The sequence below is a fragment of the Podarcis raffonei genome, chromosome 10 (assembly GCF_027172205.1).
Source record: "Podarcis raffonei isolate rPodRaf1 chromosome 10, rPodRaf1.pri, whole genome shotgun sequence".
In the NCBI taxonomy this organism is placed as follows: domain Eukaryota; kingdom Metazoa; phylum Chordata; class Lepidosauria; order Squamata; family Lacertidae; genus Podarcis; species Podarcis raffonei.
This window is the reverse complement of record NC_070611.1, coordinates 2,384,547-2,892,010: the sequence shown is the minus strand read 5'-3', so window position 1 is coordinate 2,892,010 and position 507,464 is coordinate 2,384,547. Positions and strand designations below refer to the sequence as shown.

At 43.8% G+C, this 507,464-nt stretch overlaps 1 protein-coding gene and 2 long non-coding RNA genes across 17 annotated transcripts; 1 reads left to right on the top strand and 2 right to left on the bottom strand.

Moving 5' to 3' along the window:
- Window positions 1-37,576: 37,576 nt before the first annotated feature.
- FRMD4A (FERM domain containing 4A) lies at window positions 37,577-501,927 on the top strand. 14 transcript variants are annotated; one of them, XM_053406326.1, is made up of 24 exons: window positions 37,577-37,676; window positions 38,129-38,266; window positions 322,750-322,815; window positions 359,582-359,676; window positions 365,296-365,388; window positions 381,080-381,164; window positions 391,177-391,233; window positions 399,550-399,572; window positions 408,312-408,395; window positions 419,332-419,397; window positions 420,273-420,330; window positions 421,843-421,929; window positions 434,076-434,152; window positions 442,576-442,714; window positions 447,884-448,025; window positions 463,198-463,331; window positions 474,960-475,082; window positions 480,231-480,459; window positions 482,635-482,691; window positions 484,361-484,598; window positions 486,376-486,540; window positions 488,499-489,358; window positions 491,935-492,031; window positions 497,760-501,927. In XM_053406326.1, exons 2-24 carry the CDS (start codon window positions 38,204-38,206, stop codon window positions 497,860-497,862), a joined length of 3,141 nt encoding a protein of 1,046 aa, XP_053262301.1. In that variant the 5' UTR covers window positions 37,577-37,676; window positions 38,129-38,203; the 3' UTR covers window positions 497,863-501,927. The 14 variants fall into 14 exon arrangements, with proteins under 14 accessions (XP_053262301.1, XP_053262302.1, XP_053262307.1 ...); XM_053406329.1 differs by lacking the exons at window positions 37,577-37,676; window positions 38,129-38,266 and adding exons at window positions 204,409-204,516; window positions 494,628-494,699 and having other exon boundaries at window positions 497,760-497,866; XM_053406323.1 differs by lacking the exons at window positions 37,577-37,676; window positions 38,129-38,266 and adding exons at window positions 295,025-295,187; window positions 494,628-494,699 and having other exon boundaries at window positions 497,760-497,866.
- LOC128422384 (uncharacterized) lies at window positions 83,799-98,588 on the bottom strand. 2 transcript variants are annotated; one of them, XR_008332494.1, is made up of 4 exons: window positions 98,243-98,588; window positions 95,749-95,882; window positions 84,540-85,170; window positions 83,799-83,942 (listed from the first exon to the last, which is right to left on the bottom strand). It is a non-coding gene; the product is annotated as an uncharacterized LOC128422384 (long non-coding RNA). The 2 variants fall into 2 exon arrangements; XR_008332493.1 differs by lacking the exon at window positions 83,799-83,942 and having other exon boundaries at window positions 83,985-85,170.
- Window positions 171,081-172,399, bottom strand: LOC128422386 (uncharacterized). The gene is made up of 2 exons (XR_008332495.1): window positions 172,332-172,399; window positions 171,081-171,631 (listed from the first exon to the last, which is right to left on the bottom strand). It is a non-coding gene; the product is annotated as an uncharacterized LOC128422386 (long non-coding RNA).
- Window positions 501,928-507,464: the final 5,537 nt, after the last annotated feature.

Genomic DNA, 507,464 nt, shown 5'->3' with positions numbered 1-507,464 from the left:
AGATAGAAAAAAAACTCGGGAGAATGACTGCACATAATTATCAAGCTGCACATCTTGACTAGCATGGGGGGTTATCATTCGGACATACGGGACTGGCCCTCCGAACATGACTTCAAAAGGTGACAAGTGAGTGCGCTTTGATGGGAGACTGCGGACCCTGAGTAATGCCAGGGGCAGCATTGTCACCCAATTAGACCCAGTCTCCTGGGTCAATTTGGACAGCTGGTTCTTTAGAGTGCGGTTCATTCTCTCAACTTTTCCAGAACTCTGGGGCCTATATGCCGTGTGTAATTTCCAAGTGATCTGCAATGCCTTGGCCAACTCTTGCAAAACTGAGTGGACAAAGGCTGGTCCATTGTCAGATCCTATTGACCTAGGTAGTCCATAGCGGGGAATGATTTCCCGTAACAGGCACCTGGTCACCTCGGACGCCTTCTCAGTCCTGGTAGGCCATGCTTCAACCCATCCTGTATACGTGCAGATTGCCACAAGTAGGTAGCGGTACAGTCCACAGTGGGGCAATTCAGTGAAGTCTACAACAAGATCTTCCGTAGGCGCAGTTCCACTATGCTGGATCCCCGGGGGGGCCAAGGGTCCGGTTCTGGGGTTATTCTTTTGACATAGCAGGCATTTCCTGGAAATCTGGGCTGCCAGTTGATAAAGGTGGGCTATATAGAAGCACTTCTTCAGCTGCCTGGTTGCAGCGTCCGGCCCCATGTGGGTGGACTCATGGTATCTCTGAGTTATCTGCCGGGACAGGGACTCTGGGATCCATATTCTGTCATCAGGAGTAAGGTACCATCCTTCTTCGGACAATGTCAGCTCCTGAGCATCTGCAGTGTCCTTTTCCTGCTTGGTGTATATTGGTCTGTCAGCGGTGCTTAAGATCCTTCCAGGGACCAGTGCTCCAATAACCGACGCTGGGGCTGGTTCCCGGGCTGCTTCCTTGGCCACTCTGTCTGCCAGTCGATTTCCCCTGGCCACTTCTCCTGGTCCAGTCTTATGTCCATAACAGTGTATCACTGCCACTGCCTCGGGTTCCCACACTGCGTCCAGGAGGCTCAATAGTGCTTGCGGGTGCGCCACCTGACTGCCTTTGGAGGTAAGCAAACCTCTATTTCCACAAGGCCCCGTGGGCATGTAAGGTTAGGAATGCATACTTGGAATCAGTATAAATGTTTATCTTCTGCCCCTTTGCCAAGCACAAGGCTCTGGTGAGCGCTGTTATTTCTGCCAGCTGGGCCGACGTTCCAGGCGGGAGTGGCTTCGCTTCGATCACTTGGTCTTCCAAGGCTACCACTGCATAGCCTGCCTTCCGCTGCCCAGCCTCAACAAAGCTGCTTCCATCCACAAACCACGAAGGCCAATGGGGGTCTGCTTCATCTTTAAGGTCAGGCCTGCTAGAGTATACTTCGTCCATAACCTCAATGCAATCGTGCGTTGGCTCCTCACCTTCTCCTACCGGCAACAGGGTAGCTGGGTTGAGGGCGGTGGTGGCCTGGAACTTCAAACGCGGGTGCAACAATAACATGTGGCATTTTCTCATTTTAGCCTGGGAGAGAAAATAGGTACCCTTTATGTCAAGCAGAGCTGGGACTGCATGCGGGGTCACACAAATAGTGTCTTGGCCAAAGGTGAATTTGTCTGCTTTGTTTAGTAGGGTGGCTACTGCCACAACTGCTCTCATACACGGCGGTAAACCTTGTTCTGTAGGCGTCGGGCGCTCAGATAGGTATGCCACTGGCTGTTGCCAGCTTCCCAATTTTTGGCACAAGACCCCTTTCGCCGTCCCTTGGTCCTCATCCACGAACAGAGTAAAGGGTTTTTCAGGATTTGGGATGCCAAGCGCTGGGGCTTGCTGTAGTGCCCTCTTCAAATCCTCGAAGGCTTGTTGTTGCTCTTCGCCCCAAACAAAGGGGTCCCTCTCAGTTCCTCTGGTTGACTCATGTAGAGGCTTGGCAATGATGCTGTAATTAGGTATCCATATCCTACAAAATCCTGCAGACCCCAGAAAGCCACGGAGTTCTCTGCGGTTCTTTGGCTCTGGTATCAGGATAATGGCTTGCTTCCTTTATTCCCTCAGGGTTCGCCGCTGGTGGGATATGTCAAATCCAAGGTATTTCACGGTGGGTTGGCATATTTGGGCCTTTTTCTTGGATACTCGGTATCCAGCCTCAGCCAGATGATTTCGGGGGCTGCCTGGGCTACAAAGGCAGCCTTTATAATGGGGGCGTTGGCATTTTAATCTGGGTCCAAGGGGGTGTACTGGCGATATGCTTCCTTTAATCTTTCCAAGTAGGCCCCTGGGGCTTCTTCGGACCCTTGGACCACCTCTCTCACCTTCATTAAATTTGTAGGTTTTCTGGCGGCTCTCCTCATGCCAATCAAAAAGTTCTGCCTATATGTATTAAGCAAATTCTGGCCTCCAACATCTTGATAATCCCAGTTACGGGTTGTCCGGGAATAGGCATTCTCTATGGCCTGTTCATCCATATTTTGAGCCCGCAAATGCACCCTTGCCTCAGTATGGACTCTCCTAGTTTCTTCTGTGGTTAATAGGGAGTCCAGGAGGTATTGTACATCATCATAAGTGGGGTTGTAAGTTTTGAAAATCCCTTCAAACAATTTTATAATTCTTGCTGGGTTCTCCTCAAAGGAAGGGTTTTGATTTTTCCAATTGCACACATCTGCACTAGAAAAAGGCACATGTTGGATTGTATAAGTGCGCGGCGGCACAACATTATAAGGTCCCGGAGGGGCAGGCGGATCATATACTCTATGTAGAGGCATTACTCAGGCCCCACCCTTTTTCTGCGCCTCATGGGACTTATGAAAGGCTGCCCTATCCCATGCCTTAAGCCACAATTTCTGCCACTGCTTCCATTGCCTGCATTCTGCCGCTTTTATCAGATGTACACTAACATCCAATTCTTGTTCATATGGCTTAACATAGTCCCTCGCTCTCTTCCTCTGTTCTTCAGTTCATTCCTTTCCTTCTCTGATCAAATTCCCCATTTTCTTTCTAAAGTCCTCATCATCCTCTTCTTCCTCATCTGATTCATCAACCTTGGAGGGTTCAGGCTGGGGGCCGGCTCCTCCCTGTGCCTGAGGCCCTGGGCCTGGGGGATTCGCTAGCGGGGCAGTTGGTGGAGCATAGGGTGGCGGCGGTTTAATGACTCCCCCCTCTTCATTTTCTGGGTCTGGTATCACCGGGGGCCTTTCTGACTTCCCTGCCGGTCGAACTGCACAAATTGTATTTTGTGGGACGTCGCCTTGGCAGGCTTTCAGCCACGGTGGATTCTTTTCTACATTGGTTTTCCAGGTAGAAATATAAGGGATCTGGTCCGGGTGAATATTTAATATATTTTGCCAGAGAGGGTTAATCAATTGCAGGTCAAAGGTACCCTCTGAGGGCCATCCAGTCCCTTGTGTTGGCCAGTCCACTTCACATAGAGTTCTAAGTCTCCCCCTCTTCAACTTGAATCCCCAATCATCCTTCTTTGTTGCCGCTTTCCAGTTATTTAAAAAGCACTCCAAGGGAGTACATTTACTGCCCCCAGACCCCATGTCTATCAGGATACTCCGCTCCTAACCGGGCTTAAAATCCTCTTACACTCCACACGCTACAGACTGTGACTTGGACGAGCTCGCGCTGCCAAGAAATGCACAGCCCTGCAATCGCCTGGCCAAGGGGACGCTAAGCCCTGACCTCTCATGCTCTCATCCTTCCACTGGAGTATCCTCACACCACATACAACACACACCCGACCCCCTTTCCCTTCCCTCTTATCCCGTCCTACCCTTGTCTGGCGGCACCTTATTGCCACGGCCAGTTCCTTTCCTGGCGGCACTTTACTGCCACGGCCAGTTCCTTTCCTGGCGGCACTCTACTGCCACGGCCAGTTCCTTTCCTGGCGGCACTCTACTGCCACGGCCAGGTGAGGTTGATCAAGCCTCGTGCCCTTTTTCCCTGGGCTTACCTTTTTCCGCTGCGGATTCCCTTTCTCGGCCGTCCTCTTTTCTCCCTCGACCAGGTGTCTCCACTCCGGAGCGGTGCGACCGGTTCCCCCCACGAACTGGCAGGGTGCGCGCTGGAGCCGTGAGCGCCGGTCCAAGCTGTTCACCGAGGTCGAGCCTGGCCCCCCGGTCCCCTGGGGTGGGGCGATTCCCGGACACGAGCCCCCAAAATGAAGCCTTAGTTTACAAGGGATTCATTTGCCCGCTTGCCCCAGGAGAGAACAAAAGCACCAGGGAAGCAACTTCTTCTTCGGAGAAAAGAGTTTTATTGAGATCTGCGCAGAGGCAGCCAGTGGAATACTTTCCAAAGACTGGCGGCCCCAATACACGTAAACAAGCATTCTTATACCTGAGAGCATACACTCGCCTTCCCAATTTCCCCAATCAGCTGGCAAGGTTATAACTTATTACCTTATATGGCATATGGCTATATGGCCAGCTAAGCCCCCCTCTCTTTCTTGTTTGTGTGTTCTTCTTCTCTTGCGTTACTGAAGCAAGAAGCATGAAACAAGAAGTAGCTTCTGGCTTGCAGAACTGAAGCAATTGCGGTTTTTGCTAGCTGCTTTACCACGACTGCAGAAGTTAGCTTGGGTGCAGATAATATTGAGTTTAACCCTTCCTTCTCCCTTCACCAGTGGTCAGCTGAATGCACTTGTTGTTGCTCCTAAAAGTGAAGCTCAGTTATTGTAAGGCTAGGAAGATGCTGAACAATTGGACACAAAAGGTCTGAGTTGTCAGCCCTGCCTTTATATAAACCATATTATGGTTTCCTAGGACATATTCAAAAAGCTAACTTTGCTCCAAGCATGATATTTGTTGTGAAACCCTCAGTCTTGACTACCCTGCAGCAGCTTGCATTTGTGTAAAGAAAGCTGTCCCCCTAAGCAGAGTAGGGAAACGTCTAGTATATTTGTTTCCTTGAGGGTTTCCTTCTTTTAGTATAATACATCTAGTGCTGACAAGAAAATTAAAACCCTCAAGGGTAGCCATTTCCAGTTGTGCATGGCAATTTAGATGAAGGTTTACAGGGAAAGCCCAGCTACAACTTAAGATGGCCCCCAGGCCACCTCCAAAATCTGCTTTGCTTGTGGTTAAAATTTACTAGGTAAGCCAGAATCCAGGATGGTGTACTTTGACAGGTTGCCTTTAACAACATTTCAGTGCTGCTCCTTAAGAAATAATGCAGTGGTGCACGGATTGCTAGCTTTCAAAGGAACAGTGTTTTGCTTCCAACAGTTCCTGCACAGCTTTCAAGACTGGCAGCTTCTGCATAGTTTGAGGCCCTCCTAGTTTTAGCTCTGAATTCTGATGGCTTTAAGTCCTGAATTGTCCATTGAGGGGGAGTGTCTTATTTTGTCCATAGCCAGTATTTTCAAATGACATGAAATATTTCACAATGCTAAGTGTGTTCATCACGCAACTGGTTATCTTCAGTTGCCAAGCAACGGGTAAAAGGGTTGTCAGTTTGCAGTCTACAGCAATGGGCAGATGGGGGCCTGGAACTGTCCTTGCCTATTCCTTCCCCTCCTGTAGCAGGAAACAGGACTCCAAATTTGGTTGGCTGTCTTCCATTTGATTGGTGCACTTGAAGGAGAGCATCTGAGAACTTCTGCTGCCAATGAGGCTCTGGCTTTTCTGTTACAGGAGAAATGCGCTTTCTGAACTCCCATCACTCCTCACAGAAGAACACTGGAACCATGTTGGGGGGACTGGCTTCATTGGGACCTGATTGGGAGGGGATGAATGACGACTGGCCATGGTTTTCCTTGCCTGATCCCTCCCACATGACTACATGACTAAATGGGTATGCCCTGTTGCGACTCCTCTTCCATTCTAGTGCCTTGCTGGCCTCCCCCCAACCCAACGTGGGACCTTCCCTGGCCTTGTTGCAGCCTCAGCTTTATTCCTCTGAGGAAAGCGGAGCCTCTTTTCCCCTGCTGCTTCCTGCGCATCCTGCTTTCCTTCTGGGCAGACCACCCAGTTTTAAGAAGGATGGTGTAATCCAAGGGATGCCTTGCCTGCTGCTGCTGCTTCAGTTTCAGTGATGGCAGCAATGGCTGCATCGTGTTCCTTGGAGGCCAGCTCTGCTGTCTTCTCCACAGCCCCCTTCCAGTGCCCCCTCTGCAGCAGCCTCTCAGCGAATCGTAGGTGCTGCTATCTCCTCCCACCTCAAGGGAGGAAATGGCAGAGGCTGCCCCCTGGTGTCTCCTGGGCTCTGCACCTACCCAGCATGATGCCGAGGGCCCCATTTCCCACCCGCAATGGCCCCTTCTTCCCAAGGGAGCTCTTTGTTCCCACCTTGTTCCTGATGTAGATCTTCACTCCCCGCTTCTTCCCTGGTGGGGTGGGGGGAGCATTTTGTGGTTCACTTCAGGTGCCCCAATGCCTTGGGCTGGCCCTGGCCGTCTAGTCCCCCTGGGTCACGAAGCGTCAAGCCAGAGGAAGAGGTCTTGCAGAGATGCTGCTGCTTTATGCAGACGTAAAAGAAACAAGCCGAGACATGACAATGAAAAGGCAACAGCCGCAGGAGCTAAAATGCGAAAGTGTGACCATTTCTTTCTAAGTAGCAGGACTTTTTGAAAGAAAGAAAAAATTAACTTCATGCCTACCAGCAAAGCATGACCTTCAAATAGATACTCTTATTTGGATGAAACTGCCACCGTATCTCAGAAGGGTGGATGACGGCACATCAGGTCTTAGCCTTGCTTCTGCCAGAGGCACAAAATCTCAGGAGGAGATTGCAAGTGATATTTTGGATGTGGCTCAAGCAGTTGCATTTCTCCCATTCTAGTAAATTATTTTGATAGCAATGTTGTTGTGGATGGGCTCTCTTAGCCATTGTTTATACACTGACCTTTCCACTAAAAAAGATCCTCTGGTTTTGTGTTCATGTTTTAAAAAGCTCGCCCTAGCTGCAGAACAATACGGCTTTCATTGCATCTTTCAAAGCAGCCTGGTGGGGCCTGATTCTGAGATGGTTGGGCACCTGTCAGTTAAGTTGGTCGTGTTTATATATCTCTTATGGAAAATATTATAAACAGCAGTACCTAATGTTTTGATAGCCTTAGGCTTCTAATTCAGCTTCTCTGCTGTAATTATACTTAGGTTAGTGATAGAAAATTGATCTGACTTCATGTGGCTGGTCATGCACACTTCTATGAGAGTACATACATTGATGCTTTTATTGTTAAATCGATTTGGGATGTTTCATGGGAAGTGATTGATAAATGAAATTAATAAATACTTCGGGCAAAAATGGAACCGTTTGTAAACAGTTCAATAAAGGGAGTATCATTTATTTTAAGAGTTCTCCATTAGTGATAGCCAAAATGGTACTCCCCAGATGTTCAACAGCTCAACATCATCCCTGATTATTAACTGCAGGCAGAGATTCCTGGGAGTTGTGGTCCAGAACATCTGGTGGGCATCACATTGGCTGCCAGTGCAGTGCATTTAGCAGCTGTAGTCACTTAGCCAGCCCATGTGGACATTTAGCCATGGGAGCGCACAGAGAGCTCATTGTGTGGAAGCCAGTTCTAGTCACAAACAACAAGCACAAGTCAAGAACAAAGGGATTGCTTTGTTGGATGAGACCAAGATCCATCTGGTGGCCAGCTAGCCGCCTTGAAGCAGTCACAATGAAGGATGCTTGAGGAATGTGACCTCCTTGAGTTACCAGATGAACTGACCTGGTCCATGACTCCTGGATGAATGGCAGATCAGAGAGTTTTGGATTTTGTACTTCTCTGCATATCGCAATGGAATTCTCAGCTCCAAAAAAAATATGCATATTTGGGGAAAGTTCTTAAACCAAAGCATTCTTAAACCAAGGCGTGCTTTCCCATAGCAGCAGGGGGACTCAATTTACAAATGGAACACATTCAACAGGAAGCAAAACATGTTCTGCTTCCAAGGCAAAGTTCACAAACCAAAACACCTACTTCTGGGTTTGCAGCGTTCTTAATCCAAGTTGTTCATAAACTAAGCTGTTCTTAAACCAAGGTACCACTGTACACATGTTTTCATGCATTTTTTTATTTTAAAAATGACAGATTATTGCAGAAACGGGAGCACAATGATCGATGAACTAACACTTTCAAAAGTGTCACGGACGGCAAGTTGGCTTTGCTCATCCCTACTTGCAAACAAGGAGTGAAACCAAGTCTCTCTTTTTAAAAGATAGGCTTCTTGTGAGGCATCCTAACTTCTCCAGAAGTCGCCGTGGCAACAGGATGTGTGGAAATCCCCGAGTTACATTTTGACATTTTTTTGTTCGTTTGTCTCCATTCAGTCTAAAAGACAACACAAGGGGAGGAAAGTAGCGCCCCCTCTGAAAAACCTAAAAAGCCAAAAGCCACCTCATTACTGGAGCCTGTGAAAATGATGGGTGAATCAAAATGAACTGGGAATTAAAATAACACTATCATCCTGAATCAATATTTCAGTAGGATAAACCTATAAAAGTTGTAGGATATAAACCAATATTTTCCCAGAGGGTCCTGGCTTCTTTATAATATTATTTTGGAATCATCAAGGGGAAACTAGTAGTATTCCTCACTCCCTTCCCCCTGGGATGTACGTAAGCTGGAGAGTGTTGGGTGTGTTTGTGAAATTGCACCCTTTTAAGTTTTGTATCCAAGAAGACTAGCAGGCTGAAACAACGTGCTCTAGAATATGCTCTAGGCTTTGCGGTGGATGCTTCCAGTTCTTCAGGCATCTCGGTGTGAAAGTTGGAAACCTATGCAGGGTGTATTTGGTCTCAAGCCCTTGGTGAGTGAGGGACTTCCCCTGCATGTGAAGACAGCCTCCAGCGGATTGAGTGAACAAGACCCAGAGTGGGACCAGAGATCAAGAAGGCGGTTTCTGCATGTGCTGTAGAGGGAAGTGAGGGGCAGATGGGGCTCATCCACCTGGGAAGGGAGCCCATCTAGGAGAAGGAAAACTCTGAGCCTAAAGCTCCATTTTCTTGCAGGGTATCTTCTGGAGAAGAAAAGGATAAGGAGTAAACCCTACACAAATCCAGAGGGGAGTCCCTAAGATGGTTTGATGGTGCCTTGAAAGTTGATCAAACAATTCCTTCAGCTTTAATGAGCCTTAAGTCAGCATGAGGAGGTTTTTTGTTTTTTGTTTTAATGTTAACTCTGGAAGTGCAAAAAAATTAAGATTGCTAAAATTTGAAATTGAGAGAAAGCAAAATTGCAAGATTGCCCATCCCTAGGCATGGACTTGGATTTGTTGTCTGGGAGGCTGCACTGGGGTGGGAAAATGTCATTTTGAAAACACAGGGTGTAAAGGAGAGAAAGGTCTGCCAATAGGCTCATGAGGAGACTTCCACCTCCATGATTCCTCATCCCCCACTGCCATACAAGGAAGAAGCAATGGTGGACTTGAGGTCTGTGGGCATTGCCTGTCTGCCTAGTAATGGTTGCCAAAAGTGGGTTAGCTGAGGGCTCCCCTTCATCCATTGTGGTGATTGTCAGCAGAGCCCGTGGCCCCTTTCCAAATTGTTGATGTGCCCAAAGGATGCCAGTGGTAAGTCCTCTAGGTTCACACACTTGGAAACCACCTTCCTGCTGCAAATCGATTAAAAGGGAGGGTGCAGGGTTAGGTCTGTAACAGAGCTACACTACCCAGGGATGTGTCTTCCTTGGCAAAAATCAATAAATAAATTCAGGGGGGAAATACGTTCCTCCTTAAAAGTTCCCTTCCCACCTCCAGAGGAAAGTCTTTTTGTAACTGATGGTTTCATTTTATTAAACACAGCAAAAGACCCACCTTTGGGGAAACCCAACAGGAAAACTACATTAAGCATACTGAAACAGCTTTCTTTAGACCATAAAAAAAAAGCATTTGAGTTGGGAGAATTGGGTGTGCTTTTGAAGGACGATCAAACAATTCCTCCAGCTTTAATGAGCCCTAAGTCAGCATGGATCGTCTCGCCGCAGTGAGAGAGAATGCTCCCTCTCCAAGCGATGTATAATAAGGGACGCGTCTGAGTCTCTGCAACCAGCTATATCATTCAGTTTAAATTACCTGACTGCCCCTCTTAGATCCGACCTGCTGTGATAATCTGAAAATGTGTGTGGGAGTGTAAGAGAGGAAGGGTCCTAATTGACAGGAAGGGAAAAACCTAGTTACAAAGATAAAAGAAGAATCTGAGGATACAACTTCTGCAGGTTTAGATCATCAGAGCTGCCAAGCTGCATTATTTTTGAGTGGATCTCTATTTTCTCTGTCCCTGCCTCTCTCTCTCTTTGAAGAAATCTCCAGAACGTTGTATTAGAGGAATATCTTAGACCTGCCTAGTTCACTTTTGCTATGAAAAATGTTTGATGCGGATTTTTTGAAAGTTATGGTTTGTGGCGTATTTTAGAACAGATGGAATGGAGGAAAGGAGGTGGTGAAGGGAAGAGAAGGGAAAGGAAAGGAAGAAGCAGGAAGAAATTGCAGTAGATTGCGTGCCTACAGAGATGTGAAATGAAGCAGAGATGAGAGCTATGATTTCCCTTGACCTGTAAAGAGCGGCTGTCACTCTCTTCCTACCCCCTTCCTGCATTTGTCATTTCTAAAGGGTCTTCCTCCGTAGGAGAGCTGGAAGCTGTCAGGTGTGCATCAGCTTCAGAGTTATCTAGCATTTTGGACCTTCAGCTGTTTCCAAGATTAGCTGCTGCTAGAGGCGGGTTTCAAGGTGGAAAGAATTCTCCAAAGGCTTGCCTTGATAAGTCGTGTCTTCTTTGTGCTCACTGGGGTGCGTTTTAATGTGTTCTATGCTCAAAACACAAACACACAAACACCCCTCTGTGTATGTGCAAACTTTGGCCAGATATTTGAAATGCAGGCTTATTTTTTAAAAAAATTCTTGCAAGTATCAGAAGTCCAGGTGCAGGTCTTGTGAGATTTCCAGTGCAGACAGCAAGAGTGGGTTGCCATTTTAAGAGAGGCAAAGCGAAAGAGACAAATGCGACCTGCGGGGAGCACCATCCACGGTCTTCTTGTCCTTCACAAGCTCTGCTGAAATGATCAGGAACCGCTATCCTCTTCATTTAAATATGGCTTGCACAATACAACCTTAAGTCCGGCAGGGCAAAACCCCCTCTTTCCTTTGCATCTGTTAATATTTTAAATTTTATTCGGGGCTTTTTGCCCTGCCAGACAAACTTCATAATGTCCCTCTGCCACTTTCCAAAACATTCCACTCTGTCCACGATCTGTAGGGTCTGGAACAGAAACAGCATTTTTGGCAATACATTCATCTTTACTGCTACAATTCTTCCCAACAAGGAAAGTTTCAATCTTGACCAGATTTCTAGATCCTTTTTAATTTCAGACCAACATTTTTCATAATTATCTTTAAACAGATTCAAATTTTTCCCAGTCAAGTTGACCCCCAGGTATTTCACTTTATTAACAACGTTTAGTTCTGTTTCCTTCTGAAACCCATCTATTTCTAAAGGTGTCAAGTTTTTTGCCAAAACCTTAGTTTTTTGTTTGTTTAACTTGAATCCCGCCACCCGACCAAACTCAGAAATTAATTCCAATACTCTTTTTGTGCTGGACACCGGCTCCTGTAATGTCAAAACCAAGTCATCTGCAAAGGCCTTCAGTTTATATTGTTTTCCTCCGACCTGTATTCCTTCCACCTGCTGATCCTTCCTGATCAAATTTAGCAAAACCTCAAGGACAGAAATAAATAGCAAGGGTGATAGGGGGCACCCCTGTCGTGTTCCTTTTTCAATTTTAAACTCTTCTGTCACCACATTGTTTACTATCAATTTAGCCTTTTGTTCTGAATATATTGCATCTATGCCATTTTGGAACGCCCTTCCCACTCCCATCCCTTCCAAATTCTTCTTCATAAATTTCCAAGATATATTGTCAAAGGCCTTCTCCGCGTCTATAAATATCAAAACTGCTTTTGTATTCAAATTTGTCTGTAGAAGTTCCAGAACGTCAACAATGTTCCTAGTATTATCTGACAAATGCCTGCCAGGGAGAAAGCCTGCTTGGTCTTTATGAATAACTCCATTTAAGACTTTTTTCAATCTATTTGCCAAAATGTCAGCAAAAATCTTGTAATCCACGTTTAGGAGTGAGATGGGACGGTAGTTCTTAAGTTGAGTCTTTTCAGATTCCAATTTTGGTATCAAAGTGATGAATGCCTCTTTCCACGATTCTGGTGCCCCCTTCCCTTCCATAATTTGATTACATACCTCCATCAATGGCTGAGTCAGGTATTCCTTCAATATCTTATAGTATTTGGAGGTAAGTCCATCTGGGCCCGGGGATTTGCCTAGTTGCATGTTCTGAATGGCATTTTCGATTTCCTGTTGGGTTATTTTATAATTCAGGTCAGTTTGTTTGTCTTGTGTTAGTTTTTGTAGGCCATAGCTTTTTAAAAATTTATTTATTTCAGTCTCCACTTGGGGTCCTTGGGAAAACAATTTTTTAAAATATCTCTGGAAACACTTTCTAATTTCCTCTGGTTTCTGAATACATTCTCCTTCAACCTCTAGATTGGTAACAAAGTTCAGTTTTTGTCTCTTTTTCAGCTGCCATGATAGCAGCTTCCCACATTTATTTGCCGATTCAAATGATCTTTGTTTCATCTGTTTGATTTTCCATTCAACTTCTTGATTTATCAGTTTTGCATATTGTGCTTGATGGAATTTTATTTCTCTCAAAACTTCTTTTGATTTTGGATTTAGTCTCAACTTTTTCTCTCCGTCTTTTATCCTTTCCAAGATCTTGTCCTTTTTACCGTTCCAGAGTTTTTTCTTAATAGAATTCTGCTGTATCAGAAACCCTCTCATAACAGCTTTGCTTGCGTCCCAGATTGTTTTTTTTTCCACCGAAGTGTTCAAATTTAGTTCAAAGTAGTCTTTCATCGTCTTTTGGGCCTTCTTCACTATCTCCTGGTCTCTAAACAATGCATCATTCATTCTCCATCTGAAGGATCCAGCTGGTGTAAGTCTCAAGTCCATTTTCAAGGGGTTATGGTCGGAGCAAGTTTTAGGGCAGATCTCTACTTTTTTGGTCTTGGGTGCCAGTCCTCTAGATATCCAGATTTGGTCGATTCTTGTCCAGGATAGGTGGGCCTCAGAAAAGAATGTTCCCTCTCTACCTAGGGGGTTCTTTGTCCTCCAGATATCAATCAAGTCCATATTGTCTGTGAGTTCAAAAAAAGTCTTTGGTAGTCTGCCATCTTTAGTCACATTTTGATTTTGTGACTTATCCATGTGTGTGGAGACCCCATTCATATCTCCCATCAGAATGATGTTATTATAGTCCATATGGTCCAGCATTGTCTCATGCAGCTTCCCATAAAATTCAGATTTCCCCTCATTTGGTGCATAAATTCCAATTATCAAAAATTTTTCTCCTTGTGATTGTATTTCGATCGCCAAAATTCTTCCTTGTTCATCTTTGAACACAAATTTTGGTGCTAGGCTCTCCTTTGCATATATCACGACTCCCCTTTTCTTTTCTTTAGCTGATGAAATAAATTCTTGGCCTAGTCGCTTGTTTATTAGCACTCTTCTGTGGAGCCTAGTCACATGGGTTTCCTGGAGACAAATGACGTCTAGTTGTTCTTTCCTCAAAATGTGAAAAATCCTTTTCCTTTTTTCAGGGGAATTTGCCCCATGGATATTCCAACTAAAAAGCTGCAGAGACATCCTGGATCAGCTTGTTAGCCGATGGGGTTATCTCCCTTCTCGTCTATGTCTGGAGGTGGATCTTTTGTACCAGGCGTGGGGGGTGGCCAGGTACCTGCTGTCCCTTTTCGAAGCTGCATCCCTCTGCTGGCTGAAAGATTGGTTTTTGCTAGAAAACACTGATGTCCTAGATCTGGAAGGGTTCAACAATGCTTTTGGGTGGCATGCATATTTGTGGTACGACAAGGTAAAGTCTCATAAGTTGTTTAAAAACCATATTGTAAGGAAATCTCTGTTTTCTGTCTGGACTAAATACAAGGACTTATTTGAAAACAAGACTCCGAGGTGGTTATCACCGATGGAGGCTAAAGCCACAAAAATACTTAATATGGGGGGTGGCTGGGCAAAATACTGTGAAATAATAGAAAGAGTGGGTGACACTTGGAGGTTGCAGAGCTTTGAAAAATTGAAAGGGAAGGTGCGAGACTGGTTTCACTATGCCCAAATTTTAGAGATCTTTAAAAAAGATAAAAAAATTGGTTTCCAGGTGGAAAAATCAAAATTAGAACTAGAATTACTTGAACCTAAGACGAAAGTGCTTTCAAGAATGTACAACTTGCTGCTTAAATGGAATACTCAAGATGAGACAGTCAAATCAGCCATGATAAAATGGGCACAAGATATTGGATACAACATTATGTTTGAGGACTGGGAAAGGTTATGGACCACCGGTATGAAATTTACGGCATGTAGTGCCTTAAAGGAAAATATTATGAAAATGATGTACAGGTGGTACATGACCCCAGTCAAACTTGCAAAGATATACCATTTGTCTGATAATAAATGTTGGAAATGTAAGGAGGCTGAAGGAACTTTTTACCACCTCTGGTGGACATGCCCGAGGGTGAAGGCCTTCTGGGAAATGATTTATAACGAGTTGAAAAAGGTATTTAAGTATACCTTTCAGAAGAAACCAGAGGCCTTCCTCTTGGGCATTGTGGGCCAGAGGATACCTAAGAAAGACAGAACCTTCTTTCTATATGCAACGACTGCAGCAAGAATTCTCATAGCTAAATACTGGAAGGCACAGGAGCTACCCACACTGGAAGAATGGCACACACAACTGATGGACTATATGCAACTAGCCGAAATGACTGGCAGAATCCGAGACCTGGGAGAAGAGGCTGCGGAAGAGGATTGGAAAAAATTTAAGGACTATTTACAAAAACATTATAAGATATATGAATGTTAAAAATTTGCTAAGGTTTGAGGTAAATATGCTTCAGTATTGAAATTCGGAGTTGATAGAAACAAAGTTAATGATTGAGAAAAGTTTTAATTTCAGAGTGAATAATTAGATGAAAATACAAAAACACAGGAAACAAGGTATTAATTTGCTGTTTATATTTATTATAAAGAATGCAGGGATGGAGGAGATGGGGAAGTCCAGTGGATGATGAAAAAAAAAAAAAAGACTTCGAAAAATGAATTTTTTCTTGTTTAATTTCTTTTTCTTTCTGTAAAACCGCTTTTGTTGTGTTATTGATGATGGATTTAGATTCTGGAAAAAAGCAATAAAAAAATTTATAAAAAAAAAAATAAATATGGCTTGCACTCAAGTGTGGATTGTGACCATGTTGCCCAGTGACAAGGCTGGCCGGCCCATTAGCCTCGGTAAGGCTGTTCCCTCAGGTGGCAGGTTGTGCAGGGAGAGGAGGCGGATCCAGACCCCCGAGGAGCGCATCGCCCACTGGCTCCTGTGCTTGCTGCCTATAGCTGCCACCTGGGAAGAGCCATGCTGCTGCCTCTGCCTCCCCCGCTCCTCTCCACCTCCTTTCTTCTCCCCCACAACCTTCAGGGTGCCAGTTGCCTCAGGAGGCCGTGGAGAAGGAGGCAAGAGGACAGGCGCCATTTTCTGTTTTGCCTCAAGCGGCAAAATGTCTCCGCCAGCCCAGATTAGTGGGAGTGCTGTGTAGATTTTCTGCCCTGGGAACCGAAATATCTCAAAGCCCTTCTGCAGAAATAATCATAACTATCATGACACTTCAGTAGAAATTGAGGACTTTGTTGTTAAAATCATATTACAAATAATCACACTGAAAAGGGGCAAAACTAGATGATGTGGTGAGATATCTTGGATCAGAACTGTGTTTTCTTGGATACCTGGTTGTTTTCTTCAACAAGGCAGAAAATCCTTATTCCTGCATTGTAGGGGGTTGGACTAGATGGCCCTTGGGTCCCTTCCAGCTCTACAGTGATACTATAATTCTATGATTTCCATTATGTACCTGTCAGGGAACTGACATCGGAGCCAGGAGTGGAGGCAGGTCTCCCAAGCAATGCCGGAGAAGGGCCAAGCAGGGAGAGAGGGGACTCATCAGCTGGGGAAGGAAATCAGCGTAACACCAGGGATAAAGGGGGGCGGAGGGGGGAATCGGAGAGAGGGCTCCAGGACTCTTCGCTGGAGACCAGCGGGGAGAGCACAGGTCCTCCGCTACCCACACCCACCCTGCGCAGAAGACTTCCGTGCAGGGAAAGTAGGCGTAGACTTGGCGTCAAAGAACTTCTTTGCTGGAAGAAGTTCAAGAAACGCCCACTGACGGATTCTGCCAGTGACTGAACAGCCACGGAGTGGATGGCTGTCCAGCGAGAAACGGTTTAACCAGGCAACCTAGCCCAGAGCGGCGGTAACTTATGCACAAGCAACCCCTAATGCCATTACAGCACCTATATTGGTTTGGGAAATGAAAGCTTAGCTGACTAACCGTGGTCTTGTGTGTGACGTGGTCTGTTGAGCCAGTGTGTTGATCCTTGAGGCAGAGTATGACAGCTTGATATTTTTATTTTTTTGCAATCTTGTCATTTTTTTGGTCACTATGGTAACTGCACCCTGGCCACAATATGCAGGTTGTAAAAAAGTCCAGTGGTTTCTCACTCTAATCTTCCATTCTACCCACACAGATATTGGGCACAATTCAGAGCAGAGTTATGCACACTTAATTGGCACTTGCTGCCACAGGACAGAAACAATAAAACAGCGTTTTCATTTTTCCTCTTGCAGTTGGATTATTATTTCACTTTCTTGTTTGACCGAAGTCCTGTGTTTCAGAGGTAGGTAAGACACCAGAAAACTCTGTCCTTTTTTTGCTGGTGACGTTCTCTTATGGCCAGCATGTGTTGCTCTAAACTAGGGTTGCTTGGTGAACAAAATCTGACTTGGATGATTCTTTAAATGTACACGTGCATATGCCCAAGATTTCTGAGGAACAATCACAATTTAAAAGTTTCTTTTAAAATAGAATATTGAGTGAGCACACTTCATATTGCAGCCCTTCTGTACTGTGAGGTCAATGGTGCAGGGAGGGTTAGGATGTGATTACCATCACCTGGTGGTATTCCTCACCCCCCAGTACCTAATACCTGAAGCTACAGTGCTCCTGCTCATGGGTGTTCTCTTTCTTTGTCATGCTTACTAAGATAATAAGGGAAGGAGCATCTCGTACAGCATCCTCAGGCGTTTCCTGAGGAGCCCATGTGAAACCCAAACATCCCCCTTCTCCTCTTTCCCTCACGTCACGCAGGGCTTCCAATAGCGACTTGTGCTGAGCTGCCAACTGGGCTCAAAGACACAAACGCACAAGTGGGAATTTGCAGGGACTGCCGATCTGCTGAAGAAGAAGGACATGACTCACCCCCTCGTTAGAAGGACTGCAGGGACAGGGGGGGGGATTCTATTCCTCTGCATCCGTCTCCAGATGTAGAATCATAGAATCATAGAATCCTAGAGTTGGAAGAGACCACAAGGGCCATCGAGTCCAACCCCCTGCCAAGCAGGAAACACCATCAGAGCACTCCTGACATATGGTTGTCAAGCCTCTGCTTAAAGACCTCCAAAGAAGGAGACTCCACCACACTCCTTGGCAGCAAATTCCACTGTCAAACAGCTCTTATTGTCAGGAAGTTCTTCCTAATGTTTAGGTGGAATCTTCTTTCTTGTAGTTTGGATCCATTGCTCCGTGTCCGCTTCTCTGGAGCAGCAGAAAACAACCTTTCTCCCTCCTCTATGTGACATCCTTTTATATATTTGAACATGGCTATCATATCACCCCTTAACCTCCTCTTCTCCAGGCTAAACATGCCCAGCTCCCTTAGCCGTTCCTCATAAGGCATCGTTTCCAGGCCTTTGACCATTTTGGTTGCCCTCCTCTGGACATGTTCCAGTTTGTCAATGTCCTTCTTGAACTGTGGTGCCCAGAACTGGACACAGTACTCCAGGTGAGGTCTGACCAGAGCAGAATACAGTGGCACTATTACTTCCCTTGATCTAGATGCTATACTCCTATTGATGCAGCCCAGAATTGCATTGGCTTTTTTAGCTGCCGCATCACACTGTTGGCTCATGTCAAGTTTGTGGTCAACCAAGACTCCTAGATCCTTTTCACATGTAGTGCTCTCAAGCCAGGTGTCACCCATCTTGTATTTGTGCCTCTCATTTTTTTTGCCCAAGTGCAATACTTTACATTTCTCCCTGTTAAAATTCATCTTGTTTGTTTTGGCCCAGTTCTCTAATCTGTCAAGGTCGTTTTGAAGTGTGTTCCTGTCCTCTGGGGTGTTAGCCACCCCTCCCAGTTTGGTGTCATCTGCAAATTTGATCAGGATGCCCTTGAGTCCATCATCCAAGTCGTTGATAAAGATGTTGAATAAGACCGGGCCCAAGACAGAACCCTGTGGCACCCCACTAGTCACTCTTCTCCAGGATGAAGAGGAACCATTGATGAGCACCCTTTGGGTTCGGTCAGTCAGCCAGTTACAAATCCACTGAGTGGTAGCATAGTCAAGACCGCATTTTACCAGCTTCTTTACAAGAATATCATGGGGCACCTTGTCAAATGCCTTGCTGAAATCAAGGTAGGCTACATCCACTGCGTTCCCTTCATCTACCAGGCTTGTAATTCTGTCAAAAAACGAGATCAGGTTAGTCTGACATGACTTATTTTTCAGAAATCCATGCTGACTATTGGTGATCACAGCATCACAGTAGGTCAAGCGTGATCAGTGGACTGTGAGATTTAACAGCTTGAGAGCATATTTCAATTAATAATGGAAGCACGGTTGCTCTAATTGATAATTTGTAATAGACAAACACGGTCTATCCAAGGCATAGCCTTGATAAAGTTATGTTTATTGTTTTAATATTAAAACACAGGTGGTGATGCTTAGTCTTTCAGCAACATGCTTCTGAGCTTTCAGATTTTGCTCCATGCTAGGATTGAAGTCAGATTTTCTGAGTGTGGCCTTTCCTGTTTCCACGCTATCTTACGTAGCATAACCTGATTTATCTGAATAGCATAGGAGACACTGAATGGGATGATCACATATTTGAATAAATGGAGGTAACATATATGTTGAAATGTGCCTCTCAGGCCACAGTCCTGAGGAAAGTGTGATTAATCGGATACTGTTGATGGGAGGGGAATAAAACATATCTATAAGACTGAACAAAAATACCCCATTCTGTTGTTGGAAAAGTGCATGGAAATCAATTTATTTGTAGAGTGACCCAATTCACAAGCTTTATTTTTGCAGTTGAGTTTCTTGCAGCCTTGCTCTAATTTTTGAGATGTTTGAGGAAGTTGGTGAGAAAGAGAGAGGGGAATCAGGAGCCTGTAACTTCCTTAGCTACAGTGAAGATGAGCACCTGCGTATCACCCCCCTCAAAAAAGGTTGTCTGGTTAGAAAGAGCATGCAAAAATTCACTTCTTGAAGTGTGTCTGATTGGTGAAATGTGAAATTATAACATGGTGGTTGGAAATAATAATAATAATAATAATAATAATAATAATAATACTTTTATCATTTATTTCCCTGGCCACTCTGGGCTGCTTCCAGCACATATAAAAACATAATAAAATGTCAAACATTAAAAACTTCTTGAATGAAATGTGGGAATGGATTAAATTCCTGGTGTATCTTGGGTCGTTCTAACAGGAGAGACCTGTAATGACCAGGGACATACTTGAATGTTCATGGCTAGGGTGAGCTCATTCCTGCGACCGAGAAGGGCTGCTCTCTGCCACCGTGACCCAGATCTGACCCGGTGGCAGAGCTGCTGCAGCCAGGCGCAAGATGCACTTGTCACTTCTTTATTTTATTCAAATATCAATTGTATTAACATGATATAACTTTCTTCTAAACATATTAAGACAGACTGTATGTAGGCAAGTATTGTGCAACAGTTCCCTGCTCTTTGATCCCTCATCCCCAGACACAACCTGCACAGAATCCCAGGTGATACTGAACCTAGCAGAAGAGGACGGAAGAGAACACCTTAACTCCACTTCCAGCAGCGGCAGGCTTTGGTAAGATGTCACCCTTTGGGTACAAGTGGTAGTGATTCCGGAATGCTGCTTTCTGAGTTGAGACATGTGGCGCGGCTATCAAAGCGCCATCTGCATTTGGCCGGTGGCAGAATCGTGATCCACGTCCTCACAGCATCTCCCTGCTCCCCTCTCCTTTCCTCCCCTGGTCCTAACTTTCAGAAGGGCCTGGGCAGATGGGTGATTTAGTTGCTGCAACCATGACATAGAGCACTTGAGGGCATGCACAGAACGGAAGGCCTTCTGCGCATGCTCTCATGTGCACTACGTCATAGTTGCCTTTCTGACCGGGACCGAACATTGAGTAGGTGCCAGTATAAATGGAGGCATTTTTATTTTTATTTTGCCCCCCACCCCCCGCTAGGCACCCTGTGTAGGAGAACTTCCCATGCTGCCCTGAACCCTGCGCTCCTCCTGCTATGCTTCATGGTGTTACACATTTATACAGATCACCCCTGAGCATTTGCCATCTGTCTCCACTTAGATCTAAGAGAGCAAATCTCCCTTCCAGGTCTCAGCAGGGCTTTGGCCATAAATTTGGTCAAACAACTATGGTGGTACGCCTGAATGATTGCTGAAACTTAGATGATGGCACAACCTGATTATATCATTTTTGAATCTGTATCTTGTAAACCAGGGGTGTCCAAACTTTTTTCAAAGAGGGCCAGATTTGATGAAGGGCCGTGAGGGCTGACCAAAGTTGTTGATCTTGTTTTAGGACTGAAGTTGTTGAGCTGGATTGAACCAACTGGCAGGCCGGATTAGGCCCCCCGAAACAGACTTTGGACATTCCTGTTGTAAACCATGGGTAGGCAAACTAAGGCCCAGGGGCTGGATCCGGCCCAATTGCCTTCTAAATCGAGCCCGCGGATGGTCTGGGAATCAGCATGTTTTTACATGAGTAGAATGTGTCCTTTTATTTAAAATGCACCTCTGGGTTATTTGTGGGGCATAGGAATTCGTTCATCCCCCCCCCCCGCTTCAAAATATAGTCCGGCCCCCCACAAGGTCTGAAGGACAGTAGACCCCCCTGCTGAAAAAGTTTGCTGACCCCTGCTGTAAACCACCCTGAGATCTACGGATGAAGGGCGGTTTACAAATTTCATAAATCATCATCATCATGGCCATTGAGTTCATGCAAGCCAAGCAGGGCAACACCCTCCTCCCAAGATGTTTCTTCATCAGCCTTTTGAAAATTACCCGTGGCATCTCTCACATTCATGATTTGGGAGGCACAGTTTTAGGAATTTTTTTTACCCCTGCATTGCTTTAATGTAATTGGTTTGAGGCAAAGCATGAGAATATGTGCTAAATTTTCGTAATAGTCATAAGTTCATCCTTCTTCAATAAAGTGTTTAGACATGGGCACAAATACCACTGAAAAGACAGATTAAGCAATGAACTTTGAAGTTCCCCCAAAAGCCAAGAACAAAAAGCAGCGGTGGGGGGGGGCAGGAGGGGAAGATAATGCCAAAGAGAGACAATCAGCTTCTTGGTCCTTGCAATCAAGTCCGTAGTTCTCAGAAGTTGCTTGCCTTGCTTCACGCGACCTTTTTCTCCATGACTTTGCAGAAAAAAAGCTTCAAAGTACAAATACTAAATTCTGAACATTGCATTAAACTTGAAAGTTAATTTAGAGCGGGTGTATTTTCTCATTATTATTTCTGCTTTGATGTGAGGCATTACAGGAATTAGGTTAATTCATAGACTCAGGGTTTATTCATAACCATCTCTTATTTGCCTAAATCATCCAAGTTTGAATAGGTGTAAGAGAGTGTGTGTGTACTACAGCACTTGCACACACCTAGTAAAAATAGCAAGACATGATGCACGCAGCCCAGACCTCAAAGCTACTCTCTGGCACCAACTATCTTGATTTAGAAGGAATCCAGGAGCAGGACTTCTTCACCTTATAGCAATTGTGCAGAAAAAGACCCCTGCAGCTGACACAATTTTTCCAGCTCCAGCCTCCTAAACTGGGAGTCTGTGTAGTATAGTGGTTAGAGCATCAGAATAGGACTGGGGAGTCCAGATTCACACCCCCCCATTGTGATTTGTGAAGCTGATCTGAGGCCTTTGAGCTGGCCACTTACCTCTCAGCCTGATCTCCCTCACAGGATTGCTGTGAGGATAAAAGGGAGCGGGAAGCACCATCTAAACTACCTTAAGCTCCTTGCAGGAATTGGGGCCTAACTGCAGTAAATAACATGGAGAAGTGAAATGTTGTCTTCTAGTAAGGGCACAAGAGTCCTGTCTTCTCAAAGGTACAACTCCTTTGAAGACTGCCAAAGTGAACGCTGGTCCAGGGTCTACCAGCTTCAGAGAGGGCTCAGCACAGCTGAACAGCAGTTTCCCCTCCCTCCCTCTCTGCTCTGGACTCAAAAGGCTTCACTTAGCAATTTCTGAGCATCCTTGCGTCTGAGCATCCTAGTGCGTCAGAGCATGCAGGTGCTGAGTGTGCAGTTATGAGTACCATAAAGTGGGGTTGACAACTGATGTGGTTCCCTCCAGAGGCTGTTGGACTTCCAGCTCCCCTCACCCCCCCCCACGGTCCGTGATCAGGCATGATGGGAGCTGTAGTACAAGTTGAAAACCCCTGCTATAAAGACCCTCACAGAGAGAGAATTAGCATGAGAGTGGCTGATACTTATTCATTCACACGTTAAAACTAAACTTTTTAAGGGACAAAGGGGAAGTATCAGGAATCTGGGATCATTGTTTTATGTATCTGTGTAATGATAATGTTTTCTCTAGGGAAATCTGATTTGTTTGCATAGACAAACTGATTCAAAGCAGACTGTAGCAGACTTCCCCATTTCTCGTTGCTTTGGATGTCAAGATATTGTGAATTAGTTTGTAGAGCCTCCAGCCAGTAGATGGTGCGCTGTATTTTTTTCTCAGCGTCTGCATACAGTGGTACCTCAGGTTAAGAACTTAATTTGTTCTGGAGGTCCGTTCTTAACCTGAAACTGTTCTTAGCCTGTGGTACCACTTTAGCTAATGGGGCCTCCCGCTGCCGCTGCACCTCCGCCTCGCGATTTCTGTTCTCATCCTGAAGCAAAGTTCTTAACCCGAGGTACTTTTTCTGGGTTAGCAGAGTCTGTAACCTGAAGCGTCTGTAACCCGAGGTACCACTGTATTGCCATTGCCTTGTTCTGAGAAGAATCTGGAAGTCCAGCTGTGTTTTTGTGCTGACTTTGCAGCAATGTAATAAAGCTTATTTCTTGAAGCAGGCATTTTTCCTCACCAAGCTTGTGAAATGAATGTCATGATGGATTCTGGTATTAGCTTGCTTTCTGATAAATACTTCGGAACCAAGCCCAGAGCTGGAGGTGGACAGGCAATGGCAGGCACAGATGCAGCTCTCCTCCTGCAAGACAAGACGCTCTCTGCATTCCTTTCCTTTCCATCAGAACTGATGGCTTACAGGCTTATTGACTGTATCTAGTGCTCAGTTCAAGCCTGTCCAGAGGCAGAAGGTCGCTATCGGATCATTTTACGGAAGATGAAAGTAGTGCCCAAAACTTCAACCTAACTAATGTCTTTATAAAAATATGTAGCCCTATTTTAAGTTTGGTTAATTTCCCTTTGAAATGTTATTTGAATGATTATTTTAGTCCTTATTAAATTATGTGCATTCCTGGCTAGTGATTTCTAAAACATAGCAAAGTTTTTAAATACCTTCATCCTATATACTCTTGTTTGAATCTTAAGGAAACCCAGCCTTACGTGGGAGGGGGGATTAACATGATTACCATGCTGTCACTGTGCCTGGCATTTTATGGAGTTACAAAAGCAACACAGATCCCAAGGAGCTTCCAGTCCCAAACAGACTGTGGGCAAACTGGTATGTAATTTACAAAAGACAGTCCTGCTGCCTGAACAAAGAAATGGACAAAATGTCCAAGTCAGGACCCGAGGCTCCTCCATTCTTGAATGGGATACCAAGCAAGCTACACTTCACTGGATCACAAAGATCGATGCACATGAATGAAACATTATCAGGCCACACGACTGAGCATTATGGGCTGGAGAGAACTCTTTGAATGTTGTTGCTGAAAGCATGCCAAGCAAGCACATTGATACGAAGGTGCTTCTGAGCTGAGCCCAGGCTGCTGCTTGCTAATGCCCAGCTGCTGCCTGCTCTGCATCCCAGGGACGTCCCAAGTCAGGCTGGGAGGGAGGCCTGGACATGGGACTCCCTCATCTAGGAAGCCCAATTGGTTCCCTGCTTTATGGGCATTTTGGCATGCTGTTAAAAACTTTTCTGGTTTTCCCTCACTTGGTTTAATTCCCTATTATTTTATCTATTCTTTTATTGTTTTTCTTTTTTGCTTCAAAATATTAAAGTTTTTCCATGCTGACATCAGGATGCTGGTTCCTTGTTGCTGAATCTTTCTGCATGCTGCTTATTAAAATACAGTTACACTCTGTTCTGGAAAAGAAACTCTCAGGTACCAATTTATACAGCATTTATTTATAGAATACTTTTGGGGGGGGGAATTAAAAACCATTTCTAAGCATACAATTAGGGTTATTCAACCTTAAGCAGTCCTTAATATAGGCAGAGATATTTCCCCTGAAACTTTGGTTTAGCTTCCATAGAGATCATTTCTAATCATTGCAATCTAGTGAACATGCTAAAACAGGATTGATGAGCAGATTTTATTTATGAATATATTTTGAGATTGTTAACATAGACATGACTTTACCAGAAGCGCACAGAGGTGGATCGCTCTTAATGTTACTAATTTGGTCAAAGCAATTTGCCACTGCAGAGCTTACAAGTGTTTCCATTCCCAAATGCCAAAGGATAGTTAATGAAGGCTGTCTGTTTTGGCAGCTGATAAACCGCTAATGAATGTGAAGGATGCTGAGAGTTTTGTACTTACCTAAAGCATTGTTGTGGGGAGACACCTGCCCACTGTATGCTGGGCAGGGTTGCTATGCAGAAACATCCTCCTCCCACCCCAGGTGCTGCCATGAAATGACACCCTACAAAGTCACATCACTGGTCAGACCATGGCGGCTACCTTCACGGTCGGACAGGATCTTCTGAATGCCAGAATCAAGAGGGGAGAGTGCTGTGGTACCCAAGTCCTGCTGGTGGACTTTTGATAGATCAGAGGCGGTTTTAGGGTAGCACAACTGTTGCTGCTGCTGCTGCCCTGGGCCTTGCGCTGCAGGAGGTGCCACAACAATGCTGTAGAATGAAGCGATGGTGAAATTTGAGAGCCCAAAGTCAGCCACTTTGTTGGTATGTAGTTGGCCACTACATAGAGGATGATAGACTATATGGGCTTTTAGCTTGAACCAGCAGGATTCTTCTCATGTCCCTCTGGATCAGCATTGTCTGCACCAGGGGTCCTAGAATCATAGAATCATAGAGTTGGAAGAGACCACAAGGGCCATCGAGTCCAACCCCCTGCCAAGCAGGAAACACCATCAGAGCACTCCTGGCATATGGTTGTCAAGCCTCTGCTTAAAGACCTCCAAAGAAGGAGACTCCACCACACTCCTTGGCAGCAAATTCCACTGTCAAACAGCTCTTACTGTCAGGAAGTTCTTCCTAATGTTGAGGTGGAATCTTCTTTCTTGTAGTTTGGATCCATTGCTCCGTGTCCGCTTCTCTGGAGCAGCAGAAAACAACCTTTCTCCTTCCTCTATGTGACATCCTTTTATATATTTGAACATGGCTATCATATCACCCCTTAACCTCCTCTTCTCCAGGCTAAACATGCCCAGCTCCCTTAGCCGTTCCTCATAAGGCATCGTTTCCAGGCCTTTGACCATTTGGGTTGCCCTCCTCTTGACACGTTCCAGTTTGTCAGTGTCCTTCTTGAACTGTGGTGCCCAGAACTGGACACAGTACTCCAGGTGAGGTCTGACCAGAGCAGAATACAGTGGCACTATTACTTCCCTTGATTCCCTCAATGTTTCTGAGCCCAGGGGTACATTTGCAAACCTAATAAACTCTTGTGGTCACTTCAAATCATTTATCCACCTCTGAAACACATTCAGAGTTAACCTCCCCAGATGTGATGTTTGCAGTGGGTGGGGTTGCCACCCGTCCCTTCAAAAATGGGACTGTCCTTTGGGGGGGGGAGTGTCCCCTGTCCTCTTTAGGCTACAAACAAGACACCTTCCTCCCCCCATATTCCAAGAAAAATTGTGCCAGATCTCCAAACTCTGTATTTTTCCACTGTCTTGTGGCAAAAAACCCCCCTTTCTACAGAAGGAAAGATGTTAATTCTGCCTTATTAAGTTATTTTCAGAAATGTTTTGGGAAGGCTTGCAGGTCTAAGTATGAAATTCCTTGCAGGTTCCCTCCAATCTAGGCAAGTAAGTTTACGAAGCGCAGCCATGCTATGGTCAGGCATGCAATATTCAGCATGTTTCTCCTGCCCCTGTGCCAGATCTCCACTTCATCTTTCAGCTCTACACACTTCTCAAGAGTGAGGTTAATTCTGCCAGAAGTGTCTAGACAGAATGGTGCCCACAGCACTCACTGAAAACCCCCAAAGTCCCAAACAGGTTGGGGACCTCTGGTCTACACTGACTGGCAGAGTTTCAGACAGAGATTCTCTCCTTGTCCTGCCTCAAGATGAACTCTTCTGCATGCAGAGCAGATGCTCTGCCACTGATCTCTGGTCCTCACCCCTTTCTTGTGGCCACCACTGCAAACAAAGCCTGCCAGTTATGTGTGGAAGCCCCCTGGGGATGGATGATAATAATAATAATAATAATAATAATAATAATAATAATAATTATTATTATTATTATTATTATTATTTATTATTATTATTTCTACCCCACCCATCTGGCTGGGTTTCCCCAGCCATTCTGGGCAGATTTCAACAGAACATTAAAGGCAGAATAAAACTTCAAACATTAAAAACTTCCCTAAACAGGGTTGCCTTCAGATGTCTTCTAAAAGTTGGGTAGTTGTTTATTTTCTTGACATCTGACAGGAGGGTGTTCCACAGGGAGGGCGCCACTACCGAGAAGGCCCTCTGCCTGGGTTCCCTGTAACCTCAATTCTTGCAGGGAGGGAACTGCCAGAAGGCCCTCAGAGCTGGACCCCCATGTCTGGGCTGAATGATGGGGGTGGACGATGGGACTGCCTGCCTGCCTGCCTGCCTGCCTGGGACGGCTAAAACAAGGGTGTTGGCAAAGGTTCTGACAGGCTGAGGGCACTGTGCACAGGACCTGTGATCTGTGTTATAGTTTGGTGGGGCACTGCTTGAGCAGGGAAGGTCTAGTGTCTCACGAACCCGAAGCAGTATGCCAGTAGAAAAGTTAGGATTCCCCTGCAATAGAGTTGTGCCATTTATAACAGCATTAGTATTAGCAGGTGGATTAACAATTCTTGCCTGTAACAATCAAGGGGACTCGGGCCGTCTCGCAGGTGATGGGTATCTGTTAATCTTGTTTGGGAATAACAAGCTCTTGGTTAAAAGTCTTCCAGAGAGAGATAGAGATGTGTCATTCTGGTCAGGAATTCTTATGGGGCAGTATCCTGTTTGTACAGTGTAATTAAAATCCAAAACTAAATCCCACTAGAGTGATACACTAACACTCTAGCCTTCCTTCTGTGCTTCACTTGTTTATAATACTTTTCTTTTCTTTTCTTATACAAATGTTTGAAAAGTGAGTTTCCATTATAAAAAGTTTTCTTAACAGGAAAATGTAAGACTATTATAATTGCACCACTTTTGCCACCAGCCTAAGAGATTGGCTGTTTGCAGCTCAGGAGCCTAGAGCAATTTTTCATGCTGGCCTAGCCTAGGCTATGGGCCCAAGAGGAGGGTGTTATAAGGAGTGCAACCTGAATCTGTTGAGGAAGGACAGGCATTGACGCAATGCTGATAAAAACCCAAAGGTGACCTCTGGAATCCAAGCATTGACAGATTGCTAGGGCCTCCCCATCTTAATGGAGTCTCTGAGCACACCGTCAACTCTCCAAGCCAGTCAACAGATTCTATCATAAGGAAATATAAACAAGACTGTTTGTTTAAACTGATAGCAAATTTTTAACTACTTGCAATGTTTTCAAGATACACAGGGATTTCTGAAGGTTTTCCAGCACACACAGAATGAGCATTCCTCTTCCATGAAGCAGTATTTCAGAACCTGAAATACATGCCATGCTTGGATCCATAATACACATATTTTCAATGTGCGTTTTTATTTAATGCATCATTGAACTTATAACCCCAGCCAGTGGTACCAGCATGCCCTCTTTCCATCCTGTACCGGCTGTGTATGCATGATACCTTTAAAGGACATTTGAAGCACATTTCCCCCGTCAGATAATTCTGGGGCCTGTAGATGACCCATTCCTAGGATCCATTCCAGTCTGCCTTCAGGCCTGGTCACAGAAAATGTGGGTTGCTTCTGTGGGCATCCCATTGCCTCTGAACCTTGTTGTCATGACTAGATCAAGGTCCGCCAGCTGTGAGTCTCATGCATGAAGGCGCATCTGAACCCGGGTCTCCCTAGTCACTACAGTGGTTCTCCTTCGACATATGTTCATGTTCAAATACGCCAAGGTGCCTTTTGCTCTAAAATGTGCAGCATCGCACACCACTTTTGAGGAAGTTCACAGAATCCCATAATGTACATTCTCCAATACATTTCACATGTCTTAAGAAATTCTTCACAGAGGTTGGGATTCGTTTTAAAATCATATCTGACTATTACAGCAGGGGCTTTGGTCCCAGAGGAATAACTTTGTGCTTTGTGGTAAATTTAAGTCCTAAAATAAATTTAATAACAGCATCATTTCATAGTCTGCTCAGATATTATTTTTATTAATTGAGCTCTGTGCAAACATTTGATAAGACCCAGCTCTGGGCATGATATTTAAAAATGTGTTTGACAGGTAGAATAAATATATGATCTTTTCATTATCCATCCGCTGGAATGCCAGGAAAAAAGGGCCGCATTTAGCATTGCTTATGGCAAACACAACACCATATGTATTAACTAAATAGGACCTGTGCCACAGATGAATGGAACCCTAATTCCAGCCTTGGTACTAAACTGATTTAAGTGAATCTGACATTTTGGAGGAAATTATCATTATTTCATCCAGAAAGAGCTATTTGAACTGACGTTAAAAGGCAGCCATTTCGGTTTGCTTCAGCCAAGTACTCTGAAAGGTCACAGGCTTCTGTTCAACCCCTTCAAAGCTGGGAAATGCATTCAGAAATACCTTTGCTTCTATTCTGCATTAGCTTGGGAGATTCAGAGACAGATATTAGCAGGCTGTGTCAAGTTGGCACATTAAGGCAAAGACTTCTGCCTGCGCAATGGGACTTCCGCTCCGTAGCCTCGTGCCCCACCCCCATTTTTACTGTTTTGAATTCTAATATTTCAATGAATATTTTAGACCATTTAACAGTATTATTATTATTATACAGTATTCATTTATATCCTGCCATTTCCACATAAATCCATTAAAAAGCAATTAAACACTAATAAAATTAAAAGAGGCAGAAAGAAAGAAAGAAAGAAAGAAAGAAAGAAAGAAAGATCTTTTAAGGACACAGATAATCGCAATGGAAACATAACAGCACCAGGCTGGCCCTTTCCTTAGAAACAGTCAGCAATGAGTCTTAGAGGTTTGCTATTTTTTAACAAGCATGATATAAATCTTGCTGAACAAAAATAAATGGCCCAGTTCATATTTTTGGATCAAGGTGCCAGTTTAGACCTCAGCCCCAACCAAAAGAATGAATTGCTCAGACTTCCCTCTTATTCCCTTTCCTCCTCTTGACAAATGTTGAGTTGCAGACTCTTCTCAAGCCCTGGGGTAGCCAGAGTGATGCCCTCACCAGAGGCAGGGCTGCCAGCAAGAGGCACACATGTACGGGGACCCCTTGCCAGCAGGAGCTGCACACTCTTAGCTTTCCATTAAAAAAGAGTAAGTCAATCGGAGATTTATAGAGAAAGTTAGAGCAAAACAAGGCACCCTTCTTTGGCTGCAGAGATGGAGCAGCTGCTGTTGCTAAGGAGGCTCCATTGTCCTTGCTCATAACATAATTTTGGCTTTATGGATAACATAATATAGTATCCATAAAATATAGTAAAATATAGTAAAAAAATATAGTATCCATAAAACCAAAACACAAAATGAATCAGCAAATAAAACTATAAAATCATCAAATAGCTTACAACTGCAGCAAGTTAAAATTCCCTATAAGCAAGGTTACTTTTTTGTTTATTAAGTTTGGCAAAATGTTTTTGTGTGTGTGTGTGCTTTGCTGAGAGTTGTGAAGCACATGCTTAGAGTATTTGTTGCTTGTTGTATACAGTGGTACCTCGGGTTACATATGCTTCAGATTACAGACACTTCAGGTTACAGACTCCGCTAACCCAGAAATAGTACCTCAGGTTAAGAACTTTGTTTCAGGATGAGAACAGAAATCGTGCTCCGGCGGCACGGCAGCAGCAGGAGGCCCCATTAGCTAAAGTGGTGCTTCAGGTTAAGAACAGTTTCAGGTTAAGAACGGACCTCCGGAACAAATTAAGTACTTAACCCGAGGTACCACTGTAGTTGTGTCTTGCTTTGTCTCCCAGGAGCTCCAGGCTGTGTCCATTGTCTTCCCCTCCCTCCTTTTATATTCACAACATCCCTGTGAGGTAGACTTGGCTGAGAGTTGGTGGTCCAGACACAAATGTTGAAAAAAAGCTGCACATGCTTAACTAACAAGAAGCAACCTCCCCCCACTATGAAAGGTTCCCGTTAAAGCTAGAGGGGCTGTTTCTCTGTTTTTGTGCATGCTCCTTTTTCTTGGCCTGAACTATGGTATATGGTTTGTATCTTTGTTTTTCCACTCAGGAGCTCAAGGTGGTGTGTGGGATCCCCCCGTCCCTCCTTTTATCCTTGCAACACTCCAGTAGGTAGGCTGAGCTAAGTTGGTCTACACTCTGCACAAAACAGCAATTGCAGGAGGCCTCATTCACGTCCATAGTATACCAGGCTCAGGAGATTATGTTGGCATCCCTGTCCAGATGTAGCTGAACTTCCAACTCTCGTCTGCCCCCTCCAATGGCCACTGATCTAACACCAGGAGTTGGAGTCCAGCAGGTCCAGAGGGTCTCTAGCCACTACACCATGCTGCCTTTTGATAATAGCTCTGTGTGCTATGAAAAGGGAATAGGCATAGACATGAAAGAGGACAGGTCCAACTGGCAGCCCTTTTGAAGGTGAATTTTACCTGAGGGACAGGTGTTTTCCGGACACTACTTTAGCCATAAAGCTGCCCTTATAGGAGAATCATTGTTTAAATGCCCAGTTGCCTGGTAAAATATGTAAAACACAGTAGATGTCTTGGAAATTATTTTCATCTTAGCATCAGTTCGTTTTTTCAGAGCACAAATGATCAGTCCCTTTGTTTATGTCGGAGTGTTAATGTGCTCTTTCCACAAACCTCAGTGGTTGCCTCCATCTTTCACGTCGGCCCTCTGCAGAGTACAGGAAATGGTGTAAACATCGTGCAATCACTTGGAGGATGATTTATACTAATTAATTCATACATGCTTCCGTATAGATGGCATCCTGCCAATAAAGCACTTTGCCTGCTTTTCAATATAATTATTCTTTTAAACTATATTTAGATGGCAAGAATGACCTAGTTGCCTGGAATATATTATGAATCGGAACAGCTGGGTGTGAATAGCTTTATGCTTTTCCCGAATGCTCAGGAACAGAAGAAATCAATAAAGAAAAAACCATATTTATTACCCTGGTCACCAACTAGTTTTCCATGATGGCCCCTTTGAGGAGAGTCTGGGGGGTGGGGGGTGAGCAAATGCCACTGCCCCCCCTCCTCAGAGTAGGTTCCTTCATGAATGTTGCTTAAATGGAGTCAGACCAGTCTTGCATCTAGCGCTGTGTCGTCTGTCAGGGACTTGTGAAAGTCAGTTGGCCCTTCAGCATACTTCTGCCAGTGCAATGTGGCTCTGCTCATCTTTCATAGCAAAAACAGACAGGAAATTCAGTGGAACCTTCATGTATAACAGATTTATAGTGGAATGCATGTTCATGAAATGCAGCTCATTTCATCAGATGTACTGAAGTGTTGTCTTCAGTTGCATAGCTGCTGTTGGACAAACCACTGAATGATGGAGTAATGGTACAAGGAGGAGCCTCAGGGTTGATTGGATCCTTGAGCTGTGATTCCTGCAATGCAGGGGGTGGCACTAGGTGACCCCCAAACTCTACAGTTCTATGACTTTACTCCTTCCTCCCCTCTGGTGTGGCCACAAGGAGAAGATTGGAAGTATTTGGCACTTGCTTCCCCCTTTGGCTACTCAATTTGCTGTTATATCGAAACTAGTCAGTTGGTCCAAACAGACAATTTCAAACCTCAGTTTATGATCCTGGTTTGTGTGGATAAACCATACTTAAAACCAATGTGGCAGAGGTGAATGGGCTCATGCAAGGAACATGAAACTAGTGGTGGCCAATGGGGTGCCCACCAGGTGATATGGACTCTTAAGTCCCACCAGCTCATGCCAGCATGACAGGTGATCGGGGAAACTTGAATGTGTGGTCCCTCAGCAGCTGGAGGGTTCCATGTTGGCAATCCTTGCTCTAAACCAGGGATGGGAAAACATTTTCACCCCAGAGGCCCTTCTCCCTCACTAGATTCAAAGCAAGAAGAACAAGCATGGAGACGATGGAGAAATGCTATTGGGTGACAGAGAGAAGACAGAACTGCTCAGTACCTACTTTGCCTCTGTCTTTACCTAAAAGGAAAGCAAATCCAAACTGGATGATAATGGAACAAACGACGCAAGGAGGGAACTGCAGCCCAAAATAGGAATAGAAGTAATAAGGGAACACCAGGCTACTTTCATTGAATTCAAATCTCCAGGCCTGGATAAGCTGCACCCAAGGGTACTAAAGGAGCTTGTGGATGTAATAGCAGAGCCTTTGTCTATGGTCTTTGAGAATTCTTGAAGAACAGGTGAGGTCCCTGCAGACTGGAGACGGGCAAATGTTGTCCCCATCTTCAAAAGGGGAAGGAAGGAAGAGCCAGGTAACTACTGACCAGTGAGTTTGCCATCAATACCAGGAAAAGTCCTAGAACAGATAATTCAATAGTCAGTCTGTGAGCACTTAGGAAAGGATGCTGTGATTACCAAGACCCAGCATGGGTTTCTCCAAAACAAGTCATGCCAGTCAAATCTCCTTCCTTTTTCTAATGGAGTTACATGCCTGGTGGATCAGGGGAATGTTGTGGATGTAGTGTATATTTATTTCAGTAGGGCATTAGACAAAGCCCAGCGTGATATTCTTCTGACTGATGCAGCTGGAAAATGTGGGCTGGATGAGGTAACTGTTAGGTGCATTTGCAGCTGGTTGACAAAAAGTGTTCACTAATGGTTCCTCGTTATCCGGGGGGGGGGGGGAGTGACAAGTGGGGTGCCACAGTGTTCTGTCCTGGGTCCATTGTTGTTCAACGTCTTTATAAATGACTTGGAATTGAGGAGATGTTCAGAAGGTTGTGGGCTCTCCTTCACTGGAGGTTCTGAAGCAGGGGTTGGATGGCCATCTATCAGGGATGCTTTAGCTGACATTCCTGCACTGCAGGGGGTTGGACTGGATGACCCTTGGGATCCCTTTCAACTCGAAAATCCTATGAATCTATGAGCCTTTGTAGCGTAGGGTCTCTGTACACTCCAGACTTCATCCAAGAGTCATTATCACAGTTAAAGGACATTGCCTACCAGGCAAACACACACAAAGAAGGCATGGAGAAGGTTGGTGTGAGGAATGGGGCATGGTCAGGGAGAGTCCTGAGGGCCAGATGGCAGGGCCTGGAGGACCACATTTGACTCTGGGCCTGAGATTCCAAGAGAGAGGGTTTGGAAGAGAGATTCCTACTCTCCAGGAGCAGAGTTAAGCACAATGGCAATTGCTCCAAGCACATCAAAACTCTTTGATTTGCATCAGGGAAGGGGCTTGGGTCCAGCGGAATCTTCTGCAAAGGGAGGGCCTCTGGTTTGGGGGGGGGGCTCAAGTTCGCAGTGACTCAGAGGCAAAAGAGCTAGCAAACCAGGAGCCCAATGGACCACGAAAGAGAAAACATCACTTTTGTCCCATCTGCCGTCTGTGCAGAGAGCATGTGTATGCAATACAAACAATTAAAACAGTGTGACCTCCTCACAGTAACAGTCATTGGAACTAGTACTATTTTTCTTGGTATGTAAATTTAACGCTTACAGGGTGGCAATTGCCTTTTGTTGTGGGAAAGATAACCCCTGTCTTGAGCAAGTCCCCATTTTTTTGTGGTGAGAAAAATAATAATCACAGTTCTTCCTGTACTGCTGTTTGTATTGCTAGAGACACCTAAGAGGAAGAAAAGTTTCTTTTCTTTCCTCTAACCCTATGACCACGTTTAGAATTTCCAGCCAGAACTGGGCAAATTCCATTCTACGTACTAAGGAAGCCCAGTTTTGTCCCAAACCAGCTGAGCAAAGAAAGACACATTCTGTCTCTGACCAGTCTAACAAAGGGAACTAAATTCCCTCCTTGTTAATTAAATCTCTGAAATTGTTGGTCTGCTTTATTCTGTTACCAGTGTTCTAACCCTATAAAAAGCCTTTAAGTCAGTAAGTGATCATGTGGCAATTAATTAGCAGTGAGATGGCCATGTGATTAACAGCTATGATGTGTTTAGAGCCTAACCATAAACCTTCTACACTATTTTCCCCCTCTCTCTACTCACTAGCCTACCAACACCCTTCTTAGCCAGTTTTATGTTACAATTCAGTTTTGGATTTATAGGGATTTAAATATTTTCCTAGAGACTAATAAACTCTGTTATAAAAATGACACAGCAGTGATTTCCCCTGCCCAAGTTGACCTTGGAAAGGCACCTTTTGCAGAATTATGGCTGTTGAAATAAAGAAAGACCAGTTTCCAAAGAAGAATTGTAAGCATTTATTTTTTGTTTAAAGGAACCACTGTTCCATAGATAGTCAAAATAGACAGGAAAATAGAGCAAAATCACAGTGTTAAATTGCAAAGTATAATTTTCCAGGAAACAGGTTTTTGGAACAGCAGCCTAACAGCTACACGTCTAAAGGAACACAAAAATGTTTCCACAGCTGGTCTCCAGGGCTGATTTCATTGTTAATCCTGGAAGAGCAAGGGCTGAGCTTGGAGGTAATTGGCTCCAAGGATCTTGTCCACATTCTTGGGCTGTAAAAATCAAAAAGTATCCATAACACAAGGACAAGTACTTCCCCACAGTTAAGACCATCCAAACTGGGATGAATGCAAGTGAATTTATTCACAATGTGCGCTTAGAAAAATTGGTCACAACAGGCCACTGAGAGGTCATTTCCAGGGCACAAGGGGACCGACACGGCTCCATCAGGAGAGAGAAGATGCATTGGAGTTATTATGTCAACCACCTGGACCAGAGGTTGACCAGGGCTTTGACCAAACTGTAATTCTAAATGAGGGTGTATTGCAGAGGTTTTCAACCTTTTTGAGTCCATGTCTCCCCTGACCAAGTACATTCTTTCTGCAGCACCCCTGTGGGGCTCAGGATCCCAGTTATGTCACCCCTTGCCTGCAGAGCTGGCAGCCTCTCACCCTTTTTCGAGCACCCTCCCTTGTGCAATGTTCCCTCAGCCTCCTCTCCTCTCCCCTCTCCTTGGGAGTCCTCCAGGCAGCCACTGCTGCTGCCCCTGGTCTCTAAGCTGCCCCCCAATAGGTGCCTCCTCACACTGCCCCACAGGGAACTGGGACTTGTCTGTCCATTCCCAACAGCAAGGACTGGGGGACTGGCAGACTGGGCTCCCTCGCCCACTTGTTTGCCTACTCTGAGGCCGCTTCAGCTCCTGGCAACCAGCACCCCCTGGCCAGCCCCAGAGACACAATTCACCTGGGTAACTTGTAGCCAGGGCTGCTGCAACAAACAGCTGTGCAAGCCTTTGGGGGGCAGATATGCAAGAGGGCATCAGAGGAGGGAGGGGAGGAAAGAGGGACAGAGGCCCATCATTCAAGGCACCATCATTCAAGGCACCCCTGGGTGTCACAGCACACTGGTTGAAAACCACTGGTGTATTGGATTGTAGGCTTACTCTTACAGGGGAAGCAGGGGCAGACTTTGGTCTTTCAAATTTCAGTGCTGCCCTGTCCAAGGCCAAAATTCGGCACCCCCTGCATATTGCTTTCTGTTCTGCTGAATTCACTACGTCATAGTTGTGGCGCCCTATGGCGCATCCAATGCGGCAGGTCTGGTTGCTCTGCCCTAAATCTGCCTCTGGAAGAAGTGACTGTGTGGCTTGTGTTGGTTTGTGTGCACTGATGGGTGTGGAAGAGAGAGAGAAATCTAGCCCCATTCATATGATTCCATATGGAATGAACACATGGACAGTAGCAACAGCATCACACATCTTGATCCAACTTCCACATATCATCTGAATGTAGGAGGAACTATACTGTAGTCCTTTCCCCAGTTCTCAGACCTTTACTCCATGTGCAGAACGAATGCATGCTTCACCTGTGCTGCAACATGGATTTACATGTAGAAGCACATGTGTGGCAATGATAGGACTCCATGTGACTGAAAAAGCAGTTGGCAATTGCATGGAGCCCAGCTGTCATACGTCTGTGCAGACACACATTGCAGATGTGTAATTCAACACATGGCAAGAAGCAGGGCCAACTGCTCCCCACCAGTCTTACCTGCTTCTCCCTCGCCAAATGTTGAGTCTGCTTTGACCCCATCCATCAGTTTGGCCCCATCCAAAAAGTCTGTTTCATGGACACACTAAAGTCATAGCTTTGTGACAGGACACATGTTTTGTGTGCAGAAGTTCCTAGCAGGAGATGGTGGCAGGTGAGATGGACCAATGATCTGACAGCATAAAGCTGATGCTCACCTGATTCTTTCTACATGTAGAGAAGCTAATGAGGATGTTTTGTGGGATTTGCCACAGTCATGTACAAGCAGATGCCTCTCATGAGAATTCCCCTGAGATAATCCACTTGGCCCAAGGGATCTTTAGATAAATAATTGAAATGAAAACCAGTGGAGTGGCTTTTGAAAGCAAGGAGCTTTATTTAGATTCCTGTGCTGCTCTCCCTTTTACATCTATTCTTTAAAGAAGGAGCTCGTTATCTGAGCTAATTAATCGTTGTCCCTTAATGGTCTCCTGCCCCCAGAATCGCTAGCTTTTTGACGACCACCTGAGCATCGCAGGGGACCAGACCCCTCACCTCTCTCTGTGGAAACAGAGGAGTCGGAGGAGAACAGGAAGCCTGTCTGCAGCAGGCATGCAGGGGAGCCGGCGTGATCAGAACGCTAACAGGGCAGGCTGTGTAATTACATGTTTCTTGTAAGTGTGTTAGCTCCATGGGGAGCTGAGTCCATTTGGAGACAAGGAGAAATAGCCCCCCCTTTCAGTAAGGTGAAAGGGTCATCGCATATCCTAGTTGCCATTCAAATATAATAAAGGTAATTGTTGCTCTAGAGTGCTGGCTCGCCTTGCTTTTGCTCAGTCATTCCTCATGTCTGGATTATGCAGACGGCTGCTTTCTAACTAGGGAAGCACACACTGCTTTGAAGAAGAGAGAAGACCATTTGTTTTGCAAGCGGTATGTTGTGATTATTATCTTTTTGCATTGTTTCTGCAGTATCGTGAGGGGGTGTATGGAAGACTAGAATAATACAAAATCTGGGCTGTAGAAGCTTGAACCACAGTGCAGATTATTCTCTTGACAGTTAAAAGCAATTGATATTATTCCTCATGCAAAGGTGGGGGGGGCTTTGCAGCATTCCTGTATTTTTAACTTGTTGTCGTAAGGTTTGTGTTAGGATGAATGTCATGTTGCTGTTGCCGTTTGCACCTCCTTTTTAACCATCCTGCAGATTCCAATCTGATCTTTCGTCTCTCTAGCCAGATTCCTTACTGCATCTCCTCTCTCTCTCTCTCTCTTGAGTGTAAAGTTTGGCCTAGCTGAAGCTTGTTTCAACCCTGCAGATTTTGTTTTTTGGGTAAAAGAACTCAGAGCATTTTCTCCCTGAGCTTGGTTTTGGATGTTTCCAGGCTGCAGGAGGGGCCAGGGGATGCTTTGCCCTTGACAGCGGGCCAAGAGCCGACCGAATCCAGGGGAGGATTTATATGCAAGACGACAAGGCGATGGCTACGCAGCGAGCTCCGGAATCTGCTCTCAGCTTGTTGATGGTGAGTGGTTTAAGGGGATGTTGAGCTTGAGGTGGCCTGGGTGGATCGAGGGTGAAGATCATGTCAAGGAATTGATGGATTATATTGGTATTGTGCTGCTGCTGGTGGTGGTGCTGGTGCTGGTGGGGAGGGCTGGCTGTTGTGCTTTTTTAACAAAATGGACAAGGAAGGTGTTTTTTCTTTTTTTCTATGGCCACCCCACTCAACGCTAATGATCACAATTTAGAGAAAACTTCAAATTTACAGATGTCATCTTTTTGTGGCCCTGTTGTTATTTTTTTAAAAAAACTATTTGTCTCCTGTTGTCTTCTGGTTAAGGTGCTCTTGGCAGGTTGGGGTGGGGGGCGGGGGGCGGGGGGGGGGCTGCCATCAAATGTAGATAAACTGTAATGATCATGATAATAGCCTGCATGTCACAACAAGTTAGCATGCAGTTGTTTGTGTTTCTTAGAAGAGCTCCTGAATCTCTGCACTATTCAGGATGAACCCCTGGACCTGTGCCCTTGCCTGCCTCCCTCCCAATGACAATTCAGAGTGCCTTTCGCAGATGATGGTGTTAGCAACCAGAGGATGCCACCTCGGGGGCTGCATGGAGCACCTAAAGATCATGCAAGACCTGCCTATCTCGGGGGGGGGGGCGATGGGTAGGGTGTGGGTTTCAGGCACTGCCCACAACACGTGGACCTACTGACCCACTCTTCAAAGTTCTGCCAAGGAGGCTGAATCCTGGAAGGGTGTGACTTTCTGTTCATTTGCTTTTATTAAAACAAAGCCGGTGGGCTTGAATTCCCCAGATTATACATTTCTTTTGCATCTTTCACTCTTTTTTTGCCATCTGGAATCATTTCAGTCCTGAGCTTTTCCAAGCGTTGAATTAATCCTCCTTCCCACCCCTCCCTTTGCAGGCGATGGAGAGGGTTGCAAATGGCAGGGCAGTATATACATATTGATCTCTGCTTTCTGATGGTGCTAGAAATGGTCTCCTGGAACTTGGCATTTGCAGCCGTAGACTAATGGCCTCCTGGCACTTTGAGTGGTTAGCAAAGGTCAAGCAGAGAAGAACAACTTTTATGTCCATTACTAAATACTCTATTAAATTTACTGATGGTTTGTCTTTATATTTATCAGCGGCTGTCATAACAAGCAGCCAGCAGTGTGTTGCTTTCTCAGTGTTTTCTATGGTTCTTTAAATGGTTGCCTTCTGGGCTTGGCCTGTTTAAATCTGCAGAAGGAGCCCTCTCTGCCAGTGCAAAACCCAGTAATGGCAAGAATGGTTTGCAATGCACTGCAGATGATGCTTGGAGGAGCAGGTGCTTGGGCCTCAGTCTCAGTGATGGGGGGACAAGGGAGCTGGGATGGATGCTGTTGCTGTACAAGTAAGACATCTGTGGGCCTCTCCAAATGGCCTTCCTGTTGCACGTTCAAGGTGATTGGTATTCATGATGCTTTGGGGGCAATCACAGGTGACCTGACTTTCATCACTGCTTGTGTCTGTGAAGGTTTGGGGACGGTCACACTGCTTCCTTTTCAGTCAATCAGGATCCCTAACTTTCTGCTGAACCCCCCATACCACAAGTGTTCTGGTTTATTTCTGTCCCATTTTATTGAACTTTAGCCCCTCCGAACAGTAATGCTGTAGAAGCAAACTAACTAAACAGACTAAAGCAGGATGGTATAGACACCCTTAATGCCAATAAATACACCTGCCATAAAACCCCCGCCTGGAGGGGCTGGTCTGTCTTTTGCCCGTCTGCCACAATCACTTCCCCAATTATTGTTTATTGTATATGTTGAACTAATTGGATAGCTAAGTTGTGCCCCTGAAAGACTACCCAGACAATGTGGGATGCCTTTGTGCATAGCTTAGGCAAATGAGTGTGCAGTTTACTGACCCGCCGCTTTCGTCTTCAGTGGTTGGCGTAGTATAGCATAGTTTTACTGGTTGCACCTTTAGGAGTAGCAGTAGTAGAGATCATGCTGTTGACGTGAGCCTGTCCTTCAAGGAATATGAATTGAAATGAGTGTAGAAGTGTTAAGTCATTCTCAGTTCCTTCTCTTCTTGAGCTGCCTGATCCACAGCCAAGCTCCACTGCAGAGCCAGCATTCAAGCTATTTTAAGCTCACTGGACTCCAGTGACACCATAGAAAAGCACAGACCAAGAGGAGGGTGTGGTGGCACCTTAAACACCAACACATCTAGTATGGTAGAGGCTTTCCTAGACTCAAGCCCACTTTGTCCCATGCATGAAGGGAAATCTTATCTGGCAGGCATATAAGTGAGAAAGCTATGGAGGTGGAAGCTAAGTGGCAAAGAGAAGCAAAGACACAGTCAGTGACCATTAGAGCTTCAACAGGCACCTTGACTGGACTCTTTTTGGCCCCTGCTGAAAACATTCTTAATAGACAAGTCTGCCCAAATGCTTAGAAAGCTGAAGCCTTAGTATTTAAATTTTTGTAGGTTTTAAAGTATGGTTGTGAATTTTTCTCTATTAATTATTTTATCTCTTTGTAAACTGGTTTGAGGGTGTGTGGTTTTTTACAGGTATATAAATTTACAAAATAAAATAAGTAGCCATACCATAATTTTTCTACAGTAGCAGATTGGTGATAATGGCTTGAGATTATTGCATTAACTCCTCTAGTGAGGAAGGGAGCCATTTCCAAGAAACAGTCAAAGGTAGAACAGAGATTCTGGTGTTTTCCTGCTCCCTGGATTTCCACAGGCATCTGGTTGGCCCCTGAGAGAACAGGATGCTGGACTGGATGGGTCCTCTAGCCTGATTCCTCCCTCCCTCCCTCCCTCCCTCCCTCCCTTCCACATAAGGTAAAGGTAAAGGGACCCCTGACCATTAGGTCCAGTCGTGACTGACTCTGGGGTTGCGGCGCTCATCTCGCTTTATTGGCCAAGGCAGGTGGCGTACAGCTTCCGGGTCATGTGGCCAGCATGACTAAGCCGCTTCTGGAGAACCAGAGCAGCGCACGGAAACACTGTTTACCTTCCTGCTGGAGCGGTACCTAGTTATCTACTTGCACTTTGACGTGCTTTCGAACTGCTAAGTTGGCAGGAGCAGGGACCGAGCAACGAGAGCTCACCCCATCACGGGGATTCGAACTGCCGACCTTCTGATCGGCAAGTCCTAGGCTCTGTGGTTTAACCCACAGCGCCACCTGCGTCCCTTCCTTCCACATACATACATACATACATACAAAATTTGTATACCACTGGATAACGAAACCTCTAAGCAGTGGTCAGTTAATTAACACATACAGTGGTACCTCTGGTTACGTACTTAATTCATTCCGGAGGTCTGTTCTTAACCTGAAACTGTTCTTAACCTGAGGTACCACTTTAGATAATGGGGCCTCCCACTGCCGCCGCGCCACCGGAGCACGATTTCTGTTCTCATCCTGAAGCAAAGTTCTTAACCCGAGGTACTATTTCTGGGTTAGTGGAGTCTGTAACCTGAAGCGTCTGTAACCTGAGGTACCACTATATTTGGAATTGTTGCCTTTGGTAACCAATGTGACTATATTGTGAAAGTGGCATTTGACCCTTGGTAGCTTAGCTAGTCACCAAGTGATGAATATGCATTTGTGGACCAACCCTAAGGCCTCCAATACAAATTATATTTACTAGGAAGCAAGTCCCATTGAACTCAGTATGACTTTCTTCTTTGGAAACGTGTTTAGCGGGGATGAGCACTTACTACTGATAATTACATGAGCATTATGAAAGGCATGCACATTTCAGCAAAGAGAAAATCCTGCCTAACTCTTTTCCTTTTGCTCCTGTCTCCTTTCCAATGTGCTGTAAAAACTGAGCAAAATTGTCTATTTATCTTCCTAGTTCCCATCTCATCCCAACACTTCTCTAAATAGTTTTCTCTTTACAATGTTTCCATAATTCATTTAGCAGTGAGATTCACTAATAGCATCTCTTTATACTCCCAGACTCCTGCAATACGGATATTATATTCCTGGCCCAAGGGAAAGGTCTAGGAAGATGGCTTTTAATAACAAAATGGGCAATTCATGTCATGGGAGACATTACTTAGCAACTAGCAAAATGCTCATCATTGTGGTGTTCTTGTGAAGGGAAGGCTGTATTCATTTTATGAACTGTGTTTCTGTACCACCGCATAGCTAGCATTTTCTGGGTGGCATACAGAGAAATGATTGAAATGCAATATGAGCAATTAAAAATGCAATTGCAGTGAAACATATTGCAGCAAGGAAAGATCAGTAACATCAGACTCACATCTTAACATTTCAAAATAAAACCAGCAGAGCTTCAAATCTTTTTAAGTCCTTGAAAGGTCTCATAAAAAGCCAGGGTGAATAAACTAAAAGTTTTGCTGGACTTAGGGGGAACACAGCCTAGGTGCTAGTCAGTCTTCTCTAGCAGCTGCCCATGAAGTCTCACTTGGGGGTGGCACTGGGAGAAGCACCTTGGACAGTGACCTTTGCGTCCAGAACCCAGCACAGGCGGAAGGGAGTGATCCTTCAGATAAGCAGTCTCCAAGGTGTCTGGGGTTTCAAAGGTTAAATAGTCTGGAAGATGGTGCAGCTGACAAGGCAGAGTGTGGTGGCCAGTCTTGACCAGGTTGCTTCTAGACCCTTTTCAAAGGCAAGCCAACACATAGACAACCTACAGTCGCCTTGCATACTGTAACAGGGTGTGTCATTTTAGGGAATGAAACTTAATTTTTGCAAATTTCTACAGTGAGGGGATCTTACAAATTTTGTTTTTGGGTGTGAGGAATTCCTGTCTGCTATTATTTTATGTGACTGGCAGCATTTAGTTTGGTAAGTCTACGTTTGATGAAGAAGCACATTTTGGAAAACCCCAAAATTGTAATTTTACTTTCTGAAAATGTCACATAATACAACAGAGGTGGAGATGGCTGCTCCGGCACCCGGTGCGGCACACATGCTGTGCCCCTGGGGGCGGGGTGAGCCGCCTGCTGGGCGGGGCGAGCATCCCAGGGGGGCGGAGCAGCGATGTAACCCTCCCTCAGGGATGACACCCGGGGTGACCACACCTACCACATCCCCTTCCTCCGCCAGTGTAATACAAACAAACAACTGGAAACACTTGGCAATCATTTGTAATGATTTCTATGCCATTTTACACACATTTTACTTACCAAGCCAAACTAAATTATATTGATTTAACCCAAATATATTTTGAATTCCCAAGTCATGTTACAACTTTTTAGCACCCCTCATTCTGGGAATTGGAAAGCTGAAAAATTCAATATGCCCTAATATTGCAAGGACCACTGCCACCATCCCTTGCTGGGTCAATTCTTGCCAGTGAGAGTGGCATCCCCCAGGGTCTGGGTGAGTGCCCCAGTGCCCCTCTCTTTCCTCCACAGGAACAAACAGCAACCATTCACTTATATGGGAGAAAGTAGAGATGCACATTTAAATGAGTGCTAATCCAGCTCCCTTTGGGACTCCCCCCCCCCTTATCTCCATAGCCCTGGCCCAGGCTGTTTTTCTTGGCTAAAGGGAAGGAATGCTGGGAATATGGATAAGGAAGAGCTGAGCAAGAGAAAGGCGCTTTCTCCCATGGGTGGCGCTTGCATGCTCCAGGGAGGCTGGAAGGGGTCCTTTTCCACCCACCCTTCCTTAGTCGGTTTGGGGCTCCCTTTGGCTTCTCTTTCTGATTGCAGTCTGAGAGGTTTGTTAGCTTGTTGCTGGTGTGCTAAGATTCTCAGTAAGATTCAGATTCCCCTCAATGTAGGGATTGCTACCAACTTGGATGGCTTTCACAGAGGATGTAGACCAATTCACGGATGATCTGTTTATCTTCTCCCTCCCCTGTCAGGGGCCGGGTACTTCTCACGTGCTGGGAAGGGCAGGTGGGAAGAGTGCGGCTGTGGCTGCTGTCCTGTTTGCGGATCCTGCTTGAGAGGCGTCTGCTTTGCCCCATGAGGACCAGATGCTTGTCTGGGTGGCTCTTTGGCCTGATTCCACTGGGCTCCTGAATCTATTCCCATACTAAATGGCACAAGGGCTCTGCATCTGAAGAAGAGCATCTGCTGCAGCTATATTTTTATACTTTAGCATTGCTATATTTATTGCAAGAACAACACATATCACTTGACACACAAGAGCATTTCCCCTTTTTGAAGCAAAATGGCTTTGGTGTGCACACAAGCTGCCTAGAACAATGGCTACTCCGTGTCCAGAGTCGATGTAGCACATGTGGTGCCTTCCAGATGTTATGGGCGACAGTGTCCATCAGCCCTAGGCAGGGATGGGGGTTATAGCCCACAACATATGGAGGGCACCTTATTGGCCACCCATTGATCTAGAACATCTGCCCTAGTTTATACCTGCGGCTGGGATGGCACTGCCACAGCATGGTAGAGCACCTTCCCTGCTTTATCTGCCCTACTGTTTTGGGAGCCTATTGCCACTGAGAACTCTGGGACACACACATTCAGTCATGCATTAACTTCACAACACCCCTCCTTTAAAACCAATCAATCCCCGAAAGGGCAACTTGCCCAAGGCCACCTAAAGACCCTCAGGCCTGAGCAGGGATTTGAATCTGGTCTGCCATAATTAAACCCAACATGCTCAGTTTCTGTTTCACACTGGTCCACCTCTGGAAGTTCTTGATTGTTTGCCTTGAAGCATGGAGGGAAGGTAGAGGAAAGCATGGCTTGCCACTTTGCAGATCAGATACAAGCTAGTGGGCTGAGATGGTATCCTAGGTGAACACCTCCTGTGAGTGTGTGCCATTTTGTAGAAAATGAAAGTGCATTATTTGACTTGCTGAAGGTAATATGCTTATGGGGCTGAAATATAGTACTTTGCTGAAGCCCCCAAATGACCCCTTTTGTCTTTCTCCCCATGTGACTTCAGGCAAGTGACACTCAGCGGATGCCGGGTGCAGCAAGCGCGTCCTGCAGCTGGGGGCAGGGCAAGCCACCCGTGGGGGTTGGGTGCGCTCCGTGGAGCCTCTCTGCCGCCTCCCCTCAGCTGTAGGGTGGCTGAGGGAGAGACGGAGGGCAGGCACAAGTCCCATGCCTGCTGTTTTAGGCAGCGCAGAGCCTGCAGGTTTTCAAGCCACCACGTCACTCCCAGGAGAGACGCATGGCTTGGGCATGCTGCAGGCCCCACGGTAAGTGCCCAGTGCCAGCCACGTTTCATTACATTGTTGACTGAACTAAAAGGTTTTGTGAGCCCATTTTTTAAAAAAAACACCACACTCATATTTTTGTCATTTTGTCACCCCCCTCAGTGATGACACCCGGGGGTGGCCCACCCCCCCTTCCTCTGCCACTGGTGACACTGCTATGCATGGTAGTTTTACTGGACACCCTCATTATAATTTTTTGGGACATGGAAGTTAAGAAATACTCAGAGAAACCACATGGCAGAAAGGAAGTCCATGTCCATGTGCACTAAGAGCTCATTTGCAGCCACAAGTGTGAGGGGAGCAGGTGTCTCTTGACTCTCAGCACACTTAAACAAACTTTAGTGCCCGGGACACTCTGAGGGAAGCCGTGGCTGCCCAAGTGTCACAATAGTGTTTTAGATGTATACTGTGGGTGGCCAGACAGATGCGTAAAGGTTTTTCTTTCTCCTGCTGCCGCAATATAGATGGCATGGAACTGAAAAGGAGGCAACGTGCTGTCATGTTCTGAATCCTGGAAATGTCAGACAAATAGGATGGGCACATTTCATAGTCCAGTAGTTTACTCTAGTTATGCAGACTTCATAGCCGAAAGCATGCGCAGGCCAGCATTGGTGCCCCACTTGAGAGCCGTAATATATTGCTCAGATTACAGGAGATAAGCAGCATCGCTTCAGTCTTGGCGATGGGAAATCAGACCAGCTACAATAACCCAAGCTACTCTCTTATATCATCAGCTGGTTGACACCTGAATGGTGTGTTGAGGCTGCTCTTGTATTTGCTGCTTCATTGCAGAGGGGCTATTGAATTTCTCATGTGGTTAGAATACAAAACGCTGATGGGAATGGCTCGCAATTGGGAGCCTGGTTCCTTAGCTTCATTTTATCTGCCCACATAAAGCCCTTTTGAAGGCTTTTCAAATAAAAAGCGTGTATTGATCAAAGGGTATTGAATGGCACTGTAAGTTAGGTCAGTTGGGCTTGGTTGCGACAGCATTGCAGCATTCTGGCAGAATGAGATCCGAGAGGCCTGACCTCTAGACTGCCAGAGGTTAACGTGCCTTTTAATTGGTATTTATTGGATGAAAGTTGTTCAGAGTATAAAGGTGTTCACTGATGGCCCAGTGAGTTAAAATCCTGCTGTTTGGGGTGATCTGCTCACGTCTTCAACGGTTGCCCTTGGCTTTGTATATGAGTAATAGATCCCCATCTTCTGATCCTGGGGCCTCTTTTTAAAATTCAATTCTCATGATCCCAAGTCTTTGGACGGATTTTCATGCTGCTATCTGGGGAGGGGCTCAGTGTTGGAGCACACGCTTCACACCAACAGGTACCAGCTTTGAATAGTTCAAGCCTTGATGTCTCTGGGGGTGGCTGGAGATGGCTCCTGCCTAAAAGTGCCAACAGTACTAAGGCGGAGAGCTATATCCAAATCTGGTCTGTCCCAGGGTCCCTGAGGATAGGAGCTACATCTGCGAATGCTGGGGAAGGAAAAGGTCCTGCTCTGCGGCCTTTTTGTTTTTGCCTGGCCTCACAGCAGGTAGGCCAGGCTGATCCAGAGGTGTCATGCTCTCTGTGAGTCAGCGCCCCATGGCTGCATACCCTCTAATCGAGGGGCCTTCCAGTGTTGTGGGACTACAACTCCCATCATCACCTTGACATTGGCTATGCTGGTGGGGGCTGATGGGAGATGGAGTTCCGTTGCACCTGGAAGGTTACAAATTCCCCATCTTTGACTTAGACCAACTCCTGCAGTAGGGGAAAGAGGGGCACACCTTTGTAGGTGGGATGGAAGTTCAGTGGCAGAGCAGGTGTTTTTCATGCAGAAGGTCCCAGGTTCAATCTCTGGCATAGTCAAGTAGAAGATGGTGAAAAAAACCTCTTCCTAGGACCCCAGACCTATTTCTAGTCTAGCTAAATGAACTACTAGACAGACTTGGTACCAGGCAGCTTTCTGTGTTCCTATGAAGTATATTGAATTGTTCAATAAAAAGAAAAGCATTGGGTGTTTTTCCATATTTTCCTTTTATAATGGATTCGCTACCTTTTACTGTCTATAACATTTCACACTAGAAAGCCCCACCTGGGGGAAATTATTACTAGAAATTGCCTACCCAGAGATATTTCTTTAAAAAATGATATAAACTCTTTTTTTAACCCACCAAGCTGTACTATTCCTGCAGCTCCTTGGATTTTGCTCCTCATAATTTGTGAAAAGATAATGAGAAACTGTTGTAGAACATATGTTTGGACTAGTACCTGTTTGAAATGTGTGTTGTAGCTAATATATTAAAGCAGGAACAAGGACACAGCCTTGGAATAATTGAGCCTGAATCTCCTTCCCTGATTTTGATTAACATGAACAAATGAAGCCTTAATGGTCAAAGCCCAATGCATTTTCTAATTAATCACAGGCTGACTAAAAACAATGCTTTGGACCATTACCTTTGTACCATTAGCTCTAAAGGAAGGGACTCATCAAGGACATCTTAGTGGCTCCTATATGGAATATGTTGCCATGGGCACCCAGGGCAGCTATTCACCATCCTCTCTGTTTTAATGTGCAGGACTACAGGCAGTGTGTCTTTATTAATGAAGAGTTAGCTTTATTTGAGGATTGGTGGCAGTGATTATTCCTATTAATGCAACATTACATCATCTTTGGAAATAATATGACAAAGCCCAGCCCTTGAGTCCTTCCTTCTTTCAGTCAATTTGCATTTCTCCTGCAGTTTATGACAGCAGGTTGGGGTTCAGATGGGATGTGAAATAGTGAGATCATTATTGGCAAGGCAATGGCGTCTGCCTTTCAAAAAAGAGGAAGATGACAGGACAGCTGATTCCTCCCCCTCAGCTGATATTTTTAGGTGACACAGTTCCCATTTCAATGGCTGGTGTCACTTGTAACCCTTAGGAAGGGAGCGCCATCCATGCGCCATCTGCCTCAGCGATGCAGCAGATGCACAATTGATAGTCATTGCAGAGCTGCACTTGCTTTTTTGCAAAAAGGGAAGGCTGAATTTTATGTATACATCCTAAGTCTCAGTGTGCATCTGAGTCATCGCTTTGCATAGTCTTTGTACGCAGAATCGCTACCTTTCCTAGCATTATGGAACATGGCAGGTCAGGGCGGCTTTGGCGGTCACTTGGCTGCAGTGATAAAAACAGCATTTAGGTACAATTAATTGTTTTTAAACTCTACTAAAACTTCATCACCAACCAGTGAAAGTTCCCTCTCTCTGCTCTCTCACACCTGTTACTTGTGAGATAGGAATTTAATGACCACTTGGTTTGTTTTCTAAAGCTATTTTGGTTCTGGTGTGTTACTGTAAAAAAAAGGTAAAGGACCCCTGGCAGTTAAGTCCAGCCGCGAACGACTCTGGGGTTGCGGCGCTCATCTCACTTTACTGGCCGAGGGAGCCGGCATACAGCTTCCGGGTCATGTGGCCTGCATGACTAAGCCGCTTCTGGCAAACCAGAGCAGCGCACGGAAACACTGTTTACCTTCCCGCCAGAGCGGTACCTATATATCTACTTGCACTTTTGACGTGCTTTCGAACTGCTAGGTTGGCAGGAGCAGGGACCGAGCAATGGGAGCTCACCCCGTCGTGGGGATTTGAACCGCCAACCTTCTGATTGGCAAGCCCTAGACTCTGTGGTTTAGATCACAGCGCCACCCACCTCCTGTGTGGGGCAACTAGCTAAGTAGACTAGCCATTGTTTGTACAGCAGCTGCCCAGACCACAGATTTCCAAATCAGGACTTTTGATTCTTCACCTCTAAAGGCAGAGCTCAGATATCTGAGGTGTTGTGGAAACCAGACTGAACTGCATGCATTAAAGAAGGTGGAGAGGCCTTAGAGTGAAGGTTTGTGCATCACGCCTTTATCATGGGACGGGGAGCCTGAAGCCTCCTTCCCTGTTAGCCAACAACGCAGTGTCCACAGGTTACGAGAGGGTGGCCTGTGTTTAGAAACAAAAACTGCACGTACATGCCCAGAGTCGTCACACTATTCCTTTTTCTAGGCAGCCTTTGGTGACTTGCCCATCCCACAGAATCAGGGGCAGATGAATACTATACGCTTGAAGGGATCATGCAAACCTCTCTCTAGTCAGGGGTCAGTGAGCTGTGGATTGCAACGCTTGCCAGTGTTATTGCATTTGCTTTGAAAGCCCAAGCATGTCCTGATAATTCAATCTGTCTCCCAGCTGCATAACACGTGAGAGAGGCCTGTTGTGCCTTTTGGCAGCTCAGTCTTTCCCATTTATATAGCCCCAGATTGCCAGTGCCCCCTGCCTGCCTGCCTGCTTGGACCCTTTTGAATATTATTGAGTGTTTTTAATCAAACTATTCCTTGAGACGGCCTGTTTCCTTTCTGTCACTCTGCCTTGGTAGTTACAGGGTTCTTCCAGATAACCTACTAACTAAGCATTCATCCTGATTTTCTTGCACAGAGCTTATACAGTTAGACTGGTCCTGACCTTTATTGAGCATTTGTTCTTATTTATTTGTGGAGTGGTTATATGATAATGAGCATCTACCCTTTTGCTTGCAAGGCTTTTATACAGCTTCCCAGTAAAGATTCATTCATTTCACTGTCACTTTTCTAACTGCCTAAAGTTTGTTTCTTTTAAGAAGTGGATTTGCTGTGCTAGCACAACAAGAGTATCTAAATCACCTTTAATTGTGCAAACTTAAATTTCCAGTATGTGCTTGATTCCCTCCCACAAAATAGCGATAGCCTGAAGGCAACCACAATGCACTGGAAGGTGAAGAGGTTGAATTACAATGGATCCATGACGTGGCATAGGTGCTTTGACACTTGCATATTCCCCAATACAGTGGTACCTCAGGTTAAGTACTTAATTCGTTCCGGAGGTCCGTTCTTAACCTGAAACTGTTCTTAACCTGAAGCACCACTTTAGCTAATGGGGCCTCCTGCTGCCACCATGCCGCCGGAGCACGATTTCTGTTCTCATCCTGAAGCATATGTAACCCGAGGTACCACTGTACTTTGCAAACGGAAATAGGGACACTTTCTCAAATTCCTTCCACGCTGGGCATAGCTGAGGGCACTTCTCTGCCTGCTGTGCACCATCCTGTCCATTACTTGATTTGGAAACAGGTGTGCTAGACAGATTTATTTTAAAGTGCGTTTGAGCCTCATTTGATAGGCATGTGTGGAAGACTGTCAGCTGCCATGGGGCTGGTTATTGGCAGCTATTTTTTGTATTTTAAATCACTACAAGTTTGAATATGTATTAATTTGATGACTTGTTTTTTTGCCTTATTTATGTGCTGTTGTGCTTTTTATATGATCATAGTGATTGTCATGTTTCCTAATTTTTAAATTCTGCTGTTATGTCTATGAGCCTCTTTGAGCTCAACATTGTTGTTGGAAAAGCAGAATACAAGTATGTAATCAAATAGATAAAAACAGCAATAGCATCCCTCAAAGATCCTCCCCTATTCAGCCACTACAGCTTTTTGTAGCTGGAGTCAGTCCGGGCCTGCAAGGCAGGGAGCTGATCCTCCAAGCAGAGCCGGAGCTAGCTGCTCTGTGCACACGGGGGGGGGGCATGGGGCGGGGCAAGCATCCCGGGGGTGAGGCACCCATGGGGGCAGAACAAGCTGCCCATGGTGGGCTGCTTCCTGGGGGGAGGGGAGGGAGCCACGCTACTTTGCCAGTAGCCTTCCTCTCTTCCCTCCTCCTTTTGACAGCTTGGGGGAGGCTTCCCCCCCGGAAGCAGCCCAGGAGCGGGGGGCAATGGCACACCACCCACCTGCGACTCCCAAGCCTCCCTCAAGCTGTCAAAACGAAGGGGAAAGGGGGGAAGGCTAGCGGCAAGGTGGCGCAGCTCCGCCCCTTCCCCGACGGCTCGGGGTAGGCTTGGGAGTCGCGGTCGGGCAGCGCGCCAAATGTCAACCCCCCCAGTGATGACACCTGGGGCAGACCACCCCCACCGCCCCCTTCCTCCGCCCCTGCCTCCAGGACTCACGGCAAATTCGTCTCCCTAATTTATGTTATTGTTTGATTTTTTTGTGAGCTGTCTTGGAAACCCAAATGGATGGAAGAGTGAGGTGAATTGATAGAAAATAAATAATACAGTATCCCAAAATTGGTGACTGCTGGCATTCCCACTAGGATTTTGTGAACAAAAGCTCCGAACCAGATATGTTTTCTCACTTTTCAGATATATAAAATGCCCTCTGAAGAGATGTGCCCCTGGTTTCATACAATCTCAGTGATCGATGGAAATCTAATTGTTTTCTTCAGGCATTTGGATTACTTGAAAATTGATTTGTAATACCTCTCATTGCTGTTTTGTATTTTGTATTTTTATTATTTTGCTTTGGGCTTTGCTTGTTTGTTCTGTTCTGTTCTTAATTATTTTATGACCTTATTCTTTCTTTTGATAGATACTTTGAGGGTCTGGAAAGGCAGGATAGAAATATATTCTGTAATAAACTAAAGTAAACAAGCAAATGCTGGCAATAGGGCATTGCCCTGAGGTCCAAGGAGACCTCCTGCCTGAGAAGGAGGCCTTGACATGTGTCAAAGGGAGATCATATCACTGGGGATTGGCAGTGTGCCCAAGGCCACTTAGGTTGAATTCAATGACACTCCTCTGGGAGTAAACCCCACGAGGCTAAATGGGACCCACTTCTGAGTATGTATAGGATTGCCCTGTTAATCATTTCATGACGGGGTTTCTTGTTCATTGCATGCCTTTAGTTGTTAAAAAAAACCCCAGCAGCTCTGGTCATATAACCCCATATGCATTACTAAACCCAATCAAGTTGATTCCTTTAAGTCTTCCTCCATTTATTTCCTGGAATCAATATTTCTGGAAAGAGCGCTAGAAAGAGAACTATGGCAAAATTCTCCTTGTACTGTTATGATGAAGATGAATAAGGAAAGAAATGAACAGGACACTTGCAGCAACTTATTAGGCAGGTGAATATCCAGAACTATTTGTAGAACTTAATACATCTGTGGCTAAAGTAATGAAGACATGGCAAGTTGAAATCAATCTTTATTGATTATAGCTTGGACTGGAGATCTGCAAAATACAATCCAATTCCTTCATTCTCATTAGGGAGTGTCAAGAGGTGCTGGAAACCATTTGTGGTAAATTCCGCAAGTTGTCCTAGATATATATTTAAGGAAATAAAACAGTGGCAAGGCAATACAAGACAACTATAACTGTTTGTCCTGTATGGCTCACTGCCCCCCCCCCCATTGGCCTCCTTAGCCATTAATTAATGATAGGCTGTTTCACACATTAATGGAGCAGCATACCTAAGGTTGTTCCCAAGTATGCACGCAAAAGGAAACCCCAACAAAGGATGGATGGATCTGTCCATTTCAGTTCTCAGGGTTTCTCATTTTATCTATCTTAAATTAAAATCTTCATATTTGTACAGCAATTTGCATTTTTTTTAAAAAAATGCTTATGAAAAGTCATCAGCATTTTAGTTTGATTTTTCCTAATAAATATATTTTTGTGTGTAATTTTGTCAAATTACATTTTTGCAGAGCAATTTCCCCTAATACAGTGCATTTTGTATGCTATTTTCACTAATATATATATTCTTATGCACGTTCCCCTACCATATGCATTTTTGTACACGTTACTTGAGTGTACAAAACTGCACTGCAAAATTCAGAGAAGTGAGACTTGGGAAGGATGGCTGTGTATCATAAGCCCATAAGCATGGGCCAGGGCTCATGGCAGAAGGTGGGCAATGACAGGTGTCTTTGTGCCATTTCCACCTGTACAATATACGATCTCATATACCGTATTTTTTGCATGTACATACTTATTTTCAAACACTGGCTTTTATCACTTGTTCTGTGCAGACTGATAATTTAAAGTAGTAAAATACAAAATTTGTCCCAAATAATTAAATTTTGCACATATGTGCCATTACCTCTTGCTGGCTTCCCCAGAAACCTAGAGCCACTGGAAATGATGTGCAGTTCCATTAACAGAGCAGGGATCCTTGGCTGTAAGAATGCACATTATCTATCTATAGTTGCTTTTTTGATATAGTAATGCAGCAACTTGACTTAGACCAAATAAATATCAACAGATATGACTCCAATGCTTTCTGTCTAACTCTATGCTTATTGAAACATAAACACTAAAGATTCTGATCTCTCCCCTCCCCCCCATGTATTCATAATGCAAAATTTAGTGATATTGCCAACATTTGAAAATAGCAGACTCAAAATACATTTGGTATGGTGAATCCAGCTCCCTTGACTAGGAATTCTTACTGAGTATTTAGAGATATGATAATTATTAATCAGACTATGCCCTAAAGCTGGTAATATCTGTGAGTGTGTGCTCATGCTCATTATCTTCACCCAGGGATGGGAACTTGTGGCACACCCTCCAAGTGTCCCTATTTCCCTGGGACAGTCCCAGTTTTTGATTTCATCCCAGAATGTCCCACTTTTCCTTAGGATGTCCCTTTTTTCATCGGAGAAATGTTGGAGGGTATGTTGTGGCCCTCCAGATGTTGCTGGACTCCAATTCCTATCAGCCCCAACCAGCATGGCCAAATGGATGATGGGAGTTGTAGTTCAACATCTGGAAGGTCATCATGAGTTTTTCAGGAAGTACAGGCTCTTGTGAAGGTTGCAGAGTGCAGACCACCAGAGAGATGATTTGTCGAATGTAAGAAAGGACACAAACACCCCTTGGCCCACCTTGAAATGTAAGTATGCACATGAAATGATTTCTACCACCAACCCATGAGAATTTAACCAAAGTTTTCTCTCCCCTTTGAAAATTTTCAGTTGCAATTTCTTTTCCTGTTAATAGAGAATGGTCTGGAGGGGAGTGGTAGAAAATGTTGGCACAACACTATTGGCAGTTGTGTTCAACCAAGAGTGAAAGTTTATTAGAAGATGGGAGTCCATTGCAAAACTAGACAAAGCCTTCTCACCGCATTGGAGCTGATGAAGGGAAGACGGTGTGGCAATTTGAATTGCAAATCGACAATCTTCCCATTGCTCTTGGCAGACGTGAATTCAATATGCCCCATGAAGCAACTGCTGTTCAATATGCAGCTTCTCACCATAGAGGGCTTCTTTTGGCAGTGAATGAAAGAAGTGGTGCCACTGGGTGCCTTTTTGCCAAGTCCAATAAACCCTGGGATTATTAGTCTCCTGGCTTCCACAACTGAGCCAACTCAAAACCATATGGTTCCTCTTCTTAAGCATTGCCATCCAAAAGCAATCGCCTCATTTCCCTCTCTCTTCTTTCCTCACTTCATACGCTTGAGAGGGCCAGAGCCATGATGAGCAAGAGCCATAAATATGGAAGAGGCAGGAAACTTTATGTCTCCCCATGGCCTGCTCCATCTGGCGGGGGGAGATCAGAATCGGGCTTTGGTGGTCCTTATACCTTCCCCTCTCCTGTTATCGTCCTGCCTTCCAGTTTTATTTATGGAATTAGAGTCCAGTAAGACACACTCATTTGGTTTATTTATGTGTACAGAAGGAGACTCTAAGAGGTGTTCCAGGCTATGCTAATTATATTCCCACTTGCAAATCTTATAAAGCACAAACTGCAAATTAACTGTGCCTGTAGGACTAGCAGCTATTTTCTAAAGTGTTTTCTTTCTTTAAAAGTGAAAAAAAAAGAGTCGCCATGCAAGGGCTTTCAGGAAGCTCTTCCCCATAAACCCAGAACAGTCAAATTTTTCGCTTCATTTTTCTACGAAGGCCCCAAGATCTATAGAACGTGCAAAATACATAACATGTAAATTAAAGAACAAAGTGCATCTGAGCCAGGGGTGCCAGCTCCTGGGTCCGAGGCCTTTTGGGGCCCCTGTATTTTGGGGAAAGAGGCTCTCCCCCATGTTCAAAAAGCGTGGAGGCGAAGTGCAGAGTTGACAGTAGTGCATCTCCCGTGGCTGGTGCTCCTCCTCCTCCTCCTCCTCCTCCTGCCATGGAGGGAAGGAGGCTTGAGGTAGCCTCCCACCAGCAGCGGCGCCAAGAGGAGGTGGAGCCACCAGCCATGGGAGCCCTGCGGCCACCACATTCGGCTCTAGCCTAGGAGAGGTGGGCACTTGGCTGGGGGAGGGAAGAAGGCAGGCATGCCAGGCTGCCGCCACCACCACCAACTGCCTTTGCTCACTGCGCTTGTCTTGGCGCCTGCCATCCCGACTTCCCCGGCTGGGAAGGAATGTGGCATGCTGAGCTCCCCGCCCCCCAATGTTTTGTCCCACTTCTGGGCTTCTGAGCTCAGCATCTAAACAAAGCTACTGTTATATCTAGTGTCCTTATCTTCCAGGATGGAACATGGTAGCCTGGAATTGGAAGAATCGAGATATGATTCCCCTTAATCAATGGCTTGACAACATGACAACATTGGCAACATATGAAAGGACAGTTTGTAGGCACAGACTTTGTTTGGATAAATACAATGATATTTGGAATGAGTTTGCAAAGAATATATTAGGTTATTGACAATTATATGTGTATTAGGATAATAAGAATACAGTGGTACCTCGGGTTACATACGCTTCAGGTTACAGACTCCGCTAACCCAGAAATATTACCTCGGGTTAAGAACTTTGCTTCAGGATGAGAACAGAAATCGCGAGGTGGAGGTGCAGCGGCAGCGGGAGGCCCCATTAGCTAAAGTGGTGCTTCAGGTTAAGAACAGTTTCAGGTTAAGAACAGACCTCCGGAACGATTTATATTCTTAACCCGAGGTACCACTGTATCTACATCTGTATATTAATATATGGTAATGTAACAGTATTTTTTTCTTTTTTTAATTCTCACTCTTTTTTTGTCCCACTCTATAAAAAAAGGGAGAAAATTGTTCCAGGCTTGAACTCTGACAGTGAAGACAGACTTGCTATCTGTTCACCTTTACACAGCCTGTGACTGTTAAAAATGAACTCTGTGTTACTCAGGTGTTTCAGAAGTCTCTTAAACGTAACAAGAGAGATGCCCCTGTTCAGTCTCTCTGATTGAGTGTCCTCACATTTCACTTTATCTATTTCAATCTTAACATTAATAAATGAAACCTATTTTAAAACTTGAAATCCTGTTATTTCATTATGATTTATACAACATCGTTTTAGCTGTTGGGGTGAAAAGCACATACAAATAATCCCACTTGCATGGTGTCTATGCTGGATATTTTTAGCTACTCCCAGCAGACCTGTGGGATTTGGAGAAGCAGCACCCCTTCAAATACCTTGGCTCCAAATACATCTCTGACACTATTCCACAGAAGCCCCTAAGACTTCCAGTAGAGGCCACAACATTTGTGGAAGGGAGCTTCTCCCTCCCCCTTTTGTAGTAGCATCGTATTTTCAGACAAGCTTGTTTGCTCATGCCTTATTTATGCTGTGCCATTCATGGAAACTCCAGGGTATTCCTCTCCTCCTCACCCATTTGCATTATGTCCTCAAACAAAGTGCTTCTGGAAGGAATGTTCAAAGCATTTGCTAGTGCAGGAAATGGAACAGGGAGTCAAAGTCATCGGGGAACAGCCTCCCACCCCACAGTGAGCAGGATAACATAATCTGATGCAAACTGGAGGCTTTCTCGTTCCCTTCCTCCGCCGTTTGCCGAGGATGTTGTATAGTAAAGATTGCATTTTGTAAAATATTTGTTGAACGCCTCGTAACATTGCCTGGCAGACTCTCTGATGTCACTGCATCTTGGTGGCAAAGCCAGTTCACCAGGCAAAAGGGAAGCCCCAGGAACGAAGGAGGGCAGAGCTCTTGCCACTTACGTAATAGGGAAACACCTACTGGGTGGTTCCTCTGACCCCAAGCCGCCTCCCTTGAGTGGCAGCAGCTCTCCAAGGTCTCAGCCAGAGGCCTTGCCCACTCCCTGCTACCCAGTCCTTTTAACAGGAAAGCCAAGCCCTGTATCTGGACCTAGGGATGGGGGAGGAATTCTGTTCAGTTTGCATGTTAATGAGAACCTCCCTAATGTGCAGCTTTTGAACCAAGCAATTCGACAACTAAAATGCAGAAGTGACCTCCTTGGGGCCCGAGCCTGGACAGTGTGTCTGGAGGTCCTGGGCTGCCCAGACGACATGCCCCCCCCCCACATGTAGTCCAAAGGAAAGCAGAGCAAGATGTTTGGCTGCAGGAGTTGCTGGAAGGAGGCGTGCAAGGCGCCATCCAAATGCCTTAGGGACTGCACTCCAGACTTCTGTTATAAATCTTTTGTATATACGATATCTTTATTGTCATTGTCCCATGCAGAACAATGAAATTGAAAAACTACATAAAAACTACATAAAACTACTATAAAACTGCATAAAACATTCAAAAAAACCCTAAAAACTCTGAAACCCCATTTTAAAATACTTTCGAATGTATTTCCTATCAATTAAAAATTTGATGTGGTGCAAGCAATTTTTTATTCTGAAAGTGTGACCCAGGGAAAAAGTTTGAGAACCACTGTGATAGTTTCGAGGTGGACTCTGCATGCCTTTGTCATTCCTGTTTTGCTTCATGTGCAACCGTGAACAATGGCCTTGTCCTCATTGTTTCATTGCCTCACTCTAATCCCCAGCACAAACGAGTTGATTTAATGTATTGTTATTATAACTCACTCAATCCACAATTCAATCAGTTGTGTGAACTTGGAGCCAATGGGAACAATGCAATTTTTTTGGTACTTTTATCAACGCAGATTTGACCCTATTGCACACTATTTCATGTAAATATTTTGAGCTGTCAGAGAAACATTTTTTTTTAATTGTTCAGCTCAATAAACTCATTTACATTGGGTTCAATAGAACTTTTCATTATTCAAGCTGATGTAACTGTGAAGATGGAAATGTATGTATGTATGTATGTATGTATGTATGTATGTACCGGTATGTATGGTGTGATTTTAAAAATGTGTCGTTGCCTGTTGTCAGTGATACAGGATGCATTCAGAAATTGCATTCCTGAGCTTCCAAATAATTGCATCTGTTATCATGGCTTGTGTGACTTGCATAGACTTGAAAAACAGTTTTCACTTTGATTAGAGTGTCCTGGCAAAATAATTCACTGTGATTAAAAGCTAGACATGTCTGTCAAGACAACATATATCTCCTATCTCTCCACAGCTCCTCTCTTGAGCTCTGAGTGTTTCCCAGGTCAGCTGGGTGTCATCTCTTGGGGGGGGGTGATGGACATGATTTTTTTATATATATCCAAGGTGACGGAGCCACTTGGAAGCTTAAGAGAGTCTGTGACCCACCTCAAGACACTTTCTGATGGAGGCATAAAGTGAAAGTCTTATCTGATGCTAATTCAACTAATAAACACAGCCTTTGGTTAGTGTTCACAGCTGCAAATGCTTCAAATGAACCATCCATTCAAGTATGATTTTCATTTGAAGCAGGATAAAAGCAGCCTTGTTGCAGAAAGTGAAGGTCAATGGAATATCAGATGATCACATTCCGGCCTGAGGAAAACAAGACCTGCCGTGAATAGATTTACAGGCTGCTGGGTATAGGAGCTGCAGGGACCGTTCTGGTATAATCTGAGCTCCTGTATAGTACAGGTCATGGTCACTGGTTGTGGATAGCATTTATTTAGTAGAGACAAACAGATCCGGCTAACAAGAGAATTTCAAGGCAAGCTTTCTTTGACTCTTGGGATGGAGCCTGGCTGTTTTTCTTGTTGCGTGTGTAACATGTAGCCTGACCCTCAATGTGATCTCCACATTTCATTTGGTGATAAATTATGTCGCTGAAGTCACTTTGAAGGATCTGAGTAAGGTTTCTCTGTAGCCTGTTTGGATAGCTGGGATTTATATACAGTTAAGAAGGAACGGTTAACTGTCCTAACTGTTCTTATTGATCAGAGAATATTCCTGATTTTCTTGCAGCACCTTTCTGTGGAAAGTCATTGCCCTTATTTTGGATCCAATTTGTCACTTAGGCAGGTTTTGGGGTGGAGTAAAAAAAAGGTTTGTGTAAGTTGCTATAGAATTGTCATTATTTATCAGGTTTGGGACTCCTTCCCAGGATCTCTAGAAGTTAAATGGCTCAGAGGTGTGTGTGTGATTTTTTTTCCTAGTTCATGAATGTTAAGTGTGCATGCTTGAACACGGATACACCATGTGGTGAATATCTTGCCATTTTGTATGTGCTGCAGTTGACAAGGTTCCTTTTGCACTGTGGGCAATTCTGTTTTTCCTCTTACATCTTTAAAGGAATACAACAGGCCCCCTCTTTGTTTTTAAAATCATGAAGAATAAATGAATGCCGTATGGAGCAGGAGGACTTGTGCCTCTGGCCATGTGTAATGGGGGGGTGGGGGGTGCCCAGACAGTGACCCTCAGTGTGAGAAGAGGGCTCTTTCTATTTTTTATCTGTTGGTGAAAGGCCCTAATTTTCAGCCTGCGCTTCCAGTTTCACACACATAAATTACCATTAATATATTGCTGCTGAAATAGCCTGAAGGCATTTTTCTTCATTCTCACTGGTTCAGGTCTAGGCTACTGTTTGGCATTCTCAGGTTTAATTTTCTGTTTTGAGTATTACCTTAAAGAATAATTTCATCTCTTAGGGCTTTAAATTAAGATCAATAGGACTTGCAGCAAAGCATTGCAGCCCAGCCTCCTTTCCACCAGTGGCGTTCTTGTTCCATGTGCCAGTCATGCGCTGCTCCAGGACGGTGCATTCCTTCCCTTCTTCCCCATATTTTGTCCCCACAAACAGATGCCAAGCATCCTTTTGCTGCTGAGCATGCTCAGTCTGCACTGGGTAGTTTTGCTAGTGTGGGCATGGGGCTTTATAGTCCAGAGCGTTAGGAGGGCACTGTGTTGGCTCTCTGATATTGCAGCAGGTTAGGGTGGGCTTTCCAGGGAGGAGTGATCTACCTTCATCCCGAGAAGGTCAGTGGTATGTAACGTAAATTCTGCAGTGAAACCACATCTGAGTCTCTCTCCCAGAACACTTAGGTGAAGCCTTCCCCCCTCTCATTTCCTTCAAATCCCTCCTTAAAACCTGCCTGTTAATTAAGGTTGACCTCCTAACATTCATTCCTAGCCATGTCCAAGTTGTGCACAGTCATCACTTTCCCCTGTGCCTTTCCTATTGTAGCGGGATGTGGCCTGGAGCAGGATAGGGGTTCGTCTGCCTCATTTTTTAGTAGATGGAGAGCTACTGCAGTAGAAGTGGTCTGTACAGAGAGAGGTTTTAGGATGTTTAAAACACAGGAGATGAAAGGAACAAGGAGTTGAAAGAACAGAAGACTTTGCTGGGGTTTGTTTTTTTTAAAAAATAAAAGATATATCCACTGCCTCACCAACAGTACTCTCCTCCTCCACCTGTCTGCATTCTGACCAGTGGTGGACCTGGGGGTCTCTAATTTCAGTGGGGCCCTGTGCAAAGGCGGCATTCGGTGCCTCTCACCTTTCATTCTGCCTAATAGTTGTGGCTCCATACCCAGTGCGACCAAACTGGTCATTCGCCCCTAAATCTGCCTCTGTTCTTACATATTAGCAGACCAGGGGTTGGACTGGCTGTTACCTTCCTCCTCCTGGGGCTTTCCAGGTATGACCCACACGTGAAAGCTCCTTGTCCAAGCACTGGGGCAACTCACGTCAGCCTCATGAGCACGGCCAGAGGTCAGGGAGGAGGAGAGCTACAATCCAGCAACATCTGGAGAGCCACAGATCCCGCCCCCATTCTGTTAGAAGAGGTCTCTTGTCCCAGGCATTTTAAATATTTTAAAACACACACATGAGGAGGAATGGGTAGATAGCACTTGAACAACAAACTGAGCTGGCACACAGGTCACCTTCCCCAGGGTCGTCCTCACTAGGATGAGACATATTGTGTTTCTATTTAAATTACAACAATTAGTTCTAGCTAAATTGAATAAATTATGATATTATTTTAAAATAATATTACTGATATCTAGATTTGCATCTATTCATAGCAATTAGTGCATGCAAATTTTATGCAAGTCTGCCACCTTTCTCATTGCGATACGTTTCCTCTCTTTCTTGGCAATGTTTGCAGTATCTGTCGCTCACACTGGGCAGTGCCAGAATTTATGCATGATGCGCCTTTTGGGTATAAAGGACTTTCCCTGGAAAACCGAGGCTTCCAAAGTGGGGCCAGGTGGGAAATCGCCAGGCTTTCATTGAAGTTGCCTCTCTTTCTTTTGATGGCAGCTTGAGATAGCCAGAAACCGAAGTCCACTTTGAGGGAATTTTAGTGAGGAAGTCTTATCTTTAGAAAACAAAATGATGCAGAAGCGAGATGATTTGTAAGGCTCTTGACTTTTCTTTCTTTCTGTGTTATCTGCCCTATACTCTACCCCCGTGAGCCTGCATTGATTTCCTTGCAGGTTGCATTAGTTCCTGTCATGGAGACACTTGTTTCTCCACAGCTAATGCAAAGCTACAGCAAACGTTTTCCTGGTGACTGGCTTTCTTGTAAGATGAAGGACCTCCAGTACGTCGGGGAGTGCATCGCAAGTCCTTCTCTGCTAAAGATATGGTGGTGGTAGGGGGTAGCCCGTCTTTGGGAAACGTGTTCATGCGAGAGAGAGATTTCATACACACGCCCTCTTCAAATGCTTCGTTTCTGCCGAGAGCAGTCTGTTGCGAAATGCTACTAGTCCCAGCAGTATGTTAGAACCCAAATGGATTTGGGGAAAGGAGGTGGGAGCTGCTGTTGATCACAGGAAGCGGTTTTGTCTGTGAGGTTGGCCATCAACGGCTAGCACTAGGACACCAGAGCAAGGAAGCAGCCGGGTCACCTACCTGCTCACAGCCATTCCTTCTATGGTGAGATGTTTTGCAATTCTATTTAAATTAGAGCAATCATAGCAAATTAGAATGTGTAGATTTTATGCAAACTTCTTTTTCTTCCCTCTTTCTCTCTCTCCTTCCTATTTTGCGGTAACGCATTTCCTCTTTGTCATGACCATAATTCTATGTCAAAATATGGGCAGAGGGCACTGCACTAAAATCCAGCAGTGGCGGTCTGAAACTTTCTTCTATATCTGCTACTTTCTTTGAAGAGGTGGTAAAAGCCAGGAAGGGCTACCCTTTCAACATAGAAGGTTATTCTGTAAAAGGGATATGATGATGATGATGATGATGATGATGATGATGATGATTGGCCAGGCTGCAGCTTAGGCTTCCACAGGGTTGTAGGGGTTCAAATAGTTTCTGACACTGGAACACGAACGCTGAGAGGGTTCATCATTTACAGAATGAGTACTTGCACGCTGCTTCCAAACTTATGGAATAGTTTTCTTTCCTTCCAGATCCTGTTCTACTCATGAAGGGAAGGGAGGGAAGACAGTAATGGACTGGGGAAGGCTATTGAAAGAAAGAGCAGTTGCCCAGAGATCCAGTGAAAGTGTCCAATAGCTAAGCCAGGCGATGCACCCTGTCCTGCAGCTGGCTACACCCAAACACCTCACCTGTAACTTAACCCTTTGGCCTTCCTTGGCTGTTGTCCTCCTCACTCTGGGGTTTGGGATTTAACAGGCAGCCAGTCTTCCCTTCATTTTAAGAGACACATCTCTTTCCTGGAAGACAAACAGGGATTGAGTAATACGCCATTCTGGTTAATGAGGTAATTTAAATGCAAATTAATATATGAAGATATCTTGGAAAATTCCTGCTGTTTTGTAAATAAATGCAGTTTACTAAAACATTTTTAGACGAACAGTTCTCATCTTAAACTCGACCCCCCCTTCTTTTGGTTAGTTCTGCCAATAATCATCCTGGAGGGTATCTTTAAGCTAAGAGTCCCGCTTTCCCTCCATTTATTCCTCACTCATTCCCCCCCCCCCCAAAGGTCTGAATAATGGAAGAGACAACAACCTTAAAGACAGAATTGGGAGCAGCAACTAGAATTGATTTGGAAATAAAATATTTATATGCTCGCCTTTGGATTGGCAGGAAGGGGCAACGAAATGGGATGGCGGCTGTTCTGTGTGTTCAAAGATGCAGCTGCCCCCAACCCTGTAAGCAGCCAGAGGATGGAGGTCCAGTTTTAGACACAAAAGGGACACATGGTTAGGAGGTCTGAACCCTCCCCCTGCTCAGTCCTGGCATTTTATTTCTACCCAAGAATCTAATACCAAAAGGAACCCTACTGGCAGAAACACAGCAGGGACTTTTGTCCGTTTCACAAAATAAAATGAATTCTGGGACATTATTTTTAAACTTCCTTTAAACTGACTGCTTCCATAGATACTGAAATTTTTAATGGTGATCCAAGCACACCCCCATTGTCCTTTAAAAAGACAAAGAAAGAGCTTGACTATATTTGAAAGTTCCCTGCTAAGATCCTGTGAGGCCACAAGGGGTTTGTGCTCCTGTTCTGCACCTCCTGCCTGTAGGGTGGGGGCAATCAGCCAAGGAATCGGCCACCTCACATACTGCTTGGCTTTGAGGTACTTTTCTCCAATGGAAAGGGTCACAGTTGATTGAAGCTGACATACTCCCCCCCCCCGCCAATAAGGTTAGACTGTGTAAAATGTGAATTGTCTTTTTTTAAAAAAGTTGCATAGCAGATTGAAATTCAAAATAAAGAGAAGCTATCACTGGAGAAAGGAGTTCACTGACACATTTGTTTGTTGTTCTGCTATGCCACCAGAAGCAGATGTTTCAGTAAGGAAGTGGCCGGTCTAAGAGACAAAAGGCGGATCAGAAATGGGCTCCTAGGTGGATGCAGGTGTGGCTTTAAAGACCTGGAAGTACATTAAAGAGAGACATCACAGCAGGCAGTTAATAACAGGGGTTTCTTTATACCATGTGACATTGGTTCCTAACCCATTTTTAGGATGATGGCTTGAATTTTAAGCAGGCTTGGGGGAGAGGGCAAGCTGTCGTGCAGTTTCAGAAAATGAGCTAGTGGCTCTTTGGTGCAATCGGAAGGGCAACATACACCCCCTCTCCAGAACGGCAATTGTAATCTCTTTAAATTGTTAACTGTTAATAATTCTCCTGCCTGGTACATGGCACAATGTGAGGGATTATTTGTCTAGGGGAGGAAGGGGGGGGAGGCTTGAGTATTCTCAAAGGTACAGAGTAGCCCTCTGTCATCGCCTGCAGAAGCTATTACCACCAAATTTGATGAAAAATGCTGCTGTTGCTCATAACAACCGTTGCTAAGCGACATTTGCCAGCATGCAGAAGGAACAAAATTTGCTGCAGAATTACCGTGCTATTTATCATAGTTGTACCATTGGTTTTGTTAAGGAAACTCATGGCACATAAAATTGCGTGTATATGATAGAAATATCATGCATACATGGCAAACAGAAATAATTTAATGGGAGGGTATTAAGGAGGCAAAGATAGATTTAGTTGTATGGGTTTGGATTCATCCATGCTGTTTTTGAGATTTCTGGTTAAAACCTTTAGGAAAATATAGTCTGTTGCCAAATTAAATAAAACCTAGCCAATTAAGCATAACAAATCTTAATTGATTAATCAATCAATCAATCCTTCATTAATTTGCACTTGATCAGTTCTTATGTTCTGGGAGGAGGTGTGTGTGAATCTGAATTTACAATTTTTAAAATCTCTGTAGAGATTATGGCATAAGATTAACATAACTCTAATATGACCTGAGACCCTCGATGATGAGTTTTGGTGATCCTGGAAGAAGCCAGATTCCAGCCCTGCTAAAAGGCATTTGGACATACCCACATCTGTTTGGATATCACATCTGACCTAAGGGACACGAATGGCACTGTGGTCTAAAGCACAGAGCCTAGGGCTTGCCGATCAGAAGGTCGGCAGTTCAAATCCCAGTGATGGGATGAGCTCCCGTTACTCGGTCCCTGCTCCTGCCAACCTAGCAGTTCGAAAGCACGTCAAAGTGCAAGTAGATAAATAGGTACCGCTCTGGCGGGAAGGTAAACAGCATTTCTGTGCGCTGCTCTAGTTCGCCAGAAGCGGCTTAGTCATGCTGGCCACATGACCCGGAAGCTGTACGCCGGCTCCCTCAGCCAATAAAGCGAGATGAGCATGGCAACCCCAGAGTCATCCATGACTGGACCTAACGTCAGGGGTCCCTTTACCTTTAGATCTGACCTAAAGTATTAACATATGCAAATTTAGATGCTAAGTACAGGATACTCAACTCCTCAATGAGATGCATCCCCACAATGGGAAGGTGATTTGAAGGCAGATCACAGACAGAGATGGCCAGTCTTACTATCCAAAGTCTTTCACCCTTTTGTTAAGCAAGCAGGATGGCCAGCTTTAGCTATTTTTCACTAAGGTGGGTGGGGCAAGGATTAGGCAGGAAATTCCGGAAGTAACTATGGGAATTGTAGAAACCACTTATTTCACTGCTGTCTCCCCTCTCCCCTGGCATGCCTTGGCAAAAGGTATATAAATCCAGGGCCGTCTTAAGCATATCCAGCACTGTGGTACAAAGATCCCTCAGCCCCCCCCCCCCCCATTTCCCAGAGTTGTTGTCAACCTTTTCCCAAGCGTCTGCGGGGATCGCTCTCCTCCCGCGGAGGCTTGGGAGGCAAGCTGCATGCCTGCCAGTCATATGGTTGACGGGGCACAGCTGGTGGGTGTGCAGTGAAAGGGGAGGCCGCCGGCAAAGCCGCGCAGCTCCCCCCCTTGCTGGGGTGCCCCTGAGAGGCCAGCGCCCTGGTGCAAGGCGCCAGTAAGCCTAATAGGAAAGACGGCTCTGTAGACATCTCTTAAATTCAAAGGTTAGTTAGCTCTTCTAGCTGCAACAGGAGAGCACTTACCCAGGTCTCCCCAGGGCTCTGCGCAAATCTGCTTCCTTTTGCGGACAGGTATTCTTCCCTCTGCCTTTTCTCTACTTGTAGTTCATGCCCACATTTCTGTAGGCCTCTTAGAAGAGTTAGGGAATCTTCTACTCTTTTATCAAGGTGTGCATGTATTGTAATTTGCTACCTATTTAGACTGTAACTCTGCTGTCTAAAGCAGCATTTTATGTATTCTGTCACTCATATTTTCTATAATAAACCAAGCTTTCTTTGTTTCTTTGTGCAAGAGCTTCTTGTGGGCATAAGGTTAACACACAACCATAACAAGCACACATCAAAAGTCCAGCAAAAGATCCTAGACCCCTTCATCTTGTGTCTAGGAACATACATAAGAGCTGGCTGAGCACATGGCAGTCCCGGTAGACACTCAGCGGTTCCTGCCAAGAGGCAGTTCCTGTTCTGCGTGTGTTTGTGAGAGGTAAGAGTGTTTGTGGGGGGAAAGGAATGTTTCTTCTCAGGTGGCACCTGCCACCTACAGCTTGTGGGGGCACTTGTATTAGAAATATTTATTTATTTTAAAAACTTCTCCATATTTACTAGGATGGCACTCCTTTAAATAGTCAAAAGATGAGCCAGCTCAGCCCAGCGGTTCCATCGACCAAACATTGCTTTGATCCCCTAATCGCTTGCAGTGGTTTGACACCCGCGGGCGGTGCCTGGCTTTAAAAAATAAAATAAAAAATAGTCAAAAGATTTGCATCAATCGTATGTACGCTTACTAGGGACTAAGCTCTGTTGAACCCAATGGGACTTACATCTGAGTAAAGATGCAGAGGATTGTGCTGTGAAAGGTGGCTGATGAGAAGCTTATTTTGCAGCCCTAGAATTCATAAGAGGAGTGGAAAGCTACTATTCATATATGGATGTGTAGAACTCTAGAGTTACAATGGGTCCCTTCCCTTAGTGCAAGATCTACAGTACAGAATTCAACTACAATATCCCTGACAGATGGCCATCTAACCCATGGGTAGGCAAACTAAGACCCGGGGGCTGGATCTGGCCCAATCACCTTCTGAATCCGGCCCACGGACGGTCCGGGAATCAGTGTGTTTTTACATGAGTAGAATGTGTGCTTTTATTTAAAATGCATCTCTGGGTTATTTGTGGGGCATAGGAATTCGTTCATTTACCCCCCACCCACCCAAAAAAATTAAAGTCTGGCCCCCCACAAGGTCTGAGGGACAGTGGACTGGCCCTCTGCTGAAAAAGTTTGCTGACCCCTGAGCTAACTGCTACTTAAACATCTGCACATCACCTGAGATACCTCTGTTCCAAGAGAGAAAAATATTTACCCCAGAAATCTTTGTATCATTTCCAACACAACACCTGCTTGTGGGTGGGTGGCAGTGGTTGTGGTACCTGTGTGCTGTGTGGCACAATGGTTAGAGTGCCAGACTTGGACCTGGGAGACCTGGGCCCAAATCCCACCCTGGCCTTCATGAAGCTCACTGGGTGACCTTGGCCCAGTCGCTGCCTCTCAGCCTAGCCTCCCTCACAGGGTTCTTGTGTGGATTAAATGAGGAGGGGGGCCACTTTGAATAGGCCACCTTGAGCTCCATGGAGAAAAAACGGTGGGATGTGAATGCAATTAAAAAAACAAACTGCAGAGATTTCAGGAAATGAGGCTTTAAACAAACAAACAACTTTGTTCTCCAATTGATTCTTAGGGAAACTAGAGGTGTGGGCAGCCTTGTCCCACGCAGCAGGCTGCCTCCAAATGGGGTGGTTTTAGTTTGAATGAATGAATGGCAGCTATTCTTTTCTAAGGCAGAAAGGGAAAGGAGGCACATGGCACAGTTGTGGTTGATCTAGATTTGCTCTGTGGTCGCTGGGTGAGGGGGAACTTCAGCCCCTCAGTTGTATCTGACATGGCAGCCTTTTTTTTGCTTTGATTTGTGGAATTGAGTGGGATCTCGGAAGGACAGGGATGGATCTCACCCGTTCACCTGCTCACCCCTGTTTGTTTTTTCTTTCTTGCTATGATGCTCCAGCGTGACAGAATCTTGGAAACTTTCTCATAATATGTGATGTTGCGCCCGAAGCGCATGTGTGCCCCACTTGTAGTGGCCACACTCTGCTGCCATCATCATAGACTTCAGAGGGGTTTCCTAAAGCTTTGCATCTGTAATTAAGGGCAGAATCCGGTCTGCACAAATTAATGTTTTAACTGACCACAAAATGAACAGCTTCTTTTTAATATTATCTTTTTGAACAAATTGCCACACCACTTAGCATATAATTCACTTCCTGGGGTGAAAGGAGTTTGTGCCAATACTTGTTTTGAGTTTAATGGATTCATTATGCTTTTCATCATATAATTTATCAATGCTTAATTGAATGGATTAGCTAAACATAATTAGGACAAGGGAGAAAGTGCATCTCCATCTTCTATAGCTCTTCCTTTTTTCCTACTCTTGCTACTCCTTGAATATTAATTTCCTTCTTCTTTATTACCCTTTCCAATTTCGCCAATCAATAGGATCTCAGCTGTCATGTTGTTGGTTCATGTGGTCTAAATGGAATATTCATTCAGGATCAGAAGGGACATAATTGACCTTTTGATCAGATCTGATTTTTAAAAAAGAAAAACAACAACCCCAGAGTGGCTTATTTATTTAGGTCCCAGGGTGGAAAATACATAGACATTAATCAAATTATACAGTACAGGAACTAAAACAAAAGAAATGGCTGTAATATAAATCACAGTGAAATTGGAACAATAGAATTAAGAAATACGGCAGCATGAGCAACATGTTGTTGTTGTTTTATACTAAATACAAAAATCAATTATAGTAAACACAACCAATAAACACAAACACACATAAAGGCACAGGGTGGTTGGTAGAAAAGTAGGTGTGCTGTTAGATATTTGTAGAGGCTTAGCAGCTTTTAGACTGAATGTCCTTGCTTCCTAAAGGCCAGTTGTGTGGACTTCTGAGGTTTTAGCAAAAAGATCCAGCAGACCTTTCTGTTTTTGTTGCTGAAGAGCATAAATTTAAAAGTTACTCCAGTACCTTCAGATGACCCCCCAACCCACCCTATAAACAGGAACTCTGTAGCTTCTTGAAGATAGAGGCATTTTGCCTGTTTCCTGTTTCTTCAAATCAAATAGGAATTCATTCAACTTTTTCTTGCTTGTCACCAAATAGCTATAATTTACTGATTTATTAGTGTTGGGCTTGAATTCCAGATTGAACACTCCTAAATCTGACTGATTGCCCTGTCCATTGAGAGGCTTCCAGAACAGACTTTCATGGCAATGGGTCTAAACTTCTATGCTTCAGTGTTTTATTTGAATGCACATAATGCTCAGGGAGGTTAGGACTCTAACCAATGGTTTCAAGTTCCAAGCAAGGAGATTCCAGCTAAACATCAGGATGAGCTTTCTGACAGTAAAAGCTGCTTGACAGTGGAATGGTCTCCCTCAGGAGATGGTGGACTCTCCTTCCTTGGAGGTTTTGAAGGAGAGGTTGGATCGCCATCTGTCATCGATGCTTTAGCTGAGATTCCTGCATTTCAGGAGGTTGGACTAGATGACCCTTGGGTCCCTTCCAATTCTATGATTTTATAAGTGAACATGAGGAAATGAGGGGAATGGTTTCATTTTTTGTTTAAAATATAATTATTATCAGACAGCAGACTTGCACTGAAAGATTGTTCCAAACTATGCTTTTTAGTAACTCACTGCCAGGAGGCTGCCAACCCAGTTAATATACATGCAAGTGGGTCAGACAACTCTAGCTGTGGAAATGAATTAACCGTGAAATATTTTGTTCATGTTAATTCAACCACTATATGCAGGAGATGCTCGATTTTGAGCACCTAATCAGTTCACCTTTGTTCTGAGCAGTTTCACCACAGAAATTTCTAAAATAATATTGCTAGCAGTTATAATAAGCTTCCTAGAAGAAATCTGTCAAATTCCCCAAGTTACAGATACGGCCTGTTTTACACAAAGCCACGTAGTTTTTCTGCAGGGGGATTCAAACCACATAACCCCCCTTGCTTTGGTACCAGAACATGGCTATAGATTAGCCACTTCACTGGTGATATTTATGACAGAGCTGTTGTAACTAGGGATGTGTGAACACCCCAGTTGGTCACTTGTAGAAGTCAGTTGGTTGTTCACCACCCCTCAACCCATGTGATGTATCCGCAGAGTACAAGTTGGAGCCCCAGCAGGGGCCTCAGAGATTTCCTTCTCCCAGCAGAACAGCTTCTTCCAGAGTCCCCAGTTAAGGCCATCAGCCGAAGCTGGTGGAAGGCACTCTGTGTGTGAGGCCACCTCAACCTCAAGTGACAGCAATGGATTCAGAAACACCCGCAAGATGCATACCTGCTCTTCAAGAGCAGGCAACAGTGCGTCCATCCGGTTTATGAACCGCCCACTAGCAGTGCCTCAGCCTTATCTAGATTGTGCTTCAGTCTGTTGGCTCTCATCCAGTCCATTTCAGAGGTCCAGCACAACAACAACATGCTGCCCATCTGGCTGGGTTCCCCCAGCCATTCTGGGTGGCTTCCAACAAATTAAAGCATACCTACTGCCTCACCTCCAGATGTAAAGGTGCTTTAGGTGAAATTCAATGCCAACACAGTTTTGTAAGCCTGCTACTGCTGTCCAGGGAATTGAGAGAATTTAGGGGGGTTCCATCCGGCTCAGGAATGTTTCAGTTATGATCTAGGCCAGACCACACATGCACAGATTTCTCCCGCAGCATTGCTGAAGCCATTAGACCCAAGAATCACGTTTTGGAGTTTTGTTTTTGGAATCCATAATTGATTCCCCACAACATTCTGGAAGTTTGGTAGAATCCAGGTGAAAAGAAATCCTGTTCTGCCAAACCGTTTCCAGAGCCAAGCGAGTTTGCCTCTTTCTGCCCACACAGCACAGGCGAGACAAGAGACGTCTGCTCTTATGCAGTCTGTTTCCTTAGAGTGCAAGATTTCTATTAATTTATTTCAGTAGAATATCCAAGGCAAGTTAAAATGGTAGAAAAGGCCTTTCCCCCTCTTAGGCATCAAAACCACAGCCTCAAAATAAATTGTGGGATACTCAAGTGAAGCCTTAATTCAATCATTATCAGGCTTTCCCCCAAGACCTTGCACAATGGAAAATCAATGCATTAAGTCTTTATCGTTTGAGCACTTGAGCCTAGAGTTCAAACCATGATATTCCTTTCATTCATTTTCTTGCATGAGAATGCCTATCATGTTACGCTCGCTATGTAAGGTATTCTGCCACAGGGATTCATATCTTAGAATGGAGCCCTGCTGTTAAGTGTTTTAGTGTGCAGCTTTTATAATCAATTATTGTTGTTATTATTTATTAAATTTGTACATGGCCTTCATCTGAAGATCCCAGGGTGGCTCACAACAGAAAAATAAAAAATGAAAATGAAAATATATGTATTGTGTATCCAACATTGCTTTTGCCTTTCACTTACTGTTCATGTAGGCCTGCAAGTGCCTCATTCTACTGGACCCATGGATGCTCCTTCCTGTGTAGGAAACAGGGTCTTTTGTCAAATGGCCTGTGATTTGGAAATACTGAATTACTGACCCATAAATGTTTTCATGATCTTTTGAATGTGTAATACAGTGGTACTTCAAGTTAAGAACTTAATTCGTTCTGGAGGTCTGTTCTTAACCTGAAACTGAAAGCACTTAACTTGGACTGCATCTTGCTTTTTTGGCACACTTTCAGTATAGGTTATTATCTCTTTCCTGCTACCTTTGGAGAAGAGTATTTTGGTATGCCCATCTATATTTCAGCACCATCCTGCTTTGTGTGTCTTTTAAGACTGAACTCATGCATGCATGAGGGAAATGAACGGTGAAGAGCAGTGATTGCTATAATCTGACTGATATTAAAAGAGATGTTGGACACATAGCTCAGTGCCTCTGAATACAAGGCTTCCGTGCACATTGGGAGTATTATCAGGAGCAATTTTGGATTCAGCAGCGATACATTTATGCTGGGTATTCAAGATTTCCATGTTGGATTTTACCTACTTTATTTGTTTTGTATCTAGGTCACTCATAAAAAGTTTTCAGGATCTTGTCTTTAATAGTGGGTGAAAGAAGGAACGTTTTTTGCAGGAGTCAGAGGAGGGAGACCGGGTCCTATTTTTAACACCAAAGATAATTATAATCTTCTTTTTTTAAAGATAATACACAATGGCTCATGCAAGCTTGATAACAAGCTGTGCTTTCTCCACTGGGGAGCAGATTTGACTTTGAAGTGCAGAAGTGTGCTCATATTTAATAATGAAATCTTCTAAAAGTGAGGCTTAGCTGATTATTGATAATTATCCTGCTTCAATGATAAAGATCCCAAACACACACACTTCAAATGATTCTGCAGCTGCTTCTTTATATGTGCAAAAAAAAGAAGAAGAAAAACATGATTAGCATTATGTCACATTTTATTTTTCTCCTTAGAACATTGATTCTCTTTTGGATCTTATTTTTTTTCCTTTTTCTCTTGGACTTTGTGGAGATACTGAACATGTACTGTATAATATAATATCCAGGAGACTCCACACCTTCTGTGTCTCACATAAAGGAGAGCCTGAGCGGGGGGACTGGCTGTCCATGATGCAATACTTTATTGTTCATGATGAGCAGTTTGAAGTTGGGTCTCAGGGCATGCCCTTCCTTTCTGCTCTTCTGCCACTCATCTTAACCTGATGGGGATCAGCTTCTTCATGGAAGTGAATTGAAATTCATTTCCCAGTCTGCCTCTGTTGTGCAGGCCCCTTCTGGTTACAGGGATTCTGCCACACTGCAAGTGGTTTTTGTTGTGCAACTGTGGTTTTAACACCTGCGGATCATGTTTGGACTAAAGTCTGAAATCTCAGTAGACAGTTTTCACTGCTCCTATCCCTCCATGACTTAGCCCAATCTCCTTATGATGAAAGTTACTGAACATAATAACAATGTACACTTCATAGGAAACATCTGGATGGGGTTGCATGTTGAGCATTTGGCCAGTCCCCAGTATTTGGGATGGGGAGGCGTCTGAGACTGGGAAAGAGGCCAACTAGTGAGTTCTTGGCAGAGGTAAGCTTTGAACTTTCTGTTTCACTAGTTCTCTTTGTAAGTAAGTTTTGCCCCTACTACTTATATTACAACTAATTATATAACAACTGTATGTCTGAAATATTGGAATAAGATCTCATGTATTATGAAGAACTGAGGGTGCTTTATGCAAGTTTAAGCAAAACGGGAGGTTAAATTCTGGGATGCCAAGAGATGGCTCACTGTGTAGTGGTCAGTTTTCTGGCCTAGCTCTGAATTTTTAACAAAATAAATTCTATTAAACTCCTTTATTTCCCTCTGTACCCCCCACTTGTTTTGTTGACCCTCCTGCCAACCTAGCAGTTCAAAAGCATACCAGTGTGAGTAGATACAGGAAACACATGTGATAAGGCTACATAGGAAAGTATTGATTAATAAAAGATTGGGCCAAGAGTTTATTTCATCGGACAAGGTTAAAAAGAGAGGAGTTGTAATTTATGCAAAAGAGAGCCTATCACCGAAATTTGTTTTTAAAGATGACCAAGGAAGATTTGTGGCAATCAAAATTCAAACACAAGGAGAAAAAATTTTGATAGTAGGAGTATATGCACCGAATGAGGGGAAATCTGAATTTTTTAAGAAGTTGCATGAGACATTGTTAGACTATATGGATTACAACATTATCATGATGGGAGATATGAATGGAGTGGTATCTACAAACATGGACAAGTCGCAGAGACAGGTAGTTACTAAAGATGGCAGACTACCAAAAACCTTTTTTGAATTGACTGACAATATGGACTTGATTGACATTTGGAGAACTAAGAATCCCTTCGGTAGAGAGGGAACCTTCTTCTCTGAAGCCAAAATGACATGGACAATAATTGACCAAATCTGGATAACTAGAGGACTGGCACCTAAGACTCGAAAAGTGGAAATTTGCCCTAAAACTTGCTCCGACCATAATGCTGTGAAAATGGAGATGAAATTAACACCAACCGGTTCCTTCAGATGGAGGATGAATGACACCTTGTTTAGAGATCAAGAGGTTATCAAGAAGGCCCAAAAAACATTGAGAGACTATTTTGAGATAAATTTGAACACCACCATTGAAAAAAGAGTAATCTGGGACGCAAGCAAAGCAGTTATGAGGGGGTTTCTGATTCAACAGAATGCAATAAAGAAGAGAGCTCAAAATGAAAAAAATATAAAATTTTGGAAAAAATAAAAGAGGGTGAGAAGAAACTGAGAGCGAAACCAAAGTCACAAGAGATTCTGAGAGATATAAAGTTATATCAAGTGCAATATATGAAGATGATGAATCAGGAAATCGAATGGAAAATTAAACAAATGAGACAAAGGACATTTGAATCGGCTAATAAATGTGAAAAATTGTTAGCTTGGCAAATGAAAAAAAGACAAAAGCTCAACACTATTACTAATTTGGAAGTGGAAGGAAAGAATATTCAGAATCCAGTGGAAATTAGAAAATGCTTCCAGAGGTACTTTAAACAGTTATATACACAAGGGCCACAGAAAGAGTTTGATATAGACCAATTTCTAAAAACAAATGGACTACAAAAAATTTCTCAAGAAAATAAGTTAATGCTGAACTATAAAATAACAGAACAGGAGGTGGAAGGTGCCATCCAGAATATGCAGTTGGGCAAATCTCCAGGGCCGGATGGCTTAACCTCAAAATATTATAGATCTTTGAAGGATTGGATAATTCAACCACTAAAGGAGGTCTGTAACAAAATTTTGGAGGGGAAAAAAGCGCCAGAGTCGTGGAAGGAAGCTTATATTACGCTTATACCGAAAATTGAGTCTGAAAAGACACAACTTAAGAACTACCGCCCCATATCCCTGCTCAATGTGGATTACAAAATATTTGCTGATATTTTGGCTAAAAGGTTTAAAAAAGTATTAGTGGAAGAGATACATAAAGACCAAGCCGGCTTTCTCCCAGGTAGACACTTGTCTGACAACACAAGGAATATAATTAACATTTTGGAGAAGTTGCAAGTGAACATCAATACTAAAGCAGTTTTAATCTTTGTAGACGCGGAGAAAGCCTTTTATAATATTTCTTGGAGTTTTATGAAGAAAAATCTTCAGGGGATGGGGGTTGGTCAAGGGTTTCAAAATGGTATAAGTGCAATCTACTCAGAACAAAAGGCTAAACTAATAGTTAACAACGTGGTGACTGAGGAATTCAAGACAGAGAAAGGTACACGACAAGGCTGCCCAACTTCCCCATTGCTTTTTATTTCGGTCCTGGAGGTTTTGCTAAATATGATTAGAAGGGACCGTCTGATTAAAGGTATACAGGTCGGAGCCAAACAATATAAACTGAAAGCTTTTGCAGATGACCTAGTTTTGACGTTACAGGAGCCAGAATCTAGTACAAAAAGAGTATTAGAACTGATTCAAGAATTTGGTCATGTGGCAGGATTTAAGCTGAACAAGTCAAAAACTAAAGTTCTTGAGAAAAACCTAACACTGTTTGAGAAAGAGAGGTTTCAGAAGGAGACAGGCTTAACATTGGTTAAGAAAGTAAAATATCTGGGGGTTAATATGACTGCTAAGAACTTAAATCTATTTAAAGACAACTATGAGAAATGTTGGTCAGAAGTAAAAAAGGACTTAGAAATATGGTCAAATTTGAAGCTTTCCTTGTTGGGTCGAATTGCTGTTATAAAGATGAATGTATTGCCAAGAATGATATTTTTGTTTCAATCACTGCAAATTTTGGACAAAATGGATTGTTTCAAGAAGTGGCAGAGAGATATTTCTAGATTTGTCTGGCAGGGCAAGAAGCCCAGAATAAAATTTAAAATATTAACTGATGCCAAGGAAAGAAGTGGATTTGCCCTGCCAGACCTTAAACTTTATTATGAATCAGCAGCATTTTGCTGGTTGAAAGAATGGCTGCTTCTTGAGAACACAGACATTTTGGATTTGGAAGGTTTTAACAATGTTTTTGGGTGGCATGCATATTTGTGGTACGACAAGGTCAAAGCACATAAAGCATTTAATTTTTTTTTTAAATAAATATTTATTAAGGTTTTACAAGACAAAAGATTCATCGTTTCAAGATGTATCGTTTCCATACATAAAGCTCATATAGAAAACACATACAACAGAAAAACAAAAATATATAGCAAAAAGAAAAAGAAAAATAGGAAAAAAGAGAGAGAGAAAAAAAAACCCACTTTCTTAAATTTATGAAGTTCCATGCCCCTCTGTCTTGACCTCCTCACATCCCCCTTTTTTGTGTTCCTCTTTATTCCAATCAAATTCAGCAAGTTCAAAACCTTATTTTAACCAACTTAATTTTATATTCTTCTAGTTATTATGTCCCAATTTTTCATTATTTTAATCCATACCTCATCTTATATGCTATGACATAATAATGTTCTGTTCATAACCCCCTATCCTTTTTAACATTCTTCTTTTCATTCACATTTAACCAAATCACACAAACCCTGTTACCTTCACTTCCCACATCATATTAACACTCAACAATTTTACAGTATTTTTGTAAATAGTCTTTAAACTTTTTCCAGTCCTGTTCAATCAAATCTTCTCCCTGATCACGGATTCTGCCAGTCATTTCAGCCATCTCCATGTAGTCGATCACTTGCGTCTGCCATTCCTCCACGGTGGGTAGATCTTGTGTCTTCCAATACTTGGCTAGAAGTATTCTTGCTGCTGTTGTTGCATACATAAAAAATGTTCTATCTTTCTTTGGCACCCATTGGCCGACTATGCCCAAAAGAAGGGCCTCTGGTTTCTTAGGAAAGGTAAATTTAAATACCTTCTTCAGTTCATTATATATCATTTCCCAGTAAGCCTTGACCCTTGGGCATGCCCACCAAAGGTGAAAGAATGTTCCCTCAGCTTCTTTACATTTCCAACACTTGTTGTCAGGCAGGTGATAAATTTTTGCAAGCTTAACTGGGGTCATGTACCACCTGTAAATCATTTTCATAATATTCTCCTTTAAGGCAATACATGCCGTAAACTTCATGCCAGTGGTCCACAACTGCTCCCAGTCAGCAAACATAATGTTATGACCTATATCCTGCGCCCATTTAATCATTGCTGATTTAACCGTTTCATCCTGCGTATTCCATTTCAACAGCAAGTTATACATCTTTGACAAAATCTTAGTTTTTGGTTCTAACAGTTCTGTTTCCAATTTTGATTTCTCCACCTGGAAGCCAATTTTTTTGTCCAAATTGTATGCCTCCATTATTTGATAATAATGAAGCCAATCTTGCACTTTGTCTTTTAGTTTCTCAAAGCTCTGCAATTTCAATTTGTCTCCCTCTTGTTCCAAAATTTCCCAATATTTTGGCCATTTGGCCTCCATATTGAGCTTTTTCTGAGACTTAGCTTCCATAGGTGACAACCACCTTGGGGTTTTGCTTTCCAGCAAGTCTTTATATCTTGTCCAGACATTAAACAGAGATTTCCTGACAATATGGTTTTTAAATGCCTTATGAGCTTTAACCTTGTCGTACCACAGATATGCATGCCACCCAAAAACATTATTGAAACCTTCTAAATCCAAAATGTCCGTGTTCTCAAGAAGCAGCCAGTCTTTTAACCAGCAGAATGCTGCTGATTCATAGTACAATTTAAGGTCTGGCAGGGCGAATCCACCTCTTTCTTTTACATCAGTTAAAATTTTAAACTTTATTCTGGGTTTCTTGCCCTGCCAGACAAATCTAGAAATATCTCTCTGCCACTTCTTGAAACAATCCATCTTGTCCAAAATTTGCAAAGATTGAAACAAAAATAACATTTTTGGCAAAACATTCATCTTTATAGCTGCTATTCGACCCAACAAGGAAAGCTTCAAATTAGACCAAATTTCTAAGTCTTTTTTAACTTCTGACCAACATTTCTCATAATTATCTTTAAATAAGTTCAAATTTTTCGCAGTCATATTTATCCCTAGGTATTTCACTTTCTTAACCACAATTAAACCTGTTTCATTCTGAAACCTGTCCTTTTCCATTGGAGTTAAATTCTTCTCTAATACTTTAGTTTTTGACTTGTTTAATATAAATCCTGCCACTTGACCAAATTCTTTAATCAATTCCAAAGCTCTTTTCATACTAGATTCCGGCTCCTGTAGAGTCAAAACCAAATCATCTGCAAAGGCTTTCAATTTATATTGTTTGGCTCCGACCTGTATTCCTTTAATAGACCGGTCCCCTCTAATCATGTTCAGCAGCACCTCCAGGACCGAGATAAATAATAATGGAGAGATAGGGCAACCCTGACGTGTTCCTTTTTCTATCATAAAATCTTCAGTCACCACATTATTTACAATCAATTTTGCTTTTTGTTCTGAATAGATTGCTCCTATACCATTTTCGAACCCCTGTCCCACTCCCATCCCTTTCAAATTTTTCTTCATAAAGCTCCAAGAGATATTATCAAAGGCTTTCTCGGCATCAATAAAAACTAACACAGCTTTCGTATTGATATTTGTTTGCAACAACTCCAAAATGTCAATTATGTTCCTTGTGTTGTCAGATAAGTGTCTGCCTGGAAGAAAGCCTGCCTGGTCCTTGTGTATTACTTCCGCTAACACTTTTTTAAGTCTATTAGCTAAAATATCTGCAAAAATTTTGTAATCCACATTCAGAAGGGAGATGGGACGGTAGTTCTTTAGTTGTGTCTTTTCAGCTTCTGTCTTGGGTATCAATGTGATGAATGCTTCTTTCCACGATTCAGGCGCCTTTTTCCCTTCCAAAATCTCATTGCACACCTCCTTTAATGGTTGAATTAAAAAGTCTTTCAAAGTCCTGTTATATTTGGAGGTTAGTCCGTCCGGTCCTGGAGATTTGCCCAATTGCATGTTCTGAATGGCAGCTTCAATTTCTTGTTCTGTAATTTGGTGATTCAATAATAATTTATTTTCTGGAGATATTTTTTGTAATCCATTGGTTCTTAAGAATTGGTCTATCTCAGTTTCTTTCTGCGGCCCTTGCGTGTAAAGTTGTTTGAAATATCTCTGGAAACACCTTCTAATCTCCTTCGGGTTCTGTATATTTTTCCCATCGATCTCAAGATTTGTAATCGTATTTAACTTCTGTCTTTTTTTCAACTGCCACGCCAATAGTTTCCCACATTTATTGGCTGACTCAAAAGTCTTTTGTCTCATTTGTTTAATTTTCCATTCTACTTCCTCATTAATCAATTTCATATATTGCACCTGATATAGCTTAATTTCTCTTAAAATCTCTTTTGAGTTTGGTTTTGATCTTAACTTCTTCTCTCCTTCTTTTATTTTCTCCAAAACTTTTTCTTTTTTCTCATTTTGAGATCTCTTTTTTATTGCATTCTGTTGAATCAAGAACCCTCTCATAACCGCTTTGCTTGCGTCCCAGATTGTTCTTTTTTCAACCGTGGTTCTCATATTTATTTCAAAATAATCTTTCAAAGTCTTTTGGGCCTTCCTTACAATGTCTTGGTTTCTTAATAAGGTGTCATTCATCCTCCATCTAAAGGAACCGATGAGTGTTAGTTTCATTTCCATCTTTACCGCATTATGGTCGGAGCAGGTTTTTGGGCAGATTTCCACCTTTTTTATCTTAGGTGCCAGGCCTCTAGTTGTCCAAATTTGGTCGATCCTCGTCCATGTCATTTTGGCTTCAGAAAAGAACGTTCCTTCTCTGCCTAGGGGGTTTTTGGTCCTCCAGATGTCAATCAAGTCCATATTGTCAGTCAGTTCAAAAAAGGTTTTTGGTAGTCTGCCCTCTTTCGTTACAGTCTGTCTTTGTGCTTTGTCCATATTCGTAGATACCACTCCATTCATGTCTCCCATCATAATAATGTTGTTATAGTCCATAAAGTCCATCAATGTCTCATGCAATTTCTTGTAAAACTCCGATTTCCCCTCATTTGGTGCATAAATTCCTAAAATCAAAAATTTCTCTCCTTGTGTTTGAATTTCAATTGCCAAGATTCTTCCCTGTTCGTCTTTAAAAAGAAATTTTGGTAATAGGCTTCCTTTTGCATAAACTGCCACTCCTCTCTTTTTAACCTTGTCTGATGAAATAAATTCTTGGCCTAATTTTTTGTTAATTAACACTTTTCTATGCAGCCTAATCACATGTGTTTCCTGCAAGCAGATTATGTCCAATTGTTCCTTTTTTAATAAATGAAAAACTTTCCTCCTCTTTTCAGGGGAATTCAAACCATGAATATTCCAGCTTAATAATTGCAGAGACATATCGGAACAGTACTATTTTCCTCCTGTTGCTCCCAAAAGTGGCGTCTCTTTCTCGGGATCTTTCAATCCCCCAGGTGTAGGTGTTGGGCTTGATGATCCAGGTCCTAAGTCGCTTGGCTCTTCAATCCCTTTCTGAAGGTCTTCTCCGTAGTCCTTCAAAAACTTGTCTTTGTCTTCCACCGATTTAATTTTAACTTTTTTCCCTCTGTAAGTAAAGGATATCCCCTGGGGGAATTCCCATCTGAAGATAATCCTGTTGCTCCTCAGTAGTTGCACCAGATCACCGTAGTTCACTCTGAGCTCCAACAGATGTTTCGGAATATCCTTATAAATTTCCAATCTTGAATCTTGGATCTCTAAAGGCGTCTTAAAGTGCGCACTCAGAATCTTATCTCTTTCTTCCTTCGTTCTAAGGGAGATCAGACAGTCTCTCGACTTAATCTTCCTCCCTCCCTTTCCCAATCTGAATGCACTTACAATTTTAAAGTCCTTATCTTCTTCCAGAGACCAAAATTCTGAGAATTCTTTTGTGAGGTACTCAATTAAATTTTCCTTGTCAATTTCCGGTACAGATCTGATTCTCAGATTATTTTCCTTATTTTTCAATTCGATCATAGACAGCAGTGCCTGATGTTCCCCTATCTGTTTGCGCATAGGTTTGATTTCTCCTTGAACTTCTTCAACTTTCTGCTTTGCCTCCTCAGCTATTTTACGATTTGCAGTGGTGTCTTCCACAAGCTTTCCAATGGTTTGTGCATTTAAATTTACTTGTTGGGTCAAATTGTTGATACTTGCAGTATTTTGATCTATCTTAGCTGACTGGTCAGTCACTTGTTTGCTTAAACCTTCCAATTTTTCCACAATTTTGTTTAGCACTGCAGTAAAGTCCCCTCCTGAGGCCATTCCTTCCGGCCTAGGTTGTTCTATATCTTCCACTTGTGCCACAGGAATCGTGGGAACAGATGATCTGCGTAGCTGAGAAGTTAAAGTAGTTTGCACTGTTTTTGCTTTAGCTGATCTTGTCCTTCCACTCATACCCCTTCTTATCTATGCGTCAAGGTCAGTCTCACAGTCTGTCTTTCTCATGGAAATCCCCAAATCCACAGATGGAAAATTCCCCCAGTAGGTTGCCAAACTAAGTTGTTCCACTAGAGGGATACTGTATTCAAGAGTATTCAAAAATGTCGCAGTTCATAAAAGTTACAAAGTGCCCTCTAGAAATTAAACAATATCCAGTTGCAGAAAGACCTTCAGGCTCCTCTTAAATCCCTTAGATTTCCACAGAGTTACTCTTTAACAAATTGGCTTGTCCCAGCAAGATGCGAGATACTCAGTGACAGTTCCTAAGCAGCCTTCAAATTCCAGCCCTGGCAGCTCAGTAACCAGAGATTCAATATTTTCCAGTCCGAAAGTTCAAAGAATAGGTAGGAAAAAGCAGATTTTTCACCTCCTCCACCCCACAATAAGTTGAGGAGAGGTCTTAAACTTAATGTGAGAGTTTGAAACTTATTAACTCCAAGTCCGGGGCTTGGGTTCTTTTAAAAGTCTTTGCTTTGATCTTACAACAAAACCCGGGAGACGGACTTCCTGGTTGCGTCTCCCGCTTGTATGCCAGATTCGTAAATTTTAGCTTCTTAATCCTAATTCATCCCCCTACTCACGGGTTGAAGTTTGTAGCCGAATGGTTCCCAGGAAAAGGGTCAGCGCTCACCGACAGCAGCTTAGCGGCTTCACTCCGCAAAAAGAGCGATCGACTCACAGCACCGCGCCACCCCCGACACGATCCGGAGCCCCTTACGGGGTCCCTTCACGCAACAGGGGAGCGCTACTGGTGCCCGCCGAGTCCCACGACCACAGGCTATCTCCACCTGTGGGTTTCCGACGAGGGTCTCCGCTTTGCCGTGGCGGACGACCCGTTTCTGCGGAGCTTCCCCTTCACTAACGAAAGGGGACCGCCATTGCCGTTCGCGCCGCCCCCGGAAGTCCGCCGCCCCCGGAAGCATTTAAAAACCATATTGTCAGGAAAGCATTGTTTAATGTCTGGACAAGATATAAGGACCTACTTGAAAATAAAACCCCAAGGTGGTTGTCACCGATGGAAGTGAAGGCTCAGAAAAAGCTCAATATGGAGGCCAAATGGCCGAAATATTGGGAAATTTTGGAGCAAGAAGGAGACAAATTGAAATTGCAGAGTTTTGAGAAATTAAAAGATAAAGTGCGAGACTGGCTTCACTATTATCAAATAAGGGAGGCTTACAATTTGGACAAAAAAATTGGCTGCCAGGTGGAAAAATCAAAATTGGAAACAGAACTGTTAGATCCCAAAACTAAGATACTTTCATTTTTTTTATAATAATTTTTATTAAGGATTTTACATTACAAAAAACAATATGAAAAAACAACAAAAAATAAAAAATATCCAACAAAAATTGTTAAAAACAATCAATCTTTTCATCTCCTTATTTTTCATTTACTTGTTTCTAGGACCTCCTCATACCACCCTTTTTTTGTATTCCAAGTTCAAGTTATTAATTCAACAATTTCTTTCCCTCCTTTTTGCTACCCAGATCTCATTCTTAAATTATTACGCTCTTAGATTTTTACTTATATAAACCCATTTTTTCATATTCTTTTAGCCCATCACAGCTAGAAACCACTTAGTTCCAATCCAACATTATTCTAAAATTCCTTAATTTTACAATATCTCTGTAAATAGTCTTTAAATTTCTTCCAATCTTCCTGCACTGACTCTTCTCCCTGGTCTCGAATCCTGCCGGTCATTTCCGCCAATTCCATATAGTCCATCACCTTCATCTGCCATTCTTCCAAAGTGGGCAAATCTTGTGTCTTCCAATATTTTGCAGTAAGTATTCTTGCTGCTGTTGTGGCGTACATAAAAAAAGTTCTATCCTTCTTTAACACCGATTGGTCAACTATGCCCAGGAGAAAGGCCTCTGGTTTCTTCAGTAGGGTATATTTAAATACCTTTTTCAATTCATTATATATCATCTCCCAGAAAGCCTTAATCCTTGGGCACGTCCACCAAAGGTGAAAGAATGTGCCTTCATTTTCCTTACATTTCCAACATTTATTATCGGGCAAGTGAGATGTTGGACATAACATTATGTTTGCTGACTGGGAACAGTTGTGGACCACAGGTATGAAATTTATGGCATGTAATGCCCTAAGAGAGAATATTATGAAAATGATATAAAGGTGGTACATGACACCAGTCAAGCTTGCAAAAATCTATCATTTGCCCGATAGATTCTGAGATTCAGAATATTTTTTTTCTTGTTTTCCTCCTCCAAAAACTATGATAGAATTAGAAACAGATAATTTTGTCTTCTACTGGTGCAGTCTCGGTATGGGGAATTGGTAGCTTCTTTTCGAGAAAAACTTTTTACAAGACTGGCCTCTTCTAAATATAGATTGTGCCCCTCTAAATGCTGGAACATGGTGCTACTATGCCAAATAGAACCAATACATAATTAGTTTCTTGCTATATTTATCAACCAAAGTTCTATTTTTGTAAATCAATAATAATAACAAAGCACTAAAGCTCATCCCTGTCCCATGGTGGTATTTGCATACCCTTAATGAAAATGCTTGTCTGGTGTTTCATGCTGGGTACTGTGTCATGCAAAGTCATTATAATCAAAATCTTTCTAATTTGACTGCTAAATTGTAATTACTATGGTGTGCTATTTCATGCAAATAATGTCATGCAGAGTAAGTGAGTTGCACAAACTATGAGATATCCAGCATTATAGCACAACATTAGTTGCAGCTGTGGTGCTTAAATTGCTGTCCATGGAGGATTTTCCCAGGGCAAAGAGTGCATTGAACTCTACTCCTTTTGCTGCCTCATTTTCAGTCCTGCATAATAGTATCTGACAAACCAGTTGATGTCTTGCAGCACATATATTTATCCCCTCTCCCCACCCAATTCTCTTCACCCATTGCATATAGGTACCCATTGCATATATGCAACACTCATCAGAGTGAATGTTTCATTCAGAAGCCTTTTAACCTGGTTCTAATGTCATGCCTATAGCATACCCAGGGGGTGATCTGCAGGCACCAGAGGATGAGGCCACCATCTTGCTGAAGCTAAGCTGGTCCAGGTCTGGTTGCTACCTGAAACAGTGACTTCCTGGAAACCACATGCACACATGCACCTTGGGTTCCATGATGGAAAATAAATGGGATATAAATGTAAAATCAACAAATCAGAAAGTGTGATGATCCACATGCGAGGCAGAAAAGAGGACTGCAATATGTAAAGTTTTAAGTGTGGCTGCGATCATATTCTTATGTGTGCTGGTTGGGATACTATTTGTAATGTAGCAGTACCGTTGTGTTAGTGAAAGCGTCACCAGCGATCTCCACCCTGTCTCTAATGGCAAGACAGCATGTCAGGACAAGGGAGTGTTTGCATCACAGAAGATAAAAAACCTGTTTGATCACAGTAGATAGTGGGATGGTTGTGGGGGGTGGGGAATGAGTGTTAGCACGATGTCCCCGTGAAACTACTTTCAATTCTGTAAAAGAGCACTGTCTTGTGTTGCTTCCTGGTGACCCAGGAAGTGAAGTTCCACATGAGGGAAGGGCTGTATGTACGGCAGGGAAGGTTCTTTGAGCTCTCTGGTCGTCTGGGCAGCAAGATCTTGTCTCTGAAGTATATAGACACCTTGGAGAAAAGTCAGTGGCCAAGGATTAGTAAACAATTCAAGTGGAAGAATGGGGAGAAAACAAAGCAGGGCATCACAGATGGAATTGCATTTTTAGCGTAGCAAGTCTTGAAAGCAAACCAGTAAATTGTGAACCATCAAGGTAACCGCAGCCGAGGGAGGCATTGCAAATCAAATGGGAAAGACAGACTGGGTCAATAAAAATAAACAAGAGGGACAGTTCCCCATGGGGGGGGGGGGCAGACAGAAGTGCCTTTGTTAGTCTTCCAGAAGTCAATCCCTTTCCACTCTTTCCTCTGCAATTAAAGAAAGGAATTGTGCAGTTAAAAGCACAATCTGGAATAGAGTGGAGTCACAGATTCCTGGAGATGCACATCCTTCACTAAACACCAAAGGGTAAACATAGTGGGAATATTTATCACATGAGAGGCAAAGGGCAATATTACGGCATGTTATTTATTGTGCCTGTTATGTGACTAGAATTCAGGATAGGAAACTGATAGGAATGGTTAAGAAAGGATATAGGGAGACTTCCCTGATGGTTCTGCACGTAAGATTATGCCTTGATTTTATTTAAACAGAGTTCAAGGTTTGGAAGCAGCATTGACATTCTCAAACTGCAGTTTAGGGCCCCCGATGTGGATTTCAGTATGAGGGATGGTCCTCTGAAAGGGATCGGTTTCTGCTGACAGATAAACCATAGCTGGAGATCGTCTCCCTACACAGTTGCCAAACGGCATCATAATTCCCTGTTTGGGAGTACAGATTTTGGTGACTCTTAAATATTTGCCTCCAAATAAGAGGCTGGGTTACTCTCCACAAGTTCATCTGTGACTCAGAGACATCAGTCCCTCCCTCTCCTAGTAGCACCCATGCCAGGCATGGTAGGGTTTGTGAGAAGACAAGGAAAAACAGAGACCCTCTTCCTACTGCCACCGCAAAGTAAACGGGTTGAGTGTTTTGGAGGGAAGGATTAGTGCCTATTGCAGTCTCAGTAACATTGGGGGGTGTGGCAGGATCCAGTTTTGCTTGTAATTGGACCTGGAATAAGCAAGGTTATTTTCTGAGTCCATAGTTCTGGTTTTCTGAGCCTAATTGCATCAGCCTTCCCTAATTCGGTGTCCCTCCAGATGTTGCTGGACTCCAACTCTCACCGGCCCCAACCAGGGGTGGACATGAGGGGGGGAGGCTGGGGGTGTCCAACAATATCTGGAGGGCACCAGGCTGAAGAAGCCTGAATTGCACACTTAATTATGTATGCCGTATACCTGCTCAGGTGAGTTCAGCTGTTGGTATGGCTGCAACTCCTGTCCAGAGAAAGGGGTGAATGTAGTTCTCTTCCTGCCTCCCTAGCCATTTAAAGAGAACACAGGATATTGCAATCCAGTAAGTCTTTGAAGTTAAGTGCTTATTCAAGCTGAGGAAGAATCCCATCAATGTGTTTGAGGGAATGTATAAATCAACTCTTTCCTCCCTTAGCAGATCCAATGCAATGAGGAGTGCCTAAGTTTACCAATAGAAGGCACATTTTATATGTGTATGGTTTAGGCCTGAAATATGAATCACTCTTCTTTTCTTTTTTTCTTTTCTTTTCTTTTCTTTTTTCTTTAAGACTGTACTTACTAAAACAGGTGGAAGGTAAATTCTCACCCACAAATATGATAACTAGGTGTCTCAAGCAGAAAAAGAGGAAGAGAATCTTTACTTATCTATGGCAATGTGCAAAGTCCTAGCCCTGATTTGGCATGGAATGTGTTTGAGAAACCTAAAAAATAAGTGCTTCAGTCCTCATCTGTGAAATTTTGCAATTCCAAGGAAAAAGCAATCCGTGTGTGGGAGGGTGTGTGCAAAAATGCTCTCGGAAATCCATTGAAAGCTCTTCTTTTTGTTGTTGGTTGGCTTAAATGAAAATCCAGCCAGCTGAAAGGAGGACACTTCCATCTGTGCCTCTCATGCATATTCAAGGATTAGCATGAAAGCATTGAGTTATTTTCAAAAATGGGCCAATTATGTGGATTTTACATGACTGTTAGCTCTGATATTGGATGAACACTTGCCATGGCAACACATGTGATCATAGTTGCTTGGGTTTTGTCAGACTGAAGGAAAGATAAAACAGTGAATCTCTGACCCCCCCCCCAAAAAAAAGGCTCTGAAAAGAAGATACTTAGGAAAAAGTCATGGGGAGGATGAATCTCATTGTCATGGTCAACTCTGCTGTTGACCACGAACCACTTCTGCATGTGCCCCACTGAAAGGTGTCAGAGTTTTGAAAGGCCTTAAGGGTTTGTCCAGGCTGTCACAATTTTGTGTGAGGGATTCCAGCTTCTACAGGAACTTTCAGTTTGTGCAATTAAAGACTCTGTTGCATTAGCACAACAAATCCATTACAAAAAAAGAATTGGGGGTTTTGCGGTTTGGAAAGTGATGTGGAAATGCATTGAAAAGTGTGTGGGAATGAACGAGTGACTAAGGGAAAGCCAAATAAAGACCCCACAAGCAAATCAGGAAGATTGTGCATTGGTGTAGAACTGCCCTGTAAACAAATTAGAACAAATGCTCAGTAAAAATTGGATATAACCTAACCTGCATGTAACCTTTGCGCTAGCAAATCGGGATGAATGCTTAATAAATGGGTCATCTGACCCATTCAGTGGAGTAGTGGATCACATCTCAGTTAGTGTGAGATTCTTGGTGGCAGAGGTTCTCTTTCAGTTTTCTGCCCCAGGCCCCCAAGTTGCTTGAGCCAGCCGTGTGCATTGTCCATAACATGCAGTACGCTGCGTTTGAGGTTTGACAATACCAAGGGCATCTCAGCAAGGATGCGCCTGGATTCCTGGTGCAAGCGTGTAGGCTGCATAATCATGGAGAGGGCTTGTCCTACACCTTTCCTCCTCCCCACCATTCTTGTTCCTTGGAGCATTCCCTATTCTCTGGAGCAGAGATGGATGAACCTGCAGCCCTTCAGATGTGGCTGGTCTCTAACTCTCATCATCTCTGACCAGCCAACATATTGCCTTGTTGGGAGCTTGGGTTCAACAAGTTCCCCATCTAGAGCCAGCCTGGTCAGTGCCTGCATTTCTGAGGGGGGCTTTGTTTTCTGGAGGGTAGTCTAGGGCTTGGTGGGCGGGTGCGACCGATAGGTCTCAACTCAGGCTCTGCAATGAAGTCAGCAGCACCTTTCCAATAATAACTTTGTGGCTGCAGAGCTCATGTGTTCAACTAATATAAAGTCCTCAGTTTGGAGAGTAGGCAAGTCACACTCTCAAAAAGATCCCCTCCAGGGGCAGATGGGCCTTAATCCTTTGCCATCCGGGAACAGTTAGCAGTGAATCCTTTTAAATTTCACGGAGCAACAAGCTATCTTGCTGCTTGTCAAGTGGCACTTGATTGTGGCAGCTTTTAAGCCATGCAACCCACGTCACAACGTAATTCAGTGGCCCCCGCTTTGCAGGTGAAGCTTCAGTCTTAAGCTTCCGTATGTGGGCTTGTTCTTTCCTGATTTACTTCTGCCTCCACTACCCACTTCCTCTGGTTTTGTTCCTCTGTTGTTTTGTTTTTTTTCTTAGCAAAACTTTAAAAAAATGTTTTTATTGCACTGTGATTGAAATGTGGTAGGGCCTCTAGGATTTAAAAATATGTTATCCGAGCTACGTGTTTCCCACATCCTCTAGGTGGCCAAAGATACAAAATTATCTCTGATTTAGATGAGACCCACTAGAAAGACAACAGCTAAGTGTTTTGAATGGGTGTTTTGAATGACTTGTTCAAAGCCACTTATAGGGCCTATCATGTTAATCTGTGTGGTCTGCTCAGCTAGTCAGTGGAGTAAATGATTTGGTGAGGAGTCTAAACACAGGAAAAAAATGCTATGAATAAGTCAGAAACTAGATTGTTTTAACAAAAGAAAAGATCTCTATGGGAAATCGTGTTTTAAAATGTCCTGCTCTCTGGCGCCATCTGTTGTTGCATGTTTATAGCTCATTCCAATAGCTGTTTCTTAACTAGTGTAGCTGAGTACATTACTAAGAATCTAACAAGAATGCAACAAGAATTTCAGCTGTACACACATGCTGTATTGTATGCAGAAGAGCTAACATCCTATTCCTAGTGAATGCAGTAGTCTCTTGCTTCTGCTGCTTGCAAGTAGGCAGTTAGTTCACACCACAAAGTCTCTTTAGGTTCAGTTGTTTTATTTTCACCCCTCCAAGCAGATGGACCGTCTTGTGCTATAAACAGTCCCTTCCACCAATCTCATTTCCTCTGCTTTTTCTTACTGCCAATTCCAGCTGCTCAGAATGTCACACAATCTTTTCATCTTTCTTCTTCGATCCCAATTAAGTCTGGCAGGCTTTCTAATGCACATAGTTTTTTTTAAAAAATATGCAAATGTAATTTGGATGTTGAAAAATGATAGAAAAAAGGCATTCAAGGAGAGAGAGAGAGAGAGAAAGCCCTGACTCCTTAGAAAGACATGTCTCTCTTCCTTGCACCTCCATTCTGGGAGTGCAAACGGTGAAGAAGGGCATCTGAAGGGAAGAGCACAGCCTTGAGGGCCCTGAGAATCCTGAGGCAAGAAGGGCCTTCTTTCCCCAGCAGCTAAGGCTGAACATTTCAGGGGTCCATACTGGATTTGTGGGAGATGATTGGCAGATTGCATCATGCTGCTGAGGGAGATGACAAGAGACTCTTATTTAAAAAAAAAAATCTTGGGAAATGCAGCATTCATAGAGATGGGATGACCATCCAGTCAATATGGGCAGCAAGTAACTGCAAGCTGCCTGCCATTTTGACATTTCCACATTTGCTCCAAATACCTTCTGGTTGAATCCTGAACCCTAAATGCCAGTCCAGAGACAAAAGCCTTGAAACATATTTAAGTGACTAACACACAAGTGTGCTTGCAGGTCTTAATTCTGTGACACACGGAGGACAGAAACTGCTTCAGTGAATGGCATTTTATTATGCCTTTCAAATCTTTTAGCTTCTTCCAGGGAAGATGCCGTGGGGGCAAAACCTCAGAGAGACAATTTTCAACTGGCCAACCCTTCATGAGCAAAATAGATCACTGTGAAGGAGCTCAATGGGGGGGGGGGGGTTGTTTGCAAGGCGGCCTCTGAGCGAAAGGTTTTTACAGCTGTTCACGGCAACCATCTCTTGTTGTGCCATTAGGACTCTGGATCGAGTAACTGCTTTCTATGGAAACGCCAATTGTGAGGGCAACTCTAGGGATAAGATGAGAAATTAATCCCGTAAAAAGAGTCAGAGAAAGGCAGGAATGCAAAAGCAATTTTGTCTCCAACAATGCAGATCCATCTAAGGATGTGAAAATGGCAATGATTAGCAATGATGATGGGCCTGAGCCAGACGCTGGGATGACATTTTAATATAGCAGATGACCTTGTCAGGGATGGATGATGCACAAAGCATAATAATCTCAAATAGACATTCATCTAGAAGAGAAACACTGTTTTGTATGTTTGAAACAAACTAGCATATTTAGACAAGGCCAAGCAATTATAGAATTTCTAGTTGCCAACATCCCCCCTCCTCCCCCCCGAACAAGTTTTGGTCTATGTCATCTAGCTACATGGGATTATTTATTTTCCCTCAAACACAACACCTGGCACCCACAATGCCTTGGTTCTTTTATCTGCTGTTTCCAAGCAAGGTTAAAACTCATTGGACATATTTTGAGTAGCAGGGTTCTGCATAAAAGTGGGGATTTTAGCAGGATCCAGCAGCACTTCAGTGGATGCACTATTACCAATCCTTTAAGTAAAGGATTAGAATCATAGAATCATAGAATCATAGAGTTGGAAGAGACCACAAGGGCCATCGAGTCCAACCCCCTGCCAAGCAGGAAACACCATCAGAGCACTCCTGACATATGGTTGTCAAGCCTCTGCTTAAAGACCTCCAAAGAAGGAGACTCCACCACACTCCTTGGCAGCAAATTCCACTGTCAAACAGCTCTTACTGTCAGGAAGTTCTTCCTAATGTTTAGGTGGAATCTTCTTTCTTGTAGTTTGGATCCATTGCTCCGTGTCCGCTTCTCTGGAGCAGCAGAAAACAACCTTTCTCCCTCCTCTATGTGACATCCTTTTATATATTTGAACATGGCTATCATATCACCCCTTAACCTCCTCTTCTCCAGGCTAAACATGCCCAGCTCCCTTAGCCGTTCCTCATAAGGCATCGTTTCCAGGCCTTTGACCATTTTGGTTGCCCTCCTCTGGACACGTTCCAGTTTGTCAATGTCCTTCTTGAACTGTGGTGCCCAGAACTGGACACAGTACTCCAGGTGAGGTCTGACCAGAGCAGAATACAGTGGCACTATTACTTCCCTTGATCTAGATGCTATACTCCTATTGATGCAGCCCAGAATTGCATTGGCTTTTTTAGCTGCCGCGTCACACTGTTGGCTCATGTCAAGTTTGTGGTCAACCAAGACTCCTAGATCCTTTTCACATGTAGTGCTCTCAAGCCAGGTGTCACCCGTCTTGTATTTGTGCCTCTCATTTTTTTTGCCCAAGTGCAATACTTTACATTTCTCCCTGTTAAAATTCATCTTGTTTGTTTTGGCCCAGTTCTCTAATCTGTCAAGGTCGTTTTGAAGTGTGTTCCTGTCCTCTGGGGTGTTAGCCACCCCTCCCAGTTTGGTGTCATCTGCAAATTTGATCAGGATGCCCTTGAGTCCATCATCCAAGTCGTTGATAAAGATGTTGAATAAGACCGGGCCCAAGACAGAACCCTGTGGCACCCCACTAGTCACTCTTCTCCAGGATGAAGAGGAACCATTGATGAGCACCCTTTGGGTTCGGTCAGTCAGCCAGTTACAAATCCACTGAGTGGTAGCATAGTCAAGACCGCATTTTACCAGCTTCTTTACAAGAATATCATGGGGCACCTTGTCAAATGCCTTGCTGAAATCAAGGTAGGCTACATCCACTGCGTTCCCTTCATCTACCAGGCTTGTAATTCTGTCAAAAAACGAGATCAGGTTAGTCTGACATGACTTATTTTTCAGAAATCCATGCTGACTATTGGTGATCACAGCATTCCTTTCCAGGTGCTCACAGACTGTTTGCTTAATGATCTGCTCCAGAATCTTCCCTGGTATTGATGTCAGACTGACTGGGCGGTAATTATTTGGGTCCTCTCTTTTCCCCTTTTTGAAAATAGGGACAACATTTGCCCTCCTCCAGTCTGCCGGGACTTCGCCTGTTCTCCAGGAATTCTCAAAGATGACTGCCAGTGGTTCTGAAATCACATCTGCCAGTTCTTTTAATACTCTTGGATGCAGTTCATCTGGCCCTGGAGACTTGAATACATCTAGACTAGCCAAGTATTCTTGTACTATCTCCTTAGTTATTCTGGGCTGTGTTTCCTCTGCTGAATCATTTGCTCCAAATTCTTCAGGTCGGGCATTGTTTTCTTTATCGGAGAAGACTGAGGCAAAGAAGGCATTGAGGAGTTCAGCCCTTTCTGTGTCCCCTGTTTGCATTTCACCATCTTCTCCTCTGAGTGACCCCACTGTTTCTTTGTTCTTCCTTTTGCTACGAACATACCCATAAAAGCCTTTTTTGTTGCTTTTAACCTCTCTAGCAAGCCTGAGTTCATTCTGTGCTTTAGCTTTTCTGACTTTGTGTCTACACGTGCTGGCTATTTGTTTGAATTCCTCTTTGGTGGTTTCCCCCCTTTTCCATTTTTTGTACACATCCTTTTTTAATCTTAACTCAGTTAAAAGTTCTTTAGATAGCCACCCTGGCTTCTTTAGGCACCTTCCATGTTTCCGTCTCATTGGTATTGCCTGAAGTTGTGCTTTTACTATCTCCCTCTTAACAAACTCCCAGCCATCATGAACTCCCTTTCCTTTTAGTATTACTGTCCATGGGATCTCACCCAGCACTTCCCTAAGTTTTATGAAGTCGGCTTTCTTAAAGTCGAGAAATTGAGTCCTAGTATGCTTGGCTGCTCCTTTCCGCTGTATAGTAAACTTCAGAAGAGCATGATCACTCGCGCCTAATGATCCTTCCACTTCTACCCCACTAACCAGGTCATCAACATTGGTTAGGACCAGATCTAAAATGGCTGTTCCTCTTGTAGCTTCTCCCACTTTCTGGACAATGAAGTTGTCTGCAAGGCCAGTGAGGAATCTGTTTGACCTTATGCTCTTGGCTGAGTTTGACATCCAACAAATATCCGGGTAATTGAAGTCCCCCATTACTACTATCTCCCTTCCTTTTGCATGCTTGGCCATCTGTTCCAGGAAGGCATCATCTATGTCCTCCGTTTGGCTTGGGGATCTATAGTAAACTCCCACAATGAGGTCACTGTTATTCTTCTCTCCCTTAATTTTGACCCAAATGCTCTCACTTTGGCTTTGAGGTTCTAAATCTTGGATCTCTTCACAGGTATACACATCCCTGACATATAACGCCACTCCTCCTCCTTTCTTGTCTGGTCTGTTTCTCTGAAATAGATTGTATCCCTCCATTATTACATTCCAATCGTGGGACTTATCCCACCAGGTTTCAGTGATGCCTATTATGTCATATTTAGTTTGCTGTACCAAGAGCTCAAGCTCATCTTGTTTATTTCCCATACTTTGCGCATTAGTGTACAGACATTGAAGTCCATTAATCATTCCCCCGTGTCTCTTATTTAAGGATTTTTTCCTCCCACCACTAGGTTTGCGTGCTGTTTGCTCCATTCGGTCTATGACATTTGGATGATCATCTTCATCAATTGATAGACTCCTACCTTCAGGAGCACTGTCTCCCTCCCCCACATTAGTCAGTTTAAAGCCCTCATGATGAGGTTTCTGAGATTTTTTGCAAAAACATTCCTACCAACCGTTGTGAGGTGCAGCCCATCGCTTGCCAGAAGTCCATCTTCAAGAAACTGCATTCCGTGATCTAAGAATCCAAACCGTTCCTGTTTACACCATTTGTGAAGCCAGTTGTTCACTTCCACTATTTTTCCCTCTCTCCCTGGGCCACGTCGTTCAACTGGGAGGACAGATGAGATGACAATTTGTGCATTTAATTGCTTCAATTTCCTGCCCAGAGCCTCGTAATCTCTTTTGATCTTCTGGAGGCTATTGCTTGCAGTGTCATTGGTTCCCACATGAACCAAGAGGAAGGGTTATTTGTCAGTGGGTTTTATGATTCCTTGCAGTCGTTCAGTTACATCTTGGATCTTAGCCCCGGGGAGACAGCACACTTCCCGAGACATCTTGTCAGGCCCACAGATCACTGCTTCTGTTCCCCTCAGTAGGGAATCCCCTATCACCACTACACGCCTCCTCTTAGGTCTGGTCGGGGTTCTTCCGTGAGCTGTCCGTTCCAAGGTCGCCTGCACATTCCCTGAAGACTGCCTTTGCTGCTCGTCTTCATATACCTGATCGACTGTAATGAGGGAGAGATCCTCAAATGGAGTCTGCTCTTCGTCTTCCATGCTAGGGGAAAGGACCTCAAAGCGATTGCGTATTTCTAAACAATCAGAGCGAACCCTGGGCCTCCTACTTCTTTGAGTCACGTTTCTCCATATATCTGGCTCCTGTGTTGGTGAACTAGCCTCCTTCTCAGGGGAGTCCCCTGTCTCCTCCTTGGTGGAGACGGTGTGCTCTGTTGCTTCCAAGAAGAGCTCCAGCTCTCTAATTGCTAGTTTTCTCCCTGCATTTTCTACTCCTTTTGCACTACATGATGGCTATGCAGCTTTAGGGTTGCACAAATGGTCCTTTATGAGTATGCATGTTAAAGAGTTGAGATGGGAATGAAGATGGTTTGTCGCAGCTGGTTTCAAATATTCTGAGAATACAAGTGGACTAGTGCAAAAAATGTTCAATTTTTTTTGAGAGAGACTGCAGGAAATCTACAAAATGCTGAAATGTTTCCAGTGACAGGGTAGATATACGGAGTTTGGAATACTGCCCTTGCAGAGTTTTAATGCAACATAGTATACTCAGGGAGGAAGTACAATTTGGTTTCTTGACATTTGTGAATAGGACTTTACCATCAACCCTCACCCCTCATAACATGCATAACTCTTTGGAAGGGTAGGATGCATAGTAGGCAGATTGTAGAATTATAATATGCGCACAACAATATTTGGGTAGCTGTGGTCACATACATAAACAATTTCTTCTGGCCCTTCCCGATTTGAGCATTCAACACAGGTGATAATAATCATGTCAGGCAGGTGACTGTCAACTCTTTGAGGTGGTCTTCATGAGTTTGCATTTGGTAGGCTGTTTCCCCGCAGACATTCTCCCCAGCATGTGGGCAGCATTAGATGGGGCCCCATGCAGGATGCAGGAGCCCTGTCCAAACAAACAGGTGCCACCCACTGCCCTGCCGCAGGTACTTATCAAGATGCATCTTGAGGCCCCAAATAGGACTTTGGTGCACTTATGAATTGGGATTATTAAACCACAAAAATTCGCATTGAAATGTTGCAGGATGTATACCTGCACAGATGGTTAATTTTGAAAAACTAATATGGAAATGAGTTACCCAGTATGAGAATTATTCTCTTTCCCCCTCTGTTTACAGCAGCGAAAGAGAACTCACCAGATGCAGCTGGGTCTGTCCTGGTGTCCAAACACGAGTGTGCCTGGACTGTGCCAATGCAGTCGGAGGAAGTGCTGTGGGCACAGCTTCTTCTTATGTATTAGCTGCAGGATCTGATTCACTCTGCAGCTTCCCTGTACACCAAGTTGAACCGCAATTAGGACATACTAGGCTGCCTGGAGAAACAGCACCTAAAATGCCTGTGTTAATATTTACAAACACTAACAGTTGTGTATAGTAAAACAAAAGCAAAATGTGAGGCATCACTAGTGGAGAAGGAAACTCTGACACATCTGTTGGAGCACAGATCATTTTTCTACAGAGACATGACAGAAATGCCATCTCTTAAGTCTCTTAAGCATGAGCACTTGTTCTGCTGGGAACTGTCAGTCCTGACATGTTGGGTGAATTGAAATATCTCTCTGGTTCCTATATCAGCTTTCTATTAATTTGGAGGGTCTGTTATTTTTAAACTGACATTAAAAAAATGTTAATCAGAATAGTGATTCTCTTCAGTGGCACACTAACCATTTCTTGGAAATTGTAGAGTAGGATGCTCATTCCAGCCAGGCATGCAGGGATGCCCCCAACTCAGAGTAGACCCACTGAAATTAATGGACCTAAGTGAGTTATGTCTATTAATTTCAATAGCTCTACTCTGAATATGACTAACACTGGATGCAACCCACAGCTTTTAAACCTTCAATAATCACCAACAGAAAAAATACTCCAAAATTCAACCAGCCAATGTCCTTAAAATTTAAACAAGTGTGAAGTAGAAGAGAGAAGCTGTACAAAGTTTCAGGAGCTTTGGGCACAATGAAGTGGCTGTTTGGGAGAGGGCTTTGTGCTCCCGTCTTGCTCATGCGCGTCCCAAGGGATCTGGCTGGCCGTGGTCAGAACAGGATGCTACACCAGATGACGGACCTTTGGCCTCATCCAGAAGGGCTTTTCATACAGGCTTAAGCCAAAGTTAAGCATTTTGAGATTTCAAAAAAAGAAAACAAACGCTAACACTATTCTAGGCTGCATCAACAGAAGTCTAGTGTCCAGATCAAGGGAAGTAATAGACCCATTCTATTCTGCCTTAGTCAGACCACACCTGGAATACTACGTCCAATTCTGGGCGCCACAATTTAAGAAGGAAGTTGGCAAGCTGGAAGGTGTGCAGAGGAAGGCAACCAAGATGATCAAGGGTCTGGAAACCAAGCCTTCTGAGGAATGCTTGAAGGAGCTGGGTATGTTAAGCCTGGAAAAGAGGAGACGAGAGGAGATATGACGGCCATCTCCAAATATCTCAAGGGTTGACACATGGAAGGTGAAGCAAGCTTGTTTTCTCCTGCTCTGGAGGGTAGGACTCGAACCAATGGCTTCAAGTTACAAGAAGGGAGATTCCAACTAAAAACTTTTTGAGAGTGGAACGGTCTCTCACAGGAGGTTGTTGACTCTTCTTCCTTGGAGGTTTTTAAGCAGAGGTTGGATGGCCATCTGTCAGGGATGCTTGAGCTGAGATTCCTGCATTACAGGGGCTTGGACTAGATGACGCTTAGCATCCCTTCCAACTCTACAATTCTACGATTCTAACATTGCTACAATCAACTGCAATACCTTTGGGATTTAATTAGCATTGTTAATATGTATTGTTCAAAGTATTTGTTTTGTTGCTTGACATCTTGAAGGGTGAAAACATAGACTATGTGTACATCAAATGTGAACCAAAACTACTTTTCTTTTATCCTGTGGCTAGAGAGTTCTCTTCCTGTCTTTGCGGCATCTCAGAGATCCAATTCAGAGAGGCTTATGCTGTTTTGAGAGTCGTCATTATTGAAAAGATACAAAAGAGGCACAGAAAGCTAGATTCTTTTAAAGGCCTTTTTGAAACTGTTGTGTTTCAGGGAAACACATCGTAGAATTTTCAGAAAGTGATTTTTTTCAGCTTCAGTTTCATGACCTCCTGTAATACATGCCGAGCTGCACTGTGGGTAAGTCATCAGAAATTGCTTACTGTCAGTTACATGGCAGAAGAAAAGTCACCTTGTATCAGATGTTCCCTTCTTTCAGGGAGCCTAGTGGCCAGCATGTTAGGAATCTAACTGAGAACATAATAGCCATGTCTCACCAAAGCTATAACTAGAGGAATTGCATTTAATTTGAAATAGATATCAACAACGGTAAGAGTAGCGTCCTTGACACTGGAATCTAAAAAACACCAAAATAACCAGTTTCTTAGCCCATGATAGCTGGATTATTTAGCAGCGTAAAATATAGCAGGGCCCAGACTCACGCTGGACTGCTAAAAGAGGCTCCCGCTAGTACATCAATTGTGCGCTTGCAGTGGTGTATAAAGCTCTGTTGCCTTACGCCTGGTGTGTGTGTGGAGCACATAGTGATGTGGAAGGAGCCGGGCAGTTAAGTGACCACCACCTCATGTCTGGGGCTTCTCTGCACTGGCCCTGCATTAATACGGACAGGACCAGCTTATATATGGTAATACCTTCCTTTGGGACTTCGGGATGGCTCGCAACAAACCACTGTAAAGTCCATTCTGATTTGGGGATAGGAAAATTTCTTCTTGGGTGTTTTATCCAATTTGCTGCATGAAGCAGATGGGAACAGCAATCTTCTTTGTGTAGTACAAATGTTTGTCTCGGTTTCCACAGAAAGTTAGATCCTGAACGATCTAGCTCTACAGCCACTTCCTCCTTCTCTTGGTCTGCACTGAAGGCACTTTTTACTTTGTAGCCCTAGAAAAGAAGAAGATGGAAGGAGTCAACAGAAGAAAAGGGAGGGGAGGGAAATGGGACACTTTCATCATGAATTTTGATCCTGGATGAACCAGTCAGTGCATCACTTCTTCAGGACCGCAGTGTGTCTCAGTAATTTCCCAGGCATGTGCTGGGGACTGCTAATATGCCATTGAGACAACTGCTGGTGTGCTGCTCTGTTGTATAATTAAAAGTGGTTGAAAGTCTAAAGCCAATAATAATAATACCCCACCCAACTGACTGGATTCCCCCAGCTTCCTGCTTCTCTTTGTGTATCGCTGCTCCAGACTCACCCCCCCCCCCCACTCTCCACTGAGGTTGGTGATTGTGCCATCACAGGTCCTTGAATGGTTCAGATGCAGAGGAATTGCCTGTGTCCAGAGAAGGTTTTCCTTTGTGCTCAGATCAACACCTCCTTTGAGAGCAGGGAACCTTTACCTGTATACACTCCTACACCAGTGTGCCTCCAAATTAAATTTTTAAAAAGCATGTGCTGCCTCCACCAGAATGTTGTGTGCTGCTGCGTTATCTTCTAGGATCAGTTAGAATTTTTAAGCACCCATTTGGACTCAGTCACCTGAGAACTGCCAGGTTTTTAATAACACCTTTCAGCTTAAAATGTGTGGTCTGCAGGTGTTCAGGATGTGACAGAGAAAGCAGGAAAGAGCTCTTTTAAAAATCCAAGGTTTCATTCTAGTCAAACGTACCTTTTTCATTACGCATGGGGGGGGGGGAGCAAAGCATAAACTGATTTAAGCATCATTTGTGAAAAGAGATGAAGCATTCAGTCAGCTAAATAGTTGCACTGAAAATTCCAGGCACATAAAAATCAATACAGAAAAAATCCCAAAATGCACATGACTTGTAAATGAAACCCATTTAATTATGGAAAACCATTGGCAAGGATAAGCACATCGGGGGATGTGACTTTCTTATTAAGTGGCTTTGGTGATCTTTATTACTTTGCTTGGATTAACAAATTTAGATCAGATAATGAGACTTTTAGTCTCTCTGTCTTTCTTCTTAGGCTAACACTTGTTAGCCTAATTTTTCAATTAACTTTCTGCAGTAACTAGATCCTAAGATGTGGCTATATCAGCACATTCTTAGATCTGATTGCAAATCAGCATTCATTTGCAAACAAGGTATTAATCATGGTTGCATGTGGCTAATGGTCCAAGCAGTTTTGCTTTTAAAAATATATAAATCTTATTTTAGCCAACTTCACTGGCTTTTACTTTTCTTAGCTTTGTGATAGGAATTTTATGGTCTTAGATATATGGCAATGTTCATAACCGCACATACATAGATCAACACAGGAAGGCCAACCTGGAACCATTTTGATTCCTAAACTGACCAAATGTTTTCTCTGCATGGTCAAACTGGAAAAGTCTCCCCATTGTCTCTTTCCTCACAAATCCTGTCTTAAGGACACATTTAAGATATGAATAGGGTGTGAGCCTGTGACCTGGCCCAGGAAATAAGTATTTTATCACTACAGAAGAATGGCCAGGCTACCAGGCTAATCAAGTAACCTGCCAAACAGGAGATAAACAAGGACAAGAGAAAAACAACATTTAAATTTCTGTGATGTAGGTGGGATGTATCTGAGGGGTGGTCTTAAGTTACACCCCTTCTGTGATGTATGCATAATGTTTCTGGGGGTGGTCTTGATCTAGAGGATGGGAATTTCAAAAGTCTTTATAAACCCTTGCACAGCATTTTTGTGGCTCCTCCGCCTTTCCTGCGAGTGAGGGGAGCACCCTGTTGCAACAGATCAATAAAGATCAAGCTTACTAGCTGCTTTGCTTCTCAATATTCTCTGGTTGGCCTCTGTTATTCTCTCCTACCAATAGGGAACCTATGTAAGGACTCTATATGGGCTCTTGGATACCCCATAAGGGAAAAGGGCATATTTTTTATTTTACAACAGCTTTGTTGCTAAGCAATGTGTCAGTTTCAACAAAATATGTATGCTTAAGACCTATTAAGGTTTATTAAATTTGTATATATCTCTCCACTAAAAACTCCTGAAGAGATTAACAATTAAGTATAAATAACAACAATTAAATGACAAAAATATATTAAAAGCAGATTTATCAATATAATATAATTGGTGCCCAGGAAAACAAAACCAGCTTTGTCTGGTGCCAAAATGAGTGCAAAGTTGTCACCAGTGTATGTTCATCTGTTGGGGGGGGAGGGGCGAGAGAAGGGATTTCTAATAGATCCCTGAAAGAATGGATAATACAACCATTAAAGGAAGTTTGTAATGAAATTTTGGAAGGGAAAAAAGCACCAGAGTCGTGGAAGGAAGCCTACATTACACTTATACCGAAAATAGAGTCTGAGAAGACACAGCTTAAGAATTACCGCCCCATATCTCTGCTCAATGTGGATTACAAATTTTTTGCAGATAGTTTAGCTAAAAGATTTAAAAAAGTATAGAATCATAGAATCATAGAATCATAGAGTTGGAAGAGACCACAAGGGCCATCGAGTCCAACCCCCTGCCAAGCAGGAAACACCATCAGAGCACTCCTGACATATGGTTGTCAAGCCTCTGCTTAAAGACCTCCAAAGAAGGAGACTCCACCACACTCCTTGGCAGCAAATTCCACTGCCGAACAGCTCTTACTGTACTAGCAGAAGAGATACATAAAGATCAAGCAGGCTTTCTCCCGGGCAGACACTTGTCTGATAATACGAGAAATATAATTAATATTTTAGAAAAACTACAAGTGAATATTAATACCAAAGCAGTTTTGATTTTTGTGGACGCAGAGAAAGCTTTTGACAATATTTCCTGGAGTTTCATGAAGAAGAACCTACAGGGGATGGGGGTTGGTCAAGGTTTTGGAAATGGTATAGGTGCAATATATTCAGAACAAAAGGCTAAATTAATTGTCAATAATGTAGTGACAGAGGAATTTAAGATAGAGAAAGGAACACGACAAGGTTGCCCAATTTCCCCATTGCTTTTTATATCGGTCCTGGAGGTCCTTTTAAATATGATTAGAAGGGATCAATTGGTTAAAGGAATACAAGTCGGAGCTAAACAGTACAAATTGAAAGCATTTGCTGATGACCTAGTATTGACATTACAGGAGCCAGAATCTAGTACTAAAAGAGTATTGGAACTGATCCAAGAATTTGGTCAGGTTGCGGGTTTTAAGTTGAACAAGATAAAAACTAAGGTTTTGGAGAAAAATCTAACAGAGATTGAGAGAGAGAGGTTTCAGAAGGAGACAGGATTAACATTGGTTAAGAAAGTGAAATACCTGGGGGTTAATATGACTGCTAAGAATGTGAATTTATTTAAAGATAACTATGAAAAATGTTGGATGGAAGTGAAAAAGGACCTAGAAATCTGGTCAAATCTGAACCTTTCATTGCTAGGCCGTATCGCTGTGATAAAAATGAACGTATTGCCAAGAATGTTGTTTTTGTTTCAAACACTGCAAATTTTGGATAAGATGGACTGTTTCAAGAAGTGGCAGAGAGATATTTCTAGATTCGTCTGGCAGGGCAAGAAACCCAGAATAAAATTTAAAATACTAACTGATGCAAAAGAAAGAGGTGGATTTGCCCTGCCAGACCTTAAACTTTACTATGAATCAGCCGCATTTTGCTGGCTGAGAGAATGGCTGCTTCTTGAAAACACAGACATTTTGGATTTGGAAGGTTTACAAAAAAATTCCCAAGAGAGTAAATTGATGCTGAATTACAAAATATCTGACCAGGAAGTAGAAGGTGCCATTCAAAACATGCAACTAGGCAAGTCTCCAGGACCGGATGGGCTGACATCCAGATATTATAAATCTTTAAAGGAGTGGCTATTACAACCCCTGAAGGAAGTCTGCAATGAGATTTTGGAAGGGAAAAGGGCCCCAGATTCGCGGAAAGAGGCGTACATCACACTTATACCAAAAACTGAGACTGAAAAGACACAACTTAAGAACTACCGCCCCATATCGTTATTAAATGTGGATTACAAAATTTTTGCTGATATTTTGGCCAAGAGATTGAAAAAAGTACTGATGGATGAGATTCATAAGGACCAAGCAGGCTTTCTCCCGGGAAGACATTTGTCTGACAATTTGAGGAATATAATACACATTCTGGAAAAGTTAGAAGTGAATATAAACACTAAAGCAGTCCTGATATTTGTGGATGCGGAGAAAGCCTTTGACAATATTTCTTGGAGTTTTATGAAAAGGAACCTACAGGGTATGGGGGTAGGCCAAGGGTTTGAAAATGGTATAGGTGCAATATACTCTGAACCAAAGGCCAAATTAATTGTAAATAATGTGGTTACTGAAGAATTTAGGATAGAAAAAGGGACACGACAGGGGTGCCCAATTTCCCCATTACTTTTCATATCGGTCCTGGAGGTCCTGCTGAATATGATTAGAAGGGACCGGTTGGTTAAAGGTATACAGGTCGGAGCTAAACAGTACAAACTGAGAGCATTTGCTGATGATTTAGTATTGACGTTACAGGAGCCAGAATCTAGTACTAAAAGGGTGTTGGAATTAATTCAAGAGTTTGGTCAAGTGGCAGGATTTAAACTGAACAAGTTAAAAACTAAGGTTTTAGAGAAAAATTTAACATCAATTGAAAGAGAGAGGTTTCAGAATGAAACAGGTTTGACTGTGGTTAAGAAAGTGAAATACCTGGGGATTAATATGACAGCTAAAAATGGGAATTTATTTAAAGATAATTATGAAAAATGTTGGACGGAAGTGAAAAAAGATTTAGAAATTTGGTCAAATTTGAAGCTTTCCTTGTTGGGTCGAATTGCAGTTATAAAGATGAATGTATTGCCTAGAATGCTGTTTTTGTTTCAGACACTGCAAATTGTGGACAAGATGGACTGTTTCAAGAAGTGGCAGAAAGATATTTCTAGATTTGTCTGGCAGGGCAAGAAGCCCAGAATAAAATTTAAGATATTAACTGATGTAAAGGAAAGGGGGGGATTTGCCCTGCCAGACTTCAAACTTTACTACGAATCAGCAGCATTCTGCTGGTTGAAAGATTGGCTGCTTCTTGAGAACACAGACATTTTGGATTTAGAAGGTTTCAACAATGTATTTGGGTGGCAAGCATATTTGTGGTATGATAAGGTCAAAGCACATAAAGCATTTAAAAACCATATTGTCAGGAAAGCACTGTTTAATGTTTGGACAAGATATAAAGACTTACTTGAAAATAAACCCCAAGGTGGTTGTCACCGATGGAAGCGAAGGCTCAGAAAAAGCTCAATATGGAGGCCAAATGGCCGAAATATTGGGAAATTTTGGAACAAGAGGGAGACAAATTGAAATTGCAGAGCTTTGAGAAACTAAAAGACAAAGTGCGAGATTGGCTTCATTATTATCAAATAATGGAGGCATATAATTTGGACAAGAAAATTGGCTTCCAGGTGGAAAAATCAAAATTGGAAACAGAACTCTTAGATTCCAAAACTAAGATTTTATCAAGAATGTATAATTTGCTGTTGAAATGGAACACTCAGGATGAAACGGTAAAATCTGTTATGATTAAATGGGCACAAGATGTTGGACATAACATCATGTTGGCTGACTGGGAACAGTTATGGACCACAGGTATGAAATTTACTGCATGTAATGCCTTAAGAGAGAATATTATGAAAATGATTTACAGGTGGTACATGACCCCAGTCAAGCTTGCAAAAATATATCATTTGCCTGATAACAAATGTTGGAAATGTAAAGAGATTGATGGTACATTCTTTCACCTTTGGTGGACGTGCCCAAGGATTAAGGCTTTCTGGGAGATGATCTATAATGAAATGAAGAAGGTATTTAAATATACCTTTTTGAAGAAACCAGAGGCCTTTCTCCTGGGCATGGTCGGCCAATTGGTGCTAAAGAAGGACAGAACTTTCTTTATGTACGCTACAGCAGCAGCAAGAATACTCATCGCAAAGTATTGGAAGACACAAGATTTACCCACCAAGGAAGAATGGCAGATGAAGGTGATGGATTACATGGAATTGGCGGAAATGACTGGCAGAATCCGAGACCAGGGAGAAGAATCGGTAGAAGAAGGTTGGAAGAAATTTAAAGACTATCTACAGAAACATTGCAAAATTAAGGAATGTTAGAAGGATGCTGGAATGAAGTTATGTGGTTTTAGCAGTAATGTTATAAAGGAGTATGTAAAAATGGTTGTTAACAGGTGAGAATGTAAAGTCACAACATATTAAGATAAATGATTAAGATAAAAACAAAGATGGAAAGGATTTGCTGAATTAACTAATTGAACTAGAATACAAAAAAGGGAGGTGTGAGGAAGTCAAGGAAACAAGTAAATGAAAGATAAGCTATGGAAAAATTGATTTGTTTTTAATTTTTAATTTTTTAGTTTTTTGTAATTTTTTGTTTTATTATTTCTTTTTCTTATGTTTGTAATTTCTTGAAATGTTAATAAATATTATTATAAAAAAAAGAGAGAGAGAAGGGATTTCTAACAGAAATCCAACAGGCTCAGCAGAAACCATTATTGATGCCACTGATGCCATTGTGGGCTGTCATTGGGAGCTCTGGTTGGGATAAGACAGCTAAGAAATCGCCATCGTCTCCTGATGAACAGCCAGTCACTCAAAACACGCTGGGATGGACAGGACTAGTATTAATGCCTCTGTCTCTTGTTGTATCTGTTGAACTTTTGTGTCGACTTCCCCCCGGCCCTTTTGGGGTCCTTCCTTTATGCACATACACTGAATAGATGCTGGTTTGTGGTGAGTGGGCAGGGTGGGGCAGGCAGAAGACGGAATAAATTTCAAAAGGGGGTCAGCCCAAAAAATATTTGAGAAACATCCATTTATCAGTTGGATTGTAACCTTTCTTCTAACATGCGCCCCCCGCTGCCCCTCCCACACTTGCCAGCTATTGAAAGCAAAGGTGTTCGCCTTTGGTCTTCTGGAGCCACACCAAGAAGAAATAATAATAAAACCTCATAAATTTATGAATGAAAAGCATAGTGCAAAGGAAAAGCAACATTAATATTCTACAGGCTCCATATGCTAAAAATAAAATGATACATTGCAGTGGGTGATTAGCATGTCTCCCTCCACCACTCTTAGATCTTTGTACAATGCCAGGGACAGTCAGATTGCCTGGACGTCTCCATGGCAACCCCTTGATGCTTCCTTTTGTTCAGCTGATAATCTGCCCAGTCACATGATCGCCAAGCAGCATGCAGATGAAATGGAGCCCAGAAGCAGCAGCAGCAGCAGCCCATTGTATTATCCTCATTAAGAAACCTTGGGAATGTGTGGGGCTGTGGGAGGGGGCGAAGGAGGCCCAGGTGGTCCCCAGCCAGAGCCGGCCGCAGAGCCACCCCCCTTGCTTGTTCGGAAGATTGTTATGCACTTGAACTTGCTCCCCACCATCACAGACATTCCAGTGACCACAAGGACTGGCGCTGCTCAAAGGTCTTTTCTCAATAGACTTTCAAAACCCTCATTTGTACTGTGTGCGTGCTCTAGTATGCCTGCTGGATGTGCCTGGCCTTCCACAGAATCAGAAAACAGAAATTGTGAGGGCGAAGCAGGCCTGGGGCTCTGGCTCTGGCTCCGTGTGAAGCTGCCTGAGGTTTAAGATGGAGATATTTTCTCAAGTTCTCCCACCTTCTCCAGTGGGAAGAACCTTTCCTTCAGTGACACATCAGTTTTGTGGAATACTTTTCCCGGAAAGGTTTTATGGCTCCAGGTTCCAACCCTTTAAAAATGTTTTTATTTACAGTGGTACCTCTAGTTGCAGACTTGATCCATTCTGGGGTGTCGTTCACATCCCGAAAAGTCTGCAACTAGAGTGGTGCTTGATAGAGCGCTTCTGCGCATGCATGAAGCACGCAGAACGCTTCTGCACACACACGCGGGACAAAACCCGGAAGTATACACTTCCCGGTCTGCCGCATTCGCAAGCTGAAAAGACTCAACATGAACCTAACGCAACACGAGGTATGACTGTACTTTAAAACATTTATAGGCTGCATTTCTGGGTGCAGGGCCTACCCAAAGCAACTGACAAACAAACAAGCTACATGTAAAAAAATAAATATTACTAAAAGCCATGATAAAAACAGATTCACAGAGTTAAAAACAAAGACAGAGCTTCAATAACATAAAAATATTTCTGCCTCCATCCCGGACAAAAAAATATATAAATTAGTTTTTGAATGCCTGAAGTGTAGCTGATGCCATAAGCAGTTCTACTGAGAGGGTGTTCAGAAGTTATGGAGCCACCACAGAAAAGACCCTCTCACCTGCCTACAACCCTGGGAGGCGGACACATGGAGAGATTCCCTGATTAGGATCTCAGAGAGTGGGCAACATGGTACGGATGCAGGCAGCCCACCCGATAGCCTGGGCCCAAACCATTGCAGGCTTTAAAAGCTTAAAACCAACCCTTTAAATTGGGCTTGGAAATGCGCTATAAGCTAGTGTAGCAGGTACCCCATCAGGACTCTGGTGACCACATTTCAAATTGGCAGAGGTTTCTGGACCATCTTTAAAGCAGCTGCACATGAAGTGCATGACCGTCATCTAGTCTGGACATGACTTCTTCTAATTTCCCTAGGCCTGGAGTGGGCAAGATGTTAGGCATATTGTTAGACTACAACTCCCATCATCTCTGATCATTGACTGTGCTGCTAGGGGCTGTTGGAGTCTAGCAACATCTGAAGGGCAGCAGGTTACCCACCCACCTCCGGCTTAGATCTTTTAAGCGCTCATTTTTAGCACTCAAAGCTAAATAATAGTGGGATTGTTCTGTTTTATCTGAGACTGTGCTGCTGTTATTACAGTTATTTGTGGTTTTGCCTCTAACCTGCTCTGGAAGGCTTTGGGCTGCAGTAACAGCAACAAATACTTATAGGAAGTAAAAATAACAAATTGGAGCATTATCTTCGCATATCCTGTGACCTCTGACAAGATGCTAGATGCATTTAATGAGAGATTTAATGGCCTTCCATGTTTTAGGGTATATAGGGGGAAATTAGCCATTTGGGAAAGATGCAGAGCACCAAATGCTGGCTTCTCTGTCTCATTTGCAGCCATGGTGTGGCTTGTTTGCCACTAGGGATACAAGAGAAATTAGATTCAGTTCACATGTAAAAGCAAATCTACCTAATTGTCACTTTGGGAAACAATATGCGAACTGAAATGCAGCCGTTCTTTGAAACGAGCAATTCTTTGACTTTTGCAAGGGAGTTCTCCAGCCAAGTGATTTGTACTGGAAAGTAAACCCTGCATATGAATTTATTCATTACCGAAAATAACATATAAAAATGCTTTATATTTTGGAAAAATCCTACGCAATATTGTGCATATAAGGTGAAGGTGCATTAAAAGATGTGTGTACTGGGATAAATTTGTACCCAAATGCATGTGGATTTTCATGAGGACTTGGGGGTGGGGGGGAAGAATTTGCAAACAGAAGTGGAAATGAAAACTGGATTTAAGATTGGCAAAATGAAAAACCAAAATTGACAGTTCACCCATCCCTCTTGTCACTAGAGTTGGCATCACAATTGGCAAAAAAAACAGATTACAAGTTGTTTATTATTATTATTATTATTATTATTATTATTATTATTAAAGAAGACTGCCTATTAGTGCACATTTCCTGGGCAGCTTACAGGACAGTAAACAGGAAATGATTTCTCCTCCCATCTCCCTGTAAATATACAGTATTTAGGATGGGGATGCCTTAGGCTTAGATCCTAATCACACTTCATGTACAACATAGAAACTCCAGTAAAACCAAATAAATGACTCTAATGTCCAATATCAGTGAACGGCTGTCACTGTTAAGTGTTGCTGTTGCAAGTCCCGCATTGGATATTAATCCTGTTACTAGTCAGTAAATCATTATCAATGTAGTGGAGTCTTGATGTGCATGCATGTGATTTGTTCTGCAGCACTTATTAGAGACTTGTAAGTACGGTTTGAATATAAATGACAAAGTGAGCTAAAAGAAATGGATATGTTTGATAACAGCTGCAAAAGCATTTCCTTTGCTCTGGCAAACGTGTCCGGGAGCTTGGGTTTGGTCAGATGGCTTTGCATTTCAATGAGGAGTTGCATTCATACTGGAAAATGGTTAAGAGCAATATCATTATTTTGGAATGCGTATTAATGGTGCAGCAGTAGATGGAACACCTTAGCAACCCACAAGCGGCAAGAGGAAGATAGTGCAAAAAGCACGAGCCTTTAGGATGGAGAAGAAAAAGAATCCCAGAGTTAATAATCTAGTAGACAAACAGCATTGGAAAGGCAGGTGGAGGGCGGCAGATATCAAGACAACCCAGGCTGCTCTTATAATGTCTTACTGTGCCTCTGGCTTTTTTCTTTTCTTCTTTTGAAAAAGGGATTCTCTCATTTTATTGTCTCTTGGAAATAGTATCTTGATAACATAAAGCTACCGGTAATTCTGAGCAGTGGCCTCTCAGCACTGTGCAAAATTAGGCCATTGTTAATGTTAGGTGATGAACCTTCAACTAAGATTAGGCGATCCTTTATCAAATATTATTTGCACACTTGTAAAGCTAATATCAAGGTTTAATTTTGAAGATGCAGGAGTTTGTGCTTGCGCTGCTTACCTCCCCCAGTCCCAGGCAGGCGAGAGCAGAGGGAATGAGAGAAAGAGAGAGACTTTGTCTATGCTCAGATGCTTCTCAGTGTTTCGTGGATGAGTTCTGGCACTGCAGATAGGTTTTGATATTAACCCTTGTAAAGCTTGTGTGAAAATACGTATGCAGTAAGCCTGCAGCTTACACACATTTAACTTGTGCACATTCAGCTTTATGCACTTGGAAAAATAAAAAAATAGAAAGGGGCGGAAAGGGGGTGGGCACCTGGGGGGAAAGCCATTGCACCCAAAGTGTTTTGGCTTTAGGCGTGATCCCTAGCCTGTAACCTCTGCATAAACTGAGGGCTTACGGTATTTTAAAGTGTGCATTAAAAAGTATATATTGGCCAAAAATAACATACAAAAATGCACTATGTTAATGGAAATTACTTGCAAAATGTTTATAGTAAAAAGGTAAAGGGACCCCTGACCGTTTGGTCCAGTCGTGGACAACTCTGGGGTTGCGGCGCTCATCTCGCTTTATTGGCTGAGGGAGCCGGTGTACAGCTTCTGGGTCATGTGGCCAGCATGACTAAGCCACTTCTGGTGAACCAGAGCAGCGCACGGAAACGCTGTTTACCTTCCTGCCAGAGCGATACCTATTCATCTACTTGCACTTTGATGTGCTTTCCAACTGCTAGGTTGGCAGGAATGTATATAGTAGAGACAAATTAATACAGTGATGTGTAAATTAGCATAAATATGCAGTATAATGCTAATGGACTTTTGCAAATACTTTTTTTTTGCAATTGCAGACATGTGGAAACGTGGTGTACGGAATTTAAGAGAAGCTGAAACTCACAGATTTATTCATTCTTAGTTCAGTCCCCCCACTATATAATTGGACCCCCAACTACTTAACCCTCCATACATTGAGTGCTACCTGTGTTCTTGAATTGAAGGCAGGTTCAGATTTGAATTGAAGGAAGTGTTCAGATTTAAGGCAAAAACAGATCCAAAGCACCCAGGAAACTTGCTACTCATGAGTTCTGGCAATCAGGATTCTCCTTTTCCTTTCCTTTGAATCCAGTTGACTGATAGGAGGGGCAGGGCTGCTTTCCGCTGGCCACAGATGCTCAGAGACAAGCCCATAGCTTCCACTTGTCCTGCGTGACCTGATCCCTCTGGTTTGCTTCAGATCTCCTGTTGCTGAACGCATTACGTAATAGAAGGAGCATTTGTCAGTGACTATAGTACGTAGCTGCAGGCACATTATGCACAGAGGGAGGGAGGGAGAAGGAGGCTTCTCTGGCACCGTGTTCCTCACAGCGCAGAGTGAGGAGGAGCTGAAGACAGGCAGGTCTGCTGCTGCTGCTGCTGCCTCAGCTTCTCTGAGGGGAAGTCGCTGCTGGGTTTGGACATGGTTTCATTCATCATATGGGATACTTGAAGAAGAAAAAGAGAGAAACTAAGTTGGAGAAAAGAGGATTGGCATGAGGAAGAAAGCAAAATGGAAGGGCTTCTGTCTCCCATGAGAACCAAGGTAAGGAGATACATTTCAGTGCTTTCCTGGGGAGAGGAAGTGTGTGGAAGAGATGCCTCAGTTTTTGTCTATTGTGAATCTGTACTTTTGATTTAGAGGAGGACAGCCAGATAGCTGAAAGGAGGAGAAACCCCTCATTTTTCTCTTCCTCTGCTTCAGAGGGATTCCTTTGTAAAGGATTTCTCCTCAGCTGCTCACACTTTCCTGTGGGTTTCCTGTCGGGATGCTTTTCATTGTGTTGTGTGGGAAGCAGGGACTGTGCGCACCCGGGGAGCTGTTCACTTGAAAGGGTCCCTGCACATCATGCTGTGGGCTGTGTGGCTTATAATGATTATTACTATTACTGCTATTTGTGGAGGAACAGCATTTTTTTCAGACAGCAGAATTGCAGTTAGGCAAGGAATCGACATGGCTTTTGTTTACTTCTGTCTGCTGCAAAAGCATTTTTGTGTGAAAGAGACCAAATTTGCGCTGGGAGACTGTAAAGGGTGCAAGAGGACTTGCTCAAAGCGGGGCTTTATTTGTCCTTTGAGTTTTACGCTAGACAGCTGCTCAATGATTTCTTTTAATGCAGTGAGGTTTAAGAAATAAAGAGAATGCCATAGAAGTGAAGTTTGTGTTAATCTTGATTTTACATTTACAACTCGTGGTGGCATTTTGCTGAGGTGAAAATGCTGGTGGTCCACTAGTCATGTTGATATGCCTCTCACAAAGTTTGTTGAGTGACTGATCTAAATAAGGTGGACTAAAACTAGTTGGTGTCATTTCTTTGTTTTGTTTAATGCTTTATAATGTGCTTTATAGGAATGCTGTGAGGGAGAGCATTGCTGTCCCGGTTTGAAGTGACTTGAGACTAAGCGATAATGACTGGTTCAAAGGCACACAATGAACCACACAGTGGTAGAGGCAAGACTTGAACCCAGCCTTCCAAGAGGCAAGGGCTAAGCTGCTTTGGGGGAATGGACACACCAATGCACACGCCCCTCAACAAAACCCCAGCATGGGCCCATATGTACATTATGTGTGTGCGTACATGGGAGAGAGAGCCACCTTGAAAAGTCCTCTGTCACAGTTAATGTGACCAAGAAACAGAAGTGTGTGTGTGAGTGCTATGAGGGGGGAGTCGGGTTTATCCTTAGTGTCTCTGCTGGAGTTCTCTTGGATGTGCCCGTGGCCTGCTGTGTGGAACAGAGTCAGCAGCAGACAGAACTGGCCCCAGGTGCTCCTGCAAGATACAGGTCCTGCTGTTCACAATGCAGGCATTTCACTAGTGCTCACACATTTGAAGCCGTGTGTGTCTTTAGTATGCTAGATTTATTTTGTTTAGCATGGATTGCATGCAGTTCAATAGGATTGTTGACTTGTCTTAGCACATTCAGCTTTTTGGGAAGAGCCACGTGGACCCTGGTCTCAGAAACCAGGCAGTGTGTAGATGCCCATGCAACTGACCACATGTTCAGGCTATTCCTAAGACTTTGCTCACACCATTTTCCCTAGAAGAGAAACACCCTAGAAGAGAGCCAAGGGAGGAGAGGCTGGTTTTAGCTATTCTGAGTGAACAGTATCGAACAATAGCTCTTTCTGAAGTCACTCTGCCTCCAAACTACATCATGTCTCTCCCTAAGATCGGTTTATCAGGAACAGTGTTTTCTGTACCAGCCCCACCTCATGTCACTTGATTTCCCTTAGCCACTAGGCTCCTCCTCATCCCCCAACTATACACAATTTAGCTATGAGATGCCATGGGGAGGAGGTTGGCAGTGGTGGTCATGGAGAGGTAACGGGATTCTCCCTCTCAGCTGCTGCCTCCATCCTCATCGCTCAGGACAAGCGCCGGCTCCTCCTCCTTCCTCAGCTCAGCGGCAGCAGTGCTGGTGGGGAAATAGAGACATTCCAGCACCAAATCACAAAACAGGATGGCTTCTGTCATTCTTGGACTGTCGCTGCAAAATCGGGACACTTGGAGGGGATGCAGTCTGATACATATACCTCTTTGGTGATCAAGTGGTGGGTTGTTGCAACCCATAGATGTGGGTTTCACAAACACCCTTTTGAGAGGGAATGAGAGGGAGCGGAAAAGGAGGATGAGAGAGGGGAAGAATGTGAGAACAGGACAGCTGTAGATAAAGATAGGAAAGGAAAAATTAATGCAACAAATAAAAAGTGGGTCAAATATTGCTGGCTATTGAGGAAGTGCAGCACAATGAGCCTGGAAAGGTTCAAGGCCACTGAATGAACATAGATACAAATGCCTCTGGGGAAGAAGCTTAATTCCTAGAAGAAAGAGGTGCTGGGCCCCAAGTTCACCTGAAATGCCACCCGCTAGAATTGAAACGCTTCTGCCCAGTCTCTGATGTGTGCAGAGACTCTAGTTTCTCAGTGACGTCGGAAATGCACTCTGCACCTGGGGAGCTTGAGCTATTTTTATTTCATGTGCTTCAGTCCTGTCTTCAGCCATTGAGAAATCTCTGTCAGGAGTGACCTATTGCACAAATAAAGTCCTGTCTGTACAGGGCACACCGTTGTTGTTACCACAGTTGTTATGACTGCTGGCATTAAATAAATGTTAATTACAGTAGCTTCAACAGCATTGGAACAGCAATTTAAAAAGATAATACCCCAAGCTATTCATATAGACAGGCAACCATGAATAAAATATTGTTTTTCTGAGTGGGTGATTCACCAATCACTTATCCTAATAGAATCTGATAGGAAGCAAAGTAGCACAGCAGTGAATTGGTCCTTTAAAGGAAACCATGGAAACAGCAATCCACACCCTTAACTATTTGGTCTTTTTCAAACAGGTGCCAACAAGCCAACTCTTTTCATGTTGCCTTTATAGTCAATTTAATTACAAAGTATTATATGAATGATATAATGTTATACTTTCGTACAACAGAATAGTCCAGTGATTAGGAAAACAGTGTGTGGGTGTTTCAGTTTTGATTTTGAGTCTGGTAATTGTTGTCTAAAAGCTTGGGACTAAAATTAATTGATTGATTTTTGTTTTGTTTTGTTTTGTTTTGCAAGTACATTCTTTCTATTCTTCAATAACGGGCTGTGTTGCCGGAGGCTTTTAGGAAGCTGGGCTTGATGTAGTAATCTTGGCTGAGAAAATGACAAAGAATATTATGGAGGAGGGAGAACATGGGACAATTATATCTTTTGAAACAATCTTAATAGGGCAATGCTTTTCCACCACCATTGTGACTGTTTTTCGTTTTAATAAAAACTTGCCAGTATTCTCAATTTACTGTTCTCTATGGACAAAATTATAATAGTGTTGGTGATAGTTCCACTGTATGCTCATTTGTCCATTTCCTTGAAATGGTTGCCTGAGGCATGATACTGATTTGCCATCTGGTTAACATCATAATTACTATTTGCTGTAAGTATGATATTGGGGCTGGGGTGTCCTTTAATAATAAATATTCTCTGGACCACAAAATGGATAGTTATGTGGAATAGGAATCAAAAGTGGACAGGCGTTGCATTACATTGATCAAGTTATTTAATGAAATGTGAGGATATGTTGATACCTACATAGGAAAAGCAGATGGCATCAGTTCCAAATAGCTATTTTAGGGACGTCCAAGAGCTGGCTTTTTCTTACAGAACCAACCCAGAAATGCTGGCACCCTGAGCCCATGCCATGGAGGTCTGTTGAAACATCTACCCAGGGCTCTGTCAGAAGTGATGGGGAGGGCACAAGACCCGCAAAGGCTTAGTGACCTTTCCAAAGCACTGCCACAATTGTTCTTTGCACGGAGCACCCCAGAATGTTTGAGCAACATGAGGAAAATGGTCCATTTGAATTACCTGAGCACCCATCCCCCACGGGCCGAGGGAAGCCAAGAGCCACCAGAATCTTGGAGGCATTTCTACTTGTTTCTAAAAAAAATTACATTCCATTTTTTGTGGGGCAGGGAAACATCAACTTGCCTGATAGTGTTGTTGTTGTGAGGTGGAATGTAAAGCAGTTTGTAAAGCACTGTGTACTTTTAAAAAATCTAGGCAAATACTATATAATAACAATGATGATTGGCAGTCACTTTGCGCTTGTACAAATAAATGGGATCAAAATTAAGGGAGGAGAAGGGAAAGCTGACATTTCTTTCTGTGGAACCATATGGGGAGTGAGTATAATGTATATTTTTAAACTAATTTGCGTTCTCTTCAAAGTACTTAGCAGATGGCAAAAGCAAATGCTTGCATTTCATGAAAACCCAATGCAAATCCTGTAACCAAAAATGAAACCTTGTGGCTGATGTATTTCCCTGCTAGTGCACTAGAAAAGGTGAAATCGAGTTTGGGGACATTTCCTGTTTCATGTTGACAGTGTCATACAGTCCTGGGCTGCTGTAGGTGGCAAAAGCAAAATAATAATAATAAGTGCCTTTAAAAACCACTCATTTGTCCACCTGCACTCCCTTCTAATTTATTCTGAGTCACTTTGCACTGGTGGCTTTAGCAGGGGTTAGTGGGGTGCTGGATTGCAACCCTGGGCCCATGTTGGGCTTTCTTTGTTTTCAAAAATCAAGGTCACTGGAATGTATCTCAGTTAAATTACTCATCTGCGTCTCTGTATCATTGCATTGTTTGTACAGTTTGTGTGGTTGAAAAAAAGCATTATTTCTGACTAAAATCAGAAGCCTGATTGTTCTAGAATGAAGGGGAATGGTGAGCATAGTTTATGCAAAAAGGTCTGTTAATTCTTGTGCCTAACTAACTACAGTGGTAACTTGGTTTACGAATTTAAGCTGTTGCGGAAGTCCGTTCTTAAACCAAAACCGTTCTTAAACCGAGGTGCGCTCTCCCTAATGAGGCCTCACGCTGCCGGGGCCCTTCCACCATTCGGATTTCGTTCTTAGACCGAGGTAAAGTTCTCAAACCAGGACACTATTTCCAGTTTTGCGGAGTTTGTAAACCGAATTGTTCTTAAACCGGACTGTTCTTAAACTGAGGTACCACTGTACTGTTTTCAGTAACTGGGTTATGTGAAAAAATACTCTTAAAGTTGTTGATCTGTCTTGTATTTGGTTCAGGTAGGTAGCCGTGTTGGCCTGACGCAGTCTCTCTCTCTCTCTCTCTCTATATATATATATAGATATATAGATATAGATATAGATATATAGATATAGATATATATAGATATATAGATATATAGATATATTGATATATAATAATAAATTGTCCAGTAGCACCTTAGAGACCAACTAGGTTTGTTCTTGGTATAAGGTTTCGTGTGCAGGCACACCAAGGGCTGGGATTAATCTCTGCAGCCCTTGAGCTCCCATGCCTTCTTTCAGTGTCAAAGTTCAGCCCTAGATCATGTGATTGATGAAGATGAGTGCTCCGCTGTGCATGTCTGTTTTCTCACTCACAACCAGACAGGGAGTCCCTCTGTCTGTGGCTCCACCAAGTGCTGATCTTCCCTCTGCCCTGCCAGCCCCAGCAAGCAGGCGCTGAGAGAGGATGTGACTACAGTGGGACTGGTCTGGCCAGGAGTCCAAAGCCATGAACTTGGTGGTGTGATCTGGAGCTAGCCATGGTCTTGCAGGGGGTTGTGAGGATCAAATAGGATAACCCTGTGTATTCCACCACCCAGTATTGAGAAGAATGGGGTGCAGATATGATGAATTATAAACGGATGTAAATTAGCCACTCTTCTCTAAGTGCTTGTTGTCCTTGGGAGACAGGAGGGAGCCATGCCCTTCCCCGTCACTGGCCAGGCCCAAAGAGCCACGTGGCCGGCTCATCCTCTGCCTCCCAGGAAGCGAATTGTGGCAGAAGGGCAGTCTGTCCACCCTCATCCGTCAGCCGTGAAGGAGCCGCTGCTCTGAAGCTTGCTTTCCTTTTCCCTCCTCATTCCTTTTCCCTTTTGTATTATATCTATTAGCTTGCGGGGTTCACTTAACATTTATTATACATATGGTGTATAATAAGGCTTTCATCCAGCCTTGAGGCCTGGCACATCCTTGATTATAAACTGGGACAAATAGGCCCCTTGTTTTCTGCTGATTTCTTTATATGTGTTATTTCACAAAGAACATATTTCAGAAGCAAATTTCATAGACCAGTAATTTGTTTGGTCAGTGGTTGCCTCACTGTCTTATGTTATGGCTACTTAATAACACAGTGACAGTTGTGAAATAAAGTGTGGAGGTAAATTGCACATCAAATAGTAATTGCATTATACCATGTAATAGTCTTAAGCACATTAAATCATGGGCCCTTAATGCATTTATACCTTAGGATCGTCATAATTGGCACATAAATATGCATGAGGTTAAGGAGAAGGGGCAGGATGTGGAGGTTTGATGGGCTGCCATGTGGAAAATGAAGTAGTTAAACAGAAGGCTCTATCAACATTGCGGTAACTTTTTTCAGATTGGTAGATAAGGATTGTACAAACGGATAAGTCAGTAAAGTGAAAATGCCTGGTTTGGGGATAATCAAATGTAATTGGGATGCAGATCAATATTGTGTTACTGTTCTGTTGTTCAGTGGGTCTCTGTAGTTCTGTGCCTCTTGGGCAGGGCCGGCCCACCCACAAGGCAAGGTGATGCAACTGCCTCAGGCAGCAGGATCCACAGGGGCAGCAGATCTGGCCTGCAAGGAATGCGTTGCCCTCTGTTGTTGCCGCGGTGGCAGCCAAAGCTGTTTTGCCCTCCTTGGAGGCCAGATCTGTCATGTCCTCTGCAGCCTCCCCCCCGCCCCGCCCCACATGCCTCCTCTACAGCAGCCTCTTGGTAAATAGGAGGCCTAAGGAGGAAATGGCTGCCCTCCCCCGGGTCTCCTAGTGTCTGCACCTACCTGGTGTGATTCAGAGCAGCCCCAGCCCCCCCCCCACAGCCTTTGATTCCCACTTCAACCATTGGGTAAGGCTGATTTGATTCTCTCCCTTGTTCCCAATGTAGATTTCCATTCCCCACCATTTTGTGGTTTGCCTCAGGTGCCAAAAAGTCTTGAGCTAATCCTGCTCTTGGCCCATATCACAAGGGATCCGTGGCTGCCACTGACCCATGCCACTTCCTCAGTCGCACGTGACTTGTGTGTCGCTGTGTTCCACTTGCTGGAACCAGGGATGCCACAGATATCTGCGCTTTTCTGCTTCCGAGGTGCAAGCTGCATACCTGTTGTTCAGATAAAATGCTCAGACAGGCATCAGGTTTAAGAATGTGATTGTGAGGGAATAAAAGGGATGGCTGTCTGCCCCATCTGCAGGGCAATTAAGTTATTGGTTTTGCTTCTAAAGTGCATGCAGTACACAAAAAGTGTTCAGGTCTGCATTAGTTTGATATGCTTTCAAACAAGAGAAATGATGCCCAATTAAGCCATTTGTGAGTAAAAGCAATATGCATGCAAAGTCAAACAATGATTGGGGTCTGCGTGGCTAAATAATAATAATAATAATATTGGTGTGTAAGGGCAGGGTGGATTCTTGACCCAGCAGAAAAATGTTCCAAACATGCATTGCCAGTATGCAGGAAGGCAGCAACATTTTCTGATTCACCCCGCCCTTGCTTCAACTTCAGTAGAGAAGTCTGCCTTAACTGTGTGTCAGACCATGGGAGACGTGGACTTGAGACGGAGTCTGAAAATTCCTCGGTTTACATCCCCGCCTTGTTGCCCCTTGGGAACTCTCCTTGGTGCTGTGTCCACTAGCATGCCTGGCCTTTTGCTCTGTGGGCTCCTCTACAGGACCAGAACTGGAGATGCCTTTCAAAGTAAGCTGGGTGTCCTTCTCTTGATCACCCCCAAGGAATCCGGGGTCCTGAGAAGCATTGTTTGCAACGTTTGCCATTCTTGGCAGCACACCAGCCATTCAACCCCCTGATTGTCTTCTTGCTTTGCAAGGTCCATTTGCATCATTGAGAGGAAGAATGGGGCTGCCTTCCTTGTCTCCTCCTGCTTCCTGTCTGAGGAGTCGTATCCTAGGGTTGGGGCCCAGACACTGTAACATTACACAGCAGCTATTTCAAAGGAGGCACAAGAATGAAGGCTTATGCTGAGTTAGAGTTGACTCTGAAACTTCTCCTACAGTGAAATTTGAGAAGATGTGGAGGTTCTTTCCCCAGCAAAATCTCCAAGGAATTTAAGGGGAAGCAAAAAGAGCAATGTCACCCGTCAACGAAAAGACAGTGCCATTGATTAGACTCCTTAAAGAACAAGGGAAGAGGACGTTGCATGTGTTTGCTGGGATTGAAGGTGCCACGTTTGGTGCCTTGAGACACACCCCAAAATGGAGATTTGCCTCAAGTGTCTAAGCTCTGAGGACCTGCAGACCAACTACGCTTCCTCAAAGATATGCAATAAAAGTGTGTTAGAGCATTTTCTATATTTTGTCTTGTGAGCAACTAGACATTTTTCTTCTCATGCCATCTTTGTAGATCTTGTTCAAGTATAGGCTCTTCCTTCATCACAAATCAGTGCCAATCTGATTTTTAAATAAGTGCCAAGGGTAAAATTCCTTGGCAATTCCTGTCAATGTGCCACATACCAGTCAGTCTATAAACTTGGGTGTGTCTCTCCTCACCGGCTTTTTCTATACAATTAATCACACATACAGCGCCAGCCGCAGGTCTTCACATAGACAACGCTACCTCCAGTATTGTTATAACACACACCCCTCGTGCTGCAGGCTTGGAGGAGTAAAAGCAGCTGTGCAGAAGAGAGAGAAAGAAAAGTGACACATAAATGGTAATTAGTTTATTTCCCTTGAAAATTCTGCCTTTTAAAATTTTGTTTTATAATCTCCGGCCTCTCACAGCTCCTCTTAACCCCCAATGCTTTGCCATCAGCAAATACTGCTGGCAGCAGCAGGAGAATTCCAGCTTCTTTGCTCTTAGCCTTTCCCAAGGCTTGCTGCTGAATTTGCAATGAACACCTGGCTTAAAAGCATGCAAAATGAGCTGGCCCAGCGCTTCCTCCCTCATCCTCTTTGAGAAAAACAGAAAGGGGTTTTTTGAAGGGGGGGGTTGCCTGGTGGTTCTTTTTTCTTCCTTCCTTTTTTGCATTGTACTGTTTTTTGTTTGTTTGTTTGTTTGTTTTGTCCTTCAAAGCTGCCGTCTCCTTCTGGACCATCTCAAAGGGCTGAAAGAACTTTCAAATGGACATTTCTTCTCTCCCCACAAATGCTCCCTGACTGTAAATGGAAATTAATTATCATTAATTTCACTAATTATCACTAAGCACTGCATCCACAGATAATGAGTTTTTAGTGTTGTGTACCAAAGAGTTGAGCAGAGGTTGAGCAATAAAAACTGTAATGTTTAGATACAGCACATAAACCTCTAAATGGAGCTGTTTTGTATTACCAAATCTTATTACCATTATCAGTTTATTTATAGGTTCTAGGATTAGCAAAATCCCATGTTGGTGTTTGTTGCTGAGAACCTGTTTTTCAAGGAATCTGTTAGCCTTCTAAAGTGTGTGCTTGCTGTCTTTGTAGTTTGAATCTCCTCTAAAGAGCTCAGCATGGCCTGTGTGAAGATTAGAGATGGGGGAGAAATTTGATTTAGGGGAATCTACCCACTATGCACTTTGTGAAACACAGCTGCCCTTTAAAATTTGCACTTTTCTGAATTTTGCAATTTGGTTCTCCAGCCAAGTAATATGCACAGAAATTCATGCACTAGAGTAAAATCTGCGTAAGAAAGCATCTTTTAGTGAAAATAACACAAAAATGCATCATATCAGGGAACATTGCTTTGCATAACTTAGCAATACCTAGGAAAAAATATTTTATATTATAAGCAATCATGATGAAACTGTGGCATTTGTTCCAGAGTTGTGTGAAAGTTATAGAATCATAGAGTTGGAAGAGACCACAAGGGCCATCGAGTCCAACCCCCTGCCAAGCAGGAAACACCATCAGAGCACTCCTGACATATGGTTGCCAAGCCTCTGCTTAAAGACCTCCAAAGAAGGAGACTCCAACACACTCCTTGGCAGCAAATTCCACTGTCAAACAGCTCTTACTGTCAGGAAGTTCTTCCGAATGTTTAGGTGGAATCTTCTTTCTTGTAGTTTGGATCCATTGCTCCGTGTCCACTTCTCTGGAGCAGCAGAAAACAACCTTTCTCCCTCCTCTATGTGACATCCTTTTATATATTTGAACATGGCTATCATATCACCCCTTAACCTCCTCTTCTCCAGGCTAAACATGCCCAGCTTCCTTAGCCGTTCCTCATAAGGCATCGTTTCCAGGCCTTTGACCATTTTGCTTGCCCTCCTCTGGACACGTTCCAGTTTGTCAGTGTCCTTCTTGAACTGTGGTGCCCAGAACTGGACCCTGTCTGGAACTGTGCCTGGATTTTCAAATGTTGGTCACTAGGCCATCTAATTCTGCTTCAGGGTTTAGGCCAACCATTTTGTAAAGTATCCAGGGTGGCAAGGTGCAAACTGAACAGCATCTGCTGTGTTTGACTGAATGGGCACAGCTGTACAAGCAGGCAAGGCTGGGAGACCTTTCTGGACTGAGCAAGTTCTAAAGCAAGTGGAACAGGCAATGGTCACCTCAGCATCACCACATCCCAGCTGAGAAGAGCCAATCCAGGAGTCTGAAGAGTGGGAGAGAGCAGCCTGACAACCTTTTTCTTCTCAGGGAAGCCAGTGGGTGGGTGGGGAGAGTGATTTGGAATACTTTACAGAAAATGTGAAGCATCCATCCCTCCTAACACTTCTCTACTTCAAACTGACCCACCCTCAAAGCTGCTTTTCTTAAAATAAAAAGACACAGAGGCTCCACTGCATGCACTTGCATGTACAAAATACGTAGCCATGATAGCTTTAAAGTAGTGGTGGTGGCGAGAGATTTTACCAGTGAAAAGCCATGACAATGTGGAGATTCTCTCTAGAGGGAGAAACACACAGAGTAAAAAAGAAAATCATCATTTTAGAATCCCAAACTGGCATTAAAATAAAGTATTCTCTGTTCCCTTTGTGAGATCTTTTCCTGATGTGAATTAGGTTACTGTTTCTGAAGTACAATGCACTTTTAGACAGGTTCATTGTGAACAGCGAGAAGTTAGAAAAGTATCAGCTTTCAGGAATGAAATTTGTGTATGTGACCTTCCGTATGCTTATTCCTTCTTCACAGTAGTAGTAGCAACAGCAGTGTTCTGTTACAAGTAATTTTCATACCCAGGAGACAGGTACAAATCTAATAATGCATTTTGCATTTTATTCCATTTCCTCCCCTAAATATCATTTTGTTATTGTTGTATCACTAGGAGGAATAAATGTTTCACTATTATGATCCCAGGATTGCTTTTAAACACATCTTACCCCCCCTTCAAAAGCTCCTCATAGTAATTCAGACGTCTCCCTCTCTCTCTTTTTCGACCTGTGAATGAAGTATCTCAGCACGAGCAGAAAAAGTTATGCTATCACTACAATGTGCAATCCAGCAGTAGCTGAATCCACACCTACCGTGCCATTGCAGTGGTGCTCAGAGCATGTTGCTTTGCAAGCTGAACATGGACTAAAGCAACCACAGTTTACATTTACACAGAAATTGGGGTGCTGCACTTACCGTATTTATTCAGACCCCTTTGTGCATATGGCTCTTTGCTTCATTGGACAGGGGCACCAGAACCGAACCTCCAAAGAGGCCGTCCTTTGGGTCCCTCCAGACCTATGCCCTGAAGTCTGAAACCAATTGGATCACTGTTGACAATCTCAGCTGCATTTTGCGAATGTCAGAAAAATATGATGCATACTCACCTCTGGCATACACAAATGAATGCTGACAAACACATTTAGGTGATTGCCAAGCCTTTTGTCCCCTTCCTTTGGGTTTATTTCTGAGTTTTTGAACCTTCACAAAATGTATTCATGAGGGTATCCACACTCATGCATTTAGTCATTCATAGCAACGAAGGTGGTCATAAATGGTAAACACACATGAGATCTACTCATGCTTCAAAAAACATAGCCCTTAGAAAATTTTAGAGAAAAGCCCAGTGCTTTTAGAAGAAATTATTATACAGCTCTAAATCACCAGGTTTGATAAAGCATGTAATTAAAGAAGATTGCTTCTTACCAATGAAGCCAGGCTTGTAATTAAACTTTCAAACAGATTTGTTTATAAGTGGGTATGGCAGGCCAAGACCTCAGTCAGGGGCTGAACTGAATTTCAACGTAATAACAGAGCAGAGTGAAGGGGGGTGGAAGATCTGCATGGTGTTATCCCTGGGTTACAACGGGTGTAAATTCGCACAAGCCTAGTCAAAGGCAATGAAACTGTGGACAGAGCTGGTGTAGCAGAATGGCTGGAAGTGTAACTGTATGCATGCTTACTAAGTTCCAAGGTGTTCATTGGGGCTTCCTCCCTAGTAAATGCATTTAGGAATACTGCAATCCCAAATAGGAATTTAGGAGAAGTTCGATTCAGTTCACATTTAAAGGTGAGCCTACTTAATTTGCACTTTCTGAAACAGTACAATAACTGAAACACAGCCATGCTTCAAAAATCACAGTTCTATGAATCTTGCAATTCAGTTATCCAACCAGGTAATGTGTACATTAAAAAAAAACAAAAAACCACTAGGGTAATGTGTGCATAAAAAAGCAAATATTGGTAAAAATAACATACAAAAAATGCATTTTATTGTGGAATTTGTTCTGAAGTTTGGAGGAACTGCATACTATCATGCTATTATGATAAATTTGCACCAAAATGCTGGTTCATGAGGATAAAAAAATAAAAACACAAACTGATGTGGAATTGTTGAAAACTGGACTTAACATTGGAAAAATGAGAAACTGAGAGAACCCCAAAACTGATAGGCTTGCCCATCCCTAATCCCAAACACACTTCCTAGAGAGTAAACCCCATTGAACAGAGTGGGAATTAATTCCTGAGTAAACTATGCAGGGGTTAGGGTTGCTGTGTTTGCTCAAACGGAACAAAGAGCAGGGAAAGCCCCTCCCCTCCAGGCAAGCAGAGGGGAAAGCAGAGTGTCATTCCTTCTAATTCCTCTCTGTGCTCCGGTGCTGCTGGGGGAGAGGGAGAGAGAGGGGGGGAGGGGAGAGAGAGGGGGGAGGGGAGAGAGAGGGGGAGGGAGAGAGAGGGGGGAGGGAGGGAGGGAGAGAGAGGGGGAGGGGGAGAGAGAGATGGCTGGCTTGGGTGGGGGGAAACTTTTGCCTTTCTTTCCTCCCTCCCGTTAAATCCCTCTCCTGCATTCTTAGCCAGCTGCTTCTCTGCACACCCCTCTCATGTCCCTTCTTTGTTTTTCCTTCGCTCCCCACTTAAAATGTGGTTACAAAGCATAGATCCACATGGATCCTCAGGATCTTTGCATTGGGTCACCCCAAATTCACCATCAGATCACATAGCATGTCCATGGCTACAGCCTGCCCCCCCAAAATCACGCACCCACTGTTGCCTGGGGCTGCAATGGTGCAAAAACGTGGTTAAAAAGCATGGATCCACATGGATCCTCAGGATCTTTGCATTGGGTCACTCCAAATTCACCATCAGATCACATAGCATGTCCATGGCTACAGCCTGCACCAAAAAAATCACGCACCCACTGTTGCCTGGGGCTGCAATGGTGCAAAAATGTGGTTACAAAGCATGGATCCACAGGAATTCTCAGGATTTTTGCATTGGGTCACCCCAAATTCACCATCAGATCACATGTCTGTGGCCACAGCATGAAGCACAAAAATGATACATCCATTGTTTCATTCAGAATGTTTTTTCCCTTGTTTTCCTCCTCTAAAAACGATGTGCGTGTTATGGTCAGGTGCGTGTTATAGAGCGAAAAATACAGTAATTCCCATTCCCATTGGTTTGGTTCACTCATAACAATAAGCCATGGTTTGCTTAAAAACTACGAGTTAACTGCATGTTGTCCTACAGATGAAGCAACCTTTTTGTTTTTGCTTTGTGTCTTTGTAGCATGGAGAGCATCTGGGGTGGAATAGCCAAACAAACCCTTGCTAAGGAAGGGTGCTGAGTTCACCCATAATGCCAAACTACTGTATAGTTAAAGCAAGCCATGGCTTCAGACCATGGTTTGCTGGCAGTAAACTCAAGACACCAGATTATAAAGTCAACCATGTTTTAATAAGCCATAGTTAGCTTAGCATTGTCTAAGAAAAACCAATAGAGATATAAAAGCTCTATTTCCATATCAAGCTTGATAATGCTTTAGGTGAAACGGATTGGAGCACGGACAAACTGCTTTGTGTAGATAATATCTCTAAGCAGTAGGGTGGTGGAAACCTTTCATGAAGCACTACAGTTGGTGGATCATAGAAAGTTCTGGGTCAAACAGTTAACTATAGTCTAAACGTATCCTTACTGGTGATTACTTATATGATCCTTCGGACTGTTTGCTAAAATGTCTCATTGAGATCAGATAATGAAAGTATGATGTAGACATTTTATTTATTTAACAGTATTTTAAATCTACTTTTCTAGGCAAAGCCATCCAAAACAGCTGCCAATAGTTAAAACTCCTGCAATGGGCGAACAAGGAATATACTGGGTGGAATTCTGTGAAGCATTAAGTGGTGTTTGTGCGTGTGCAATGGGACTTCCTCCTCTCCTCCTTCGACATCCTCCCTAAACCCTCTGAGTGGATTCAGGGGGTGCAGAGGGGAGAGGGGGGAAGTCCCATTGTGGGAGCAGCCTTGCTCTGTGCACAGAACATTGTTGAGTTCCACCCACTATCAATAAAATCTAGTCAAAACAAAATAAAGCAGTGTAATCTTGACAATAGGACAATCTCATGCCTAGAAAGCTTTTATCAAAAGACATTTTTCCAGAGCCTTCTGAAATCTCTGCAGCATTTCCATATGATGCAGATCTGAAGAGAGAGAATTTGAAAGCTGTGAGGGCTCCCTGGAAAAATCTTGTTCCCTCGTGGCCACTTGAGGAGCACTTCATTGATCTCAATGTGTGGCCCAACAAATAGCTTTGGCCAAAAACTTTACAGGTTGAAATCAGCATATAAAGCATGCCTCTCCCATATCAGTCTCTGCAGCGGTTTGACTTGACCCCCAAAGGAGCAATCCTCCATTGTCCATCAAGGCACGAAGATGCCAATAACACTGGGTCCAGAAACAGACTGGCAACCGTTGGAGCCGGTATATGAATGATGTGACCACTTTGCCCCCATCAGGCCCCTAGCAGCTGCATTTTGGACCAGCTGAACTTTCTGAACAATCCTCAAAGGCAGCGCCAGATAGTAGTTTAATCTGGATGGAACCAGGATATGTGGCTATTGCTAGAATAGTCTTGATCTAAGCACCCACCCGCTAGAAATCACAACCCAAAGAGTTCAGTGGAGAGTCACTTTTAGAAACCAGCCCAGGCCCCCTTGGCAACCTCCTCCTCTCAGTCATGCTGCCCATTGCCTAAGATCAGCAGAAGAGGTCCTTCTCTGGGTCCCAGCTAGAGTGGAAGCACATTTGAATGGGATTGGAACCTTTTCTGTGGCTACACACAATTTGCATCCAGTTTACTTGAATGAATAAAGTACACAGATGTAGTTTTGTTGTAAACATTATTAAGGGACTTTACGTATTAACAGAAAGCTATCGGGTGTCATGTCATTAAGAAACTAAGTGCTATCAAGTGCCATTAAGAGTGATTAAGTTGGCTAATTAAAATAATATATGGGCTCTGCATGACTGCTTGTATCTGGTGAGCTGCTCTGATTAGCCTTATGAACCTCACTACTATGAAAACCTGTGTTTCCAGATTTCTGCATGCAACAGACAGCGAGAGGGAGACAGAGACAAGCAGACCTAAGGGGGGGGAGAGGGGAAATGCCTGCATGTCCCCCTCCTTTAGGGCCCTTTGCCCCTGGCATTTCTAAGAGCGGGAGATGCTGGTGCCAAATAGGAGCCAGAAGGCAGATAATTTATGCTGGAGTGTCAAGTGGTTCTGTAAGCTCTCCTGCTTTGTTATCTCACTTCTCTCAACGAACAGGAGAAGGAAAGGGACAATGGGGGCAGCAGGCAAGCTGGAATCAAACCTGTCAAACGTCAAGTCACCCAACCTCTTAAGCAATTTTGGAACAATATGCTGGAGCACGGGAACTTAGCTCACAGAAAACATGAATATTTTTAATCACCTATGCAGTGGTTTTCAACCAGTGTGCCATGGCACCCTGGGGTGCCTTGAATGATGGTCGGGGTGCCGTGGGCAACACTGGCCTTTGTCCCTCTTTCCCCTCCTCCCTCCTCTGATGCCCTCTCGCGTCTCTGCCCCCCAAAGGCTTGCACAGCTGTTTGTTTCTTGCAGCAGCCCTGGCTACAAGTTACCCAGGTGAATTGTGTCTCTGGGGCTGGCCAGGGGGTGCTGGTTGCCAGGAGCTGAAGCAGCCTTGGAGTAGGCAAACAAGTGGGCAGCAAGTCCTTGCTGTTGGGAATGGACAGACAAGTCCCAGGCCCCTGTGGGGCAGTGTGAGGAGGCACCTATTGGGGGGCAGCTTAGAGACCAGGGGCAGCAGCAGTGGCTGCCTGGAGGACTCCCAAGGAGAGGGGAGAGGAGAGGAGGCTGAGGGAACATTGCACAAGGGAGGGGGTTCGAAAAAGGGTGAGAGGCTGCCAGCTCTGCAGGCAAGGGGTGACATAACTGGGATCCTGAGCCCCACAGGGGTGCTGCAGAAAGAATGTACTTGGTCAGGGGAGACATGGACTCAAAAAGGTTGAAAACTTCTGGCCTATTGTGAAGAAAAATTGCCACACCTGTTGAGAGTGAGTGCAATCACTCATCCATCATTAAAATACACAATGAAACAAGACTGTTAAAATATCAATAATATAATTAAAACAATGTAATTAAAGCGACACATCCCTTAAAGCAAGAGACTCAGGTTGAGAGATCAAGGGAATACCTGCATAAGTAGGTGCATCTTAAAAAACACCCCGGCAGAATGGCAACAAAGTTGCAGCCACTCTTATCATGTGAGGGGGCGCGGACTCAGTGGCCCTTGGCGTAGCTTCCAACCCTGCGATTCTAAACCTGATTTTGCCTGCAGCATCATGATGCCACTACAGTCCCTGATTGTTTGGAATCAGTGCTGGGGAGCATCTTAATCTAAACAGTTCACCCTCAGTAGTAGTAGTAGTAGTAGTAGTAGTAGTAGTAGTAGTAGTAATAGTAGTAGTAGTAATAGGCCATTTCACAATGAAGAATGTTCCAGTGCAGATATACAGCACAGTCCTGGTTTTTAAAAAAAGACTGTGTTTTGTTTTATGCAAGAGCTGTGAAACATTTGCAGTAGTAAATTGCTTTTAGGGCATACGCTACTCAGGACAATTAAAATAAATAGGAGGACAGCACTGCTAATTGTCCATGAGCTAAAAATAACACTTGTGGTGCATTTTTGCCTTTATCATGCTTTTTCATCTGGGTGTAGGTGTGTCCACAATTTCCCTTCTACAGGCAGGTATCCAAAAGACACCTGCCATTTTCATCCCTGACCAAAGACTCTATAAAAATTAATAGGAAACAACAGCCTGGAGTTTATAATAGAGAGCTATGGCACTGCTGGAAGACTGTTTTTTTAAAAAACCGTATCATTCTGTATTAAATTTTATAGGCTTTTACAACAATACTGGCTCTAAGTCTGTTAATTTCAGTGAAGCAATTCAATTTCTTAGCACCTTGAGGACAGGAGAGGGGTTGTAGTGGCCTGAGTGAGGACAAGAAGCGTTAACCTCATGTTCCCCGGACTGTGTGCTGCAAGAGGAGCTGAATCAGGCCTTCAAAAGCCAAAGCACTGTGTTGGATGTGTCCTCCACTCTGCAGGTGGGGGAAGGATCCAGCCTTGATCCCACCTCTTACAGCCGATTCGTGGGCAGATTCCCTGAGGCTACAGCAGATACTCCCAGAAGCAAAGACAAAAACATGGTCCCATTCTTGATCCCACTGGATTCAGTAGGATTTGTTCATGTGATAAACTAGATGTTGGAGTCAGTGCTTGGATGCTGCTGAAAATGCCCACCAAACACACCTATTTCTCATATGGAAAAATAAACCCCTTACGTTACGATATCTCACAATATTCTCCTTTCCTCTTTCCTCTCCGGCGAACAGGGGTGGAGGAAGTTGCCCGTACTGGCATCACAACCTGAATCAGGCTTCATGGAAGGGGAAGGGGTCTGGCGGTGGTTTCCTTCAGTGGTAGCCAAGCATTTATCATGGCCAGGCTGAAGCACAGTGACTTATCCAACACCATCCGTGAGCATTTTTACCCAACAAGGATATGAACCTGGATTTCCTGTTTCAAAACTCAACACTCAAACCAGTAAACCACAGTGCTTAATTCACAAACTTTTTATTATTATTATTGTGGGAATGTTCAGGGGTGCAGGAGAGGATATGTTGTGAGATTATAGTCTAATCCAACTTGTGCTAACAAGTTCCCAAAATATCAGCAGAGTTTATAGACATTCCCCTTTAAGTTCACAACAGTAACGCTTGCACAGGTTCGCTAGAACCTCTATAATAATTACTCTGGTAATTTCCCCTTTTGTTCCCTCTTAAAATACAAGACACAACACAGTCTTTATAAAAGTATAAAAGAGTTTACTCACATTCTGTTCACAATATGATCCCAGAGGGCAGACAGCTTAAAAAGGTAAAATACATTTAGAATCTATATTGTAGCAAGATAGTCCCTTTGTCCTCTCTTGGCTGGGAGCCAAGAGAGCATCCTTAGATGTTTCCTCATGGAAGGAAGATGGCAGAGAGTGGCTGCCTGCCCTGTGCTTTTATCATTTACCTGCACAGGTGAGGCCACACCCACCTCTGGTCACATGCAGAGGAAGTCCGCCCCCAGGAAGTTTACCTGCTTGCTAGACAGACCTCCCTCCCCATGTTCTAACATGTACACTCTAGGAATGTTGTCATTGACTGCTCCTGTGTTTTACATCCCACAATTATTACATGAGAAGTATGTGAATGAGAATGGGTGTAAACAAATGCCTATCTGTCAATTTTGGTTTCTCCCAGTCTCTTATTTTTCCAATTTCTTTACCACTATGTGGATTTTTTTCTTTTTTAAAAAATGAAAATTTGTTAGCATTTTAGTGCATATTTCTCCTTATATACACATTTTTGCAATCGATTTCCCACAATATAATGCATTTTTGTATGTTATCTTAACTAATATATGACCTGTGTTATAAACTGCTTAGAGTTTTGTTTAAATATAAAGAATATAGATTGCATCAATCAATCAATCAATCAATCATTTTTGTGACCATTTCAGATTGGAAAATTTGGGGAAGTGTGGATTTTGATGGATAAGCAGTGTTTTGCTTCACATACTTCTTTAGGAAGTGTGATCAAGGAACGTTTGCATTAAAATGCAAACTGAATCAAATTTGTCTTCCATCCTTAAAAAGAGCACCGTTATCCTAGACACACTTACTCAAAATATAAGTCCCACTGTATTCGGTGGCATTTACTCTCAGGCAGCCTGCCTAGGTTTGCAGCCTTAAGAGCACAACTGTGAGACTCACTTTCGTTTTACATTCCAGAAACAGAATGCAGCCATAATGCTGCCTTAGTCATTGCAGTCCAACTGTAGTCAAGAGGAAAAGCAGAGAAGCTGACTTGGAGTGCTCCTGCCTTGCAGCGAGCCTTTCTAAGCTAGGAATGGGGAGCCAGCTGAATGATGCTTGTGTCCAGCTGCTCTTTCAGTTCACCCCAAGCCCAGTACTCTGCTGGCTGACCCTTGTCTTCATGGAGATTGGCTGGGCTTCCAAAGTTCCTGCCACTCCTTTGAGGATGTATCCCACTTGGAAGAGTTGTGCAGCACCCATAATGTATTGAGCTTGGAGTAGGGCAGAATAGCAGGGAGATTAAAGCCAATATGCAAAAGAGGGTTTCAAGCCTGGGCAGAGCTTTGAATCAGAGAACTTTACTGGGCTGCTGCAACTGTTATCAGAAGCTAGCAGCTCTAGAGGGAAGCTCTCGCATTTCCTGGCTATCGCACTCTAAATTAAAGGCAGCCTCTGGCTTTTGGGGCGAGGCACCATTTTGCCAACACTGAAGTCAGCAAATTCTAAACCATTCCGGCTATCTCAAATTGTTTGCAAACTGGGTGAAGATGTTTGTGGAAAGTGATGTGTTCTCTGTTGCAAATTCCCTGATTCTTGCCTGTAGTTTTAATCACGATATTTAGAGAAGCTCACTGCTCTAAACCCAGTTAAATGCAGCCCATGGTGTCGGGTGCAGGACTGCTTACCAAGCCTTCACATTGCTGCAATGAAACGTTCTGATGTGTGTTATGCCTTTGGACAAATATATGATCAAGTTGTCAGTGTGTGTGAAAGGGAAATACACATTTTGTTTTCTTCCTCATTCTCTTAACTTTTGCTGTTTCTTCACATACAAAATATATTTATGCACACAACTGCACTGAGATAATTAAGGGATTCACAGAGGCAAGCTGGGGCAGCAGCTGGCAAGAAAGTTAGGGTAGCTCTTCACCACTTGAGACAGCAGCTCAGGTGGAACCTCGGAAGCTGCCTTATACTGAGCAAGAGCCTTGGTACATCTCCACTGACAGGCAGTGGCATGCCTGCCTTTCAGAAAGGGCACAATTCCCATTTCTACCTGGAGATGATGGCAACTGGACTGGATGCCCTGCCATTAAGCAGGAGGAAGGGCTGTAGCTCAACACAAATAGATCTGCAACAACCAAGGTGATGCAGACATCAATTTCAAAGAGGACCACACATGGGGCACCTGCTCTAGAACAGATCTGCTCGTGAATAAATCAGGAGGAGAGGTACTGCTGTGAATGTTCATTCTCTGAACCTAGGAAGGAGCATTATGGAGAAGGTAGTATCTATTGAAGCACCTCAAAACATAACCCAAAAGAGAGGAGCCTTCATAATGGGCATCACCTGAGATGAAGCTACAGCCTCTTCCCTGCTAGATCATCCTGAGACATAGACTTGTGAAAAACAACAGATGCACCTATAGCTTTGCTATTTTGTTGGCAGTTCAGAAATATTGTTGCACAGGGAGCAGTGAAGCAGCTGGATGACATTAGTAGTAATTGCTTAATACTGTCATCACATTTGCTTACATGAAGGGAAAAGCAACAGACTATCAATCAGAGGGCAGAATATTCATAGTCTGTGATCATAGTAAGTGCCTTTGAGTGTCATGGCAACAGTCTCACGAGAGAGACTCTTGATTGCTCTATGCTGTGCTACTCATAGTGGCACCATTCCTCGATTAATTTTAGTTTTAGTTTTAAATGCCATATCCAATATTACTGCTTAATTTTGTTTTAAATTTAATTTCTCACTCAAAGCTTCCCTTTTCTTCCAGCACCCATTTTATAGTTAGGTATGGCTTATCTATAACTATAAATGGTTGAGATCAAAATTGTAATTGATTTCTTAAAGCTGCATGCCAAAATGGCATTGTTTACTAATACCTATGGTTTCCCCATGAAACCAGGTCCTATTATTGTCACCAGGGTTAGCAATAGCTAAGCCTTCATGTTCTTCAGAATAATTGACTCACAGGATGAAAAGTGGGCAGCAAATTCAGCACTGCCCCCCTGTGGGAAGTGCAAGGTCATCCACAGTTCAGTCTCCAACCCTTAGCACCCTCTGCCACCTAGACTCCAGTAGAGTTCTAAGTTTTGATTTCCGAAATGCTGAGTCCTCTGATAGGGCCGTGGGGCAAACTAGGAGAGTTGTCCCTGGCAGATCTAGGCAGAGGGTCCGGGAACAATAGATTACTTGAACCAGCTCTGAGGTTCACCAGGAGTTTCCTCCCGCTCCAGGATCTGAATATCAGCTGCATGTTTAAACTGGTTGGATGAGTGAAATAATGGATAGTTGGCAACTACTAAGGACAAAATGCAACCAGCAAAATGTAGGAGCAGTCAGCTGCACTGCATAATAATTTAAAGATTTAATGGTGGTTAAACAGGAAACCTGATTCATAGAATTGTAGAGTGGGAAGGGACCTCAGGGGTCATCTAGTCCAACCCCCTGCAATGCAGGAATCTCAGCTAAAGCATCCATGACAGATGGCTGTCCAACATCTGCTTAAAAGCATCCAAGGAAGGAGAGGCCAATGCTTCTCATGGCAGTCTGTTCCACTGTCAAAAGCTCTTACTATCAGAAAATTATTTTTGATGTTTATTCAGAATCTCCTTTCTGATAACTCGAATCATTGGTTCAGGTCCTAGCCTCCAAAGCAGGAGAAAACAAGCTTGTGGTTACCTGTATTTACATTTTCCATGTTAGGCTGAGAGAGAGAGATTTGTAGGCTGGTGAGATGTTGGACCTGCTCTCTTAGTCCAAGTTCAATACATTGACACAGCACAATGCTTCATGTCCAGTGATGTGCCCTGAATTTGGGGCTCACCCCAACCCCCCCTTCCTTCTGATGAACAAGTGGGAATGACAGCAGGGATGTTTGACTGCCCTGATACTAATACATTGCTGTATAGGTGATAACCAGCTTCAGCTGGTTACTTTTTCAGTGTGACACTAGCATGAAAAATCCAAGGATTTACATTCTTCTTTAAACAGGTTACCAGTAGCAATTATTTTACATTAAGAGGCAAAATCCTGATCCCTGTCTTGCAGAGAAGCCACTGACTCCACTACTCTGCTCTGCTTGTAATTGCGCAGGCAGAAATCTGAACCTAAGGAGGAACTGTATCCTGTTTATCACCAGAGACAGGCATGACTTCCATTTATATCCTAAGCTATAATTAGTTCTGATTATTAAGTACATTTGTATAAGTACTGATGATCCCAGAATGACATCTGAATGCAGCAAGTTTTCCATTAAAAATAGCTTACTCAATTTAATACCTCTCCCTTTCATATTTTTTCCAGATTTAACATTTTTCAGACTGAAGACACCTGAGTCCAAACATTGTTTGTAAAATTATATGGTGTTCGTGTACTTTATAGATACGTGACTCATTATCCTAAAAGCTGGGAAATAAGTTGTGGGGAGGGAAGGTGGTCCAGTAGTTTTGTGATTGGTGAGATTTCTAGACAATCCAGTTTTCTCTCTTCCTTTTTTCATAAAGGAAGTTCCTTTATCTGTTGGCTTCCATAGAAGCAAAATGTTGCATTGCATCTTGGATGGTCTTTTGAGAAATGGAGATGGGGGAGCCATTTTTCCATTAACACAGTTCTTTCATGTAATGAGCATCAGACGCTGATTCTGGTTTTAAGGTGTTAGAAACAAAGCTCCCTTGAAACAGTTGCTAGTTTTTGTATGGTTAAACAAACACATGTATGGGTGCATGCTGGCTGATTCTGAGACATAGCAATATCATGTGCTGGTCTTTCACAATTTCCGCTTTTTGACATGGGAGCATATTCGTGTGTGGGTAACCATGCATACCTGAAGCCTACTTCTGCCAAGAAAAGCCACTGCTTGGAGATGGCATAGCACTGGCTCTGCACAACACCAGCTCCCATGTTAGGGGGGCACAGGATTTCAGCCAGAGGAAGAAGGAGAAGGGTAATAATCATGTTACCTAGCATATATGAAGTACCTTACATCACAATATTTCTAAAGAGTTTAGACTTTAAGCCATCTCATCAGAGAAAGTGGTTGTACCTTAACCTCCCTGTTATAGTTGGGTACTGGGAGAACAAATTCTGGTTCACAGAACTCATAGGATAAGGGTTTGGAAGCCAGGAAGTGTAATTACAATCTAAGTAATCAAAACCCTTAAAGAAGGCTCCTTTACAACTATTTCCTAAAAATGTGGGACTCTATTGCATATACTGTAATCACAGAATGCTAACATTTAGCAGAACACTTGAGTTCTGCAAGTGCAAACCAATACTTTGTCTTCAGCAGCTCTGCATAAAAATCACTTTATGTGTGTGTTTCCAGTTCAGATATTCTGAGATCAATGATTACGCACAAATGACCTATTATTATTGGATAAATATTAGACAAGGTTCGGCAATTGAGGTGTGTGTTCAGAACTACAGATATTCCGTTGTATAAACCTTTTATGTACCCTGCCTTGAAATTATCCTTTCAATATTTAATGCTGTTTTTGCCCACTAATCCTTATTTTTCAGTCTGTCCTGCCCTCCCAAAGACAATAATAATTCAATGTCTGACCAATCGAACAATGTTCTCAAGTGTAAATGTTGCAGGCAGGAATTCTCTGTTTATGTTGATTCTGTCAAGGACAATTCTGTTGGTTATTGTGCCTGTTTGTTGGTTTTGAAGTGTCTGCTAGTTCATCCTATTAGCTGGTGCTCAATTCTATTGAAATCGATGGGAATTTGATATGTTTGTGACTGTTGATTTATGAATGTGAACTTCGCTAATTGTCTAGTATGTTGTATGTTTGTTATATGGAATGTTGGTCCTTAAAAACATATAATTAGGCAAGACAGACCATGGAAAATAGTACAAGAAAGCATAAACCAAATTATCAGCTTAGCCTAATGGGGTGTTCTCACACCTTACAGTGTTAATCTTAAGGAAGTTGCTTCTCAGTGTCTGTGCTGCCACTGCAAACAAAAGTGGGGAGGTGGGGAGGGTCTTGTTGGGAAAAGGATTAGAACTCTCCTTTTGTCTCCCCTCCCCGCTGTCTTTCAAACATGAAAGGACTTCAACCCATAAACAATACTTGTGGTTATTCTGTCATTCAGATTTGTATCCGTCAGAGACTGCTGATGAAAACCACAGCATTTGCACATAATTTAGTTGTGTTCTAATTCTCCCACAGCTGCTTCCAAACTGTGCAGTTACTTGAAGTTATCATTCTGAGAAGGTTTTTTAATTTAGGTGGATGCCACAGGCCCTGGCTATTCTTGGTGAGAGTCAATCTGGGCTGCCCTTGTACTATGCGTTATTTAATTAGTAGGTACTTAAACACTGTGACTGTTCAATAACTCCTCTGTGTTTTCTCCATAATGATTATAATTACACCCAGTGATGGAAGACTGAGCTGCTGCATGCAAAGGCGTCAGGCTTGTGATGGAAAGAGATGGGCTTCTAATCATTTCCTTATTGAAAACTACAGCTGATCTGGCAGAGTATTTCAGGTGCAGACTGTGGGGTGGCCTGGGATCCTAATTTCTGTTACTTTAGTGTACTCCCAAAGGAAACCCCTTATTCACACATCAGACTTTCCAAAAGCAAATAGCCCTGCCTCCCTGCAGATCTGAAGTCAAATGTTAGCAACTCTAACCCTTTTAATGACTTCCAGAGGGGTAGATGTGTTAGTCTGCTGTAGCAAATGCGACAAAGAATCTTGTAGCTCCTTAAAGACTAGCAGATTTATGAGGGCATCCACTCTTGTTCATTTCATTGGATGAATTATGCCTTTTATAGCAAATTATTTTTACTGCACACATTTCTGTGTGTGCAGTAAAAATAATTTTGCAAGGTGACTATTTCGGGGGACAATCATGCATTCATTTTGGCCAACAGGTGTTGTGTAAGCATCCCAGGAGATACATATAACAATGCAGCTTAAAGCTAAACCACAGCAAGGGCTGCAGACAACTGTCTGGTGCCTTTCCTGGGTTGAGAAGTCATGTCAACATCATGTGCATGTTCCATAGCATTTCAGCTCTGTAAAGTATATAACACGCATTGCACCTTTTCCTCCTGCTTTTTTGCCAGAGGCATTGCTTGGTATTTAAAACACTCAGGACACAGGCCTATGATACATATTTCCATAACATTTGCATATGCTACTTTATATGTCTCGATTTGGGATGGGCGAATCTGTCAGTTTTACTTTCCCTCAGTTTTGCATTTTGATTTGATTGCTTTCTGTGCCACATGAATTGCAAAGCAGCTTACAAACAAGAAATAACAACAACATAATTGTTGCTGTTGTTTGGTCATTTAGTTGTGTCCGATTCTTCTTGACCCCATGGACCAGAGCACGCCAGGCACTCCTGTCTTCCACTCACTGCCGGAGGAAGAGGAGTGCGGGGGGAGCGCCCCTGGGATCCACGCTAGCCCCGCCCCCACCTGCTCTCGGCCCCCCCCCGGTGTTGGAGCATGAAGCTCTGGCACTGCTTCCACTGCCGCCTGCAGTTTGGTCAAACTCATGCTGGTAGCTTCGAGGACACTGTCCAACCATCTCGTCCTCTGTCGTCCCCTTCTCCTTGTGCCCTCCATCTTTCCCAACATCAGGGTCTTTTCCAGGGAGTCTTCTCTTCTCATGAGGTGGCCAAAGTATTGGAGCCTCAGCTTCAGGATCTGTCCTTCCAGTGAGCACTCAGGGCTAATTTCCTTAAGAATGGATGCGTTTGATCTTCTTGCAGTCCATGGGACTCTCCAGAGTCTCCTCCAGCACCAGAATTCAAAAGCATCAATTCTTCGGCGATCAGCCTACTTTATGGTCCAGCTCTCACTTCCATACATCATTACTGGGAAAACCAAAGCTTTAACTATATGGACCTTTGCTGGCAAGGTGATGTTTCTGCTTTTTAAGATGCTGTCTAGGTTTGTCATCGCTTTTCTCCCAAGAAGCAGGTGTCTTTTAATTTCATGACTGCTGTTACCATCTGCAGTGATCACGGAGCCCAAGAAAGTAAAATCTCTCACTGCCTCCATTTCTTTGCCTTCTATTTGCCAGGAGGTGATGGGCCCAGTGGCCATGATCTTCGTTTTTTTGATGTTGAGCTTCAGACCATATTTTGTGCTCTCCTCTTTCACTAAGAGGTTCTTTAATTCCTCCTCACTTTCTGCCATCAAAGTTGTCTCATCTGCATATCTGAGGTTGTTGATATTTCTTCCAGCAGTCTTAATTCCGGCTTGGGATTCATCCAGTCCAGCCTTTCACATGATGAATTCTGCATATAAGTTAAATAAGCAGGGAAACAATATACAGGCTTGTCGTACTCCTTTCCCAATTTCAAACCAATCTGTTATTCTATATAGAGTTCTAACTGTAGCTTCTTGTCCCACATAGAGATTTCTCAGGAGACAGATGAGGTAGTCAGGCACTCCCATTTCTTTAAGAACTTGCCATAGAACATCACAAATATAACACAAATCATATAGAATAATTTACAAATCATCACTAAAACAATTACAATCTATGAAACACTATTAGCAAAACAACTAAAAAAATAAGTTTAATAGCACAATTACAATAAAAGTAATAGGATTCACAAAGTACTACAGCATTCATAATCTATAAAACAACACAAACAATATTAACAAAATAGCAACCAAAAAAGGAACTAAGCACTGTCCTTAAGTTGAGGTCTCCATATTTCCACAATTTTAAATAATTGCAAATCAATTCCACAAATGCATTTTATATGTTAATTTCTCTAATGTATGCATCTATATGCATGCTTCCCCCTAGTTTTATACACATTATGTTACTGGAAAAGTATAATTTGGAGAAGTGTGAATTTTGAGGGATTGGTTGATGCATAGTTTTGGAAAGTTTGAATTAGGTAAGTTTGCATTTAAATGTGGGCCATATAAAATTTCTCCCACATCCCTAGTATAGATGCACATTTAGGTCTCAGATGAACTAAAGATGGTGGGTACCTGTGGTCTCATTGGCACTGTGAGCTTTGCAACCTGCCCAGAAGCGCTGTAAGCAAAGTTTAAAGAAACGTTTAGGCTTTAAAAAGGAGGAAGCACAGGAGACCTGGGTCCCAGTGCAAGTGGCCCAGGACTCAGCCCCCAACATACCTAATTTTTGTCAGAGCAGCCATCCTGTTTGTCTCATTGAGAAGACAGCCTGCCCATGTTCTTCGATGTGCATGTCCCCAAGAGAACTGCAGAGGTAGTCTTCACCTCAGCTTTAAGGTGTTGGAGATTACAAATCCTATCAATTTAAATTAAAGACTTCAGGAAAATTCTAGCAGGGATTCTGTCTCTGGAAGACACTGTGCATGCTTCACTAGCCAGAGTCATTTAACATTGCAAATTATGAAAGCAGAATTGTTAACTGTTTTTGACTAGGAGTTAATCTGTCTGTTCCCCAAAGAATCCAAGCATGTCAAGCTCTGGCTGCATGGTAGATTCCCCCCCCAAGCAAAACGTCTAGGGATATAATTATTCATTGCTGTTTCTGCAAACATAAAATGACAGAGAGGAGGGGAAGTCCAAGCCCATTTGTATGTAGAGCTCTAAGTGCAAACCCCAACAGTTTCAGAGTTTTTGAGAAATGGAAGGAGCTGCGTTGTCAGGTGAAGGGTGTCTATCTCCTGAACCAAGCAAGGGAGCAGAAATTTTAGGAGCCAAGCAGACATTTTTGGAACTTGGAAAGAGGATACTTAAAATTGAGGGGAGCATTCCTGTTCCTCCTTCTCTCTCTTAACCAGGATTTTAATCTACCTGGATAAAGGAATGGGAGAGAAATACCTGTAACTTTTACCAATTTTATTTGCTACTCGTGGTCCCTGGGCAACTCTACAGTTCTGTGATTCTGACTCCTAGAGCAGCCAGCCCTGCCTTTACATGGTCTAATCTTTTTTTTTTATTATTAAATATTTATTGGTATTTTCAACAAACATATAACAATCAAAAACAAAAAAATAAACAAAATAAAAACAACACAAAAATACATAAAATTCAAGACTTAACAGAAAAAAAAGAAAAAACACATAAAGTTTCAGATACTTATTTTCCTTAACCTTATTTCTCAGACCTCCTCACACCTCCCCTTCTTGTATTCCAATTTAAATTGTCAATTCAGCAAGTCCTTAACTTATTTCTTCACCTTGACTTGAACATTTGTTCTAACATACTATTATTTTACTTTACTTCTTTTTTCCATTTCCTCAATTTATTTTTACCAGCCTTATTTTCATTTAATTTAAAAAAAACCCAATTTTACCTTATCAAAATTACACATCAATACTTATACCTCATTAATTATTCTTAAACCTTTTTCCTAAAGTCGACCAAAATTTCCCTTCCACGATTTTCCCAATTTCCATACAACTAACCAAATATAAAAAACAAGGCAAATTATACTTATGTACCCTTTGGATTCCCAACCTCCACCCACCCTTTTCCCGGTTCCAGTCCCCAACCAATATCCATCAGTCTTATGTTATTTAGCCTGGAGATCTCACGTCCGAGGCCCTTATATCTCTCTCAGTTCCTTTCTGCCGGTCTCTTTGATATTCCTTTATGTTAAACCCCAAGTCTCGGAGAGGCTCCGGCCCAACAGGATCCATGTTGCTTCCAGCCAGTCCTCCGTACTTAAAAGCAAAGCCTATGGGGTACTCCAACTCTTGTTTCAAATTTCTTTCAAATCCACATGTCCCCAAAGCTCCAACTTTCACCTTCAGCAAATTTGTAATCCTCAGGTCTTCAGATCTCCTCCAAAGGGGATCTCTCCATTTTTCAGACTCCCATTCAGACCAGGCTTTCCGCATCCAATTTTTATTGTCCTTTTTTATCATCATGTCAGGCCTCATATTGCAACTCTCCTTTGACTCCTGCAGAATTCCAGCTCCTCCTTCATTTTCTTCAAAAGCAACATATTGCTCCATCGTGTCTACACTTTCAGTTTCATTTATTTGTTCAGTTGAATGGGCTTCCTGTTTCAAGTCCTTATCAGGCTCAAAACTGTTGTTTACTGTCAAGTGTAGTACTGAAACCTCTGTAGACAAAGCATTGTACTCATCTTGTAACTTTCCCAGGAGAACAAATGCTCTGTCCAATTCTGCTTGAATTTTACATGCTCCAGCCATTTTTTTAATGTAGTGTCCCTATTACCCCTCTAGGGGGATTTTAGTTCCTTAATAATCCTTTCAGCTCAAAACCAAAAGTCCAGTTATTTTGTATCAGCCCTCCTTATTTTCAACAAGTTATACCGAATGAACCAGCAGAAACAGCAGAAACAATGTTCTCTTTTTCCGGCTGACAACTAGCTGACTGACAGCTAACTTGACAGCTGTCAAACTCTTCAATACAGCAGGCTTTCTCATAGGACGTTCCCGGGTCTAGGGGGGGGGTGAAATTTCAGCTCCCAAAATTCTTTTTATCCTCCAGTAAATCTTCTTATGATGTCAAAACCGTGAAGTCAAGATCTTTTATTAAAAAGCAAGAAACAGATTCTCTCGACCTTAGCTGCCCGGTCCTTTGCTTTAAATTGTTTACAAAGAGGGGGGGGTGGACTTCCTTTTTAACCCCTTCCCGCTCGTTCCAGATCTAAATTAAAAAAATTTTTTAAAGTTCCAATCTCCGTATTACTCACGGGTTGATGTTTTAAAGTCCAATCGATCCAAAGAAGAAGTTGGCGCTCTCTGTCAATGGCTTGCGGCTTCACTCCGTAGACGAGGGAGTACTCTCAGCACCACGCCTCACCCTGCCTCCGTTCCGAAGCCTTTAAAAAGGCTCCGTCACGGATTGGGGGGGCGCAAATGGTGCCCGCCGAGTCTCTGTGTTCACAGGCATCCGCGCCTGTGATTTTAAGGGTCCCCGCTTCGCCGCAGCGGCCAGACCCAGACGCTACGGAGCCGATTCCCTCCGGAGCTCGGAGGGAATCCGCCATTAAACAATGGCGCCAACCCGGAAGTCTACATGGTCTAATCTTATGACTCTTCCACCACAGCATAACCCAAACAAGTATCACCCAAGAAACATTGTAATTTGCCACTGGTTCTCTGTTTCTTTAACCCTTCTCCTTTTGATGGTATTTTTCCATATGAGATGTTTAGCCATGTCAGTGTGACTAGACTTGCACGTTGTTAAAAGGCTTCCCAATGCAAATTGCTGCCCTGTTAGCATTAACTGTACTCTGAGCAGTTAGTAATGGCCTCCCAGTGTGTGCCTCCATTTCCTTCCTCTCTTGTGAATATCTCTGTGGCAGAGAGGCGGTGTTACTTACATTCCACTGCCAGGTCCCAGATGGAAATATTGTCTCTAGAGAGAAGCCACATAATCAGTTCCTTAGTAGCTTCTCAAGCGACTCCAAAGAAAATCCAGTTTCAGTTATTTCAATGAAGCTGCCTACTGTAGCAGCAAACACAGAAAACTCACCGGGACCCATGAAGGTAGGCTTGCCATATCTCAGGAAAATGTTAGGGGAAACCCGGATGTATGGCAATGCAATGGAAAAAGCAGCGGAAACAGCTCCAAAGGTTTAAAATCACTATTTTTGGGTTAGGTTTCCCCCATAATGCTTACATGAAGGCAACTTCCTTGTCTCCTCCCAGAAGAAGTGCCCTCAGCTACCCACAGTGGCACAGTGAGGTCATGTTAGATTCTGGACTTAACGGTCTCACACCATCTCCATGTGTATTATTTCACTTACTTCAGAATGTAGTAAGCCAGACTATCTATGTTTGGGGTTCTCATGCTCATTCTGCTAAGTCAGGGCCATGGACATCTGCCCCAAAGCCCTGCTTTGAGAGCACTGATGACTGACTACATGTCAGTGCTGAAAGATTATCCCTTTGGCAATAATCAAAAATGCCTTTTCATGCTTCAAAGACTCTCCCAGGAAGTTGTTGTTTGGAATGAAGGAAGGCAAAGCCATTAAAAAAACCAAAAACAGATTCAAGCCACTGTTCTAAAAACAACCCAAGTATATGGGCTGAGATTTTATACAGGACCAAAGGGGCAAGCAGTGCTATGGAGAGAGAATGCATGTTGTGTTTAGCTATATCATTCTTAGCTGGTTACTTGAGGTATTACACACCTCCTGTGCATAGCTCATTTGTGCATTAAGACGTATGCCTGATCTACACGTAAGAATTGGGGAAAAGTTTGATTCAGTTTGCATTTAATCTAACTCACATTTCCACAAACAATATGCAAGCCTGAGCACAGCCATCCTTCAAAATTCACCCTTCTCTGAATATTGCAATAAAGTTCTCCAACCAAATAATGTGCCCCAAAATGTGTACATAAATAACTCGCATCTTATACTTATTTAATTTATGTGATTGCAGCTTTGCATGGGTGGGTGGGGAATAAATAAATAAATAAATGGAGACCATTCTCCATTCAGGTATCCACCCGCACTTGTGCAAAGCTTCCATTGCAGGCTTACTTGGCTTTGAGAAGGAGGTTCAAGGGCTCTGGCAAGGTTCTAGAGCCCTTCATCCTGCTCAAAGCTGGGCAACTGTTTACTGGGCTTTGAAAAGGAGGTGGGAGGACGCTTAAGACCCTGCCAGAGCCTCCCCATCTCCATCCCAAAGCCAGGCAAGCAGCCTTCCCCCTTGCAGGGGGCCCAGTTCTGGGGATGTCTGCCTTTATATGTTTTTGCTTATACCCACAATGGCCAAGAATGTAACCCCAGCATAAGATTCAAGTTACCTGCATATTATGAGAAAGTGAAAAAAACCAAACATGAAATTCATTATATTAAGGGGAAATTGCTAGCAAAAATGTGTGTATCCAGACAAGATTGCATACAAAAATGGGTAATTTCCACAAAAACGCTGATGAAATCCACATGAGGACTTTAATCATTGAAAACTGATGCAGAAATGTAAAGAACTGATTACTGGAAAAATGAAAATCTGAAACTGACAGATGCACTTGCTCCTGTCTGTATGTTTACAAGGGATTCATTTGCATAGCTCAGTTGTCTGGAGACTTGGGGTGGATCTGCACTTATGGTTTATAATGTTAAGGAAGGGCTAAGGAATGGTTTTTATAATGTAGATGGACACATTATGTTCTGCTTTTAACGTTCATAATGTGTCATTAAAATGTGACACCGCAGAGCAACCAGGAACCAGCAGTAGGGGAATTGTGTTTCGATGGACGAAACAAGGTAATGCCAAAACCAGTATGCCCTGTGACGTTTTAGAACAATATAAATAATATTGTTCTAATAACGTTAAAAAGATGAGTGCCGATCCAGCCCTGGTGGGTGGAGAGGTGAATGTTTCTCTCTTGAGATGGGCAGGCTTTGCAGGGCTGCCAGAAGGAGGTTTAACAAACTGAAGGACATTGTTTTCTTTCTATGCTCCTCCTGATGGAAACACGCAGATGGGGACAGATACATATACAGTTTACATACTGTCTCCTCTTGTGCATTATTTACTACAAAGCTCGATGACTAACCTCTTTAGCAACGAAACATCTGATTACTGGAATGGCGTCCAAGCTCTGAACCACTGGTATATCACAAGTGGACTCTTTATTACTGCGTTTGTAATTGTTCAAGATAAAATCTATTTTGGAAAGAAATTACTTTCACCATTTTTATGGATGTTTATTGTTTGTTTACAGATAGTTGCCTTTGTGGTACGTTCTTGTGTCGATTGCAGTAGTCATTGTATCACCACTCTGTTCATTGTTTTATTGTTATACTCAGAAGGAAGATAAAGCTAATGGACTCTACCAAGCTGTCCAATGACTGCTTGCAGAAATCCTGGAATGAGTGTTTGGGAAAGAAGAAAAGCAGGTATAATAAAAATATAGAGTTCCCTAGATGCCTAGATTCAGGTTTGCGGCAAGTAAAAATCACAAAACATGCAGTAAAGAAAGCGTAGAAATATCGGCTGTTTTAAATAACCCGTTCTAGGTTGTTTCCAAAGTTCCCCACTTCCCTTACCATAGAAAGAAGCCACACATTTGGTAAGTTAAAAATGGTTTTCTTACAAACTCTTCAAAGGTCAGATTCATGTGCTTTTCCATACAGCAGCAAGAAAAGACCGGAATATAACTTAGGTTCCAAAATGGTAAATGTTTCTAATTTATTTGTACAGAAACACAAGCATGACTTGCTTAAGACAAATGGTCTGAGCTTGGAACACCCAGCTTAGTCATGTGCAATCTAGCTGAGATTCCTGCATTATATGACCTTCAGGGTCTCTTCCAAGTCTACAGTCGTATGATTCTATAATTCTATGGTAGGGGTTACATGCTGGAAGTGAAAGAACAGAGTTTGGTGGTTCTTTCTCTCAAGGTGAGCAGGTGTGACTCAGCTAAGCCTGTCAGGACAGCTTGCTCTATGGTCTTAACCCCTTCATGGATTAATTAGAGCATGTTGGTTATATGAAGCTGAATTTATCCCACAAAGGTGTCAATTCCATCCCCTGAAATTGCACCCCCATCTTGAGAACCCAAGTCCCCAGAGTATATGTTTGTCATCTCTTCAACTTTTGCAATAGGAAAGTGCTAATATGAGAAAATATTATTGTTAGATGTGAGTTAACACAGCTATCCTGAGGTTGCCCTTAGACAATCTCTACTCAGAGACTGGATCTTGATAAAGAAATGCTAATAGTCTGGGATGTTCGGATGATGTTTCCATGGTAACTCATTGTTAGAGCTCTTCCTTAAGCCTTCTGAAAGGAGCAAAAGCAAATTTCCCTATTTCCACCTTGCAAGCTAACAAATCATGATTACCGTATTTTTCGCCCCATAGGACGCACCGGCCCATAGGACGCACCAAGTTTTTAGGGGGGGAAATAAAGGGGAAAAAATATTTTTTCCCCAGGCACTTGCGGGGCAGGCAGCGGGGAGAAGCGCTCTTCTCCCCGCCGCCCGCCTGCAGACCAGGTCCGGGGACAGCGGGAAGATGCGCTGCGCCTCCCAGCTGTCCCTGGAGCTTGCGGGGCTGGCGGCGGGGAGAAGCACGCGTCTCCCCGCCGTCAGCCTCCAAACCACATCGGGAGACAGCAGGATGGCGCCGTTCCGCCTCCCCGCTGTCCCCCGACCTTGTGGGGCTGGCACTGCGGCTCTCCTGAAGCCTGGAGAGCGAGAGGGGTCGGTGCACACCGACCCCTCTCGCTCTCCAGGCTTCAGCGAAAGCCTGCATTCGCCCCATAGGACGCACACACATTTCCCATTCATTTTTGGAGGGGGAAAAGTGCATCCTATAGGGCGAAAAATACGGTATCTAGGTGTTTGTGAAGGCAATTTTTTGAGTGGGACTAAGAAGCAGAGGAAGAGACAGAGGGAGCTTAGGGGCTCTGTAAGCTGACAGTCTTTCAAGAGGCTGCCTGGCTGTCTCTAGAGATCTGGTGTAAGAGCCAAGGACATTGGCTGGCTGTTGGGAGTGCTGAAGCTGTGCTTCCACCTCTGTTCAGCTTGTATCTGAACTCAAAGCACCACAAACTTCCAAGAACCTTCTCAGAAAGGAAATCAAACCTGGGTAAGTGCTGCACCCCTGGTACGTCTCATTGTTCAAAGAAGTAGGATGAGTGTAACAATATGATTTATCTTCCCCTTCCTGTGGTCTATGAACAGCTTTTGGAACACCTTTTTTCCCTTCCAAAATCTGTGGGAGTTTTATACACATGCTTTTAGTTAGGAATGTTTTTAAAATATTTGATCAGATCGGCAATGCGTGTTGCTGTGACACATTAATTAAGGCCACACCTCGAGGCTTCCGGTTTTCGTCGCGAACAGACAGGGAGCGCGGAAAATCTCCAGAGGAGTTTTCCAAGTAATACAGGGGCTTGGGGGTGTCACAAAGGCACTGCGCCCCCAAAAATCTCAAGGGGGAGACCCTTGGGGGAGAGATACCCAGCCGTGTGGAAGCGGTCCGCTGTTTTTTCGGGGGGGGGGGGTTTGAAGATCTCGAGGCAGCGAAACCGCTAGCACAAAAGGGAGAGCAATGACCCTGTATTACGATGCCTCTGGCTCCCACTGAAGAATGCGACGAACCTCCAAAACTGTAAGAACGGAACCTTTGTGTGAGTAGACTCATTTAATGCTACAAAATTTGAAAATACACTAAGAGAACGTTGGATGTTAGAAGATTAAGTTTAGGAATTCACCTCGGAGGAGGATTAAAATGGCGCAGGCTACAAAGTCGCAAGGTGGAGGAAGGAAGTATCCCCTCGCCTGACTGAGTGACTGAGTGAACACAAAGTAAACGTTTCGGGATTTATTGTGGGGAATTAAAAGAACTTGAAACATTCCACTGTTGTGATACATTCTCTGCTCTTTTCGGGGGAGGCAGACAAAAAAAAAGAGCAAGCAAGGAAACTTCATAGAGCCATTTAAAATGGAGCTTCTTAGAACTGCTTAAAAGGACAGCTAGAAGTACAACCCAAAGAAATTAAAGAAATACTCGGAAAAAGAACTTTCTCTAACTCCCCCTAACCTTGGGAATTTATCGACGTTTCCGGGATTTATTTTACATATGTTTATCTGAACTTTAGTCCAAAGAACCCTAGGACCCCTTGAACTCTGGAACTTTCCGCAGAGGCTGCATTTATGTTCTGCTCATAAACCTCTGGCTTCTTTTCTCTTCCCATTTTCTCTCCTTCCCTCCATGTTTTCCTATGTTATTTATGATATTTACATTCTGATTTGAATTAGAGAATTACCTGGTTATTTTGCCACTCTCTTTTCTCTTTCCTTACTTTTATGTATCTGTCTCCTTTTCTTACCTTATATTCCCCTTTCTCCTTCACTTCCCACTATAATTAACATAACTAATAAACTATCTTCCCTACCCTTAGTCCTGAGGAAAATTTAGCCTGATTCCACCAACCTGAGCAGGACCAGCATTTAAACCAAGACGTCTTTTTAAGTAAATGACATGTTGAATAACTTCAGATTCTGAAAAGTTGGAGACTATTTGATATAATCACTGAGAACTCCCTGAAATATCTACACCCTTTCCAGGACTATAAAGTGAACTAATAAATTCAAAACTCGAGGTAATAGAAAACAATGAAAGTCTGACGTATTTTCTGTGAAACGGATTAGGCCGACAAGTGGCTGAAGAGTACAGAAATTGAACAATCTTTTCTAGACTGCAAAAGAGAATACTATTTCTGATTTTTGCCTTTCGTTCTGTCTTTCTCTTTCTTTGTTGTTGAAACAGCTATACTAACACATTAACACAATTTAAATATATGATAACAAAAGGCTATTGGTAAAGCCAATGGGATTGGATAATTCTGAATAAGCCATTGAAAGATCTCTCTTTTCCTTTGGGGAATATAGGTTGGATGGTAATTAAAGAGGATATGTCAATAAGAGTGACAAAGTGACATAAGAAAATGATATAAGAATATATAAATAAAGGTGCTGATATTACAGAAAGGGTAAAGGAAAGATTGTGAGCCCCCTAGGGGAGAGAGGAAAAAAGTAAAGCCAGCTATTGAGAATTAACCCATAAAATGTCGGGGGGAAACAGGAAAAAAAGTAGGAGGGACACCAGGAGAGAGAAAGATATCCCGACAAGAGGAAATTAGAGATTTAGACATTTTATGGCTAAAGATCAAAGAGGAATTCAAGCAAAATGAATTACATATGGAAAACAAATTAGGAGAAATACAGGAACAGATAGATAAGAAAATAGAAAGTGCTGTAGGAGAACTCTCTAGAAAGGTACAAGACTTGACAGCCAAGTCAAAAATAATTGAAGAAACCAATAAAAAAGCTCAAAAAGATCTGAGAGACCAAAAAAAAAGAAACAGAAAAATTAAAGGAAGAAGTAAAAGATTTAGGTAAAATGAAAGATCAATTATGGGACAATTTAGCCATGACAGAAATGCGTCAGAAACAACTCAATTTAAAATTCCAAGGAGTTGCAGAAGAAGTAAATGAAGACATAAGAGACAAAATGGTTAAAGAACTTGCAAAATGGTTGGAAAAAAAAGAAGAACAAGTAGCATACACGATAGTGCGTTTAGAATAAGAGGAAAATCACAACAAATTAAATAAAAAAAAACCCTGGTGACTGTTTAGTAATATTTAATTCAATGGAAATGAAGAACACTATATTAAGAACAAGCTATAAAAGAAAGTTAATCATTGGAGGCTGTCCAATCATTATCTTTAAAGAAATTCCAATCAGGATTCTGCGCAAGAGGGAAGGATACAGACATTTAACAAGTGTCCTGAAGAGAAATACAATACAGTACAAATGGGAATTCCCAGAAGGGATTTCCTTTTTTTATAAGAATAAAAAGTTCAAACTGACAGACACACAAGAAGCCGGAAAGTTTTTGAGAAGATATGAAAAGGACCTGGGTAGGGAAGAAGAAAGATTTGGAAGAGGAGAGGGGAGAGTGGGAGAAAGAGGAGGGAGAGGAGGGAAAGAGGTCGAGGGACTGGAGGGGAGGGGAGAAGGGACAGAGGAAGAGGCGGAGGACACAGGATCGGGGGAGGAAGAGGAGGGGGAAGAGGTAGATACTATTGGAAACAGAAGCACCAGAATTTAAATCAGAAATTAGGATAGAGGGTTGTTAGTTGAAATGACCCTTAAGTTTTTGTCGTGGAATGTGAATGGCTTTAATGAAAAGTCCAAGAGAAATAAATTTGAGAAAATTATAAAGAAAAAAAATGTTGATGTGATCTGTTGCCAAGAAACACATGTTGCCAAAAAACACAAACATATTTTAATAAATAAAAAGTTGGGAATAGAATTCATTAACTCAGACTCCAAGAAAAAAAGAGGGGTAGGAATTTATGTGAAAGAGAAATTAGAACCTAAATTGATATGTAAGGACGAGGAAGGAAGAATCTTAGGAGTGCAAATCAATTATCAGGGAGAAAAACTCAATGTGGTGATGGTCTATGCGCCAAATACAAATAAGATTGAGTTTTTCAAAAAACTGGAACAAGTCTTATTAAATCTAGAGAATAATAAACTGGTCCTACTTGGAGATCTAAATGGAGTGCCGAAACCAGAACTAGATAGAAGCTCAAAGAGGAAGAATCTAAATCAAGGGAAACTTCCGAGATCGTTTAATGACCTTGAGGAAAATTTAGACTTAATAGATATATGGAGATATAAAAACCCCATGACAAAACAATTCACTCACTTCTCAGAGCCGCATCAGAGTTGGAGCAGGTTGGACCAGATATGGATATCAAGAGAATTAACAATAAGAGTGTCGAAATGTGAGATACTACCTAGAACACTATCTGATCACAACCCAATAATATTACATTTAAATTGGAAAATTCAGGGTATGTACAGATGGAGAATGAATGACTATTTATTTGAAAAAGAAGAAGTGATTGAAAAGGCTAAAACCACCTTAAAAGACTACTTTGATTTAAATATCAATAAGGAGACAAATATGGACATAGTTTGGGATGCCAGTAAGGCAGTGCTAAGAGGTTTTCTGATACAACAAAATAGTCAAAGAAGAAAGGTGAAAGAACAAAAAAAAGATTTAATTACACAATTGAGAGAATGTGAAAAGAATCTGATAGAAAAACCGAGTGATGAAGGGAATAAGCAACTGTACAAGATATTACAAGCACAATACTCAACATTAATAAATCAAGAGGTAGTATTGGAAGACACAAGAGCTACCCACATTGGAAGAATGGCAGACAAAGGTGATAGACTATATGGGACTGGCTGAGATGACCGGCAGAATCCGAGACCAAGGGAAAGAGACGGTGGAAGAAGATTGGAAGAAATTTAAAGTTTATCTTAAGAACTGTTGCAAAATTAATGAGTGTTAAAATGTCTTGGGTAATGTAAAATAGAATTGCAGTGACAAACAATTGGATATGAGAAAAAGGATTTAAAGAAAGTGTTATAAGTAATTGAAATTAGGGGTTGCTGGAAAGATTTAAAACAGGGATGCAGAAAAAGGAGGTATGGGGAAGTCGCTGAAAGAAGGTTTAAGAAAAAAAGGTTAAGAAATTATACGTGTTTATGTGTTTGTTTGTTTTTGTATTGTTTTGTATTGTCTTTTAATATGTGTTGGAAAATCAATAAAAATTTATATATAAAAAAAAATAAATAAATCAAGAGGTAGAATGGGGAATTAAGTTAATGAAACAAAAAAAATTCGAATCGGCAAACAAAACTGGAAAGTTTCTGGCGTGGCAACTGAGAAAAAGGAAAAAACAAAACGTTATTAATAAAATAAAAGTAGAAGAACAAATCTTGGAGGACCCTAATGAAATAAAAAAGAGCTTCCTCAAATTTTTTGAAAACCTATATAAAAGAGAAGAAGAAGATGCCATAGAAATAGAAAAATATTTAGAAGAAAACAGAATTAACAGCATATCGGAAGAGGAAAGAAGTTTATTAAATAAACCCATAAAAGCAGAGGAAATTCAAGAGGCGATAAAGAGGATGAAACTGGGGAAAGCCCCAGGCCCAGATGGTTTATCGGCCAAGTACTATAAAGTCCTAGAAGAACTTATAACACCGGTGCTATGTGAAGTAATGAATGAGATTTTAGGAGGAGGAAGAACACCAGCGTCCGGGAAAGAAGCATACATTACGTTGATACCGAAACCTGACTCGGACAGACAGATCATGAAGAACTACAGACCGATTTCATTATTGAACAATGACTATAAGATCTTCGCAGACGTAATGGCGACCCGACTTAAAAAGTGTCTAGCTAACCTCATCCATACCGATCAGGCTGGTTTTTTACCTAATAGGCAAATAAAAGACAACATAAGACATACAATAAACATCATTGAATACTTAGAATGCAAAAATGAAATCCCTGCAGCTTTAATGTTCATTGACGCCGAAAAGGCTTTTGACAGATATTGGGAAATTCTGGAAAAGGAAGGGGACAGACTGAGATTGCAGAATTTTGAGAAACTAAAAGGGAAAGTGAGAGATTGGTTGCACTATCATCAAATAAATGAAGTGTTTAAAATGGACAGTAAAATTGGCTTCCAGGTGGAAAAATCAAAATTGGAGACTGAACTGTTAGAATCCAGCACTAGAAATTTGTCAAAAATGTATAATTTGCTGCTGAAATGGAATACACAGGATGAAACGGTTAAATCAAGTATGATTAAATGGGCTCAGGACATTGGTCATAACATTATGTTTGCTGACTGGGAGAAGTTGTGGACCACCGGGATGAAATTTACGGCATGTAATGCCTTAAGAGAAAATATTATGAAAATGATCTATAGGTGGTACATAACCCCAGTCAAACTTGCAAAGATTTACCATTTGCCTGATAATAAATGTTGGAAATGTAAGGAAAAGGAAGGCACATTCTTTCACCTCTGGTGGACGTGTCCGAAGATTAAGGCATTCTGGGAAATGATCTATAATGAACTGAAAAAGGTATTTAAATATACCTTCCCTAAGAAACCAGAGGCCTTTCTCTTGGGTATTGTCGGCCAAGGGGTGTTAAAGACGGATATAACTCTTTTTATGTATGCTACAACAGCAGCAAGAATACTTATTGCGAAGTACTGGAAGACACAAGATTTACCCACTCTGGAAGAATGGCAGATGAAGGTGATTGACTACATGGGTCTGGCAGAAATGACGTGCAGAATCCGAAACCAGGGAAGAGAAGCAGCGGAAGAAGAATGGAAAAAATTTAAGGACTATTTAAAGAAATATTATAAAATTAATGAAAGCTAAAATGATGTTGGACTAGAAAATAAATGGTTACTATTAGTAATGGATAAGATAAGGAGAATAAGGAAGATTAAACTAAAATTAAAATAAGGGAAGATTTGCTGAATAAATGATTAGAAATTGGAATACAGAAAAGGGAGGCATGAGGAAGTCGGAGAAGTAAGGTATAAGAAAATAAGATCTGAAATTGTACTTGTTTTTGTTTTTGTTTGTTTGTTTGTTGTGTTTATTGTATTGTATTGTTATGTTTCTGTTGTTATAAAAAATTCTTTAATAAAAAATTATATATATAAAAAAAAGAAAAGGCTTTTGACAATGTATCCTGGCGTTTTCTTATAAAATGTTTGGAAAAGACAGGGATAGAGGGCACATTCCTTGAAGGAATAAAAGCAATTTACTCACAACAAAGTGCCAAATTAATTATCAATAATAACTTAACAGAACCCTTTGAAATTTCTGTCACCTCTTCTGTTTATTATGATGTTAGAGATAATTACAAATAAGATAAGGAAAACTTCAGAGATACGCGGAATAAATATTGGAGTGAAAGAATACAAATTGAAAGCATATGCTGACGATCTTATGTTGTCTTTGGAGGATCCAAAAGAGAGTGTTAGTAAGGTGTTAGATTTGTTAGAAGAATTTGGAAAATTATCTGGTTTTAAATTAAATAGAACAAAAACTAAAATGATGACTAAAAATGTGGAAGAGGAGGTAAAAAAACATCTTGAATCTCAAACCGGTATTAAAGTAACAAAAAAAAGTAAAATACCTTGGAATCTGGTTAACGATGAAAAATATAAATTTGATGGAAGATAATTATATAACCACATGGAAAGAAATAAGGAAGGACTTAGATACCTGGAATAGAATAAAACTTTCTTGGTCGGGTAGAATGGCGGCGATTAAAATGAGTTTATTACCGAAATTGTTGTTCCTATTTCAAAATATACCGATAATCAGGGGAACCTCAGTATTCAAAGATTGGCAGAAAATACTCTCTAAATTTATCTGGCAAGGGAAAAGGCCCAGAATTAGATTTAAATTACTTACAGATCAAAGAGATAGGGGAGGATTCGCAGTTCCAAATTTAAAGTTGTATTATGAAGCCTCGTGTCTTTGTTGGGTCAAAGATTGGATTGTTATTAAAAATAAAGACTTGTTAGATCTAGAAGGATTTAATATAAGATTTGGTTGGCACTCTTACCTATGGCGTAACAAGGGAAAGGTTCATAAAGGATTTTCTAACCACATTTTTAGAGGACCACTGCTGGAAGTGTGGGAAAGAAACAAAAAATTACTGGAACAGAAGACCCCTTGGTGGCTATCGCCAATTGATATCCTGACAATAAAAAAAACAAACATCGAAGGAGAAAGATGGACCTATGAAGACCTGCTAGTAAAAACAGAGACTGGTTGGAGGATTAGGCCTTATGAAGAAATAAAGAACAAATTGACAGGATGGATCCAATTTCACCAAATTAATTCTATATGGACTGAGGATAAAAAGAATGGGATAAGTGAGAAAATATCTAGATTTCAGATTGAAATACTAGAAAGTAAAACAAAACTCCTATCGAAAATGTATAGCCTGTTACTTGAATGGGACACCAAAGATGAAGAAGTAAAGGAGGTAATGGTGAGATGGGCAATGGACTTCGGACATAACATAGAGTTTGACAAATGGAAGGCATTATGGAATAAAGGTATGAGATTCTCGGCATGCACAACACTCAGGGAAAATATGTATAAAATTATGTACAGGTGGTATGTAACGCCCGTAAAATTGGAAAAAATATATAAAACTGGCGATAAATTATGTTGGAAGTGCAAGATCAAGGAGGGCGATTTCTATCATATGTGGTGGTTGTGTGAGCCTATCAAAAAATTCTGGGAATCTATTTACAATGAACTAAAAAAAATCCTCAAATATACCTTTATAAAAAAAACCGAAGCCTTTTTGCTGGGGATAATTGGAGAGGAAATCAAAAAGGAAGACCAAACACTCTTTCAGTATGCGACAGTGGCTGCCAGAACTCTAATAGCGCAGAATTGGAAGACATCAAAAATCCCAACTATAAACGAATGGCAAACCAAACTATTTGATTATTTAGAACTGGCAAAAATGACACAGAAAATAAGAAATCAAAAAGACATAAAGTTTAATAAAGAATGGAATAAATTTATGACATACATGGAAACAGAGGTAAAAAATCTAAAAATCACAGTAGGTGTGACGTAACACTTGTGATGTAAAGAGTTTTTTGAGGAAAAGAAACTGCAGATAAAAAATCATATAATATATTCTGAAACTGAGATGAAGGGAAGTCAATCAATGTTGTGTGTTATTTAGTTATTTAGTTAATGTAAGTTAATCTGTTGGTGTCTTATGTTAGGAGATGGGTTTTTTTTGTTTTCTTTATTATTATTTCTTTTTTTATGTACTCCTTTTTTGTATGTATGTGTTATGTATGTTTTTCCCCCGTTTGTTTTAATGTTTGATGTAGCAAAAAGAAAATCAATAAAAATTAAAAAAAAAATTAAGGCCACACCTCTGGATTGCTCAGGGCACTCTTGCAATAAAAAGAACTGGACAGGCAAAGAAACATCATGTGCTTAATACTGGAATCTAAAACACCCAATGAGTTCATTTTAAAAAAATTATGCTTTTGTATAACAGGAAGAACTAGTGTAGAGGAATGCTGGATTTATACAAACACATCACACATAAAAATCATTTTCTCAGTAAGGTACTTTCACAATGTAGATCTAGCTAAATTCCTGGCTGCAGGGCACTACTAATGGGGTTGGGGGTTACTATTTTGTGTCTCTTTCTTCATTCTTGGTATATGACACCTACTTCATAACAACTGCCAACTCTTAAAGAGAACTCTGTTGTTGGCACCTGTCTGTTTCAGGAGACAGTGGAGGAGTGTGCCTTTGGGAGTGAAGGCAAACCTTTGGAGAGTTACAGCACCTGCTTTGGCTATAGAGACCAATACAGGAGAGACATGTTTTGTTGCATCTGGGGCAGATAAAGGCGTCCGGTTTCACTGATGCAGGAATAAATGGCATTTATTCTCTCTCAGTTCCTCCCAGCAGTCATTTCTCCTCTGGTCACTGCTGTGGATGCATGACCAGACTGCCTGTCTCCAGGTACTGCAGTTGTGACTGACGGAGACTGAAGCTCCTCCCTGTAGATCACATCCTTGGGGATCCTGTTCCAGAGTAGGCTCCACTCACTGCACTTTCAGATCTAGCTGCTTAGGTGGCTAGGCAGTTTTGGCTCAGGCAGGCCAGGGTTCTTGCTGGCACGAAAGCTACAACCACTTGCTGTTACTGCTTTGCTTTAACTCTGAAAACTTTCCCCAAAGAGAATACCACAGCACTGGCAGTGAGCTCAGCCATTGAGGCGCCCCTTTTGGATTCACGGGGTCAATGAGGATGCCAGAACAGTAAGGAGATGGCCTGGTTTGGGGGGGAGTCACAATCCGTTCCATTGCTACTTCAGCATCCTCATTGGCATCTGAGTGCCATAGCTGAACTCCCTGCCATGCTGGTTGCATTATTCATGGGAAAGTTTTCAAAGTTAAGTAAAACAGCAGGGCGGCTGAAGCCTCAGCTCCTGGGCAGCTCCCCCTTGTGCTCCATATCTCACTACCACTTCTGGTCTACAAAAGAGGGGGGACAGGCTTATGCCTGGTTGTCTGGTGTTGATGGGGCTCATGGAAGAGATGCAAGCAAGAGAGAGAGAGCGTGTGGTTGTTGTTGTTTTTTAAAAAAGGCTTGAAACCTTGTTTTGCTTTGGTTCAGGCACTTAATATTGGTAGAGCGCATAAGCATTTTAACATCTTATTTGACATGTAGCCATTGTTAACTGTTCCTAGAATCATAGAGTTGGAAGAGACCCCAAGGGTCATCTAGTCCAACCAGTTGTTGTTGTTGTTGTTGTTGTTGTTGTTGTTGTTAGAATTATACCCCACACTTTCCTGCGAAAGGATCTTGGGGTGTTGAATGGTAGTTTGAGCATTAGTTTGCATCTTTGCTATGCTTTCGCTTTTGTGCTAGACCGCAGCAAAAGGAACACTAGGTTGTGCTGTTTCCTCAGATTCCTGCCTGCGCACAGCCTTCCTCTTTGGCTTGCTGCTTTCTACAAAGCTTCAGTGGAGTTCTCTGCCTGAAGAGTTTACTGTTCAGTGGCACACAGGGAAATGAATTGCACCTGCTGATTGGAAGCTTTCAAGGAAAGAAGCAAGTATATTGGGCAACTCCACGCTTGCATATGAATATTTTTCTTTTCACTTGGCTGAGCATCACCAATAAACTGAAGCATTGTATGGATATGGGATTATCAGTAGAAACAAAGAGTTAGGCTACCGTACTTTGTTTTAATTAGGTCTATTGTCTCTAGCAAGGGTTCCAGTGGTAAAGATAACTCGAGAGATGCTCAGAGGAAGGATTTCTGAAAGAAAAACAGATTTTTATGCTAATAAGAATGCTTTCTAGCAGTACAGTGTGTTGGAAATTGAAAACTTGCTTATTTCTTTTTTTAAAAAAAATTGCTTGAGGCTGAGCATTTAGTAAAGCAGAACAAAGCAAGACACAGTATCTCAGAAGGAAAGGAGCACAGATAAATGGCTGCCACTATATCCTTCAGAAAAAGCAAAGAACGCCTCACCCCCAGCTGCATAATCTGTAGAAAAGGGGAGCTTTGTATTACTGCTCTGAGTGAGAGCCTTTATACCCCTCTGATCTGTTAATTAGAGATATCAGACCCTTAGTTATGGATATCAGGACATAGCTGAGTGTATCATGCATGCTTGCAGTACTCCAAAACTGTAAATAGAAGTGTTTTGCAGCTGATATGCTGTGAAAATCATTGCTTGAAATATGTAGCAAACACGAGCACAGCAATTGTTGACTCTGCTTGGAACAGCTGGATGTGTGTGCTTTTGTGTCTGAAAACAGAAGACGGCATAGATATTTTGTACTGTTATACTTCCACCTTACTCTTAAGTATTTTCACCTTTTTTCTGCCTGAGACATTGTATTTCTAGAATTTTACCTGCTGAATTCTAAATGGCAGGATGGGTCACCAGTCACCATATGTGCCAACTCCTAGGGGCCAAGGCAGTTTTGTTTCCCCCTTTCCCCCTTTTTTAAAAAGGGGACTGGGCCCCCTCAATGTTCAGAGGGCATTCAGTTCTGCCCCCTGGCTCCTTGTGACATCACACGCATGACACCAAGCCATCGCATTGGGCCCCCTCAATCAACGTGAGGAGACGGTGCCTCTGCCACTGACCTTCCAAATGTTGCTAGACTCCAGCTCCCATCATGGCCAGTGCTCAGGGCAAGGGGTGATAGAAGTTGTAGTCAAGCAACATCTGGAAGGCAGGTCACCCACCTGCTATCAGGGAACAATTATATAATGCAAGTGACAGCACAGCTGCTGCTGTGATCTTAATGGTTGTGTAGAACAGAGGTTTTTGCGTGCCAAGGCCCTGTGACCCAGTTGCTCCCTATGTGATGAAAATAACCATGCGAGATAGCAGAATATAGGTTCTGGGCTCAAATAGGCCACAACTTTATTGAATACAGATGTAAACAGTTTGGCATGGGCATTGGGTGAAGACATTTAATTAACTCCAGCCCATCTGCAGGGAGTATATCTAAGGGTAAGCTACAACATGGGGGCCCCCTATGACTTACATCAAATGGGGTACCCCACGAGGGTCCACACTGGAGGAGTTCTATGGCCCTAGCCCTTGTTTGGGCGTTGCACAGAAGCCACTCCTCACGGATCCCTTTAATGGGATACCCTTAACCAAGGTGGGGCAGGCGGAGGCTACAAGCTCCCCTCCAGCCAAGACTAAGGCTTACCTAATGCCTGACCTCACAAAGTTGTGACAATAGCTATGAGGCAGGTGAAAACCAAATGGCTGGTGCCAATTTGCCAAGTGGAAAAATTCTTGCCTGGCTCCGAATATGGCAGCAAACAATGTCCATAGCAAGGTCTTAGCATGAAAGAAAAGCATATGAAAAAGGGGAGGGAGATCCAACAGAAAAAAATCTGAGGAGGAGTGCTGGGCTCGCCTCAGTTTATTCCTCACTGGCTTGTTGGGACCACCCTCTGGGGAATTCCTAGGCCCAGGCCTGCCTGCCACAGGCCTGCAGTCCTTCCCAGCCAGCTGCTGAATCTCTGACCAGACCCGTGGCCAGGCGGCAATGTCATCTGACCATTTAAGTTAAGTGGACTTGGAAGGTGCAGCTTGTTATGTGGGGCTGAAAAAGCTGCTTCTCCTGACATGTACACAATCGTTACCACTAGAAGAACATTGCGGTCCTAAGGGTCAGCTTAAAATGGACACATGGCAACAAATTTCTTATTGCAAGAACAAAGTGACCCCCAAGGGAGGCACGTCTTACAATTAGCAACTACTCTCCATGACAAGTGATCCCAAGAATACACACATGCCTTCACACAGACACCGTGGTGCTTCTGTGCTTCACCTCTTTAGGGTGACGGTATATGAATGGTCCTGTTTATACGCTGCCACAGCTGCACAGCTGCGCCCCCACACACCCAGCGCTCTATGGTGGGTCTCCATTCAGCTTCCCACCGTGTATGTAAGCCTTCCATTGTAAGGCTCTGCAATATAGAAAACTGCCACATCAGCACCAGCCCCCTCCAGGAGAAGACACAGCAGATGCCTTAAAGCTGCCTTATCACGGGTTGGGGCTCATCCTGCTGTTTATACCTTGTGGACATCAGCATGTAGCTCCTGATATGCTGGGACCAACCACAACTGCACGACCAATTTCTTCGCGGCCTGGTGAATTTCTGAACTTGTTTGATGGTGATTAAAATTAATTATTGTAAGAGAAATAATATATACCTGGAAAGCACTTTGTCCGCTGGAAAGTAGCACAGAAGTGACTGGTATATGTGGTGACCTGCAGCACAGCATCAATCGATTTCCATGTTTGACACTGCTTGATTCCTATCTAAGGTAAAGGTAAAAGGTAAAGGTACCCCTGCCCGTACGGGCCAGTCGTGTCCGACTCAAGGGATGTGCGCTCATCTCACTTAAAGAGGCCGGGAGCCAGTGATTTCAAATGTCCCAATGGTTTTACACTAATTCTGTGAAAACATTCAGCCATACAGTACAATTGGATAGTACGATTGCCTGTATCACTTTTGGCCTCCTTAGGAAGTGGTGATGCTAAAAATACTTGCCTTAAGCTTAGTCCCCTGTTATTCTTCATCTGAGCCATTATTCCCGCAGTCATAAATGGCTATATCTTTCAGCTTGAGAAATGAGAGTAAAACCACCTTCTCCATTTCAGCCACCTGCAAAGACTCGATTACAACATTCAGTTCAGAGTTAAAACCAATTGGCTTCTGGCATCTTGTACCCCATTAAAATTTGGCTGCCAATTTGATTCTGCTTCTAAATGTAAAGCAGAGGACTGACTGGCTAGGCTGGCTTTAAACTGAGCACAAGCTTCCAGCACATGCAGTGAGGGAATATCTCTTGCTGGCTTTCAACTGGCAGCATCTGGAGCAGTGCTGTGACCTTCTGCCAACCACACCTGTGAGCAGAGGCCTTCTGGGAACAGGAGGGAGCTGACGAATGATGATGAGCATTTCTGGGCTCTGATAAAGCGACATCCTCTGTTTACAGAGAAACATATTTCTCCTGGCACGTCAAAAACCTTTGCATTTTGAAATGGCAGGCTGGCTAGCCAGAAAGGTATCTCGGGCACATTAGTATTCTGAACTCTGCTCAAGACTAAAGACTGAACAGGAAAAGAGTCTGCAGAACACCTGCCCACAAAAGCGTGACAATTTGCAAGTCCTGTAAATATTAGGCTGCGCCTATTTCCATTTGTGGCTGTCACTGTAATGTAATCATAGGGTACATTTCTGCACATGCCAACTTCCTATCTCAAAATCTAAAAGGTGAATCAGAATCTGGGCTTCAGTCTAGGAAGGCTGTGTGTGTTTGAAGGGAAATTACAGCATAAAAACTAAAGGAGAACCATGCTGGATGAGGCAAAGACCCATCTAGTCCAGCCTTATGTTATCAGAGTGGCCAACCAGATGCCCGTGGGAATCTGAGAAGTAGGACATGGCAAGGCCAATAGCACTCTCCCCATTTGTGGTTCTGAGCAACTGTTATGGCCAAGTGTGGAGACCATGGACCTTTAGTTTGGTCCAACAAGCCACTTCTGTTGCCTGTGAAAAAGCCAGCCAGGTTGTGGGGACTCATGGCCAATTGGCTGGATCTCTCACACATACACCCAAGAGGACTGATAGGGGCAGCTTTTTTGATGAGAGAAGTGGGGGTGAGCAGCCGGAAATGAAACAGGAGGGGCAGGAGTGGCAATGCTTGTGGGATGTTAGCCAAACATAGCAGTGTATGCATATACCCTTGTTCATTTAAAGGATTGTGACAACATGGGCTGTTGGAGAAGGAGGGTTCTCTAGACGCAGGGCAGGCAATAGGCAAAACTTGCTTTTCTGCAAGTCACCATGCAGGAGGATTATTTGATTTCACTGCCTTCAGCTTCCTTTTCGCATTTGCACTGGAGTCTGGCAAGTTCAAACCAACAGCGTTATCAGACACCTCTGTGATCAGTCGATGCCTGTGTTGTGCTATTTCATGACTGGGTAGCTTCAAAATCTAAAATTGTCAACCAGGAACCCAAAATAACAGTGTAACAATAAATACAGCTCCTCAGCTTTTATACAGAAGCTTTTGAATTATGCATAGAAGTCTGGAACAAAAATATCAAAATTATCCCCACCTCCAGGTCTTTAAAAAATAATAATAGCAACATGAACATTCTTCTTGTTTTTGTACTTCTCTTTGTACATGCTGTGTGCTGTAATGTTGCACAGCTGCTGTCATTGCCCCATCCTATACTGAAGATCTGCTGGCTGATGAGATACACAGTTTCAGACAAGGTGGTGCCTTCCAGATGTTGCTGGATGACCCTTGCATCATTCCTGACCATTGGCCACAATGACTGGTGGGGCTGATAAGAGTTGGAGTCCATTGTTATCTGCAGGACACCATGTTGGTTATCCCCTCTACACAGCTGGAATGCAAGATATGCTGCCAAAAATACAATAGTGGAACATTCCAGATACACTGCCAAGCCTAAAGGGCAATAGCTGTGCTTCTCTTCCATCTACAGATCCGCTGTCCAGGGCACAGGACCCTTGGAACTGGGACAGCTGATTGACTTCAAGGATATAAATTCCATTTCAGAATGCTGATCAATAGAGGCTTTCTTTGTTGTCAAGTTTTTCACTGATTCCCCCACTCTAATTTTAGCTAGCTTCAAAATGGGACTCAGAGGGGCGGGGCAGTAGAAATGTCAGAGAATTATGATGGAAGCAGAAATGAGAGTAGAAATTGCTTATTTTGTTTGCTTATTTGCCCCATGTGTGAAACAAAAGTAAATCTAGCAAATGCAATCGGTGTTTACTGTTGTTTGTTCTCAGTTTGCAGATGATATGATATTCTCAGTTTGCAGATGATTGCACCTGGCTTGAGAGCAGTACATGTGAAAAGGATCTAGGAGTCTTGGTTGACCACAAACTTGACATGAGCCAACAGTGTGACGCGGCAGCTAAAAAAGCCAATGCAATTCTGGGCTGCATCAATAGGAGTATAGCATCAAGATCAAGGGAAGTAATAGTGCCACTGTATTTTGCTCTGGTCAGACCTTACCTGGAGTACTGTGTCCAGTTCTGGGCACCACAGTTCAAGAAGGACACTGACAAACTGGAACGTGTCCAGAGGAGGGCAACCAAAATGGTCAAAGGCCTGGAAACGATGCCTTATGAGGAACGGCTAAGGGAGCTGGGCATGTTTAGCCTGGAGAAGAGGAGGTTAAGGGGTGATATGATAGCCATGTTCAAATATATAAAAGGATGTCACATAGAGGAGGGAGAAAGGTTGTTTTCTGCTGCTCCAGAGAAGCGGACACGGAGCAATGGATCCAAACTACAAGAAAGAAGATTCCACCTAAACATTAGGAAGAACTTCCTGACAGTAAGAGCTGTTTGACAGTGGAATTTGCTGCCAAGGAGTGTGGTGGAGTCTCCTTCTTTGGAGGTCTTTAAGCAGAGGCTTGACAACCATATGTCAGGAGTGCTCTGATGGTGTTTCCTGCTTGGCAGGGGGTTGGACTACGGGGTGATACAGTAGATCTCTATGGGGCAGGAAGCTTGATGAGCTCAGAGGAAGTGACCCCGTCTCTATGCTCAAGCATAAACCTGAGGCCTCTCAGGATACACAAGTGGTTCAGGTGCAGCTGCCAGAAGCAGCCGCTGGAGAGGGAAAAGGGATGAGGAAGGACGGGGGAAATGATTCCTGCTGGTATTCTGCCAGGCAGGCTGGCTTATGTCGTGCCTGCCCCAGGCTGGAGCCAGAATGACTCCTCCTCGGACCCCAGCATTGCCCCAGATATCTCCAGCATCTCCAAAGTGCTGCCAGGCCCATCTTCAGTACAGGACCCATGAATGAGTTTTCTGACTCACTTGTGGGAGCTCCTTGAGCTGTGAAATCAGAGGATGGGGTCAAACTGCACCCCAGCCCCACATCAGGCAGCGCAGGCACAGGTACTTTTTTGCAGTAAGGAAACTGAGGTAAGAATGCACTTGGAAGTGTGGCAGCACCATATAACTCCCCCCCCCCAAAAAAAACCCCAATCTGGATGAATGCTCAATAAGCAGGCCATCTGGAAGCACAGTGTGCATAGGATTGCAACCTTTGAGATATAATTGTTTAGACAGGGTTTCCTTTCCCAAAAAGGTGGTGTATGGTGGCATATTATCTCCATATACACTTCACATCCCATTGATACTTTCCCTTAACCATAAAAAGGCAAACAACATAAAGGGCACTTTTAAGTGACATGGAAAAATGGTTGGGAGCGTTACTTTCAACGGATGGCCTTTTACTTTCTTTGACAGCCTTTTGATGTGGTTTTTGTTCCATGAGCAAAAGACAGCATGGCTGAACTTGTCATTTCAGCTGATGAAGCAGAGTCTATGCCAGGGCCATGTTGAAATGAACCCTGGATGCTGGTCAAGCACTGAAAATAGACTTGCCTGACCTGATTTCTAGGTTTATGACCTGATTTATTTCTCTAATGGTGTATACTTTCTCTACCCAAGAGGAACGTCAAGTGTAAAATGAATGGAGCTGCTCAGCCAAGCTTGGAACATGATTTTTGTGGCGAGGCTGAAAAGGTGAGGCTGAGGGGAAATTTCAGAAAACAGGAAATTTGTGAAGCTAACAGGAGCCTGAGCCTGCCGTGACCTGTTTGCTTGCAGTGTGTTGCGTTCCTTTTAAAGTTCTGCTCTTAGTGTTTCTGGGGACTAAGATTTTCTCAGCCACCATTGTCTCTCTTCTTTCACTCCATGTCACAAAGCATTACATCCAAAGCTGTCATATATTTAGTAAATCTGAGCCAGTTTTGTCTGCTCGGATTGGCTGTTGCCCCGAGACGGAGCTCTGGCCCAGCCCTCTTCCCTCTTACCCAAAATGCCCGGAACTGAACCTGAGGTGCTAGGTACGCACAGCGTCTGCTTTCCCTCTGAGCTACGGTGGCTTGTCCGTCTGTGGCTTCTTCCTTCATGTTTCCTTCACTCGAGAGGCATCCTTCATTCTAGTCAATAGTCCTGCTTCATTCCCCCCTCGCCATCTTCACATGCTCTCTAATCTACTTCTGCCTCCCAGCCTGCAGGCATCCTCATTAGGGATATCCAAGTATTTGAGTAGAGATGCTTACAGAAGCTTGGGCCCCAGTTAAATGCTTGAAAGCACAATTGAGTACACCTTGATCCTGTGAGCTGCCGCCAAGGCTGCCTTCCTTGGTTCAAAGAGCCCAGAATCTTACCTTGGAGCACAGCGGGGACGAGGCTCCTCAGCGGAGAGCCTTTTTCACTGTCAAGTGCAACTACCAGTCCCAGAATCCTGATATGAAACTGATGTTCTCTGCAACATTTCCATCACAGAGCCCCAGAATTCATGGTAGTAAACAAGTGAGAGACGTGGTGAGGAAGAGAAGCAGCAGCAGGAGAAAAAGCTAGTGAGGAGGTAGACTCCTTGAGGGAGTTAGGCCCACGGAGGGCCTTTTGCACAACAGCCCTTCGAAACCTAGACCTGGCATTGCACCCAGATTGTTTCCTGCCCTGCTCCCTTTCTCTTTGGTGTCACATTGCCCTTCTGGAATTCCTCTCTCTTAGGGTTAGCTTGTGAGTTTAAAAACAAATTCTATGAAGTACTTAGGATTGAGATTTCTCTCTGTCTCTCGGAAGTGCTGCATAAATTTGCTGTGGTTGTTCTTACATATTTGTTTCAGTTGTATCTCTCCCTTTTACATCTCTTCCATGAAGCAGGTGATATTTGACACAGCATGCTTTGTTTGTATATTTCATATAATTTATATACCATGATTGTTGGGAGAAAAAACCCTCAAAGCAGTTTATCTGTTTAATCACATCCATTCCTAAGGATTTTTAAATGGTGCACAATCTGCCCTGAATGTGAGCCCTAGAGCTTTTATAGAAATGTTGCTCTGAACTTGCTTCTTTCTTGTGGAAAAACCTCCAGCCACTTTGGATACTTCTGAAATGCTGCCAGTTAAAGGAAGAGATACAACAATAACATCTTTTGAGTGTGTGGTCATGTTACGGATGTCATCGTATTTGAATGCTTGCTATCCAGATTTTGTTATTGCCGGCTTTTGCTCTTGCTTTCATGCATAAAAAACTGTTCATGCAGGAAAGCCCTGAGATACACAGCAATAAATATTCTTTATATGTATTTATGTATTTAGATTTAAATTTTGGACATACTAAAGGAATGTTTCATTTCATCTAGCATAAAATGCACTTTCCAGTTCCAGTTGCTTGAGTACATTGTTAGCAAATCTAGAAGCATCTTGTCCTCAGAATGCAGCCTGTTCACGTAGATAACTTAATGTAGATACCTTAATTGACTTAAGAAAAGGCATCTGTCAGAGGCTCAGGAGCAGAAGAGCAGGGAGCAGGAAGTGTTACATCTGCGACAGTGCACTGCACATGGCCAAAGAGTGTCCCCAGAGGCTCCAGAAGCACACTGCAGCCTCAGCAACTGTTAAAGGAGCAATTCAGCAGGGAGTAGAGCAGCAGGGAAACGGCGAAGCCTGGTTGGAGACGGAGGCACTGGGGCTCAACCAGGCGAGTCAGTGAAGCAGTCCCCAGAGATTTTGCAGCCCACAGACCCCCTCCCACCCAAACCAGTGGTGCAACTCACTGCATCGCTCCAGCTGCCCGATGGGCTCACCCTGGAGGTCCCTATTACCATTGACTCTGGTAGCAACGCAGACTTTGTAGGGTTGGACTTCGTCAAGCAGCATCGCATAGCACTCCTGCCAGCCACGACGCCCCTAAATGTTGTCACGGTAGATGGCAGGAAGATACTGGGAGGAGAGGTGGTACAGCAGACACCGCCTCTGGTGATGCAAATTGGGAACCACCGTGAAGTCATCAGTTTCAACGTCACCCACCTGTCGGACACGCCCATAGTGTTGGGCATGAGTTGGCTGGATAGGCACAGCCCGGCATTAGCGTGGTACCAGCGGCAATTGACCTTCTGCTCTTCCTACTGCGCAGCGCACTGCATCCAGACCTGCCAGGAAGAGGAGGGGCAAGAGGATGCACCGCAGCTACACCTAGGCATGGTGCAAGCGGTGCCCAACAAGTACAAGGCCTTTTGGGAAGTCTTCTGCGAGAAGGAAGCAGACAAGCTGCCTCCCCACAGACCCTACGACTGCAAGATTGACCTCCTGCCAGGGGCGACGCTGCCGACTGGGAGACTGTACTCCATGTCTGAAGACGAAATGCAAGAACTCAGGGAGTTCATAGATCGCAATTTGAAGCGGGGATTCATCCGGGAATCCAAAGCAGTGGGGGGCAGTCCCGTGTTTTTCGTGAAGAAGAGAGACACGCCCGAACGGAGGCTCATAGTGGATTATAGAATCATCAATTCCAGGACAAAGCCCACAGCATTCCCCATGCCCAAAATTGACGACCTGCTCGCGACGGTGAGGAAGGGACGGATCTTCACCAAGTTGGATCTACGAGGGGCCTACAACCTTATACGCATGCGGGAGGGCGACGAGTGGAAGACAGCCATGTTTACGCCTTTAGGAACCTATGAATACAGAGTCATGCCGTTTGGTCTCCAAAATGGCTCCCATTGTTTCCAAGCTTTCATGCACCACGTGCTAGCGGGACTCCTCTACAAGAAGTGCGTCTGCTTCTTAGATGATATCCTGATCTTTTCGGACTCGCAGGAGGCGCACGAGGAGGACGTCAAGGAGGTCCTGCAGAGACTACGGGAGCACAGACTTTACGCCAAACTGGAGAAGTGCCAGTTCGACACGACAGAGGTGGATTTCCTGGGCTACAAGCTGTCCGACAAGGGACTTGCCATGGACAGCGCCAAGGTCCGCTCAGTGTTGGACTGGAAGAGCCCGCGCAACCGGAAGGAGGTCCAGAAGTTCGTCGGTTTCGCCAACTTTTATCGCAAGTTCATCAAGGGGTTCGCGAAGGAGACGGTGGCCATCACGGACACCCTCAGCTCCAAGAAGAAGAAGTTCACCTGGACAGACCAGGCGGAGCAGTCCTTTCGGAGGCTCAAGCGTCTCTTCGCGTCCGAAGAACAGCTGCTACACGTAAACCCCAGCAAACCGATGAGGGTTGAAACGGACGCCTCGGACAGAGCGGTGGGGGCGGTCCTGTTGCAGCAAGATCCGCAAGGGGACTGGAGACCGTGCGCATTCTACTCCAGGAAGCTCAGCACGTCGGAGCAGAACTACACCATCTGGGACAGGGAGTTGCTGGCCATTCATGCAGCCTTCAAGGCGTGGCGGCACTTCCTCGTCGGAGCCAGACACACAGTGCAGGTCCGCACAGACCACAAGAACCTGGAGTACTGGCGCACGGCGAAGTTCCTGAACCAGAGACACATCCGCTGGGCGGAGTTCTTTGCAGATTTCGATTTCCGGATAGAATACATCCCGGGAGACAACAACGTCATGGCGGATGCGCTATCCAGGAAGCCGCAGTATCTCGAGGAAGCGGCACCGGCAGCGGCCAAACACATTTTCACACCAGAGGTGTGGGCGTGCGCTTCAGCCGCAGTGGACCTGGACGCAGTCCGTCGCGCGCTACAGGCGGATTCGTTTGCGCAATCCAAGATGGAGGAGGTGCGAAACGGCACAGCGAGGGACGACGAGTTCCAGATACGCGACGGACTACTCCTCCGCAAAGGGGCTCTCTACGTACCGGGAGACGACCTTCGCGCGAGAGTCTTGCAGCAGCTGCACGACGCGCCCAGCGCTGGGCACTTCGGCAAGGACAAGACGGCGGAATTAGTCACCAGGGACTTTTGGTGGCCCAAGGTGCGGGGAGAAGTTGCGGATTACGTTTCCAGGTGTGACACCTGCCAAAGGGCCAAGCCAGTACACAGGAAGCCGGCGGGTCTGCTGGAACCGCTGCAGACGCCGCTCGAACCATGGGAGAAAGTGGCCCTGGACTTTGTTACAGATCTGCCCAGTTCGCGCGGCAAAACAGCGGTACTCGTGGTCGTAGACCTCTTCACCAAGATGGCGCATTTCATTCCGTGTGCGAAGGTGGCCACAGCGGAACAGACCGCCAAGCTGTTCATAGACCACGTATTCAAAGCTCACGGCCTGCCGCGGTCCATCCTGTCCGACCGGGGCCGCCAATTCATCTCGAACTTCTGGCAGAAGCTGCTGGGCATCCTGAACGTCAAGATCAACTTAGCGTCGGCACGACACCCGCAGACCAACGGACAAGCGGAGAGGGTCAACGCCATCATGCAGCAGTACCTGCGATGCTACGCCAATCAACAGCCCTCGACCTGGGTGGACTACCTACCGCTAGCCGAGTTTGCCTACAACAACACGAAGCACGGGTCTACAGGGGTGACACCGTTCTTCGCCAACAATGGGCGCCACCCCAGAACCTTCCCGGGGTTGGAGACCGAGGCAGAGGGGGAGCCATGGGGGGCAGAGCACTTAGCCGCAGAGTTACAGGAGGTCCATGAGCAACTCCGAAGGCACTTGGAACTCGCGAAACACGCCTACAAGATGCAGGCAGACAGGCACAGGAGGGTTGGGGAAGACATACAGGTAGGGGACTGGGTCTGGTTAGCAGCTCAGGCAGTGCCGGCCAGAACGCTAGCTAAGAGGAAGCTAGGACACAAGCAGCTGGGACCTTACCAGGTCGCGGCACAAATCAATCCAGTGGCCTACCGGTTGACACTCCCGGAGGGCTCCAGAATGCACCCAGTCTTTCACAGGTCAGTGCTCACGCCTTACAAGGCACCCCACAGGTTTCAGGCGCCAGGGACCGCACCAGCCCCACGTAGCCCATCGCCAACAGGGGAGGGACCACAGAGGGCGACGCCACTCAACGAGGTCACGCAGATTTTGGACTCCAGATGGGGGGAAGAGGGAGTTGAATATCTCCTCGCCAGGGAGGGTACTCCGGCCAGCGCCAACGAGTGGGTTCCGTGCTACGCCGTGGAGGAGCACTATCTCAAAGACGAGTTCCATTCGATCTTCCCACACAGACCCATGCCGGCGGAGTATTTCGACGACTGGCTTTTCACACCCACACTGTCAGCCAGCACGTTCCAGGGTTTCTCCTCAGATGAGGAGCCGACGCCGGGGATGAGCTCCCCGGAGGGGTCGCTCTCGGGGTTTGCCACGGACCGCTCCTATTGGTGGGACACTCAACCAGAAGTGGGGTGGAGCAGGGAACTGCTGAGGGGGCCCTTGCACACAGCCTCACCCGAGGGACCGGGTGGAGAGGTGGACATGGACGTGTGGGGGGAGGATCTTGGTTTTGAGCACGACAGCAGAGAAATGGAAGCAGAGGAAGTCGACGTCGACGAACCCATCGTGGGGGGGCCTGATCCCGCTGGCCGGTTGCACACCAGGGGGAGAGAACGGAAGCCAGCACTCACACCCCCAGCGCTGGAGCACCTGGAACCCACACCCGAAGAGGGGGAGGGGGGAAGGGGGGGCTTCGAGGGGGGGATGGATGTCAGAGGCTCAGGAGCAGAAGAGCAGGGGAGAGAGCAAATAGAGAGCGGAGGAGAGGAATCAGAGGGGAGCGTAGGGGAATATGACAGTGGACCGAGAGATTCCATGAGCTTCTCCAGCGAATCAGAAGATTCCCAGGAGGGGGCGCCTATGGTAAGAGCGAGGCGAGTCCCAGGGGGGACGATCCATAAACAAGGAACCAGAGGGGAGTCCCAAAGGAGTAGCGGAGGAGTAGGGCCAGTTCCCCCACCAGAGCACAGTGGGGGGGAAGAGTCACGTGAGTCAGGACCAGCTTCTCCTCCATCGGGGAGTGGGGAGACGGAGGGAAGGCCAGGTCCAGCTAGCCTCCCCGAAAGGGGGAGCAGTGACACAAGTGTAACGGTCAGAAGGAAAGTGGGAGGCTGCGCGCGCGCGCCAAGTTCAAATGTGGAGGAGCGCGGGACAGCAGAAAACCCGGATTGGGAGCCAGGTCCTAAAGCCAGAAGGAGGGGGGGAGAAGAGTCAGCAGAATCAGCGTCAGAGGAATCTAGGAGGGCTGAGACTCCGACTAGCAGAAGGACCCAGAGAAAGAAGGAACAGAGGAAGAGGTGGAGTAAGGCTAGAATCTTAAGCTGGTGTCAGGGGGGAGGAGATTCAGATGGGACTTCTACGGTCTGATGGATAGACGTAGCGTTGCGCGCTGCGCGTCTGGAAATGAAACTGAACTTCAATAAAGACTTTTAAACTTGAGCAAGAAGCAGCGTTGGTCTTGTGTGAGCTGGGACCTTGGGCAGCGCTGACAGCATCCTTATTGGATGCTAGCTTTGATAAGTGCTGCTTTTCATTCATGTCACTTCCCTGTAGGTATCTGATGGCAACCACTTCTCAGGCTCTTCTTGGTGGCTGCTGCATTTAATGCACTTCGTTTTAAAGCTTCACCCCACTCTGCTCCGTGTCGCTTCTTCTCAGCTCTCACACTCTTGTGGCTCCTGGAGTTGAAGAGGAACGCTGATCCCTGGGCTCAAAAATCAGTAAGCCATCAGTCCTGAGTGCCGTGGCTGAATTCATTAGAGGCAGAACTAATCACTATTCCTATTCCTATTGACTCCAGAAGAGTAGCCTTTCCAAAAGACTTATTTAGCTATGTAAAGGTAAACCATTTGCTTCCATTCTCTTTCCTGAGCAAACATACCTGCCAAATCCAATAAAAGGATATTTGGCACTTTCCCAATCTGTTGTCCTCCATGCTTTAGAAAGTATTTAAGTCAAACTAAGAAACCTAGGAAAGAGATAGAGAGATGTCCCTGTTCACACAGATGCGCATGCAAGCATGTGTCTCCATGTGGGCATAATATTTTGAGGGAGGGGCAGAGTTACATGTGACAAAATGTGATCACGTTTGAGGCTATGCCTGTGGAGGAAGGGGGTTGGTGTGCTGCACAACCACAGGCTGGATGGAACCAACAACAAGAGCCGTGAGCCAATGCAAATATGCATTGTAAGCCCTCAGTGTACTTGGCAAGTGAGCGCCAGGTGCAAAATGAAGTTCTGTATACAAAATGGAGGCAAACAGCTGTTGGTTTGTTTATAAGTGGGGGTGGTGCTCCTGGAAGAAAACACTTTTCTCTCCAGGTCTTATTGATGGCCAAATACAGTGGTGCGCATGTGTTGGCAGTTAGCAAATAGATTAGGTGTAAAATAAGACATTAGCATGCCTCCAAACTCTTCTTCCTTCCCTGAACAATGGGGGCAAGTCTGTCTTCTATTAACAAGGATAGCTGTTGTCTGCCAATGCTTGATTCTTCTGACATGCTTGCAAATACTTTGCACAGTCACCTATAGATCAAACCTCAATGAGCCAAGGTGTCAAGGGGCATGGCCGCTTCGCCATAAGGTCCCAGGGAGGGTTACACCATTAAAGCAACATTAAAAACAATTTAAAACAATCAGTAAAGTGAGAATCAATGCTCAGAGGCTTTAGGACTGTATAACTTGGGGTAATTCCAGCTGTCAATTTTCTCCCCTGATCGTCTTGCTTTGTAGTCGGCCCCAGATGCTACCTGTGCTATTCCCAGTTATTCCATTTACTGGAAAGATCAGTATAGGAGTAGCAACAACAACATTATTGAAAACCAGTAATGGTAGATCTAAACCCAATAAGAGCAGGAAACAATTCCGGTTTCTGTCCCTTGTTTGCTGTTGCTGTCTCTGGGTAGCCAACCAAAAGTTCTATCTCCCAGCTTTTCAGGGCTTCCTGTGGGCAACTGCTTTCTTTTTATTGTCATCTGTTATCTTGTTAGGCAGTGGGCAAAACTGTCAGCATCTCATAGTGCTCTTCTAGGGCTTGTTGCTGCTATAGATTAAACTTTCGGAGAGTCCCCAGCGTGGCCTCCATCTGTCATGTAGTTATGAAAATGACAGCTCTCTTTGTCCAACTCTCTTGTGACTTCAACCTCCCATTTTGTCATCGTATTTTATATCATGGATATAAGACACTTTGGTTTTCAATAACAAAATGTGCTCTATTCATCTTGGAACAAGGCTACACCATAGGTACAGAATTGTAATTGTCAGGACTAGGCCATGATCAGAAGTCTGAGGTGAGCCAAGAGGCAGAAGCTGTGGAAGAAACCAGAAGTCAGAACCGAAGGACAAGTCAGCACCACAGATATCCTGCAGCCATAGGAGCCAACTCCTTTGTGCCTGCATCGCATCATGTGACCGATTATGTGTGGGGTAGGGCTTACCTGCCCCTCCCATATTTTATTCAAGTTGACACCCCTGCCTGGAGGCTAGGTTGAAGAATAAGCTAGAAGTCAGGTCAGGACTGAAGCGCAACCAAGGATACAGGAACTCACCAGACGTCAGGAAGACCTTGTTGTGCAAGCAAGGCTTAGCTGGGAAAGAAAACCTCTTATACTCCTTTCTACTCAGGAAGTTCCAGATGTCCAGAAGGTTCGTGACATGGGGAAGCTGCACACAGACTCCAGCAGCTGCTGCCCCTGAGCCACACTTGCAGGATATCACGGCCCATCACACGCAGAAGCATGGGAGCAGCATCATATGAGGCTGCATTATGGATGTGGACACTGGAACCATATAAATGGGGTCATTTGCATGGGTCGCTCCCACCCAGTCTTTGGCTACCTGGGACAGGGACGATTAGGTGGGAAAGATCCACACACTAGGATCTGACCATGTGCTTTTAAGATTTACATGCATTCTGTAATCCCATGGAATTACCCCATGGGCAAACAACTCCCATGCTACTGTGGAACAGAAACAGGCTAAACAAAAGCAATATATTGTTCGTTTATACCATTTCAACATTATCACTGGGACAGCTGGCATCTGTATGCTGCATGCATGCAACAGTGTCGGTCTGTGCACAAAGCATTTATGATTCCAGAAATTCTAGAAGGACTTCTAGAATGAGAACAAAGCTGAATCTGGAATGAGGAAGATCTGACCATACATACACAGAGAGACAGCACTGGCAGGTGGAAGGATCTGTGTGTGAATGCCTGTACCCAGGCATAGGAATATACAGGGCCAGATGGCAGAGAGTGATCACATGAGAAGTGGAGATGAAGAGAGGGAATGGAAAGTAGCTTATCAGCATGTAATAAACAACCTGCTGAACTTTGAATGACCGTGCAAATCAGCATGCCAGGATGGAGAAATGGCAACAGGGATTTCATTTGTAATTAGAAAGGAAGTGTATTTGTTTGGTGTTATAAAGGCCTAAAAATATAATTTCATGCTTTTAGCCATTTGGCTATTGAGCACAGGTTGCAGCAGTAGAAGAAACCTCACACAGTCCATCTGGACAGCCAGTCTCTGTGCCAGAAGTGGATTGGCTCCCTTTGATGTAAAACTGCATCATTATTCTGGGACTTGATCCCAGCTCAAATCAACTCTCCCCTCCAACTTCCTTGATTTCAGCTTCAGGGTTAATTCATATGAACATCACAGTATGCAGAGACTGCTTGGTATTGCTGTGTACATTGGCTCTCTGTACATAGTAAGTCATTTGAGTGAAGGCTCAGGCTACTGTACATAGATTGTGGTTTTAGTAGACGCTGCTGAACCGTATTTTGTGGTTTACAATGTGTGCAAAAAGGCATACTTCTTTGTGCGGAGTACCTGAAAATGGCCAACTTAGCTTGGAGAAGAGCCAATGCTGAACCATATTTATGGACCGAACTGTGTGGAAAAGGCATGGTCCTTTGTGTGGTGCTACTTGAATATAGCCAGCTTAGCTCGGAAAAGAGCCAATGCATGCAGCAATTTGGCGCACATTTCCAGAGGGCTCTTTTATACAATCCTCCTTGACAGTTCTTGCTTTGTATAGCTTCCTTCACACTCAGCAGTTTTCCTCTGACGTGTATGTTTTATTAGATAATGTCAAGGGCCCTGTTTCTAGGTGGTTTGACAATGATTCGATATTCTACCATAACCTGGGTACTCAGTCGTGCCACTCTGCCTGTTTGCTACTCTCGCTATCACTTTGAGTAAGCAAGCAATTGGTGAACTTAACCTTGGCTAGATTGGGAATTGACTTTGCATTTACAACTGTTGTCGGCAAGTGTTCAAAAGCTTCTCTGTCTTTGGAACATTCTCTTGCAGCTTATATTGTTTGCGTGTGCATGCTGTGCTTTATCATTTTGCCCTCTGGGAATTGTAGCTTGGTCTGCCTTGCACACACCGCATCACAGTCATTTGGAAATCAACCCCATAAATAAATCCAGGAACAAGATAAGGCTTTGGAACTGGGTGGAGGAAAACAACTTGTAAAAAGTTTTCAAGAAGCAATCAAGAGATTTGATTGAGCTGATTAGAAAAGATATGCACGCAACAAAGGACTGTTTAATTGGATAGCCCAGTTATATATTCCACAGAAATAATCAAGTCTAAATGTTTACAACTAAAGAATGTGTCCACATGCACCTACAAGGCACCTGCTTTGGGGAGATTTGTCTGCTAAATGCTGACAGTGCATGCTCAGATTTTTATTTAGGATTCCATGTTAGAGAAGAACATCTCAGAGAAATAACACTTGAATTGTAAAAGAAGTGAAGTGGGCCTGATTTGGAGTCAAATCAGATAACCCTGGCAACATCTCTAGGTCAAGCTAGTTTCTGGCTTTTAATTATCAGATTTATTTCCACACTGTTCATCATCTATGGTATTTGTTTTTGCAACCCTATCCTGGTTACATCCAGGGCATCCAGGGCATGTGAACTTATTATCCTATCCTAGTTATATAGGCTATATATATACACATATATAAAGATCTAGAATCTTTATATAAGGCAGCCACATCTTCTGCCCACTGTCACAATGTGACTCCCCTCACTCTGGAAGGGGGAATGTTCATCTGAATATCCTGGCAGGGAAGTTAGTGAGATGGTAGGCTTCCAAGTTCAAATCATGGTTCAAGTTTTCATTCTAAATCCCCAAGTTCAAAAGTTTTTCAGTTGGTATTCTGGAGGGGAAAAGCCATCTTTTAACAACAAAGCAGCTGTGGCTGTTTCTCCCAGATGTGACCATTATGTCCAAATGAATGAGGATGTCACACACTGGTTCAGTTTGAGTCTTGGAGAGAAGGCGGGGAGAGGGCTGAAGAGAGCTGCCATCAATCTGAATAATAGACTGGATGGCAGCAATTTTCTCTTGAACATCTGAGAGATGTCATGAGTTGTGATCTTTCAAGTAAACATTGTCAGCATATTGAGATGTAAAGTCTCCTCCTGCTGATTCACACTAGGTCACTCAAAGAATAAAATGGAATAGAGTGAAGATCGGTGACAAGTTCTGCAGTACTTTTGTGGTATTCGAATCAAGCCGGAGACAATAAGTCATAAACTTGAAGAAGAGTATGACACGTGGTTCTTTCAGGAAGGCTTTTATTTGTGAATGCCTACTTGATGGCGACAGCCACAATTGGATTCTATGGCAACCCCAGCCCCAGAGATCAAAGATGTGTTATGTAAACAGGGCTTTAGTAGATAGTCTTGTTTCTGGGATGAAGTTGAATATTGACAGAAACTGCTTATTGAGTTTGACCAGAGTCAATGATCCCTGATTAAATGCAAAGTACTGGCTGTCAAGTCAACCTTCAAGCTTATTGCTTCCTTTTTTATTCCCACAATGCTCAATTCAGTCATAAAAGCCCAAAGGGCTTGACTACATGAACATGCCAGAATAGTCTCTCTCCCCACATTCATGATGGTCTTGCTTCTGTGTCAGAACAGAAATGGTGTAGGGTTAATTATTGGAGAATGAGAAAAACATTCTTATTTTTGGAGTGTGGTTTGCACTGTGGACATGTGACCAGTTCACACCAGTGAATTTCTCCATACCCAGGTTCATGAATGCAAGGGGGGAAATACTTTGACTCAAACAGTATGTTCTTCAAATTAGTAGCCAGGCCTCATGATGATCACAGCTGCTCTGTCCACCAGTTCACACTAACTTTCTGTTGGAGATATATACTGCTATTCCAGTTGTTGTTGTTCTTCTTCTCTAACACCATAGGCTCAGAAATTTTTGGAGCTAGCTTTTAAGTATGTCACAGTGGATGGCAAAACAGCAAAATATTCCTTGAAGCTAAAACAGAAGCCCCCCTTGTGGTGTATCTTTTGATTTGGCTGTACCTTTTATTTGTAAGACATCCCCTGACACCCTTTTTGGGTGAGCAAGGAGTGTCTTATGTAGATGGGAGTCTGAAGATTTGAACCCACAGCTGCAGTCAGTGCACCCCAGCAACAGATGGTCCAAGCTTTGGATCACCTCTCAATGATCAGCTCACGGCCTACTTAATGTTGGAATCTGAAAAGTGATGAGAAGCAGCCATTGCTTTTTTGTGTGTGGCAAATATTCCCCTCCTGTACTGAAGCTTGTCACAACCTCCATATGGTGAATGTTTCCATGGAGTTCAATGAAAAGCTTTAATGAGCTCCCATTCCTCTCAGTTTTTTGTAATGTTATAATTGGGGACACAGAATATGTGCATCTGACCTCTTCGAAGCATTTGCAAACAGACACTTCTTGAGGCTCCTTGACCAGTGGAGCAGACCAACATGGCAGGTGGCTCAAGGAGGGGGGGCACACCAAATGAATGAGGTCATTATATGTTGGGTTGAGGCTTTCCTTTCCTCTCTGCTCACGACACAGTTTTCACTGTTCGTTGGTTGCTGAAATCTTGAAATTCATTCCATTTGAATAGAAGGAGGGAAAGAGAGCCTGTCTGTTTGACCAATTCTGTCAAATCAAATCATCAGTCTAAAGTCCTGAGATGACATGGGTTGGCCAGCGGAATTATAATAGGGTTAAAGAGACCGTGAGTCTCTCAGTGCCTCCCTGAATCAAATACCGTGCCATCCTATCAACGGTCCTATGGAGACAGGGCTGTAACCTATTTATCAACTCTCCATTGTGCATTAAATATTACAAGGAAGCGCTTGTATGCTTTATAAAATTTATTATTGCAATGAAATGTCTCATTTTTGTCTCTCTAGCCAGAGTAAAATCCATCTGCAGGTGAGCAAATATATGACTTATTCCAGACAGTATTTCACATGCATAACAAAAGCAACTTTGATCCTATATCTAGCTCTCTTGTGTTAAATAATGTATATGCACAGGCAGTTAGAAATGAAATGTATGCGAACCATTCATGAGTGAAAACCTTGTCTTTTGCTCTGCATATCTCCGAGTGAAGGAAAGTTCTGGGGACGTCTCTTTGGAGTGCCAGTTTCCATCTCAAGGTGCTTTTGTAAGAGCAGTTTGCTGCTGCTGCTGCTGCTGCTTACTGCATTTTTAAACCACACATCATCCATTGAGATTTGAGGGAGGTTTACAAAATAATCAATAGAAGTACATATATCACAAAACACACATTAAAGGATTACAGTAATTAAAGTAATATAAATATACAAGCTGGGTATGAAGGAGCAAGTAACATTTTGCTCTTTTTTGTGTTCTTATTATTCCATTGCAATGTTGTGTGCTGTGTACCTCTTTGCTTTATTCTTATGAAAGTGCAGTCTATTTTTTATAAGTAAATAAATAAAAACCCCAACCAATACTGCCAGCAACCCCCCCCCCCGGTTTCTTTCATGCCCAGGGCAAATAAAACAAAAGCTATTTTTCCTTGCTAAATATATTCAATTTGCTTCTACGAGCCTCCACTCAATGGGTGCCCACTGGGTGATAGCTACTAGCCATTAACTGTTATCACTGTTCGTTCAGGCAAACCTATTCTAGGTATCTTGTCCAATGCTTTTAGTGTGTGGTCTCCTTTTGGCTTGTGCAGGGTTGGGTATGTTTGCTTAGAAGATATCTCTTTTAAAGGAACATGTTCAGAGTTGGCTGCATCATAGACAGTTAAATGAGATCTTCAAGGAAGATAATAAGAAAGGATTTAGCTACACAATCTCCAAATTCCAAAAGGAAATTTTAGAGGATAATGCTAAATTATTAAAGGAAGCGTATAATATATTATTTGTCAGGGTGCGGGTGGTGCTGTGGGTTAAACCACAGAGTCTAGGGCCTGCCGATCAGAAGGTCAGCGGTTCGAATCCACATGACGGGGTGAGCTCCCGTTGCTCGGTCCCAGCTCCTGCCAACCTAGCAGTTCAAAAGCACGTCGAAGTGCAAGTAGATAAATAGGTACCGCTCCAGCGGGAAGGTAAACAGCATTTCCGTGTGCTGCTCTGATTCGCCAGAAGTGGCTTAGTCATGCTGACCACATGACCCGGAAACTGTACGCCGGCTCCCTTAGCCAGTAAAGCGAGATGAGCCCAGAGTCGTCTGTGACTGGACCTAATGGTCACGCGTCCCTTTACCCTTTACCTTTATAATATATTATTAGAATGGGAAACCAAAGATGAAGAAGTCAAATCAGTAATGATCAAATGGGCACAAGATTTGGGGCATAATATACAATTTGAAGATTGGGGAAAACTGTGGAAAGTGAATTTGAAATTCATGGATTGCATATTGTTGAAAGAGAATTACATGAAAATGATGTATAGATGGTATATTACACGGGCAAAAATGGCAAAAATGTATAGAATAGGATTAAATAATTGTTGAAAATGTAAAGAGAAGGAAGGCACTTTCTATCACGTGGTGGGAATGTAGAATAAAAAAAATTTGGGCTGATGACTAATGACTCAATTGAAGGCCAAATTAGACTCTGGGTTGTAAGTGGGACAAATAGGAGTTTTGGAGGGTCTGTTAAAGTTGGGGGAATTGTCTAAGGCCAGTGGCCAAGGATTATGGGAGTTGGGGGTCCAATATAAACTGGAGGACCACAGGTTTCACTCTCCTTGGTGTAAGAGAAAGAGTCAATCCCTCTACCGATGCCTCGTTCTCCTCCCTGGTTGCTTTTAAAAACAAACAAAAACCCGTGGAAGACCCTATCATGGAACTCACAGCATCTTGTCTAGTTTGACCCTAAGACAAAGCTTTTCCCCATGCTCCCATTTGTTTACTGGTGGATGTCATGGCAAACAGACTTCATCGGCTCACCACCATTGCTGGGGCCACAATATGCCAACCATCTTTAGCTGATACTACTTCAATCCAAAACTCTCCAATTTTTCGTAAAATGCCATACATATTAGGGGTAACAACAAATCAGTGCTTTATCAGATAGCCAGTTCTGGTGTCTGAGAAGCTGATTAATTTCAAATTCTTTCTGATTCTGCCCATAGCTGGCAACCACTGCCAGGCTCCGCCCACCACCCATAAATTTCTGCCCTGCTAGGCTGCTAACAAGTTTTTACTCTGCTGCTGGGTCCTTCTAGAGCATCAGAATTTTTGAAATTAAATTGTCATCCTAGTGGCGATATTCTTGCTTCCACATTCAAGGCTGAATAGGCTGTGAATCTTCAAGCTTGTTGCTGTGCTAAAAGTTTTTTTGTGAAGAAGCTAATCTATCACCTTACATGAGGAACTATCCATGAGCGTGTCTGTCAGAGAAATGTCTTGTTCTCCCTTCATTACTGTTGAAGCAATCCATCACTGCGTGCTCTAAATGGACTGTCATACTGTTGTCTAGTAAAAGTCACCCATCGCTCCCTGACCGCCAACTGTGGTGGATGCTTGAAAAGGCAATATCAACTGCAATCAAGAACACGTAGACAGAATTTACAGCCTCACATCCCACTGAGCTCTCTCTACTGCAAGGATTACCTGTCTTTATAATCACGCAGAGCATTTGTTTGTCCAACCTCTGTTCCAATTCATTGGTTTATGTTGCTTCCTTATTGTTGTTCTCCTTAAGCCAAATAAATAGAGTGGGTTAGATCTGTTGAAATGGCTGGGCCTCCCCCGCCACTCTGGGCGGCTTCCAACAGAATATTAAACACACAATAAAACATCAAACATTAAAAACTTCCCTAAACAGGGCTGCCTTCAGATGTTTTCTAATAGTCAGGTAGTAGTTTATTTCCTTGACATCTGGTGGGAGGGCGTTCCACAGGGCGGGTGTCACTACCGAGAAGGCCCTCTGCCTGGAGCCCTGTAACTTTGCTTCTCACAGTGAGGGAAAGCATCCACTCTACCACTGAACTATGGATTGTCCCCAAGATCCTTGGTTGATTTCACCCAGTTTTGTCTACTCAGATTGGTAGTGCCTTGCTTGGGTAGAAGCCAGTGGAGGCTGATCCATTGAGGCAGATGGGTCACTGACCCACCAACCTCAGTCTTCCCTCACTCAGCCCCCACCTGCATGTCTTCTTTCTTACAGCCAGTCCAAGGTTGTAAGTCTCGATGTTGTCCTTTGTAGAACTCAGCAGGAAAGAGGCTGGGGCTAATCCTAGAATTAGTTGGCTCTGCCTGTCATTGACTCTGACTCCACCTACTGTTGGTCTCTCTGCTTTTGACCTAACGGGCATCGGCCACCGTGGCTGGAGACTTTTCCCTGATAATCTACCTGAGGTCATTTTACCTGGAGATGCATGGGATTAACATTGGACATTTATGCATACAAAGCATGCACCCCACCACTGATCTATACCCCAACCCCAAGATTCTGCAAAAACATAAAATCTGGGAGTCAGCACCATTCGGCAGGTAAAAGTGATGAACTGGGTATCAGAGGATAAGGAGTTCCTTTCCTGTTTTTTCCTTCCTAGCCTGGTGCTGTGCAGGCTGTTGGAACAAGTCCAGAAATTTTCCCACATTATTTTTCCTCCAGATGCAATACAGTGTGAATCCCCCACTGATATAAATGGAAAAGCTCAAATTGATTTTTGTGGATGTCAGACAGGGCACAGTATAATTGTCTTTAAGTTGTGAAGTACTTTGGGACTTGCAGAGCAAAAGAACTACATGTCAAGTATACCTTTTGTATTTGACATACAGGCTGAAATAACACACTTGCCATTTTTTATATATATCTTAAGCATTTATTATTTATTATGTCTATATCCTGCCTGTATTTTTTCCACAGAAAATCTCAAGGCAGACACACACACACACACACACACACACACACACACACAATGGTTGGGGCTGCACCTTGAGCAAGTAATCATAGATAGCTGGTGAGAATAACATGAATTTGAATGTGGTTATTGGCCCCAGGTTTCTCATGCCACCTTGAGTTCCTGAAGTTATGCTTCCCTCTACCAAACTCATCATGTTGCTCTGGGCTTGAAAATTGCATGTTCTAAAGAATTCAGGTCTCCCGCAAATACAGTAGTAGCCCCATGTTGATTACCCTTCAACATGTTGATGACCATGTTGATGATCCAGAGCATCTCAGAAGATCATTATGTGCAGTACATCAGAACCTCACATCATCATTATAGTGTGCCTTTCCTTGCTCCCCGCTCCACATTTTTGGTACTGAGCGTGGAGAAGCGCAGACTCAAATTACATTTGGGATATGAACTAGATGTTGCAGAAGGGGAAGAGGCAACTTCCCCACCCCCCCTCCCCTTCTCCCCTTTAACTTTGTCCTTTACATTATTTTTTCTCAAGCAGCAACAGGAGCTAAAAATATTTCTAGGAAAAAATTAATGTCCCAGCGCAACTTTGGTTCCCTGTTTCTTTCATGTCTGTGCTCTCTTCTGTCCACAGCAGACAGTGCAGAGTCTGATAGGCCTTTGACAAAGAGCTATTGATGGGGGCGGCTGTGTGAACTGGCCTGGCGTTGGTCACAGGCAGGCTCTGAGAGACCTGCTGCCCCTATATTTCAATAGACTCCAGTGTGTTGAGCCATTTGTTGAAAGGTCAGAAATGAACAGAGAAATGGAATGGTGTAAAAAAAAATCTTGTCCTCCTATAAATATCAGTCACAGTTAAAGGCACTTTATTGTACTTCCTCTCTCCAATGCCCCTGTGTGCATGAGGATTTCTCTCACGAAAGCTCCCTCTGTTGTGGTTTCCCAAATGCCAGGCAATTCCTCAGACTGTGCAGTTATTTGAGGAGAAAGGCAGTAGTCTTTGCCTCCAGTTTGTGCCTTCCCTTCTAGATGGAGTAATAGTCATCCTCCAGTCAACACTGCGAGGTTTAGGTGATGAACAGGGAAAGTCTTGTTGTGTAAACGGACAAGCTGTGTACAGTTCAGGGAGCTGGTCCACTGGACCAACTGCGAATTGGTGGGATTCTTCAGGTTGCTGGATCTGAGCTAGCAGTTGCCTTCATGATGACTTTAGCTGCCAAGCTAGAAGACATTGAAGCCACGTTGGAGCATCTGCTAATGGATGTGTTTGTAAGTAAAGCCTGGTTTTCAGTTCCAAAGTAATATGCTGATCATTTTAAAAGCAGGAGAATTTGGCATGTAGTAGGAACCCTTTTAAAGTCCTTGACAAGCTGCGTGTCCAGCAACATATGTCTATGAAGAAATAGTGTTGTTGTGCTTTCAGCAGAAATATGTGAACTAGCAGAGCGTGAAGGGGAGGCAAGATATGCTTTGCATTACCGGTAATTTTGCAGAGTACAATTGTTTAATTTCAGTGATGCATACACAACTGGGAAAAATTACTCTAATATACTGTAGTAGCAAACCTTATTGAAAGCTACACTGATAGTGTTACAACCATTTGAGATCCAGCCGGCTTTGCAAGATAAATAGCATTGTGGTGGCTTTCCTCTGTTAGTATAGAACTATTATTACGTTCTTTCACTTCTGTGAACTGCGATTTTCTCAAGCTTAGGGTTATTTAAGAGACTTAAAAGAGGTGTCCTTTGATGTAAAATGTGTTTGATTTGATTGAGAGGGGGGTTGCTTGAGACATCTAGTAAACTTGCATCATCCTTGCCTCTAGCATTGAGAAATATGTTGTGGCTTGTTGGATCTTAAAAGAAAGAGAGGGAAAATGCCCCAGATATGTTGAGATGTATATTTCAAGAAGCCTTTTAAGTTTAGCTCTTTCCCAGTCTGCATCTGTATTAGAATTTGTTTTAAGATGTTTTAAAGATGTTTTAATTGTTTTATCTCTTGTTGTTTGCTGCCCTGGGCTCCTTTGGGAGGAAGGGGGGGGATATAAATTTTATCTACTATCTCCCCCCCCTCTCTTTCTATACATGGCTTTTTCATTTTTGTTTAAACCAGACTTTATCTGAGATCACTATGTCTGACAATCAAGAGAGGTAATCTAGATTTATTCCTAGGTGTTTGGGATCAGAAACTAGTCTAGACTCCTTCAAGTATATATATTTTAAACGTTAAAAAAACGATAACTTGCTTGTATTACAAGTGATTTTATCACCTCTCATGTTTCAGTTGCAGTCTTTTCCCTGCTATCTTCTACAGTGGCTTCTGTTCCTTACCTACAAGGCTCTACTCATTCTTGTGTCAAACCCTATATCATAACTCACCTCCCTTCACAGGCCTTTCCTCCTGTCTATCAAATAATACCCTTCTTCCAGTCTCCGATGCCACCCCTTTGTGCAACAGCTTCACTTGCTCTATTTTGATCTTTGGCCATCTGCAAATCCCTCTTCAAGCCCAACTTCTTCCACACATCCTCCAAGTGGCTTTCCAGAGTTTTGTACTCTGTCACTTTTTCTGCTTCACCCTCTTTGCTATTATCCAGAAAACAGTGTGTGGTCCAGCGTCCACATGGAGCCTGTTGCTTGCTAGGCTTGCCCTGTAACTTTCAAGGAAGCAGCAGGGAATATACAGAGTCAGTTCTGTTACCTCTTTTGAAATCTGTGAGACTGACCACTTGAGACAGGGCTTGCAGGCAACGAGATTTCTTTCTTTATTTCTTTATTTGCACATTTACTGTTGTTCGTGTGCACTGTGCCCTACAGAATTTTGAAAATGAAAAGCATCTGCCAAACGAGCTTGCAATCTAAGTTTTGCCATGGGGGGGTGACAAGGGGGCAAGAGCACTAAGCAGTGGGGAGAGGAGCGAGTTAACAAATGGACCAAAGCACTTACCTGTCCTGAGGCTTTGCTTCATTTGGGGATGAGAATTAAGGTGTTAAGCTGAAGACTTTGTAGAAAGACAAACAATTTGAGGGAAGATGATGATCTGATGCTTAACTTGTTCATGTTGCATAGATGATATGCCCAATTGGGTAGGGAGTTGCTGCACACCAGCTCTATGTGATCACTGATGCCAAATGCATTTATTATTACTTTTACTGATGTGTTGCAGTGAGTTCATATTTTCTTGTGCAAATGTAATCAGCAAATGGTATGTATAAATAAGGACACACAGGCAAAATGCCTAGTCTAAGGGTTGTTGCACCACATGCACAATGACTGGCAATGGCTAACCTCTCTTCCACCCCTTCCAAGGAGCTCTCAGGTTTGTCGAATCATTATTTGTTCTCCACCATTCAGTCAATCAAACAATAAAATGTCATGAAAGTGTGCAATCTGTTGAGACATCCCTATTAAAACAAATACTCAGATTCACTGTTCAACCACAAAACCAGTTAAAGCAAGCACACACATATGTCCTGAGGCAGAAACAGCAGCTATCCTACCTTCTGTGGAAGACTTTGTGGAATAGAAATGCTTTCTCTGCCCCCCTATGCCAGGAGAGAAGCCGTTTCCTTAGGCAGAGACCGCAGGTGCTCAAAGGAATAACTGCAGGAAAAGTATGTTGCTCCTTGTAACTGACTTCTGAGCCTTCAGAGGAAGGCCCCAGTCCATGAAATAAGCACACAAGGAGGTTCATATTGGAGCACACATGCTGTAATGGCAACTTTGGGCAGCGGGAAGAGGAGCCTCCATGAGCACAGCAAGAGGTGCCCTGCTTGTGCTTTGAGGCACATATGCAGATGCTCAAATATTAATTTCAATGGGGGGGGGACCGAAACTGTGCAATGAATGAAATGTACACACAGAGTTCTGCTTCTTCCACTGATATTAATGGACCTTTTGGAATAGGAGAGCTCCATCTACCCTTTGAAGTTCCCATAGTCCTAAAACATCTCTAAAATGGGGTTGCATATCCATTGAGCTTGCTGTTTTCTAGTTCCCATCTGCCCTGTGCCTGTCCAAGCAATGAGTATTTATTCTGCTCTGAGAGCCATATGTGATGTGTTATGTTGCAATTAATGTGTATATAGAATTATATATACCTAATAGGGACGCGGGTGGCGCTGTGGGTAAAACCTCAGCGCCTAGGACTTGCCGATCGCATGGTCAGCGGTTCAAATCCCCGCAGTGGGGTCCGCTCCCGTTGCTCGGTCCCAGCGCCTGCCAACCTAGCAGTTCGAAAGCACCCCCAGGTGCAAGTAGATAAATAGGGACCTCTTACTGGTGGGAAGGTAAACGGCGTTTGCGTGTGCTGCGCTGGCTCGCCAGATGCAGCTTGTCACGCTGGCCACGTGACCCGGAAGTGTCTGCGGACAGCGCTAGCTCCCGGCCTATAGAGTGAGATGAGCGCACAACCCTAGAGTCTGGCAAGACTGGCCCGAACGGGAAGGGTACCTTTACCTTTAATAGGAACTTAGTAAATATTTGGTAAGCATTTCCTGCTTTCCTAAGTGGTAAGATGTTTAAGGGAGAGTAAGTACTGCATTATTTAGTTTCCTCTGTAGGAGTGCTCTGGAGATGTATGTTATATTGTGATATTTATTTTACTTACATGCAAGCAGAGGATAAGGGAGGCTAATTCAGCACCAGGTCCTCAAGAAAAGCAACTGCATCCCAAGGATCTTTCAGCCAAATCATTGGGACATGGGTGGTGCTGTGGTCTAAACCACTGAGCCTCTTGGGCCTGCTGATTGGAAGGTCAGTGGTTCGAATCCGCGCCACGGAGTGAGCTCCCATTGCTCTGTCCCAGCTTCTGCCAACCTTTTAGAGTTAATACTCTGGAGAGATCTGCATCCTTATAAGGGTCTCTTCTTAATGATCATGGAGCCCATGGCCAGTGGTGTGGTGTGCTGCGCCTGACCTAGCCATGCTTTGCCTGCGCTTCAGTTGGAACGGTCTCCCTCAGTCCTTGGAGGTTTTTAAGCAGAGGTTGGATGACCATCTGCCAGGGATGCTTTTGCTGAGATTCCTGCCTTGCAGGGTGTCAGACTAGATGACCCTTGGGGATCCCTTCCAACTCTATGGTTCTAAATTGGACCCAAGAGACCAAAGCACCATCACCAGCTATTGCATGGCAGGCAAATCAGCCAGCTCTGCGAAGCTGCTCTCAGTTTAGCTGGCCCCCCTGCTGTGGAAGAACAAGGATTAACAGAACATCTCCTGGTCTGGCTCCCAATTACCAGGTCTTTTAACAGGTCTGCAGCCCCCAGCCACCTGATGCCCCTGGCCCCTAGGGCTTTTTCAGCCACAACCCCTTTCTCTCTCTCCCAGTCTCCCTTCTCGTTTTGCCAATATGATCCTTTAAAACACATTCTGCCTGCATTGTATCACCTTGAGTATATTTTGTTGTCAGTCCCTGCTTGTGATGTCTCTGTGTGTTCTTTTGCAAAGGACACACAATAGGGCCCCATATTGCTTCATCCCTTTGTGTATGCAAACATACATTTTTATTTTTAATTTTTAAGCAGCAGCTAACACTAAATTCAGTATGAAGCAACAGGGGAATGCAAAGTGTATTTTCATTTAAGGTCATTAGTAGATTACTAAGTATTTTGCCATCAGCATGAAAACTAATATTCAGATTAGCATCTGGCCATTCAACTGAAATGAACTGCCGGTGAATATTGTTTCAGGTAACAGGACTCACCTGGGAATTGTCCCCCAGAACCTTCCTTCCCATTCATCTTGATCTGTGTCAGTGTTATTGCTTTAAAAGTGAGATGATGCATTGTCATATTCAATGCTCTTGTGTCCTCCTTTGTTCCAGGTCTGGGGCATATGCTTGCAAATCATTGTAAAATAGAATTCTGGGGCCTTAATATCCCAGCAGTCCTAGAGGGGGCTGCACACTTGACATTTTTGTTTTGTTCTCTTTACAAGAACGTAAATCATATGGATGGATTTACACTGAGCAACAATGATAATGAGATTGCATAAATGTAAATAAGATTCAGCTGCAGAATCCAGAAAGCTCCAGAAGCCTGATTGATCACATACTTGATAAAACTCTGGCACAACATAAGAGAGCCAACAAGTTATATAGGCACTATCCCCAATGGCTGATCATATATGGTGAGTGGAAATGACACTTCAAACTTTATTCCATTTGTTTCTAGTTAAAGAATAATATATTGTAAAGCTGGAAGAGCTCTTTCCTTGAGAAATACTGCCTCTAAGAGTTTCGGGATTGGCCTGGGTGGGCCAATGGTTTGGCTTAGTTCAGGTACGAGGGGCTAGTCTTTGTTCAGTCACTATTAATCCCTGTGAGGTTGCACCCTCAGCAAAAGAAGGTTGCTACCATTTTCTGTTTTGAAACTTTAAGTTGAGAAAGAGAGCAAGAGTGAGAGGGGCAAAAGGAGAAAAAGGAGTGAGAAGAGAACTAAGAAATGTGGATATATTTAGTCCAATGTGGCAGCAGGGGAGCCTAGGTTTATAAAGACGGAAGACAACTGGTATTTGGTATAAGGTGAAGATTGTGATATAAATAAAGAATATTTGAGCAAAAATTAATAATCCTACAGGCCTTAAATATCAAGAGTGGGGAGTGAAACTCTCAGTCAAGGACATGCAAGGCCTTCAGCATTAATTTTCAGCATTAATTATTTCCATAGCTAGCAGAGGACTAGCCAGGGTTTTTGCCCTGGCTGAAGCCTCCAAGGGGTGCCATTGAGGCTCCCAGCTTGTCTGGGCTTCAGGCGTTGGCTTGCACACCCAGCCTTCCTGCTCCTAGGTGAGCGATCCTCCTTCCCTTTCCCCAGGAAGCAGAAGAAGGGCTCCTTGGTCTGGTTTTGCAACTGTGTGAGAGAGAAATCCTGGGTTTAGTGTTCCTGTATGTTAGGTGATTATTGCTTCTACAAAGCTTTGCATTCGGGGCAAGGCACAGCCTTTGGATTTTTGTGCCGTGCGGTGGGATTTTATACAGTATGCCAATGGTAATAATGGAAGCAACTTAACGTCTGAGGTCAACAGGAATATCTGCCTGGCGTGAAGCTTTATTAGCTTGCTGGTGCAACATATATATTATTCTTTTGTGTTCTTATTCCCACCCCCATGTCTTTAGTTAATTTGGATCCGGCCTTTAATATATAACAGTAGTTTATTTATCTCACAGTTACCTGCAGCAAATAATCATAATGCTATAAGTTGATATAATATAATATAATATAATATAATATAATATAATATAATATAATATAATATTTACACCCCGCCCACTCTGGGCAGCTCCCAACCGAATATTAAAAACACAATACAGCATTAAACATTAAAAACTTCCCTAAACAGGGCTGCCTTCAGATGTCTTCTAAAAGTAAGATAGTTGTTTATTTCCTTGACATCTGGTGGGAGGGCGTTCCACAGGCCCTCTGCCTGGTTCCCTGTAACCTCACTTCTCACAGTGAGGGAACCGCCAGAAGGCCCTCCGCACTGGACCTCAGTGTCCGGGCTGAATGATGGGGGTGGAGATGCTCCTTCAGGTCTACTGGGCTGAGACTATTTAGAGCTTTAAAGCTCAGCACCAACACTTTGAATTGTGCTCAGAAATGTGCTGGGAACCAATGTAGGTCTCTCAGGACCGGTGTTATATGGTCTTGGCCGCCACTCCCAGTCACTAGTCTAGCTGTCGCATTCTGGATTAATTGCAGTTTCCGAGTCACCTTCAAAGGTAGCCCCACATAGAGCGCATTACGGTAGTCCAAGCCGGAGATAACTAGAGCATGGACCACTCTGGCAAGACATTCCGTGAGCAGGGAGGGTCTCATCCTGCGTACTAGATGGAGCTGGCAGACAGCTGCCCTGGACACAGAATTGACCTGCTCCTCCATGGACAGCTGTGAGTCCAAAATTACTCCTAGGCTGCGCACCTGGTCCTTCAGGGGTACAGTTACCCCATTCAGGACTAGGGAGTCCCTCACACCTGCCCGCCCCCTGTCCCCCAAGAACAGTACTTCTGTCTTGTCAGGATTCAGCCTCAATCTGTTAGCCACCATCCATCCAACAGCCTCAGACACTCACACTGGACCTTCACCGCCTTCACTGGTTCTGATTTAAAAGAGAGATAGAGCTGGGTATCATCCGCATACTGATGAACACCCAGCCCAAACCCCTGATGATCTCTCCCAGCAGCTTCATATAGATGTTAAAAAGCATGGGAGAGAGGATGGAGCCCTGAGGCAACCCCTCCTAAGAACATAAAAAATGCATACTTTACTTGTTATAAGTTACGCTGGATATTTTGTTGGGTAAATTATGCTGGAAATCAATTAAAATATTGTTTAAAAATAAAGCATTGAATTCAAATAATATATTTTCTACTTTGATGCCCTTTACGAACAAATGTTGTGAGCTGTGTGTCTGTGCGCAGATGCGCAGGGTGTGTGCTAAACTCTGTCTTTGACCCCTGGGGGAAAGAAAGCCTGGTTTTGCCCCTGCAGCTTTCATTAACGTGTGATCTGCTGCATGGAAGAAGCTGATTAAAGCACAGTTGTGTGACGGAAGGTGTATGTAGCAAGTCTTGTGCATGCGAAATGGCTCTCCAAACCACCTTAGCTGTTTTTGTCCCACAAAGAGTGAGAAAAGAGGAACATTGTGGCAAGCTGCTTTCCCACAAGCAACTTGTGACATGGAGGTATACCCATGAAGTTGTGTTTTGAGCAGCCATGTGCAGGGCAAGTTGACTTTCTGCAGCTGGATCCAAGTATGGAGATGTCCTGTGATAGTTCTAGTACTCCCCCCGCCCTGCTGCTGCCGCCACCAACAATTTGTATGGTTATGCTTCCCTCCGCTTTTTTTTCTTTTGCCATTCTCACATTATCAGCAGCTTTCTCTGAGGACATAATGTTCTTGTTACAGCATTGGTACCATGCTATCTCCAAAGCAGCGGTTGCCCTATTGGCCCTTTCCTCCCTTTTATTCCGAAAGGACACTAGAAGGCTTTGTGGCTTCTGTGAAATGAGATAAAAAGGGAAGCATCAGATGCGACACGACCTAATTAGTTGTCCTCACTTAGCTGTCCTCAGAGCTTGTTGAACAGAGAATTGAGCAGGAGTGGCCAAACCACAGCCAAAGACTCATAGATGGGCTAAAGCGTTAAAATGGGGTGGGGGTCCTTTGAACTCTGAAAAGAAAGTTAGTTGGCTTGCAGGGCTTTTAAATGCTGAATTTGGGAAATGAAGTACTGCCAGAGCTACACAACTTGTCTAGTGTTTGACTTCTTTGAAAGCCGCTTGCTAGATTCAAAAGAATAAGGGAAGCCAGAGCAACTGTAGGCCAAGAGCACTGTGGAAAATTAAAAGGATGTCTAGATCAAGCCGGCTGACACTGCTCAAAGCTCTGGGACGGGTGTGGGTGGGTGTGTAGGCATCACCACTGAGCCCTGCCAGGCTGGTGGTGCCATCACAGCTGCCCAAGATGCCAGGTGCTGATGCCAGCCCTGGAATTAATCTGTCCCTAAACAAAATTAAAATGCACTGTTGAACACAGCTCTGATCTGGAAGACAAAGACAGCACTTCAGCAGTTTTCTAGTAACATCCACTGAGGATAACCAGAACTGTCCAAGAAAATCTCTGGCATTTCAGTTGGAGGTATGTAGACAGCACCAAAAATCAGTAGTGTGATAATATTTGTTCTTTGTTGTTGTTTTTTGTTGATGTAATAATTCCTGAATTTGCATTGTTGCTTCACTAAACACAATCTATTAGTACAGATTACCAAAATTTACATTCCTGAGTAGAAAGGGATTGCAAAAAAAGAAGAGGTGATAATGGACTTTTCTAGAAAGCATGGAAGAATCCAATCTGCCTTCTTACCTGCTATAATTGCTAAGCATCCTCGCAGCCCCAACTGATCATTGGTGTTGAGAACATGACATCAGTCTTAATGAAACATGCAGTAATATAAGACATTATCAAAATGTAAAGTGATCCATTAACCTATATGGGAAGCAATAGATTGCTCAGTTTGGCAGAGCTGCTGGGACTTGCTAATGGAACAAAGGGGAGCTAGTTGGTACTTTGTACAGTCACAAATCATACATAATGTAATAGCCTAACGGATACCCTTGGCTTCTGTGAAATAACCAATATTTTTTTATTTCTCTGCAAGAGGGGTGAGCTCATCTGGGTTGAACTGTGCTAAGAGTAAGCTCACAGATTCCTGGCTGGTCTCTCATGCTTAAAATGGTCAGAGCCAGGCTTGGGCTGTGAAAGGTTGTACCCAAATCAAGTCCTAAAATGTGTGTTCTCCAGCCTTAAGATCCCTGGATTCAACTATTTAAGCTTGAGCTGGTGGGTGGGATGCAGCAAGCAGAAGGCGTTGATCTCTTGACTTTGCATCTGCCATATGTGATTATAATGACCTACCTTACAGGATTGTTGTAAGGATGCACTGATGATGCAGCTGACATGCTTTGAATATGCTAAAGCTCCATGTAAAGGCTAAGCATTAACGTTTTGATGCAATGAGGTCGAGTTAAACAAGATTTAAAGTCCATATTTATTTAATATTGCTTTCCACTAGGTTCGGTTTATTGGATTTTTGTTTAGCTTCCAAAAACAAAAAGCCCTGAAGTCATTTACAACAACACAACAAAATGTAAAACATCCAATCTTTGGTGCTCCCTAATGCACAGGAATAATAATAATAATAATATTTGCCTATCACCAGAAGAATGACAAAGTTGGCACCAGGTGGACCTTCCTAGTCTGCTCACAGTGGCTAACAGAATTGTAAAGAGGAATTCATAGAATCATAGAGTTGGAAGAGACCACAAGGGCCATCGAGTCCAACCCCCTGCCAAGCAGGAAACACCATCAGAGCACTCCTGACATATGGTTGTCAAGCCTCTGCTTAAAGACCTCCAAAGAAGGAGACTCCACCACACTCCTTGGCAGCAAATTCCACTGTCAAACACCTCTTACTGTCAGGAAGTTCTTCCTAATGTTTAGGTGGAATCTTCTTTCTTGTAGTTTGGATCCATTGCTCTGTGTCCGCTTCTCTGGAGCAACAGAAAACAACCTTTCTCCCTCCTCTATGTGACATCCTTTTATATATTTGAACATGGCTATCATATCACCCCTTAACCTCCTCTTCTCCAGGCTAAACATGCCCAGCTCCCTTAGCCGTTCCTCATAAGGCATCGTTTCCAGGCCTTTGACCATTTTGGTTGCCCTCCTCTGGACACGTTCCAGTTTGTCAGTGTCCTTCTTGAACTGTGGTGCCCAGAACTGGACACAGTACTCCAGGTGAGGTCTGACCAGAGCAGAATACAGTGGTACTATTACTTCCCTTGATCTAGATGCTATACTCCTATTGATGCAGCCCAGAATTGCATTGGCTTTTTTAGCTGCCGCGTCACACTGTTGGCTCATGTCAAGTTTGTGGTCAACCAAGACTCCTAGATCCTTTTCACATGTAGTGCTCTCAAGCCAGGTGTCACCCATCTTGTATTTGTGCCTCTCATTTTTTTTGCCCAAGTGCAATACTTTACATTTCTCCCTGTTAAAATTCATCTTGTTTGTTTTGGCCCAGTTCTCTAATCTGTCAAGGTCGTTTTGAAGTGTGATCCTGTCCTCTGGGGTGTTAGCCACCCCTCCCAGTTTGGTGTCATCTGCAAATTTGATCAGGATGCCCTTGAGTCCATCATCCAAGTCGTTGATAAAGATGTTGAATAAGACCGGGCCCAAGACAGAACCCTGTGGCACCCCACTAGTCACTCTTCTCCAGGATGAAGAGGAACCATTGATGAGCACCCTTTGGGTTCGGTCAGTCAGCCAGTTACAAATCCACTGAGTGGTAGCATAGTCAAGACCGCATTTTACCAGCTTCTTTACAAGAATATCATGGGGCACTTTGTCAAATGCCTTGCTGAAATCAAGGTAGGCTACATCCACTGCGTTCCCTTCATCTACCAGGCTTGTAATTCTGTCAAAAAACGAGATCAGGTTAGTCTGACATGACTTATTTTTCAGAAATCCATGCTGACTATTGGTGATCACAGCATTCCTTTCTAGGTGCTCACAGACTGTTTGCTTAATGATCTGCTCCAGAATCTTCCCTGGTATTGATGTCAGACTGACTGGGCGGTAATTATTTGGGTCCTCTCTTTTCCCCTTTTTGAAAATAGGGACAACATTTGCCATCCTCCAGTCTGCCGGGACTTCGCCTGTTCTCCAGGAATTCTCAAAGATGACTGCCAGTGGTTCTGAGATCACATCTGCCAGTTCTTTTAATACTCTTGGATGCAGTTCATCTGGCCCTGGAGACTTGAATACATCTAAACTAGCCAAGTATTCTTGTACTATCTCCTTAGTTATTCTGGGCTGTGTTTCCTCTGCTGAATCATTTGCTCCAAATTCTTCAGGTCGGGCATTGTTTTCTTTATCGGAGAAGACTGAGGCAAAGAAGGCATTGAGGAGTTCAGCCCTTTCTGTGTCCCCTGTTTGCATTTCACCATCTTCTCCTCTGAGTGACCCCACTGTTTCTTTGTCCTTCCTTTTGCTACGAACATACCCATAGAAGCCTTTTTTGTTGCTTTTAACCTCTCTAGCAAGCCTGAGTTCATTCTGTGCTTTAGCTTTTCTGACTTTGTGTCTACACGTCCTGGCTATTTGTTTGAATTCCTCTTTGGTGGTTTCCCCCCTTTTCCATTTTTTGTACACATCCTTTTTTAATCTTAACTCAGTTAAAAGTTCTTTAAATAGCCACCCTGGCTTCTTTAGGCACCTTCCATGTTTCCGTCTCATTGGTATTGCCTGAAGTTGTGCTTTTACTATCTCCCTCTTAACAAACTCCCAGCCATCATGAACTCCCTTTCCTTTTAGTATTACTGTCCATGGGATCTCACCCAGCACTTCCCTAAGTTTTATGAAGTCGGCTTTCTTAAAGTCAAGAAATTGAGTCCTAGTATGCTTGGCTGCTCCTTTCCGCTGGATAGTAAATTTCAGAAGAGCATGATCACTCGCGTCTAATGATCCTTCCACTTCTACCCCACTAACCAGGTCATCAACATTGGTTAGGACCAGATCTAAAATGGCTGTTCCTCTTGTTGCTTCTCCCACTTTCTGGACAATGAAGTTGTCTGCAAGGCCAGTGAGGAATCTGTTTGACCTTATGCTCTTGGCTGAGTTTGACATCCAACAAATATCCGGGTAATTGAAGTCCCCCATTACTACTATCTCCCTTCCTTTTGCATGCTTGGCCATCTGTTCCAGGAAGGCATCATCTATGTCCTCCGTTTGGCTTGGGGATCTATAGTAAACTCCCACAATGAGGTCACTGTTATTCTTCTCTCCCTTAATTTTGACCCAAATGCTCTCACTTTGGCTTTGAGGTTCTAAATCTTGGATCTCTTCACAGGTATACACATCCCTGACATATAACGCCACTCCTCCTCCTTTCTTGTCTGGTCTGTTTCTCTGAAATAGATTGTATCCCTCCATTATTACATTCCAATCGTGGGACTTATCCCACCAGGTTTCAGTGATGCCTATTATGTCATATTTAGTTTGCTGTACCAAGAGCTCAAGCTCATCTTGTTTATTTCCCATGCTTTGCGCATTAGTGTACAGACATTGAAGTCCATTAATCATTCCCCCGTGTCTCTTCTTTAAGGATTTTTTCCTCCCACCACTAGGTCTGCGTGCTGTTTGCTCCATTTGGTCTATGACATTTGCACTAAATGGACACAAAATAGAAGATTGGGGGCTTTTGGCCCCTTTCTCTGTGCTGGAAATTGTTGGTGCTGAGCGGCAGCAGCAAGGTTAGTGGGCGGTGGCAACCTTTGGCCCCTTTGCTCTGCTACCGGCATTTTGTCCAGTAGCTTTCAGGATATGGCCCTTGCAAAAACATATAGGCAGTAGCCTAAAATACTGAGCTAATACAAGTGCCAGAGTGAGATCCATTTCCTGCAGCCCTAAGAGCTGATCATGACATGAGAAATTATATCCGCTACAGAATCCTTTTTGTTTATGTAAGTGTTCCAGGCCAAAGGACACTTCCTTGTTCCCCTGGTGATATCAGAGCAGCGTGTCTCAAAGGCAGCTGTGTCAAACAACTTCCCTCTCTGATTAATGGCTGCTCCTCAGAGGCATGTGGGAAAATAGAAAATCCAAACTATTTTCTGCACTGACAGCATTCACTCTTTTATTTATATATCTATATAGTGAACAAACTTAAGGGTGTCTCATAAATATTTAAGGAGATTGTGGAATGATAAGAGGTTTTGGGGGCACACCATAAACTGCAATTTATTTTTCTGTTCTAGTGATGCTTGTAGAGAGACCAGGACTGAGCAAGTGAAACTACACATGCCAAAAAATTACAGGAATTTTGCAAGGCTCTCTAATTCTAATAAAATAATTTATGATGGGAGAAAACCCCATGCAATGATACTTTGACAAATATTTCCTGTAAATAGGCTCCCACGTGTCAGATTCATTTAATCACATTCACTGAAGCACAAGCACTGAGGAGTGATCAAAGTCTTATCTTCCTTTAGATCATGGTTAAACAGATTCAAAAAATTCATCAGATGAGGCGCATTTACAAAATTCAGCGTATGAGTGAAACAGAAGGAAAAGTTAACTCCCAGTTATTTCTCCTGTTACATATGATGCATGCAACTCTGCATCATTTTCTTTGTGAAGGAATTCAAAGCAGCACCGTGACAATCCTTCCTTCAGCCAAAGCTTTTCAGCCTGCCAGACAGAACGATCGCCCTCCCCCCAAACCCCATTGAGACAATTCCAGCAGCACATGGAGCACAGAGGGGAAGGAGGGGAGCGGAGGTCTGCTGCACATGCAGAGGCTCTTGCATGGGCTTCCACGAGTGGGACTGCTAGTCTGAATCCTGCCCTTAGCATGTTAGTTACATTTATATCCATCTTTACATGAAAAATGCCCAAGGCTGCTAACAACAATAACATCTACTGGGAAAACAGCTGATTTGTAAACTCTGGGAATTCTTACTATTCAGAGTGATGAGATCAGGAGGCAGCATCCCTTCAGTTCCCAATTAGCTCCAATCTTTCAAGATATTAAATTCAACCAGAAGTTTTCGTGTAGAAATAGCCACCTGGCAGGCCGTGGACCACATCTCCAAAATGGTTCTGCCTGGTTCCCAAGCCTCTGGATAGGGACTGAAATAATGGTCCCATATTGAGGAATTCACTTGTCTTGGACCAGGAATCCTCAGATGCAGAGTCCTCCTACAACAGAAGCCCCAAGAGGAGAGCTGGCTCCAACCCCAACACTTCTCATATGAATTCAGTGGCACCTGAGCTTGCATCTCATCCGCTGAACCCTGAAGAGGCATCTCTGCCTCCACACTCAGATGGATGGATCACAGACTCCTTGGTGCCTCTCAGAGCGAATAATTCTGGCTCTCCTGGGCATTACCACAGTACTTCCTTTTGGGAAGTATGAATGAACGAGCCCCCAAGAAATTAAGGCATATGGTTCCCCAGGGATGATGCACTGGTCAATTCTGAGCCCTGTTCACTCGTTCTCCCCTCACACAATTACTATCAAGCATGGCCTATGAGTTCCACCCATTCAATCAAATTTTTTGAAGTAACAACAATTTTCCCTCTGTCACAATGCAAACCTAGAACTAAAGATTTACCTGTCTATTCGCTGCAACAACAGGGACACTGACTTTCCTAGTCCTGCATCCAATGTTATTCTTTAATTAACTTCCAGAATACATCAAAGCCTGGATATGCTGCAAGGTCCAAGAAGAGAGGGTTTCATATAGTCAAATGGAGATAGATGGCAATGAGCATTTGGGCACCAGACCTCTGAAGTGTTTGCTGCTTTGAGTTCTTAGAAGAAAGAGAGAGAAATGGACTGTAGATGCATAAATTGTTAATGGGAATGAGTCTGTAAATGACACTGAAATATACTCTGTCTCATTGATGGGTTTTGCAGGACTAATAAAAGTCATTATTGCCCATACAAATGACTTCCTGCAAGCAGCTGTTTATATGAAACTCCACACTTCAGGTCTTTCTCAACCAACACTAATGATTTACAGCAAGCAAAAATTCATGCTTTCAGCAATTAGAGGTACAGTTAGGAAAAGTTCTGGGAAGGTGATAGATCCAAGCAAAGAGCAAGCAGACCAGGCAGCAGCCAGATAGCCTGGCAATCACAGTCACTCTTGTCTAGGGCAAGAGGCTGTTTAAAAAACACACAAGAAAACTTTCATTTATTGCTGGGCATGCATTTACCCTGCACTGCAGGCACGGAATCCGTGGCTCTTGGAGAGTGCTATAGTGGCACCATTTGGATGAATAGACTGCAACTGGCAGGTCTGCACATGGGTGGGTGGGTGATGGACAATGCAAATGAATATGAGAGACAGGCTTTTCTCTGTCTATTAGTCCAAAGTTGTGTTACTCTGTAAGTCTGTTGTCCCCCTTGCTTTTGAAATTGAATAGAAAAGATGAATTAGAAGTGATCGTTCACATCCCTTTGAATTTCTTCCTCTCCAATCTGCCAAGAAGTGAAGGGCTACACCCAAACTCCATTCTGGATTGAGACAAGCAATTGCTTTTCCAGACAGCTATAGGTGGAGTAAGAGAAGCACTCTTGCCCATTGTCAGGTCAGGAATTTTCGGTCATTTTAAAAACATGCAAAATCATTTAGGGCAGAGACAAAAGAAATGTGGGGCAAAGGAAACGTGTCTGTATACTGAAGCAACAATGGATGCAACAGATTTCTCTATTATAGCAAGAGCTTTTGTCCATCTCCGGCCTTAAACTTTTCATCCCAAAAGGAGAGGCAGCAGTTGTTTCACACAAAGTAGCAGAACCTTTGCAACATAGCTTCTGTTTGAGTGCTCAGCTTTCCAAAGCATTAACTTTCAGGGCATATTTATTTTATTTTAAATAAAGTGCTTCTTGCAGTTATTATCATTCAGTTAATTTCCCAATCCAGTGTTCCCCCAGTACAGTGGTACCTTGGTTCTCGAACTTAAACTGTTCCAGGAGTCCGTTCGCTTACTGAAACCATTCGAAAACCAAGGCACAACTTCCGATTGGCTGCAGGAGCTTCCTGCACTCAAGCAGAAGCCGCATCCGACGTTCTACTTCTGAAAAAAAATCACAAACCGGAACACTTACTTCCAGGTTTGTGGTGTTCAGGAGCTGATTTCTTCGGGAGCCAAGCCATTCGATACCAAGGTACCACTGTATAGGAATGGGTTATAGCTGCCATGTCTTAAGAAATCAAGGCACTTCGAAATCCATTTGGATCTACTGGGTTGGGGGGACCTCAGTAGGCTTGGTGGGGTTCAGGAGGGCCACCTTCCAATATACTATTCTGAGTGACACTTTCTGCTGGGGTCCATTCATTGTACAAGTAGCACAAATGCTTCTGAAGTTCATTGTGACAGACAGCTGAGCCAGACCAGAGCCTGGGGGTGCAGTGCCACAGAATTCCACCAGAGAGCTGGTGCCTCTCTCTGATTGGCTGCCAAGACAGCCTAGTCAGAAGGGGGTGGAGCCAGGGAGAATAAAAGCAGAAAGAAGCCGATAGTCTAAGGGAAAGAACAGGAGGTGGAGTTGCAGAGTTGGTTCTGGTCCGTGTGTGGAACATCCACTCTGAGGAGCAGAATATCCACAGTTATAGAAAGGAGTCTCTGAGCTTAGATACAAAGACCGAGTGTAGTATCTTGGGAGAGTATTCAGACAGGAGGAAAGGGAAGGCTGAATTTGAACAAGGAGAAATAGAGTCTGTGAGGATAAAGTCTCCTTGGGTCTCCTGTCAGTCAGGAGGGGAGGGATCCTCTAGACCAGGCATAGGCAAACTCGGCCCTCCAGATGTTTTGGGACTACAACTCCCATGATCCCTAGCTAACAAGACCAGTGGTCAGGGATGGTGGGAATTATAGTCCCAAAACATCTGGAGGGCCACTGAGTTTGCCTATGCCTGCTCTAGACAGAGAAGCTCCCAGACCAGTTAAGAGGGGTGTGGGGATCCCCTGGGGTGGAAGTACCTCAGGAGTGGGAGTGAGGAAAGGTTGGGAAACTGACGGAAAGTCCCCCCCTTGTTTAGGAGCCAAAGTGTTAAGCTGAAACACCTACACAACCACTAAGTGAAGGAACTGAAGTGAAATAAGGGGAGAGAAGCTGAGCACCGACCATCTAGGCTGGAAACCTGTAACATTGAACTGAAGGGTATTAACTGAAAATAAGCTGTTGAAGTTGAAAAGAAGCTCCATGTTTACTACCTTGTTTAGAAGCCTGAAACACTCACTAGATTTATTAAGAACTTCATCTCCCAACAAATCATTTGTTTTACCAACTTTACTCTGTATAATTAATCCTTTCTTGTTTGTTCAACTTCTACCTGAGTATCAAAGTTTTATCTCACGCAAAAACTGTAAGATAACCCGTGGGGGTTATTTGGGGTCTACAGAAGGGGGGTTGCCTCATTTTAGTGGTAGAGCTGGGATCCGGAGACCCTTGTTTTCAGTTAAAGACAAAAAAGGGTTTCAAAATTAAAACAGTTTAATGCACTGTGCTGAAGTACATCCATTCATTTAAAATAGTCAGCATTGTTAAAACTTAATATGAGCAGATGTTTAGAGTTTTATGCAACTGTCACGGGTGCCTAGTGGTTAATTCCATGATCCCAGGACCAGAGCGCTTTAGAGCTGCACTTATGTCAAAGAATGGTTGCAGTCAGTGCTATTTTTTCTAGAAAAAGAGGTACCAGAACTCACCACGTATGCCTCCCTCATTCTCTTAGAATGGCAATGGTACCTGCCTGAGAGTTCTGGCTGGAAAAAAGCCCTGGTTGTGCTCATGTTGCTCTTAAAAATAAATGAATGAATTTCATTTAAGAGTGAAATTGAGTGGACCAGAAGCAACTTGCAATGCAGTCTGGCTGATTTAACTTATTCCATGACTTGTATGGAACTGGGGAAGGGACTAGTCGTTCATTATATTTGCAGTTTTCAAGCTAAAGGTAAAGGTAAAGGTACCCCTGCCCGTACGGGTCAGTCTTGACAGACTCTGGGGTTGTGCGCCCATCTCACTCAAGAGGCCGGGGGCCAGCGCTGTCCGGAGACACTTCCGGGTCACGTGGCCAGCGTGACAAAGCTGCTCCGGCGAGCCAGCGCAGCACACGGAAACGCCGTTTACCTTCCCGCCAGTAAGCGGTCCCTATTTATCTACTTGCACCTGGGGGTGCTTTCGAACTGCTAGGTTGGCAGGCGCTGGGACCGAGCAACGGGAGCGCACCCCGCCGCGGGGATTCGAACCGCCGACCTTTCGATCGGCAAGCCCTAGGCGCTGAGGCTTTTACCCACAGCGCCACCCGCGTCCCTGTTTTCAAGCTAGATCAGAGTTATTGTCATGTTAGTGAAGAGATCCAAGATTTAGAACCTCAAAGCCAAAGTGAGAGCATTTGGGTCAAAATTAAGGGAGAGAAGAATAACAGTGACCTCATTGTGGGAGTTTACTATAGATCCCCAAGCCAAACGGAGGACATAGATGATGCCTTCCTGGAACAGATGGCCAAGCATGCAAAAGGAAGGGAGATAGTAGTAATGGGGGACTTCAATTACCCGGATATTTGTTGGATGTCAAACTCAGCCAAGAGCATAAGGTCAAACAGATTCCTCACTGGCCTTGCAGACAACTTCATTGTCCAGAAAGTGGGAGAAGCAACAAGAGGAACAGCCATTTTAGATCTGGTCCTAACCAATGTTGATGACCTGGTTAGTGGGGTAGAAGTGGAAGGATCATTAGACGCGAGTGATCATGCTCTTCTGAAATTTACTATCCAGCGGAAAGGAGCAGCCAAGCATACTAGGACTCAATTTCTTGACTTTAAGAAAGCCGACTTCATAAAACTTAGGGAAGTGCTGGGTGAGATCCCATGGACAGTAATACTAAAAGGAAAGGGAGTTCATGATGGCTGGGAGTTTGTTAAGAGGGAGATAGTAAAAGCACAACTTCAGGCAATACCAATGAGACGGAAACATGGAAGGTGCCTAAAGAAGCCAGGGTGGCTATTTAAAGAACTTTTAACTGAGTTAAGATTAAAAAAGGATGTGTACAAAAAATGGAAAAGGGGGGAAACCACCAAAGAGGAATTCAAACAAATAGCCAGGACGTGTAGACACAAAGTCAGAAAAGCTAAAGCACAGAATGAACTCAGGCTTGCTAGAGAGGTTAAAAGCAACAAAAAAGGCTTCTATGGGTATGTTCGTAGCAAAAGGAAGGACAAAGAAACAGTGGGGTCACTCAGAGGAGAAGATGGTGAAATGCAAACAGGGGACACAGAAAGGGCTGAACTCCTCAATGCCTTCTTTGCCTCAGTCTTCTCCGATAAAGAAAACAATGCCCGACCTGAAGAATTTGGAGCAAATGATTCAGCAGAGGAAACACAGCCCAGAATAACTAAGGAGATAGTACAAGAATACTTGGCTAGTTTAGATGTATTCAAGTCTCCAGGGCCAGATGAACTGCATCCAAGAGTATTAAAAGAACTGGCAGATGTGATCTCAGAACCACTGGCAGTCATCTTTGAGAATTCCTGGAGAACAGGCGAAGTCCCGGCAGACTGGAGGATGGCAAATGTTGTCCCTATTTTCAAAAAGGGGAAAAGAGAGGACCCAAATAATTACCGCCCAGTCAGTCTGACATCAATACCAGGGAAGATTCTGGAGCAGATCATTAAGCAAACAGTCTGTGAGCACCTAGAAAGGAATGCTGTGATCACCAATAGTCAGCATGGATTTCTGAAAAATAAGTCATGTCAGACTAACCTGATCTCGTTTTTTGACAGAATTACAAGCCTGGTAGATGAAGGGAACGCAGTGGATGTAGCCTACCTTGATTTCAGCAAGGCATTTGACAAAGTGCCCCATGATATTCTTGTAAAGAAGCTGGTAAAATGCGGTCTTGACTATGCTACCACTCAGTGGATTTGTAACTGGCTGACTGACCGAACCCAAAGGGTGCTCATCAATGGTTCCTCTTCATCCTGGAGAAGAGTGACTAGTGGGGTGCCACAGGGTTCTGTCTTGGGCCCGGTCTTATTCAACATCTTTATCAACGACTTGGATGATGGACTCAAGGGCATCCTGATCAAATTTGCAGATGACACCAAACTGGGAGGGGTGGCTAACACCCCAGAGGACAGGATCACACTTCAAAACGACCTTGACAGATTAGAGAACTGGGCCAAAACAAACAAGATGAATTTTAACAGGGAGAAATGTAAAGTATTGCACTTGGGCAAAAAAAATGAGAGGCACAAATACAAGATGGGTGACACCTGGCTTGAGAGCACTACATGTGAAAAGGATCTAGGAGTCTTGGTTGACCACAAACTTGACATGAGCCAACAGTGTGACGCGGCAGCTAAAAAAGCCAATGCAATTCTGGGCTGCATCAATAGGAGTATAGCATCTAGATCAAGGGAAGTAATAGTGCCACTGTATACTGCTCTGGTCAGACCTCACCTGGAGTACTGTGTCCAGTTCTGGGCACCACAGTTCAAGAAGGACATTGACAAACTGGAACGTGTCCAGAGGAGGGCAACCAAAATGGTCAAAGGCCTGGAAACGATGCCTTATGAGGAACGGCTAAGGGAGCTGGGCATGTTTAGCCTGGAGAAGAGGAGGTTAAGGGGTGATATGATAGCCATGTTCAAATATATAAAAGGATGTCACATAGAGGAGGGAGAAAGGTTGTTTTCTGCTGCTCCAGAGAAGCGGACACGGAGCAATGGATCCAAACTACAAGAAAGAAGATTCCACCTAAACATTAGGAAGAACTTCCTGACAGTAAGAGCTGTTTGACAGTGGAATTTGCTGCCAAGGAGTGTGGTGGAGTCTCCTTCTTTGGAGGTCTTTAAGCAGAGGCTTGACAACCATATGTCAGGAGTGCTCTGATGGTGTTTCCTGCTTTGCAGGGGGTTGGACTCGATGGCCCTTGTGGTCTCTTCCAACTCTATGATTCTATGATTCTATGATTCTAGTGGGGAAAAGTTCCTCCATTGTCCCAGAAAAAGAGAGAGTAATCACAGTCTTGCTTCCTGTTCCACCTGTGAACATACAATTATGTGAATCCAGGGGAAAAAATTATGTTCCATGCTGTGAAGTCGCCCTAGGTCAGCCATTGTAGAAGCAAGCAACATCTGCCCCTGAATGCTGTGCTTCAAAAAGGAAGGCAGTTGTCATAGGAGATAGATTTTTTAAAAAAATAAATCAAGAAATCTCTGTTTTCATTTTCAAGGCCAACAGTGTAACCTTATACCAAGACTTTTAAATGAATCTATATGAATCAGTCATGCTGAAGCCATTTCCATCCTTTCCGGCTTGGCTTTCCCCTCCCTTCCTCCTTCCCTCTCACACGCACACACTGACTCAATTTGCAGTGCACATATGGAACTAATTATGAACAAAGGCTGATTGTTTTAATATTTGGAATTTCCCACATCAAGCTGCTGCTTTTTCCTTTAATGCCTTTTAATGTGTGTGCAGTTATGCCAGCCAGATCTTTGTTAGAAACAACGTGCTTGTATATTACATTACTGCATTTCCCCCTCCCCCCCCACACCCTGTTGGCTTTTTAGTTTCTGACCAAAAAATCTTTCCAGCTCTGCATTAAACCAGGTATTTAGATTGGCAAACGTTGTGATTCTCAGGAGTCATTCTGTCTTTCACAAAGTGATCTGAGGCCGTAAATTTATTTTGCAACCCTCTGACCTCTTCACTGATGCTCAGGCTTTGTAGTAGGCCTACAGAACTGTGATCCACCATTGCTCCTGAATGTAGCCCTTCAGCCATGTAGCGCGTCGTTCCAGTTACTGGACAATCCTCCATAACTACATCCCAGGCAGCAGTGGCACTGGGTTGCCTCCAAGATTGAGGGGGCACGGGGCGTGTATGTGTGATGTCATGCGTGTAACACACGTCTCCCAATGCTGTGCAGGCCACTGCACCTTCTGTGATGTTGCACTGGACCCCTCAGTATTGGGGGGGCTGAGCCCCCTTCAAACAAATATTGAGGGTGCAGAAGACACCTCCACCCCCTAGATTTGGTGCAACTGCCAGGCAGGCAGCAAAAAAACAAGTCTTTATCAAGCTGGTTGTGGTCTACTGTACATGGCTGCTAAGCTGTGTTTTGCCTGGTGGGGTCATTTTACTGTGCTCTTGAGCAGGCTGGTGACTTCTTTTGTTCCCAGCCTGATTGCTCTGTGTGCTATTATGCTCTCTCATGTCTGGAAGGAAGCAAAATCTGAACATAGGATTTCACATTAATCTCCACACCAGATGGTGATACACCAGATATTGTTTGGGAGGAGAACATGTGATCGACTATAGAGCAAACCAGAAGGGGTCTACAGTCACATGGTGGCATGTATAAAGAAGTCTGATTTAGCTTTGATTAGACAACTGACCTGGTTACCATCTGTAGCTACAAGAAGCGAGGCTGACATTTTTAGAACAATCCCCCCAGAAGCAGAATGTTTCCACCTCTGTGGCACAGCAGTCTTTTTGTGCTGGGAGAAATATAACCAGAGCTAAAGATACGCTGCTTGAAGCATGCTGTGAAGGGGGTGGGCTTCTCCCTCCCCTCTCTACTTCAAACAAGCCACATATTGACTCATGGTCTAAAGTTTTTTGTTAGTGGGTTTGGTTTCTTTTTTGGCGGGGAGAAAACAACCAACCCACTGAGCCATTTGTTATTTGCAAGCTGGGAACTCCTTAAGTCATCCCAGAGGAAATTTCTTTGGGCTGATCATTCATTCTCTCACACACACAGACGTGTACACACACACACACACACACACACAGAGAGAGAGAGAGAGAGAGAGAGAGAGAGAGAGAGAGAGAGAGAGAGAGAGAGAGAGAGATTTGCACTGCACTATGGTGGTGCAGGCAGCCGTGACACCAACCAGGAGCCGAAAATTTCTCTTCAAAATACCATATGGATCTCTGAGAAGACACAGTGCAGAAAGGGTAAGCAGCTATTTTTTGTGTACATATTATCTCTCTCTCACACACCCCCGGTGGATATATCCTGCTCCCCCTTTATACCCATGGTGCTTTAACCTTAGGCTATCATAAGGTATCAAAGCCAAGTGATGCCTCTATATGGTGATGCAATGCAGACAGCCAAGCAAGCTGACTACATAATAATAAGTAATAATGCTTGGAAGTTGCAGGCTTGGTAGCATAAAACCTATGTGGGCTATTCTGGTCTTTATGCCAAATCAGTAGCTATGATTTACTGGTTGTGGCTGTATGCTAATAACCACTAATGAAGATTAGCTAAAATTGTAATCAGTATTAGTGCCGGTTGGCCATGATTTATTATGGTAACTGGCGCTAATGGAATTTCCCTTACAGTGCCAAGTGATCGATATTGGGCAGGGCTATAGGAAGATGAAGAGTGGTAGTCAAGGCTAGAACGGGTAGGGAGGGCAGCTAATCTGTATTCCTGGAGGTTCTAAGGCAGTAACTACTGCTTTGGGATACAAGATGATGTATAGGATTATTCCATTCTAGAAACAATGTATGAAGTAGGACTTAGAAAGGTTCTGAAATACGAAGCAATGTGCATTATTTAGCTTGAAGTTCAAGTTTACTTGGGAAATGTCCTATAGTTCACCTTGTTGCTTTACACTGTCCTCAGGAAGTGGTTGCCAGCTACTGGGTAGTTGTAGATCCTCATATATTCGGGCCAGGCGTGCCACATTGCCCCCGTGACAGCGGGTGACCGGGGCATGCGCATGCACCTGTGTGATGTTGGCATGCCTGTGGTGTGCCGATGTCACTTGCAGAAATCACAGGGGTGTGCCAACATGACATACACATGCCCCACGGTGTGCACATGCCGCCAAGTGGAGTGGGGGGGCAGCCCTTTCATTTAAATTTTGTGGTTGCCTAGGCACCTAAGGCCAAACATAGTCTGCACTTATGATTCAGGCTAACATACTGATTACGTGGCACAAGCTTTTGTGGGCTTAGGCCATAATAAATTGCCAAATCTTTAAAGTGCCACAGCTCTCTTCTTTACTTTTTGGCTACTCCCCCCCCCCACTACCACTGCTGTAGTGGGGTATTTTGTTATACACAAGAGCCATGTTGGGGACCTGCAGAGGAGACCTGTTTCAATATGCAGATCTTTTGATAGGTATTTCTTTTGATCTATATGGAATTACACTGAAAGAGGAGTACTCATGCTTCTCATGCTCCTCCGTATAATCTAGAGGAGGGTTTCCCAAATTTGGGTCGTCACCTGTTTTTGGATTACAACTCCCATAATCCCTAGCTAGCAGGTCCATTAGTATCAAATGCGTGAGCAGGGCTCATTTTCACTGTGTGATTTTTATGTGGGGAAGGAAAGGTGAAAAGTAGGCAATTCCTTGAAAAAGTGAAGGCAGTGTCAACCTGAGCACCTGTATATGAGTGTTGGGGAAGGAGGATTTGCTTTATGGAAAACTGCAATGTTAAGGCAGCTTCGGTATGATTCAATTCTGTGCAGAATCTGAAGGTGTTGCAGCTCCTTTGTGTTCAGCAGTGGTGGCTTTATAATACTTGGTTGCTGCTACTGAATGATAACTGAGAGGAGGGTGCTTGCTTGCATATGGGTGGCAGCAGTGGAGAGGGGGCAGATGTCCTCATAGTGCACCTAGGCAGGGGTTCTCCAAGGCCAGCACACGTCCCTGTGGGTGATGCCATTAGTGGTGGATGCTGATCTCTGAGGACCACTCCTCAGGCACACCACACTAGTGCTTGTGCTGCCTTATCTCCTTTTGCCTCCCTCCCACCCACCATTCTCTGGCTATCTCTGCAATGTTTTAGCAAGCTCCTCTCCACATTGGTTTCTGTTCAATATCACCCAAGCATCACAATGAAATAGCACAATGAAAGAAGGAGAGCTCTACATGTGTGCAGCCATGAAACAGCTGGGCAGAAGAGAGGCAATGACCTAATAAAAACGGAGTGAGTAAATTCAGAGCTTTGGGTTAATTATGCTGTGAACTGTCCAAAAACCTAGAAGACATATGAGTTGGGACTGGAACACAGTGCTAACCTATCCAAGATCCAGGAGCCTCGGGCAGTGGGGCTGCCCTCTGCACGCATGGCAGCTGTGCAGCAACTGCCAGGCTTGTCACATCCTGCCGTTGTTTCATGGCTTTTGCTCAGAGCAGCTGAGCACCACTGCACACTCGTAACTTTGTGAGGGAAACCATCAATGTCATGAAGCTGATTAAGCAGGGTTCCCAAGGAGACAAAACCTTGAGCCTCAGTCATCTGGCTAAAAGGGATCTGATCAAAAGGACATTTTCCTAACAACATGCTTCTTTCATTCCCTTCTTTTAAAAAATAGCACATTAGTAGGCGAAAGGAAGTTTTTGAATTCTTATTTTAGGGAGAGAGAGAGAGAAAAGATTTTTTATTTTAGTGTTTCTAGCAAGGCTTCTGTGCATTTAGCAAGGTTTCCAGCAAAGGTGGCAATCACCTTCCAATGGCATATGTGTCAGGGAGCCAACCAGCAATAAATCACATGGGGTATGTAAGTTCACTCTTTATTTATAAGCCTGGCCTAATGAGCACAGCAACTCTTCTTGGTAGGTCTTGCCCCTCTGGGGCAGTTGTGGAGGCTGAAGATCCCCGCCTTCCCACAGCTACCTAAATCTCTTCCTCCTCCAGGTCCTTCCTACATAGTCTGCATCTATGCCAACAGGCCTGTTTCTAGGGGAGGGGGAGACACCTTGACTTCTTCACCAGCTTGCCCCACTTCTGCCTCTTGGTTTCCCTCCTCTGCACACTGAGCCCCGTTACCTCTTCAGCTCCCCCTCCTCCCAGTCTTCTCCCTCTGACCACTCATTGTTGTCCTACCACCAATCCCTGGACTCTGAGCCTTCTTCCCCTGGGGCTTTCCCAACTGCTTCCTCCCCCCATGCCTCTGTGTCCAGCCAGTCCATGACATCATATCATCTTAAAATAAAACTCTAGAGATTGGGAAGCCAGAAAATCCAAATAAAACCAGGCTTGTGAAGTTATGGTAAGGATGGCCTTTGAACTGCCATGGTTCTTTGTTAAAGTTTCTTAAAGTTAGTGAAATTGCAAAGTGAGGTGAATAAAGCCCGGGCAATGTTCTATTCTCAATTATATGAATGAACCTTCTTCTGGCGTGTTCATTAATGCCTTTCCCATTGAGCCAGATGCTTACCTGAGTAAACCTTAAGGAGATAAATGGCACACAGAGGATGGCGGGCAGAGGATCATCTGGCATTAGTTTCACGAATGTTTGCATGGCATTTAAAAAGAGACAACAAACACTAGCGCCTTAACTGTCCCTGACTGACCCTCCATCTGGACAGCATTAATTAGCTGATTACTTCCTCCCACTATCAGGAGGAAGAGGAGAAGGAAAGATCAGGGGAGAGGTTTCAGAAGTCATCTGAGGAGAAACGGCTTCTGCCATTTAGGGATGTGGGAGAAATTCAACAGATTTGGAATTTAATGAAAAACTACCTGATCCACATTTCTTGAACCTATACAGGAAGCAAACATATTCTTCAAAATTCACACTTCTCCAAATTTTGTGATGCAGTTCTCCAATTGAACAATGTGGCAAAAATTGCATATATTGGTGAAAATAACACAGCATGCATTATATTAGCAAAAATTCAATGAAAAAATGTTTATCAGTGAAAATTGCATGCTAAAATCTCTATATTAGAAGAAATTTGCACTTTAGTGCTGACAAATTTTCAGGAGGCTTAAAAAAAATCACCATTTCCCATGGAAATGTGTAGAACTGAATTAAGATGGGAAAAATTAGAAATTGAGAGAAACCAACATTGCAGTCATCCATCCCTATTTCTCTCTGTGTGTGAATGTGCATGTATCTGTACATTCATAGAAGAAACATATGATTGTGTAGAAGTAGACATTTGCTCTAAAAATAGCATGTATTTGGGAAAGATTGGCAAAATAAGCTGGGGCCATCAAGCTAAATGAAAGGCATAATCTTGGGACCACTGCCAAGTAGGGATGGGGAAAAAATTTGCGCAAGCAGGAAGTGTGGCCTCTACTCCCCTTTCTTTCTTTTGCAGTGTACGACCAGATTAACTTTTTCCACTCACATACGGCTTTTTGGGAACTCTTTTTGTTGTGGGAGTGGGGGGGCAATCACTTAAAATATGTAATAGTTACATAATGTCCACATTTGTTTTGGAATCTCAATTTTAATGTTTTTCACATACTGTAGCACTTTTGCATTTTGTATGTTTGATGCGGCTTCTCAGAGTGCAGCGTGGGGTGTGGGTCTTTTCTGTGTAGTCCTGTCTGCCTTTTGTATTCTTCTGGGGTGGGAGTGCTGTTGTTCATCTCTAGCCTTAGGGTGGGCTACACGACATCTCCCATTGGAATAGCCTCATATATCAAAGAGATTTTCTGTTTGTGCTGCTGGCTGCTTGTGTTTTGGGGCTGTTTGACTACTCTTTTCCACTGAGGCTTGCATGATTTTTGCCACCATATCTCATGCCCACCCCAGTTTGCACCTGCCCAGCTGCCCTCCCGCTCCTTCCACTTGCCCAGTAGCCACCCATCATGTGCCCCAGCGCTAGCCTGTACAGTAGTCGCGCAGCAAGCAAAGGGGCTCCTCTGGTACCATCTTTTCCATATCATGGAGGAACGGAGTATGCGAAGACTGCAGCCGTAGGAATGTCCAAGCTGGGGAAGCCTGAATGGCTGCCAGAATAATAATTATTTCCCCCCACATTAGGATCGGGAGCGGTTGGGCATGTGATAATACTGCCACTGTTCCATTCATGTGTGGAAAGAATATATAAATATAATATAAAATCTAAATAAATAAAAACCTTCATGCTTCTGAATAGGTTCATGGTACTACTGCTTTGCTTTTACAAAATGATAACCATAGAGCTCCAAAACAGCCAAAAAAAAAATGTGGATGGTGATATTTCTGTTGAATAATGAAATTTACCAGATTCGTTGAAGCAAAATTCTTTGTGGAACCTCCATATGCAGTTGTGCTGTATCTGAAGTGCAAGTTCCCCACCCCTATAAAGCAACATTCCCACCAGTCTGCCATGTTTCTGCCCATGGAACCTCCATGAGCCGTGTGGCTGAGATGCAGTTCCCCACCACTCTTTAAAATAAGAATTCTTTCTCCCTCAACCCACAAACACTAAACCCCTGCCAGTGCTCCCCTTCCCACAATCTGTGTTGGAGAGAACAGTGTGATAGGAGCATTGCAAAGGTAAAGTAATTTAAATAGTCACCCCTCCCTAGCTAGCTAGCAAAACTCTCTATGGCCAGACCATTGGCGCCATTGGCCGGGGACAATGCAGCCCCCCCCCCAAGTATGTGCAGATGGGGTTGAGGCCCTCCCCCATATTGATGCGCCAGGCCCTGCTGGCAATATGGCAGTGGAGGGCCCTATTGGGCCTCCCCAAGGTGGTGGGCGGCCTTGTTGAGCTTCCCCGCAGTGGTGGAGGGCCTCTCCGGGCCTGATGGCCTTCTCCCAGCACACCATCTCACACATGTATGTTGCATGTGTGCCATCACACACACACACACACACACACACACACAAAACAAGGCCCCCTCCCATGTCACACGGAACTCAGTGCCTCTAGGCTGAACTATTCCTTTGTCAGACTATTCTGATAGATGATGGGGAGGAAACTAGGCCAACCCCACCTTATTTGCCAGGGGTTTTGGATCAAGTGATGATGTTGGTGATTAGCCCTTTTATCACTCATTGGAATGTTGGTGGGGTGGAGAGAATGCTTTTCTTGCTGCTTGCTACCATTCCATTCACTTCCTTTCATAGGAGTTGTGCAATCTGATTATGCTTTGTGCATATTGAATGCTATAAAATGTACAACTTCCCACTTCCACAATTTCAGTTCCATCTTAGGGAAGAGAACCTATAAGCTGCTACCACCAGTTATTTATCATTTGTAGTCTAAAACTTCTGTAGGGCACCAGGCTGGCATTGGCAGCTATAGCCTAAAGTAATTACAGTATTGAAAACCCATGTGTGAGTGTTGCCATGCAGACAACCTTGCATAGAAGAATACCTGGAATTAAAGCTGCATGCACATTCACAGCAAAACTGACCATTAGTTCCATGGGAGTGGTAAACTACAGTGTAGGGGATTAACTACACTGCCTATCAGCCAAAGAGAAACCATTATGAAATTTACATATATGGGTGTGGTTTTCAACTGCATGGACTGGAAAAGAAACACCAATATCAGACAATGATGCAATGGGTGTCTTGAGGGATAAATGGAGGCATGCCAGGCTCAACACAAATTGTCACCGAATTCAAGACGTTGGCTTGGCATCCCTACCTCCAAGTTGTTGATCTGGAGACCGTGGTACTACAGAGTCAGCTAACTGTCAGAACCTACCTAGTGCCCCTAGGTGGGTTGTTCACTTAAAGGGTGGAGGGCACATCAGATGCACACTAGGCTTCAAGCAAGTGCTTCCTGCCTCGTCCCATTTCTAGAACTTCTCAATAACAAGCAAAACACAGCAGGGCAAGATAAGTGCATAGATGGAACAGTTGAAGGAATTGGGCATGTTTAGCCTGGAAAAGAAGAGACTGAGAGGAGATATGATAGCCATCTTCACATATCTCACGGCTTTTCACATGGAGGATGGAGCAAGCTTGTTTTCTCCTGCTCTGGAGGGTACGACACAAACCAATGGCTTCAAGGTACAAGAAGAGAAATTCCAACTCAACATTCAGAAAAACTTTGACTGTAAGAGCTGTTTGCCAGTGGAATGGACTCCTTCAGGAGGTGGTGGACTCTCCTTCCTTGGAGGTTTTTAAGTAAAGATTGGATGGCCATCCATCTTGTATTATTTAGTTGAGATAACTGAATTGCAGGGGGATAGACTAGATGACCCTGGATCCCTTCCAACTCTATAATTCTAGGATTCTATGGTTGATACATGCACAGAGTAAGCCGGGTTTTCTCCTTAGCTTGGTCACTAAATGGCAGTGGTGGCCTCACATCCTCTGTAAGTTATTTTAACTGATTAAGTACAGTGGTACCTCGGGTTAAGTTCTTAATTCGTTCCGGAGGTCCGTTCTTAACCTGAAACTGTTCTTAACCTGAGGTACCACTTTAGCTAATGGGGCCTCTCACTGCCGCCACGCGATTTCTGTTCTTATCCTGAGGTAAAGTTTTTAACCCGAGGTACTGTTTCTGGATTAGCAAAGTCTGTAACCTGAAGCGTCTGTAACCCGAGGTACCCCTGTAGTTAACAGTGAAGTATTCAAGCTTGCTGTCATTAAGAAGCCATTCCTGCATGCCCCCCAACATTTATCCAATGAAAATAGGGACGTCCTAAGGACAAGCGGGGCATTCCGGGATCAAATCCAAAACCTGGACAGCTTCTCTAAATCAGGGATGCCCCTGGAAAATAGGGACACTTGGAGGGTCTGTTCCTGCAGCAGCAGCAGCACACCTGCTGTGGAACTCCTGTGTTGCAGAAGGAGTGATTAAGGAGGCCTGAAACAACACAAAATGTATTTATTGGTGTGTGCCTTTTTCTTTTGTAAATCTACCAGAGAATAAAATACAACAAAATCGGGATTAAAGGGTTGGCTCAGGACGGTGAAGGACATGTGTGCTGTGTCCCTTTGGTGCAGTTCTTGTGGCACTTGCCCTTATTTTGACAGGAAATGCTTGGGGCGGGTCGAGGAGGGTCAGCTGCAGGGGAGTGAGAAATTTTTACCTGTGGAATGTTGGAGGGTATGCTTTGCAACCCCTGAAATAGGATCCAGAACGCTCTGCTTATGGTCTTCTACTTAAGAATTGCTTAAGTACTTTGCAATTCTTTGCACTTTGGAAGCTACAGAAGTACTGCATTTCAGGAAGATGTGCCAATTGCACAAAAAACCAAAATTGTATATAGAAAGACCCTAATTAAAAACAGCACCCTACACTATGTCTCCTTTGACACCCCCTTCTCTCCTTCTGCCCATTCTCCTTCAAGCTCCACAGAATCTCCAAAGGGCAGGAGATACAGAACTTGGTAGATGCCTATATATACCATTACAGGCACAGAGTAAAAAAAAAAGCAAAGCAAAATCAATATACGTTTTGCGGTCCTGAGAATAGTTTACACTCAGTGTGGGGTGAGGAGTTCATTCCAAAAATAAATATCTAATGAGAAAAGATACAGAGCCAGAAGAGAGTCAAAGGTTGTAATTACTGAATGACTATTCTGGAGGAGCCCTTCCATTAGTGACTGGAGTATTGCTTCCAGCAGCCAGAGCCTGTCTGATTCACAAACTGAAGTCCATGGGAGATTTTCCCACATTCCCCAGGCTTCTCAACATGACCTTCTACTATTGAGCAATTCATTTCTTGCATTCCTCTTGTCTTGTTACTGAAATTTGCCAGATTATTGCATACAGTTGACTAGACTGCTCTTAAAGCTATATCTGGGAACAGTCTGCCAGGAACATAGGCTGTACAAGTTCCGTCAAAGCAAATGGAAACTGCACTGGAGCAGACCAGTTAGCCCCTCTAAACCACAGCTCAGTTGCATTGCAATGGATTTCTGTCAACATTTAACATAGCTAGAAATGAACGAGCAGCTAATAAAGGTTTAGCATGTGCAGGGAATCTTGCTCAGGCTGATCCAGCAGCACAGATTGTGTGTTAGACCTCCTACATTTTTGTTTTAGCTTGGCTCCTTCTGTATTGGAGGCAGGCAATCTGTGGCCTGTAAGCCAAATGTGGCTCTTAGCTGATGCCCTCCTGGTCTGCCAAGCTCTGGAGAACCCCACCCACAACTCAGAGGAAATAGTTTGGCTGCACTGGGGTTGCTGGGCGGGGTGTCGAGTCTCCAGTCACCAGCAATTCCACAGCAACCAGACTTGTTACATCATTTAGTACACACACCCCAGTGTTCCCAGTGCAGCCAGAGACATGCTCCATGCACTGGGGGGGGCAGAGGGAGGGCAAGCATGTTGAACAAGTCTCCCTGTTTGCTGAAAGTGTGGGAAGAATTCCACAGAGCATCTTCTCCCCTCCCCCCATGTACTGTCCAGGGGATTCCCCCAACCTGGTCCTCTGAGCTAGTTTGGGGCTGTGAGGCGCATGGAGGGAAGAGAGGGGCCAGCTGGGCTCAGGTGAGACTCTTGCTGGCCTCCACCAGTGAATCCAGCACTGTGTGGCCATGCCCCCCCCCAAGAATCCTCACCCACTGGGAGCAAAAGGCTCCCCACCCCTTTTCTCTATCATGATGAAATCAGTTTAAACTATGGCTTTAGGAATATAAAACCTTTACTGAATGGATTTCAAGCTGCCGTTTTTATGAGCTTTGGCTCTCATAAGCAACATTGCTAGTGCCAGACTTTAAACTTCATTAACAGCAATGCCTCTTTGTAATACATTTCAGCAACAGCTGAACAAAGTACTGTATATGAATTGATCACTTTGTAGAAGAGTTGGAAAAGGATACCATCATGAGTATTCTGGCTTCTTTTCTTGTAAGAAATTCAGAAGTGCAAAATTTGCATGCATGACACTATGTTGTACATATAGTCAAATGAACCTTTTTATGAAAATGTGAAAGGCAGTCTGAATAATAAAAGTGTCACTGAGGAAGTGCTTTGACATAACGACTGCTGACTTGCCCTTTCTTAATCTGACATTATTATTTTTTCTGACCTCTGCATAAACATACTACATTTTGGATTTTTCCTTCACCAGTGCTGGGCGCTCCTATACCTAGAAACTGCTGAATACTTTTTGATGGTTTTAAACAACATGATAACTCAAAACAGACTACCAGTAAATCTGGTGGTGTAAGTGTGGTGGTATAATTTTCACTGGAAAATTAAGAGTGGTCCTTTCAGCCCCTCAACCCTTGATCCTATATGCACAATGCTGTAAGCAGAGAATTAAAAAGTCTGCACATGAGAAGAATCCCTGCTACATCAAGCCCAGCTAGTCCACCTTCCTGTTTTCACAGTGGCTGACCAGATGCTCAATGGAAGTCTGCAAGCAGAATCTGAGCACAACAAGCCCATCTCCTCACCTGGACTTCCCATCAGCTGGTATAATACTACTGTAGGGTTGCCATACGTCTGGGAATTCCAGGACGTGTCCTCTTTTAGGGGTCCTACATGCTCATCCAGGGGGAATTTTAGATTTTAAAGCAAATGACCTGGATTTGGTTTTTTTAAAAAATAACAATGTGGGGGCGGCGGTTCTGGTTCAGGCTCCGTCGTGAGCAGCTCAACAACTTTTTGTGTTCAGATTTTTACTTCTTGAAATATTGCAACCCTATAACTGGTGTGTGTGTGTGTGTGTGTGTTAGTGATGTTGTTTGTAAGCTCTCTTTTTTCCAATGTCAAAGAGAACTTTGTTTCTAAGCCTTATAGCTATTAACATTGTTGTGAACATTATTTTGACTTCAAATGCAAAGTTTTAGGGTGCAGAACAAATGATTAATTTCCACTGCTGTTTGCATGCTCAGTATGATAGCAATGTTTAGAAGGTATAATTAGAGTGGTACAAAGTTTGAAATAAAGCAAGTCCTAATTTAAATTTAAAGTCTTCTTAGCTTGTGACACCCATTCTATAAATATAAACTTGTGTTTTAGTATTAACGGTGAGTAATGTCTCTTCATAATATGTTAGATGAATTCCTTGTGAAACAATAATGAGACCTAAGAAGCAACAAATAATGTGGTTGCACTGACACTTCAGTGGGGAACAGTGTCATTTTCATTGTACAGTATTTCGACAAAAATTCTATGGATTTTACCCCACTGGTTAGGTGGGGTAAAAATGTTTGCTTTGCTTTCAGTTCATTGCTTTCCTATCCATTTTGTTTAGGCGTTTAGTCATGTCCGACTCTTTGTGACCCCATGGACCAGAGCACGCCAGGCACTCCTGTCTTCCACTGCCTCCCTCAGTTTGGTCAAACTCATGTTGGTAGCTTCGAGAACACTGTCCAACCATCTCGTCCTCTGTCGTCCCCTCTCCTTGTGCCCTCCATCTTTCCCAACATCAGGGTCTTTTCCAGGGAGTCTTCCAGGGAGTATTGGAGCCTAAGCTTCAAGATCTGTCCTTCCAGTGAGCTCTCAGGGCTGGTTTCCTTCAGAATGGATAGGTTTGATCTTCTTGCAGTCCATGGGACTCTCAAGAGTCTCCTCCAGCACCATAATTCAAAAGCATCAATTCTTCGGCGATCAGCCTTCTTTATGGTCCAGCTCTCACTTCCATACATCACTACTGGGAAAACCATGGCTTTAACTATACGGACCTTTATCGGCAAGGTGATGTCTCTGCTTTTTAAGATGCTGTCTAGGTTTGTCATTGCTTTTCTCCCAAGAAGCAGGCGTCTTTTAATTTGTGAATGCTGTCACCAACTGCAGTGATCATGGAGCCCAAGGAAGTAAAATCTCTCACTGCCTCCATTTCTTCCCCTTCTATTTGCCAGGAGGTGATGGGACCAGTGGCCATGATCTTCGTTTTTTTGATTTTGAGCTTCAAACCATATTTTGCGCTCTCCTCTTTCACCCTCAATAAAAGGTTCTTTAATTCCTCCTCACTTTCTGCCATCAAAGTTGTGTCAACTGCATATCTGAGGTTGTTGATATTTCTTCCAGCAATCTTAATTCCGGTTTGGGATTCATCCAGTCCAGCCTTTCGCATGATGAATTCTGCATATAAGTAAAACAAGCAGGGAGACAATATACAGCCTTGTCGTACTCCTTTCCCAATTTTGAACCAATCAGTTGTTGCATATACAGTTCTAACTGTAGCTTCTTGGAATAAAAAATGGAATAAAAAAGATGGAATAAAAAAATGATTCACACTTTGTGAATGTAAACCAGTGGCGTAGCATGGGTTGTCAGCACCCGGGGCAAGGCAAGTAATTTGCGCCCCCTAACCCGTGGAGCCAGGTAGGGGCAGAGAGCTGCAAGTGCGAGCGCACACACCCCCAGATGGTGCGGCCGGCCCCCCCTGGACCCCCCACGCTACGCCACTGATGTAAACACTGTTACGGATTTATTTATTTTCCAAGATTATAGGCTGTTCTTCAATTTGTTGGACAGCTAATATGTATTTTATCTTTTTATATTTTTTTAAACAAACACCTGGAGCATGAGACATTGCAAAAATAAATTATCACTCAAACCGCTTCAAGATATTGAATCCACAGAGGATGAGTGGATATTCAGTTATTTAACTCTTTAGTTAGGTCCGCAAGCGTGCCTTGTCTTCTAAGATTCTAAAGCACCTTTTGAAAATATAGAGAAATATAGAGAAAGCTTCTACAGACTGCCCTATGTATACCATGGGAAGATGGGGGCAACTGTGGCTTTGAAACATATCAAAACACAGCAGTGTAGACACAGAGATCATGTTTAAACATGGTGGTGAACACAGCTACTATGGAAGAACTGATAGTTGTTGCCATGTTTTTCACTGGCTGTTCATTAGGGACATACCTTGTCCATTTGCCTATTTGCTGGCTTTCAAGTCCAAACAGAAAGTTCTGTTGTCTGCAACTTCTTATCCTGAAATGAACTGGTTGGATTGAGGACAGATTCAATCCCCCCATGATAATTTTCTAAGCCAGCGTTCATAAAAATGGGGGGGGGGGTCACAGGTTCCTTAAAAGTTTTTTCCTGTTTATAATAAATTGCCATTAAATTAAAGCCTTGTTCTTAATAACACAGCTGTTTATGTAGTGTACTGAATCCCAAGAGAGCTTGAAGTTGGAGCACCTTATTTGCCTGACAAGATTTCTGCCTGGAATGATGCACACATTTGTGTACTTCTTATAGACAGTAAATGGGCCCAAAGCTCATCACAGCTTCCACTGTGCCGTATCAAAATTCACAAACAATGGATGTTCTGGAGCAGTGGGTGTCCATGGCATGAAAACAGAGGGAACTGAAAAAATGGACATGCATGCTGTGGAAGTGATATCATGGATAGGATTTATTAAGGAAGCAGTTTTAAAATAAAAGGATAGCTTAGGGCAGGGGTGGGGAACATGTGATCTTCCAGCTGGTGCTGGACTACAGACTCCATCTTTCTGGACCATTGGTCATACTGGCTGGGGCTGATGGTAGTTGGAGTCTAACAACATCTGGAGAGCGACACGTTTCCCATTCCTGCATTTGAGAATTACCAGCTGAAAACAGAAGCCCTGTATAGAATTTCACTCCCCCCGCACCATAACATGCATGGGCCTGAGGTTCAAAGGAGGAGTTTCTCAGAAGTGGTCAATCCACCAGTTCTGTTATACATGAGGAATGTCTCTTCCTCCTCATAGTTCATTTAACTTCAGCTTGGCAGATTTAATTAGCTAGACTTTGCTAGGGTCACAGAACAAGTAGTGGGACTTGGGTGTTTAGAACTTTTTGATCCTTGTGTGTGGAAACTATGGAAAATTTATTTCATGTTTGTATTCCATTTTTATAACCCCTTTTCCCAACCCTCAAGGTTTTTAATAGCCCAGTTAGTAAGTTGTTGTGCTTTGCGAAAACATGTGTGGCCTCATCTCAGCCCCTCCCTTGCCTTCATGTACTGATGTTCCATTAGCATCATTAGCACACTTTATGAGTCTCAGATTTTGGTGTCCATATCCTGCTACAGTTCTTGGGCTGCATTGCCTAAACTTGTGTGCAAAGTTCCAAAGACAGGTGTTAGTTGATTCTGGATAGCTCTTTGGAGCATTGGGAAATCAATTGTAAAAACTCAGCAGCACATGATCCAATATGAGAGATACATAGACTTTATCATGCTTGGAATGTTATCTTGTTAGCAGCTCATTGGCAAAGACGGGGCTATATCTCAGTGGTTTATGCATCTGTACTGATGTATCTTATGCTGAGACTACTGTACAGAGCTGGAATCATGGTGTGAGAATTTCATTGCTTTTAACCTAAATTAATGTCCTGCTAGATACACAACATTACAAACTAGAAGAGAGTCTTCCGGTTTCCCACAGCCTAACTTCTCTCAGGATAGCCATCATCCTCAGGAATGTATTCAACAATCAAGTGAGAACTGGCCCACAGAATGTTGCTTGTGACTCGTCTCTGTATAAACCTATTGGCTGTGCATTCACGGGATTTCTGGCCTCATCATGGTTTACGGGGGTTGGACTAGATGACTCTTGAGATCCTGTCCAACTCTACAATTCAATTATTCTGTAACTTGTTAGGAAACAACAAACCACAGTCTCTGGCTTGGATATACAGTGGTACCTCAGGTTACATACGCTTCAGGTTACAGACTCCACTAACCCAGAAATAGTACCTCGGGTTAAGAACTTTGCTTCAGGATGAGAACAGAAATCACGCGGCAGCAGCGGGAGGCCCCATTAGCTAAAGTGGTACCTCAGGTTAAGAACAGTTTCAGGTTAAGAATGGACCTCCAGAACAAATTAAGTACTTAACCCGAGGTACCACTGTAGTGGGAAACTAAGAATTGCTTACCTTGCTTGTGCCACAAGATCAGTTAGGTTTATTTGTGGTAAAACAGGGCTGCCCAAGACATTTTGCTGCTTCAGGTAGAGCAGCAAATGGTGCTTCTGCCTTCCCCAGCTAGATCCATAGTGCTTAAGACTGACCAAGGATGGCTCTACTCTCCTGGTAGGATAGAGTTAAGCCACATGACGTCCTGCTGTTAACATTATAAAAATGTGACACCAGAGGGCGCTGCAGAGAAACCAGAAAGCAGGGGGGGGAGCAAGAGAGAACAGATGTAAGTAGCACTTTATTTGAAGAATATGCCCTGTGACGTTTTGGAATGGTATTTCTAATATTGTTCTAATAATGTTTAAAGGGTCAGTGTAGATCCAGCCCAAGTTATTTGATACCTGAGACAGAATATTCCGAAGTACTTCTCTGAGGGAAAGAAAAATACAAAACAATAATAAATTCAAAAGTAGCAATTTGCTGCCCTTTCATGCCACCCAAAATCAGCTGCCTGGTGCCTCCGTCCTCCCTGTGAAACGCCTTCCCATCAAATGTCAAGGAGATAAATAACTATACAACTTTTAGAAGACATCTGAAGGCAGCTGTGTATCGAGAAGTTTTTAATGTTTGATGTTTTAATGTGTTTTTATACGTGTTGAAAGCCTATCAGAGTAGGTGGAGCAACCCAGTCAGATGGGCAGGGTACAAATGTTATCATCATCATCATCATCAATCTCAGATCAGCCCTGGTGGGCAAAACACAACAAGCCAGGGATCCTGATTTATTTATAACTGTGAATGGAACCATAGTTCCTGAGTGAAACCCTTTTAAAAAAAAGGCATTCTAGTTGAAATGTTACAGGAAAAATTGAAATGTGAACGCCACTTGTGCAGCCCTTCTGAAAGCTAGCTGGCAGTTTAAGTGGTCGCTTGGGATCCAATACTAATAGGAGCAGATTGAGAATACCGTAAGGGATTGGTGTTTGTCAAGGCCATCTTATTTTCCCCAAAGCATCAGCTATTTCTGAATAATTATCCTATATTTTTTCTGCATCTGGGCCAAATCAAGATTTCTAGTTCATCATCATCTCACATTTTCTTTCATTTGCCTTAAGACTCCAGACTTCTGCAATTGGGTTCTCTTCTCTCTCTCTGTCCCCACCACCCTCATTCTTTCTCTTAAAGCTGCCATTTCCTTCAGCTGCAAATGATTTGATCGCTTTGGGCTTTGTGTGATTTGAGTGTATTTTCTTGTTCTCTTTGCTTCACAGCTGTGACCTACTTAATTACAAGCAGGAAGCAAACTACAGAATCATTAGGCATTCTGCTTGAGTTTTTGAGGGGAGGGGGAATTATTGTGCTGCTAAATGCTAGGATGTCTTCCTTAATAGCAGGGAGCCAGGTTTCAGATAGTGGCACAGAGTATTTGCATTCATTTTGCATCAAGATAAGGAGAGTGAATAGCATATTTTTCTTCTTAATTTCTTATTCCATTGGGAGGGGCGATGGGGAAGCAGTAGAAGTTTCAAGCAACCACAAAAAAAGGAATGACTCATACATTTCTGAATCGAGATCATAAATCCTTCTTGTTAGCTATCGATTTCAGCCTTCTTAACAACCTCTGTCTGCTTTCTTTACAGACAATGAAGTGTCTAGAATCAAGTCTCTGTGTTCTCTTTCTCTCTCTCTCTCAGTAGTTCTTTATAAAGTTTGGATATATGGTAAATAATGGAAGGTGATCAGGTTTGTGGCTCTATGAAGGCAGTGTGGCTGGGCATATTTCTGCTTCCTTTCACTGTATTTTATCTTCCCTGATGCTTTGCATAGGGCCATCCTTATCCCATGAAGCAAAGAAATGTAATTTCGTCAGAAACAGGATTCCAAAGGGACTGCCAGTTTCCTTCCTCCAGTCTTAAACAAAATGAGATCAAGTTGGGGGAGGGGCATCTTTTAATAATTTCATTGAGGTTGGCACAAAAAATGCCATTATCCTGTGCCAGAGGTGGAATACCATTTTCTCCCTGTGGGCCACATTTTGCGCCCTTGGCCACATACCCACAGAGAGTGTGTCCAGAGGCAAAAGTGGCAGAGCAATGGATGTGACTCTTAGCTTTGCATAGGGGGCTACATTCCAGCCTTGCAAAGGTTGGGAGTTTCCTACATATCCACCTACAGCCATTGCCATAGTTCCAGGACGCACTTGAGCCAGGTGAACGCACTCCAGAAGGGTGCTGTGCAGGGCCAGTAAGGGATGTGGCCTGGGCAAAATCCTGGGGGGTGGGGAGAGAGAAAAGTTGCAAGGGCTGTATTTGTCCCAGCCAGCCAGCCAGCCAGCCAAAAGCCACCCCCCCCCCCGTCTTATGCCATTCACTTTTAAATGATACACTGGGTGTAGACACCTGGAGACGGGTTGCATTAACCTGCTTGCAAACATCTGCACTGAGAAGTTTTGAGTTGCTGCGGTGCCATCTCTTGGGACTGCGTCAATCTGAAATTGAGCTCAAACTTGGTAGCCTGACACAACTGGACATACACCACCGTACCCCTGCTTAAATCTATATTGCAGAAAGGGCAGAAGGAAGGGAAGACATATATCAAAGAGGCTATAGAATATGAAGTCAATATAGCTAGATTCTCAGGCAGCATTTGCTAAGGGGTGTAGGGAGTGGTGGCAAAGTGTTGGGAGGGCAGAACTGTGCCCTCGAAGCTCGCCCTCAGGTGCACTGGATGGTGTTGCCCCATTGTAAGTGAGATTCAGTTGCCACTCTGCACAGGAGATACCATCTTGTCCTTCATCTCAGGCAGACAAATGGCTTGGGCCAGCCCTGGAGATGGTATTCCACTTTCTGTGGTGTAGAGCAGATATCCTCCATCTCATGCACTGCACACAGGATCTTTCATGTGACACCTGATTCTACAGGCGCCCATGCGCCCCCTCAAGGCACAGAGAGGGGACATAAGAATAGTGGTTGGCATGAAACACCTGCTGGCAGTGTGCAGGGACTTCTGAAAAAAGACTAACCCTGCTCTTCATGTATGAGCCATGGAGAGAGATGGTGAGCCCTAACTATGCTGAGTCAGAGGTAATTCCTATTGAATTCAGTATGGCTTCCTTCCAGTTAAGTGGATTTAGAATGTCATCCTTAATCTGCTTCCTATTTTGAATTTCAAAACAAAACAAAAAAAGCATGGGCTCTATCACTCATTATTGTTTTTCTAACATGGAAAGAAATTATCTTTCTTCTGTGCCAAGACCCCGTGACCCCAAAGTTCCCTAGGGGAAAATGAATAACCACACAGGACAACCGCATATTGGGGTTTTAGACTGAATATGGCCACAACTTTATTGGTTACAGTAGACAGTGGTTTGGCAGGAAAGGAAAAAGGAAAGACTGCTGGGCAGGGCTCAATTTAAGGACCCCTAGGAGCGGGCTCAGGTGCCCCCATTGGCCAGTTGGGCCCTGCCAAGGGGAACTGCCGGCATTGGCCAATAGATGGCAGCCTGGTGATCTGACCTGCTATTAGCTGGATCACTTGTGTGCTCTGGGGCCTGGCTGCAACGCCACCCACCAAGGAAAGTGAACCGTCTTGCTAACTGCTTCTCAGTTAAAGTCCTAACTTCTTTGTCAAAGCGGGGCACACCATCTGGATTTTACTACCCGTTTTTGACTACCCTATACCCTCATTTTAAAAGTAAACTTACATTTAAATTTTATTTTCCCCTACCCGCGCTCCAAAGTTTTTGTGACTTATAACTAATCTGTCCTTTCAGGATGCATGAAATGAGAGAGGATGATAGGTTTGTGCTGAACTCAAGGTAGCAAGAGCAACTGCAGTCCTAACTCTACTTACCTAGGAAGAAGCCCCACTGAATTCAATTGACTTGCTTTTGAGTAGACACTATTAGCTTTGCAGCCATACATGGTTTTATGATGGGCAATCGGACAGTTCATTAATTTTGTCATCAATGTGTCAAGGGGATTTTTGTTTGGGTGTTTTTGTTGTTGTTTTGCTACAAATGACTCCCTGTGTCATTCACTTTTAAAGAGGACATGCAGGGAAGGTGATTGCTTTGCACATATATACTGATGGCAGATATATGTGTCTATGTAAAAAACTAATTTTAAAAATAGGTATATTTCCACATCAGCAAACAATCAGTGGAACACAGACTTGTGGAAAATGAACCATTTGCAGCAGAATGGAAAACACCAGAGGAAAGTGCAAATGACTGTTGGAATGGATTGAGGCGTGTTCATACATCCCTGTTAGTGAATTTACTAGTATCATACAAAAACATTACATTGGAATGCAAAAATTGGTCTCCCATGGGTAGTATTACCTTGACTAGGTAGTACTACTAAACATTGATTTAGTGCCAACAGTGTGCTGGGTGCTAAATTGCTCAACTGCACACAGCTCCACAACGTAACATGCTAAATGCATCTGTTCTGCTCAGCTTAGTAATTGATTCAAGGATGTCTATAGTGTGACACAAACCAAGGAATATATCCTTCTGGTGACCTGTGTACGTGGATCAGAGCAATCTCATATCATGGCTGCTGGTGGTAGGTTCTTTGCATTCGATAGTGTGTTCTTGTGCGCATGTGTACCTGTAATCTATGCAATTCATTTCACTAACCACCATTTAATGAACATCTAACTAACATTTCCTTGGGCACCAAGGGGAACCAGAACATCTGTCAAGTCACAAGTCATACCGAATTCTTTGCATGCTATTGTAGTTATAAAATAAAATAAAATTATAAAGCTGTTTCTGTCCTGCTGAGGCTGGTTAACAGGTCCCCTCTTACTTGCTGAGCCTAAAGCTGGGTTCAGATTTATAATGAGAACAGTTGAAGATCATTAAAGTGGTTTCTAATTATCTGCCTGCTTTCCCATCTATCTATCTGTCTGTCTATCTGGTATTCTTTGGTTTTTGTCATGTAACTCATAACATGTTTTAGTTTAAGGTTACCAGATTTTTTTCAATGAATCAGGGGACACTTTAATCAATCCAATTAAATACTACACGTTCGGGACATGGATGCTGCAGCGATGGTGGTAGCAGAGGAGCAGCCACTGCCTTGACCTCAGCCACCGCCTTGACCTCAGTATCTGAAAAATTATTATAAAAATATTAAGACTAGTTGGTTTGGAGTAAGTTCAATGGTTTATAATTCTGTGAAGGGAAATATAGATGTAGGATTGATTTGGCTAAACTAGAATATGCAGCAGTAACTGTTAACTTAAGGAAACCATGGAAGGATAGATGGGAATCCACCAAAGAGGAATTCAAACAAATAGGGGGGAAACCACCAAAGAGGAATTCAAACAAATAGCCAGCACGTGTAGACACAAAGTCAGAAAAGCTAAAGCACAGAATGAACTCAGGCTTGCTAGAGAGGTTAAAAGCAACAAAAAAGGCTTTTATGGGTATGTTCGTAGCAAAAGGAAGAACAAAGAAGCAGTGGGGTCACTCAGAGGAGAAGATGGTGAAATGCAAGCAGGGGACACAGAAAGGGCTGAACTCCTCAATGCCTTCTTTGCCTCAACCAAAATGGTCAAAGGCCTGGAAACGATGCCTTATGAGGAACGGCTAAGGGAACTGGGCATGTTTAGCCTGGAGAAGAGGAGGTTAAGGGGTGATATGATAGCCATGTTCAAATATATAAAAGGATGTCACATAGAGGAGGGAGAAAGGTTGTTTTCTGCTGCTCCAGAGAAGCGGACACGGAGCAATGGATCCAAACTACAAGAAAGAAGATTCCACCTAAACATTAGGAAGAACTTCCTGACAGTAAGAGCTGTTTGACAGTGGAATTTGCTGCCAAGGAGTGTGGTGGAGTCTCCTTCTTTGGAGGTCTTTAAGCAGAGGCTTGACAACCATATGTCAGGAGTGCTCTGATGGTGTTTCCTGCTTGGCAGGGGGTTGGACTCGATGGCCCTTGTGGTCTCTTCCAATTCTATGAAGTCCACCAATCATATTATTCCTTCCTTCCTTCCTTCCTTCCTTCCTTCCTTCCTTCCTTCCTTCCTCCCTTCCCTTCCCTTCCCTTCCCTTCCCTTCCTTTCCTTTTTGTATTTTGAAAATTTATAAATAAAAAAGTCAGATGGGCAGCATATAAATGTTGTTGTTGTTGTATTTGAAGTGTTGCTAAACTTTAGATTTCTATAAAGTCTTTATGACATTGACTGTTATACTTTTGATCCATAGCATAGAATTGGCCTTTTTACATACTGGGTCGATGTTAGCATTGAGCTATCCACCATGACCCCTGAGATCTCATTCCTGGCCAGCTGATATTATATGAACAATGTAATGTCTTCCAGGGTCAGGTTGGATAATGGTTTGTTGACCGTCTGTAGGGGGGAATGTTTCTAAGAATGGTTTTTTCGTCTCTTGCAAAGGGAAGATTAATTAGAAGGGTCAGTGCCTACTTCATACTTTCCCAGGGTCCTAAATTACTTGTATGCACAAGAATCTGAGAATGTTTTAAAGCAGATCTTGAAGCTCTTGATAGTTTGTTAGTAAAAGTCCAGATGTTCCTTTGTGTTTAGACCAGGGGCTGTAAGGTTTTCCAGCTGAAGACTCACCTTTCCTTCAACATATAATATGAGACCCACTTTAAAATTTCTTTATCATTTCTTTATCATATATTGTACATACATGTATAAATCATTTCAAAAGCTTTCCATAGCAGCTAACAATTAAAAGCATCAGTTCAAAACAATGGAGCATTAACAGCAATAAATGCTAAAAACGCTTAAAATCCGTGTTTTTATCCAGTGGGATAAAAATAGATATCACTGCATCTAAAAACCTAAGTGAACATTAATGTTGGTGTCAGACAAGTATTTTTAGGCAGGGTGCCACCACATGACAGTGGCGTAGCGTGGGGGGTGCAGGGGGGGCCGGCCGCACCGGGCGCAACATCTGGGGGTTAGGGTTAGGGGGCGCAAATCCACGGGTTAGGGGGCGCAAATTACTTGCCTTGCCCCGGGTGCTGACAACCCACGCTACGCCACTGCCACATGACAACTCTGCTTCAGGTCACTACACACCAAAAACTACCATGGTGTCATTGCTGTAACCCACTCTGGGAAAGGTCATGATTCAGGGCTTGTCCACACTTCCACTTGTCCTGTGTCTAGAAAGCATGGCTCCAAGGGGTTTTCCACTTCTCTCATACTTTCTAGGCACAGTTCTGAGAGGTTTTCCACTGGTCTCCCTGCTTTACTGCTGAATTGGAACAAACAGAAATATGCAGCAATGCCAATAGATGTTTGTTCTGATTTAGTAGTAAAGAGTGGGTTTTCCCGGGGAAAGTGGCGGGACAAATGGATGAATGCAGTGACTACTACACAAAGTTTGTTTAATGCAACAATTGAAGTGTGTTGTCCTTGTGTGAAATGCCTTAGAATTCTGAGTGGTGTGCCAAGAGTTTCAGTAAGGTAGCAAAATTTATTTAAAGGGTTTCTCACACAATTGTGACTCCTAGTCACCCCTAGCTCCACTATTTGAAGACAAATGGGTTAGGCGAGGTATGAGGAACCTTTGGCCTTCAAGATATTGCTGAGCTAATGCTCCCATTGGCCTCAACAGGCTTTAGCAACGGCCAGAGAGGCTGGGAGTTGGAGTTCAGCCTCTGGTTCCTGATTTAACCCAATGGCAGGGGAATAATGGTTATCACCTTTTGTTGTTTTACTTTAATGTTTAGATGTCTCAAGGTGTGGGACATTGCAAATAAATGAGGTATTGGAAGAAACTGGCCATGTGGCAGTCCTATATGGAAACAGCCCCCATCCCCAACTCGGCTCCACAATCTTTGCCTGGAATAAATTACTTTTGTAGCATAATCCTATTTTATGTAATAATATGTAGAGCAATTTCAGTCTTAAGTAATGCTTTCCAAATAGTGGTAGAAAGAAAAGAAAATTCCTATGGTGGAGAGAGAAAATTCCTATGGTGACAGAACCTGTTTACCATAAGATGTTGGGTCACAAATGTCAGCCCTGCCATTATAATGGCAATGACACTGTACCTCTTGCGTCCCAGGTGCTGCTGGAGACAAGACTCTGGGACGACTGCCATCGGCATCTCATGCCCAGAAGCATCTGGCTCTCCAGTGTGGAAAGCAGACTGACTGGTGGACCAGATAGATCTTTGGCCTGACCTAGCAAGGCTTTTCTTAAGCTACATTGTGGAAGGAAAAGCTCTAAATAATTATATTATGGAAGTCAGATGTGAATGAAGCAGGGATTACTGGATGATTGTTTCCCTGGGAACAAGAACAAAGGGGGGAAAGCAAGATCTTCTCATGTGAAATGAACATTCGTATAAAACTCCAACGATAACTCATGCACACAAGATCATAGATATTTTTAAAAGAAGATCAAAGGCAGGAGAGTTTGAATTACAGTTTAGATCTTTTAAAAGGAATCTGCGGTTTTGAACTGTACAAGTAATTAACACCACACGTCAATCAGATGCATTAGCTAAACTGAAAATTAGAAGCATCGAGCCCAAACTAAGCACCACTAGGAATGGAAAATTATGCCCCAAGAACACTGGGAATTTGGGGGTGGCTCATATTTCTGTGCAGGCATTCATAAGGCCCCCACCATCTTGTATCACAGGTTTGCTGTCCATGTCTTAAAGGAAAGAAGTCCTTTCGACATGGCCAGACTATCACAAGTTATATTTGCTTTCATGTTATGGAGTGAAATTAGAGTGACCAACTACATGGGAGTACAATTGGCCTACTGTCCTTTTCACAGCGGTGGAGATGAGGGGATTTTGGCATATGTAGTCTTGGAATTCTCAGCACGATAGACTTGTACATGCCTAAAATCTCTCTTCTACGCAACAGTTAAATGTACAGGAACCCTTTGCTCCTTCTGTATAGTGAATTTGAGAATTAGGGCCAGTAATCATCCTTCCGTCCATTGGCAGCTATTCATGCTTGGATAAATCCACGTTAAATATTATATGAATCTAATCAGCCAGAAAGGCTCCATAGGAGGCTGAGCAAGCTTTTCTAAAACAAGGAGCTCTGTGTTTTAAAATGGTCATTTGTATAGGCTGCACTTAAACGGCTCTCATAGAGTCACCTTACAATCCATGCAGTTGAATAAATACATACTAAGATAATTGGGGGGGGGTCTGCATAATTACATGTTTGAAAGCAATACAGGGAACAGGGGTGCCCCAAATCCTGCTGATGAACTCAGGCCATGCATTTTTGAAAACCATTTTCAAAGAGTGGTCAAGTTGTTGCATTCCCCTTCTTCTTCATCATCATCATCACCTCATTCAAAATAACCAAAGGGATTAAATTGCATGGTGGGGGCAGGACTGCACACAACATGTGACTGGGTCTCATGATATGGCGCCAGCATCCTTAGGAAGCTGCTGGTAGACACAAATCACTGGTACCTTCCTACACACACACACACACACACACACACACACACACACACAACACAAGGGCTGAGCAATATATGCTTTTCAGCATCACAATATATCACCAGCTGAACATTGTGGTATACTGATATATCACGATGTCAGAAAAAAGGCTGGAGCTATGTAGAGGCATTGGCTGGCTTCATGGTTTTTCCTGCATTGTGATTTTTGCCAGCACCTGCTCTTGTGATTTGCTGCCCCTGCATGAGGCAAGGGAGAGCTGAGCCAGCAGAGTTAAGAGGGGCTGCAGGATTTGAGAGAATTGGCTGCTTCGTGATTTTTCCCACATGGTGATTTTTGCAAAGCACACACAAGCGCAATATGGACTTCAAACCGGTTTTTGATGATACATCAATATATCGCCCAGCCCTATTGAGCAGTGCCAGGTGGTTGAGCTCAACTGCCAGATCAATCCTACCTCGGGACCATTGGGTCTGGTATGGTTCCAAATTGGATGGTGGGCCAGGTGTTTAGATTCCTGCATTGCAGGGGGTTGGACTGGATTACTTTCAAGGTCCCTTCCAACTCTATGAGTCTATAATTGTAGGAAGTAAAAATGACAGATAGACCAAGCTGCCCATCAGGTCGCTGAGGTTGCTGTTGCCCACCACCCCAGTTAAGCTCATTAGACCCTACAGATGGAGGATGAGACCCCGGCACCCTGACTGTGGCTCCTTCAAACCTGGAGCCACCCATGTAATGGGGGGATGATGACGACATCCCAGAGCCACTCAGGATTTGTTTGCCGTAGTGGTACTGGCTCAAAGTGGTTAACACACATCATTTCTCCCCCTTAAAGGTACCAGGGGCTCTCCTTGGGCAAATATAACCCTCACCCATGAAGAACCCATGGAGGAGGATGAGGAGAAACAGGAGGGAAGAAGATTTGCAGGCCTGGTCAGTGGATTGTTATGGAACCCATGGACCAATCAAGGACTCAGAAAGACAGCAGGAGCCTCTTTACTGGCCTTCTGACCAGAGTAGGCACCAACCAAGGGGTCCCAAGCCTTTTAGGGGCCCTGCAACAATGGATCAAAATAATAGTGATTTGATCTTGAAATAAAATTGAGATTTTTGATTGTCCAGAGGCCCTACAGGGTTTAATCCAGCACTGATTCTGTCTGTCTGGGTAGGATGCATGGTGAGGATTGGTTTGGCTCAGTCTAGCAGCATGGCCTGTTACAATGCGTTGGATTTGATTCCTGCAGATTCTTTTCTTTGTGCTCTGGTGAGAAGAACAGGCATTGTTTAATTTTGCAGTGAAGTGATGACACACGGGGAAGGTTCCTTGAGGAGCAACTTTTACTTAATTTTTAGAGGAGAGGGAAAACAATTGATGGAGTTTGTGGGGGCAGGATTGAGAGAAACTGTGTTCTTTATTGGGTACAATATGTTTGCAGGGAGCAGTATTTAATGTCTAAAAATAAAAGTGCAGGGAATTGGCGGGGGGAATCTTTGCCATCTGTCCTGTAAATCCTTCTCTTTTATCTTGGTCTGTATGTGGTGGGGGTGTGGAGGAAGACAGAAGGGGCAGTAGCTCTGTGGAAAGCATTTCAATTATAGTCTTGCTGGTTAGCAGTGGAAACTAAGGTGTTTTAGCACCTTCCATAGCAAGGAACCTAGACTGAGATCTCTGAGACCATTCCTAACAAGAAACTAGAGACAAGAAGATCCCACTCCCAGCTGGGGTGTGTGTGGAAATTCACCATCTGATCCAACTTCACACTGGCTCATGCTTCAGTTGTCCACTCCCTCTGTGAATTGGTGTTGCTTGCAATGACTTTCTGTAGACTTCCGCGGAATTTTCTGAATATGGTGACATTTATTCTCCTCTGATTTAGTCAGCTACCATCCCTGTCAATGTTCAGTCTTAGCTGTATGCTAACTGGGTGCTGCTGAATTCAACCCACATTTTACCAGCTTCCTCGCAATGTCATGGGGGACTTTTTCAAAAGCCTTACTGAAATGGAGATACACTATGTCCACAGCATTCCCCGATCCACCAAGCTTGTAACTCCATCCAAAAATAGAAAGGAGATTCATGTGGCATGACTTATTTTTCAGAAACCTATGCTGGGTCTTAGTAATCACTGTATCCTTTCCTAAATGCTCACAGACCGACTGTTGAATTATCTGTTCTAGGACTTTTCCTGGTATCAGTGTCAAACTCACTGGTCGGTAGTTACCTGCGTCTTCCTTCCCTCCCTTTTTGAAAATGGGGACAACATTTGCCCGTCTCCAGTCTGTAGTGGCCTCACCTGTTCTCCAAGAATTCTCTAAGATTATATTAGTACCCTCGCCCTGGAAATTTGAATTCATTTAAAGTAGCTAGGTGTTCCCTTACTACCTCTTTTCCTATTTGGGGCTGCAGCTCCCTCAGGTTGGGAATTGCTTTCCTTTTGGTTGAAAACAGAGGCAAAGTAGGTGTCGAGTAGTTCTGCTTTCTCGCTGTCACCCAATAGCATCTCTCCACCTTCTCCATACAGAAGACCTACCCTTTCCTCGTCCCTCCTCCTTCATTCTGCTGAATCTCCCCAATTTTCAACAACACAAGACTATCAGAAATTAAGTAGGTTAAACTTTCATTTTATTCAATAAGTGGTTTATGATCCTGTCCTGAAGCTGCAGTAGTTGCGATATGCTGAACTGTAGTAACAGTTTGATGTAAAGCTTCCACAGTTTGTTTATTTTTAAAAAAAACATCAGAAAGATGTGTGTTGCAAAGCAATTCTTCATTGGCTCTACTTTGCACCTTAAAGAGTTAAAAAGAAAGATGGAATGCCTTGAGAATGTTGGCAGAGAAGGGGAGAGAGAGACAGAAAAGGGGTTTGTTTTCCATCCTCTCTGGACGTGATCCCGGCACTTTGAAGGCTAAGTGGTGATTCTAGATTTAAGTTTGTTTCTCAGTTCCTTTGCGAGGAGCTAAGAAGAGAAAAGTGGGATTATAAAGACAGACAGCTGTACCAGCAGACCAACTTCTTAAAAAATATGCAACTCCCTTTCTAGCAAAAAAAGAAAAAAGAACAAAAAGGGGATAGTTTTACATTGTCCCTCAGTGCAACAGTATTTTATTTTAGAAGATACACAGAAAACGTTGGGAGAAACTATTCCCTGCAAAGGGGAACTCCTAGCAAAATGGTTTGTTTTAGCTTTGGTGTTTTTCTTTTTCTTTTCCCTTCCTTTCATGGAAAATCACTGTGACATTTTAACCGTGCCATTCTTTAGTAGTCTGAAAAATCAGCAAACCACCCGGGACTACCAGCGCCAGACCTTCCGTTTTGCTAGCTGGCATGGCTGCTGTGCTTTTTAGATTTGAAGATCTGCTGTACAGTTGGGACAGCCTAGTGTGGAACCTGACGTCGCGGGTTCTGGGCACTTATCGATTCAGAAACTTGCAGGTTGTGCGACTAATGCTTAAACCATGGTGCATCTCCAGAGCTGTGTACCAGGTAGGGTAAGATTATTTAAACATATTGGGGACCAGGGTAGGGGTGATGATGGGGCGACAAGCTCCTAGCCAGGTTTTTACTTAGAGTGCCTGGGAAATCATGCAAGGACGGGTCTTTTGTGGCTGTGATTCTTAGACTTTTTTGTGATGTCTAAGGATTGCTTTGTGTTGCATTTAATTCTACACTTGTATTGTCTAAGGATTGCTTTGTGTAGGACCTAATTCTAAACTAAATTTCCAGATATTTTTTTCTTTTGCTATATTCAGATTTGCTGCATTAAGATTTTTCCACTTTCCCCAGGTGGCTCAGGGCAGGGTACATGGGGCTATGATTCTGGCCAGCATCTCATTCTGACAATTCTGACCATTTTGCATGGCAGCTAGAAGGTAGCAAAGACCACTCCTTGCCTCCACTTTCTGGCTGCATCACTGATTTACCTCTACAGACAGTACATGGAAGGGGGCATTGAACAAACCGATAGAGTGCATCCCAGAATCCAGTTCATCATCCTGCAGAACTGTGAGGTCACTGACCACATTCTTGCTTTGCAAAAGGAAGCCTTTCATCCGCTGCTCTTTATTTTCCTGGTTCTGCTGCTCTGTGCACAGGTGGAGTTTGACACAATGCACCAGCCATGCCAAAAGCAGGAAAGAGAGAGCAGGGTACTGCTGCATCTGACCCGGTTGGGGCCCAGGATGAAGTGAGAGTGCACCCTAGAGTTATCTGCAACCCACACCTTTGTGACCCCTCAATTCATCCCTATGGCTCTGTTGCCACTTCAAACCCCACATTTACTAATTTCAGAAATTATGGGGAGAAGCTGGCAGCCCGGAAGTTAAGGGGATCCTTGCCCCAGCAAACCCATAGCACCCTTCCTCCCAAAGTGGTAAAAAACAATTCCAATACATATGCCAACTGGAAAAAATAGCAATTTTAAAAAATTAAAAGGCTTGTTGGAAGAGAAAGATCTGCCTAATAGTCAAGGGGAAGGCTCTTCGAAGGGAGGTGCCACATCACTAAAGGCCTAATTCCTACATTGTGCAGAATGAAACTCCTGATAAGACCTGTTCTGCAGGAAGTCCTCACCCACAGAGCATAGCGATATTTCCTCTGAAAGTGTCATCTTCATATTGTTATGAGTTTGTGGATGCCTTGACCCCTAAATTCCTGGGTCTAATGGGTGCTGGGTCTAGTAGGTGTTGGAGTTTAATGAATGCCTGGAGTATTAAGGTGGGCTGCCAGATGCCAAAATACACACCAAACCAGTTTTTTTCATTAGCAGAAAATTGCCTGGGAGAAGATGGGCCATTTCATAGAATCATAGAATCACAGTACTCCAGGTGAGGCCTGACCAGAGCAGAATACAGTGGCACTATTACTTCCCTTGATCTAGATGCTATACTCCTATTGATGCAGCCCAGAATTGCCGCGTCACACTGTTGGCTCATGTCAAGTTTGTGGTCAACCAAGACTCCTAGATCCTTTTCACATGTACTGCTCTCAAGCCAGGTGTCACCCATCTTGTATTTGTGCCTCTCATTTTTTTTTGCCCAAGTGCAATACTTTACATTTCTCCCTGTTAAAATTCATCTTGTTTGTTTTGGCCCAGTTCTCTAATCTGTCAAGGTCATTTTGAAGTGTGATCCTGTCCTCTGGGGTGTTAGCCACCCCTCCCAGTTTGGTGTCATCTGCAAATTTGATCAGGATGCCCTTGAGTCCATCATCCAAGTCGTTGATAAAGATGTTGAATAAGACCGGGCCCAAGACAGAACCCTGTGGCTCCTCTTCTCCAGGATGAAGAGGAACCATTGATGAGCACCCTTTGGGTTCGGTCAGTCAGCCAGTTACAAATCCACTGAATGGTAGCATAGTCAAGACCGCATTTTACCAGGGAACAAACACAGACAGATGGCCCATCAGGAAAGTGGATGAGGGAGCCCCACCCTGAGTTCTGAGAGGCTTAGTCAGAAGACAATGCCAGAGTTTTTCTTAGGAGGAAGTTATAGATTTTCTTTTGGCTGCAGTGTGATTGCGGGGAAAGGGTGTCAATCTGTTAAATGCGGCAAGCTGAAGGGGTGGGTCAGAGCACAATGCAAACTGACAGTTTGAACCCGAGGTGAGTGAAATGGGAGAAGCAGGACCCTCTAGGAGTGTAATGCTTTGAACCCTTCCATCATAGGCTCCAGTTGTATGTATGTATGTGTAAATAAACCATTTATGATAAAGACACCCCAGTCTCTGCTTTGCCGCATTTCCAAAGGAAACACAAACCTTGGGTAAGCATGCCGGGAACCCCTGGAGTCTCACACAGCTGAAGAGATTGGGTTGGCCTGGAACAATATTAAGTTTGTCCTGCCCGTTCCATGGAGGTTAGGCAGACTTCCTCTTGCTGAGATGCCACCACGTAATGCCGTTAACCTTTATTGGCTGCTGATGGTGGGGCTGGGAGCAAAGAAACTGTGGTGGCATCACAACAAAGTGGAAAGAGAAGCTGTTTTTTTCTTGGTGGAAGCATCACCTCTAGTTCTACCCGGAAGGAGTCAGCTCATGCCATAGTCTTTGGTAGCTTTGCATGTGGATTAGATTTTCACGTTTAGTGTTTTCTGTTGCCTTCCCCCTACTCTTGCTTTTCAACCCATTGGTAGCAGCTGGCAGGGAAGCCGATAGGGTGATGCTGTGCATTTTGTTTCACCAGCTATTATGAGGAGGTGAACTCATGTCAAGTTCTGCCATTACAGCCTGCAAAATTCTTGATCTTTAAGCAAAAAACACTGGATAAAACTATACAACTTCATGGTTAAATGAAATTAGATAAAGAAAAACTGTGCTCCCCAACAAAACGGTACCAGAATATCCTCCTGGGTGTAGTACAGTCATTTTATTTATTTTGTATTCAAGTTCTTCTGTGTTTGTTGGAGGCTATATCGAGAGAGGAGTTCTGCTCCACTGACTGTGTGGGAGCCTGAAAGAGCTCAAGACTGTTTCAAGATTGGACCCTCGGTTTTTCCTGATGCTGCACAAAAACCGAAAATGCTAAGTCTTTGTATGAAAGAGCCTTATGTAAGACGAGTTCCATTGAGATTTCCCACCTTGTTTTTCAGCAGGATCTTAGGTTGAGAAATAGATGCACATCTGGTTTGAGGCAAAGAACAAGATGAAAACTTGGAAGGGGAAATTGGAACCGAAGAATAGTGTTGTATGTTCCCCACTTCCCCGGGTGGTGAAAAGGTCCAGGGATGGCTTGTCAACATTTAGCTGCAGCTTGGGTTAGAAAGCACTGAAGACTTTGTGCTACTTGTTTATTTACAAATATACATTTTCAACATGGAGAAGCAGGCAGGCAGACATCCAGACAACCTACACTCATCTGTGCAGCAACATCAGTTCCCCCTGCAAGCAAAAACAGAGCACCCATTCTCTGTTTCTTCCATCTAGCTGCAAAACTCAGGTTTGTTTTTACCTTCTTGGCTACACTGCAAAGTTATTTCTCTTAGCCATGAACACATTGTAGAACACTGGTCTCTCAACTCCCCCCCCCCCATGTGGTTTGTCCTCCTGGCACTTGATGTGCAGACATGAACATACCATGGCAGGAAAATTTTCACCTGCGTATTTTTGCAACCAAAATAGCTCTTAGAGACACAGGAGCAGACCAGGGTTCAATGAGCAACCCTAGTTGGAACTTGAAGTGACATGAGATGTTATGAAAATTCTAAAGGTGGTGTTGATCTTTGATAGTTCAGTGACACATACAAATCATCAGTTTTGCAAACCAAACAACCTTTCCTCTGTTCCACTTAATTGCATGTTCCGCTTATTTACATTTATACACTGCAGGGCGGTCCTCAACTTTAGAAGATAACAACATAGCCTTTTATTCTTTAAACTGAGAGTTGTCTTCTCCAGAGGTGAAGTCAATCAGTTTGGTTTTTTCCATTATCAACATATCTGCATGAATCCGTTAAATAAGAGTTTCAGGATTAGGAATAATCCCATTGTGGTGAATCTTTATTTCAGAAATGGTGAAAACTGAGATGAAGGAGTTTGTTCAAGGAGATGGTTTGGATCGGCATCTGAAATTATAACTCCTCTGTGATCAGACCATATTGTAATGACTATTACGTGATCAACTTTTTTATACATGATTGCTTGCTAATGGTTATTGAAGATGAGTCACTGAAAGGGCCTGGCTTTCTTCCTTGCTTGGTCAACACAAGCATCATAGCTCAGTTGGTAGAGCATGAGGCTCTTAAACTCAAGGTCGTGGGTTCAAGCCTCTTGTTGGACAAAAAGATTCCTGCATTGCAGGGGGTTGAACTAGATCACCCTTATGGTCCCTTCCAACTCTACAATTCTATGATTCTATACCTTCTGCCTGTTTTACTTCTGGGTTCCGCAGCTTTTCCATCTCCCAGATTCTATACAAGCTGTCATTGGTCATCACTTCCAGCAACTGACCTCATGGGTTCTGGAGGACACTTCCCAAATGTGGATATGAAATCTCATGATCCCAACTTGACCTGACAGGAATGACATATCCCAAGTCTGGTTTTTGGTGTGCAAATTCAGTGATAAAGGACCACAGTTACATAAAAGACTGGTGAAATTTAACCCCCCAAGCTGTGTTTACTGTGTTTACATCATGAGGTTGTGCTGATCTGGTGCAAAAAAGTGCTGGTCAAAGTGCAATTCTGTTGACAGGCTGACATGAAAGTTCAGTGCAGTTGAGACACTGGTGGTCTCCAGGCTGTGCTGTCTTCATCTGCTAGTTATTTAGTTGTTAGAAATGATGCTTTGTCTACTCTCCAGTTGTCCACAACACTGTAATCTCCTCTGCTGTTTCAACCTACAAGCCCTGTGACTCTGAAGACATTAGGCAAAAACCTCTAAGAAACCTCAACCCTTTTTACCAGAACAACACCATCTTTAAAGAGAAGAATTATTTTAATATGTGGCTACTATGATAGATAAAACGGTCTCATGAGGAAGAAGAGGCCCCAATAAGCTGCACAGATTGATTTATGAGATATATTCTTTTCTGTGAATCATATCTTTTCTTTGGATCCCAGCTATAGACAGTTGCTACCATGATGGAATTTGTTACGTCATACTTCATTAGCCTCTTGGCTGGGTTAGCGTGATGCCCTCTATTTGGAGCAGCGCTTGGAAGGGGTATACAGGCCTCAAGTGGTCCGAAAGGCTGCTGCCAGAGTGTTGACTGAGGCTGGCTGCTGAATGGAGTAGGGATTCAGATAAGTGGGAATGGCTGGATTGAAAATAAACCAATTCGTATGCACCGTTAAGTGAAATTTCACATTCTTCCATTTGGCTGAAGATATTTTATTATATTTCACAGGGATTAGTCATCCAGGCTTGGGAACTACATTTTACAGGCATTTTATAGAGACAAGAATGATCAATGTGCATGTGAAAGATGAGGCCTGAAATATTAAACATACCATTTAACATTTGCAAAATATATAGTTCTTGATTTATAACTTCATTCTTGGCTAAATAAATGTGAGATTTGAGTTCTGTAGTTGCATTTCCCTTCATGCTTTCAGGCGTGAGGTATTAATGTTTCACATTCATCTAGCCAGTTACAAGACTACAGAGCTTGAGGAAACAGAGATTGAAGAGTGGAGTGAGCTCAGTTCACAGTTAACAAGGCACTATGAAGGGAGAAAGGCCTGATTCCAGTGTAAGTCAGGAACAATTTCCTTGATGAGAAGGACTCAGTTCTTCTATATGCTAATTAATTCCAGTATTTATTTTAGCGGAGCAATCTGGATGCTCTATTCACTAACGGGAAGCTCACGCAACAGAAAAACGAGAAAGAAGAATCGGTTGGCAAGGAGAATAATAAAAATCCTGGGACCAGTTCTTTGCTCCATTCCTTAAACATGGAGCAAACAAACCAATCAGGAATCCAATTATCAAAACATCATGAGGAATCAAACTCATGTAAGAATTGATCAAGGGAAAACAAGAAAAGAGCTTGATGGTACCATGTCAGATGTTTTGCATGTGGAAAGGTAAATTCAGTCCCCATCATCTCCACTTAAAAGGATCTGGTAGCTGCTGTCTTCTTCTTCTTCTTCTTCTTCTTCTTCTTCTTCTTCTTCTTCTTCTTCCTCCTGCTGCTACTACTACTACTACTACTACTACTACTATAACTATATTTACATCCCAACTTCCTTCCCAGGAGCTCAAGATGGTGCACATGGCTCTCCCTCTCTCTATTTTAACCTCACAACCAGCCTGCAAGATAGGTTAGGATGAGAGACTCTTTCCTATTGTTTTGTGGACAGTTTGTATGAAAATAGCATATATCGTATAGGTTCCTCTAGATAAGAAAAATACAAAATTTCAGAAAGATAGGTGCAGGGGTTCTGTGCTAGGAGTATTTAAAGTTGATTTGGGGCATTCACTTACCTCCCTGTGGTTTGGGATATAATTTGTACTAAAATGGCATACCCTAAATAAGTAAACTGTCAACATTACAGAAGAATTGGTGCAGGGCTTAAGGCACCAACATGTGGCCCCCCAGGCCTTTTTAGGGGCCCTCAGCAGCAATGTTCAAAAATATTTAAAAAAAATACGCGGCAGATGTTCTTGGAAGGATTCTGTCCTGCTGTAGTAGCTTGGGGCTGGGGATAGCATGGAACAGACATTGTTCTGCATGTCATGCTATTTAAGATTATTAAATTTATTTATGTCTTTAGTATTATTTCATATACATAATTAATATATTTAACCATATTGCAGACACTTTAATTTGTGATCTGGAAATGTAATTCAATGTGTGACCCGCAGGTTCTGTGTCAAAGTACTCTTGCAGCCCACTTGGTCTGGAGGTTAGACCACCTAGGCTTAAGGAGTTAGGAAATGTTTAAAACTGTTTGTGGACTGGTAAGGGGGTTTGTTCTCTGCTCAATGGATGGTGTGTAAGTTCTTTCCTTCTACAGCCCTGGAAAAGTCATTTTGTCATTAGTAGCTAGAGCTATCAGTCAGAAAATGATATCTGCTTCTTTCCCTCTCTTCTTCTTCCCTGTCCTTATGTGGCAAGCTTGGGAAATGTAATCATTCTAAAGAGAAAGATAGTTTGAATCTGCCTAAGTTACCTGGAATCTCCAAAGCTCCAAGGCAGCCCCAAGGCTTCAGGAGCAGAATGATCCAAGGACACCTGGTGCATCTTGAAAGAGCCTCAAATCACTCAGAATCTGCCAGATTTGAGTTGGGATTCATCCAAAACAGATTAACATTGCTAATATAAGACATCTTTCTGTGTTTACTGAAAACAGATAGTGCCCTTTTTCTGACATGTTTTGAAGGTAACTATTCTGACGGGACAAGTGTGTACAAATCTAACACCCACTCAACAATAATGATGGCAGAAAGGAGACTTTAGGTCACTCACCCAAAAAAGCTTCCTATTTAAATTTGTTCAGTCCAGGGCTGTTAGAATTTGCTAATCTCTGAAGACCACTCAAGAACAACAAACACCCCAACAAATGAAAATGTGCTACCATATATATATATATATATATATATATATATTGTTTTTATTTATTGTATTTGTTTCACAGAACATATTAATCAAACAATTAAAATCCATTACACAGAATAACACATAAGAATAATGAAAGTGTTCAGCCATCAATAAATAGAAAAAAGGACAAATCCTACTCTACATGGTTAAAAGGTGAACATCAACACAAGCCAGAATCAAACCGCATTGTGGTTAAATCAAGGTCTTAAATGCCTAGCTAAATTTTTTGATTGGCAAATAAAGGCAGATGATGCTGACACCAGGCACGTTTCCCCAGTGAGAGAGTTTCCACAAAGTTTCCCCATTGTTTCCCCATTCCTCAAAGAGAAGGACATTTAATGATGACTGTAGGGTACAGGCAGATTTTACAGAAAGAGGTGGTCTGTGATCATTGAAGAGCAAGCATAGAAATTGGTTATTGCTAGATTGGAATATATTCCAATCTTTTCCACATTTACCCAGAAATAAACCCCGCTGTGTTCAATGGATCCTACTTCCAAATAAATATGTACTAAACCTAAGAAAAGGGACATTGGTGCCTGTGGTCTAAACCACTGAGCCGCTTGGGCTTGCCAATCGAAAGGTTGGCTGTTCGAATCCCCCCACAGGGTGAGCTCCTGTTGTTCGGTCCCTGATCCTGCCAACCTAGCAGTTTGAAAGCACATCAAAGTACAAGTAGATAAATAGGTAACGCTCCGGCGGGAAGGTAGACGGTGCTGGCCACATGACCTGGAAAAACTGTCTGCGGAAGCGGACAAACATCGGCTCTCCAGCCTTTAAAACAAGATGAGTGCTACAACCCCAGAGTCGTTCGCAACTGGACTTAACTGTCAGGGGTCCCTTTACCTTTTATCCTTTAAACCTAAGAAAGAGGAATAAGGACTTCTTCAGAGGAGAAAAAAGGCTATGGTCATTTAATGGTGGAATGGTATTCAGAGAAATTTGGCATCTCAAGGAACCAGACTTGGATATTTATTCCAGTTAGGGAGAAAGAATCACATAATTGTAGACCTGAAAGGGGTCATCTAGCCCAACCCCCTGAAATGCAGGATTTTTTTCACCCAATGTGGGGCTCAAACCCAGAACCCTGAGATTAAGGGTCTGATGCTCTGCCACTTGGCTCCAGTAAGAATCCAGATCAGTACCGTTCAGCCGATGCCAGTGGGTTCAGAATGAGCTGCTGGGACCTTTTTGATAACATTTGAGCTCTTTGTGATCTCCCCTACGCATTGAGCACCATACCGTAATGAACACTGTGGAAGTACATGGATTGTGTCAATGGAAGTTAACTGCCACAGGAAGTACAGGCGGGATGTTGTAAAGGTGTTGCAGGAACTGTGATTGCTCTGCAGTGTTTTGCCTTGAAAATTAGCAGATTCTGCAGCCCCTGGAGACTCTTCAGACTTTACAGTTACATGTTTAAGCATTTATGAGTCTCAAGCAGCTTTTCTTACTGAAGAGAGAGAAAGTCCCAGAAAGGAATAATTAGACCCAAATGTTAAATAAAGTACTTTACTTTTTTCCCTGTGTCTTTCCCTCCTAAAATCATTTTGCTCAGTTTCATTGTTGGCACAGGACAGTGTTTTTTTGGGGGGGGGGGTTAAAACATTTAAAACTCTTAGTTGCCAGAAAAATAATCTGATACGACGATAAAAATCTGTCTGAGAAAGCAAAGGAACTGCACCTGGCTGGCTTTTCATGGCTACGTTTGAGAAAGTACAAGAGGCTCATTAAGTTTTCGGCTGAATATTTTTTCACTAGGCATATTAAAATAAAGTTTACATTGTGCTTTATGACCTTCCCTAGCCTGGTTTCCCCAGATTTTTTTAGAGCCAGCAAGAGTGTTTCTGCCTTGGCAAAGGCCCATTTTCTTCTGCTGTTTGCTTCTTCACCAACACGGATTGCCCCCAAATAAGCTGAAACTAAAGTGCCATGGCAATGATCTCAGACGGAACACTAGCTCAGCTGGGCTGACTGCTTCCTGCCACCAGGGCAAGCCTCTTTCTAAGTAAATAGTGAAAGCCAAATGGCCTGAGCGTTGTTTGACTGCTTAAGACAAAATAAACTTATGAACACCATCAGTGCTCTGATGGTGTTTCCTGCTTGGCAGGGGGTTGGACTCGATGGCCCTTGTGGTCTCTTCCAACTCTATGATTCTATGAATTAGGCCTGCATCTCACCATTCCTCAAAGGGCTTAAGGGGCATGCAAAGATACTTTAAACAAAGCTTGGTGTGTTGTTGGTATTTCCTGCAGCACAGCAAGCCTTTCACCTTCATGTTTCATCCTCAGATTCAAGTGCTGATTGGGTTGTCAATCTTCTCCTTCCCATGCATCAGGTGGCCTGCAGCCTTTACCCCCATTTTTTAAAGTACCACATGAATGCTTATTTAAGTAAGCACTTGTAAGCACTTGCTTGTATTTTTAGTTTATTGTTTTAAAGGAGAAAATATGTTTCAGGTACTTGACACACCTTGCTTTTGCCAATGGAGTTCCCTCCAGATGTTGATGGGCTACATCACCCATCATCTCTGACCACTGGTCATGCTGACTGGGGCTGGTGGCAGTTGGCTCCAACCCTGGAGAGAAACACAACACTGAATGGAATTCCGTAAGAATTCCACTGCTCATGAGAATGCAGGCTTGGATGCTCTTCTGAGGTGGGACATTGGCTTCACAACAATACTGTGAGACTGGCTGCGGCAAGAGATGCCTACGGCCACCCAGTGCTTCATAGTTGAGAAGAACAACAAATAATATTGTGGTATCTTAAGTGCAACACATTTAGATATATGGCAGGGATGAGGAACATCTGGTCTGTGTGCCAGTCATGGAGCTCCAGCCTGTGAGGCAATTTCCCTCAAATCTATGGGCAGCATGATGGGGTTCAGTTCTGCACTGGTGGCAGGTGATTCTTCCTAAAAGCAGTATTTGATCCCCACTCATCAGCTTCATGTCATTATGGCCTCATGTCTTTCTTGGGGCACGGTGGGATAAAAACAGATAGTCCCCATTTTTTCACCCACTGTGCCCCATATTATGACACAACTGGGCTCTGGGGCAGAGGAGATTGTGTATTGAAAGGTGCCTGCCCAGCCACCAGAGATAGCCTGATGATGTTTTTGAAAAGGAGAGAGACATTGTTGCTGCTTCCCAATGAGGCACCCCAGCTCTGAAAAATTCTACAATTTCTGTAACCCATCTGAATTCACCCTTCTTTCCTCCAAAATAACATTTAAAAAAATAATCTGGAAACCTTTGGCCTCATTGGGCTAATGACCTGCTTCCATCTAAAACAGCTTTTTATGTTTTGTGAAGCAATTTTGCCCTTTCAGTTTTATATTTGCAAGAGACAAATGCACATTTCTTAAAAGTTCTTAAAGAGTTACTTTCCCTCCATCGGGGCTCTGTGCCTTGCTCCTTAGTTCGACAAAATGATTATTGTCCTGAAATGGGGCAAGAATCAAAACAATGAGTCATCAGTACCCAAGGTACCCAAAGGTACCCAAATAACTTCATGCATCATTTGTGAAAGATGGCTATAGGGAGAAATAAAGTAAGTACTAGTGGATCATGCATATATAAATCCAGATTATTAAGGCAATAAATACTTCTTTGAGTTTGCTATGGGGAACTATTGGCTGTTGTTTAGGATTGTGGCCTGGGTGCTATCCCTTGCCAATAAAAGTGTGTATCATACAAGGTTTTTCAGATCACACATTCAGATTCAGAGGTAGATATCAAATTTGGATTCTGAGTAGTGTGTCTTGGATATATTTGGGATTTATCAGGAGTGAAACAGGATCTCTATGAGGTGGTACAAGTTGAAGAAGGGTTCCCTGAAATTCTTTGTGGCATCTCTGAAATCCAGAAATCAAAATGGTGCTACAGGAAAGCATTTGTTGAAGGAAAAATTAATATTTCTCGGTTTACCAGAGGGCCACAATGCCAGCATGTGATGATAGGGGAAGGGGGAACAAACACCACAGTGAGGAGAGGAAGAATCTGGTAATCAAATGAAATAATTTTATCTGTATCCTCTTTTAGGGGGGAGCAACTTTGCAAGAGCAAAACACATCTCTCTGTAAGCTTAAGGAAGATGCCAAGGTCAAAAGAGGAGGGGGTGGGAGAGAACTCCTTTGCAACTGACAGATTTTGCTTATAACCAAAGAACCTAATTTCTACCCAGAAACCGAATCCCTTTAAGTTCTTCCCAACACAAAATCAGTTTAAAGGTGCCCAGCACAAAAGGTCCTGGACCTATTTGTCTGCAATTTGGCGGGTTTCTTACCCATGGTCACCTCATTCATGTCTGCAGTTTTCAGACCAGTTGCCCACAAAAAGTCATTTTCAGCCACCCCAAACCTGTGACAGCTGCTTTTGCAGGAAAACTATTGTGACTAACTGTGACAACTGTGAAAATTGGCAGCATTCATGCCCTCAGAAGGAGCAAACTTGCCTGCAAATTTCATCCAATTTTGGCCAAAAATCAAGAGGTTTTGGGGGAAAAAATTAGAGTTGTCCAGTACAAAATGCCTGAACCTATTGCCTGTGATCTGTCATGCTTTCTTCGCTCTGGAAAGGCTACTATGTCTACACATTGCATGCAATGATGTTAAAAGAAAAATATAGCTTTTTAAAATATCCCAGTAGTGAATGGGGTGCGTTAGGAATAAATATAACTCAGACTGCCCCCATGTCAAAGTAGGCAACATCCAAATGGGTCTGAACCAAATTGGGGTCTTCTGTAGAGTGTTGAATTGGAGTCTGAGCTTGTGATCGGTGCAAACCCCTACCAGATATGAATGACTGACGGCTTTTACATTTTCAGAGAGTGCCCGCTGCTCTTTTTTGTCCTAATATGCCTTGATGCAGCCTGTACAGTTGGCGCTGTCTAATCCAGTACTTTTCAACCAGCAGTACCTAATACTGTAGTGTGTTAGGTGGCACAAATACTCTGTGAAATGCACTGGTCAGAGTTGAAAATCGGAAGCAAATGCATCTGTTATTTACAGTATTAAAAGGTGTGAGGAAGCTAGGCTCACCCCGCAGGAGAGGAGAAAAAGCACCCTCTTCTTTTTCTCAGGATGAAGTCTTTCCAAGAAAATTAACCCTCTTGGCTTTTCGCCTTCCCCTTTTGCACAGGCAAACCTTCCTTCCCTTTCTTTCTTTCAACAACAGCAACACTATTTCTGACATCCATCACTTCCAGTTTGCTCACCTACTCCTCAAAAATCAGCTGACCGTATGTCGTTTAAACTGGTTTTTCTGCATTACATTTCGAGAATGCTTTGTTTCAATTTTTTAAAAGTTATCCAAGGTCAAATTCTTGGACACCATAAACTCGCATCTGGTAGGCCACTAAGGACTATCTCCTGTCAGAAACCTGGCAAAAGTTACAAGATGTCTGTTGTGAGGTTTAACTTGTAAACTCATCTACATGTGTAATTCTTGTGGTCATTTTTCCAACACTACTTAGAACCGCTGGGCCCAGGAGATTTTTCTGGCAGAGAATCTGAGGGCTAAACTGTGGGCTCCTCCCTGGAAATTATATAAACCAATACTGTATATCTTCAAGGGCTCAGAGACCAGTTTGCATTCATTGTCCAGACGGTATGGCAATTGGAAACTGGAGGTTTTATGCAGGGATTGTGGAGTCAGTAAACAAGCTCGCATTGGAGCCTAGATGCATTACATTTATAAGCTGCATTCTGTGCAAATTGGCACTCAAAGCAATTCATAATAAAATAAAAATAAAATGGTTTTATATAAAAAAGCAATAGAAACAGTCATAAGACATTAAAATTTGAATGTAGTCATTAAGAAAACAAACAGCTTAAATCAGAAACAGCAAGGTTCTCACAGCATCCCTGGCAGCCAGAGACAATCACGTTTGAAAACAAAATAGCATCCACCTGCTAAAAGAATAACCTCAAGGATGGAGGCAGGTTTGCTTTTTTTCATAAAGTGGGTGTCTACTTCACATCCTTGCCAACTTTACCTGGGTGAAGGACGCAGTGGAGACTACCTTCTTCTGACCTCAGCGAGGGGCATGGCTCAGGCACTTCCTCAGAAGGATGTCTTTCAGCTGGGATGGAAACAGGTGATACTGATCTTCAGTTGTTCTTTTGTCATCTGGCAGGGTGGGCCAGAAAGTGATGCTGGGGAACGGCTGTTCTACCCCATGTCTTTCAGCTTGTGGGTACCATGAGGTTCTATCTTGTCTCCTGTGCTTTTTATTGGCTACAAATGGGTGGGGACCTCCAGCCCGTTAGCCAAATTGACAATTATCTCAATGCTGCATTTTTGGAATTTAGCAACATTTTATGCAGGTTCTGGTCATCTGGATGTTCAACTTTTATAAAAATTCACTGAACTGTCTGTGGGGAGAAAATACCATACTTAATGTCACTTTCTCTTTTATAGCTGTGGAAAATTATGTTTTAGATAATGGCCTTTTTACAATACATTTCTTCTGTTCTGATGTTTATTTGTATTGTTTTATTGCATTTACTGTGTTTTTGTTTTATCATTTCTGTAAAGTGTGTAGAGATCTGTGGCAAAAACGTTAAGTGGTATATAAATTTGGAATATAGAGCTAGTTGTCAAAAAAAGAGTTAGGGGTCTCCCCACGACAGATTTGTCTTTTCTGAAGCCAAGGGACAGCCTGTGTGAGCAGCGGTGAAGCATGTTTTCATGGTGCCAGGGAGGTGGGACGTGGAGGGCGAATGGAGACCACTGCGTGCCGGCCCAGCCCTCACTGCCGACTCCACTGAAGCAAGAGTGGGGCAGAGTGGGAAGGACACCATGCTCTTATCTTAGTTTTCATCATTCAACAAGTGCACAAAATTTTAAGAAAATTGGATGACATGAAGTAAAAAATAATAATTAAAACTTGGATCACTTGATATAGAATGACCCCCCTAGACCCTTTTCACATGTTCTGCTAGTAAGCCAGGTGTCCCCCATCTTATATTTGTGGATCTGATTCTTCCTGCCTAAGTGCAGAACCTCACTTTTGTTCCTTCTGAAATTCATCTTTGGGCCCAGTTTTCCAATCTGTGAAGGTTATTTTGAGTCCCAATTCTGTCTGCATTGGCTACGTCTCCCAATTTGGTGTCATCAGCAAATTTGATGGGCATCCCTTCAGTTCCTTTGTCCAAGTCTTTATGAAGATGTTGAAGAACAACAGGCCTAGCATGGAACCCTGTGGTACTCCGTTTTTGGAAGTCAGCGTATTGCAGATTATTTGAAGCTGGAATGTCTCATATCCTACCTTTGAACTCTACATAAACAGAATCTAGGGCTAGCAATATAGGTCTACTATAATAGAAAATGTACATATATAAAATCTCTCTGAGACCGCATAGACATTTCCTTGCATTAGTTCCCTAGACGGCTGCTTATATTGGGTGTTTTTCAAGAATTTGAAGTTTTGATTCTGTACTATATTTAGCTTGTCTTCCTACTGATATTTTTAGGGCAAAGCCCTCTGACACAGGGACACATTTTTCCGAGGGGAAAATTTCAGTTCTCACATAAGTGGTGGGAAAATGTAAACCATTGAAAAAACTAACGTTTCTAAAATTGGGAGCAGGAGCTTGGAAGCCTCCAGGATAAATTACATTACAAATAAACTCCGTCTGTTGTGCCAAATGCTTAGAGTGTAGTATCAGAGACCCTCTGGTTGATCTCTGTGGGCTGGAATATTGCCAGCAAGTTAGGACTTCCTGTCTCAGTTTAGTTTTTGCCATAAGAGGAAGAATAATTGGCAATGTCCAATCTTTATCATCCCCATTAAGTTATTTATTTATTTATTTCTCTCTCTTTCTCCCTCTTCAACCCTCTGTTTTACATTTTTCTGTATGGATAAACATATGTGGACCATAGATGTGGTATGAGTGCTGGGAAGCAGAAAATGGGGAAGAAGGAGGAATCGATGTTCTCTTTGTAGCCCTGTGAATGGTCCAAACTCTGTGGCTGTTCCTACACTACAGTAATGCCTGACTTGGGTGCAGGGTGTGTCAAGAATTTGGCAGAAGACTGTTAATAATATGTTATGTGAAAACTGGGAATCCTTTTCCAGCCTTGGAATATAATACCCATCATAATACCCTATATAGTGGGTGGAGACTTTTTGCAGTCTAGTCTGGAAAGGAGGGTCAGGTGAAGAACCTTTGTTCAAATCCTAAGCAGGACTCGCGATTGGGCTGCCGGCCGCAGGAGTGGTTCTTTGCTTCTTCGATGCTCCGCTCATATATTTGTCAATAAAGTATTGCAAGGACATCCCAAGTCTCCAGTGCTCTCTCATCCAAACAAACACTCATGTGTCCCTCTATAAAATGTCTTGCTACTCTGGGAAGTGAAGAGAGCACAAGATATCTTAACAAAATATGCTGTACCCAACTCAGTTATGCATCCATTAATAGGAATAAACCTTCATTAGCCACAAACATTCATTTCAATTCGTCTGAGTAGGACTCGAACTGGCTGGGACCCAAAATTTGTTTTTTAAAGGCCAACTTTTTGCGTAAGTTATGGACAGGAAGAAATTTTGCCAGGTGAGTCTTCTCACCTGAAGCAGAGGAAAAACTAGACCTGTTTCTTCTTGGTTCTTTGTTGGCATCCGGTCACCCAAAGACACTGCTAAACCTAAACTGTCATTAAAATAATCAAGATATGTGTGGCTGCATGCCAAGCTCCAGAAAGCCTCTCACCCATTAACCTTGAGTGGATCAAGCCCTTGAAATATTATTTTCTTCAGTGCTTCCCAGTACCACTAAGCTCTGATTGTAGGTGGGTGAAATATACTCAGAATCGCAAAGTGATTTCATGCTCTTTATTCAGCTCATAGTGGTGAGGAGGAATGAATGAAAGTCCCCTCAAAGTATCTGCTTTATATACATTATTTACACAATGGGCTGCACATGATTGGCTAATTCTGGAATTCTACTGTAAGCCAATCAGGTTGTGGATTCACTTATATCTGGAGCATGATTGGGTGGTTCCTGCCAACCAATCATACTGCTGCATTGTTCTAGGACCAATCAGACTGCTGCATTCTGAATCCTATTGTTCTAGGACCAATCAGACTGCTGCAGTTTGGATCCTATTCAACTCAGTACATAACACCCCTCCCCTCTAAGTTCCAGTCCTGCCCGGGAGGTCGCATTCATAGTCCTCAAGGTATGCCGGCAGCCTACGTGTGCGTTGTGGCCTGGGGTGTTCCCTGGTCCGGGGTTCAGGTTCTGGCTTGTGTTCCAAGGATGCTGGCTGTGATGGGCCTGTTTGGTCTGGCGCAACCGGATCGCTCAGTCGTGGTTCTGGTTCCGGTGTCCTTTCGGCCTCGTGGGTCCTCTCTGTATTTACTGATTCTGCCTCTCCTGCTGGCCCCCTCCTGCTCTATGGGCCTCACTGCCCCTCTGTTCCCTCCTCTGACCTTTCCTCCTCCTGGTTTTCTCCCGGGAATCGTCGCCGTATCTGGTCGCAGTGGCGGCGCCAGCATTGCCCCCCATCCGTTAGCACCTCGTACAACATGGGGCCAGTGACCCTGGTGACTGTGGTGGGTACCCATGCTGGGCCTGCCCCAAAATTCTTTGCGTACACTGGGTCCTGGGCCTCGAAGGTCCGGGGGTTCGTGCCTTCCCCCACCACTATCTCATCCTGAGCTCTATCGGGGTGAAGGCGGTCCAATCTGATTGCAAGGCGCCGACCCATTAGTAGTTCAGCGGGGCTCCGGCCAGTCGTTGAGCTGGGGGTGCTGTGCTGTGCTAGGAGGAATGTGGCAAGGCGGTACTCCCAATCCCCTTGCGTCATGCAGCGAAGGGTGTCCTTGGTGGTCCGCACCATGCGTTCTGCTTGGCCATTGGTGGCAGGGTGGAATGGCGCCGAACGGATGTGGCGGATGGCGTTCTGCGCTGTGAAGGTTTGGAATTCTCCTGACATAAATGCAGTCCCGTTGTCTGAGACGAGAGTGTCAGGGAGCCCGTGGGTTGCAAACAGCCTGTGTAGTACCTGGATGGCTGCGGACGTAGAAGTGGACGGTACCAGTGTGACTTCCAGCCATTTGGTGTAGGAGTCCACCACTATGAAGAATGTTTTCCCCTGAAAGGGGCCAGCAAAGTCCACATGCAGGCGTGACCATGGTGCTCGGGCGGACTCCCAGGACTGGACTGGGGCCCTTGGGGGATCTGGGCAGGATTCTTGGCAGGCCTGGCAGTGTTTGACCCAGGCCTCTATCTCTCCGTCGATCCCCGGCCACCACACATAACTCCTGGCAAGGGCCTTCATTCTTACTACCCCTGGGTGTGTCTCGTGTAGGGCTGTGAAGACCCTTTTGAGGAGGGGCTGGGGAACAACGACCCTGCTTCCCCATAACAGGCACCCCTTGTGGGCCGACAGTTCATGTTTGCGGGTTGTGTAGCCGGCGAATTCTGGCCCAGGGCTGTTGCTGGGCCATCCCCTCCACACCCAGTCCAGGACCCGGGAGATGACCCTATCTTTCTTGGAATGGTGTGCAACTTCTTGTGCCTGAATGGGGCGGTCGGGAAGCAGCTCCAGGCTCATAACCTCTTGTGCAGGTGCTGGGTCAGGGCCTGTTTCCGGTAGTGGTAGCCTGCTGAGGGCGTCCGCATGGCCCATCGCCTTCCCCGGGCAGTGAATCAGTGCATACTGGTAGCTGGCAAGGAAAATTGACCACCTGAGGACGCGAGGAGACAGCACTTGGGGGGTCTGCTTTTCGGGGGCAAACAAGCCAAGCAACGGCTTGTGGTCAATCACCACGGTGAAGGGCCGCCCGTACAAGAAATCATGGAATTTTTTTACTCTCTTCACGATTACCAGCCCCTCCTTGTCTATTTGCGAGTAGTTCCGCTCGGTTGCATTGAGTGTCTGGGAAAAGTATGCCACCGGTACCTCTCTTCCATCCGGGAGTTGGTGTCCCAGGACAGTGCCAATGCCATAGGGCGAGGCGTCGCATGCTAGCACCACTGACAGCCTCTCGTCGAAGTGTGCCAAGACCGAGTTTGAGACAAGCAAGTCCTTGACTGCCTGGAATGCAGCCTCCTGGTGCTGGCCCCACACCCAAGGGGCCCGCTTGTCCAGGAGTCTGTGTAGGGGCTCCGCTACCGCCGCCTTGTGGGGAAGGAAGGAATGGTAAAAGTTCAATAGTCCCAAGAAGGCCTGAAGTTCAGTCTTGCTCTTGGGTGCTGGGGCATCACAAATGGCCCATACCTTGTCCCCAGTCGGGTGGACCCCTTCTGCGTCCACCATAAATCCCAGAAAGTCCACCTGAGGCACTCCTAGTAGACATTTTTCCCGCTTCATCTTAAGACCCGCCATCTGGAAACGGTGCAGAACGGTGCGGAGGCGGTCCTCAAACTCCTCTGGTGTGGGCCCGGCAATCAACACATCATCGAAGAAGGGGGTGACACCAGGAATCCCTTTAAGGAGAGAGTCCATTAGATTCTGGAATATGCCTGGTGCCACACTGACACCGAATTGCAGCCGCTTTACCCTGAACGCTCCTCTGTGCGTCACAATCGTCTGTGCCTCTGCTGTGGCCTCATCTACTGGCAGCTGTTGATATGCTTGGGCCAAGTCCAGCTTGCCAAAAATTTTCGACCCAGCCAGGGTGGCAAGGACATGGCTGACCACTGGCACTGGGTATGCATGGGCCATGAGGGCCTTGTTTATGGTACATTTGTAGTCTGCGCAGATGCGGACCGAACCATTAGGCTTGACGGGTCTGACGATTGGGGTTTCCCAGGGGGCATTAGGCACCGGCTCCAGCACTCCTTGCTCCACGAGCCAGTCCAATTCCTCGTCTATACGGGGTTTCAGGGCGAACGGGACCCGGCGGGCCTTGAGCCTGACCGGTCGTACTGCGGGGTCAAGCTGTAGAGCAATGGGGGGGCCCGTATACTGTCCCAATTTCCCATCGAAAACCCCTGGAAATTCCTTGCATATGGCATCCACATCCACTTGTAAGGTAGTGTGGTTCACCCCGGTGATGGCTAGCCCCAGTGGTCCAAACCATGCCAATCCCAGTAAGCTAATGTAGGGGCCCTTGACCACAAGCAAGTCCAGTTGCCGCGTCCGCCCTCGGTATTGCACCCTGAAGGTCCCCACCCCCATTGTGGGGACCTTACGTTTCTGGAAGTCCCGGAGGGTGAATGGGGCCGGCCTGAGTTTGGGACCCCCAGTAGGACACAGTTTCCTTAAGGTCCTTGCCGAGATTATGGATAGAGTTGAACGCATGTCAAGCTCCATGCGGCATGGGGCCCCCTCTATCTGTACCTCTACATAAATTTTCTCTACGTTGGGGTGGGGCAACTGGTATACCTGGAAGTCCATGAGCTCCGTCGAGTTGCCTTGGTGCGTTGGGCCCCGGGACCTGGGGCTCTTGGATTGGTCATCTGATGCCTGGTGTCGGGTGGGCCAAGCTCGACACACCCGGGCGATGTGTCCCGATTTTCTGCACTGCCTGCACTCTGCGTTGCTGAAACGGCAGGTCCTCCTCTCGTGACTTTCCCCACAGCTTGCGCAGTTCCCTCCTTCTCGTCGAGGCAGCTGTGGTATGTGGGCTGCTTGAGTGCGCTGCTGTATTCAGTGCACCTCCTCCCTGTCAGATCCTGAGTCATCGGTGAGGTCTTCGTGGTGGACCTTTGGTTGGGATGGCAGGCTCGGCCGTGCCTCTTGCGTCAACCTCTTGGCAGCTTCCGTTGCCAGGGCCTCCTCCAGAGCGACCTGGAACGTTAGGTCCTTCTTAGCGTAGAGGCGTCGTTGCAGCTTCTCATCCTTCAGGCGACCGACGAGGCGGTCACGAAGCATGTTCTCCAGCTCTGAGAAGTTGCAGAACTGGGCAGCTTGGCGGAGAGAGGTCACAAACCCAGTTATGGTTTCCCCAGGGGCTTGCCGCTTTGCGTAGAAGGCATTTCGACGAGCCACCACTGAGGGCTGTGGTGAAAAGTGCCCCTTCAGCTGTTTCATTATTGTTTTGTATGGAACAGTAGCGACATCTTCAGGTGCAAGGAGAGCCCGGGTGGTTTCAAACGTCTCCTCTCCGCAGACGCTGAAGAATATCGCCCTCTTCTTGGCCTCTTCTTCGTCGGTGACCCCTTTGGCTTCCAGGAGGAAGGTGAAACGGGAGGCGTACGCTTCCCAGTCTCCAGATGCTGGGTTCAACGGCGAGAAGCTGCTGTCGGTTGCCATTCTGAGTTCCTTGTGTCCCGGAGCTGAAGCCTGGATACACGGTGCGAGGCAGCGGTGTGGCAGGTGGCGGTGCTGCAGTGCTGTGTGTGGCAGTCAGCTCAGCGGGATCCCACCCTCGTCGCCAGTGAAATATACTCAGAGTCACAAAGTGATTTCATGCTCTTTATTCAGCTCATAGTGGTGAGGAGGAATGAATGAAAGTCCCCTCAAAGTATCTGCTTTATATACATTATTTACACAATGGGCTGCACATGATTGGCTAATTCTGGAATTCTACTGTAAGCCAATCAGGTTGTGGATTCACTTATATCTGGAGCATGATTGGGTGGTTCCTGCCAACCAATCATACTGCCGCATTGTTCTAGGACCAATCAGACTGCTGCATTCTGAATCCTATTGTTCTAGGACCAATCAGACTACTGCAATTTGGATCCTATTGTTCAAGGACCAATCAGACTGCTGCAGTTTGGATCCTATTCAACTCAGTACATAACAGTGGGAGAGTTAACAAGGCAAATTGCCTCTTTTATAATCATCCTCCGGAGGATTGGAAGTGAAATGTAACCTGATTTCTTAGCTTGCGGTTCTGCTCAAATGGGCTCAGGGTTCCCAGGTGGGTAAGGGAGCTGGGAGGAGACAGGAGTCTTATTTTTCACCATTCCTATTAGCTGCTGGTTTACCTGATCACCCTTTATTTCACAAACTGTATTCTCAGTGGAACTAATTATATCAGGTGTTGTTTGAGACCCGCCACCTTCCACCAGAACAAGCTCTTTTTGTTTCCCCAGAGATTTTACATGATGTGAATTTGATATGTATATTGTTTCTCAGAGGAGCATTTGCTTGGGGGTGATTTTGCCATATATTCTAGGTCTCCTTTGAACGTCCGTATGTTGAATAACCTTCCAGGGGTTTTGCTTAATAGGCTCCCTGCACAACAGCCTTTGATTTTCTGTTAGCTTCCATATCTCGGCACGTATTGGGGGGTCTGACCATATTCTGTGGGCAAAAGTTGACAATGAACCCTGAGGGCTGCTTCAAAATGGTGTCTTGTCTTACTAGAGTTACAAATGCACACGTGTCTGAGTGTAAGTCAGTGAGGGATCAGACTGTGGAATGTGGGAAGGAAGGGGTGAGTTATTTCACAGAGTAGGTGAGCATTAGGCAGAGTGAGGGGCCATGAAAGTGCAGCAAATGGTTAGTTAGTTAATGCATTAATATTGCATTTGTAGGAGGGAGGGGAAGAGAGACTTGTGGGATTCTTAGCCAAGCAATGGGGCTGGCCTTGGTCTCTGGGCACCCTCAGGTGAGGGAGGAGTGCCATCTGCTCCCACTACAGTTCTAGAGAAGAAGGGTAGAGGGGAGGCAAGGTTTTTTATTGCCCTAGCCAGGCCCACAAACCCTCTTGTTCCTGCCCAGGTGTGCCACCACATCCTTTTCACCACTTTGGCAACCCATATGACATCAATGCTGCAGGTTGGCCACTCATTCTGTAAGTAACTAAAGACTCAGCTATACAGCTGTAAATAAAACGTTTTAAGGGTGTTTTAAGTGCAATATACAATGTGACACTAGATGGCAATGGTGATCCTTATGGAAAATTCAATGTATTTTAAAAACACTTTTAAAAAAGTAATTTCAGAACGTCTTTTATATGTATGCAGATGCCACCTTAGGCTGTGCACCATTTACTGTGGCTTGGGTAAACTTCCACACTTGCGTCTGAAGCAGAGAATTCATGACGTTGGCCACAGTTCGTTACGTATCTTGCAGTTTCTAGAGAAATACTGCTGGTTGGTGCACTTTCTCTTAAACCAAGTTACATCTGTTTCTAAAATGTAAGTTGAGGTGTACATTTTAGAAACCTTTTATGCATGCATAGATAGTGGCTTCATAGAATAGTGGTTGGGGTGGTTGCAGATGCACAGCAACAAATCAGGTAATGCAGGGAAAACAAATAATGTAATCATATGGTGCATACAGAAATGTAAAAGGCAACTTGAAGTGCAGGAGGGAACTACCTCACTGAGTTTGAGTCGATAAAGTGTGACTGCCCTTAGAGGGCTTTTAGCGTATACCTTCAATAATTCTGGAGAAGAGGATTTTCATCCCTGCATAACAAGATTCACCTGCCAAAATGCATTGCTCTGTGCAGCTATTAAAGGTTCTGGACTCCCCCAATCATTATTTAACCCCTGACTCGTCCCAAAGCAGTTCCTTGCACCAGGCAGTAAGCTTCGTATGTCTGCCTTGCACACACCGTGAAGATGGCCTCCTGGCCACCTTCCACAATTTGTGTGTGAAGCTGTTGGCTGTGGGAAAGGAATGTTTGGAAGGAGAAAAAGAGCAACTAGTTGTATGGTCTGAAAAGGGAATTTCTACGCGGACAGCTTTACTCACCATGGCACAGAAGCTGCTTCTGATGTATTTGTTTTCAGCCATCCTCCTAGACATGGCAGGCTTGGGAAAGTCTAGTTGATAGTGTATTGAATTGGGTCTTTGGGTTTACAATTTGCAAAACAAGTGGCATCTTCCCTTTCCCAAATACTTACTTACCACACAGGGCCTAACCATTTAACTTGGGTCTGTCACTGAGCGAACCCTTATCAGAGAGTCACAGCCAGTTTTACACATGGGGCACATTCAGTAATTGGGCATGGCCATTGTTGGAACATAGGAGCATGTAACAACTCTTTGATATCGAAAGGGGGATGAAGGAATAGAAATTGCAGGAGGAAATTTGGGTAAACATGAATTGGTTTAACCAGGTTTGGCACACGACCAGGCCAACTAATAATTCATGTGATGAAAGAATTATTTTTTCATGAATAGGGCTATTCAGAAATAATTCTCTCACACAAATGGGTTTTCAGCCTCGTTTTCAGACACGTTCAGTGCAACTTTTGCTTATTTCCAGTTTTCCTATCGTCACTCCCCTACTCCTTCCCCACCCCAGTTATATCTTGCAAGAAGTCTGTTCTTGAAATAAAATTTCATTTCTCAGGTGTTTGTAGATTATTCCTTTTCAGCCTGATCAGAGAAAGCTCAAAGTGATCTTTAGGGTTTCAAAGTAGCCCTGCTTTGAGCAAACACAGCAAGTGATTGGCAGCCTGTCCAATTGTGGGTTATACTGAATGCAGTTGTGTCGTGGGAAATAGCTTTACTGAGAGCAGCTTTACCACAGTTTTAATTCTGATTGCTCACCAGTATGGCATTTGTTTTTTGCCCCACCCATCTCCCTCTGCTTTGGACTGTAATAATTTTAAAAATATGAAAGGAAAACTCAGTGATCACTGATAGTCTTAGCAGTTGTGAAAGAAACAGAAAAGGCATTTCAATGTGAGCAGAAACATTCCTAGTTTGAAAAGCAATGCTCTGTGCAGTCATTTGTAGCCCAGCATATTCTGTTCAAATGCGCAGGGGCCACGTGACTCTGTGGTGGAGCATAGCAGGAGCGGGCGAGTCTTTTACTGGAGCTGCTCCTGAGTTGTGAACAGCATCCTGACACACACAGATTATGCTGGAGTGAAGTCTTTCCTGGAATTAAGTGGTGCAGGAAATGTCACTTGCTAAATGTCTAGGTTTCAGAGTGCTCTTCCAGTAAAAATGGTGGCAAACTGATCGTTAAACCATGGTGTGTAACGTATAGTTTTTGCTACTCCCACAGATATTCTTTTAGCTTCCCTTAGCATTCTTCAGATATTTTCCCTAATTATGAATTTCCAAATTTATGTCACATTTTGCCTTAGGCTCTCTTTCTCCTCCCTGCCCCACTTTTTAAAATTCCATCAGCCCAATCAAAACACTTTTAAAAAAGGTTTCCTTAGCAATTTTGTCTAAGCTGGAGCCTTCAAAACCATCTCAAATGTCACTTTGGGTGAAATGAGGCCTCCACGCAATGCGACTGGGCAAAGAGTTAGAAAGAGTTAGCTGTATCCTCCCAATCAGCCTACAAAGTCCTTGCCTAGAAATGGTGCATTTACCTTGAAATGTTCTAATCCCAAAAAGAAGGTGCAACCACTGCACATCCCCCCTATCCCTCCCTGGTCACCTGGACCATCCTCTTCCTGTGTGTTGTATGTCAGACTTAGAATTCTGACTATGAGAGGGGGGTAGGATGTTGGGCAAGGTGACCAGTTGAAGAACAGGCCAGAAGTCATAGCAACTGTATTCTTCTTCAGTGCCTTGGAACACTAAAGGTGTAAGGAAGATAATCTTCTCTAGGCTACTCTTCCGCCTTCTTTTCCATCCTCTCTCCTCTCACAACATGGTGCTTCTTGTTTTGAGTTTTCACTTATTCTCCTGCTGCTATACCATCCTCTCCTCTTCCATATCTCTGACTTTGCTCGTCTTATTACTTCAAAATATTGAGCTTGCTTTCCAAACCCTGGTTTGCAAAAGGAAGGGAGATAGTAGTAATGGGGGACTTCAATTACCCGGATATTTGTTGGATGTCAAACTCAGCCAAGAGCATAAGGTCAAACAGATTCCTCACTGGCCTTGCAGACAACTTCATTGTCCAGAAAGTGGGAGAAGCAACAAGAGAAACAGCCATTTTAGATCTGGTCCTAACCAATGTTCATGACCTGGTTAGTGGGGTAGAAGTGGAAGGATCATTAGGCGCGAGTGATCATGCTCTTCTGAAGTTTACTATACAGCGGAAAGGAGCAGCCAAGCATACTAGGACTCAATTTCTCGACTTTAAGAAAGCCGACTTCATAAAACTTAGGGAAGTGCTGGGTGAGATCCCATGGACAGTAATACTAAAAGGAAAGGGAGTTCATGATGGCTGGGAGTTTGTTAAGAGGGAGATAGTAAAAGCACAACTTCAGGCAATACCAATGAGACGGAAACATGGAAGGTGCCTAAAGAAGCCAGGGTGGCTATCTAAAGAACTTTTAACTGAGTTAAGATTAAAAAAGGATGTGTACAAAAAATGGAAAAGGGGGGAAACCACCAAAGAGGAATTCAAACAAATAGCCAGCACGTGTAGACACAAAGTCAGAAAAGCTAAAGCACAGAATGAACTCAGGCTTGCTAGAGAGGTTAAAAGCAACAAAAAGGCTTTTATGGGTATGTTCGTAGCAAAAGGAAGAACAAAGAAACAGTGGGGTCACTCAGAGGAGAAGATGGTGAAATGCAAACAGGGGACACAGAAAGGGCTGAACTCCTCAATGCCTTCTTTGCCTCAGTCTTCTCCGATAAAGAAAACAATGCCCGACCTGAAGAATTTGGAGCAAATGATTCAGCAGAGGAAACACAGCCCAGAACCACTGGCAGTTATCTTTGAGAATTCCTGGAGAACAGGCGAAGTCCCGGCAGACTGGAGGAGGGCAAATGTTGTCCCTATTTTCAAAAAGGGGAAAAGAGAGGACCCAAATAATTACCGCCCAGTCAGTCTGACATCAATACCAGGGAAGATTCTGGAGCAGATCATTAAGCAAACAGTCTGTGAGCACCTAGAAAAGAATGCTGTGATCACCAATAGTCAACATGGATTTCTGAAAAATAAGTCATGTCAGACTAACCTGATCTCGTTTTTTGACAGAATTACAAGCCTGGTAGATGAAGGGAACGCAGTGGATGTAGCCTACCTTGATTTCAGCAAGGCATTTGACAAGGTGCCCCATGATATTCTTGTAAAGAAGCTGGTAAAATGCGGTCTTGACTATGCTACCACTCAGTGGATTTGTAACTGGCTGACTGACCGAACCCAAAGGGTGCTCATCAATGGTTCCTCTTCATCCTGGAGAAGAGTGACTAGTGGGGTGCCACAGGGTTCTGTCTTGGGCCCGGTCTTATTCAACATCTTTATCAACGACTTGGATGATGGACTCAAGGGCATCCTGATCAAATTTGCAGATGACACCAAACTGGGAGGGGTGGCTAACACCCCAGAGGACAGGATCACACTTCAAAACGACCTTGACAGATTAGAGAACTGGGCCAAAACAAACAAGATGAATTTTAACAGGGAGAAATGTAAAGTATTGCACTTGGGCAAAAAAAATGAGAGGCACAAATACAAGATGGGGGACACCTGGCTTGAGAGCAGTACATGTGAAAAGGATCTAGGAGTCTTGGTGGACCACAAACTTGACATGAGCCAACAGTGTGACGCGGCAGCTAAAAAAGCCAATGCAATTCTGGGCTGCATCAATAGGAGTATAGCATCTAGATCAAGGGAAGTAATAGTGCCACTGTATTCTGCTCTGGTCAGACCTCACCTGGAGTACTGTGTCCAGTTCTGGGCACCACAGTTCAAGAAGGACACTGACAAACTGGAACGTGTCCAGAGGAGGGCAACCAAAATGGTCAAAGGCCTGGAAACGATGCCTTATGAGGAACGGCTAAGGGACCTGGGCATGTTTAGCCTGGAGAAGAGGAGGTTAAGGGGTGATATGATAGCCATGTTCAAATATATAAAAGGATGTCACATAGAGGAGGGAGAAAGGTTGCTTTCTGCTGCTCCAGAGAAGTGGACACGGAGCGATGGATCCAAACTACAAGAAAGAAGATTCCACCTAAACATTAGGAAGAACTTCCTGACAGTAAGAGCTGTTTGACAGTGGAATTTGCTGCCAAGGAGTGTGGTGGAGTCTCCTTCTTTGGAGGTCTTTAAGCAGAGGCTTGACAACCATATGTCAGGAGTGCTCTGATGGTGTTTCCTGCTTGGCAGGGGGTTGGACTCGATGGCCCTTGTGGTCTCTTCCAACTCTATGATTCTATGATTCTATGATTCCTCCTTAGTCTGTTCAGGCAACTAACAGGCCAGCCCCAGCCCCAACCCTTACATCATCAGCCCCAGAGGCCTGCACAGATGCACAACTTTTATGCACAACCAGGAACCCTGGGAAAAGCAGGAGACCTCATCACGCAGAACCTACATGCCTAGATCTGTGCATACAGACCTTCATCTTAATTTCCCCTTACAACTACCTGGTGAAGTCATGGATATAGCTAACTCTTTTTAATTCCTTTCTAGTTTCGCTGTTCGGCATTCTGCTTTCACCTAATTCTGCTTTCAACTTCTTCTTCTTCATTCTTTTAGGATGCCTCCATCCCATGGGCCAAATTTGGACCGGAAGGGGTCCCAATTTGGCCTGAGAGCCCACTTTTCCACACCCACCCTTGCCCCACCTGATGTCATATGAAACATGGTTATAAAGGAACACTTGGGTGCTTAAAGTGAGTTCCCAATTATCCCTTTTCAAGGGACACTAAACTACGGTTTTAAAAGGATCACACAGAGTGCTGGTGCATGCTGCTCAATTTGTGGGAGCGTCTTCTGTTGTTGCCATGCTTCTGGGGGCAAACCATGATCCAACTTGGCATTACATTTGAGCTTGGGCTCATGCTTTGTTTCTCCCAAACCAGGAATGAGCAAAGTCAAGAACAATCTTTGATTTCATCTCATGGTTTGTTTGGAAAGAAACAAACCTTGGAGCAGCAAGCATAGGGAAACAGCAAAGAGTGTCTCATCTGAGCCCTGTGCACCTGCATCCTGTGTGCTCATCTTTAAACCCTAATTAAGCTGAACTATGATTTAAAGAGATGTGCAAACCAGGGCACCTCCATAAGCAGCAACTCTGTTCTACGATCTGAGAGCTAAGATTGAAGAATCGTGTTCCTGGAAGTCACCTCAGTCTGACAGTGCAATATTATTATTATTATTATTATTATTATTATTATTATTATTATTATTATTAGACATCTCAGTTGGATAGTGTGTCACTGATTGCTGCAGACTGCACCAAAACCCAACCATCTTTATGTGTCAGACTGAGGGCTATTTATCTTAAAAATGCAGGCTGGGATTCCTACTTCATGGGGAATGGGGTGGGGAAAAGCAGTATGTTTGCCTATCATTTTGAAATGGTTTGAATGGCCACAGGTTTAGCAAACCTGAAATAAAGCACACCGCTTAAATTCTATGTAAAACTAAGGAAATGGAGCAGATACAGATTTATAGGCCTTGCTGTGGTCAGTTCAAATGTGCTTTTTCATCTCCTGGGTCAATCCCTGAATTAACTGGGTCTGCAAGTCTACAACAGAAACTAGCTGTCAGTGGTGTGGATTGGCTGGTACCTGTGATATCACCTCCTTCCCCAATCCCAGGAGCAGTTTTTTAAATGTTTCATTATTTTTTTCTCTGAAGGCAAAGTATGAAGTACAACTGGCACTTAAAACTACATAAATAAGGCAAGGAGTCCCATAAAGCAAACAGGGAGGTTTTGATTTCCTGGTCTGGCCATCTGTCTTACATGATACGAAGCGCTGGGATAACTGCCTTCACACTAAGAAGCTTAGAAGGAACAAAACAAAAAATGAGAACAATCTGCTCAAGCGCTCACTCCACCTCAGAGTGCACGTGAGAGAGTGCTCATTTGCCCCCACGTTGCAAGTTTGTTTGTTGCATTTCATATCCACCTCTTTCCCCAAATTTTCTTCACCTATGAAGTATACAGGTCAGGGCTCCCCAATCTGCCAGTTTTTATTAATGGCATAGATACATTATAGACTTAAACCAGTTCAAAACCTATTCCCCTTTCAGCACTAACAAAGGTCACCATTTTCTCACCAAGAGGATTTCCACTAAGCTAGAGTTCCCAATATTTTTCGGAAGAAGCTGTGAGAGTTTAACTGATTTAAAACCAATACACTTTTGTAGTATGAATGTACTCCAGTTTTGTATAGATGAATAGCCATCCAGGCAGTAAGGGCTCTAGTAATTTTTCATCAACAAGGTGCTCAATAAGACTGTAGACAATGTGCCCTTGGGAAAGGATTTTGTAGACTTTTATAACACAGTGGAGATTTCCAGCCTCAGAAAGCAGTCCTAATCGTACAGAGACTCTGTTATGTGCTGAAGACTCCTTTCATGCATGACAATTCTCCTATGTGGGATATAACTTTGTTCACTGCCCCATAAGATAAATAGATCTGCCACACTGCATTCTTCATACATGTGAATGAACACACCGTTTCTTACACAGAAGTGATATAAATGCAGGATAATTATTATGACAGAACTGGCTCTTATTTCAATGTAGGAATAAGCAGATTTGTTTGGTTTATTCAGTTTCTAGCATTTGGTTCAGTCCTCCACATTTCCACAACAATTAAAGGGGCAGGGGGGTGTTAAAAATTCCCATGACAATTAATCAGCATTTTACTACAAATTTCCCCTAATGTTCTTGTTAGCATCCGTCTGTCTTGAGAGACAGTGGAGTGTGCCTCTGGGAATGAAGCCAATCTGCTGTGTTAGCAGTGCCAACCTCCCTGGGTGCAAGGCTGGGCAGTGTGCGTGGAGGTCCTGGGCTGCCCAGATGACAAGACTCTCTTGGCCTCACTGATGGGGTCGAAGGGAAAACCGAATAAGACATTGGGCACCAGCTTGGCTGCCAGAAGGAGGCTTACAAGAAGCCATCTTGGGGACTCCACTCTGGATTTGTAGGGTTTACTCCTTAACCTTTTCTTTTCCTGAAGATATCCTGCAAGGCAGCAGAGGTTAGCTTTCCTTCTCCTAGATCGGCTATGTTCCCAGGTTGACAGGCCCCTCACTTTCTTGGTCTCGCCCACTTCATGAGATTGGTATTTCTCCCCACATCATATCAGAAAGGGAAATACAAGCTCTGCTGAATAATATGCCTACCCTCTCAGGGCACCTTAAATGAAAAGAAATACCAGAGGCCTATTCCATTTGTGCTAATGATACCAAAGTGCATTGGGATGGATGTCTACTCAGGCTGAGGCGTGTAACCCTTCCTCTAATTTATTTCCAAAGAATTGCCTGTCAAAGGCTAAACAATCTTTTCATTAGTCCTGGAAGCTGACTCTGCGTCTTTATTCTTCCCTTTCTCCCTCCTCACGTTTTAAACAAAAGTTTTTCCGCAAGGTCTTCCCTTTTTGGGGTGTGGGGTGAACCCCCCATTCCGAGTATTCTGAATAGCAATGTGGATACTATAAACACATTCAGAAATACAAACGTTTCCTAAATTTCAGCTGAGTTTCCTGTATTCTAGGGGGTTGAACAACCACTTTCTTAATAGGTTTAATTGGGTTTGGTGCTTTCTATCTGCATGTCATTCCTTGAACAGCATCCTGTTCAAAGATAAGGCTTGCTTTCATTGCTCTGTTCATTTGTACATTTGACTAGTGTTGTGTGGAGGGAAATGCAGCCCCTGGGCTGAAAAATATCCCCCTCCTGCCCTCCTGTGTTTGAAATTCTAGAATAAGAAACTGCCTCTTTCCCCTCAGCTGCTATGTCTGTTCGTGACAGACCATGCATAGAAAGGCCTGGGGAAATGGGCCTCAAGGGGGAGGAGCACTTCTTAATAAAGAAATGGTGACAGAGGAGCCCCCCTTGTGGACTCCATGGCACCCTCAGAAACCAAGGCCCCCTGACCCTCCCATTTTTAAAAAGTTTCCCCAAAATCTGTTGTTTTTACAGTGCTGCAAGACCATTCGTTTTGGCAGTTGAGGGATTGGTATTATTTATTTATTTTGCCCTTTGTGAGAGAGAAATAAACTGGTTCCTTTGAGTTCTCTGGATCCTTTTAAATAAAGTGATCTGGACAAAATGGGTGAATTAGGAAACCTTTTCATTATACACACTTGCAGGTGGGGTAACCCAAGATCAGGCACATCATCAGGAAAAACCCATCTTATAAAGTCGCTTGTCTGGCCGCAAGTCCCTCCTTCCATGCCCACAAGAAACATGCCAGTTTACAGAAGTATCGCGTCCGCCTCATTAACATTTTACCATTCCGCTTCCCATGTTAATCATAATACAATACAAATACCTTTATTGGCATTTCAAGTTAAGACATTTCAAAATGACATGAGATACAAAGTCTTTCTTCTTCCTGTTTCCTGTTTCCGAGAGATTTGAATGGAGAAATCCATTCGATTCCTCAATAATAAGAGGCAGTGGGGTGAGGGAGGCCAGGGCCACATCCACACCATTTAAAGCGCTATGAAGCCGCTTTAAACACTCACGGCTTCTTCCCACAAAGAATATGGGAGCTATAGTTTGAAAAGGGTGCCGAGAGTTGTTAGGAGACCCCCCTGTTCCCCTCCCAGACCTACAACTCCCAGAGTTCCCTGCCAAGAAGGGAACCCTACCCCTAATCCTAACACTACCCCTGGCGCTAACCCTTAACTAGAGCTACAACTCCCAGAGTTCCCTGACAAGAAGGGAACCCTACCCCTAACCTTAACCCTAATCCTTAACCACTCTAACAACTCTCCATCCCCTTAACCACCTACACTTCCCAGAATCCCTGAGGGGAAGCCACTCCTGTTCAAAGCGTCTTCATAGCACTTCCAATGGTGCGCCTAATGTGGCCTAATGTTTCCTCCCTCATTTTCTTCTCTCTCCCCACTGCCCCATCACTTGCAATGCAGCAGATGTCCGCCTGCAGTCTCCCTTCAAAGCTCCTTCTCTCAGGTATGGCCACGGCCTTGTCCATTGCTTACTGCCAGTATTTTGCGTTCATTTCTCCGATGTTAATATGGACATCCTGCAGTTCTCTTCATGATTTTGTGTGTGTTTTTTAAAATATATTTATTGAGTTTTTCCACCTTTATACATTAAAAAATCAAAAAGAAAAAACAAAAAAGTCAAAAACACATAAAGTTTACAATCCTTATTTTCAATAACATATTTCCCTGACTTCCCCACACCTCCCCTTCTTATATTCCAATTCAAATTGTTAATTCAACAAGTTCTTGTCCCCAATTTTTGACCTTTTTATATTTAATTCATTTTAATTAAAAAAAACCAATTTTAACTTATAAACATCAGTATTTAAACATCAGTGCTCATTCTTAAAACTTTTTTCTAAAGTTGACCCAAATTCCCTTCCACGAATTCCCCAATTTTCATACTAATAACAAAACAAAATAAAAAAAACAGATTATTATTCTACACCCTTTGGATTCCCAAACCCCACCCCACCCTTTCCCGGTTTCAATCCCCAACAAATGACCATCAGTCTTAGTCTACTATCAGCCTGGAGACCTCACGTCCGAGGCTCTTAATTCTCTCTCAATTCCTCTCTGCCAGTTTTTTTGGTAGTCCTTAATATTAAACACCAGATCTCGGAGAAGCTCTGTCTCAATAGGGTCCATATTTCTTCCAGCCAGACCTCCATACTTAAAAGTGGAGCCTGAATCTTGTTTCTTACTCCTTTTAAGTCCAAATGTCCCAAAAGCTCCAACTTTCACCAGTTCTCTTCATGATTTTGAAGGCTGGACTTGGGGAAAACCTCACCGGCTCCAGACATCCCTGTAAGGCAAAGGCAAACAGTTGAGTGGGATGGCCACCATCCAACAACGTCCCCCCAGACTCCTCTGTTTGGCTGCCTGTTAACAAACAAGGCTTCCAAACCAGTTTGCATCCATCGCAGCCAGCGTAGCCTTGCGGCATCCACTAGCCTGAATGCAAACTCTTCCGACAACCATCCACCAGCTGCAGCCTCGCCAGGTCCATTGCCAGACATCAACCAGCTTCAGAGCTGAATATCAGTCGCTTTCAAGTAGCGATCCCACCAGCAAGTAAACTTTGTACTTGCCTTCTCCTTGCTCCACAGCATCCCAGCACCGGGCGATTGCCTCCTTCCGCTTGCCAGCTTGCTGCCACGGGGCAGGAGACCACCATGGCCGAGTGCCACCGAGCTGCCCATTTCTCTCTGCGGAGGGCAACTGCCGAGGCTTGTGCCTTGGCCCACATTTATACCCGCTCAGCTGCCAAATTTTTTTGTGACATCGCAGTCAACCTACAGACAATAGCAGCAGCTGGGGAGGCATCACCACCACTCCCTCATCCCTCACAATGATGAGCGTAGCTCAGCAGCCAAAACACACACACCCCATGTTGTTCCAAAATCTGTGAAGGCCACACCAGAAACCCAAGGAGGTAGGAGGGGGACATTTTTCAGCCCAGTGATTGCATTTCCCTCCACACAACACTAGTCAAATGCACAAATGAACACAGCAATGAAAGCAAGCCTTATCTTTGCACAGGAAGCTGTTCAAGGAATGACATGCAGAGAGAAAGTTAGCCTCTCAGGGGGGGAAAGCACTTTTTCATCAATCAATCATTTGTTATATTTGACTAAAAGCCATGAACTACTGCCATGCGATCTACGTGGGGCTACCTTTGAAGGTGACTCAGAAACTACGACTAATCCAGAATATTGCAGCTGGACGGGTGACTGGGAGTGGTCACCGGGACCATATAGCACCAGTCCTAATGGCCCCCAGTATGTTGCCAAGCACAATTCATAGTGTTGGTGCTGACCTTTAAAGCCCTAAACGGCCTTGGCCCAGTAAACCTGAAGGAGCATCTCCACCCCCATTGTTCAGCCCAGGCACTGAGGTCCAGCTCCGAAGGCCTTCTGGCGGTTCCCTCACCGCGAGAAGCAAGGTTACAGGGAACCAGGCAGAGGGCCTTCTCAGTGGCGGCGCCCTCATTGTGGAACGTTCCCCCCATCAGAAGTCAAGGAGATAAAGAACTACAGAACTTTTAGAAGATACCTGAAGGCAGCCTGTATCAGGATGTTTTTTATGTTTGACATTATTTTTTATATTTTGCTGGAAGCCGTTCATAGTAACTGGGGATAAGTAATAAAATATTATTATTTATTTAACTAAGAGAAAAGTTATGAACTAAGTGCACGAACAAGATATAGTGTGTGCACCATTTCATGTTTTACTGGAAAACCTTCGGTCACTGTTAACTGGTAGGCAGGGCCTTGGGGGGAAATTCCCCCTTGAATCTGACTTATGGCTTCAGCACTGCCACTACAGAGTGACAGTGTCATCATAATTTCACCATGGCAACCAGCTGCTTCATGTCCACTTATTTGAAAGGTGGGTCATTGAGTATTTATTTTATTTATTTATTTTTGTATATAATATTTATTAAGTTCTCCATTTTAATAATCCAAAAAGAACCACATTAAAACATTCCAAATTACAATACAATCAAAAAAAGCCAAATATAAATGCCAAATTATGTATCTTTGGGTGGCTTCCCAAGCTCTGAATTTCATGGATTGCTAATAATCTAATATCACATTACATTTCTTAATTAGTCAATAAACCATTCCGATGTTAATCCTTCACTTAATTTTCATTTATGTTTACAACCACTGGTCTGTTCAAACTTTTGTCTTCATCGTTCTATGTGAAATATTTCCCCCCCTGTTGTCCACATTCCAGCAATTCCATTTTTTATTTCTGCCAACCAGAGCCATAATACACCACAGTCCCAGACAAAAAGACACCATTAGCTCCGGGCAGCCATCCAGAATTCCCCTCCGTAGTCTCGCACCATCTTCCAACATGCTGGTACCTCTGCAAAAACAAAGTAGCTCCAGTCCAGAATTTTTTCCTTCCTTCCACTGAAGAGATAGCAGCAGAGTTCTTTCTTTAAAACCCACTTGTGTATTTCAAACCTTTCAGGGGAGGTTTACCAGGTAAAACTGCAAATACTACTACTACTACTACTACTACTAATAATAATTTATTTATACCCTGCCCATCTGGCTGAGTTTCCCCAGCCACTCTGGGCAGCTCCCATATATATCAAAAGTGAATAAAAAAGGCTCCCCTCCCCCTGGGGCTATACAATTAATCCATCAATTAATTCAATGAGTGGGTCAGTCCTTTGTACTGTTGTTTCTGCTCCTCAGCTGTCTTTAGTTTCATTTTCTACACACAGAGATATTTTAACCGTCATAAAAAAAAAAGGTAAAGGACCCCTGACAGTTAAGTCCAGTTGCAGACAACTCTGGGGTTGAAGCACTCATCTCGCTTTACAGGCCGAGGGAGCCGGCGTTTATCCACAGACAGTTTTTCTGTGTCATGTGGCCAGCATGACTAAGCCGCTTTTGGTGAACCAGAGCAGCGCCCGGAAACGCTGTTTACCTTCCCGCCAGAGCGGTACCTATTTATCTACTTGCACTTTTTGGCGTGCTTTCGAACTGCTAGGTTGGCTGGAGCTGGGACCAAGCTCACCCCATCATGGGGATTCGAACCTCCGACCTTCTGATCAACAAGCCCAAGAGGCTTTAGACCACAGCCCCACCCGCGTCATAGTCCACCATTAATCCTGGGGAGATATCCAAAACTCTGTCTTGGCCTCCTTCCAGCTGTTAATGAGATGATACCTCCACACTGAAACGATAGCTCCATCAGGAATTCCTTTCATCTTTTCCTTAATGATCATTGCCAGAATCATAATCAAAATCTCACACAGTCTGTTTCATAATTAAGATAGTGTCCACTGATGTATTTCAAGCCATTGTCTTTTTGTTAACTGACTTCCTCGAATCCTCCCCAACTGAGTTTCATTGTATCACCTTGTAACAGCTCTCCAAAATCATCTTTCTAATAAAATTAACTCCTTCAATTTACTATCTTCTTTTCTTTTCTTAATATTCTAAATCCATATTTCTTTACAATTCATTTTTATTTTAATCCTAAGCCTATTTGGTGCTTTCAAGTGACTTCTAATTATTTTCTATAACAATATTTGGCTAAATAATCTTTAAATTTCTTCCAATCTTCTTGATATTCCTCTTCTTTCTGATCACGGATTCTTCCAGTCAGGTCGGCTAGCTCCAAAAAGTCCAACATCTTCATCTGCCATTCTTCTACTGTTGGTATTTCTTGGGATTTCCGATTTTTAGCTAGTAGCAGTATTGCCGCTGTAGTGGCATACAAAAACAATCTAACATCTTTTCTGGGCAATTCCAATCCTATTATTCCAAGTAGAAAGGCTTCTGGTTTCTTAACAAATGTATTTTTGAACATTTTTTTCAGCTCATTATAAATCTTTTCCCAGAAGTCTTTCACCTTAGGACACATCCACCACATGATAAAAAGTACCTTCTTTTTCTTTTCACTTCCATCATAAATTATCATTCATGTGGTAAATCTTTGCTAATTTTACCGGGGTTAAGTACCATCTATATATCATTTTCATAATGTTTTCTTTTAATATAGTAGATGCAGTAAACTTAGCCCCTTTCTTCCACAACCTTTCCCAATCTTCCAACATTATATTGTGTTCAACATCCCTTGCCCAATCAATCATCACCGATTTAACTTGTTCATCCTTTGTATGCCACTCCAACAATAAATTATACATTTTAGATAGGTTTTTAACATTGGTATCTAACAACTGTTTCCAAGCTGGTTTTTTCCATTGCAAAACCATTTTTCTTGTCAAGCTTATACAGCTCATTGATCTGATAATATTGTAACCATCCATCTAATTTATCTTTGATTTGATCAAATGATCTTAGTTTAAATCCTTCATTATCTTCCACTAATAAATCAACATATTTCAATCATTTATTCTCCATATTTAACTTTTTCTGGGCTTTTGCTTCCATTGGAGAAAGCCACCTGGGTGTTTTCCTTTCTAAGAGATCTTATCCAAACATTATATAGAGATTTTCTAATTACATGATTTTTAAAACCTTTATGAGCCTTTATCTCGTCGTACCTTAAGTATGCATGCCAACCAAATACATTATCAAATCACCCCAAGTCTAAGACATCAACATTGTGTAGTTGAATCCATTCCTTAATCCAGCCAGCAGATATCTTCAAATCTGGCAGGGAGAATCCCCCTCTTTCCTTTGAGTCTGTAAATAATTTATATTTAATTCTGGGTTTTTTCCCCTTCCAGATAAAGTTAGACAATGCTTTCTGCCCTTCTCTAAAACATTTAACATTATCAATAATTGGTAAGGCTTGAAATAAAAACAACATCTTTGGCAATACATTCATCTTAACCACCAATATTCGGTCCATTAATGACAATTTTAAATTTGACCAAATCTCAAGATCTCTCTTAATTTCATTCCATAATTTCTCATAATTATCTTTATATAAATTCCAATCTTTCACCAAATATTTAACTTTTTTCACAAAAGCTAGGCCTGTCTTTTCTTGAAGTGTTTTTCTCTCCTCATTATCTAATTTTTTTCCCAACACTTTTGTTTTGCACTTACTTAACTTAAATCCTGCTCCTTGCCCAAACTCTTGCATCAGCTCCAGTGCTTTTACTGCACTGGAGTCTGGATCTTGTAAGGTTAGCACCAAATCATCAGCAAAGGCTTTTAACTTATATTGTTTTGATCTTACTGTTATACCTTTAACTTCTTCCTCTATCCTTAGCATGCTTAACAAAACCTCCAGAACCGAAATAAAAAGCAGAGGTGAACGTGGGCACCCTTGCCTGGTTCCTTTTTCAATTCTAATTTTATCTGAAACCACATTATTGACTATTATTTTTGCTTTTTGTTCAAAATAGATTGCATTAATACCATTTAAGAAATCTTGTCCAACCCCAATACTTTCTAAATTCTTTTTCATAAAACTCCAAGGTACATTATCAAAGGCCTTCTCTGCATCAATAAACATTAACATCGCTTTACAATTTTTTTAAACTTCCAACCTTTCCAACACATCGATTATATTCCTAATATTATTCTTCATGTGTCTTCCAGGCAAAAATCCTGCCTGATCCTTGTGAATATAATCTCTTAGTACCGTCTTCAACCTATTGGCCAAAATATTAGCAAAAATTTTATAATCCACATTAAGTAGTGAGATTGGTCTGTACTTTTTAACATTGGATCTGTCTTGATCTGGTTTGGGTATCAGAGTTATAAAAGCTTCCTTCCAAGTTTCAGGTGCTTTGTCCCCTCTTAATATCTTGTTGCATACATCCACCAATGGCTGGATAAGCCAGTCTTTCATAGTCTTATAATACTTTGCAGACAAACCATCTGGTCCTGGGTCTTTGCCAAGCTGCATCTGACTTATCGCCTTGTCAACCTCTTGCCTTGTAATTAGTCCATTAAGTAGGATCTTTTTATTTTCGGGAATTTTTTTGCAGTCCATTTACTTTGATAAATTGCTCAATTTTATCTTTATCTTCCTTTCCATTTTTATACAGTTGTTTATAATATTTCTGAAAACATCTTCTTATCTCCGCAGGGTTCTCCACAGACTTTCCTTCAGATACAATATTAGTGATAGTACTTTGTTTCTGTCTCTTTTTTAGCTGCCAGGCAAGCAATTTTCCACATTTATTTGCAGGTTCAAAATTTCTCTGTCTCATCATTTTTATTTTCCATTCTATTTCCTGGTTTATGATCTGGGAATATTGAATCTGTAAAGCTTTAATTTTCTTTTGAATCTGATGATTCTTCGGGTTGGATCTTAAATTCTTCTCTTTATCTTTTAATATTACCTTTTTTCTCATTCTGTATCTTTTTCTTGATCAAATTTTGTTGTATGAGGAATCCTCTCATTACTGCCTTACTTGCATCCCAAACGACTCTTGTTTCGACCTCTGAATTCAGCCGAAAGAGCTCCCGTCCGCCATAAAAGGGCGACCAACCGGAAGTCAGCAAGGAGTACTGAGGTCCAGCTCTGAGGGCCTTCTGGCGGTTCCCTCACTGCGAGAGGCCAAGTTACAGGGAACCAGGCAGATGGCCTTCTCAGTAGTGGGTCCCGCCCTGTGGAACGCCCTCCCATCAGATGCCAAAGCGATAAACAACTACCTAACATTCAGAAGACATCTGAAGGCAGCCCTGTTCAAGGAAGTTTTTAATATGTGACATTTTAGTGTATTTTTCATCTTTGTTGGAAGCCGCCCAGAGTGGCTGGGGAAACCCAGCCAGATGGGCGGGGTACAAATAATAAATTATTATTATTATTATTATTATTATTATTATTATTATTATTACATCTTTGTAAGAAGAACATAATAAAAGAATAATCTTGAGAATGCTTCCTCCCTAATCAGTTGTTGGTTACAGGAATCACAACTGCTGTTGTCCTTCCGCCTTTTTGATAGTTGCATGATAATCACTTCATTTTCATATGTAGGAGAGACTAGGACCCACAGCTCAGTGGCAGAGCATCCATTTTGCAAAAAGAGGGTGCTAGTTTTAGTTGCCAGCATCTCAAGTTAAAACAATCTCAAATCTCAAGGATTAGGAAAGACTTTGTCAGACACGTTGGAGAGCTTCTGCCGGCAGAAGTACCGTAGATTGTACTGGGCTAGATGGAATCAGCAACGGTCTCAGTTGGTATATGGAAGGTCTCAGGAATTATTTATGCAGTGTGTTACTAGAAGTGAGAATGTGTTCAGCTATGTTTGGGCTCAACTATAGAACAGAGCCTAGAGAATAGCCCAAAGGCATTCTGAAAACGAAGCAGGTTTCAGCTTGGTCAGTGCTTCCATGCCAGGATAGGAGATCACATGGGATCCCTACACAAGCAGAGAGAGAAAATAATAAATTGGTTTAGAGCATACTTGATGTAGTCCAGAGTCCTTGACCTTTATGACTACCTACTCTTCACTTGCTAATGCAATGTAAAAGCTGTCCAGTGACTGTTGGTTGTACTCAATTGCTTGCTAATGGTCAGCTGGTGTTCCTTCATGGGCTACTGAAGTCCAGAAGAAGTTTTTCAATCAAAATAGCTCATACTGATGAATTGTTCCTACCTGTTGGTTGGCCAGGGCGTTGGCACAAGGGGCCCTTTTCACACATGTGGTGGAACTGTGCACAGCTTTCCATGTTTTAAGATGATGTCTTTGAAGAAATATCTGTAATAATTGGGACATACGTTGTAAAGACATAGGAATTAGCTTTGCTGAATGTTTTCATGGGAAGTAATCGCAATTTGCTACATAAAAAAATAATTGGTTGGCTTTTTTTATTAATAGCAGCATGAATCCCAACAGCTAGGTGCTGAAAGGACTTTAAAGGAATAAGCCTCCAAAATGGGTACAAGGTGTGGGAGGTCGCTTTGACTTGGAAGTTATCACAGTTCCTATGGATTCCCTGAGGACACAAAAAAGCAGAGAGATTTTCAGCAGACTTGTGTATGTTTATAACCCACATAAATTGGCTACTCCCGAGTGACCTGCACTAGCAGTTTTCCGATACCTATGGCTCCAATTGCCAGAGTTGTGAAAGAACAATGTGAAAACATTATTTCATCTATTTATTTAATTTGAGGCTTCTCCCCTTAAGAAGTGTCTGCCCAATGAGCTCAGAGCTTTGATTTCTGTTTCTGTTGATGGGTATGCTTCGTTGTAGTATGTTACCGTATATGTTTCTAACTTAATAGAAAAAATACAAAAAAGAAAAGTTGCCTCAACCACGTGCCCCTTTTGCTGTACAAATTGGGCCCTTGCTTTATGCACGATTGGGGAAGACCCTTTGCTGGTAGTTTGAGCCCATGTGTGGCAGGAAGTGGAAGAGAGCGACGGAGGTTGCACCGGTCAGATTAGCAGCTGGGTGGAAGACAGATCCTTCAGGAGAGGCTCCAAAGGGATGGGGTTTGTTTTGGGGAAATGGGTATTGCTTTATAAAATAGGGTTGTCTATCTGTCAGGGTGCCTGCCCTTCCATGCTCACTGTGCATATTCTAAATGAGTAGGAGATGTTCTCTCCTAGACCATCTCACCAGTGGAAGATCTTAGGGTCTCACATTTCAGTAGTGCCCTGTGAGCCTGTGCTCCCCTCCACCTTTCCCCTTCCATTCTACATCCTAGTTGCAGCCCCCCCCCTGCAGTGGCCCTGAGACTCTGCACCCAGTGGGACCAAACCAGTCGTGCTTCCCTAAATCAGCCTCTGATCTGAGAAAGTAAAGAACACATCTTGATTCTGAGGTCTGTTCATGAAATCAAGTCTTGCCAGCAGGATGTTCCACCAATTGATGTGAATCCCATTCTTTTTATACCACACAATGTCCTAGAGCTGCACCTGTCCACAAATGGCTCGCACACAGCTGCATAAATAAATAACCCCTCCTTCTTTTTTCTGAATAGTGTTCTAATCTATTGTGGTTGCAAGAAAACAAAAACACTATAAAGGCCATCTATTCAGAGTGGCTACAATAAAATCTTTTTTTTAAGGGGAGTGTCCGCCTGTGCCTCAAAACAGATAAGGAATTCAACGTTAAGGGCATCTAGTTTGGGGGGGGTGCAGTGGGGACAATTTTCCGATTGGGCAGGTCTTCAGATGCAGCTTTAAAGAGTTTCCGTTAATTTGTTGTACTCTGTTCTTTTGGGGGCAGCCGCTGAGATCTTCACCACAGAAATATTTATATTAAAATGGCTCAAAGTGTAACTCTTCTATGGGTCCATACTTATTACCATGGTACCTTGGGTTAATAACTTAATTTGTTCTGGAGGTCTGTTCTTAACCTGAAGCACCACTTTAGCTAATGGGGCCTCCTGCTGCTGCCGCCACGCGATTTCTGTTCTCATCCTGAAGCAAAGTTCTAAACCCGAGGTACTATTTCTGGGTTAGCGGAGTCTGTAACCTGAAGCGTCTGTAACCCGAGGTACCACTGTAATTGCAATCCAATACCAGGCAATAGGAAAAATAACTGCTTTTTAAAAAAGATAGGTGCTCACACAGAACTAAAAAAATAGTAGAATCATGCAACGGTTGATCTTCCAGTTTCAAACTGAAAGCTGCTACCCAGATCCAGATACCTTTGGGAAGCAGGAGACGTTCCCACCCACAATTCCCAGCAACTGGTCTTCATAGACATCACTTTACCTCACTACTGTATTCCATCTGTAAAATGGGCACACTTCCCTAGCCTGTCTTATGAGAGAGGTTAGGGGAAATTACCTGTTTGCAAATGTTTAATCCCTTGAAAATATTTTCCATGTGTGGCCTGTGAAGAAGATCGTGTGCTTTAGCTATTGGCTCTGCACGTGCCTTTAGTTCTTGGTGTGTCTGCATGATGGCAGACTGATAACGTAGCCTATCAATTGTCCACGGGGGCCAGAGGCTGCCTCCTTTTGAGTTACAATTCCACCTCTGTCCTTAAGGTGTGAATCAGCCCAGAGAGGCTGCTACTCAGCTCCTTCGCCTACACTCTCTTCTCTCAGACACAGCAATTCTCTTTTTTTAAAAAAAAAAAGCTTTTTATTAAAATTTCAAAAATTATATAAAGACATAACAAAACAAAAATACAAAAATACAAAATTAGAAACAGACAAGAATAAAAAAAAAACAAGTATACTTTCTATCCCTTATTTTCTTGTAACTTACTTCCCCGACTTCCTCATACCTCCCCTTTCTGTATTCCAGTTTCTAATTTATTGATTCAGCAAATCCTTTCCCTAAATTTCATTTAATTTTTAACCTTTCTTTCTTTTTACTTATCCGTTACAGCTGGAAACCACATAAATTCTAAACCAGCGTCATACTAACATTCATTAATTTTGCAATGTTTCTTAAGATAGTCCTTAAATTTCTTCCAATCTACCTCCGCTGTCTCTCTCCCCTGGTCTCGGATTCTGCCAGTCATTTCTGCCAGTCCCATGTAGTCAATCACCTTCATCTGCCATTCTTCCAAGGTGGGTAGGTCTTGTGTCTTCCAATACTTCGCGATGAGTATTCTTGCTGCTGTTGTGGCGTACATAAAGAATGTTGTATCCTTCTTTGACACCAATTGGCCGACAATACCCAAGAGAAAGGCCTCTGGTTTCTTCAGGAAGGTATATTTAAATACCTTTTTCAGTTCATTATATATCATTTCCCAGAACGCCTTAATCTTCGGGCACATCCACCAAAGGTGAAAGAATGTACCTTCATTTTCTTTACATTTCCAACATTTATTGTCAGGCAAGTGGTAAATTTTTGCAAGCTTGACTGGGGTCATGTACCACCTATAAATCATTTTCATAATATTCTCTCTTAAGGCATTACATGCCGTAAATTTCATACCGGTGGTCCACAACTTTTCCCAGTCAGCAAACATAATGTTATGACCAATGTCTTGTGCCCACTTAATCATAGCCGACTTCACTGTTTCATCCTGCGTATTCCATTTCAACAGCAAGTTATACATTTTTGACAAATTTTTAGTATTGGGTTCTAACAATTCTGTTTCCAATTTTGATTTTTCCACCTGAAAGCCAATTTTCCTGTCCAACTTGTAAACCTCCATTATTTGATAATAATGAAGCCAGTCTCGCACTTTATCTTTTAGTTTCTCAAAGCTCTGCAGTTTCAGTTTGTCCCTTTCTTGTTCCAAAATTTCCCAATATTTCGGCCATTTGGACTCCATATTGAGCCTTTTCACAGCCTTTGCCTCCATTGGCGACAGCCACCTAGGAGTTTTATTTTCCAACAAGTCTTTATATCTAATCCAGACATTATATAATGCTTTCCTAACAATATGATTTTTAAAGGCTTTATGAGCTTTAACCTTGTCATACCACAAATATGCATGCCATCCAAAAATATTATTAAAACCTTCTAAGTCCAAAATGTCTGTGTTCTCAAGAAGCAGCCAGTCCTTCAACCAGCAGAAAGCTGCCGATTCATAGTATAATTTAAAGTCTGGCAGGGCAAATCCCCCCCTTTCCTTTACATCAGTTAAAATCTTGAATTTTATTCTGGGTTTCTTGCCCTGCCAGACAAATTTAGAAATATCTTTCTGCCACTTCTTGAAACAGTCCATCTTGTCCACAATTTGTAATGTTTGGAACAAAAACAACATTCTAGGCAGTACATTCATCTTTATAGCTGCAATTCGACCCAACAGACACAGCAATTCTCAGTGTTGTAAAGATAAGGAATTTGGCATCATGTGTCTTACTGAACACCCTCTCCCCCCTCCCCTTCTTTTTTGAACAAGGTATCTGACACAGTGGCTGCTTCATTTAATTGGTCTCATAATTTCCTGAATTGCATATTCTGCCATGTACCGGACAAGAATAAATTTGCCCACATTCTCTCCTGTTTTTCATTATCTTCTTACATGTAACGCTACAGGAAGCTGACGGGGGTGGGGAGGAGAAACCCAGGATGACTTCAGACAAACAGAAAACAATCTGTTGCAGCTGAACAATTCTGCCTGTCCCGTTTAAGCATCAAATCTGATTAAGCCGTGATTGATCATAATACAGAGCAGCTTTGCTATAGCCTCTTTTATTTTTCCTTTCAAGAAAAACTATTGAAAGCGGCCTTGATGCATCCATCCACCAGCACCAAGATTTGTTGAAATTCCAAAAGTTATTAGAGGAGAAATAGATTCCCCATCTTTAATGTATGATGTTATAGAGAAAGAAAGGGGGTCTACAAAATTAGTGGTCTAGCTGTATGAGTCCTCTAACAACAGACGGTATCTTTATATACGTACATTTTCTAGAGATTATTGTTATTATTTGAGAAGATTTGTTGTCATGCCGAGAAGAAAATATCCTTTCCAAGTGGGGAACAGTTGCCAGTACAAATATCTGAACAGGACTTGGTTTTCCATTGACTAGGATTTATGGTTTGCTGGCAGACGATGCCAGAATCAGTGGGGCAAAGGCCATTGTGTTAGCCACCATTATATTAATCTTTCTTTTCTTGTTTTATCACTTAGTATGATTTCTTTTGCACAAAGTAAAGTGTTTAGAGATCAAGAAATGAATGGGTTTGGGACAGTTTGGGAGACTTGCAGGGATGACGGTGGCAAGGCAAAACATCTGCCAGTGGCTGTGTCGTCAGAGGGCCAAACTACATGTTAATGCCTGTTTCTTTTTCTAAAAGCAGCCGTGTGGTGTCTGTGTTTGTAACTGGGTGGGGAGTTTAATTATTTCTCCCAGTACCAATTCTCCAAAGCAAGCCCCTTACTCAATTATTCTATTAGCCGTGGCCCTGGCTTTTAGGTGAAGAAACATGGTTTGATTAAGTATAAGGCAGCTTCCTCTGTTCCTAAACTTCAGGTGGTCTGATCATGGGTATCCACCTAACTTGCAGTTTGGCCCTTAGAGAGGTTAGTGAGGTATAATGAGAGGCACAGAGCCCCATGTCTTTTTCATTTTCTTCCTGTTCATTTGCCTTGTTTGCCTGCTTTGCTGTTACATGGCAATGAGCGATTGTGGCATAAAATAGAATCTGGTAAGTTTCCAAATAACCCAACTTCAAACCATGAGATTGAGGCTTGCATGCTTCACTAAGCAGGAGAGGAAAGTCAGCACACGAGCCCAAGGCAACTTTCTACTTGTGCACATAATACTAAGCCATGGGTTAATGTTGCGTGTGAATTAGGTTTATGCCTTTCCTATGTCCTGCCTCTACACATGGACATCACCAGATGGGCAGCATCGAAATCAGATTGATTATATTCTCTGTAGCCAAAGATGGAGAAGCTCTATACAGTCAGCAAAAACAAGAACCGGAGCTGACTGTGGCTCAGATCATCAGCTTCTTATAGCAAAATTCACGCTTAAACTGAAGAAAGTAAGGGAAACCATTGGGCCAGTAAGATACAATCTAAGTCAAATCCCTTATGAATACACAGTGGAAGCGAGAAACAGATTTAAAGATTTAGATTTGATAGACAGAGTGCCTGAAGAACTATGGATGGAGGCTCGTAAAATTATACAGGAGGCAGCAATGAGAACCATCCCAATGAAAAGGAAATGCATGAAAGCAAAGTGGCTGTCCAATGAGGCCTTACAAATAGTGGGGGAGAGAAGGCAAGAAAAATGCAAGAGAAATAGTGAAAGATACAGGAAATTGAATGCAGACCTCCAAAGAATAGCAAGGAGAGACAAGAGGGCCTTTTTAAATGAGCAGTGCAAAAAAATAGAGGAAAACAATAGAATGGGGAAAACCAAAGATCTGTTCAAGAAAATTGAAAATATGAAAGGAACATTTCACACAAAGATGGACATGATAAAGGACAAAAGTGGTAAGGACCTAACAGAAGCAGAAGACATTAAGAAGAGGTGGCAAGAATACACAGAGGAATTATACCAAAAAGATACGGATGCCCCAGATACCCCAGATTGTATGGTTGTTGACCTTGAGCATGAAATCCTGGAGAGTGAGGTCAAATGGGCCTTGGAAAGCACTGCTAATGACAAGGCCAGTGGAAGTGATGACATCCCAGCTGAACTATTTAAAATCTTAAAAGATGATGCTGTTAAGACAGGAGTGTCTGGTGTACTCTGGTCCATGGGGTCACGAAGTGTTGGACACGACTAAACGACTAAACAACAACAACAACATGTCCTGACTTAGCAGTTGAGGTACTTAATGGGAGTGGGCATTGTCTTCATTGGGATGAAGGGCTGCAGTGAGGACCAGAATGAACGCGTTTTCCCAGTTTGGCAGCCAGAAAATAAGTGTTCAGGTAGGAGCAACATGCCTCTACCTCAGAGTTGGCTACCCTGTGGCCTTCCAGAGGTCGTAGGACTCTTGTCATGACCAGTGTTCAGAGATGAAGGGAACAACATCTGGAAGGCTGCACTCCTGCCTGACATCATGGTCAACATAGTTGTTTGAAGTAATAATAGGGAACATGCTATTTCTCCTCAGCCCTTTTTTATTTCTGCAGCAAAGAGGAGCTACATGGATATTTGGTGGAATCATGTCTATAATGTTGGGCCTACAAGTGCAAAACACATATGCATTGGCAGACCTGTAATGCAAGAGAAAGCATATTATGGATCTCTTTCTATTTTCCCTCTAAAAGACTGGCTGGTGAAACCCAGCCAGATGGTTGAGGTATAAATAATAATTTTTTATTTTTATTTTTATTTATTTAATGTCCATTTTAAAGCTACAGAACTACCCTCCCCATCCCCATATGATTTTTGGCATTACAAAATAACTGTTTGGCCATGTTGTACATATCTGCATAGTCCTTGCTAGGAGAATATTAATTTGCATTTCTATTGCTTAGGGGGACCCTGTCCTCAACAAAAATATTTTGGTTTACCTTGCTCTGTAGCGTTAACCTATAATTAAGTTTAAATGCCACTTTTCACTTTTTACTAGGCTGTTTCAAACCCTAATGTCAGCTAGCCATGACCTTCAGAAAAACATGGTTTGAGAAATACACATGCATTTTCATGCTTAGCTGAAAATGCTAAGAAAGAGCATTGCCTAGGGTGGTAAATAGCCCCAAATCCACTATTTCGCTAACAAACATGGCAATTGATTGACGCCTGGCTTTACATCCCTTCCAGGGCAGGTGGGGGGAGGGAAGGGGTCGCGTGATTATTCTTAGCTTCTTGGTAAGCTGGGAGTGCATTTTTCATCTACACATTCCATTTCCACTGTGTTTCATTATGAAATAGCAGATTGGCAGTGCTGTGTTTCAGAGCATAATAGTGCACTTATTGCTAATACCGTATTTTGCGCCCCATAGGACGCTCCGGCCCATAGGACGCACCTAGTTTTTTGGGGGGGAAATAAAGAAAAAAAATTTATTTCCCCCCCAGGTGCGGGGCTGGAAGAACCAGGTCGGGGAACAGCGGGAAGGCGCGCTCTGCCTCCCCGCTGTCCCCCGAGCTTGTGGGGCTGGCGATGGGGAGAAGTGCGCTGATCCCGGGACTGCAGGCAGCTCTGCACGGCCATCCGGAGCGGGGCGGGACTTCGCGCCCAGCCCCCAGTGGCCGCGCAAAGCTGCGCTGAGCCGGGGACTGCAGGCAGCTCTGCGCGGCCATCCGGAGCGGGGCGGGACTTCGCGCCCGGCTCCCAGTGGCCGCGCAGAGCTGCGCTGATCCCGGGACTGCAGGCAGCTCTGCGCGGCCATCCGGAGCCGGTCTCCCAAGGGTTGCGCAGAGCTTCCTGAAGCCTGGAGTGCGAGAGGGGTCGGTGCGCACCGACCCCTCTCGCTCTCCAGGCTTCAGCGAAAGCCTGCATTCGCCCCATAGGATGCACACACATTTCCCCTTCATTTTTGGAGGGGGAAAAGTGCGTCCTATAGGGCGAAAAATACGGTAATTACTGATGGTGCTGTAAATTAACAGAAGTCTTCAATATGCTCAAGTACATAGGGATCATAGAGATCCTAGAATTGTGGAGTTGGAAAGGACCCTGGGGATCATCTAGCCCAACCCCCTGCAATGCAGGTGTCTCATATGGAGATGGAACCTGCTACCTTGGCATTATCAGCCCATGCTCTAACCAACTGACAATGTAGCAATGCAAGTATTAGTTTTAGCAGGAAACATAATTTGGCTCTGTCAAGGGTTGTTTGGCTTTGCTTTGATGTAAAGACCTGATCACATAACTTTGGAGGAGCTCTATCCGTAGAACATGAGACTCTTAATCTCAGGGTCATGAGTCTGAGCTCCACGTTGCGCAGAAGATTCCAGCATTGTAGGGTGTTGAACTAGATGCCCACCCTCATCCCTTCCAGCTCTACAATTCTCTGATTCCACAGAATGCATGCTTTGCATACAAGGTCCCATCATATTCCGTCTCTGGCAACTCCTGGCAACACGCCTGGGAAATAAGTCCTCCTGAGACCTTCCAAAATTGCTGTTTTCTAGGGTAGAAGGTGGAGTTGACCAGGGTGGCACAGGTGGATCTGGGTTGCTCTCCCAGCTTCCAAACACTGTTATTGTTGCTTCCTGAGACGGAGAGAAGGGCAAGGCAGCAGCAAACTCAGCTTGGTGCAAGCACAGCAGCTTGTGTTGGCTCTTGCCCCCATGCATGCCTGCAACCGCCAAGCTCCTTTGCCGTTCCTTTTCCTAGTAAGCAGAAGTGGCCTGTGGTGGTCAGAAGCCAGGAGAGCAATGCAGCCCCACTCATGCCACCCCACTGGCCACAACTGGACCTGACTCAATATCAGGCAGCTCCTTATATGTCCTGTCAGCTTATGCTCAAAACACTGGCACATATGCAGTCATTCAGAGGGCTGAGAGTGCTTATTTGTTCTCATGTTTGTAGCCAAGTGGTGAGAAATTCCAGCAGAATCAGCTCTACTGGATTTAGGTTGCTTTAGAGGAGAAAGCACTGGAGTCTTGTGGTGGTTTTGTACTTCTTGCTTGATTTAAAAATCTACTCTGTGGGAACAAAAAGGCACTCCTTCAGCAAGCAGCAGATCCCCCAAGTACAATTTGTGTGAGCCTCCCCAAGCTGCCCAAGTTCCAGCTAACTCAAGCAAGAAACCCAGTGATTTTTCCCTTACTGACTTCAACCAGTCTCTCTCTCTCTCTCTCGCTCAAACTCAGAGCTGATGTAGTTCTGACACGCAACAGGATCTCAGTTCTGAGTGTAGATTACTTAATTTAGAAGAAAGAGCATTAGAGATTGTGCCATTGATTCGATTGTTTGTCTTCGCTAGGCATCATCAGTATCTCCAATCCTCTTTTTACCCCTGGCTAGAGAGAGAAGATGCACAGGTTGCAGTGATGGTGGTAGGGAGGCAAGGAGAAGCTGGGGGTGGGATCCCAGCTATTTCTTTCCTAAGCTAGTCGACTCATTTCTGTCACATGGGGTCCTCTGTGCATGATTAAAGTCACCACAACTGATGGAGCTAGTATGTTGAGAAGAGTTCCTATTAGTAGTAACAGTAGTAGTAGTAGTAGTATTTCATTCATGCCTTGGTCCTGCCCCATTACTCTGGTTGTTCAATTGGTTGAAGCTGTAGGAGCTGGAAATAAAGCAGGCCTTGTGTCGCCTGGTTACTCATTGCCTCATTAGCACAGTGATGTATGAGCAGCCACACCAGTAAAATGATACTCAACTGCAGCATAAACAAAATGGGTTCATTTAAAATGCAGCTCCTTCAAAACTGGGCTCTCTCCTTTCCTTCATTAGGCTCTATATTTAGGAACATTTTAAAGCATGCCAAATTGCACATTTTTGAAAGAAAGAAAGAACGAAAGAACGAAAGAAAGAAAGAAAGAAAGAAAGAAAGAAAGAAAGAAAGAAAGACTTTCTTCTTGTAATTGTTTCAGGAACGAGAGTCAAAACAATGGTAGAATGTTTCCCCTTGGCAGTAGCCCACTAACAGCTGTCACTTTGGGAATCTGCTCCAATAACCCTTCACCTCATACCCAAACCCATGTAATATGCATATAAGAATGTGTTTCTGTGACAGATAGAGACCCTTATGATGCCATAATTATTTGATATTCACATGCAGTGGCCCCTCCATTCTCCACTGATTCTCCATAAGCAAAAACAAAAAACTTTATATATGACCAGAGGTTTGTTTTAAATATATACTGTATATATATTGAAATCTTAGGAAGTGTGTATGTCTGCCAAGTTTCTGACATTTTACTCTAAGATTTGGAGTTACAAAGAGAGTTCCATAGTGAACTGCTATATTTCACTTTCTAATTTATTTAAATATATTAAATATTTAAACTGCCCAGTAGCTTAGCACTAGTAAAAATCCTGCAGACATTCCCATGCTAATCACTGAGTCACTTTTTTACACATGCTGTATCCTGAATGAGCAGAATGGAAGCTGCCCATCCATTCTGCCCCCAGAGCAAACTTCCCTCTCTTTGCTCCCTGCTTGGCATTTGGACTCACCTAGGTTCAGTGGACAGAATGCAGTGGCACCTGAACATGTAGAACGCCATGTACACCTGATAACCAGTGGTTTTTACCCTCCAGTTTCACCAGTTATTTTGACACATTATCAGGCGTGTTCTCTAGCACTACACATGTAGGCATCAATACAGATTATGTCCAACATGCAGATAAGATAAGATAAACTTTATTCGCATTAGCCAACGGCCATAGCAACATAAAACAAGCAATATATACAAATAAAATATATACAAATAAAAAAGACACTAAACCCTGTTACCTCTTCAGCTTCCAACACCTCCTCTTCCCAGTCTTCTCCCTCTTCTCTCTCTGACCACCGATCATTGACCCATCACCATTCCTGGGGCTCTGAGCCTTCTTCCCTTGGGGGCTCCCCAGCTGGTTCCTCCCACCATCCTTCTGCGTCCAGCCAGTCCATGACATCAGATGAATGAAGGGGTGGGGGTGGTGCCTGTGAGAAAGAGAGACATGGAGTATGGGGAACACTGCTTCTATTTTAAGATTATACACAATCTCTGTGCAGGAAAAACCAAGTACCTCAAATATGAAATGTACCACAAGATAATTTTTGCACTGTGTGCACAGACAGAGCAGTGCCCTCACGTCCCTTCCTCTCTGGCTGATTGCTTCTATGGAAAGCAAATCTGTGCTTAGCCACTATTTCAGAACATGGTGCTCTTTATTTCCAGCAATCCTGCGTGTCTTTTGGTTTACACAGCACCAAAAATATGATGTGTATGGTGTGTTCAGAGTCAATGTTCTCACTTGTTCTGTTTAATTTTTCTATAAATTTGTCTTGCCTCAATAGCTTTTAATCCCTTTTCCCTGCCTTTGGAATGTGTTGGCAGCAGCTTGGCTTGGAATAAAACATCCATCTTGTCAAAGGACAGCTGTGGTAGCAGAAAGGGTGCAGACAAGCCATATTTTATTTTATTTTGTCAATCATCAGAGTATTTTATCTGCTTTCCCTCATAAGCGCTAAGGAAATAAGTTTTTGCAAAAGGGAAGAGAAGGTGTTGGGCCTGCTGCAAACTGGGAGCCTAAAATGAACAGTGAATTATTTTCAATGAATATTGTTCTGCCATTAAGATTTGTTTCATCTTCATCTTCCATCATGATTAAAAAGCCCTCCCTTGTCTAGACTCTTTAATCCAGATAATTTATCAGTTCCCTTTTCTAAACATATCTTCTCCCTACACGCTTCACGTGGGATTGTGCTGCCACTCTTTTGCTGCCACTGCTTGCTGCTACATGACAAGTTTGGTGCAGTACAAACATTTCTGCTAATGAACATTGCGATGCAGAGGCTTTGCATCCAACTAAACAAAAATCAACTGATTAATTGTATGAGTTTTTGTTGAGGAATTAATTATTAAATTTGCATAGATTTCATATGTATCAAACAGATTTTAGTGATGTAAAACAGCATATCCTGTTTATATTTAGTCTAAAATGTTGCTGCATGAAGTTATTAAAATAACATTTTCAGAGACCCAGTTCTCTCTTACTTAAGGGAACCTGTGCTTTTGAGTCTTGATATTTTTTTAAATAAAAAAAGGAATGCATATATATCCTTAAAAGGACTCTGCAAATCCTCTCAGCATTGCTGTTGATGGTCTAATATGATAACATAAGAAGATACGAGTCCTTGGTCAAGCAGTTTAACATGCTGCTTCCAACTACAGATGGACAAAAAAATTATCTGGTTTGCATTTTTCAGTAAACTAGTCTAATTTGCACTTCCCAATCTAAGCCTTCAGATTGCATACTTTTCCAGATTTTTCAATGCCATTCTCAGCCTTAAAAAATGGAATAAAATGAGTAAAAAAAAAACCCAACCCCAACACCCTTGCCTATTTTATGATAAAATATTTTTAATAATACATACATTTAGGTGAGATATGTCATGTCTCTTCCTGGACCTACTTTGCCACCCTTGTGTTTTGGCCTGGCTGAATTGTGTCCTGGAACTCTGATAATGCCTCATGGGGTGGATCTACACTCATGGTTCCTAACAAAGGGTTAAGGAATGATTTTCATAATGCAATGAATGCAGTACGTTTTCTTGAAAATTAAAAATGTGTTACTATAATGTGACACTAGAGGGTTCTGCAGAGCAACCAGGACCCGACAGTGGGGAGACTGCGTTGTTAAAGGTAAGGAACACCTTTAATTTAACAGTATGCCCTGTGATGTTTTAGAACGATATAGCTAATATCATTCTAATGATGTTTGAAAGGTCAGGATACAGCCTTGGTTGTCTGGATGGAGGATAGAGAGGTGTGTCAGATTCTCAAAGCTTTATTGGCATAGGTACATTTACATTAATTTTTCTGCCCACTTTTGCCTCTGGCCACACCCACCGCTATTGTTCCCGAAAGGGATGCAACTTTCAGGCTGAAAAGGGTTCTGCACGCCTGCTTTCTTCAGTCTAGGCCTTTTGAGGTGGGTGTCTGATTTGTTTGTTTGTTGCCAGGGTGGTTGAAAGTTTCCCCGTTCAGAAGAGGGTGGGCCTGCTCTTTGTCCAGTGTGCACTGGCGTACCTGTGTCAATTCCAGCTTGGTTTTGTTTACTTTCTGCCAAGCTGGCTGAGGCAAGGAGCCAGCGGAGAGCCACAGGTGTGGCTCGCACCACAAGTAAATGGTTCTATATTTCCAGGCTGAGAATGGCTGGTTAACTGGTTGACTTTTAAAAAACTGAGATCCCTATGTTCATTTCCTTAATATTTCAGGCCTTCAGGCCTTCTCCTTCGGTTACAGTCCTGGTATGAACATTGGGGCCTCCCTCATACCAAGCTAGAGTCATCCATCTCAGTAATTGTCTGCTGTACTCTGGACTGTCAGGGGCTCTTTCCGCCATCTGCTGCCTGATTTTTTAAACCAAAGATACCACACTTGCCTTCAGAGTGTGTGCTGCACCACTAAACTTGGAAGTAAGTTTCATTTATTTTAAAGGAACAGTGATTGATTTATGAAACGATTTAAAGGGCAGCTTTTTTAGGCACAGACCACCCAAGGTGCCATACCTCATCCATCCATCCTACGCATGCAAGCTGCTTCTATGTTTGCTTACTCAAAAGTCCAACTGAAATCAATGGGACTTATTCCCAAGTAAGTGTTCATAGGAATTCAGTCTTATGATTGCAGTCTAAACATTGAAATTCTTCTGGATGGATTGTTCATTTATTTAAGAATGGCTTTTATGACATTATAATTCTTAGCGATAGGCTCTATTTAATTAAATGTCAGATTCTATGGAACTGATGAATTACTATATTGTTATGAGTTTGTGGGTGCCAGACTCCTATAATCCCTGGATCCAGCAAGTGTTATAAACTAATCAAGCCTTCAAATTCTGGGAAATAGCCAGACTAGCTGCCTGGTTGATGGGCCATTAAGAGAACAAAGGATTGTGGCACTGCTGAGCGAAGAACGCACACCCACCCTGCCGCCTTAAACAGATAAAGCCAGAGTTTAGAATAGAGAGGTTAGGGAAGGAATTGCAGGAGCCAGAAGCTGAAGGCAAAAAGCTGAAGGTTGGAAAGCCAGAGAACCAGAGCATGCTGGCCGATTTCTGCTGGAATCCCAGGCTGTGGCTATGGAAGAAACAAGACTCTTTGGGGGTGTTAATGCTGTGAACCCCTCTATTGTAGACTCAGGTTACATATATGTGTAAATAAACCATCTATCATAAAGGCACCACAGTCTCCGCTCGCCTCATTCCCAAAAGGAAACACAAACCTCTTCTCCTTAATCACACACCTGGAACCCCTGAAATCTTCCACTGCTTGGAGATTGGGGTTTTATTGTGACTTACTATACAGTGGTACCTCGGGTTAAGAACTTAATTTGCTCCGGAGGTCCGTTCTTAACCTGAAACTTTTCTTAACCTGAAGCACCACTTTAGCTAATGGGGCCTCCTGCTGCCGCCGCACTGCCACCGCACAATTTCTGTTCTCATCCTGAAGCAAATTTCTTAACCTGAGGTACTATTTCTGGGTTAGCGGGGGCTGTAACCTGAAGTGTCTGTAACCTGAAACGTCAGTAACCTGAGGTACTACGGTATAGAAAATGGGAGGGATTTCCCATCACAGGTATAAATCTGTATACTGGACAAATAAAAATGAATAATTAAAATTAGAAACCTTTTAAAGCATTTCTAACATGTACATACATATAATGCACATGCTGTCCTTCCAGTGCAAATGAAGCTGGGGTATTGTGGTGATTTAGAGTATGAGCTGTGAGCCAAGAAGTCTATTAAAATCCTTAGGCAGGCCACCATCTTTCAGGCTTCTTCTACACCCCATTTGAAGAATGAGGATAACGGTATTGACAGTAGCTTTATGGATTTTTGAAGCCTAGTTTGGGTATAATGCTAAATCATGGTTTAGAATTAGAAAAATTACCATGGGCTTGCACCCTCACTACTGCTTCTTCATTATGTGTCAGGGAAGGAAATGGAAAATTTTCACTTTTGGTTTTGAATTCACCATAGACTGCATTTAGGAAACTTGGTTTTATTCTAAGCATGGCTAGTAGTGAGCAAAGTAAGTTCTGAAACTATGGTTTGATTCTGGCTTGTTGAAGCCAAGTAGAGTTATGAGAGTCAGCTTTCTGAATTCCAGCGTAGCAGGAAAATGCCGCTTATTTGAGATCAAAAGTGGATTCTTACAGTCTCCCTCCCCTGCACACAAAGGATGAGGAAAGGGGTGGATGTGTGAACCTAATGCTTTCTGCATCTCATTCAGTGCAGACTCTGCACTAGATAAAAACAAAGCATTATTACATAGATATATTTATTTAAAATATTTTAACCACCTGTTAGTGCATACTCTCAGTTTACACACTAAACCCAGGTCTTTCACAAAACCTTGTGGTTGAACCATGTAAGTTTCTTCTTCTAGGTCACCATAGAGGTCACTTTTGATGACAAAATGTGAAAACTTCATTTCCTTTTCTGCTGCTCATTTCAGCAATAGCCCAACACTCAATTCAACTTCATTCAAGTTGCTGGCCCTGATTGTAAACCACCTGTGAAGACTAAGAAGGGCCATTTATGGTTTTAAGCAAGCAGCTAGATTCTGGAATCAAAAAATGTTGAGAGGTTTTAAATTTGAGCAAAGCAAAGCTAATCGTTTTTTGCATATTTGTAATGATGGTGATTGAATTAGTCATTTGGTTGTATGCTGATGATCTGCTGATATATGGTTCAGATAAACAGAAAGAAAATTTTGAAAAAGGTTTAAAGGCACATTTTGAGATCAAGGATATAGGGTTAGTGAAAAAATATCTGGGCACATAGATAGAAAGAGAGAAATAAGGCTCTTTCTGATCAGCCAAAGCAGTAAAATTCAGGATCTGCTGGAGTAGAATGGCATGGAAACTTGTAAGCCGGTTGCTACTCCAGTGACTATAGAGTACCAGAAACAATATGATGAAAAAAGGAGCTTGAGGATGCTGACAAATTCAGAAGTATAGTTGGAAGTTTGCTTCATCTTGCAAACATATCCATGTTCAGATGAGCTGAACTGGGAACAAAGATTCTGGAATACTGGCTGGGTGACTCTGTGATTGGCAAACTGCACTAACATAGTCATCTCCCCCAACACTGCAGTGTCAATGTCTGTATCCATGAAATGGCTGGGAGGGGATGACACAACTATAGGAAGTAATCACATTGTCTGCCTCCCTTACCCCCATCCCCAATTCCTGGATACAGGTGTTAGAAATGTGATACAATTATCAGCTATATGGAGCGCTGCAATGCTTTTAAAATGCTTTGCAATGTTTTTAAAAACAAAATTCCTATAACTACCATTTCAAATGTTCTCAGACAAGCAAACAGTTACTCAAGAGCTCTACTGAAACAAGGTTTGGCAATCATAATGTCCTGTAATTTGGATAGCAGTTTTAAGGTGTTAGGTTGAATGGGCTGTGGTTCAGTGCATACACTCAGTCTTTTCCTAAGTACACTTCCAGACTAGTGTGCATGCAATTATGCGTAGGACTGTGGTCTTTTGGGGTCAGAAAAATGTTTTCAGGGAAAGCCTGTCCTGATTACACTCTGTGGGGATTTACTGTAGGCAATCCTGTGGTGATTACCTTGTAAAACTGGAACAATCTTCTATTAAACTCTTGCAAGTGAAAATGAAAATACAATCACAGCCAACATGAATTTGTTCAACTTATAGAAGGACTGAGAATAGTGATAGTTTTAGAGCTGAGACCTTTATATATATATGCAGTGGGTGAGGATCTCTCTCTCTCGGATTTTGCCAAGAGATCTCTCTCTGAGAGCCAGTGTGGTGTAGTGGTTAAGAGCGGTAGTCTTGTAATCTGGGGAACCGGGTTCGCGTCTCCGCTCCTCCACATGCAGCTGCTGGGTGACCTTGGGCCAGTCACACTTCTCTGAAGTCTCTCAGCCCCACTCACCTCACAGAGTGTTTGTGGTGGGGGAGAAAGGGAAAGGAGAATGTTAGCCGCTTTGAGACTCCTTTGGGTAGTGATAAAGCGGGATATCAAATCCAAACTCCTCCTCCTCCTCCTCCTCCTCCTCCTCCTCCTTCTTCTTCTTGGCAAAATGTGTATACCATTTTCCACACAAAAAAGATTTCCTGTAAAGTTCATTTCAAACACTAAAAATGACAGGCTAAGAAGAAGAATCCCATAATAGGATAGTTTGCTCTTTTCAGCCTTCTATTATTATTTTTAATGATATTTATTAAGGTTTCAGAAAAGATTACAAAAATAAGAAAAAGAAAGAAAAAAGAAACAAAAAATACAAAATACAGAAAAATAAAAACAATTAAAAACAAATCAATCTTTCCATGTCTTGTCTTTCATTTACTTGTTTCCCTGACCTCCTCACAACTCCCTTTTTTGTATTCCAGTTCAGTTAGTTAATTCAGCAAATCCTTTCCCTCTTTGTTTTTATCTTAATCCTTTATCTTAATATATTATAACTTTACATTCTCACCTGTTAACAATCCATTTTTACATACTCCTTTGTAACATTACTGCCAAAACCACTTAACTTCATTCCAACATCATTCTAACGTTCATTAATTTTGCAGTATTTCTGTAAATAGTCTTTAAATTTCTTCCAATCTTCTTCCACTGACTCTTCTCCCTGGTCTCGGATTCTGCCAGTCATTTCCGCCAGTTCCATATAGTCCATCACCTTCATCTGCCATTCTTCCAGGGTGGGTAGATCTTGTGTCTTCCAATACTTAGCAATAAGTATTCTTGCTGCTGTTGTATCTTTTCAGCCTTCTAAGGCAACTGTGCTGAATAGGAGAGCACCTTAGAAAGAATAGAATGTATATGTGTTGCACTAGGCCCCACTTTCCAGGGTCAATGGGACAAAATCCCAGCATTTCCCCCCATTAAATATTCTGCTGCCTCACACTGAGCATGAGTTATAGACATCCCAGCTCTGTTTAATGTGCCTATCGAACAGTACAGCATGCTGCCAAAACCACACTTTTCTAACTCTAATGAACGGAGGAGTTACTGCGTTGACTTCTCCCGCTGGCTTTTAGAGATTATTTTAAGTGTACTCTGTGTGAAAATTGAGCTGAAGCCCTGGAGGCGTATTTCATCGAAGACCAAATCCTTTCTCTGTTCCCACCATTCCTGCACAGGAGATTGCCCTGGGAACTAGTTGAGGAGGCGGGTAAAAAAAAGAAAGCCTTTGCTGCCTCTAAACACTGTTTCCTGAGAGCTAACTGGGAACATCTTGAGAACAATTCAGCTGACTTGAAGTTACATCTAGTTTGAAATACAGTGTGCAACGACACTTAGTATTTTATAGGTTTTATCCCCTCTGTTGTTTACAGGTCATCTCGGCTGGATCTCATTACACAAATTAGGTGCCTTTTATGACTGATTCCGCTTTGCATTTTTGAGTGAGCTGTCTGTGGTTTCTGGGTTGCTGCTTTGGGCTCTCTATTTAAGAATCTCAAAAGCGCAATTGATCATAAGTCAGGACTGAATGAAACATAAGAATGTTAGAACTGTCACAGTAGGTCAGACCAATTGTTCACTTAGCCCGTCTCTAGAAGCAGCCCATAAGGGACATTTCAGATCATAGTTTGGAATGATGCATTCACTAATTATTTACTCCCATGTTTTGGCAATCAAAGCATATACGAACAAACACATTTCATATGAGGCTGAATATTCTGTTCAACTTGGCTAATAATTGTGGATGTACCCATCATCCAGAATTAAGGGTAGCTCAGCTTTTCTTATCATTGTATGCCCAGACACTTTTGCAAGTCCCAGGTTTAGCACATTTCTTAGCCCCACTTGTCAGAGAGAAAATACTGCCCATTATCCCCTTATGGTGCCAAGCAGCCAGGATTGACTCATATGCTCTCACCTCCATTTCTCCAATGCCATCCCTTCTTATTTGATCTCACCATCTTTCCATCTTCTTCAAGTCAAGTTTGTGGTGCTGTAGGAATGCCCAGAAGCTGCAGTTTCTCCTGGCTTATTTTCTGCCTTGTCAGGACTTGCTTTCCTCTAGACTCCACACACTTTGAAAGCAACATTTTCCAGAGTTCTGCTAGAGGAGGCATGGTTAATTTTTCAGAATTAAAAATTGGAGGCATACTTTCCTTTTACATCCACAAAAGTTGACTCTTAGGATGTGTAAGAATAAGAATGATCCACCCTAGAAAACCCCATCTGCTGTGCTTCTGTTGTGTGTGCCTCTATGAGCAGGTAATTCTATTAGAACAATAGAATTGCTCTGGTGTTTCACCAACCTGATGGTTTGTGTCACTTCAGGCAACCACAAGGCAAGGGTCATCTAGTCCAACCTACTGCAAGGCAGGAATCTCCACTAAAGCATCCATGACAGATGGCCATCCAACCTCTGCTTAAAAACCTCCAATGAAGGAGATTCCACCAGCTTCTGAGGGAGTCCATTCCACTGTCAAACGGTTCTCACAGCTGAGTCTTCAGCTCATATCTGATGTTGAGGCAGCATGCCAGAATCCCCCAGTGGAGACTGAATGGAAGATCATGTTAGAGCACAGGAATCATGGAGGTGGCAACAGGCAGCCTCCTCAATGGGGTGGGGATGAAATTTGGCTTCACAGGAAACTTTAGTTTTTGGTAATTTGCCTCGCAGCATCCAGTCCCACATGGCACAGAATGGGGAATTACTGCTGTAACTATTCTGCTTTTCAAATCAAATCCTTGATCCCATTGCTCAGCAGAAGAACACAGGACCCTTGAGTCCAACTTGACATGGTCCCTTTGACACCTTCAATGAGAGGCTGCCCCTTCTTACCTTTGTCCTTGAAGGAAGTAAGGAAAATAGACAATCCATTTACTAGATCAGTATTGGTGGTGTGGAGAACATGGAACAAAACAGTGGCCCTTCACCAGTGGTCCCATTCCTGGATCATCCAGCTTTTAGATGCACAAATAACTATCAACTGTTCAAGGATTGAGAGGATGTAGGCATTTACACAATCCATATAGTTTTCCAAGAGAAATTGCAAGGTAAACTAAAAGACACTCATACTACCTGGTTTCAGGTAGCTCAGACTCATTCTTTTGCACTTCATTTGGAGTGCAGGGCAGAGGGCCTACAGACACTTCCCTTGTTTGAATCCTTATGCAGCAGGCCAGCATATGCCCTAAAAGGTGCCACTTCCCAAATTTACAGCAATCTATTAGATCAGAAAGTGCGGATGGGGGTGCTAGAAGCCTGCAAATTGTATAGGAATCAGATTCAGTTGGAAGGCACTGGACTACTCCCCGTTCTAAACCATCTCAGCTCGCTAACAAGAGGCCTCCCTCAAGGTCATCCTCTGATGGCACTGGATGCCAGTCAGGCTGGCAAAAAGTAATCCCTCTCTTTCTCCTTTATATTGGAAGGGCTGTGGAAAGTTTGGTTCATTTATTCATGTTTGGTGGGAATGCCCTTATGTTAAAAACTTTTGGAAAAGAGTAATTTCCATTATATCCGCAATTACAGGCCAACCCTTTTCTCCAAATCCTGCCTTAGCCCTACTATCTTTGGAAATAGACTTAGACTCCATCCTGTGCCACAGTGAACTAGTAGGCTTCTTACTGAATTTTAGTCTCAAAACATCTGGAGTGCCAACGTTGAGGAAGCCTGCACTAGGCACAGGAGGGCAATTGAAGGCATAACGTATAGAGAAACGTGGACCCCTTTCTTTAGCTATGTTAATGACCAAAATCCAGACCACCTTATGCAGTACCAATTGCTCAATATTCTCAGTGGAGAGGTTACATTTGAATGTTTGAATGCTGGGTGATTAAGTGTAGGTCTAGAGACAATGGATAAAACACACACCATTAGAGGTACTGCTAGATAAATGTTTAATGGTTATTGTATTTGTTTAAAAGCAATAAAAATTGTGGGTTTTTGTTTTTTTTACAAAAAAGTTCATTGCAGATTGATTCTGCATTACCCGGCAATGGGTGCATCTGAGAGCAGAAGTAGGCTGTGCAAGCAATGGGGGCAATGGCATTGTGGGTCAGCATATAGCAAGGGCATAGTCACAGCTTCTTCATTCAGCACAGAGAGAAAAGGGCATGGATGACTTAATCAAGGAGAGGATTTTCAAATGCCTATCAAGTAACTGCAGCCACCCCTTTTGGACAGCAGGCTCTAGAACCAATCTAGATTACAGACATGACACAAAGAAGAGAAAATATTTTACACATGAGGCAAAACTTCAGCATTTAAGATTTATGATTGGTGCTTTTAGAATCTTCCTGAATCCATTATTATATTTCTCTCTGTACTATTTGTATTAGTCTGTTGTCCCGCTGGCAATGGATTACGCATGCTCCAGGCTGAGGCAGGCAAGGCGAGCGAGCAGGTTGGGGGGTGAGGGAGCAAGGAAGGAGACGGCGTGGGGTGAAGGGAGCGAGAGAGGCAGCAGCTGACCAAGCTGAGCTTGTGGTGATGGGTGGAAGCAGGCGGGGGCTCTGGACTTGTGGTGGTGGCCGGGGCTGAGTGAGTGGGGCAGTGCAGCAGCATGGCTGAGCAAGTGGGGCAGAGTGGGTGCATGAGCTGCGCTTGCAGCACTGGGTGGGCAGCCTGGAATAGAAATCATCTGCATGACCCAACGTTTTATTTCCCTCCAGCGTGACCAGAAAACTGACCCCAACGGTGGGGCAAAGGCAGACAAGGACCGGATGCTAAAAGGGGATCACTGTGTTACCAGGGATGGGTTTTATTCGCATCCCCAATATTGTCCTTTTGGTTTCGCCAATACAGTAATTATTTTAGTATGTGCTCAAAAGGTTGAAGAGCAGATCCAATCGTAACATGCTGATTTCTAGACAATTGCTGAATCTCAAGTATGTATTCAAGTCATATTGTGATGTGGAAGCTTTATCCCATAGGCCCAAATATTCAGGGACAGGCTCTATTTGCCAGCGAAGGATGAATTCTCTCCACATGGTTTGACGTTCTCTTTCCTTGGTTACTGCTGTACCTGTTTTATGATTGAGGTCTGGCTCTAGAATTGCAGCCGATGTCCTCCTGTCTCAGGCCATGCTCTGGAAGTTTTAACTTTGCCATATAAAATCATCTACAAGACCAGCTACCACCTCTGCAAAGACAATCCATCACCACAATCCATCAACTCGCCACCATGTCAAGGTTATTATCCTCAAAATTCACTTGACTTTGCATTTTAAGACAGCCAGATTCTCATTCCCTGCTGAGTTGGCTATGAGAATTTGATGCATTACCTTGAAAAACAGTCAACGACGGTACAGGTGGTATCAGTCCCTCATGTATCAGCGAGGCTGTTTTTTAATTCTGGTTGACAGAAATCTGAGTTGCTTTTCTCACTCAGCAAACTTGCTTATATGTTTGCTTCAACATGTCTTCAAACCTCTTCAGAGCCACAAAGAGTTCGGGCTCTGGCTTGGGTGGCAAGAATGGTTGGCCACTGGTTGGGGCAGGGAGGGATGGGAATTGTAGTCCAGCCATATGTGGCCATGGCTTCGCCCCCTTGATATTTTCCAGTTCCTGGGGCTGCTTGCCTGGGAGAACACGAATTCACGGACAGAAGAGCATTTCGAAGGTTTTCCTACCTACCAGCCCCTTTTAGTTACCGAGGTAAAAAGCCGAGAGGCTTCGCCTGCCCTGGCCAGGGGGAGCTGGTATCTAGCCGAGGGGCCGCGGGGGCGAGTGAGGAAGGGAGGAGCCGCGGGGGGACTCGGCCGAGCCCGGATTCCTCCTGGGGATCCCTCTCGGTCGCGCCCTCCTTCCTTCAGTCTCCGCGGCTCCTGCGCCGGAAAGCCGAGGGAAGAGCAGCAAGCCAAGGGGGCCTTTCTTTGTTTTTCTGCTCCCATTCCAGAACCCGGCCTTTTTTCACCCGTGCTCTTTTTGCTGAAAGGCAAGGAGCGCGCCTCTCTGCGCCTCGCCGGCCGCTCCGGCCCCGGCTGCTGCTCGCGGCCTCCTGGGCGCCCCCGCCGGGCCCTCGGAGAGGGAGAGAGCCCGGCAGTGGCGCGCCCGCCGGCGAGTTCCGCGAGCCGCCTCAGGACGCAGCGGGACGCGCGCAGAATCTCAGCCGCTCGGCGAGCGCGGGCCCCGCCGCCTCCTCCCTCCCTCCCTTCTTCCCGCCCTGTGTGTTTGCGTCTCGCCCCCCGGCCGGCCGGCTGGGAGCTGCGGAGGATGGAGGCGGCGCGCTCTGGAGCCGAGCCAGGCTCTCTCCCTCCGAGAGACCGTTAGCAGCAGCGGCAGCGTCGGGGCCGGGGATGTGGTCGCCTAGGGAAAGCGCTCCTGGCAGACGCGGGCAGAGCAGCAGCAGCGAGCGAGAGAAAGGGCTGCGCCTCCCTGCCAGCAAGTCCTCACAAATGGATGCTGCCGCCGCCGCCGCCGCCGCCTCTGTCTGTTAGGCCAAAGGCCCGAGGAAACTGGATTTAATGAGATGCTTTCTTTCTGGGAAGAGGGGGATTGAAATCTGAATTGCTCCGCCGCCGCCGCCGCCGCTCCTGTTGAGGTGGAGGGAAAGGTAACGCGAGTCTTTGTTTCCATCAAGGGGCGAAGCCATTGAGAACATGCAGCATTTTCCTTTGCCTTAAAAGGGGGGGGGGCTGAAGGGAAGCACAAACTGTAGCTGCTTTGTGATGCCATTTTTTGTAGGATCTCATTATAACATGGAATCGCTAGGTCTTCCCATTTAAAAAATAGGTTTTTAATGCCTAGGTTTAGGAAAACCATTACGTTGCAGGAGCTGAGAGAGGGAAAGCAATGTGGATTGGCTTTAGGTGTGCTGGGGTTGTGGCTGGGGGTGTGAGGAGAAAGGTACAAGGAATCATCTAAATTCAAACAAGTCTGGGAGCCTTTTGCTAGGATCTGCTAATATGGAGCTGTTCCTTTGCGCTCTAAATGGATGCAGCCTGTTTAATGCACAGCTTGAGGCTTGTAAAAGGTGAAACCTCTGGAATATTTTTTGTTTTCATTCAAACATTAGGATCTCCTATTCTCTTGCAGGAAAGTTGTTTCACATTCAGTAAATCAATCAGTTTCCCATTATTTTGAGATCTTTGCTTCTCTCTCTCTCTCTCTCCCTCTCCCGTGCTGCAAATGAATCCATATGAGATCACTTTCCTGATTGTGTTATTAAGCATGTTCACTGCTGAGTGGGGAAAGCAGAAAAGTAGATTGCAGCATCCATGCAAAATTTCCAAAAGAAACAATTGTTTCTATTAATAGTACTGGCAGTGGTTTAATGAAAGACATGCAGACAAGCAAACGATCCAGCAGCACTCTTTCTGAAACAGAGGCTACCCTAAAGGAACAAAACAGATAAAGGATGAACTGCAGAAATGAACAAGTACAAATAACGGAGACAATTATTTTTGAAAACTAGAGAAAGGGGTGTTGTCTAGCTTGACTGTATGAGGTTGTGTGTGCATAGATTTGCAGTCTGTATGTGCACTTTGAAAGGGCCAACACTGATGGTGAGAATCCACCGAACCTGCCTGAGCTCCACCTTTGGCAGCATCCTAAGGGGTGTAACCAAGATCACACTGCACCAGGCTTAATTTGGATTCACACTGGAGTAGCTTCTTACCCACAATATTTCTCATGAAATGCGTCATGTCTGATTTGTATGCCAGTGTTGTATCCCGACCCCTAACCAAGCACCAAAGAGTAAAACGACATGGGTGGTTATTTTTCCTATCCAGTACTCTCAGGATGGCAGAGGGCCCAGCAGGCAGGCTGCCCTATGAATAGCTGACTTCACACTAGTTGAACCCATGGACTGCTGAACACGGCAATATTGTTTCTGTTCTGGCTGCAGAAGAGCAGTTTGTAGCTACTTGTTCTAACCTTTTCTGGCACAAGGTACTCGCTCCAGAAAGTATGTTGCAGATCATCCGTTCTTATATTGAAGAGTGACACCATTAGTCTGCCTCAGCTACTGTTATTCAGGCCATGGTTCCAAAATAGTTTAACTCTTTGTGTGATGTGCACAATTGCATTGTTGCAAACTGGTGTTATCAAGTAGGCTCAGCAGCAGTTTGTCAGGATTTATCTTCTACTATTATGGAAAAATATCCTTATGGTTCCTGAATCAAACTTTCAGAAACAGGCGCAGGGAGGGCTCAGAGCGGGTGATGGGGCTTAGCTCAGAGCAGGCTTGGCTCTGCATGCCACATGCCAAGCGCCCCAAGTTCACTTTGCTGCATCTCAAGTTGAAAGGCTCTCAATTTGCAAGGCCCATTCAAAAAGAAGAGAGGCGTGCCACCTGTGGACCAGTTTTTGCCATTCAGGCATAAAAAGCCGTGCCATCTCCTTGAGGGGTGGTTCACTCTTTTTGCCACAAGTGTATGTGTGCAGAGGCATGTGCCTGTGGCAATGGAGTGGGCATGCATCAGGCAGCTGTGGCTAATCAGGACTTCCCTGCATGTGTCCAGCACATGTTCTTGCATGTTTACAAGTATGCGTTTCCCTTTCATGCTGAGTGTAGCTTACAGCTGCAAAAATGCTTGCCAAATAAAGTGCAAATTGGGACCTCCAGTAGCTTGTTGAAGTCAGTGGTGGCAGGGACTGGCAAGTATCAAACAAGGAACAGTTCTTGTGGCTCCACTGTGTTTTATATTTGTGGCATCGCTATTAATTTGTTCACAAGCTACAGTTGGGAGGACAATATCCCATGCTTCCAAATCTCCAGTGTTTGGTAATGTGCAATATTGCTGAATGTAAACTCTGGGGGCTAGTTTTAAAATAGTTTTAATGGTAAAGAAAACCATGTTTCTCTCTAGAGAACCGTTGCTGTTTCTCTGTAGGGTAACAGACTGCAATATAAAGTGTTTCTGCAAAACTCTGTAGGGTTGCTGTGTTTGTGATCACAAGTCAGTGTAATTTTTCAAACCTTCATAACATGTGAATTCTGCAAATATCCATTGTGCGAGTATCCCACTTCACAATTCCTGAAAGTGTTGGACTATTACTCTGTGCAAATTTTCACAAACCACAATAGTGGGAAATCAGCTATCCATCACAAGTTACTTTTACCACACATCACAATTAAGCCTTACCAACTGCATGTTAAGTTAACGCCAGCTTGTACAGTCAGCAAAATTAAGCAGTGGAGCTTTTCCTGGACTGCATCACTTCTGGTTTCAGGTGAGGGGTAGGAGTTCCCATTTGAAGGCTAATTTAATGGGGGAGAAACATATCCTTGCACATAGAAAGCTGGCATGCCAACCTAACTTTCTCCAACATTCTATTTTCTGTATGTGCAGGGATGGTTTTTAAATGGAGAAGCAATCAGTCATGCAGCCTGCTCACCTGTAGCCACACTTTTACATTTCTGGGCAGCTGAAATGTTCATAAACATTTTGTGATACTCCCAGAAGCTGAATCAATTGTGATGGAAAACTTACTTCAGTTGGCTAAAGTCAAGAGTTATTGCAGCTGTTTGCTAGGGATGGTTCCAAAAGAGCAGCCTGCTGTTTACCTCTGAGGACATCTCCCCTCCCCCCGCCCTGGGCTGTCACCTGAATAAAGAAATCAGAAGAGTTTTAATTGACTGAGTGATTGATTAAACATGTTCTAACTTGACAATAGTCCTAAATCAAGAGGGATGCTTTTATTTGTTTTCAGATGGTACATAAGTGCACCCTAGGAGGCATCAGCTTATAAGAGACACGCCGTCTGGTGGAAGAGAAGAGGGGAATGCATCTTTCAAAATTGCATTTGCCAATTACAGTTTTTATAAGTACTTGTGTGAAAAATACTTTTTTAGAAATCTGCTTGATAAATTGGTAACATCTTTTTAGTTGGTTAAAAAGTTTTTAATTCATTAATCTAAACTATTAATTGAGTAAACATTGCAGCTCTACTTTTTTCGTTCATTATCTGATTGGGAAACTGAGGAAATGGGCAACTCCTGGCTCCATTTTTTCCTATTCTGTGCTTTCTGTTTCTCTTGACCATAGCTAGTGACTTAAATAGTATCCAAGGCTATCTTAGATTTCTCAAAGAGATGACAGCACATGGGCTGTGAAAGTAGAGGCAGAATAGCAGCAGAAGAGATGTGCTTATATCCCTCAGGTTTCAGGTTGCAGGAGAAATTTTGGTTTATTTCTTGTTTTATACTTATATATCACCTTTCTTCCATTATGGAATCTGAGGACATATACTTGTGGTTCTGTAGTGGCTGGAATTAATGCCTCCTTTAGGGAGAGCATGGCATCAGCTAGTAAAAGTTTGAGATTGTTTTGAGTTCCTGCTCAAAAACCTTACTTTGCAGTTCTCAAGTCTGCTGCAGGCCCTGGACACCATCTGCTAATCTCAGCCTCTGTTCTGCATTAGAGACAGCATCCCCATTGATCCTGTGGGCTTTGACGAATGGGAGTATTATAGATTTTGGAAAGGAAGCCCACAGAATGGCAGTGTGTTCCCCCCTGCAGGATTCACCTGGTGGGGTTCTAGTTCCTGAAGGAGTTCAGGTTAGAGTTCACCTATGGTTGATTGTTGTTTTTTATCTATAGGGTTTTGTTGGTTGGTTGGTTGGTTGGTTGGTTGGTTGGTTGGTTTTACAGCACACACACTTCTCTGGCTTGCCACTGAGCTTATGGTAGAGTCCTTCCTTACAGACTTCCCTACACTCCTTTCCTGTCCTTCCACCTTCCTCCCACTCTCCAGGGAGGGCCTTCTAGTCCAGTCCTCCTGGTCCCTCTTGTGCCAGGACTTCTCCTCAACCCCAGCTAAAGTTCCCCTGTACACATGATCCAAGCTTTCTCCCAGTCTCTCTCACTCCCCTACTCATGCAAACTTTCAGTTTCTTACACTCTCTCGCTCTTCATGCAAGCTTTCAGTCTCTTTCTCCCACACTCTCTCCCATCTACTTCTTCTCTGTGCCAAGCAGCGTTCCTTGTGCAGTGTTCCAAGCTGTCTCCTTGCTCCTGCTGGCTTTTAAGTCTCGGCCGTGCCTCACAGGGGGCATCCCTACAAGGCCCTTTGACCCACTGTTCTTCTGGCCTGCCCTTTCCTCTCTGTGAGAGCCACAAGAGGGATGTTGCAGCACCTTGCCATGTTCCTACCCCAATGCTACACCCTGTACCAAGGCGGTTGGGGGAGGCTCTGGTTCCTGGGCTCCCAGGCTGCCTCTCTAGCCAAACCTTTTCCACAGGGACCTAATGGCCTGTTGTGGACCTGTCCTTAATTGCTTTCACAAGTCTCTTGCAGTGAACTATCACCCATGATCATGAGTGGATCATATGTGTATGTGAGGCTGCTGGCTGTGATTGCAGCCAGCAGATGTGGAATTCTTTGCTATCAACGTTCTTATTTCTTTGAAAGCCCTTCCAAGAGCTTTCATCCTAGTTTTAATTGAAACCCACCTATCTTGGCCCCAGCTTCACAGAAACGTCTCAGAAACAAAGCAGGAAGATATTGTTGGAAACCTTTTCAACTCTCATGTCTGGAGCTCCTTGGCTGAGCCTTTGCTCGTTTCGTTTTCATGAATCAAGCAATTTCATTCCTTGTTAGCTTCTACCGGTATCACATCATGCTCTGATTATTAACCCTCTTCCTGAGCCAGTGGGCCACTTTGAACCTTGCATATCCTGTCTGTTCACCTCCCTGAGCATGGGATGCAGGTTTTCCAAGTGCTGGTTTTGTCCATATAAACATTCTAGGTCCCTAATCCAGATATGCTGTTTATTTCCTTGACAACATGACAGGCAGTTAGCTGATTTATTTTGCTCTTTTGATGCTTTGGGTGACTTTGTTAGACTACTAGATGCAGGCAAGCTAAACGCGGCTTACATTCAATGACAACCCAGGCAGGATCAGAGGAAGGTGGGTGCTGTGGGTGCGGACCACCCCGGGTGTCACCACTGAGGGGGGGGGGACACAAAATGCCGGGCGGCACTCACCTCAGGACCTGCAGTGCACCCGAGCCGTGCGTCTCTCCTGGGAGAGACGTGGTGGCTTGGGTGTGCGCAGGCTCTGCACTGCCCAAACGGTCCACCCGCTGCCTCCCCCCCCCAGCTGTAGGGTAGCTGAGTGGGAGGAGGTAGGCAGACTCTGGAGGCCCTGCGGTGTCCCCCGCCCCTGACGCCCAAGCAGCTTCCTCCGCCACTGAACCTAGGAAGTGGTACTTTACGTGTCTGGTAACTTAGTGGTACTGTAGGTAAGGACACTCATTAAACAAGGGGCTGTTGCTGCCATGGCCACTCTCAGGCAAGCTACAAGGCAAGTCCACAGATTGCTGAGCACTGCCAGATGCACATATTGTGTTATACATTGGAAAGAGACAAAGCCCTGTGCATGGGACTGATGTGTTCAGGATAAAGGTGAGATGAAAGTGAGAGTGCTCTCTGGAGGTTTCTTTCATGTTCTCTCTGGCATGCTTGCTGCATAGTAGTAGAGGGGACTCTGTACACCATCTCCCATCAGGCCATGTACTTCAGGTTGTGCCTTTTCCTTCCCTCACAAGAACCATGTCAAGGTCACCCAGGGAGCCGTATCAGACCATGTGTTTCCTCATTCACTGCTGGCTGTGCTTGGCATCTGTCCGTCTCAGGAGACAATGGAGGAGTCTGCCTTTGGGGGTGAAGTCAAACCATTGGAAGGTTCCAGCATCTTTTGTGGCCGTAGAGACTGACATGTTTTGTTGCACCTGGAGCAGATGAAGGCGTCTGCTCGTGCTGCTGCAGATGCACCGTGGCATTTCTTCTTTCTGAGCCCCTCCCAGCAGTCATTCCTCCTCTGATAACTGTGTGCCCACTGATAATTGACACTGGGCTAGCAAAAATGTAAGTTTTTTTCCTCTTTTAAATAGTATCTCAACCTAAATAAATAGCATTTTCTTTTCATTTCCTGAGTGTTCTGACTTGACGATTGATGTGGTCAGTATTGGAGATTATGATGATGGTGGTGATAGTGATGACTTTGTAAACATTACTTGTCAGGGCCAAAACACTTCTTCTTCACTGTTCACCTCCCAGCATTATTTGTGAAAATGCTTCCTTCTTTGTGTACATTCTTCTCCCAAGTGACATCACTGTGTAGTCAAATGTTCCTTCTTTCATGACTGTGGCCAGCAGTGTAGGTGTGGCATCATCCCATTTGGTTTGGGGTGTGGACACCCAGGTGACTAATCCAGGAAAGAAGCAGCCGGGGGGGGGGAGAGAGATTGGGCGGGGGGGGGACAAAAGCAGTAGAGGGGGATATGATGCCTAGCAGGATAAAACTAAGTAAATATTTTGACAATTTTTTTTATTTTGGTCTAGATGGGGAGGACCTCTATCTTATAGTTTTTTCACCAAAGTAAAAGTGGAGAATAATTGGGACAGCCCCTGTATCCTGAGCACTTGAAATATTTCACAATTATCTACCCAGGAGCTGCTGTCAGATAGCAAAGAAATGCCATCCAGAACTGATGCTTTCAGTGAGCTTTTGTATAGACTGCCAGCTATACAAAACTGCCATGACAAGCAAAGAGAGCTCAGAATCAGCACAAAACCCAGCAGTCAAAAATCTTTATGGCAGCATTTTCAATTGGGCTCCCTAAATCTGCAAGTGAAACAACTGTTTCATCCTACAGCATCAGCATGTGTCTGCCCTTTAAAATGTAACCAAGCGAGAACATCTTTTCATGTCTTGCTGTGTTTGCCATCCTTCAGTGTTTTGAAATGGGGTGGGGGAAGATGCGCAGTAAACATTGGCCCACCTGTGCATACAGTATCTGTTTAGCACCAACAGGTCTCTTTCTTTGTAGCTTTCCAGACACTTTGTTTTCCCCATCCTCTTTTGTTTGGGTTAGTCCTGATCCAGCACCTGTTGCTTGATATCCCACGCATATAATACATTGGGTAGTTAGTCACACTGCTGCCTGCAGTTCTCCCCATCCCTTCCTTGTTCTTATGCAAACAGGGCCAGATTTATTTATTTGTAGCATTCATAAGACATGTTACTCACCATGAGGGCTCTGGAAGCAGCTCACTGTTAAAGAAGCACACACACTTGCACAAGGAAAAATACAGTAGCACCCAGAAATCAGAACCAGGAAAAAGAACAAGAACAAGCCCTTGTTGCTTTTAACTATGCTTCTAAAAGTCTGGCATGAACTTGCCAGCGGGGCTTCTGTCGGGGATCTCCAAAAGGAGGGAACCACTGGGGGAAAGTCCCTGGATCTTTTAATCAATCACAGAACCTCTAGAAATGAAGACAACAAAAATCAGAGACTTAAGACCAAATTAGATGTGACTACTGAGATGCATGAATACGTTTATCTAGTCAGGACAAATAGCTTGGGGGAGGCGGGGAGAAGGTGTACAGCATGAAAATAGTGCTGGGGAGAAAAATTACAGTTCCCTCCCCTGTGCTGTGGTCTCAAGCCACACACCTTCTGCTTGCAAAGTTTAAAGAGGACAGAACTGGATTCTTACATCTCTGCTGGCACAACTCATGGCCATCTTAAGGTACCAGGAGGAATAGTGGGATGATGCTTTTCTGTAAGTACCTAGGACCAATACTGCATAGGGCTTTAAGTGTTTGGTATCCTATTCAATTAAGAGCATAGGAAGAGCCTTGCTGGGTCACATCCAAGGCCCTTCTACAGAATAGCCATAGCAGGTAGGGATGGATGGATTCATCCATTTCAGTTTAACTTAGTTTGGCATTTTTCCAAGTTCAGTTCTCCACATTTCAGCATCAGTTTGCAACTTAAAAGTAAGTCCTCAGAAGAATTCTCCATCATTTTATTGTGCATTTCTGCTTATATACATATTTTTGTATGCAGTTTTGTTAAACATTTTTACAGGAAATTTCCTAATATAATGTATTTCTATATTTTATTTTTACTAAAATATGCATTTCTAGGCACACTTGCCCCTATATATGCATTTTGTACACATGATTTTGTTGGAAAACTGCATTGCAAAATTTGGAGAAGTGAGAATTCCAAAGACAGCTTTTGTGGTATCTTCAGCTGCTCCCCCCCCCCCCCCGCCCACAGTTCTCATTCTTATTTCTAACCTCCATTGTTTATGGTGGTGATAATTATATTACTGTTACTGTTGTCACAATTTATTACCCACCCTTTGCCCTAAGGCCCCAGTATGGGTTGCAACAATTAAACACAATTATATGCATTTGTTTTAAAGCATGTCAAAATAGAAACAGATTTTATTGTTTCTTTATTGTGTACATTGGGTGAGAACACCTGAGGTGGAAGGTTGGCGCCTACACCTGGGGTTTTTCCTAGCTTATTTTTTCTGGCAGCCCCATCTCACACTGAAGCTGTGCCGTGTTTTGAGATGGAGAGCCTGATAATTCATCCTCTGGAAAGAAGAGCTCAGGCGCCCTTCGGACATTATCCTGGGTGCTTGGAGGACAGTCATGGTGCTCACTGAATGCAGCGAATGCCAACAAGGGGTGGGGTTTAAGTTCTGGCCCATACTTAGTCTTGCGTCAAACCAAAACATTCGGAATAGACTAGGGATGTTCCCCCACCACCCCATTTTCCAGAACCCTACTTTCTATGGGTCGTATCCAACACTGGTCACGTGCAGTTCATCTTGTGCCATGGGACTTCCTCTTCCTCTCCTTGCCTCCCCAGAATCTGCTCTGGAGGGTCTCCAACCCTCTAGGGCAGAATTTGAGGGTGTGCAGGGGAGAGGATCTGAGGGGAAAGTTTGGCTGTGCTAGTGGAAGTCTGCTATGCTAATGGAAGAGCTGCATTGGGAAGGAGGCTTGGTCTTTTCCCTTTCCTTGCGTAGCTTGAGGTTTCTCTCCCTTTCTATAACTTTCTACTGTTTTAAGGCAGCAGCAACTACTAGTTTAACCAAGCAAGTGTCTTTGGCCTGAGACTCTTTCTTTGCTCTAGCTTTCTGTTTGTGGTGCAATCCCTGGGAGAGCTCTTGCAGACAGGAAGAGTTTTCTTACCACAATCACACATACAAGCATTTGTTTTAGCCACACCAACCACAAGGTGGTAAGATCAGTAGCAATTTTCACCATGTGTATGAATGTGCAAGTGCGTGAGAGAAGACGAGGCAGAGAAACAGAGGACGTGCACTACAACTGAGGCAGGAAAAGGTAATATTAGGCTCTGATTTCTGCTACAAGCTTTTAGAAGAAGCAAAATCAATATATTTCAGTAAATTATTGACTCTCTACATATTTGATTGTTCAGCATTTATAATTTGACACACAAACATTAATCATTTTGTGTGCAAGTCTTTGCTGGGAACATTTTGCTCTTATATAATTTTAATATAGTTCCCCCCTTTATTTGTTGTTATTGTAAACAATGCTGACCATATAGCTAATAAATTTGCCTTTGGCTCCTTGTGGTGCAGTATAATTAGGACAAAGTGGGTTTATCTGGAAGCTTCAGGAATGAGTCGCCCTGGGAAATCACTTGATTGACGGGGTTGAAATCTTCACAATTTACAAATTAGCGTTGTGTAGACATGGTTCGGCTGGTAGCCTTTAAGCAAGCAGCTCAGACTGGGACATTGTGCTTTGAGTGGTGGGTTGGTGCTAACCATCAACACTCTTTTGTTTGGGGAGGAAAGATGGAGATGGAGAAACGTTAAACGTGGGATCCACGTTAAAGGTGTGACCCAGTCCCAGATCTGAAAATGTTGAACATAACTGGACTGAGCTTCCACTGGGTCTCCTCCATCTGTGATTCTGTGAATGTTGCAAGAGACATTGATCATCACCTCTAAACATATATTCCCAGGTCCAGAACAGACAACTTGTCCATTGTAAGTAGTAATCATTGGAGCAGGCCAGCTGAGGGAGGAAATGGAATTTCCAAAACTTGATTAGTGGTATATTGGTGTCGTTTCAGCCGTAAAGTCTTTCATTCATTCCTGTAGCAGTGCCAGCGCCCATGGTGTGGGCTGTTCAGACAGCATAGAAGCAAAGGGCAAAATGTGACGATGCATTTGGACTGTTCCAGAAGAGGTGGAAGAGTCCTGTTCATTTGCTCTGCCTCAAATTGGCACACTGCCTGTCATTTAACAGGGCAAGTAACAATGAGAATGTGATGCAGTTTGCGTTTGCTTCTAAGAACTCAGCATCCATAATTAGAATGTTTAATGGGTGGGGAACTCAGGCTCTCAGAAGAAATGCCAAGTTCTCTTTCTTCCTTGCCCAGAGCACTGCGTTCCTACCAATGTTATATTCAGTAGCCAGGCGTACAGCCTCATTCTCGGTTATGTACTGGAGAGGCTGAGGTCTTTTGCTTCTCAGAATGCAGACAGATATTGGCTAAGAAAAACAAACACCTTCCAGACCACACTGTAAGAACACCCTCCAGTATCTGGATGGGCAGTAGAGAGTCTGATCTGATGGAAACAGGTTGAATAACTTTAAAGGAACAGCCTTCGGCTTGTGTTTTAAAGCTAAGCCCAGGCTTAGCCACTGAGCCCAAATCCAGGCTTGTTGTGAACAGTCCAGGATTGTGGAATGCAGGCATGGGGACTTCTAGTTAAAGGAATGAGGCTCGCTTGCTTCTGTGATATAATGATTTCAAAGACCTGCTTGTTTCTTTCAATTTGCTGTTTTAGCCACACCCAAAATAGATTTGTAAAGACTGGAACACAGGCTATAGGGAGAGCTTCACAAAGCTTCACCTGCTGCCCCAAATGGCCTTCCTGTGGTGAGCTCTGAATGTTTTGCAGAGATATATGATGCACCTTTTGACTTTGTTGTCTGGCTGAGACTTCAAAAGGGGTGGGATGGGGGTGTCCTGCTCCTAGTAGGCTGGCAGCCTGTGTTTGACTTGGGGAGTTGCAAGTTGCTTAGCCTGTTTTAGGAGCATTTGCCTCATGCAGCTTGGCGACAATGTTGTGATTTTCTATCCTCCCAGTCTGTGGAGGGGGAGGGGGTTTAGCTGCTGCTGGAAAGGGCATAGAGACTCACAACTTGGTGGCTAATCCCTACATACTAAGTGCTGCTAACAACCCCATTCAGCACAGAGTTGGTTCAGCGAAACCCATTTGCGGGGCTAGCGCTACTGTTGAAGCCTTAGATTAGCAGTACCCGGAGGTCCAGCGGTCCGCCAACCCCGTGGCCAGAGGGGAAAAACAATTCCAGAGACTTCTTGGTCAGAGAAAAGAGATTTATTGAGATCTGCGCAGAGGCAGCCAGTGGAGTCCTCTCCAAAGACTGGCTACGCCCAATTTCACATTTGCAAACTTTCTTATACCTTGAAAACACCCTTCCCTCCCCCAAGCTTCCCCAAAACCTTCTCCAATCAGCTGGCAAGTTTTAGCTTACTCCCTAATATGGCATATGGCTAGCTAAGCCCCCTCCCTCCCTTGTTTGTGTGCTCCTTGTCTCTTGCGTTTCTGCAGCTCCCTGCTAGCCGGCAGAAAGAGGAAGTAGCTCCCAGCTTGCAATTGCGGTTTTTTGCTAGCTGCTTAACCACAACTGCAGAAGTTAGCTTAGGTGCAGATAGTATTGAGATTAACCCTTTCAATTCCCTCCTCTTCTTTTGGACAACCTATCTCCTAGGTTCGTCCTGGTCTCTTGGGTTTATAATCCTGGGGGAGAACAATAAGGGCCATGATATTTTTATTTTTTTTGCATCACACCTTGTAAGCATTGCACGAAGCAGGGTATACAGAGGCAAAGAAGCAGAAGGATTAACAGCGGCCCTGCTAATAATACCACAATATGCCTGAGCCAACTGCCATGAGGCAGCCAGGAATATAACCAACCCCATAGATCACCTCCTGTAGTTTTCAGCGGGTTTCCAGCTATCATTGTTTCCATGTGGTCAATGGTGGCTGAAATATTATCTGGGACATATCTATTTTATTGCTGAAGGGCCCACTAATACTCGTGCTCTATCAGCTGCCTTGCTTCTTGGGAGGTTGTGTCCCACCTCTCTAAGGAGGAGCCTATTATCTTAACCAATTTTCCCACCTGTCCTTGTGGATGCTTAATACTCTCATGATTTCTTCCCAACATACTGTATCCGAAAGGGGCTTCTCCCTCTACATATATTAACATATACCCACAGGAATATATATCCACCCTTGCAGAGGCCTGACACACGGAGTGACCATATCAAAGAGTTCTGGCCCCAATATCAAAAGTCCTGGCGGTGCCTTAAAATTTGCTGGGGGAAAAAAGTCTCTACGTTGGGGACGCTGCCCGCGGGCGTCCCTCCCATCCACTTGTCCAGTCGTCTGGCGCTCTTCTGGAGATGGTTAGCTTCAGAGGATCATCAGGATTTGGTGTAACTGTCCAGTCTAAAATAGCCTTCTTCACTTAAGTGTGGTGGACCCAAGGGGTGAGGTCAGCAACTTCAACAGCAGTGGGCCTGGGTCCACCTGTTAAAAAAGAGAGAAAATCTCGGGAGAATAACTGCACATAATTATCAAACTGCACATTTTGACTAGCATGGGGGGTTATTGCAAAACTGAGTGGACAAAGGCTGGTCCATTGTCAGATCCTATTGACCTAGGTAGCCCATAGCGGGGAATGATCTCCCTAAGCAGGCACCTGGTTACCTCGGACGCCCCCTCAGTTCTGGTAGGCCAGGCTTCAACCCATCCTGTATACGTGCAGATCGCCACAAACAGGTAGCGGTATAGTCCACAGTGGGGCAATTCAGTGAAATCCACAACAAGGTCTTCCAAGGCTACCACTGCATAGCCTGCCTTCCGCTGTCCAGCCTTAACAAAGCTGCTTCCATCCACAAACCATGAAGGCCAGTGGGGGTTTGCTTCATCTTTGAGGTCTGGTCGGCTGGAATATTCTTCATCCATTACTTCAATGCAATCGTGCATCTGCTCCTCACCTTCTCCTACTGGCAACAGGGTAGCTGGGTTGAGGGCGGTGGTGACCTGAAACTTCAAACGCGGATGCAGCAGTAACATCTGGCACTTTCTCATCTTCGCTTGGGAGAGAAAATAGGTACCCTTCATGTCAAGCAGAGCTGGGACTGCATGCGGGGTCACACAAACAGTGTCTTGGCCAAAAGTAAATTTGTCTGCTTTGTTCAGTAGGGTGGCTACTGCCACAACTGCTCTCATGCACGGCGGTAAGCCTTGTTCTGTAGGCGTCAGGCGCTCAGATAGGTATGCCACTGGCTGTTGCCAGCTTCCCAATTTTGGCACAAAACCCCTTTCGCTGTCCCTTGGTCCTCATCCACGAATAGAATAAAGGGTTTCTCAGGGTTTGGGATGCCAAGCGCTGGGGCTTGCTGCAGTGCCCTCTTCAAATTCACGAAGGCTTGCTGTTGTTCTGTGCCTCAAACAAAGGGGTCTCTCTCAGTTCCTCTGGTTGACTCATGTAGAGGCTTGGCAATGATGCTGTAATTAAATATCCATATCCTACAAAATCCTGCAGACCCCAGAAAGCCACGGAGTTCTCTGCAGTTCTTTGGCTCTGGTATCAGGATAATAGCCTGCTTCCTTTCTTCACTGGTAACAAAGGGGTGTTTCACTGTGATTGGCATTGCCTCAAGATCCTATGTTGGAGCAGTCGCTCTAGATGCACCCACACTCCTTCAGTCGCCCTTCGTGGGATGGGATACTTATTTACTGCAACAGGATTGACAAATGGCTTGGGCTTCACAATTATTGGTGGGATATTCTTTGCCATTCCTGGGGGGTTGCCTTCAGCCCATACTGCGGGGTTCACTTGTTCCAGAATACTGGCGGGGATGGGTCCCTCCTCTTCTTTTACCATCATGAGGCGCCAGTACTCTCTCAGGGGTGCCTCCACAACCAGTTCCCCAAGTGACATAGTGGACAATGTGGCTTCTCCCGATGGCTTAAAAGTAATTTGGGCTTGCAACTTTACCAACAAATCTCTTCCTAATAATAGAATAGGGCATTCTCTCTTCTAGTGCCCTTCCTGTCGGCAGATGGCGCACTGATTCCTTCCAAGACGGCTTCGCCCTCCTCCCCGGGCACTTCCTCTTTCCTGAGGGGTGGGTGTGGTAGCCTGTAATGCCATCAACTTCCTTGTTTGATACTTCTCCTTTTTTCTCTGGGCTTCCTCATCTCTCTGATTGTAAGTGGTTTGAGCTAACTTCAACATCCATTGCAGCCCATGGTCAATGCACCCCTCATGCTTCTGGATTTTTTTTTTTTTTTTGGCGAATATCGGACGCTGCCTGAGCTACAAAGGCAGCCTTTATAATGGGGCGTTGGCAATATCATCTGGGTTCTCCTCAAAGGTAGGGTTCTAATTTCTCCAATTGCACACATCAGCACTTGAAAAAGGCACATGTTGGACTGTATAAGTGCGTGGTGGTGCTTCCCCACCCTGTCCTGGGGGGGGGGGCCTGGTGGGTCATACACTCTGCGTAGAGGCATCATTGCAGTCCCACCTTTTTCTGTGCCTTATGGGACTTATGGAGGGACGCCCTGGTTGCTGCTTCTATTCATTCCTTCTGCCATTTCTTCCCTTGTGTTGGGGAACATCCTGCTGTTGCCAACAAATGGGAACTAACATCCACTTCTTTCGCATAGGGTTGTACATACTGTTGCAATCTCAATGTCCACCTTTTTTCCTTTCTTTGCTAACTCAATTAGTCCCTTCATAAACTCCTCATCATTCTCTTCCTCTTTGCTCTCTAATTCATCAACCTTGGAGGGTTCTGGCTGAGGGCCGGCTCCTCCCTGGTCCTGGGGCCCTGGGCCTCGGGGATTCGCTAGAGGGGCAGTTGGTGGAGCATAGGGTGGCGGCGGTTTAATGACTTCCCCCTCTTCTCCTTCTGGCTCTGGTATCACCGGGGGGGGGCCTTTCTGACTTCCCTGCCGGTCAGACTGCACAAATTGTATTTTGTGGGGCGTCGCCTCGGCAGGCTTTCAGCCACGGTGGATTATTTTCTACATTGATTTTCCAGGTAGAAATATAAGGGATCTGGTCTGGGTGGACGTTCAAGATATTTTGATATAGTGGGTTGATTAGTTGCAAATTAAATCTGCCCTCCGAGGGCCAATTAGTTCCTTGGGTGGGCCAATCAACCTCACATAATGTCCTCATCCTCTCTCTTCTCAATTTGAACCCAATCATCATGCTTCGTAGCTGCTTTCCAGTTGGTTAAAAAGCATTTCAGAGGACTACGTTGGCTTGCCCCAGACCCCATTTTTTTTTTTTTCCAGATACTCCGCTCCTAACCGGGCTTAAGATCCTTTCACACACCAACCACTACAGACTGTGACTTGGCAAACTCGCGTTGCCAAGAAATGCACAGCCCTGCAATCGCTCGGCCAAGGGGACGCTAAGCCCCGGCCCACACTTGACAATTCAGCCACTGGAGTATCTGACATGCAACATACAAAACACACCCTAATATAATTCCAACATGCAACACACAAAACACACCAAAATAATTTTCCCTCTGTTTCCCCTTTCCCCAACCTTACTGGCGGCACTCTACTGCTCACAGCCAGGGGAAGCTGATCAGGCTTCCTACCACGCCCTTTCCCTTGGGCTTACCTGTTCCGCTGCGGACCCCTCCTTCGGCCGTCCTCTTTTCTCTCCCGACTGGGTGTCTCGGCTCAGGCACAGCGTGGCGATCTCCCCCTACAAACTGGCAGGGTGCGCGCTGGAGATTGCGAGCGCTGGTCCTGGTTGCTCACCCGGTCGAGTCTGGCCCCTCGGTCCACCTTTCGTGGGGTGAGGACCCATCCCGGACACGAGCCCCCAAAATGAAGCCTTAGATTAGCAGTACCCGGAGGTCCAGCGGTCCGCCAACCCCGTGGCCAGAGGGGAAAAACAATTCCAGAGACTTCTTGGTCAGAGAAAAGAGATTTATTGAGATCTGCGCAGAGGCAGCCAGTGGAGTCCTCTCCAAAGACTGGCTACGCCCAATTTCACATTTGCAAACTTTCTTATACCTTGAAAACACCCTTCCCTCCCCCAAGCTTCCCCAAAACCTTCTCCAATCAGCTGGCAAGTTTTAGCTTACTCCCTAATATGGCATATGGCTAGCTAAGCCCCCTCCCTCCCTTGTTTGTGTGCTCCTTGTCTCTTGCGTTTCTGCAGCTCCCTGCTAGCCGGCAGAAAGAGGAAGTAGCTCCCAGCTTGCAATTGCGGTTTTTTGCTAGCTGCTTAACCACAACTGCAGAAGTTAGCTTAGGTGCAGATAGTATTGAGATTAACCCTTTCACTGTTAGGCAAAGTGCTAAGGGACAGGGGCAGCAGCTCCTCCCTTGTGCTGTTGTTCTTAAGCCTCTCCAACATGGGTGAATCAGGCTGCAAAACTAATTCCTCACAGGTAAAGACAGCAAAAAGAAGGATATATATAAAGCATGCATAAAACCACAAAATATACTGTGACTTGTAGCAAATAATCAGCTCTGATCATGCCTCAGTTCTTCAGGTCTGCAGGACCTGTATCAAAAGATGCAGCAGGTATCATCGTAGTGCACATTATGCTTGGCTTATGTACTGGTCTTAAGGAAAACGTTCCATTAACGCTGATTCTGCGTGTGCTCAGGGGCACTGTGCGCCTTTGTGGGGAAGGATGCCATGTGCTGCTTTGCTTCAGGCAGTAAAATTTATTGGGCTGGCCCTGTCCATTGATTTCAGTGGGCTTAGTTTCACACAGGATCAATTTGTTATGTGCATGAGGGTGACCTCTGACCACCTAGACGCAACCTACTACAACCTTTAACGTTGCTAATCCCACCCAGGTTTTCACATTTTGCATCTTCCTCTAGAGCTGTTGCCTGTGACTACATCCAACAAGACTCCTTAAGAAAGAACAAATTGGATATGTTTGTACTTGGTTCATTCACAGACCTCAGTTTGGTTCTTAGATAACATGACTGCTTTTTTTCTGGACAAGGACCCTCCAAAATGAGTCAGGGGCTTGGTAGGGTGTTGAAACATCAGGTTATTAATATTGAAAATATTCTGTTCCTTTCAAACACACATAAGGTATAAAGGGAAGTGGAATTGTACACACATACACACATACCTACATGTACTTTGAAATGCTGTGTGTGATATAAAACAGCTCAGCAGCCATTATACGGCTTGGCAACCAGAATATCCAAGAGTGAGAGATCTCAGGTTAATCTTTCTTTTTAAAAAATGGGAATGAGACTTTTAAACACAGACATTCTCAAATTACAGTATCTATGCATTCCACTAGTGCTGGGAATTATAAAGATACATTTGAAATGCAGACATTTTATAAAGGAATCTGTGTTTAATGATACGTTAATGCTTTCAAACTTGCAGAATGCTACAGGCAGCTCCCCATTTACATGTGTTCAAAATGTGCACATCACGCTGAACCCGGAATGACCCGGAAACACCATAAAGATGTCACTGAAACGTCACTAAAAGGGGAGAACAGGGATGGGGTGCAGGGTAGAGTGGAGTGGGGCGGAGCAGGGTGTTTGCAGGCTTACTCAATGGATTTCAGTTATATGCGACTACACCGGTGCGTGCAGGCCCTCAGAATGTAACCCCTGTGCAAACGGGGCTGCCTGCATTAGCTGGCAGTGAGCATGCATGTGGGCGGGTGTAGAATTTCTGCAGCTGAACCACAGCCCCAGCCCCAGGGCAGCTGTAGTATACTGTGCGCCCTTGGGACCAGCCCACCCAGTGACCTTCCAGTGAGGATGCATGAGCGGAAGGGGGGGCAGTTCCCATTTAAGTGATTAACTGATGCCCATTTTACTGCACTGCTGAAAAGCTTCTGAAAGCGGCCTGAGCAGTATTGAGGGAAAATGCTGGAGCTTCCATTTTGAAGGTTGTTGTGTGTGGCATTGTTCAGAGAAGTTGCTATTTTTCAACCTAGCCTGCTCCAAAAGGTTGTTGTGATGCTTTTGTTGGCTCCTTGGAGGAAAGATGGGATAGATGTGAAATTGAAATTGATGCAACTGGAGGAAAAGGTGTGGTGGATGTTGCTTCCAGATGACGTGTGTCTTGAGCATTCATCCTGGTTTGTTTGGGGAAAGTTTGTGTGGAGAATATATAATATCAGCTCTTTATTGTGTATACATTCTGATTTGTTTGCAGGGAGGTTATATGAGGTCAATCAGTTGTCATGCCACACTTTTCCAGGGGACTTTTCTTACTTCAAAAAGTCTCTTTCTTTTTTGGAAACAGGTTTCTTTGTTGCTGCTGCTGCTGTGCTGCTGCTGCTGTTAAACTTTCTATACTGCCCTTCATCGAAAGATCACAGGACAATAAAAACACAAAAACATATACCATGATAACAAACAAAAATAATACCCCCACAGTCTAAAAGACCAGAGATGGTTTAATTAGCCAAAGGCCTGGGAGAAGGGGAACATTTTTGCCTGCCACCTAAAGATGTCTAATGAAGGTGCCAGGTGAGCCTCTCTGGGGATTCCAAAAAGAGGAGCCACCACAGAAAAGGCCTGTTCTCGTGTTGCTGCCCTCCGGATTTTTGTGGAGGAGGCACCCAAAGAAGGGTCTCAGATGATAAGCATAGGGTCCTAATCAGTTCATACAGAGAGAGATGGTCCTTGAGATATTGCGGTCCTGAGCCAATTAAGGCTTTATAGGCCAAATCCAGCACCTTGAATTGGAGTTTCTTGTGCAGATGTGCCAGATCCACTTCACTTGCATAACCAGAATTTTCTGGGTGCAATTTTAGCACCAAATTCAGCGAAATAGTAAAAGTTTAGAAGGGCTCACTGTCTCCCTCGTCCTGTACCTTTTTTCCTGGCATATGGCTTTCAAGTCGACTTTCCCACTGGACTTAAGCATTTGTTAGCTCAACTGGGGGTGAACATCCAGGGCTTGGTTATAGTTGTAGCTAAAGTCAAATTTCAAATCCTTTTCTGTTTCATGGTTCTGTATTTTAGCTACAGTTTATTCCTTAGAATGCACTGCCGATGAAAATCTGTCTACCCCAGTGAGATTTGCAGTTGAGGACACTTAAGACATGATGTTATTGTAGAGAGGAAGAGGACACAATCATTAAGAAATTTCAGCTTCACTTCAGCAAAGCACAAGCTTGCTTGTTGGCAGAGTTCATTCTTCAAAGTAGGAAGTTTCTTTGCTACGGAGGTATCTGATTTCTAATAGTTTTGCTTTTTTCTGCCAAATATTTTGTAATTAAACAGATATGGTAGTAATAAATTGCATTGTGAATACAGTTGGTTTGATGATATCTTTTTACTGGATCAACTTCTTAGGAGATTAAAATATTTGCAAGACCAAAAGAGAAAGATTACTAAATGTATGAAAGTACTTTGAGCTCTGATTTTTTTTTCTTATTCTGTAAGCATTTTTTCTGTTTTATTTGAGAGGAAGCATTAGCTTTTAGATGTTGACTACGTCAGACATACACAAACTACAAAGCAGAGTACCTTCTTAACTTTACTTGGCTCAGACTATGGCTTCAATTGGAACTTAAATCATATTAAAATCAAACTTGAGCTTCTTGAAATGCAGATGGACTTGTTTCCTAAAACAGCTCATACTATAGTAATTTTTTTCCCTGAGCTACACACACCACTCCTGAATATTGTTAGGCAAAGTCATGGCTCAATGATTCCCATCTGACGGGGTGACAGTCCTGTCTAAGTTCTCCTGTCCATAGGGTAGGCTGAGAGACAGGGAATGGCCCAAGCTTACTCAGTGAGCTTCATGGCCGAGAAGGGATTTGAACTCGGGTCAGTAAATAAATATAAATATCAGAGAGGCACTGAATGTTCCCCAAACTTGAAAAGAACCCCCCAAAATACCCCCACATACCTGAAGCTATATTTTCCATGCATTTTTCAATAGGCATTGATTCTAGCCATTCAGGAATAATGTCATCAGTGTGGTGATACCGTTATGCCATGTAGACCATCAGATTTGGCTACAAGACAAGACTTTGAAGGCAATTAAGAGTGAGGGAATGGCTTTCAACATTCACTCTTCATGGGTGAACATGGGCTTCTGGGAATAATTTTGACAGCATGATAACACCATAGCTAATCAGATTTGGCTTTATGATGGTACCCCGAGGCTAAATCAGAGTGAGGGCAATGTTTTCTGTTCCCACGCAGAATAGCAAACAATTTTGCTTATTTACTGCTTCCCCCTACAAAGTTTCTGAAAGGGAGAGTGCTTTTCAGCAGGGTTGAATGCCTTAATAAATATGCTGTTTGCCATTGTAATTTTCTTTTAAAATCTGATTAAAATGGGACTTCTTTCTTTTGTATAGAGCTGTTCCAATTAACAGAATTTGCATTTTGTAAATTTGAGATATTTAATGTAGTGATGCTTTCAGCAGGCAGAATTCTCAAGGAACATCTTGTTTGAGAAGATATTGGACAGGACTGTGTAGCTGTTGGAACTACTTTTAAAAAGTGTGTATGTGTGTTGACCGGCACACCCATTCACACACAGGATCCTTTTATGTGTGCTGCATCCAAAAGCTACCATAGATTTTACAGTCGAGTGATCACTTAGCAGGAGGCTGGCCTATGATTTGCAATGTATAGTCTATGTGTTTCCCAGGATGCACAAGGGTTATTTTCTTGGATGCCTCCAGCTCATGTTTGCAGTCGCTCACAAGATGAATGGGTTAGGCACTAAGCTGCCAAGATGTTTTGTGGAGCAATGCAAAACAATTGCCCTCTTCTCTGTGTGATCCTAAGCTGAAAAATTCACTGTGTAAACATTTGGGCCAGCAGTCGTTAAATGAGATTGTAAGCTTTACATTGATGTCAGAGGTAAATAGAAAATCATTTCTTAATACAAACATTCCAAGATCTGGGAGTTGCCAAGTAACTTCCTTTAAGAGGAATTTCCTTTCTTCTAGGGTGATTGAATGCCATGTACGTGTCATTGTTAAGTCCCAGAAAGAGAGAGAGAGAGAAAGCAGATAGAGTATTCAACACGCAAAATCATATATAGGGGGGAAAACGTATGTATTGCTGAACATATTTCTGTATGGCTGTGTTTCCATATGAATGTTTTTTATCATCCATCAATAGCTCAGTCAGTAGAGCATGAGACTGTTAATCTCAGAGTTGTGGGCTTGAGCCTCACATTAGGCAAAACATCCCTAAATTGCAGAGGTTGGACTAGATGACTCTTGGGGTCCCTTCCAATTCTACAATTCTATGATTCTTTGTCCCCTAGAAGTTTACAGTTTACACTCAATAATTTGCAGTATTAAGAAATGGACTTTCACAAGGACTTTAGAGTCATTCAGTCCTTTTTCTGATCAGGCCTTTGGCTGTTAATTAAATATTATACCTTTTGGTGGTGGTGGAGTGTTTTGATTTATTTAAAAAAAACAGAATTTTAAGAATTTTAATAATAATAATAAAGTAACTTCTGATATCATATAATTTTGTATATACACAATTGTATGAAATTTTGCCTATTAGACACATTTTTGCACAGCAATTTTCTCCAATATAACACTTTTTATGTTAATTTTGTTAATATATTTACACTTTACTGTAGTATCTGCATTGTTGTGCACATTACTTTGCAGGGAACTGCCTTGCAAAATTTGGAAGATTGTGAATTTTGAAGGATGGCTGTGTTTCAGATGGCACAGAAAGTGCAAATTAGGCAGGTTCACCTTTAAATGAGAACTGAATTGAATTTCTTCCCCCATCCCTACATCTCATACCTGTTTATTAAAGAAAAGAAACAGGCATGCAAAGACCAAGCAAGTGATTCTCACTTCTCAAAATCATTTTCAAGATTACTTCCTGCGTCTTTTGCAACAAGGGTGTTTCCTTTTTTGCAAGGCAAAAAACTAGTCTGCCTGAATTTATAGGGTGGCTCATGTGTTCAACTCATCATATTACCGTTAAAATAAAGGGCTTTCAAGCACTTTAAACTGTACTTTGTAGGAGGCCACTCGTCCCTGCAGTGCAAACTAGTTTCAAAGAATCATAGGATCTTCGAGTTGGAATGAACCCCAGGGGTCATCTCGCCCAACCCGCTGCAATGCAGGAATCCAAGCTGAAACATCCATGACAGATGATCATCCAACCTCTGCTTAAAAACCTCCAAGAAAGGAGAGTCCGCTACCACGCAACTCCCTCAGTCGTTCCACCTAAGGCTTGGTTTTCAGAACTTGTATCATCTTGGTCACCCTCCTCTGCACACGTTGCAGCTTGTCAGTATCCTTGGATGCAGCTCATCTGAATTCATATAGCCAGGTGTTCCCTTACCACTCTTTCCTCATCTTGTGCTGCAACTTCATCCTTACATTATTTATTCTGCTATCACTAGGTTGGGCATTGATTCCTTTTGGGTGAAGACAGAGGCAAAGTAAGTGTTGAATATTTCCACCCTCTGTCACCTAATAGCATTTCTCTGTCTTCTCCACATAGAGGACCTATTACTTGCTTGTTCTTCCCCTTGCTTCAAGCATTACCCAATAAATTTTTTTTTTAACCTCTCTTGCAATCCTGAGCTCATTCTGAGCTTTAGCCAGCTGGCTACTTGTGATTTCCCCTTTCTTCCATTTCTTATACATGCCCTTTGTAACTCTCAGCTCATCTGTAAGCTCCTTATGCAGCCACACTGGTTTCCACTTTTCTTTCTTGTGGGAATTGTCTGCATTTGGGCCTTCAGTATTTCTCCTTTTAGAAACTCCCATCTTCTCTTTGAGTAATTTTGACCATGGGATCTCACTCAATTGGCCTTCTTAAAGTCCAGAGTGCATGTCCAACTACACTCAGCTTTTCCTTGCCTCTGAATCATGAAACCCAGGGGAACATGATCACTTCCTCCCAAGTTTCTGAGTACTTCCACATAACTGATCAGTTCCTCCCTATTGGTGAGGATCAGGTCCAAGATAGATGATCCCCTGGTTGTTTCTTCCACCCTCTGGGAAACGAAATTGTCAGTGAGGCAATGGAGGAATTTGTCAGAACTTACATTCTTGGCAGAGTTTGAGTCCTAACAGATATTGGGAAGTTGAAGTCCCCTATGATTACTATTTCTCTCTTCTTTGAATGTTTGGTAAGTATCTGCTCTAGTAAGGCATCATCCAAGTCTTCAGTCTGGCTTGGTGGTCTATAGCAGACATCCACAGTAAGGTCACTGTTGTTTCTCTCTCTTACAATTTTTACCCATATACTCTCAATCTGCTTTTCATGCTCCAGGTCATGGATTTCTTCACAAGTGTACACATCCTTTACATATAATGCTACTCCTCCCTTCCTGTTTTGTCTATTTCTTTTTCTACATCCCAGTCATGAATCTTATCCCACCAGGTTTCAGTAATGCCTATCAGGTTGCATTTGCCATTCTGTACTAAAAGCTCTAGTTCATCTTGCTAGTTTCCCATACTGCGTGCATTTGTGTAGAGACAACTGAAGCAATGAGTCCTTCCCTCCAGCTGCTTCCTTCTTGTGGTTTCTTGCCCTTTAGTGGGTTTCTGGAGCATTACCTCAGTTTCCTGTGCACCAATCAAGCTGTTACCCCAAGTACCAGGTCTGTCATCTATAATGTTGTTTCCCTCCCTCTCAAGATTTCGTTTAAAGCTCTGCTGATCAGATTCATGAGACTCTTAGCAAACACATATTTGCCAAAAACTGTGATATGCAGCCCATCTCTTGCCAGAAGTCCTTCCTCAAGGAAGTGGAGATCATGGTCCAAGAAGCCAAACCGTTCCTGACACCACTACCTGTGCAGCTAGTTGTCTCCCTCCAGTATTTTCTTCTCTCTTCCTGGGCCACGACCTTCCACAGGAAGGAGTGATGAAAAGACCACCTGTGCCCCAAGGCTCTTCAGCTTCCTGCCCAGAGTCTCATAATTCCATGCTATACATTGAAGGCTGTCTGTGGCGGTATTATTTGTATCCATATGAATCAGAAGGAAGGGGTAGTGGTCAGTGGGCTTTGTAAGACTTTATAAGACTTCTCTGTCATATTGTGAATCTTTGCACCTTTCACAGCCACCTTGGCGTATTCTAAGGCTATCAACTCCTGCGAACTGCCCTGAGATCTTTTGATGAACTGTAAATAATAATAATAATAATAATAATATAATATAATTAGTAATAGCAGCTCCTCTGGCCCAGAATCAGTGTCCAAGGTGAGAGCATGGAAGTGATTTTGCAGCTCCAGTGACAAAGCGTGGTTTGTGACTTTCCTACTTCTGTGCGTCACATTCCTCCAGGGGTTTGTCTCTTGCAATGAGCGATCTTCCTGCTCCCTAGGGACACCCCACCTTTGCTGCCGTTCCAGCACAGTCCTCTCAGCTCTATTGAGAAACTCTGCGTCTTATCCTGTAGCTCTGTGTGGCTTGGTGGGCCTCAAGTTGCTGTACCTTCTCTTCCAGCAAGGCAACCAGCTTGCACTTTCTACAAGTGAAATAAACCATATAATATCATAATGAATCTCTCCACTGAGCAGTTACTTTCCTTTTCCTTTCTCTGACTGTGAGAAAGTTCAGAGTGTGATTCCTTGGCTCATCCCTTGAGGTATTCTGAGGGCACCAGCACAACAGAGCCATTCAGGTGGACTAGCACGTTCTGAATGTGTCAAGTGCAGAAATCTCTGTGTGATAAGAGAGCAGTGGATCGTTTCTGCTCTTCCTGTGCAATGAAATACTTTGACACACAGACATAACAGTTGGGCTTTGTTATCAGAAGAATGTTGAAAGCAGCCCTGACATTCCTTCATGAGCTCATAAACAAGCCAGGAAGTCAAGAAATGTTCTACTGCTGTAGATCTTCTCTTGTTCGGTAGCCTTTTTTTTCCTGCTGTGCAACATAATAAAATAGCGGTGATGTGTTAGTTTTATATACCTACGTTTATTTTTTGTAAGGGAGCATTTAAACATTTCACCACCACCACCACCGACCTGTGGTCTGAAGTAATGTTGATTCATCATCAGAAACATCACTTTGCACTGCTGATTACGAACCTGTTTTCTAATGTGATCCAATGGCAACATCTTTCTGTGTTCTTGGTGGTATTACAGATCCTATAAAATATACTTGTGCATTATTTTAAAACATTATACATCACTGCTGATTATTGGTTCCTCTACCCCTGTTTTCCATCCAGACTTATTTAGCTGATAAGATGCCTCACTTTTCAGGTGCATTTAATCAAACCACCTCCCCTTACTCTACCTTGTTCCTTCCAATCCAGATATACCACTATGCTTATAAGTTTTGTGTGAGCTTGCCTTCAAATCTGAAACTAAGAGACATGAGTTCAAGTCATAGCCCAGCTACAGATTTTTTTTGAAGTGCTTATGGCTCCTCAACAGTAAAGTAGGAATAATAGCAATTTACCACTTGAAAAAGGATATGTATCAAATTGGCCATTATCACAAGTGATAGTTGCTTGAAAATCCCAATGATAATTGTCAGGGATCTTCCAGCTCAGGCCCCGCAGGGTCTTGATTTGGCCCATGAAGCCATTTTTCCTCCCAACGATGAACCTGCAAAAGAGCAATTGGTGACAGGACTTGAATTCAATGCCTTTTAAATTTGGAGGAAAATGCAAGCCCTGATGGGATTGGTTCCACATTGCAGGGCATTGTAGAGCATCTTTGTCTGATCTACCTCTCATGGTTGTTTTGAGATTAAACCTCCATTCCCTGACCTGAGCACTTTGGAGGAAAAGTAGTATGCAAATGAATTATGGAACTAAATAATCAGGGCTGCAATGTGCTGTTAGTGAACTGCTAGTGCAGAAATAATCAGCATTGCCCATAGGTTCTCTCTGGCTGTTCCTTTTTCTCCTTGCTTACTTGCGTTATCTAGATGAGTGGGTGCCCCATAGTGGCCATGCTGGCTGAGACTGGTGGGAGTTGTACTCCTAAACAGCTGGAAGGTACCAGGATGGAGATGGCTGCTCTGTGGACCTGGAAGTAGTTGAAGGCTAGATCCGTCCTCGCCTGACACACCCTTATCGCAGTACAGCCACAAAGACAATGAGGTAGCCACAGTGGGGTTGCCTTGTGCCTTCCCATTTAGGCAATGCAAGATCCCCTGGCCTCTTTCATGAACTCCTTTCTCACACAGGAGAAACCCCTCTTCTTGGGTCTGAGTCCGTGTGTGCCATTCAGTAACAGCTGTTAGGGTGAGTTACTCTGTTCTGTTTTCTCTTTCTGCCATTGCCAGGAAATGAGAATCCTTTGCTATGACAGCGTTTGGAGCCGTGCAGACTTCAGCACATTAACAGCAGCTTGTGGTATTTTGCCAAGCCTGTGCCTTAAGCATCCACTGAAACTTTCTTTTTTTGTCCTGTTTTCCTAGATGACAGAGGGCCGCCGGTGTCAAGTGCACCTTCTTGATGACAGGAAGCTGGAACTCCTTGTGCAGGTAATAAATTGCATCTGCAGTTTTGAATTCTTGCCACAGCACTCAGTTTCTGCTCCATACAGCAGAAGAGGTTTTTAATTTAATTAATGGAATCTCAGTTAGTCGGCTTCCTTATGGGTTTTGATCCTCTCTCATTTGACAAGCTAAGCAGGATCAGGATGGATCAGGATATGGGCAGGAGACCTAGAAGGTAAATCCCAAGATTCAGCAGCCAGAGGTTGCCTCTCATGCTCCCCCACTCCCAAAAGGGGGGGGATTCCTATGTTTCAATGCCATGGTAGAGTATCACTTTCAGGTGACAAACTGAAATAGTGACTAACCTCACAGAACTCCTTTTTTGTGTGCCTGGCAGCACCACCCCTCACGTCCTGACCTACTTCAGCTCCATCGGTGCCTCTGCAGCCCTTGCTGCCTCCTGTCTACTGGCAGACTAAAGCTTTAATGTCCTGAAGCTTCAGCGTTAAGTAGCTGCCATGCACTGCCTCTGAGAAGACGGGGCTTCTGTGGGTGAGTGACGTGACCTACATATATGTTGGCCTCACGTCACGTTGAATTTATAGCATAGATGTTGAGGCACAAGCGGTTTATGGCAATGATAGAATGTCAAGCCAGCTTGATGGTTTGCTTTCTATATTTACAGACATTTGTCCCCTGGACAAATTTTAAATTAAAAAAAAAATCAACAGCCTTTAAAACAATCAGTCAATGAAAAAGCGTATTACAAAATGAAGCCATTTTAAAATATTAAGACAATGAGTTACACACGCATGCACACAAAACAATAAAAAAGGTTAACAGGCCAAAGGCTTGTGAGAATAAAAAGGATTTTGTTACATTTTTCTAAAACCATATACAGAAAGTCAGCATCTCAGGGAAAGGGGCTAGGTTAAAAGCTTTTCTGTGGCATGTCAGTTATCTATATGCAGATAATATTCTGGGTTAGAGGAGCTGGATTCAGTCATGGGGAGAGGAATGGGCTATTCACTCCTATCTCTCCCACTCGCCATCCAGCTCCTTCTCCTCCTGCTGCTGCTGCTGTGGATGGGCAGGAAGGTTGATGCCGCCTCCTGCTGGTGGCAGGCCCCCGTGTGGGAGGCGGAGCTGCTGGCCATTGAAGCCGCCATGTTCAGCTCTTGCCCGGCTCCTCCCACGCCCTGATGTCATGCACAGCGTTGCCCCCCCACCCCCGCCCTCGCAAGCTGGCACCTTTGCATCAGGGACAGGCTGGCGGGAGTGGTTACGCATTTTGGGAATGTCTGGGGGAGGTGAATGAGTGAGTGGTTCTGAGGTGTTCAAAGGTGAGAGGGGTGAGAGAAGGCAGGAGCAGCCAACGTCTGTACTCTGGAGGATGCAGTGCGCTGCCAGTCAGCAGTTCAGAGGTGGAAGCATATTTTGTCATCCGGCCAGACCCCTCGACAGGATGCCAAACTCTGTCATAAACTTGGCAGCATCTAAGTGTAAGAGCTTTGCAGGAATTTATTACATTCAGCTTTCCCTCCCAGCCCATTTTGCTTTCAAAACAAGCCTGTGAGCTGCTTTAGACTATGACACTCTGACCATGTTGAGGTTTGGTAATTGTTCATTTACAATTTTTTATAGGATACTCAATACCAAAGATTGTGGGGGGATTATAGTAACAGCAAAACAGTAAAATACAGCCACAAATAAAAAAAAATAAGGCAGAGAATATAAGGCTTTTGATATCATCAGTGATATCAATGGTCAACCATGGCATCCTTCTGGACTGTTTAGAGGAGTTGGGAATTGGGGGCACTGTCATGCAGTACTTCCGCTCCTTCCTCCTGGGCCGTGTCCAGAAAGGAATGGTGGGAGGTGGGTGTTTGGACCCCTGGACACTCACTTGTGGGGTGCCTCAGGGCTCTGTCTTCTGCCTCATGCTTTTCAACATCTATATGAAGCTGCTGGGAGAGATCATCAGGCAATTGTTTTTAAGATGGTTCAAAATGATATGCTGGAGGCATGTTTGCTTTTGTACACAGGTTTCCTTTGCCCTCCTGTCAGGTCAAAGAGGTCTTGAAGGGTTCTGAAGCGCTATTTAGGGGGGAAAACACATCAAAATCTATTTGACCAAAGATAATGTTAGGATGAGCGTTCAGCCCATGATCAAGGATGCCTGCATTGTATTAGGCCTAGTTCAGACAAAACCAAGGAGTAGCCCACAAACCTCAACTGTCGCAGAATCGAACAACAACAACAACAATTTATTATTTATACCCCACCCATCTGGCTGGGTTTCCCCAGCCACTCTGGGCGGCTTCCAACAAAATATTAAAATACAATAGTCCGTCAAACATTAAAAGCTTCCCTAAACAGGGCTGCCTTCAGATGTCTTCTAAAAGTCTGGTAGTTGTTTTCTCTTTGACATCTGGTGGGAGGGCGTTCCACAGGGCGGGCGCCACTACCAAGAAGACCCTCTGCCTTGTTCCCTGTAACTTGGCTTCAACGAGGGAACTGCCAGAAGGCCCTTGGAGCTGGACCTCAGTGTCCGGGTGGAACGATGGGGGTGGAGACGCTCCTTCAGGTATATTGGACCGAGGCCATTTAGGGCTTTAAAGGTCAGCACCAACACTTTGAATTGTGCCCGGAAACAACCTGGGTTGTGCAACAGATTTTGAAAGCACAGAGCTCCCATTAGATTTGGATATCACCCATTATGTTTCCAGACTTACATCTTTGTGTTATAGGCTTTGTGCTGTAGGCAGAGTTTCTGGCACATCTTACAAACAGTCCTGTTTTATTTCTTTGGCCAACAGTTTTTAGGTAGGGAGACTGTGCAGGAGGAAATAATAATAATAATAATAATTATTATTATTATTATTATTATTATTATTATTATTATTATTTGCAGAGCACAGAATATGAACATTACACATTTACCTTAGCAGTCATTTTAACACTGGTAAGATAGACCAGTATTCCATCTGCATGGCACAGATACTGCAACATGGAAACATGCGTGCATCTAGTTCAGTATCCTCTGCACTGATTGGCAGCAGCTCTCCAGGATTTCAGACTGGGAACACTGGTAGCCCTGCCTGGAGATGCCAGGGATTGAGCCTGGAACCTTCTGCATGCAAAGCAGATTTGGTACCTTAGAGCTACAGCCGAGGGATAGTCAAAGGTTCTTATAAGATTAAACAGTAAAGTTGAACTGGGGGTTTATGATGCTCTTGTGCACTAGGCTGCTTTAGCTGCCACAAAGTCTCTAAAGGGTTAATCAGAAGGTTTAAAAAATGGCTTTTTAAAGAAAACACTGCTCTGTGCAGCTAGAAACAGGAAATGAAACACAGGCACTTTAATTACTCTGGCATTTTTGGGGTGAGCAGGGTTGCATGTTAGTCTCATTCTAGCAAAAGAGGAAGAAGATGAATAGGAGCCTTTTGAAAGTGATTTGAATCACAGGAAACGCATTTCAGGACCGCTTTGTGTTGTACAGATGGCTCAGCAAGGTTATTTCAAAACCAAAAGAGGCAGCAGAAAATAATCTGAAGAGTTTTTTTAAAAAAAGAAAGAAAAATTAAGGAGGCATTTTTGATGTTCACGATCTTTATGTCAATACTGTACTGTACTGTACTTTATAGGCTAGTTTGACTGAAGAGCAGGGTTTTTTTAACTATTATTATTTTTAATATTTTTTATTAGATTTTCCACAATGATAACACAAACCACAAAGCAAAATGATACACAAAAACAGAAAAAGAAAAAGAAAAAAGGGAACAATAAACAGATAAACCATAACAACAAACTTAATTATTCACAAATCCAACCTTTTAAACATCTTGGTTGACTTCCTCAAATCCCTCCCTTCTGAGTTTCCTTGTAATTAAAAGTAACAGCTTTCCAATATCATTATTAAACTAAAACAATTTCCAATTATAGTCTATCTTATTCACTTTTCTTAACATTCAAATTCCCATTTATTTAATTATAACTTAGTTTAATCCTAGGCCTATTTGTTTCTAATTTTTTATCTTACAATATTTATTCAAATAGTCCTTAAATTTCCTCTAGTCCTCTTGAAACTCCTCATCTTTCTGGCTGCAGATTCTTCCAGTCAGGTCAGCTCAGCTAGCTCCGAAAAGTCCATCATCTTCATCTGCCAATCTTCCACTGTTGGTAGTTCTTGTGTTTTCCAATTTTTTGCAAGTAATATTCGGGCGGCCGTTGTGGCATACAAAAATAATTTAACATCTTTCTTTCCGAACCTGTTATTCCAAGAAGAAAGGCCTCTGGTTTCTTAATAAATGTATATTTCAACATTTTTTTCAATTCATTATAAATCTTCTCCCAGAAGTCTTTCATGTTGGGACAAGTCCACCGCATATGGAAAAAAGTACCTTCTTTTTCTTTACAATTCCAACAAAGGTTATCACTATTGTGATAAATCTTTGCTAGTTTTACAGGGGTCAAGTACCATCTATACATCATCTTCATAATATTTTCCTTTAACATCGTACATACAGTGAACTTAGCCCCTTTCTTCCATAGCCTCTCCCAATCCTCCATCATTATATTATGTCCCACATCTCTTGCCCAATCAATCATAACCGATTTAACTTGTTCATCCTTTGTATGCCACTCCAACAACAAATTATACATTTTAGACATATTTTTATCATTAGTATCTAACAACTCCGTTTCCAATTTGGTTTTTTCTGTTGCAAAACCATTTCTCTTATCCATCTTATATAATTCATTAATTTGATAATATTGCAACCAATTCATTCTATCTTTAATTTGTTCAAATGGTTTTAATTTAAAACCTTCCTGATCCTCTAACAACAAATCTGAGTACCTCAACCATTTGTTTTCCATGTTTAATTTTTTGGGGGGCCTGTGCTTCCATTGGCGAAATCCATTTTGGTGTTTTTCTTACTAAGAGATCTTTATATCTAGTCCATACATTGTATAACGCCTTTCTAATTACATGATTCTTAAAACCACTGTGGGCCTTTATCTTGTCATACCAGAGATATGCATGCCATCCAAATCGATTATCCAGTCACTCCAAATCTAACACATCATCATTCTCTAATTGAATCCAATCCTTGATCCAGCAGAAGGCAGCAGCTTCAAAGTATATTCTGGTAGGGAAAAAACCCCTCTTTCTTTTATATCTGTAAGTAATTTATATTTAATTCTAGGGTTTTTCCCCTGCCAGATAAATTTGGACAATGCCTTCTGCCATTCTTTAAAACATTTAACATTTTCAATGATTGGTAGAGCTTGAAATAAAAACAACATCTTCAGCAATACATTCATCTTAACCACCGATATTCGGCCCATCAATGAAAGTTTTAGGTTTGACCATATCTCAAGATCTTTCTTGATTTCATAGTTTTTCATAATTTTTCATAGTTATCTTTATAGAGATTCAAATTCTTTACCAATAAATTCACACCCAAATATTTAACTTTTTTCACAGAAACAAGGCCTGTCCTTTCAAAAAGGGTTTTTCTTTCCTCATTATCTAATTTTTTTCCTAAAACTTTGGTTTTGCTCTTGTTTAATTTAAATCCTGCTACCTGCCCAAACTCTTGAATCAGCTCCAGTGCTTTTACTGCACTAGTTTCTGGATCTTGTAAAGTTAAAACCAAGTCATCAGCAAAGGCTTTTAATTTATATTGCTTGGATCCTACTACAATACCTTTAACCTCCTCCTCTTTCCTCAACATGTTTAGCAAAACCTCCAGAACAGAAATAAATAGCAGAGGGGGAAATGGGCACCCTTGCCTAGTTCCTCTCTCAATTCTGATTTCCTCTGAGACCACATTATTAACTATGATTTTTGCTTATTGCTCAAAATAGATCGCATTAATACCATTTAAAAATTCCTGGCCAACCTCAATTCTTTCTAGGTTTTTCATCATAAATAACCAAGAAACATTATCAAAGGCCTTTTCAGCATCAATAAACATTAACATTGCCTTGCAATTTCTTTTCGCTTCCAACCTTTCTAATATATCAATTATATTTCTAATGTTATCTTTCATAGAATCATAGAATCATAGAGTTGGAAGAGACTACAAGGGCCATCGAGTCCAACCCCCTGCCAAGCAGGAAACACCATCAGAGCACTCCTGACATATGGTTGTCAAGCCTCTGCTTAAAGACCTCCAAAGAAGGAGACTCCACCACACTCCTTGGCAGCAAATTCCACTGTCAAACAGCTCTTACTGTCAGGAAGTTCTTCCTAATGTTTAGGTGGAATCTTCTTTCTTGTAGTTTGGATCCATTGCTCCGTGTCCGCTTCTCTGGAGCAGCAGAAAACAACCTTTCTCCCTCCTCTATGTGACATCCTTTTATATATTTGAACATGGCTATCATATCACCCCTTAACCTCCTCTTCTCCAGGCTAAACATGCCCAGCTCCCTTAGCCGTTCCTCATAAGGCATCGTTTCCAGGCCTTTGACCATTTTGGTTGCCCTCCTCTGGACACGTTCCAGTTTGTCAGTGTCCTTCTTGAACTGTGGTGCCCAGAACTGGACACAGTACTCCAGGTGAGGTCTGACCAGAGCAGAATACAGTGGCACTATTACTTCCCTTGATCTAGATGCTATACTCCTATTGATGCAGCCCAGAATTGCATTGGCTTTTTTAGCTGCCGCGTCACACTGTTGGCTCATGTCAAGTTTGTGGTCAACCAAGACTCCTAGATCCTTTTCACATGTACTGCTCTCAAGCCAGGTGTCCCCCATCTTGTATTTGTGCCTCTCATTTTTTTTGCCCAAGTGCAATACTTTACATTTCTCCCTGTTAAAATTCATCTTGTTTGTTTTGGCCCAGTTCTCTAATCTGTCAAGGTCGTTTTGAAGTGTGATCCTGTCCTCTGGGGTGTTAGCCACCCCTCCCAGTTTGGTGTCATCTGCAAATTTGATCAGGATGCCCTTGAGTCCCTCATCCATGTCGTTGATAAAGATGTTGAATAAGACCGGGCCCAAGACAGAACCCTGTGGCACCCCACTAGTCACTCTTCTCCAGGATGAAGAGGAACCACTGATGAGTACCCTTTGGGTTTGGTCAGTCAGCCAGTTACAAATCCACTGAGTGGTAGCATAGTCAAGACCGCATTTTACCAGCTTCTTTACAAGAATATCATGGGGCACCTTGTCAAATGCCTTGCTGAAATCAAGGTAGGCTACATCCACTGCGTTCCCTTCATCTACCAGGCTTGTAATTCTGTCAAAAAACGAGATCAGGTTAGTCTGACATGACTTATTTTTCAGAAATCCATGCTGACTATTGGTGATCACAGCATTCCTTTCTAGGTGCTCACAGACTGTTTTCTTAATGATCTGCTCCAGAATCTTCCCTGGTATTGATGTCAGACTGACTGGGCGGTAATTATTTGGGTCCTCTCTTTTCCCCTTTTTGAAAATAGGGACAACATTTGCCCTCCTCCAGTCTGCCGGGACTTCACCTGTTCTCCAGGAATTCTCAAAGATGACTGCCAGTGGTTCTGAGATCATATCTGCCAGTTCTTTTAATACTCTTGGATGCAGTTCATCTGGCCCTGGAGACTTGAATACATCTAGACTAGCCAAGTATTCTTGTACTATCTCCTTACTTATTCTGGGCTGTGTTTCCTCTGCTGAATCATTTGCTCCAAATTCTTCAGGTCGGGCATTGTTTTCTTTATCAGAGAAGACTGAGGCAAAGAAGGCATTGAGGAGTTCAGCCCTTTCTGTGTCCCCTGTTTGCATTTCACCATCTTCTCCTCTGAGTGACCCCACTGTTTCTTTGTTCTTCCTTTTGCTACGAACATACCCATAAAAGCCTTTTTTGTTGCTTTTAACCTCTCTAGCAAGCCTGAGTTCATTCTGTGCTTTAGCTTTTCTGACTTTGTGTCTACATATGTCTCCCAGGCAGAAATCCTGCCTGGTCCTTATGTATATAATCTGATAGAACCTTTTTTAATCTATTGGCCAAAATATCTGCAAAGATTTTATAGTCCACATTAAGTAATGAGATTGGTCTATAGTTTTTTACATCAGATCTATCTTGATCTGTTTTTGGGATCAGAGTAATAAATGCATCTTTCCAGGTTTCGGGAGCTTTGTCCCCTCTTAGAATCTTATTGCACACATCTGCCAACGGTTGAATTAACCAATCTTTCAATATTTTATAGTATTTTGCAGAAAGACCATCTGGTCCCAGGGCTTTGCCTAACTGCATCTTATTTATTGCCATCTCAGCCTCCTGTCTCGTAATCATGCCATTTAGTAGGAACCTTTTATCCTCGGGAATTTTCTGCATTTCGTTTGCCTCAAGAAATTGCTCAATTTTATCCTTATCTTCTTTACCTTTTTTATACAGCTGTTTAAAGTATTTCTGAAAACATTTTCTTATATCTGCAGGGTTTTCCATAGATTTTCCATCAGATACAATATTTGTAATAGTGCTTTGCTTCTGTCTCTTTTTTAATTGCCAAGCCAACAATTTCCCACATTTATTTGCAGATTCAAAATTTCTCTGTTTCATCATTTTAATTTTCCATTCTATTTCCTGGTTAATAATTTGAGAAAATTGGATCTGCAATGCTTTAATTTCTTTTGGAATCTGTTGACTCTTTGGCATTGATCTTAAACTCTTCTCTTTGTCTTTTATTTGAGACAGAATTTTCTCTTTTTTCTCATTCTGTATTGAAGAGCAGGTTTGGATGATGACACACCATAATTGATTGAGTGTTTGTACCTCACTCTTCAGGCCCAAAGTCTCCCAGAACAACTTAAATACAACAAATTAAAATGGGGGGGTGGGCAGCATCAGGGCCACTGGCCAAATGCGACCCCAAGGCCAGTTTCCCTTTTGCACATTTCCTTTTATTCACGATCAGCTGCGTGCAGTTTTCTGACTGTGCTGGATTATGAATTTATCTGAACTCATCTGAGCTTGCCCTTGGAAAGTCTTCAAAAACCACGTGTTGCCTTGACACCAGAGCTCAGGCATTGGAAAGAGAAATCATGACTATTAGTGCACTTAGAAATTTATATGGAAGAATTATCCAAAAACTGGAAGGTGTTTATAGACCTGGGAGCAGAATAAAGAAGTGTGAAAAATGTATCTTTTCAAATTGACTGAGGTCCAAATAATGAATGAAATTTTTAGCATCTAGCAAAACCAAACTTCCTCATGTCACCCTAATTTGTGAAATAAGAACTGTTAAATGGGAAGGGGAAAAATTAAACTGATATATTTATTACTCCCCCCCCCTTTATATCTTTGCATATGTTGATAACTGTTCATCATGTTACTTGATTCCTTGAACATCTATATAGCATATACTACTGAGGGCCAAACTACATGTTAAATTAATTAATTAAATTTGGTGTTGTTTTTTAAATAGCAGCCACAGGGGCCCTGAACAGGACTGGGGCTGCAGCATACACAGAGGAGTTGTAAAAACAAGCCCATGCCTCCTTTCCCAGCTACCATTTGCTTTAATAATTGCCAAAGGACAATGCTTTAAAAACAACAACAACAGCGAATGGGATTGGAGATTTATTGATGACATTACGGAGAACCCGCCCAATCAGCACAGTTTACAACCAAATTCTGTTTCGAATGTGCAGGGCCATTAATTTTTTCCAGAGTTTGACCCAGGGGTGCAGTATGTTTGAGTGGAATTCCACCTCCCAAGTACTAAAGTCACAAGTGACATTTGAGCTGAATGCGGAGGGAGCCCTTCCTTGGGGGGGGGGGTTGCTGCCCTAAAAATATTGTATTTGCCTTTAGCCTTATTCTGCACATTTGTTCTTTTTGCTTGGTGACCTTTTTGTGCAGTGACTAGGTTTTTTCTTTCTTTCATTCATTTTCTTTCTTGAAAAGCAGCAAACTGTTTCTTTTTGGGATCTCCGCCCCTGCCTCTCGTATTCTTTTTGTTCCTGCTGGATTCACATTTTGTTTGCAACGGTGTGTTTTTAAGGAAAATGTTTGACTGTGTTCTCTTAATAATTTCCAGACAGTGAATTTATTCAAATCATCCCCCTGCTTTGGACTCATTTTTGCATTAGGTTTTGTTTTTGTTTTTTTGCATTGTTTCTGTGTTTCCATTCCCATTAGGCCTTTGCACATGAAAGGCTTGTCTAGCAACCAAGTTTTTCTTCTCTTTATCTTCATGGTATTGCATAAGTGGTTTTTCATTTCTTTTCAAGTCAGCTTTATAAAACCTTTATAAACATGCACATCCCCTCCAACATTTCTCTGATGAAAACAGGGACATCCTATTCAACAACAACAATTTTATTATTTATAACTTGCCCATTTTACTGGGTTGCCCCAGCCACTCAAGGTGGCTTCCAACATATATAAAAACATAATAAAACATTAAACATTTGAAAACTTCCCAGCCTGGCCTCTCTCTCCTCCTGCACCTGTTCTCTCTCTCTGCAGCTTCTCCTGCCAGAGACTCTTGTCTCCTGGCTGCACAGCCCCCCCCCCAGTTCACTGATCCCTTCTTCCAAGTCAGTCTCCAACCTCCTTCTCCCAATGCCCACTCATCTGCATTGAGCCACCGCTCCTCAGTGTCCAGTCAGTCCCTGACACCTGTCTCTCAAGTTGTAGGAAATTTGGGGGAGGGAGCAGCATTAGTGCTCCCCAAAAGCAAACCTCCCCTGGGAGCCTCTTAGGCAAGCGCCATAACCTCAGACTTACATCTCTCAGCTCAGCAGGTGGGTCAGTGCTGTCGGGCAGTGATCACCAGCTGACAAAAGTGCCCTCTGCGGAAGCATCTTCAGCTGTTGTATTAACAAAAGGCAAGAGAAGAGTGCCATCTCCACACTTGATTGCTGTAAATAAATGAATATTGCTAAAATGGGAAGTGGCTGATAAAGATCATCAAATAGGGGGGCAAAACAGTTATGTTCAACCAAGCAAAAATGACTGAGTAATGCGTAAAAGTAGAAGCATAGAGTCACCCTGAGCTGGCTATAACATATTTTGGGGTGGAGAATATGGCGGAGAATGCTGTGCCTAGTGACAAACCAGGCAAAGAATCTTTGTGCACACAAAGGTCATATCAGTCAGATAGCTCCAGGGAAATGAATGCCGCAGCTAAGAAATGCAATGTTGAAAACTAATGAAACCCAGCAGGGCTAACCTGATTCATCCAGATTCCCTTGCTTAAAGTGCCGGTGGGAAAAGAACTTAAGAAGAAGAAAGGAGGGCAGGAAGTAGCATCCCAGAGGAATGTGCCAGCTGCTCTATCCTTGACCTTGCGCCAGGGAAAATGTGCAGTAAAGAGAACTTTTTGATATTTCAGACAAGTAGAAATATTAACTAGAAGTAGAATATGTATTAGTTTATTTTAGTTTTACACTGCATCTCTTAAATATCCAGCCCATTCACTATTTGCAGTTCTCCTTGATCTTCCTAAGCATTTTCTGCCTGTTTGGTAGTGGTCATTGTTTCTCTAAGAAGGTCACACATCTCTGTAAGTCCGCCTGCCTTCGCTGCCTGAATCATTTGGCCAGCATGGCCATTCAAATGGTGTGCATGAACTGTGTCATGGGATCGATTATGTGAGGGCAGATCTTACCTGGGGGCCCCTATATATTATTTGAGTTGGCAGCCTTTGATCTTGGAGAGAATCCTCTAAACGTCTCAAAGGCAGTGATAGTCACCTATGTGTTTCTTAAAGCAGGGGTGAGTAGAAGGTAGATTGGGATGTACTGGTAGATATCTAGGTGGCTTGCAGTAGATTGGTAAGGATTTCTGACTCCTAATTATTTATGAATGGCAGTAACAAAATGACTCCCTGCTGCCCTAAACTATATTGCCAAAATGTCAAAAGCTTGGAGTAGCGAGGAGTGGATCTTCGTGTAGAAGAACTGTGAGCTCTGTTCAGTTCTGGTACTCAAAACAAACTGCTTGCTTGGAATTCTTTAATTCTAAGTGTGTGTCTTTTGCAGCAGACTCCAGTTACTGGATCTCAAGGTTAAGGAGAAGTGACATCTGGGGAACTCAGATCTCAGGCCTGATTGCATGCTTGACAGCTAGCACACCTTCCATTAGAGCAGTGGTTGCAGTGGTTCTCAAAGGTGCACCACCTGGTGTGTCAGGAGAGGATGGCAAGTGTGGTGGGAAGATTCAAAGACAAAGAAACATTTATTCTTTTCTGTGCAGTATAGTAGAGTATCAACATAACTTTTGGGGGGATATATAGCAGAAAAGAGTATCCATGCCTCTCTTCAAGAGCATTGGCTATTCTTCTACAGTTCTCCATGCCATATTGTTGTGAACAGGGATTTTCAACTCTAACAAATATAAAAGATCAGAAAAGAGAAAGGTTTATTTGTGTTGAGGAGATGAGAGTTTGTTTGTCTTAAATTAGACCTAATATAAATGAAATTACCTGGCAAAAGCAAACTCATACCTCTCATTGAGTTTGCATACATAGTTACGATACATTGGTAAAAGGCTGATTTTTTGTTTGACGTTTTTGTTTGATGTTTTGGGAATGATTTATGGTCTTATGCAGCTGCATTATACGTTTCAGATGGGTGGGGTATAAATAATAATAATAATAATAATAATAATAATTATTATTATTATTATTATTATTATTATTTCTGGATGTCCCATGATAATATTATAAAGTGGATTATGTTCTGTGTCATAACTCAAGCACTGCTAGGAGTTGTTTCTTTTTGTTTTCCAATGTATTACTTACCAAGCAAATAAGTAATACATTTGGCGCAAGCAAATTTTTATTTTGAAGCTGTGGCCCAGAGAAAAAAGTTTGAGAACCACTCCATTAGAGAAAGAGGCAAAGACCACAGCTCTTTACATGCCTGAAAATGAAGTTTCAAGGATGAATGCAGCCAGTATTAGAACCCAGATGCCCATCCGACAGCCTGCCTTTATGGCCTTAGAGCTCTTGCCACCATTCACAAGTCGTGCTTTTAATTATTTTTTTCATGTACATGTACTTCTTGGTTAAGCTGTATCAGGCAGAATATAATAAGCCACAAACAAAGACTATGAGAGAACAAAGTAGCCCCACACACCTACCTGGTACTCCAAGAGATAAATTGCAATCCAAGTGCCCCAAGGAAATGAACCTGGAGAGATGCCACAGGCTGAGGCCAGATGCCCAGTCTGCCCATGGCAAACACACTTCCTACAAAGAGTGTTGAGGTTTCACCTGCTATTTACTGTGTAGACTTTCTCTCAGTAAAAACAATATCTGAATTTATATGTGAATTTAGTGATAATCTCAGGGTCCCTTCCAATTCTATGATTCTATTCTATGAGACCTAGTTACACTTAACTCCCCAATTCATGTTTTCACCATGTTGGATCTTTTGTAATTCCATTTTAAAAAAAACAGCTGAGTGTGAGAAGTGAAACACGGCAAATTGACTTGAAATGAAAGTGGAAATAGGATTTCAATATATACACTGTAGGTCTGCTATTACCAAGTGCTTTATAATGTAAAGGCATACATTATACTGGAAGTGCAGCTCTACAGAAAGACAAATGAAATTGGCATTAAGCAGCATGAGAGGTGAGTTTTCAGGCTGAGATACAAAACTTCTGTTCATAATGTGAAATAGTCACTCTTACTACAAGAACTCCTATTTTGGGTGAAAATAGCAAGGTTGTCTCACAGGAACCTAATTAAAATGCTTGTAAAGTAAATAAACAACTATTCTGGAAGCTACCCTCATCCATTCACACAAATATATAGCTTTGCTTTTAAGCAGATACATGGTTGGCAGAGGTGTGGCGGGGGGGCAGTTGCCCTGGGTCCATTTTCTGGAGGGGGCGCAACCAGGTGTTCCCACAACAGGCTCTGGTGTGCAAGGAAGCCACCGAGGCAGCTCCCTTGCGCCCAGACGCAGCTCCACTTCCGCTGTGCTACCGGGTCACATCTGACTCAGGGCAGAGTTGAGAGTCGGCTGGGATGCCCTGCGCTCTGCTGCAGCGGAGAGAGGCTGCCAGCCATGGCTCCTCCCTCTCTGGGTCAAGCAGAGAGAGGCCGTGGTGCGCAGTGTGCCCAGCCGCAGCACCTCTGCCCCCGCGGGTGGAGGGAGGCTGCAGTGCACAAGGAAGTTGACCCTCCATTTCTACTAATATTTTATAAATTTCACTGGTTTCCCATTTTGTATTTTCTTTTTTATCTCCCCTTTTATAATTTTTTCTCAAATTTCAATTTTTTCAAATTTTGTATATTCTTTGCATTTCTTGTTTTCCCTTAAACACTTAAATTACATCATCATGGCTGGATTGGACTCAATACATTTTATTGGACACAATCCAATTGTTTTAAATTTGCTGTGAGCAATAGAACCAAAATAGTACAACTATTTTGCCAGATAATTTGAGAAGTTCACAGACTCTACGAATATTTGCACCTTTAAGATAAAGACCATGCAGTTGTCAACTACTTTGTTCTACTGGTTGGTAAACTGAGGCATGTGTTCAATTCTCTTCCACTGAAAAAAAGAACTCACACTGATGTGGAAAACTGAATTTAAGACTGGAAAAATGAGAAACTGAGAGAAACCAAAATTGACTGATTCATCCTTCCTTAGTTTTCTGTCTGAGCTTTTGTCCTCATTCTTGGAAGGAATATCTGCTCCTAAGGGGGACTTAGGAAGTTCTGGTGCCTGAATGCATTTCTCTCTCCTCCATTCTCCAGCTTTTGTCTTCTCCGTGTCCTTCTCTGTCCTCCAGGGATATGTTCATTTTGTTCTCTGTAGAGACTTGTAATTTCACTGTCTGGAAAGCAAAGCATTATTATGGAGATACAGGAGGATTCCCACCCACCCAACCCACACCAACTTCTGGAAGAAATGCAGGGCAAAATCCTCCCTGTAGCATTTGCTCTGCTTGCTGTGATATGACATGTCAGGATGCTTTTATGATTAGCTTTTCCTAATTGCTTGGACAGAGAAGCTGACTGTTGGCTCAGAATTGGGTCATATTTAAAAATAAGTACAACTTGCATTACCTCATCATGAGGAACAGGACATGTGGTCACTTGTAACTTCTTTTCCCTCTCTTCTTCTGCACAAAGAGCCTTTCAGATAAGCAGGGAACAAACAGATTATCTAATCTGTCTCTACCCATCCAAATGTCTTGTCATCCATCCATCATTCATGCCTTGGGCACCATCATAACATCATTAGGCTGTTGAGCAGACCACTGTTTCTATAGTAAAACAAAAACAACTTTTCCCTTAGAGTGACCATAGCACTAGTCTTGACCAGCATCATTACTTAGGGAAATGTACAGGTATAATAGAAGGAATGGGAGGCTTGGAAGAGAGCGAGAGCGCACTACATTTGCCAAATCCTTTGCCTAGTCCTAGACAAGTCAAGGTAGTGCTAGAATAGACTAGATTCTGGTATCATCAATCTTTCTTCCTCTCTTTCATGCAGGCATACAGGAAACTTTTAAAAATATTTTATGTTAATGGTTTAAAAAAAGTCTATATGGTAGAAGCCCAAAATTATAATAATTCAGGCCCATGTTCCATTAATGTCAGAACTTTCTCCTAAGATGTTACAAAAGCTCAATCTTTGAAATTTGAAACCGCTGTTGTTCAGCAGCAAAATAATAGCTGTTGTTGGGAATTTTCTTTAAGTCAATATTTTTTCATTAATGTCATAAATATATTAGTACCTCTGACAAAATCTAATTGTTAGTTCAACAGTCTCAACTTACGTAATGAAACAATTTGCAGAATATTTTTTCAGGGATGGAGGACTGCCTCCCTTTGTGCTGGAAGTGGTTCTTGGGCTATGCCATCTGACCTACAATGCCTCTTTCTTGCCTCTCCGCCTTCCCCACATCGATGAATCTTGAAAAAAGCCTGCAGGAGACTTTTTTCAAGCATAGTTGTGGTAAGGGAGTCATTTTCAGGTTGGTGAGATGTGTGTCCCCCACCAATCACCCCCTGGGACATCGCAATTAGACTCCAATAGAAGGCTGTTTTTTAAAGCTAAACTAAGTTGGAGTGGGTGGTAGGTAGGAGAAGTCTGTAGTATGCTTCATTTATTGAAGATTTTGCTAAATGAATTACGTATGAAATGAGATTGGTAGATTCATTTTCTGTTTCTATTAGAAATGTGTAATTTTTGTTGTTGAACTTGAAAGTGACTCATAATAGCCAAGCATGTTAATTCCATGGCATTGTTGCAAGAAATATGAGCAGAATAAACCAAATTATATCCCCTTTATTTCAGTGGAAGAGAATTGAACACATGCTTCAGTTTACCAACCAGTAGAACTTAAATTACATCATCATGGCTGGATTGGACTCAATACATTTTATCGGACACAATCCAATTGTTTTAAATTTGCTGTAAGCAATAGAACCAAAATAGTACAACTATTTTGCCAGATAATTTGAGAAGTTCACAGACTCTACGAATATTTGCACCTTTAAGATAAAGACCATGCAGTTGTCAACTACTTTGCTTGGCTCGAATCTGCATTGTAGTTACAATGCATTTTAAACCAATGTGCTGATAAACTGCCCAATGTTCCCTGGGTGTTACATGCTTAGGGCTGTAATAGCAAGCCCTGTGCAACCCAGGAGATGTGCTGTTAATCTAATGCGCCTGTCAGCCTAACATCTTTCCGATATCTTATTCCTTCAGTGCCGTGCTCTGAAGGCTGTTTCAAAGTGGCATTGATGCCTGCCTGTCAGGCTTAATTCCACCCAGTTTTCTTGTTATTGGGTGCCCTCAAATCCTGTTGCATTTTCTGTCTGTTTTGTGGTGTCTGTGAGAGAGAGGCGGGGGGGGGGGTAGATATATAATTTATTTTTATTTTCTTAAACAAAATTTCAACTCATCTCTTTTTTCATTCCAATTTAGACTTTGGGGTCTTTGAAGCATCTCATCTTGTTTACTTTCCCCTGCCTGTTGGATCTTTATTAAGGAGGAATGTTATTGCCTTGTGTCCATTCATTTCTCAGTCATGAGGAAAAGCTAAGCCATCACATGGGAATAGATTGCAAGAATTAGGGTCGTGGGACAGCCAGAGGGATGAGAGAGAGAGGGAGGCAGGAATGGCTTGCAAGTGAGAACAGGGTATTCATGGTTTCCAAGAAGAATGTTCTCCTGTGATGTTTAGAAGAACCATCTAGCTGCCTTTGGGGCTAATTTATGTTCCTTCCTTTCAATAGCCATTTTGCTAATGCATGCCATATGTTAATACCTTTCGGCCTTTTGATTTGTGAAGCTGTTGCTATTCCCTTTTCCTCCTGTAACCTAGAAATTTTGGCACAGCCGAGACAGATTTATGCATCCCTCTTAAAATAAATCTCAGAACCAACCTTTCTGGTCGTGACAAAGTGTTCCAGGCCTCAGCAGGGCTGCAGCCCATATTCCCAAAGTGTGAATGTGTTTCACAAAGAATGGTCATGTTTCACCCTCCCTGGCTGGTTGAAAAACATGTAGCATAGGGAGTGTGGAGACAGTTTGGAGAAATTGCATCAGTTTACAGCACGGAGAGCTATCTGAGGTTGGAGACAATGGTTTTTCAGGGAATCAAAGGTGGTGTGGCATAGCCATTCATGGAAGCTGCCCCCTAGTTTTTCATCAAGAAACACAAGCACTGACTTTAGATGTATGCATTGCTCAAGAATCTTTACATTAATAGTCCCTACAAGTGTAATGCATATTGCCAATGATCTTGCCAAAGCTAAGGAATTTTTAGGCCTGTTTACTTTAGTGGAACAGTTAAGCAGACAATTAATTAATTAATTAATTAATTAATTCACTTCATCATTATGAATTCATCATCCTCATTCCCTTCTGAATGTCATATTTTCAGTGAACGGTGTGTGTACCTTTCCTCTGACGTAAGAGCACACATGCCTTAGACTTTAAAATTGTTTTCAAAAGGAGCAAGGAAACTTTGTCACTCACAAGAAGATTATTTCCCCCCACCATGAAGCAAACTCCCCTTCTTCATTATTATATTTGCATGGTTCTCAAACCACTAAAGAGAGACTAGGGTAACTCGAACCTAAGTTTGTGAAGGGCTTTCTCTCTTGCCAGTTAAACTGTATGTTGTTCATGTTTAGCTTCAAGATTTATAAATTAATCAATAGCAACTCTGGTTTGGTTATTACAGGTCCTAGAGGATGTACAGTTAATAACTGGATCTCATTGGTTATTGCTAAATTCCCCAAAAGTCATGACAGTGGGTGTTATTCTGTCTGTAGCTCACAATTTTCTCCAGAAGGGATCACAATAGAAATGTTGCTAATTTCCCAAACTAGTGTTTTCATGTAAAATATGGGTTCATAGGAGCCAATCTGATAACTGCAGACTATAAGTAAATGTAAGGGAATGCAGCCTGTTCTATCTGTGTCATTAAAACAGGAACTATTCTACTTGAAGTAAGACTTCCAGTATGCAAGAAGAACCAGCATATGCTACTCTTGAATGCCACAGGAATGACATCACCTAATTTCTTGCCAATTTCTTGTACAGATGTGCTGTACAATCCTGAACATTTCCCTTCTCACAGTGGTTTGAACCGACCTATACATGCGGCAGAATCATGTGGTACAACCATTTCTGGGCTGTACCATTTCAGATTGTGGGATGTGTCTCATCTTGTGCTGCAGTAACTAAAGGACCAGTATGGGAACAGATTGCCTATCATTATTTACTGCTGATTGTTATTGGCCAAGCAGAAACTTAGGGACGCGGGTGGCGCTGTGGGTAAAAGCCTCAGCGCCTAGGGCTTGCCGATCGAAAGGTCGGCGGTTTGAATCCCCGCGGCGGGGTGCGCTCCCGTTGCTCGGTCCCAGCGCCTGCCAACCTAGCAGTTCGAAAGCACCCCCGGGTACAAGTAGATAAATAGGGACCGCTTACTGGCAGGAAGGTAAACGGTGTTTCCGTGTGCTGCGCTGGCTCGCCAGATGCAGCTTTGTCACACTGGCCACGTGACCCGGAAGTGTCTCCGGACAGCGCTGGCCCCCGGCCTCTTGAGTGAGATGGGCGCACAACCCCAGAGTCTGTCAAGACTGGCCCGTACGGGCAGGGGTACCTTTACCTTTACCTTAAGCAGAAACTGCAAATGAAATTGCTTTCTACTGAGTCAGACCATTTGGTTCACCTAGCCCAGTCTGCATCCATTGTCAGTCAATGGCTCTTCAAGGTCTCTGACATAAGTCTCCCGCAGTCCTATTGCCTCAGTGAGAGTCTTTTGACCAGAGGTGCTGGGGGTTCAACCTGAGACCTTCTGAGTGCCCATATCTGTGTTCTGCTAGTCAGCCACTGGGGCCAGGAATGAGTGACCTACTCCATTCAGTGACTGTCCTATCAAAACACCTGGGATTTAAAGGTGGTAGAAAATTAGTGCACCCATCGTGGTTTTTTTCATAGTGAACCCTGCAATTCTGTCAGGCAGCCTTTGCCACCCTGGGGCTCTTAGGGTGTTTTGGACTACAGTGACCATCAGTCCCAGCCAGCACTGCTGTGGTGTGCTCCCTTGTCACAACTGCTGAAAACACCTGAAGGGCACCAAGTTGATAAAGGCGGGGGGGGGTGGAACGCTCACTAGATGTACTCTGTGAGGACACTCTCCATAGCATGTGGGAGTGGCATTTAGAAAGACGAGGCCCCTCCCACCATGAAAACAGGTGGCAAATATACTGTGGGTTCACTAAACTAATATGTGAAGCAGCCTGTAAAGCTACAATGCAACTGCAGCATTTGGCAACATTGAACGACAAACCAATTTGGTCAAAGTGAGTGAATAAAATCCTTCACATACTTACTAGGACTTCAGTGGTGCCTGTTTTGTAAATTAAACTAGAAATTAATTACATCATTTACTGCAGAAAGCTGTAGGTGTAATCCCTGTAGATGGGTAAATGCAGGTTGCACTTCGGCCTTCCTCGTTCGGAAATTCTGCTTGCCCCTTTTGATCTCTGAGGCCACATCTGTCTCTGGAGCCTCTGCCGCCATTGTCTGGGCTCATTTGCTGATGCGCTGCATAGCTGAACATCAAGAGCCCCAGCTGCCTTTGCCTGTGTGTGTGTTGTTCAAGAGGTGCATGTATTGTGTATTTCCCCTTGGGAGGATCAGGTTCAGTGAATTCATGAGGTGGGAAACCAGTGGCCCATGTTTTTGGACTTCTGTTGCCAATCCTGCCATCATCCTCAGCTAGCATTTCCCGTGGTCAGGGATAATTCCCATGGGAATTGTGGTTCAGCAACATTTGGGGAGGCACAGCTTTCCCACCCCTGGTGTGGGGATAACCCACAGTTCTTCTGGACTTCTTTGTTCTATGTAAGCAGTCCTATTTTGTGGTGGACTGAGGCACTATGGAAAGATCTGAACTGAGTAGGATGTATTTTTGTGAAAATTATTGACAGTGTTGAAACGCTTCCTCTGCCCCCCTTTGGTATGATCAATCCTTCTTTAAAAGGGGTCACAGATGTTTGCCTCATATTTAGAGTGAGGGAAATATTTCCTGCAAATGACTTTGCTTGCCCTCAGTGGAATCTCAAAATGTGTTGTTTTTTAAAACAGAGCATGACCTTGAATGGGAAAAGTTACGCATAGGCTGAATTTGATGAAGCCCCATTGCCCTGCAGGTCTTTCTATCTTCACTCTTAATGTTTTACATTCAGAAAAAAGTGGAAGATCAAAAATGTTTTATTTAGTTTAAATAGATTAATGATACATCACCCCAAATGTGATATTCCTCTCCCCCGATCAGAAAGAGGGACAAAGACCACTCAGCCTTGCAAGGAAGGGAGCTAAGCATGACTAGAATTGATCTGAAATTAGGTGAGTTTGAGCACTACAGAGGCTTGCTGTCTCCAAGAGATAAATAAGTTGTGCAAGGAATCATTTTATTGCCTTAAGTCTGCTTTTAATTTTTTTCTGCAGCATTATGGTGAAATATTTCAAATGAAAGATGATTATCTCCATTTGTTGTTGCCAAATGACTCTTTTTTTAAAAGAAATACGATTGACAAACCATGAAATAAACCTTTTAGATGAAGCCGAAGGGGAAAAAATTCAATATGCTGTTTGGCTCCTTCATTTTTATGAAGCTCCCGGCCTTCTGGTCACAACAATGCTTAAAACAGTTTTCTTTGGGCAAACCTATCCTGACACTTAGAAGTTACTGTGCTTGTTTGTTTGTTTGTTTGTTTGTTAGGTTACTATTGTTTTCAATAAAGCTTTGAAAATTTTTAAATACTATTTATACAAATTATATAAATTAGGTTAATGTTTTATTATATATTTTTGTACAATAAAGCATCTTAGTCTTTCTTACAATCAAGTGGCCTATCAATTTTTAATAATAATAATAATACCATTCATGATACAGTTGGGTGGTTTAAAAATGTTAAATACAATTTTAAATACAATTTTCTTGACTTCACCTATTACATATCTTTAGAATATCTAGATGAAATAGGCAGGTATTCTCCCCTAAATACTTTTAAACCAATTCTTTGTACTACTACTGTAGTTACCAAATTTCCATCAGACTGAGTTTCAGGGAAGAATATGAAGTTCTGTAAAATGGGGGTGGGAGGCATAAAAAATCCCAAACAAGAAAGCATATTTGGGGTACAGAGTTAGTGCTTCTCCAGATGACCTGTTTAATGAGTATTTTTCCTTATTTGCTTACAAAAAGTTTGCAAAATGGTTAGATAATGTCCAGTCTTTAGTGAGCATTCATTCGGATTTGTTGTTGGGAAGTGACATGAAAAGTGGACAAGTAAATTTGTTCCACTAGAGCAGGGGTAGGATCCGTGGGCCGGATGCAGCCCAATTGCCTTCTCAATCCGGGCCGCGGACGGTCTGGGAATCAGCGTGAGTAGAATGTGTCCTTTTATTTAAAATGCATCTCTGGGCTATTTGTGGAGCATAGGAATTGGTTCATTCCCCCCCCCCAGTCCAGCCCACCACATGGTCTGAGGGACGGTGGACTGGCCCACGGCTGAAAAAGGTTGCTGACCCCTACACTAGAGTAATAAGATCCACTTTAGATGCACAAACCTGGTTCTGTGCATCTCTCCAGCAAAATACTGACAGTCTGGAGGCTCAAGCCCCCTCCCTATTCACGGCCACAAGACTGATAATTACTGTATATGCTTCTTCAGAATACCTTAAAATTACAATTCTACCCTTGTTTCAGAAGAATCTTGGGAAATGTTTCTCAAAATGTTACCCAAAAATTGGATTGGTTTTGAAAGATCCTTATTTGGGCGACTTGACTGACTGTTCCTTTGGTGTCCAGATTCTGTACAAGATAGTCTCCCTGTTAGAGCATAAGAGATGGGCAGTGGTTTTTTTCCAGGGGGTATTCAAGGGTACACAATACCGGCAGCTCTTTTTTGTTGTTAAAAAGTGTGGCACTTACTGCACAACTTTGTGGTGGGTACTGGCACCTATTTTTCTAGAGAAAGAGCACTGGAGACAGGCACGGACCCAGAAACGTGGACCTAGGTAATTTTGCACTGATGTGCAGATATTGATCCAAAGCAACTTAGCTTTCCTTGCCCCTTAGCTCAGCTGTTTAGCAGCGTAAATGCTGACCTGGCCATGGCACTGAAACAACTTCAGATTTTACATCAGTCTGAATTAGGACTTTTTGCTTGCTGAAGAAGAGAGTTGGAACCCTAAAATGTACCTGGTGGTGGGCAAATCTGTCAATCTTGGTTTCTCTCATTTTTCCAGTCTTAAACTCAGTTCTCTGCATTTCCACATCAGTTTTCAATTATTTAAGAAAAAGTCCATGAAAATTCATCTGTGTTTTAGTGCAATCTTCTCCTAATATACACATTCGTATGCAATTTTACTAACACACATTTTTCCAAAGCAATTTTCCCTAATACAGTGCATTTTTGTACATTATACACACTTTATCCTAGTGTGTGCATTTTTGTAAAGGTAAAGAACCCCTGGACAGTTAAGTCCAGTCAAATGCGACTCTGGGGTTACTGCACTCATCTCGCTTTCAGGCTGAGGCAGCCAGCGTTTGTCCACAGACAGCTTTCCGGGTCATGTGGCCAGCAGGACTAAACCGCTTATGGCACAACGGAGCACTGTGGCGAATGCCAGAGTGCACAGAAACGCCATTTACCTTCCCGCAACAGCTTTACCTATTTATCTACTTGCACTGGTGTGCTTTCGAACGGCTAGGTTGGCAGGAGCCGGGACAGAGCAACGGGAGCTCACCCTGTTGTGCAGATTTGAACTGCCAACCTTCCGATCGGTCGGCCCAAGAGGCTCAGTGGTTTTAGTCCACAGCACCACCCGCTTCCATTTTTGTATACATTACTTGGTTGGGGGACTGCATTGCAAAATTCACCAGAGTGCAGATTTCAAAAAATGGGCTCTGTTTTGGTTCACATATTCTTTCAAAAAGTGCAAATTATGTAGGTTCACCTTCAAATGTAAACTGAATCAAATTTCTACCCCATCGTGAGCTGTTCACTTTGTAATTAAGTCTGTGGTCAATTTCTTGGCCTTGGCACAAACCCTGAGTTCCCGGATATAATTATGCTGCCAGTAGATACCTGTGGGGAATATGCAAGAGAAAGGTGGGGAAGAAAGAAATGAAAAGGCATTTGAGCATTGCATACATATGTGGAAACTGGGGGAAATGGGTGGATTAGGTTACCTGATTCTGACCAGTATAGGTTTCACAGTCACATTACTGACAATACAAAGAATGCTTTAATACCTCATGTGTAAATATCCAAAGGCGGGGGGGAGCTCAATTTTTTGATGTTTTGATTCTAATGCATCCTTATTTTGGACACGGTTGTTGTGACCTGATAGCGCACATAAAGTGGGCGGAAGTTGTGGGCCCACTCAATCCCTGCTTGCTAATCTACAAGTGCAGCAGAATCACGTGGTGCCATCTTTTTGTGAAGGAGGCCATTCATTCTGCAAATGAGGAACAGGTGTTGAATGTTTAAATTGCCACTTAGGGAAAAAATCCTCCACGCAGAATGTTAGCATGTGAGAGGGAAGAGTTATTTCCTAGACAGTCTTCTTTCTAATGTGCTAGTTTTCTATGTTCAGGAAGTTTTCTTTTCTTCTGTGAAAGGGCATTTTAACATGTGATTTCCCTGCCTGAAGTGGTACAGTCTAGGAACAGTAAAGCTTTCTACTTCTGCTGCATCGGTAGTCACCTTAAAGGCAGGAGCATTTGGTGTTTTTGTTTTAGCTGCATTAGCAAAGAGGAGGGGGGAGAGTGTCATAGCTAAAGAAGTGCTGTGTGTGTTTCGGCACTCTGTGTTGCTCTGAGAAATGCTAATTCTGCCCACATGTTAGCATCCTTGTGCTGCGGTGAGGCTGTGTGCCAAGTGGGTGTGTGCATCTCACAGCCATTTGTTTCTTTCTCCTCTTCTTTTGGGTCCCGCTGCCAGACAGGAAGGCAGGTGGCCTAGGATTTGCACATTCCCCTGCGGAATGGGATGCTCTGACCAAGAGGGTTAATTTGCTGATGCTAAAGCTTGTGAATAGAAAGCAAAACCATTTCTAAAAGTGCCAGCCACAAGAAGCGGTTCCAGCTCAACTGTTCTTCCTCCTGTTTCGTTCCACCCATGCAAATGGCGTATTATACAATGGGTGCCTCCACACTTCTACTGTTTTGTGGGATGGATTCGAACACATACCAGAACTTTAGGTTTGTGCTGTTAAAGTGGTTTAAGGGGCTTTTTCTCCCTAGCACAACAAACCCACTTTTAAGTTTGGAGAGCGAAGTTTGAAAAGGGTAGGATGAACAAATGACTAATGGCAAGATGTGTAAACCTTCAGAACAGGACCTATTGGCAGCTTGTAGGAGGCAGTGGTAAAGCCACTCCTTAAGAAACCCTCCCTGGATTCAGAAAACCTAAGTAACTACCAGCCAGTTGCTGGTCTCCCCTTCTTGGGTGAGGTTCTTTAGCAGGTGGTTGAGACCCGATCCAGGTGTTGTAGGAAGAAACTGATTTTCTAGATCTGTTTCAATCAGGGTTTAGGTCTGGTTTTGGCACAGAAACTGCTTTGGTCGCCCTGCATGAGGACCTCTGTCAGGAGAGAGAAATATGTCCCTGTAAATTCTCCTCAACCTCTCAGTAGCTTTCAGTACCATTGACCATGGTATCCTTCTGGAGTAGCAGTCTGAGTCGGGGTGGCACTGCTTTGCGGTGATTCCAGTCCTACATGGATGGTCGTTCCCAGAGGGTGATGCTTGGCGAATGCTTTCCAGCCCTGTGGAGGCTTTAATGTGGAGTTCCTCAATTTTATCCCTTATGCTATTTAACTTCTACATGAAACGGCTGAGTGGGGTCATCCAGAGTTTTGGAGTATGCTGTCAGCAATACGTTGACGATACACAACTCTGCTTCTCCTTTAGATTTGCAGGTGTTTCATTGGATGTCCTGGACCAATGTCCAATGGACTGGATGAGAGCCAACAAACTGAAGCTCAATCCAGATAAGACTGAGGCACTGCTAGTGGGTGATTCCCTAGACCGGATGGCTGGGAGATGACCTGCTCTTGATAGGGTTACATTCCCTCTGAAGGAGCAGGTACGTAGCTTGTGGGTATTCCTGTATCCTTTGCTATCGCTTGCGGCTTTGACTTGTGGCCCAGCTGCACCCCTATCTGGATAGGAGTATCCTAACTTCTGTTGTCTATGCTCTGGTAACTTCTAGGCTGAAATACTGCAACACATTATACATAGGGCTGCCTCTGAAGACAGTTGGTGCAGAATTCAGCAGCCAGGTTGCTCACTGGGACAAGACGATTTGAGCATATTACACTGATCCTGGCCCAGCTGCACTGACTACCAATTAGTTTCTGGGCCCAATTCAAAATGCTGATTTTGACCTATAAAGTCTTAAATTCTCAGGACTGCAACACCTCAAGGACTGCCTCTCCCCATGTAAACTGATTTGAAATCTGTGTTCATCATCAGAGGCCCTTCTTCGTGTGCCTCCTCCATGTGAGATCCGTAGGATGGCAGCACGAAAATGGGCTCCCCATTTGTGGAATGCTCTCCCCTGAGAAAATCACCTGGTGCCTTCATTATATATGTTAAGGCACAGGGCAAAACTGCTCCTCTTTAATCAGCCTTTGGCTGATTAATATTAATATTCTGCAGCCTTTTGAATTTTGTTTGTGGAAGAGGAGGTTGTTGTTTGGTTGCTTCTGTTTTAACTATTTATTTGTGCGTTTATAGTGTATTTTATTCTTGTGTGTTTATATTATATTGTATTTTTTTTCTTGTGAATTGCTTTGAGATCATTTGATAAAGGGCAGTATAGAAATCAAGCAAGCAAACAAAATGTTCCTAGTACATTTCTGAGTGCAATTCAAAGTGCTGGTGCCACAAAGGCCAGCTTCCAAGGGCTACTGAGGGAGCCCACGTCACACCTGTGACGTCCCAATGTTAGTTGTGCATGTGACGCCCGGTGTCATGTGACGTCAGAGGAGCTGGGGCAGAGCTGAATTGGGTGGCTGTGATGCTCAGTGGCTGGCGGCTCCTCCCCCACCTCCTCTTGCCACTGGTGAGAGGCTGCTTCCACCCTCCTTCCCCTTCACGGCAGCAGCAGGAGGAGGAGGAGCCACTGCAGCCACGCCACACCTTGGCTCTGTGCTTCACCTCTGCACTTTTGGGACACGAGGGGCAGCCCCTACCCCCAAAATACAGGGGGGCAAAAGGTCTCGGCCCCCAGGAGCCAGTGCCCCTCGTTGGTGCTGAACTTTAAAGTCAATCCCACCCCTGTGTCCTCCAAGGTACATGTTAGGAGGAAATAGCTTCACTTTTCTGTGCAATTTACAGGCATGCAGTTCTGTGCCTCCCTCTGACTTTCTGAAATAAGCATTGCCCAGCTTTTGTGTGAAGACTGTTTGCTTCATTTAACCATAACGGTTACAAAGTTCAATTATTTTTCAATTAACAGAGAATAGTCTTCCTTTCCACCCTTACATTTTGATGAGTAATTTTTCACACAAATCAATTGCAGCTTCCCTGAATAGCCTGCAGTCTGTTAAAGGGCAAACCTATCCCATAATGGAAAATGCTCTTTATGCAAAGCCCTGCAGCTCAAATCTTCAGCCTGAGTGGATTTTTACACACTATTATTACATTGTACCCTAATGCAAAGATAGCTGCGAGGACCATCATTTCATATTGCTGTAACATTTGTACTGATTGACTTATTGCATTATATATAGATTACATCCTCTGTTTTCTTTGAAACATACCATACAATTTAAAAGAAAAACAGGCTCCTTTTGCGTTGGAAGAACAAAACCTGACACAAAAAGAAGGGTGAATGACTGACAGCAAAATGCCTCCCACAGTGAATTAGATTCCAGCAGTCCATGCATCCACCAAAGCACCCTGGAGTAGAAAGACAAATGGCAGCCAGTCTGAAATGTCTGGTGGAATGCTGTTGCCTGTCGTGGGAAGTAGTGCACAAGCCCCCTTCAGGCATTCAGCGAGGTGGTGAAACTTGAGGAGTGTTTGTGCAGGAACATTCTCGCAAGCTCCACAGCCACCCCATGCCCTTTGCAAACTGGAGAGTGGCTGTGTGGGTAGCCTGAGCCTACTTGGTTCAGCACCCCAGGTAAAGTAGAACCTGGAAAAGCAGGGTTCCATGTGAGATGGGGAGGATCGTGGCTGGTCCCGATCCTGGAGAGGACTCTTCAGGGGTGGAGGCATGGGGCGCCAAGCAGAATCCCACTCCTATGTGAAGAAACCCACTCCAATCCAAAGGCAGCTTGAAGGACTCAGGAGCAAGGGGGGGTGGACCAGACAGGAAGCCCCTTCGAGTACCAGTTTGGGTCTACTTTAGAGGAAAGATCTACTCAGGATCTACTTTTGGGTCTACTTTAGAGGAAAGATCTACTGAGGATGAGGAAGCCATCACCCAGCAGTGGACTAGTTGGAAAGGGAGTGGCTATATAAGCCCTTCAGTCTCCTCTGGGTCTTTGCTGAGTTAACTTCAGAGCCACTGCTCCAGTCCCACTGCTCTGCTGGTATCCTTGACTCTGGCTCCAGCCTCTGCACCTAGAAACTGATATGGACACTTGCCCGAGTAGAAACAGGCTCCCCATGTCAGAATGTTGCCCTCCAAGTCAAGTAAGGTAATGAGAAGTTGGGAGCTAGTAAGCTCATTCACCGAAGCCTGTGCCTCAGTGAGAGACTTTCTGCTTTGTATGCAGAAGGTGCCAGGTTCAATCCCTGGCAGCAGCCCCACAGGTAGGGCTGAAATGTCTGAAATCCTGCATAGTTGTTGCCCGTCAAATGTAGACCACACTGAGCTGGATGGACCAATGGTCTGATTTCATAGAATCATAGAATCATAGAATCATAGAGTTGGAAGAGACCACAAGGGCCATCGAGTCCAACCCCCTGCCAAGCAGGAAACACCATCAGAGCACTCCTGACATATGGTTGTCAAGCCTCTGCTTAAAGACCTCCAAAGAAGGAGACTCCACCACACTCCTTCGCAGCAAATTCCACTGTCGAACAGCTCTTACTGTCAGGAAGTTCTTCCTAATGTTTAGGTGGAATCTTCTTTCTTGTAGTTTGGATCCATTGCTCCGTGTCCGTGATTTGGAATAGGGCAGCTCTCTGTGTTGGCTTCAGCATTCTGCTGCACACCGTAAGTGGGCTACAGCAGAGCAGCAGTGTGTCTCCTTGTAATCCAGGCCTATCACTTGGTGGGGAGGGAGTTCAAGAGTAAGGATGGAATAAATGACACATTTTTCTTCTCCCAATCTTTTTCCTATTGTCCCTTATATTGCTACCAGATCCTTTTCTGAACACTTTACAGCTGAGTGGTACGAAGGGGAGAAAGTGTTGCTTTTTTCCCCTTCCACCAGGAACATTCCTGTATGGTACAATTTGAGTTCTGCTTTGAAACCTTGTGAAATGTGTTCTCCCTCCCTGTCTGGGATACTTAACTGTAAACTGTGCTCTCTTTCCCTCCTGCTCTCCATTTTCCCTTTTTTCCTTCGAACTTTCTGTGACTGGGGCTGTGGGGGAAATCTGATTCAATTCTCAATAAAGGCAAACCCGCCTACTTTACAACTTCTTTACCCCCACCCCTTCAAAACCTGCATTTCTATGAATTTTGCAATACAGAAAATTTTCCTTCAGTAGAGTAACAAGTACAAAACATGTCTGTACTGGGGCAAAATGTGCAGAGAAATCCATCTATTCATGAAAATAACATAAAAAAATGCATTGCATTAACGAAAATTTCTTTGCAGAAATGTGTGTATTGGGGGAAATCAATATATGTTCAAATATGTGTATGTTAGGAACTTGTCACACTAAAGTGCTGATGAATTCCCAACTGATGTGGAAATGTGGAGAAATGAACTTAAGACTGAAAAAACGAGACACTGAGAGAAAGGGAAAGAGGCAGATTCTCCCACCGCTCTCTGTGGCTGAATTGCTCTCACCCGCAGATTGCTTCCAGACTGCTGCTGTTCTGAGGCAGGGTGCCATTGCATACAGGCAGCAACCATTTTGCACAGGGGCTCCATCCCTGCCCCCATGCATCAGCAGAGTGCATGTCAGTGTGCCCAGTCCCATTGCACCCAGCCCTGCCCCCCTTCCACCCCCATTCTGCATTTTTCCAGGTCCAATTGCATGTTAGTTGGACACGCATCAGATGGTCAGCAGCTGTACAGATAAGATCAAGTTGTGTAAGTATAGCTGATTTTGAGCAGTTACACAATAAAGCCGCTCCCCCCAAAAAGATTTGGTTTGGTTTTTTTAAATAAGTGATGGGAAACTGCATTTGCTTGGGTGTTATCTAAGCTCTCCACAGACAAATCAGGATTTAATGTTTAATAAGCAGGTTGTCTAGAAGCTCCCATAGACCCTCGCAGGTTGCCTGGCTTCTGGTTCCTCAGACCACTCTTGCCCCACTCTCTGTAGACTACCACCAGCATTCTTTAACCTCATCGGTTATCGTCTAGCAGTTTCACCAGCTTTTCTAAAAAAGTTCATTTTAACTTGCACACTTCTCTACTTCTAGGAAGTTCTCCAAGTTTGTAGAAACCACAACCTTATATTTAGGTGGTTCCTTTCCACTTTTAAACTGTTAGGCTTTCAACCACCTGAGTTTTCTGTTAGAGGGAACAGTATATGCCTGCGAAGAGTATACTTTTTTGTTATTAGTTGATTTGATGGTGAAAGTATCAAGTTCCTAGTTGACGTGTTTATCTAATACACTGAATGCATTATTGTTTTAAATTAAGCTCTTTAAATGTATTGTGATTTCCGCAGGAAATAATTTCCAAATACTGGTTTGCGGGGCAAGTGCAAAACAGTTTGCTGTTTGCTTGACTCTCAGAGTTCAGAAAAAGACTAGACTAACACAGAGGCTGAACTTCTGGTGCTGAACTGAAAGCTACCTATGGTCATGATTCTCCAGGTTGCAGGTAGTGCCTTTGCTTTACTCCTGCATCTCTATGGTGCTAGCCCTAGTTGACTGACCATGGAAATAGCAGCCGGTTGAGTATCAGACTCCCTGACAAATAAGGCACTAGATATGTGGGACAGGACAATTTCTCCTGCCGTCCTTCATGACCCTGCCACCCTATAGGATTCAAATGAGAATGGAAAGCAAGGTTAGCTTACTCTTCCTCCCCTTCCCCAAACCTCTATCACTCTTGAAGTCAGTCTCTGTGGTGGCAGCAAACACTCAATGATGCAAAGCATTTTGTTTAATGAAAAGCAAACAAGCCTCTGGAAAACAAAAAGTGGGGAAGTTTAATTACAAACTGAACAGATTCTGCAAGATGCTGCTGATGTTTCTAATGAGCCATTTGTGTGACTTGCATGAAAGGAGGTCATTGCTCATCACTTTTGTCTTGTGAGTGAAAACCAATCAGCTTATCTTGGCTACAACTTTCAAGGCTCAGGTCTCTCCAGAGAGGAGAATGCAGCCTTACTATTCTTGGTTTTTCTCTCCACAAGGATGGAGCTGATCCTCTGGGTGATCCAGGTACACCTGAGCTCACTGTTTGTTTGTTTGTTTGTTTGTTTGTTTGTTTGTTTTCTATACTGCCCTATACCCGAAGGTCCCAGGTTCACATAAAATATAAAATACAAAAAATCAAAACATCTTTAAAAATCATTCAACATCTTTATCAACGACTTGGATGATGGACTCAAGGGCATCCTGATCAAATTTGCAGATGACACCAAACTGGGAGGGGTGGCTAACACCCCAGAGGACAGGATCACACTTCAAAACGACCTTGACAGATTAGAGAACTGGGCCAAAACAAACAAGATGAATTTTAACAGGGAGAAATGTAAAGTATTGCACTTGGGTAAAAAAAAGGAGAGGCACAAATACAAGATGGGTGACACCTGGCTTGAGAGCAGTACATGTGAAAAGGATCTAGGAGTCTTGGTTGACCACAAACTTGACATGAGCCAACAGTGTGACGCGGCAGCTAAAAAAGCCAATGCAATTCTGGGCTGCATCAATAGGAGTATAGCATCTAGATCAAGGGAAGTAATAGTGCCACTGTATTCTGCTCTGGTCAGACCTCACCTGGAGTACTGTGTCCAGTTCTGGGCACCACAGTTCAAGAAAGACACTGACAAACTGGAACGTGTCCAGAGGAGGGCAACCCAAATGGTCAAAGGCCTGGAAACGATGCCTTATGAGGAACGGCTAAGGGAGCTGGGCATGTTTAGCCTGGAGAAGAGGAGGTTAAGGGGTGATATGATAGCCATGTTCAAATATATAAAAGGATGTCACATAGAGGAGGGAGAAAGGTTGTTTTCTGCTGCTCCAGAGAAGCGGACACGGAGCAATGGATCCAAACTACAAGAAAGAAGATTCCACCTAAACATTAGGAAGAACTTCCTGACAGTAAGAGCTGTTTGACAGTGGAATTTGCTGCCAAGGAGTGTGGTGGAGTCTCCTTCTTTGGAGGTCTTTAAGCAGAGGCTTGACAACCATATGTCAGGAGTGCTCTGATGGTGTTTCCTGCTTGGCAGGGGGTTGGACTCGATGGCCCTTGTGGTCTCTTCCAACTCTAGGATTCTATGATTCTATGAAAACAAAACCAACAACCCAATAAAAAACCCCAAAAGAGCCAGCATTCTTTCAAAAGGGTATATGATGTAAATCAAGTCAAGCAAAGGCCTGGTTGAAAAGGAACATTTTTGCCTGGTGCCTAAAGGTGTATAATGAAGGTGCCAGGTGAACTTACCTAGGAAGAGCATTCCGCAGATGGGGAGCCACTGCAGAGAAGGCCCGTTCTCGTGTTTCCACCCTCCTGACCTCTTGCGGAGGAGGCACACAAAGAAGGGCCTCAGAAGATGATCTCAGGGTCCAGGTGGGTTCATATGGGAAGAGGCGGTCCTTGAGGTATTGTGGTCCTGGGCCGTTTAACACTTTTTTAGGTCAAAACCAGCACGTTGAATTGAATGAAACAGCAACTTTGCAAGCCCTCACTCCATACACCTTTGTCATGAAGGGAAAGATTACATGTTGTGCAGGGATGGAGGAGGAATCTGCAGGACTGATTCCAAAGCAGACTCACCTGATTCCATTGTGTCCACTTCAGAATCATCAGCCCAGCAGATCCCTTTGCAAGGAATCTGAGGGCTTCAGTGCTCCCTCTGTTAGCTGCTCACAGTTTGGGATGGCTAGCACATGGAGCCCCTTGTTGCAGGCGCTTTAAATAAAGTAGACCAAATCCTTCCTAGGAGTGACGGAACTTGATTATGTCCTGTCACTCTCAGAGGGAATTGTATAAAAAAGCATGGCTGCCCCCATGCAAAAACTGGAGGCAGCCAATTTCCCTCCTGTACTTTGCCTCTGAGAGCAACACAATGTCATCCAATTCCATCACTCCTTGAAATACTTGTTCCATTGTATTCAAAGCAAAGGAGTCTTGTGTGCTACCTACTCCAGGCTGAATGATTGGTTCTACAGCTTTTAAAGGTCCAGAAAAGAATTGTTACAGGACAGATGCAGCTCTGCAGCCCTCAAACCACTTTTTTAAGTTCTAGGGGTTTGGGGGGGGACCTTTTCTCTTTCAAATTAACACAGAAATGGGACCATGTAAAACTGGGATGGACCAAACATTAATGGGTCCATCCATCCTAAATGTTGTGCCTAAATGTTGTGAAAAATAGGGGACATGTGTAGCAATGCCGTGCCAAATTTGAGGCACCTTGAAAGGCTGTTTATGGCAGTAAAATAGCCCTGCCATTCCCTGCGGGATGTGCTTTCACTTCTGTGTCCTGCCATGGACTCATCTGAGCCAACTTACTAGTATTCTGCAGATTTTTGTAGCATAGCGGGAAAAGCCCTGAGAAGCATCATCAGCACTGGATACAAGTCAGTGTGACTGTTGTGACTGTCATCAGCATCTGTTTGATAGTATGTTACAAACAACATACTTCCTCCCCTCCCCCCCCCACATGGCAAATGCCTTTTTAAAAATACACTATGTTTTGTATATGAAAGTCCCCATGTATGCCAAAATTTTGTCTTTGGAGTAGCTAGCATTTGGAATTAGCAGACTATTCCAAAGAGAACTTTTGTGTAAGGCTTTTATCTACTTACTTACTTACTTACTTACTTACTTACTTACCTACTAGCTTGTTATATTAATATAAGGCTGCTCAGTAACATTGCTAAATAAAGTCAGGGATACTAGGGTGACGAGACAGAGAGAGGAGACCCACTGTAATAGTAAGGGAGAAGCCACACTTCTTCCAAAGACATAGCAGTCTATAAACAGCTTTACAAACTCTTTGAAAACTGATCAACCCGACTCAGAGAAGCATCTAAGGTTTTGAGCCAGGAACACTGAAAAGGACAATAAGTTTGCGCAGCTGCAAGCAAAGCTTAGGACAGAAAGTAATCTTGGAGAGGACTAGCATGGCTTAACTTCACAATCTTAAGTCCCCTCTGGGATTCTGAGCCAGTAACTAACCTGGCCTGCAGCCAGTGCAGGCTCTGTCTCATCTATTGTTTCCCCTCCCTGCCTTTCATCTCCCAAGTAAAGGGCTATCCTTTCTTATCTGATCCAGAATGCTTGAAAAGAGATGTGCATTTGCAGTAGTTCTAGGAGCATAGCTCTTTGAGCCCTCCACCACCCAACCCCTGCTCAACTATGAGCCAGGAAGGAAATTTAGTTGCGTGGCGAGTTCCCACCCCCCACCAGGATAATAAAGACACGAGACACCATAATTTAAGGTTAATTGGGCGAATTAGGCCACAACTTTATTGAATTCAGGGATGAGAGGCATTGGCTTAGGCATTGGTCCTAACGACTATCCGGCTCCAGCCCATTTGCTGGAGACACGGGGAAGGGTTAACACTATATCGGGGGAGTCTCCTGCCGAGGCACGTCGACTAGGAGCTCCCCTGGCTCACTGCTTTGGGGCGTGCCTTTGGCCCACACCTCCATAGGCTTCGGACAGGGCCACGCCCCCCGGAGTCCTTTAACGGACCACCCTTTGCTCACTGGGGGGAGGTATGGCGTTCCTCCCCCCCCACACGTCCTCTTAACCCCTTCTTACCAATGCCTACCGCCAATGCCGAGAAGTTGTGACGAGTTGCTACGAGGTAGGCGAAAAACCAAAAGGCCAGAAATTGCCAATTGGGAAAAATTCCTACCATGCCCCTTGCGGCGACAGACCGAAGTCCATAGCAAAGTCAAAGACCTACCTAAGCCTAGTTAAAGGGAGGGAGGGTGGGAAAACGTGAGGGCGAGCCGGCGAAAAGAGGGCGAGCCCCCTCCGCGCCGGCCCTAAATAGGGCAGGCCACGCCCCCCAGCCAGCTGATTGGCTGGCTGGGGGGGCAGACCCGGCTGGGATTCCCCTGCTCTTGCGGGGGCTGGAACCAGCCCCCGCTCACGTGGGGTGGGCGTGAAGCCCGCAACCCCACCTCCTGGGCAGGCCGGAAGTGGCTTTGTAGCCAAGAGTGTTTTGTTACAAAACTGCAGATGGTAGAAAACAGGGGAAACAAAAGGCGGGGAGGTGGGAGAACCCTATCGCACTGGGATCTATAGTATCTCTGCATATTTTGTGATTGGAGTATCCTTGCCACAGAAACAACAAGCAGTACTTTGCATTTATTGGGTTTGCTATTTCTTAGGGGCTAAATCGTGTGAAGTATCTTATGCTATTGTAGTGTAGTTCTTAAGAGACTGAGCTGTGAGCTAGGAAGTCCCTCCTCCCTGCCATGAATTCAGAAAGTGCCCTGAGACAAGCCATTTTCTTTGAGTCTAAAATCCCACCCTCACCACTACCACCTGTTCTAATCTACCTTACAGAGTTGTTGTAAGGGGGGGCTAAATTAATATAAGGGGGTGTGTGCTTCGAACCTTCTAAAGCATAGTATGCTAAAGTTAAGTGACGATGGAGATTAGCTGAGCCTCTGTGGTGTAGTGACTGGACACCAGGTTGATTCTTGGTATGTTTATTTGGAACCAAGTCCTGCTGAGTTCAGTGAGATTATTCCTGGATTGAGCATGTGTAAGATTGCATATTGAACTGCAAATCAGGAAGTGCTTCACACTCTACACACAAGTGTTATGTTCTCTTAAACTGCCCAGACCTACATAAGTTATATAAGTGGGAAGAAGGAGGCTTTTGCCAAGCTTACCCTGTCCAGTCATCTGGAGTCATTTCTTACTCACTGACCTAGTGAGTGGTTCTTTACTGTTCACTACAGTAAGGCACTATCTAAGTGCTAATTATTATTCGTGGGACCCTATAGGCCTTGCTAGGACTCTGTGTCAAATGGCTGTGCCCCAGAATGTGTAATACTATATTAAATATAACATTCATCTATATACTTTGTTCTACAGTGCTATAGACTTTGCTCACTTCAGCTAAGTTTTACAGAGGAGTGGGCAAATGTTTGGAATACAGAATTCTGCCTTTGACGAGGACAGAAGACCTACGATTCCTGCTACCTCTAATGGTTCTGTTTCTGCAACTTGCCATGTATGCTATAAATCAGGGTGGGGAACCTGTGGCCCTCCAGATGTTGCTGATGTTGACCTCTCTTGTGCTCAGGACCGGCCCTACAATGAGGCAGCGTAAAGCAGCAATCGGATTCAACCACCAATCCAATTGGTTTCTGTATGTATCTCGGGGGAGGCTGCCATCCTGTCCTCTGCCTCAGGCAGCAAAATGTCTTGAGCCAGCCCTGCTTATCCCACCTCATTCCAGCCTGGTGAAAGCTATAGGAGAAAAGAAAACTGGTGAACTGTGAGATGTGGCTTGATAAGGATCTCCTTTGCACAATGCGATCAATTGTGTGAGGCTACAGTGACTGCTTCTACCACTGAGCTCAGCTGACAAAGGATTATCGGACTGCATTCATGCAGCTGATCAAGAGGAGAGCCTGTAGTCCAAGCACATACACTCCACTTAGGGAGTTGTGTGTATATGCAAGCTTAAATGCTGGTGCCAGTCCTTCTGCCTGTGCAGCATAATTGGTTATTTACAGAAGGATGTGGATTGCAGCAGAGCTGTAGCTACCAGGCATTGCCAGGTGCAGAGCACAATGCTGCAATATCTGAATTTGTATGGAGCCTGGCTCAGCTGGCCTTCGTCAGGAGCTCTAGCTGCATGTTGTCACTGTGCACGTGGCTTTTGAAGTCATCACTGAACTCTTTCAAGAGACACAACAAGCTTCCTCCTGTTTGCATCTTCTGTATCTTTCCTTTGTTTGTATCTTTCCAACCTAATGCATTCTAGCTGAGCATGTGTTTTTCTTCTTCTTTTCTTTGCAGCCAAAGCTTTTGGCCAAGGAGCTGCTAGACCTGGTGGCATCTCATTTCAACCTGAAAGAGAAGGAATACTTCGGGATTGCCTTCACAGATGAGACGTAAGTGTTTCAGGATCAGAGCACAAAGGTTCCTAATTCTTGGAAGAAATGGGCAAGACCTTCAATGTGAGGTTCCGCAGGGCTCAGTCCTATCCCCCGTTGTTTAACATCTACATGAAACCACTGGGTGGGTTTATCCGGAGGTTCGGAGTTCGTTGTCAGCAGTATGCTGATGTCACTCAGCTCTTTTTCTCCTTTACATCTGCAAGTGAGGCAGTGGAAGTGCTGGACCAGTAACTTGCCTCGGTAATGGATAAGAGCCAACAGACTGAAGTTCAATCCAGATAAGACTGAGGCACTGTTAGTGGATGGTTCCCTAGACCAGATGGGTGAGAGGTCACCTGCTCTTGTTGGGGTTACACTTCCCCTGAAGGAGCAGGTTCATAGCTTGGGGGTCCTCCTGGATCCTTTGCTGTTGCTTGAGGCTCAGGTGGCCTCAGTGGCCCTGAGTGCCTTCCATCAACTTCAGCTGGGCCCAACTACGCCCCTGTCTGGACAGGGATAGCCTAACTACTGTTGTCCATGCTCTGGTAACCTCAAGGTTAGATTACTGCAATGTGTTATACATAGGGCTAGCTCTGAAGAGGGTTCGAAACTTCTGCTGGTGCAGAATTCAGTGGCCAGGTTGCTCACCATAGTAAGACGGTTTGAGCATATTACACTGATCCTGGTCCGACTGCACTGGCTACCAATTAGTTTCTGGGCCCAATTCAAAGTGCTGGTTTTGGCCTATAAAGTCTTAAATTGCTCAGGACCGTAATACCTCAAGGACCACCTCTTTCCATATGAACCTACCCAGACCCTGAGATCATCCTCTGAGACCCTCCTCTGTGTGCCTTGAGAGGTCTGGGGGGTGGCAACACGAGAACAGACCTGTCTGCAGTGGCTCCCCGTCTGTGGAATGCTGTTCCCAGGGAAGTTTGCCTGGTGCCTTCATCATACACCTTTAGGTGCCAGGCAAAAACATTCCTTTTTAACCAGGCTTTTGGTTGATCCGATTTATATCCTATGCCCTTTTAAAATGTGTTTTTTGGGGGGCGCTGTTGGGTTGTTGTTTTTATTTGTATTAGGTATTTTGTGGTTTTATATCTTGATTTTATTCTGTGAACTCCCCTGTGACCCCCATGTATAGGGTGGTATATAAATTCAATAAATAATAATAATAAGGAGAGAAGGGCAGGTAGCCCCACCTCCTAGGACAAGAGCAGCTCCATCACCTGAAGACTTCTGCCAATCTTGTTGTTGGTCCCTGGTCAGCCCCTTGCTATCTTACAGCAAGTCTGATTTCTATAGACACTGTTCAAAGTGTCCCTGCAACCATGAGGTATAGAAACCTGACACAATTTATTGAAGGGTTCATTTAAATTTTACTGCAAGCATGTGGATAAATGATGAAATTGTAGAAGTTGTAATCATGTGCACCCAATGGACTGCCAGGTGAAACTGAAATACAAATTGTTGCGTCAAGAAAAATGGAAATCTGCTTCCTGTTTCTATCTGTTTTTTACATGCAACTGTAACTACCTTTAGAATGTAAGGATCTTAAGAGGACAGAGTCTGATCTAGTTAACCATTTATCATGCAGTGACTAGAACAAAAGGAGCCCAGGAGATGCTGGAAAATAATCAATATTCAATTAGTATCTTCAAAATGTTTAACCAATTTATCTCCATGGTAAAATATCACAGTCTTCTCAGGTAAAGTCCACCAAGAACAGCTCCAGCACTGCTGGCATTGATTGCACTTTGGCATCAAGAAAGAACTTTACATATATTTTTTGTATGGAGAAGCTCTTTTAGGAGCTGTGGGCTGGGAAGTGGTCAAATCGGCTTCTAAGTGGTTTATAACTACAAAACCAATTACAGCTTCTGTAAGTAGCAGCTTCTGTAAGTAGCAAGGCCTTAAAAGGGACCCAATGATTAATAGGTAAAAAGGTAAAGGGACCCCCAGTCCCCATTAGGTCCAGTCGTGACCGACTCTGGGGTTGCAGCGCTCATCTCGCTTTACTGGCTGAGGGAGCTGGTGTTCATCCGCAGACAGCTTCTGGGTCATGTGACCAGCATGACTAAGCCGCTTCTGGTGAAACGAGAGCAGCGCACGGAAACACCATTTACCTTCCTGCCAGAGCGGTTCCTATTTATCTACTTGCACTTTGACGTGCTTTTGAACTGCTAGGTTGGCAGGAGCAGGGACCGAGGAACAGGAGCTCACCCCATCGCGGGCGGGGATTCGAACCGCCGACCTTCTGATTGGCAAGTCCTAGGCTCTGTGGTTTAACCCACAGTGCCACCCACGTACAAGTGCCAATTCCTTAGGACTGGTTGCCCTGGCAGGATATGTGTTGGATAAGGGGCATCATTCACAAGCAGAGCTAAGTCATTCTGCACTAGCTTAAGCCTCTGGGCCAGCTGTATAGAAAGCTTTGCATTAAGATAAACATGAGGTCACCAACACATGACTCACAGTAGACAAGTCACATCTGTCCAGCTGGTGATGAGGCCTTTGCTGTGGAGGCCACTTGGGTCTCTGTGGGCAAAGATGTTTCCAGGAGCACCCCTCGGGGCACCCCCTGCTCCCTCAGAAGGAGTGCAGCTCTCCAGAAAAGGCTACCTCCACAAGCAAAATTGCTGTCAATGAAAAATGCTCCAAGGACCTCTCTGTCAAAATACTGTGGTATTTTTAATTAAAATATAAATCAACTAGGCCTTTTTTTCAGCTGGGACTTGCCAGAACTCAGTTCCGGCACCTCTCAGGTGGGCGCCATTGCTGTTATAAAGGACAAGAGAGGCATTCATGGTGAGTTCTGGCACCTCGTTTTCTAGAAAAATAACATTGGGTCCACCAACTAGTTTTTATTTAAAAAACAAATATGAACCCATTGAGAACCTGGAAAAAACCCACTTTTACTGGTATAGGTTGAGTGTTTAAACAAAGGGGGAGGCTTGTGAGAGCAGCCCTAAACTATGTCGTATGAAAGTAATTCTTTGACTCCAGAGGAAAATCTCTACAGGTGTAATTTATTTAGAAATGATTTGTACTGGGGATTTCCATTCATTAGTTGCGCTGCCTCATGACAACCTGAATGGAAAATCAATGGGAACAACCTTTGTGTTGGTGACTTAATAGCTCCTTTTGGTGATATCGGGTCATTACTTCATACTGCGTGACCAGAATGAGATTGCCATGCTATGAAAGTGAAAAGAAGAATCTTCATGTTTGAAAGATCTTAGAAACATTTCACAGTATGATCTTTAGGGTCAGGCTATATCCAAAAGAGGTATGCAGCAGGTTGCGGGGGGGGGGGTCTGCTCCTCTGCAAATTTAGGTTGTGTAGTATCATTCTTTGTCCCGGCTTGCCAGTCATTATGCAGAGCCTGCTGGGAATGAGTTGCAGCAGCCGGCCACCTGGCACTGGAAACAGAGACAGTCAGTAGCGCAGGGATGAGGAACGTGTAGCCTCTCCAAAGTTTGCTAGGCTACCACCTCTCTCATCCTTGACTATTGACCATGCTGGGCTGGCCAGGGCTGAGAGGAGTTGGAGCACAACAACATTTGGAGGTCCACATGCTCCCCAGAGCTGAGGTAGCTGGGATGAGGCTGCATGGGACCTGGGAGGGCCTAATGACTGCCCAAACTCCACCCCCCATCACCATCTAAAGAAAGGATGTTGTCTATTGTGTGGCACCATTGAGCATCCTCTGTAATCTGTGGCTTCTGCAGTGAGCGTCTCAAGGAAAACAAATAACCTTGGAGGGGCTGCATGGGACCCCAGTGAGGCTTCTCTCTCAGAGGCCTGGGCTGCTCTTCATAGAGCCATTCTCCTTCTCAGTGGTCTTCAGAGAGTTCCTGGTATACATGGGTGTTAACCTGGTTCAAAGTTATCATAGACTATCATAGACTATGCTATCAGTGGACTTTCAGGACTAGATCACAACCATTGGTGAACTTATAATTAAGGCAAATGCTGCCATTTTTTAACATTTGGCAAGGAGCATGTCACTCTCCTTTTCGGTACTGGCAATATTAACAACACCTTTCAAAGTGAAGTAACCTTTACAGTTATACATAGAACTGCACAGTAAAACACATATAAACTACTATCTTTATTTGTGGTGAGTTGGGGTTGCATATGGATAATGTTTAATATCCCACTTTCTGTTAAAGTAAGAGTGTGTCTGTGCCACAGATGTGCCCAGATAAGTAAGAACAAATTGGCCATGTTCCTGTGCGCCTCTGCAGGAGGTACTTGTGAATATGTTGGTGGTGTTTTTGAAGTTAAGTCTGCCTCAGAAATTAAAAGAACTACTCCATAATCATAAGAAAAGAAAATGCATACTGTATATGCTGCAGGAGAGTTAAAATGTACTAATATCTAAAAGAATGTTTCATGATGGCAGACAGAGGTGACAACAAAAACCTCTCAACTCAGAAACCCAAGAGCGAGGGTTGCAAGCAAAGGGGCCTGGTGGGGGCACAGCCATACTCTTCCCTGCCACTTGGCCAGAAGAGCTGTCCCAAACGTATCCATTGCACTGATGGGGTCTCCCCACCAGAACTTCTTTGTTTCCATGATTGTGTGTTGTTAATAGCCTGGCAATGAGAAGGCTCCCCATGATCCATGGACTAGAAAGAGTTAATTGTCCTTCATTTGCAATACATAAATATGCAGAGGAATAGTCTTTCCACCCAGTAAATGCCATGAGGTATAAATGCAAGAGAATAAATTGGGTTGGAGTCAGTGGTGAGAGAGAGGCATTGTTGTATGTGGCATTCTCACTTGCTGTTTTTGTCCCGCTATGCTCTTTGGTCAGCAGCTTTTGCTAGTTATTGGGACACTCTGTGAACAGAAAAGATGGTGGGAAGGCTCAATGCAAAGATGCCTCTGTAAGGAGACCAAAAGCCACCACCCTCTGAGACTCCCCAACATCTGTGATCACCACAAGATGCCTCAGGTTGGAACTGGGTGTGCAGAACCCATGAGTCTTTACAAGGGAAAATGGTGTAAAGCAAACTGAGAGCAGCATGAAGTACCGGTAACTACAGTGTGTGTGTGTGTGTGTGTGTGTGTGTGTGTGAGAGAGAGAGAGAGAGAGAGAGAGAGAGAGAGAGAGAGAAGCAGCTGTGTTTTTGAAAGCTCTTGAAAGGCAGCTTGGCAGGCTCTATTTGCAAGGCCGTTTCAGACATACTGGGTGGCAAATAAAATATCTGAGACATTGTTTGGCTGTGTTTTAGCCTGCAGTGAAATAGTACAGACCTTGTATAAACTCCTAGCAGTAGCAACTTTTAATGGAAAGCCTGACAGACTTTCCATTATATAGTCATGCCAAGGGTGGCAAGGCTGCAATAAAGGGCAAAAGCGCTTATCTCTTTGGTTCTGCCTCTTTGCATTGTACATCTCCAGTCCTCACTCTGACAAGGTGAGCTTCACATGTTAAACATTTACGCCTGAAGTGACAGCCCTACTATCCCCACAGCAATGTTGTATGTATTCCTCAAATACAGTAAGTGAGAGAAGCCACTTTCTCAGCTGCATTATTATATCTACAGTCTCAGTCAAAGTAGGTAGGAGGAAGAAACCTCTTGTTTCACTTCCATCCCTTTGTCTCTTACCTTCATCAGGGGCCACCTGAACTGGCTTCAGCTGGACCGCAGGGTGCTGGAACACGACTTCCCCAAAAAGTCGGGACCGGTTGTTTTGTACTTTTGCGTCAGGTGAGTATATGTTTTGGCATCTCTCAGAATGTACCACAGCATGTTTTTGCATTTTTGTTCTTGTAGTAAGTTCAGAGGTGGTGTTGTTTAGAAAAGGTATGGTAAAGTGTAAAGGGACCCCTGACCATTAGGTCCAGTCACAGATGACTCCGGGGTTGTGGCACTCATCTCGCTTTACTGGCCAAGGGAGCCAATGTTTGTCCGCAGACAGCTTCCAGGTCATGTGGCCAGCATGACTAAGCCGCTTCTGGCGAACCAGAGCAGCATACAGAAACGTAAGGACCCAAAAAGTCCCCATTGCAGAAAATCACTGGGGCACAGAATGGGGAAGGGCCACAGCTCTATGGTAGGGCATGTGCCTTGCATGTTTAAGGTCCCACATCAAATCCCCAGCATGTAGACAGAACAGCAGCAGCTACCCCAGAAATGAGTTGCCAGTCAGTGTAGGACTGACTCAGAATAAGAGAGCTTCCTGTGCAAGTTTGAGGCTACAAAAGGGCATTTCACCAAACAATAAAGCCTTGTGCTGGCTGCCAGTGAGAACCCAGGTGTTGGTACTGAGGTACGTAGCCCTGAACAACAGGACAACCCGAGCTTCAAGATGGTTGGGATATGTCCTGAGGACCTCCTCAGTGGCAGCTTCCCAATTGTGGAAGTCCCGTCCCAGGGAAGTATATTTGTCTCCACATTGACCACTTGTAGGCATCAACTGAAGATGTATCGGTTTGTGCTGGCTTTGGGGACATAAATGGATTCCCTAGCCCAACAGTTTTAGTATCATTGTCTGCTGCATTATGTCCTTTGGTTTTTAGATACATAGTTGTGGATGTTTGTGGTGGTTGCATTTTACTGTGTTGTGAACCGCCCTGGGAGGAAGGGTGGCACAGATGGTGCTGAGGTTCATGTTCAGATCTCACCTCAAACGCTTTAGATGGCTTTAGACAAGCTGACGTTCCCTTCATTGTACATTGTACATGCCAGGATTCTTAGAGAGAAGACATAGATAGTTAAATGAGAATATATGTTTGTGCACATATCATATGTGGAAATGCCTCAACTCCTAATTTATATCTCTCCTTCCACAGTTCATAGCTGCATAGTCATTCCTCCGTTATACTGCAGAGAGATGCACAGGCAGTTATGAACTTTAGAAAAGCAGATACGAATTAGGAGTTGAAGGCTGAATGGTGTTTAATTATGAAAATGTTGTTTTTTGTATACTGACCATCAGAGACATGTATCTTTATGGACATACATAAGCCTCAAACCCAAACAATTTTTGCAGTCTAACCCAAACAAGGAGAATAACATATTAGGGAAGCAGGAAGGAAAGACGCCGTGATAAAGTAAGTGTTATTTGCAGTGTTGAGCTTTGGGGAAGCATTTAAAATGAAGGTGAAGGATTAAATCAGCGCAGGAAGAAGCCATGATGTTGGGAGTAAAAAATGAAAAAGGGAGCCAGCAGTTATGTTGAGAGAACCAGAAAAAGACCTGTGGGTGACACGACAAAAGAAAGTTAGTGATGGAAAATTTCAGTGCAAGAAGACATATGTAGACTGTGATTGTGTGAATGCATGAAGCTATGGCAGGCAAGGGTGCACACACAAGTCATGGCCCCCCCCCCGTATCTCCTCAGACATGCCAGCTTCTCATTAGTTTGTCACGTGATATTGGCAAAGGTTGAATGTGTTTTTAGAGTATGCTTGATGGCATGTGCCTAGACATTGTCCCTCTGATTGGAAACCCTGCTAAACCAGGGTTATTCTGCTTGGGGGAAGGTTTCTGAGAGTGTCCAATCAGACCTTTGCACCTATTGCATGGAAATCTGAGGGGCAGCTACGGCACCTGGGGACCCTGTTTCCGTCCCTTGTCTAACCCTTCACACATTCATACAAATGCCTGAACATTATTTAAGTGCTGCAGGCTTACACACTCCCTCCTTGTCCTCCCCTATTATGGGCAGATTCTGCCTTTCTTTCTGGGTTTCCTTCAGCCGTACGTTGCCATGAGACCTAAAGGGAACTGCAAACAGAATTTCCTTGAAACTGGTTTGCCAGACCGACTTTGAACCACTGATTTGAAGAATGGGCTGGAAGCAAATCACAGTTTGCCTAGCTGATCACAGTTTGCCCAGCTGGGGTGTCACAGGAAACAGTAGTTGTCACATAACACAGAAAGGAGAGGGGAATCCTGGAAGCAGAAAACGGGGCAGGAGAAGGTGGATGCGATGGGGATACCTGCTGCATCTTCAGTGTCCAAATCATTATTTGGAGATTGGTTTTCTGGGCATCAGTGTTGAACCACCATAACCATGGAACTAGCTACTGTTCTTCAGCCAGTTCCAAGAGCAGCTGCATGACTCTTAATGGAGCCTGTCTCCTTTTTCTTACCAAAGACACTGCGTACCTGTTTGCTTCTGGCCTCAGAGTGCCTGTCCTTACCCTTTGAAGCCTAAAAAGTTTACCTGTCCAATACGTTCAGTGAGGCCTTTTTTTGTACAGTTGTACAGTCTGATGTAAAATTGACTAGTACAAGAAGAAAGGGCCTCCCCCCCCCCTTGTTACAGTGCTCAAGATTTGAAGCTCCCTGACCCAGGAAATCCATTTTTTCTCCATTTCTGTTCTATGACTTTTGATGAATTTTTGTGTGATTTTCTTGACTCCACACCCCCTGCCACCATGAATCGTTTTGTAGGGTTGTTGTTGTTTTGTAATTTTGCTGCTATTCTGACTATATTTTTGTTTTCCATTCATTATATTATAGGGTGTGTTTTTTTGTTATGTTAGCTGCCTCTTATCACATCACTGTGAGATGGAAAGGCAGGTGTCAGACCATCAGGCTACCTAACTCAGTTAGTTATACAGAATGGTAGCAGCTCTCCTGGGTTTCTGACTGAAATCATTTCCAGTTCTACCTGGAGATGGTACAGACTGAACCGGAGGCTTCTTCCGTGTGCTCTTCCACTGGGCTGCAGCCCGTCTCCAAATACAGAGACAATATATGCTGTATCTTTTTCAAAAAACCATTGTAATTTTATTTCCACTAATACTTTACCCCTGGAGGTGCACTCCATTGTCTCTCGAGGCAGACAGATGCCAACAGCAACTTGCAATATGTCTTGCTCATTTATCTAAGCCAAATGTTCCTTCAAGTCCAGCTTTCCTTGGAATATTCCCATGCAGCTACTCAGTAAAAAGGGCGATGATTCACTCTCACTATAACCAAAATAAATTGCTCTGTTCACATTGCTGAAAGTTCTGAAATAAGCTTTCAGAGACTTCTTATATTGTGAAAGAAACCTCTTTGTTAGAAACAGCCTCTATACTTGATCTGGTAATCACCCACAAAAGTTGCACATAGAAGTCCGGGAGGAGGGAATCATTAAAACCTTCAGCGGAACAAGTGAGAACAGTTCTGGGTAACATGGACTGCAGTGTAACGAAATGGTTCCACACCTATTACAAATAATGACAACAAAGCTCCGAGTCCAAAGCAAATATTTAGCTGGCGTAATTCAGATAACGAGGCTCTGTCTGCACTTCCAGCCCTCACTTCTGCAACTAGGCACTATAGCTAGGTACGCTAGGTATGCTGCTATCTCCAGAAGATATGCAGGTATCTCCAGAAACAGGAATGGTGGGGTGTGGGAGGAGCATAGTGACCTAGACCCTATTATCATGTAGCTCAATTACAAGAGACTTTTTTCTCATTTTAGGACTCATCCAGACTTCCTTTTGCACTGACTTTCTAGGCACAGGTCTGGGCTTTAAAATGCCATGTCCAAGCAGGTTTGGTTTTTTGTCCCAGCACTTTCTCTGAGTGTTTTATCACTGAATTGGAGCAAATGGCAATTGGGTTTTTTCCCTGGGAAAAGCTATTATTATTATTATTATTATTATTATTATTACTATTACTATTACTATTACTATTACTATTACTATTACTATTACTGTACTGTTCATCTGACTGGGTTGTCCCACACATTCTTGGAGGCTTCTAGCAAATTAAAACACCAAACACAGTAAAACATAAAACTTCCCTAAACAGGGCTGCCATCAGATGTCTTCTATAAGTCAGATAGTTCTTTATTTCCTTGACATCTGATGAGAGGATGTTCCACAGGGTGGGCATGACTACCGAGAAGGCTCTCTGCCTGCTTCCCTGTAGCTTCACTTCTCGCAGGGAGGGAACCGCCAGAAGGCATGGGGGTGGAGACGCTCCTTCAAGTATACTGGGCTGAGGCCATTTAGGGCTTTAAAGGTCAGCACCAACACTTTGAATTGTGCTCGGAAACGTCTGGGAGCCAAGGGAAGCCTTTCAGGACCCGTGTTATGTGGTCCCGGCAGCCACTCCCAGTCACCAGTCTAGCTGTCGCATTCTGGATTAGTTGTAGTTTCTGAGTCACCTTCAAAGGTAGCCCCACATAGAGCGCACTGCAGTAGTCCAAGCGGGAGATAACCAGAGCATGCACCACTCTGGCGAGACAGTGAGCAGGCAGGTGGAGCTGGTAGACAGCCGCCCTAGACACAGAATTAACATGCATTTCCATGGACAGCTGTGAGTCCAAAATGACTCCCAGGCTGCGCACCTGCTTGGGAGTGAAAATCCCCCTCTCCCTTTAGTAGGGTTGTGTTCAGCTTTGGAATAGGAAATCACACACACACACACAGAAGAGGAGATGCAAGCTGGCGAGAGATGTGCATACCAAAGCTAAATTGCCCATCATTAGTTCTGATTGCTGGTGTTCTGGAATAAAATGAGAATGGGACGCACCTGGAGGGATCCCACTCTCCTTGGCCTCTGAAGACGGATACACTAGATGTGAAAATCAATAGAAATAGTCCTGCTCTCAGAGGGGGAGGCTTCTGTTGCTTTTCTTATTCCTTTCCAGCTGACAACAGATCAGCAATGGAACTGTTTGACTCTTTCTTTCTTTTTCAGCGCCCCCCCCCACCCTGGCCAAGCTAAGGCATATGCTTTTAATGATTTACAATGAACGTTAGATGGGAAAGCGGCCACAAGCTCTTTGCATTTTGTCCAGCAGCAGCATATGGGAATGAAATGGCAGATAGGTTTTATCCACTGGGCCTGCTGTCTATATAATGTACACAATCTTTATTGTGATAGTGGGGAGCAGCAATTGTGGGGGCTTCTATATTCAGCTCCTGCAACCCAAGTTAGGATAGCCCAGTTTTCAAGCTATCTCCAGGGAGGGAGAACTAGATCAGGCTGTTCCTCACCTGAGTCAGTTTTTTTCATAAGTCTGTTCTGTCCCATTTCCATATTAATCTTACAGATTTTAAAATATTTTCCATTAGTTTATAAATGTTTTTCAATAAAAAATATGTGTTTTTTAAAAAATCACAAGGAAAGCTATATTCAAATGCATTTTTCCTCTCAAAGTACACATTTCTAAACATATTATATCCTAAAATGCATGTTTGTGTATGTATTTTGAGGAAAAAAACTATGCTGCAAAATTCAGGGAAGTACCACACACACACACCCACACACACCCACACACACCCAAGATAACTGCCTTCTGATCTCCATGTTAGCTGAGGAGGCAGGGTCAGGGCAGTTCATATCAGAATTTGCAAAGAAGGAATTGCTTAAGGGATCCTGCCTCCAGGGTGTTAGTAGTGGGCAGGATCCACAGAAGAGTCACTGGCAAAGTAGTCCAGTGCAAGCCTGGGCTGAGCTGAGACCTTTGCCCCAGAAGGAAGAGCTGGAAGAGGATTCCAGGGAAGGGATTAGGGAAGCGATCATTTAGGGATGGAAGGAGATGCAGGCAAAGACAGTGTAAGCGAGAACTGGGAATTCCGCAATGAAGGCCATCTTATTTAGCAAGGCAACTTTTCTGTCAAAATGCCAGCAGGGATACTGTTGTCAGGAAATTGCCTCCTGTTTCAGCCTTTACTTTTCTCGTGTGTCACAACTGAAGGAATAGCTCTTTCTGTTCTGTTTAGGCTGCTTGGAAATTAATATAGATTGCCTTAGTCTTTACAATCTTGAATGCCGTGACTAATACCTTTGACTGTAGATGTGGCAGAGAACACAGGATGCAATGAAAAACCCAAAGCTGTTAGTGATTAACTGAGTGGCTTATGTTGAGCAGGCTTCTGGTCTCAGAACTGAGAGATGCTTTCTCAGAAGACCTTACACCAACAAGCATAACAAGGTTCAGATGTATTTCCAGTGCTTTTAGTGTAAGTTTCTGACATGCGCAGATGGCGAAAATGAATGTCTGCGGTGGGGATGGAAAATTTGAAACTGGGGAGGTGCTGAAATTCATGTTTTCAATGCCTTTCCTGAAAACAAAGTTGCCATACTATAAATTTCACTAACGGAAGTTAGCACTTCCATGAAAAGGGGTCACATTACTGAGCTTATGGAAATACTATTTATGCTAATACCTAGGTAACTATTAACTCTTGCCAGGCAAAATAGAAAACCATTGTACTACTGCTACATCTCTAAAGTTCTTACATCTCCAGCTATAAATTCACAGTGAATAAATGAAACTTCCAGTTTTCTAAGCAAACAATAGAAGACTTTTCTACAAAGATCCTCTAGAAGGCTCCAGCCCCTTTTAAATGAAGAAAATTCTTTCCCTTGGTTGTTCCTGTTGTTTTAATATTGACACACATTTTTGAAGAACTTCCCAACATACAATGTGCACTGCAGATCTTTGGAGAATGAGGTTTTCTTTGTAGGTCCTAAATATCATGTGGAGCTCTTCACTGTTGTTGTCGTTTAGTCGTTTAGTTGTGTCCGACTCTTCGTGACCCCATGGACCAGAGCACGCCAGGCACTTCTGTCCTCCACTGCCTCCCGCAGTTTGGTCAAACTCAATCTTTGTACGAAACGGAGCTCTTCACTACAGGGGGATATATGCTTGTTTAGTGGTGTTTTTCTAGGGAAAAAGGTGCCAGAACTCACCATGAATGCCTCCCTCATTCTCTTAGAATGGCAATGGCGCCTACCTGAAAGGTGCCAGTACTGAGTTCTGGCTGAAAAAAAGCCCTGTGCTTCTTCGAGTTTCCTCCTTTTTTTATCTGAGCGTCTTGTATGAGTTGCTCAGAGCATCAGCCGGGCTTCCACTGTAGGTTTAAGAAATGCGATGCTGCCCTCTGGTGTCCCACAGGAGCGTCGTCTTTTTTCAGCTCACACCTGTAAGCAGGGTCAGGTGCCGCTGGACAAATCTGCACTCCTTCCTTCCTTTTCTTTTCAAGCTGATATCTAGTTTGTAAGAAGCATATTTGAAACATTCCAATGAGAGGTTGAAATGCACAGCCGTTGTGAATGTAATTCTCACATCCAGCTCTGAAGTCCAGGGAGAGCTGCTGGGCTTGTCACCATGCACTGCCATAGGCTTAGAAGGCAGAGCAGCATAATCTCACCACACCGAAGCAAGAGGGAGCCAAGGAAAGGCTTTCCCGAGGCTCCTTGGTAGGATGGCCTCCCGGGTGAAATCTGAACTAAGCGCTTCATCACTTGTGCTCAGGCCCCTATGCAACAGAGCTCTCGTTTCTGTCAGGTAGGTGCATGCGTGTGTGTGTGTGTGTGTGTGTGTGTGTGCGTGTTTGTGTGTGAATAACCTACTTCTCATGCGGAAGAACCCCTTCATGGATCACTGCCTTGCCATGGCGAAGGGGCTTGAAGAACTCGGAGAAGCTATGAACTACGCCGAGCAGGGCACACAAGATGAACAGGTCATAGTGGAGAGTTTTGACCAAACGTGATCCACCTGGAGGAGGAACCGGCAAGCCACTCCAGTATCCTTGCCAAGAAAACTCCATGGACAAAGACAACAGGCATATAAAAGTTATGACGCTGGAAGATGAGCCCCTCAGGTCAGAAGGCGTCCAACATGCTACTGGGGAAGAGCGGAGGGCAAGTACAAGTAGATCCAGAGCTGATGAAACGGCTGGGCCAAAGCCAAAAGGACGCTCAGTTGCGGATATGCCTGGAAGCGAAAGGAAAGTCCAATGCTGTAAAGAAAAATATTGCATAGGAACCTGGAATGTAAGAACCATGAACCTGGGTAAGTTGGAGGTGGTCAAAAATGAGATGGCAAGAATAAATATTGACATCCTGGGCATCAGTGAACTAAAATGGACGGGAATGGGCGAATTCAGTTTGGATGACCATCACATCTACTACTGTGGGCAAGAAACCCGTAAAAGAAATGGAGTGGCCCTCATAGTCAACAAAAGAGTGGCGAAAGCTGTACTGGGATGCAATCTCAAAAATGATAGAATGATCTCGATATGAATCCAAGGCAGACCTTTTAACATCACAGTAATCCAAGTTTATGCACCAACCACTGGTGCTGAAGAAACTGAAATTGACCAATTCTATGAAGACTTACAACACCTTATAGAAGTGACACCAAAGAAGGATGTTCTTCTCATTATAGGGGATTGGAATGCTAAAGTAGGGAGGCAAGAGATAAAAGGAACAACTGGCAAGTGTGGCCTTGGAGATCAAAACGAAGCAGGGCAAAGGCTAATAGAGTTCTGTCAAGAGAACAAGCTGGTCATCACAAACACGCTTTTCCAACAACACAAGAGACGACTCTACACATGGACATCACCAGATGGGCAACATCGAAATCAGATTGATTATATTCTCTGCAGCCAAAGATGGAGAAGCTCTATACAGTCAGCAAAAACAAGACCTGGAGCTGACTGTGGCTCAGATCATCAGCTTCTTATAGCAAAATTCAAGCTTGAACTGAAGAAAGTAGGAAAAACCACTGGGCCGGTAAGATACAATCTAAGTCATAAAATCATAGAATCATAGAATCATAGAGTTGGAAGAAACCACAAGGGCCATCGAGTCCAACCCCCTGCCAAGCAGGAAACACCATCAGAGCACTCCTGACATATGGTTGTCAAGCCTCTGCTTAAAGACCTCCAAAGAAGGAGACTCCACCACACTCCTTGGCAGCAAATTCCACTGTCAAACAGCTCTTACCGTCAGGAAGTTCTTCCTAATGTTTAGGTGGAATCTTCTTTCTTGTAGTTTGGATCCATTGCTCCGTGTCCGCTTCTCTGGAGCAGCAGAAAAAAACCTTTCTCCCTCCTCTATGTGACATCCTTTTATATATTTGAACATGGCTATCATATCACCCCTTAGCCTCCTCTTCTCCAGGCTAAACATGCCCAGCTCCCTTAGCTGTTCCTCATAAGGCATCGTTTCCAGGCCTTTGACCATTTTGGTTGCCCTCCTCTGGACACGTTCCAGTTTGTCAGTGTCCTTCTTGAACTGGACACAGTACTCCAGGTGAGGTCTGACCAGAGCAGAATACAGCGGCACTATTACTTCCCTTGATCTAGATGCTATACTCCTATTGATGCAGCCCAGAATTGCATTGGCTTTTTTAGCTGCCGCGTCACACTGTTGGCTCATGTCAAGTTTGTGGTCAACCAAGACGCCTAGATCCTTTTCACATGTACTGCTCTCAAGCCAGGTGTCACCCATCTTGTATTTGTGCCTCTCATTTTTTTCCCCCAAGTGCAATACTTTACATTTCTCCCTGTTAAAATTCATCTTGTTTGTTTTGGCCCAGTTCTCTAATCTGTCAAGGTCATTTTGAAGTGTGATCCTGTCCTCTGGGGTGTTAGCCACCCCTCCCAGTTTGGTGTCATCTGCAAATTTGATCAGGATGCCCTTGAGTCCATCATCCAAGTCGTTGATAAAGATGTTGAATAAGACCAGGCCCAAGACAGAACCCTGTGGCACCCCACTAGTCACTCTTCTCCAGGATGAAGAGGAACCATTGATGAGCACCCTTTGGGTTCGGTCAGTCAGCCAGTTACAAATCCACTGAGTGGTAGCATAGTCAAGACCACATTTTACCAGCTTCTTTACAAGTCAAATCCCTTATGAATACACAGTGGAAGTGAGGAACAGGTTTAAGGATTTAGATTTGGTGGACACAGTGCCTGAAGAACTATGGATGGAGGCTCGTAACATTGTACAGGAGGCAGCAATGAAAACCATCCCAATGAAAAGGAAATGCAAGAAAGCAAAGTGGCTGTCCAACGAGGCCTTACAAATAGCGGAGGAGAGAAGGCAAGCAAAATGCGAGGGAGATAGTGAAAGATACAGGAAATTGAATGCAGATTTCCAAAGAATAGCAAGGAGAGACAAGAAGGCCTTCTTAAACGAGCAATGCAAAAAAATAGAGGAAAACAACAGAATGGGAAGAACCAGAGATCTGTTCAAGAAAATTGGAGATATGAAAGGAACATTTTGTACAAAGATTACCATAATAAAGGACAAAAGTGGTAAGGACCTAACAGAAGCAGAAGACATCAAGAAGAGGTGGCAAGAATACACAGAGGAATTATACCAGAAAGATATGGATGTCTCGTACACCCCAGGTAGTGTGGTTGCTGACCTTGAGCCAGACATCCTGGAAAGTGAAGTCAAATGGGCCTTAGAAAGCACTGCAAATAACAAGGCCAGTGGAAGTGATGGTATTCCAGCTGAACTATTTAAAATTTTAAAAGATGATGCTGTTAAGGTGCTACACTCAATATGCCAGCAAATTTGGAAAACTCAGCAGTGGCCAGAAGATTGGAGAAGATCAGTCTACATCCCAATCCCAAAGAAGGGCAGTGCCAAAGAATGCTCCAACTACCGCACAATTGCACTCATTTCACACGCTAGCAAGGTTATGCTTAAAATTCTACAAGGAAGGCTCAAACAGTATGTGGATTGAACTCCCAGAAGTGCAAGCTGGATTTAGAAGAGGCAGAGGAACCAGAGACCAAATTGCAAACATGCGCTGGATTATGGAGAAAGCTAGAGAGTTCCAGAAAGACATCTACTTCTGCTTCATTGACTATGCAAAAGCATTTGACTGTGTCGACCACAGCAAACTATGGCAAGTTCTTAAAGAAATGGGAGTGCCTGATCACCTCATCTGTCTCCTGAGAAATCTCTATGTGGGACAAGAAGCTACAGTTAGAACTGGATATGGAACAACTGATTGGTTCAAAATTGGGAAAGGCGTACGACAAGGCTGTATTTTGTCTCCCTGCTTATTTAATTTATACGCAGATTACATCATGCGAAAGGCTGGGCTGGATGAATCCCAAGCTGGAATTAAGATTGCCGGAAGAAATATCAACAACCTCAGATATGCAGATGACACAACCTTGATGGCAGAAAGTGAGGAGGAATTAAAGAACCTTTTAATGAGGGTGAAAGAGGAGAGTGCAAAATATGGTCTGAAGCTCAACATCAAAAAAACGAAGATCATGGCCACTGGTCCCATCACCTCCTGGCAAATAGAAGGGGAAGAAATGGAGGCAGTGAGAGATTTTACTTTCTTGGGCTCCATGATCACTGCAGATGGTGACAGCAGCCACGAAATTAAAAGACGCCTGCTTCTTGGGAGAAGGGCAATGACAGGCCTAGACAGCATCTTGAGAAGTAGAGACGTCACCTTGCCAACAAAGGTCCGTATAGTTAAAGCCATGGTTTTCCCAGTAGTGATGTATGGAAGTGAGAGCTGGACCATAAAGAAGGCTGATCGCTGAAGAATTGATGCTTTTGAATTATGGTGCTGGAGAAGACTCTTGAGAGTCCCATGGACTGCAAGAAGATCAAACGCATCCATTCTTAAGGAAATCAGCCCTGAGTGCTCACTGGAAGGACAGATCGTGAAGCTGAGGCTCCAGTACTTTGGCCACCTCATGAGAAGAGAAGACTCCCTGGAGAAGACACTGATGCTGGGAAAGATGGAGGGCACAAGGAGAAGGGGGCAACAGAGGACGAGATGGTTGGATAGTGTTTTCGAGGTTGCCAGCATGAGTTTGACCAAACTGCGGGAGGTAGTGGAGGACAGAGGTGCCTGGCGTGCTCTGGTCCATGGGGTCACGAAGAGTCGGACACGACTAAACGACTAAACAACAACAACAACATGCGGAAGAAAAAGCACACGTTGTGCTCAGGGAGTCTTCTGCTTCCCTGACTGCTGTCCTGCAGTTATGGAGGAGGCTGGGACCAGGGCTTTGGCTTCTTCCCCGGCACCTTGCCTGCTGTGATTTAGCAGAGGGAGAGTTCTCTTTGTTTTAGCAGGTGGGGAAAGGGGCTGGATGGGTGCTGGAACCAAGGAGGGAACAGTGTGGGAGAAGCTGGCAACACGATGCCTATAAGGGGGTTGGAGACTTATTTGGGTTGTGATCTGGTGACCCTAAGCAGCTCTGTAAAAAGAATAAGTGGTCTAGTATGTCTAAGAATCCATGAGAAAGATTAGGAGGTATGTTGAGAAAGATCACTGCAAGTTTTCTCTTATTTCCATATTTTGTTTTACTATGAACCCCTCCAGATGTACTTATTGAGCAGTCATCCTGATTTGCTTGCACAAAGCTTATGCAGCAGGTTAAACCATATTGGTCTTTATTGAGCATTTTTTTCCTTTGTTTGCAGGGTGGGTTGGTTATATAAAAAAATTGTCCTGATTTGCTTGAAGGCTGTTTATACCTTTATAACAGTTTATACTGTTAGTAATTCATTCATCCCACACTTTTCAACTCATTTCTTCATCTGTTTCCAAACTGCAAAAAGTATGGAAACACATCTAATGCCTATTGAAAGTACATGGCTTCCTGCAAAGAAACCTGGGCAGTCTTTTTCACTTCACAAAGCTACAGTTCCCAGCACCCTTAACAAACTACGGTTCCTATGATTCTTCAGAGGAAGTTATGTGCATTAAATGTGTGTTGGACATGCTTTAAATCTATGCTGTAGCATTGCCCCAATTCCTTTTGAAAGTGGATTTGTTGTGCTTGGGCAACACAGCCCTTTAATCCACTTTAATGGTGCAAACATAAATTTCCCAGTATGCACTTGAATCCTTCCTGCAAAATAATGACCATCTGCAGGTGGTTTGCACTAGATTCTGTTGTTAACAAACCTTGGCTTAAAAGCGGAATACAAGTCAAAGCAAAAAAATAAATAACACCTGCTAGATGTGGTGGGAGCATTTACAAAAACTATCAGATGAAGGCATAGTTGTGGGTTGGGACAAGGTGGGGTCCTTTTTGTGCCTTACCATCTTGCAGGGGTGCCAACTTGAATAAAATATGGGGACAGGTAAGCCGCATCCGGCATAATCGATCACAAGTCACACTCATGCACACCATTTGAATGGCAATGTTCATCAACTTAGGGGGGGGCTGGCCTCCTCAAATATTTGGGGGGGCGAAGGGACCACAGCCCCTAGGAGTTGGCTCCTATACTGTCTTGTATATCAAGTGCCGTATTTTTCCGTGTATATTTTGGGGGACTAAATTTAAAGAAAATGAGGGAAGATGGCCCAAAGTTGCTGAGCTTTTTTGGGGGGGGAGCTGCAGGCGGGAAAGCTCCCTAGAGCACGGGCACCAACCAGCTGGCTGGCGGCTTCCCCTCCACGCCACTGCAGGAAACACTCCCTAGAACGCATGCCTCCTGCAGCGGCATGGCGGTGCACAGCTCCCCCCCACCTCTTTCCGTGTATAGGACGACCCAAGTTTTTTGACATGATTTTTGAGTCAAAAAACCTTGTCTAATACACAGAAAAATATGGTATTTCAAACGTGTTTCTATTATAACATATTTCACTTGCGCTTATGTTTTAAATGTGTAACAAATGACTAGAAAGCTTAATGAATCGCCACCATCAACTACTGTTTGCCACAACCATGGCAATCCTTGACATTTTTGTAGAGCATCTATATAGATCAGTGGTTCCCAATTAGCTAATTACTGAGGACCCCCTATTTTTCAAAAGTCGAGCCACGGCCCCCCTTACTTTTGCAAATGTTGATAACTCTATGGTGGTTATCTGCAAAGCAATTTTTTGAACAAAATGTGGGGTAGCCCCTAATAAGCAAAGGATTTTAGGTATACCAGAAAACAGACTAGGGCTGAGCAACATCTCATTTTCAACATTGTGATAAATCAGCAGTTAATCCTCACAATATTCCAATATATCATGATGTTTGAAATTGGAGATCAGGTGTGGAGATGAGGGAAGGAACCGCCCAGAGATCAGGTGGGTGGGTGAAGGGGGGGAGGCAGAACCCCTCCACCGCCTGGTTTGAGTGGGAGGGGATGGGATGGGGGCTGCAGCCAGCAGTAGCAGCAGCTAGTGAAGAGGCACGTCCTCTGTGGCTGCTGCTTTCCTGCGGGCTGATAAAGGCTGCACTGCCTCCGTGCCAGGGGAAGGTAGCACCAGGTGCCTTGAAGTGAGGGCGTTCAGCTGCCCTGTTCTCTCTCCGCGTGAGGGAAGGCAGCTCAGACCAGCAGCATTATCGGCTGAGATCATCGTGCAATATTGGCAATGCCTTGAATTCAGCTGCCCTGCTCTCCCTCACGAGAGGAACAATATATTGCTACATATACTGAAAAACCGCACAGTGCTAAAACAGACAATAAAATTTGTGATATTACCATGCAAAAATGACAAAATAATAGTTGGGAGGGAGGCATGGGATGGGGCCACAGACCCCATGGGTGAGTTCCGTGGGCCCCCAGGGTCCCCAGACCCCTAATTGGGAGCCCTGATATAGAATATTCCCAAGATGCGGGTGATGGCTAGCCAGTTCATGGGAGAGTATGGGCAGGCAGATCTGTTCATTTCAGTTTCTTGCTTTTCTGGTCGGAAGTTCAGCTCACCATATTTCTTCTTCAATTTGCAGTTTTTTTTAAAAAAAGAACCCTCATGAAAATTCACCATCATGTTAGCATTCATTTCTTCTAATGTACACATTTTTGTGTAGAAATTTGTTGAATACATTTTTGCAAGCCATTTTCTCTAATAAAATGCATTTTCCCATGTTATTTTCATTTATATGCACATTGCTCTAATACATGCATTTTGGTTCCCATTTGTTGGTTGAAGAACTGCATCACAAAATTCAGAGAAAGGTGACTTTTGAAGGATAGCTGTTTTGTTTGACGTATTTGTTTCAGGAGGTGCAGATTAGATAGGTTTGCGTTAAAATGCAACCTGAACCACATTGCTCCCCCTCCCTAGGTCAGAGGTGAGATTTTGACATGGCTGTTTCATACCTAAGGCTCACAGCCACCTCACTGCACTAGCTCTTTCCCAGAGCTACATACAGGTTCATGTGAGCAGCATTTGTTTCTGTGCAGCATTCCCATGATGTTGTGGAATTCCACAGATTCAGCACTCCAGGTACAGACTTCCAGCTGTTTTCATTTTAAATCTAGATTCAGGGGTCACTTCTCCCCTTCATTGCCCCCCCAGCAAAAAAGGCCATTTCAAAATCAGTTACTCCCAAGCTAGGATGAAACCATTTCTTAAGAAGCAAAGCAGCACAATTGTCAAGGACAGAGGAAAAAGAAAACCATCCCAGCCGAAAATATTTATAGAGCTATAAATCAACCTGTGAAATAAAACAAGCATTAATGCCTTTCCTATTGGCTGGGATTTACACATGCAGCATTTCTGAATGATCATGTCTTAAGAGGCACACAAATCTTTCCAAGAGTCATAACACAATCTCTAAAACTAAAACAGAAAAAGGAGAATTCCTCTCTCTCAGCCCCCAAGGCTCCTCTGAGCACATTTTTTCACATAATAAAAAAATTGTACAGGGTCCTATTTATTCAGTGGCTGCAATTTCTTTCCTGTGTTTATATGACTTCTCCATTTCATTTCTAGGTTCTACATTGAAAGCATATCCTACCTAAAGGATAATGCTACCATTGAGTTGTTTTTCTTGAATGCCAAGTCCTGTATTTACAAGGTAAGGCCTTGACACTTTTTCTTCATGTCGCTGCCATTGTAATTCAACCTTTCTTTAAAAATAAGCACTGCCAGTTTGTACCTCCTTTGGCTATCTGTGATTCTCTGCCTATATATATATATCTGCCTGCCTGCCTGCCTTTACCTGTGGGAGCCTCCCAGAGTGGTTGGGGAAACCCAGCCTGATGGGCAGGGTATAAATAATAAATTAATATTATATTATATTATATTATATTATATTATATTATATTATATTATAATTATAATATTATATATTATAATTATAAACACCTGCATCTCAGACATCTGTTAACTCTGAGGGATGCTGCCTCTCCCTAAGCTAACAATCATAGTAACAAACCACTTCTAATTTGGAGAAGTATTGTTTTCTAGGTAAGGAGAAAACACCATCTCCTTGGATTGCCAGATGGCAGTCATATTCTTGATCATATGAGCTAATCTGTAAGAAACAATTCTATTGGTTCAGGAAGAGTATGTACTCTCAGCAGTGCAGACGTCTGGACTCCATACTTTCAAGATCTCCAGTTTTCTGAGTGTGAATAAATCCCTTTTGTTTGTTTGAAGTGGGATGTCAAGATGGTTGCTAAATGAGGGATTTAGCACTGTTGTGAGTTGTTAGAATTCCTTTGAAGGCATCCATCAGAAGAGGGCACCCTTGCCTCTGAGTTGCGTGTGAGGACTGGGCAGTCGTTCCCAGATGTTTACTGGGAGGCGTGCGAGTTTCTTGAAACCTTGCCATATGCACCAGAACAAAAATGGTTACATGCAATGCTGATGAAACGGTTTCTGTCCAAGTTCTTGGCCTTATGGATGTTTGAAAAGGAGAAGGAAAAAGCCACTGGACTGTTGTTGCTGGTTACTTGGATAAAACAAAACAGTCCCAAGTGCAGAACATTGTGCAAAGTTTTGACAGATGACCAGGCTCCCTGGCTTGAAGCTGGAATACCCTAGGCTAAGGGCGCACAGCTGCTTTGTGCTGTGAGACAAAACAAATACCCAGAGGGGAAGGGAAGCTGCAGAAGCAGAAAGGTCTTCTGCAGACACCCAGGGCTGCTTCACACATGGCATGTGCAGGGTCTCATCTCTTCCTTCTGCTTAACTGCTAGGCGGACATGTGAACTCACTCCACCAAAAAGCATATTGTTTGAGCTGAGATGGGAGTTCTGTTTCTAGCATGAGACGAGCCATTCATACCACCCCCCAAATTTTGCATGATTCTGTAGTCATCATTTGACAACAATCACGTGGCTCTTTATGGCATGAATTGAACGTACCTCTTGGTAAAGTCATAGAAATGTAGAGTTGGGAGGGACCATGAGGGTCATCTAGTCCAACCCCCTGCAATGCAGGAATCTTTTATCCCATGACCCTGAGATTAAGCATCTCCTGCTCTACTGACTGAGCTACCGCAGTCCCTCTTGGTTTTTGAGGTATATTTTTGTCTTTGGGAGGATTGGTGTTGCCACTGATTTTGTATGGCAAGCTGTGTGCTTGAACCTGTGCCTGCATCTGTTGTTTCCTAATGTTTGTGTGTTAAAATTTTCAATGAAAGAAAAGGGAGCAGGGAACAGCACCTTCAGGGGGTGGGAGTGGAATCATAGAGTGGCATAATTTGGGAGGGATCTTGGGGCTCATCTAGTCCATCCCTCTGTTCAGTGTAGGATCTGCAGTGCAGGATGCAACTGCAGCATCTCTGACCAGTGGTCAGTCAGCCTCTGCTACCATGCCTCCGGTGAAGGAGAGTCTATCCTTTCTGGGGCAGTCTCTTTCTCTGTCAAGCAGCTCATATCGTTACACAGTTTTTCTGAATGTTTAGTCAAAATCTGTTTCTCTGCCATTTCCACCCATTGTCTCCATGCTTGCCCTCTGGAGAAGTGGAGAGTATCTTCTGCTCCATCTTTGCATGGCAGCTTAAAAACTGACATCCTGCCCCACCTTCTCCTGTCTCTTCTTCAGGCTGACATTCCCAGTTCTTTCAGCCGTTCCTCAACAGACTTGGGTCGCTTCCAGATGGCCAGTTTATTGAGCGTTCATGCTGATTTATTTGCTTATGTGATGTTGTGTCGAGCCTTTCCAGTCCACATTTACATCACTTTGCTTACTGTCGAAAGTTCAAACTGGGGAGGGGGTGGGTTGGTTGCTGAGGAGTCCAAATCCACTTTAATTACACGGCTTGAATTTGCAGATATGCCATTGAATCCGGCCTATAAAACAGCTGCCACCTTGGTCTCCAGATGCCAAACCATCCAGAAATATTTCTCCTCTGGATGTGTTCCAATTAGTTTATGTCCTTCCAAAAAACTGCTGCCCAAAACTGAAGAGAGCACTCCAGATGTGATGTGATCTGACCAGCACAGAACAGAACAGTGGAAGCAATAGTTATCCTGATCAGTACCCCTGTGGCTGTTTTCCCTTTTTTAAATTAAAAAAAGGTACATTAAATGTGTTCATGCATTTCATGTATTGTCTAGTTAGGCCCTGACGTTTAAAAGAAGTGACTCTTGGGTACAACACAGACCTAGTTTTTAACGCAGGGAGGAAGCACCCACACATCTCTTCCAACCTCTCCAAATGGTACCACACTCACAGCCAAATGGCCGCTCACAGGTAAAGGTCTTTGTCCATTTAAATAAATCCATTTGGGGGCCTCTTCAAACTTCTCCTTGCTGTAGAGCAGCGGTTTTATGAAGTCAAGGCCCAAGGTCCTTCCCATTTCCATTTGATTGATACTTATGGATGCTGCTCAGGTAAGTTGTTTGCAACGTCCATCACAAAGAAGTTTCTGAGAAAAGATGGCTTTGTAGGTAAATCTCAGCAGGAGGTGAGGCCCTTCTGAATCTGATTCCTTGCTTTGTCACACAGCCCCCCAGCATGCCTTGGGGAAGGGGAAGGGGCAGTTTACTCAATGCCATGGCTATACTGTGGGAACTATCGGATTTTCTGTCTCCCAAGGTGTTTGTGAATGGGCTGCCTTGTACTGCACTCATTAGCTCTGCCTGCAGTGCAAATTAATAACAGGGCCTTTTCTCTTATCTGTCTGAACTGTTAGGCTTTCTAGCACCACAAATAACAATCCGGTGGCTACTCAAAGACAAAGAAATCCAGGAGGAGGGGGGAGTATTGTAGTCTCTGGTACAAATTTGATTTTTGATACAAACTCCCTTTCATACCTGGGACTCAATCTCAGGATAATAATAATATCTTACCGTGTCCTATTGTGAATTACTGAGATAATGTGTGGTGTGAACCCTCTAAAGCTTTCCCCCACCCTTATAAATATGTATAGATCTAGATTATTAAATTATTATTTTCATTGCCATTATACATATTCACCTCATATTTATGTGACTTTGCTTTCAAGGCTTCTCCTAGATATAATACTGAAATTACTAGCAGTTTATGTTACACTTAAGCACAAAGTGAAACCCCATTCACATTCAGTCATGGTCTTTTGCTAAAGATTTTGGATGTGGTAATCCAAGACAGGCAGAAAAATTCATGCAGCTGATCATGCAGAAACAGGACCATAGTAAATGTGCATAGTGCCCCTTCATAGAATGATAGAATTGTAGAGTTGGAAGGGATCCCAAGGGTCATCTATTCCAACCCCTCAATGCAGGAATCTCAACTAAAGCACCCAAGAGAGATGGCCATCCAAGCTCTGCTTAAATGCCTCTGAGGAAGGAGACTCCACAACCTCCTGAGGTTCCACTGTCCAACAGCTCCTACTGTCAGAAAGTTCTTCCTGACGTTTACTCTGAGTCTTCCTTCTTGTAACTTGAAGCCATGGGTTCGTGTCCTACCCTCCCTCTTCCATGTGACAGCCCTTGAGATACTTGAAGGTGACTATCATATTTCCTCTCAGTCTCCTCTTTTCCCAGCTAAACATACCCAGCTCCTTTGGCCATTCCTCATAAGGCTTGATTTCCAGACCCTGGATCATTGTGGTCGCCCTCTGCACGTGCTCCAGCATGTCAACATCCTTTTTAAATTGTGGTCCCAGAATTGGACACAGTATTCCAGGTGGGGTCTGACCAAGGCAGAATAGAGTGGTAATATTACTTCCCTTGATCTGGACACTATACTTCTGTTGATGCAACCTAGAATAGTATTAGCTTTTTTTTTTGCTGCTGCATCACACTAACTCATGTTAAACTTGTGGTCCACCTAGATCCTTTTCACATGTACTGCTACTAAGCCAGGTGTCCCCCAATTTATATTTGTGCATCTGGTTCTACCTGTCTAAGTGCAAACCTTACATTTGTCCCTATTGAAATTCATTTTGTTAGCTTGGGCCCAGTTCTCCAGTCTGTTAAGGTTATTTTGAATTCTGAATTCTGCCTACTGTGGCATTAGCTACCCCTCCCAGTTTGGTATCATTGGCAGATTTAATGAGCATCCCCTCAATTCCTTCATCCAAGTCATTTATGAAAATGTTGAACAACAATGCAGCACCCCACTTGTCCCTTTTTTCCGGGATGATGAAGAACCATTAATGAGCACTCTTTGGGTTTGGTTCATCAACCAGCTACATATCCACCTAACAGTTACCTTGTTCAACCCACATTTTACCAGCTTCCCCACAAGCAGGGCTTTTTCCCAGCCAGAACTCACCGGAACTCAGTTCTGGCACCTCTCAGGTGGGCACCACTGCCATTGCCAAGACAACAAATGAGGAGTTCATGGTGAGTTCTGGCACCTATTTTCTAGAAAAATACAGGAGTATCATGGGGGACATTATCAAATGCCTTACTGAAATCAAGATACACTATGTCCACAGCACCGCCTGATCCACCAAGATTGTGAGACTGACACTTTTGGGGAGGATAAGTCTATCAATTGCTGTCAGCCATTTTAGAAGCCCTGCTCTGCTTCCACAGGGGGAGACAGCAATGCTTCTGACACCTCAGGAGGGGAGGGGGCTCTTGTGCCCGGGCCCTGCTTGCAGGTTTCTCTCAGGCACCTGGTTGGCAACTGGGGGAACTGGGGGCTGTCTAGGTATGCCAATGGTCTGACCTAGCAGACTCTTTCACATTGGCAACTCTTGGCCAAGAGTAACTTTGGACATGTTCCCCTGACTTGTTCAGGATGTTCATGACTAAGTCTGCAAATCTCCCCTTGTTCCATTCTTCTTTGGGAGGGAGAATTGTGTGAGATGCGCATGCTCAGCTTTGGACTGAACTCACTTGAGCTGCTTCTCACCACTTTTGTTTCAAAAGTCTCTCTTAAGCTATGGTGTGTGGACATTTAAGATGCAGGCAAACAATAGTCTTTCCCTAGGCTTGAAAATGTAGTCATGGTATAGATGCTCACACCACATTTGCCTCTAAAAAGAGTTGTGCAAGTTTTTGTAGTCACCCTGCCCCCCCAAACACATTCCCTACAAAATCTGTTTGACCAAAGGCAGCATCATGACAAAAGAAGTTGTGCAAACCAGGGCAAATTAATCTATGCTCTGAAAAACTGCCTTTATCCTTCCTAATAGCAGTTCATTAAGTAGCATCTCAAAAGCTACCCTTAGCAATTTGCCTAATAATTTTGTAAAGCTAATTGTTAACAAGTGCTAACTTGTGGCTTCCTTACTGAATTCCTATATGGAAAGGGGTCAAGTCAAAGCCCATGCTGGGGGAAACCTGCTCTCTGCTCCCAGGGATACTTGCATGCATGAAGAACTCACATATATAGCAGAGCTCTTAATGAAGTGGCTGCTTTGTCGCTCAGCAGCTGAGTGGCAGGAACATTTCATTAGTATACCAATAGGGAAGCTGACTTGGGCATGGAGCCAAGAGTGTAATGGGACATTGCTGTGATTGTTCATATAGAGCTTGGCTGAATTGAAGGAGTAGGTGGAGAAGAACAAGGAACCCTTGGGCTGAATCAGCACTGATTCTCAAAACAGAGATGCACTGACTCTGTTTGCTGTTGATCATGTGGCAAGTGTGGTTAATGCCCCGTGTTGGATTCCAGTGAAAAGCACCTTTGGGGATCCTTGCAGGGAAGCTTAGGCTGTGGTATTCCTGCTTTTGAAAGATGAAGATTAATACATGACCATTGTAAAGCCATTATGATTTTATAGTATGTTTTTGCTCATAGGCTGCTTCACGTACCATGTGAGTGGCAGAGGGCAGCATATAAATAGCTTTAAACAGGGAAGTCCCTGCCTTCCTCTCATGAGCTATTTTAGCCTTACGTTTTATTGACTCACCGCTTAGTGCAATAAAAGCTGAAGCTACCCTTGACAGAATGAGCAGGCTCCATCTGTCTGTCCTCCTCTCTCCCTACTATTCATACCTAAAATCCCCACCCATAACCATAGATGATTTATGCAAGAGAAAAGGGCTACCTGCCCTCAATAAGTAAGTACAGCCTTTCCTTCCTTTGTTGTTTCCCTATTTTGAGATGGAAGCATTAAAATTACACTAAAACACTGTGGCATTGTATGGTTTGGTGAATGAATGGGGAACTTGCAGCCTTCCAGATGCTGCTAAGCTCCAACTCCCACCATTCCTGACCACTGGCTGTGCTAGCTGAGGCTGATGGGAGTTGGAGTCCAACACCACCTGGAGGGCCACAAGTTCCCCTTCCTGGTTTAGTGGCCATAAATTGCACTGGCCTGCAATAGTATGGCGCTGTGGGTTAAACCACAGAGCCTAGGACTTGCCGATCAGAAGGTCAGCGGTTCAAATCACTGTGATGGGGTGAGCTCCCGTTGCTTGGTCCCTGCTCCTGCCAACCTAGCAGTTCGAAAGCACGTTAAAGTGCAAGTAGATAAATAGGTCCCGCTCCGGCGGGAAGTTAAACAGCGTTTCTGTGCGCTGCTCTGGTTCGCCAGAAGCGGCTTAGTCATGCCGGCCACATGACCCGGAAGCTGTACGCCAGCTCCCTCGGCCAATAAAGCGAGATGAGCGCCGCAACCCCAGAGTCGGTCACGACTGGACCTAATGGTCAGGGGTCCCTTTACTTTTACTTAAGGTTGCCAAGTTGCAACTTGGAGATCCCACCTGCCCATTTGTGGACATCCAGTGAAGCTGAATGCTGAAAGATTGAGGACAGATAAAAGGAAGTCTCCACCCCCATCGTTCAGCCTGGACAATGAGATCCAGCGCCAAGGGCTTTCTGGCAGTTCCCTCATTGCAAGAAGTGAGGGTACAGGGAACCAGGCAGAGGGCCTTCTCGGTAGTGGCGCCCGCCCTGTGGAAAGCCCTCCCATCAGATGTCAAGGAAATAAGCAGCTATCCTATTTTTAGAAGACATCTGAAGGCCGCCCTGTTTAGGGACATTTTTAATATTTAATGCTGTATTGTTTTTAACACTTGATTGGGAGCCACCCAAAGTGGCTGGGGAAACTCAGCCAGATGGGCGGGGTATAAATAATTTATTATTATTATTATTATTATTATTATTATTATTATTATTATTATTTAGTTCTTCACCCAGCACATAGGTGAACTCTTGAATTCATTCCCACAAGAGGCAGTGATGGCCACCCACTTGGTTGGCTTTAAAAGAGGATTGGGCCATTTCATGAAGGGTGCAGCTATCAGTGGCTGCCAGACATGATCCTTCAGTGCCACTTGCTGGAAACTGCCAAAGGGGAGGGTGCTGTTGTGCTCCTGTTCTGCTTTCCCACAGGCACCTGGTTGGCCACTGTGAGAACAGGAGGCTGAACTAGATGGCCCATTGGCCTCATCCAGAGCGCTCTTCTTAGGTTCATTTGCTGCTCTCCTGCTGCAAAGGAGAATGCAGCTGTGGTCCTTCCACCTCATGCTTTTCCTCTCTTGCCTGGCATAGTTGTTTTAGAACTGTCCTAAGATATTCTGCTGCCTGTGGCAAAAACCACCACCACCACAAGATGGGACCCTCTATTCCATGTACAGAAGCAGTTGATGAAACCATGTCCTCCACCATGCCTGAGAGCACACACAGCTATGTCCCCCCAAAACTTGCAACTGCTCCCAGCCCACGCCCCATCTCTAAGCATTTCCTGCCAGGAAGGAGGGGAAGATGAGCAATGTGACCAGCATACTAAGGGTCCAAGTTTGGGGTGCTCCACTGTTAAAGAGGCAGCAGGATTTCTAGAGCAGTTACCTAATTTCCAGCTGTGCATGATGGACTGCCAAGCTGAACCATTCCCAAGTATATGGTAAACACACATTTTCTTTGGCCTGCCCTCTCTTCAGCTTTCTTATACTTCCTGAATGCACCTCATTAGTAAAACCAAACGCACAATTAAACGTTTTGGCCAAAGGCATTTTTAAAGCCAAACATGCGCAAGAATGGGAAAGGATAAAAAAGTAGAAAGCCTCTTTGTTAAAGGCTCACTTCTGGATCTGGCTGCCGTGGATTGTGATAGAAGACTTGAGTGAGAGCATTATTTTAGCAGGCTGGCTCTGGCGCTATAGCAGCAGGAGACAAGAGCACCTGGCTAAGGGCTGTTGCTCCATATTTGCCAGGGGCAGCAGACTCAGTACAGTTATTGTGACTTGTGAAATGAGGTGTGTCATTCACTTGAATGGTGTGTATTATTGCATTTATCTGAATTTAGATATTGGGTGTTTCATGTCTTTTTTTCTTTCCAAGCAATTTCAAATAATTCAAACAAAAGTTTAAGTATAGAAAGCCAGCAGGGACATGCAAAGTAACAATTTGAAGGTTAGATTCCTCAGTTGGAGGAACTGGGACCTGCTCCAACTCCAGTCCTGACAGTAGCTCATGGGAACCACAATGAAAATATTTGACTATTAGTACAGTATTAAAACAGGCCAATAAATACAGATTTAATTCATGTGTGACTGTGAGACACTCATCAAAATTGCAATGTGCAGAGGAATTTTGTGATGGTGATGGAGCTTCTGGCAGTGAGTGGCTGAGTTGCCTGAATGTAGAGTACCCCTACAGAGGGGCAGAGTACACCGAGAGACCACTGGCTCCCATTGGCCAAGCTGCTCTGATTGTTGAGATTGGGGGTGGCAAGGTAGTGAGAAGGCAAGAGGACGAGGTAATGTGGAATATCTAAGACAAGGGAGTTGTCCAAGGAAGGAGCATGAACGGGACGGGAAAAGAGGAGAGGAAATGGGCAGAAGAGGGAAGAGTACTTGGACAAGAGCTGAAGAGGTTAAGAGAGCTTAGTTTGAAATCACCAGCCAAATATTTGACTGGATACCTTTAATGTCCCTTTGTTGTGATGTGAGGAAGGAAGCAGCTGAAATGTAACATACCTCTCAGATACTAGACCATAGCTGTCAACTTTTCCCTTTTCTTGCGAGGAATCCTATTCGAAATAAGGGAATTTCCCTTTAAAAAGGGGGAAAGTTGACAGCTATGTACTAGACCACTGGTGCAAACACATTTTGTGCGATAGAAGGCATGCGGGCTGTTTGTGCAGAGGGTCTCTGCTATAAACATCTATTATAATAAATGTTGAGTGGCCTTCGTCCAATAGGAGCACCTGTATAGAGAATGCTTGCAGAATGTCAGTGGGGTGCACCATCTTGGACTAAACCTGAACTTTAAAGAAAAGCTCTGTCAAAGTTTCAGTAATTTTAGCTTGTGTCTCACTGTAGTTTTATGGAAGGTTTTACTAGCTGCCAGAAGAATGATCTAAGCAATTTCAAGGCACACTAAATACAATTCCCATGGAAAAAACATCAGCCCACATTTTCAGCTGTGAACCACCTTCCTGTGAGCTGTGATAATAACTGAATCCACACCCATATTATTGTAACAAAATGTGGTCAGTTGAGCTTCAGGAGCATCATTGAAAATATTCAAGAAAAGCAAGAGACATCCACCCTACTTTAACATTAGCGATAGGTAGCAACTTCCCCAAAGTACTAGAATTTATTCTGTGCCACAAGTTTTTTCTATGAATCCACATTAATTTCAGACTCCTTCAGTATACAATGGAGACACAGAGGTATCACTTCTTTTTTGGAAGAACTAAAATAAATAAATCACTTGCTTATTCACCCTCAATTTTCTTTTCTCATCAGGAGCTCATTGAGGTCGACAGTGAAGTTGTGTTTGAACTGGCTTCATACATCTTGCAGGTAAGTTATGTCAGATTTGTTCTTTTTATCTTCCAACTTTCAAGACTTGCCACTTAAGGATTTAAAAATAAATAAATAAAACACATATATTCAAATATAGGGAAATGAGCTCAACATTTTAGCCCATGTCTCAAAGCAGCTTCTTACACCGTGACTCGTGTGCGCACATATGTACAAACATGCCACTTGCTAGATCTGTGTTGTGCCACATTGCTCTGTGGATACAAAGCATTCAAATCCCCACTTGGACATGAAGCCCAGTGGGTGGCCTTGGGCCACACACCAACTCTCAGCTTAGAAGATGTGGAGAGATGTTTGATGCAACCTTGAGTTCCTTGGAGGAATGTGCTAGTTCATAGTCCAGGCATATGAACATGTATGCAGACATGGGAGCTACCCTGAGACTGAAAAGCAAAGTAACCTTAGTTTTATAGTGTTCATAATTCAACTGGGATGGCCCTTTGTTGTTACTATTTTACTTATTTATTCCAATAATGTACATTCAACACACCTGCCAAAAGCACTCTAGGAAAACAGGGTTGCCAGTAGCCTGCTTTTGGTTAGGATGATTTGGCATCAGGAATCATCACTTTGAAGACAATGAATCTCCTGGCATTTATAAAGTGTAGAGTCGTAAGTACACAGAGAAATAATTAATCACTAATATGCAATCATGGTGTGTTATTTAAGTTTCCTGAAACCCCATTTGTATTTTCCTGAAAAGGTGTTCACAGCTTGTGGCCCACAAAGTCTACCAATACACTGGGGCAGGCCAGGGGTGTGAAAAGTCTCCTCTTGGTTGGTTTGCAGTCCCAATAAGACAGCCAATTTAGAAAGTTTCCCAGGCTGCATTTTACTTGCCAGTTCAAAGTTTGTGCAAGGCTGCTCCACTCGTACATCACACTCCTTGTTAAACTGAAGGTGAATTTGCAAGCCTGACTTGAACCTGTTTCACGAAGCCCCAATGCAGACATAAGTATGATTTGCACTAGCAATTGCTTGCTCTAGGGAGGACAAACATTGGATGCAACCCCGTATATACATACCAACAAGACTTGCGTCTCACTTTGTTAAAAAGATACATGGAAACTGCTTTAGCCATGGTTTGTTCATAGCAGATGTATCACTTAATGGCCTGGTTTTCATACCACCGTAAGACATGTTTGGAACTGCAGAAATATGCTGGCTCCCCAAAAGGAGCTTGCACCTACTTTCTTCCAACTTCCTCCAGCTCAGTGCAACATGTCAACTTAGTCAAGGCTTGACTTAGCATGTCATCTGAACCCAGGCTTGTAGTTAAGCTCTCTCCACCAGGGCCTGTAACCAACCTTGGCTCATGGTTAAGGAGGGAAGAGGCTAACTTTTAGTTGTTGTTGCTTGCTACCCTAGACTCCTACTGGGGAAGGGCAGAATAGAAATTGTTGTTATTATCATTATTACTAGGCGGATGAGATTTTTTAAAATAATCAGTCTTCAGTGCTTGTTAAATACTTAATTATAAAACCAAGACCATTGAAATGTTAATTCAGTTCCATTGGCTTTCATAAGCTTGTATTGTACCACGCTGGGAGCTAGCCCCATGATATAATTAGCAGAAATGGAGATTGCCAACCCCAAGGGTACTATAAAGTAACTGTTTTTTCCTTCCGCTGTAGCCCCAGTTAATTGATTGCCAATTAAATGGAATTAACAAACACAATTGTAAATTCTACTCTAGACATCCACAAACATTTCCTTGGAGCCTTAGCAATCAATTAATTTGAATTACAGCAGGAGTAGTTAAGTCTAGTTAAACCTCCATAGTGGAACTGCTTCTGAAGTGGTTGTGCTATGGTTACGCAGTCATGCTGAAATAAGTTTGACTTTTGTTTCCTGCACAGGAAATGCTCTGGATGTATAGAGAGGTTTGGTAAGGAGGGCATTTTCAGTCACAATTATATGGCATCCATGCTATTTTATTGGGTAAGATGGGCCTGAACAACTGGTGATGCACCAATCTAAGGCAGCCCACACAGCCTGACCTACAACCATCCAGTTAGAATCATAGAATCATAGAGTTGGAAGAGACCACAAGGGCCATCGAGTCCAACCCCCTGCCAAGCAGGAAACACCATCAGAGCACTCCTGACATATGGTTGTCAAGCCTCTGCTTAAAGACCTCCAAAGAAGGAGACTCCACCACACTCCTTGGCAGCAAATTCCACTGTCAAACAGCTCTTACTGTCAGGAAGTTCTTCCTAATGTTTAGGTGGAATCTTCTTTCTTGTAGTTTGGATCCATTGCTCCGTGTCCGCTTCTCTGGAGCAGCAGAAAACAACCTTTCTCCCTCCTCTATGTGACATCCTTTTATATATTTGAACATGGCTATCATATCACCCCTTAACCTCCTCTTCTCCAGGCTAAACATGCCCAGCTCCCTTAGCCGTTCCTCATAAGGCATCGTTTCCAGGCCTTTGACCATTTTGGTTGCCCTCCTCTGGACACGTTCCAGTTTGTCAGTGTCCTTCTTGAACTGTGGTGCCCAGAACTGGACACAGTACTCCAGGTGAGGTCTGACCAGAGCAGAATACAGTGGCACTATTACTTCCCTTGATCTAGATGCTATACTCCTATTGATGCAGCCCAGAATTGCATTGGCTTTTTTAGCTGCCGCGTCACACTGTTGGCTCATGTCAAGTTTGTGGTCAACCAAGACGCCTAGATCCTTTTCACATGTACTGCTCTCAAGCCAGGTGTCACCCATCTTGTATTTGTGCCTCTCATTTTTTTTGCCCAAGTGCAATACTTTACATTTCTCCCTGTTAAAATTCATCTTGTTTGTTTTGGCCCAGTTCTCTAATCTGTCAAGGTCGTTTTGAAGTGTGATCCTGTCCTCTGGGGTGTTAGCCACCCCTCCCAGTTTGGTGTCATCTGCAAATTTGATCAGGATGCCCTTGAGTCCATCATCCAAGTCGTTGATAAAGATGTTGAATAAGACCAGGCCCAAGACAGAACCCTGTGGCACCCCACTAGTCACTCTTCTCCAGGATGAAGAGGAACCATTGATGAGCACCCTTTGGGTTCGGTCAGTCAGCCAGTTACAAATCCACTGAGTGGTAGCATAGTCAAGACCGCATTTTACCAGCTTCTTTACAAGAATATCATGGGGCACCTTGTCAAATGCCTTGCTGAAATCAAGGTAGGCTACATCCACTGCGTTCCCTTCATCCCTTCAGGCTTGTAATTCTGTCAAAAAACGAGATCAGGTTAGTCTGACATGACTTATTTTTCAGAAATCCATGCTGACTATTGGTGATCACAGCATTCCTTTCTAGGTGCTCACAGACTGTTTGCTTAATGATCTGCTCCAGAATCTTCCCTGGTATTGATGTCAGACTGACTGGGCGGTAATTATTTGGGTCCTCTCTTTCCCCCTTTTTGAAAATAGGGACAACATTTGCCCTCCTCCAGTCTGCTGGGAATTCGCCTGTTCTCCAGGAATTCTCAAAGATGACTGCCAGTGGTTCTGAGATCACATCTGCCAGTTCTTTTAATACTCTTGGATGCAGTTCATCTGGCCCTGGAGACTTGAATACATCTAGACTAGCCAAGTATTCTTGTACTATCTCCTTAGTTATTCTGGGCTGTGTTTCCTCTGCTGAATCATTTGCTCCAAATTCTTCAGGTCGGGCATTGTTTTCTTTATCGGAGAAGACTGAGGCAAAGAAGGCATTGAGGAGTTCAGCCCTTTCTGTGTCCCCTGTTTGCATTTCACCATCTTCTCCTCTGAGTGACCCCACTGTTTCTTTGTTCTTCCTTTTGCTACGAACATACCCATAAAAGCCTTTTTTGTTGCTTTTAACCTCTCTAGCAAGCCTGAGTTCATTCTGTGCTTTAGCTTTTCTGACTTTGTGTCTACACATGCTGGCTATTTGTTTGAATTCCTCTTTGGTGGTTTCCCCCCTTTTCCATTTTTTGTACACATCCTTTTTTAATCTTAACTCAGTTAAAAGTTCTTTAGATAGCCACCCTGGCTTCTTTAGGCACCTTCCATGTTTCCGTCTCATTGGTATTGCCTGAAGTTGTGCTTTTACTATCTCCCTCTTAACAAACTCCCAGCCATCATGAACTCCCTTTCCTTTTAGTATTACTGTCCATGGGATCTCACCCAGCACTTCCCTAAGTTTTATGAAGTCGGCTTTCTTAAAGTCGAGAAATTGAGTCCTAGTATGCTTGGCTGCTCCTTTCCGCTGTATAGTAAACTTCAGAAGAGCATGATCACTCGCGCCTAATGATCCTTCCACTTCTACCCCACTAACCAGGTCATCAACATTGGTTAGGACCAGATCTAAAATGGCTGTTCCTCTTGTAGCTTCTCCCACTTTCTGGACAATGAAGTTGTCTGCAAGGCCAGTGAGGAATCTGTTTGACCTTATGCTCTTGGCTGAGTTTGACATCCAACAAATATCCGGGTAATTGAAGTCCCCCATTACTACTATCTCCCTTCCTTTTGCATGCTTGGCCATCTGTTCCAGGAAGGCATCATCTATGTCCTCCGTTTGGCTTGGGGATCTATAGTAAACTCCCACAATGAGGTCACTGTTATTCTTCTCTCCCTTAATTTTGACCCAAATGCTCTCACTTTGGCTTTGAGATTCTAAATCTTGGATCTCTTCACAGGTATACACATCCCTGACATATAACGCCACTCCTCCTCCTTTCTTGTCTGGTCTGTTTCTCTGAAATAGATTGTATCCCTCCATTATTACATTCCAATCGTGGGACTTATCCCACCAGGTTTCAGTGATGCCTATTATGTCATATTTAGTTTGCTGTACCAAGAGCTCAAGCTCATCTTGTTTATTTCCCATGCTTTGCGCATTAGTGTACAGACATTGAAGTCCGTTAATCATTCCCCCGTGTCTCTTATTTAAGGAATTTTTCCTCCCACCACTAGGTCTGCGTGCTGTTTGCTCCATTTGGTCTATGACATTGGGATGATCATCTTCATCAATTGATAGACTCCTACCTTCAGGAGCACTGTCTCCCTCCCCCACATTAGTCAGTTTAAAGCCCTCCTGATGAGGTTTCTGAGATTTTTGGCAAAAACATTCCTCCCAACCGTTGTGAGGTGCAGCCCATCGCTTGCCAGAAGTCCATCTTCAAGAAACTGCAGTCCGTGATCCAAGAATCCAAACCGTTCCTGTTTACACCATTTGCGAAGCCAGTTGTTCACTTCCGCTATTTTTCCCTCTCTCCCTGGGCCACGTCGTTCAACTGGGAGGACAGATGAGATGACAATTTGTGCATTTAATTGCTTCAATTTCCTGCCCAGAGCCTCGTAGTCTCTTTTGATCTTCTGGAGGCTATTGCTTGCAGTGTCATTGGTTCCCACATGAACCAAGAGGAAGGGGTATTTGTCAGTGGGTTTTATGATTCCTTGCAGTCGTTCAGTTACATCTTGGATCTTAGCCCCGGGGAGACAGCACACTTCCCGAGACATCTTGTCAGGCCCACAGATCACTGCTTCTGTTCCCCTCAGTAGGGAATCCCCTATCACCACTACACGCCTCCTCTTAGGTTTGGTCGGGGTTCTTCCGTGAGCTGTCCGTTCCAAGGTCGCCTGCACATTCCCTGAGGACTGACTTTTCTGCTTGTCTTCATATACCTGATCGACTGTAATGAGGGAGAGATCCTCAAATGGAGTCTGCTCTTCGTCTTCCATGCTAGGGGAGAGGGCCTCAAAGCGATTGTGTGTTTCTAAACAATCAGAGCGAACCCTGGGCCTCCTACTTCTTTGAGTCACGTTTCTCCATATATCTGGCTCCTGTGTTGTTGAACTAGCCTCCTTCTCAGGGGAGTCCCCTGTCTCCTCCTTGGTGGAGACGGTGTGCTCTGTTGCTTCCAAGTTGCTTGGCTTCTTTCAAAGTGAAAGGAAGGCCTACTTCAAGCCTTGCAGATAGTTGTTTTGGAAGCCACATTTTCCTTTCTGGCACCTGCCAAACTGGCTTTTATCACAGAGAGATCTTCTTTTCTAGGAAAGAAGCAAAGAACTTCCCTTCTATTATTTACTCCCGAAAATCATTCAGTTAAATGCAGGGAGGTTTGCTTAGCAATGTCCTTTCTGAATTTAAGAATTACACAGTCACTTTGATAAGCACTATTGAGTCACTAAGTGGAGATCAAGAGGTATACTGGGGTATGGGAATATACAATTTACAGAATTTTCCAATAGCGAAGTGTTGAATATGTATTTAAAAATCAAACTCTGTTGAATACAAAAATCCAAGAGACACCCTGCCAGACTTGGTTCTTCTGTCAGGAGCGTAATATGGCTGCAATTGGAAAAAACGAAACTTTTACAGGTTTAGGCTGGCCTAAAACTAGGCTTCTGGCTTGGGGAAACTTAGCTCTGTTTGAGGAAGGGGACAGTAAAAGTCATTGTGAAACAGCAAATAGACTAATATTGATATAAAATGTGTATCAAGTGCTTGGCACTTATTCTACTGCCTTTGTACCCATTGGTTCATTGAGCAATTTGATAGTAATTATGCTGCCCAAACATTTCACAAATATTTTTCATGTGTTTCTGTATGCATAATGGCTGCAATCCTAACCCTGTTTACCTGGGACAAAGCTCCATTAAATTCATTGGTACTTACTTTTGAGTAAACATAACCATGAGTAAACATAACCATGTTTAGGATTTCAGCTTCGAGCTTTATTAAAAAAAAAACTGAAGCAGAAAATTCCTGGAAGAGGCCTGGGCATCCCTAAGGCAGATCAGGTCCCTACATGTGTTTTCTGTCTTTCTCTCACTGCCCTCCTATGGCTACAGCCCTGGTTCTAGGAGAAGGGGTCTGTTATTCAGCCCTACCTGTTTCCAGTTCAGAGCCCTGACACTTCACAATCCAAAATTACACATTCTTCTAATGGAAAACAGTAGCAAAAGTGAAGAACTTAGTTTCGATAGTAAGGATTGATAGTCAGAGTTAAGTCACAGTGTTCCCAGATGCAAGACATCTAAAACAAACATTTTGTGCTCCCTTGAGTGGTTGCTTAGGAAGTGCAAATGTTGTGAAAAGATATTGTGTCCAAAGGAAAATAAAATAAGAAACTGAGCTGTCCCAAATGTACTTAACTTACTAAAGGAATCCCAAGTCTCAATAGGACCACGTCTCTGCTTGCACAGAGTTGGTATGAGGCCAGTCTTTAGAAGATAAACAAACTTTTAGGTGTTAACCTCATGTCATGGCTACATCAGAATATTGGGGCACATCCATGCTACAATATGAGACTTTCAATTCAGCTTTGCACATAAGTCTGCAAAAGTTATTAGCCCACAAAACCTTTACAAGCCTGGTTTCCACACATAGTTATGTTGGCACATCAACAGACTACAGAAAAATTATCCAGATTTCTTCTTATTTGCCCTATCTTTCCTGCTTGGTCACCTGTAGGCAGTTCTCACCAGGTGTCTAGGTTTGCAGATATTTGCATGCCTAATGTTTAAGTATCATAGTTTCTGTAATGTTTGTAAGAAAGGTATGTTAGAGATCCTCACACCCTCATAGAATTATAGTTCCTTAATTTCCCTTGACTAAGCGGGGGAGGAGACTGAGGTGTAGTGTTGTGTCTTGCTTTTAGAGAACTGTGCTCTATCAGAGTGGTAAGCAGGCAAAGTATGGCCAACCAGTGGACCACTGCCTAGTTTTCAGTGGGTAGCCTTAATGCCTGTTGCTAGGATTCTTGTAAAGCAGGAATGGCTGAACAACTCATGTCAGTGCCAGCCAGCAAGGTCAGTGGTCAGGAATGATGAAAGTTGAAGCCCAACAACATCTGGAGAGCCACAGGTTTCCTATTGTAAAGAGTGCTGGGCTGGATAGACCCTGGATTTGACCCTGTGCAACACTTACTATGTTCCTAAGCAAGATTGCATACTCAAAATCACTTAGCACACTAGTCTTTAACTATCCAGGCTTTAACTAACATGTCTTTAAGTATCCAGAGATTCTGAATATGAAGACTTCTTTGTAAATTTAAAACATGAATCCATGGGGATTCTGACTGAGAAAGGCTGAAGTTGCCTCGCCCTTCCTTAAGGTGCATGTATTGGGACAGTACATTGAATCACCAGGACACCCCCATCAGCCACCTATTCAGGCTTCTTAAAGTTGACAGTTGTAAACGCTATGATGACATTTTGTTTTGAAGATGGGGTCATTTAAAATGCTTTGGAATGCTTTTATTTGACGTATCTAGAAATGTATTTTTCTTCATGTGTATATGCAAATTAAGTGATGCTTTATGCTCTGCCCCCTTTTCACAATTTTACAGGAAGCAAAAGGAGATTTTTCAAGGTGAGTTTTGCATCCATATTCTTCAGTTAATTATTTTAAAGGAAAAATGATTGTTGTTAAACTAGAACATGTGCCTTATAATTATGTAGTATAGCTCTTAATAGTTGTTGCATCCTAGAGTCAATTTTGTCTACTTGTCATTCAACCCACAAATACAGAATTTAAAGGAAATCCAAAGCTTGTTCATGCTTCGTACATAAATGATGTGTTTGTGGAATTCAGGAAACACAATACTGTCTATCTCCGTACAGCAGAAGGAAATCTCTGAGGAAATGACTTGGCTTCCCATTTCCTTAAACATACATCCAAAAAATGACTGTTTTACATTTACAGTTCTCCCTGGTCTGGCTTAAAAAGAGGTCACTTATAATTGCAGAGGTGATGGCTGCATAGTGCCCCCAAACCCCCCCTGCCCTGGAAGAGCTGGTGGGTCCTTGACTAGGTTTCTCCCTCAAGCCAGCTGCATCCTGTATATCAGCATTAGGCCCACTCAGGACCAGTGAGTCTGCTCACAGCACAGTGATTGCCCCAGCTGAACCTATGACACATGCTAAGGCAGTGTATTTGCCTGCACTCACCCCTCTAGTCCCGAAGGCTTATAAAATGCCACTATTTAGAATTTAGAACTTTTCACTAACCCCCAAAATTAAGCAATAAAATACACCATTAAGCTCCTCAATCTGAAAACGTTAGGAACACAGAACGATGCAGGTCACACTTTGCTGTAGGACAGGCTGAGACTCTGACACATCACTTTCAGAACCTCAAGCAGCTTGTGAAATCCTGACGTATTTGTGACTAGGAAACACAAGCCTGTTCTTGTTTATATTTCTCAACTCCTAGCATTTCAGATTAGCTTAGTCACTGCAGTTCAGTAACAGGGCCAGGAGAAGTATTTAGAGATTTTAGCATGCAAGTTGATTTATTGCAGCAACACCACAGAAGAGATGTGGCAAGCCTGTGTCGGTTTTGGTGCAATGCTAGCAAGCAAAGTATAACAAAATACTTTGGAACAAAAATACAGCAATATTTAAATACTCTCCTAGAACATCTGTTACAAAAAATAAAAAACCATATTGTGTTTTATGTGTCCTAACTTTCTTCACTTTTCTCACACAATTCATATGCTACTCATATACACAATTTATTTATTATATATTCCTTTATTTATTATATATTTTGTTTATGACATTTATATACTATTCAGCCAACCAGATTTTCTGAGTGGTTTATACAAACAATAAAATATACAGTTCACAGTAAAACTCAAAAACCGAAGCAAAATAAATCACAGTGCAGAAAGCCCAGCAAAAAAACCCCAGCCTACTAAATTTATTTATTTAGTTAGTTATTTTATTTTGAATATTTATAGATCACCCTTCCTCAGCAATATGTCAGTTTGATTTTTTATATATTTGAAATACATACACTATAGCAAACATAGCTAAGAGGATATATACAAACTAAAATATTTGTGTAACTAAAATTTTAAAACGCAGGTGCATACATCACTTCTGAGGAATAAACCTTGTGTTACTACACTGTAAAAGCTTAGGTGAATAAGCTATATTCAGTTGCTGTCTGAAATTCAGCAATATGGGAGAGAGACGCACCTCTAGGGGGGGACATTGCAGAGTTGGGTTCATAGAATGGATAAGGCCTTTCTGCCGGGCCCCTCACCCTATATTCTGGCTGGGGCTGCCTCAAAGATTGTGTTGGTTGCTATTGGAGGAGGCCCTTCTGTAGATAACTGGGCCCTGAACTATTTCTTGGCTGTGAAACCCTGAGCAATCTATAAATCTTTCTAAATAAATAAATAATTTAAATAAATAAAATAAAACTACATACCTGTATGCTACATAAAAACACAGCAGTTAAAACCATGCCAAACATTCACAGACAGCGTTCTACTGTCCAATCAATGCAATGTTGCCTGTTGTCATACCTTAAATACATAAATAGATTGCCAATTAAAAACATATCTACTTGAAAATGAATAGATTGCCAAGGCAGGATTGCCAAATGCAGAAGGGGAGAGAAATCTCTACATATTGGGAACTTCCGGGAAGGAATAATGGTGGACTAGACATTGGCTGTGGATACTCCTGTCAGCAAAGATAATTATGCAGTGATTAAGATAACCAAGGTAGATATCATGGTTATCACAACCCCCTTTTGAGATAAGGGAGTTTAGAGATAAAGCCTCACATGATCAGAAGCAGACATTCTTCACGCTGGAGGCACAAGTTTTTGTGGGTGGAGAACCGTCTTGAGCGAGGGACAGTCATTGAGCCCACACACAGCATAAGAGCTCTTAATTAGAGCACCAGGTCAGCAAAATTCTTTTAATTATTATTAAGACTGGAAGTAAAGAAAAAATGGATTTTCTATCTGCCAGTTAAATGGCACCCAGAATGGAAATGGATTGATGAGTAACAAAGAAGTGCTAATTAACGGGCTTGAATATAAATCAAGAGGCTTAAATTACCGTATTTTTTGCACCATAACACTCACTTTTTTCCTCCTAGAAAGTAAGGGGAAATGTCTGTGCGTGTTATGGAGGGAATGCCAACGGGTGGCGGCGGGGGGATCTGCTGCAGTCGTGAACAGAGGTTCCATGGTTCCCCTTCCTTCCCTCCTCCGTGGCTCGCTTTGAAACAGCAAAGCGGGAGAAGAGCTGCTGAGTGGGGAGGAGAGAGGGACAGAGAGCCTGCTTGCTTTAAAGGAGCAAAGCGGGAGAGGAGAGGAGCCGCTTACACGAGTAAGCTCCTTTAAAGCAAGCAGGCTCTCTGTCCCTCTCTCCTCCCCACTCAGCTCGCTAAATAGCAGCAAAGTTTTTCAGCTCGCTAAGCCGGGGATGAGCGGGGAGGAGGGAGAAAAGCAGAGCCTGCTTGCTTTAAAGGAGCAAAGTGGGAGAGGAGAAGAGCCTTCTCCCCTTATACCCCTCTTCTTCATTATTAGCAGCATCCTTCTCCACCCACCCCACACATGCTTCTTCTCCCCTTATACCCCTCTTCTTCATTATTAGCAGCATCCTTCTCCACCCACCCCACGCATGCTTCTTCTCCCCTTAAACCCCTCTTCTGCATTATTAGCAGCATCCTTCTCCTTGTCCCTTGAGTGCTTTTCCTTCCCTCCCCACTTAAAATGTGGTTACAAAGCATGGATCCACATGGATCCTCAGGATTTTTTGCACTGGGTCACCCCAAATTCACCATCAGATCACATAACATGTCCATGGCTACATCTTGCACCAAAAAAAATCACGCACCCACTGTTGTCTGGGGCCGCAGTGGTACAAAAACGTGGTTACAAAGCATGGATCCACATGGATCCTCAGGATTTTTGCATTGGGCTACCCCAAACTCACCACCAGATCACATGTCTGTGGCCACAGCATGAACCACAAAAATCATACATCCACTGTTTCGTTTAGAATTTTTTTTCTTGTTTTCCTCCTCTAAAAACTACATGCGTGTTATGGTCAGGTGCGTGTTATAGAGCGAAAAATACGGTAACTACTGATGGCCTTGAAAGATCCCATCTGATGAATGGCTTTGAATTTGTGTGAAATCTTTACTTTAAATAACCGATGAATCTTTGTACCGTATATCCTGAATTTGCGTTGGAGACTAACCTTAACCTTATGTGAAGAAAGGAATGTGTAAATGCAAGATCCTAGAAGGGAGATTGCCAAGGGAAAACCTAACAGAAAAAAGGCAAAAAAAAATAATGCTGAAGACTTTACCAATCGTTGATAGCATAAGACGAATGTTGAATGAGCAGTTCACAGAATTAAAAGCTGAGATGCATAGAATTTCAAGAGAATTTGGATCAGAGATATTTCAGATTAAAGAACTCACAGGACCTGTTGGAGAGGATTTAGAATCGCCTCTGCCTGAGTTTGAGACAGCCTCTGACCATGGATTGGGCTGCATGGCCTAGCAGCTGGAGGACGAGACAGATGAAGGACTCTGTTGTGATGCCAGGAGAGATAAATGGATTTACAATCAGAGTTCTTGAGAGCTGATCACAGATGACAGATGATGGAGATGTGGTTGAAAGGGGAAGGTACGATTGCACAACGAAACGCCTATCAACCTATGATGATTGGTGTGCATTTTTTGGGGAGGGGTGGAGAAAAAAGGACTATTACTAGGATCTGTGGGAACCCTTGGCGAGTAACGCATCATATTGGACTGGAAAAAGACCATCTTGGACATTTAATGATAATAAAAATTCAAGAGCTACTTTTGGACTTCTTGAGTGGAGAACAGTGAATCTGAGATGCTTGGGATGGAATATCAAGAAAAAACACCTAGCAGACTGAGAAGCAGCTATATAATACTTCTACATGTTATCCTGGAGTGCATGCTTTGAATATTTTGAATAATTATCATATACATAATTGGCAAACAGATAATTGGGAGTTCATCTTTTTTATCTCCCCCCCTTACTTCATTTCTTTTCTTATCTTTGTGATCTCCAATTTATGCTTTCCTTCTGTTTATTTTTGAAGTTCTCTATTTGGATAAACGAAGCTACACACAGGGAGGTGATAGACAGGAAATGAAGGTCTCTCCATCAGGGAAGAGAGGATCTCCCAGGGTGGGAGGCTGGGGGAGAAGGGGGAAGCTGTGTCTGGATAGGGCTTTTTATTTATTCTCCTCCTCCTCCTCCTCCTCTTCTTCTTCTTTTCCTTCTCTTATTCTTGGTTTTTTTTTCTCTCTCTCTCATTGTATTTTATGTGGAAAACTTTCAATAAAAAATGATTCAAAAAGAAAGAAGTCTCTACATATTAGAATTAGAAATATTGGGATTCTGGTCCTATGGTCCTATGAGGCTACCAAAACAAACCCAGCTAGGAGAACCACCGTTTGTTATCAACAGACTCTTCAATTCTGTGGATTCTTAGGAGAGCCAGACAGTAATTATTTGAAAGCCGCAGAGTCAATAAAAGCATTCAGAAAGAATTTACTGTGCTAGTTTTAAGATAATCCCCACCTCCACCAAAACAAATTTACATAACCTCAGTGCTGATCTTGTTACTCAAGTCAGTATTGATTTGTTTTATGTTTTAAAAAAGAAATGAAGCAGCCCTTAGAAGGGGGCTTGTTTAGAGAAAAGCAAGCCACAAGGGCTGGTTCACACCTAAGCCAGCACTCTGGTTTGTTTCCTCGAGTGAAGTAGATGGAGGGAAGGGGAGCATGATTTGAGCAGCCTGCACCAGCACACTTTCTGGTTCTTGATAAGTCACAGTTTGCTTAACTCTGGTTTGCCATCATACATGAACCAGGCCACTGTGGGTCAGTGCTCAAAAACTGTCAGATATCAGATGCACCAAGACCTACAAAAGCCACACAAGGAGTCTCTCTGAAAGTGAGATGAAGGAGATGAAGGAGCTATGGAGTACTAAATGGTGATAATGAGACAGGAAGAAAGGCAGAGGAGTAATTTGCCACTAAGCAATGTATTTGCATAATGAAAATGTACAGTTTGTAATTTTCATTCCTTGAAATGAACTTGTAGTTAAGCAATTAGTGTTTGAGAATAAATGACAGGAGCCAGCTTGCTGCCTTGCTTAATTGCACCACAAGGATAGTGATAGCATTGCAGTTCTGCTAGCATTTTTCCCCTAAAAATGTTCTGATTTTGCCTGATTTAATTTAAATTTAAAGCAGACCTGTGCAACTTGTGATCCATATATCAGAGCCAGCTTTCTCCTGCAAAAAGAACACCAGTTGTCAGACACCTGATGGGCCACAGTACAGGGCTGGTAGACTGTGTTCAGCTGGGTGGCTCAAAAGGGTTGTGATACAGAGAAACATAAATATATATTCAGAAGCAGCCATAGGGTTCCCTGCTCCCAGACTGGTCCTCTCAGCCTTGACAATATCCCAGCTGCACTTGGGTACTGCAGGGTCTATGTCTATAAAGCAGAAGGGATATATTTTAAATGGCTTCACCTCTCTAGTTTGCATAGTCCATCTTCCATTTAACCTCCCTGCCCTCTGTTGTTTCAGGCATTTTTCTCCCCACAATGACTCACTCAGCTGGGAGGGAAATTGCTTGAAGCAATGATACACAGGCTGCGTACACACTGTACATTGAAGCACAGCTCCCCCCACACACACACACACAAAGGATCCCGGACAGTGTGGTTTGTTAAGGGTGCTGTGGGTTATGGCTCTGTGAGGGGTGCACCACAGTTCCCAGGATTCTTTGGGTGGGGTGAATCTGTGTTTAATGTATGGTGTGTGTGGGCAGCCATAGTAAAGTGGCATATGACTGCCCTATCATGTTTAGCCGGCCCTCAGGAGAACAGCTTCGGTGGCCCGCAGTCGTGAGCTCTGAATTCCCCGGGTCCAAGCTAGGCTTTTTGCAACATGGGCTGCAGTGGGGTCAGGTAGGAACCCCTGGAAGGAAGAACCCATGATGTGTGAAAATTGCCTTCTAAGACTTTTAGCATAGCATAATTCAAATGGCACAAAGCAACGATAAGAATTATTTGCTGCTGTTAATGATTCTGGGAAGCCGTTTGAGGTTTTGAGTAGGGTTGCCATATTTCAAAAAGTAAAAACCAGGGCACCCCCAAAAGCTGTTGAGTTTTTTTAAGGGGGACCCAAAGACACAAAATTGTAAATTGGAAAATCTGAACATATGGCAGCCCTAGCTTTGAGGGAGTGTTGTTACCGTATTTTTTGCTTTATAAGACTCACTTTTTTCCTCCTAAAAAGTAAGGGGAAATGTGTGTGCGTCTTATGGAGCGAACGCAGGCTGCGCAGCTATCCCAGAAGCCAGAACAGCAAGAGGGATCACTGCTTTCACTGTGCAGTGATCCCTCTTGCTGTTCTGGCTTCTGAGATTCAGAATATTTTTTTCTTGTTTTCCTCCTCCAAAAACTAGGTGCGTCTTGTGGTCTGGTGCGTCTTATAGAGCGAAAAATACGGTAGTCACTGTGAAATTTGTCATATACGTGGCAATTGTCTATTTTGGCTGGAAACTCCCTGATCTTGATATTCCCCTGTGTTTGGGCAAATGACCAAGGAATCTTTTACTGCTGATGACGGGCTCAGGCACAGTTCTTCTATCAGAGGGGCAAAGAAAGATTTAGCTGACTTGTAGAATATAAGCACTGGCTTTCCCCGTTTTTCAGGAAAACAATAACACCCACTAATTGGCACAAATCACATACTGAAGAAAGACTTCCCTGTCTAAGCAAGTGCATGTCAGTGGCACTGTCCTTTTCATTAAACTCTCCATTTTACCCATAGGGCAGTCATGGGTGAGTCAGTACTTCATACTGGGAACTGTTTGATACTTTTACAAAACAATAAGTATGTGTTTGTTCTTCCTTTGCTGTGGAAAGACCACACATCTCTTCTGGAAACAGTGAAATCCAGACAGCCCCACACCTGATGGTACCACAACTGCAGTTTTCAGTTCTCTATGGAATGTGACTGAGTGGGTGCTATGGGGGTGCTCAGTGCCCCATTTCACTGCTTGAGGCAAAATGGGAAGTACCACATTTCCCTGCCCTGTCGCTCCCACGGCTGCCACAGCTGTTGCTGCTGGCACCACTTCTCTGCCCGCCCTGTCACTTCCACCATCTCAGACAAGATCTCACCAAAATCGCGCAAGAGCTTGTGTAATTTCAGCAGATGCCGGTGGTGCTTCCGTGCTAGCAGAAGAGATGGTGGGGCGTCCGTGGGGCTGCTGCCTTGGGGGCTTCTGCTGCCTGAGGCAGTTTGTCTAATGGCAGAGCCAGCTCTGGGGGTGCTTCATCTGCAGACGACTTATCAGCACTCATTCATTGCTGTTCTGCTTTGAGCTGGAAATGGAATAGCAGCTTTGCTCCCAGACTTCTAACACTCTGCAGTCAAGTGGGCAGTCGCCCTTTCTTCAGGCACAAATGTTAGCGTGGGGAATGGGTGTTGTTGGTTGTTTCTGGACCATTGTGTGGGGAGGAAACATTTCATACTCCTTCTCCCATTGCTGACCTCTCAATCATGACCCCCCTGCAATTCAGGGGGAGAGATGTTATTTAAATATTCAGTTCCTTAAAACTGACTGTTATGGTCCCATAATTTCCTTAACTGAGTGACTAACTGGCCTAGTACATACATGCAGCTACACCATGAGTTCCCCCTGCAGTGCTACCCCAGCCACCATTCCAAGAACTTTCCTTCTTTAATGTGCAGGCTGTGCTCTCCTGTGTCTAGTGCTGAGGTTCACGTTTCCTCTCCTTTTCCCACAAAGAGTGTTGAGCATAATCCTCGCCCGCCTGCCCCCCACTCCAAGCAAGCCCTGCAGGGGGAGGGAAGAGACATTCTAATCAATGGCTGCGTTTTGGAAGAAATTAAATCAAGGGGTCTTATTGTGTGCGTCTTCCTCCCACCCACCCCCTTTTCCTGCACCGTACAGATTTCCCCCACAGAATCTCTCCCCATGAAAACACACTGTCCTGTGTTGTTTTTTACATTCAGAGCTAGTATTATGAAATGCAGGAAGAAAAAGGAACCTAGACATCTGTGATAGCTTTGCTCCGATTTTGATACTATAGTGGGAGGTTACTATGCTCCCAGATGCAAAATAAATAAAGGGAAAGAAAAAAGCTACCCCACAGCATTTCATTAAAGGGGAACAGATGTTCAAACCAGAGCAGCCAGCCAGCCATTGCAAGCCTCATGGCTAATTTCTTGTAGACTGATCCTCCTTTTCGGATTCTCTCTTTTTCAGCAATGAAATAGTAAGGACTGACTTAAAGAAGCTTCCAGCTCTTCCAACGCAGGCACTTAAGGAGCACCCATCTCTTGCTTACTGGTAACTTTTCTGTGTGTTTAGAAGCACTTACCCTTTTCATTCATTTGTGGGATGATGCATTGGTCAAGATTGCTATGTGCCTATCTATACTGTAGAGTTTTATTGGTTTTCTCACTGTTGTGACTTCCCCCAAAGACTTATGATAATTGCTGTTTGGTGAGTGTGTTGATTGAGACTTCTCAGTTAGAGATTCCCTAAGATAGATAGATAGTTTATTACAGCCATAGGCCCATATTATAATAATAATAATTTATTATTTGTACCCCGCCCATCTGGCTGGGTCTCCCCAGCCACTCTGGGCGGCTTCCATAGAAACCAAAAATACACTAAAATATCACAGATTAAAAACTTCCCTGAACAGGGCTGCCTTAAGATGTCTTCTGAATGTCAGGTAGTTATTTATCGCTTTGACATCTGATGGGAGGGCGTTCCACAGGGCAGGCGCCACTACCGAGAAGGCCCTCTGCCTGGTTCCCTGTAGCTTTGCTTCTCGCAATGAGGGAACCGCCAGAAGGCCCTCGGCGCTGGACCTCAGCATCCGGGCAGAACGATGGGGGTGGAGACGCTCCTTCAGGTATACTGGGCCGAGGCCGTTTAGGGCTTTAAAGGTCAACACCAGCACTTTGAATTGTGCTCGGAAACGTACTGGGAGCCAATGTAGGTCTTTCAAGACCGGTGTTATATGGTCTCGGCGGCCGCCCCCAGTCACCAGTCTAGCTGCCGCATTCTGGATTAGTTGTAGTTTCCGAGTCACCTTCAAAGGTAGCCCCACGTAGAGCGCATTGCAGTAGTCCAAGCGGGAGATAACCAGAGCATGCACCACTCTGGCGAGACAGTCCGCGGGCAGGTAGGGTCTCAGCCTGCGTACCAGGTGGAGTTGGTAGACAGCTGCCCTGGACACAGAATTGACCTGCGCCTCCATGGACAGCTGTGAGTCCAAAATGACTCCCAGGCTGCGCACCTGGTCCTTCAGGGGCACAGTTACCCCATTCAGGACCAGGGAGTCCTCCACACCAGCCCGCCCCCTGTCCCCCAAAAACAGTACTTCTGTCTTGTCAGGATTCAACCTCAATCCATTAGCCGCCATCCATCCTCCAACTGCCTCCAGGCACTCACACAGGACCTTCACCGCCTTCACTGGTTCTGATTTGAAAGAGAGGTAGAGCTGGGTATCATCTGCATATTGATGGACACCCAGTCCAAACCCCCTGATGATCTCTCCCAGTGGCTTCATATAGATGTTAAAAAGCATGGGGGAGAGGACGGAACCCTGAGGCACCCCGCAAGTGAGGGCCCAGGGGTCTGAACACTCATCCCCCACCACCACTTTCTGAACACGGCCCAGGAGGAAGGAGCGAAACCACTGCATAACAGTGCCCCCAGCTCCCAGCCCCTCTAGACGGTCCAGAAGGATGTTATGGTCGATTGTATCAAAGGCCGCTGAGAGATCCAGCAGAACCAGGAAACAACTCTCACCTTTGTCCCTAGCTCGCCGGAGATCATCAACCAGCGCGACCAAGGCAGTTTCAGTCCCATGATGAGGCCTGAATCCTGATTGGAAGGGATCCAAATGGTCCGCATCCTCCAGGCGTGCCTGGAGTTGTTCAGCAACCACGCGCTCAATCACCTTGCCCAAGAATGGAAGATTTGAGACTGGGCGATAGTTGGCCATACTGGCCGGGTCTAAAGATGGTTTTTTAAGAAGCGGTTTAATGACCGCTTCTTTCAGCGGATCTGGGAATGTTCCCTCACAGAGGGAAGCATTCACCACCCCGCAGAGCCCATCGCCCAGCCCTTCCCGGCTTGCTTTTATTAGCCAGGATGGGCAAGGATCAAGGAGACAGGTGGTTGGTTTCACGCGTCCAAGCAGCCTGTCCACATCCTCGGGGGTAACGGATTGAAATTGATTCCATGCAACTTGACCAGACAGAGCTCTAGCACTCTCCCGCCCCAGCCCTGCTCCCACGGTGGTGTCTAGCTCCTTCCGAATATGAGTGATTTTATCTGCAAAAAACTTTGCAAAATCGTTGCAGGAGATCTTGGGGTCTTTACAAGGCCCCGGTGGTAAAGGTGGTTCCGTTAAATTGCGAACCACCTGAAAGAGTCTCCTGCTACTATTTTCTGCAGATGCAATAGAGGCGGTGAAGAAAGTCTTCTTCGCCGTCGCTATCGCCACTTGGTAGGCTCGAAGTTGAGCTCTAACCTGTGTCCGGTCAGATTCGGAGTGAGTTTTTTGCCACCGACGCTCTAGCCGTCTCAACGATTGTTTCATCGCCCTCAGCTCCGAAGAAAACCACGGGGCTGTCCGGGCTCCATGCAATCGGAGAGGGCGCTTCGGAGCCAGACAGTCGATAGCCCTGGTTAACTCCGCATTCCAGCGGGCCACCAGGGAATCAGCTGAAAGGCCATCAACATGGGATAAAGCATCCCCTACCACTCTCTGGAAACCATCTGGATCCATTAAGTGGCGGGGGCGGACCATCCGAATTGGTCCCACCTCCCTGCAGAGGGGAAGGGTCGCGGAGAAGTCCAGTTGCACCAGGAAGTGATCTGACCATGGCACTTCTTTTGTTTCACTTTTACTTAGTGTCAGATCACCCACGTCACTAGAGGTGAACACCAGGTCTAAGGCATGTCCATGACTATGAGTTGGGCCAAACTTATTCAGGGACAGCCCCATGGAGGCCATGCTTTCCACGAAGTCCCGAGCGGCCCCTTGTAAGGTCGTGTCGGCATGGATGTTAAAATCCCCTAGGACAACCAAACTAGGTGTCTCCAGGAGAAAATCCGCCACGACCTGAAGCAGCTCAGACAGGGAGTCCTTGGTGCAGCGGGGAGGTCGGTACACCAAAAGGAATCCTGTACTGCCCCTATTGCCCAACTTCCAGAACATGCACTCAGAAAACTGGATCTTCCCAGTAGGACGCCTGGTGCAAGCTAGTGACTTCCTAAAAATCACTGCAACCCCCCCTCCCCGCCCACATGACCTGGGTTGCTGTGTGTAAGAGAAACCTGGTGGGCAAGCAGCGGCAAGGACAGGCCCATCTGCTTCCTCCAACCAGGTCTCTGTCACACATGCCAGGTCAAATCCTCCATCCATGATCAGGTCGTGGATGGCAGTGGTTTTATTCATCATTGACCTGGCATTACACAGCAACACCTTCAGGTCATGTAGGTTTCCCCTGTTGATTCCAGTATCCATCCGGTCAAGGCCAGACCCGGAGGCAGGGATAGTCTTCAGACAACGACTAAACCTGCCTCCTCGGTAATGACATGATCTGGTCTTAGCGTAACTCCGCCTCCTGCCCATGATCACCGAGATCGGATGTCCCAGTGCTTCCCCCCCTGTGGAACTTGTCCCAGCCATCGTGTTGGCTGGGGCCCCACTCCCAGGCAGCCCTGATCCCGCCCCTTAAAAACAAAACGCAAACTATACAGAACCAATAAAACAACAACGACAAAAAAGAACAGAACAATTATACTAAAATTAATCCCCAACATCATACAGCAAAACAGGTATAGCAAGATAAAATTAATAAATTAAATTACGTTTAAATCAAGTACATCTCAAACTGTAAGTTTCTAAATTCCATTAAAATAAGAACAATATCGCGCTTAAAATATCAAATTATCAATATAAATCAATATTATTTAGGCAAAATCAATAATCATAGAGTAATCCATTTTTCCTTTTATAGGCTAATACTGTTATCAGAAATCTGGCAACAGAAAGGGACCTACTCGGATCAGAATCTTGCAATAAATGTGTTAGCTGTGTTTCCAAGGAGTCACCTGAGATTTCCAATAATAAAGGGGACAAAAATCTGATCCGAGAAACTGAATGTAGTGAACAACAGAATAGTATAGTATAGAGATTCCCTAAGCTGCCCAGCCCTCACACAACTACATTTCCCAGAGAATGTCAATATTCCCCAACCTGGTGCCTGCCAGATATTTTCAACTAGGACTCCCATCAATATGAGCATGCTGACCAGGGCTGGTGTGAGTTGTAGCCCAAAGTATCTGGAGGGCATCAGAGTGGGGAAGGCTGGTTCATTCATGTGAGCACCAACCTGCAGGTTGAAATAGTACAGCCCAGACACAGATTTGCTACTGCACTGAAAACGGGGGCACAGTCCATAGTTTCCCACCTTTGCCCTCTTGCCGCCTGGTGCGCAGGCCAAGGAGACCCAGAGCACTGCTCAGTTCTTCTAACCCAGCTTCCTCAACCTCAGCCCTCCAGATGTTTTGAGACTACAGTTCCCAGTCAGCTAGAGATTATCTGTTTTCAGGACTCTGCAGTTTTATGTCAACACACATTCTGCCTTTTATAAAATCTGCATTTGGTTCCTAGCAGATGAGGTGGGAGAACTGGGCTGCACCATTTCAGGGGGCAGGTGGGGGAATTGTGTGGCTGAATGCTTCCCCCCCCCAAAAAAAAATCACTATACATACAAGGCTAGCATATTAGATCCCTTCTGCTTGGGAGCTATTTTTATGCACAGATAACTTTTATATTTAAATAAGTATTCAGTCATTTGCTTACAATGGGAAGTGTCCAGGAAGAGCTTTATAACACCTCATTTACTGATCTTGTGAATTGTATCTCAGTGGATCTGAGTTGCCTGATGGTCACCTGCTTATGTAAACTCACTTGGTGAATGTTTTTTTCACTTGTTGCCATAGAAGGAGATATCTCAAAATAGGATGTTTACAGCTATTCACCAAGATCTACAAAGCAGTTCTTACTCTTCCAAGTACCGTATTTTTCGCCCCGTAGAACTCACTGGCCCATAGGACGCACCTAGTTTTTTGGGGGGGAAATAAAGGGAAAAAATTATTTTCCCCCCAGGTGTGGGGCTGGGGAGGGGGAAGCCCGAGCTTCCCCCGACCCTAGCCCCCAGAACAGGCTGCTATCCGCAAGCCATGGGAGAGCTGCGCAAAGCGACCGACCCACCCCCCTCGCTCTCCAGGCTTCAGCAAAAGCCTGCATTCGCCCCATAGGACGCACACACATTTCCCCTTCATTTTTGGAGGAGGAAAAGTGCGTCCTATAGGGCGAAAAATATGGTAGCTTTTGGTGCAATCTGACTGCTCCTCTTGGATGAGGAAGGACAAAAGATTAATATCTTTGAACAAGAGTTGCAAGATAAGGCCAAGATTTAAAAAGTTACTGTTTTCAGTGGAGTAATAAAACCCAGTGATTTCACCTCAGGTAACTTGTTACTACAGTTTTACTATACTATCCCAGGAATTTGGCAACATTATTGTATTCATAATTTGATATTCCTTAGAAGTTTACTTCTCTACTTCAGTAGAGAGCTCTTCCAAATATTAAAAAAAACCTAGTGTAAACACACTGATAAATCATGGTCAGCATGGAATGTTTTTAGGTTTACAGGTTTAATGAATTTGAAATTGGTCTTTTGTGAGTGCACATTCATTCTCCCTCCCTCCCTCCCCAGTTACAAAGCAGATTGCATTTATTTTGTTTTTCTGGCTGTACTCTGCTCCATGATATGTTTGGATTGGTGTTGGGCTACCAACATTTGCTGCTAACATTGTTCTGGTCCCTTTGGTGAGGGCAGCAGCCAGGAAAAGAGCACAGGCTCTCATCTATCAGGCTCCACAGAGAATGGAGAAAACAGTGAACTATTTCTGCTGTGCTTAGAACTGCTGGCAGATCTGGATGGCTGTGCTTGTGGTTGTGTACTAGTGTGGGGTGAAGGAGCTGCACAAAGTGCTAGGAGAACAACCCGTAGAGCTGCTGCCACCCAGTTGCTGCTGCTTCATCCCTGCCCACCAGGCCTGCAGCTGGATGTGAAAAGGGCATCTTAACATCTCCACCTGAAGGATTCAAAACCTTCATTTGAAGCGGGTTTCAGATCCTGGGCAGCCTTTGTCATGGCTAGTTTTGATGCTGTCAATCTGGGGGTTTTTTCAACCTTTGTGTTAACATGCATTTGAACCTTCTTGTCGGTGCAATTTCTTTCATTTGATTTGAAGGAGTTCACAGATATGTTTACAAGCTGACAGGCATGCAGGGGCACTTTAGTTTTAGTGCCATTTCATGCCTATCAAAGAATTAGCCATCTGAAGTAAAATGCATTATGAATGAGTTTACCTGCCACCAAAATAGTGACAGTTTGGAGTCACTGTCATGTTAACAGTTGGCCTCAGCCCATGTGCAGCTGTCAGTGGTCTGCTGAAAAGATGAACAGCTGAAATTCAACCACTTAGAGGCCTTTCTCTCCAGTTAATTTCTCTGTTTGGAATCATCTGTTTGTACAGAAATTAGGAAATGGATAGGTTCTGTTTCTGAAATTTTGGCTCAATTAATACATCACACTAAATCATGGTTTGCTCTACCAAGCTATAGTTCAAGCTTTTAAATCTCATACTTATTTGGGTTCAGTACGTATTGGAGGCAGAGGAATAATTAATGGGGTTTTTTTCATTCATTGTTAGCACAAAGAGTTTCTCTTTCTGACTTGATGGCTGGTGACAAACCATGGTCTGTTAATTCAAACATTGCACCAAACAAGTAATAGTTGCCAGATGTTGCTGGACCAACTTCCATCATCCCTGATGTCAAACCATGATGGCTGGGACTGATAGGAGTTGGTCCAACGGCATTTGGAGAACACCAAGTTGGCTGTTTGTGCACTAATCATGTTTAAGCTTTCTTCACCGTGGCCCTAAAGCAACCTTTCCCAGTTTTGCTGCTGCTGCACCGTGAGTGTGGGGGAAGGTGCTCCCTCCTCAGGCTAATTCCACCTGGCCTAGGGGGCGGGGCCCAGGCTCACCTCTGTGACAGCTTTAAGGACACTGGTGCTGCTGCAGCAAATGTTAAAGATGTTTTTATATATTTTAAGGTGTTTTAAAGGTGTTTTTACTGTTTACTCTGTTGTACCACCATGAATGGTGGTTTTTATCTATGTATTTTTGTTTTGTTCCGTTTTGTTTTGGTTTGGGGTTGGATATTGAGTGGGGTGGGGATTAGTTTTGTTTGGGTATAATTGTTTTTGGTTGTTTTGTTTTTCTATTTTGTAAATGGAGGCAAGTATGAGGCTTGGATTGCTACCGTGGAGGGGCGAGGGAGGTATGGCGGTGGGGGCAGATGTTATAGGCGAAGGGGATCGAGATACGGATATGCTTGTACCCCTTCCAATCTGCGCCCCATCCCGAGGGACGAGGGTAGGGTGAGCAAGGATTACTCACCTCCTTCACTGGTGTTGTGCAATGCCAGGTCTATAGGCAACAAAACCGCCACCCTGCAAGATTTCTTTACCTCGCAGGGGGTCGATCTGGCTTGTGTGACGGAGACCTGGGTGCGCGAAGGGGAAACTGTTACCTTACGAGAGATGGCGCCCCTGGGTTTCTCCGTCCTCCACCAGTCACGGACTGTGGGCCGGGGGGGAGGGGTGGCATTATTAATCCGGGAAGATTGCTCTTTCAGGGCTCTACCATCACCATCGATCCCCGGCATTGAATGTGTTGGCCTAGTGTGGGGCTCTGAGGTGAGCTTGGCTGTCTGACTGGTGTACCAGCCACCTAGCGCACCAGCAGCCACCCTGTCAGGCCTGCTGGAGGCGGGGGCCGGCTGGGCCTTGGAGTTCCCTAACCTATTGGTATTGGGGGATTCAACATCCATGCTGATGCCACTCCCTCCTCACAGGCTCTGGACCTGGTGTCTTCCATGGCGACACTAGGGCTCTCCCAGTTTGTTTCAGGCCCCACACATCAAGCAGGCCACACGCTGGATTTGATCTTTGGCGTCGGTATAGATGTGATCATGTTTCCTTCGATGAAGGTGCCATGGTCTGATCACTACGCTCTGAAAGCCAGGATTGACTTTCCACCCCCACCCTGCTTAGGTGGCGAGCCGATTTGGGCTCACCCGCAGAGGCTGATGGACCCTGATAGATTCCGTCAAGCCTTGCGGGACCTTTCTCCCCCTGGTGACTCATTGACTGAGCTTGTTGAGGGCTGGAATACCCAGCTCCTGGCAGCCATCGATGAGATCACACCTAAGCGCCCTCTGCGACCCCGCAGAAACCGGGCTCCCTGGTTTACCGAGGAGCTTCGGAAAATGAAGCGGGATCTCAGATGGCTAGAGCGAGTATGGCGGGGTGCCCGTGACGGAGCCTCAAGAACATCTTATAGGGTTTTTATGAAAACCTACGAGATGGCAGTGAAGGCCGCTAAGAAGTCCTACTTCTCAGCCTCCATTGCATCCGCTAGCTCTCGCCCGGCGCAATTATTTAGTATAATTAGGTCTTTAACGTCCCTTGAAGGACAGCCAAATTTAAATAACAATCTGACACACAGCTGTGAGGCATTTGCGAGCTTTTTTGCGGAGAAGGTCCTGTTGCTCCGCCATGACCTTCCTGCCAATTTGGATACAATAAATGAACTGGAGGCCCCTCGACTGTCCTCGGGTCCAGTATTGGACCACTTTGACCGGATAGCTCCAGCCGATGTGGACAGACTCCTCCGAGCTGGAAAGCCCACCACCTGTCCTCTTGACCCGTGCCCGTCATGGCTGATTAGAGCATGTCCAGATGAGGTGCGGGCCCCCCTGGGGGATATCATCAATTTGTCCCTTGGCACCGGGATATTCCCAGGGGAACTGAAGGAGGCAGTGGTGCGTCCGCTCTTAAAGAAAACATCATTAGATCCCTTAGATCTATCCAATTACCACCCGGTTTCGAATCTTCCATTCCTGGGTAAGGTGATTGAGAGAGCGGTTGCTGAACAGCTTGGTGGGTTTCTGGATGAAACATCGGCTCTCGATCCATTCCAGTCCGGCTTCCGCGCTGGTCATGGGACCGAGACGGCTCTGGTCGCCCTAACAGATGATCTCCGCAGGCAGCTGGATCGAGTCGGGTCGGGGCTGCTGATTCTTCTAGACCTGTCAGCAGCCTTCGACATGGTTGATCACGAACTCCTAGACCACCGCCTTGCCGACGTGGGGATCCAGGGCACAGTCCTCCAATGGCTGCGCTCGTTTCTCTCTGGTCGGGGACAGAGGGTGGCGCTTGGGATGGAATTGTCATCGCGCCACTCCTTGATGTGTGGAGTGCCTCAGGGTGCGATTCTCTCCTCGATGCTTTTTAACATCTTTATGCGCCCCCTCGCCCAGCTTGTCCGGAGTTTTGGGCTGGGTTGCCATCAGTATGCCGATGACACCCAACTCTATCTGTTGATGGATGGCCATCCTGACTCGGCCCCAGACACACTGACCAGATGTCTGGAAGCTGTGGCTGGATGGTTACGTGGGAGCCGGTTGAAGTTAAATCCTGCGAAGACAGAGGTCCTCTGGCTGGGACGGGACGATATGGGATTGAGGGGGCAACTCCCATCTCTTGCGGGGGTGCAGTTAGTGCCAGCACCGTCCGTTAAGAGTTTGGGTGTAATCTTCGATACCTCCCTCTCTATGGAGGCACAGATTGCAGCTATAACAAAGGCGGCATTTTTTCATCTCCGCCAAGCTAAGCAGTTGGCTCCTTACCTCTCTCACCCTGACCTAGCCACTGTGATCCACGCGACGGTCACCTCCAGACTGGATTATTGTAACTCGCTCTACGTGGGGCTGCCCTTGAGACTGACCCAGAAACTCCAGCGGGTGCAGAATGCCGCGGCGAGACTCCTTATGGGGTCTTCACTGCGAGACCACATTCATCCGGTGCTATACCAGCTGCACTGGCTCCCGGTGGAGTACAGGATCAGGTTTAAGGTGCTGGTTTTAACCTTTAAAGCCCTATACGGCCTAGGACCCTCGTACCTACGGGACCGCCTCTCCTGGTATGCCCCACAGAGAAACCTACGGTCTTCAAATAAAAACATCCTGAAGGTCCCAGGCCTCAGAGAGGTTAGGCTGGCCTCAACTAGAGCCAGGGCCTTCTCGGCTGCGGCTCCAATCTGGTGGAACGCTCTGTCACAAGAGACTAGGGCCCTGCGGGACTTGACATCTTTCCGCAGGGCCTGCAAGACAGAGTTGTTCCACCAGGCCTTTGGTCAGGGCGCAGCCTGACTCCCTCCTCTGGCAACCTGCACAGAATTTTGCTTAATGGTTGCCATCAACTTGATTTTAATTAATTTTTATAATGAAATATTTTTAGAATGTTGGATTATTTGATTGTTTGATTATTTGATTGTTGTTAGCCGCCCTGAGCCCGGCTTCGGCTGGGGAGGGCGGGATATAAATAAAATTTTTTATTATTATTATTATTATTATTATTATTATTATTATTATTATTATTATTATTTTGGCTCCCCCAATAATGTTGGGCCACATATGCCATCATCCCTGACCATTGGCCATGCTGGCTGCTGTGGGAGTCCAACAACATCTGGCAACCCCAGCTTGGGAAGCCCTGCTCAACATACTTCCGTTTGTATAATTCTCTGGCCCAGAGCAAATAGCTAAGAGATCAAGAGTGGGCCACAGGTTGCATGCACAGATATGCCCCACCCCAACATACATTTCTGCTTCTTTTCACTTGCCAGATTCAGCCAGATTGTTGTATCTACACAGATTATATTTCACTGTAACCATGGCTTTCATTATAATAAGGATTTCCAACCAGCATTTTTCTCCTGGTTAAGATGGATCTGGGTAGTGTTATCCATGGTTAAGGGAGGAGGAAATTCTTGAAATAGATATCTGTTTTTGCTGCATTTCTGCCTCTGTGTATGTAGTTCTTGTAGTACGTCTTGTTTTAATTTATAAACATAAAGGTTTTTTAAAATAAATGTTTTTTGCATTAGCTAGCTTTGTTTTTCTGCTTTCCATCACGTAGTATTTTTAGACCTCTGGGAATCCTTGGGCTGATAGATTCCATTTTATGAGATGCCTCTTCTACAGTGGAGGTCCTGCACTGTTTTTTCAGCTGTGCTAAAGGTAATAAGATTCTGTTTCTCTCCTTCAAAGTGAGGACCGAGTTATTGAGCATTACAAGAAGCTAAATGGGCAGACGAGAGGTCAAGCCATTGTCAAGTAAGTTGGGAAGAGGGATTCTACTATGATGAACTTTGTCTCTGGGATGTAACATGGAGGGGGGAGTTGAACATTCTACAAGTAATTACGTAGCGTTTTCTATTTAGTGCAGTGGTTTTCAGGCTGTGTTCCAGGAAACACTGAGGTCCTTCAGAAACTTATCAGGAGTTCCTCAGTGAGAAGATGACTAATGTTGGCCAAGCCTTAAAAAAATAGTCTTCCTACCACAGCTGATTATTGGCCACAATCCACAGTTGCAGGAGAATATTGGCTGGGTTCTAAAGTGTGTACTCAATTGACACAGGGCAACAGCAAAGCCTAAGAAGATCTAGAACTGCACCCTAAGACAGATGGGTGTTTCAATATGTTTGGGGGTCTCTTGACATAAAAATTCTTAAAGAAAGGGTTCCCTGAAGGCAGAATGTTTGAAAACCACTGTTTAACATATGCTCTTTCAGACTGCAAGTTCTCCTCTAGGCATATTGTTATTGTCTTTAATTTAGATTTCATTGCAAAGAATTTGAACGTGCCACTCCAATAAATACTTCAATATAATCCAGTATTTTATGGAATATGTTACAATGGTGTGAAAGGTGATGGGATGTCTCATTGAAGCTTAACAAAATCTACAAATCCTTTTTAAAATGTCTAACAATTTACCCTACTAGTCCTCACAGCTTCCCATCAAGATGGAGATAAATAAAACATGCTTCTGTGTCCAATCCAATGATATGAATCCACTCCTACTCATCAGTTTTAGAATTTGTGTAATTAACACATCCTGGAAGGGGTGCCCAAATGTTCATGAGGGTGTTTTTCCAATTCCCTCCCCTTGTTGTCTGTGTGACACTGTTATTTTGCACTTCCCTCCACAGCTACATGAGCATTGTAGAATCTCTTCCAACATACGGAGTCCATTATTATGCAGTTAAGGTACGTTTCAACTGAAAAGTGTTCTTTGATGGAATTGGATTGGTTTATCGCAAACAATTACGTCAGAAATCATTCTTCATTTACACAGTAATGAAAATTCTAGTCTATTTCCTGTGTTAAGATCAATAAATAGCTTTATTAACTTCATGGTGATGCACTTTAAACAGAAAAATAATGCATCTGAAATTGCTTATTTATTTGATTGATAGACTGCTTATATGCCAAAATGGAGTCTAAGTGATTTGCAAGAATCGCTTATAAAATCCATACATAATTATAATACACAGAGTATTAAAGCATCCTTAATTAGAATGTACAATACAGTAAAAAAGCTTGGCAATTAAATCAATAAACAGTTTAAACAAGAAGATCAGAAGTTCAAATTCAGATGGATGTCTGACTGAACAGGTGTCTCCTTGGAAGGTGGCAGAATGTCAATATTATTATTGTTTTATTAATTTATATACTGCTTATATTTCAAAATGGCTTCTAAGTGGTTTAGTATAATGGAGCAGTGCAATTCCATTGTAAATCTTTACGGTTTAATTTATTTGGTTCTAGGTGAACTTAAGTGTTTTAGTTGCAAATTGTGGATAATACCCTACCAATACATACAAACACACTCCTTTCATACACCCTGAACAGCAACTGAGCATTAAGAGGCTATTCATCGGTAATGCCCCTGCCATGCCCAACAGGAAACAGAACAGAAGCTGCAAGGAAAAGGCTGCAGTAATCTTTTAAAGCGGGAGTGCACAACCTGTGGCCCTCCAGAGCCAGTGTGGTGTAGTGGTTAAGAGCGGTAGTCTCGTAATCTGGGGAACCGGGTTCGAGTCTCCGCTCCTCCACATGCAGCTGCTGGTTGACCTTGGGCTAGTCACACTTCTCTGAAGTCTCTCAGCCCCACTCACCTCACAGAGTGCTTGTTGTGGGGGAGGAAGGGAAAGGAGAATGTTAGCTGCTTTAGTGATAAAGCGGGATATCAAATCCAAACTACTCCTCTTCTTCTTCTTCTTCTTCTTCTTCTTCTTCTTCTTCTTCCAGATGTTTCTGAACTAGAATGCCCATCAGCCCCAGCCAGCATAGTCAGGGATCAGGGAGGTGTAGTGCAACAACATCTGGAGGGCCGTGAAAAGTTTCAATGGTGTTTTGCTAGTCCACACAGGCTGGCACTTTGGTTTCATTTAAACTGGTAAAAAATGATCACAAATTGGGATTTAAAAAAGCAAGACAGGAGGACAACACACACAAAAAACCCTGAATGCAATTTATTGACAATGACATTCGCTGTCAAAAGTGAGTGAAGGTTAACAATTAACATGAAAACTGCTTGTTTGAAAGCAACCTCTGTTAAGGAATGTTCCAACCGTCGAAGACTGTCCAACTATACCAAACACATTTGAAATTAATAAAGGCAGCGGATTCTTGCTACCTTTGCCTCTACGTTTTGGCTAAGCCCCCTTCAGAATAACATTGACTCTGGTATATGTGCACATGTTTTCTTTACACCAGGACAAGCAGGGAATTCCTTGGTGGTTAGGACTTAGCTACAAGGGAATCTTTCAGTATGACTACCACGACAAAGTGAAGCCAAGAAAGGTAAGCACATTATTTAAAGAGACTTACGTTGCCTTTTGCTTGAATGAGGAGGTCAACATGTTTAACTTCTGAATTTTATAGATAATTTTAATCTATATTTTTGTTTGATGTTTACAGGTTTTCTGCTTACAGGTTTTAGCAATTAAGCAGTATGCAAATTTTATTAAATTGATATATAAGCAGAAACATTTGTCAGTGAGTGTTTCTGTAGGCTACTTAAAGAGGCCATGGCAGAGAATTAAGAGTCTGAAGTAATCCTTATATACTGTGGTCACTGTTAAGGCATTGAGGGCACAAGGAGAAGGGGACGACAGAGAACGAGATGGTTGGACAGTGTTCTCAATGCTACAAACATGAGTTTGACCAAACTGTGGGAGGCAGTGGAAGACAGGAGTGCCTGGCATGCTCTGGTCCTTGGAGTCACGAAGAGTCGGACACGACTAAATGACTAAACAACAACAACTGTTAGGGGAGAGCATTGGAATGCAGCACTATTAATTGCAAGGGCTTAGAATATTGTGACATATTTTGTATAGCCCATTTTCTCAAAGGTGTAAAAAGATGGAGACAAAATCCCAGTTTGTAACTTGGTAGTATCTTGCTATAGGTTCGAATACATATTTAAATAAGGCAGAATGGGGAGAAAGAAAGGGAAGAGTTGCCTTTTGCCAATTCTTTTGTTCCAAGTGGAGAAACTGTGGATATCAGCATCGCTTGAAAGTGGCTGGACATCTGAATGCCTGAATATAACCAAGATATTTGCACTCTTATATGATTACAATTGAGAGCAATCTTCTGTACAGTTTTGTGCAGGCACCTTTTTCTCCAGAAAGCAGCACTGTCTTTGGTTGCACATGTTCATTTGTACAAACTAGCCATTGTGCATTCTCAGAAAATTACAACTTGTCAGCAGCCAAGATATTCCATTCATTCATGCCCCAAAGCATCTAGCATTGTTCTGATGAGATAAATGGGATAAATGCTCATGCTCTTCATTCTCTCTCTCCATCCTACGTGGATGAAACTTATGAAACAGAGCCTCCCAGAACCAGACACCAAGAAGCATGAAGGCTCTGCATGTCTGGTACCTTGTTGCTTCCTTTCAAATGATGTTTCAGAGGAGATAAAAGGGAACAAGGTCTGTGCACCTTCCTCATCTGAGCCAAGGCAGTGGTAGCTGGAAGCAGCCATCTTTGGTGACTAGCCCTGGCTGGATGCACAGAGAATAGGGTTCTTCTCAGTCTGAAGAAGGGTGGAGTTTATAAGTTTGCTCCTAGGCCTGGCTGGTGCCATCCAATAAGCAATGTAGGAGGCTGCCTGAGTCCACAGAATTTGAGAGGAGCAGGGCTTCTCTGGAAAGTTTAAAAAATAATATATCTTGAGAAAATAAGGTGTGGAGTCAAGGGCAGTTGTGCCACACACACCCTGATTTTCCCAGTTGCCAACCCTAATGATCACTTCATTCTTCTGGAGTCAGAAAAGCCCCTCACAATCAACAAGATATTGAGACAGCAATATTAATTTTTGTCTGGGGCACTGGTTAACCCCATTTCCCCTATAGCCAAGAAGTCATTATGTCTCCCATCAGTTGATACCTCTGTTGGACTCTCATCATCATTAAGATCTTTTTTTGAGCATGTTAGTTTTAAACCCTAACCTGGAAGTAAAATCTCCCTTGGGATGGATTATTACAGACAGCTTCTACTGGAAGCCTGGTGGATCACCTCAAGGCAACCCTGAGTCAACATTTGAGTTGGTTTGTTTTTTAAGGTGTCTTTACATATTGAAGAATGACGCAAACGATTTAGGACCTACCTCTTGTTGATGTTTATAGTCCCTATTAAAGGTAAGGGACCCCTGACCATTAGGTCCAGTCGTGACCGACTCTGGGGTTGCAGCGCTCATCTCGCTTTATTGGCCGAGGGAGCCAGCGTACAGCTTCTGGGTCGTGTGGCCAGCATGACAAAGCCACTTCTGGCAAACCAGAAGTAGAAGACAAAGCAGGAAATTGTGAAACAAAACCAGCCCAAACTGAGAAATGTATATTAAATGCAAAGAAAAATCCTTGCCTTTAAAAAAAAGATTGTAATTTCCCCCTGTTAGGTCATCCTGAATAGTATTTGTCACACTAATAGCTGAGCATTGTCTCTTTACAATCTCATCATCATCCGGTCAAACCCAACCTTTTATTAAATTGCTCCAGTCGTTTTGCCAGGACCCTGCAAAATTCTGAGTACTTAAAAAAATAAATAATGATAAGAGCTTGGCTGACTGTTGGCTTACATTCTAGGATCCAATTTGTGCACATTTAAATTTTTAGTCACTGTACTAAATGTCACCGGAAATGCAGTTGGGCTTTTAATATAAGAGGCCCTGGATGAGGCAGTAGTTGAGGGAATTGAATTAGACTGCAGCTTCCAAAGGCCATGAGCCACATGTATTTGAGTCCTGAAGGCATATTGTCTATGCTTTAACTGACTAATAAGATCGAAAGGAGAAAATACTGCATTTTAGGCTGCATATCTCTTCCCTTGTGCACTGGATTAAGCAACATTTGATTGGATATTTTCACAATTGGCCATTTTTAATCATTCCTTGAAAATGCGTAATGAGCAGGAGGGCAGCCTTGGTTAAGTACAATTTCATGTTCTCCCTTCCGTGAGCAATGAAAATTCATGGCAACCTTATAGGGTATGTTTCCTTTCTGTCTGTTACACAGCTGGAGCTGGCATTGCAGATGTGCAGAAGCAGGCACACAGGCAGGAAGCACAAGTCTCAAAGCACTGTTAGCCTAGCAACCTGAAACCTTGAACAAGGTCCACAGCCTGATCTCAACTGCTGCTCTTCACTTCTCCTTGTGTATCCTCTCTCAAGTAAAGCTGGATTCATTCCTAGCAGGAGAGTGTGACTCACATTTCAGGAGTTTAAAGCAACCCAATGCCCATCAGTGCCCATTGTCCTCTCTCAGTGAGTGGCCATACCAAGTGCAAGGTAAAGAGCATCATTCACAACACCACTATAGCATGCAATTTCTTTCACTCCCCCAACTTAATAAGGAAATATAAATTTCCACCTGCACTTTTTTCACTACATTGCTGCCAAACAAAGGCAATATATTTCTGCCTATGTAGCACCTGATAAGAAGGGTGGTCAGATGACAATGAGGACAGGACTCCTTCCCCTTCAAGAGGAAGAGGCAATCTCAGCAGGCACACTTTCTGGAATTCCATAGGAGCTCTGTCCTCTTTTGTCACCCTAAAGAGAAATTGTAGAAGCGTGTTTTTCAATGAGATGGAAGGTGGGGCTGCAGGTTGTCATGAACCTGTGAGCAAGTATCTCTGGGTGGGGCCCCTCAGGCAAAGCAACCCTCTCCTTGACACAGGTGACTACAAAGCACAGATAGGAAAGCGTGAGAGGACAGGACAAGAGCAGACAGCATGCTAGGCTTTGTAGTCTCAGTGCATAAACCTTGTTGATTGAGAGTTCAGTCACAGTGCTATTCTATGATCAGACATATCCAAGGCAAGTTTGTAAATGACAGGTCTTGTTTGCAATTGTGAAAGTGAATAGGCTGCTTGAATAAACAGAGGAAGCACTGCCTTGCTCTGCTTTAAGGTGTGTGATCTCCCTCTCCCTGGATTGATCAGGCTTGATGCTGGAATCACGAGAGTCAGGGAACAGGTTCTCCTCTCCTGGATTAGCAGCTAAACCTTTTTCAGCCAGAGGCTTCCCTCATGGGCAACTTGACTGATCTGCAACCATAAAAAACCACCTATCAATCTCATGAGATGCCTTCCTGTCAGTTTGGGTGGGTTCAGAGGCAAAATGGGGGGAGCAAGAGATGTGACTCATCCCTTTGTACAATAGGCTGCATTCCAGCCTTACAAAAGCCTCCCTCCACACCCACCTTGACTGTCCTTGTGATAAAGAAGGCAAAGAGGACAACCGTAGGGCTGCTTCCATCAGAGAGCAGTGGGTGAACATTCAAGAGCCAGAGGAAGGTGGAGCAAAAGTACTAGGATTTCAGGAGGAACTCTGGCGAAGGTACTCCCCTCTTTGGATTACAGGTCTGTGTCTATTCTTCTCCTCAAAAAGAAAGAAAGAAAGAAAGAAAGAGACTTCCAAGTAGATGAGATTATGCAAGAGCATATGGAGAGAAGAGCAGATGTAGATCTCATACATCACTCAAACAAGGCAGGGATAAAGAATCAAAAGTATATAACATTGCCATACATTCATACACAGAATTAATACATTAGTATACAGAAATATATGCATGTGGCTGCAGGGGCACCATGGGAGGAGCTAAGGGCCCTGCCGAAATATTCTGCATCCTGCATTGGGCCTCCCCACAGCTGTGACAGGCCTCATGTGGCGTCACATGTGGGCATCATGCACTTGACATCACACACACGAGCTGGGCCTCCCCAAAGTGGGGCAGAACCTGGCGCCTGTGTGTGGCTGATTATTATTTATTCAGTATAAATTAATATTTATTAGTAAGTATTATTTATTAATAAATATTAAAACAATTATAATTTGTTAAGAAAGATTACTCATCAGCCCATGAATATTTATCAGTTTATTTCATTGCTTCAGAACATCCAAAGTGGCTGCTTCCCTTTGCCATGCATGTTAATTTCATTATGCCACATTTTAACATCACACCCATTTGAAGGACATGGCTTTCCCCAAAGAATCCTGGGAGAATTCCGGGTTAGCGCCATCGGCTAATGGCGGATTCCCTCCGAGCTCCGGAGGGAATGGGCTCCGCAGGATCCGGGTCTTGCCGCTGCGGCGACGCGGGGACCCTCAGAAATCACAGGCGCTGAAGCCTGTGAACTTGGTGACTCGGCGGGCACCATTTGCACCCCCCCGACCCGCGAAGGAGCCTTTTTAAAGGCTTCGGAACGGGGGACGGGGTGAGCAGCGCGGTGCTGAGAGTCGACTGCTTCTCCTGTGGAGTGAAGCCGCATGCCATGGTCGGAGAGCGCTGACTACTTCTTGTGAACAATTGGACTCTAAAAGTAACAACCCGTGAGTAATACAGAACAGGAAACAGGAAGTCCGTCTCCCCGTCTTATAAATAATCTAAAGCAAGGACTAGCTAACTAAGGTCGAGAGAATTTCTTCTTCTTTATTGGGTAAAAGACATTAATTTCACGATTTGGCAGTATAAGTAATTTCACTGGAGGATAAGAGCTAATTTTGAGAGCTGAAGTGCCACCCCCCCGGACCCGGGAGTGATCCGCGAGAGAGCCTGTTGAGGAGATATAGAAGAGTTTGACAGCTGTCAAATTAGCTGTCAAGAAGGAAAAAGAGAACTTTGTTTCTGCTATCTCTGCTGGATATATTTGCTACAATTTGGTTATATTTTGTTGAAAACAAGGAAGAACTGATACAAACTAACTTGATTTTTGGATTTGAACTGGAAGGAAGATAAAGCAACCAAAATCCCTCTAGAGGGGATTTTGGGACATTACAAGAATGGCTGAAGGAGGAAAAATTCAAGCTAAATTGGACAGAGTGTTTCTTCTCTTGGGAAAGTTACAAGGCCAAATTGATGTTTTGGCTACAAATGTTGCAACTCTGGACTTAACAGTAAACAAATCCATTGAATTTGATAAGGACTCGACTCATGAAGTCCATGCAGCTGGACAAGAAGAGAAACTTGAAAGATTTGAGAGTGTGGAGAAAGAGATATATGTTGTTTCTGAGGAAAAGGAAGGAGGAGATGTAATGTTGCAGATGACAAAGGAGAGCCAGAGGCCTGACATGATGGCTACAAAGGAAAATAAGTACTGGATGATGAAAAACTGTTTTGAATTGAAGATTGAAGAATGGAGAGATCTCCTTATGTGGAGATCTGAAGACCTATGGATTACAATGAGAGGAGGTTCAACATGGCGCCGAGGTAAGACGCACTTACCGGTGCTCTTCGGATTTCTTTTAATCTTCTTTTAATCCTTTATATTTTATGTTAACTGACCAGTCAGTCTTTGAAGCATTTTATAATTGCTGCAGCTATGGATTACAAATTTGATTAAGGTGAAAGTTGGAGCTTTGGGGACATTTGGACTTAAAAGGAGTAAGAAACAAGATTCAGGCTCCACTTTTAAGTATGGAGGTCTGGCTGGAAGAAATATGGACCCTATCGGGACAGAGCTTCTCTGAGATCTGGTGTTTAATATTAAGGACTACCAAAAAAACCGGCAGAGAGGAATTGAGAGAGAATTAAGAGCCTCGGACGTGAGGTCTCCAGGCTGATAGTAGACTAAGACTGATGGACATTTGTTGGGGATTGAAACCGGGAAAGGGGGGGGTTTGGGAATCCAAAGGGTGCAGAATTATAATCTGTTTTTTTTATTTTGTTTTGTTATTAGTATGAAAATTGGGGAATTTGTGGAAGGGAATTTGGGTCGACTTTAGAAAAAAGTTTTAAGAATGAGTACTGATGTTTAAATACTGATGTTTATAAGTTAAAATTGTTTTTTTTAAATGAATTAAATATAAAAAGGTCAAAAATTGGGGACAAGAACTTGTTGAATTAACAATTTGAATTGGAATATAAGAAGGGGAGGTGTGGGGAAGTCAGGGAAATATGTTATTGAAAATAAGGATTGTAAACTTTATGTGTTTTTAACTTTTTTGTTTTTTTCTTTTTGATTTTTTAATGTATAAAGGTGGAAAAACTCAATAAATATCTTTTTTTAAAAAAAAAGAATCCTGGGAGTTGTCATTTGTTAAGGGTGCTGGGAATTGTAGCTCCATGAGGGATAAACTACACTTCCCATAATTCTTTGGGGGAAGTCATGTGCTTTCAATGTACTTGCTGGATTTTAAAAGGAACAGGTGGGCCCCTCAAGATAATGTTTCAGTGTGGATGCTGCTGTTTGGGGTTCGAGATAACCAAGCAGACCTTCTTCCAAGATCTTCCCTCCCACCGTCTCCCCAACATCCCACCTGCTATTCCCCTCTCCCAACAGTGAGGCAGTGCAGAGCCTCCGTCCCGCTGGGCTGCTTCTTGCTCAAAAGCAAGAGACAAGGCTGTTTTCCACACACCCCAGCCATGTGTAATTGTGTTCATCTTCCATCCTCATAACTGATGCTGAGGTCTGCCTTCACATTCTGATTCTGTACCTACCAAAAGAAAATTGTCTTCTGTTGGGTTTTCTCCCTGCTAAATGCTGGGTTTTCCTATTTGGTCCCCTGCTGGGATTCAGTTGCCCCTGCCCAGGTATTTTTTCAAGGACTGAGCATCCTACTATATTGAGAAAATGCTCCTCATACAGCGGTGAATGGTGTGTTAGGGGAGGGGGGTGAGCAGTGGGTTAAGTGGACGACACCAAGAAGGGGTCCAATAGTCAAGGAGGCAGTTCATCCACATGCTGTAGAGAAGTGAGGGGCTTGTTCACCCAGGAAGGGAGCCCATCTAGGAGAAGGAAAACTGATCCTAAATCTCCACTGCCTTCCTTGGGAGAAGAAAAGGCTAAGGTGCAAAGCCTACATAAATCCAGAGTGGTGCCACTAAGATGGTTGGATGGCACCTGGTGCACCTCCTTCTGGCAGCTCCTGTAGCCAAGCACTCCACTGCCTATTGCAGAGGTCAGCAAACTTTTTCAGACAGTCCACTGTCCCTCAGACCTTGTGGGGGGCCGGACTATATTTGGGGGGGGATGAATTCCTATGCCCCACAAATAACCCAGAGATTCATTTTAAATAAAAGCACACATTCTACTCATGTAAAAACACGCTGATTACTGGACTGTCTGCAGGCCGGATTTAGAAGGTGATTGGGCTGGATCCAGCCCCGGGGCCTTAGTTTACCTATCCATGGTCTATTGAGAGAGACGGATGCCAACAATCCCGCTCCTCATACAGGCCTGCTTTCCTGCAGGGTCCACACAACATTGCTGCCTGTGTTCCTTCACCAACTCCCATTGAATCCAGATTAACCCTTTCTGGGAGAAATTCAGTGAGTTGCTTTTTAAAAACAAAAACAAAAAAACAGTTGCCAACAACTCACTGCAATATTTTGCCAGCTCATTTGCAAATTAAGTCCCTGTCCGGAAGACCTTCACTCCTTTCATGAGAGCATCAGGCTCTTTCCACAAGCGCATGGGACTTGGTATCAACAACTGTTGCTTAAGCATCAAAAGCCATGGTTGCCCAACTCATCCTGAAATAAGTGCTGGGCCATTTCAACCAACATTTTCCCATTAATTTCACCATGAGATTACTAAAAGCAATTAAGAATACTTCAGCGCAATAAAAGAAACATGGTGCTCGGCCATTGTTTGAGGCAGTCCTTGAGAGTATCCTCTCTTCCAGCCTTTTTACTCGTTTATTTTGTAAGAACCCCTTTTACCCTATAAGCCTTTAGCATTATTTTAAAACCACAGTCACTATTCTGGGCTTCTCTTTAACTAAACAGATGGTCATGTGGATTCCCCGCCCCCCCCAGCTCAGTCCCCTGTTTGTGGCAAAACCTTCAAGAGCTTCTCTCAGATAGCAGATATGGATGCAGAGCTCAAGCCTCTTCCCTACCAGCCTCAGCTTAAGTATGGAACGGCCAACAAGCCACACGTGTCCCCACACATCCACCGAAATGAAAGAGAGGCAGAAGAGTGGAATTTTAAAGCCCTTGATTATAGCTCTCATTTAACTATCCACAAGGACCTGGGAGTGGGCCAGTAATTCTGTTCCCAGGAATGGTTTCCACTGAGGACATTTTCCAGCCTGCACCTGGACGCTCTGCAACGTCATGTGCATTGCGGAAGCCCCTCCCCCACCCACTTCCTTCACCCTTCGAAGACCGTTTTGCAGAATAGAACAGCAGAGGTTTTTTGGCTGCAGTCTCTGATCACCACCTCAAAAGTGTGGGCAGTTTTAATAGGCACCAACCTGGTTTCAAACTACACAGAGAGAGACTTTCCAATGTTAAACAATCATTTCCAGACAGACATCCCCCCCTAAAGTTAAACACATTTAACAGCAACTTTACTTTAACATCAAAGATGATGTTTCTTGGAGAGGGTGAGGCAGAGTTCACTGGGTTTTGGAGAGGAAGATTGCCAGTGTAAATACTAGACATAGGTGTCACTTTTTAAAAAACCCAAAGGAAGTTTTTGCTTTCATTTTGAAACACAAAACAGTGCATGGTCAAAAACTGATTAGACAGTCTAAGGGCCAAGCATACACCAGACTGGCTCTCCCAACACTGTCTTTTTTAATTGCATGTATCAGTTGCATTCTTGCTGTTCACTGACTTTACAGTTGCTCAAGCAAATGGATTCTTTTATTTGTCATTCACTATCAAAGGGTTAAATAATCCAGAAGAGTGGAGGGGGCAGGGTAAGAGCAGCCTGTGAGTCAGGACCAGTTATTCAGTTTTGCTCCTTTTGTCTTTTGGCAAGTGACTTTTGCTTAGCCCACTTAGGAATCTACATTCCAAAGGCTTATCTGAGTTTCTTCATTGAAAAAAGCAAGGTGGTCTTTGAAGATCTTTGTCATTGTCTGTTTCTTACAGGGTAGGATTTGTGCCACCTATTCAGTGTGTTGTAATAAATGTGGAAGCAATTACTTTGGTAGCTTTTCAGAATACCTGCAATCCCATGATCACCCAGGCATTCCTATCATCTATGAAAAATGTTTCAGCACAAAGTAAGAAGAGACCAAAATCTTATCTAGTCCAGCATCCTGTTTCTCACAGAGGCCACCAGATGTCTGCGGCAGCACTTATAAACCCCAAGACTAAAACTATAAATTAATTTGTTATTTGCATGTAATCAAAGTTAAAATTGGAATTCTCTGTTTGACAGGATGGCCAGTGCATTGCTCTCTAAACTATCCCTGCTGCAAAGAAAGAAAGATAGAAAGATAAACAGATTGATTGACTTGAACAATTACCACAATCCAGCAAGATTTGTCTGTATTCAGAAAAAGTTTTGCAGACATTCACCTCTCTATAGCACACACACATATGCATGCTGGAGGAAGGGCATTGTGATGATTCCTTTCTGTTGGGATTTGTAAGCTGCTTAGAGATTTCTGTTGAAATAGGAAGCCATATATAAATTAAATAAATACCCAGCACTCTAGGTTGCAGCTGACCTGCATTGTGTAAGCACTGCAAGAGAAATCCTTCACAGCACAGTATGTTGTTGTAGTTGTTTTGTTGTTTAGTCGTGTCCAACTCTTCATGACCCCATGGACCAGAGCACGCCAGGCACTCCTGTCTTCCACTGCCTCCCGCAGTTTGGTCAAACTCATGCTGGTAGCTTCGAGAACACTGTCCAACCATCTCGTCCTCTGTCGTCCCCCTCTCCTTGGGCCCTCCATCTTTCCCAACATCAGGGTGTTTTCCAGGGAGTCTTCTCTTCTCATGAGGTGGCCAAAGTCTTGGAGCCTCAGCTTCACGATCTGTCCTTCCAGTGAGCACTCAGGGCTGATTTCCTTAAGAATGGATGCATTTGATCTTCTTGCAGTCCATGGGACTCTCAAGAGTCTCCTCCAGCACCATAATTCAAAAGCATCAATTCTTCGGCGATCAGCCTTCTTTATGGCCCAGCTCTCACTTCCATACATCACTACTGGGAAAACCAAAGCTTTAAATATATGGACCTTTGCTGACAAGATGATCTCTGCTTTTTAAGATGCTGTCTATGTTTGTCATTGCTTTTCTCCTAAGAAGCAGGCGTCTTTTAATTTCGCGGCTGCTGTCACCATCTGCAGTGATCATGGAGCCCAAGAAAGTAAAATCTTTCACTGCCTCCATTTGTTCCCCTTCTATTTGCCAGGAGGTGTTGGGACCAGTGGCCATGATCTTTGTTTTTTTGATTTTGAGCTTCAGACCATATTTTGCGCTCTTTCACCCTCAATAAAAGGTTCTTTAATTCCTCCTCACTTTCTGCCATCAAGGTTGTGTCATCTGCATATCTGAGGTGGTTGATATTTCTTCCGGCAATCTTAATTCCGGCTTCGGATTCATCCAGCCCAGCCTTTCGCATGATGAATTCTGCATATAAGTTAAATAAGCAGGGAGACAATATACAGCCTTGCCGTACTCCTTTCCCAGTTTTGAACCAATCAGTTGTTCCATATCCAGTTCTAACTGTAGCTTCATGTCCCACATAGAGATTTCTCAGGAGACAGATGAGGTGATCAGGCACTCCCATTTCTTTAAGAACTTGCACAGTATGGCCTGCCCTGAAAGGGAAGCTCAGACCATCTGTGTTTTCCATGTGCTCTTAACAGGTGATCAACAGGTGATCTACCATTGCTGATTGTCACCTTTATCCCACCAAGGAGATTCACAGCATAAGCAAGATTTCTGAGTGCATATTAATTTGCTGGATGGGGAAAGGAGAGCATAAATGTAGCAGGGTGCTGTGCATTCCAATTCATTCCCGGTTCTGGTGTAGCTAATCATGCACTAGTTAAAAAAAAAATGACTGGAGAAAGTATGGACCCTTTTGGCCTCTGCTAAGGGGGATTTTCTGTTATGTTCATGTGTGGCAAAGAAAATGTATCTTGAGTCTATTTTCCAAACAACATGGGTCCAATCCAATCAAAATTAAGCATTAATTTCAGTGTACTCAACTTTCTTTTAAATCAAATGGTTGGTGTCAATTTCCTCTTGAAATCCTTGTCCGCCCCCCTTCGAGCTGCAGAGGCCCCTGGGCCCACTTCTCTCTCGCCCACGGAAGGGGGGCGCGGCCTCGGCACGGAGCCCCTCAGGCGGCTGGCACAGAGACTCGGACGAGCCGGAATGGCTGGAGGGTTTCTGAAGCAGGCCCGCCTCGGCTTAAAGCAGGAGAAGAGCGGAGGATTCTGTGGCGCGACTCTGCGCTGCTTCTCCCGGGGCGGGCGAGGAGCCTCCGCCCTCCGCGGCTCTTGCGCCTCGGCGGCCCGGCAGAGCCAGTCTCGGGGGACGAGGGCCAGTGGGGCGCCTCGGGACAAAGGGAAGCCGCGGGGGCAAGGCAGGGCGGAGCTGGGCGCCCCGGCGTGGCCGGCAGCCCCCGCAGCGGAGCCGGGAGGCAGCCCGTCGGGGCGCCGAGGAGGAGGAGCAGGAGCAGGAGGAGGAGCCCAGGCGCCTCCGGCCGCCGCCTCCTCGCTGAGCGCGACCTCTTCCCGTCTCCCCGCAGATCTTCCAGTGGAGGCAGCTGGAGAACCTCTACTTCCGAGAGAAGAAGTTTTCCGTGGAAGTGCACGACCCTCGCAGGTAAGAGGCGGCGGCGGCGGAGGAAGGGCCGGGCTGGGAAGTGGCTGCCTGCCGGGGCTTTGACGAGCAGCCCCTTCGCCCGGCCCCGAGCGGGCAGCCTCCGGGCGCTTCGACGGCGGCGTCTTGCTTTTCAGCGTCCGCCTGGAGTGGAGGAGCGGGCTGGGAGCTGCTGCTGAGCTCTTGGTGATTCCCGGTGGAACTCCATAATATTTCCGTTTCAGGCGCAGACACCCTCAATCTAAATGGTTCTTTATTGTGTTTTGTTTATTGCAGTAACAGGGAGGGGGGAGAAAATATGGCTAAAATATGTCTAGGTTTGATCCTTTCTGTTACTGTAACCCATGCTCTGTCCTTCACACCGTCTTTTCGTTGTTTAATATATTGATTTTTCATCTACTGCAGTCCTCTGTAATGTTTGTGTTAGCTTGCGTTCTTCACTCCTTTTACGCTGGTCTTCATTTTGCGTAACATAAGCAACTGCCCAGTGCACAGAAAGCATAATTGTATGGGGTGTGGGTGTGGGTGTGGGTGGACTTCATTTTGCATAATCACTACTTTGGTGACTGCCGCTTTATGACAAGGTTTTCCCAGGACAAGCTGCTATCTGTAACACACATGTAAATATTTTGTGCAAATTGGTTCCTGCAGAACTAACCTTTCCCCCCCAAAACTTGGCAACTGAAAGCCAGGCTCTGTTCATAGTTCACAGTGTAACTGGAGTGCAGTAAATTTAGTTTTGTCTTTCAATTACATCCCCTTTTGCAAATCAGATTTGTGCTCTTCTGCACAAATGACAGAATCTGGTGCTCCATTCCAGCACAGAGAGATCGGATGTGTGCTGCTGACAATTTATTTGCAGATTGGCAGCCTACAATCTTTTTCATGTTTACTGTACCTTGCCAAGATCTATATTCACACAGGGTTTCAGTATTTCCACATTAGAAATACAATAGGCTCTAGATTAGAAATGTGGAAAGCAACAGTTACCTGGCAGGTATATTTTAATTATATATTTTACATTATGACTAAGGTGCTGGTTCTTCAGAATATTAATTTGGGACACAGTTCACCAAGGCATTTTCCTCTGTAAGCTTGATTGAGTAAATGTAAAGAGCACAGCAGTTTCAGTTTCACTTGCACAAGAGAAGTTCCAGGTTGACTGTTCCTCTTGTGAATAGCATTAAAAATGAGTGATAGCCCTGCAAACAGCTGATCTGTATACATAATTGGCAACTTCATTGATTTTACCACTTGCCATCTTCTAGGATCAGACCTTTGGGAAGTGAGCTTTATATATCACAAACATCATATACGTTGTAGAAATTTGCTGTTCTGAAATTGTTATTGTACTCTAGTTGCATGCAGTTACACTGAAATAGTCATCAAGCTGAATGAAAAAACCAAACACCTAATATCTATCCATATATAGAACACAGAGCTTGTAGGGCAGCGGCTGAAGAAGGAACAAAAAGGGTTTTCTTGTGTGAGTTTCTTGTGGCTGATTAGCTGCTTTCTCTGTGCAAAGGTCAGAGGGGGCAGGGCTTCTGTTGAGGTAGGGGATTAGCTGTGGGAGGAGCTTGTCAGAGCTTGTAGGGCAGCGGTGCGCGCCTAGCGGCGCGCGCAGTTTGATCCATCTTTTAGATTTAGGGGAGCTAGTCTCAAACGTTTGTTGGGGGAGATATAGGTTTATTTGGGGGGATTTATTTGTCCTGTCTTCACGCTTTTTATGATGGAGGACCGCTGTAGTCACCCCCAACGACACCTTCTCAAGATGGAGGGTGAGGGAACAGCTGCAGTCGCCTGTGGTTCCTGCGCAATGTTTGCCATCTTGCCAAAGGTTGCAGGCAGCTTTACCTGCAGCAATTGCATGTTGATTGCCCTCTTAAAAGACAAAGTCCAGCAACTGGAGGAACGTGTAGCTACGCTCCAAAGAATTAGAGAGCTGGAGCTCTTCTTGGAAGCAACAGAGCACACCGTCTCCACCAAGGAGGAGACAGGGGACTCCCCTGAGAAGGAGGCTAGTTCACCAACACAGGAGCCAGATATATGGAGAAACGTGACTCAAAGAAGTAGGAGGCCCAGGGTTCGCTCTGATTGTTTAGAAATACGCAATCGCTTTGAGGTCCTTTCCCCTAGCATGGAAGACGAAGAGCAGACTCCATTTGAGGATCTCTCCCTCATTACAGTCGATCAGGTATATGAAGACGAGCAGCAAAGGCAGTCTTCAGGGAATGTGCAGGCGACCTTGGAACGGACAGCTCACGGAAGAACCCCGACCAGACCTAAGAGGAGGCGTGTAGTGGTGATAGGGGATTCCCTACTGAGGGGAACAGAAGCAGTGATCTGTGGGCCTGACAAGATGTCTCGGGAAGTGTGCTGTCTCCCCGGGGCTAAGATCCAAGATGTAACTGAACGACTGCAAGGAATCATAAAACCCACTGACAAATACCCCTTCCTCTTGGTTCATGTGGGAACCAATGACACTGCAAGCAATAGCCTCCAGAAGATCAAAAGAGATTACGAGGCTCTGGGCAGGAAATTGAAGCAATTAAATGCACAAATTGTCATCTCATCTGTCCTCCCAGTTGAACGACGTGGCCCAGGGAGAGAGGGAAAAATAGTGGAAGTGAACAACTGGCTTCGCAAATGGTGTAAACAGGAACGGTTTGGATTCTTAGATCACGGAATGCAGTTTCTTGAAGATGGACTTCTGGCAAGCGATGGGCTGCACCTCACAACGGTTGGTAGGAATGTTTTTGCAAAAAATCTCAGAAACCTCATCAGGAGGGCTTTAAACTGACTAATGTGGGGGAGGGAGACAGTGCTCCTGAAGGTAGGAGTCTATCAATTGATGAAGATGATCATCCAAATGTCATAGACCGAATGGAGCAAACAGCACGCAGACCTAGTGGTGGGAGGAAAAAATCCTTAAATAAGAGACACGGGGGAATGATTAATGGACTTCAATGTCTGTACACTAATGCGCAAAGTATGGGAAATAAACAAGATGAGCTTGAGCTCTTGGTACAGCAAACTAAATATGACATAATAGGCATCACTGAAACCTGGTGGGATAAGTCCCACGATTGGAATGTAATAATGGAGGGATACAATCTATTTCAGAGAAACAGACCAGACAAGAAAGGAGGAGGAGTGGCGTTATATGTCAGGGATGTGTATACCTGTGAAGAGATCCAAGATTTAGAACCTCAAAGCCAAAGTGAGAGCATTTGGGTCAAAATTAAGGGAGAGAAGAATAACAGTGACCTCATTGTGGGAGTTTACTATAGATCCCCAAGCCAAACGGAGGACATAGATGATGCCTTCCTGGAACAGATGGCCAAGCATGCAAAAGGAAGGGAGATAGTAGTAATGGGGGACTTCAATTACCCGGATATTTGTTGGATGTCAAACTCAGCCAAGAGCATAAGGTCAAACAGATTCCTCACTGGCCTTGCAGACAACTTCATTGTCCAGAAAGTGGGAGAAGCTACAAGAGGAACAGCCATTTTAGATCTGGTCCTAACCAATGTTGATGACCTGGTTAGTGGGGTAGAAGTGGAAGGATCATTAGGCGCGAGTGATCATGCTCTTCTGAAGTTTACTATACAGCGGAAAGGAGCAGCCAAGCATACTAGGACTCAATTTCTCGACTTTAAGAAAGCCGACTTCATAAAACTTAGGGAAGTGCTGGGTGAGATCCCATGGACAGTAATACTAAAAGGAAAGGGAGTTCATGATGGCTGGGAGTTTGTTAAGAGGGAGATAGTAAAAGCACAACTTCAGGCAATACCAATGAGACGGAAACATGGAAGGTGCCTAAAGAAGCCAGGGTGGCTATCTAAAGAACTTTTAACTGAGTTAAGATTAAAAAAGGATGTGTACAAAAAATGGAAAAGGGGGGAAACCACCAAAGAGGAAGTCAAACAAATAGCCAGCACGTGTAGACACAAAGTCAGAAAAGCTAAAGCACAGAATGAACTCAGGCTTGCTAGAGAGGTTAAAAGCAACAAAAAAGGCTTTTATGGGTATGTTCGTAGCAAAAGGAAGAACAAAGAAACAGTGGGGTCACTCAGAGGAGAAGATGGTGAAATGCAAACAGGGGACACAGAAAGGGCTGAACTCCTCAATGCCTTCTTTGCCTCAGTCTTCTCCGATAAAGAAAACAATGCCTGACCTGAAGAATTTGGAGCAAATGATTCAGCAGAGGAAACACAGCCCAGAATAACTAAGGAGATAGTACAAGAATACTTGGCTAGTCTAGATGTATTCAAGTCTCCAGGGCCAGATGAACTGCATCCAAGAGTATTAAAAGAACTGGCAGATGTGATTTCAGAACCACTGGCAGTCATCTTTGAGAATTCCTGGAGAACAGGCGAAGTCCCGGCAGACTGGAGGAGGGCAAATGTTGTCCCTATTTTCAAAAAGGGGAAAAGAGAGGACCCAAATAATTACCGCCCAGTCAGTCTGACATCAATACCAGGGAAGATTCTGGAGCAGATCATTAAGCAAACAGTCTGTGAGCACCTGGAAAGGAATGCTGTGATCACCAATAGTCAGCATGGATTTCTGAAAAATAAGTCATGTCAGACTAACCTGATCTCGTTTTTTGACAGAATTACAAGCCTGGTAGATGAAGGGAACGCAGTGGATGTAGCCTACCTTGATTTCAGCAAGGCATTTGACAAGGTGCCCCATGATATTCTTGTAAAGAAGCTGGTAAAATGCGGTCTTGACTATGCTACCACTCAGTGGATTTGTAACTGGCTGACTGACCGAACCCAAAGGGTGCTCATCAATGGTTCCTTTTCATCCTGGAGAAGAGTGACTAGTGGGGTGCCACAGGGTTCTGTCTTGGGCCCGGTCTTATTCAACATCTTTATCAACGACTTGGATGATGGACTCAAGGGCATCCTGATCAAATTTGCAGATGACACCAAACTGGGAGGGGTGGCTAACACCCCAGAGGACAGGAACACACTTCAAAACGACCTTGACAGATTAGAGAACTGGGCCAAAACAAACAAGATGAATTTTAACAGGGAGAAATGTAAAGTATTGCACTTGGGCAAAAAAAATGAGAGGCACAAATACAAGATGGGTGACACCTGGCTTGAGAGCACTACATGTGAAAAGGATCTAGGAGTCTTGGTTGACCACAAACTTGACATGAGCCAACAGTGTGACGCGGCAGCTAAAAAAGCCAATGCAATTCTGGGCTGCATCAATAGGAGTATCGCATCTAGATCAAGGGAAGTAATAGTGCCACTGTATTCTGCTCTGGTCAGACCTCACCTGGAGTACTGTGTCCAGTTCTGGGCACCACAGTTCAAGAAGGACATTGACAAACTGGAACGTGTCCAGAGGAGGGCAACCAAAATGGTCAAAGGCCTGGAAACGATGCCTTATGAGGAATGGCTAAGGGAGCTGGGCATGTTTAGCCTGGAGAAGAGGAGGTTAAGGGGTGATATGATAGCCATGTTCAAATATATAAAAGGATGTCACATAGAGGAGGGAGAAAGGTTGTTTTCTGCTGCTCCAGAGAAGCGGACACGGAGCAATGGATCCAAACTACAAGAAAGAAGATTCCACCTAAACATTAGGAAGAACTTCCTGACAGTAAGAGCTGTTCGACAGTGGAATTTGCTGCCAAGGAGTGTGGTGGAGTCTCCTTCTTTGGAGGTCTTTAAGCAGAGGCTTGACAACCATATGTCAGGAGTGCTCTGATGGTGTTTCCTGCTTGGCAGGGGGTTGGACTCGATGGCCCTTGTGGTCTCTTCCAACTCTATGATTCTATGATTCTATGACTATTACTACTAATTTATGTTACGCTTGGGACCAGTTTACCTATGAGGTCACCTTTGCTGCACAGATGCCACATAATATCTGCACCACATCTGTGAGAACTTGCTCATTTAGTGTGGCAGCAGTGGCACTTTGGAACTCCCTGCCTATTGATATCAGGAGGCGCCTTCCCTGTATTCTTTTCAGCGCTTCTTATTTAGACCGGGCAACCCAGATGTTTAGACAGTCTGTATGAGTTTTAATTTGTTTTAGCTTGTTCTGTTGTGGTTTTAACTTTTTGTGTGTTTTAAATTATGGTTGTAATTTTTAATGATATTTTTAATGTTTTATCTTTTTTGTAAACCGCTTTGGTTTTTTTCCTACAATCTTGTGGTAAATACATTTTATGAAATAAATAAATAAATTATTCTATCAATTTATGTACAATGAGATTACCAAAACCCTGCTTTGTGCCTAATGGAGAATTCTCTGGATCTCCTAAATCTGTCTGCTCTTTGATCAGCAGAAATGCAGGAGCCTAGAAAAACGTAAGCTGTGGGTTCTAGATTCCTATATCAAAGAGTATAATTCAAAAAGAAAAAATTCTAGTTCATAGGGCTGCAAAGATAGGCTTGAGGGTGTGTGCTTAAGTTAGCGCTAGAATTGTCGAGTTGGAAGGGACCACGAGGGTCCTATAGTCCAGCCCCCTGCAATGCTGGAATCTTTTTGCCCAGTGACGCTGGGATTATGAGTCTCATGCTCCACTGACTGAGCTACTCTAGTTCCATATCCTGTTTCCGGTAACAGGCAACCTCAAGTCACGTAGAGTTCGCAAGCAGCGGGGCACAAAGGTGAGAGTCGTTGCCTATTGCTGGTCTGGACACTGGGGGTACACTGCCTCTCCACATGGAGGTTCCATTTAGCTGGCAGGCCCATTGGTAACTCTGCTCTCCATCATGATCCTGTGATCCTATGATAAATGGCAGTGTCCCACAGGCAGAGGAGCGTGGTGCCTGTTTGCGTATGTGCCAACGAAGTGCTGTCTTTGTGTGCAGAGTTTCGAGGTGCAGCCAAGGTCCAGAACTCTTTTGCACATACAGCAACAGTTACATCTTAGGCTAGGGAGGGGGGAATAAGTTATACCACTCTTTTGGCATAAGAAGCGACTGTGTACCTTGGCAGGTGCTAACTGAAATATTATTCAAATTATCTCGCCAGCGTGTCTGGCTCCTGGACCCCTTTTTTCCACACTGTCTGCTTCTTCCATTTTCTGTCTTATCCACCCCTCCTATAACCTCCACATTACCTTTTTCCATGTCTCCTGTGTCTTCATGTCTAATTTTCTTGGGAAACTCAAATTCCAGTCCGTTTAATGATCCGATTTGGTGCAGGGAATAAAGCTGAAACCATCCCAAATGTAACAGTTGTCATGCTGCGATGAAGAGCCAAGTCTGGGGTGGCAATTTTATTGCTGAATATGGGGGGGGGTCCCCCATCTCTACAATAGTTGCTGGCTTAATTTCAACCTCATTTTGTCAACTGCCTTTTCCTTCATGGTAACTCTCCCCATCTGGAAAACAGAAACAAAATGAGAGATAATTCCAAGCATTTACAGGTTAGAGCTGCAATCCTAAACTAATTTATAAGGGTGTCAGTCCTATTGAACGCAGTGGGATTTATTTCTGAGTAAAAATGCTTAGGATTGCTGTGTTGACATTCAAATAAAATTAAAGTTTAGCTAAGTGGACAACAAGATAGTCTAAATTCCAACTTTCCCAGAAGCCCACCCCTTTCCCCCTGTGACTCTCCCACTTATTGTAGAGTTTCCATGTAGGCACTGTTAATTTTAAGTTTGTTATTTATTAAATTTCTATGCCACCCCTCATCTGAGGACCACAGGGCAGTTTACAATATAAAAACACAAAAATACATAACATAGTAAGAAACAAAAACATATGAGCCGACCTTTTCATAGAGAACTGCTGGAGAAGCTCAGCTGCTGCTTTGGAACTCTGTGTCTGTCTGAAAAGCAGGGCAGAGACCTATGAAAACATCGAATTGACATTCTGTATTACAGAAGCAAATAATTTCTATATGGTTATCCCATCAATGCAGAGTCATATGAACCATGTGTGTTGATAACAATACTTAATACACTATTGGCATCTAATGAATGCTAAATAGCAGAAAAATCAGCCCCAGTGGCAACTTGAATTGAAACTCCATCTCAAATTTGTGAGAGACAAAGATATCTGGCTCTTTTAAAAGCAGAGCCTCACATGACTCAGAACATGCTATTGGCAGTTTAAAAAATAGCAGAGTGCCTCATGACATAAATGCTGGAGCTCTGGCTTTGGTGCTCAGGCAGGTGGGTAGGAGGTTTAGTTCAGTTTTTGTGCTTGCTCATTGAGGTTCAATGAGACTTGCCTCTGTGTAGACGAAGGTAATATTGCAGCCTAAATTACTCTCATCCATGGTGTGGCTCGTTGTTTCAGTTGCTCAGAGATCCCCTATACCTATCCCCTTAACGGTCTTCTGCAAAATGATTGAATGCAGAACTTTTGGAGGTGGGTCGAGATAGGCTGCACTTCTCTTTTCAAGTTACAAGTGAATTGTTTGTTCTTTTCCTGCTCTCCCAGGGCATCTGTGACTAGAAGGACTTTTGGACACAGTGGCATCGCTGTGCACACGTGGTATGCCTGTCCTGCCTTGATAAAGTCCATCTGGGCTATGGCCATTAGCCAGCACCAATTCTACTTGGACAGAAAGCAGAGCAAAGTAAGATTTTTAATTTTTATTATCTTCACAAAACAGGTGTTACATAAAGACTACGGTTATACACAAATGAAAGTATATGTGCCAAATACAATCAGAAATCAAAATATATGTAGAAGTCTGGACACAACACCGCAACTCCAGTAGCACAGCAGACGTCTGCGCATGCCCTGGAACTTCCTCTCCAGACCCTGCAGATCAGATTTTTGGGGCAAACGGAGCAAGGAGAGGAAACGGAAAGTCCCATTGCATGAGCAAAATCCTGCTTGCACAGCATTCGGTGCAATACCAATAAAGAAGCAAAAGGTTTCAATAGAAGGTTATATCTTTTTTATAAAATGATCATTCCAGTAATTTACAAACGAGGGCCATCTTTTCTTGATATCTAAAGCAACCATTGGGGATGTGGGTGGCGCTGTGGGTAAAAGCCTCAGCGCCTAGGGCTTGCCGATCGAAAGGTCGGCGGTTCGAATCCCCGCGGCGGGGTGTGCTCCCGTTGCTCGGTCCCAGCGCCTGCCAACCTAGCAGTTCGAAAGCACCTCCGGGTGCAAGTAGATAAATAGGGACCGCTTTCTAGCGGGAAGGTAAACGGCGTTTCCGTGTGCGGCTCTGGCTCGCCAGAGCAGCGATGTCACGCTGGCCACGTGACCCGGAAGTGTCTCCGGACAGCGCTGGCCCCTGGCCTCTTAAGTGAGATGGGCGCACAACCCCAGAGTCTGTCAAGACTGGCCCGTACGGGCAGGGGTACCTTTACCTTTACCTTTAAAGCAACCATTTGATGACTAGGTCGGTTTCTCCAATGAATTTAAGACGAACTTAATGGGTCAGGCCAACAGCCTTCTAGTCAGCGGCAGAGCATGTCTCCACACCACCCAGGGTGGGTCAGTGTGCACGTGCGCATGCACATGCCCGGGGCAGCATGAGGGGCGGAGGACAAATGGAAAACACACACCCCTGCCCAGCCCCTGCTGCCATGGGAGCGACACCAGCTGGGAGGGGCATGGCTGTTGTATCCTCCTGGCACGAGGCTGGGATTGAAGAGCATACAGTTGGTGCGTCTCCACACCGTCCCAATACCTTGCTTGAATTCTAGTTCCAAATAAATATATCAAACTAAATAAATCATTTCTTCAGTTTCAGTAAGGCAGTTCTTACAAATACATGTACACTCTGCATTAAGTCTTGTAGCAAATGGCCCTGCAACTTCCCTTCATGCTGAGACATGCATAAGAGACCTCTAAACACTCTGAACTCTTCCACCGTTGCTCATTGTCTGCTTTGCCTATCATGTGGAAATTTACAGGGCACTGGGACTTTCTGAGAGAAGGCCCCAAGGTGCAGAATTCTTGCTGCATTAACTTCTTGCCAATACTGAGAACCATTTCTGGTCATGCAAGTCTTTAGAAACAATATGTCCATATGGACTTGCACAGATTCTCCTTAGATTATTTTTTCTTATGGACTTTCTTCAGCTTTATGATGCATTTTTTTACAGTGGGTATTACTTACATGTCCTGGGTCCATTTCAAATAACAGAAGATAAGTTCTGCAGCCAGTGGTCCTGGTAATGTAGGTAGTGCCTTAAATCGGGGTGTGGAACCTGCAGGCCTGCTAGGAAATCTGCACTCATTTCCTCAATGTAACAGTCAAGAGTCATTCACCCTTCCCAGGCCAGTCCTGTGGTCGTGTTAGGAGTGGGGCTCCAACGAATATCTGTTTGTTTGTTTGTTTGTTTGTTTGTTTGTTTGGTGCTGCTCCTTCCTGATTCTGGACAAAAAAAATGTTAAGGTCCTGAAACATGTTGGAGTAGTTCCTGTTTAGGAACACTGATTTTGCACCCACCAAACAAGGTGGCATATTTTTATCAATGATCAGCTCTGTAATTTAGATAAGGAACTTCTAAAAGCTTCTGACAGATTAGATTGTTCTCCTATGGTGGCCTCTTTATGGATTCTGAAGATTGAATTGTACACACAAGCAGAGCCTTAAATTATTTCTGTTGGTACAAGGAAAGAAAGAAAAAAGGAGTTCTAGGCTCAGGACTTAAAGCATCATGGGGTCTACTTCATTCATTATGTTTTAGGAGCGTAGCTAAGATGTGTTTAGTGTGCAGCTAAAATGTAAATGTATGACTATAACCAATAAATATTTGTATCATATGGGATCACTTGTTAGAAAACCAGGTTTGCCCGCATATTTCTCTTGAGTGTACATTCAGCAAGAAGCTTACATTTGTAGGTACTGGTGGTGACCATTTTAGGTGTGTCCAATTGATGCGCAATCGCCAAGGCATGGGTCCTTTTCGACCTGGAAGAGGGTGGAAGAGGGGCAGGGCATAATGGGGTGGGGCCTGCTTATGCACACTCTGCTGACACAAGGGGGGGTCTGGACAAGAACCCCTGCATGAAATAGTGGCCGCCTTATCTTTTGAGTCCTTTTTGCGTGACAAACAAGTCAAGTTCAGCAAGTGCCTCCAAACCAGCCATGCGCCTGCGCAAAGCCGGAGCCAGTCACTGCTCTTTGGCACTTTGGCCCAAATACCTTGGAAGTGGAACCGTCAGTCCCAAAGCACTGACAGTGCCGCTTGAAGTGTGACTTAGCTTGCCAGGCTTTGTAGTAGCCACACTCCTTTGTGGCATCACCTCCCTCGTTGTGAAAAGCTTGTTTTGGATCAGTTGTTTCCTTTTCTGAGCCAGGGCTCTCCATCAACAGAACTTGTATTGGGGGAGAGGTTGAGGGAAGAGAGACACAGCTGAGAAGATGAGGGGAAGAAATGGGCAAAAAAGAATGAAATGGTCAAGAAGGAAGCATGAGGAGAGGGAAGCCAAGAGCAATCAATGATGTTGAAAATAACTCCGTCTAAGTCATTTAAAATTGCACCTGTAAATCCCTACAAGACAAAGGCATCAATAATAAAGGCTGCATATTTATCTGGGAGTGAGCCCCGTTGAACATAGTGGAACTTGTTTCTGATTAAACATGCTTGAGACTGCAATGTAAGTAAACTTAACAATAAATAGTCAAGGCTCCTCCAAAATGCTGTCAGGGAAGCCCTTGGCCAGCTTGCTGCGCTCCAGAAGTTTCCGATACAACTTCCATCAGCTCCACTCAGCATGGAGTTATGGTCCACTACATCTGAAACGCATATGGCTGGTGAAAGCTGCTCTAAAGAGGCACCCAGAGAGCTGCAGTGCTCCCCTCCTCTTTCCACCCCATGTCAGGACTAACTACCTTCTTCCCACAGTTAAAACAGGCAAAAAAGAAGTGAGGGGAGCAGCTGCCACGACCCCCCTCTCCTCTCCTAAATGGCAACTCCAAGTGGCAAGTCAGAATTATCCACAGAGTTTTGCCCTCGTTTCCACTTCTTTTTCACACTAGAATATGACAAATAAATGTGACTTCTTTGTTTAAAAATGACTAACACAACAGAGAGAAAGCTTTACAATATTTAGGCCGGCAGCTTCTGCCCCTCTTTGATTCCACTGCAGGCCCTGGGAGTCCAGGTGACAGAATGCAGAGAATGAAGAGGATTCTCAGGCAGGTGACATGTGTCCTGTAAGGAAAGGAAAATGCAAAAAGAGAAAAGAATCAAAAGCATGGAGGAAAGTATATCCATTCTCCTGCAAGTTAAAGCCATAAGAATGTCAAGAGTGCGGCCAACTCTGTATATTCAGAAGTTTTCTAACATTTCAGGGCTTGATGGTGTTTCTGAATTGCCGTGGTACTAAAATGTCTAGCAACAGATTGTTCAACCTTTTTCTTTCTTCACAATTGCTGACTTCTGAAACTAGTTCTAAGGGCTATACAAGATGCTTAGTAAATGTTACAGTTATAGCACAAGGAGGAGGTGCTGCTTTTTTAAAAAAAATGGAGGTTCTTTTGAGGTAGTTTTCGTTGTTGTTACAGATGTGTTTCATTATGAGGAGCAAACGGCAGACGCTATTTTTCTTTATGTCACTTGGGTGGCAGTTTAAGTAAAAGTGAGCATCAGGGAGTTTATTGTACAGATTTAACTGTATTGTTTTGAAAAGGAATGTCCAGGAATAGGCTGCATACATATTTGATTATTGTGCTACAGTGACAAATTTGGTTATTGGACAGATAGAGTTGGCACAGTCCTTGGGTCGCTCCAAACTTTCTTCATCACTGATTCAGATTACAGTGGTACCTCGGTTTAAGAACAGCCCTGTTTAAGAACTATTTGGTTTACGAACTCTGCAAAACCGGAAGTAGTATCCCGGTTTGCAAACTGTACCTCAGTCTTAGAACAGAATCTGAACGGTGGAAGGGCACCGGCGGTGGGAGGCCTCATTAGGGAAAGCGCACCTCAGTTTAAGAACGGTTTCGGTTTAAGAACGGACTTCAGGAACGGATTAAGTTCGTAAACCGAGGTACCACTGTACAAATATGAACTCAGTGTATTGCTACCCTGTGACTAAGTCATACGTTGTCTTTGAGGAATGCCTTGCTCACATTTGTCCATAAATGCAGGGGCTTTGGAGGACCCCATGCATGTGAGAACTCATGATGAATGGAGCCTCACTCTGGAGTCTGCTGCTTAGAAATTGCTTTGCAGTCTGTTGATCTGTGACAAGTACAGTACAACATTATCATCAAACTGATGCCACTTAGTCCAGGATATAATCTTAAATAGAATATCATTAATACTGAAATCTCTTTAATTTTTAGTCACTTTTTAAAATTTAAAATTTAGTAACTTAACTTTAAATTTTAAATTAAGTCCATCATATGACATATCATAGTAAAGCTCATGAAGTTCTGAAAAGATCAACATTTTTAGTTTTGAAATATCTCAATTCTGGGTGGAAACTTTAAGGTTTTTGTGTAGTCTGGCAAGGCCAAAATTGTCTTTGTTTTAGAATTCACTCACTCATAACTTAAAAACAGGATGAGATAAAAAAAAAGATTTAAACTTAGTTTTGATCATTCAACAAGCGTACAAAATATTAAGAAAATTGGATGATATGAGGTAAAAAACAATTGGATCACTTGATATGGAATGACCTTCTACTTGTGCTCTTGCTTTTTTTGAAAGGTTGTCATAAGTGGGTAGTTCACTTATTGGTGATTCTGGTAACAGGTGGAAATTCTTAAGATGGGGGTTTTGTCTGATGGTTGCTATACCACAGATTTCTGCTTTCTTTCCTCCAGTCCAAAATTCATGCAGCAAGAAGCCTGAGTGAGATTGCCATTGACCTGACTGAAACTGGAACTCTGAAGACCTCCAAACTAGCCAATATGGGAAGCAAAGGAAAGATCATCAGCGGCAGCAGTGGGAGCCTTTTATCATCAGGTATGTCCCTTGGTGTTGCAGAGTTGGTCCCTCAGTTAAAGGGAAGTGCAGATGACAAATAGTTTCTGGGCATTTGAGTCAAGTGTTTCGGACTGGAGTCATTGTTCATGTTGTGTAAAATGTTGAACTGCTTGCCGCATTTGGGAAGTCTAGATCAGGGATGTCCTCTCCCAAAGAAGCTAAACAACTCTGGGAAATACACCCACCCACCCCACGCATGCTCTTCCTCCCAACGACAATTGGTAGATCACTTCCAGTTTTTTTATACTGGGAGTAGATCACAGTCTCTTGGGAGTTGGACATGCCTGGTATACCGTATTTTTCGTTCTATAGGGCGCACCGGCCCATAGGACGCACCTCATTTTGGGGGGGGGGGAATGAATAAAAAAAATTATTCCCCCCCCAGCCGCGGCTGCCGCCCCAAGCCTTGCAAACACTCGCCCGAAGCACGGGGAGCCCTCTGGAGGGCTCCCCGTGCTTCGGGTGACAGGCTGCCGCCCCAAGCCTCGCGCGCCCGTCGGGACCTCCCGCCGGGCGCGCAAGGCTTGCAGACACTCGCCCGAAGCACGGGGAGCCCTCTGGAGCCCCCCATTCAAGAAAAAGTACATCCCACCAAGAGTAAGAAAAAACATCATGATGGTGAACAGCATAAAACTAAATTTATAAACAAATCCTAGAACCATTAAAACATCAGTAATAACAACAGAAAAAACATAGTTCACTTTCTTTTTGGACATCCATGCCTCTGATCTATGCTCAGAGGCAGGCATGTTCTTGCCCAGCTGATGCACAAGTGCTTTTAGAAGCACATTTACAGGCACATTGTGGTGCTCACATGGGTCCTGTGAACTGACAGGTTTTTTGCAAATGGAATCATGTGCCTCCATTGGAGATGGATCAGGACCATAATTTTCCTTCATAGTGTCCTGGGCTTATTAAATGCCTGTCTGAATAGAAAATCGTTGATGCTGGCTGTAGACTGATCCACACTGGCCTTAAAACGGGCGCTATCAGCCTGGAAGGCAGCATCGCCTCACTCAAGAGCGGAAATACCAAATTGCCAAATACAGCAAGCCCACCTTGATTTCCATCCATAACATGCCGTAGTGGAAATGCATGTCAATGGGCTCATCACACATTTCTCTTCCTCTGGTCCACATAATTGGCTGCTGTGAGAGGTGGTGTGACACGATGTGATAATGTCATGACATGTGTTTCTTGCTACAAATTATTGGGGGAGGAAGAAGACTAGGGGCTTCCCATTTTTGTGTGAAAATTTGTGGTGTTCTTCACATTCTGTTCATTGCTCAGCCTCTCACAAGTTGCCTTCATGAGCATGTTTCACATCTGGCTGCCAGCCTGGCTCCAAGCACCCTTTTGGCAAATCCAAGGCTTCATACATTGCATTTTAGTCTTGGTTCATGTTATACATAACTTGCTTTGATAATTTGTTAAAACAAAATTTTGAAAATAAAGTTTTTGATCAAAATGAAATATGATCTGGAAATGATGATCCTGTGACACACACAGCTTTCCTGCGGGATAGATTCTGCAAACAAATTAGCAATGCCCCAGCCAGACAAATTCTGAGTGATTTTTGTCTGAACGTAAGAGTTAAGTGGCAATAGATATCTGTATCCCAGTTTTACTACATTTTGTACAGAAAATCGATACTAGAATCGGTCCACAACCAGCTGTCAGAATGTAAGAGGCTCTAAGTCTCCACTCGCCACTTTTTATCAAGGGAAGAAGCCTTCCTGCTCTATTGAGAAGCCTAATGTGGAACACATGAGACGAAGGCTGGGCGGCAACCAGAGCCAAGAGTAGAAGGTCTGTTTCTAATTCTGTGTCTGCCTGACTTAGCTTCATATTTTGTCCTGTCCACAAAATGGCAGTGGTTGTATTTCTGAAGGAAATTCTGTAGGGCACAATTCTTTGATATTCTCAAATGATATACGGTTCTGCAAGCGCAAAGTATTAGAATATTACAGGGGGTCTCGTATACATACCTCCCTACACACACACACACACACACACACACACACACAGAGAGAGAGAGAGAGAGAGAGAGAGAGAGAGAGAGAGAGAGAGAAGTGTGGAAGATGTTTTACGGTCTTGTGAAAGATCTACAGTAATAGAAATATGCTGCACACGACTCCTGTTCTGCTTGTGATTATAGAGGGAAATGTGCCCACTGGGAGTACACCAGCTCACCAAGGGAATTTGTATTAACCATCAAAGATCAGCAAATCCTTAGAATTTCATCCTTGCATAGTTTCAGAATACACACTGGTCCTACCTTGGAAAAGTTCGGCAAAGAATTACACTTCCAAGGTACATTAGCAGAGTGGTACCACAAGAGCTCCCACAAACAACTCTGCATTTTTAAAAGAATCATTTGCTGGAATAGCAGTGGCTGCAGAGCTTCTGATTTAGTCTTGGGGGGGGGGGTTGTTAAGCTTCCCCTCCCCCACCCTGGAGTCTTTAAATTAGATAAGTGAAGCCCAGGAAATACATAGTGTGTCCATCTGGAATCCCTGTGCTTGTGGGCAGCATTCCTGCATTTATAAAAGTTACATACCAGTTGCAGTGTTCCTTTTTTACGTGATTGCATTAACTTTGTGTCCTTGGGCAGAACTTGGCATGATGGTGGCTGAGTGTCTTCAAACCTGCATTGCTCCCCAACCCCTAATGCAACTGGGTGGGGAGCTTTAAAATGGTACAGCAGGAAGCTGGCGAGAGACAATGAACCTTTCCTCTTTTTGCTACCTTCTTCCCTGTAACTCCTCTCCTAAAGTCATCATCTCCTAGCAGGGTTTATTTCCAGGTAGGGCAGGAGTAGGAGATCGTGGCACAGTACCAAGTTTGTCCTATGAGATGGTTTCCCCCAAACTATGCCCACCTTGCCCACACCTGACGGCATATGTGGGGCAGGTAGAGATGTGCCTGGATCAGCTTCCCAACTGAGTTTTCTGACTGTGCAACTGATCCCTGCCAAAAGCAGAGCTGAACTCACTGCCCATAAGCTGATGACTGGTGAGTTCAGAAGCCAGCAGGATCCCTGGGGGAACTGCTGGATCAGTGGCATGACTCAGTTTCCCGTGGTGGACTGCGCAAGAGACTTGGGTCGGTGTGCGGGACTGACAGGTAGGTTATCCTGCCCACCTGCCAAAATGAGCCCGTGGGGCTGGGGGCAGAATCAGATAATGACCTGGCAAAAAAGCTTCCTTATTCCTCAGCTATCTGGGGAGAGTGTTTGCAGAGGGGAAAGCAGTGGGTGGTAGAAAGTTCAGCACTCGCCCACAGACAGCCACTTTTGTGTTTGAAATCACCCAACCCTTTAGGCCACAATTGGTGCATTGAAAATGAAGGCCTGTTGCTATCATGACTCATTCTGCCCTGACATTGGCTAATTTCAGAGCTTAAAGTGCTGACTTTGTCATCTGACCCTGGCTTTTGGTTCGTGGGGTCATGGGTAGACTTGCTGGGTATTTTGGGGGCTGTTGTGCTTCCCAGAATTTAATGGCTTGATCAACAGAACGAAGGTGCCAAAAGTGAATTGTTGGTCTGTCTGCATTGAGCATGTACACTAGTGAAATGTAAGAGCCAAATTGCCTTCTGAACTTGGTTCAATGAAGACCCACGTTTAAAGAGAAATGCCTGCAACTGCAACTGGCATTTGTATTGTGAAATTCATGGAATGGTTGATTTTGTGATGTGTTCTTCTCCCTCTTATAGGCCACTTTGAGATTAGTTTTTTCCTGTGGAAAGGTGGCATACAAAGAAAGTGAGGCTGATGATGTACATCTCCAGCTGTGTGTCCCACCATGAAATGCAACAGTGGAAATCTGATCCATTTGAATAATGCCACTTTCAAGTTTAAACACAGTAAAATAAACTCATATGCTCCATTCAAAAATTGTGGCACCGTGTTGCGCACTTCCATTTAAACTTGGGCGCTTTTGTGCATGGTTTTAAAAGATAATTAATTTCTGAACTGGCTCTAACTGTGGCTGGCTTTGCACATTGCAGCATATGGGGAAGAAGTGCCAAGTGACCAGTGCTTCCTCCAAGCACGGTTTATTCTGGTGGAGAGAGGTGGTTGTTCTCTCGTCTGCAAATGATGGTGGTGCTTCAGGTGCAACCCCCCCCCCGCCCCCATGCAGCAGAAGCACAGTGAGAGAAAACTCTAGGAATGTGGAGCCTGTCATTTCTCACCCCATGATGGTGGGAAGTAGGAAGAGGATTCACGTCATCCGTTTCTGAGCACAGTTTACCTGCTTGAACAGAGTAACATCTTCCACTGCATTTTGTTCAGTTCATTCAGCTGTGTGAGTGTGGCCGGGTAGACACATTCCTTGTATTTGCCAGAATGAGAAGAGTGTTTTATTGGTGAAGCTGGCAGTCCTTCTTACTGACCTAGATTTTACTGATGACAACATCCCAGATCAGCAAAATGCTGGCTAGAACAAAATGCTTAGTAATTAACACTACCGAAGAAAGTTTATTTCCTTTAGTACTTAAGGAACACTAGAAAAAAATACCCTATGATTTGAAAGCCACTATTGGGGGGAAACTCTTACGCTTGAGAAGTGAATTGGGCCAAAATTCTGCACAAGAGCATACCAGCAAGGAGCCCTTTTGTCTGGAAAAAATACATGTGTTCACTAGCGGAGGAAGAGGGGGGCGGGGGAGCAAGTGCAATCCCAGTGGGGTTCCATCGCGGCTGCCCCACACTGAGCGCCCCACCCTCACAGGCGGCGGGCCATGCTCCCAGAACACGCGCCACGCCCCTGGGGGCTGTGCATCCCGCCCCCAGGACGCGCTCCAGCCCCGCCCCCGCCTGCTCTCCGCCACTGCATGTGTGCTGCCTATCTGCCCACTCACCTGGGTGCTGCCCTTACAGAAGCCCCCTTTGGGGGAGGAGGCATAGCTAGCTGTCCTGGTATTATTTGCAAATACAATTGCTACTCACTGGCTAGGCTCTTTGGGGTGCCATTTTTCAAAAATCTCCCATAAAGAAAACTATTCTATGCTACGTTCCATAGTGAAGTGCAATAAATATGGAAAGTCTTAAGTTACATGTATTGCAGTTTTCTTTTTTATTCTTTGTTTTTACTCATGTACTCACATGCACAACTCTTTAGAGAGTTGTTGAGGGTGTGATCCCTGTGTTAACATGCATGCCTCCTCCAGGAAGGACCTGATTACCCCCAAGTGCAAATGCATGTTCTGTAGCAGTCTGTGAAGAACTCTGTTGCTTAAGGTGTGGACATAGAATGTTCAGCTTTATGAGGAGAAGACCTGATATAATGCTTTTTATCTCTCGCTGTATCTGACAGTTTGCTCGCATAGTCTACTAGTTCTTTTCTCCATTGGATGGTCTGTGTAGGCCAAGTCCAGTGCTATTTGTTTACTTTTTAAATATACAACCCATAGTAACCTTAATCAGGAGACGGGGAAAGGGCTGGGGTGATAAATGACCAAAATAATAATAAAAGCCTTCATGTCTTCAGGAGGCATAAATACAAACCTACAAAAAAGGATGAACTTTGAGCTTTGTAAGAGTACAAAAATTGGAATTAAGTAACTTAGCATTTGGGGGGGGGTTGTTGTTCCAAAAGGAGAATGAAGTAAAGCCAAAACATGAAATAGGAAAGTTGGGGTATGAAAGGGACTGTCATCATGTTTTCCCATTCTTTTTCTCTCCGGGTAGGTCACCATTTCTATATTTATATCTTGCAGATTTGCAAGAGCTTCTCAGTCATTGTTCATTCTCTCTAGATACACAGATTGTATCAATTAATGACTACAATAAGACATTGTTACTGAGACAGTATTAATTCTCTCCAAAACAATGCAGGCTCTTGGCAGGGGTATTTCTGTGCTGGTGCTTCCAGTAAGAAATGGAGTGGGAGTCCATGCTCTTCACAGTTCAACTTCTCTTACCTCTCTTAGAATCATAGAATCATAGAGTTGGAAGAGACCACAAGGGCCATCGAGTCCAACCCCCTGCCAAGCAGGAAACACCATCAGAGCACTCCTGACTTATGGTTGTCAAGCCTCTGCTTAAAGACCTCCAAAGAAGGAGACTCCACCACACTCCTTGGCAGCAAATTCCACTGTCAAACAGCTCTTACTGTCAGGAAGTTCTTCCTAATGTTTAGGTGGAATCTTCTTTCCTGCAGTTTGGATCCATTGCTCCGTGTCCGCTTCTCTGGAGCAGCAGAAAACAAACTTTCTCCCTCCTCTATGTGACATCCTTTTATATATTTGAACATGGCTATCATATCACCCCTTAACCTCCTCTTCTCCAGGCTAAACATGCCCAGCTCCCTTAGCCATTCCTCATAAGGCATCGTTTCCAGGCCTTTGACCATTTGGGTTGCCCTCCTCTGGACACGTTCCAGTTTGTCAGTGTCCTTCTTGAACTGTGGTGCCCAGAACTGGACACAGTACTCCAGGTGAGGTCTGACCAGAGCAGAATACAGTGGCACTATTACTTCCCTTGATCTAGATGCGATACTCCTATTGATGCAGCCCAGAATTGCATTGGCTTTTTTAGCTGCCGCGTCACACTGTTGGCTCATGACAAGTTTGTGGTCAACCAAGACTCCTAGATCCTTTTCACATGTACTGCTCTCAAGCCAGGTGTCACCCATCTTGTATTTTTTCTCATTTTTTTTGCCCAAGTGCAATACTTTACATTTCTCCCTGTTAAAATTCATCTTGTTTGTTTTGGCCCAGTTCTCTAATCTGTCAAGGTCGTTTTGAAGTGTGATCCTGTCCTCTGGGGTGTTAGCCACCCCTCCCAGTTTGGTGTCATCTGCAAATTTGATCAGGATGCCCTTGAGTCCATCATCCAAGTCGTTGATAAAGATGTTGAATAAGACCGGGCCCAAGACAGAACCCTGTGGCACCCCACTAGTCACTCTTCTCCAGGATGAAGAGGAACCATTGATGAGCACCCTTTGGGTTCGGTCAGTCAGCCAGTTACAAATCCACTGAGTGGTAGCATAGTCAAGACCGCATTTTACCAGCTTCTTTACAAGAATATCATGGGGCACCTTGTCAAATGCCTTGCTGAAATCAAGGTAGGCTACATCCACTGCGTTCCCTTCATCTACCAGGCTTGTAATTCTGTCAAAAAACAAGATCAGGTTAGTCTGACATGACTTATTTTTCAGAAATCCATGCTGACTATTGGTGATCACAGCATTCCTTTCTAGGTGCTCACAGACTGTTTGCTTAATGATCTGCTCCAGAATCTTCCCTGGTATTGATGTCAGACTGACTGGGCGGTAATTATTTGGGTCCTCTCTTTTCCCCTTTTTGAAAATAGGGACAACATTTGCCATCCTCCAGTCTGCCGGGACTTCGCCTGTTCTCCAGGAATTCTCAAAGATGACTGCCAGTGGTTCTGAGACCAGTTCTGCCAGTTCTTTTAATACTCTTGGATGCAGTTCATCTGGCCCTGGAGACTTGAATACATCTAAACTAGCCAAGTATTCTTGTACTATCTCCTTAGTTATTCTGGGCTGTGTTTCCTCTGCTGAATCATTTGCTCCAAATTCTTCAGGTTGGGCATTGTTTTCTTTATCGGAGAAGACTGAGGCAAAGAAGGCATTGAGGAGTTCAGCCCTTTCTGTGTCCCCTGTTTGCATTTCACCATCTTCTCCTTTGAGTGACCCCACTGTTTCTTTGTTCTTCCTTTTGCTACGAACATACCCATAAAAGCCTTTTTTGTTGCTTTTAACCTCTCTAGCAAGCCTGAGTTCATTCTGTGCTTTAGCTTTTCTGACTTTGTGTCTACACGTGCTGGCTATTTGTTTGACTTCCTCTTTGGTGGTTTCCCCCCTTTTCCATTTTTTGTACACATCCTTTTTTAATCTTAACTCAGTTAAAAGTTCTTTAGATAGCCACCCTGGCTTCTTTAGGCACCTTCCATGTTTCCGTCTCATTGGTATTGCCTGAAGTTGTGCTTTTACTATCTCCCTCTTAACAAACTCCCAGCCATCATGAACTCCCTTTCCTTTTAGTATTACTGTCCATGGGATCTCACCCAGCACTTCCCTAAGTTTTATGAAGTCGGCTTTCTTAAAGTCAAGAAATTGAGTCCTAGTATGCTTGGCTGCTCCTTTCCGCTGTATAGTAAACTTCAGAAGAGCATGATCACTCGCACCTAATGATCCTTCCACTTCTACCCCACTAACCAGGTCATGAACATTGGTTAGGACCAGATATAAAATGGCTGTTCCTCTTGTTGCTTCTCCCACTTTCTGGACAATGAAGTTGTCTGCAAGGCCAGTGAGGAATCTGTTTGACCTTATGTTCTTGGCTGAGTTTGACATCCAACAAATATCCGGGTAATTGAAGTCCCCCATTACTACTATCTCCCTTCCTTTTGCATGCTTGGCCATCTGTTCCAGGAAGGCATCATCTATGTCCTCCGTTTGGCTTGGGGATCTATAGTAAACTCCCACAATGAGGTCACTGTTATTCTTCTCTCCCTTAATTTTGACCCAAATGCTCTCACTTTGGCTTTGAGGTTCTAAATCTTGGATCTCTTCACAGGTATACACATCCCTGACATAACACCACTCCTCCTCCTTTCTTGTCTGGTCTGTTTCTCTGAAATAGATTGTATCCCTCCATTATTACATTCCAATTGTGGGACTTATCCCACCAGGTTTCAGTGATGCCTATTATGTCATATTTAGTTTGCTGTACCAAGAGCTCAAGCTCATCTTGGTTTTTTCCCATGCTGTGCGCATTAGTGTACAGAATTGAAGTCCATTAATCATTCCCCCGTTTCTCTTATTTAAGGATTTCCCCCCACCACCACTGCGTGCTGTTTGCTCCATTTGGTCTATGACATTGGGATGATCATCTTCATCAATTGATAGACTCCTACCTTCAGGAGCACTGTCTCCCTCCCCCACATTAGTCAGTTTAAAGCCCTCCTGATGAGGTTTCTGAGATTTTTGGCAAAAACATTCTTCCCAACCGTTGTGAGGTGCAGCCCATCGCTTGCCAGAAGTCCATCTTTAAGAAACTGCAGTCCGTGATCTAAGAATCCAAACCGTTCCTGTTTACACCATTTGCGAAGCCAGTTGTTCACTTCCACTATTTTTCCCTCTCTCCCTGGGCCACGTCGTTCAACTGGGAGGACAGATGAGATGACAATTTGTGCATTTAATTGCTTCAATTTCCTGCCCAGAGCCTCGTAGTCTCTTTTGATCTTCTGGAGGCTATTGCTTGCAGTGTCATTGGTTCCCACATGAACCAAGAGGAAGGGATATTTGTCAGTGGCTTTTATGATTCCTTGCAGTCGTTCAGTTACATCTTGGATCTTAGCCCCGGGGAGACAGCACACTTCCCGAGACATCTTTTCAGGCCCACAGATCACTGCTTCTGTTCCCCTCAGTAGGGAATCCCCTATCACCACTACACGCCTCCTCTTAGGTCTGGTCGGGGTTCTTCCGTGAGCTGTCCGTTCCAAGGTTGCCTGCACATTCCCTGAGGACTGACTTTGCTGCTCGTCTTCATATACCTGATCGACTGTAATGAGGGAGAGATCCTCAAATGGAGTCTGCTCTTCGTCTTCCATGCTGGTGGAGAGGACCTCAAAGCGATTGTGTGTTTCTAAACAATCAGAGCGAACCCTGGGCCTCCTACTTCTTTGAGTCACGTTTCTCCATATATCTGGCTCCTGTGTTGGTGAACTAGCCTCCTTCTCAGGGGAGTCCCCTGTCTCCTCCTTGGTGGAGACGGTGTGCTCTGTTGCTTCCAAGAAGAGCTCCAGCTCTCTAATTCTTTGGAGCGTAGCTACACTTTCCTCCAGTTGCTGGACTTTGTCTTGTAAGAGGGCAATCAACATGCAATTGCTGCAGGTAAAGCTGCCTGCAACCTTTGGCAAGATGGCAAACATTGCGCAGGAACCGCAGGCGACTGCAGCTGTTCCCTCCCCCTCCATCTTGAGAACGTGTCTTTGGGGGTGGCTACAGCGGTCCTCCATCATAAAAAGCGTGAAGACAGGACAAATAACTCCCCCCCCCAAAATACCTAGGTCTCCCCAACAAACGTTTGAGACTAGCTCCCCTAAATCTAAAAGATGGATCAAACTGCGCGCGCCAACAGGCGCACGCCGCTGCCCTGCAAGCTCTGATAAGCTCCTCCCACAGCTAATCACCTACCTCAACAGAAGCCCTGCCCCCTCTGACCTTTGCACAGGGAGAGCAGCTAATCAGCCACAAGAAACTCACACAAGAAAACCCTTTTTGCTCCTTCTGCAGCTGCTGCCCTGCAAGCTTTGTTGTTGCCAATTTTTTGCATTAAGTTTAGCCTTAAAAGGTAAAGGTACCCCTGACCGTTAGGTCCAGTCGCGGACGACTCTGGGGTTGCAGCGCTCATCTCTCTTTATTGGCCAAGGGAGCCGGCGTACAGCTTCCGGGTCGTGTGGTCAGCATGACTAAGCTGCATCTTGCAAAACCAGAGCAGCACACGGATACGCCGTTTACCCTCCCGCCGGAGCGGTACCTATTTATCTACTTGCACTTTGTGCTTTCGAACTGCTAGGTTGTCAGGAGCAGGGACAGAGCAATGGGAGCTCACTCGGTCGCGGGGATTCGAACCACCAACCTTCTGATCGGCAAGCCCAAGAGGCTCAGTGGTTTAGGCCACAGTGCCACCCATGTTTAAGTAAGTTTAGCCTTACTTAAGCATTAATCCATTCTCAGAAGCCAGGCTTTCCAAGCTGAGCACTAAGAGAAGAACCACTGATAATTTCCTATAACTCTATAATTGAAATCTTGAGTTACTTCTCAGTCATGAACGCCCTGTGGAACGCCCTCCCTTCAGATGTCAAGGAAATAAACGACCACCTGTCTTTTAGAAGACACCTGAAGTTTACGGAGGTTTTAAAGGATTGATGTTTTTATTATGTTTTTAGATAATGTTGTAAGCTTCCAGAGTGTCTGGGTAAACCCAGCTAGATGGGTGCGGTATAAATAATAAAATTATTATTATTATTATTACTCGCTCCGTTGCCTTTTTTCAGAGGAACATGCTCCTGGTTTCTTCTTTTGATTTTTGCAGGTCAGCTACAAGATGTCAATTTGCTGCACCTTCTTAAGCAACAGGGATCTTGGACAATTCCTCCTCAAACTCACCTGCCTTATCTTTACCAAGTAATAGCTTAAATTTCATTCTCTGCAGTGGCTCAAAGAGGGCTGTACTACATGCTAGTTCACCAGCCCCACTGCCTGGCTCCAGGGGTCCTGTTGCCTGCCAGCTCCAGCTGCCAGCAAGGAAGGACTTGGCTCAGGCCCCATCAGCACCAAACATGGAAAGCTTCCCCCACAGACTGCTGGGAAGTGTAGTTTGCTAAGGGTGCTGAGAAGTGTTAAGATACAGAGCTACAATTCCCAGAGATGCTTCCCAGGAAACATTGGGAACAACTCTTTGTAGCTGTTAAAGAGCCTCATGATGGAAGCAGTGCCTTCTCTGCAGTATTTCTGTAAGTGTGCCAGCTTCCATTCTGACATGTTTTAAGCCTTCAGACGGGTCTTTCCTCCTCAGCAATAACTAGTGGGCGGTCTTTTCCCGTCACCACATCTTAGACATGCACTTCCTGTTGCTCTCCTCTGGAAGCATTTCAGTTGATGAATAGCAAACTTGTCCCGTCACCAAGGCGGCAGACAAGCAAAAAGAAGCTAATGAAGAACATTCAGCTCACAGGATATTTCTATGCGTATCCTGTGCTGAGTAATTTCAGATGGGGGAGAAGCCGTTATCTTGGCTGTTTGCTGTGGAGGATATCCTATTTGTTCCTCACTGCTGAGAGATAGTGGCTGCTTGTGGTCACTTTCTGTTGTTTGCTGACATCCTGAGGCAGTGAATCATGCCTGGCTTCTGGCAGGAGGGGACACACTATGCACCTTCCCTCCCCATCTGGGCTCCTCGGAGAATGTTCCGGATGGCCAGCTTTTGGCTGAGAGGCTGACCCTGGCAGCCAGGCCGATGAACGCAGCATGAGCAACAGCTGTATTAGGATATTCATTGTTTATGGCATTAGGCGTGTGGGTTATAAGCAAGAAGAATAACTGCATCAAAGAGATTGCACATCTGGACCCTAGTGATGTCATCTGGCGGCTGCTGCTGCTGGGGGGGTTTCCCCCTCCTCACTGCCCCCTGCTTGGGCATTCGTTCAGTCTGCTCGTTTCCTCTAACAGTATTCCTCAGAGGAATACTTGTTTCACCTGCTGCCTAAGCCTGTTCTCCTCCTTCCTCCATGCGTTTCCTTCCTCTCAGGATTGCTTCACGCAGACTTGTATTGGAAAAGAACTGCAGGCATCCCAATGTGCTAATAGCAGTATGGCTCTTATTCTGGCAAGCTTCTTTTATGTAGCTGTTTTTTCTGTCCTGTCTCTCATCCATATAAGATAAGATTATTTTCTTTGCACAGCACTGGAATGGTTTATTCCGCTATATTGTTATAGATCAGTGGTTCCCAATTAGTTAATTACTGAGGACCCCCTATTTTTCAAAAGCCAAGCCATTAACCCCCTACTTTTGAAAATTGTGATAGCTGTATGGTAGTAACTGTATGCTAGCTGTATGGTAGTATGGTGCAAAGCAATTTTTTGAACAAAATGTGCGGTAGCCCCTAATAAGCAAAAGATTTTAGGTATACTAAAAAAGCAGACTAGGGCCGAGTGATATCTGGTTTTGAACATCATGATATATCAGCAGCTATACATTGTGATATTCCGATATATCACGATGTTTGAAATTGGAGATCAGGAGTGGGGATGAGGGCAGTGTTAGAAACTGAGATATGAAAGCTAAATGGCACCTTAAGCCTGGGTTATGGATGCCACAATGGAGTGTCTAGGCGTGCTTTTTATAACAAGAATAGAAAACTGAAAATGAATGAACTGCTGCTAAAATCTTATGTGCATTTTTCACCTGGTCTAGTCTTCATCTGAAGACTGCAAAAAACAAAGCCATACTTCCCCTGCCTACCCCCTAATAATCTTAAGAGGGTCTCGTTTCCAGTCTTCAGAGAGTGGCTGGAAGTGGGGAAGCAGAAAAAGGTCCTCCTTTCCTTCCACTCTGCAGTTTTAATCTGAAATCTTAGGCACAGTACTGCGCCCAGAGCTCAGAAACCGCTCTCTTTAATGAAATTCCCTGTCACAAAATGTGCCTAGAATAATGGGAGTTTCAAATGCTGGATGAGGGAAGGAGCAGTCACAAAGATTGGGTGGGTGGGGGGAGGAGAGGAAGCAGAGTCACCTCCACCCCATGGATTGAGTGGGAGGGGATGGAAACGGGGAGGGGGGTGCATCAAGCCGTTGTCAGCGGGGCAGCCAGCAAAGATGTACATCAGAGTACCTTGAAGTAAGGGCGATCAGCTGGCCTGCTCTCCCACAGCGTGAGGGAAGGCAGCTCAGATCAACAGCGTTATCAGCTGAGATCATTGTGCGATGTCAGCAGTGCCTTGAAATCAGCTGCCTTCTCTGCCTTGCGCAAGGAGCAATATATTGCTGTGTGTTGCCAGGTCAAAATCATTCTCATGGTGTGATTTCAAAACCAATTTTGGCCAATATATTGAAGAATTGCACGGCGCTAAAACAGACAATAAAACTTGTGATATTACCATGAAAAAAGGACAAAAAATAGTTCAGAGGAGGCAAGGAATGGTCTACGGACCCCCTGGGTGCGTTCTGTGGACCTCTAACTGGGAACCCCTGATCTAGATAGTGATGGAAGTGGTTGTTGTTTTGGTGCCATTTGATATGATCAGCAGCATCAGGCAGTAAAACATCGCTTGGATTTTATCCTTCAGATTTCACATTTAACTATTTAAAAACGGCAGACTGGCATAAGCGAGAGGAGTTACAGGATGGAATGCTTTCATACAAATATACTCCCAGGGGCCAAAAAAACAGGTGTATCAAGAAGCAAGGTTCAACCTGACATTGCTCTGCGGTGCTAGTTTTCTATATGCGGGGAGTATGGTTTTTAAATAAGGGAATAAGCAAACATGCAATCTCTCACCAGCAACCTGAAGTGTAAAACTTTGCTCTGTACTTCAGTATCAAGCTGGAACATACTTTTGGACTGGAGATTTGATGCGATAGTGGTATTCGCGTACTCATGCAAAAAGTTCCACTAAGCAGGTTAGAGATTTTGGTTGATGTCAAATGGGAATTCCCACAAGGGATCTCCCTTTTCAGGAAGCTCTAAAAGGAAGTTCCTCTAAAAATTTAGTCATAATGAGGAAACAAGCAACTTTTGGATGTGGAAGATGAAGGACACAGAGGTTACGCAAATTGTAATAGCAGAACCACAAGAGGATGGCACTTCTGGCTTGGTAGCTGACACAGGAAAACCCTGACAACTTGGAGGTGGAGGTCTCAACAGGGAGGCAGCCTCATGCAAATGGCTTTTTCTTGCTGCAAGCTGGCCGATTGTTGCAAACAGAACCTTGCTGTCAAAAGGCTTGATGAGAGTGGAATCATAGACCCCTGGAACTATAGAGGTGGAAGGGTCATCTAGTCCAGTCCCCCTGCAATGCAAGAATCTCAACTAAAGCCTCCATGACAGAGGGCCATCCAACAGTTTAGTTGCTTGCACAGTAATTTCTCGTTTCATGGCAGATGGATGCCATGTAATCTGCAGAATTACTGGAGCCCGCATGCATTTCCAAGCGGCAGACGCAATGGCTGCCACGACTATGAATGACCCAGACCATGTCTGTGGATGAAGGTATCTGTGAGGTGATTATGGGAGACACCATAGGAGAACATGGATAATGCAAAGCTGACTGAAGGGGCACCGAGTCAGCAGCGAAACAGAGCCAGGAAATGTGCTAGTGATCTGTTGAGAGATGCTCATGCCTGGGATTGTCTCTCAGCTTCGCAAACTTCTACTGTAGATGGGAATGTTAAGAATGACATGATCTTAACAACTCATGTTTGTTGGAATGTATTTAAATATCATTTGTGGTTCAGATGTATAGCCTCCTCCTGTTAGTATAAGCTTAAGAATGTGTTGTGAACAAACACAAGTCCTTTTTGAAAAAGTCCACAGGCACCAGCTTCATTGCTGCTGCTGATGTGTGCTCTACCATGTCAGCTGCCCTCATGCTATCATTCTTTATTGACAGGTTCCCAAGAGTCAGATAGCTCTCAGTCTGCCAAGAAAGACATGCTGGCTGCCTTGAAGTCCAGGCAAGAAGCTCTGGAGGAGACCCTTCGCCAGCGCCTGGAAGAGCTAAAGAAGCTCTGTCTCCGAGAAGCGGTAAGCCCTGTAGATTTCTATAATCCTTGGAAACCCCTTTGTTGCTTCTGATGTGCAGCAAAGCATAGAGTGTGTGGAAGGGGTGGCATCTTACAAAGTCTCTGCTTTGCAAAGTGGAAGGCATTGCAATCCCTTAAACACCCACAGTTCTCACGGAAGTCGGTAAAAGATCCAAATGTTTAGCAGAAATTCAGATACACCTGCCTTCGACATTTCATGACCTGAAGGTGCTGCTGTGCAATGCCAGGTCAATGATTCATAAGACCACTGCCATCCATGACTTGATCATGGATGGAGGACTTGACTTGGCATGTGTGACAGAGACTTGGTTGGATGAAGCAGATGGGCCTGTCCTTGCCGCTGCTTGTCCACCAGGTTTCTCTTACGCACAGCAACCCAGGTCATGTGGGCGGGGAGGGGGGGTTGCAGTGATTTTTAGGAAGTCATTAGCTTGCACCAGGTGTCCTATTGGGAAGACCCAGTTTTCTGAGTGTATGTTCTGGAAGTTGGGCAATAGGGGCAGTACAGGATTCCTTTTGGTGTACCGACCTCCCCGCTGCACCAAGGATTCCCTGCCTGAGCTGCTTCAGGTTGTGGCGGATGTTCTCCTGGAGACACCTAGCTTGGTTGTCCTAGGGGATTTTAACATCCATGCCAACACGACCTTACAAGGGGCCACTCGGGACTTCGTGGAAAGCATGGCCTCCATGGGGCTGTCCCTGAATAAGTCTGGCCCAACCCATAGCCGCGGACATGCCTTGGACCTGGTGTTTACCTCTATGGATGTTGGTGATCTGACACTAAGTAAAAGCGAAACTAAAGAAGTGCCATGGTCAGATCACTTCCTGGTGCAACTGGACTTCTCTGCGACCCATCCCCTCTGCAGGGAGGTGGGACCAATTCGGATGGTCCTCCCCCGCCACTTAATGGATCCAAATGGTTTCCAGAGAGTGGTAGGGGATGCTTTATCCCATGTTGATGGCCTTTCAGCCGATTCCCTGGTGCCCGCTGGAATGTGGAGTTAACCAGGGCTATTGACTGTCTGGCTCCGAAGCGCCCTCTCCGATTGCATGGAGCCCGGACAGCCCCGTGGTTTTCTTCGGAGCTGAGGGCGATGAAACAATCGTTGAGACGGCTAGAGCGCCGGTGGTGGATAACTCATTCCAAATCTGACCGGACACAGGTTAAAGCTCAACGTCGAGCCTACCAAGTGGCAATAGCGACGGCGAAGAAGACTTTCTTCGCTGCCTCTATTGCATCTGCAGAAAACAGCAGCAGGAGACTTTTTCAGGTGGTTCACAATTTAGCGGAACCACCTGCGACATCTGGGCCCAGTACGGGCCACATGATCTCCTGCAATGATTTTGCAAAGTTTTTTGCAGATAAAATCGCTCAGATTCGGGAAGAAGTAGACTCCACCGTGGGAGCAGGGCCAGGGCGGGAGAGTGCTAGAGTCCTGTCTAGTCAAGTTGCGTGGGATCAATTCCAACCTACATTGGCTCCCAGTACGTTTCCGAGCACAATTCAAAGTGTTGGTGCTGACCTTTAAAGCCCTAAACGGCCTGGTCTAGTATATCTGAAGGAGCGTCTCCACCCCCATCGTTCTGCCCGGACACTGAGGTCCAGCTCCGAGGGCCTTCTGGCAGTTCCCTCACTGCGAGAGGCCAAGTTACAGGGAACCAGGCAGAGGGCCTTCTCAGTAGTGGTGCCCGCCCTGTGGAACGCCCTCCCATCAGATGTCAAAGCGATAAACAACTACCTGACATTCAGAAGACATCTGAAGGCAGCCCTGTTCAGGGAAGTTTTTAATATGTGACATTTTAGTGTATCTTTCATCTTTGTTGGAAGCCGCCCAGAGTGGCTGGGGAAACCTAGCCAGATGGGCGGGGTACAAATAATAAATTATTATTATGATTATTATTATTATTCAATTTTTACAAATGTGTTGTGATATTGCAAGTGGAAAACAAAATGAAATTTCATATCTCAATTTTGCAATTTCCAATGTGGGCAATTTGGCAAATGCAAGGCTTAGGCAAAGTTTCATTTCAACAACTTGTCCCTAACATGGCCCAACTTGTTTCTCCTATAAATCACAGCTCCTTTCCAACAGTTCTATTCTGATTTGATAGTTTGGATTTAGTTACACATTACAGGACAGCATTCATCTTTTGTGATTTACCACCCATTGCCAGTTTCCGTAACAGATTAACTATTCAGAGCATGTGGATAATTGCCATGCTCAAGTGTCCTGTGAACATTGCTGTTTCCCTTCGCAAGTAAATGCGTTAAGTGTTACAGGCTTCAAATTTCTGTTCACATGGGTATCATAATATGCCCTGAGAATTAACACTAAGGGGTATGATATTAGATTTCCACAAGTAGAGAGCCTTTAAGTTTAACATTATCTTTCAGCCATGAAAGTAGAGAACCAATGTTTGGGACCATGATTATTTGAGAGTAAATAGATACAAGTGGGACCTACAAAAAAAGTAGAGTGGTCCTGATCAAGATGACAGCATTCGAAATTTGGCAGGCACTAGGCTCATTTGCCCCTGGCGACCAAGTGAAGATGCTAGGAGGCGCCTGACGTCTCCACCATCCGGAGGTGCCTGCCTGGAGATCATTGGATGTTGCCTGTTTTCACACACTAGAACCACATCCTGTAGAATTCCATCCATTATATTTTATCTGCACAGTCAGAATGAATTTCAGGAACCCCAAAGCCGTGTTGAAAAATACCACTTTCGAGCTGTCTGGCCCAAAAATGCCAACTAGGCATTCTGTTTTGGTGACTTGTAACCCTGGTTTAAGGAGCCATTTGGTGCCTAGCTGATATATCTGAGTTTCTGCTCCAGGAGTCAAGTCGGCAGACATGTGGAAAGCAGCTTGGCTTTAATTTTGTATTCCTATTTCCGATTCACTTCTTTAAAATATTATGTATTCAGGTAATCCAAATTTAGCTTCAAAATGGACTGAATTCTGTGACTTACATGAATCATGCAGATGTATGCAACTTGTATATCGCCTGTATTTTGCATTATTTATTTTTGTTTTGGTAATCATGGGGAAGAGCAAGGAGCTATGCAAAGACTCCTTCCTAATCACTAGAAATCTTGTTCAACTACTTCTGTTTTCTGAGATTTCCCCACTCATTCCGTATACGCTGTAAAGTACCTTTGCAGCCATAAGATCTAGAAACTTACCCTTTTTAACTGGAAGCTGCTATTCTTCGGAAGCTGAACTGTGCATCCAGCACAATGCTCTGGCCTTTTTCTGCACTTCTGTAAAATTTAGCATTCTAGTCATTTCTCAAAACTCTTACCTAACCCCGCAAAAGGTCAAGTAACTGGAAAACACTTTTCAATGAAGAGTGTAAGGGAAAATAGCTGAGCTGCTGAAACTTACTTGATCGTTTCTTTTTCGCATAAGAAGCAAAACTTGACTTTGGTAGTTTGCCTACGTGAGTAAGGTTTATGAGGTCAGGTTAGGCCCCACATGTCCGTGCCTAAAAGGTTTTGCTCAAATCATCTGTATAACATTTAAGCCAATTCAATCATCACCCTCCAGTTTTATTCTAAATTTCTCTCTCCAGGCTCCCATGAATCACAGTTTGTTTATTTTCCTGTGGGAATTGCTGTCATATAATGAGACTGGTAGACTGAGAGAAGGAAATGAATTGAAACCCTTGGGGGTAGCCAAACTAAGTTTGCCCCTAACCATTTGCAACAGTGGCATCAAATTTCTGCAGGCTTTGGTTACTTATTAGTTCATCTTAAATTACAGGAGCCAGGCTGCTAATGCGCTTTTTGTTTTATGGGGCAAGTCTAGTAGCCCAGTTTGCTGTCCTTTCTTTAAAAAACAGCAGACTTGTTGGAAGTCTTGCATACCTAAATTGTTTGGCTTCGTTTTTTTAAACTGGAGGCTGTCCAGTTTGAAAGAGGGTTCAAGCTTTGAAGGTATTTGGTTGTTTGGTTGACACAGGCACAACTGGTGCTGATCTACATTCATCTTTTGCTTTAGGAAATGTATCTTAACAGTGATTTTATGACAACTTAATATTCATGGCTGAACTTTTTTAAAAAACATATTCCAAATAGCAGTTACACTGAGATCCTCTAATATTTCTCTCAATCTGATAGGTTTTTATTTGGTTATAAGCAAGACACTAGAGCAAAGAAGTTTGTTTGAAACTCCCAAATCATTGTATTGATGTTTCTTCATAGACACAGCCATTTTATCAATGCTGGGATTACTAGCCCTTTGGAGTCCACGGCACAATTGCAAACTGGAAAAACTGTTCTGGGCATCACACTCACTGCAACCTGTTCTGTTGGCTACAATAGAAGGCTTCTTTTAAGCCAAATTTCAACAGGTGAAGAGGAAGCCTTTTGGAGGCATGTGTGTTTGTGGAGATGACGTTGGTGACCCCTGTAGCACATCTCTGTATGCTTGCATATATGAAACTATGCCAGAGGTGTAGATATTGGTAATATCTCTTATTCCAAGCCCCGACATTCTAGATACTCCTTATTAGTAGAGCTGTTACCTAAATAAATAAGTTTGTGAATTTTAATTCACAAATAAATGTGAATTTTAACTGATAAAATTTTGATTTGAATAACAATAGTTCTGAAGAAATTATTTGGTTTTAAAATATGAGCAGTCCCATTATTACCTTTAAAAATAACACCATGCAACTGTTCTTTTTGCAAATGGGATTTCATATAAAATGTTTTGCATCACATTTGTAGAGTCCATGTTGCTTTTGGGGCTGATGCCTTTTCCAGTTGGTGTGAATACTGTTGGGATACTGCCAGGGAGATAAAGTCCATCTGAGCCCCCAAGCTCGGTGCCGGACGATCCATCGACCTCCCGTAGTCAGGCAATATCAGCAATTTAGCGACACTAAGCCTCAGGCTTAGTGCACACTCTGACAGCAGAATTCACACAGCAAAAAGTTGCACAAGCATGAGAGCAGAACATGCACATTTACAGGTTTTATTCAGCGTTGGTCAGAACAAAGAAAACATGACCGTCTGCTCCGACTGCTCAGGCAAAACAGCAGAAAACGAAAGGAACTTACAACATAAACATCCTGTGAGACAGGAAATTACGCAGGCTGTTATGCAAACATCCTGCTCCCTTTTAAGGTGGAACGGAAATATCCTAACATCCTCCCCCTTTCCGTGTAACCTGTAGTACCTGTGGTTCAACCCAATTGCAACCTTTGTGCGTAAACCTTCAGTTGTTCTCTGTTAACAACCTTAGACAACAGATCAGCAGGAATTTCATTTCCTGGCATGTAGGACACCTGAATGAGTCCTTTCTGAATACACTCTCTTGCACGATGTAGCTTAATCTGCAAGTATTTGGTTCTTTGCTTGCAACTCTCTGAGTTCAGCAAAGCCAAACAAGATCTATTGTCTTGATACACTTGTATAGGACATTTCACAGAAACCCCAATGTCCTTAAACAGTTGCATCAACCATTCACAATCCATGAGTGAAAATGACAGAGCATTGAGTTCTGCTTCACAGGAACTTAGGCTAACTGTTGTCTGCTTTTTGCACAACCAGTCAAACAGGCAGTGGTTGTACATGTAGCATACTCCAGAAGTGCTTGTACCATCCGTGGTGTCACTTCCAAAACTTGGATCTGCAAAGATTTCAAGACCTCCAGTCTTCTGACTGGTGAACCTCAGCCTGTAGTGCATAGTCCCTTTCAAATACCGGGCTATGCGCTTCAGAGCTTTCCAATCCTGAACAGTAGGATTGTTAGCATGTCTGCTCAGCAGGTTAGTGCTTACAGCAATGTCAGGTCTTGAACATCTAGCAATGAAATTCAACTTGCCTAGAATGCATCTGTATAGCGTTGTGTCAGAAAACGCTTCAGCAGTACTGTCTACCTGGTAACCTGTCACCATCGGTGTGTCTGCTGGGTTTGCATCAACCAAATTCAACCTGGTTAATACATCAGCAATTTTCTGTGTTTGGTGTACCAGAAAATTACCTGCTTGGTCCCTCTCCACCTGCAGAGAAAGATAGTTGGATACCTCACCAAGATCCTTCATGTCAAAGTGCTCCTTCAGCTGAGCTAGGGTGCTTTGGTAGAAAGCCTGATTCTTCCAAAACATCAGAAGATCATCAACAAAACATAAACAATACAGTTTGTTTTGCCCCTCCTCCTTGACAAACACACATGGATCAGCTTTGCCCTGGTGAAAACCTAGAGAAAGCAATGTTTCAGTGAGTTTTGTGTTCCAACACCTGGCACTCTGCTTGAGACCATATAAGGATTTCCGCAGTTTACAGACCATTCCCTTCTGTATATGCATTCCATCAGGTGGAAGCATGTACAGCTGCTCGTTCAAAATCCCGTACAAAAAAACTGTATTTATATCATGATGGGAAACATGCAGTTTCTCCTCCACAGCGATCTTGAGCATCAGCCGAATGCTCTCATATTTGACCGTGGGTGAGTAGGTCTCGTGGTAATCCTGTCCTGGTACCTGTGAAAAACCTCTGGCAACCAATCTGGCTTTGTGTCTGACAACCTTGCCATTCTGGTCTGTCTTGGCCTTGAAGACCCATTTGCTGCCAACCAGTCTCATCCCTGGGACTACCGGTACCAGCTCCCAAGTTTGGTTCCTGTTCAAGGAATCAACTTCAGCCTTCATGGCATTAAGCCAAGGCTCAGCATCTTTAGAGGTTAACTCTTGGACCTCTTTGAAGCTTGAAGGTTCCCACACCTTCTCTGAGCTACTAAGAACAGCAGTTGCCGTCTTAGCAAACTCATCAGCAAATCTCTTTGGAGGTTTGCCTTTGGTCGCCCTTTCAGACCTGCGAACCAGACGCAAGTCTTCTGGACTCATCTCCTCCTTCTTAGGAGAAAAGTGACCAATGGTGAACAGTGGTTCTTCCAGTTCATTGTCAGACTCATCAGATGGTCTGACTGAGGCCTTTGCGCTCTTGTAGTCTGCTGTGTCATCACTGTCACTGACAGCAGCAGCAGCGCCGCCCACTGAACTGGAATCCGAACTCTGATCATCATCATCATCATCATCATCATCCTCAGTTTCCTCAGCTTTCTCAGCATGATCTGCTTTCTTCACCTCACCTTCATCCTCCTCTGGGTAACTCTGGAAAATTCCCACATTTTCCCCCCACTTAGGATTGTACTCAACACTCCTTGTGAACTTTATGGATTTTGAGTTAGTCATCCATACCCTGTATGCACCTTTTTCGTACCCCATGAACAAACCATGTGCCCCACGCTTCCCAAGCTTGTTGCTTTGTGGGGTGTGCACCCACATGTCAGAACCAAAGATTCTCAAGTGCTTGACATTAGGTTTCTTACCAAACATCTTCTCATAGGGAGTGCAACCAATAGGTGATGACAGTCTGCGATTAAAAGTGTAAACAAAATTCGAGAGAGCCTCCCCCCAAAACTTCTCAGGGAGGTTGGCATCATGCAACAAGGTTTTTATCCCTTGCAGCAACGTTTGATTTGCTCTCTCCGCAAGCCCATTCATCCATGGCGATCTAGGCGTTGACAAGTCATGCTGGATTCCCTTCTCAGTCAGGAAAGCTTCAAACTGCTGAGAAGTGAATTCCCCGCCTCGATCAGTAAACAGACAACCAATACGTTTACCGTGAGCATTCTCCAACCAAGCACAGAATGCCTTGAACCTAGGAAATGCTTGCGATTTCTGCTCGAGCATAAACACATGAATGTACCTGGAAAAAGAATCAATTAGAACCATGAAGTACCTTGCTCCTCCCAAAGAGGGCGCTAGAGGACCTACCAGGTCTGCGTGAACTAGCTGGTAGGGTTTGGAAGCCTGCCTGCTAGACTCCTTGCCTTTTGGAGCAACCTTCACCTTGTTCTCTGCACAAGATACACATTTCATGTGAAACTTACAAGGTTTGATGTCCAAACCTTCAACCAACTCAGGCATCTTGGCTAGCGCTTGCCAAGAGAGGTGACAAAATCTGCGATGTGCATCGTGAATGCATCCTGCATGAAGAACCTTGTTAGTTTGTGCAACACAACAAGTATCAGCATTAGACACAGCAACATCATCATAAGTTAGACAGAACAAACCATCCATCAACTTTGCATGCCACATGTCCTCTTTGCCTTTTCTGATGACACAGACAGTCCTCTTGAAGGAAACCTCAAAACCACGCCCAGTCAGCTGTGGTACACTAATCAAATTGTCCGCAGCTCCTGGAACAAAAAGTACATTGCTGATGGTAGTATGCAGACTTTCAAGTTTCACAGTCCCAACTCCTGTAGCTTGCAAAGTCCTTCCATCAGCCAGGTGGACCTCTCCATCTTGAGGTGTGAAGGAGATAAACAGATGGCGGTCTTTGCTGAGATGGCGCGTCACCCCAGAGTCCACAACAAACCTGGCCTTGGCCTTGTTTCCCACCGGCGTGGGCTTTTGCAGCTTGCCTTTAGCCTTTGGTGAAGCTGTGCCAGCAAACATAGCCTTGTTTTCCACTGGTGAGGGCTTTTGCAACTTGCCCCCCTGCTCCTGGCCATCAGACGTGCCTTTAGCCTTTGGTGGAGCTGTGCCAGCAAACATAGCCTTGTTTTCCACTGGCGTGGGCTTTTGCAACTTGCCCCCCCGCTCCTGGCCATCAGCAGGTTTTATCCTTTGTTTACATCTGGTCTTCCGGCCTCTGCATAGGCTCTGACCTTGGTTCTCACGAGAAACAGAGCTCTCAGCAGCCGACTCTTTGGCTCCCTCTGGAGGCTGGAATGCTGCCTGGGATGACGTGACGGTCTGCTCCCCCTGCAGCTTGCAACCGGTGCCCTCAGCATCCCTGCACTCACTCGCATTCTGGGAAACAGCCAGGACCTCCGATGCATTCAAACACTGGGCTGGGATTATTGGCTGGTGGGCCTTTTTCAAAGCATCCCACATGTCACGTGCCGTGAGATTTCCAGCAAGCGTCTTTATTTCCTCCAGAGAGACGGATAAGACTATAATATCCACGGCCCTCAAATTCTGGCCCTGCCATTTCTCTGTCCGAGGAACTGGAGTGGCTTGAGAGACAGTATGCCAGACTCCAAACTGACGCAGCAAACTCTCACACCATTTTGCCCAGGTCTGATAGTTGTGCTGATTTAACTTAGGGCACTCAGTGGCCTCTGAAGCTTGGAAAAACTCCATTCCAGCTTTTTACGTGAGCCGTTATGCCTTGGAAGACGTGTTATCTCGGCAGCCCATTAATCACGATGCCTCTGGCTCGGCTCCCAGGCCAATTAGCTTTGCCGGACATCAAAGGCCTTTTCCGCGGCAAACAGAAAAGCCTCTGCTTTCGCTTTTCCAGCACATACCTTTCAGCAGTCTGTCGCTGTCTTACTCTCCTGCAAGTGCCGTGAATCTGGGCCCATAACCTGTTGTTGGGATACTGCCAGGGAGATAAAGTCCATCTGAGCCCCCAAGCTCGGTGCCGGACGATCCATCGACCTCCCGTAGTCAGGCAATATCAGCAATTTAGCGACACTAAGCCTCAGGCTTAGTGCACACTCTGACAGCAGAATTCACACAGCAAAAAGTTGCACAAGCATGAGAGCAGAACATGCATATTTACAGGTTTTATTCAGCGTTGGTCAGAACAAAGAAAACATGACCGTCTGCTCCGACTGCTCAGGCAAAACAGCAGAAAACGAAAGGAACTTACAACATAAACATCCTGTGAGACAGGAAATTACGCAGGCTGTTATGCAAACATCCTGCTCCCTTTTAAGGTGGATGCAGGCTGTGTCCTAAACAACAAGAACGTGGGGAGAGGGAATGAGGGGAGCATCAGAGCTAGAGAAGCCTATAGATGATCCTAACATCGCAATGATGACAGAGTGACACTTCCACCCAGTGCCAGGGCGGGGGGGGGGGCTAGCCAGGTTTTTTTGCCCCGGGTGAAGCCTCCAGAGGCACCATTGAGGCTCCCTGCCTGTGTGTGTGTACATAAATGCGCCTGACGGGGTTGCCAAACTGGGTCTTTGACCCGGGTGAAATAAAGCCTAGTTTTGCCCCTGCTGTCACTTGATTGGCAGTGCCAGGTATCACACTGCAGAGCCAGGAAGCGCCATCTTGAGAGAGGCACAAGGTGGAGCAGCTCTTCTAAGATTATGCCTTTCGCATTTGGTTTTGTAAGGACTTGTATTTTTTCGGGGTGGGGGGATTAAAAAAAAATCTGTGCTGATTTAATTGGAGACAGTTTTTATTTGTATTTTATTTATTTAAACAATGTATATACTGCTTAACAGCATAGTCTCTAAGCAGGGTATATAGGGTTAAAAAGATACAATAAATACGTTAAAACTCACCATATTTAATCAAACATTTGAATTGATTGTGCATCAGCTTCTAGAGGCTGTGCTGGGTTGACATGTAAAGCTGCCCTTAGAAAGTGGACATAAACAATTCAAGGCCTCCCAGCAGCTCATTGTGTGCTTAAGTTAAGCATCAAAAGAACCAGGCTCTCCTTTCTCAGTGACCTGAAAAAAGGAGAAAAGCTCCACTGAGAATCAGGGTCGGGGCAGCGAGCAGGAGGTTGTCTGCCACTTGCCTGGATAGTTTTTGCAGAAGGCTGGGGATTTTGGACTCTCTCAATGCTGGTGTTGCAGCTAGTGCACAACATTATCCCTCCTTGGCACAGAGCCTTTTCCCTGCTCCAGGGCCATCATCTCTCTCTCTTTAGACAGCTCCGTGCCTTTGCTCTTCACACTGCAAACAAGGAACAATGTTTGTGCTAAAGGTAATGCCAATTACCTTTTTAAAAAAGTTGTTAAATGTGAAGGATCCACCTTGTTATTTTAGACTAATCTGTCCAAATGACTCTTTCATTCCACCATGGAATAATTTGGTAGTGGATCAAAATTGCCAATAAATAAATAAAAATCATCACATGAAACTTGACAAAATGATATTCAGCAGGTAAATATGACGCAGCTATTGTTTTACTCTCTGGTGTCGTAGAAACTGTACAGATTATGACCAATATAGTAAAATCAGTGTCCGTCTTGCTTTACAACAATCTGCTGCCCAAGGAATGTTTGCTCTTAATTTAAACAAAAGATCGGGTGACATAAGAAAGAGAGATGAGGCACAGGGCAAGAAGGGTGAAAGTCGATGCAATTATGCACTCTTAGGCTTTGTTTGAATTGAGGGTGATGACTAAGAAGTTAAGCCACAGAAGAGAGAGGTTTTGAGCAGGGAATTGACAGAAGAGAGGTGAGACTTTGTAGGAGTTCTGTATAGGGAGTTCCAAGACAGCAACATGGCTTCTTCAGTAAAGTAATCTCAGAAAGCTTGACAGATTATTAACCAAAAGTAACTTTTACTTTCCAGTTTCACATTCTCTTCTGGTCGTAGATGACAAAGCATGTGGCTCAACTACCATTCTTAAGAGGATCTTTCACAAAACAGAAGTTCTAAGTGAATAAACACACCCAGAAAGAATCAACTGTGTGTCCTTCAACCAGAAAAAAATGCAATATTGGTTATTTAAAGACAATATATGTGAAATGCTATTGCGCGCCTAGATAAAATCCACTTGGTGCATGTGCACAACACACAGCTAACTTCTAATGTTTTATATGCATTTGCAGGAGCTCACAGGAAAACTGCCAAGAGAATATCCCCTTGACCCAGGGGAAGAGCCCCCAATTGTGCGTAGAAGAATAGGTACTTCCTTTAAACTGGATGAACAGAAAATACTGCCAAAAGGAGAGGTGAGGGTTGCTTTCAGATTTAGACTTTCTGTTTCTCTTTTGCACTATTAAATTAAAACACCAGCATTCAGCCTGTGCCAGGATCTGGAAAGACAGACTGAGTAAATCACTTACTGGAATTATCCTCCCTTTGGGCTCTTTAAATTTGATACTAACTTGTTGAATAGAATTTGTGGTCTTTTTATTATGGGGCATTCCTGATTATTTTGTTGTCTTGATATTCCTAGGGCACATTATGACTGTGAAAGATTATGAATTGCTTGCTTTTTGGATAGTGACATTTGGAGCAAAAGCTCTTTTTCATGTTTGGGCTGATGTGTGGTAATTTAATGATTTGTACAGTCCTATCCACATTTAATGGAACGTGGGTAGCGCTGTGGTCTAAACCATAGAGCCTAGGGCTTGCCAGTCGGAAGGTCAGCAGTTCAAATCCCCACGATGGGGTGAGCTCCCGTTGCTCGGTCCCTGCTCCTGCCCACCTAGCAGTTCGAAAGCACGTCAAAGTGCAAGTAGATAAATAGGTACCACTCCGGCAGAAAGGTAAATGGTGTTTCCGTGCGCTGCTCTGGTTCGCCAGAAGCGGCTTAGTCCTGCTGGCCACATGACCCGGAAGCTGTACTCCGGCTCCTTCGGCCAGTAAAGCGAGATGAGCACCGCAACTCCAGAGTCGGTCATGACTGGACCTAACGGTCAGGGGTCCCTTTACCTTTATCCACATTTAACCCTAATTTGACTTATGGAACAGACAGAACCACCTTTTTGATGGGGGTGGGAGCAATGTTTCACATCAACACAGCAACTTGGGTCTCCCTTGTCAAAGCCCAACATTCTGTCCACCACACTAATTAGCATATAAATGAAGAGAAAGTACTTGTCTAGACTAGTGACTTGGAAAGGCCATGCATTCTGTTGAAACAGGATGTCCCTATCGTGTGCCAAGAGGAATTTTCCAGTGAATGTGACACTGGTTAGACGTGCTCTTTACATAGAAAATAACTCAGATAATGGTACGTTGTAATGACTTGTTTAGTCTTCATTAGGAGAGACTTCATTCAGAGTTAATTTACTACAGCAGAACAGTGATTCGTATTAATGAACTTTTCCTCAGTAGTATGAGGCAGACACTTTGGCACAACTGGTTTAAATAGTTTCAAGCTGGTTTTATTGTCATGGCTGTCTCCGAAGAAGCTGCCACAGGGAGTAAAGCAGAGCCGCTGGCCAGGTGCTTCTGCTGCTCCCCCACTGAGACCTTGGGAGTTGTAGTTTTGGGAACATTCTGAGACCCTAGTGTCGGAATATATTTTTTTGTGTTCCTACATTCAGCTAAGCATTTTTTAAAAGTTAGGTGTGAATAACCAGACATTTCCCAGCATGGCGAGCTGTGCTTTTTGCTTGGGCATGGAAAGGAAGGTTGTATCTAGGGAGGCACCAATCCATCTAGTGTCGTTTTCATATGTGTTTATTCAGAAGTCTGCTCTGTCCATGAAATCCACACAAAAATTCAGAAACATCCATTTTCAAACACCTTTGGGTATGTTTTTTGACCCAAGAATTGCACCACTAAATTAAATGAAGTGTGAAATCTGAAGGATAACTGAGTTCTGCTCCAGAAGGTGAGTGTCAGGTCAGTTTGTATCAGAATTTGCAAAGAATGAGCACCTCAAATATCTATAATTGTGCCTCATGCCTTTTGATTGTAAGGACCACTCATTACATGTTTAGGTGTATTCCTAGGTAATTTTAAATGTTCTGTGTGAAACTGTAAAGTAATACTATGGCAAATCCATGTTGGTAAACACATGTGCCATCTGGGTATACTTGTCAAGAATCATGACTGGCTGCCAATCCTGCTGTATGCACAGCCAGCGGCAGAGTGAGCTGATACTTTCCCTCTTCTTAATGTGGTAACAGCCCTAGCAGATGATCCACATGGGAAAGTGGCAGGCTTGGTCGATAAGACTGGGCCATTGAAAAATCATACATCAAATGCATTCATTTTTAACAGTGCCTTTCATCTGCTGCCTTCACTGGCTGTTGTGGGAGATTTTCTGTGATGAGGCGGCAGATCAGGATCTGAGTCTTAAAATATATTGTGTTGAATACACATTTAATAAATTCAGTGTTGACAGAGCTTATGAAAGCTTCAAAGCAAAAGCTCTTTCTAAAAAAAACCCACACATACACAACAGCCATTCAGTCTGTAGCATTGTGAGAACTGTAGCTATGGATTTAAAGTAGTGGTGATTCATCACTGACAGCAAAGGAGATTTTTAAGCCAAGATGTCCAGAATGAATACTTCAGAGAGACATATTGTCTTGAAGGGAGATTAGTTCACAGCAGTGTGGCTTCTTCAGTGACTGTGGCACGGATTGACAGAGATAGACAATCTCTCTCCATAGAGCATATGATAGCTAGTTCCCAGCGTTTCCTTGTGCTGGCTGGGGGATGGCAGATGTGGTCCAAAACATCTGGAGGGCACAAGTTGAGGAAGGCTGCTTTAGAACTAGAACCCAGGACAGGGTTATGTTGGCAGGAACAGGCTTGGTTCTTAACCGTTAGGGCCGCCAGGGGCAGGTATACCCTCCTCCTCAAAATACACACTTTTAATTTATCCAGTAAAAGTGAAAATTCACCACTGGAGGAAAAGATGAGGTGCTGCTCTTGGGACCCAGTTGCAGCAAGGGCAATACTGTTCCTACACTGTGTGGCCCAGCCCTCATTGTCCCAGGTGCCAGAGAGCACACATACTCTGCTCTCAGGGGGAGCTGTGCAATAAACAAGACTTTCATAGACCATCTGCTGACATAATGAGCATTTTGCTAGCTGCAATATATATTTCTTTCAAAGATTCATGCCATGCCTCTTGCTCTCTGAATGAACCCCAGAATTGCTTACAACAGGTTATGCCATTTAGTGCAAAGCGTATGCAACTGAACACAAAACTACAGTGGTGCCCCGCAAGACGAATGCCTCGCAAGACGGAAAACTCGCTAGACGAAAGAGTTTTCCGTTTTGGAGGTGCTTCGCAAAACGAATCTCCTATGGGCTTGCTTTGCAAGACTAAAATGTCTTGCGAGTTCCTGCGGGTTTTTTTTCCTCCCCCCCCCCCTTTTTCTAAGCCGCTTATCCGCTAAGCCGATAAGCCGCTAAAAGCCGCTAATAGCGGTAATAGCGCTAATCCGCTAATCCGTCAATGGGCTTGCTTCGCAAGACGAAAAAACCACTAGACGAAGAGACTCGCAGAACGGATTCTTTTTGTCTTGTGAGGCACCACTGTATTAGCTTAATCTCTGTGGTGCAACAACCACGGGAGATGCTGGGGGAATGTCATCTTAAAGGCCCCCTTCCCAGCTCTCTGGTGTTTCTACTGGAACCGTCCTTTGTGGACCTAAGACAAGCCTGAGGAAAAGAGCCTCCCCAAAGTGTAGATGCCACCATCTCTCTGGGGTGAGGTTTTTCCGTGCCTGGGCCAAACAGAGTGTGGTGCTTGGCTCACTGTTTGCTGCTGAGGCAGCCAAGAGAGATGGCAGAGGAACATGATGTTAAAGCTCCTCTCCTCAGCTCTCTGATGTCCCTGCTGCTGCTATATATATAGGCCTTCAGTTAATACGAGGCAGTTTAGATTCTTCTGATGGAAACCTCAGTAGTATAGCAAATATAAAATAATAAAATAGACCACTAGATTCATTCTTCTGTGGGGAAGGAACAAAAATGCTGCAGGAAGAAACTGAACTTTTGCAAAACATGGAAGGATTATCTATTGATGGTTTTAATTCCTAGCCTCTAACAGATTATTTTTCCTCATTTAGTGCCTTCCTCCCAGCGCTCGGGGATAGAAACTTGTTTTTAAAAGACAGAGAGTCCTCTCCATGAGATTCCATGTTTGTGCGAGTACATGAAACACGTGTATGATTTTACAGTGTAACTTGTCCTTCTGACTGGTTGTGAGTTGTCATCAAATACTTACTGTGGTGTTCAGTGCTGACACTAGCTCTATGTGTGTGTTATTCATGTGAAGGTCAACTGTGTGTTCCCTGGGGAGCAAGGCCTACTCTGCATCTGCTTCCTAAAGTAACTGCACATTATGCACAAGGCAACAGCAGCCCACAAGATGCTGCTGATGTATGGGGACTGTATGGATGGAATCAGGACTTCCAGGTGTGCAGGTGTCCTGATTACCCAGAGCCCCAACACATGCACAGGAACTTGCACATTGAGTTTTTCTTACAGAAAACCATGTGCATATGCTCCAAGAAAAAGTGCAGCTCACTTCTCAGTTAACACACAATTGTCTTACTACACAACTTTGAATTAGCAAATTCCATGGAACAAAGACCCAGGAATGTCAAGATTGTAATGCTGTGATTCCCAAGGTCCAATTTATACATTATCAGATTGGTGCAGCCATTTCTCTGTGGTTTGATTCTGCACCACTCTGGTAGAATTCTGTGAGGAACCATGTGAGTGGATGAAGGGGAATGCTCCTTACTATGTCAAATGGATGTCATCGTCATCGCCGTGTCCCCCCCCCCCCAGTTCATTGTAGTGACAAGATAGGACGTTCATAACTACTTTTCATTACTTATTTGTGGTGGTGGCATCCATCTGTCCTGGGAGGAAGGTTGCAGCGCCTGCTGTGGCTGTGAGACCAATATGGGAGAGACCTGTTTTGTTGCAGGTGGGGCAGACGAAGGTGTCCAGTTGTGCTGCTGCAGATGCACCAGGGCATTTCTCCTCTCTGTGCTCCTCCCAGCGGTCATTCCTCCTCTGCTCACTGCTATGGATGCACAATCTGACTGACTTATTTTGTGTAATACTACTAAAATCCACAAGACTGAGCAACATGAACTAAAGTTGTTTTAGTAGCGCCATTGTGGTATGTAACATAGAAGAAAGCTGTTGCTTTGTAAATCTCCCCAGTATACACCAGCCAAACTTGCCCGTGATCAGATGTACTGTTAGTAAGCTGCTACACTTTGCACCTACAGAAGCATAGGCAGCCTCATAGTCCTCTTGGCTGGTCTCTGTGGGAGCAGTGGTGGACCTGGAGGGCTTTTGGCCTGACCCAGCAAGGTTCTTCTTCTTCTGTTCTTCCATGCTCCATGGCTAAGGCACTGACAGCCACAAGCCTCTTTCTTGTTGGACAGGAAGCTGAACTGGAACGCTTGGAGAGAGAATTTGCCATTCAGTCCCAAATCACGGAAGCTGCCCGACGCCTAGCCAGCGATCCAAATGTCAGCAAGAAGCTGAAAAAACAAAGGAAAACCTCATACCTGAATGCACTGAAGAAACTTCAGGAGATTGAAAATGCCATCAACGAGTACCGTATCAAATCTGGAAAGAAGCCAACACAAAGAGCCTCCTTGATCATAGATGGTAAACAGAACCCAAACTTCATGATACTCTGATCTTTCTTCCTGATGATCATTTGGGGGTGGGTGGGTTGCTCGGGAGAAGACAATGCTTCCCAAGGAACTGATGAGGAAGTGGGTTTCTGGAAGGAGTATACAAATATTTCTTCCTAACCTCAACTTCCCATGAAACTTCAGCACTTTGATAGGTGAGCGCCAGGCAGACTGCTCTTCATGCCACACCTGGATCCTCAGCTTCCATATCTGAAGTTGTGTCTTCAGACCCTTTCACAGACAAATTTCAGTTAATGGATACTGTTAAGAAATGTGTGCGCAGGTTAAAAGGAAAGTGGTAAATGACATTGAAATGTAAGCGAGTATGCAGTGCTATGTACTTTGGGGCAGGGGCAAAGTCCCTACTTTACATCAGCCCTCTCCAGGCGTTCAGTCTGAATGCACAAGGGCTTAAGGTCGGGTAGGGGCAGTGGCACGCAAGCCCCCTCCAGGCCCCCCATGCTGCACCACCTTCACTTCAGAGGCTTTCTAAGTGCATTTAGCTGAGCATGCTTAAGTACCATATTTGCACCTTTTTTGTTCAAATTACATCATAAAAATTAGGGTGTGCATTAGATTCACGTAAATACAGTGGTAATAAGTAATCCTGATGGGGCAGGATTCCAGATACGTCTTCTAAACTAAATGTACTTCATTAAAAGCCCCCTTCAGATCAGATCAGATCAGATCAACACAAGAAAATTGAGATGGAATGACCACACCTACTATACCAGGTGTGCATGCCTCTGTTTCTCCTTACTTTTAGTCTTCATGTGCTCAAGCTAAACACTGCTTTGAGGCTAAAGTGTTAAACAGTGGAAAAATTGGTGAAATAAATAAATAAAAGGGCTAATGTTGGGCTACAAACATGAGTCTGAACAAACTGCGGGAGGCAGTGGAAGGCAGGAGTGCCTGGCGTGCTCTGGTCCATTGGGTCACGAAGAGTCGGACACGACTAAACAACTAAACAACAACAACAAAATGTTGGGCTCTAGCTGGTTCTTTCCAGAGAAGGGATTTGGGGGGGGGGTGAAAAGGGCAAATTTCACATTAGTGATTATACTCAGGTCCTGTTATACAAATGCTCATTATATGAAAATTCACTTATCCAAACACGAGGAATTGGTACCAAAACCTCGCTATGTACACCTCAGATTCAGATATCCAAGCAGCCAACCCTTGCGCAGTACTGTAAACAAATAAGCAGCTGTAGAGAAGCCTTACTTTTTTGTATTTTGCTGTCCACACCAGAAACCATGGTAGGAAGGAGGGAGAGAGATCAGACAAACGAGAGCATTTTTTCCCTTCCTTGTTTGCCTTCTGCAAGGTTTCAGGGGATTTTCTCATCATTTTAGGGTCAAAATTCTGTGGTTCAGAACACATTAGAAAATTTCCCATAGGGATCAAAGGAAATCATCAACTCATGATGTAAACACATTTTGTTCAGGTAGCGGGACCTGCATGTGTTTAGAATGATCATAATGTCTTTATATCAGTCAACTGGTGCAATTACACTTGGGATACTGTGTACTGTTTGTATCCCATCTTAAAAAGGATATAATAGAGCTGGAAAAGGTATATAACAAGGAAACCAAAATTTCCCTTATGAAGACACACAACAGCAATTGGGACTTCTTAGCTAGGAAACAGCTGAATTCTGAAGGCATGAACAGCAAGAAAGTGGAGAGACAGCAAAATGTTTCCCTTACTCATAATGCTAGATTAACTCAGAATCACACAGAAAAATGGAAGGACAGTCCACTTAGGACAAACTAAATGCATGGAATTAAAACATGGAATCAGCTGCTACAAGATGTGGCAATGGTCACTTTCTATAGCTTCTAAAAGGGTATTTAAAGGGGCAGATTCAGGGAAGATATGCTTCTTAAGGGCTGCATAGCAACAAAAGGGAACATTTCAAGGGCAGTATTCCTCTGAATATCAGTTGCTGCCAAACATGCAAGAGCTGATCCTTACCTGCTCTGCTTGTGAGGTCCATGGAAGCACATTAATGGGAAAAGCATGCTGGATTAGCAGAGCTGTTCTTATGGTCTGACATGAGTGGATTACTGCTGTGGAAATCATGCTGGGCTTCACCACACCATGGAGCTACACAGTAACCCCCTAATGTGTTTTCACCTGACAGATGGAAATATTGCCAGTGAGGACAGTTCACTCTCGGACGCTCTCGTTCTGGAGGATGGTATGTACAGCATTCATTGCAATATATTGTATTTTATGTCTCTGCTGAAAAAAAGAAGCTTGTGTTGTGTCAAAGGAGTTGGGGCAGAATCCTGTCGAAGCTCAACACTTCTCATTGGTTTTAGTGGGAGAAGTTTAAAGTACATCTATCTCTGCCTTAACATCAATGGGACTTAAATGTTCTTGGCTTTGGCTGGATCATCGCCTAAGGCTGTAAGAACTCATATAGTAAGTAACTCATGTAGTAAGACTTCCAGGACACTCTCCTGTCTATATAATCTCCCTGGAGAATCCTGTACTATATGTTTTTCTCTGAGCCTACCTCACTTAAAATTGTTTTTGTTTAAAGTAACATTTCCAAGATAGTTTGGGATGATTTTATTTCGAGCAGTCACTACCCAAATATCCAAATAACCTTTTTCAACTGAAAAGTAGGCACAATTTCCTGCAACCAAAAGTTCAAGCAGACGCCACACCCCTTGTAGAATGATATCATAACGTCACTTGTGGGTATTTTGCTGCACTGAAAAACATACCCATCATCATCATCATTTTTAATTTGTATACGGTCTTTCTATCTTACAATACTCAAGGTGGTTTACAAGCTGAAGAAACAAAAAATGTACATCTTATAACAATCTAATGCAATACAAAATGTGATAATAAAACAACTTTAAAACAGGCAACCTACATCAAAAAAGTAACATTCAACAATCATTAGAATAGTATTAAATAATAATAATAACATATAAAAGTTAAACAGAAATCCACTCAACAGTTACAATAAACAATTTCTAAACTATAATTCATAAAACAATGGCAAGCCACGGTACGTAAAGTAATACAATACAAATTGAGAAGCTGAGACCAGAGGGTAGGGCAAGGCTTGCCTGACGAAGGCTCTCCCTCGCCTCTGAACTGCAGGCTTTCAGCACTTCCTGAGGAGAAGAGAGGTGGGAGGTGGGCCAGCTTCAGTCTCAGAAGATGTTCCAAGTAAATGATCTGTCAAAGCCAGCTACGTCAACCTTCTGCTAGGGAATCTGCCCATGTGCTGCTCAGTAAAGATCACTTGGGTGCTGGATCCAGGGTTTTATGGGTAATACAAAATGGTGGTGTAGAGTATGGGGATGAACGCTTTCCATCTAGCAAGGCTGAAGACATCAGCAGCAAGAAGCAGGGTGTTCACTGCAACTGACCCAAAGCTTTGGCAGAAGCTCCCAGGGTAGATCGGAATTAACTCTTCCCTCATTGTTTCTCAAAAGAATTGCAAAACTCTTTTATTCTGACTGGCATTTGGAGATTGGTGATATGAAGAGCTGTCTTGAACTAATGTATTACTTGACTGTTGAATTTGCTGTGGTGCTTTAGTGTTTTCTAGGCTTACATTTAATTGTGGTTTTAAATTGCTCTGTTGTATTTTTTATATAAGCTGCTTTGAGCACAGTAAAGTAGTATGGCATCTGTATTTTAGTTATGCATAGGATTTATACGCATATACCTTAAAAAAGGCCTTAAAATGAACATATATTCTACCTCTTTACACCTATATTAATCTTTTTAATTGTAAGCTCCTTGAGGCACGGACCTCTCATCTTCTAAAAGGCCATGCAAAAAGTATTTAAACAAAATAGTGTTCCTGTCCTTTAGTTTTCCTCTTTTTCCCATTTCAGAAGACACTCAGGTTACCAGCACGATATCCCCTTTACAGTCCCCTCACAAAGGACTCCCTCCCCGTCCCCCGTTGCATAATAGACCAGCTCCTCCGCAGTCCCTGGAGGGACTCAGGCAGGTGCACTATCAGAAGAAGGACTATGACAAGTCCCCCCTCAAGCCCAAGATGTGGAGCGAGTCATCCTTGGATGAACCCTATGAGAAGGTCAAGAAGCGCTCTTCACACAGCCATTCCAGGTAAGTCATAATGGAGACAGACATTTCCTTATCATGCAGCACCCATTTATAAAGGGGTGGGGGGGACGACCAAGGCTTTGTAAGCAAATTTCATGGATATGCAGTGGGATACTTAGACTCACAGAACTGCAGAGTTGGAAGGGACCCCACATTCCCAGAAGTTTCTTCAGCAGTTCCCAAAAGCCAAAGAGGTTAGTCACTGCAAAGTAGTATAGTTGTACCCTGGAAGTCGAACGGAATCCATTCCGGAAGTCCATTCGACTTCCAAACTGTTCAGAAACCAAAGCATGGCTTCAATCGGAAGCTGCCATCCAGGTATTCAATCGGAAGCTGCTGAAGCCACTGAAGCCCCGCTGGATGTTCAGCTTCCAAAAATAGTTTGCAAACCGGAACAGTCACTTCAGGGTTTGCATCGTTTGGGAACCAAAGCATTTGAGAACAAAGCTGTTGGAAAACAAAGGTACAACTAAGGTAATAAACTGCAGCTTGCTTCTTCAGCTGTGGAAGTAGCTCTGATGAAGACATCTGAGGAAACAGCACCTCGATGCAAAACACAGTTGATTTGGCTAATGCCTCTGCATCTCCATGATGGAAGATGCTTAATTCAAGGCGCTCATGCTAATGTTTAAAGCCATAAACAACCCCAGGCCCCAGATATCCGAAAGACTTGCCTACAGGTCCTCTTGGATATTTACATTGGCGGAGGGGCCATCTTGGTTGTGGTGGCCCAAGAGAGGCCCTTCCCTATGGCAGCCCCTAAGCTAGAGCTTTCCAAACTGTGTGCCTAATTGCTCCTCCCAGGCCTGGAAAAGGGTTAGTTTAACCTCCGGTTTGCTAGTAAAACTGAATTGCTGTGCTGTGAGATGATGCATGTTTCCAAAGTGTGTCAGCAACATGAAAAGTTTGGAAAGTTCTGCCCTAAGCTATGGAGTCCTCTTATTGCAGAGGTAAGTCTGGCATCTTCATTTTGCAACTTTACCCTGGCTTTTGACACTTGAGGTGTGCATTTTTAGAACCCACCTTATTTCTGTGATTGCAAGTTGCTTTAAACTTTTTAATGCTGTGCTTTAATTGTTATAAGCCACCATGGGAGCTTAAGGTGAAGGGCAGGTAAATTAATAATAATAATGGCCGCCACTCCCAAATAGCAAAACAAAAATATCACTCACTGAATACATATTTACAGCTGCTTAGGCAACACAATGCAGCAGCAACAGCAGCAATAGTCTGGTAGCCTCCAGGTGTTCTGGCATGACAACACCTGTCATCCCTGCTGATTGGCCAGGCTGGCTGAAGCCTATGGGAGCTGGAGCCCCACAACATCTATAGGGCACCAGGTGGGAGAAGTCGGTCCAAGGGGCAACTGTTGCAATAAGAAGTTGGGCAATGGGGTCCTCTCTGTGTCTTCCAGCACTTTCTGTGCTTTATTTGGCACATTATTTGTGCTTTAGCTTATTGTTGTTAAAAAAGGAGCAATGCAGAGTAATTTAGCAGAAAGTTAGTGTAGTAATGTCTAAAAGCATGAACAGTGAGCCCAGAATTCCCTTGAGTGAATTGCACTTTTGCCAGCCTCTAGATGACGTCAGGCAACCCCCTCTCTCTCACTCCCCAGCTGTAAGAAGAGTCACATTGGGCTGCTGAAATAGGACCTGTCAAGTCTGCTAGACTTAAGAAATGAGAATTGTTGTTGTACCCAAAAACGCTTATGGTTTTCTCCTATGCCCATGTAATAAAGTATACAAGCTGCCCTGATCACTATGTCTCCTTTTGTGTGCAGCAGTCACAAGCGGCTTCCCAGCACTGGGAGCTGCGCAGAGGGTGGAGGGAGCAACTCCCTACAAAACAGCCCCATTAGGAATCTGCCCCATTGGAACTCCCAGTCCAGCATGCCAACAACACCAGATCTACGGGTACGCAGTCCACATTATGTGCATTCCACTAGGTAAGTTCTCCCAGTCCAATAGGTCCTCAGCTTCTCTTCTCCCACCCCCTACCAAATGTTAAATATGGAGCCTGGAATTCCTAAAGCCGGCTTAAATTTCATCAGGGTGCTCAAGAGTTGCTCTGAATTGGATTGTGCTCCCAGTCCTCAGTTCTGTTTCAGCTAAAACAAAGATTCTATATTTTGGGGAGGGATAGGAGCCTTTTAGCTAAATCAAGTTTGAAAAATAGATTAAAATTATGTTCTTGAAATCCCTTCACATCCCAAAAAGTTGCATACAGTATGCCTTCAACTTGCGTTCATTTAATTTGTGCACATTCAACTTTACATGCATAGCAATAAAGAAATAAAGAGGGAAATGACTTTAGCAATCCCATCCGCCATTGAAGCCAATGTTTTGATTATAAGTGGTTTTGGCTTTTTAAAATATATATATATATATTTAGTTTTTCAGTTTAAAATTTTACAATCAATTATCCAACAACCAACATAAAAACAAGATTCCAAAGAATCTCCTGAACTTCCCTCCTCCCCTTTGGGAGTCCTTTCGTTAACCATTTCCTCCTACATCTTTTATAATAATCGAAACCTTTTTCATTAAACTACAAGTCTTATTCCAATCCTACTGATGATTTTAGCTGTTTCCAATGGTTTTTAAGATAAATTATGTATTTTCCCCATTCCTTATTTAAATTTTGGTCTTTCTGATTCTTTCGGTCATTTTTGCTATTTCGGTGATTTTGGCTTTAGGCACGATTCCCGGAACGTATCCCCCACATAAGTTGAACAGCTGTTTTACCTGGGTACAGGTGCTCTATATGTGTTTAGTTGGAACTGGCAGTGGCCAAAGGTCAAAAAGAAATGTACCACATAGCAGAAAAGTGTTACCACAGTTGTTTTCATATGATGCCATTTCGCAAGTTCTAGAAAACATTTGGTCATGGAATCCAGCTAAACAATGTTAGAAGCAATGTGATTATTTGCTTACAAAAACAAGGAAGCAGTATCTGGATGGATGGTTTTGTGTATTTATTAGGCAATATCACATCTGCACTCAGCTATGATGCTTCTTGGGTGACCTTGGGCCTGTCAGTATCTCTTATAGAATGTACAAGGGGAAGCATATGAGTGAGATATAAATGTAATACATAAATAAAATGTTATTAGGTAGGATTTTGACGGGTGTTCAGCATCAGATGCTTCAGGGCCTGTGGAATGGCAGACCTAAAGGGAACCTTATCCACTCATTAAATTTAGGTGGATGTGTTATTTTCCCTCTCCAAATGGGAGAATTCATAGAAATAGATGAGTTTTAAATTTATTGGCGCTTCCCATTTTGTCCAATATGGAGCTTTCACATCTCTCCACCTTAGGGAGAACACTAATGGTTTCTCATTGGGGATTTGACTCATTCCCCCCCCCCCCAAGTAAAGGATGTGAAACCTCTACTTCAGAAGAGGAAGAAGTGCAAAAGATTCCCTGCCGTCACCATGTAAGAAGCTGTTAGCCTGGACTTCCAGAGGTGTCATTATTGGCTGGCTGTGATGCTTAATGCAGGCTTTCACATACTTCCTGTATTCTGAATTCTGCCAGCTTATGGTGACCAGTGGCATCTTTACATTGTCAGGCCTAGACTCCACTGTATTTTCTTCAGATATTATGCAAACATACTACAGAGTTAACCATGACAATGTCTTTTTGTAAGCAAACTCTGCTATGGTGAACTGACCCCAAATTTGTGGTTAGATACAATTACAAAGAATAATTGATTTCAGAGATCCCACCTTCATTGTGCAGCTAAAAGGCTGGAGTCCCTATAGCTCAGGGTCAGGCAGCCTTTAATTGTTCTCTTTCTGTTAGCCTTCCTTTGCCACCACAAGTGTACTCATTCCACACCACAACTGTACGCAAAACTACTGGAGCAGTTTATAATTACAACCTCTTTTCTGTGCTTGCAGGTCTGTGGACATCAGCCCTACTAGGTTACATAGTTTAGCACAGCACTTTAGACACAGAAGCTCCAGTTTAGAGTCCCAAGGGAAGCTCGTTGGGTCAGAAAATGAGACGGGAAGCCCCGATTTCTACACCCCTCGGACTCGCAGCAGCAATGGCTCTGACCCAATGGACGACTGCTCCTCCTGCACCAGCCATTCCAGCTCTGAGCACTACTACCCTGCTCAGATGAATGCCAACTATTCCACCCTGGCTGAGGATTCCCCCTCCAAAGCCCGGGAACGGCAGAGGCAGAGGCACAAGTCGGCAGGGAACCTGGTCTCCTCCAATTCAGGAAGCATGCCCAACCTGGCTGCCAGGAACGGGACTGGCCACCACGGAGTCTATCTGCACAGCCAGAGCCAGCCGTCCTCCCAGTACAGGATCAAGGAGTACCCTCTCTACATCGAAGGGAGCTCCACGCCAGTGGTTGTGCGCAGCCTGGAGAATGACCAGGAGGGACACTACAGCGTGAAGGCACAGTTTAAAACATCTAACTCCTACACGGCGGGGGGAATGTTTAAAGAGAACTGGCATGGGGAGGAAGCGGACTCCGTCAGGCTGACCCCCTCCCGTTCTCAGATCATCAGGACTCCGTCTTTGGGCAGAGAGGGTCACGAGAAGGGGTCGGGAAGGACAATGGTCTCAGATGAGCTGAGGCTCTGGTACCACCGGTCCACAGCTTCCCACAAAGACCACAGCCGCTTGTCGCACACCAGCTCCACTTCGTCGGATAGCAGCTCCCAGTACAGCACCTCTTCTCAAAGCACGTTCGTGGCGCACAGCAGGGTAACAAGGATGCCTCAGATGTGCAAAGCAACGTCAGGTGAGGAAGATGATTTGCACCCATATACAAGAGTCATTCCTGGGGGTTCCACATGTACAACATAACCAAACCGCCCCCACATCTCACTGCTCTGGTGGTGTGGCCTTCTGAGCAGCCCTAGGTCTGCATCCGTCACAATCAAATGACTCCTAACACAAAGACACAGCCAAATTACTCACAATCAGAGGAGGGTATTCGTGGGTCTCTGCATGAGTCACTGTATTGAGCTTGTTGCTTTCTAAGCAGGAGCTAAACTGCAGTAACACAGGCAGAAACACAGGGACTCTCCTGAGGATGGGTAATTCTTGCGCTCTGAGGCTCTAAACTTTTCAAGTGCAGGTGTAAAGTGTGTCATCAGTTGTAATTCAGGAGAAAAAGCAAGACCCCAGCAATCAGCAATTTGGTAAACACTGGCACAGTGATACAATATGTGCTTTTCACTATCGGTGAATGCCGGTAGGGGGAGGAAGGGGCATGTTAGGTCAAAGGTTTTAGCAATAAAGGTAGAAGTTCTGTTTGTTATTCGCTTGTCATGTGAAGCAGGGTGAATCAACAGAAGGACAGTCCAAATGAGTTTTTAAAAGGTGATGAAAAAAGTACACGACTGTTGTTACTGAAATCTAAAACTGCTGCAACTGGTGTAACCAAAGGTGCAATCTTATCCTCGCTGACCTGGGAGTAAGCCCCACTGAAATCAGTAGAGCTTCTTTACGAGTAGTCATGGCTATGAGACTCACCTGCTCAAAATCTTGCTTTTGCCACTGACTCATTCACTGGTCTCAGCCGAGCCTTTCTCTCTCAGCTCCAGCCCTCCCACTCCTCACAATATGAAGCTGTGTTGCATAGCTTAGTCAAAATACAGCATGTGAAACCCTTGGAGCACTCTAAAGCACTATATAAATGCTAAGCATTATTATTTAAAATTGAAGGCAAATGGATTTCATTACCAAATTATGATGAGAATGCTCTTCTAATAAATTCTTCCTGAAGGAGCGTCTCCACTCCCATCGTTCTGCCCAGACACTGAAGTCCAGCTCCCAGGGCCTTCTGGTGGTTCCCTCACTGCGAGGAGCCAAGTTACAGCCTGGTTAGGCAGAGGGCCTACTTGGTGGTGGCACCCGCCCTGTGGAACGCCCTCCCACCAGATGCCAAAGAGAAAAACAACTACCAGACTTTTAGAAGACATCTGAAGGCAGCCCTGTTTAGGGAAGCTTTTAATGTTTGACAGACTATTGTATTTTAATATTTTGTTGGAAGCTGCCCAGAGTGGCTGGGGAGACCCAGCCAGATGGGCGGGGTATATATATATTATTACTATTACTATTACTATTAGTTACCATTCTTCAAATGAGCTCATAAACAATGAAGTCCTGGCACCACACAACTTTTTAAAAATCAGCAACAAGGATGGCTTTTCTCCCAGTACAAGCAAAATCATGAAGAATGTTTGTTTATATAATATTAGGATTTACATCCACATTAGCTGTACTTGTAAAAGGCCACTTGTGTAGCTTTTATTTCTAGAATTGTTATTACTCAACAGGGCAAATTAAAAGTTAGAAGGGAGGCAAGGTAATTCCCCAAATTATTCAGAAGTTCTTTCCATGTTTTTACCAACTCACTCCAACCTTTATACAATTTGGCAATCAAAATAAATCAGGAATTGAAACATTGGCCGGAATATAAGACTTACCTGCAAATAAGCCACACCTTTAAAATCCAAGGCTTATTTGCGGGTGTGGCTCACCTCCCAGCTCGGGGGGGGGGAGGCGGCACTCTCCCCAAGCTGGCACCGGGAGAGGCTTGGGAGACGCGAGTGGGTTGTCCCGTAATTGGGGGGGGTGGCTTATATTTGGGCCAATACGGTACTTTCACAAGACTTGTTCACCAAGGATTCACCAAGTTATTTAATCTCTTGGTGAAATGGATAAAGTGTTAAAGTATTTTCAGAAATAAAATGTAAATGTTTTCCTTCTTTAATTAACTTAAGGCAGCTAAAATATGAAGTGTATGTTAAGAGTTTGCCCTGAAGGTACTGCTTTGGAAAACTTATTGTCTCTCAAGGTTCTGCAGTTGTTACTAACATCGCCAGCTGTGACCCTCCAGTGTCCAATGGGGTCCAGTGGCTGGGGCTCCATGGGGCTGAGTTGCAATGGAGCAAGACAGCTGGCCCCCATGAGCAGAAGCAGCAATGTCAAACTCCTGTTGACATTTGAGATGGTCTCTCATCTCCCTGAGGTTGAAGGAAGACAAGGGATGCTGTCAGTCCTCGTAGTCACACACAGATAACTCCACGCAGACCTCCCTTTGAAACTGCATGAAGGGTGGGGGCTGGGGGGAGAGTGAAAAGGAGAGGCTGGATATGTTGTGGTAAGCTGTGGCATGAGCAGCTGTGCTGAAGAAATAATTAACTTGCACTTATGATTTTATACCAAATAATATACCATGTTTCATCTCCGTTCCACGAGTTACTACTGCACAGACGTAACAGCATCATTGCATTCCAGTCCCCGTGTGTGTGTGTGTGTGTGTGTGTGTGTGTGTATCTATATCTATCTATCTCCATTTCTTTCCAGCTGCCTTACCGCACAGTCAGAGGAGTTCCACACCATCTAGTGAGCTTGCGGCTACACCACCCAGCAGCCCACATCACATCCTGGCCTGGCAGACAGGGTGAGTATGGGCACAGATGGGCACTCGGTGGCAATGCGTTCCGTTTCTGACCCATCTTCCCTAGATGCTAGTCAAGCCACACATATAGCACAACCAGACACATATGTACTCAGAAGTAAGTTCAGTGGGACTTGCTCCCAGGTGAACATGCCTAGGATTGGAGCTCTAGTGCAGGTCATTTGTTCTATGTTCTACCCTGCTTGTCTTTATTACCCGTGCCGATGTCTTCATTTAATTGTAAAAGGGGAGGGGTGAGTCAACAAAAAGCTCCCAGTCAAATTCCCATGGTCTGGACCTGTTTCCACAAGTTTCATTTTGTAGAAATCCACAGTGTGTGCACATTCAAATTCAATCAAACACAGTGGAATTTAGCTTTTTGTTTTAAATGAAAGGCAATATTTGAGGCAGCTGGCGAAGGCCATTCCAGAAACACCATTGCAAATGCCCTCCTGGACCCCCTGCACTCTATACATGTCTGATGTTCCAAAGTGCTATTTCAGAGTTAGGTTAGCTGGCCATTTCCCACTGGACAGAACTTCTCTCTCCTGCTTCTCAGGAACAAAACCAATAGATAATATCCAATGTGGCAGAACACCGAACTTGGATAAGGGTTTGAAGCCCTGCTCAGCCCATCACAAGACGACGCTAAGCTGATCACCATCTCTTAGCCCAACCTGCCTCACAGAGTTGTGATAAGGGCAAAATGGGATAAGGTGCATGTATGACACTCTGAAGCAAGGGGAGCCAACTCTGCGCCCCCTCCAGATATTTGTTGAACTACAACTCCCAACAACAACAATCCTGATTATTGTTTATGTTGGCTGGGGCTGATGGGAGTTGTGAGTCCAACATCTGGAGGGCACCATGTTGGCAAGCCACGCTCTATAGCCTTTTCAGACATTTTAAAGTGTGAGAGTTTAAACTACAGCAGTTTGTGCACCAGCCCCAATCCTCCTCCAACCTTTCATGCGTTGACCACAAAGACCTTCCAACCACATTCAGCTCCGTTAGAATCTCTGCAAACCATAAAGGACAGGAGGGGAGACATTTGGCAGAGCCGCAGCACTCCTTCCCCCTACAGTTGGAGCCCTCCCACAGTCTCTTGAATACCTGAACTCTGCAAAAGATTCTTAGCCAAAGGGCAGGATACAAATGCAGCAGACTAAATGCTTGTTGGAAGCCGCCCAGAGTGGCTGGGGCAGCCCAGTTGGAGCGGCATATAAGATTAATATTACAGTGGTACCTTAGTTTACGAACTTAATCCATTCCGGAAGTCTGTTCTTAAACCAAAGTGTTCTTAAACCAAGGCATGCTTTCCCATAGCGGTGGGAACTCAATTTACAAATGGAACACACTCAACAGGAAGAGAAACATGTTCTGCTTCTAAGGCAAAGTTCACAAACCAAAACACCTGCTTCCGGGTTTGCAGCGTTCTTAATCCAAGTTGTTCATAAACTAAGCTGTTCTTAAACCAAGTATTATTATTATATTCTTGCATAAATTTTGTCTCTCAAATGTTCCACTACCAAAAATAGTCCATAGTTGGTGGGGTGCCTAAAAGTATGAGCTGTGTTTCAAATGCTGTGTTTAAAAGTACAGTGGTGCCTCGCAAGATGAAATTAATCCGTTCCGCGAGTCTCTTCGTCTTGTGGTTTTTTCGTCTTGCGAAGCACGCTATTAGCGGCTTAGCGGCTATTAACGGCTTAGCGGCTATTAACGGCTTAGCGGCTTTAAGAAAAAGGAAACAAACTTGCAAGAACTCGCAAGACGTTTCGTCTTGCGAAGCAAGCCCATAGGGAAATTCGTCTTGCGGAACGACTCAAAAAACGGAAAACTCTTTCGTCTTGCGCGTTTTTCGTCTTGTGAGGCATTCGTCTTGCGAAGTACCACTGTATGGTCTGTGGTTCAAATGCTGGCTTTGAGCAGGATCAGTGGCTCCGCTTCATTGTTGCACGGGAAGCAATGGGGGGAGAATAAGGCTGTCATGATTCCCGAGAGTCTGCGTGAAGTGCTGTGAAAAGATGGGATCTGCTTTATAAATGCTGGGTATTGTTAGTACTTAAAGAAAACAAGTCAAGCACCAACTTGCATACCCGGATACATTAAAACATGGTAAGAACTGTGTGCTTTCTAGAGACAAGCTCCTTTTGTCACTGTGGGAATTGTGTTGCCTTGCCCAGCAAAAAAACCCCAATATTTTGTTTTCTTTTTCCACGCCCCTTCCCTGTTGGAGCCCTCCCACAGTCTCTTGGATACCTGAACTCTGCAAAAGATTCTTAGCCAAAGGGCAGGATACAAATGCAGCAGACTAAATGCTTGTTGGAAGCCGCCCAGAGTGGCTGGGGCAGCCCAGTTTGGGGGGGGGCATATCAACAAATCAAAGTGCTTAAAATTCTCACACAAATTCGCACACAAATCAAAGTGCTTAAAATTCTCCTTAGCGTTCTCCCTGTGTTACTAACTTCTTTTTGTCTTCAAAGATGATTCACCAACCTGTTTCTGGCTGGATTAATAAGCTCTTAACAAGTGTTTTGTGTCACTGTTTTTCTTTAACATCTCCTCTTTCCTCTTTCTCTTTTGCCTATCCTTTGCTCAGGGACGCTACAGACAACTCACCCACTATGGATGAGTCTCAGTCTCCAACTCAACAGAGTACTGATGAATAGAGGTATAGTGAGGGGATGTTTTCTATATTGGACCCCCCCACCCACCCCCCTCCCTCCATGCCGCTGCCCCTCCACCTTTTGTTCCCCTGTGGATTTTGTCTTCTTTCAAAAGCACCCTGTTCTAGAGTTTTATGGGAATGTGAATTCATTACTGGCTAGTTATTTGCATCCATTAGACCCAATATATGAGATATGCGGGTGGGGGACGTGGGTGGCGCTGTGGGTAAAACCTCAGTGCCTAGGACTTGCCGATCGTATGGTCGGCGGTTCGAATCCCCGCGGCGGGGTGAGCTCCTGTCTTTCGGTCCCAGCTCCTGCCCACCTAGCAGTTCGAAAGCACCCCTAAGTGCAAGTAGATAAATAGGTACCGCTTTATAGCAGGAAGGTAAACGGCGTTTCCGTGTGCTGTGCTGGTGCTGGCTCGCCAGAGCAGCTTCATCACGCTGGCCACGTGACCCAGAAATGTCTTCGGACGGCGCCAGCTCACGGCCTCTAGAGCGAGATGAGCACGCAACCCTAGAGTCGGACACGACTGGCCCGTACGGGCAGGGGTACCTTTACCTTTACCTTTATGAGATATGCATGATTCCAAGTTGCAGATAGGTGCTGTCTTTAAATGAGAGAGTCTTTTATGTCTGCATTTACTGTGTTGGGGGGGGGGGGAATCTGCCCAACCACCTGGAAACAATTTTTGTCACAGGCAAGGAGAGGTTTGTAAACCAACAGTGCCATTTTTCAATTAATAACCCCCAAATATGACCCGCTACAGGTGGTGTTAAACAAGGTTTCATGTCATCATTATTATTATTATTATTATTATTATTATTATTATTATTATTATTATTATAAAACTGTCTTAGAAAAGGCACCATTAAGTGCTTTCTAGAAGCATACAGCTGCCAAGTTAACTGATTATTGACCATAGGACTTCATTCTGTTGAGTTTCCATTAGGTTAACCAACAAAGTCTTATCTGAAGCAGCCTTTGCCAACTTGTTGCCCTCCAGATGTTTTGGACTTTAACTCTCACCAGCCTTAGGCAGCACATGTGCCAGGACACCAGGCTGCTGAATTCGGATCTAAATATTTCTTGTGATGGATTACTAAATGCAATTTTTATGCACCTTGTTGGGGGTGGGAAATTGCAAGCAGGGAAGTAAAATGCAGAAAAATACAGATTCTAACAGTTAGACCCATGCTTAATTAAATGTGTGTAAAACCACTAGTGACAAAAAAAGTCCCCCTGTACAGTCACAAGTATTTATTTATATTTGCTAACTTAAAGTAACATCTCCCCGGGATAAATCACATGCAGTTGCTGGTGTTTGGTGTCAGATTTGCCACCAGTAATGAGAAAAATTTAAAAATTGTCCAGTAGCACCTTAGAGACCAACTAAGTTTGTTCTGGGTAAAAGCTTTCATGTGCGCATCTGAAGAAGTGTGCATGCACAGGAAGCTTATACCCAGAACAAACTTAGTTGGTCTCTAAGGTGCTACTGGACAATTTTTAAATTTGTTTTGACTGCGTCAGACCAACACTACCTGAACCAGTAGTGAAGTTACCCTAGGTGTGTCATTTCCCCCCTCACTTTGACAGTGTACCCTTCCAAGCAGACTGATACATGGAAATTTATTAGGTGAAACCTTTTCCCAGCATGGAGTGCAGGTGAGAGCAGCTTCAGTAGGTCAGGCTGTTGTTTAAAGCCTAGATTTCTTCTTGGGACAGTGGGAGGGAGGAGTCTAATCTCATGAGCTGGGGAATAGTGCACAAGAGGGGGCCAAACCGTAACACAGTTACAAAACACTGCTTTATGCATGCTCCCGTCTCTGAATGCTTGTGTGCCAACTTGCATGTATCTGTCCACTCCTGTTCCTTCCTTCCTTCATCTGGGCATGCCCTTCCCTTCAAATAGATAAGATGTTTGCTCCATGATTGGCCAAGTTCTCATTCCTCTGATAGTTACTATTGCTCTGGGCCAATGATGTACTTTAACTTTCAAAAACACACAAATCAAATAGGGTTTGCTATTTAAGCAGTGTGGCAAAATTGATGTGCTGGTGCATGGTTAGCTTTAGACGCCAATAGCTTTAGACTCAGGATTACCCTGAGAAAGATTTCACAGGAGGCTGGGTGGGGAACCTTGTTCAGGCCAAGGGCCACATTCCTTTCTGGGAGGCCTTTCAAGGGCCCTGTGATGGTGGTGTGCAGGGCCAGAAGCAAAAGTGAGTGGTGCAGCATGTGACTCTTGCTTTTGTGCAGAAGAAGTCAGAGGTTTCTATATTTCTTGGTCAGACCACACCTGGAACACTGTGTCCAGCTCTGGGCACCACAGTTTAAGAAGGATGTTGAGAAGCTGGAACATGTGCAGAGGAGAGCAACCCAGATGATCACGGGTCTGGAAACCAAGACTGATGATGAGTGGTTGAGGGAGCTGGGTATGTTTAGCTTAGAAAAGAGGAGACTGAAGATGATTGCCATCTTCAAATATCTCAAGGGCTGTCACATGGAGGAAGCTTGCTCTGTCCTCCTGCAGGGGCTAGGACTTGAAAGTATGGCTTCAAGTTGCAAGAAAGGAGATTCAAACTAACCATCAGGAAGAACGTCCTGACAGTAAGAGCTCTCCTTCCTTGGAGGTTCTTACGCAGAGGGTGGGTGACATCTGTCATGGATGCTTTAGCGGAGACATTCCTGCATTGCAGGAGTTTGGAATAGATGACCCTTGTGGTCCCTTCCAACTCTACGATTCTATAATTGTATGGTTCTGTGTCCTCTGTCCAAGCAACCTAGTTTCTACACATGCATACACCTCTCTCTCTCTCCTCCATCCAGACAATCAAGAGGCATAATCAAGAGGCATTCCAGCTGGGGAAGAGTTCTGATGGCCTCATTTGGCCACCAGCCCTTAGGTTTCCCCACTCATCTTACAGCAGCAATGCACATGAAAGTTACCAAGAGTGTGTTTTCTCCACTTCTTCAACCTTCATTGCTCTAGTCTCTGAGGTTGTAGTTCTACTGCCTCTTCCCAATTTGCTAATTTGAGTTTCTGTCCCTTCTCTCTACAGGAGCTGCAGTGATAGCTGTTACTTGGATTCTCCCCTCTATCCAGAACTAGCTGATGTCCAGTGGTACGGACAGGAGAAAGCCAAGCCTGGAACTCTCGTGTGAATCCCCTTGACCTCAGCTGTTCAAACGCATCAATGCCATTCTGAAAAATCACCTCACTGCCTCTCATTTGCCTTACACTGGCGCCTGATACCAGCTTCAAGTCAAAGCACTTTTTGCATAAGGCAACTGAAGATGATATTAGAAAAACAGATCCATCCCCAACCAGTAGCAGAAAACTAATTCCTTCACTCCTGGTCACTTCAAACTGCCATGTGCCTCACAGAGATCACCCCAGAGCAGAGGGCAAATTTACAAATAACTTGGATGCAAAGAACACCACAGGCAGTCAATTCAAACCATTCAAGGTTGCATAAGCCTCTTTCTTTGATATGTACAACTGTTCTAACATATATGATTTGAACTCTATAAAGTCAAAGTACTAGTTAACGCTAATGTGACAGCTATCATGAAATACCCTTTTCATTGCAGAAAAAGACTGTAGGGAATGGAGAATGATCCTATCATTTCAGAGTGAGCCAGAATACTGTACTGCAACTGTTCTGTGCTGCCAAAGATTTCAGTAGCTGTTTTATGATGCATTTAAAAGTATCCATTTTTTTCAGAAACCGTAACGCTACTATTCTGTAACTTGCCTTCCATCTTGATGCTCTAAGCACCACTCTACTATGATGATACGCACCCCACACAACCTGGGCAGATATCATCTGAGAAAACTCTGAAAAGATGAACAAGGGCAAGGAATTGCTTCTTTTTAACGTTCCTGTGATTAGTTGCAAGTAAAACAACCAATAAATTTTTCAGAGGATTTCTATGATCAGTTGTGAAGTAAAATGCCAAAAAGCGTTGTTATGTTTAAAATCAATTTGCCTGGAAAATGTCTCACATCACGGAAAAGCACACCATGTAAGCTTGACAGCAAAATACAGTAATACTTGTCCGGGGAAGGGCTTAATGACTGGCCAGGGAAGTGAACTATGCTTCAAAGAGGAGTGCTTGGCAGTTTTTATTTGTTTACGAGCAGTTTAGGTTGTTTTCCTAAGATGAATCATGAAGAGCTTACAAAACCTTTTGACACGAAGTATGGTTGTCTGCCAATACCAAAAGAGAGGAAACTACAAGTTTACATGTACACTTGAGCAATGCTTTTTTATACACTTCTAGAAAGCCATCATACTTCACAAGGCCTCAGTACTTTTATAATGAACTAATGCACAAATTTCTAGGTCCCTGGTCAACTGCTCGTTTGCTGGAGGACCACCATGGAGAAGGAATGGCCAGGAAGAAGCAAGGATCATAACAACCCTCCCAAGCCCATAGACCACCTCCCAAGTCCCAATGCCACTAGTATTTTGCCCCTGGATGGACAACAGTGAGGACCAGAACGCCCTTTTCTGGTGCCACCAGTTGCTCAACCCATGATCTCAACAGATATGGGAGCAGGCACACCAGGTCTTCACTATGGTGTGATGCTGTTGTTGTGCCACCCAACGGCTAAGTTTCTTGCCCCCCTTCCCCAAATGTTATGTTTGTGTGCATGCAGCTGACAAACTGAAGAGAGGCTCTAAAAAGAAAAGAAGAAAAGCCCTAAAGGCCAATTTTGTTGAAGAAAAAAAAGAAAGATTCCACAAACACCAGGAACACAAGAAACCTAAATTCTCCCAAATGGAACAAAAGAACTACTGCTCTTCCAAGAAGGAATGGTAGAAGATTTTGCACCGTTAAGTAGGGCTGGGCAATATCTGATATATCATCAGCTCTATCACAAAATAAGGATGGAGCTATGAAGAGGCAATGGCTGGCTTCATGGTTTTTCTTGCATTGTGATATTTGCATAGCGTGCACACAGACACACATGATTTGTGATATATTGCCAGGTCAAAAAATATGAAGCAAGTTTCAAAATATGGACTTTGAGCCAGTTTTGGACGATATATTGATATATCACCCAGCCCTACTGTTAAGACTCAGTAAGGGTCTGTCTAAAAGCAGAGAAAGAACAAGCTAAAATCACAAGCAAGAGTGAGATCACTGAAGCAAATAGCACAAGAACAGGTTGTCTTATTTCTATTTCATTTTCATCAAGAAGGCATTATGTCAACATCCACATCTTAAGCCCTTATGTCCATATGCCATTGTGATGAACAGAACAAATGACATTTCATTTGAAGCAATAACCGCAGTCCGTCACCAAGTTAGGCTTAAGTAACACTGAAGTCAGTGGAATCCAAGCACCTTAACAATTACAGGTTTGCAGCCAATGTTGCTTTTAAACATCTCATCTTAAAATAAGATTGGAAAATGTATTGATTTAGTCTCTCTTAAAAATGAAGTATCAACAAAATAATAAACTATGACAATAACATGCAACTTAAATGGCGGCGTCTTAACGTTTTACCAAGGAAATTCTCCAAAGTTAATGCTTCTTCTCTCCTACATGCTGCTCCTCTCTTTGTGTGTCTCTGTGTGTAGTAGTACCCTCTGCTGGCAACATCCAACATATGGCTTCACAAACCTAGACAACCAACTAGACGCATCCTTCTCAACTTAAGTACCGTATTTTTCCGTGTATAAGACTAGGTTTTTCCCCTAAAAAATAAAGTCAAATATTAGGGGGCATCTTATACACAGATACATCCCCCCCCCGCCGCCATTTTCTTAAATCTGAGTCCCCAAAAATACATGGAGGCATCTTATAGACGGAAAAATACGGTATGTGTAGTATATGGACTTAAACTGGTTTAACATTCATTCCCTCACTGTGGAGAACTATAGTTCTCAGCATATGAAAGGACTGCTAACAGAATTTGCAGCCCCTTCATTAAATTACACTTCCTGTAAATTCTTTAGCAGAAGCCATGACAGGTAAAACTGGTAGATCACTGATTAAACTCACCTTCCAGGCTCCATCTAAACAACTTGATTTGTTTTAATTTGTACCTGAAAGGTGAATCAGAATGCTTGCCAAAATCACCTTAGTAAACATACCAACAGTAATGGAAATCACAGTCACCCAGTCTAGCTAAAAAGTTATTTGTGACTAGTTTGCTTCACTGCTTCAATGGTCACACCTGAAACCAGATGGACTGGGGCTCCTTTTTTTATCGGGCTGTTTGGATATGATCCTGATGGACCAATAGTTCCCATCTGTTACATCCTAATGAGAACTGGAATGTTATTTTGCAGCAATACTGGCAGCCCTGAGTCAATAGAGAACGGGCTCAAATTTTCAGAAGCAGAGTAACCTTCTCAAGGGGGCTGGGAGGAAGGCCATGTTGAGTAGGGGAGAGCAGGGTGTGTTTCATTTTTGTTTTTTTAGTCAAGGCACTTGTGAGCCAGTCTGGTAGTAAAGACAGAAATTAAGTAAAACAGGTTTTACTGTTTAACTCAATTCAGTTATACAAAACTGTACATAAAGTGTTAATCGGGAGATTAACATGTTTTGAGTATGATATGAGGGGGTAAACCATAGCTATTGTATACAAGCACTTGACTACCCCCACTAATAACCCCCTTGAATTTTGCTTTTGTATCCATGAAAAGGTCCCTCATCCAATATTGCATTTTGTCCGTATGTACAAACCACCACCCTGGCAGGGTTTATTTTTAAAATAATATTATATGCAGTTGAGTGTTGGAAATGTTGGGAAGGGGGGGGAAGGTCCAGTTTGTTTTGTTTTGTTTTCCCACCCCAGTATTAGTTTTAGTTTTGGACATAGCAAACCCCAATCAGGTGCTATCAGATGACCAGTTACTGCTTAGTTAACTAGATGTAAAGTTTTACATATATATAAATATATATATATATTAATGTCAATAGTTTTATTACAAGTTGAGCAAAATGGACTCTAGTTTAAAATAAGGGGGAAATTAGAACTCTTCTGAAATGGACTGTAGAGCATGTAAAATGATTTTACTGAAACCTGTGCAACGGTAATCAAGGGGAAGGAAAAAAATGTTATGTTGTAGAAAAGTTTGCAGAATTTTTTTTTAAAAAACTCTGCTTTTAATTTATTCTTTTTCTATTAAGAATTTGTATAGTTACCTTTACATTTTGCAAAAACAGTGTTGTCAACACTTCCTTATTAAAGCATTTTCAAGATGAAATTTGGTGTCCGTAATTTTTTCTGCAGTATCCAAGGTGACTTCATGAGCAGTCTCTCTTTAGTGGTGCCCACTCCTAGTTGTGCAGACTGGCTCAGTGCACACCACACATTAAACAATAGTTTAAATTGTTTCTGTGAATGAGCAGTGAGTTGTTCCAGTCCTGCTCCCCAAGCATGTGGAAACAAACCAGAGGCTAACTTGCTGTTATATGTATGACCTGCACTCTTCTAACAAGCCACAATACACCGAGATTTCCAGTGATGTGAGAACCAGGACCCTGCCTTCCGTCTTGTATCAGCGGATTCAAACATTAGTGCCAGCATTTGTGCAAACCACTTTTACTCTTTTATATCCATGTGCAGGAACACTAGATGGTTGGTAACTAAATTTAGGATAAAAATAGAGCCTAAAGCTACAATACTACCAAGCAAGATTCCTCTCTTTGAGAGGAGGGTTCCAGCTTATGAAACTACCCCCCTCCCATCCTAAAGTCTTATTTATCAAGATTCAAGCGAAATCCTTCAAAACGTTCCTGCTCAACTGAAAAACAATTTTATTGTACTGTATTCATCAGCTAGTGTCCCTTGTGTAGAAGGGCAACCAGGAAATTCTTACTCTCTCTTTGTCTTTTATTTATTTTCTTAAGGTACAGGTTGTTGTGTACTTGAACACAAGCTTGTGGCTGCCATTCAGGTCAAGCCCAGAGACAAGGAGCCTCCCTCAAGCCTGGGATGGAAACCCAGTTGCCATAGCAGATTTCTCATTAAGATACTCCCTCAGGCAGGACAGCTGGAAATGCTTATTTTGCAGTTCCTCTGGTTTCCAGTACGGTGCCATTCCACAGATTGCTAGAGGATAAACTTATTTCTGACACAGGATGCAATATCGTACAGAAAGCTTATTTTCAGGACCACCAGCCAGGAGAGAAAATGCCCATAAAGGAAAGCTTTCCGGGAGAAGTAGCTTTTCCCCACATTCAGCAATGCTGCCATTGCCTTCCAGAATTTAAGACATCTGCTTACATAGTCTGTAAAAGGCACTCCCCAGTCCAAGTCGCACTTGCTACAGCTAGCATGTCATCCCTCTTGTGGGAGGTGAAATATCTACTCATGATCTTTCCAAGACCCTAAGGACTCTGCTTCTCTTTTAAAAGATGCTCCTCCTTAACTCAGAGCACGTACTGCCGTTTTCCTTCAGGACAAAATTATAGTTCTTGCAAATCACAGACACCAATGTTTCTAAACTATTTAAAGAGCATAAAACCAAGGCCAGACTAAATGGCTGAATTTGGAAACCACTGGGGCGAGCCATGAAATATGTCCTGCTATATTAAATCCCCTTGATGTGTACAAAACAATTTACAACCCACCAGCATTTTCTTCACAGCAACTTCTTGTCCACTCGCCAGATACACGGGTACTTTTATAGCTTTGTTTATAGAGTACGTAATGTTTTAATAATACAAATGTTTTAAGTCTTTTTTTACCAATTCAGTATATTTTCTTTTAATTGTCAAATAATTCTGTGTACATTGCGGCAGCCTTTGGCTATGTGCAATAAAACTGACTGAGACTGAGATACTCACCAGATATTCCCAGCCTAATCGCTACCATGCTGCCTCCCCTTAGCCAAAAGCTCCTGCTTACTCATTTTAAACTCTACATATTTCTGTACCACCTCCTGGGCTTTAATACTTTAGACTGCAACATTTTCCAGGCCTAAGAAGCTTCAAGGGAATAGTGACTTTTGTTTCTTTCTGTCAACGTCTCCAATATATTTATTGAAAAGAACCATTAGCCAAGCGGTTACATTATACTTTTATAGGCAAAAAAGTAATTTTATAAAGATCTAACTGCTACCTCCTCCTCTCTAAGGCTGGAACACCATCTTTGCCCCCAAAGGCAGCATTCCCAAGCTCTTGTGTTGGCTCTTTGCAGGGTGAAGCAGCAGCCAGGTATAGCAAGGGGAGCTCAGCTCTTCCTACATTTACAGCATTTCAGAGGCACCACCTCTCCCACCCCAATGACGGGGGATTTGAGATGCACTTGCTAGCCAGGTGGAAACAACCAGCAGGAAAAGAGCCTGCAGAGGAAAAGTGTGCGCAGGAAACAGTGGTCCGCGTGTGTGCACAGCAGTTTTCTTCCCACAATCCCACGCCCCTAAAAAACCAAACAGAAGGTTGGGAATCCCACATTTGTCACTGAATGTGTGTACCTTTGCCCTACTCTGACTGAAGCTTTTCCAACACATTATAAAGATTCAAAGTAAAGTTATAGTTTAAATTCCCATTTAAAGGCAATTAACTGAACAAATATGGAGGACAGGCTTATGGTGCCAGCAAGCAAAAAAACAGCCCAACTCAACACTTACTGACCTTAGTAAGCAACCAGCATCTCAAAAGGCCCTCTGCAAAAATCCTCAGAGGAAGTTTCTCTCAACATACTGCAGGAGAGCTTTTCTAGAACAAGATACCCTGCCCCATCCCAAATTCATCTCTAAAACCCTGCCCTGTGCCATTCTTGGCATTGTTGCTCTTTATATTCTTTTGAACGTGCGAGAGCTTTTAAAATAAAATATTGAGCAAGCTAGGAAAATACACCAGTTATCAGGAAAGGAGATGCTAAACCACTGTGTGAAGTAACCACACCACTGCCTCCCCCCCACCCCCAGTGCCTCCAGGAATGCAAGAATGTGCCCATAAACTTGGTATCATCACACTCTGGAAACAAAAGTCCTGTTTACTTTACCACAGTCCTGAAAGAAATCCAGTCTCGACTGCCACATTCTGGAGGAACAGACATTCTTCTCAGAGCTTTCTATCCGGCCTCCCAGACAGATACTGGAGTAAAGAGCCTCCAGTCTTCCGTGAAAAGCAGCTGCCACAGCAGCATTCACCCTATAATCTGTGCCTAGTGACTAAACAGAACAGAAACAGATCAAAACCCTTTTTAAAAATGCAAATATGTTTTATTTGCTGCTTATTCAGTTTCCTAAAGATGAAAATATCCTGAACTGGCAGAACTTGAATTGTTCATAAGGTACAACAGGATCAAACCCCATGAAAACCCTGCCAACTTCAGTGCATGCAAGAATCTGAGCTGAGAGAGACTTCCAGAAGTTTGTCAAATGAACTACTAAGACAGTTTCAACCATCCTGAAAGAGAATAGTGCACGTGGACTATCAATACAGTATTCAGAGACCAAAGCACCTACATATTTACAAATTAAGAACCTCCTACACTCTATCTTCCAGCCATACACAGCAATAGAATCTCAAGTATTCAAGTGGTCCTAAATAACCCTCCCTCACACAGTAATTCCTAATGTCCCAAGTTGTTATTAAATAATCCAAAGTGCCCATTAGGTCAAAGTATCCACCCACACAAGAGAGGCTGCCTGGTGTGTCCTTGAAAGATTACATGTTGTGGACGCATGTCTTTCCTATCAACCTCTGTGAAAGGAGAGAGGGAGGAAAGTGTACTGTGCTTCTTGCTTCAGAGGTAATAATATTGTTCCAAGTCTCTCCAAGTGAAAGCACAGCAGAGGTGCACACCTTCAGAGGAGGCTGCTTCCTGCATCTCTGGATGAGTTACTGTTCTGGGCATGCTTCCTGCCATTTGGGAGTCATGCTTGTATTCGTGGTCAGTGCACAGCACACAAGGAAAGCAGCGAGTTTTACTCCTATTTATTAAAAATAAACATTTTCTGCAATAAGAGTGGTTTTGTCTCCATTTTAAAGAAAATTTTGCCTGAACTATCAGAAATATGGGAAACACAGTCTTACTACCATTATTCTGAACAAAACTGATGTACATTTGAAGAATTTAAGCTGCAAGACACATCCTTGGAAGTCAATGTGGATACTGTTCCGTAAACTGTCACAAATTCATTAAGCTTCAGAGCTGTAATGGAAACGTCATGGACCAGAGAACCTTGGCTAATCTGCATACTTTAGCTATTTGCAATTAGCATGGTTAGCATTGTTATCTGCATGAACATTATGTATGCCAAGGAACAGCTGGTGTAGACATTTCATGTGTTCTGTTAGCCCTCACATCAAATAAGGCAGGCACTGAATTAACTTAAAGGCATTAAAAGTGCTGTTGAATGCACCCTCAGAACTTACATTTTCATATTTTCTGCAAGCTGAACACTAAACACTTAATGTTTTCATCGCAGCCTATGTCCTGAAAATGACCTCCCAATCCCTACCATGTACACAGTAAGAATGAACAAGTATAATTAAGCTCAAGCTCCTGAACCTGACTGCCTCAATGACTTTTTCCTTCCATATAAATCTGCTCTTGCTTTTGAGATCCATTTTGAAAGACCTAATCTCGGAGCTTATCAACCTGGACTATTAGGCAAATGATCAGTCTATGTCTGGTGTGACCCATTTCTGCATATATTCATTCTTAAATCCATTCCATTCCATTGTTGCATTCATCTGTGCATTGCTAATACACACAAAATACTACCTAGAGAGCATTCTGTAAGCAAATACTTTATCTTTTATATATAAAATTTTATTGAATTTCCTATTTTTTACGAAATTGACTTCAAATTAAATAGTTGCATTGTTTCATGGATTGACTTCTCACTCACACCTCCAAAGTGTTTTTGTTCAAACTCTTTTCTACTGTGTAATATATCACACTCTTACCTTACAGAAATCCCTCTAATACAATTACTTTAACATTTTTTCTTCTGCTGCTCCCATCTCGTACATATTTTATCTCAATGTATGCCTTCCTAAATTTACTTTATCTTAAAATACACATTTCTGCTATTTTTTGAGAAAAAACATTGAATTCAGCACCACACTATTACCATTATTCTTCCAGGAAAAGCCTTTCTACTCACCAGATGAAATGAGCACCTTCTCCCCCCACCATGCATGTGCTGGGGCTTCTCCTGACCCTCTGGGGCAATGTAGGGGAGGTGCAGGGGCACACAAGGGGACATGGGCTGCTGCAAAAGCCAGGCTGCACTAGCAGAAGTCACTGAGCTGGCTTCCACTAACACACTGAGTTGGTGAATCCATCCGGGTACCACAAAGTTCAGAGAAACATGAAATCCCAAAGATAATCATGTTCCAATCCATATCTCTAAATGAACATTTTCACTTAAAATGGATTAGTTTCTTGCTGAAAACTGTGTCTGGAAAGTATAGTTAGTTGATGCTTTATTCATGGTACAAATATTTTGCTTTTGTTTCTAAATCTGTCAGCTTAAGAGTGTGCAAACAAACGGAATGCATTCTTCACCATCTTGACAGTCCCCTCCACCTTCCCTCCCAGCCTCTCTTTCACCTCTCCTTGGGTCAAATGTCAGATGGTAGGAGCAGAGAACTGTCATTTTACTGCAGTTCTATAAAGGGCTATTCACATAAAAATAATGATAAACTACTTCAGGAGTATTCAAACTTCCATTATTTAGTGGTAACAAAGAAATCTTTACAACCTCTCCCTGTGTGACGGAAAAGTTTGTTTACTGAGCAGGTTGAGTCACCGAGTGTTTCTCCCCCTGCCAGCAAA

Coding starts and splice junctions, on each gene's coding strand:
- FRMD4A (XM_053406322.1), top strand. CDS start 295,059: ATGTGGCCATGGCTTCGCCCCCTTGATATTTTCCAGTTCCTGGGGCTG. Junction 448,026..463,197: donor TGGGAGCCTTTTATCATCAG/GTATGTCCCTTG, acceptor CTTTATTGACAG/GTTCCCAAGAGTCAGATAGC. Junction 486,541..488,498: donor CATTATGTGCATTCCACTAG/GTAAGTTCTCCC, acceptor CTGTGCTTGCAG/GTCTGTGGACATCAGCCCTA.